Consider the following 481,997-nt stretch of genomic DNA (forward strand, 5'->3'; position numbering starts at 1 on the left):
TTGTTCAAAACATCTAGAGGACACCAGGTTGGGGAGGGCTGTACAAGAACTGTACTGGCCATTCACAGGTGAATTCCATAAGCCCGTTTGAAGAAGTACTTCCTTGTCTCACACATACACATGTAAATCTGCTTTCTGTTCATGGCATTACTCTGATGAACTTCCATCGTCCCCAGCCAGCCAGCATAGGGGAAGCCTGGCCACCTGATTGGATTTGGCTTTCAGCAGGCATCAGGAAGCACCATTATTCCAGCATTTCCCGACGCATCCTGAGCAGCCAATCCCAGGCATGTGGCAACAGAACCATGGCCACCACCATCGACCCAATAGCCATGTGAATCAACTCGTAGTTGTTCTGAAATTGAATCTCTTGACCCTACTCATTTCCCGCCATTTTGTCTCCTGCTGGCAGAGACAGGAGACCTAGAATGAAAGGCAGATACTTCTGTTTCTGCACACTTGAAATTTAAAGTCCGATCCCACAAAATAGGCCGTTTCGGAATATTAACCATAGAAGCAGACTTTGTTGGGCATTAGGCACTTTTGAATGGAAGACGAGGAAACAAGAGGAGAGGGCAAGAGAGTAGCTTCATTGTTCTCATTAAAAAAAAGAAAAGATGGGTAAGACTAATTACTATGCCAGGGCGGGGAGAGGATTTGGGGGTGCACAGTGCAAGGGGAGGGAAGGGTTAACTCTTCCTTGCTCAGCTACAACTACCCCCAAAAAACCTCTCCTCCCCCCAGGCACAGAGACTAGCTTTGGAAGGTGCAATCCTATGAATGTTTAGACAGAAAAACTGGGGCATGCTGAGAGTTATAACCATACGTACCATTTTAAACGGGGGACAGTACCATTTTTTTCATATTTCCCGACCATCCTGTCGTTTTAATATAAATATCAATTTTGTCCCGTTTTTAATTTTTTGTAAAAAAAACTGAACGCGTTTATCATAAGGCTCTATGCTAATCAAAGCATGCAGTAAAAGTACTAGTGTGACGCAAGAGGACATTCCATTTACGTTATCCAGTCAGGGCCAGGCTTCTTGAGCTTAGGGATGTCAGAGAATTCCGCCACGGATCTCAGTGAGGCCGAATGCCAGTGCATTCAGCCCCCCGAAATCTGTGGCGGAAAGAAGCCCCCCACCCCACAAAAGGCATGCGAAACGGAGCACTTACCTGCTGCCATTCGCGCTGCTTTGCGAATGGCGGCCGCGTCTGGCCGCGTTCCTTTTTTTTTTGCCGTTTTAGCCTACGTAAATATTTACATAGGCTAAAACAGAAAAAAAAAAAAGGAACGCAAATGGCCACCACCATAGCCGCTGCCATTTCCGTCCGCTGTTTTTTTCTCTTTTTTTGAGCCTATCACGGCAAAATACAGGGACGCAAATGGCGGCTATGGCAGTCGCCATTTGCGTCCCTGTGCAGCCCAGCGGCCGGATGTCCGGCTGCGGGCGGCCCCAGCCGGCGGCTCCGCAGAATTTCCGCGGAGTGGAGCCGGCCGGAGAATTTCAGGGGGAGGGACGGAGCGCCTCCCACCCACCGCGAATGTCACCCTTCGAAAAGGTAAATGACTTTCGTACATCCCTAGCGACGATCAGACGCTGCCCTCTTTTTTGTCTGCAGTGGCGGGGAATTCAAGAGGCGGTCGCTAAGCCCCATTCAGCGTGTGGGAGCCAGGAGGGTTGGTCTTACTGTTATTTCTACCATCATTCCACCCATACAGATTCTTTCTGCCCTACATTCAGTTTGATTCAGACTTTTTTAGACTCATATTTTGGTTCAACAGCGTGTTAGCTATTTTTTTGTTACAGCGGAACTCTCCGGTGGGACATTAGCATATACCAGCTTGTGATAGCAGTCAGGGTGTTCATTCCTTCTTCTTTTTTTCTTTTTGGTGTACGTTTATGATTTTTTGCAGTCTGGCCACTGCAGTCCTGCATTAGAGTGTTCAGTGTGGTATGCCATACAGATTTGTTTACTGCTCATGTGATATTTTATAAGTATTATATACGTGTATATTTATGAGGATTTTTTTGTGTATATGCAATAAATTAGTGTTATTCATTTGCGCCCCTTTCCATGTTCTTTTGCAGTGAATTTAGACTGTTTTTTAGGTCTCTCACAGCGTGAGAGACCACAAAAGGAGCTGCAGTTGTTTTGTTATATTGTGTAGTACACAATAGAAAGTACGGCACCTGTCGAGAGAATATTTTCTGTTACGAATGGTATGTGGTCAAAGGAGAAATCTAGATTAAGTGCTGAGACAATGAGGGCTATGTTAGTTGTAAAACAAAATTGTGTCATGGAGTGTGAGAAGTTTTATGATAAGGTGTTGAAAGACCAAAATTTGCTGCATAAGATTACTTCATCGGAGAAATATTCATGGTACGATCGTGGTGAAATAGAGTCCCCCTCTACGTCTACCTAAATTTTTGTATGAGCTCTGTCACTCAAGAATAATTGTTAGCTCAATATGTTCATGTAATAAAACTTTTGTTATCGTCTTACTTTTTCATGAATACGGAATATTACATAACCCCGTCCCGTTGTTGTCATCCCAATATCCTGTTTTTGTCTCAAAGAAATATGATCAGCCTAGTTATAAGCCTTCTCTCTCTAAATAGGCATAGGCTTGCACCTTTAAAGAAGTGTAACTGCTGTGGGGATGGAGAGGGTTTGAGGGCCATAGGCTGCTGGTTCCCTATCCAGGGGTGGGCAACTTGTGGCCTTCCAGATGTTTTGGCCTACAACTCCCATCTTCCCCCACTATTAGCTATGCTGGCTATGGCTGAAGGGAGTTGTAAGCCAAAACATCTGCAGGGCCATAAGTGAACAGGGGTTTGGCTATGGCCCCTGAATGTGGGAGGATACTACTCAGGAGGAAGGTTGAAGACAGGAATGAAAGAAGAGAGATTGATTTTGAAAATATGTAGGCTAATATATATTTACTTACATGTCATCTGCAGCAAATTGGATAAGGAGGGATTTACGTTTAAATATATCACATATACAAAGACTCAGTATTTACCTCCAATTGGGATTATTGAAGCATCTGCAATGGCACTGGCTGGAAAAGAGAACAGCAATACAGGACGCGTGCCTCAGTTAGTGGAAAGATAAATGCAGCAGAAAAACATGTGAAATCATGCATAGTGTCAGCATCGCCCACACAGCACAGTTAACTGCATTCAGTACAAGTCTATTTACTGTGAAAGATTTATGAATAGGAATCCATCTTGAGGGGAAAACTGTGACATTTTTGAAAATCAATAGCCAAACCAGTAAAGCCAGAACACTTGGACCCATTTTAGTCTATTACTATGTAAATAAATCAGCTCCAATCCAAAACAAAAACATACTTAATTAGGTTTTGGCCTGACCTCTGTTCCAGTTCAGTACCAACTGGGTGGCACATGAAGCTAAAATATTCCACTTTGCAGCCCAATCCTATGTGTATTTATTCATAGGTAAGTCCTACCAACTACGCTAAAGCCTTTGATTGTGTGGATCACAACAAACTCTGGCAAAAATTCTTAAAGTGATGGGAGTACCAGACCACCTTACCTGTCTCCTGAGAAACTTGTACGAGGGTCAAGAAGCAACAGTAAGAACCGGACATGGAACAACCGATTGGTTCAAAATTGGGAAAGGAGTACAACAAGGCTGCATATTGTCGCCCTGCTTATTTAACTTATATGCAGAGTACATCATGAGAAACGCCAGGTTGGATGAATCACAGGTCGGAATTAAGATTGCCGGGAGAATTATCAACAACCTCAGATACGCAGACGATACCACCCTAATGGCAGAAAGTGAAGAGGATCGAAAGAGGGCCTTTTCTGTGGTGGCCCCCACTCTGTGGAACTCCCTCCCTAGGGAACTCCGCCATGCCCCCTCTTTAATGAGCTTCCGTCGTGTATTAAAAACGTGATTGTTCAGGCAAGCATTTGGGGTGGGTTAGGGTATTTTAGAAGGCTGAGTGCCGAAGAATCGATGCGTTCGAACAGTGGTGCTGGAGAAGACTCTTACGAGGAGGTCAAATCAGTCCATCCTAAAGGAAATCAACCCTGAGTGCTCATTGGAAGGACAGATACTGAAGCTGAAGCTCAAATATTTTGGCCACCTAATGCAAAGAGAAAAGTCACTGGAAAAGACCCTGATGCTGGGAAAGATTGAAGGCAAAAGGAGAAGGGAACGGCAGAGGATGAGATGGCTAGATAGCATCACCGATGCAATGAATATGAACTTGAGCACACTCCGGGAGAGAGCGGAGGACAGGAAGGCCTGACGTGCTATGGTCCATGGGGTCACGAAGAGTCGGACACGACTTAACGACTGAACAACAACAAAGTCCTACCAGGTTTGATGGGACTTATTCCCAGGGAAGTGTGCCTGGGATAGCAGCCCTAACCATATTCACATCTGCCAAGCAATTTAGGATCAAGGCCTAATTTGTCTAGCAACATAGTAATTAGAACTGCACTACTTACGTTTATGTGTCATGAGCCAATGCAGAGCGACAAGAACCAAAACTGCAACATTGCACGGCATGGTTGTTATTGTACCTGCCCTTTTCAGATGCTGAGTCTATAGACTTTTCAGCATCAATGAAATATCGAAGAGGTTTTCTCTTCCTTATCCATCCAGAGAAACTCCTTGCTCCTTCTGCTCAGGCAGCTCTTCAAAACTTTGAAAACCAGCACACCCACACAAGCCCTGCTGTCTTATAGCCTCAAAGACTTCGAGCAGTGGGGCAGTTCTTGGGCTTTTTATCTGGCAAGATAAAGACCTAATGGGTCTGCAATGTAACTGACTTAACAAGATCAGCCAGAACATGGTAAAAGCAATAAAATTCCAAGAGAAAACATTACTCATTGTTTTAAATACAATAGATACCATTTTATACTTCCCAAATATGATAGGGGGACAGGATTCCCTTGTACACATAAAGCTGCAAACTGGATCACTTATTTCCTAGGATGTCGTGATACAATATAATTCTATCAAAGAAGGGAAAGCCAGAAAATATCAATCATAGTTAACTTTTTGATAACACTGTTCATCCCAAAGCATCTCAAAACAAGTGCAATTTTTATACAGACATCATTAAGTCTAAGGTCTGCAAAACTTGGCCTATCAGTCTGATCCATGTTAAGCTGAAATGCCAAGATTCGGGGCCAGCCAGAACAAACAGTCTAGGTAGTTGCCTGTTGTTGTTGTTGTCGTTCAGTCGTGTCCGACTCTTCGTGACCCCATGGGCCATAGCACGCCAGGCCTTCCTGTCCTGCGCTCTCTCCCGGAGTGTGCTCATTGTCATTGCTCAAGTCCATATTCATTGCATCGGTGATGCTATCTAGCCATCTCATCCTCCGCCGTCCCCTTCTCCTTTTGCCTTCAGTCTTTCCCAGCATCAGGGTCTTTTCCAGAGAGTTTTCTCTTCGCATTAAGTGGCCAAAATGCTTGCCTGTAATTCCAGGCGTCGTTTGACTACCCACCTTAGCATTCCAGTCTCCTGTAATGAAAATAACATCTTTGATCTAACATTCCAGGTTCCTAAACAATATTGTTCTTTACAGCATCGGACTTTCTTTTCACCACCAGACACATCCACAGCTGAGTGCCCTTTCGGCTTTGGCCCAGCCACTTCACTCTTTCTGGCGCTACTTGGAAATACCCTCTGCTCTTCCCCAGTAGTATATTGGACACCTTCCAACCTGAGGGGCTCATCTTCCGGCGTCATCTCTTTTAGCCTTGTGCTACGTTCCATGGGGTTTTCTTGGCAAGAATACTGGAGTGGGTTGCCATTTCCTTCTCCAGTGGACCACATTTTGTCAGAACTCTCTGCCATGATCTGTCTGTCTTGGGTGGCCCTGCATGGCATAGCTTATGGCTTCACTGAGTTACGCAAGCCCCTTCGCCACAACAAGACAGTGATCCATGAAGGGGAGGTAGTTGCCTAGGGCAGCGCAATTTGATGGGCGTCCATCATGCAAGCTCTCTGCATAAAATGAGTGCACTCCAGAAACCTCAGTGACATTGCAGGGGGTTCTAGAGTGCGTCATCAAGTTGCATGGGTACACTTCTTGTCCTACTCTGCCTAAGGTGACAAAGGCCCTGCTTAGATTAAAATCAATTTGCTTTCCATTTGTAGCCCAGTCCATAGAGCTAGCTGGCACAGGGTGAACGTCAAGTATCTGGAAGGCTTAATGTGTAACCACCAGGGATGAAAAGAGTAGAGGAGGGAGTTACTACAACACAGAGCTGTAGCAACTAACTACTACCCTCCAGCTCAGGAGTGTGTCTCTGGAAGCTTGTGATTCTCCCCACAGAAGGTCCTTCATTCATTATTTTATAAGGGTAATTAGAACTCTGAAAGATAATTGCATCAGAGAAAGGGGATGCATGGCAGGAAACAGGAATGGAAAAATGGTCTGGGCTACATTTTTCAGAAGTGTCCAGCCTTACACCAGATGAAAGAGGCTAGTAATCATTGCTGGTTCTATAGATTTAATTGTCCGGATGAAACTGCTACCGAAGCCCAGACATAGTTCAGCAGCGCGTGCACACGCACACCATCCCTGCACTGTACAGATGCCCAAGGGATTCTGGGATGTGCTGTCATTTTGCTTTGGGCCCAGCCAGCCTGGAAGTAGGAGCAGCTGCCCACTTCTACCTATTGTCCTGTGTGATGGTGCAGGAGACTGCGGGGTGCTTTCTCAGGCCAAGTTGGTCCCAGCCAGATCAGAAGCAGCTGTGCATCGCTTTTTACCTGACTTAGCCCCACACTACATGAGTGTGAAAGTCGCTGCAGATTTTCTCTTGGTTCCCCATCCATTCCCCCATGCCCTACACTTCACATACACACCCCCGAGACTCACTGGGGGGGACACCTTGCCGAAAGGCTCACAAAAACCTCCAGCCAGCCCTCCAGTGATGCAGGAAGAGCCAGGTGTCTTAGGGCGGAATTTCCTCATCTGGTGACTGAATGCCAGTGCTGAATTAGGACAAAGCCACCCACAGTCTTTTTCACACACTCACACTCTCTCTCTCTCTCTCTCTCTCTCACACACACACACACACACACACACACCCATTCACACTCCCCATCCCCCTATTCAGTTCTCCCCTCCCTCCTCTCTCAGTCTCTTTTCAGGATAGCCTGTGGCTTAGCTCATTGGCACAAGGCATTCTCTGAAAGTGAGCCCAGCAGGCATCTTTTGTAAAAGGACACCCTTCGCTGCTCCTGGCATGTGATGAGCATCAGGATTAAGAGTAAACCTTGCAGTCTGGGTGTGGCTTCAGAGAGGATATTTCATTAGAGAAATATGAAGGGAGTAGAGGGGCTTTTTCAACCCAGTTGGTCTTCAGGCATTTACACAGTGTTGATAGAAGCCTTCATTTCAGATTGCTGCCCAATTGCATTCTGAAGCTCCGATATGGAGCTCGGACGTTCCCTTTGTTCCATGATCAAAGGATGCAATGCCACATTTATTTAATTTATTGGGTACTAACTGTCTAAGGAGACTTGAGTTACATCATATGAGCACTACATGTAAGTCACAAACTCTTTACTTTTATGGATCATTACCAAAGGTTAACTGCTTGGGAAGCTGGAATAGAATTTCTCACAGCAGGAGGTGGCAGTTTTCCTATCCCCACACTTCTAAATCCAGGTGACTCCAGGCAATGTTTCTAGCATACAGTACCAGCTGCCCAATATTTCCCTGGGGCAACACATACCTGCTGTGGCTTGAGTGAAGTATGGTGCAGTAGTCAGTGCCTGACTGGAACCAGGGAGACCCAGGTTCAAATCCCCACTTAGCCATGAAGTTCACTGGGTGATCTTGGATGAGTCCCTCGCCCTCAGCCTAAACCTGCCCCACAGGGCTGTTGTGAGGATAAAAAGGGAGAACCCCCCATATACCACTTTGACTTTCTTGGAGAAAAAGTGGGATATAAATGGAAATAAAATAGGTATAGTATACAGAAGGCACTTCCAAAATGTTTTATAGCATAGGTTTTGTGCACCAATTTCCCTTTTAATACTACGTTTAGCAAGAAAGCTGAAGGTATGTGGAGGAACTGAGTACTTTAAATGTTTACAAACTTGTCAGCTTTGAAAACAGAATATAGTTGTCCAAATTATCCATTAAAAAGCAAGCATCCATCCTTTCTCTGTGTCATAGGCAGCCCACCCATGGTCTCTAGAGCACATGTATACAAACTTGGCTGTTGGATTACTCCTGGCAACTTCAGGCTAGCAAGCACGTGCTAACAGCTGGACAATGCAGGTGGATGGACACAAATAGCACCCCCAATTTTTCTGCAAGGCTACTTTGGGCTTCACACACACACACCTCTACATACATACACATACACACACACACACACACACACACACACACACACACCAAATAATATCCTCAGCTATTCATACAGGTTGTGAGTTTTCTAACAGGAGTGTGCTATTGGAGGGAGCTGGATGATCAAAAGTGTTGACAAGGGAAACACTGTTCACAAAAAAGAGATGCAAGGCACTGAAGTGATAGCGCAGCAAACCAACCATACTTTCTTCTACAGATCACAATTTCTTTTCCATGCCAGGCAGAGCCCTGGAACATAAAGTTAATGGACAATGAAGGTGTAGTGCAGCCAAGCCTGGGGACTTTCAGAAGGCCGGGGCATCCCGGGAGTTGTAATCCAACACAGCTGGCGGGCACCAGGTTGGGGAAGGCTGGTGTGGAGTGCAGTTTCCTTATCAGGGCTGGCTCCTGCCTTGGGAGGGGCGGCGCAATGGTAGGCTAACTCTCCTTTCATTGGTTCTCCCCACCTCACTTAGAGAGCATACCTGCTGGCAGCAACCAACAGCAACAGGGGTCACCACTGTAATTTCTCCACAGTGCTTAGGAGTAACACTACTTCAGTGGCATTGCAGTTGAATTCAAATGGTGAGAGGCCTGCAGACCCAGCTGTCTGCGAGGAGGTGGGTGGGCGCAAGGCAGCTTCAACACCGGCCCCATCACAGTGCTGGAGCCTTGGCAGGTGCCCACGGATGCCAGGTGCTGACACCTGACCTGTTCCTTATCACAGGAACATATCAGAACAGATTCCCATATTCACCTCAAACACCCCCCCACACACACAGACGCAGGTGCGAGAGGTTTGTGTCTCCCTAAAGCCCCCAGTGTCCTTTTCAAACAGAAAACACTGAGGGTGAAGGACTTTGGCTGCAAGGAGTCAACAGGGAGGGCTTCTACAGCAATCTGTCTTACGAAGCAGCACAACCACTTTCAGACTTTGGAGGCTGAGGTCTGGGTGAAACCCATGAGTGGGAGAATGAGCACAGACATTTTTAGAAGTGTGAGAGAACCAAGTCACTGCTGGGGGTGTTTCTTGCGGGAAGAACCCTAATAAAATGCTGACACTCCTGCTGGAACAGCTAGCTTTGACTTGTCTCTCCATCAAGTTTGATTCCAGGGATATATCACCACCTTTCTCTCATATCCCTCACACACACAAATAAGTTGTCAATTCTCCAAATATGGATCCTTACATAACCAAAAAACAGCACCACGCACACACAAGAGGGTGGTGTCAGCAAACTGGGGGGAAACTCCAGTTTTGCAGAAACACACACAGCCCTCCCAAATTGGGGGGGGGAATCCATAAGGGGACCCGAAAACAGCTCAAAGGGGATTGAACATGCTTAGAGGACACAGACTGCTGAGCGACTGCTGGAAGAAAAACAGAGAGAGAAAAAGATGGAAGAGAGAAATGGGAGTATCCTAGAAACAGCATGGCTGGCTGGCCAGAAGGAACAGGAACACTCCAAACTAATTAGTTGCAGATCCCACTTGCTGCAGTTGAACATGATCTCACCCCCATTGTTAGTAATAACCTGTGGTACCTTTGTTGTTGCAAAAGGGTTCTATTTGTCCACATATGGGGAAAGAAAGCATTTAGCTTTCTTTTGAGGGATCACTAAACACAGCAACTTTATGCGCATAACAAGCAGAGAGCGTAGTGGTATTTATTTCTGACAAGATTTGCCAAGTAGCACTGACTGAAATCAGCACAAAAGCTTCATTTGCAGAAACCGAAGAATCAAGTGAAAATGCCTACGAGCTCGTTCTACCGTCTAGCAGGAAAGAGACATCGGGGCCGGACTAAGAATACAAAGTCTCGGACAAAATTCAGCTAAGAAAGCGCGGTCTTTTTCCGTTTTAAACTTCCCAGCACCATAACTTCCCGCCAATCAGAACAGGCCAGCGAGAGGCGATCAAGGCTTCTACAATACTATGCATAGGTTAAAGCTCTCAACAAATCGTGAGGGTCCGTATGGCAAGATCTGGGGGAGAATTCTACTGAAACATTGATAAGATTCACAATCCACCCCTTATTTACTCATAAGCGCCACTGGGGCTTGCTCCCAGATACGTATGGGACTGTGGGGTTTCTTTTTCTGTGGAACTACCGGGAGAATGCTTTAGAACAAGAATTAGTAGCGCGGAGACACAATGCACTAGTTCACTCCAAGTACATGTTCAAGGGAGTAATCCTATGCATGTTAAGACGTAATCCTACTACAATTCCCAACATCCCTTCAGTCAGCAATATTGACTGGGGCACGCCGAGGATTGTAGGAATTTTTTTTGTTTAAACATATGTAAGATTGTATCCAAAGACTGAAAAATAAAAAGATGGAATCAGTACGTGCTTGAAAGCAAGCCCCAGTAGACATTTATTTTATTAAGTTTATTAATCGCCCATCTGGATGGTCACCCAGCCACTCTGGGCGATATACAATAAAAAGTTCAAAACAATAAAATTCTACATTAAAAACATCACATTTCTAAAATTATCCTAACCCACCCAAAATGCCCGGCTGAACAACCACGTTCTTAACACGTGGCAGAAACTCCTTTTTACGAATAAGCGTTTTAGGAACCCTCTAGACACAGACCAACTCCCAGCTCTTCCAAGTGATCGCGTAGTTGGCTCTGAAAAGAGCCTTTGGGTTTCGCGAATGGTTTCCGGGGCAGACGCAGGGGGCGGGCGGGCGCGCGTCCCTCAAGCCCGCTCCCCGCGGATCCGCCGGGCCAGCTGGATGTCCTTCGGCATGATGGTCACCCGCTTGGCGTGGATGGCGCACAGGTTGGTGTCCTCGAACAGCCCCACCAGGTACGCTTCGCTCGCCTCCTGCAGCGCCATCACGGCCGAGCTCTGGAAGCGCAAGTCCGTCTTGAAATCCTGGGCGATTTCGCGCACCAGGCGCTGGAAAGGCAGCTTGCGGATCAGCAGCTCCGTCGACTTCTGGTAGCGCCGGATCTCCCGCAGGGCGACGGTCCCCGGCCGGTAGCGATGGGGCTTCTTCACGCCGCCGGTGGCGGGCGCGCTCTTCCGAGCAGCTTTGGTGGCCAGCTGCTTGCGCGGCGCCTTGCCGCCGGTGGACTTGCGAGCCGTCTGCTTCGTCCGCGCCATCGCTTCGCCGAGACGAAATAGCTAAATCTTTAGTTCTGGCGGCAAAATTTATACACCACTTCTCGCCGTTGATTGGCTGCTGCGAGAAAAACTACGCTCCCCATTGGAGACATTCGCATATTTGATTGGCTGATAGTAGGAAACCAAAATCTTATTGGATAATTTGAAAATGCGCGCTTTGATTTTTTTTAAACCTCTTTTAAGCCTCTTCCTTGATTAGCCTTTCCCCTATTTTGTTTTACCTCGATGTCTTAAAATGTTAAACTATACGTGTTTCAAAGACATGTCAGACTCGCATCGATTTTCCTAAAGCTTCTCACAGGAATTCCACTATTTTAATTTTCTTAGACGTAGCAAAAACATTTCTGTGTTCTGAGTTTTCCCACACAACATACAGTATTTTTTAGAAAGTAGGGCGGATATCTGCCCCTGTTCTACTATTATATACATATATGTACCGATATCTATGTAATAAACCCAAGGAAATGGTTTCCCGTGAAATGGGAAGAAGCGGGCGGACGGAGAAAGGGAAGAGTCTCAGTTAAGCTGTTCTAAGAATAGGCATTCCACCCATTTCCCAGTGGGGTTGTTTTAAAAAAATGTTCACACTACAGGGGTACTAATAAATAATCTATAATCCTAATAAGTAATTTTGGTCTCTTCGGGGCTTCAGCCGCAGCTTTTGGGCGAAAAGCGATGAACCTCCCAGAACTGACCAATCCCTACAAAGCGCGGGTATTTCAAATTTTCTGCTGCTGCTAGGACACGGCTTGTTGTACCCAAACCGATTTTCCTCAAGCAGCTGTCACTCTGTCTCTGCCTGTAAATGTATTTGGAATATATCTGGTTTTATTCGGGCTATAAATAAACGGCGACCATCTAAAGTCAAAGTGTAAATCTCAAGAAGGGAGGATGCCAGTTGCTTACATTCTGTATTTCTGTAGCTCAACCACGACAAATCAACACCAGGACAGAAATATTACTGGAAGCTTTCGAATGTAGCAGAGAAGATAACTCATGTTTAAATATAGCATTAATGTTGAAGGGTGCATGCGAGTGAACGCAGAGCTCTTTCGCTGAAGAAATAGGTGGCTCTTAAAAGAGCCTTTGGGTCAAAATCCAAGGATGCAACATTCACTTGGAGCTGGTGTATTTGGTAACGGCCTTGGTGCCCTCGGACACAGCATGTTTAGCCAGCTCCCCCGGCAACAGGAGCCGTACAGCCGTTTGAATCTCCCGAGAGGTGATAGTGGAACGCTTGTTGTAATGCGCCAGCCGGGTGGCTTCGCCGGCGATGCGCTCGAAAACATCGTTCACGAACGAATTCATGATGCTCATGGCCTTCGATGAAATGCCAGTATCCGGATGAACTTGCTTCAGCACTTTGTACACGTAGATAGAGTAGCTCTCTTTTCTGACCTTCTTGCGTTTCTTATCGCCTTTTTTATGAGTCTTTGTCACAGCTTTCTTGGATCCTTTTTTAGAAACCGGTACCGACTTAGCTGGCTCCGGCATCTTTACGTTTCAACACGCTCTCCAACAACAGAGAACTATCAAACGCTGCTTCATTTTATATGGGCGTTATGCAAATGAGAGGATTGTACTCCGCATTTTCTATTGGGAGTAAAGTTGCAGTCGTTATGGCCGAGCGCTTATAGCCTTCGTGATTGGACAACTTGATACGTAGTGCCCATTGGCTGTTTCGCTAATGTCTCGATTTGAGCCAATCACAAGTCACACCGACTATAGGAAAGACCTGCAATTCCACCTGGCCGAAGCGTAATGTTCATTCACAAAAAAAAAAAACAACACACACATTTTGAAAGTTATTTTGAGATTTAGCCTCCCCACCGCCACCGAAAGAATATACACCTATTTTATTTTAAATAGAAATCCACGATTCACTTTTATTTGAAAGTAAGTCCATTAAACTCAATGGAACCTCAGAGAAAACATGAAAAACATCTGGCTTTTAGTGACCCAGAAAAGTTCATTTCCGTGAGACGTGCAGCCCTTTAAGAACTTGCTAGTAAAACAGAATCTAACGCTTTTTTTAGCTCCAATCTATGTAATTTACCTGACAGCGATTTTCCACAAACATTTGTTTTAATACTTTTTAAGACTGCTTACTTAGGTGTAAGCATTGAGTTCAATGGGACTCACTTCTGGGTATACAAATCACTGTAAATGGAACAAGATTGTTTCCTCATAAATAAATTAGAACCCGATCCTATACATGTTTACTCGTAAGGTCCACTGGGCTGAATGGGACATGGTCCCAAATATGCATAATATTGTAGCCTACATTTGTAAAAATCCTCAATACCGGAGATAGATGTGGGTCTTCTCCCCACCCCGGCCAGGCCCCTTGTGTAACCAGGTAGCAAAGGCTCTTCTACACATTTCCAGGACGCTTCCAACATGGTTTTATTCAAGGGGGTCAAAGCCCAATGAGAAGGCCCTTCGGGGTGAAGTTAAACCTCTTAGAAGCAGAAATAGATTGTGACACTGCAGCTAGGGAATAACCTATGCCTTAGGTTTTCTCTCGTCACCCCTTTACTTGGTCCCTGCCCGCCTAACCCAAATAAATCCTAATTATCACCATACCAGAAGCCACTTAATTTCATCGACTGAACTGCCAAGCTTTTAAGAACACTGCTACGCTGTAACTCTCCATGGTGGAAGCCCCACTAAACAGGGTTTACACCGGGGTAAACACGCGCAAGAATGTGTCTGTCTGTCTCAGTAAAGTGCAGAACAGCTCTTTTCTGATGGAGTGGGTGGCTCTTAAAAGAGCCTTTGGGTTTTTGAAAGAGCGGCAACGCGCGGGCCATGTTTACTTCTTCTTGGGCGCCGCCTTCTTCGCCTTGGCCGTCTTGGGCTTGGCCGTCTTGGGCTTGGCCGTCTTGGGCTTCACGGCTTTCGCTTTGGCCGGGCTCTTCGCTACTTTCTTGGGCTTGACCGGCTTCGTCTTCTTCGGGCTCTTGGCTGCTTTCTTGGCCGCTGCAGGCTTCTTCGGCTTCTTCGGGCTCTTTTTGGCAGCTGCGGCTTTCTTGGGCTTCTTGACGCCACCGGCAGGCTTCTTGGCAACGGGCTTCTTGGCTTTCGCGGTTGCCTTCTTCTTCGGCGCCTTCTCCTTTCCTTCGCCGGGCTTCTTGCCGATTTTGAAAGAGCCCGAGGCGCCGATGCCCTTGGTGTGAACCAAGGTCCCTTTGCTCACCAGGCTCTTCAGGCCGAGCTTGATGCGGCTGTTGTTCTTCTCCACATCGTAGCCTCCAGCTGCCAGCACTTTCTTCAGCGCCGCCAGAGACACCCCTTTGCGTTCCTTGGAGGCGGCCACCGCCTTCGTGAGCAGCTCGGTGACGCTGGGGCCCGACGCCTTGCGCCCTTTGGCGCCTCCCGCTTTCTTCGCCTTTTTAGCAGGAGCCTTCGAAGCTACAACGGGAGCCGCGGCACTGACGGCGACAGCGGGCGCCGTTTCAGACATGATTGCCGAGAGAGAACGCTCTGAAATAACCCCCAAAGAAGAAAAGTGAGCTCAAGTAGGTCAGCCGCTGTTTATTTATAGAGAAGAGCTGCCTTGTGATTGGTCCTCTGTAGGACCCGCCCTGCTGGATGGCAGAAGGGACTCTTCCGACCGCTCAGTTTGTGTTTCTTTTGAGTTAATAAATTGCAATTTTCGCACAATACTTGCTACCAAATAATCAAATCTTTTAACTGAGGAAAAGACCAAGGGCCGCTTTTCCTTCGTCTAATTTTTGAAAAAGGAAAATAAAAAATATTGTTTTTAAAAGGGCTCTAAATCCCCGAATGCAGGATCTGGGGAGACCTCGAAAGAGCGAAACTTTTGTTTTTCTCTGTAAATTAAAGCTATACAATTTCCAAAAAGAACTGGAAAACTCTGCAGATCACGTCTTCAGACACTCATCTCGGCAACAGGGCATAACTTGAGTGTTTTATGCTAATATCCTCACTGTAGAGAGATTCCAAGTAAATGGAGGTAACACAGACTTCCACAAAGTAGATTCACCATTGCTAATCAGCCAAGCCCTAACCAACGCGCCAGATCCAAAGAAAAGCTGTTGAATATCGAATTAAAATATTGTAAAGTTCGTATACACTAGACTGAAAGTTAATGTGATATATTTATAATGTAAACCCCACCCCGCAATTTAAGAGCTTAATCCTCAATTTAATTCTAAACTACAAAATAAAGAGATTAACTCGTCTATTAGGACTTCTTACCCCTCGATATTATTTTACGCAGACTTAGGATTTCATTCTAAGAAAATTGTGTACAATGTATCATTTTCAGAGCAAATCCTTTGAAAACAAAGGTTGGACTTGTGAGAGCGACTGGGTTGCGTTTCAGTCGCACAATACATTGTAACAGAAACAAGCCATCTTGCTCTTCAAGGAGTGTATTCCGAAGTCTGCTTGGCATCAAAGCCATATATGTGTCTGTGTATGTGTGTGTATATAATTCTAATTTCTCATGGCCACGTTACTGTAAACAGGAAGCCCCACGGGTGACCGAGTGAAAAAATACCCATTAAAGCTGCATCCCATGACATACTTCCTTGGAAGTAAGCCACATTCAATTCAATTTCTTAGTAAACATACACAGACCACGATCCAGCAAAGGTTACGCATATTTAAGTCCTACTAGAATGAATATATGCCCTGTCCCGAATGCTCTCCTAATAGACTAGTTGTATGCATGTCTACACAGAAGACCCACGCTGAATTCAAGGTAATTGAATTACCTGCACCCAGGTAAGCGTGCTTAGGACTCCAACCTTTACAGTGCAATCCTAGAGGTGTTAATTTAGAAGTCCCATTGATCCGGGACTTACTCCCAAGTAAGTGTGTATATAGGATTGCAGCCTAAAAATGTTTCACTTTGGCTGTGTCATAGCCATCCGTTCTCCTGAGGTACTGAAACGCTGGATGAACCTGAAACGGATGTGATGGAAAGCATTACGAGGAATCCGTGGTGGGTAAGGCTCCGAGAAATGGAAGCGGGAGTCTGAGTGCATTCAAAAACTGGGCTTTCAACGTTGACTTGTTATTATCATTTCTGAACACTGGAAAGTATGAAGGATTCAAAAGTACAGTGAACGCTCAAAAACAAGAAAAATTGGCGCGCGCCCACCCCAAAATGAACCTCCCACGGAAGATTTAAGGGACCTTAGGACGAAGCGCTCGCAACCACCGTGTTTATAAGCGGAAGAGAACCGCAGCCAATTATGTCACGTCCCATACAGCAGCGAGCACGAAACGCAGCCGGTTCTCCATTGGCGATTGTGCCGGGGAAACTTGTGATGCTCGTAGGCGGTCCATTCTCCGCACCAATCAACGCGCGAACGTTCAAATCTAGAAAGTCTCCAATGAGACAAAGTTTTCTAGTATCAGCCAATCGAGAGACAGGGAGGATTGGACTATAAATATGGCTGCAGGCGACGGAATCTTCCATTTGTAGACTTAGCTTTTTTCTGGTGTTGGGGTAGCGAACGTCGTGTGCACGTAAGTGAAGCGATGGCGCGGACGAAGCAGACGGCTCGCAAGTCCACCGGCGGCAAGGCGCCGCGCAAGCAGCTGGCCACCAAAGCTGCTCGGAAGAGCGCGCCCGCCACCGGCGGCGTGAAGAAGCCCCATCGCTACCGGCCGGGGACCGTCGCCCTGCGGGAGATCCGGCGCTACCAGAAGTCGACGGAGCTGCTGATCCGCAAGCTGCCTTTCCAGCGCCTGGTGCGCGAAATCGCCCAGGATTTCAAGACGGACTTGCGCTTCCAGAGCTCGGCCGTGATGGCGCTGCAGGAGGCGAGCGAAGCGTACCTGGTGGGGCTGTTCGAGGACACCAACCTGTGCGCCATCCACGCCAAGCGGGTGACCATCATGCCGAAGGACATCCAGCTGGCCCGGCGGATCCGCGGGGAGCGGGCTTGAGGGACGCGCGCCCGCCCGCCCCCTGCGTCTGCCCCGGAAACCATTCGCGAAACCCAAAGGCTCTTTTCAGAGCCAACTACGCGATCACTTGGAAGAGCTGGGATTTCTCATAGCTAGGTCACGAGACACTTATAAAGAAGTGAATTTATATTCCCAAGGAGTACCCTAGGTGTAAAGAAATACCTGCTAGCATCCTATTTGCCGCTTTTGTGGCAAGCGTTTAAAGCTCTGTGGTGTAACTAAACAGTTCCTGTCATATATGCGATATTGCCCTTGTTTCCGTTCTTTATGAACCGCCATTTTAGGGAGAGGGAAGCCCTATTTTTAGAGATCGTTCAAAACCGCGCAGCGGGGGAAGCTGTTTCTGGGCCGCGATGTTTCACGTTAAAGCGGGGTGGGAATTAGCGCGCTTGCTTGAACACCCTGCCCGGGTTTAATGCTAACTGCGTGTTGAGTTGAAAATGGAGGAGCCCAGGCTTCCTCTTAACTTTCCGCCAGCTAGTCTTGAGCACCTGCCCTGAGGATGAGGCAGGTTCAGCTCCTTTGAGGTGGTTGTCAAATTCTAGGGCCGCTTCACAGCCGCGTGCTTGTGACTTAATCCCTTTCCACGCTAAGAGTGCGCCATCACAGAGAAAGTGGTCGTATCACCTTGCATCTTAAAGGGGGCCGGCTTTCAGAGGAGCCTCGACGTTCTTTCATCAGCCTAAGAAGCTGATAGGACCAGCACAACGTGGTCATAGTATTAAAATCTAGATCTTAGCATCTAGGTGGATGAAACCCTGAGCTGTTTCACCTAACCAAATCAACAAATTGGCTAGAGGGCCCCTTCTGAGATAACTGCTTAGAGATACTTTAAAATATGGTCAGCAGTATATGCACCTATTAAAGAAAAATCCTTTCTAAAAACGGAGGTAAAAGGAGCAAGTACTGATACTCTTGGGTGGATTCCACCCCCTCCCCTCTAAATTGCCAGTTTTTATCACATCTTCTCCATTGATAAAGTCCTCTTTACAACTGAACCCATCAATCCTTGCCAGATATAGCTTGCCTCCAGGCAAGGAATATAATCCAAAGGGGCTAAAGGTAAGGGCACTACTTCTACAGTTTGTTTCCAACTAGTTAGGGGTGGTGTCCCAAAACTGCAGGACACAGCAGTTTCCCACTTCTCAAACCCAGGAAATATCAAGTAGGTCAGCCAGTGCATGTTACTTGACATCTGAAGACTGAAATGCTAGAACTTACTTTTTTGTTCCAGCTCTTTAAGTTACAGAAATATTCACTCATTAAAATATGGATCATCCATTTTGCAATACACTCATGCCCAAGCAAATGTATTGTCTTGCACATACCATGTACTCACTTCTGTCTTCTCTTCCCCCCACCCCTGGCAACAGATCTTGGGTATGATTTAGAACAGGTGGGCAACTTGTGGCTCTCCATGTTTTGGCTCGCAGGGAACCCAGTATCCCCTTCATGGATCACTGCCTTGTTGTGGCGAAGGGGCTTGCGTAACTCAGTGAAGCCATAAGCTATGCCGTGCAGGGCCACCCAAGACGGACAGGTCATGGCAGAGAGTTCTGACAAAATGTGATCCACTGGAGAAGGAAATGGCAACCCCCTCCAGTATTCTTGCCAAGAAAACCCCATGGAACGTAGCACAAGGCTAAAAGAGATGACGCTGGAAGATGAGCCCCTCAGGTTGGAAGGTGTCCAATATACTACTAGAGAAGAACAGAGGGAATTTCCAAGTAGCACCATAAAGAGTGAAGCGGTTGAGCCAAAGCTGAAAGGGCACTCAGCTGTGGATGTGTCTGGTGGTGAAAAGAAAGTCCGATGCTGTAAAGAACAATATTATTTAGGAACATGGAATGTAAGATCAATGAATCAAGGTAAGCTGGAGGTAGCCAAACATAAGATGGCAAGAACACCAAAGAAAAGATGTCCTCTTCATCACAGGGGATTGGAATGCTAAAGTAGGAAGTCAAGAAATCACCGGGAAAACAGGCAGGCATGGCCTTGATGTACAAAATGAAGCAGGACAAAGACTAATAGAGTTTTGCCAAGAGAACACGCTGATCATAGCAAACACTCTTTTCCAACAGCACAAGAGGCGACTCTACACATGGACTTCACCAGATGGTCAATATCGAAATCAGATTGATTATATACTTTGCAGCCAAAGATGGAGCTCTATACAGTCACTAAAAACAAGACCTGGAGCTGAATGTGGCTCAGATCATGAGCTGCTGCTTGCAAAATTTCAGCTGAAATTGAACATAGGTAAAACCACTAAACCATTCAGGTATGACCTAAATCATATCCCTGATGAATATACAGTGGAGGTGAGGAATAGATTTCAGGGATTAGACCTGATAGACAGAGTGCCTGAGCAACTATGGACAGAGGTCAGTAACATTGTTCAGGAGGCAGTAGCTCAATCCATCCCAGAGAAAAAGAAATGCAAGAAAGCAAAGTGGCTGTCTGATGAGGCTTTACAAGTAGCTGAGGAAAGAAGGGAAGTGAAAAGCAAGGGAGAAAGGGGAAGATAGATCCAACTGAATGCAGAGTTCCAGAGAATAGCAAGGAGAGACCAGAAGGCCTTCTTAAATGAACAATGCAAAGAAATTGAGGAAAACAATAGAATGGGAAAGAGTAGAGATCTCTTCAAGGAAATCGGAGATATCAAGGGAACGTTTTGTGCAAAGACGGGCATGATAAAGGACAAAGAAGGCAGGGACCTAACAGAAGCAGATAATATTAAGAGGTGGAAAGAATACACAGAAGAACTATACAGGAGAGATCTGAATGTCCCTGATAGCCATGATAGTGCGGTCACTGAACTTGAGCCGGACATCCTAGAGAGTGAAGTGAAGTGGGCCTTAGGAAGCATTAGTAACAACAAAGCTAGCGGAGATGAAATTATTCCAGCAGAGCTATTTAAGATCCTAAAAGATGATGCTGTTAAAGTGCTGCACTCAATATGCCAACACATTTGGAACAATCAACAATGGCCACAAGACTGGAAAAGGTCAGTTTACATTCCAATTCCAAAGAAGGGCAATGCCAAAGAGTGCTCAAACTACCGTACAGTTGCGCTCATTTCACATGCCAGCAAGGTGATGCTCAAAATCCTACAAGCTAGGCTTCAGCAGCATGTGAACCGAGAACTACCGGAAGTACAAGCTGGGTTTCGAAGAGGCAGAGGAACTAGAGATCAAATCACCAACATTTGCTGGATCATGGAGAAAGCAACAGAATTCCAGAAAAACGTCTATTTCTGCTTCATTGACTACGCTAAAGCCTTTGAGTGTCTGGATCACAACAAACTGTGGCAAATTCTTAAAGAGGTGGGAGTACCAGACCACCTTACCTGTCTCCTGAGAAACCTGTACGAGGGACAAGAAGCAACCGTAAGAACCGGACATGGAACAACCGATTGGTTCCAAATTGGGAAAGGAGTATGACAAGGCTGAATATTGTCGCCCTGCTTATTTAATTTATATGCAGAGTACATCATGAGAAACGCCGGGTTGGAGGAATCACAGGTCGGAATTAAGATTGCTGGGAGAAGTATCAACAACCTCCGATACGCAGACGATACCACCCTAATAGCAGAAAGCGAAGAGGATCTAAAGAGCCTCTTGTTGAGGGTGAAAGTGGAGAGTGCAAAAGCTGGTTTGAAACTCAACATTCAAAAAAACGAAGATCATGGCATCTGGCCCCATCACTTCCTGGCATATGGAAGGGGAAGAAATGGAAGCAGTGACAGATTTTACTTTCTTGGGCTCCAAGATCACCGCAGACGGTGACTGCAGCCATGAAATTCAAAGACGCTTGCTCCTTGGGAGGAAAGCTATGGCACACCTAGACAGCATAGTAAGAAGCAGAGACATCACCTTGCCGACAAAGGTCCGTCTAATCAAAGCTATGGTTTTCCCAGTAGTAATGTATGGCTGTGAGAGCTGGACTATAAGGAAGGCTGAGCGCTGAAGAATCAATGCTTTCAAACTGTGGTGCTGGAGAAGACTCTTACGAGTCCCCTGGACTGCAAGGAGGTCAAGTCAATCCTAAAGGAAATCAACCCTGAGTGCTCATTGGAAGGACAGATACTGAAGCTGAAGCTCAGATATTTTGGCCACCTAATGTGAAGAGAACTCCCTGGAAAAGACCCTGATGCTGGAAAAGCCTGAAGGCAAAAGGAGAAGGGGACGGCAGAGGAGGAGATGGCTAGATAGCATCATCGATGCAATGAATATGGACTTGAGCACACTCCGGGAGAGAACACAGGACAGGAAGGCCTGGCGTGCTATGGTCCATGGGGTCACGAAGAGTCGGACACAACTGAACGACTAAACAACAATCCCACAGCATTGGCTATGTCGACTAGGGCTGCTGGAATCTGTGGCCCTCCAAATGTTTCGGCCTACAAGTTGCCCACCCAAACTGATGAACTACTGAACTGTTTTTAGGCTTCATATGAATCTACCTTATAACAGTCCATCTAGCCAAACATTGACTTTGGCTGGAGCTCTTTCCCACTGCTGTGACCCTTTTAACTAGAGATGCCAGAGATCTTGTGTCTGAACCTCACTACACATAGTATTAAGAGGACATTTTGGATTTCAAATATTGTAGTAGGATGACAGGAGATGGGCTTAAGATATGTTGTCTGTAAACACTGCAGGGCAATAAAGTTTGTCATCCACATTTATACAACATATTTTGCCTGTAGAGTAGAACAAGCTGCTGTTCCTGCATCCATGCAAAACTACAGACAGATTGAAAAGTATAAGACACAAGATAACTAATTTCTATCCTATGGACGATACTTGCTACAGGCAACCCATCCTCCTCCTGTGACTATTACCTTCTTTTTCACATCTCTCACCCCCATCAAGCAAGGTGCTACTGTACCTCGTCACAGTTCTGTCAAAACAGGTAGATGGCAATTAACAAGACCTTCTGGCTGCTGTCCTTTAATGGTCAGTACATTTATTCCATCTGTTTGTGATTTTATGCACATGAACCGAGTTTAGATTCCTTGTAAACTCAAATTTTACCTTAAAGTGGAAGGAACCAAGTTTCTAATTCTCAGTGGTTGTGGACAAAAGCTTAGAAATTGTGTCTAATACAGAAAATACATTGTGTCTAATAAAGAAAGAGGGGTTGGAAACAACTTCCAAGCATGTTTGGGGATGGACATTTAGTGCCTCAATTTATGGCTGCTTCAAAATCTTAATTCCCTTTCATTTCCTGCTGTTCTCATCCTCCTTCCCTTGCAAATGCCAAGCTCGTTGAATACTTGCATGTAACATAATTTGCTTTACTTAGTGTACAGAATTTGAGTTTCCCTGCTGCAAATATCAAGGATGGGAAAAGGGGAGGCATGAGAAGTACAAGACTATTATGTCTCCCAACTGGAACCAACAGCAATTCTCCCTTTCATGGATGCTGCATAAATTAGGGACATTTACTAGAAATCTTTGCAACACTGGCTACCTTCCATATGGATCATTTCTCAGGGCCTCTGCATTACTTCTTTCCCTTCTTAAATCCAAGGTATTAACAGATATCCAATCAAGAAAGGGTAGTAATACATCAAATATTTATTCCCTTTCATGTGACAATGATATTCCTCCTGTCAGCAAGAAGCCACTGAAGTGATTGCAGGGCATACCAGGCGCAAAATGTTTGCATGCTGTATATGCAAACACTAGCCTGCCCACCTCTATGACTGTGTAAACCAGTTAATCACCCAACTCGAAACAGCATTACAAAATATTTATAGAAAGCCACCAAAACAGAACATAAAAACCTGATGATCAGGTATGTGTGTAGGAGATAGTTTACCAGTGCATTCTGGTTCCTCAAATTTATTCTTCCCCTTAACTAAAAAAAAAATTAAAAAGACAACAGATTTTCCATGGGAGCATGGACAACTGAACAGGGTGGGTAGGTGAGTGTGTCCCTCTTCCACTCCCTCAACTGGTCTCTCCAAGTCTGATCATACGTTAACTGGGATGGGGGACTATTCTTTGTCAGAAAAGGAGCTCTTCAACTGGATGCCACTATAACATGGAACCCCTAACGCAGTAGTCTGATCTCATCGCAGAGGACATAAAGGTTAACTGGGAACAGATTATCACAGGAGTCCCTCCATTTCCTTCATGAAAGCTTCATACACATCATCCTTGGTCTGCACAGAAATAGGGGCAGAAGAGCCAGCCTTCGGAGTTGCTTTGGTTATCTGAACAGAAGGTTCATCATCAGGTTTCCTCTGGGTGGAGGCAGTTGTCCCCTTGTTTTCTCGGCGGACCCGCAGGGCTGTGGGCACAAAGCGGGTGATCTCAGCCTTCGGGTTGGTAATCTGTGGCTTGGCACTGATCGTGGCCGTGGCTTTCTTCTCAATGGTGGCTGCACTGGTATCATCCGCCTTGGGGCGCTGGATCAAACTGGGAGGAGCACTGAGTACCCCAGGATTTGGAATCGGAGCTGGTGGGAATAACCCAGGTGGAGGCACCAAAGGAGGGCGCAGCATGCCTGGACGAGGAGGGGGGATACCTGCAAGAAAGAAAAAGTTATCCCACTGATCTTTGTTCAACAGCAAGTATGAGGCAAAGGATTATCAAGTTACAGCAATACTAGGGATACAATGGATTTCCCATAAAAACCTCCCCTTCGCATAAGCTCATGTTCTATGCTGACACACATTTTGAGTCTGTATGAAAATCCAGGAGGTGTTTTGATATGGCATAAAAGCCCCAGTCACGTGTCTGACTGACATTTATGCTTTGACTGGAGGCATTAGAGACAGTAATAATACCAGCTTATTTTTCATGTGAAAACATCAGCTATTAGACTACATCAACTATTAGACTAATTCAAGGCCTCTGTTCTTTAACTTAATCACTGGAGGCAAAATGGACATCCCACTGCTAAGTTAGAACATTACCTGGGGGGGCTGGAGGTGGTAGACGAGGTGGCGGCCCCCTTGGAGGAGGACCAGGTGGCAGACCGGGAGGAGGACCAGGTGGAGGACCAGGAGGGCGGCCAGGGGGCGGTCCAGGTGGCAAGAGTCGTGGTAAAGGCCCACGCAGTCCAGGCAATCCAGGTGGCCTGAGGAATGGAGGAGCCCCTGAAAGCATTCACACAAAAACATCTTCATTTACTTCAAAGCCCTCTGTCAGTTACTGTGCTTAGTTTCTCAGCACTCTGATTTAAATGTTTAAAAAAATGCCTTGCTTGAGGACACTGCAACTCAGCCTGTGAAAACAGTGACTAAGAGAGCAATTCCATGGCTGCTAGACAGCAGCTAGATGGCCATAGGATATCTGGTTTTCTGGGAACCAACCTCGGAGCCCACACTCCGAGGTCAGTTCCCAGAGAACTGACCTCCCTCGACTTCCACACTGCCTCGGGGGCAATGCGGAACAGCCCTATGCTCCACGCTCACAAGAGGAGAGCGGTGCAGCCGAAAAGGGGCGTTCCCGGAGGGCATTTCGGGGAGGATTGAAATGCCTGTAGGACACATTCAATGTGACACGCACCAGCTCCTCCCCAGCTCTGCCCTCCCGTGGCTAGACAGCCACAATTGGCTATCTCAACGCAAATGTAGGGCAGGAGAAGCAAGGAGGCAATGATCCCCTCCACGCTTCTCCTGCCCTGCACTGGATAGGCGGTCGCCTCCGACTTTGGGGGCGGCCACCTATCTGAATAGGATTGCGCCCTAAATTGTAATCAAAATACTTTGCTTTTCCTTCTGAATCAAGTTCTCTCACATTTAGAACTGCTGAAAATGTATGAAACAGCCAGCCAGGCAGCCAGCCCCCTACCATTTCCAATCCAGTTACGTGGCTTAACAACAAAAACTGGACTGCCGCCTCAGGCAAAGGACAGCAGAGCCCATGCAACGTTCACATGGTGTGGGAGGGAAGTCATCACTACTTGGCAAGTTTAAGACTGCCTACTATTGTGATTTCCAACCTGGAACCCCAAAGCAAGACAAAATTGGGATTGTGGACGCTTAAGTGTTCACCTGGAGGAGGACCAGGAGGAAGACCAGCAGGTGGCCCTGGAGGCCTTAAGGGGGGTGCAGGAGGTGGCCCGAGGGGGGGTGGCCCAGGCATGGGCGGTCCCTGCATCTGGGCTGGAGGAACAGGCTGAGGGGGCGGCTGCTGCTGCGGTGGCGGCGCCTGGGCTGGTTGAGAGGGTGTCGACGCTGCCGTCTCCGCGTGGGACTCCTCCGTGCTTTGCTGCTGTGGTGTATCCTCAGCATCTGAGTCATCGTCATCATCGTCATCTTCTTCTTCAGAATATTCTTCTATTTCTTTGCCTCCCTCAGGAATTTCCTGACCTGCAGCAAAGGAATGCAGGTCATGCCTTTATTAGTATTCTTGGGCTTAGAGGCATGTAGATTATAGGCTGCAGTCTAACAATACAACAGAACAAGATGAAGCTTCAGGAAAGAAAAGACGTTTCCCTGCAATTAAGTTATCTTGCAGGTTACAAAAATGATCTCCACACAACAGGACAGAATTAGATGCACAGTGAAAGAGTGGATTATTCAGAACATTTATGCTCAACCTCCTTTAGGCCTCTCCTCCACCTACTGGAAAGGCGATGCAAACAATTAGCATACTTTTTCGACATGTGGGTTAAAAAAAAATGGAGGAAGACCGCCATACTGCTCTCAGCGGTGCTAGACATGACATTCAAAGTTTTTGTTACGTAAATAGCAGCCACAGGAAAGCCTGAGCAAAGGGTTCATCGGGCAGGGCATGTAGGAAGGGGAAGTTTATATTTCTCTTCCTGTCACCATTGGGACAAATGTTCCCTCTCTCAAGCTGCTATTTGCATTTATTTGAAATGCAAGCAGGCTTCCCCACCCAATTGTTACGTAACAAAAATGTGTGCACATTTTCGGTGACTTCTGAGTTGGCCAAATAAAGGTATTGCTCTAATATGGATTTTGGTATGACAAAACCCAGGCACATCAATTGCATTATACACAATTAATGTCACATCTAGCTTGGCTCAACCTTGCATATTAGTGGAATCCCATGAAAATTAATGGGACTAAGAACTGGTCACACGAACGGAACACAAGTCACCATGCACCAAAATAAAACTCTTCAACCAAACACCTATGCAACACATCAAAAGCATATTTTACAAGCTATCCAACACTAAGAAATTAGATGCTCAAGAGGCTACTGCTAATATAGATGAACTAAAACTGTATTCATTGGCTCTGTAGATACTAGGCTTAAAAAGTTAAACAGCATAAAAAGATAACCCACCATGATCTGTGTCACTAACAAACATCAAAATATAGGGGGAAACTGTGCTGACCAAATACAGCATTCAGCATACTCTGATGTAGTACAGTAGTCATCCCCAACCTGAAGCCCTTCAGATGTGTTGGATCACAACTCCCATCATCCCAAGCCACCACACCCAATTACCAATTACCATGCTGCCTGGGGATTACAAGAGTTTTAGTCCAACACATCTGAAGGGCACCAAGTTGGGGAAGACAGGTCTTTCCCATACGACCCGATGGTACAATACTAAACAAAATAAAACAAACTTCTTTTTTATTATGAATTGTTACATTTATCCGCAGCCAATACTTTTTTTAAAGGGCCTTCATTTGGGAGGGATTGTTCGTAATAAAGAGAGAGTGTGTGTACATAAAAAAAACTGGGAGTAAAACCCACCCTGGCAATTTGTGAAAGGATAACATGTACTAAAAACCCCATCATGGACATGGGGTGAGAAACAGGGTGTGGTTGGTGGACATGTGTTGTTCTAGAAAACAGACCTAATATGTTCATGTTTAATTCCATAATGATAATGTACATGTTTCAACACTCAGATTTTCATTAATCTATCATATCTACTGTGCTAACACCCCTAAGATTAGAATCATGTGTATGTCTTATCTTTGAAAAACTGGTCACAGCTAGTTTGTGGATTCCACAAATGGTGTACCTCTAATGTTTGAAGTTCTCTCTACTCCAATGGTCCTCAACATTGCTATTTTATGGGAACGGCAGCAGCAGATTGTGGGATTCTGTCAACCCACATAGACTGTGGAAAACATCCACACAAGCCTTCCCATGACCAGGTTGACTAAAACATGGGAACATCTGGACTTCCTTTCCATCTTCATATTAATTTAGCCAAAGGGTTGTTTACCTCCTAAATTCCTTGGTTCATATCTATTGCATGCAGGTTACCAGTTGCATGCAGGTTATCACAGCAAATAGACCCATCATGCCAGTTTCTATTTATAAAGCACATACTAGTTCCTTAATGCAAATCCTTGCTTAAGAATATATTTGAGAGTTTGTTCCCTAAGCAAGCTGACTCCTGTAGCTTGCAACTAAAAATAAAAGGGAGGAGAGGGCAGGACAAGAAGAGCTGAGAAAAATCAAGGCTTCTTTACCAGCCATTCGCAACATCATGGCCTGAAGTGGAGTGAGCTCCTTCATGTTCTTTTTCTTCTTCCGCGATTTTCCAGGTATGTCAGCAAACCGCACACTATGACCTGAAGAAGTATGTGGCAAAGGGTTAGTGTTTTTATCAGCAATCACAACCTTTATCACTTTTAATGTCTGGAATGCTTTAACAGTATCTAATATCCCAAGAGTCAGGCAGATCAACTTTGCTATTCAAGGATGGAATAATTACCTACTTCCAAGGCTAAAAAGAGAGCTTTATACATGAGCCCAACATTTACTAGACCTTATTGCAGAAAGTCATTTCTGCTAAAACAGCAAGAGATGCCGATATCACAATTCTGCCAGCCTAACAACCCAACAATATTATTATTAGCAGCTATTATTTATTAGCATGCCCCTAATATCTTCTACGGATTGTATGAAGAGTTAACACAAACATAGGCTCTGACTCAGGCTTACAATCTTATGGGCATGATAACAAACAAAGGGATAGAGAGAGAAGATTCTGATATCAACTCTTACATAAAGTTACATAATTTTTATAATGACTAGGCAGGATGGCCACTAAGGGAAACAGTTCTGGGAAAGAAGGAGCCAAACTGCACTTGGTCCCAACCAAGCCGACAGAGCAGCTTATCCTTTGATGCAGCCAGGAGGAATACAGATTCAACTACTTGGCATCAAACTAGTCAAGGACAATTTTGCAAAATAAAATGCATAGGAAAAAGAGGGTTTGTACTATTCTACCAACACTACAGAAGGATGCTGAAAAGGAGCTTAAACAGTAATTCAAATGTGGACAAAGCAGATTTCTATCCATGCTTGTTCTACTGGCTCTGTTCAAATAACAGGGCATTTAGCTAGGAGTTCAGTTATGAAGGCAAAGTAGAGCTACTGTCCAATCCAAGTCCACTTTCCTAAGAGACTTACCCGATTTCTTGTCTTCACCACCCTCCCTCTCAGCATTCTCGTCATGATGCATGAACTCATCCCCTTCGCTGTCTGCATCGCTCCTGTCACTATCGCTGTCATCAGTAGTGTCGTCGTGCTTGTCCTGATCCATATCTTCAGGGTACCCCTCATCTTCACTGGTACTCGAAGCTTCTTCATCATGTCCTCGTGGACCTGAGAAATTCAGACATGGAGCCCCCACCCCCAAAAAATCAATGCAACATGTATCACGCTCAGCTTGTTTTGCCTGTAATATCAAGCCTATTCTGTTCCCAGGGAGCTAGAAACATTTTAAGCACATATACAACATTCCTTAGATAGCTCTCCTTGATGATGAATGTTTGTTTAAATTTGCTGGGAAAATCATATATTGGGCTCCCTTTACAATGTGCTTGACTTTTCCTCTCCTCGGACATTTTAGTCTTCAAAACTAAAACTATTTCTCTAGCTCCATCCCTTCAGCATATAGGAGAGGCAACATACAACAGGGTCAGAAAAATTCCTATTTCCCCAGGCAATGGTAACTGCTGGGGGAGAGGAAAGCCACTCACCTGCTTCTGGACTATAAGACACTTCCTCCTCTCTTCTCCGAGGGGCCATTTCTAGGGAGAATCCGACTTTCCGAGCAAACATCTGCAGTACCTGAGGTGGAGGTGGCCCTGGTGGAGGTCCAGGTGGCTTCCTTCCTGGAGGTAAGCGAGGAACGCCATGCCCAGGAGGAGGAAGTACAGAAACAGGCCGGACGGGAGGTCTAGAAATAAAGTTTGGAAAAGTACAGAGTTAAGGATTTTTAAAGTTTTGAGTCCAAACTTCTCCCTGCCTTCCACAAGTCATGCTACAATAAAGGCTTATGTTTGATGAAGGATTTACTAAATGGACCAGTTTGCCTTGGGATTGTGCACACACCCCTCCTCTGGCACAGCCATGAGATCAGAAGCATCTGCTTCCATTTTCAACTAACTACAGTTGGCTGTTTTCAAACCAGAAAATGTGGTTAGTATTAACTACAGTTTATTGAAGCAAGCCAGAATCAGGTTTATGAAAGCATGGATTCAAGATGACTTGGAACTAAAATCAGCAGTAGCCATAGTTTGTCTGTGTTCAGATATAACAACAAACTGTACTTAGTTGAAAACAGAACCACATGCTTCTGATCTCCTCGCAGCTACACAGAAGGAGGAGAGGAGGAGCACATGAGGCCAAGGCTCAGGCACATAATGCTAAACTATGGTTTAGCACTACATGCAAACCCAGCCGATTAGTTGTGATGGCTTCAGTAACTGACAGATTAAACCACTATGCTCCAGACCCTGCCCTTCAATTCTACCAAATCAAAGCTATTATACAGCCTGCCATATTTTTTATGTTCAAGAATCAAATGCTTTCGCAGAATAAGATGCAGATCATGTTCAAAACATTCACATCTGAATTGAAACAGAGTAATTAAAATAAAACAAAGCAGCAGCAACAATGGAAGTTACTTATAAACACCTCAGAGAAGAAAGGTTTTAAATAATGCTTAAAAGGGAAAGCAAAACCAAACCAAAAGGTATGCTGGGAACTAAACATCACAGAAAGAGGAAAAGATTATCAGAGAGCCATTTCATGTTTTACATCTTCCAGGAGATGGCAATAAAAAAATCCTTTGTGCATAGCAACACTTCACACAAGGGGCAATACGTTTGCAAGCCTCTTGCTATGTGTGCCAACAAAACACCATGGACAGTTTTCAGCAGCCCCTGGGTAGGAGCTGTAAAATTAGCACAGGCCGCAGAAAATACAAGACAACAGCACTGTTTACCAATTTATTTCCAACTCCTAGCCCTACAGTTTGGAGTAGCAAGGGATGTCGCAATATGGAAAAGGAGCTGCAGGTATTGTGCAGAAGGAAGCTCTCTGGGCTAGGATCATGCTTCACTGCTAGCCAGCTCCAGAGAGCTGGATGCTAATGCAGCACTGGCTGGCTACTGCTACTTCTGCTACAGTTCCTGGCTACTTATTTATGCCCAGGGAAGATTATTCTAACTGTCTCCTTTGGGGCTACAGTTAGCATTCCGCCACCCCCTCCCACTAGCAACAACACTGTATACATAAGAACACATTCAATTCAATTGATATGCCTCTAAAGTCGCTGCTTGTGACCCAGATTTCATCTGCAGCTAAATCAACACTTTCCTGCACAAACAAGCAGCCCAAAAGATATCACAGTCCATTTCTGATGTCTTAATCTACAATTCGAGCAGCACCGTTCCACTGAATGAACAAAAAATCAGCTAACAAGTCCACAAATGATAGGCTATGGTTAAAATACCTCTAAAAACACAAGTAAAATAGAAACAAGAGCCTACTTTTAAAAAACCACAATTGCAACATAGGATTCTAACCCACACACCCCAACCCTATTAAGAGCTTCTGACCTCTGCAATGTACTTCCTTCTTACCCATAGGCTGATGTCTTTTTGAGAATAGAAGGGGGCTGGGCTCCAGGGAGGGGGATGTCCTGAATGAGGATGTTCGAAGGAGCATGAGGCATATCTGGCAGGGGGATACTCTCCACTTCAACATGCTGAGCATTCTGCAAGAGATTAAAATGCTCCTTAGATTCATCTTCAAGAGGCTGCAGTATGTGCTCTTCTCACTTGCATAAGACACATTCAGGCATCTGTAAGTTGCTAAACTGCTTCAAATACCATATCCCTATTAATTTTAGGTAGGTTGGTCCAGAAAGTGATTCCAATAGCAACCAAAAGCGGTAACAGGATGAGTTTTTAAAAGCCTCCTTTTCCTACACCCAGTGGGGAAAGGAAGCATGCCCACCATAAGCTAAAACGGGGCTAGTGTGATTTTTCCACTGAAGACCTAACTTCTGCGGCAAAAGTGAATGAGAACAATGTCGTTATTTTTTTTTACATAGTGTTTAAGAAGCACTGAACAAGAATCAACAGATTAATGCAGTAGAGTTTAGGAACCTAGAAGAATAACAATAGACAAAGTGTCTATTATTAAGTGCTGAGAAGGAAAATTATTACAACAAGTATACAAGCGTAAAAGGAAGTATGGCAACCAAAGAGCTAAGATAACATGGCAGTTTAAGCCCAACCCTGCAAGGCTGCAATACAGAAACAACAATATTGGCAAATCTTAATTAAGATGTGAGGCACTTTGAACACTAGCACTGCTAAATAAATTCTACCTAGCAGCATCAGAAAGGCAAAACAGCAAGGCCACCTCCATCAGGTGGGACAAACTGCTGCCTGGGTTCCCTCTCCTTGCAGAACTGTCTCCTGCAGTGACCTGATTATATATCTTCACTGTGTAACAGTATGGAAGACTTAGGACCTGAATATGCTTTAACTTCCTCTTTCTTTTAAAAAAATATGTCATAGACTGAAAGTATTATAAAACACAAACCATCTTGAGTGCTTTGACAGAAAAGTGGCACAGGCCAAAAAGAAATACATGCTATTAATAATCAGCCTCAAGAACTTCCACAGCATGAGCTCCCACTTGTCTTTCAGAGGCTAATGTACAAACATCCTAACTGGCAACAGCAGAGGAACAGCGGGGTCCACCCTATCGGCTCCGCTGATATTACCATCCTCCCTGAACAGTCCCCATTCCAGCAGACCATGATAAAACAATTACATAATTTGAATTAGTGCCTAAGTTTGCTCATTTTGTCTTCCCTCCTGTGTTGCATCTGTTCAGTTGTAAGCTAGCGGCAAGGACTATCTGTTTTTTAAAAAAATCTCTATGCAACCCTTAGCAAATTTGAGGTGCTTTGTTAAGGAATAATAACAACAACCACCTACCAACTGCACAACATTTGGTTTCCCTGCTAAGGCTCAACTCAGACATGTAAACAGCATGGAGGTCGTCTGTAATACAACCATGCAGAAATAAATAACATAATACAGCAAGCTACAGGAATGAAGCCATCCCAGTCATTTCAACCATCCCAATGAAACTAGAAAAGGCAAAGGTTCTTTTGTGACTTAAATAGGGATGTACGAAACGACTTACCTGTTTCATTTCGTGACATCCGCGGTGGGGGGAGGCGCTCCGTCCCTCCCCCCGAAATCCTCGCCCACCGGCTCCGCTCCGCAGCAACTCTGCGGAGCTGCCAGCCAGGACCGCCCATAGCGACATCTGGCCGCTGCTGGGCTGCGCAGGGACGCAAATGGCAGCTGCGGCTACGGCAGCTATCTGCGTTCCCTTTTTTTCCCCCATGATAGGCTACGTAAATATTTACGTAGCCTATCACAGCGAAAAAAATGGAACACAAATGGCGGCGGCTACAAAAAAAATATTTACGTAGCCTATCATGGCCTCCATAGGGATGCAAATGGTGTCTCTGAGTTAGCCGTGATAGGCTACATAAGTAGTTACGTAGCCTATCACAGGGGGAAAAAGGGAACAAATGGCGGCCGCACATGCGGCCGCCATTCAAAAAGCAGAAAGAACGGGACCAGGTGGGTGCTCTGTTTCGCGTGCCTTTCGCGGGGTGGTAGGGCGGGGGGGCTTCGTTCCGCCACAGATTTCGGGGGGCCGAATGCACTGGCATTTGGCCTCACTGAGATTCGTGGTGGAATTCTCCGCCATCCCTAGATTTAAGTCGCCAAACCATACAGGAAGCTGCTTCAGAATAGCCTATTTGGATGGCTTTAAAAAGGGGTTGGACAAATTCCTGGAGGAAAAGGCTCTCAATGGCTATTAGTCCTGATGGCTATGTGCTACCTCCAGTACCAGAGGCAGTGAGCCTGTGTACACCAGTTGCTGGGGAACATGGGTGGGAGGATGCTGTTGCACTTATGCCCTGCTTGTGGGTTCCCAGTTGACAGCTGGTTGGCCACTATGTGAACAGAATGCTGGATTAGATGGACCCTTGGTCTGATCCAGCATAGCTCTTATATTCTTACTTGCCACATGGAGCTGGATTTATGGAGCATTTCAAATGATAACCATACCCCCTTTTGCATGCATGGTTACTAGGAAGGGTCATGCTGTGCACACAATAAGTAAACACGGTATGGCTGAGAAGCAACTAAGGAACTGGCCTCACACCATCCATGCATAATCAGAGAGAAGAAAGCAAAATTAAACCAACACTGTTCAAAAGTAACAAGGGCAGATACCTTTACAGCGTCAAAGTATTGACTGAGCTGAGATCTCTTCTGCTCATATTCCACTTCTAGCTTGCGCAACTCCTTGTAGATGTCTGGATTCTCCTTCTCATAGAGTCGCAGGATACGCTCAAAGGTCTCGCGCAATTTCTTACGCTTGTCCTTCAGCACCTTTTCATTGAGCTGTGGTTGCTGTACTGGGTTAAACTCTGATCCAGCATTAGCAGGATTGGGACAACCACATGAAAGAAGAGACATTTACAAGGAAAACCTGGGTCAGTCACTATTTTCCCCTTCCTTTCTTCCTGCTACCCCAAACTGATAACAAATGTGCACATGCATAAGGAGTTCAGAAACAGAACTGTGAATATCTGAAGCAGATTTCCTCCAGGGTGCCAATAAAAGAGAACAGAAGCCAGGACATGAGCACTAGGCTCCTTCCATTTCTTCCTTCCTACAAGAGCTTCCAAATAAACCACTCCATTTCTTAACACAGCTTTCTATCGTTGAAGACAGTCTGGAACCTAGAAATAATCCAAAATACAGCTGCAAGGCTACTAACTGGGATCAATCATTGGGAGTGCATCATGCCAGTGCTCAGATAACTTTATTGGTTTCCCATTAATTTCTGAACACAATTCAAAGTGCTGGTGCTTGTTTTTAAAGCCCTACATGGCCTGACACCCAGGAACTGGAAGGAACCCCACATCAATCTGCTCATGAGTTAAGATCACCCTTGGAGGTCTCCTTCAGGTACTCCTGTCATTGAAGGCCGTTAGCAATTGGGGAGAGGCAGACTTTTCTGTTGTGGCACCCCATTTGTGGAACTTTTGAGGCTCACCTGGTGGCACTCCAACAAGTTAAAACCTTTTTATTCTCCCAGGACTTTAAAAAATATTAAACAAGTTTAACTACTGTTCCAATTACTTTTTTATGAATTGTTCATGTATTTTACGATATTTATTTTCTCTCTCTCTTTTTTGGAAGCCACCCTAGAAACATTGCTCAAAGGGAGTATATGTCCTTAAAAACAAAACAGGCAAAAATAACTACCAGGTTTTAACAGTAACCTGTGACTTTACTGTATCCAAGGGAGGACAACCAGCAGACCCCAGGCCGCATGTAGCATTTGGTTTAACTTCACACAGCCCTTAACTTAATTTCAAAAGCCCTTTGCGTGCAATCAGTTCGTACCTCTGGAAAGAGAGATTTGTCCCTTCTCTGGCATCCTACTACATGGGAAAGAAGGGGAAAGAGAAAAGGGAGTGGCAAAAAAGGAGTTCCTCAAGAATATAGACCTATTTTTGTCCACTGAGGTTGCAAAGAGACATATATTCAAACCCACCCATTTCATCAAGTTTTTCCATGTCCCGAATTATTTGCTTGGGATCCTTCATCTTTAACACTGCAGCTCGCACCATCATGCGTTGCTTCTTGTTCTGAACTCCCCAGAAAATAAAAGCCAGAAAAAAACCTGTGTTAGGTGGGCGACATCTGTAAATAACCAACAAGCAGTGCCAGTTTTCTAACTTTGACTTCCGTAACTTCTAAAGCAACAACGCAAAAGGACTGTATATTCAGATTTTAAATGCAGTGTGAATCTCAGTGTGTGTGTGTTTGTGTGTGTATACTGACTATGCCCAGTCTCTGGTTTTGTAGAGTTTTACATCATTTGCTTCCTATTGTAAAATGTTTCTCTGTATCCTGTTTCTTTGGCCAAACAATGCATACATCAGGGGTGGGCAACTTGTGGCCCTCGAGATGTTTTGGCCTAAATCTCCCAACATCACCCACCATGGGCTATGCTAGCTAGGACTGATGGAAGCTGTAAGCCAAAACATCTGGAGGGCCATAAATTGCCTACCCCTGGCATAGATACTTGTACTGTCAGATGAGAACAAGACAGTTATCCACCAAAGCAAGCTGAATACATTTCATTACAAAACATTAATCACACCACAATGCACCACTTCTCAAACTTTATGAAATACTTAGACAAGAAAATTGTTTTAGGTAGGAAAAGATGCATCAGCTAACCAGACATGGAAGTACTATATGAACTCCACCCCATTTATGTGAGGAACATAACAAATAGGAGTACAAGGTTGCCAGCCTGTGTTTTTTTAATTAAGGCAATGATCTCTCACCTTCTTCAGCTCCCTCTTTCGGGCCTCCTTGCCTGCAAAGATACAAACAATCTGAAAAAGCCAATCAATTTCAGACCTAGTACTTGCAACCTTTGGGGCTGCAATCCTAATGGCACTTTCTAGGAAATACGTCTCATGGAACGCAGTGGAACTTACTTCAGAGTAAACTTAAAAGCCAGGATTTATACACCCTACTAGCTTTTAGAATCCATATAAAATATAACTAGTGAAATAAGGTCATTTTCATCCAGTGCAAAGTAAACCACTAATTTGTTTGCCCAAACAAAACAAGGCCAATACCTGCATTACATCCCCCACATTACATTCCCCTAACACAGAGATAACCACCATGCAGGAAAATGCACAGATACCAACATTATAACCAGCTTACACACTGGCAGTGGAAAACACTCAAGCACTACTTCAGATATTAGTATACGTGTATTTTCCTTCATGGCAATTATTTTTGTGCAGGAAAGTGTCAGAAGTGGACCTTAACCTTGTAAGGGCAAGGTGTGCCATTCACTACCCTTGAAGGACTCTTCCTGCAATATTAAATCACTGTCACAAGGTATTATAACTTTGCCCAATTTCTAGCCATTGTTTTTATGTCATCCTTTGTTAAAGAGCTCCCATCACCCTCTTGAAATGAAACATGAATGGATTTTTAGCATGGAATAACAAACGAAGTTGTAAAACTACCTTCCTTCTAACTTGACTTACACATCAGAATGCCACCAGACCCAGCTCAAGATCATCTTCAGGGGGTCCTTCTCCAAAGGAAGTGAAGCGGGTGGCTACCAGGAAGAGAGCCTTTTCTGCTGTGGCACCCTGGCTCTGGAATGAGCTCCATTGAGAGGTTCACCTGGCACCTATGTTGTACTCCTTTCAGCACTAGGTGAAGACCTTTTTATTTTCCCAGTATTTTAGCACTCTAGTCTTTTAGCTCTGCTGTTTTAAATCTGTAATTTAAATCTCTGTATTGCTGCTAGGTTTTATTCTGGTTGTACTTTTATACTGTAGCTTTAAACTCTCATATTTTATATTGTTTTATGTTTTACTTTGTGATTTTAATTTTTGTGAACCGCTCAGAGAGTTTCGGCTATTGGGTGGTATAGGAATGAATGAAACAGACATACAAAACGGAGCATCCCAGCATCTATCACAAAAGTTTCATTTACAGATTGAGAAACACGCAAAGTTTATATTTCTTGGAAATGTGGCATAGTGCAACAAATCTGGCTCATGTCTTCAGGAATTATATTGGATTAGACCATATAATCCAACAAGGTAATGTATTATAACATACTGGATTTTAATTTTGGATCATATTACAATTACATGACTGGTTATGAATTAGCATTGATCCAGTAATAATATTTTTTTGCTATTTGAAATCTATAGTCTTATAAGAAGATTTCAAAATGGTTATTTATTTCATTTCTATACCGCCCAATAGCTAAAGCTCTCTGGGCAGTTCACAAAAATTAAAACTACAAAGTACAATATACTTTGCTGTTAATAAATGTTACTCCTTAACAGCAGCAAGGTTGAGTGTAACTTAAAGAGGGAAAAACTTAAGTTCACTTTCTATATCTGAATGGCTATTAAGACTCTAGGACACAGCATATAGCAAAATTGACAAATATAGTTAAGGTTTGGGAGGATAAACAGGGAGATATGTTTGTTCAAAAATGTAGTTTTGTCTTGTATTGGAATGCTAAGGTTAAGAGCAAAGTGCTGCCTTACGCTTTATTAACAACTTAATGTTGATACAAAAGGTAACATTCATTATGGTATTAATTTTACTGAATGATGGATTTAAGTTTTATTATGTAGTTCATGTTTAATTTGCTGTGTAAAACTGATTTGCTTTAAATAAGATATTTTTTCAAGAAAACAAGGGTAAAAAAAGTTCTGTTCACAATCCAAAACACACATAATTCACTCTTTTTTGGTGTTATATTCAGTGCTATATTCAAAAGGTAAGTTATACCTGATATCTCCATCTAACAGTCACTTATCTACCTAATAACCACACTTATTTTTTGTTGTAGTTCTGTACAGAACATTATAGTCCACAGTGGACAAACAGGTCTGTTTTGAAATGGCTAATTTCTCTGTTACAGTCCACCATTATGTAAGGAAAGGAAAGGTTCCTCCTGTGCATGCACTGGCTCATTACTGACCCCTAGAGGGACGCCGCTTGCGCTGGCGTTTTCATGGCAGACTGTAGCGGGGTGGTTTGCCATTGCCTTCCCCAGTCGTGACTACCTTTCCCCCAGCAAGCTGGGTACTCATTTTACCGACCTTGGAAGGATGGAAGGCTGAGTCGACCTGAGCCGGCTATCCGAGACCCGGCTTCCGCTGGGATCGAACTCAGGTTGTGGGGAGAGTTTCGGTTGCAATACGGCCGCCTACCACTCTGCGCCACACTAATTATGATTAAAGCATCTACCCAGTTAGAAAAATTGAAGCCCCCGAAGCCTAGCTCTAAGCATTCTGAAAGCACACAAAGTGTTCCCTGACCAGCCCTTGACAGTCACTTTACTTTTTTCCAAAACTGTCTTGAAGGAAAATGGGTTACATGCTTCAGAGAGCTATCCTACAGTCCTCTGGGCAAGCATTCCAGGGAACAAAGGACAGCTCAGGAAACCCCTCTGCGGTCGGAGTCAGTGCTCCAACCTCAGAAGGGGGAATCAGAAATTCGAATTCCTCCCCCACCCCTTGCAGCCGGCATGGAAAGAACCACGCTGGCTGCTTCACTGAGGTCAGAAAAGCAACCTCAGAGGAGGAGGAAAAGGGGAGTTCCAGAAAGCCCAGGATACAAGTTATCCTGAGCCTCTGCCAGTCTTCTTCCCTCCCTCCCCCACCCCACCCCCCAAGCAACTTCACAAGGCTGAAAAGCCTATCTAGCAAAAATACAAGAGACTGGAGGACAAGAATGTGAAGACCACCTCCACTACTCCTCCTGCCCTGCCATTTTCAGCCCAGCAGGGCATAACAATCTCAGAAGCCCCCAAGTTTTCAAAGGGTCCATAGGATTGCAATCCTAACATCTGAAAGCACTTTGGATTTTTGCAGACACAGTCAACTGGATGCTGTATGAATATGCATTGGGATTTAACTATGAAGAAACCGTACATATAAATGATTCCAATGAAGCAAGTCATATAGTTTGCTCCATAAACAACTTGTTATCATACATTAAAACATTTTCAGGTATCCAAAGATATATATATATATATCAGCTATGTTATGCCTTTGTCTGACTAAAATTACCACAATTCGATTTAAACCAAAGTTATGCCCAACGTCCACTAGGAAAAAAAACCCTATTTGATACCACCATCACCCCACTAACTTGTATTTCTACAGAGCCTCAACTTCTTTTACTGGCACTGTTGAATGCTTAATTCATAGCATATTGCAGCACTTATAGCCTGAACATTATTAAAGTGTTAACACGCTACAAGCTTTCAATCATGTATCTCCCCTATACTCTTGCTTATACTTTAAAAACAACATTATCTGGACACTTACGAGCTTGATCTGTGGGGTTCATGAACTTCCCACTCTTAGTGGAAGACGTAGATCTCCGTCCCATTTTGACTGTTTATTTCTTTAATGTTCCACTGAATAAAACTAAACCAGGAAGAAAAAATAATTTCAGCATCTTGCCAGTATTAAACACAGAATAAGTAATTCTATTTCCTCCCACCCTCCACCCTCACCTCTACTCCTTCTTCACACCACTGTGGTAACAATTTCCTCTACAAAAGGGCCTCTCTAAAGTACATCTCATCATAATTTGATCACACCCATAAAGACAAGCTGTTATCACAAGACATGAAGATCACAAATAACTGATCTAGAGGAGTAGCTGTGTTAGTCTCTGTTAGTGTTCCCGCATTGGTTTCTGAGCACTACCATTCCTTATGTCAGATTTGTTTCCATTTGTTCTCTTGCACAGAGACTGGCCTGTTTGTCCTATATAAAATGCAAAGAGCATTGCTGAAAATGATGGCACACAGCACATTGCTGAAAATGATGGCACACAGCACATGGAAGATGAGCAGATGTATGAACTCCTGATGTTGTGGATGTCATTATTCGATCCTGTAATATTGTTGCTAGAGCAGATATCAGGAACATTTCAACTTTCCAAAATACTTTGTCAACGTCCTTAAGGTAGCAATTCTTGAACAAAGAAATTTCAAAGACAGAAAGCAACGCAAATTGCTGAAGTACAATTCATCAAGAGATGGAACTCTATTTCTTATGGTTTCGATAAGGACAAAGGTTGGTGTTTTTGTTTTATTGCACCACATATGTTAATCAGCTCACCACCACAATGAAGTCTGTGTTATCACCCAACAGGTTTTGTGAATAGCAGCTGTTAAGGTAATCATGTCTGTTCTTTTTGCATTTCAGTTCCCTCTGTCAACACAGTTTATATCTACACTCACTATGTGTCTATAAATCTGCCAATGTGAGGTTACCACTTCATGCATCTGATAATGCGGGCAGTGTCCATGAAAGCTTATGCCAGAATCAATTTGTTACTATAAAATGTGCCACAAGACTCCGAGTTGAAATAGACAAGAGTTGATGAATGTAAGTTTTATATTCTTTTCTGTTATGATGATAGTTAAGGTTCCTCGGCTTTGACAGTTAATAGGGTTTGATCTGCACAGGATTAAGGCACTGTGTCTTCAGGCCATAACACAGCACAGCTGTAGTCTCCAGCCTAGCAACAGTTGTTTGTACCCATCAAGATCCAATCCATGCCAACCTAGAATATTTTTAAGTCGAGAAAGGAAAACAGTGGGGGTGGGAGGTAAATGACAGTGAAAAAGAGAAGCAGTACAAAAGAAAGCTGCAGAGGGAAAAGGCAAGGCGCTAAATCCCGGGGATCGGGCCTGCAGCCTCCTCGTACCCTCGCTACTGCGAGCACCACAGAACGAGTCTCTCCCTACCTCACTCTTCGGTTGCCTGGGTCCAAGGCCGGGGGCTTTAAGCGGGGCAGCGACCAGGCAAAGTCACGTACTGAGATACTCGCTAGATCCCGCTCAGTCGGAGAGGCGTGAGGGGAACCGCCAGCGCCTCCACCCCGCCCGGCGCAGGCGCCCTTCTTCCCTCCGCCGCAAGAAAGGGGCCCGACGGAACCCGCTCCCCGGACAACTCTCGCCTTCGCCGCCGCTGTGAAAAGCCGCGCGATCTCGCGGGAACGACAATAGAGACGGCAAAAGGCTAGAGTGACACATAGCCCGCACTTCCGGTAAAATGAGAGGCCCTTGGTCACATAAACTTCCTATTGAAGACTCTTGTTCAGTTCCCGGGTTACTTTTGAGGGCTTCTCTCTTTTGGTTATATGGCAGAGACACCCATAGATAATTTAAAAAACTCAGGGTGTTTAGCCTACCGTACCCCCACATAAAAGGCAGCAGCAAAGACAGGAGCTCTTGCTATTTGTAAGAACTCATGGCGTGTAGTTTTTCTTTCGGTTAATTCAATCCTGAACGCGTGGAACGCACCGCGTCTGCAAGATAATGGAGCACAAGGGCTTCAGCGCTGCGTTTAGGCTACGATGGGGTCAGACTGGGTGGCAATTTAATGCAATTGGCATTTGCTGGGACCCGAGAGCGGGTTAATATGGGAACTGAGGGCTGGAAATCCAAACCAGCTTCAGCACCACCTCTCGAACCTGCCAGCACGGCCTTCCCGAACCAGGAACACTCTACTTTTTGGACCACAACTCCCAGCATCCCCCAGCCAACTACGATGGCTGAGGAATGCTGGGAGTTCTAGTCCAACACATCTGGAGGGCATCAGGTTGGGGATGTGATAGATTAACTGTGGGCTACGTTGCAGGCAGGGCTTTGGTAAGGTACTCTCGCTCGCTCTCACCCATCTAACGTAATAAATTGATTTTATTGTCATTCGCAGGGAATTTTTGTAACGTTTGAAAGCTCCCCCCAAAATTACAATTTTCATACTAAATAAGTCCTGAATTTCCTAAAACAAGATTCCTGAGCCTTTGCTGTTATCTTTTGTTTCTAGGTACACAGGCTGAGCCCTGCCCAGCAATCACAGGTATCCTAAATCCTGGATTTCTTCATTGTTTTCTATAGGCAGCTCTCTTCCGCACCGGAAAAACGCAAAAGCGGCCAGGAAGTTATTAGATTGTCGGTCTCAACTTAAACGATCGCTTGGCTTGATCATAATTCTCGATAGGCTCAGTTGTGACGTCGCTCCAGGCGGTGTCATCTCCTCAGTAATAACACTGTGTGAGAGTGGAAGCGGAAGGCAGATCAAAGCTAGATCGGAAGTGTGTACAAGGCCTGGGACCGTACTGTTTTCCTATCTCTTGGCAACGGTGCCGTCCGACCGCGCCCCAAGAGGTGACTAGCCGCTTTCTCCTTCCAATTCGCCTCAGCTCCGCGGGTTGTTTTGCCCTTCAGGCCTCCGGGAGTGGGATCTCTATGATATCAGGCGGAGGAGCGGCTACTGAGATCCGTTGAAGGAAGAGCCGGGAGAGGGACGCGCGCCATTTTAGGTCGAGAAAGCTGTTAGGCCGGGAGGGGTTGGGAGAGGGCGGTCGCCCGCCCGCCAGCCAGCCACTGCTGGTTTCCTGACTATAAAGTGCTTGCTATTCGCACAATCGCCTTGTCTTTCCTTTGAGTTCCGAAATAAGTTTTTTTTTCGCTGTAAAAACAGCAACGTGCGTCGCTTTCAGTCCTCAACGTATTTTCTAAAGCTGCGAAGATTGTGTGAGGTTTATTTGTTTGAGGAACATCGTTTCTTTGGCCTTCACAGCTGCTAGAAAAATTCATCAAGCGGGGGCTCTGCCTGCTTTCGTCTGCAAGGTTTAGGGCTCAATCGTATGCAGGTTTAGACAGAAAAAAGGTCCTACAGCTCCTGGCGTTCCCCAGGTAGCCATGCTGGCTGGGGAATGCCGGGAGTTGTAGGACCTTTTTTCTGTCTAAACCTGCTTAGGATTGCGCCCTTAATCATACAAATCTTTTCAGAGAACTAGATAAAATCATAGCTCAAGAGCAGCAGAATGATCCAAATATAACATTTGTTATTATTAAATGACAATTTAGATTATATGACAATCTTAAGCACATTTAGGGTGCAATCCTAAGCCTGTTTAAACAGAAAAAGTACATAGGATTGCCCCCTTCGTTGGAAGACCCATTGATTTTAATGGCAATTCTATGTAAATGTGGAATTACAGCCAAACATGTTTCATAGGAGACATATACCAATAGGTACACCATTATAGCAACAGATGCCTGCCTTCCCTAACCTGTCACCCTTCAGACATATTAGACTACAGTTCCCAGAACCCTCTAGCCAGCTAATAAAGTTAATATTTTAAAGGGAGATAAAATGGATGTAGGAATGAGGTACATGGGAAAAGCGTTATAGAGGCACAGGAAAGTGCAAGTGTTGGCAAAGGTGCTAGGAGGAAGGCAGAGAACATGTAAACCAAGGCAAACTTTTTGAGCTATGGACACATCTGGCAATTTGAGAAACTGTTGACACCAGCACAAAATGCCTGCCATGAGAGGCATGGCAAAAGATGGGGTGCAAAGCATAGGTGGGGTCTGAGCCCCAACATACTAAACAACTCCTTTGACCCCACAGTTTTCAGCACTGGCAGAAACGTATTTCCCAGCTGCTGGTAAGAAATGTGTTAACTTTTTTTATTATTAAATAAGGCACCTTGGTGGGCACCGATAAAGGTATCCAGGGATGCATTGGTGCCTGTGGGACCCATGTTACCTGCCCTGATGTAAACTGAGGAAATGTGGTCCGGAGAGCTAGGAGGCAGACTAATTTCACATAGTAGTTTGAAATAAGCAGCCAAACCTTGGGCTGCAGCTCTCTGTTCTTTCAAGAATTGTACCAAGTGATAAATGTGATACCAATCAGGTCAAAATCATTGACTTGAACTCTGTTAATACTTATACTGATGAATACTGATAGATGTGATGTGTCTCATCAGAATTGACTTCATGATGAATTGGCTCTCCCTTTAGAAGTTTCATCTGACAGAAATGAAAAAATAAACCTTAGAGAATAAAGGTTTTCATCTCCTTGAAAAATGGTCTTCCTATGTTTTGTGTTTAAAATATTGCATCCTGAGAGCAACAAGCAGAATAAAGGCAAAAGCTGTAAGAGCTGGGTATTTACAGTCCAGGAAACAGGACAAAGATGTTTTTTCTGCTTTATTTTAATAAAGGCCAATCTGCTTTATTTTAATTTAGGGCGCAATCCAATGTTTAGACAGAAAAAAGTCCTACAACTCCCAGTATTCCCCAGCCAGGATGTTGGAATTTTTTTGTCTAAAGACACATAGGATCACACCCTAAATCTGTCATCTTGTAGGGCTCCTCTGATTGTGCCTATGAGGTCATTGTCATGTTTATGGTATCATGCAGGATTACCCACCTCACAGGCTTCTGTGAGGTCACCATCTGTACAACTACTGATAGCGCTACACCGAGATGTGCACTTTACCAGTTCTTCTCCACTGGCCTTTTTCTTCCTCCTCATTTTCCCTTTTCAAGGAATCTTACTAAGCCGAATCACAGGTTTGGCTGGCATTTTGTTGTCTGTTCATTTTAGTTGTATTCTTGCTAGACAGCTTTGTCACTGTGGTTTAAGCCCATACAGAATTGTGATGAACTGATGTGCTTCTATGTGCTTTCCTCTTCTGAGGACATGTATTGTTAAGTCTCCTATTATATAATGTCCCTGACATAGCTCAGTTAATAATACACTTGTTGTCTATGGTTGTAACACGGAAAAGGATATTAAAAAAGAAAGGAGTACAGGGGAGGGAAATTAAAAACTTGGGAAAAGACTAAGAGAAGACAGAGGGAAAGGATCATAACAGGAAACAGAAGAGCTAATTCTAATATTACTATCACAATTTGAAGTTCTAAAGTACACATGGAACTCCCACATGATCAGAGGCATCTTCTGTCCATACAATGTCAGCCAAATGTGTGAAATATCTCTATGGATTATGATGCCCACATATGGTATCCCTCACATTTGCATGAGTGAGCTCCTGCTGATGTACGTAAGGATTGAGACTAACATTGACAAGTAATCGAACAGAATCAGAATACACTTTCAGTATCAAAGTAGGCTCTTGGTGTATGCATTTGTGCCTTATAATGTATATACCTAAAGTCTATTTATATTTTCTAAATACACCAACACCTTTCTGAAAATAAGTATGTTTTATTATTTGGTCCTAGACCGATTTGGGGTGGAAGATGCACAGATGGAATAAATAAGAGAACACAGGTAAGATCATTTAGTTCATTTTGTATCCTTAAATTATTTAACATTGAGTTTTTTCCTGAAATAAAGCTAAGAAGTAAATCACAACATATTAAGAGAAGCTTGCATTTAGTTTTATATAATTTATGTTTCAAAATCTTGCCATTTAAATAATTTTATTTCATGATGTAAAAACAACAAGGTATAAGCATTTGTTGACTATAGACCACTTCATCAGATGCGTGGAGAATTAGGGAAAATTTCAGGTTTTATGCAGTATGTACAATGGGGCAGGGGGAAAGAATTGTAAACAGTAAGGTCAGAAGGAAATTAAATGCAGGAAGTGACAATCTAGAATAAATTTGTTAGTCTTTAAGGTGCCATAAGATTCCTTGTTTTGCTGCAGCAGACTAACATGGCTACCCTCTGGAAATTGTTTCTTGATGTGTAAATCTTAAGGTTACTATGAATTAAGCTTTCAGTGTTTCCAAATTACCGCCCTCTAATTCACAGAGAGAGAACTTTGTGAAAATGAAAAGGAGAGATTTGTATCACCCATTTTGTGCACTGTTGTCTGCAAAGTCCACAGCAAGCAAAGTAAAGCAATTGTATTACTCTCTATAAAAATGAGTTATTAGAAATTGTGCTTTTGATAACTGCAGTCCCTTCTTTGTCCTTGAAACAATTATGACATAATATAGGACACAGGTATTAAATAGGTTTCTGTGTAACGTTAAATGGAGAGAAGGGAATTCAGACCATTTAAGGAAACAATCCTATACTCAGTTTCTTCTGGCTGAGGAGCTATAGGATTTGGTGAAAGCCCCGCTACACTGGCAGAACTTACAGCACCAATACGAAAGATATACTGGCACCACTGACCTGACACACCAGCACAGGAAACTGTTCCATCTGTGAAGATACACTAGTGGGACATCCAGAATTTATTCTGTTTGATGACTTGGTGCTGGAAATGTGGACAGCCCAGGGAAGGAGCACACTTACACCATATCCTACAGATCATGGCCATGCCTCTGTCAACAGTATAATATTACACCAGCCTGGGACTTGGTGCAAGAAATTTCCTTCCCATTGATTTCCTAGTGCGAGAATGCAGCAGGATTTGAACCCAGGATCTTCTGCATGTAAGATATGAGCTGCTCCATCCAGCTAGGGCTTCTCCAGCAGCCCCTGCAGGTGTCTATGACTGCGTTTTGTCACTGTTGCCCCATGACGTTTGTGTTTCTTGTTTGCTGCTGTGGCTGCCTGGTTAGGGAGCTGCTCTGTGGAGCTTGCAGTGTTCATTCAAAACCCATTTGCTCCTGACATGCAGAAGGTGAGTCGGAGCATTTCCTCCTTCTCCCTGGTGATGCTCAAGCTCCCATCACCTGCTTCCCAGCTCAATGTCTTGTGAAGTGAATCACTGGAGGCTGCTGCTGTCAGCGTGTGTCTATGGCTCCCCTTGTTGCCATCCCCTCTGGCTGCTTGTCAGAGGAGTCCCAGCATAATTGTTGTATAAGATTGCTCTGTCCGACACTTAAATTATTCTCGCTCTAATCATTCATGCAAGTTCAAAAATTTGTTTGATGTCACGGTCTTCCTTGTGCAGTAAACTGGACTAAGAACATTAGTTCATTTCACATACCTGCAGAAACCTAAAGCAGATGCTTCCGATTACTGTTTACTTACAGTGGTCCTTGTAAGCAGTACAAAGATTTGCCACCAGACTCTCTATATTTCTATATAGCAAATTACATAAATGAGCTAGCCATATTAAAAAGGAAAGAAAAGTTCTGTCAGTCATCTTAGAATGTGTTCGGTGTGGTCACTGATGGGTAGGAACATCTCCAGATACCATTACTTTGGTTTTGCCTTTCACCAATGCACTTACTTCAGTGATGGCACACCTATATGTCTCAGAGGCTTCCTTAAATTCAGCTAGATGCTGCTCATAGCTTTGAATTGATGCTAGAAGGTGATCCTTTTCAACTGCTCCCAGGACAGCCTGAAGAATTATATCAATACCCAATCCAAGTACACTAATGGCAACGCCTCCAAGAACAGATACTCCAATTTGAGCAAGCAGAGCAACTAGCTTGTTAACAGTAACTGTTACAATATTTGAACATATTAATTTTACAGCTACTGTACCTGCAGAAGCAGTAGCCTCTCCAAGTATAATGGAAACAATTCTGTGAGCTACTGCAATTTTCTCCAGCTCAGGTTGTTTGATGTCATAAAGCTTTTGGTACATTGCTGGCTCTAGCCTTTCCTTCATTTGTTGATCAAACTGCCATACTTCTTGTTGAATATCATTCATGGCTCGAATGATAATATCACAGTTCTCTCTGACAGTACCATGCTCCTTCATTTTAATGTATGTAATCTTGGCTCCCAGATGCTCATTCAATGTTCCAATCAGTTCATTAGTAGCCTTAAAATTTAGCTCCATGCAATTAAGCAGTTCCTGATGCAAATGGATCACATCCTGGCGTCTCTGTGGGTTACTTGGGTAGAGGAGATCACGTAGATTCATTCTGTGAAGCTGAGCTGATAATGAAAGAGGAAAGTAGATTTGCCCCATAAACATTAGCAATGATCATATGGAACAACTTATCTCTAAAGTCATATGGACTGCAACAAGTAAAATCAAGTCAAAAGACATAGCCACGCTAGAAATTTAAATTGGTTGAACAGTCAGTTCTTGTTTCCGAGGAACTGTAGTTCTATGATGGAGCCAGCAAACTAACAGAATTCTTAGTTCCTCACCACCACCAAGATTTTGAGAAGTCCTTGAAGCAAGCCATTATAGTTAAACTCATATAAAGCCTGTTTACATCTGTGGTATGCATAGGGTCAAAGTGTGTGCGCGCACGTACGCGTGTGTGTTTGATTCTTAGCCCAGCCTTCAACAGGTTCCCAGGGCAGCTTATATAAGAGAGCCTTCAGAGTTTGAGGTTTTGTTTTTAATAGTGAATGACTTCTTAGACTAGCATTTGCTTTCCTTTTAGCATTTCATTTGTTGACTGACTGATTAATTTGTACCTATATTCCACCACGTCCTCAAGGCTGAAGACATGTTAGGCAACTCTTCTAAGACTTACAATAAGGTCAGAGAAAAGCTGATATTTGTCTGAAGGATTCACAATCAGATCCAGGCCAGTCATAGAGACAAACAAGGCAATCAGATGGGGATACCAAAATTGTAGGAGCATTTGATTCTGCTGTATTGGTGTCTTGAAGTCAAAGCTGCCATTTACGTTTTGAGAGGAAGGTCAAAGCCAGACAGCTTAGGGCTAAACTACGCACATTACATACGTAGGGTGCAGCTGATCAGGTTTTCTTTAACCTCATTTTAAGCGTGTGGGGCTGCTATCCAGATTGGTACACCCATACATGGGTAAAGGAGGTTTAAACCTTCTCAGCCAGCCATTTGCAGCCACACACACACACACAGGCTTAAAAAGTGGGTGGAGGATTCCTCTATTGGTACCAGTGGCGTTTGGGAGGTTTTTAGTCCCCATAGGGAGTGGGGGATTCAGTGGGGAAAGTGGCTGGGTGGCAGGTTTAAACTGCCCCTACCTGTGCACAGTTGTCCTGATCTGGATTGGGGCTCCAAGTGCTTACACTGGGGGTTTTCATAAAGTGAGAATCAGCTGCATGCTACGTATTTAATGTAGCATATAGTTTAGCTCTTAGTTCATTGGCTGTGTGACATCCCCTGCATTCCAGGTGTCTCTGTATCTCTCCATCCCTGACTAATCAAAGAATCAAGCTGCTCAGCAGGTCTTTGTAAATTGTTGCGCTCACAACTAGGATTGTTAAAGGCATAGTTAAAGGGTGGGTGAATCCACTTTTTCAGTGCATTCCAGTGCACTCAGGAATCTGGATTAGTATTTAATCTGGATTAACTGAGATGTAATACGGTAATGTGATAGTTAAATTACAAACGTAAAAAAATAAAAAGAACATTATGTTTTGTTCAACTCTTGATCATGTTGGCCACAATCCAACACAGAATTAAGTGTGCTTAAGCCCGTTTAAAAATTATCTTAAACAAGTTTGTATTAATTATGATGCATACATGCAATTGTTGTTCAGCCAAGAATATTCTAAAACACAAACAAGGGAGAACAAATTAATCTGCCTAAGTCAGTTTAAAAAAACTTGGTCTAGCCCTGTTCACAATACATGTGATTAGCTATGTGACAGAAAAGAGAATTTAAAGGATAAAAATTAAGTATTAGCATGAAGTGCCTGTGAAAAGGCCTGATTCCTCTTACCTATCCTCAGACACTAAATTTACAATCAGCTTTAACAGTGGATTGCAAACATCATTATAATATTTTTAGTCATGATTAGTACAAAGGTAAACACACTGTCAAATATAAAAAAATAATAATTTAGCAGAATAAGCCAAGTGACGTAGTAATGGCATGCACATTAAGAACATTTTGATGCAAACAGTCATTCTAGAGCAAAAGTTGCTAATTTGTGTCATGTATATTATGATTTCCGGGTGTGGGGTGCCCTTGTTTTACCAGACCAATGATCACAACCCCCTTTAGCAGAAAAGATGGTAACTTCTCCTTACACTAACTGACATGGGTGTGGTAGCTTTCTTCCTTCTGGTTCTGTTAGACCCAGGAAGCTGGGCAGATTCCCCTCCAGGCAGAGGAGGAAGAAACAGACAAAGGTCCATGTTGGGAAAAAATGTAGAGGGAGGCAGGAGCCAAACCAAATATCTTCCTTTGTCCACAGCTTCCATGTAGCCTGTGAAATGACTCAGAGGCTGATGGGAAGAGGGGCAACAGGTGCAATGTAGCCATTGGGATAATTGTTACAGTGATCCAGAGCATCTGTGTTCTTCAGTAGAGGTATGGATTCCTATCACAACTTGAACAGACACAAACACATGCGTACCCAGGCAGATGTCACTTGACCTCAAAGATCTGTTGTGTAGTGGGGGACTACTGGTTTTCTCCTGAAAGATAAAGATAAGATTTATTGTTTGGCAGATTGAGTCAACAAGAATATCACTATGGAGACAGAGGCACTAATAGGCACTCCATCATTCTGTATGGTATGTTCTCTGCCTGCCTAGCACACACAGGGCTTTGACCGCTACCAGTGGGGGAATGCAGCCTGGACTGAAATGACTGGCAGGAGCAGAAGAGGCACAATCAGGATGATCATAGCAGCTGCCTCAAGTCTTGTCTCAGTCACGCTGGGCAACATCAGGTGTTGGCTGGCAGAGAGGGGCAAGGTGGGTTACCCCTTCACAACCATTTCCCAATGCACCAACAGGATTTAGAGTTCCAGGCAGCTTGCAGAGGTCCAAGAGTTTGTATACTTGTGCTTCCCAAGTGGAAATGAATCTGAGGCCCTTGCAGGGGGAATCAAACAGGAAAAGCAAATAGATACTCACCCCTTCCTGACAGCAGTGAGGATCATCAATTCAAGGCAGCCTGGCCTTCTTGGCTGTACGCATCCCTGTGGTCCATTCAATAATCCTCCCCCTCTGTTCGATAATATCCAAATCCTAATCCTCATTATCTCCATCCCCACCATCCTTTGCCTAACTGCACCGACATAATACAAATGATTAATAAAAGTGAACCCACATTTCAGTTTGGAACAGTTAGTTTGAAGGCTGGTGCAAACATCCTATTATGGCTCTTATCTTTTGACTGTAGATGTTACTGGCATGATGCTGATGCACATGCTGATGCAGCGTCCTGAACTCGCTTGCAAAGCTAGCTCAGCATTACAGGTCACAAAGCTGCAGTGGTTGTGCCCTGTAGTAAACTCTTATTTAATATATAGAAGCTCACAAATCATGCTGCAAGTCCATACAGCATTTTTTTTTCAAGTGTCCATGTTTGAATGTAAATGTTCCAGAAAAGAAATTGCGATAGGTAATGCTAGTGTTCATGGCCAATTGTAAGTCCATGGAAATCCTTATGGACATTGTTGTTTTATGCAACAAAGATGTGAATTAAGCATGGCCTAGTTAATTAAAGGCCAATTTCAGCTATCAAGCTGATTTAAGGACATTCTATGTCTGCTACTTCAAATGGCAAGTAAGCCTAATATGTAGAAAGCCTAGTGGGACTTAGTTGTTAAAACTAGGAAGGAATGCAGGCAATTGTAGAATGATGCAGTAGTTTGAGATTGCAAGTCTTTCATGAATAACCCTGGCTTCACTTGACCTGTGCCTTCATTGCCATTTGATCTCCACCACCACCACCCCATCTTCTTTACTCATTGTCAGGCCATGAAGTCTGTCCATCTAATGTAGAATTGGAGCCCTCCAGGCAGAATTATATCCATGTCCAGCACATTGTGGGCAGTTGGTACTAAACAAACATTTCACTGTGGTAGTACTAAGAGAAGCAGAGGTAAGAAAGGCAAGCAGGAGAAGAAGTTAAAGTGTATGCTATCAGGAAGAGGGCCTTTTCTGCTGTGGCACCCCAGCTGTGGAATGAGCTCCCTAGAGGGGTTTCCCTGGCACCTACATTGTGCTCTTTCCAGTGCCAGGTAAATACCTTTTTGTTTTTCCAGCATTTTAGCATCCTAGTCTTTTAGCTTTGCTTTTTAAAATCTGTTACTGTATTGTAAATCTCTGCATTGCTGCTAGGTTTTATACCGGTTGTATTTTTATACTGTAGTTTTAAGCTTTTATATTTTATATTGTTTTCACGTACTTTGTGTTTTAATTTTTGTGAACTGGCCAGAGAGCTTTGGCTATTGAACACTGTAGAAACATAATAAATAAATATGCAGAAGCAGCCAGCCAACATGTTCAGGACTGGAGTTTGATAGGAAGTTGATATGGGGATATTGGGCCACTAGAGGGCCTAGTATCATCAGTTTGATTGGCAAAGAATGTCTGGCTTCTTTGGTGATCCCTTGGAGAGTCTGTAATATAAAAAACATACGTTGCAAATCTAAGGGTGCTGAGTCTTCCTTCCATGATGACAAGACAACACTTACTAATTGAGAGAGAGCTTTATTTTTTCATAGAGGCATACAATAAATCATCAGTACAGAGCAATATAATTGCTTACATTCATAGTTATACTGATATCTAGAGAACTTGCTGTTTCTTATGCTAGATCTCAGTCACAGACTTAATTGCAGTTGTGTTATACAAACATGCTTTATTTTTATTATATTTCAATTTTCTGTGTATTTTTCACATGCTGCGTATTTTTTCTCAGAAGAGATGTGCATGGATCTCTTCTTTTAAGCTGGCAAAATGTCAAGCAACAAGCTATTCTATTAAAGTATATTTCATTAGCTCCATGTATAGAAAAGATTATATAAATATTTTATGTATATTTATCATAGAATAGGTTCTCCACACTCTGACTTTATAATCAGTGCAGCAAATGGGATTTCAGAAGATATATGGCTGAGACAACAGCTTCATTGATTTTCTTCCACTGAGCATTCTTTGGTTTCTATTTCAGTGTGACACATCCTTTTTTGGAAATGCTGTCCATCTTTGGTTCAGAGAAGGATAAGGAGAGGCTCCTTAATGCCAGCCGTCATCTGTATGACTGTGCCTACATGTTTGTCTCTTCTACCAACACCATATTCCGAATGCTCAACCAGTATATTGGAACTGAATTGGCCATCTTTACAGTGAGGGAAAACCTTAGCATCAAAGAGAATCTTCAGCTCCTGGGGAGCTCTCTGAAAGAGATGCAGGAGATAGTGCAGTTGAAGGATAAAGATGTCCAACAGAAAGTCAGCCTTCCATTGTATTCTAAGATTACCCTACCTACCCGCTCAGTGGATGAAAAAATTAAGCTTGTAAAGGACATTAATGGTCAGTATCAGGGAGTTTTAGGAAGTATCTGTGGTCCTATTTGTGCAGTCTTAATAAAACATGGTAATCTCCCTGAGAAACTAGAGAATGCCATTCGGGATTTAACGAACAGTCCTGTGCTTTCTCTTCGAGTGGGTGACCTTCTCATGACACATGAAGAAATTGCTAAAGCACTTCCAGATGCCTACCCCACTTCATCCCATTCAGTGACTCCAGTACAAGGGAGAATTCGTAGTCAGTCTGTAGTTACCACTACTTTCTCACTTACCAACTTCATGCGGGCAGTTCTTCGGACACAACCATGTAAGACCACCATTGAATTAGCTGCAGATTGCCTGGAAGACGCTGTTAAGATACTGAAGCCAGCTTGCGAAAGTTTTCAAAGCACTGTTAAGATGGCTGAAGAGTATGTCACATTGATCATTGATAAGATGCAGTGAGCTAGAAAGTAATTGCTCAGCTGTTAGAAATCCACTTCTGTTTATACAGCAGGGAAGCTGTGCAAATAAAAAAGAGAATGCTTCTGATTGCAGCTATTTTAATGTCAAGATTTGAACACTGCACTAAGAGCTCAAAACACTTGATTTTGTTAAGTAAAGATGCAGATCAATATCTAGAAAACTGCTGCCAAAAAAACACCTGTGCAAAAAGTTTTGATGAAGTATGTATTTTATATTTTTACATAGCCTTTTCAGGTAGCACCAATGGCAGCCAGAGAAAAATGTCAGGGTGTACACACAGGACACTGCCCTGTTTGGATCGGGCCCAAAATGGGTTCTGATCCAAACACAGATCAGGCGCCATCAAACAACTGCTTGAATGCCAAAATTATATCAGAGGCAGTATGCCTCTGTCTACAGATTGTGGGGGAACATTGACGGGATGGTGCTATTGCACTCATGTCCTACTGGTGGGATTCCCCCAGGCAACTGGTTAGCCGCTGTGTGAACAGAATTGCTGGATTACATGAACCTGTGGTCTGCTTCAACATGGCTGTTATGTTAATATGAAAGCTTGCAAGTAGCAGATGGATGTTCATTCAGGCTCCTTGTCAGGGCCTGATCCCCTCCCTACTAGTTCCTTTCTTCCCCTGTCATGCTAACCCTCCTCCTCTTCCTTGTCTTCATGCCCATCAACTTCATCCCCCTCCTCCTCTTCTATCACCCCCTCCCTCTTATCTTTGTTCTCCTCGTCATGTCTCCTCTAAAATGTACCAGGCAGGCAGTAGTTACTTGAAGGAAAGAGGCCTAGCAGGCCTGCCCCTCCTTCCTAACTTTGCACTTCCTTTTAAAAGCAAAAGTTGGTATAGTCAGCACCTTGATGTTGTGGCATCTACTTCCAACCTGGGAACTCCCATCATCCCCAGGCATTGGAATTATCTGCCAGGGCTGGTGGAAATTGTTAATCCTCTCCCCACAATCACAGGCAGAACAAGCCGCCACAGCATCAAGACTCTGTGACTGCACCTGCTTTTGCTTTTAAAAGCAAGCATGGGCAAAGGAGTGGGGATAGACAGGCCTTTTTCGGTCAAGTTGCTGCTGCTGCTTGTCTGCCTGGTAGTGTTAAGTTTTAGCCAGGGGGAGGCAGGGTGGGGTGTGAGCAGGATCAAGATGAGAAGCTTGCTCAAGATGGACAGGACTTCTCACCCCTATGTGACTCACAGAAATTGAACAGGGGTGCTCAACTTTCTAACCACCCTTACTTGATTTCTCATGACACCCATAGAAAAATTGCATGTTCGCCATAAGCTGACTCAAATGTTTGAGCATGGGATAGCGCCTCACCTCCAGGAAAGAACAAGAATGGACAAAATGGGACACTTTTCTCTCTTCCTTGCCTGCTCATCTCTCCCCCACCACTTCTCTTCACCTTCTGTCTCTCTCTCTCTCCCCCTCCCGGAGGAACATTGCTCCCACTCCATGCAATTAAGCGGGGGGGGGGGGGGAGATTTCCATTGGCATCACTGGAAGGGTCCTTTCTAAGCTTGATTGCCATTTGGAGCAGGGGTCACTGCACATAGGGAGGAGAAGATTATCTTCCCTCCCAAAATGCAATCCCCCTGGAAATTCCCCCTCCATTGCAACTAGGCTTTAAAAAAATCTTCCTTTGTACCAATAGAAAGATTTTTTAAAGGGAAAAGGCTGGAGGCTGGAATTGCATCCCTCTGCTAGTGCTCTGGAGTCAATAGGAATAGCTGCTGCTGCTGCTGCCTCCACTTTCCTGACTAGAACTAAGCCACCTCCTCCTCACAAACCTGCAGGAAAATCTCACACACAGAGGGGACTATTTTGAAGGGGAGACATGATTGAATCAGAGGCTGCTATTTGTGAATGGAAAAAACAAACTGCTGCATTACTCTGAAGGGGTGACCCAGTGCCATTCTGTGATTGGGGAGGCTTGTTCCCACCCCTCTTCATGCTCCCTTGCTGTACTGGCCACTCTTTCTCCTTCCAGTCTGTGTATTCCTTAGTTGTAGGTGTATCGCGCGACTGCGAAGTTGCAGGTGTCTCGCCACTGCGACATAGTGGCTGGCTGCCCTGTCTCCTGCTCTGTGTATTCTTTATTGTGCAGTACATATAAACTAGCTACTCCACTATTGTGAATGAAACAGGGCTACTGATACTATGAATGGGGAAAGGAAGCTACTTATTGTGAAAGCAGCCCTACTGCAAATAGTGGGAAAAGAGGGAATGGGAGGAAGTGGCCCCAGGGGAACTGCCTGGGAGCTGCTTTAAGTAAAACAATACAGAGTAAAAGGACTTTCAGAAAATGCGGCTTTTCAAGAGGGATGCAGCTGGCTGTGGATTAGCCACAACATCATGTGTCCCTAATGACTTTAAGCCACAGCAGCATTGGAGAAAACCTCTCATGTAGATGGGCCGCAAGACAGGTTAAAATCCTGTTCTTTGATCAGCCATTCTACTGACTAGGAGCACGTCTGTCTTGTCTAGATTAAGCTTCAGTTTGTTTGCAATCATCCAATCCATTACTGAATTCAAGAAATGATTCAAAACCTGAACAGCTTCCATGGGATCTGATGGAATGGAAAGATAGAGTTGGGTGCCATCTGCATATTGATGACACCTTACCCCAAATTCCCATGCAACCTTCCTCACTGGCTTCATGTAAATGTTAAATAGTATGGGAGTGCACAATGGAACTCTGTACAACACCATAGGCCAATCGTCAAGGCCCTGAAGGAGTTCCCCAACACCATCTTCTGGAAACAACCACTCACAAAGGACAAGAATCACCACAAAATGCTGTCTTTGAGTCCCATCCTGGCTAGGTAATCTAGAAAAAAATATGGCTGATGGTACTCAAAGACACTGAGAGATCTAGCAGAACCAGCAGTTCCTGGCATCAGTCATTCACCAAAATGACTACAGCTGTCTCTGTTCTATAACATCCTAACACCAAATGGAAATGGACCTAGACAATCCACACCATCTAGGAAAACCTGGAGCTGAGATACCACATGTGTTCAAGTAGCTTGTCAAAGAAAGGAATATTGGAGACTAGCTTACCACCACCTCCTTTAGGCTAGATGAACAACATCCTCCAGGGAATTGCCACCAGGGAGGCATTTACCACTCCTCTTTCCCACTCAATCAGTCTGCCTCAGCCAAGAAGGGCAAGTGTTAAGTATGCATGTGGTTGAACTCATCCCTCCAAAAATCCTGTGTATATCTTTTAGCTGCACAAATTGAAAAGTATCTGTAGTAACAAGACAAACAGATCCCGAAGGTACATTCAGTGGATCTGTACTCACTGGGGAATTGAAGTCGAAGTGGATACTAACAATTTTGTCTGTAAAGTCTTATAAACTAGTCACGATGGGCAATTGGATGGTTTTTCTCCATCTTGTGGACCAAGATGTAATAGTTTCTTGACCACCTGACATAGCTTTGCTGGATGACTGTGCAGTTGCAATCATAATGAAGAAGCACAGTTTCTTTGCTGCCATCCTAGCCATGGAATAGGCCCTAAAATGGGCCACCAAAAAATCATGGCAGAACCACCTAGGGCTTCCCTTGTAAGCATTAGCAAGGGAAGCCTTTCCTTATCTCTGGTCTCTGCTGAAAGATCAAAGATGAGGAAGGGGTTAACATGCTAGTGTTATCTTTAGCAAGATAAACCTTTTCCCTCCAGTCTCGCAGCAAAGATCCACAATAACAAAGAGGCTTCCCTGCTTGCACTAGCAAGAGAAACCCTTTATCTCTGATCTTGCAGCAGAGATTGGCAACAAGGAAGGAGTTAATTTTCTACCATTGGGCTGGCTAGCAAAATCCCTTATCTCTGATCTCTCAGTCAAGATAAAGGAAGAGTTTCTCTTGCACTTACTACCTTTGCACTTCTTTTAAAATGAAAAATGGTTAAACAGAAACACTGTGGCATTGGATGGTCCCATTCCATGTATCCATCTACCTTTGGCAGAATGATTACAACAGCCATGGTATGTCTTCTGAATCTTGTAGAACAGTAGCATGTTAATACAGAGTTAATGGTGTAGTGCAGGTTGCACACAGATTGATGCAATGGCACATAATCTATGCACTACTGCCCCAGGAATTATTCTAGTACGGATATAACCTTTCCAGCAACTAATCTATGCTAGCCGCATGCTTTCAAGTGATATTAAGAATGGATGGTTACTAGAACGCTGCAGTAGCATGCTTTATGATAGGTCCCTCCTACTTAGGGTGAAGCATGAGTTGAAATAGCCCAGCACTGAGTTATTTGGCAAAAAATACCCCAAACCTAGTCCTCTTACCAGCACACTCACATGTAGGCATGCTTGAGGAATTCAGTTTTTGCAAATTCTGATACAAACTGACCTGATCCACACCTCTCAGACTAATGTGATTATTGGAATCTTCCTATCCATTGGATTTCACACTTATATTTAGAAATATATTTGGACTTTTTTTTAGACACAGATTTATGTGGAAACAGGTCAAAACAGACTGATGAGTAAAGACATACAAAAATGATACAGCCCAGAAAGAAATGGATTTATCCATTACTACTCATGTATATTAATGGGAGAATCAACGCAGCTCCGTTTCATTCCCATTCCTGATTGCGATCTCCCCCACCTCCTGCCCCTGTTCAAATATGAAAAGTACGCATTTGGGTGTTCATTTTTTTAAAGTGCACGCACAAATGTATACTTTCCCCCATTGGCTAAAGTGTGAAAATGTGCATCTTTTCAAAATACGCATTTTTAAAGTGCACATTTTCTAAAGTACGAATTTTGCGAACAAGCACAGGCTTGGGGATATGTGAGATTTGCCCGGAAAATATGTTCACGTTCAGCGCTGCAAATGGGGAAAGTTCCGGTCTTAAATGAACAGAAACGCAATTCCTGTACATTCCTACTCAAGATCTTTCTATCACGAGATGATTTCTCTGGTGCCTTAGACAAATGACCCATGCACAAGGAATTTCCATGTGCAAGTAGCCATCTGCAAGTTTGAGACAGCATATATATACAGACAGTGCATGCCACTTTGGGATTTAAAGGACTTTGGAACAATTGTCCTGCTTGTTTCAGAAATGCTACATGGAACGCTGGCCAAGTGACAACCCTGTTGTGAAAAAAGGACTAAGATATCAACAGCTGGGAACGTGTGCTCCCAAAATCCCTTGCAAAGCTCCCCACAATGTATTTAATTAGGAATTATACAAAACTACTCTAAATCTAAAATTATATCCACGTTTTATGCTGCTACCTTATTCATTAAATGAAATCACCATATGATGGCAGCAGAACAGCAGTAACAAGTTAAGGAGCAAAAAGTCTGCTTAGCATTGGTTTTCTCAAGGATGAAAACCATCAGTGACACCCAACCAGAGGCTTCAATCCCTAGTCAAACACCTTTGATTGTAAGGTTTTATCCCTCCACCAGTAAGGACCATGCCCTCAGCATAGCTGAAGAGCATAACTTCCCTGAAATTATTGCAGCCACGCTGGGGAGCAAAATCTACAAGGTATCTCACCAGGACAAAAAAATTCAAAACATGACTATGTATTCACCTAATATAATTTTATATAGGCAAAGAGACAGGCATTGTCACCTGTGGAACAGGTCACTGATAATCTTATTGTTCACTGATCATCTTATTTGGAAGCTCAATAGCATATTTATCAAAATAATACAAGCAGTGTGATCAGGACTTGCACATTCTGTGTATGCATGTGCATCCCATGTCATGTATAATATAGGGTAGAATGCGATTTCCTCAATCACAACTTAATTTTACAAAAGGAAAATGATAGTTTCTAGTCCTTGTAGTTGACCATGTTCAAATATCTGCTGAAGATCCAGAAGAAGAAAAAAATGAAAGTTGAAAGTGAAACAGGGTTTTTTATGGGGGGGGGGCTCACTCCCATTTTTAGCCCTTAATGGGGGGCTACCACCCTTCTTGCCAAGCTCATCTAGATGCAACCTCCTTGCACCTAAGAGTGGAGACAGGACCAAAAGAGCCCGCAGTTCGGAGTATGGAAGTGGGGGGATGCCTGTAGCAGCACAGCTTCAAATAGTTCCCCCCACCCCCACCAAGGAACAGACTCTTTACTTTCTTCCTTTGATAATTATGCATTCTTCCCACCTATTCACCCTCTGAAGGTCCTCAGGCATCAAAGTGGGCAGAGGGAACCAGAGGATAAGGATGGGGAAAAAGTGTGTTCTGTTTGCATTTTAATGCGAACTTACATAATTTCACACTTTGAAACCAATATTTGAATTAAAATGCAATTTTCGTTCACAATTCACACTTCTATGACTTTTGTGATGCTATTCTCTGATGGAAAAATGTGTACAAGAATACTTATATTATGGGAGCAGGTGCACAAAAATGTGCATACTAGTGAAAATAATGTACCAAAAAGCATTATCTTAGGGGAAATTGCTTGCAAAAATTGTGTGTATTAGAAGAAAAGTTCACAAAATGTGTTTATTAGGACAAAAGCACATGAACATTTTCCAAACATTTTTTTAAAGGTGGAAATGAGACAAACCAAACTTAGGATTGGAAAAAATGAGGAGCCAAGCGGAACCGGAATTGGCAAATTTGTGCATCTCTACTTACAGCTGGGAATATGGAGCTGCCAGTAGCAGTGCCACTTAAAATAGCTTTTAGACACACACACACACACACACACACACAGAGAGAGAGAGAGAACCCCAGCAAAATTACTTGGGATTCTTTCTTCCCTTGGCAGTTGTGCACCTCTCTCTCACTCTCTCTCTCTCTCTCTCTCTCTCACACACACACACACACACATACACCCTTCAGGGGGAGATAGAACAAAAGCAGTTCCTTCAAGCTGGAATAAGGAAAGAGAGAGTGCTTTCCCTCCCAGCTATTTGGGACAGGGTCTGGACACTGTAACCCTCATCCTCTCTTCCTCCTTCACTTCTCCCCCTACATCTGGGTACTACTGTGTGCCTGATTTTTCCATTTGCAACTGATGGAAAGAACTTTGCAGAAAGATTCTGCAGAGTTTCTGCCTTGTGCTTTTGCAGGTGTGGAGGCAAAATACATCAATGTGTTTAGTGTGAATTTCTCCTTTTCCCCCTTGCTCTAAAGTTCTGTTGGCAGGAAAGAGGACTTTCTTCTTTTCAAAACTAGCAAAGAAGCATAAAGTTTCATCAAATATACTATCAGATTTTGAGTTCCTGTTACATTGTTACCTGTATTGGGCAACTCTGAACTGATACAACGGGTAGTTTTCATTATTTTTACACACACACACACACACACACAAAGTATGAAGCAGCAGCTGAGCAGGGACACAAAAGAGGTTGAAAGTATTGCCTCGTGCAACTACACCTCCCTTTTATTACTCCTGTCCACAGCAAAATACAACCAGTACATTTTTAGCTTAGTTGCAACCCACTTGGCTGGTACTTCAGTGCCATTTTGTTTAATCAACTTTCTTCCTGGAAACAGTGAGATTCTAATGTAGCTAAATAATTCAGCTGGGTGACAGCAACACTGAGGGCAAACAAAGCTTATGAGCAATGCCTTCCTTTAAATAACTTTGTTTGCCCTCAGTAACATCATCACCTAGCAAATCTCATTGGTTATGATGTGACAAACTCACTAGTTCTAGAAGGAAGAAGGCTTTTCTTTTTCTAATGGCAAAGAAGCAGCGCTCCAGTTGGGGCTGCGGGTAGCAGCAAACTAGCGCAAAAAGTTTGTGTTTGTAGTGCTGTCAAAAAATTCCCGTTCATGCCGAAATTTGAGCTGTGAGAAAATTTAGCATAGCACATCTACAGGGAATTGATTTTGTTCCAGGGTGCGTACCAGGAAACCCAGCCCCAGAAGTCATCATCAGCCTTGGTAAACCTTGGTAGACTCTTGCTCTATATCCCTGCCTGCCCCCCTTGCCACAGAATGCCAATTATCCTCCAACAAATGTTGGAAGTAATGGAACTGATTACTGGAAGAAATGCTCCTTGGAAACGGAGTGCATAAATGCTTCTTATTTCTTGTTTCAAAAGTAGACAGGTTGTGTAAATATTGCTGTTCAGCCTCTTGCTAGTGAAGTGGAAACTGCCTGTTGTCCTTTCTTTACCCCTCTGCTTCCCCTACCCCACCCCACCCAATTGCTTTTGCCTTCTGCCCGGTGAGAACAGGAAATGTCCACTTCAGACGTTTCCAAAGAATTGGCGATATGCTGCATGAAAGCCCACTAATTCAGAGTAGTAGTCACAGGGTGCGTAGTTTTCACACTGCTCTTGTTTCATCTCCAGTGGTGACTTGAACATTTCATAGTACCTGGAGAACAGAGAGAGGAAGAAGCAGTGGTGCTATTAGTTAATTCTAGACTCTGGACTTGATCGTCTTACAAGGGAGCCCTCTTTAGATGGTAATGTGTATAAGGTCACTTACTTCAAAATATAGTAAGCCAGACCTGCCGTGTTTGTGGGCCCTCCTGCTCATTCTGCTGGCTGGGGCCCTTGACCTCTGCCCAAAGCCTTGCCCTTACGATGCCACTGGAAAGAAGTCACACATGGGAGCCTGCCAGGCCCTTTAAGACATGTCCCATGCCAACCACTTGATTCAGTCAGCACAGCATTATGACCCCAGCTTCCTGAACTACCTAACAACCCTGTTCAGTACAGTGCACTCAACTTCCTTTAGCTGTGTCCAAAAGTGAATTAGTCCTCTACTTCCCCTGTTACTGGGTTGTATTATGAATGTAACACTGCCTTTGCTATTCCCAATCTGTCAGTGACTTCCACTGAGGGGGCTAATTACACATTACACACAAATACATGTATTGCCATCCCAACAGCTGTTTCTTTTAAAGAAGAGCTGTTTAGGTGGGTTTTGTTTTTGTTTTTTGCATGGAGAAATGGGGAAAAGGCTTACCTCTTTTCCTGCCTGCCATTTTTCTTTTGCTTTCTACCACACACAAGGTTCCAGTTGCATGTCTGCAAACATGTGACTAGAACCCAGTGAAGAGGGGTAAGCAATTTGGGAAAGACCCTCCATTCATAACTGCTGTTCCTTTTAAAAAGATAGCTGCTGGGGCTTCATCACACACATTTGCAGCTGTGGACAATAAAGAAGGGAGCCCAAGGGAACTAAGACAGAATGGGGATGAAGACAGATGAGGGAAGAACAGGGGCAGGAATCGATTATTGGTGGGGCCACGCCAAAGAGCATGGCCTTGGGGTATCAAAAGTAGCAGGGGCCTTAGTAGCCCAAGCCATAGAAGCAAAAGATTCCACAAAAGGGTTAACAGGGGAGTGGGCTAGAAAGGATGGCATGGCTGATGGCTTCAAGATTTAAGGAGGAAGGCATTAGAGGTTAGGGAGAAGTCAGAGAATGTATATGCCAAAAGGGCTAGAGAGGAAGCGGAGCTAGAGAGGCAGAGAAGGTCCTCATGCCACAGACTGAAATATTTGGAGGAGGAAGAGTGTGGGGGTTCCCAAAACTTGGGTGTAGGGCAAGAGCAGGAGGTGGGGAGAAAACTGGCAACAGAACAATGGAGGAAACCACATGCTGCAGAATTACAGGAAATATGGGCTTGTAGTGCTTAAGTATTGAGAGGCCAGCACACCTCTGAACCCTAAGGAGATCACACAAGACTGGCAAGAAGGATGTACGGAACCTCATGAATTGCTGAATGTGCTCAGCGAAATAAAAAAGTGTTAAGTGGCACCACTCTGTGGTCCTGGTCTGCTTGTGTGGTGGTGGAGCTCAGAATGGAACCCTGAGGGGTAGGCCCAGCCAGCCCAGAGGGAACAGCACTCCATATAGTAGCCATAGTTTAAAAAATATCCTTCCCACACATGTCAGCCCAAAGACGTACAGCACCTCCTTGCTATTGCAACAGATCCCCGCCATCTGCTGGCCCTTGTATGGAGGCACCATGTGCATTTGGGCTGGCACACACAGGATAATGGCTACTCAAATGTTACATCATCTGCATAGGATGTCACTGGAGATAAGCACTTCCTGGGAATGTCTGTATAAACATATGTTTAAATTGGCCCTCATCTGTGTGTTCTTGAAGGAAGGGAGGTCCACTTGTTTCCACTGAGAATCTCCTGCCATCTCTCTTTCTGTCAGTGAAGGTGTGGAGTTACACAGGCTGGCATCTCAATGTTTTTCAACAACCTGTGCATTCCTGTTTTCCAAAATAGTCATTATGCATATCACTATTAACACCAGGAGACTCTTACCTTTCATAATATGGATAAGACCTCTTCTGCCTTCTCACAAAGGCACTGGCTGTTTCCTGATCTATCTTAATCCCTATTGTGAACACAGAATATTACAATATGAGAATATAGAAACGCCTCTGCACCAAGTGCTAAACGATTTCTGAAGCTAAAATCTCCAGCATGCCCAAGATGTAGAGATTGGGTTGACAGGATGTTGATTAAGGATATACTTTGGATAACCCTGGAACCCTGTTTAAGGTATAGCCTTTCACTGCCAAATATCCATCCAGGCCACCATACCTTCCCTAGCACTCAGTTAGTGGTTTATGAATGGAAGAATCCTTGGTCACTTCTGGAAATGAAGCAGATTGTTGTCACCTATGAATGCTCATACCCCACAGCACCTCAACACTTTTTGTCACCTTGCTGCTGTAGGCTAGAAGGATAGCTAGTCTTAATAATTTGGAGCTTCACATAATTTCTCATGGCCATTGACAGAAATGTTCTTTTAGAGCCCACTGGTGATTTTCTAGTTCCTTTATTACTTACTGGACGAGGAATGATCCCCCGACAATTGTCACAGAGATGCCTCTAGCAAGTGCTAACATTACTGTGGCACCCTGCAAAGTGCTTTACAACATTTAACTTGTTTAGCTTGACAGAACTCCGACTAGTGAAACATAATTTTACAGATGATAAATGAAGGCATAATAACTTTCCCCCAGGCTATACTTGTGGCTACATACGGTGGAATCTGATGAAGTTCTTCCACTGATAAACTGTTTCCATCAGTGGAACCAGGAGGGAGCAATTTCCACTTCCTCCTGAAACCCCTGCACCCTCAAACTCTCCGGAAGATGGGGGGACCATCCAGAGCAGGATTTCACGGGAGCTGCAATGCGGAGAAGAAAGAAAGAATGTTCTGTTGTGTGAGTGGACTTCCACTCATGCAACACTGGATTCCACCCATCGAGATTTGCACTGGAGCACACTGTCTCTCCATACTCACTGCCACCCCCCAGTTCCAAACATCACCTGCACAATTGTATTACTGCACGAATCAAGTGTCCTTTTTATTTCAACTTGTTTGGCCACTAAGCTTTAATTTTCTGTCAGTGCCAGAGGCAGGATTTTGCTATCACATATCTCTGAGAGGACCCATGTAATACAGTAGAACTGGACTGGGGAGGCTTGCATGCAAAATCCCACCCAGTCATTGGCTTTTCAGCAGCTATCAGCCTAATCCAGCCTTCCCCAGCATGGTGCCCTCCAAATGTTTTGGACCAACTCCCATCAGTCCCAGCCACCATGGCCAATTATCAGGAAAACTGGGACTTGTAGACCAAAACATCTGGAGGGCACCAGGTTGGGAAAGGCTGGCCTAATCAGTCTCAGAAATTAACTCCACATACACCACCCTGAACCATTTGAGGAAGGGTGAGAGACAAAATGATAAATGCAAACATTGGGACAGGAGGAACTACTTTTCAATTTCTGTATAGGTGCAAGCCTCATGTTCATCGTATTGGTATGCCCTAAGCTCTGCACACATGTGGGGCAAGGCTTTCTTGTTAGAGGGTAGTGGAGCTTTCTTCCTTTACTTTTGTGTGTGGGGCACTGGATGCCAAGGAATCTGTTGTAGTGTAAGAGGTGCTGGGCCCAAAGCTTTGGAGAACCTGCTGTCTGGATACAATGGAAGGGCACTCTGCTCATGCTCAGGAACACTCTCTTCTCCAGGCAATTTTCAGAGAAAAGACCCAGCTGATGTGCATTAGAGAGAGAGAGAGAAAGAGAGATCACAATTTGAAGCATTGGACAGAAAAAGGAGGGAGGAAGAGTCTCCTGGATTTACCCAGGAGTGTGGAAGAGACAAGAACAGTGGGCACTCACTGGGGGGAGTGTGTGTGTGTGTGTGTGAGATGCATGACCTGGTGGAAATAGAGGAATTTGCTTCTGAGTATATACATTTCCTTCTCAGCCTTAGCCAGCCCAGCACTCAAACATGTGATATAAAAGTTCAGGACTATGAAGTCCAAGGACCATCTTTGGTTGGCATCGCCTTCAATTTTGTGTGCTCTGCTGCTTACCCTTAAAAAAAAGAAAAATATATTGTACTATCTAATGTTAAATGCTTTTGCATCCCAACTATCAGATACTGTCAAATATGATGCACCAGTGGTTTGCAAATTATCTGGGTTCTTTGAATGCTTATTGGGTTCTTCAATGAGAAGAATAGCTGAAAGACTGTTTGCTCGCCACTGCTGATCTTCCTCTACAATATGCAGACACAAGGGAATGATGGGTGGGTGGTGATGTGATGTGTGAACTGAGTATGCTTCCTAACATGGGCTCCCTCCCGCCCACTTCCTCTACAACAGACAGGAATTCTGTCTGTGGCAAACCCAGAGGTTTCAAGGAAGGTATCCGTGTGAAAGGTTTTTCCCTGAAGGCAAAGAGCTGGAAAACCCCTTTGATACACCACTGCATATCAGCTTTCAGTACTGTCAAATACTAAGTATCATTGCATGTCAGCTACTAAATACTGCAATGAGCAGTCAAAGCTGCTGGAGGATATTCAACATCAAAATATGCAAAGGAGAATTTGGGAGAGCAAATTCATTTCAGTTCTACTTGAGTGGCAGAAGTGATGCCTGTCATGTCCCCCTCCCCCCGCCCGCCACATTCCTTTTAAAGGCAGCGAATCTTGTGTTGAATCGGCTTAGCTTCATCAAATAGCTTCTGATGAAATGGGCTCTAATCCACAAAAGCATATGCCACAATAAATCTGTTTGCCTTTAAGGTGCCACAAGACTTAGTTTTGCAGCAACTGACTACCCGGGAGGTGGGGGGAGTTCTTAGTCTTTCACCAGACTAGTTGGCAAGGAAGCGCCCAGGTGTCTCGCTAACAGGGGGTTTATTCACTGCAGGACTAATTGGCAAATTGAGTTTGTGCCAGGTCTCTTATAACACCTAAATGTGTGTGTGTTTTAAATCGCTTCAAGCAGTGCCAAAAATCACAAGCGTCTTTCTACAGTTTCTCCATTTTATTTGACTCTGGGAAATTCCAAAAGGAGCCTAAATAGCAATAGTATTCATCATAATTGGCCTCCACGTGTGAGGCAAGTGAGACTCAAGAGAGCCAGAAGAGGGTCCCCCCACCCCATGGACATCTAAGCCTACAAGAATGGAAGGGGAAAGCCTAGATCCTAAGCTATGTTCCCCCCATATTCTGAAGAAATCCAAACATATACCACTTGTGATAATGTAGAAACTTGAATTGTCACCCTAAACCTAGCTAGAGTTGTCACCTTTTCCCCAACAAGGTAGCTGTCCTTCTAATAGGGATGTTTCCAGAAGAATAGATGGCAAACTGACAAAGGTGTCTAGCAGTTGTCAGAAATGGTGATGAGGAAACTGCAAACAGAGAGATGCAGCAAAAATCTAAATTTGTTTGTCAAAAGGATGGATGCCTTTCAAAAGCTGGTTGAAATGGGACATTCCTGACAAAAGAGGAACACATGGGGGAGTTTCTGGGCACCACTCTTGCCAGTCACTCACCTTTATCCAAGGCCCTGTTCATATCTGAAAAACAGACAAGCCAGTATGAGACACCTGATTTCCCACAAAGGAGTTTGTGTTCCCTTCCCACCCACCCCCCTCTTGTGTTTCCAGTATTATTTCATAGGTAAGTTTGAGCTCAGGGTTAACTTCCCCTCTTTAAACCAGCCCTAACCTGGTGCCCTCCAGATGTGTTGAACTACAACTCCTGTCACCCCAGCAGCATGGCCAAAGTCTAGGGTTAAGCCCACAAGCAGGGCATGAGCACAATAGCACCCCCCTGCATGTGTTCCCCAGCCATGCCAGCTGGAGGTGATGGAACTTGTAGGCCAAGACATCTACAGGACACTAGGTTGGGGAACACTACACTACTTTAAACAATCTCCTGAACATCCTCACCAAAATATTTGGTGGTGCAGTTGAACCAGTGGCACAATGCCAGTGATAATCATGTATTGCTGGCACTTTTTCTGGAGCTCTTTGGAAAACTGCTGATGTGTTTAAAATCATAACTATATCATATACTTGCTTCTGTCCCCTAAATGTTAAGGCTAGAGACAACTATTGAAAAAGAATAGGAAGCAGGAAAATATTTGTCTGCCCTGTGGTGTCCTGATATACAGCCTTCTCTGTGGATTTGATTCAATCCACCAAACCCTATTCAACATTCTCTCTATGAAAAAAAAAAAAAAAAAAACCCACCTGAAACACCTTAAGGCAGTGGTCCCCAACCTTTTGGGTGCCAGGGACCAGTCCAATTTTTCCACAGACCGGGGGGAGGGGGGTCCGCTGGCGAACTTCCGGCCACTGGGATGCAAATGGCATCCGCTACGTAGACACCATTTGCGTCCCTATTCTTTGCAGTAATCGGCTACATAAAGATTTACGTAGCCTATTACTTGTAGAACAGGGACACAAATGGCGTCTGCATAGCAGACGTCATTTGCATCCCAGCGGCCGGAAGTCCACCAGCGGCCGGAGCTGGCCAGCAGCTCTGCAGACACACCGTGGAGCGGAGCCAGCCAGAGCCAGCGAGGATTCTGGGGAGGCGGGGGAGGGACGGATCGCCTCCGACCCCCCACGGACCCAAGGTGAGGGGGTTTAGCACACCCCTGCGGCCCAGTTGCTGAAAGGCCATGGACCGGGACCGGTCCACGGCGCAGGGGTTGGGGACCCCTGCCTTAAGGGATATGGATGTAGACTCATAGTATATTTATGTTTTGAAAATAGGTCAATAACCTGTCACAGATATGTCAAATTTAATCTTTCCCATTTGTGAGGGAAAGTGGATTAACCAAACTTTGATGACACTATTCTGTTTACTCAATATTTTTATTTAGACAGGTTGTACAATTTAAAATGAGGAAATTAACTGGTAGCTCTGACTTGCTTCTGTATTATCCAGGGATTATTCAAAGGCAAGGACCTACCCCCTACCCACTTTGTCTTTGAGTAAGTGTATGCATCCCCATACATATTTAAACAGTTCATCACTTACATACACATCCTCAATTAAAGCATATATAAGCAGCTATTAACTACACTACCAGATTTCAACTGGTTTAATAGTCTTTCTCTCACCACAGGGAAACTTGGGAACAGTAGGTCCAGGGGAGGGGGTGCTACAGTTCTCAAACAGGCAATTCTCAGTACCCTCACCAAATTACAGTTCCCTTCATTCTTTGCGGGGAAGCCATAACAGTTAAACTGGTTTACAACCAATATAAGTGTGCAGCTTAGGTTGATTAATTGTCACTTGAAGTCCACTTCACATGTTATCCTAGCAGCATAACTGCCACCCAAACCCAACCCATGTTGCTTTCACTGCTGGGGTTAAAATGGGCCTCAACCACAGTTTTGTAACAGTGGGATGACATCCATGCAGTCAGGTTCCTGGTGGCAACCACACTACTAGGTTTGAAGTGGGTTTTAGGAAAGTGCTTCTGTGATTCTCTTCCTAAAACTAAAGACTTACCTATTTTGTCCATGGCCACCCAGCGGGTTTATGGGACCTGGGACAGATGAGATGTTGAGGGCCCTGCTGCCGCCCCCTATAGGGTCCCATATGTATGTGGAGCTGCTGCCATGGGCAATGTGGCCAGGCAGAGGCCTATCATGTGCACAGGAACTGAGGCAGGCTGCCACTAGCTTTCAGGGGGGCGGGAGGGGACCTGAGGCAAATTGCCACAGTTGCTGCTTCCCTTCAGCTCTGGTTTTGTCCTCCTCTCACCCTGGACTTCCAGCCCCACTCCCTGCTCTGTCATTTGTGAATGTTCATGAAAAATCATGGATAGGTTGCCTACACATCGCATTCCCTTACCTCCTTCACAACAGCACAGGGCTGTCAGGACCAAGGCAAACAACAGCAGTGTCAGAAGTTTCCCCATCTTCTCCTGTTGGTGTAGAAAATTCTTCCTATGTCTTCAGCTTCTCTGGAAGGATCCTGCAACTTTTCAGAAGCGTTTGCCTTTGAGCAACAGCTTATATTGTGTGACTAACTAGAGCAGGGCCCCTGGCCAGGGAGGGCCTGACACCGAGCCATTCATGTGTCCTGGTTCCAGTTCCAAATTTTCCATCTGGGTCAAACGACATCTGGTTCTGGCAGCCATTTGCACATCTGCCTTAGGCCAAAGGCCCATGGCATTTTAAGGCCTCTCACAAACGCCTTTCAAAGAAAAGCAAAGAAACTGAAACAGCAGAATGACAAACATCCTGCTGAGGAGCAAAAGCAATTCCAGCTGGGTCAAGAAAAGACGACAGACGCCCAAAGCATCTTGAAATTGGCAGGCTGTGAAAAGATCTATGATAACTCATTGTTTCAATCTTTTGTCGCTCCTGGGACCCATAATCTGGTTAGCTGCAGTGCTACAGATGCAGCAGCATGGATGACCATGGCTGCTGGAAGCACAGCTGCTCCATTGATCATCAAGCAGCTGTTTGTGTGAAACAACTTCCTGGATGGTTTCTTTCAACTACTTTCACCATGCCGGTGAAAACTATCATCATCACAGGGTTGCCAGCTATTGATTTGGAAAATTGCAGCAGCACAAAAATGGGTAAGGTCATATGAGAAAGAGAGTGTAGGAACAGCTTCCACAGTTGCACTGCCTCATCAGCATGTGCCTCTGCCACCATCAGCCCGTGCTTCCTTCAGCTCCACAGAGCCTGTGAGAAGCATAGAATCATAGAATAGTAGGGTTGGGCCTACAAGACCATCGAGTCCAACCCCCTGCTCAATGCAGGAATCCAAGTCAGAGCATCCCCGACAGGTGGCTGTCCAGCCTCATCTTGAATGCCTCCAGTGTGGGAGAGCCCACCACCTCCCGAGGTAATTGGTTCCATTGTCGTATTGCTCTAACAGTCAGGAAGTTTCTCCTGATGTTCAGCCGGAATCTGGCTTCCTGTAACTTGAGCCCATTATTCCGAGACACCTATGGAGGGACCACACACATGTAGGATGGCCATGGGTTGTATCCAATGCTAGTCTAACTTAAGTCCCATTCTTTTCATTGGATCTACCCTAAGTGGGACTAAGATTGGCTACAACCCCATGTGTCCTCCTCTACAGAGTACAGTCCTCTATTTGAAGCCATCTTTCAGGGATGCTTTGACTTGGATTCCCTCATTGAGCAGGGGATTGGACTCGATGGCCTTATAGGCCCCTTCCAACCCTACTATTCTATGATTCTATGAAGGCATCCTCTGTTTGAAGAACTGTCCAGTACAAGTCTGTTTAAATATTAAGATCCATAAGAAGAGGGAACAGGGGCCTTGAAGTTGCCCATCAGTAGTTGGCACCTGGGCAGCAGACTGAATAGGCACAGTCTTTGTCATTATAGTGAGATGTATTGGATTTCTATTTAAATTATAATAATTCTCTCTAGATTTGCATCTATACATATAAATTTGCATATCCACACCCTCTTTTATCCTCTTTTTTTGGTGATGTGTTTCCTCTTTTTTAGGGATGCATATGTGGCCACCCTACACACATGCCCCACACATTTAGTATGGGTGCTAAATTAAACTGACAAGGCTGATTTTTATCCCCGCACCTCCAAATCCAGTTTTACTCTGAAAAATTCAGTCAACTAGGCCAAAAGTTTGTCTTTTGTGTGCACACAATTCTGGCAACTGGCCCAGAGGGTTGTTTTTTTTAAATAGCCAGCCAGTTCCATCAGAGACTCTATGCTGGAATAGTGAAAGTTGCCAAAAATATATACTGAACTGCTTCACCTATGACTTATGCAAATCAGGCCTTGCTATCATCAGGTTGCCCACAGATGGCTTTATTGCTCAGAGGGAGCATGTCAGCAGCACAGGCCGGGGTTTGGAAGAAGAGTCGCTTTGGTACGGTTGGCAGCAGGGACTAGCTGCTGTCTGTTGCTATATTGCGTTTATTGTAACCATTTCATCAGACACAAAGAGAAAAAAATCCAAGCTGGGATTGGGGTTGAGATGGGTGATAATGGGCAATGGAAATGTGAGACACCCCTGAGATAGGTCGTTTAGAATGCAATGAGGACATATAAGCAAAAATCAGCATTTATACAGGACAGTTTTCAAACAAATAAACACAATTTAAAATGTAACTCCACTTCATTTTTCTTCTTTAGGGTTATGATTACCTCTTCCACTCTCTTAACTTTAAAATGTTACAGTTATCATAAAGCCTGGATTTAACACCATACACAGAGAGATTTATGATACATAATTAACTTCACAGATGATATCCATTTCCTGGGGAGGGGAGCACAGTGAACCCTCTGGAATATATCTGGCTTTGTGAAGACTGTAAGTCAAGGACAATCCAGTTCTCATAGTTAAGCGTTGCAACACCACCAAGACTGGATATCTTTCCCTATTGCAACAGAAGATTACACACCGCATCTGATGAAATGGGATATAATCCACGAAAATTTATGCCAGAATAAATGTCGGAGGCAGCGCAGACAAGCCCTGTCCTCCATGCTCGGAAGAGGAACGCGGAGCGACTGAAAAGGGGCGTTCCGGCGTGGGAGAGCGGAGCTGTGCGTACAACACATCCGATGTGTGTACAGCAGCCTCCTCTCCCAGTCACCCCTCCTGCCCCCGCAGCTAGACGGACGGAAAATAGCTGGGCAGGAAAGGCGCGGAGGGAACGATCCCCCCGCCCGTGCCTCTCCTGCCTTGCTTTGGATAGGCGGTTGCCTCCGAGTTCAGAGGCAGCCACCCATCTTGATAGGATTGCACCCTAAGCCACTGAAAAAGTGAACCTGTTTTTTTGTTTTTGTTTTTTAAAGGCCATGAAAACCTTTCCTTTAAAACATGGCTAAAAGAATCCCATCTTCATTGTGTTTTCACATTTTGTGACACCCCCCCTCCCCCATCCATTTCCTGATTTGTGAAGATTAGGAAAGTGCAGATAGAAATCCTTACGTAGTGGAAGGAATGATTACGGTATGGGAGATTCCTTGGTTAGGCAGGTTACAGGTTAATAGACCAGGATATACAAACAAACAAACAAAAAACATCAATTTTGGGCCATAAGGGAAAAAATCCAAAATCCACAGTTGGGCAATAGCTTTATTAGGAGCAGCCACAATTCCACAAAATGGTGCAAGCTTTTGAGTTCTCCAAAACACTTCATCAGGCTACATGGTAGAAAATGAATGGGGGGGGGGAATCAGGATGGTTTCTCAGAGGGTGAGGAAATGATCTCTTGATAGCTGGAGATCTCTAAAGAGATACTCAGCAGGGTTTAAAGAAGATGACAGCTTTCCAGTTCGGGGAAGAGGCAGGTCTTCTTGTGTGAAGAAAATGCAGTTTGCAGTTTGGAAGAGAGAGAGCAAGAGCTGTGAGTTGGCTGAAGGCTGAGAGCACTTTGGGCGGGCTTCTACCTGTTCATAAATGATCTGGAACCAGGAGTGAGCAGTGAAGTGGCCAAGTTTGCCAAAGACACCAAATTAGTTAGGGTGGTTAAAACAAAAAGGGATTGTGAAGAGCTCCAAAAGAATGTCTCCAAACTGGGAGAATGGGCATCTAAATGGTAAATGTGGTTCAATGTAAGCAAATGTAAAGTCATGCACATTGGGGCAAAAAATCCCAACTTCAAGTATAGCCTGATGGGATCTGAGCTAGCAGTGAGTGACCAAGAAAGAGATCTTGGGGCTGTGGTGGACAGCTCGATAAAAATGTCAACCCAGTGTGCGGCCGCTTTAAAAAAGGCTAATTCCATGTTAGGCAAAATTAGAAAAGGAATTGAGAATAAAACTGCCAATATCATACTGCCCTTATACAAATCTATGGCACGAGTGTACACACTTGGACTACTGTGTATGGCTCTGGTCACCACATCTAAAAAAAATAAATTGTAGAGTTGGAAAAAGGGCAACTAAAATGATCAAGGGGCTGGAGCATCTCCCCTATGAGGGAAGGTTACAACAGCTGGGATTGTTTAGCTTGGAAAAAAGGAGGGTAAGAGGATTCATGATACAGGTGTACAAAGTTATGCATGGTGTGGAGAATGTGGATAGGGAGACATTTTTCTCCCATTCTCAAGATACAAGAACCCAGGGTCATCCCATGAAGCTCATTGGTGGGAGATTCACACAGCGCATAATTAAACTATGGAATTCACTACCACAGGATGTAGTGATGGCCACCAATTCAGATGGCTTTAAAAGGGGATTGGACAAATTCCTGGAGAAAAAGGCTCTCAATGGCTACTAGTCCTGATGGCTATGTGCTACCTCCAGTACCAGAGATGGTGCACCTATGTACACCAGTTGCTGAGGAACATGGGCGGGAGGGTGCTATTGCGCTCATGTCCTGCTTGCAGGTTCCTGGTCAACAGCTGGCTGGCCACTGTGTGAACAGAATGCTGGACTAGATGGACCCTTGGTCTGATACAGCAGGGCTATTATGTTCTTCTGATGTGCGGTGGATGATCTGCTGCCTTGTATGAATGTCTGTTTTTTGTAGGGTGGCTCTTTTGGATCTCCCAAAAGAGAGGACAAAAGAAGGTTGCAATTTGCATACAATTTGCACATGTTAATTTATATGCATAGTTGCAAATTTAGAAATAATTATTATAATTTAAATAGAAATATAGCAAATCTCACCACAATGTGGCAGACTGTGACCAGGCTGACCTATGTGCCTGCCTGTTCAGCCTGCAGTCCAGATCCTCCTAACTGGTGATGGGCAGCAATTCTTAGGGTTCTTCATCTTTAAACCATAATTGAAAGACAGCCCCTCAAAAGAGGATGCCTTCAAATAGAGGTCAGTCCTCGGGCAACCCTTCAAATAGAGGACTGTTCTCTGTTGTTGTTGTTTAAACCAGGCCACCTTCCACCTGTCTGTTTGTAAATAAAATCAATATTACAAAATGGCATCTGTCTCTCTCCAGTGTTCTCTCATCTGAAGGAAACCAACCCCAAACCCTAGAAACCTCTTGCTACTCAGAGAATTGGGGAGCACTCAGCAGCATGCAGTGTCCCAGATCTACCTCATGTGCTCCGTAATTGCAATGTTCTTAGTGCTAGATAGGGGCCCGGGACCAGCTTTAATATGGCACCTGACCACTCATGAGGGAGTCCGTTTGTGTGGCAAAGTACGCTTTGGGGCCCCGAACTGGATCACCAACTGGAGGACAGAGTAGCTCCCAAGAATAAAGGGGTAGGCAACCTGGTGCCCTCCAGATGTTTTGGACTACTGCCCCATAAGCTCTGGTCATCCCCAGGGCTGGCCCAAGACCTCTTGCTGCCTCAGACAAAGGACAAAATGGCCCCTTTCCCCCATTCCAAGTACAAAAGCCAACCAGACCGGCAGCTGACTTCAACACTGGGAAGGGGCCCACATCCTCCACTACATCTTAGGGCAGGAGGCACACAGCTCCAGTATCACACCACTGCTCCCCCACCCCCAGCATCAGCTGTCTGAGGCAGCTGCCTCACTCTGCCAAATGGTAAGGCTAGTCCTGGCCCCCACTGTTCCATGGCAAGTTGATGATGGTTCCTCCTGTCTTTACTTTGGAATAGTTCTCATCTTCCCATCATTACATTTGCCCCCATTTTCCAGGATCCAAGTTTTGTTTTTCTGAAATAATTTGCATGTCATACAATGGGAAAGCATATTTATTCTTTTGTACTTGGATTGTAAGAAGCTTAGCCAAGGAGACATGAGCCTTTTAACAAAACTGATGTGTTTTTCACTTTCTGGGAAATGTTCTAATGTTAGCATTGGATCGCAATGCATTTGTTGGCCCCGGTAATCTTTGACTACTTGGGAGATGTTTGCTTAGTTAATTACTTAATGCTACCCAGTGATTGAACTGTACACATGGTCCCAAGTGAGGGTGGATGGATTGCTTGGAGCCCTCACTAGCAGAAAAGTCAACCCCCCACCCACACACGGAAAAGCTAGGTACTGGAGTCTTTAGTTCAGCCTTCCCCAAGCTGGTGCTCTCCAGATATATTCAGCTACAACCCCAGACATCCAGCCATGCTGGTTGGGGTTGATGGGAGTTGTAGTTGAACATATCTGGAAGGGAACAGCTTGGGGAAGGTTGCCTTAATTATTCCAAGTTAGAAAGGGACATACTCTCTCTAGTATGATGCATATATACCACAGACTTCCAAACTTGACTATCTGAGTGCTTCATGTTCCGCAATGGCTTTGATCCCCAAAGTGATCCCATCCCAGCAGAAAGGGAACTGAGTCATGAAGAGAGAAACAAATCCCACCCTCCTGCCCGCCCAAGTTATGAAAATTGATCAAAGAATGTCTTCCAAAATATACTAAGGATTTTTCTAAATAGGTTTTGAAAGGAATGTATATTTAAAAGGTGGGTTTTAAAAACAACTAAACCCTTCACTTCATAGTTTTGCAAAGCCCTGCACAGCTCTGACTCTTTAAGTTTTGCCCTCCAACTTCTGTGTAATTTTTCAGTGTGTTTTAGTCCTGATGTTTGAAGCTCTTCCATTCTCCTTGGTTGTATCGCCTCCCTCATCTCCCCTTACATTGTTTGTCTGTTCACCCTTCTATGAGCCTCACTCCCGCCACCCACCCCACCCCCACTTTCTTTCTTTTTTTTTTCCGGCTCTGTACCAGGGGCATCGTTAGAATAGAATCCACCTGGGCACAGGCCCCGGATCTTTTGAGCTGTCCTAACTGCCATTTTTTTTACATTTCCCCATTGATTTGCACTGGAAAACAGAAACAGCCATAACTCTTTTCTTTTACACGATAAATACTTGACATTTGGAGACCTGGTTGCCCCCATGGAGCTGATTGAACCTGCCCATTTTCAGGCATTTAGGTCCAGTGGCTTTTGTGCTAGTCACAGGTAAAATTTGTTATTTTCAAGAAAATCTGTCAAAGCAAAGAGCTATATTTTTGTGTGCTTCCACATAAGTGCATAGAGTTTGGGGACCTGGCAGCCCCTATATAGATGACTGAACCTGCCAAATTTCATGCAGTTAGGCCTGGTGTCTTTTGTTCTAGCCACAGGTAAAATTTGATTTTTTTTCTAGAAAATGTGTCAAAGCAAAGAGCTATAATTTTTTTGTTCTTCCACACAAGTGCATGGAATTTGGGGATTTGGCAGCTCTCATGTAGCTGATTGAACCTGCCCATTTTCAGGCAGTTAGGTGCAGCAATTTTTATGCTAGTCACAGATAAAATTTGCTATTTTCAAGAAAATCTGTCAAAGCAAAGAGTTGTAAATTTTTTGTGCTTCCACATATGTGCATGGAATTTGGAGACCTGGCAGCCCCTATGGAGCTGACTGAACCTGCCAAATTTCAGACAGTTAGGTCCAGTTGCTTTCTTCTAGCGATGCATAAAGTTTCCTTTTCTCAGTGACTAAAACAAAAAGTAAAAACTGCCAACCTACACAGGGATTAGAAATCCTAATCAGAAGGTATTTAAGGTGACCATTAGGAGGTCACTATCCCTAATCTCTTGTGTAGGTTTTTTTGAGGTGCAAAAAAACTCTCTCCCCCTACTTTTTTGCTCTTACATGCCCACTGTTGGGAGCTTGCTTGCAATGAAATTTTGAAGAGGGAGATGGAAGGGAAGAAAGAACTTCATGTGAAATTCTGGTATTTCACACAGCACCTGATTTTTCTGCCCCAAAGTAGAACCTTTGGCTTCTGCAGAAGTTTAGTAGCTTCAGTACAGCAAAGGATCCAATCAGCCTCCACAAACTTGTTTCTCCCCCTCCACTTTAATTTCTCCTAAATAGCTGTAGGACTTAAATTATTTCAAAAGGAGGTTAAGGACTATGTGGCATCATGATCGAGGAACTGCTAAGGCTTTTAAACAGGTTCTATAGTTTAAAAAAGGCTAGAAAAAGCCCTCAGCCACCTCACCTCATAAAGTTCATTTAAGTACGTGCAATCCTTACAAACCCACCACAGCCTCCTAAATTCCTCCGAAGTACCACATCTCTGAAAGGAGCCACTTGGCTTAGGGAATTCTCTCTAACCCCCCCCCCCCCGCATTTCCAGTCACCATTCTTCTTTTTGTCTTCCCTCCCCATCCTGTTCTTTCTTTCTCTTCTTTCTCTTTCTTTCTCTTCCCAGAGCATATCTTGAGGAATTCTTAAAGAGAATTCTCTTCGGTGGGCAAGAGAAGTTCTGAACTGTATTTGACTTAATACAAACAGACAAGAGGGTTGGTTTTTCTCCTTCTCCTCACTCAAGTCTTTGAGAAGTGTGGGTTCACATGGTCGCAGAGAAACAAATCTGGGGCTGTTTTGTTTGTCACTTGCCATTATCCAGCAATAGGAAGGGCTGTAGCTCAGTGGCAGAGCACATGCTTGGCATGCAGAAGGTCCCGGGTTCAATCCCCAGCATCTCCATGTAGGGCTAGGAAAGAATCCTGCCTAAAACCCTGGAGAGCCGCTGCTGCCAGTCAGTGTCAACAATACTATGCTAGGATCTGACTCAGTATAAGGCAGCTTCCTATGTTCCTATGAACAGAAAGCTTTAATAAAAATAGGAGTGTGTGGTTTGTTTTTTAAGGGGCGGGGAGATCAATACTGCTCATTTATACAATCTTACGTATGCCTACTCAGAAGCCCCATTATGTTTAATGAGGCTTACCTTCAGGAAAGTGTGCATAGGATTCCAGCACGAGTTCCTTTTGCAGGGACGTTTGTACCTTGATGTTCTGGATGTTTACTCAGAAATAAGTCTTGAGTTGTGAGCATGGTATTGTAGGCTTAATACAGTGCCTACCCAATTCCACCTAATTAATTGACTACCCTTTCAGCTCAGTCCTATGCATGTTTTGTCATTTGTGGCTTTGGGCGTTTTTTTGCATGAATTCTAGCTTCAGTGGTGATGGAAAGGTACTTAGTACATGCTCAGAGTTTCTCTATAACTTAGCCCTAGTTTTGAAAACAGACTCATTGGCTGAATCCTGGTGAAGTTTTGGCACAAATGAAGTTATGAGGAGGAAGATACAATGACAGCTTGTGCATAAGAAGGAGGAGATAGAGAGGAGTTGCACAAAACAAGGCATCTGTTTTATGAAGAGTTGCTGGAGGGTAGTAGGATGAGGAGGGATGGTTGCATGGAGGGGAATAGAATTGGGGGGGGGATCCAAGTGTCCAGTGGTGAAAGAAAAACATTCTGCATATGCTCAGAGGCACTCTATATTTAAGAACATAAGAAGAGCCATGTTGCATCAGACCAAGGTCCATCTAGTCCAGCATTCTGTTCACACAGTGGCCATCCAGATGCCCATAGGAAAACCCACAAGCAGCAGCACATGAGTGTAATAGAACCTTCCCACCCATGTTCCCCTGCTGCTGACATTGGTGAAATGTAAATAAATTCGTGTCATTCTAAATTTACATGTATGTATATCCTTCAGAAACTTTGCAGGTTTCTTGCCTGGGAGACACCTCTAATGACCTGTGCATTTTCATACAAATTTTACCCAAAAACTATTGGGGAAGGGGTGAATGGAAGGGAAAGCAAATCAATCCCTCCCCCAACTGGAGAACTCCCCTTCCACATGAACCGCTGCACACACCTATCCTTCTGAAACTTTGCTGGTTTCTTACTTGGGGACAACTCTAGGCTATCTGTAATTTTTAGAACAATGGTCCACAAGGAAAGTAAGGGGATTAGTATGTCCTCTTTTGGAGACCTCAAAATGTGAAGGCCACCCTTGCACAAAAATCCTTGTGGCTATCATTCTGAAATTTGGAGACATGTTCTCCTCTGATGGGGCAATGAATCCTGAAATGTGTATTCAATTCTTCCAAGTAATAAAAATTTTATTGGCAGTTCCCTTTAAGAGAAAATCAAAATATAAACCCTGCACCTACTTTTCTGACATTGGGCAGATGTAATCCCCTTCTAGGGGGGCTACTATGCCTGAAATTATCATCCAGTTCTGACCAAGAGAAAAATGTTACAGTTTCTTAAAAAAATTTCCAATGGTAGTCAACAGGAAGCATAAAGACTCATTTTACAAAACCTTACTCAGGTTTGGTGCTGAGCTGAAATGGTCCGACTACAGATTGGTCTGAACAGAAGCTTGAGCAGTTTGAGCAAAAGTCTGAGCAGACGTTTTCCAAAATGCTGAATCGGGGTCTGAGTTGATGTGGGGTGGGGGGTCAGTGCACACTTCTTATGTATGTATGTATGTAATCTATACACACATGCAAGCACACCACATGCACACACACCACACACACGCGCGCGCGTGCACGCACGCACACACACACACACACACACACATACATACATACATATATATATATATATTAGAGGTGTGCATAAACTTGGATATATTAGATAGATAGATTAGATAGATAGATAGATAGATAGATAGATAGATAGATAGATAGATAGATAGATAGATGATAGATAGTAGATGCAAATTTGTGTTGTGGGCCTGTGCCCCAGGTCTTTTAAAAACCTAGCAAAGCCCCTGCTCTGTACCATTTGTCACAATGCTCCATCAACTTCCCCTTTCTAATTATCAAGCCAAACACCCTGTTTCTCATCCACATCCTTTCTCCAGTCACACTTTTTGAAGCAAAACCTTAACTTTGCCTGAGATATCTACCTGCACCAATACTATTACCTGACCCTCCCCTCCTTAGGAATGTACAAAACCTGTTGGAGAAATTCTGAGGATCAGTCGTTTCCTTCCTTCAACCGCTCCTCCCTTGGGCAAATTTCTGAGATGGATTTCCACAGAATTTCCAGAACCTGAAACAGGGCGTATAGGGCTCGAGTATGCAACCTTTCATTGCAAGGCTTTTGCTACAGCTTCTAAGCACCAGTGGAGTCATTCTGAGGGTGGTGGAAGGATCTCACCACATAGACACAGCTTTTGCAAAGGTTCTGAATACCCCCGCACCCTCACAATGCATTCAGGGTCGTGTGGTGTCATTGAGACTGTAAATCCCATCCCCAGCATAGCTGTGAAGGCAACATGTGCACTAGAAATGAGGTGCTCCTTGCTGCCCCTTGCCTCCAGGAACAATCCATCGAGGCTGCTGGAAGGTATCAATGCATGCCATGTATACCACAGTCTTTTCAGAGACCACACCAATGGGCACCATCATCAGCACATGTCAGCACTTAGAGGTCTAGCGATGCCTCCAAGTGACAAGGGCATAGATATAAGGCAGCCTATATCTGCCAGCGCCCTCCAGATGTGTTGGACTACAACTCCACATTATCCCCAGCCAGCAGGCCTGCTTTTGTATTGGCTGGGGATGATGGGAGTTGTAGTCTGACACATCTGCAAGGTGCCAGATTGGGGAAGGCTGATATAGGGAATAACATACCACAGATTTGGGTATGTTCTGCTCCCAAATTCCACCCAAAGTCTGGTTTGCTGGAATTTGGCAGCAACGCTACCATAAAAACATAAGAAGAGCCATACTGGATCAGACCAAGGTCTATCTAATCCAGCATTCTATCCACACAGTGGCCAACTAGCTGCCCACAGGAAACCCAGAAACAGGACATGAGTGCAACAGCACCCCTACCACTCATATTCCCAGCAACTGGTGTACATAGGCATACTGCCTCTGATACTGGAGACACCATATAGCCATCAGGACTAGTAGCCATTAATAGCCTCATCCTCCATGTATTTGCCCAGTCCCCTTTTAATGCCATCCAAATTGGTGGCCATCACTACTTTTTGTGATAGTGAATTCCATAGTTTAACTATGCAAAGTATTTCCTTTTATCTACCCTGAGTCTCCCACCAGTGAGCTTCATGGGATGACCCCGGGTTCTAGTATTATGAGAGAGAGAGAAAAGTGTCTCCCTATCCACTTTCTCCACACCATGCATAACTTTGTACACCTCTATCATGTCTCCCCTGACTCGCCATACTCCCTTTGCAATATTCATGTAGTTTGTAAAGCCTCTAATCACTTAATACCCAGCATGCTATTGGTGCCAAATATATGATGTGTTGTAATAGCCGCAGCTGCAGTAGGAATAAGCTGCTTGCCCTGTACATCTTTCCTTTGGAGAGTTTGCTGCAATTTTTCATGCAAATGACTTGGCTAGAAATATCTGTGTTTTTGTTGAAGTTGTTTGGAAAGTTATGCTTACAAAAGGACTCAGCTTCTTCATCATATGTTTACTTAAAAGAGCACCAGTTAAAAAATTTGCATTGTTGGTATATTGGCCAAAATATATTCTAATTCAAGGGATATATGTTGGAAATGTGGCAAAGAAGGGGATGGTAATGTGGTGGACATGTGAGAACATTATTTAATATTACATTATTCTGACATATATATCCCACCTTCTTTCCTCTTGCAAGGATCCAAACCCAAGGCCGGCTTACATGGTCCTCCTCTTCCCTATTTTATCCTCATAACAACCCATGAGGTAAGTCAGGCTGAGAGTCAGTGACTGCCTCAAAGTCACCCAGTGAGTTTCACAGCCAAGTGGGGACTAGAACCTGGATCTCCCAAGTCCCAGTCCAACACTCTAACTACTACACCACACGGGCTCTATTTTTAGGTTTCTTCTAGAAAGGCATTGCATCACTCAATAGGTGAGATGACTGGATACCTTCTGCAGTGAAACCGCTTTTTGATATTATTGGGACGTTTACAGAACACAGTTCATGCTGAACACTTGGAATTAGTGTGGAGCTGATTAACTACTGCAAAAATTCCAGTTGCTTCCAAATGGCGTCTTCCAGTCGTACCGACTGTGAATAGGTGGTTTTATAAGACTTGGCACTTGACCCTGATGGCGAAACATACAGCTTTTGTGCACGTGCATGATGGGAAGCAACATCAAGAACCCATTCAGAAACATTGGCCCCCATTCATTTCCTACATGAGCTGATGTGGGTGCTATAGAGGGCAAGATGATGCCTATAATGCAGGACTTTCAAAAGTCTCTTGATACAATGCCAGCGTTTCCTTTCTATAAGGCCAATAGCTTTATGTGTTCCACAGCACATTAACAATTTAATAGCACCCAGCCCTGGGTGGTTTTTGCCTCTGTTCGTGTCACTGCTATATTCTCAGTTATTTGCAAAGGGATCTACTATAGGCCAAAGGCCTAAATAGTTGCCATTGCACATGTTTAACAAATGTAAAAGGCTGCTGTGTGTTTAGCATCGCCACGTTTAAAGGAAGGGATCCAAACTGCTGTGGTCAGTAGCGGGCTGGAAATATATTGACATAATCACTTAAGACTGGGCACCACCTTTGGTGCTGTGCCCATTTCTTTGGTGTTGATAAACATGCCACATGGGTGTGCTACGTTCATGCAAATGAATGAGTCCATGGGTGGCCTGGCATGGTTTGGGGGGCTAATGTTGTTGCTTGGTCTGGGATGAGATGGAAGCAAAGCTAAGCCTCTTAGAACTTGCTTATCTGGATATTTCCCAATATTTGTGGCTTTGGTTGCAGGGCCACAACTTTTCACAGTATAGCTCTATCTATTGACAGCCAAAGGCTTTTAGTCATTGGAACATCCTAGGTTGGGCTGGCAGCCTCAAAGGCTACAGAAGTGCCTTCACAGAATAGCACGTACAGGTACCTGCTAGTAGTACGAACTCAGAAAGTCCTTCTTAACCTAATATGTACTATTACTGGTAGATACTCATGGCAGTAGGTACTCCAGAACATTTAACACTATACACCTGCCATTTAATTCAGCCTTCCCCAACCTGATGCGCTCCAGATGTGTTGGACTGCAACTCCTATCAATCCCAGCCAGCATGGCCAATGCTGTAGTCCAACACATCCGGAGGGCACCAGGTTGGGGAAGGCTGACTTAATTCAGCATACTGATCCTTGGGCATGCAACCCTTCCTCTTTCTCGCTGTCTCACTGTGGCCACCTGCTTCTCTCGCACATGTGTGTTCTTTCCTCCCACACATATATCTGGCGCTCTCCTCCACAGGTGCATGCACTGTGTGCCCCAAGCACAAGGGAAGATTTCACTACTAACACTACAGTGTCAGTCTCTCAGGTCAGAGGTGGGTAGGGGGCACTTGAGAGTGGACCAGCCCAGGACAGTGACACTGGCCCTACCAGGGCTGGCAGGCAAATATTGGTCCTCCTGCCAGGTGAGGTGCCAAGGAGGGAAGTGTGGCCAAAAAACTACACAACATCCCTGGCCTATCATAATAATGGGACCTTTTAAGGTAATACAGTCTCGGCCGTGGCAGACTGGTTGGGAAATGTCCTGTTTTCCTCAAACTGTCTGTCCCTGCCTTCATTCACAGTAAAGAAAAGATGAGACAAAAACTATCTGGCTTTAAAGGCTTGAATCCTTGGAAAGAAAACCAGATAGCTTCACTGTCTAGATCGGGGGGGGGGGGATCTTCACAACAATGGGAGGAGAAGCTAATGGAGGATTACCCATATTTTTCAGGGAATCAGCTTTGGTCCATGAACTAGTGCACCGTACCATTCTAAGTCGCTTCACGGTCACATACTTCCAGGGTGGGGGGGTTGGAGTTTGGAGTGGACATGATCAGACTGGCAGCGGCTGATCAACCCCTGATCAGAGGCTTCACCTACCCTCCAATGCCAGAAGCTTCCCTCTGTCCTTCCTTACAGCTAAGCAAACATTAGAGAAACACAGCTGCAGCCTTCTCCCTCCCCTGAAGCTCCTGATGCTGCGAAGGAGCGAAGCTGCGAAGTAATTACTTCTGAGAAGCAAGGAAGCAGACATCAAAGACACACAGCTTCAACATAGCATTTCATAGCCTTTAGGAGAGTTAACCCTTTGAATACTTGAAGCATGCTGGCTCCAACCAGCCCCCTTTCTAATTACTTCCAAAAAGCAAGGAAGCAGACATCAAAGACACGCAGCTTTGACATAGCTTTAAGGCTCCTAAATGATTTTTTCAATTCATGGGCATTTCAGTAACTTCAGGAGTGCGCATTTCAGGAACAAGCCTCATTGACCACAATGGGAGTTACTTCTGAGTAGACACTAATTGGCTTGTGCTGGGAAAGACAGGGATGGGAAACACAGGGACAGGAAACACCCCTTGACTGGGACCACAGTGAAAGGCAGACCCCTGGGCAGGGCTAGCATACCCAAGGTAAATACAGGGATTGATTGGGGCACACAGCAACGATAGCGCTCAGCCGCTCAGAACCTGACTTAAGGAATCAGACTTTGAGCAATCTCAGGAAATCTAGTTTTTCCACAAAAAGCTCTGGGGTGGCTGCGGGATGGCAGCCCACATGTGCCCTGAATGTCCTTCAAACGCAGCGAGCTCACAGCAAATCACCCATGGTGACACCCCCCAGGAGTGCAGAACCTCATGACCAGGGGCCAAATCCAACTTGTCTGACATCCTAATCTGGCCTTCTGGGTTTCCCTAAATAACCACTCCCTTCCCCTGGCCCTACTCCCTTTCCCCTGACCAACAGTTGTTTGGTGGTTTCCCACCTTTTCTGCACTCCCACCCCCCTCTAAAAGGTTGAAATGTGTCTCCTAAGGCCTAGTTACTATTTGGGGGTGTTTTGGTCCTGGCCTTTTTGCCTTTGTTCCTGCCCACCACTGGAATGCAGCTCCTGAGCTCTTCTCTAAAATGGAATTTGACCCTTGGGCTAAAAGAGGTTCAACCCTCCCATGTCTAGATGAAGGAGCCATAGATTATACTACTCCATGTCAAGAGTAGAAGGGAGAAATGCTGTTACGCTCCCCCAAGCTACAGTCTGCAGCATCTTGAACTACTGATACCCCTTAACTCCACCTTTCCCAACCTGGTGCTTTTCAGATGTGGACTACTACTCCCACCATCCCCAGCCAGCATGGCCATAGGGAAGGCCACCCTAACTTATGTAAAATCAATAACTCCATAATGTTCCTTTCCCTTTACTTGCTGTTTCAGCTTATGAGAGCCCTTGGTAGACTGCCTTGGGATTCACTGCTTGACTGTCTGGCTCCCAAGACTCCTTACCAGCCTTCTTCTTGCCTATCTATTGGCCCTGCCATTGGATTTTCCAGCCCAGTTTCCTGGGCCCAGCCTCACACTTTTTCTGAATTCTTGATCATAACATCAGAAGTCAGCATGCAGTAGTAGTTGCAAGCCTATTGCCCAACACTGAAGCTCATGTTTATAATATAGTTTACTGTTTAGTGAAGTCCTGCATCACCATCAATGGACTGAGTCAGTCTGTGTGCCTGTTGTGGGGCAGTGGGGGTTTTCCATTTATGTTTGACTGGGATATCCATTTGAGACAAAACACAATGGTCACTTGAGGAAAGGCTGGACAATGAACATCACTCAGTCAGATTAGGAACCTTAAAGCATGAGTCCATTCAGAGCCCGTGTAGTAGTGTGGTGAAGAGTGTTGGACTAGGACTGGGAAGACATGAGTTCAAATCCCTGCTCAGCCACAAAGTTACTGGGTGACCTTGGTCTAGTCACTGCCTCTCAGCCTAGCCTACCTCACAGGGAGTTCACATACTTCACAAAATTAGCAGGAGATTTGACCTGAAATGGGAGACAAGCTTTAAAAGACTGATGAAAACCAGACACTTATGAGTAAGATTATAACTGGTCAGCATTGAGGTCTCAGGGGATCTTATGTTTTCCAAAGTACATGCAATGAATGTGCCATGTTGGGGCAGACAGTGAGATTCCATGTCCAGCCATCTAGCACCACACATACTTCTCCTTTTTCTGAGTGGAAGGGCTGTGTACTATGACATGCACATATACCCAATGTACTCTTTACAGCATACATACAGGGGTAAGTGTTGTATTTATGTGTGAACAGCATACATACAGGGGTAAGTTCACTAAACACACTGTGGTGAATGTGAAAATATGCCCAACATCTTTCGCACATTGCCAAATCAGCCCTAAGGATCAGGTTACTAATATGTGAAAGAACTCTGACTGAAGTCCCTAAAGTTCATAGGGTTGGATCCAGACTTAGCCAGGCTTATAGCAGACCCACTGAAATCAGTAGGATTTAAGTCAGCCATGCCTAACTTGCCCTATCGATGTCAGTGAGTCTGCCCAAAGCATGACTAAGTCTGGATCCAATCCAAAGTATTTTGTTAGATCTTTTCAATATCCTTGCACTCACTTGTTTCGTAGACATTAGTCCTCGGCATGGGAGTGACCCAAAGAACACTCTTGAGTTAAGAACAAACAGTATCAAACCAGCCGTTTATTTCATAATAAACACCCACATCCTTCTCCGCCCAGCCACCACTACATCAGCATTGTGTGAATTAACACAGAATCTAGGAATCGTTGGCTACAGAAGAACGAAGAAGCAGGTGGAATAACATACAGTTAACAAGCAAAAATACATTTCAGAGATGTCACTCTGTGTAGATACAGAACCCAGGCTCCAGGCACAGGGAATGGTGATCCTCGGCGTTTTTACTTGCCCCTTCTCAGCCCAAAGAAACGGTTGTAGGCAGCAGCATAGCCATGGCGCATAGCGTAACGCTCACAGTGGCTGTAATCTTCGCAGATCTCCCGCTGACGTTCCTGGGGGGTCTTGTTGCGCTCTCTGATCCTGCCCGCACAAGCAGGAGGAAAAGATGTGGGGAAGAGGGGTGGGGGTGGGGAAGAGACAGAATATTGTGACTTGTTTCTTACTCCACTTTTCTACCTATCTCTGTGAAGTGCTTTAAATGATGTCTAATTCTGGTCGTGCCATATGTACAGGAGGCCTCTGCAGAGTCTTTTCGGGATTTCTTTTTAATGGGGCAGCTGTTTCACATGAATGTCTCCTATAACAATAGGGTGATGACACCACTGTGTGCACAGTCTTCCCCTTCGAAGCGAACATGTGAACAGGCAGCCCTTAGAAGCAGTAGAAAGTGGAAAGAGGGTCGTATGCAGTGATGAGATATAAAAGGATTCTGGGGCAATTCTGCAGAGGATCTAACAGAGACCATTGATCCCACCATCGACTATGCTGATCTGCCGTGTAAAGTAGGTTCCCGGCATTGTACGTTGGCTCATAATGGCTGCTAAGCTTGTAGAAAGCACCAGCCCCTTGTGTATCAACACAAAGTCACAGCATGACCATCCATGACGCTTTTTCCAGTTTTCCCCAATATGGGTCCCTCCAGATATGCTGGACTACAACTCCCATCATACCTAACCAGCATGGCCATTGGCCACGACTGGGGATTGTCTAAAAGAGAAGCCATTGCCTTGAGCAGCCTTCCCCAAAGTGGTACCCTCTAGATGTCTTGGACTACAACTCTCACCGTTCCTAATCATTGAGACACCCCATCCTCCCCACTCATTGTATAAAACCCTGAATACTAAGGGGATATACCTTTCCTGCATATAGGGATTCCTCCTGTTCTCAGGTGGAGTTTTCATGAAGATGTTAGCATGCCTTCTGTTAATGAAAGGACCTGGTGAGGAATAATGTTTGTGGTTACTATGTGGTTGAATGAAGGCCAACAGCTTTATGCAAAAAACAAAAACAAAACATTGCCCCGTGGGCCTGAGGTTCAACACCCTGGATGTAGACAAGACAGAGCTAAGTGGACCTTGGTATAAGGCAACTCCCTACATTCCTATAATTTATTTTCCCCAAACAGGTAGAGGTGGGTGTGAACCCGACGGGGCTGCACAGCTGGATTTTAAAAAACCTTTTAGAAAAGAAACTTAATGGCTCCCCCCACCCTGCCCTGCCATCCACAAGGAGCCTGATGAAGCCTTTTCACTTGCCCCTTCAGACATTACTTGCACAAAGGGGATTCCACGCAATGACCACACTGCTAGCCTCACCTCCACCATCAGGCACACCACTGCACCTGCTCCCTGGACGCATGGGTCTATGCATGGGTGCAGACATCTGCAGGGAAGAAGCCTATGTGCGAGCGGCTGCTCACAGGTCGCCTCCCTCCCTGCAGACATCTGTGCCAATGTGCGGACTTCTAGGTGGCCGGTGTAGTGGTGGGCTCGATGCTTGGGGCAGGGCCAGCAGGATCATCCCACTCCCTGTTCATCATTGCATGAAGCTCCCTCTTCACGTGATTTCAAATGAAGTGAAATTGATGAAGGGTTTCTCCAAAAAGTCTACAGCATAGGGGAGAAGAGCACTGGTGAAGGTAGATGTCCAGCTAGCAAGTAATACCGAAAAGTGGGGTTACACACTGTCACCAGCCACCCCCTCCACACTGGGTGAGACAAATGCTCAAACAGAAAGCTTTGCACTGCTATTGTGATGGAAGCTTTGACCATTGCTACAACGAGCACCATAAGAAACGGGGATCACAGTGGGAAGAACACAGCAACACAACGGTTGGGGAAAACCTGATCTGGGTTCCCATGAACAGATGATATTGAAAGGGGGAAGCTCGTATGAAAATACCCCACATTCTTTTAATTCAGCCTTCCCCAACCTGGTGCTCTCCAGATGTGCTGGACTACAATGGGGAGGGGGAGTTGATAGGAGTTGTAGTCCAACACATTTGGACGGCACCAGATCAGGGAAGGCTCCTCTAATTCATATACTTGAGAATTTAAGAATGTCTACCAAGTCCCAGATCAGGTCCACGGGGTGCTTTCTTTACACTACATGATTGTGGCTCCATTATTTCTTTAGCGCCATCATCTCACACTCTCGCCATGCATAGAATTAAAAATAATTTTCTCTAATATTTTCCACAGTCTAGATTTTCTTCTTCTATTACACTTTTCCTTTCATGTCATATACACTTGCCAGCACTTGCATGTGGTTAATATACTCATATCAGTTCTCATCTGGCCAAGATAAACATAGGTTAGCCTGTTATGTTTTGCTTTTTCAGTAACTCAGTGCCTCCAGTATGTGAAATATTTTGTTCTTGTTTTTCTCTTTGGCTTTCCCAACTTTATTGAAATATTTCTGGTATTTAGGACACTTAAGAAATAAAATCCACCATCCAGAACTCCCTCTAATACCACAGCAAGAAAAACAATCACCCACTTGTCATCCTGAAATTCTTTGTACAAGCTCTAAAATCACTTTGGGAGTTAGGCTGTTTTTGTGACTATATCCTATCCTACTGGTCTTCAACTGATAGGCAAAGACCTACAAGTAGGTGGGTATACGGTGGCATTGCCACCATTTTGTTTGGTTTGATTTAGGACATCTTTGTTTAAAATGGGTGGGCCTCATACTGCCCCCCGGCCTCTAGTACAGCCACTGCTGTCGTACAGTCGAAATCCAGCAGCACAGCAGATTGACACTGAATTTCAGTAAGCAGCGAGGGCTTGAATGTTATCCCAAATTTGGCTTGGAACTCTGATGAATGGAGAATTTTATGCTCCTTATTTTACTTCTTACCACACTTTCTCTCTGACCATCGTCTTCACTTTTTCTATTCTTATCTCATTCTCTGACTGCAGTTTTTCCAAGCTGAAATACCAGCCCCCCATCCTAGTTTAGTGCATGAATGCCTGGCGATGGTACATGGCATATGTCTGGCTCCCAAACAGCATCACAAACCTGGATGATACAAGATACAGAAGGGACACACCATGCCAAAAGAGAGAAGAAAGGGCCAGGGGGCCATTGCAGAGCCCAACTGGACAGGCTGAAGAGAGGCAGGTCATGGAGAAGGTTTTCTTACTTTGTATTCCCTGGGTGGGTGGGTTGGTTGGCGATAAATGTTCAAAGGAAACTGGACTTTTTAAAGTGGCATAGCAAGGCAATTTGGAATCCCTGCAAAAGCCTAAAGGTGAGTCTTAAGCATCTCAATAAATCAGACAGCATATCATATTCGTTTCTTACTTGTAAATTCGTGTGATTCAATACTCTCGTGAGACTCTGAGGGGGAAAAGAAACAAAAATAGCTTGTAAGATCATCGTTAGCATAACAGAAAGGAATAAGAAACATAAGAATAGCCTGGATCAAGGCAAACATCTGTCTAGTGTAGAACTCTGCCTCCAGAGGTGGTTAATCAAATGCCCCTGGTCAATTGATACGCAAGGGCACCTCATGCATCAGTCAAATGGGGTAACAGAGAAAGAATGCTATGATCTTGTGATTATAACATTAAATTAGAGTCAGAAGAACCTTTGAATTTTGTCCATAATTATGACAGCATATTAGCATGAACCCAGTCAAAGATAAGGACTTTTCAAACCCCACTGATTTCAGTGGCAGAAATGTAAGCACATAATTTAATGTTCCTATTGAAGTCAGTGGGACCTTTAAAAGTGTATAACTTTGCCTGGCCCTTCTTTTGTGATCCCTGAATGTATGCACTTAAACTTAACGGCTCCTCTTGAATTTGTAAGAGTTACACTAACTGAGTTCAAATAGTTCAGAGTGGCAAAATGGTTTATATATTAAATCAGCCTTCCTCAACCTAGCGCCCTCCAGATGTGTTGGACTAAAAGTTTCATCAGCCCCAACAGGGTGATGGAAGTTGTAGTCCAACACATTTCTGGAGGTCTCCAGGCTAGAGAAAGCTTCATTAGATCAAGTTGATATTAAAAGGTATCACAGTTCTCAAATAACAATACTATGAAGGTACAAGGCAATAAACAATTAATATTTCCAGGTTAGGTAACATTTCTGCGAAGCCTACTAGTATGCAAGAGCATATGTGATAGAAGCCATCTATGGCAAGTCTCCAGCATTCAAAAAAGTAATCAAAGAACTGTAGATAGGAAAGGTGCTAACAAGGTAATTAAACTCACCTAGCAATTTGATAGAAACAACCACATCCAAATCATTATTCATAGCTTGCCCACATTACAGAATTTTATCTCAAATCAATCCAGATAATATCATTGTACTATAAGAAGAGGGGTTGGCGGGTGGGAGAGTGAAAAACCATGGTCATCTAGCATTAGAGAGGTCTCCAGAGCAAGAATACATTTAGGAAGATAAATCCAAACCATTTAAGGGAGCAAGTCTTGCCTCAGACATTGCAGGTAAAGGCAACCGATGGATACATTACCTAATTAGACATCAGAGAAATTGCTTCCCAACCTCAGGATAGTCACATTTCCCCATCACTCCAGTGAACTTCCATTTGGCCATCCCTGATGCTTCAACAACAAGCAGTTGGAATTTTGTGTTTTGTTTTGTTTTGTTTTTACCTCAGTGGGCTATTCATGGATCATCAGATTGCCATTCATCAGATAATACTTCTCATCTGTCTATACCACTGAGAATCTGGTAGTCTTTCATCACAATGAAAATCCAACGGACAAACCTCATCAAGAAAGTAGTACCTGCATTTAATACAGGTACTCGAAAATGTGCCCCTGAAATGTTCCAAGCCAACAGTTGTAAACTGTACTCTTCCCAGGTAAAACAATTGACCTATAGTCCTCCACCTCCTATGTTTTATTTAAGATAAACGGGGGTTGTGAACAAATAAGAACATAATGGTTTGTGTCAAGACATACAACATAAACAGCTCTGGCCAGAGAGCTTGAATCGAGCCCTGGACAGGAAGCAGATAGGACTGGAATATTGGCAGAAGGGTGCCAGGGACAGAGGACATGATAGAGAGATAAATGGCAAGAGAGAAGGTGAAAAATGTGTGGCCAGAACTTCAGCGTTAAGTGATAGATGATCATCTCCAAACTACGATCGCTAGAAGACATCACCTACCGTAGCAAAAGGCTGCCATCATCAGCACAGCCAGGAGCACAAGAACGATGAGGGTCCGCATCGTCTCTCACTTTCTCCCTCTTTCAGTCAGTCTTGTTCTCTGTTTCCACTGAGGCCAGCCAAAGTCTGTAGGCAAGCTGCAAAGTTTAGCAGTGGAGTGTTTATTAAGAAAGCAGCAGCTGGGAGGCGAAAGAGTGAGATGAAGGGGTAGGGACTGCCTAGCACTTGCCCTCCAGGAGACGGTTACAAAACACTGTCTATTTGTGGGTTTAACCAGCCCCTGGGGGGAGTGGGCATGCTTTTTTCCCTTCCCTTTCTGCAGAGGGAGGACCCCACAGTTCAAAAGGAGGTGAGCTGTTAACTCTACATGTTCAGAAATGTTGGACTGCAGGGGTGGAATTTCAGTTATTAGCCAAGGCCCACGGGCAGGAGAAGAAGCTTCTCCTAAACAGAAGTGCTTTATTTTTTCATTTATCCTCTGAGTTTCCTGCTCTTGCTACTCAGCTTACATCAGAGGTGGGTGACTTGGGGCCCTCTAGATGCTGTTGGGCTGCAACTCCCATAGCTGATGGTAAGGGATGATGGAAGTTGAAGTGCAACAGCTTGTGGAGGGCCACAAGTTGCCCACCCCTGGTCTACAGTCATATAGACAGCCAGCGTGGTGTAGCGGATAGAGAGCTGGACTGGGAGCCGGGGGATCTGGGTTCTAGTCCCCACTCAGCCATGGAAGCTCACTGGGTGACTTTGGGCCAGTCACACACTCTCAGCCCAACCTACCTCACAGGGTTGTTGTTGTGAGGATAAAATGGAAAGGAGGAGGAGGAGGAGGATAATGTAAGCCACCTTGGGTTCCTTGCAAGAGGAAAAAAGGCAGGATATAAATGCAATAAATAAATAAATATATAGATATGGTATGATGGTCCCTCATCACTCACTCCAGATCAATTCACTAGGCATACCCCTTACCCTGGGAAATTTGCATTTCAAAATTAACGTGAGCATTTGCTTCTCTTCATACTCTGGTAAACCTCAACCATCTGTCAAGCCAGTCCTACTCATTTGTATTCTGCTATAACCAACTGTTTGAATCCTACATTTCCTAGGTATCCCACGCCAAACTGCCATCTGCTCCAGTGGAGGCTCCAATGTCAGTGAAGCAGTGAATTGGCTCCAGGTTTCAATCAGAACTCTAAAGGAGCTACCCAAGGTGCACCGTGGCTAGCTCCTTTAGAGTTCTGACTGAAACCCGGAACCGATTCACTGCCCCACTGACATAGGAGCCACCAGCCTCCACTGATCTTCTCACAGAGGTGGTAAACCTGTGTCTGGCCTATATCGCTACAGACTGGGGTGGGTGGGTCACAGGATCGAATGCTCCTCCACAAAATCGCCACCCCTCCACTTAGAAAACTGGATGCCAGGGAGAAGGGTTCTAGCCTAGCCATCTCCTCAGCATGTGTGTTACCCATGTACAGGGATTCTTTTATAGAGAGGAATATTCAATAATGGAAGCCCCCACCTTCGGTCTGAACTTAAGTGGTACAGCCCAGACATGGGTTTACCACCTTAGAGAGGGCCAAACTAGATATGACAGGGTGGCCCCATTTGTTCTTCATATGACTCCCCCATTGCCGTTTAAAAGGGGGTGGGGTCTAATTTTTGTAACAAAAAGGTGTATGCAGGCAAGGAGAGCAGAACACTCCCCCATCTTTCCTCCACTGCTGTAGACATTTTTCTCCCAGTCTGGTTCCAATACTGGAAATGACGTGGATGGGGGCAGGAGAGCTTGAAATGACAGAGCACGGGTTGGTAAAGTGGGGTAGGGGGAGAGTTCAGTTTCCTCTACCGATGTGCACCTTTTCTCATAAAGAGGTAAAGCCCAAATCCAATTTTAAATATGAACAAGGCAAACTTGTCAACAAAGAAACTTGATTGCTAATGTCACATGTAGTTTGGCCCTAAGAATTAGACCTTGGACTCAGCAGGGATTGGGGTAGCTAGCTCACCACAGAGAGTAATTGTCCCACTTCAGGTGTTTACTCTGTCTTGCTATGTCAATTCATCACCACTGATACCCATACTAACTCTGACTGAATTTGATTATATCACATATTCACTTGTGGTCTACATAGTAAAGTGAGAAACCCAATTCTGTTGTTTGCACTCCTTGGCTTTTTGGCCTTACATTGTAAGACACATGCACACCCTCATGCACACATGGACAATACACACACACACTTTATTCTTCTTATGGTATAAATGTATACATCCCACAGATGACAATGCATCTGACAATGGGGCTCTGACCCATAAGAGCTTATGCCACAATAAATTTGTTAGCCTTCCAAGTGCCAGCAGATGATTTGTTGTTTTTGCAGCACCAGACTTAACACAGCTACTGGTCTGTAGCTCCAGGCTAAAAAGGATAAGCTTATATTGCTGATGCTAGCCACTCTGACTATACACAGTGGTTCTAGACCTCTGACCTAACAAAGGTCAAGTCTGCAAACTGAAAAGGCAAATGTTACATTCAGGATAAATTTTGCGAATTCAGTTCCACTTCCTTCAAATTTATTCCAAGAGCAAAATATGAGAGAATACAGCTTTTATTTATTTTGACAGCAACTTAAAGGAGATCATGAGACATTCAAGGTGCAATCCTATCCATGTTTAGATGGAAAATAAGTCCTACAACTTCCAGCACTGGCTGTTGGGAATAGTTCTACTTTTGGGAACTGTAGGACTTTTTTCCGTCCAAACATGCATAGGATTGTGCCGTAAGAGGCAATGTGTGTTAAGAGGAATGGCAAAAGGACAGGAAAGTTGAAGAAGAGTGGAAAGCTCCTGAATTCTGTGAGCCCTACACATGTTCATTTCAGGTTCTCAGCCTTTAGCAGACACTCACACTGCCCACATGTTTTCAGGACCTAGATCTGGGAGAATAAGAAATTAATTATTTTCAGATACTCAGGAGTTATGTTGTTGTTTTTCCTTCTGCTGCTAGATTTTAAGGTAAACAGCTAGATTCTATATTGTGCTATATAAGCCTTCCCTAATCTGATGCCTTCCAGATGTTTTGAATTACAACTCCCATAATCCCTGATCATTGGCCACACTGACTGGAGCTGTTGAGAGTTGTAGTCCAAAACATCTGGAGGGCACCAGCTTGGGAAAGACTATGCTAATGTGGACCAATCGAGTTTCTAGAGCACAGGAGATACACAGTCAGTTTCTTAAAACTTGCCTCTCGGCACCAGTTCGCACAACCATATGTCAAACCCATGGGTTCTCAAGTCACAAGAGCCACATCTCCCTCACGTCAATAATGGATTTGTAAATCCGTTATTAGTTGCTGTGTTACACTAACAGTGCAATCCAATTTGTGTCAACTCAGAAGTTCTACTGAGTTCAATGGGACTTATTCCCAAATCAGAGGACTAGATCCAGACTATGTTAGGCATGTTTTAGTCCCATTAGTTTCAATGGGCCTAAAGTGTGACTAAGTTTGTCTCGATCCAATCTTGTATGTACACGAATGAAGCTTAAATTTATTTGTCCAAGAGTCAAGAAGGAGCAGAAATGATGGGTATGAAAGACAATCACCATCCCTCTCTATAATCATCCCTGACCAGAGATGAACTGAGGGCTGGGGAGAGAAGTAGCATAAAAGGAAAAACTATCAGGGATGCTGAATAAGCTGCACTGGGATTAGGATCCCAAATTCCTAGAAGTTGGGAATGGAGGAGCATGTGCACATTCAACTATATTACCTAACAACCACCAAAATACTTTGAAGCAATGGAATCTGTGGTTTCCCTCAAACCACTTGTAAAGCCATATTCAGAATAAACTGACTGCCAACACAGAGCTATTGTGAGTGCCAAATCATTTGAAAACTGGGCCGTCTGAGAACTTTCACTAGCCCATAAGCCTCTGGTGTCACCCAGCCAAACAGTGCATGAATCACCTCGGTTCTTTCCAACTCAGGAGGCCAGGGGGGTTTTTTAGCTATCACTGCAGTTTTCTTAATTTTAATTTTTATATGCCCCTGATGCATAGGGCAGAAGTATAGCTCATGGAAGCAGCTGGCAACATCTACACTATTGGAATAAAAGGGAATGTGAAATGCACCAGAATTAAGCAGAGACTCACTATTCCCTTTGGCAAAATACTTTTCAAGAGGGAAATGTCCAAAACACGTTGGAATTTGCATGCCAGGAAATTGTTTACTCCAAACTCATAGCCCTCTTCCAAGTTCTGTGACCATGTGGAGAGAAACAGAGAAAGCAGAAAGGAAAAGGCTGTTTATAAGCAGTATCCTCAAATGAATAAAGGGTTTCTTTTTCTCAATATAGGACTTTTCCCTCTCAGTTATCAGCCTCACCAGGAGGTTGAGTCAGAAATGGTCCCTCAATGTGTAACCCTTCGCATGAATCCTTCCAGTCACTTGCACCAGCTTCCCTTCTACTCCTTGTTCCCCAGCTCCTCCTAGATTTTTTTAAAAATTGGTCTCATTTAGCAAATTTGGCTTTTATGGGCTTTCTGTATATCACAGTCACTCTGGCATCTGCAGGCCTCAGTACTGCCAAGAAAAGAAGACCAAGGCGAATGAGATGGAGAAAGAACGGAAGAAAACAGGAGGGAGAGCTAGCAGGCTGCAGAGACACAGCTATGATGCTTTGTCACAAAAGTTGAGCCCTATTCACTTCAAGATAACTGCTCTAATCTTCAGCTTCATCTTTTCTAACACAGCATTCTGGGAGACAGGCCAGTGGCCCAACCTTACCCCCACCCCTGCTCTGGCTAACTTTTTCCTTCTCAGTCTCTCTCTTGATTTGTTACCTCTGTCACCACGCTAATTGCCAAAATTACGGAAGTGTGGATGGGCCATGTTGTCATTCTAAACAACGTACCCACAGAGCGCCTAACATTTTCCAAGGGCAAATAAGTGAGAGGTTGGTCAAGATTTTGTTAACATAATAAAGTTTCAGCAAAAGGCCTGATTTTGACCCATCCAGGACCGCTTGCATCAGCATTTCAATCAACTGTCATAGGCAACTTGAAGAAATGCTGAAATGTCCAGATATCCTCAGAACAACATCTGGAAGAATTTTGTTACTTGTTTAGAATTTATATGTTTGCAAAATTATTTGCCAAAAATGCTGCTATATTCAAGTCTGACCCAGAATTAATGAAAATTAACACCAACCCTTTCTCACCAAAATTTCCTGACTGAGTACAAGCAGCTTGTTATGTTGTTGTTACTAGGGGGAACAGGGAGCTGGGAGCGGGGACCGGGGGGGCGGGGGGGGAGATATCATGCAAGGAAATGGAACATCCACCAATATTTTTTACACAGCCTGAGTAGCAGCCTCTTCCAAAGGGGAAAAGCCTATTGCGTATGTTCCAACATTAATTTGGTTTAATTATATGCAAATTGTAAATAGTTTATCATCTAATATTGAGGCTGAGCTTTTCAAGTGGCCAAAAATCACCAGGTCAGCTTATTTTAAAAACCGAGAACCCAGCACAGATCTCACATACACATATAATGTACTCAGATCCTTTCTTCATTCTCTGTCTTGACCATTTTGTATCATTTTCCCTTCCATTATACCCACAACCCAGAAGCTAGTATTGACTGCTTATATGCACTCAGTAAACGATTCTGCATTTCTCGGGCTGAAAAGGGCAGCCTTGTGCATCTTACCATGCTGAACTGTTTCATAACAACAGCATGTCAATGCATTTGTCTCTCTTCTTTTGCACCTGTAACACACCATTGCACAGTCATTAGCAAGGCCCCAGCATACTTACTGTAATGGGCTGGGTTTTCTTCTGTATACAGGACTTTTCTGATGTAGCAGGTTCTCTTCTCCCAGTGTCCCTGCAGTCTAAACTGGCAAAGAGAGGGCCTTTTTATTTATGATAAGTGACCCCTCCCTCTCATGCATCTTCCTCCTCCTCCAGTCTACCACCTCTTTTCTAAACATCTCCTTCCCTCACTCAGGAAATCAGAAACCTCAGGAAATTGAACCAGGAGAGAGAGGGGGAGTAAGAACAGACGCCAGTGGCTAATAGGGTCAAAGCCACATCTTGGGAGCAGTGCGTCTGTGCCTAAGCCATTAACCAATAAGGACCATGAATAGCGGCCTTGAAAGGCAGTAAGAGGTTTGAATGGAGGCTCTTTGATGGCTGGAGTTATCTCCTCCTCCATCCCCAATCCCTCCTCCAGAAATCATGCCCCTGCACCACAGACACTCTGAGACGAGGACATATATGCAAGGCCTTGTGGATAAATACAGAAGTCCTTTAAGCCCATACAATTTGCCTCGCATTCCTCAGTGGCGGAGCAAAGTAGGAGTGAGAGGTACTTGGACTTTGGCTTCCTCCTCCCCACCTCTCACCAAAAAGTAAAGATGTCGAGGATGGTTTCAGAGAATACAGAACAACATATTTGAACAGAGTGGGAGTTTGGCATCAAAGGGAACCGGCTTTTAAATTAGTTGCAGATGAATGAACATTTAAAGAAACCCATTACACATGCAGTGACTGTTTAAAGAAACCCATTATGCATGTAATGACAAAAGGAACAATCCCACTGCCTCTGGACAGGCATGAACAAATGCAACAGTTTTTGCTTCCCAGCAATAATTGTGCTTCCCGGCAAAATGTCATGTAAAAAAAATCTGCTGTCTCACTGCTGGAAGGAGTTAGATCTCTGTGCCTGAGGAAGGGAGCACCTGGCTCAGTCGGTTGTAAGTACAGCTGGGGATATTTTCCATCTAACAGAATTTATGTATTAAATCAACACTGCGTGACATCTGCCTCGCTCGGGTGTGTTGGTTCAATATAACAATGAATTGTTTGAACCACTCACAGATTTAGCTCTATCAAGTTTCCTTTCATATGAGGAAAAAAAATCCAGACAGCAGTTCCCTGCACTCCTTAGCAGGTACAACTGGGCACACACATTCAAAGTGTCGTGTTCAAAGACCAGCATCTGTTCTAATGGGATGATCAAAGTAATCACAGCTGGAAGCCAACTAAATGGACTGTACAGCCCAGTGCACTGCTTCCACACCAATTGACAACCATATGAACCAGTGCAAGATGAATGACTGATCAGCACTGTGTGAATCCGAGGTTCTCAGTCTCTGCAATTCACCTTCCCCAAGCCTCTCCTACAAGTGCCCCCAGCTTCTGCATTCCCATTATCTTGCCAAATGCTAAATTAGGACCACATGTTTGCCTAGACAACACTTGGTTCCATTCTGGGTATGGTCGTGTAGCGGTAAATTTTGAAGCATAGGCACTTATCGGGACAGCCCCTATAGCCACATCTGCAAGGACAGTCCAAAAATGCAGGTAGCTGTGTTGATCAATATCTGTATTTGTGTGTGTTTATTATATATTTCTGCTTGGGAAAGCTCACAACAATATATTGTTGCCGGGACAGTCCATTTCCCTCCAGCTACTGTAAGGATCGCAGCTAAACTCAGAGGGAACAGGAAAGTCTGAGCGGGGTGGCAGATGACGTCATCATCCCTACTAATGAAAAAGTCCCGGTGCTTCGACCCTGGGGGTGTCTTCATGAGCGATTTACTCCGAGCTGACTGCGTGTGGAGGTCGTTAGGCATACATGACATCATGGCCATCCAGCAGCCACCCCAGAGTTTATCAGGGAAAAAATGGATTTCCTGGGACTGCTTAAAGTCCAATTCTTTTCCTTAAGTCGGGTTCTCCCCAGTATAGTTGCTGTGTTCCCCAACCCCCACATTGACCTCGGGTATGCTAGCCCTGGCCAGGGGTGTGCCTTTCACCGTGACAAGTCAAAGGGTATTTCTTGTGTATTTCCCATCCCTGCACAAACCAATTAGTGTCTACTCAGAAGTAACTCCCATTGTGGTCAATGAGGCTTCTCCCCTGAATGCCCACATCAGAACTTACAGAGATCCCCCTTAATTGAAATGGCACAGTTTAAAGCCCAAATTCCTGAAGTGCTGTAAAGCATGATCTTGAGGCTCCAATTCACCGTTGTTTGGTTTATTGCCTCAGGAAGTAACTACTTCAACCCTTCATTATAGAGATCCTGCGCAGCATCGGGTTACAGTAGGGGCTGGTTTCACATCTTCGTGTTTACTGCTCTCTTTCCCACAACACACCCATTAGTGTCTCCTCAGAAGTAACTCCCATTGTGCTGAATGAGGCTTGCCCTCTGAATGCCCACATAAGAATTTACAGCGATCCCCCTGAATTGAATACAGAATTTAAAGCACTGATTCCCTGAAGCCTGTAAGGCGCTTTACCAAACCTGCGATTCTCCATGGGTTGGTTTATTGCCTTAGGAAGTTACTACTTCACACCTTCCATATAGAGATCCTGTGGTTAGAAAGGGGGCTGGTTTCCCATCCCTGTGTCCCCCCCACTTTCCCAGCACAAGCATATGTGTGTCTGCTCAGAAGTAGCTCCCATTGTGCTCAATGAGGCTCGTCCCCTGAAATGCAGGTGCATCTGGAGTCTCAGTTGAAAGGAGATAGGGGGGAGAAGGGGGGAAGCCTCTCTTATTGGTTGAGAAGCCCCTGCCAGTCAGATGACATTCACTCCAAGCCCCACCCCCACCAGGAAGTATGTTCTGCAAAGCGATTTTTACTGGTGCCGAGAACTGTCTCATGGAGCCCTGCATGGACCAAAGTACAGCAAAGCTGATTCCTTAAAAAAAAAGTCTGGTACTCCTCCATTCACTTCTCCTTCCGTTGTTGTCTTGGAGACACGGTCCCTGTGAGTGCTGGTACCACTACACCATTCAACATATATGATTAAAAGCCCCTGAAGCACTGTTTCTCCACTGGCACATCCACTTCTCCTGCCTATTGTTGGGCAAAACTAGAGTTCCACTTGCTATAGCAGAGAAGGGAGTAGAGTGGGCAATGGGACCAGTGGTGGAACAGAGCAGGAGGTGTCATGGCTGCATATAACTTTTTTCATTTAAAGGGGCGTGTGTGGATATAGATATAAACTTTCTCAGTTAGAACCTGGAAAACTAATTATACTCTACAGGGTGAGCTCAGGTAAGGAGCATCCTTGGCACACCCCTCCATTTGTTCAACTGTTGACTACCTCTTTGATAGCATTTGTAGTCCATTTCACAACTTTGACACACAATTTCCATGCAGGACTTATCTCTGTCATATGAGACAATATATTGCGCTCCAGGACCTGTAAATCTATATTTATTCATGCCATATGAACTGTTAATACTATTTGTTTCACCTGTTGGATGGGCAGTTGAGCAAATATCCCATGACAAGCACACAAACACACACATATACTAAGCCTGATGCCTATTGCCCCTGTCCCTTGGGTCCATTGCCCCCAAATCTGGGCCTGTTACTGTAGGCCAGTGTAGGTTTATTCATATTGTTAAGGGTTCCTCACTTCCCTGAATGAGAAGTCCCAAGTTTGGTTTCCTTTGGATGAGAAAACTCTAGAGACCTATGTCATCCTTATAATATCCGCTTATTTACAAACATACAAGCCAAACATATTGGGAGCAGTAGGGCCGGCCAAAGACATTTTGCTGCCTGAGGCGAAGTACAGGATGGTGCTCCCCTGATTCCATATACAGAAGCTGACCAGAGGGGCAGTTGAATCTTATTTCAACACTAGTATTAGGACAGCATCCTCTACCATACCTGAGGGCAGCAGGCTAGCTTAAGGGGTGCAGGGCAGGCTGTGTGGCATGCACAGTTCTGTCCCCCAACAGTGGTGAACAGCCAACTGTGCTTAAGAGGAATGGTCAAGGGAGCCATCACCACTGCTACCCCACCCCCTAGCTCATCCTTCCCCAACCTGTTGTCCTCCAGATCTGCTGTAAGGCAACTGCCATCACCCTGAAACTGTTCCTCACCCTTATCCTATAGGTAAATTATCCATTGAGTAAAACATCTCCAGTTGTTAGCTCCCATTGAGTGAACACTGATTATTCCTCACCACAATCAAGCAAAGCTTAGCAAAAGATGGTCACCCAGCAGCCACAGCAATATGTAGCCCGCATCTGTTGCACACCATTTCCACTGAGACTATCTGGGCATTCACTTAAGTATAATGTTACTGGGCTGAAAACTATATTGGATAGTTTCTTTGCTTCAGCTTAGCGTATTATAACAATGTGTGAGGCTATACATCCCATAGGAAACTGAGAATTATTTACAAATTGACACCATTGCAGCATGTGAATTTGTGATTGCCCAAATTCTTGCAAAAAAATTTTTTTTAATGGAGGGGGGCCCTAAGAAAATGACGAAGCCCCAGCTGTCTATGAATCTCAAGAGATGTCCCTGTTATCTTAAAATGGCTTAATGCAGCCTTCCCCAACTTGGTGCTGTCCAGATGTATTGACTACAAAATCCCATCTTCCCCAGCCAGCATGGCCAATGCAGACCGGGAATGATGTGAGTTGTAGTCCAGCACATCCGGAGGGCATGAGGTTGGGGAAAGCTGGCTTAATGCATGTGGGCACAGGGCCCTAGAACAAATAGGCCAGTGCAAATGTGCTGTATGCGATGGAAACCAAAATTACACACAACAGAAGCCAGGTAGCCGAACAGTAGAGCCGTAGAGCCATTACCTGTGATTTCCATATTCTGGGCAAATAGCGCAAGGCTGTCAGGAGGGCACACTGTAAAGAGACTTTTCACAAAAGATGGACTCGCCATCCAGAGGGAAATCGTGTAAATGGGCTCTCTTTACTTAGCTTCTACTCAATGACTCCTTCATCACACTCCTCCAGACTAATCAAGCTAATACTCCTACAGTCTGGGAAGGAAGGAAGGAAGGAAGGAAGGAAGGAAGGAAGGAAGGAAGGAAAATGGGAAGGAATCAAGTTCAAGAAAGGCTGTCAATGTTATTTTTATCTTTCTAACAGTTGGCGGGTGTGCTGATAACTAATCAGATCCTTGTAAGTACAAGAAAAACAAGGCAAAACATCAAAAATCACATTGGGACATGAATCAGAAGTCCGTCTTCCTCTGCCTTTCCCCTCCCATCTCGTTTCTCACCCTAATTTACATCCTGAGCTGAGCTGACTCATTCTCTGCAGCCAGATGTGATTTATTCAGCTGACTTTCCTGTCCAGATTTGAAGAGTGATAAGAAATAGTTTGGACACACTACCCTACGCCAGTAAGCAACTCTCTTTCATCTTTTGCGCAAAACGAGCCACACTGACTGCCTTAGGCCAAACCACTGTCTAAGATCCAAAGTTCTCATATGTTTCTTGTATGGAGTTGAACTCAGTCTATTGTTATAAAACAAATGCACAAACACACACGCACCACTCAGGTACCCAGTGTACCCTCCAGAAATTGTCCTACTGGACTTACTATTTTAACAGACAGAGACCTGGCTAGCACAATATGGCAGCCCACTGTGGTATGATTTACCTGCGGGGGCTGTTGTATTTTGTGGGGCACCCATGGGCGCCCAAGCTTGCCATGGCTTGTCATGCTGTACAGACTCAGGCAGCATGGTGTCTTTTAGGTGTATTTGATGGTTGTCTAACCCTCAAACAACCCCTGCTGCCTGGATTCCTGTGACACAACAAGGTATGGAAAGCTGGGCACCCATGGGCGCCATGCAAAAATGGCACCCGCAGGCTCTTGGCACAATGTGACAGCCCCCACAGGTGAATTAAGCCACAGTGGGCTGTCGTGACATGTGAACCAGGTCAGAGTATACGTAGTTTTTGATGGCATTGCTTTCAGATGGCATTGCTTTCAAATGCAGTCTTCTTTCTGTTCTGTACTTCAGAGCAGGTCAAGCGTGGCTGGCCACTTACGCATCACCAAAAAAGAGGGAATGCATCACCAAAAAAATAGGACAAAAGATGGCAGAGATTTGCATAAAATTTGCATATGCTGATGTATACGTGTAGATGCAAATTTAGAAGGGATTACTATAATTTAAGGAGAAATGCAATACCTCTCACTGTAGTCGGGAAGACTGTATCCAGGTGACCTGCTGTGCCTGCTTAGTCTGCCCTCCAGGTGCTGCAGATGGGCAGCTTCAAGGCCCAGCTCTTCCTTCTGATGGTTCTTTATCTTTAAAAAAAGACTTGGACTGGACAGATCTTCAAATAAAGGACACCTTCAAATGGAGGACTTTCCTCTGTAATGTAGGACACAAGGCGACCCTAGGTCAAACGTATATGCACAAAATGCATATGTTATCCCAGGATATTCTACCATTTCCCCTGAGGTAAAGAACCCATCACTGAATAGAATAAGAGCCAGTCCCACTACTTGAAATAATTCAGCTTAAATTATTTCAAATTGAAGTGCAAACCTGATACATACTTAAGCATGAAACCAAGTTTTATATCTGGAATGGATGATAATGATGGTGATGAATGTATACAGTATGGAAAGTGCTTTGAGATGCTTATATTCCCTCTCTCTATAGGTCAAAAACTTAGAAGAAAAGGTGGGGTATGCGACCTTTGGTTATTCCCTTGTCAAACAATTCCTAAAACTAGAGAGCCTAAAGTATGACTCTCTCTCTCTCTTCACACACATACACACGCGCATCCGCGTGTATATATATTGGCCGCCAAATGCGAAGAGAAAAGTCACCGATGCTGGGAAAGATTGAAGGCAAAAGGAGAAGGGGACGGCAGAGGATGAGATGGCTAGATAGCATCACCGATGCAATGAATATGGACTTGAGCACACTCCGGGAGAGAGCGGAGGACAGGAAGGCCTGGCGTGCTATGGTCCATGGGGTCACAAAGAGTCGGACACGACTTAACAACTGAACAACAACAAATCATACACACACACAAACTCACACTTCTCTCCCCTGTTCCTAATGCATCAGAGAAAACTGGGACAGGGTGAGCATAAAGTGCACTCAACCAATTCTGCAATTTATTTTTGTGCTGAGAAGAAATAAATTCCTAAGCACTGAAGTATGACATTCAGCTAATCTTATCTTCCTATGCTTAACCACAAATGATGAGAACTACAGTGATTCTACATTCTAGCTAAAGCATTTGACATGATGAATTCCTGCAGTAACCATTTCTATAGTCTAATTGCACACTCTTTGAAGATGTAGTTCTTCTTTTGCATTCCGTTCACTGGGAGTTAATTTTTAGAAAAATTGTTTCCATGACATGGAAAAGATACAAAAGAACGGATCAATTTCCAAAGGCACCCTTTGCCATTCTTACCCTCAATTGGAGTCACACAGGCCTATTTCTGATTAACTTGCTCTTTCATCCATGGCCATGATTTTGTTTAGTTGCAAAAATGCAAAGGCAGTTGGAGGAGCCTGCTACATTTGATTCCACATTGCTGGTCTGTAGCATTGGAGGCTATTTGGAAGATGAGCCAGGAGATATGGAAGGATAGTGAAGGTCCTCATATCCACATTTGGCATCTCATCTCATCTTTTAGCGCCAAATTATGTCCCACCAAGTCAAGTCATGACCCACTAGGCATTTGTGGCGAGCAACCCACCAAGAAGAGCTCCATACATCTTCCTGGTTTTGCTTCCTGCCTGAGTTCACAAAAGTAAGTGGGTTGTCAAGCACCTAAAAGGCCACAATATGTGGCTGGTGAGCTGCGTTCACCCTGATGGCTAAGATGTTGCCCAGACCTGAATTAGTGGAAAAGAAAAATATATGGACATCATGGAACAGCGCAGGGACAACGTTTGCAGAGCAGCCCCAGCTACGAGGCTGTGCAATGCAGTGTCAGATTTGGGGAAGCCATTAAAGGGCAGCAGATTGTTGCCGTGTAGCATTATTGCCCTGTGCAACAAAGGGTTTATATCCCACCTTGAGCACCATTTTTGGGCGGAAAGGTATGATATAAATTGAATTAACAAATAAATTTTGGGGTGGGGCCATTTTGAGGCAACGCTCCCTGGAGGCCCACACTGACCCTTTGGCTTGACAGTGCAGAGGTTGGTTGGGCTCAAGTACAGGGGAGCTGGTAGACAAAGCTGCTTGTTGTTCAGTTGTTCAGTCGTGTCCGACTCTTCGTGACCCCATGGACCATAGCACGCCAGGCCTTCCTGTCCTGCGCTCTCTCTCGAAGCGTGCTCAAGTCCATATTCATTGCATCGGTGATGCTATCCAGCCATCTCATCCTCTGCCGTCCCCTTCTCCTTTTGCCTTCAGTCTTTCCCAGCATCAGGGTCTTTTCCAGTGACTTTTCTCTTCGCATTAGGTGGCCAAAATATTTGAGCTTCAGCTTCAGGATCTGTCCTTCCAATGAGCATTCAGGGTTGATTTCCTTAAGGATGGACTGATTTGTCCTCCTTGCAGTCCAGGGGACTCGTAAGAGTCTTCTCCAGCACCACAGTTCGAAGGCATCGATTCTTTGGCGCTCAGCCTTCCATATAGTCCAGCTCTCACAGCCATACATTACTACTGGGAAAACCATAGCTTTGATTAGATGGACCTTTGTCGGCAAAGTGTTGTCTCTGCTTCTTACTATGCTGTCTAGGTTTGCCATAGCTTTCCTCCCAAGGAGCAAGCTTCTTTTAATTTCATGGCTACAGTCACAATCTGCGGTGATCTTGGAGCCCAAGAAAGTAAAATCTGTCACTGCTTCCATTTCTTCCCCTTCCATATGCCAGGAAGTGATGGGACCAGATGCCATGATCTTCATTTTTTTAATGTTGAGTTTCAAACCAGCTTTTGCACTCTCCTCTTTCACCCTCAACAAGAGGCTCTTTAGATCCTCTTCGCTTTCTGCCATTAGGGTGGTATCGTCTGCGTATCTGAGGTTGTTGATAATTCTCCCGGCAATCTTAATTCCGACCTGTGATTCATCCAACCCGGTGTTTCTCATGATGTACTCTGCATATAAGTTAAATAAGCAGGGCAACAATATGCAGCCTTGTCGTACTCCTTTCCCAATTTTGAACCAATCAGTTGTTCCATGTCTGGTTCTTACTGTTGCTTCTTGACCCTCGTACAGGTTTCTCAGGAGACAGGTAAGGTGGTCTGGTACCCCCATCTCTTTAAGAATTTGCCACAGTTTGTTGTGATCCACACAATCAAAGGCTTTAGTGTAGTCAATGAAGCAGAGATAGAGATTTTTCTGGAATTCTCTTGCTTTCTCCATGATCCGGCGAAAGTTGGCGATTTGATCTCTAGTTCCTCTGCCTCTTCGAAACCCAGCTTGTACTTCCGGTAGTTCTCGGTTCACATACTGCTGAAGCCTAGCTTGTAGGATTTTGAGCATCACCTTGCTGGCATGTGAAATGAGCGCAATTGTGCGGTAGTTTGAACACTCTTTGGTGTTGCCCTTCTTTGGAATTGGAATGTAAACTGACCTTTTCCAGTCTTGTGGCCACTGTTGAGTGTTCCAAATTTGTTGGCATATTGAGTGCAGCACTTTAACAGCATCATCTTTTAGGATTTTAAATAGCTCAGCTGGAATACTGTCATCTCTGCTAGCTTTGTTGTTACTAATGCTTCCTAAGGCCCGCTTGACTTCACTCTCGAGGATGTCCGGCTCAAGTTCAGTGACCGCACTATAATGGCTATCAGGGACATTCAGATCTTTCCTGTATAGTTCTTCTGTGTATTCTTTCCACCTCTTCTTAATCTCATCTGCTTCTGTTAGGTCCCTGCCTTCTTTGTCCTTTATCATGCCTGTCTTTGCACAAAACATTCCCTTGATATCTCCAATTTTCTTGAAGAGATCTCTAGTCTTTCCCATTCTGTTGTTTTCTTCGATTTCTTTGCATTGTTCATTTAAGAAGGCCTTCTTGTCTCTCCTTGCTATTGTCTGGAACTCTGCATTCAGTTGGATATATCTTCCCCTTTCTCCCTTGCTTTTCGCTTCCCTTCTTTCCTCAGCTACTTGTAATGCCTCATCAGACAGCCACTTGGCTTTCTTGCATTTATTTTTCTTTGGGATGGATTTCGTTGCTGCCTCCTGAACAATGTTACGGAACTCCGTCCATAGTTCCTCAGGCACTCTGTCTATCAGGTCTAATCCCTGAAATCTATTCCTCACCTCCACTGTATATTCATCAGGGATATGATTTAGGTAAATACCTGAATGGTTTAGTGGTTTTCCCTATATTCTTCAATTTAAGCTGAAATTTTGCAAGAAGCAGCTCATGATCTGAGCCACAGTCAGCTCCAGGTCTTGTTTTTACTGACTGTATAGAGCTTCTCCATCTTTGGCTGCAAAGGACATAATCAATCTGATTTCGATATTGACCATCTGGTGATGTCCATGTGTAGAGTCGCCTCTTGTGCTGTTGGAAAAGAGGGTTTGCTATGATCAGCGTGTTCTCTTGGCAAAACTCTATTAGCCTTTGTCCTGCTTCATTTTGTACACCCAGGCCATGCTTGCCTGTTATCCCGGTGATTTCTTGACTTCCTACTTTAGCATTCCAATCCCCTATGATGAAGAGGACATCTTTTTTTGGTGTTAGTTCTAGAAGGTGTTGTAGGTCTTCATAGAACCGATCAACCTCAGCTTCTTGGGCATCATTGGTTGGGGCATAGACTTGAATTACTGTGATGTTGAATGGTTTGCCTTGGATTCGTACTGAGATCATTCTATCATTTTTGAGATTGTACCCCAGTACTGCTTTTCTCACCCTTTTGTTGACTATGAGTGCTACTCCATTTCTTCTAAGGGATTCTTGCCCACAGTAGTAGATATGATGGTCACCTGAATTAAATTCGCCCATGCTTGTCCATTTTAGTTCGCTGATTCCCAAGATGTCCATGTTCAATCTTGCCATCTCCTGTTTGACCACCTCCAGTTTACCTTGATTCATTGATCTTACATTCCATGTTCCTAAACAATATTGTTCTTTACAGCATCGGATTTTCTTTTCACCACCAGACACATCCACAGCTGAGTGTCCTTTCGGCTTTGGCCCAGCCGCTTCACTCTTTCTGGCGGTACTTGGAAATACCCTCTGCTCTTCCCCAGTAGTATATTGGACACCTTCCAACCTGAGGGGCTCATCTTCCGGCATCATATCTTTTAGCCTTGTGATACGTTCCATGGGGTTTTCTTGGCAAGAATACTGAAGTGGGTTGCCATTTCCTTCTCCAGTGGACCACATTTTGTCAGAACTCTCTGCCATGACCTGTCCGTCTTGGGTGGCCCTGCACGGCATAGCTTATGGCTTCACTGAGTTACGCAAGCCCCTTCGCCCACAACAAGGCAGTGATCCATGAAGGGGAGACAAAGCTGCTAGGCCCCTGTGATTGGTGTGACCAAGAGTGACTTGAAGGCTGTGCTTGCAGGTGAACTGTAATGAAAAGAGAGAGATGCGGTACATCTAGTAGAATCAGGACAGTGTGTATGTGTCTTTTGATTACTGGCTATTCACTGTATTACTATTTATTTATTTATTGCATTTATATCTCGCCTTTTTCCCTCTTGCAAGGAACCCGAGCTGGCTTACATTCTCCTCCTCCTCCTCTTCATTTTATCCGCACGACAACAACCCTGTGAGGTAGGTTGGGCTGGGAGTCTGTGACTGGCCCAAAGTCACCCAGTGAGCTTCTGTGGCCGACTGGGGACTAGAACCCGGATCTCCCGGCTCCCAGTCCAGCACTCTCACCACTACACCACGCTAGCTCTTACTAAACAACAGATAAGAAGAGGAACTTGAGACTGGGGCAGGCAGGAGGCCCAGTGCACCTGAATCTACATATAATACTGACAATGAAAAGTATTATTTCAGTCAGCTCTGCCCAAATAATACTTCTCATTGTCTGTATTATATCACATATCTTCTGGTGCTGTCCAAATATTAAGAAATTTTGGGAAAGGATATTAGAAAACATCTATGAAATGACAGGAAATAATCTGATTTACAACCCACTCAGTGTTCTTTTTAGATATATGAAGAATGAGGTGCTTCAGGAAGATCAGGAAATGTTCATTAATTTACTAACAAATGCTAGAACAAACTGCAACCACTTATAAATGGAAGCAAAAAGATATCCCGTCAATAAGAGAATGGATGGCGAGGGTCTGGGAGCTGGTGTTTATACTGAAACTCCCAAATATTATTAGAATTAGAGAGGGTAGACAGGGAAACAATTTTTTATTGAAAAATGGTCTATTTGTTATGTTTTGAAATAATAATGTACAGGACAGGGTGCAAACTTATGACCTGTTAGGAACATTGTAAAGAGGAAATGGCTATGTAAAGTTATGATGCAATATAAGCAATTACTAACTGACTGGAATAATATTGTTAATGAGTGTGCAATGGAAATATGTATTAAAATGGTACAAGAAAGAAAGAAAGAAAGAAAGAAAGAAGAAAAGCATTACTTCAGGACAGGATTTAATGAGCTTTTCTACACAAAGCATTTATTGTGCACTCATGATTCCTTCCTCACGGTGGTTTACAGGTTCTTCAGATGATGGCGTGGTCCTCCAGTTTCCTTTCTCTTTTTTAAGAGCACTTCCCCAGTTTTTTTAGAACGGGGGAAATGGGGTATTATTTCTGAAAGTGCTTGTTTCTACTTGTGTATTTGCACTATTCTGCTATAGCACAGCTCCACCTAGAGGTTATGTAGCAGAAAAGCAGGAAAGGAAAAGCTCTTTGTGTAGAGTTTGAATCTCAATTCTGCTATGAAATTGAAAGTAGATATAGTGATTAACAGCCTTGTGTAGAAAAGCTCAACATCATTAAACAACATTCATGGATGCTATGGGTCATGTTGTTGCGTTATGCATAGTGCAGATGTGGCACAGAGGAGCCTCGTCATTGTGATAAGGGGCAACAGACAGGTGGCTGCTAAGTACATAGAATATGACACCTGTCAGGATGAGACCGAACCAGTTTGGCCTGTGCTGGCCCCATTTATTCTGCAAGAGCTGAGAAGCGGCTGTTCGGAGATATGGATGGATTGCTGGTGTTGGAGTTTGGGATGCTGAACTGATACAAATTTGGGAGAAATGCTGGCTGTGTCTATGTGCTTCTGCATTCCCCATAATAACCATTCAACCTGTGTATTTGTAAATAATATCCACCATGTTCAATGGGGATTCCTCCCTCCCTAGTAAGTGTGCTTCGGTCTGATGCTGCCTCTGCCTTGTTTCTCTCATTCTCCTGTCACCTCCTTAACACATTCAACAGTGCAGTAAGAAGCTGACAGTCAGCTGCTTCTGTCAAATACAGCCTGGGAACCAACGGGAATTGGCACTGTTTCCCCATTTTTAGTGGGCAGCGGATTACATACACTAATTATCTAGCTGGCTGTCATTGTTGGAACCTTGTGGGGATGGAGGGGGTGGGAACCCTATATCTGAGTGAACGTTCCTCCTGTGCTGCCTAACCTGGGCTTTATGCCTTTTGAAATATGAAGGAACTGCAGAAATGGGGCAGTTCTGAAATGACCTGCAAAGAGATCAGGGACCTATGGTAATGCATTAGAGGATGCAAGAGTCATTTAAGGGGCTGGTATTTTCAGGCAGTGAAGCCAGGAATGAGGACCTCCTGGCTTTTTTCTCCCTCTCTCACAGTACTAGAACCCAGGGTCATCCCATGAAGCTGATTGGTGGGAGATTCAGGACAGATAAAAGGAAGGACTTCTTCACACAGCACATAGTTAAACTGTGGAATTCGCTACCACAAGACGTAGTGATGGCCACCAATTCAGATGGCTTTAAAGGGGAGTTAGACGAATCCATGGAGGATGAGGCTAACAATGGCTACTAGTCCCGATGGCTATATGCTACCTCCAGTATCAGAGGCGGTATACCTAGGTACACCAGTTGCTGGAGAACACGTTGCACTCATGTCCTGCTTGTGGGTGTTCTTATGTTCTTATGGTGGCTCTGAACGGCCTAAAGGCATCTGTTCAGGCCAGTCCATTTGCTGTGCGGGTGAGAACTGCTTGGCATGATCCTTTTCAAATGTGGCAACCACTAGGTCCACCATGAGGTGAACATGTGAAATTTTTGCCCTGCACTCCAACGGTGGCTCACCTTGGACTATCACTCCCATTATCCCCAGACAGCATGACTAGGTCCCGCTGTCTGGGGGTGATAGGACTGGTAGTCCTACACATATGGAGGGCACCAGGCTAGGGAAGACTTCACTAGAAAAATATCTGAAGGTGGAACAAAATATGGCAATGAGTTGCGTCACATCATGAAGCCACCAGACCCAGCCCTAATGGACATCTCACCATTCTAAAAGCATTATGTGCATTGGCTCCAAGCCAGCAAAGGGACACAGTGGGTGTGGCGACTCTGGCCCAAATGCGTCCGATGCTCCACTGATGATGCTTTGGGCACCTATGAATATAGGGCGGTGGTGGTTTTTGTTGATAGGAGATCAGAATGAAACTGTGGGAGGTATGAGAAAATGCTCCTCGGGGGAACTTTCTCATCAAACACAGGGCAGGGTCCAACACTCCTGTGTAGGGAAGGGGGCTCACAGGTCATGGGGAAATACTTACCAACATTTTTAAAAACATCCTGTTTTTGCAAGGCAATGGTGAAAGATGTGTTTGGCTGTGTAGCACCAGTGCTGGCTGCGCATTGTGCAAAAGCTGGAGAGAAAGGAGCGGGAAATAACTCCTTTATTATATTTATTAGGCGGGAAGTGGCCCTTCTGGCCCTGCTGTTTGACAGCAAGCCAAAAAGACCGTGAGTCAAAATGTACACATGGAAATGAGGCAGGTTGGGTTTTGTGAGCCATTTCTCTCATGACTGGCATTGACATTCCATATCCTCTGCAGGGTGTAGCCAGGCAGAGCATACAGGCAGAGCATACAAGATGTGTGCTCTGCCTAGTTACGCCCTGCAGAGGATGGGTAAATTCCAGATAAATGCGAGCTCACTCAAAGAAGCATACAGCTGGATAGGCATGCAAATGGGATCCAGTTGTTTCTCAACCGACATCCTCCATGTTCATGCTCTCAAATGCTCAGGGAACGATAAGTCCTGCAAAATTTTCCATCTGTCATTTATTTAGATGGGGGAGCCATCTTGTTGTCATTTGTTTTAAAGGAAGTTCCTTTGAACTACTGGATAGAGCGGGGACATAAACCAAATTAATAAGATTTACTAGTTCAATCCAGTCCTATGGGAGCGTACAGCAGCGTAAGGCAGCAGCAGATGGAATCTGGAAGTTTGCATCAGGGTTTGCTTTGGCTGGGTCAGGCTCAGCCCTGGGGCAAATGAGAGGCAAATCTGTTTAGCAAAGTCAGTAGGGTCAAACTCATAGCATTGCCAGTCCAGAAAAAGGGTAGTCCAAAAGTAGGATATTATCAAGAGTCCAGGGATCAGCAGAACAGCAGATCAGTTCAAGAAGAAGCACAGTTTCCAGGTATTGGGAGATGAAATAAAGGTGTTGTTTCAGCAAACAGAAGGTCTCAACTGAGAGCTTCTAAGCTGGAGCTTCCAGGGGCCCACCAGAACTGCAGCACATCAGAAGCTTCTTGCAGAAGTCCTCCTTGTGAGGAGGGCACTACTCACAAGGAGTCCTTTACTCATGAGGAGTCTTCCTTTGTAAAAGGCCACTCCTCACGGGGGTTCTTCTGGCCTGCCTCTTGAGATGCCACCGCTGCTGGGGACTAGGGGCTCACTCTGTCTCAGAGGCAGAGTTCCCTTCCTCTTGTGGTGAAGGACCCACAGCCATCTCCCCTGAGGGCCCAGGATCGCCCTGGTCTTCTGGCATGGGCTCCTCCTTGATGTTGTTTGTAGTGGAGGCTGGTGGCTCCAATGTCAATGGGGTGGTGAATCTGCTCCAGGTTTCAGCCAGAACCAGTCAGAACTCTAAAGGAGCCATCCAAGGTGGGAGCTCTAGTTCCTCCTCTGAAGAGGGTTCCTCCAAAGACTGCATGACAGACTTAGCATTTTAGTCTGATTGCATTTTTTTGTGTACACAAAACATGTTTTACATATGTATGTGAAAACTGAACATATGAATGTGGCAAATGAGTGTATTTTGCCAAGGAGCCTACATTAGTCATTGTTTTCTGGTACTCATGTACACAGCGACAAGGATGTTAGCTGAGCGGTTCTTAAGGTTTGTTTATATGGTCAAAAGCCAGAGGCTACCATCTCAAGGAACCACAGATTTTTTTTAAAAAGAAAAAAAACCCCAAAGGTAGCCATGTTGGTCCATGAGGAAAAAAAATCCAAAATCCACAGTTGGGCAATGCCTGTATTAGGGCCAACCAAAATTTCACAAAATTGTGCAGGTTCTCTGGGGAATTCAAAAGCTCGCACAATTTTGTGGAATTTTGGTTGGCCCTAATAAAGCTTTTGTCCAACAGATGTTATAGGTACACACTCTTCCTAAATATATCTTGGATCATTTACAGTCACTGTTTTTCTCTGGGATGGTAATTTCCACCCATCAGCAATAACAACTCTCCTATGGGTTCCATGATCACTTCTCTAGGGGAAAGATATGCCAGTTAAGAGTCCCTGATCTTGTCAAGAGTTGTTGACTCATGCAGCACATCAACCTCTTATTCATCCATAGAATGTATAAACAAAGAGTTCAGTATCTGTTATCCTCAGATACCTGGCTGTGTAAACAGAGCCCTGAAACATATAGGTTTGTTTGTTTGTTTGTTTGTTTGTTTGTTTGTTTTAACCCTGTTTATATTCTGTTTCTCCAGTGCTGGAATTAGAGCAAACAAGGAAAAGGGGCCCTTAAGAAATCCTCACTGACTCCATCCCCACAACTTTAGCCAAACCATGCCCCCCAGGGCCTTCTAAGGGGGCAACACAAAAGGTGAGGAGGGCAGTGGCCCTCTACACTTTCAGCACTGGGCTTGTCTCAAGGCTTCTCACTTCAAAGAACCCGAAAATAGCAGTAAGCATATTCCATAAAATACGAGACTGAGGCTGCAATCCTGTACACACTTTGTTGTTGTTGTTCAGTCGTTAAGTCGTGTCCGACTCTTCGTGACCCCATGGACCATAGCACACCAGGCCTTCCTGTCCGCCAGTAAATCCCACCAAATGAAGGGAGACTTACTTCTGAGTAGACATACATAGAATTGCACTGTGAGTGGGCAACTAGATATGGTTTTGCAGCAGCATCCAAGGGCCATTTCTCACTTTGTGCAAAGGCAAAACCTGAGTATACGCTAAATGGTGTATGCACTAAATGGGGGCTTATGGTCCATCCTGCCTCCCTGATATGCACACTTTTCAGATACGCATGCTTGCAAAATGTTCACACTTTACACGTTTATGTGCATATTTGAAATATCTTAGGTGCAAACCCCAAAAATGTCATGTGCGAAGTAGCCCCCATTTAAGGGTCTCTTTGGCCAAGTTAGCAATGATTACGATAGCCCCTCTGCTGTGAGTGCAGCTAAACAATTTAATGGCTTCAAAACTTTTCAGCTATGAAGAAAATGCTTTGACTGTAACCCAGACATACAGATCATCACAATCACTGCGCCACAAGGTTTGAAACCCTGACATGTGGGTTGAAGACTGTCTGGAATGTTTGTCAATCCAGCTGCAACATGTGTTCAAGGGAGCCATGCTGCAACCTGTTCTCAAAGGGAGGCAAGGCAACGAATTTGCATGGCTGCTGTCCTGGGTATCATACCTCTCTCTACAGCTCAAGGGGCAGCAATCCAATGAGCAGCAATCCATCTTTCCATCCCAAGTCCCACTGAAATTAACTCCTGCAGGGCAGTGACTCTAGTTTAGTTCCCATTCATTGCAATGAGAACTGTAAAGAACAATATCCTGGTGGCTGGTGCCATTAATTCAGAGAAGAGCTCAACATATATGGCTACTATCGTTCTGTATTTTTAGTGGTTCAGACTACATGTCTCACAGAGGTAAAGCAGAGAGAGCAAAAGGGAGTTGAGGGAATGGCTGCTGCAGTATGGCAGAGTATCTTAATCAATTAGGGCACAGTCCTATGCATGTTTAGACAGAAAACATGGGGCTGGGGAATACCAGAAGTTGTAGAACTTTTTTCTTTCTAAACATGCATAGGATGGTACCATGAATGAATGAAAGAATGAAAGTATATACCTTGTGCTATCAAGTATTGCTTTTAGGGCAGCCAATAACAAACAATGAAATAGCACAAAATAAAAATCAGTAAAGATCAGCATTAAAGCAGCAAATTTAAAACAACAGGACATCAGAGAACCACAAAATAAAAACCAACCCGGCTGACATTTAAAGAGGCCTGGCAGAATAAAAAAGTCTTCACCTGATACTGAAAAGACAGAGTAAGCTTCAGGTGAGCTGCGCTGGGGAGATTATTCCAAAGACCGGGTGCCACATGCCCAAAGGCCCTCACCCTGATCACCACCCGCCTAACTTCAGAGTTAGGGACACCCAGAGAAGGACCTGTGATGACAAACATAGTGCATGGTGGATAGATATATGTGGAAGGCGGATACTCCTATTTTGGGGTGGGAGGGGTGAGGAAGAGAATACAATGAGAGAAAATGGAGCAATTGGACTGTAGGTGACAGCCTTAATTGAACTTGATTTTGTTAGGTTTTAATATCATATTTGAGATATTGTTATGTTGCCCAACCTGCTCAGAAATTATGCCCTTTCCCTGTGGCCATCTTTCTTTCCATCTGCCATAAAAGGTATGTTTGGTACCCGTGTGCCATCCTCATGGTAGTACATTGTGGTTTGTGTTGCTGTTGCTGTTGATTATGATGATGGTGGTGGTTTGCCCAGTTGTTTATTTCACAGGTGCTTTCTCTGTGAGTTTTGCAGATCCCTGCAATTCTACATGAGAATGTTTTTAGGGAAAAGGAAAGATTCGTGTAAAAAAAGAGGGGCAAACATTTCACTAAGTGTAGGGGAAGAAAACCCTGACACTAACTCACAAGAAGGGGGAGGGTTTGACGTGCTTGGGGTTGTGTTCCATCTAAACTTTAGAGTCAGAAGCAGGGTGGACAACATCAGAGGGTCCTGGGGCCAATTTCCCATCTCTGGAACCCACTGTGAGCTGTGTACACATAACCCGCTGCCAAATTGCCACCGGTGGTGGCAAAAAAGTTGCATTTTCACTTTAAAACAAGATGTGTGGGGAATGCATGCCTTAGTTTAATGCATAACGTGCTCCCAGAGGCCCCGGAAAGCATGAATTTGCATTAAAACAAGGCATGCACTCCCTGCACATCTTGTTTTAAAGTGAAAATGCAGCTTTTTTGCCACTGCCGCAAAGTTAAAACTCAGCTGCAATTTGATGGGGACTTGGAGGGGCAGTGGGGGCCACAAAAAAGATCAGCAGTCTAAAGGATCAAGTCCACCATTTAGGGCTATTAACAGATCCAGGTCTTTGCATGGATGCACAGGTGTCATCCAAGCACAAAGTAATTTTAACTAGCTTCAGCTGGTTTGCCAGCTGCAACCTCTTTTTGGAAGAGCAGATTAAGGGAAGAAATTATATCAGTCTTCAAATATCTGAAGACCTGTCATGCAGAAGATGGAGCAGCCTTGTTCACTGTTGCTCCTGAGGGTAGGGCTAGAACCAATGGGTGGAAACTGCTGTGAAGCTGATTTTGGCTAAAGGTTAGGAGAAACGTCCTAAAGGCAAAAGCTGTTTGGCAATGGAACAGACTAGGCTGCCTTGGAGGATGGTGGGCTCCCCTTTACTGCGGTAAACCAGAGGCTGGATGGCCGTCTGTCAGGGAGGCTGTCATTCCATTCTGCATTGCAGATCCTGCATTGAGCTGGGGGATGGACTAGATGACCTCTAGGACCCCTTCCAATTCTATGATTCAATGAAAACATGTGTTCTGACCACAGTTATCCATGCTCTGCTAATATGTTGGTTAAATAACTGTAATACACTGCACATGGGGCTGCCACTGAAGGTTTTTTGGAAGCTTCAGGTGGTTTAGAATGCAACTACTGGTTTCTTAAATGGAACATCTAGAATAGATCATATTCTGCCTAAGTACTAAATCATCTTCACTCACTATCAGTTTGCCTCTGGGCACAATTCAAAGTGCTGGTTTTAAGTTTTTAAAGGCACATTCCTATGCATGTTTAGACATAAAAAGCCCTACAACTTCCAGCATAGCTGGCTGGGGAATGCTGGGAGTTGTAGGACTTTTTTTCTGTCTAAACATGCATAGAATTGCACCCTAAGTGGTCTAGGACCTGGTTATCTGGAGTACTGCTTACTCTGCTACTACAAACCAGCCCATTTGTTGAGGTAATTGATGTAAGTACAATTGAAATAAGGTGGATAGCTACCAGAGATATGGCCTTCTTGGTAGTAGCACCTCAAATGTGGAACTCCCTTTTCCTTTCTGTTGTAATAACCTTTAGGCACCCAATAAAGACAGTTCAGTTAAAAACCATTAAATTCCCAGGAAAACAGATCTTAACACTGAAGATTTTAAATGCTGTTCACCTGTTGGCTGAAAAATTGTTGTTGCCTTGTCATGTTGTTGTTGTTGTTCTTTTTTAATGTTGTGAACCAGCTAGGGATTTTTTTTTAAATGAAAAGTGGACTAGAGATATGTTGAATTAAATAAATAATTGGGGGACAGCCTTTTTGTTACAGGATTGCCTGCTGCAGTGTAAACACATTTCAAAGTGCCAAAGCAGACATAACACACAGGAGATCTGTGATAAGAATTTTGATCAATGTTTGTGGTTTTTTTGTTTGTGGTTTACTTTAAAGTGACTCCAGGGGTGCAAGCTCCAGTTCTGATTAAACAGCCGTGCTGGGGGACAGAGTGCATAACTGCTTCCCCCTGCATCATTTCCTCAGTCTAACCCATCCTAAAAGCTGCTAGTCACCCTCCTGGGGTGGGGGTGGAGGTGCGGAACAGGCATGACACAGAGAAGGCATTTATTGTGCACTAGGCATTCCCTTGGCACGGTTGTTTACACATTCTTTAGATGACTTTGTGACCCTCCAGTTTTGCTTCTGTTTTTAAACAGCACGTTCAGTGAGGGGGATTTTAGAGCAGGGAAAATGCAGTATTATTTGTGAAAGTGAAAGAAACTGCCTTTTCCACTTGTGTAATTACATTATTCCGCTATAGCACAGCGCCACCTATAAGTTATGTTGCAGGAAAGGAAATCCTTAGTATAGCGCTTGGATCTCAATTCCATGCCAAAACCAAAAGTAGATACAGCAGATTAACAGCCTCATGTAGAAAAGCTCAGAGACAAGTATCTCTGTTTTTCCCCAGTGGGGCAAATATTAGCTTCCTAGGCGGAGGGGGTGGGGCAATTTAGATTGGGTAAAACAGTGCAGGGGAAAAGGGTTAAGCATCCTCTTCCAACATTGCTGCTCCAATCAAAACTAGAATACACTGCAGCTGCTTTACAATTAAAAAAAAAAAAGTTGGGATTCCAGTCATGGATCTCTTGTGTCAAGCCTTTTTTAGCCTGTGCCAAATCTGTTTGAATCAGCCCTCTTGAAAATACATGCAAAAAGTAATCCAAGCACTGCACTTGTTTTGCACAGCAGTAGATGACTCTACAGACAAGCCCTGTGAGTTTATGTTTGATGGATCAGGACCTATGTTAGAAATGTTTATGAAGCTCAGGCTGCTATGGGATTTGTTAAGAATGGATAGCAGGCTCAGAGTGTTTACCTTGAAATAAAGTTTAACTCCCCCCGCATATGCCTCTTCAGCCACAATAACATTAAATGGTCTGGACCCTGGACCTTGTTTTTCAGTTTCAGACAAATTATCTGAGACAGCGTTAATTTATTAAACAAAAATAAAACACGGGCTGAGACTTGGCTCATGTGCACCACTAGAAATAGAAGCTGTCTCTTTCTCAGTTTGGTGGTTTGGAAGTTCTGATTTGTTAAAGCAGGGGCGGAATGAGACTAAACATGGTTTATATGAAAGCACACACCACCCACATATTTCAGGGTAGCATAAGGTTTCAAAACATCAGGTCTCCAGGATATATGACTAAAATCAACTGACTCAATGTTCTGCACTAGAGGCTTGAGGGTGCTTTCCTCCCATGTTAGGCTCAGGAAACATCCTCAGGAAATTATTTTAATGGAATCTGTTGCAGTGTGTGCATTAAATGGAAGCACAGTATTAGTCGAGTATTGACATGCTATATGCACGCACCACCACCTCGCCCAATAAGAAATTATTGTTGGAAAAGAGAAGACCCCAAGTATTTTTCATAGCCTCCAAGTGCCTCCAAGAATTGCAGTTTTCCCAGTTGTAAAATGGGGACACTTTGCTATTACAAAAAGTGTCATAAATGATTCTGTTTAACAAGAAAAGCCATTTTAAAGGTTGCCTTCTAGATGCAAGACTGTTGCTGATAATCCTACCCAAGTAGTACATCAAAGTAGTGGATCCTCTTCAGTTATTTGAGTGAGGTGGAACCTCTAAAGTAGAGAAGATGGGAACTAATCTGAATGTTGATCAGATATTGCTCTTGTTAATAGAAGTAGTAAAACACTCTAAAATATCTTCTGGGATCTGTTCAAGCAGTGTATGCAGTAACAGAAGTACCTCTGTAGCTACTTCTAGGCACACATGAACTGCTTGTCGATATCCCTGAGTGCACTAGAGGTATTCTATGAAACCAGAGAAAAAGATTACAGGTGGCTACCTACTTTGAAAAGTCTATCTACTACTCTGTTGTTCTTCCTTACAGGTGAGACCAACTTGTAATCCACCAAACTAAGCACAACCCATCAGCCATGTATTCTGGACTGCCAGGTATCTGACATTCTCTTCCATCTTGTTTTTGTAGGGATGTTGGAGAAATTCAGTTGTGGGGTGGAGCTCGATGAATTTTCATCACCTTGGCCCCCTGGACTTCGTTCTGTCTTCTGTCAGCTGGCCCAACTTGGCGTGCAATGAGTGGAATTGCTGGGGAATTTCCATAAATAATTTGTGTGCGTGTGAAAAAATCTTTGCACAAATTATGGCTGTATTACAGCCAAAATTTGCGCAAATTACACAAGTTTGCAGAATTTGCAGCCATAATTTGTGCAAATCTCTATTTGTGCAAATTACAGCATAGACAAAAACATGTTAAAAGTTCCTGGAACTCAGGGAAACTGTGTGGTTTGGCTCATAAAAGCAACCCGAGTTGAGCGCAATGTGGAAGTCTGGCAAGCCCCCAAAGGGTCGGATTTCCCAGCAATGGACATCCCTATGTTTTTGCCATCCCAGGCTGGTGGCAAAAATCTGATTTATCAAGATCTGGCAGGGCAGCTTGCTGGGTCACAAGATGTGCTAGCATGGACTGATTTGATCAGGATCACATCCTTAAAAAGATAAAAGCACATGGCAAACTCTGTTTTTCTCAGATCTCTTTTGTCTACCTTCCAAGTCTCACAACATTAGGCATTTGAGTGGATGAGCAAAGGATTACTTGAGGGCACCATAACAATGTGGGCAGCAGATGTACAACCATTGACAAAAATCTGAGTGTGGCAAACATTATACATGGTGAAGCTGAAGACAGAGGGCAAATGGGAGGAAGAAGCAGGAGAAAGAAACCTGCCACTGAACCAAGGGCAGGCCAGTGAGTGACCAGAGCCAAGTGTGGAGGATACAGGAAACAGAGATCCCAGTCTGGTCACTTCCTACTTCAAGGTCAAAGCCAGATGAAATTTGACAGCAGGACACCCATTAGTTTAAACCTGTCTGCCTGGAGCACATACAATGTGGTGTGCGTGTGTGTGTGTGTGTGTGCAATTTTTACAACAAAGGGTCCCAATTCATGGCTCACCATTCCATAGTTCACCCTCCCCAAGTGATTTTCTCCTCAGCCAAGCTTTAATACTGGAAGTGAGCTCAGGTGGGAAGAAAGTGCTGGGAGGTGGAGAACATATGGAGAGGTAAACAACAGGTGTGTGGAAAGTTCAGCTCCCCTCCTTTATGTGCCCCTTAAAAATTAGACTCCAGCCCAGCTTTATATGTGATTGGTGCTGACCCAGGTTTAAATAAGGAGGCCTGCCACTCTCATGTCCAGCTTGGCCCTCAGACCCTGATGCCCAGGGGTAGGGAACCTCTTTCATTCCAAGGGCCAAATTCATTTTTGGAGATATTCTGAGGGGCCACATTCCAGTGGTGGGTGGAACCAAAGACAAAAGGGATGGAGCCAAAATATGTTTGTTTGTTTGTTTGTTTATTACATTTATATCCCACCTTTTTGCATCTTTAAGGAACCCTAGGCGGCGTACATAATCCTCATCTCCATTTTATCCTCACAACAACAACCCTGTGAGGTAGGTTGGGCTGAGAGTCTATGACTGGCCCAAAGTCACCCAGTGAGCTTCCTTGGCTGAGTGGGGACTAGAACCTGGATCTCCTGACTCCCAGTCCAATACTCTAGCCATTATAACACGCTGGCTCTCACAGAAAAATACCAGCATACTGCAGCTTAAATCCATCTGGGGAACTCCAGAGGGCCAGATTGGGAACCCTGGAGGGCTGGATTTGGCCTTAAGTTCCCCACCCCTGCTGCACGCCTTGTCAGACGTTCTGAGTGTGTGTAATGACTGTGCCCACGTGTGGAGGGGGCAGTGCAGCACTATGAGGGCAGGCTCTGCCTCTAACCTACACGTGTTCATTGTAACATCTGAAGAGATCCTTTTCCAGGGTTCCAGGTTATGCAGAGAGAGAACGTTGTACACTCAGACCTTACGATATATGTGCATAGGCTGAGGGTGGTTCCTGCCCCTAGGATGCCCCCCTCCTCTCCCCACATGTATTCATTATATATGCTTAGAATAACTGAAAAGGGCTCTCATGGAAGCCTTTCCTGTGTGTTGTGCTTAAGGGGTCACTGCACAGTTAATTGGCAGTGCCCAAACGTAACGTCTCTCTCTTCCACAAAGAGGGCACAAACAGTAAAAAGAAGAACCCTGACAAAACAGGGCGCGTTAAATCTTCTGAAAAAAACAGTAGGCTGTGCGGGGGGTGAATGTGGTAATTCACATTAGTCATGTAGGAAACAACAAGAAGATAGGCAAATTGCAGTAAACAGAACACAGGTGTTTCTCACTGGAGGGATCAAATGATGTGAATGTGTAGTTTATTCTCTTGCTTTTTAAAAAAAACAATTACAAAAGCAGCCACCCAGCCCATGGTCTCCAACAGAAGGCTGGTCTCAACCCATTCTCCGCTAATTTTTCATCTCCAAATCCCCTCTGCACAGTTGCTTTCAACACTATGGGTGAAAAGAAACATGTACTCATGTCTTCCCCACCTGCCCCACCCCCCGTACAGGGCCAAAACCAACTTGGGGGGCCATTTGAACAAAGGAAAGGGGGGCGTGGTGCTCATCCCCTCACAATGGACACCCTCCCATGGGGTGATTGCACCTTGAGTGCTTTAGGTAGAAAAAGAAAGGGTGGGGGAAGTCTACAAGTCATTAATGTCAAGTGTAGTTTGACTTGAGGATTCAGGTGAACCACAGAAGAATCAGCTGATAGACAGTTTGCCTTTTGCTGCTAATAGTCAGCTGAGATATCCTTTCTTTTGGCTTTGGTCTAAAGGCATTTGCAGCAGCAACCTTGCAGAAGCTCAGTAGGTCCGAGCCTGGATGGGGGACTGCCTGGGAACCAGGTGTATGCTGCCTCATTTTCCCTCATAGAAGAAAGGCGAGATAAGTAGATAGATGCAACAAATACTAATACTTTTCGGTGGCTTTTTAATCCCGTCATCAATGTGGAATATTTCCCCATTGATCAGAGGTGGGCTGAGATTCAAAGCCACAAGACATTCAGGTTTCCTAGAGCTCAAGAAAGGAGTTGAAATTGGGAAGACCTGATGATGAAGACCTATTATTGGAAACCTCTGAGTTCCAAGAAAACATCACAGCATCCCGAAGAGTATTCCCATTGGCATGACATGCAGTAAAAGAGGAGATGTGTGGGATGATGAGACTGTGGTATTTAACCAAAGATCCTCCATTTCTAAGCCAATACAGGAGGACTCCCTCTATCATCATTCCACCCACCCAACCCTAGAAATAATTGCTATGTGGATAAACTTTTTATTTTTACATGTTGGTGTCAAATGAGGTTCTGCTGATTGACAGTGCAGTGTCGCTAAGGAGAAGCTTCCTTTGGTCTCTGAGACTTTGATTAAGTCACTGAGGGCACAATCCTATGCATGTTTAGACAGAAAAAAGTCCTAGGACTCCCAGCATTCCCCAGCCAGCATGAGTTGGATCACCACATTTGATTTAATTTGACATGGTGTCTCTCTTGCATATGGTTCATCTGTGGCTAATAATCCCATGTCTGTACACCCTTGGGTCATTAGGGCAGCAGGGTTTCCCAACTACTGTATTACTGTGGTTTCTAAAATATATATCACAAACCACTCCTTTGAACCAGGAGAAATGGACAATGAACGATCATTCCACTGTCAAACTATTTCTGTGCTTTTTGCTCCCCATCACATGGTAATCAGCAGAACATGGAGTAGTTTAAGGCAACAGCCATAATGTAGAAAACCACCAGGCTGAAGGGTTTTCAAACACCCAGGACATGATCAGAGACATTTCACCTAAACATTATCTCTTTGTCCTTGTCATAGCTATGAAGCCTATTTCCATACGTCAGTGCATCTTTGGACCAGCATTTCTCTTGGCAAGACCTCTTGCCTCTTCCACTTTAATCCCTTGAGAGCTTATTAGTGGTATTGGAAGAAATGGTTATGGAGGAAAGTGACTCAACCCTGTGGTCTGTGGGGGCAGACTTGGAGGTTTGGTTCTAATTCCAAATCTTTGTCTTGACATATTAACTCTAGGCTATCATCAGATCATAGCAGAATGGCCTCAGTAACCATTAGGGTGGCCACCTATGAATCACCAAAAAAGAAGACAAAAGAGGACATCAATTTTCATAAAATCAGCCTATTCTAATGTATATGTATAGATGCACATTTAGAAATAATTACTACAATTTAAATAGAAATACAATACATCTCACCACAGTTGGAAAGGCGGAGACCAGGTGACTTGTGTGTCTGCTCACTCTTGCTCTCCAGGTGCTAACAGTCAATGGGCAATTTCAAGGCCATTGCCATGTTGGATTCACCAGAACAGACAGTTTTCTAGCATTTTCAGAGATGTTACAATAAAATAAGTGAGCTGAAGCAACAAGTAACAGGTTCTTCATCTAGTGCTTCAGAAAATGCAAAGCAAATCACATGCATTTTCTGAGTAATCCCTTCAACAACACTCTAAGGTAAGTCAATGTTATTAGAGGCATGCAAGATATTATTATTATTATTATTATTATTATTATTATTATTATTATTGATTCCATTCAGCTTCATTATTGAAAGTGTTGCTCATTTTGTGTTTCATTAGTTAAAATCTCTTTTGCTTCATGTTGGCTGCTAGTCAATGATGGCTACCTATTACCTCCAGTATCGGACTGCCTCTATGTAACTGTTGCTGGGGAACATGAGCAGGAGGGTGCTATTGCACTAATGTCCTGCTTGTGGGTTTCCCACAGGCAGCAGGGTGGCCACTGTGTGAAGATAATGCTGGACTAGAGGGACCCTTGGTCTGATTCAGCACGGGTCTTCTTATGTTTTTATGTTTCATTCACTGGCATTTCATTTGTCTCAGTACTCACATTTGTCTTTGGGTGTGTCTTTTCTAATTTTTTGCTATATCGTCATTGCTTGTGGTAACAACAGTACTGGAACACACGTCAGTGGCCCTTCCTGGTGGCCACCATTTTGTTTATTTCCAGAATGACCTGGACAGTACATCATTCTAAGTCATTCTGGGAAAAGCAAAATGGCAGAGTCAAGTGGTAGCTTCCATTCTTTTCCCAGTATGCTGTGGAATGTCATGGGAACATAGGAAGCTGCCTTATACTGAAGTCAGACACTAGCCGAGCCCAATATTGTTGACACTGACTAGCAGTGGCTCTCCAGGATTACAGGCAGGATTCTTTCCTAGCTCTGCTTGGAGTTACCTGGGATTGAACCTGAGACCTTCTGCATGCAAAGCGTGTGCTCTACGACCGAATGCCACATGTCAAAGGTATTCTGGGAAAAACAAAATGGCAGCTGCCGGAAGCAGCTGCCCAAGACAGTTCCTGCACCTGCCACCAGAGAAAGTAAGCCTTCCCTCCCACCCACCCCCCGCAACACAAATAGAATGAATGGGCACAAATCCGACTCCCATTCACACTCGTTCAGTCCCCTCTGCATTTGTTTCTGAATTAATGGAAACTGAACCAAATAGGACCCAACAAATACGCACTCCTAATTGCATCCCCTTATTATATAATGTGATATCCTTTAGACAGAAGCACTTCCTGGAAAGAAACAGCTGCACAGCTGCTGCACTATATTATACTGTCTTGCAACACTCCCAGTCTTTTTTTTTTCTTGCAGTCACGCCTGACAATGGCCTAGTTCACACTAGCCAGTGGTTCATATTGGTTCCTACCAGACAGCAACTTGAGGTAGGTGGAGTGCCCTGATGTGCTAGTTTGAACTGGCCTGATGCCTATGTCCTTTTCTCCATTTAATACCTGCAGTAAGACTATCAGAGTCTCTAGACGTGTTGATCCTGTATCTCAAACATGCTGTTTTGAACTTGCTGTTCAAAACAGCAAGTTCCCAACTACTCCAAGCCTTCCCAACTACTCCACCAACTGGAGGGTCTTTTGAGGACATCATACTGCAGCTTTCTATATTTTAGCATGATATGGCTAAGGCTGGCAGCTCTAGGAGGATCATGAAGGGCTTCTAAGCCACATGGTGGCTTGGTGTTTTGAATGTGGTTTTCTAGACAAGAAAGAATGGGAATTAAACTTACCAGTGTACATAACAAGCCTCTTTAAGAAGTTGTCTCTATAATTATCTATGTACACTACTGGGACGGTCGCTGGGGAGGCACCTTCTGCTCATGAGCACGTTAGCATAACCACAAGGTCCCCTTACATCCTGTTTTGTTTTTCCGCTGGCTTCTGTGACCGAAATTTGTTCACATTCTTACATGTCAAGAGGCCAACCAGTGCAGCTGTTCTACTCCTTCCTTTGTAGTGACCCAGCTCCTTCTATAGTACCCTTGATCAGGCCAGTTCCCCATGTACTGTTATTTGAGTAGAGGAACTGCAGGTGTGTGATGCTGAAGGCAGGGGTGGGCGACTTGTATGACCTCCTCCAGATGTTTTGGCCTACAACTCCCATTACCCTAGCCAATGACGACGGTTGATGGGTGTTGTAGGCCAAAACATCTGGAGGGCCAAAAGTTGTCTACTCCCTGGTGTAGGCAAGCCCCTCTCATGAAGCATATACTTTCTGAAATTTAATTTGCCTATTATCACATTTCACTCCATGCTAAGACTGGATGCCTTACCACCTTAGTGCCTGGAGACTTCGATCCAGTTTACATGTGATGGAAATTTCTATTACTCTACGCTGTACCTGCATTTCAAATGCAAGAACATTTGTGATTAAAACAATTTTACCTTTTCTTCACCAAAGAAGGGTGTGGTCTATTGTGCTAAGATAGCCTGTGTGCACGTGGGACTGGTAAACACTCATTCTGTTTTACCTTTTTTGTTTTTCTCTGCTAATTGCCTTTCTAACAGAAGGCATCATTAGTAAATAATCCCATCAAAGACCACTGTTGCACCTACACTAGCACAGCAAAAATTGATCTGCATTGTCTCTCTCATACTAGCAATATCCTGGCCCATTCCACAAGATTGTGTGAGGTGCAAGTTCCACAAGGATAGTTTCAAGTGGACTAGCAGCACTCAACACAGTTAGTGGCAAAAGTCCTGTATGGATTATGGGTGTCAGTGCTGACTCAGGTCTCTGACACTCTCAAAAGCCTCCATCTGGAAATGCTTTTAGACTCAGTTTACATGAGGGATGCTAATTGTTCTTGCACACAGTGATAATAGGCAAATTAAATAATAGGCAAATTAAATTTCAGAAACTATATGCTTCATGAGAGGGGCTTGCCTACAGTTTACATGAGGGATGCTAATTGTTCTTGCCCTTTCATGGATCACTGCCTTGTTGTGGCGAAGGGTCTTGCATAACTCAGTGAAGCCATAAGCTATGCCATGCAGGGCCACCCAAGATGGACAGGTCATGGCAGAGAGTTCTGACAAAATGTGGTCCACTGGAGAAGGAAATGGCAACCCACTCCAGTATTCTTGCCAAGAAAACCCCATGGAACGTAGCACAAGGCTAAAAGAGATGACGCCGGAAGATGAGCCCCTCAGGTCGGAAGGTGTCCAATATACTACTGGGGAAGAGCAGAGGGTATTTCCAAGTAGCCCCAGAAAGAGTGAAGCGGCTGGGCCAAAGCCGAAAGGACACTCAGCTGTGGATGTGTCTGGCGGTGAAAAGAAAATCCGATGCTGTAAAGAACAATATTGTTTAGGAACCTGGAATGTCAGATCAATGAATCTGGTAAGCTGGAGGTCGTCAAACATGAGATGGGAAGACTGAACATCGACATCTTGGGAATCAGCGAACTAAAATGGACAGGCATGGGCGAATTTAATTCAGGTGACCATCATATCTACTACTGTGGGCAAGAATCCCTTAGAAGAAATGGAGTAGCACTCATAGTCAACAAAAGGGTGGGAAAAGCAGTACTGGGGTACAATCTCAAAAACGATAGAATGATCTCAGTACGAATCCAAGGCAAACCATTCAACATCACAGGAATTCAAGTCTATGCCCCAACCACTGATGCCCTAGAAGCTGAGGTTGATCGGTTCTATGAAGACCTACAACACCTTCTAGAACTAACACCAAAAAAAGATGTCCTCTTCATCATAGGGGATTGGAATGCTAAAGTAGGAAGTCAAGAAATCACCGGGATAACAGGCAGGCATGGCCTTGGTGTACAAAATGAAGCAGGACAAAAGCTAATAGAGTTTTGCCAAGAGAACACGCTGATCATAGCAAACACTCTTTTCCAACAGCACAAGAGACGACTCTACACATGGACATCACCAGATGGTCAATATCGAAATCAGATTGATTATGTCCTTTGCAGCCAAAGATAGAGAAGCTCTGTACAGTCAGTAAAAACAAGACCTGGAGCTGACTGTGGCTCAGATCATGAGCTTCTTCTTGCAAAATTTCGGCTTAAATTGAAGAACGTAGGGAAAACCAATAAACCATTCAGGTATGACCCAAATCATATCCCTTATGAATATACAGTGGAGGTGAGGAATAGATTTAAGGGATTAGACCTGATAGACAGAGTGCCTGAGGAACTATGGATGGAGGTCCGTAACATTGTTCAGGAGGCAGCAACTCAATCCATCCCAAAGAAAAAGAAATGCAAGAAAGCCAAGTGGCTGTCTGATGATGAGGCTTTACAAGTAGCTGAGGAAAGAAGGGAAGTGAAAAGCAAGGGAGAAATATCCAACTGAATGCAGAGTTCCAGACAATAGCAAGGAGAGACCAGAAGGCCTTCTTAAATGAACAATGCAAAGAAATCAAGGAAAACAACAGAATGGGAAAGACTAGAGATCTCTTCAAGAAAATCGGAGATCTCAAGGGAACGTTTTGTGCAAAGACAGGCATGATAAAGGACAAAGAAGGCAGGGACCTAACAGAAGCAGATGAGATTAAGAAGAGGTGGAAAGAATACACAGAAGAACTATACAGGAAAGATCTGAATGCCCCTGATAGCCATGATAATGCGGTCACTGAACTTGAGCCGGACATCCTCGAGAGTGAAGTCAAGCGGGCCTTAGGAAGCATTAGTAACAACAAAGCTAGCGGAGATGACAGTATTCCAGCTGAGCTATTTAAAATCCTAAAAGATGATGCTGTTAAAGTGCTGCACTCAATATGCCAACAAATTTGGAACACTCAACAGTGGCCACAAGACTGGAAAAGGTCAGTTTACATTCCAATTCCAAAGAAGGGCAACGCCAAAGAGTGTTCAAACTACCGCACAATTGCTCTCATTTCACATGCCAGCAAGGTGATGCTCAAAATCCTACAAGCTAGGCTTCAGCAGTATGTGAACCGAGAACTACCGGAAGTACAAGCTGGGTTTCGAAGAGGCAGAGGAACTAGAGATCAAATCACCAATGTTCGCTGGATCATGGAGAAAGCAAGAGAATTCCAGAAAAACGTCTATTTCTGCTTCATTGACTATGCTAAAGCCTTTGATTGTGTGGATCACAACAAACTGTGGCAAATTCTTAAAGTGATGGGAGTACCAGACCACCTTACCTGTCTCCTGAGAAACCTGTACGAGGGTCAAGAAGCAACAGTAAGAACCAGACATGGAACAACTGATTGGTTCAAAATTGGGAAAGGAGTACGACAAGGCTGCATATTGTCACCCTGCTTATTTAACTTATATGCAGAGTACCTCATGAGAAACACCGGGTTGGATGAATCACAGGTCGGAATTAAGATTGCCGGGAGAATTATCAACAACCTCCGATATGCAGACGATACCACCCTAATGGCAGAAAGCGAAGAGGATCTAAAGAGCCTCTTGTTAAGGGTGAAAGAGGAGAGTGCAAAAGCTGGTTTGAAACTCAACATTAAAAAAACGAAGATCATGGCATCTCTGGCCCCATCACTTCCTGGCATATAGAAGGGGAAGAAATGGAAGCTGTGGCAGATTTTATTTTCTTGGGCTCCAAGATCACCGCAGACGGTGACTAGCCATGAAATTAAAAGACGCTTGCTCCTTGGGAGGAAAGCTATGGCAAACCTAGACAGCATAGTAAGAAGCAGAGACATCACCTTGCCGACAAAGGTCCGTCTAATCAAAGCTATGGTTTTCCCAGTAGTAATGTATGGCTGTGAGAGCTGGACTATAAGGAAGGCTGAGCACCGAAGAATCGATGCTTTCGAACTGTGGTGCTGGAGAAGACTCTTACGAGTCCCCTGGACTGCAAGGAGGTCAAATCAGTCCATCCTAAAGGAAATCAACCCTGAGTGCTCATTGGAAGGACAGATCCTGAAGCTGAAGCTCAAATATTTTGGCCACCTAATGCAAAGAGAAAACTCTCTGGAAAAGACCCTGATGCTGGGAAAGCCTGAAGGCAAAAGGAGAAGGGGACGGCAGAGGATGAGATGGCTAGATAGCATCACCGATGCAATGAATATGAACTTGAGCACGCTCTGGGAGAGAGCGGAGGACAGGAAGGCCTGGCGTGCTATGGTCCATGGGGTCACGAAGAGTCGGACATGACTGAACGACTGAACAACAAATTGTTCTTGAATTTGTGTATTGAAAATCAATTTCCTCATTTGCTTGTCCTTTGCAGATCATCACATTTTGTTATCTGGCAGTCACAATGTAGAGAGATGTTTTAGGAGCTTCTGAATTAAAATTCAACTGATTTATTTAGCTGTGATCCATCAAAACTATCTGCATGCAAGGGGGAAAATCTTACACATAACTTGGCATTTCTTTGACGTTTCCAGTACTGCTGCTTATATGGCTGAAGAAGCAGGCGCATTTTAATTTAAAATGTAAACTAAAAGGGTGGATTGCCTCTTCATCATGTGATGGAAATTTCAAAGAAACCTCTAGCTCTTTAGAATACTTATGTTATTTTTATTGTGGTCTTGCAGACCACCTGAAAAGTAACAAATGGCAGACAGTGTCTTGTGGTACTTGGCCATATGAAAATATATGGCTCGTGGGCTTAAGTTATTTAGGCATCCAGTGGAATAGACTGACAGAATATGACAGTACATGAAAAATACAGAATAAGCCAAGAGGACTGATTATTAACCAATGACAAGGAAGAAAACTTGTCTTGACAAATCAGCTCTTTTGTGGGATGATGAAAATTCTTCAGATCTTCCAACTTTGGGAAATATGCAAAATGTCTGAATCATCATAAGCAGGTTAACTGACATGCTGGTTAGTTAGAGTTCTATAGGTATGGAGGTCAGACTCAAATGATGGTTTCAGATAATTAAGATTTAATTAATAGAGAGGTTTTGTTTAGTATGGAGACAAACATCAGCAGAGAATTGCTGTGCAGTGATTATCTAGCCCTTCCAGACAACAGTAAAGAAGATGTGGGTAGCTGCCTTTTGTTTGTATGTGTGCCTGTGTATGTTGCTGGGTGTTTTTCAGGCTGGGGACTGGGGTGACTGTGTTTTGCTTTGCCGGTTCCAAGCACAATAGAACCTAGTCCTCAGCTGTGCCAAGATCCCATAGTAGGTTGTTCAGCTTTGCACCTCTGGTGTTGATTTAGTGCAATTAAGAGTGGGAAATGAAGTTCTAAGATGAAAAAAAGGAAATTAACAAGAGACAAAATGAAGCATCAAGAACCTTGCAAGAGGCCATTTTTAAGGACACAGATCCCTTTACTTTAGCGCCATTGGCAGCAGTGTCTATCTCATTCCCTTGGCTATCACGATGTTCCCCTGCCAGCAGACGTTGCTCTTGGTAACTGAACTTCAGAGATGGTGGCTGAACAGGACATGGAGAACAAGACTTGCCTTTCACCTTGGGCCAATCTCAGATGGGGGTGTTCTATGGTTTCTCCGCTCTGCAGCACTTAGCAATCGCCCTCAAAGTCAAATCCCTTCCTGTGACAATGCGGCAACTGTTTGATAGCAGTAACAATCTCGCAGGCTGGAAAGCGTGAGCCAAGAGTGAGGGAAGTTTCTTGGCACAACTTGGGGGAATGAATCAGTGAGGAGGATCATACGCTTCCACCATAGCTCCTTTCCTCTCCACTCTCCAGCATTCTGACACCAACAAGCACTTCAGTTAAAGCCACCTGCATATGTTGCTGGGTGCTTTTCAGGGCGGGGTGTGTGTGTGTGTTTGTTTTGCTTTGCTTTGCCAGTTCCAAACCACATACCACACGCTACGATTCTGTCATGCACAGGGAAGCCCCTTGCAGTCTGCCTTGCCACTGGAGTCCCTAACAGGTTCATGCACTCTGCTTTTAAAGAAACAAAAACAAAAAGCCTCAAGCCTTTCTACAGAAGAAGCTCTTCCTGCTGATTTCCACAATACGAATACGTTCAGGTGTAGACCTCAAAGGGCATAGACTGCCGTAACATTTTCCCCATGTGAATATTACAAGGCCTTTGAGCAGTTGTTGCCTAGCATCCTAATCACAGGTCTTCCTCTTGCGAATGGCTTTCCAACTTGGTCATAACTTTTTCCAAGTGTGTGCCTTCACGGGACTCAGATTTCCTTTGTTCTAAGAGCAACATACCAAAACAGACAGCCCCTGATACCATGATAAAGGACATGAGAGATTGGAAGCTTGCTACATATTCTCCTCCTTTTACTGCTAGTAAACAGTATCATTTTGCTGACGGATTCGGTGTCCTGTAAAGAAAATGTTATCACCTCATTGGCCTTGCCTATCTGATATTCTCCTTTTTTGCTTCTCTCTTTCACACCCTTGCTGCTCTTGTTCTTCTCCTTGGCATGTCATGTAAGCCTGAAGGCAAGATCTCATTTTGAATTCCTCTCTTTTGTACGATGACTAGCATCATAACAAATAATGAGGTTCAAGACACAGCTCATTGTTCAAAGCCACTCTCCACAGGCACTTCTGTGAAAACATTTCACTTCCCTAAAAAGATTATGTCTGAACCTGCACCCCTTGTTGCATATGCGTTCAAATTGGATTGTCTGTCATGGTCCCAAAACTAAACTTTGGTGAAGGCAGACCATTGCTTTTAAGAAAGTGGTCCGAGGTAGGCTCCGCTTCCCATAGTGTACAACATACATTTCTTTAGCCTGATTGTTGCCTCGGGTCACACAAGTTTATAACATGAAATGTAAGAACCTGAAAAATCTGTTGTTTACTGGAGGCAAAAGTGAGATAAATGTATACAATATGAGCAGAATTCCTTTTTCAAACTGCCTTTAAATCGGAAAAAGCTATCATCTGTCTCCAACATTTTCACTTAAACATCCATCCATCTATACTTCCTTCTCTTGTGATAGTGGGTTGTTCATTTTAAAACACAAACCCTGAATATATGTAGTTTCATCTACACAGCCATCAGTTTTGATGGGTTATTCGAAAAGGTTGAGGGGGGAGCAGGACCTTGAAAAATCTCTTATGTTGGGAAATACCTAAGGTTGGTCAAGGATAGAAAGAACTACTCCAGACACCACCTTCCAATTAAATTAATGAAGGAAATTGGCAAGGTAATATGCATAAAATCAACTTACTTGTATGTAAAGGAGAAAGCTCTGATATGAAAAGCAAGCATGGGACAATGTCATGACTCATTTCTCCAATCTAATTGTTGGAAAGAAGGCACTTAGTACCTCTTTAATGAGAGACATGTTAAATGTAACATTAATCTAGTCACCAGGTTACCCAGTATACTAAAGGCATGTGGCTTACACATGCCCAGTTGCATGACAGAGAATACTTTCAACTTCCAATTGCCTGGCAATCCATCTGATAAGGCCACCACTGTATCCCAGTAGCCACTGCCCCAACATTTGCAATAGAAGTACAGAGTCCTAATTACTGAACAATACTGAAAAGATGGAACTGGTAAAATGGGAAAGGCAGCATAAGTATTTATGGAAGGATTGAACTCAGTTGACATTGTCTGGCACATTTCTGTTGTGTCAGGGATCTCCAGACGATTGAGTTGCTGTTGATTATTTTTCCACAAAGAGCAAAGAGAATTACAGTGGACTTGTGTTGTTGTTATAGGCTTGGAATGGAGTCACAGTTCCTCTTTGAAGGCCTTATCCTCTGGCTTATGGTTTTCTTTCTGAAGCAGAACAGAACAAAGGGAACCACATCAACATCACAAGTTTTAGTGGAAAGATGAAGGGGTGGGGGAAGATGTGAGATCCAGATAGAGCAGCTGGTGGCAACTAATCTTTTCCTCCCAGCATCTCTTAACCCATTTTACTTATCCCAATATCACTCACACATGCCATCTAAAAGCAGGAAATCCTACTTTTCACAAACCACCTTTGTCATCGTGGACACACTGACCTAGTTCACACATGGTAACAATCAACAGATAACAAACTGCATTGGTGAGAAGATAAGTGGGAGTGACCATGCATGTTCCATCCCTGGGTTGTTTATCGTGACATCTGAGCCCAGAACTCTGAGTTGAACCCATGGGTTCAAACTCTATGTTGTTTGTCCCTCAGCCACCCAGGGTTCTGGGTTCAGATGTCATATTAAACAAAGGAGCATCCCTGGGTTGTTTAGCACAGCAGGAGCAGGTAGGCATACAAGAACCAACATCCATGCTCACTCCCACTCATCTTCTGAACTGCTGTTATGATGTGCAAACCAGGCCATTGAGATAGTCAGCTGAAAGGCAAGCCTATATGAACATCAAGACTGAATTCTCCTTCTCTTGCCAGGAAAGGCTGTGGATCAGTGGCAGAGTGTATCCTCTGCATGTAGGAAGTTTGAGATTCACTCCCTGGCATCTTTAAATCAGACTGGGAAGGACTCCTGTCTAAAACCATGGAGATCTGATACAATGTAGTGCAAACAATACTGAACTAGATGGACCAATTGTGTGACTCAGTATCAGGCAGCTTTCTATGATCCTATGAGATGGCAATTAATACATTTAATACATAACTGTGTGTCCTGAAGCTCAATTCTAATATTTAAAAAATCTGGATAATATTCATTTCAAGTTTAATTCTCCTCATAAGATGAGCTCATGAGATGTCCTTTATGCCCTCACATAACATGCCCCTTATGAGATCAATCCCCTCTTCAAGGCACAAATGCTTGCTGCTCACAATCCTGAAAACCAAGGTTAAGCTTTAATTATCCATTCCGATGAATGACTGCTGGCTGACAACTGGAAAGGACAGACCCTGAAATAAAACTACGGGGTTGTCGTTCTTTTTGGCCAACAAGTCTTATTGGGTGGCCTAAGAATGTGCATGTCGGCAGTCATACAGGATATACAACTTCTAATGTGCTGAAACACTAGCAGAGTTCACAGATGCTCAGGAATTAACTTACATAGTTACTAAGGAAAACTGAAAAATGGTTTGACAGTTTTTGCTAAAAGACTAAGCCAATCAGGGTTTGAGTCAGGCTTGGAGCATTGATGGGTGGCTCTAGGGTGGAGAATACAGAGCTTCACAACTGGCACTCTTGCAACAGATCTATGATGTGCCCTGCCTCCAGCAAAACTAGGAATGGGGGAGAAATTCATTGTTTGAATTTTAAATCACACTTTTGAACCAATAGGTGAACTGAAACTCAGTTAACCTTCAAAATTTGCACTTCTCCACATTTTGCAGTGGAGTTTTCCATTCAAAAAATGCTTATAAAAATGTGTGTGTTAGGGAAACATGCATTAAAAAATGCATCTATCTGTGAAAACAGCATTCAAAAATGCATTAGGAAAATTATTTGCAAAAAATGGACGATACCCAATGATGTCATTCCACTAACAAAAATTATGTTGCACTAGCATAAGGGATCTCTAGTGCAACACCAATAGCATTAGCTTGTGCAACAGGTTTTCCAGGGAATCCCATCATGCAAACTAAGACTATTGGTGTTGCACTAGAGACATCATTGGATACTGCCCAATGTGTATACTAGGCAAAACTGCTTACAAAAATGCATGTGCATAAAAAATGCATTCAAATTTCCATGTGAATTATTTATTTTTAAGTAAGAATTCTCAACATTTGGGATGAACTGAACCTAAGATTGGAAAAATGAGAAACGGAGAGAAACCAAACTTGACAGATTTGTCCTAAGCAAATCAGTAAGTGAATTCTTGCCTGACGAAGGGTGTAGGTCAGGCAGCCTGGGAACTTTGGGGATAGAGGGCACAGTGTCTATTTAAGTGACTTTAGATAGTTATATACTGCCCTTCATAATATAGTTTACAATGCAAAAGCAGATCTCCATCTTCTCCACAGCAGCAGCAGGCCCCATAATTTCTAAGGCTGCCTCTGTCAAGGAAATGAGCCAACTTTGCTTAGGCCAGGTGCAAATCATTACCCATGGTCTGGAGTCCCTGTGCCCCAACTCCTACACATATATTCCACCACAGCTCCCCAGTTTTCCATAAGTCTAAAACCTTCCCCATTCCCTGGAAAATTAAAGACAAAACAACGGAAGCAAAAATTTGCGAAGGTTCCAAAAATAAGCTGTGTAAGCCGAAGAGAAAACATACAAACTGAATATAATCATTCACATTTGTCCAATTTGCATAATGTATTCCAGTCCTACAATTTCAAGTTTGGGTGATTATTATTTTTTAGCACACATCTCTAAATCTTTGGAGATGGCAAAACTTTTCGGAAGATGAAGCGATTCCACTTTGATGTGGATATGTGGATTCCACTTTGATATAGGCTTCACAGGAGAGCATTTTCACATGGGTGTTTTCCCTAGGATGACTGTACATACAGATTTTGCTGCCGCCCCTGGAGGAGATGCATTGTGGTTATTAGTTGAAGCCAAGAGAAGATATAGATGGTAACACATGACAATTGGTGCAATTGCACTGCTACCATCTGCTAAGGAGGCAGAGCAGTGTTAACATGGAGATCCAGACAATTCCTGCCATATGAGAAATCGACTTCATTATCTTCGCGTTTAATGTGCATGTTTTTAAAAAATGCAAACAGAAGCTACTTGAGGGGGTGCTGATAATTATTGGGATCCCAGCAGGTGTTGTGAGGGGGAGTTTAACCCTTTCCCTGATGCAGCCCTGATGTTTCAGACTGTTGTTGTTCAGTCGTTAAGTCGTGTCCGACTCTTCGTGACCCCATGGACCATAGCACGCCAGGCCTTCCTGTCCTGCGCTCTCTCCCGAAGCGTGCTCAAGTCCATATTCATTGCATCGGTGATGCTATCCAGCCATCTCACCCTCTGCCGTCCCCTTCTCCTTTTGCCTTCAATCTTTCCCAGCATCAGGGTCTTTTCCAGTGACTTTTCTCTTTGCATTAGGTGGCCAAAATATTTGAGCTTCAGCTTCAGTATCTGTCCTTCCAATGAGCAGTCAGGGTTGATTTCCTTTAGGATTGACTGATTTGACCTCATTGCAGTCCAGGGGACGCGTAAGAGTCTTCTCCAGCACCACAGGATAAGGGAAATATGGGTTCAAATCCCCACTCAGCCATAAAGCTCACTAGGTGAGCCTGAGCCAGTCACCATCTCTCAGCTCAACATGCCTCATACAGTTCTCATGGGGATAAAATAGAGAAGGGCCGAGGACTGTGTATGGTGTCTTGAGCTCCTTGGAGGAAAAGGTGGAATATAAGTGCAGTGAATAAATAAATATCTGCATTGGAAGGAAATCCCCCATAGGCAGCAATGGGGAATTTCCTCCCAAAGGAAAAAGCAGCTTCAAGGGAGCAATTTTTATCAGAACCTCAGCAGGGGAGAAGAGGGTTACACACTCCCTCCTTACCTGCTGTGGTCCCACAGTGGTTGCTATTTGCATATTTTACAATGTGCAGGTTAAACATAAAGGTGCATTTAACCGAACATCTAGCTTGGCCCTTAATTTATTACTTAGGTGCTGAAAGGGATGCTCTGAACTCTACCAGGTTTGTCAGGTGTGAAGCCACACAGAGGTAAAAAAGTTGGCAAAACAGTTCCAGACTGTCGCTGGGGGTGATAATGTAGCAGAAAGCTGTGACTGGCCAGCCCAGGAGTAACTGAAGGAGTCACCCGGCCTGTACACTCACCTCTTGCTTCCTTTGTAAGAAGCCATTGCAGAACTCCTTTACCGCCTCCACAGAGATTTCATCCAGGGGCAGCACAGCCTGCTCCTCATCAGGAGTGTGGTATGCAGCTAGTGCAGGAAGTTGGGACTTCTTCAAATGAAAATAAGACATCACCCGTTCATTGCCCTTTACATGGATGTCCACCCAGATAAAAAGAATCTACAAGGAGAGAGTATCAAAGATGCTGAGATGTTTTACAATACTCACTCAGGCAAATCACATCATCACGCAGACCAGGGGCATTGTTATAGAAAGACCCACTTGGGCACGGGCCCCGGTGTTTTGTTGAGCTGTGCCACGGATCTTTTGAGTTGTCCTAATTGCCATTTTTTGTACATTTTCCCATAGACTTGCATTGGAAAACAAAAACAGCCATAACTGATTTAGTGTGTATGACACATGAAATATGTAGGCGTGGTAGACCCCATGGATATGATTGAATATGCCACATTTCAGAAAGTTAGGTCCCGTGGCTTTTGTGCTAGTCCCAGGTAAAATTTGCTAATTTCAAGAAAATCTGTCAAAGCAAAGAGCTGTAATTTTTTTGTGCTTCCACATATGTGCATGGAATTTGGAGACCTGTCAGCCCCCATAGAGCTGACTGAGCCTTCCAAATTTCAGGCAGTTAGGTCTGGGGGCTTTTGTGCTAGTCATGCATAAAGTTTCATTTTCTCAAAGTCTAAAACAAAAAGTAAAAACTGTCAAGCCACCCAGGGGATTAGGGATCCTAATCAGAAGGTGTTTAAGGTGACCATTAGGAGGTCACTATCCCTAATCTCTGGTGCAGGGTTTTTTTGAGGTGCAAAAAACCTCTCTCCCCCTACTTTTCTGCTCTTTCATGCCCACTGTTGGGAGCTTGCTTGCAATGAAATTTTGAAGAGGGAGAAGGAAGGGAAGAAAGAGCTCCATGTGAAATACTGGTATTTCAACAGCATCTGATTTTACTGCCCCAAAGTGGAACCTTTGGCTTCTGCAGAAATTTAGTAGCTTCAGTACAGCAAAGGATCCAATCAGCCTCCACAAACTTCTTTCTCCCCCTCCACTTTAATTTCTCCTAAATAGCTGTAGGACTCAAATAATCCCAAAGGGAGTGTTAGGACTATGTGGTGTCATGATCGAGAAACTGCTGGGGCTTTTAAATAGGTTCTACAGTTTTTTAAAAGCTAGGAAAAACCCTCAGCCACCTCACATCATAAAGTTAATTTAAGTATGTGCAATCCTTACAAACCCTCCACAGCCTCCTAAATTCCTCTTGAGTACCACCTCTCTGAAAGGAGCCACTTGGCTTAGGGAATTCTCTCTACCCCGCAACCCCATACACATTTCCAATCACCCTTCTTCTTCCCTTCCCTTCCCTTCCCTTCCCTTCCCTTCCCTTCCCTGGTCTGTCTGTCTGTCTGTCTGTCTGTCTGTCTGTCTGTCTTCCTTCCTTCCTTCCTTCCTTCCTTCCTTCTCTTCTTTATTCCACCCAGAGCATATCTTGGGAAATTATTTATTTATTTATTTATTTAAAACAACAACAACAACAACATAAACACACAATAGACATGCAGTAAAATATCTCTTACAATTATAAGATATCTACCTTTGGCTCCACCTACATAACAAATGCTCATTATTATTCTCTAATTCTTATCTTGGTTGTATATCATACATGGAGTTCACAGACATTATATTATTTCTCTCCTAATTTTAACAACAACAAAAGAGAGTTAACCATCTCAAAGCTTGAAATTCAGATACATAGATATCATTTTTCTCTATTTCTTGTACAAATTCTATAAAAGGTTTCCAGTCTAACATAAATTTAGTTGTTGATCCTTCTTTAATTATAGTAGTCAGTTTTGCCATCTCTGTCAGCTCCATCATTTTCATAATCCACTCATTCACAGTTGGTATTATTTCATTCTTCCACTTATCTTGGGGAATTCTTAAAGAAACTTCTCTTCGGTAGGCAAGAGAAGTTCTGAACTGTATTTGACTTAATACAAACAGACAAGAGGGTTGGTTTTTCTCCTTCTCCTCACTCAAGTCTTTGAGAAGAGTGGGTTCACATGGTCGCAGAGAAACAAATCTGGGGCTGTTTTGTTTGTCACTTGCCATCATCCAGCAATAGGAAGGGCTGCAGCTCAGTGGCAGAGCACATGGTTGGCATGCAGAAGGTCATGCAGGTTCAATCCCCAGCATCTCCAGGTAGGGCTAGGAAAGAATCCAGCCTGAAACTTTGGAGAGCTGCTGCTGCCAGTCAGTGTCAACAATTCTGGGCTAGACGGACCCAGGGTCTGACTCAGTATAAGGCAGCTTCCTATGTTCCTATGAACAGAAAGCTTTAATTAAAAAATAGGAGTTTGGGGTTTGTTTTTTAAGTGGCGGGGAGATAAATATTGCTAATTTATGCAATCCTATGTATGCCTACTGAGAAGTCCCATTATGTTTAATGAGGCTTACCCTCAGGAAAGTGTGCACAGGATTCCAGCACAGGTTACTTTTGCAGGGAGGTTTGCACCTTGATGTTCTGCATGTTTACTCAGAGATAAGTCCTGACTTGTGAGCATGATGCTGCAAGCTTAACACAGTACCTACCCAATTCCATCTAATGAATTGACTACCCTTTCAGCTCAGTCCTATGCGTGTTTTGTCATTTGTGGCTTTGGTTTTTTTTTTCATGAACTCCAGCTTCAGTGGTGAGGGAAAGGCACTTAGTACATGCTCAGAGTTTCTCCATAACTTAGCCCTAGTTTTGAAAACAGACTCATTGGCTGAATCCTGGTGAAGTCTTGGTAGGGATGTCAGAGAATTCTGCCACGGACTCCAGTGAGGAATGGCGGAACGGCCTGCCCCACCCTGCCACCCTGCGGAATCCCCCCGGTACGGAACGTACCTGGCGGCGGATCCTGCAGCGGCGGATGTGGCGGCAGATGCGGCGGCAGCTCCGGCTGGTCTCCCGGCCGCTGCCGGGCTGCTGCGGCCACAAATGGCAGCCGTCGTAGCGGCCGCCATTTGCATCCTTGCAGTAAGCTGTGATAGGCTACGTAAGTATTTACGTAGCCTATTACGGCAAAAGGCAGCCACGCAAATGGCATAGCTGCCTTTTCCGGCAGTGGCCAGAACTCTGGCTGCGGCCAGGGAGGATTCCAGGGGGGAGGGACAGAGCGCCTCCCCCCCACCGCGGATTGACCGGCACAGAGCCAGGTAGGGATTTCGTACATCCCTAAGTCTCGGCACAAATGAAGTTATGAGGAGGAAGATACAATGAGAGCTTGTGCAAAACAAGGAGGAGGTAGAGAGGAGTTGCACGAAACAAGACATCTGTTTTTATGAAGAGTTGCTGGAGGGTGGTAGGATGAGGAGGGATGGTTGCATGGAGGGGAATAGAATTGGTAGGGGGAGAATCTAAGTGCCCAGTGGTGAAAGAAAAACATTCTGCACATGCTCAGAGGCACTCTATATTTAAGAACATAAGAAAAGCCATGCTGCATCAGACCAAGGTCCATGTAGTCCAGCATTCTGTTCACACAGTGGCCAACCAGATGCCAACAGGAAAACCAACAAGCAGGACATGAGTGCTGTATCACCTTTCCACCCATGTTCCCCTGTTGCTAACTTTGGTGAAATGTATATAAATTCTAGTCATTCTACATTTGCATGCATGTACAATCAGGGCCAGAAATATTGGAACAAGGATAACTGTTTTGGCAGTTGGCCTCCGTACACCACCACATTGAAGTTGAAAGGAAACACACCCAGATGGGAGCAAAGTCAGGACTTTCAGCTGTAATTCAAGGGGTTTGACAAAAGTGGGGCACTAACCATTCAGGAAGGACAGCCAGTGGCATACACACACACCCATCGTTGGTGGCTCATAAGTAATGGAATGAATGGCTGACAAGCAGCTGCATGGCCAGGGGTGGCCTGTTTCCTGGGTACCCCATGGCCAATCAAGCAGATAAAAGGCTTGGAGGTGGTTCTGAGTGTTACATTTGCATTTGGTAGCTGTTCACTGGAACCCCCAACATGAGGTCCAAAGAGGTGTCCATGCAAGTGAAGGAGGCCATCATTAGGCTGAGGAAACAAAGTAAACCCATCAGAGAGATAGCAAAAACAGTGGGAGTGGCCAACACAACAGTTTGGAACATCCTGAAAAAGAAGGAATTAACTGGCAAGCTCAGCAACAGCAAAAGGCCTGGAAGACCACAGAAGACAACTGAAGTGGATGACCACAGAATTCTGCTCATGGTGAAGAGGAGCCCTTTCACAACATCTAGCCAGATCAAGAACACTCTTGAGGAGGTAGGCATGTCTTGTCAACATCTACAGTCAAGAGACAACTTTATGAATGTAAATATAGAGGCTTCACAACAAGGTGCAAACCACTGGTAACGCTCAAGAACCAAAAGGCCAGATTAGCAAACATCTTAAAAAGCCTGCCCAGTTCTGGAATAAGATTCTTTGGACTGATGAAACCAAGATTAACTTGTACCAGAATGATGGGAAGAGAAAAGTATGGAGAAGGAAAGGAACAGCTCATGATCCAAAGCATACCACATCATCTGTCAAACATGGTGGAGGCAGTGTTATGGCATGGGCATGTATGGCTGCCAATGAGCTGGGTCACTGGTGTTTATTGATGACCTGACTGCTGATAAAAGCAGCAGGATGAATTCTGAAGTGTATAGGGCTATACTTTCTGCTCAGATTCAGCCGAATGCTGCCAACCTGATAGGACACCGCTTCATATTGCAGATGGATAATGACCCAAAACATACAGCAAAAGCTACCCAAGGGTTTCTCAAGGCAAAGAAGTGGGATGTTCTTCAATGGCCAAGTTAGTCACCTGATCTCAACCCAATACAGCATGCTTTTCACTTACTGAAGACAAGACTGAAGGCAGAAAGACTTAGGGATGTTGGAGAATTCCGCCACGGATTCCAGCGAGGCCGAATTTCAGTGCATTCGGCCCCCCGGAATCCATGGCGGAACGAAGCAACCGCCCCTGCCACCCCCCAAAATGGGCCCAGAACGGAGCCTACCTGTTTGCGGCTGTCCAGTGCTCTGCGAATGACTGCCGTGTCTGCGGCCACCATTCGCCTTCCCACAAATGGCCGTGATAGGCTACGCAAGTATTTACGTAAATATATATGTAGCCTATCATGGCAAAAGACAGGGACGCAAATGGCAGCGGCCATGGCAGCCGCCATTTGCGTCCCTGCACAGCCCAGCAGCGGCTGGATGTCTGGCTGCGGGCGACCCTGGCCGGCAGCTCTGCGGAGTCACTGCTGAGCAGAGCCGGCCGGAGAGGATTTCAGGGGGAGGGACAGAGCGCCTCCCCCCACCGCGGATGTCCCTGGACAAAACCAGGTAAGTGTTTCGTACATCCCTAGAAAGACCCACAAACAAGCAGCAGCTGAAGGCAGCTGCAGTAAAGGCCTGGCAAAGCATCTTGAGGGAGGAAACTCAGCATTTGGTCATGTCCATGGGTTTCAGACTTCAGGCAGTCATTGACTGCAAAGGATTTTCATCCAGGTATTAAAGGCGATCCTTAAGTTTGAAATGATTTGTCAGGTTAAGTTTGTTCCATTACTTATGAGCCACCAACGACGGGTGTGTGTGTATGCCACTGGCTGTCCTTCCTGAAGGGTTAGTGCCCCACTTTTGTCAAACCCCTTGAATTACAGCTGAAAGTCCTGACTTTCCATCTGGAAAGTCAGCTCCCATCTGGGTGTGTTTCCTTTCAACTTCAATGTGGTGGTGTACAGAGGCCAACTGCCAAAACAGTTATCCTTGTTCTGATATTTCTGGCCCTGACTGTATATCCTTCAGAAACTTTGCAGATTTCTTGCTTGGGGGACACCTCTAATGACCTGTGCATTTTCATACAAATTTACCCAAAAACTATTGGGGAAGAGGTGAATGGAAGGGAAAGCAAATCACTCCCTCCCCCAAATTGGAGATCTCCCCTTCCACATGAACTGCTGCACCTATCCTTCTGAAACTTTGCTGGTTTCTTACTTAGGGACACTTCTAGGCTGTCTGTAATTTTCAGAACACTGGCCCACAAGGAACATAGGGAGATAAGTATGTCCTCTTTTGGAGGCCTCAAAATGTCAAGGCCACCCTTGCACAAAATCCCTTGTGGCTAGCATTCTGAAATTTGACAGACATGATCTTCTCTGATACAGCAATGAATCCTGAAATTTTTATCCAATTCTTCCAAGGAATTAAAATGTTATTGGCAGTTCCCTTTAAAAGAAAATCAAAATATAAACCCTACACCTATTTTTCTGACATGGGGCAAGTGTAATCCCCTTCTAGGGGGCTACTATGCCTGAAATTATCATCCAGTTCTGACCAAGAGAAAAAAGTTGCAGTTTTTTTCTAATTTCCCAGAGTAGTTAACAGGAAGCATAAAGATTCATTTTTCCAAACCTTGACCAAGGGTTGGTGTTGAGCTGAAGTGGTCCAACTACTGATTGGCCAGAGTAGAAGCGGGATGTTTTCCAAAATGCTGAATCAGGGTCTGAGTCGAAGTGAGGTGGGGGGTCAGTGGACACTTATGTATGTATGTATGTAATCTATACACACATGCAAGCACACCGCATGCACACACCACACACACACACACACATATTAGACATGCGCTTAGACTCGTGTGTGTATGTGTGTGTGTATATATATATATGTGTGTGTGTGTGTGTGTGTGTGTGTGTATATATATATGTGTGTGTGTGTGTGTGTGTGTGTGTGTTATGAGCCTGTGCCCCGGATCTTTTAAGAACCTAGCAGTTCCCCTGACACAGATATATAATGAGGAGAGATCAAAGGAGGTCCCAGTAGACAGAATGATGATTACCCTGAACTACAGTAGACACCTAGCCAAAGGCCCTAAGCACCTGAATCTTTACCCAGAAGCTTTAGCTCAGGGGTGGGGAGCCTCTGGCACAGGGGCCAAATCTGGCCCTCTGGGGTTTCCCCAGATAAGCATACCCCCTTCCCCTGGCCCTACCCCTTTCCCACAGCCACCAATTGTTTGGTGGTTTGCTGGGGGGGGGGGTGTCTCCACGAGAACGGAAGGAGAAGCCAGTGGCGGCTTACCCAGATTTTTCAAGAAGCCAGCTTTGTCTCCATGACCGAGTGCACTACACCATTCTAAGTCTCTCCACAGGAACATACTTCCGAATGGGGTGGGGCAATTGGAGTGAACGTCATCAGACTGGCAGGGGCTGATCAACCAGTGCAACAGGCTTCCCCCATCCTTCCTTACAGCTGACAAAACTGTGAATGAGCAAAACTTCAAATCTTCGCATTAATTACTCCATAGCAAACATTACAGAAACACATGTGCAGCCTTCTTTCTCCCCTGAAGTTCCCGATGCTGTGAACAATCAAAGCTTCACATTAATTATTCCCTTACAGCAGAGAAAGCAGTTTTAGGGGAGTTAACCCTCTGAATACTTAAAGCACCATGGCTCCAACCGTTCCCCTTTCTAATCCTTTTTCTCCTTTCCTCTGAAGCGCCTGATGCTGCAAAGGATCAAAGCTGCAAATTAATTACTTACAAAAAGCAAGGAAGCAAACATCAAAGACATGCAGCATTGTCATTCAGGCTCCTAAATGTGTTATTTCTATGCTTGGGAATCTCACTAACTTCTGGAGTGCTCATTTCGGGAACAAGCCTCATTGATCACAATGGGAGTTACTTCTGAGTAGACACACATATGTTTCTGCTGGGAAAGCCAAGGATGGGAAACACAGGGTTGGGAAACCAGCTCCCTTTCTAACCCGATGCAGCACAGGGTTGAAGTTGCGAATGAGTTACTTCTGAACAGCAATAATCCAAACAACGGAGAATTGCAGCTTTGAGACAGCACTTTACAGTCTTTAGGGAATTAGTGCTTTAAAATGTGCTGTTTTGATTGAGGGGGATCTCTGCATATTCTGAAGTGCGCTTTCAGGGGAGAAGCCTCACTGACCACAATGGGAGTTACTTCTGAGTAGACATTCATTGGTTTGTGCTGGGAAACACAGGGACAGGAAACACCCCTGGGTAGGGCTAGCATACCCAAGGTAAATGTGTGGGTTGGAGCACACAGCAACTATAACATGGAAAACCCGACTTACGGAAAAGAATCAGACTTAAAGTAGTCTTAGGAAATCCATTTTTTCTGCGAAAATCTCCAGGGTGGCTGCTGGATGGCCACGATGTCATGTGCCCTGAATGACCTCAAAACAGAGCGAGCTCGCAGAAAATCGACCATGGAACCCCCCCAGCTTTTGTGCAATTCCCTCCAGCTTTTGTGCAATACCCCCCCCCCTTCTAAAAAGATGAAATGTCTCTCCTAAGGCTTAGTTACTGACAGTAAGAGCTTTAAGCTACAATATGCTGGTCGCTTTTGAATTTTTGACTCCACACATTTTGCCTTTGCCTTAGTTCCCAGCCATCATCAGAATACCTCTCCCCCCCCCCCCCCGCCCACTGGCCACAGAGCCTCTCTGAAATTGAATTTAATCCTCAGGCTGAAAGAGGTTCCCCACCTGCCTTAGCTCATCACAAGTTGGGGACTGAATTCCACAACCCAATTTTGGTTGGAAAAACTAAAATTCACTATGGAAAACATATTCAGATTTGTCATAGTCTGCTGCCAACATTATCCTGTTGTAATATATTTAAATTTTCTTTTGTATAAAAACTGTATTGCTTTTTAAAATACTGGATGCAAACCATTCTAATATCACATATAAGGTTGCAGTTTAAAATGAAGCATTCTGTATTATTCAACAAAAAGTTTCCAAAATTCCTTAAATGATTTTTTAAAAAAAAATCCTTTCCCATAATTGACCAAACTAAACGGATTTATTCGAGGAAAATAGTATTTGATTATTTGCTCTAATCAGTGAAAATTATTAGCCGCACAGTTCATTTTAGCATGGTAGAAGTGATAAAGGCTTATTAATGCTTATTCATAATGTCATATATGTAAAGTTAGAAAGAACAGGAGGAGGATAAAAGAAACTCACCCTAATCACAAAATAGCAAACCTGAAAGAGCAGAGGGGAAGGAAGAATGGGACTCAAAGCCAATTGACAGGGTGGGTCTAGGAACAAAGAGAAATTGAAAATGGGGAATGCCCACCTCTAAGTCATTCCGTTTTCCACAGCCCCACAAAGCCAAGCCAAGCCATCTTTCCAATCTACCATCAATCACATACAATAGAAGAATATATTCAGATTTATGCAACTTGGTTTGCACAATTCCACCCTATCTCCTGTCCTCAATCTAAGATCTCCTGCCACGCAGGGAATATTCTGCTCTTGATCCTATGCAGGCCAATAACCTTGACCAATTATTTCCAGCTGGAAATTTGGGCACTTGCTCATCAGATTTGTGATGAAGAAACAGCACATGGTAAGCTAGAGGGGATCGTCTCACTGTACTGGACAAGCTTTCCAGCAACGAAACCCAAAGAGGGGAGAGATGATTTGGATGGGCACTTTAAGTAGAATTCAACTACTAATCCAATCCTGAGAGATTTTGGCCTTCTAGCTTTGGATCTTCTGGCCTCTTACTTGTCTTTTAGTTTCTTTGATTCACTGTGACTGTATGCAGCCCAAGGCTACATTGACCATGATGTGAAGTTATAGAACAAAAGTGCAATTCTCTGGTTTAGTGTCATTACAAGCAAGGCCATATCTTTGTGAAGAGTACACGTAGCCAGTATCTTCTATTAGTCTTGCTGCTTAAAAAATCCCCATAGCTCAGAACATGGATTTGCATGATCATGGCAGCTGAAACCATCCACTGTGTCTCGTTTCAGCTGCCACGATCTTGCAATCGAGGTCAGCAGCTGTTTCTACATTCCAAAAGAGTAGAGCAATAGACAAGATCCCATTTGTAGCAAATTGAAAATGCTGATAGATATTCCTGTACTTCATCAAGGTCCTACTATATCTGCTTGGCAGGAGAAATTCTTCAGGTGTAATTTCTCCATTTTTCTGTGCCATTGTGCATTCTGTGCCACACCTACAGAAGTCCCCCCAGCCACCAGCAGTTAAAGGAGACCATTTCAAATCAGGAGACAAGAGATTGCCTGTTTTTGTAATGGCAAAATTAGAAACATAGGAATCTGCCCTATATCAAGACATGTGCCATTGGCTCAGTATTATCCACACAAGAGGTAATAAACTTCTTTCAGCCCAAGGGTTGAATTCCATTGCGGAGAAGCTCTTGGAGACCACGTTCCAGTGGTGGGCAGGGCCAAAGGCGAAAGGGGTGGGGCCAAAATACAAAAATAGCAGCATATTTTAACTTAGAGCTCTTATGGCCCAGTAACTCAGCCTTAGGTGTGGCAGTTCTGATGGGAATTATTTGGCATTGCTACCTTCTGTTAAAAAGGCAGTTAGCAGAGAATGAGCATTTTCCAGTCCCACATGCACACAAGGCAAAAAACAAAAGTAGACCACACCCTTCTTTAGTGAAGAAAAAGTAAACTGGTTTACTCACAATATTCTTGCATAAAAATGCAGGTACAGCGTAGAGTTTCAAACAAAGTTTGTTCAGTCCATTTCTTTGTGTTCTATATAACACCAGAAGGAGCAATAGAGCAAACATAAGTGCTCCCAGCAATGGTGGAAGGGGGGGTGGCGGAGGGGGGGTAGGGAAGGAGCCAGAAACCACACTGTAGGCTAGCGAGATCCTAAAGCTAGCTGTGGTCTAAATTCCCGTGCATTAACTAGCTAACTGCAACACTGCCTCCTTCCTGTAACTTGCAGATGAGGCTGCAATATTCCCAACAATTTCAGCCTTTTAGAACAGGGAGAAAACCTCCACTGCATCCAGGAAGCTATCAAGCGATCAGTGGTCAGTGAAAATGGAGACCCTGGATCTGAGATTCTGCACCCCTGGTCTACATTGCCTGGCATTGGCTCTCCAGAATTTCAGGCCGGAATCTTGCCCAGCCCTACCTGGAGATGCCAGGGATTGAATCTGGGATCTTTTGCATGCAGAGTATGTGTTCTGCCCCTGAGCTTTGGCTCTTCCCCAATTAAGTATCTTGGACAAGTGTAGGCAAGGACAGAGTATGGCATGCAGACCAAACTGTTATGAGCCCCCTGTTCTTAGTAGGGTTCAGTATAATAGTCCCACAGAGTTGAGGAAGAGAAAGTTGGATCTGCTCCTGCCCAAACTCACAGCAGGCTTTGATCCTGCACATCTCGTAGTCTTTTCCCCTGTTAAGGTAACATTTGTGTAGAAGTGGTTTGGAACTAAAAAGATGGGGGAAAGAATCCACATGGGATCACCTGAAGCCCCGGTGTTTAGGGCAGTAACTGAAACAGAAACAACAACACTCTCCAGCAATATCAGTCCCGAAATTCTGACTCAGAGTCCTCATCACGGTTCATCTGGCAAGTTCAAGGGAGAGTTGCGCCGTCACTTGGAGAAAGTTTGTAAGGCATATGAAATGTCCACAAGGTCTCGGGAGGAGGCAAACGGAGCAGCAGCTGCTTTGGCCATTCCAAGGCCTTTTTCACAGCTGAATTGTGCCCCAGATATTATAATAGAAATGTAGACTGCCTGTCAGTGCTAAGAAGGACCCCACCACCACAAACACACACACTCACACACAATAGGTTGGATCCAGCCTTAGTTATAACTAACCTATGTCCCATTAATTCCAGTTGGTCTATTCTAGGTATGACTAAGTCTGGATCTATATCTATGCATACACAATTCTATAGTGTAATGCTTGGTTTTCCTTTTTTATTTTTTATTTTTGGAGAATTGTTGCTTAGACTATCACCTACCTGCCCCCGAATATTCTGCTAATCCTTCATACTCAACTTTGTTTCCCTGATACATAAAATGTGATATCCTTCCCACTTCTTCGGCAGAAATTGCTGCTTCTCTTCCTGGGAGGTTCCCCAAATCCCCTTACGACCCAGAACATTTCAGACTTACCTCCCCTTGAAAGAGAACTGCTGCTTCACGGTACTTGTCGATCCGCTCTGCGTGCTTCGGGGACAACTTGTCAGTGAACAAGAGAAGGTGGATCTGAACGGTACTATCGAAGAGGCCTACTGCAGTCTGCCAATATATCATCGGAAAAGAGATGATGAAATATGTTGATTAGGGAATGTGCAACCTGAGGCACTGTCAGAACACCGAGTCCGAGAACTTTAAATGTTCAAAATGTAGGGATGCACGAAAGTCACTTACCTGGTCTCGCAGCTTGCTTCACGGTGGGGGGGAGGCGCTTTGCTGCTCCCCCCGAAGTTCAGGCCGGGGGGGGAGGCTTCCCGCCTCGCCCGGCCGAAATTCAGGCCGGGGAGAAGCGCCCCGTCTCCCCGGCCGCGAACTTCAAAAGGAAAACAAAAACAAAAACGCCCCTGTGATAGGCTATGTTACGATTAACGAAGCTTATCACGGCTAGATCTGCAAAGTCAGCCGTGATAGGCTACGTTAATCATCACGTAGCCTATCACGGGTGACTTTGGGGGGAAAAAAAAAAAGCGCATACGCAAATGGCGGCCCCCATAGGGAGCCGCCATTCGCGTTCCTTATTTGGTCCCTGTAGTCTACGTAAAGATTTACGTAGACTACGGCAAAAATAAGGGCAACGCTATTTGCGTTCCCCTTATTTTCACCGTCTTAGTCTATGTAAATATTTACATAGATTAAGACGTCAAAAATAAGGAACGCAAATGGCGGTGGCCGTAGCTGCCGCCATTTGCATACGCGGTTTTTCGTTTTTGTTTTTCCCCAGAGCCCTCTGCGGCTGGAAATCCGGCTGCGGACGGCTCTGGGCTGGCTGGGCCTGGCCGGCTGCTCCGCGGAGCTGCCGCGGAGCACAGCCGGCCGTGGAGGATTCCGGGGGGGAGGAACGGAACGCCTCCCCCCCCACCATAAACATAATCCGCGCACAGGTAAGTGATTTTCGTACATCCCTAGCTATGCCTGAGCTTTGGCCTGTTTTGCTCTGCTTGATCTATCAATGTCAAATTACTTCCTTTTTATGTTACACATTATTTGTAGCGTTGACATAAAAGAAAACACCAATTTGAAACTTCACAAACATGATGTATTTAGAGCTGTTGAATTCAGATATGGGCCTGTTGGGCTAGATGTAAGAAAAAACAAGATTCATGAAGTGTCCCTCTCTTCACATCCTCTCAACGTATACAACAAACACTTGGAGAAAGGTAGAGTGAGACTGTGCGGTTGGCCCCTCCCCCACTGTGCAACCCACCAGGCCCAGCCACCCTTTGATCTGGCACATGGCGCATGAGTGACACTGGCAAAGGGAAAGTGTAGGCAAATGGTGGGCATTCATTGGAGATGTACAGAAGCTGTGAAAACTGCGGTCGGGATCTTGAAACCCATGGTTTCCTCAGAAGAACACAAATCGAGGACCCAAAATGATGGTGGAGTTCAACATTCAAAACCACAAAATGTTTGAAATGTATTTTCTTCGGCATTTTGCAAATTTTTACTTTCTACAGACCATATTTGAGACTGCAGACCCCAATTCTCCTTTAATGTGAATTTTATTCTTTGTGCTAGTCTTAAATTTTGGTGCTGCACTCTCAAGCACATATTTTAAGATTTGCAGCCCAACCCTTTGCATGTTTACTTGTGCTTACTCAATGGGACTTGCTCCCAAATCATTGTGCATAAGAATGAAGCCTTCATTGCCAGTGCCTCTTAATGATTTAAACATATTTTCTTTATCGCTGCATTTGCACATACTTTAATTATCATGACATTCTATATTTCAGTAATTTGTTTAATGATTTGGTTCTTTATTTTAATCATGAATTGAATAAAAGTTGCTATTTGGCATAAAGGGCTCTTTCTGAGTCAGATTGCAGGCCCTCGGAACTGAGTGAAGGAGAACTCTGTGGAAGTGTTGACATTAAAATGGTGTCACGAGAACTCCCTGACACTGCCATCACCATTTATTTTTTAAAAACATAGCAGAAGCCTGGAAAACATCTGAACATCATTTTGAACTGTGTTTGAAAGCCACAAGGCCAAGCAGACTGGCGGCTCACACAGAAAGAAGGCCTGGAGCATTCCCTCTATCACTGGGAGACAGGATAACTGAGCAGCACACACTGGGTCTCTGTGAACAGCCTCAAGTCATCGGCCCTGCCAATGGTCTCTTTGCATAGTCTCCAGTTGGGAGATAATTTCTCATCTGACTTTTCCTTCTCCCTTCCCATCCCCTGTCGCCTTCCCAAATTGAAGCAGCCGCTCCCACAAGCCAAACAGGGGTCTGGACAGGCTGCAGCTGACCTACTGCCTCCCCATATGCCACACATAACCAGAAAGAGAGAGAGAGAGAGAGAGATGGAGACTTTGCGTCAAACTCTGCCAGCTTTTCTATGAAAAAGAGGAAAGTGTGAGAGGCTTCCAAAATTAACAAGAAGAGGTCAGTGAGTGCATTTCTCGAAGCGCCTTCCAGCTTGAGAGCGTTGGGACTTTGGCATTGTGGGAGGTCCAATTACTCCAACCTTCAAGCTCCCAGCTCAGTTTCTAAGTCTATAGAAGATGGAAAGACCGAAGCAGCATGCAGGAAATGCAAGAAAGCCTATCAGGAGACTATCTAACCCAAAAAGAAGAATTCATGACAGTAGCACGTGGGTGGTTTACTGCTGGTTGACTCACAACGTGGGCAGAAATCTCAGCCAGAGGTGTCTTTCTCACATACAGAGCCAAGATGCAGTTATCTGCCTGGTAGCCTTACATGATGCACATCGAGCACATGTTATTGTGAGCCACTTTGGGCTTAGCACTGAAAGGCAGAAAATACATAAAGTCATGGTAAAGGCAAAGAAGTGTGGGTACCACATCAGGTTGTGCAGTAACAGGTATGGCAACCCTGGGCCTGCAGCAAGGACTGCCCACAGCCTCCAACTTGGTCCTTTGCCTAGTGGGGCAGAGTCAGGGGATGATCCCCACACAGTGCTTTACAGCTGCCAGTTATATGCATCTAGGACAGGCCTGTACAATTTGTGACCTAGCAAGCTGAGCTTGTTGTACTATGGTAGCCCACCATGGTAGCCCACCAGGGGATCAGCAAGCCACCTGTTTTTTCTGCCTGTTTGAAACTACAAAAAAAAGGGTGGGCAGGGTGGGTAGGAGAAGTTGTCAAGCTTCTGGCAGGCCACAGTACATGGGTGGTAGGATGCATTCCGCTCGGGTGGGGCCCAAAGATGATCTAAGACCTCTCTACCTTCCTCCAAAGGAACCAGCTCCCGTTGTTCTAGGATTAAGGCATGTATAAATAGGAGCTTTCAGCATTCCTCATTCACTGCTATAGCACAAAACTGGAAGCAAGGGAGACAGTCAGACGGAAAAGTTACCGTGCTGCATGGTATTTTATTTACCTCTCCTCCAACGGTGCCACTCAGGGTGATGCTGCAGTTATACCAGTGTGCCGTGCAGGACATGAAGAGACCAGGGCAAGCCGTGAAGGGTGTCACATGGCTGGCAGGGACCCAATGTACCCCATCAATATGTCATCACCATGAAAAATGACCTCTGTGATATCCATATGAGCATGCCTGCATTCTGTGTAACTGATCGCTTCATTTTTCCTGGCCAGTTTTGCGATAGCTTTAGTCCCAAGTGTGGACTTGGAGAATCACAAGCCTCTCTGCCTTGTCTTTGAAATGCATCTCGAGTTTCTTTTAAGAAGTATCTAGGTTAATCGTTATGATTCAGCTAACGCGTCTCTGACATGTCATTGCTCCTGGCCGGTAGGATGCAAGTACATTAGACATATGTAAAGAATGTATTGTTTGGAGCAGAAGTGGTGGTGTACTCCACATTCAGATAATTCATTGCCTTGTTAAGAAAAGAGACAGTGCTGCCTAACCAGAGGTATTCACACTAATACCTTTGCTCTCAAGACTGAAAGTGGGAACTCAGTAATCAAATGTATGAAGAACACTAGACAAGCATGCTTTAGAGAAATCCTCCATTACCATAGGGTTGTACTCGGTCACCCAACGGAGTGCATTGATCCAGACAAAGCGGCTCAGCTTGGCGGCATCAATTCCTTCGATGTCTTGGATTTCCAGATCTTGCCTTTTGTTATCCACCTGAAGCAAAGCAGATGGTGCTACTGTCATTGCTCTGTTCCAGTCATTCCCCCTGTCGTCACTCTCAAAAACAAAGGGTGTTTCCAAATGTGCCATTTATCCTGCAGTCACCCTGCCTCGTTCATGGGATTTTTACAGTGGGTCCAGATGACCTCGTCTTCCACTTGCAACCCTCCCATGTCTTCCCACCACTTATTCTGTCCTTTTTCTTACCAGAAAAGGAGGGAAACACAGAGAAGATGCACAAAAGACGCCTTTTGACCAGGGGCACTAGGAGCCCTCCATCTGGAAACACCCAAATTCACGTGTGCAGGCAGGAGAGCCAGCAGGACCTTCTGGTCCCAGTACGCTATTGGTATCTGCCTCCCCACTTTCTGGGAGGTATGATCCCGAACCACATGACAAGTGGCATAGCGGCACCAGGGCTCACAGGGATGCAGCACCAGCACTTTTTCATTAGCAGGGATGCCGGCATCCTCTGCCACCCCCCTCAGGATTCCCTGTTCCCTCTGAGCTTAGCTTCAATCCTCACAGTAACTGGGGGGAAATGAACTTTCCCAGCAACAATATGTCATGGCCTGTTACAATGCAAAGTATGGGGGGGGGGAGGGGTTGTAATTGAATGGGCAATTAAGATCCATTAGCTTTAAAAAGACCTGCTCCTGGTGGAAATGAAAATTGCTGGAACTTACTTGTTCATATGGATCAATACAGCTGCCTGAATGTTTTACTCTCCTTGGGGGCGTGGCTATGGGGAGTGTCATGATGAGTACCTGCACACTTCAGAATCTACCACTACATCGCAGCATGTGACAGATCTTTGGGGCTCTGCCCCCTGTCCCCACTCCACAAATAATAGGTTCATCTGTACCGCTATCACCATCCCCCACATAGGAATGCATAGTATGCATTCCTATGTACAATTAATTTTGCCTAAGGTTTTCATGGTGTTTATAGTACTGACCTATCCCCAAACCGTAAAGCAACCATTTCCTTTGTCCATTTGCATTAGCTAAAGGGCATAATAGAAATCAAGGAAGATTTCAGATATGGCTATTATCAGTTGCATTAAACTGCCCTGAACTCTAGAGACAAGAGGAATTCACTGATAACCATTTCTGGGACATCTGGAAAGAGGATCTTAAAGCAATCTAAATCTCTCCGTTTTTTGAAAAAGTTCGTCTGCTTATTTCATTACTTCTAAACCTAATAAACATTGGCACAAGCATGTCTGGATTTCCTGGAAACATTGTGCAAGCAAGAAGCCTCTCCAACAAACAGAGGAATTTTTCCAGCAGATCAAGGGAAAAAGTATTCAGGTTCCACAAACACAACTTTTGCGAAAAGATTTCCTCCTGACATCTTCCTGGATCTACCTTACTGACAGGCTTCAGGATAGGCAGGGAGGAAGGAAACAAAAACTCAACAAGAAATCCTAGTAGAACAATTAGAGGCTCTGTTAAACCATCTCATTGATGCCTGGCTCAACAGGGCATAACCCATAAAACATTGTGGATTTGATACAGGGAACTTAGGAAATGTGCACATATCTTTGTGGTATTTTCATATGGGTGTGTAACCTCTTCTAGAGATACTGTAGGTCTGTCTCTTCCCCCAGCACTCTTCTCCATACAGTAGTCCCTGCTGGCACTAGGGGCATCTCTACACCGGCCTAAAATCCTGCATTTAAAATGGGGCTTTCTGCTTCTGTTTTAAATGCAGGATCCCAATGACTCCCTCTTTCACCCGCTTCCTTTCCCCCCTCCCCTTTCCCCCTCCTTCTCCCCGTATCTGAGTCTTCCATTATCTTTCATTGATCTTGCTCCTCTTCTTGCCGCTTTTTCTCTTTTCTCGGAGGGAACTCAAGCTTCAAAAAGGGTAAAAAGGAGGAACCTGGGAACTACAGACCAGTCAGTATGACATCAATCCCTGGGAAAATTCTGGAGCAGATGATAAAGGAATCCATCTGGAAGCACCTTGATAACAATGCCGTGATTACTTGAAGCCAACATGGATTTGTCAAGAAAAAGTCCTGCCAGACAAATCTGATCTCATTTTTTGATCAAGTAACCTCCCTTGTAGACTGTGGGAATACTGTAGACACCATATACCTCGACTTCAGCAAAGCTTTCAACAAAGTGCCCCATGATATCCTGATGAGCAAACTAGCTCAAAGTGGGCTAGATGAAACAACGATCCGGTGGATCCACAGACAGTTGGCTACAGAATCCGACTCAAAGAGTGCTTATCAATGGGAACTTCTCAAACTGGGGAGAGGTAACGAGTGGGGTACCACAGGGCTCAGTCCTGGGCCCAGTGCTCTTCAACATTTTTATTAATGACTTGGAGGAGGAGGTGCAGGGAATGCTGATCAAATTTGCAGATGACACAAAATTGGCCGGGATAGCTAATACTTTGGAAGACAGAAACAAAATTCAAAGTGATCTGGATAGACTGGAGCGCTGGGCAGAAAACAATAGAATGACATTTAATAGGGATAAATGCCAAGTTCTGCACCTAGGAAAAAGAAACCAAATGCACAGTTACAAGGTGGGGGATACGTGGCTCAACAACACTACAAGCGAGGAAGATCTTGGAATTGTTGTCGATTACAAGCTGAATATGAGCCAACAATGTGATGTGGCTGCAAAAAAGGCAAATGCTATTTTGGGCTGCATTCATAGAAGCATAGCTTCCAAATCCCAGGAAGTACTAGTTCCCCTCTACTCTGCACTGGTTAGGCCTCATCTGGAGTACTGTGTCCAGTTCTGGGCACCACACTTTAAGAAGGATGCAGACAAACTGGAGAGGGTTCAGAGAAGGGCCACAAAGATGATCGGGGACTGGAAACAAAGCCCTATGAAGAGAGACTGAAAGAACTGGGCATGTTTAGCCTTGAGAAGAGAAGACTGAGGGGAGATATGATAGCACTCTTCAAGTACTTGAAAGGTTGTCACAGAGAAGAAGGCCAGGATCGATTCTTGATCATCCCAGAGTGCAGGACACGGAATAATCGGCTCAAGTTACAGGAAGCCAGATTCCGGCTGAACATCAGGAAAAACTTCCTGACTGTTAGAGCAATACGACAATGGCACCAATTCCCTAGGGAGGTGGTGGGCTCTCCCACACTGGAGGCATTCAAGACGAGGCTGGACAGTCATCTGTCAGAGATGCTCTGACTTGGATTCCTGCATTGAGCAGGGGGTTGGACTCGATGGCCTTGTAGGCCCCTTCCAACCCTACTATGCTATGATTCTATGCTGAACACAATGGGGTAATTTGTAGCTCATTCTCTGCGATCTATTTAAAAATGGAACTAAGGGCATTTAGTGCAGGAGACGCCCTGGAGGGTCAAAGTGTCGTGTAAAGAGCCCGCAAACTGCTGTGAAGGAGCAATCTCAATTGCAGGATAAAAGCTCTGTGTGAAGAAAGCCTAGTTCTTCACTCTAATGTGTTGCTATCTGGCTTCAGGCCATGGCAGGGAGGCTTGAGGGTCCTCAATTCTTCTCTCACTAGCTTGGGAGTAAAGAAAGAGTAGCTCCATTGAAAATAAGGAGTGTTAAACTGGTACTAAACTAGTGTGAGCCACAGCACATAATGCCCTTGGGACAGTTCCAGGGACCATCAAAGTCAATGGAAAGAGTCTTCACCAGGGGTTGGAACAGTCTGCAGATTTCTGCAGTAAAAACAAAACCCAAACCTGTTCTGACAATTTGCATATTTTGCAGTTTCATAAAGAATCTCCTGTATCAGAGTCAATATATGTTCAGAATCTAAGTATGAGAAAGACCTCTTCAAGGAAATTGCCCAGAGAGGGGTGGTAACCCATCCAATCCCACTGGAATGAGACAGGAGTAGTGCTGCTAATTTTGGATTGCAGAAATTATGGCATCTCAGGTTGAAGATCCCTACAGACATGCAGAATGCCACCCCTACCCCACCCCACCCTCCAAGGAACAAAAGTAGGGCATGATGAAAATGATTTTACAGGATGCGGGATTCTGTATATTGTATAGAGACTTTTCTTTGTACAGGGAATGAGGTGTGTGTGTGTGTGTGTGTGTGTGTGTGTGTGTATTGGGCGGGGGGAGTTAAAAACGAACCTAAAAACACAGCACTTCTGAATATCTGTGGAGTGCCTTTCCCATCAGAAACAGAAGTTGTTGGATTTTGTTTTTTTGTCTCAGCATTCATAGTACCACCACAAATTTAAAAATGGCACCAAGTGGAAATTTGCCCCATGGCAAAGAGAACCCTGGAAGAAACAGAGGATTAAAGGGAAATGGACCACAGGCAGGCAAAGTAAACCTAACGAGGGAACCTCTGTACAGACGAACCCTTAGTTACATGTACTCGAGATGGGAGTCTTTCCTTCCATTAATACAAGCAAATCTGGAAATCTCTGTTCTACTTCATCACCACACTTGAGGTTTGTCTCATTGAAAGCAAAAGGACTTTGAATCCGGGCTAGCACCATAAATTACTTTTGTACAATTTATGGGAGGTGAGCAATCACTGCAGTTAGTGCCATTCCTTTAACTTCTCCATTTAAGGCCATAATCCTATACATACTTTCCTGGAAGTAAGCACCACTGGACACAGTGGGAGTTACTTCTGAGTAAACATGCATAGGATTGCACTGTAAACCAGCTGAGAATCCTGTCCAGCCTTTCAGTCATTGATGCTCTAACAGTTCTTCTGACCTGACTATTCCTGGTCTGCAGTGCAAAGAATGTTGAAATAGTTGTTTATGCCTGATTTATTGCAGTCATTTTCATTTGCATGTGTCTTCATAATTCTACAGATTAGTATTCGTTCCAAGTTTCTGCCTCATTTCCCCTACCCCCTGCTCTTTCTTCCAAGTTTATTCAGGGGAAGAAGAAGGAGAAGAAAAACCTATATAAATTCTTGAACTTTTTGAGAGACAAGTGGCAAATCTGTATTTGTACACTGTCAACCCAGTTTAATTCTGGCTGCATCCATTTGTTTGTCACAGATGAATAACCATTTCAGGAGAAACAGAAATGAAGAAAAGGTATCTAGGGTGACAGCCTTCCACAATCAAATGATTATGCTTAATTCACTTCATACTGTAGTGCTTGGAAGTGTCTTTGGAAGAAAACAATTGTGACTAAGTGGAAATAATCCAGTTAAATCTGGTTTTCATTTGTAGCACCTGTTGAAATTACATATAATGTTAATGGATAAAGTGTGAGTCATCCTAATACACTTTCCAAATCTCATTATACTTCATAGATTTGCAGGGGGAGGTGAGGCTATCCCTTTCCAAACATCTTACCAGCTGCATCCAACTTTTAAATATGCATGACTCCATTTTAAAATCCCAGACCGAGGTATAACAAAGCTACCCTGTCCAACCATGAGGTATAATACCACCATTGGTGAGCCAAGTCCCTGAGAGGAAAAGAGGTTCTCCCAGAATTTTTAATACTTTATCTGAAGATGCAATGGTCAAATTCTGTGAGAAAACGTAGCGGGGTCTTTAATGAAACCCACAGCCCTACCACTTAATGCCTCCCAATTTTCGCCAGATCAAGACCCCTGTAGACTTCTTACAACAGCAGCTAAGAGGAGGAACACAAAATACAAGGTAGCCAAGAAGGCCAGGCCTGGTAGGCATGGTTGGGCAGCTGCCCAGGACCCACATCCCAGCAGGAGCCCACTGACAAGAGCCCCCTGGACTTGCTCCTCCTCTTCACCATTGCAAACTGCTTGTTCATCTGCCTCTCACTCTAGCCCAAACAATGGAGGTAGTGAAGAGGAGCAATAGATGCCACAGCCTACTTGCTCCCTGGCTGTCTCCCTGTCAAACAAGCAATGATGAGAAAGAAGATGAAGTGCAACGGCAGTGTGTGGCCATGGCAGTGAGAAGATAGACTCATTGAGGGAAGGGGCCCCTTGAGGGTGTCTTGCCCAAGGGCCCCACAAAAACATGGGGCTGGCACTGCTCTGGCCTCTTGTAATTCAAACCCTGGTGTGTTGGTGGTAATGGATGCAATTTAGGTGAGCCATCTCCCCCACCCCCACCCCCAAACCAAGCAGTGCTCATGTGCTTTTAACCACTATCTAACAGGCTAAAATTTAGCAGCTGAAACTTTTCTTTGCATGCAGCAGAAGTGATGGGAAATGCATCATCTATGTAATTTCTGGGTCAGATCAATGTGAACGCTACAGGAGCCCTGAAGGGGTAAAAGGGGGGGGGGGAACTCAACCGGAGATTCAATGGAGGGTGCTTCAACCTATTCCTCTCTTCCATGGACTACTATAATGCTTGCAGACAAAGAGGGTGCTGGGATTGTTATTTTTGGTTCTCCTCCTGATGGTATTTCTGTGTTCATTCTTTTGAACCAAGATAGCAGCAATGGGGGGGATTTTGTGGAGCAAATGCTTGGAAGCCCACAGACAGCCACCCTATGCTTCTATGGTGACATAACAGCAGGAAAAGTCTTACTTGAAAATACTTCCACATATACACCCTTGAGGAAGTGGCTTCAGGTTTTGCCCCACACACTGCTCATCAGCCTTGTAGACAAAAGTCTCCAAGCACACTGGTGGGTTTTGGCTGACCTGGGTGTGGGTCAACTGCAGCTATTAGCCCGGAGCTGCAACCGCCAGCTATGTCAGGAAGAGCTGTAAGGCATCTAGGGATGTGCAAAAGTCACTTACCTTTTCAAAGGGGGTAATTTGCGGTGGGGGGGAGGCGCTACGCACCTCCCCCCAAAATCCTAACTCGGCCGGCTCTGCTCCACGGCAACTCCGCGGAGCAGCCGGCCGGGTGCATTCACAGGCGTGCGGAGCCTGTGGACGCAAATGGCAGCAGCTAAGGTGGCTGTTTGTGTCCCTGTCTTTCGCCGTGATAGGCTACGTAAATATTTACGTAGCCTATCACAGCAAAAAAAAAGGGCACAAATGGCGGCGGCTACAGCGACCGCCATTTGCGTTCCCTTTTTTTGCCGTGATAGGCTACGTAAATATTTACGTAGCCTATCACAGCCTCCGCAGGGACGCAAATGGCGTCCCTGCATTAGCCATGATAGGCTACGTAACTATTTACGTAGCCTATCACAGCAAAAATGGGTAAGACGCGGCCGCCATTCGCAAAGCAGCGCGAATGGCACCAGGGAAGTGCTGTGTTTCACGTGCCTTTCGCGGGGTGGTGGGGCGGAGGGCTTCGTTCCACCATGGATTTCGGGGGGCCAAATGCACTGGCATTCGGGATCCGTGGCGGAATTCTCTGATATCCCTAAAGGCATCTTATTCAGCACCTTCCTCTTTCTCCAGTGCCTTCTTTGGAAGTGGGTGCACAACAACCCATCTCTTTGCAATGCCATCTCTTTGCAAAAATAATTGCAGTCAGCTTGGCGACTGTCCCTCCTGCATTTGGGTGCCCTTCTCTGTAACTCCCTCTCCAGAGACACTTGCCTACCTATAGTGCTAAGAAAAAGATCGGAGTGACTCAGGGTGCAATCTGACCATGATAGTTGGCCACCTCCAACCTCGGAGGTGGATGACTATCCAATTCAGGGTGGGCACAGCATGGAAGGGAGCTACTCCTCCACGCTCCAGCTGTCCTGCGTTTGCGGCTAGATGGCCATTTTTGGCTGTCTAGCTGGGGACATCAGAGCGGGAGGGGGAGGAGGCCAGATGGTGCATAGGAAGCGTCCTAATGATGCTTCCATAGTCTCCTTTCCTCCCCACCCCCGGGAGTCCCCTCTTTTCGCCCACTCCATGCTGCAGTTATGAGCTCAGAGACGGGAAGAACTGCACTGCCTACAAGGCTGGGAGGTGGAGGGGGTGCGGTTCCCAGAAACTGAAAAATTCTATGGCCATCTAGACACTGGCTAGCAGTCATAGGATTGCTGTCCCCAAGTGTTAACTTCCAGTACTAAATTGAAAGCCTAAAAGAAAAGCTGGTTGCCAAAAACCTAAGTACAAGGCAGAGATGGGTCTTGAGTTCTAAAACTATTCTTTTGAACCTAAATAAAGATGGCGCTGAAGGGTAGTACTTTGCTTTGCAGCATGTGAGCCTCCCAGTTTAACAAATTAATTTAAAAATACTTGAAAATAAAATTGAAATCAGGAGGGATAGAGAGCCTGGCAAGTCTGAAGAGAGGCTCGGTGAGCACATTGGTGCCAATAGCCACCACATTAGAGACCTCAGCTCTACCTAACACTTGGTCGTCCATCTCCTTGCTGTCCCAAGATTGTATTGCTAGCTACATGCATCCCACTTTCCTGAGCTGTGGATTGCTCCACCTGTTCTGAACCTCTGTTTCACTTGAACCTGCAGTATAACCAGGAGCACAGCATGAGCGGAGCATGAGCATGATGTGATCTATGGAATTTGGTTGGATTGGGCCAATTCAGATGTACAAAAATTCCATACAGTAAAGTCTTTTCTGGAGTGTACCACTTCAGATTGGGTGGTGGTGGTAGAAATGGCATGCTTGGTGTAAAAAAAACAACACCCTCCCTGCAAGTGGAAGTCTAGTATGTCTAGCTAAACTAGGCTACCTAGAATGCTACTTTCTGACATGCTAACGTCTGTGGATTGTGGTGTGTGCATGTGTTTAAACATGAGAGAGCATTCACAGGCATCCCCCTCTGCAGTCTGAAGAGGTATTTTCAACCACCTGGCACCATGTGCTGCTTCTCCATGTTTAGATTAGCCATTTGTGGTGAGTACATCTAATCCCTGAAAAATGCCCAACAGAGATTAGCAAATGTGGCCTTATATGTTGGATGTAACATATCAGGTCACATTCTGCACGTGTGTGTGTGTGTGTGTGTGTGTGTGTATGTGTGTCTATCTATCTATCTATCTATCTATCGAGAGAGCTTCTGGCTTTGCCCCATCTCTCTGCCCTTCCTGCTACCAGGCCAATCTGACTAAGTGTTTCTTACTGACTTCCAACTTTCCTGCCTTTAGCCTCCATATTCTATAGTGAGGCATTTTTAAAATGGCTAAAAAGTAAAATTAAATCATACCTGCAAATTAGCTATGGTCAGGAAGATATTTCCCCCTCTCTCTCAGAGGTGGCAAAGCTAACAATGATCTTATTTACTTCCTGGCTGTGGTGGGAGAAGGAATGGAGGAGGTGTGCAAACACAGCCTCCACTGGTTAACCTGATGTTGCAGGTCATGCACAGGAAATCCTTCGGGGTACTTTGTGTAGGTGTACTGGTAGCAACTTCCTTGGCTAGTTAGCATCCTGGACCTGGACCAGCTTTCTCATTATGCTCTTTGTCAGCTCAAATCATCATGGAAACTGGTAGCTTTCCCAAATGGGTCCAGTCCTAATGTAGATCTGATGGACGCTGAAGTAAACTTGATTGCCACAGGCATACATTGCTTGGGCTGTATAGAGATGCAGGTGTAGCATGATACCTCTACCTTAATCTATAGACAATTATGGAGAGTGGTGGCTTTAGGGTAGCCACTTACGAATTGCCAAAGAGGAGGAAATGCATCACCTAAACAGAGGACACTTAGGTTCTTTGGCAACTGACTTTCCTTTTAGTCTTACCAGTTGCCTTCTGGGAAATAAGTGTTTTGTGACCTGCCATGCCCACCATGGCAGCCATTTTGTGAATCAGCAAGCCCCACCACCACAGCAGCCATTTTGTGAATCAGCAACCCCCCCATAGCAGCCATTTTGTGAATGCACACGCACCACTCTCTCAAAATTCCAAATGTGCACAGTGACCCAAAGAAGTTGTGGACCTCTGATGTAGAGGCTCTAGCACTTGCCAAAGGGCCACTGCCACAATCAAACTTTTTTTTTAAAAAAGTTCTACATGACTTGCTAGGGTCTACAAAAATAGTTACTGGCCATGATCTTGGTTTTAGCAAAATGGGAGGGAGGGAGGACTTTTCTCTTTACTAACTTATCTCATTGGGCCTCTTTCCTTCCTAGAGTATTCCAAGCTTCTTCCTGTTCCTATCAGAAATATTCATATCATAGGGTATTATATTGCTTTTCACTATGATTAAGGCTGAAGAAGAGACCCCAATTTATATTGTTAACACCTGCAGCATTGGGGTATCGCTTCTGGAAGAAGAACCATGAGACAGAAAACCTACCATACGAAAGAGGGAGATAGTATTCGTAGTGACATTATAATGAGAAAGGACTTCAGAGCTGTTGCAGAACCCAAATGGTACATCTTGCATTTCTTGTACCATGGTAAGGAATTCTGAAACTTCTGGTTGCTTTGAATCCTGAAGGAATGGGGGGTGGGGAGTGGAGAGAGAATGAGAAAACATTTAGGGCATTATACAGTACTACCAACATGCATCAGCTGTAAACCAGTTTAACTCTCATGGCTTTTCCCAAAGAATTCTGGGACATGGTATAGGTGCCAAAAATGTAACAAAAGCAAAAAAAAATAAAAAAAAATACTGAGAATGTACGCAAGTGAAAGATTAGTGAGCCCCCAAGATGATAACAACAATTCTATTCCACACCTGAGACCTCCTCACGGAACTAAAGCCCCAGTGAACTTTGGGAAGAGGGAATGAATGTCAAACCAGTTTTAGTCTATAGTGTAGCTATGCTCTTAAAGAGGTACAGTGGGAGGTGTTCAGGTATTATTCCTCTATTTGTATAGAAGCAACTTGATAACAGGGACATGGCTGCACTTGTCAGCCTCACCCTCAACATCTTCACATACTCAGTTCATGGGGAGTTGAACAGGGAGGCCTGCAGCAATTGGGAACCCTGATAAACCCTGGTCCCATAGAGACACCTACTTATGTCCAAGCAAATGCAAGTAGAAGCCTCCTGCAGACTTCCCCAGTCAACACAAGGACTTCAGTAACTGAGGGCCAGGGCTGGCGTATGCACCTGTCTCGTACGTTGCTTGTACCCTACTCAGGCTAACGCACTGAATAGGGCTATACAGAAGTGGAAAATGCAAAAGATACGATGATAGAAAAAGAAGCAGTGTGGAGGAAAACAGTAAAAAAAAAGTTACAAAAAGTGAAAACAAGAAAACAATTTTTAAAATAAACGCTAAGAAAGTAATTCTATAGAAAGGAGAGAATCCTCAGATTTTCTTCAGCCCTTTGCTCTCAGCTGGAATTTAGGGGACGAATGCTGACATCTGGTGGCTACTTGTACTCGTGCAGATTTCTTCAGAGTCCCTATTCCAGATGAGTCCATGGGGAGGATCACTTGGTATTCCTTAAAATATATGCAGCCTCAGAAGTAGCTTTCAAACTGTTCACCCGTTGTGCTAGAAAGGCTGAGAAGGGCCTGCCCTACCATTAGACAGAGTGAGGTAGGCTGCCTTAAGCAACTAATTTTTGGTGTCATAAAAGATCAGCAACTTGTAAAGGTTAATTTTTTTATTGTATTTTTCTCCAAGGGGAGGCATTTGCAGAATGTTTTGCCTCAGGTGCCAAATAACTCGAGTAGCTTTGGATACGGTACACCTTGACTTGGGAATGGGGTGGAGGAGAGGAGGCCTATTGCCAGCTCCAGGTTTTTGAAGGCAAGGCACCCTCCACGGGCCCCCACCCCCAGTGAGCCTACCTCCTCGGCACCATTCTCACCAGCTGCTGCTGTTCTTCATTCTCTCTCACTGCTACCACTTGCTTGCTTGACAGGCAGAGGTGGCACCTGGGGGCAGTGGCATCTGCTGCTCCTCATCACCACCGCTGTCTGGGCCAGAGCGAGAGGCAGGTCAACAAGCAGGTAGCAGTGATGAAGATGAGGACTCCAGGGGCTCTTGTCAGTGGGCCTCTGCTGGGGTCTGGACCCTGGGCAGGTGCCCAACCATGCCTACCCTTGATGCCAGCCCTGGGAGGCACCATTTGCTGTTCTGACTTAGGCAGCAAAACACCTTGTGTTGGCCCCATTGAAAGGGATGAGTAGGACCTTTCTGCCACTGTAGCAGCATTTCTAAAGCAGATGCAACAAGTACATTAAATTCCTTAATGTGCTTTAGGACAGCATGCCTGGTTTTACTTTATCCTGTGTTCAGCTTTAGCCAATGCTAAAGTTCCCACTTCCTGACTGGGAGACACTACATATTTCCCTGTCCTTTGGGGACAACACAGCAGTCGTTCTCTACCGATTGAAACTCTAAGCCAGTTTCATGGGTGCTATAAAGGGCATATATATTTCTGGTGTGCAGAGCCACCAGAAGATGCGTCTGATCTCGTCTGGCCTCTTAAGCTAAGCAGGGTCAGCCCTGGTTAGTACTTGGATGGGAGACTTCCTGGGAATCAGGCTTCCTGCACTGAGCAGGGGTTGGACTCGATGGTCTTGTAGGCCCCTTCCAACCCTATGATTCTATTCTAGAAGACCTCCCATTGCTTGAGGCAGGAGGACACATCACTACTAGGAATTAGGGTGGGGAGTGTGAGCCCCTGCCAGGGAGGCAGGGAGTGTGAGCTTCCATCGCTGCCATTTTCCCCCTTCCCACCTGCCACCCCTAAACATTTTCCAATCTATACCTTGCTCTGTGGGGTCCTTCATCAGAGTGAGGCAGTTGGGCCAGGTGAGTTCTCTGGAGAACTTCACTGGCCACTTTTCTGCTGCAGCATTGTGGCAGCAGGGAAGCAGCCAGCGGGGCTCCCCGGAGCAACCAACCATCCTGTGCCTTGCTTTTTAGGGTGGTGGTGGTGGCATTGGGGCCCATAGCTCTCCTGGCAGCAGAGCGTGCAGGATCTGTCAGCTTTCCAAATCCACCACCTGAGGCAAGGGATTCATCCCGCCTCATGGGAGGGCCAGCCCTGCTGTTGTGTGAATCACTTAATAGGAGGGGGAGAGAGAGAGAGGCATGTGCAAGCATGCATACACATATGAAGTGAATTGCACAATGGAAACATTAATGTTTTAAAGCAAAACGTTTTGGCTCTTGCCTTGTTCAGCTGCTCTGATGTGAGTCAAAGGATGTTGTAGCTAATAGAACAGCGAGGCATTTGCTGTAGATGAATTATTTCAGCTGAGGCCATGTGGTGTTAAGGTGTCATGTCTATATATCCAGAAGAAACTCTCTTCTTTCCAGTGTTTTTGGATCAAATGGCATCTGCAATAGCTGACAAATGAAATTGGCTGCAGTCATCTCAACTGAAGTGCTTTGCAACTGGTTGTTCCAACTGTTTTCTATCAAGATTGGAGGTTAATAGTCCTTAAAACACGTGTGTAGGTCAGCTGTTATTTTACCTAGGTAAAACAGGTACTGAATAATATATTCAGGAGGTGGCTGTAGCTCAGTGGTACAGCACATGCGTAGTCTGCAAAAGGCCCCAAGTTCAATCCCTGGCATTCCAGTTAAGGCTAGGAATGAATCTGAAACCCGGAAAAGCTGCTGCGCATCAGCATCACCAATACTGGGCTAGATGTACCAGTGGTTGGACTCAGTATAAGGCAGCTTCCTATGCTCTTACATTGACTACAGTACCATTTTGATTCATATCAGAGCCACTGAAGAAGATGGAAGCTGAAAAGTTTGCTTCAAAACATTAATATTTCTGTTGTATTAGTTACTGTATTAAATATAAGGTTTAAGTACTGACTGCATCCTTCTGGGATCCAGAATAATCAATCATGAGCAAGTGCGCATGCGCGCGCGTATACACACACACATGCACGCACACACGCGCACACACACACACACACACACATAAAATATAGCCTACAACCTCCACCATCAAAAAAAGGATATCAATCTGTTAGTGAAGCATACATAGCTAGCTCTTTGCTTCCTAATCTATTCCTACCCATCACAGCACCTATAGACAGACTCTCAATATAAACTGATGATGTTTGTCATCTTTGGGGCCCCATCTACATGGGGCTTTTACTGTGGTTCTACTCCACTCCCAAATTGATCGTGTCAGATGACGCACACCGCTCTCCATAGCTAGCTGGGCATTTCTTGCCCTAAATCCGGGGTTTTTTTCCAAACTCGTTTTGTGTCGGATTTTCCTGTCACAGCAGCTTCAGTGCTTTTTGGGAGTCTGTGTGACCTCAGCTGGCTTCGGCGTGGGCTGGTGGAAGTGGCACTAACTGGCGGAAGGGAAAGTAGTATGGGGCAAGGGAGTAGGGAGAGCAGAGGGGTAAACCTGTCTAACTAGAAGTAACTTATTGCCTTCAGTTCCACTTTGCTGAGTACAGGAGCAGCCCTGCTGCTTTCAAACTGCACTGTTGTGAACATGGGCTCCATCACTGCCTCTGACTTTAAATAGTCATTGAGCTTGGGAGGGGGAGGAGCAGGGGAAGCCAGCCCTGCTGTTTTGAAACTGTGCAGCTATGACGGAGCACAGCTGAGCAATGGTGGACGCCTGTTGATCTGAAGCTGCGCAGCTAAGAAAGGGTGGGTGCCAGGGCAGATGAATTTCATGAACATGTACTCAGATACACTGCATTGAGCCCATGTTTGGGGGAGGCTGGGGGGAGCCTGTTGATTGGGCAATTAATATGCATCAGCTACAACGTGTTAGTTGCTCCCCCTTCTCACTGGCTGTGCTCTCTGCTCTTAGCACCTCTTGCACTCCCAGTATTTCTGCTCAGTCTCCAGGCGGCAGCACCTGCCTGCTTGTCTGCCTGCCTCATAAACGTGTGTGCGTATGTGGGGTTTGTCATGAACATCTACTCATAAGCAAGTCCTCCCCTGCACTTGGCTGAACACGCGAGGGAGGAGGAGCAAGCCTCTGCTCATTCGCTGCCTCGCACCTACGCCATTGCTGACTTGTGGCGGGACTCGCCCACCCCACCCCAGCTAATGCAGCTTCACTTCCTGTATTCACTGCAAAAGTGGAGGGATATAGGTCTGCGTGTACTGTGGAAAGTACTAATTTGATTCTGAAAATGCGGACTTTGCTCAAATCGCTTCACAAAGCGTTTCTGTTTAGATTGGCCCTGGGGGGGGAGATATGAAGAACTTCACACATTTCAAGTAAAAAATTAGCCAATATACACAAAAGTTCAAAAGGAATGTAACTCTGGAAGAAAACCAGAAACATGCAACTTCACAAATATTTTAGGATAATTTTGCTCTGGATCATGTTTATACTAAAATATTAATGACAGCTGGTCTTTTGAAAGTTATATACACATTTCATGAAATTGCCTCTAATTAAGCTAAAATTCTCAAACCTTAAATTTCTTCCAGAAGATGGATTTGGAAACAAAGTTCACAGCCAATTTGGTTTTGTTGAGGGAAAACGTGGGTTGAAAAGAACTACTGGGGTGAAGGGAGAGAATCCCATTTTTAACAAAATGTTGAACACCAGCTGCCGGTAGGGAAACATATGTGTGGAATGAAAATAAGCCAGTAAGTTCAACTGAGGAAGAAAATGCTTTTTAGTATTCCATGATTAATCCACTGGGCTTCATCTGGCTGAACCAAGTTCCAAGCCTTTAAAAACTTGGCTTCACATGTACACAGGATATTTACACAGGATATTTATAGAGACAGCGATGTTTTTCGCAAGCATAAAAGAAGTACAGCATGACCCTATATATGCTTGCTCAGATGTAAGGCCCATTGAGAAGAATAGGACATTCACGCAGGTCAGTGGGTATAAGACTGCAGCTGTAATTGTGTACTCTGCATAGGGTTGGTGTCAAGGGTAGGCATGGTTGGGCACCTGCCAAGGGCCCATACCCCAGCAGGGACCCACTGACAAGAGCCCCTGGAGTTGCTCCTCTTCTTCACCATTACAGTCTGCTTGCTGACCTGTCTCTTGCTCTGGCCCAGAGAACGGTGGTGGTGAGAAGGAGGAGCGGTAGATGCCACTGCCTACTGGCTCACTGGCTCCCTGCCTATCAAGCAAGCAAGTGGTGGCACTGGCCATGATGAGATAGAGGATGAGGAGCAATAGCAGCTGGTGACAATGGTGATGAGAAGGTAGACTCACTGAGGGAGGGGGCCCATTAAGGGGTCCTTGCCCAAGTGCCCTCCAAAACCTGGCGCAAGCATTGATTCTGCAGATGACTCACATAGTTTCGTGCTGTTTATAGTTTTCATGTTGCCTTTGAAAGAGAGGGAGATGAAATCCTGGGAGGCGGGATCCAGAAAACACATCTGAATTATAACTCAAACGTATATCCATTTCAATTATCTGAGTTCCAACTTGCCTTATTAACTGAGGCTCAGAGCAGGGAACAACCTTATTAAAATTAAATGCCAAATTAAAAATTAATAATTTTAAAATAATGGTAAAATCACCCTTGCCTATGCTTATTCATCATCATTAGAGATTTGCTGAAACAACAATCTTACAGTGTCCTCAAAAGACATTTGGGTTTCAGTAGGATGGAGAACATTCCATAGCTGGCAATCATTGCCAAGTATGCCTCTATGCATGCCTTTGTTGTCCTAACTTGTCTGTCAGAGGGCTGGTATAATTGAGGTCAAAGACTGTAGCGCAATATGTTATACATTAGTATGTTAGTATACTACAGGCAGAAGTTACATATTCCCCACAATGACTTCTAACATTTTGACCTATGCTCACCTCCTTTCCAAGGTAGGCTCATATTACTACAGCCTTACAAAGTGCAAGAAGCCCAAAACCATTTGCTGCCCCCAAAGGCAAGACCATTTGTCCACTACATCTGATTAGTTGGCACAACTCAAATCACAGTGTACCACATGCAAAGAGCAATGTAGGAAGATGCTTGCAGAGCAATAGTTCCAGCTGACTCAAGAAAGCCCACTAAATCCATGTACTTCAGAAAAAGGCAAGGGCATCCCACACTTTCAGGGTCCCAGGCCTTTTAGTCCTTCAGTGTTTTTATTCTGTTTTAAACTTGGACAGAGCAATCCTATGGTTCCTGGGAGAGTGTCTTGGGGACAATAGGATCTGGCAGATTCCCCCTTCCTGAGGCCATAGGCACTGCTACAGCCTCAGAAGGGGGAACCTAAGACCACATAGAATCATCGAATAGTAGGGTTGGAAGGGGTCTACAAGGCCATCGAGTCCAACCCCCTGCTCAATGCAGGAATCCAAGTCACAGCATACCTGACAGATGGCTGTCCAGCCTCATCTTCAATGCCTTCAGGGTGGGAGAGCACACCACCTCCTAAGGTAAATCATTGCCCCCTCCCTCTCCCAGCCACGGCAGAAAGCACTACAGTGGCTGCTCTTCTCAGGTTGCAACAGCAACCTTGGAAGAGCTCAGGGAAAGGGAAAGGGGAGCAGCACAGTGGGCAGGGAGGAGAGGCCAGGATCCGAGGGATATCCATGCTTCCTACAACAAGGTAGATCAGCTAGATGACTTGAGAGGGTAGTCTAGCTGTAAATGGAAAGAACAGGAGGGACAGTAGGCATTTCTGCCTTCGTTTTCCTCTCGCCCTTCCTGGCTCCTGCCAGCAGGACATAGGATAGAGGGTTCCAGTCTCAGAGCCCTCTGTCTATTGAGTAGCAATCCCTTCATTTTTTATATTACGATAAATTATATTGTTTTGTGTTATGGTTTTAAGCTTTGTGAACCATCCAAAGAGCTTTGGCTACTGAGTAGTTTAGAAATGTAATAAATAGATAAAAAATTTCATTTGAATTTTCCAAATGATAAAATCAGACCTTAAAGCCCATTCATTGCGTCTTCTGTTTGGCAAGTACCCAGCTCCCAAGAATGCCTCATATGGACTATGAACAGGGCTGGTTTAAGCTTTGGAAGACCCTGGGCCTAGTGCCCTCTGTGGACTCTTCCTCTGATGGGCTTACCAGGTGGTGGCACTCTTCTGCTCACCTCTGGGCAGCCACCATTTTAAATCTCCCACAATGCCCCAGTGCGACAATATGTCAAGGGCTCCAGAGCATTGGGAAAAATATTAAATGGTGGCTTGTAGCTATCTAGTAAGGAGGGCCCAAGGCAGGCATTAGGCCTTGCTGGGGTGCTGGCAACTGCCTCAGGATGTCATGTGCCTACGCTGGCTCTGAATGTGAGAAACAGCCTTCAGAAAACAGACTGAGACAAAAATAACGTTGTGTACTCAAGATTATTTTGAGGCGGATGCTGTAATGTTTTGGAGCTGGGAATTGTGCGGTGTGCACAAAAGTTATCCACCTTGGGTCAAGTAACATTAAGATGTTGCACTGCACTCTAATTATACCATTCATATTTACAAAAGTAAACTGCTTATACCAGACAAAATGTAGCAACTATTTGCTGTAGATGGAAATTAGTGTTGTTTATACTGTTCTTCAGATTAAACACAATTACAAAGAGGTTATGCCAGAGTGCTTGATGGAAGAGGGCTATCTAGTGTAACTTTGAGTATATTGCTGCAGCTGAGAAATCTCAACAGACCTGGAAGAATCCAATGACAACCACCTCAGCCGCACCGACGAATGCCACTGTGGCTGCGATGTCCTCCAAAAGCACTGGTTTCCTCCCATCATTGATGTTGCCTGGAGAAGAGGAAGGTATGGCCAGCATTCTTTCAGAGCCAAATTCTGCACACACCGCCACACACACCCTCTTTGAAAGATCGTATCAGCAAATCTTTCACTTGTTGGACAATTTGTCTTTGCATGTATTTGTCTTATTGCCTGAACCTAACATGCCCTGTAGGAAAATGTCCTTCTTTACTCACCCAGTCACCATCAACAGTTAAGATTTGCAGTAAAGGCCCTGCCCTGAAGCAAGACCTGCTGGGGCATGGAGCAGGGCCTCAGTTGAGGTAACCTCAGGTACAGAACTCACTTCCCAAGGGAGGCCTACATCAGCCTGCTTTTGCAGGCAGTTACGAAGACTTAAAGCTTCCTTATTGACCAGGCTTTTATGGGATAGATGGCGCTACAGGGCAGATTGGCTGGATTTAGGCTCCAAGCCTTAACCATGACTGATATATTTTCATGAAGGCTGCTCATTTTATCCAACTGCATTTTATCCTTTTTCAGAGTTTGCAAGCATCTTTGGTTCTTTCTGGATGGGAAGAGCAAAGCACAAACTACATTACTAAGATTTCTAGTGCTCTCTCTCATTATAAAAGAATCAGAAATGCTATTTTAGGGATTCCATAAGAGATAGTAATTTGGGTCGTGCTGGTCCCACCAGTCCACACAGCTAGAAGTGACCAGCCTGCATGGCTCTGTCCCTTTTTGAGTGCAGGATCATCTGGGGGGAAACATACCTCTGCCTTTCCCAGAGGATACTTCCCACAGTCCTAGTTCTTGAGACCTGCAGTGCCCCAGGTAGGAGCATGGTACACTAGCATCTAGATCAGCCTTCCCCAATGAGGTGACCTCCAGATAAAGTTGCCTACAACTCCCATCATCCCCAGCCAATGACCCTGCTGGATAGGGATAATGGGAGTTTTAATCCAACAAAACTGGAGGGCACCAGGTTGGGGAAGTTTGTCCTCCTGCTCTGTGTGTTGATCCATATGGTTTCCTGGACTATTCAGCACCTCTTTGTTAGAAAACTCAGGACATTGCTCTCTTACCTTCTGATATAGGCTTCTTCTCAGCATATCCTAACAGGAGCACCCAGCAGAGGAGAAATATAAGGAAACCCCGTGAGACCGTGATTTCCATTGCCTTGACTTCTTTTCTCCTTGCCATGCGTTCTGCTTTGAGCTTTGCACGGAAAGATGACTTCAACAACTATCGCTTAATCAGATGTGGCAACTCTTAAAGCTTGTGGGAGCAAAACACCTGGGAATGGTCAAATATTCCTTCTCCTTGAGATAAGAGACTAGTGGGGCCATAGGCTCTCAGAGTTTTCCTTTTGAGTGTAATGGATTCCATTTCTCATTTGGTTAGTAATAAGTGTTCCATTTTCACAGCATTGTAGATATGGCACAGAAAAAGCACAGTAAAGATAAGAAAGAGGGACCTCTACCATTTATTTATTTTGTTTTGCTGTGCCTCCCAGTTATGGTGCGGTCAGAGCACTCTATGCTGGTCAGTGCCTACACTAAAACCACTTTCCCTATCACTTTATTCAATTAAAGAAATCTCCATAGATTAACTGTATGAACCGTTTATATCTACATAAATAATGTATATGAATGAAAAATGTATTTGAAGAAAAAGGCATTGCGTTTGGGGGTTTTAATGGCCCCTGCTATGGGACATAACAGCCTCTGTCTCAGAAGAGGCATTCTTTCCTGTGCAAAGGAGACAGAAAGAAGGTGCATTCTCAGAAGAGGTGCATACATGAGGAATGCCTCTTCCAAAAGGATTTGTATATAATTACATTAAAATGGGGTAGGCAATGTAAGGGCTGCATGCAGCCCCCCCAGTGGGAGTTCTGTGGCCCCCACTGAGTCCCTTGCCACTGTGGTGTGACCCCTCACTGCTTCAGCACCACCAGATTCCCAGAAGAATGACACTCTTCCCTCCCCCCGCCGATCCTGCCAAACATTTGTTTGGTGGGCTGGTGGGAGTGCGTTTCTGCCTGCATTTGAATTCAAACCTGGAAGTGTAAAAATACCTCCCAGTATACAGAAGGTTCTCTTCTGTGGTTGCTTAATTTAGCCTCTCCCCTACCCTGCCATTCTTCTTGCCCCTCCCTTTCCTGTGATCTCAGGTTTACATAAAGTGAGTTGTGCCTGGTCCCACAGAACATGAGCAATTTCTGCCTACAAGAGAGATTAAAAGAAATAATGGCAATTTTCCATGGAAGGTTTGTTTCATGAATTCATTCTGTAGTTATACAAACAGCAATATATTGCCAACTAGTGATCATTTACAAATGTAACACATCATATTTTAAACAGTGAAATAACTAAGGTATGGCACCCGGATGCTTGAAACATGTAGTTGCCTTTCTACGGTTCGATCCATCGGTTAGGGAAGTCACCCTAACCAATGGAATGAACCATAGAAAGGCAACCACATGTACTGATGTGAACTTACCGTACCCTATATAGAATCTACTTCTCCCAGTACACTGGGGTCAGTGGCAATGCCTAATGCATTCCCAATTATGTGCTTGAGATAAGTATCAGGCTGAAATGAGGGAGAGAAGGGAAGCATGACCACACTTGGAATTCTGTGCACAGTTCTGGTCACCACATCTAAAAAAAGACATCGTAGAGCTGGGAAAAGTGCAGAAAAGAGCAAGTAAAATGATCAAGGGACTGGACCATCACCCCTATGAGGAAAGTTGTTTAGCTTGGAAAAAGGGGGGTAAGGGGAGATATGATAGAGGTGTACAAAATTATGCATGGTGTGGAGAAAGTGGATATGGAGACATTTTTCTCCCTCTCTCACAGTACTAGAACCCGGGGTCATCGCATGAAGCTGATTGGTGGGAGATTCGGGACTGATGAAAGGAAGTACTTCTTCACACAGCACATAGTTCAATTACGGAATCTGTTACTTCAAGATGTAGTGATGGCCACCAATTTGGATGGCTTTAAAGGGGGGTTAGATAAATACCTGGAGGAGACAGCTATCAGTGGCTACTAATCCTGATGGTGGCTACCCCCAGTACCAGAGGCAGTAAGCCTATGTACACCAGTTGCTGGGGAACATAGGCGGGAGGTTGCTGTTGCATTCTTGTCCTGTTCATGGGTTTCCCATGGGTAGCTGGTTGGCCACTGTGTGAACAGAATGCTGGACTAGATGGACCCTTGGTCGAATCCAGCATGACTCTTATGTTCTTATTAAACGAGGGAGAGAAGGGAAGCAGGGTCATCATCAGCTGTGCTGAGATGCTAGCTCCGTATTTCCTCCTGGCAGCAGCCATTCCATCAGGCTGCACAGAGAGAGGGAGGGAGGGAGGGAAAGCAGGACACTCCATCAGTTCTGCTGAGACATCAGCAATTTTGGCTCCTCCTCTCCTGAGTTCTTTCTATTCCAGCTGATCATTGTAAGAACTTTGTAATGAAGAACCAGCACCCAGGTTTGCTTTCTTCCCCCTCCTCCCTCTCAATCCCTTTTCCTTTTGTGTTGTATCCTTTATATTATAAGCCTAAAGGCAGGGACTTTTGTACTGATCTTTGTAGGCCACTAGGGGAGCTATTTTGGCTGAACAGCAGGGTAAAAATACCTCAAATAAAGAAATAAGTATCTACCTGTATATTAGGCACAGAGGCTTCATACGTGTGCTTGGAAGAGAACAAGCAAGTGCCTCGATATGTGCTTTGACCCACTCTCCAGTTTAAATGACACACATATAAGTTCAGCAAAAGAAACACACTGGAACAGAACACTGATCTCCACAGCCTGCTATCCTCAGTGGAGGCTGGTGGCTCTGAATTCTGAGCCCAGGAATCTGTTTTGAGTAGAACAAAACTGAACAGAACTCGGTCCTTCTGCACAAAAATCCACTTCTAGTTACCCCAAGCTTTCTTCATTTCAGTGCAGTGGAGGCTGGTGGCTCCAATGTCAGTGGGGTGTGAATCAACTCTGTGCTTCAGAACCAGTCCAAACTCTAAAGGAGCTATCTAAGGTGCAAAGCATCAGAGCCACCAGTCTGTATGCTTCAGTAGTATAATTTGTGTGGGCGGGCGGGGGGGTAATTTTGTTGTTGACATTGCTTTATAATTTGGTGTGAGAAATCCTTTCCAATCTACTTCACGCCACCCAAATCTCTACCAGTGGATCCAGATCTACCTTCTGCCCACCTTGCTATAAGCACCATGCAGAGTCTAAGCGCTCAGTAAATGTTATGCTATAGAGGAAGGCAGAAGAAACCCTGAAGCAGAAGCCTCAGTGGGGGCCACAATATTGATCAGAGGGAAGATGTCACCCTAAACCCAAGCGCTAGAGGTTGGCTTATGCCCCAAATGGTCAAAATTACGTATGTCAAATTATGTTTATCTGGATCCGTTTTTGCCTCCTATTGATGATCTGCATAGGCTTGATCCTCTGCATGTGCAAAGGACAGAACAAGTCACTGTACCGTAAGAAACACAAGAGGCTCACTCGAAAGGACAAGACTGGCTTTATTTTCAGAGACACCGAAATCTTTACAGGCCAGGGCAGGTACTGCATCTCCTGTTACTACTAAAGGCAAGATTTCCAAATGCAGCTTTGGGTTTTGGACCTGAACAAGCTTCAATGACACAGAATTCACTCATAGGCAAAGGTGTTTCCAGTGAATGCAGGCTGCAAGGGGAAAAAAGGATAATAGCCATATACCTTTAGATGGGGACAACCTATCTGCCCTGGTAATAACAGGGCTGGGTTAGCAACTGTGCATCTTCCTAGCAAAGGCACTTCAAGGACTGATCCTGTGCAAGCAAACAGATGGTTTGTCCCCATTTAATTCCTTGTGATTGTGTTTCAATGGAGCAGCAGGAGAGACAGAGTCTGTCCAAAGGCCTGTGTTAGTAGAATTTCTTGTGACCAATAAATGGGCCAGGTGGGTTGTGTGGAGGAAGCATGGCATGCAGGTGCCAGAGACTGGCACGCCTGGGATATAGCACAAGAGGCAGGAGGAAGCAAAGAGAAGGAAACGAGGTGGGGCTCAATCTGTCCACTCCTTCTTAATGGCCAAGTTCCACTCCCAGGTGAGATGGTCGTGCTTGTCATCATCAGTGAAGGAGGACTTGTTGCGGTAGTTTCCTCGAGCCATCATGCCCTTGGGTGCCTCCTCAAGAGGTGTCATGAATTCATATTCCTCTGGCCGCGGCCCATAGCTGCCCACCATGAATACAGCTTTGTCCACTAGGAGAGAGCAACCCACAAGAAAATAATGTGCCACGGGGAAGGTAATCGGAGATAGGACAAGACGGAACACAAACACAGACCACTGGAGACAGCCTCAGGGATGGGTAATTCTGTCACATCTGTCTCCAATCAAGTTGTCAGATTTCCACACCCAAATTTCTTCCATCCCATTTCTGTATCAATACATTTTGTTGTTGTTGAAAAAAATGTGTTTGCATATCATGGATAGTTGGTGCACATTTTTCCAGCTGTGTGCATTTCCTGTGCACATTTTTGGAACATGCATTTCCTTCCCACAGGATAAAGCGATGCTGTATGTATTTCCCCCTAATATGTGCATTTTTGTGCACCCTTTTTAAATGTGCCTTTTTTTAATGGTTTAAATTTGGGTGTGACATTTGGGGAAGTGCAAGTTTCAATTTGCGACTGTGCTGGTTTGTGATTTGGTTCTGGGAGTATGAACAATCAGTCTGTGGCAGCTGCAGTTTTGACCTCGAGGCATGTCAGCCTGTGGTGAGGTGGTCATGTAGAGACCGCTGCCAGCCACACGCAGGAGTCAGCCCAGATAGGCCTTCAGTACACTTTCACTAACCTTCGTTCAGTATTGCTAGCCAAGGCCCAGAGTAAAGCCCAGATTAGCTTGTGGCAGGGCACAACACAGCCTGGTGCTGCTGGAAATCACCACTGGCTGACCGAAAACTGCAGCAGCCACTGCAGCAGCAGCCATAGGCTGGAGGTCTTGTGTGAGCAGGACTACAGCAAACTAAAGAGCAAGAAATTGGTCCCCTCTGCAGAGCAGGACAGCACAGATCAGACTGCAGACTACCTGTATCTCAAACTAGCCCCTGGCCTGCATTAAAAGCCTAGTACAGATAAAACCTAGAAGCCACTAATGACTTGTGGGATCCATATGTGGGAAGAGACAACAGGTTCTGTAAAGACCTTTGTCACTTTCTTCGATTCTTCCAATTCTGTTAGGTGAGCAAGATTAAATTTGGGGGAGGCTAGGTAGGCTGGAGAGAGGATAATAGAGAAATGTAGTATTGTCATCTGCAGGGAGGGGGAGGGAAGAAGCTTGCTGAAGAACAGGGGAAATAGTTCACTTACTCACCTTTCATCCCTGTCCGATAAGTGTGCTGCACATATTTCAAGCCAGATACAATTTCCCTATTTACCTGCAAGAGAAAAGCATAGCCGGCTGAAGCAGTTCAATTCAAGTTCCTGCCGCCCTTTTTTCTTTGGCCAGAATACTGTCTTCTACGCCTTGTTTCCCTCCTCAGCTCCTCCCTTTTCATGCCATTTCTCTCACCCTCTCTTTTTGCCTGTTGGAGGTGCCATGGAGGCACCCTGACCCTTGAGCTGCTACACCCAAACAGGATGAAGGAGCTCTATTTAAGATACCCTCCCTGTGGCAGCTGTAACATGTACACCAGGGCATCAGCCAGGTTTTCCTAGCGCACTCTCACCAGAGAGTGAAACGTCCAACTTCCGTGTATTAGAAGTTTACCAAGGGCCAGTGCAGAGTTCAAGTAGATATCAACAGCAGCTGACCTTCAATGCCTACATCCAGCACAATTAGACACTGTCTTTGTCCAGGCCAGCTTGCTACTCTCTGAAGAAGCGCTAATTTCGAAGCAGGCTTAAAGGTACCAACTTTTGTGGAAGAACATTGAGTGCATCCTGGCTGTCCTGGCTGCCACTTTTCACCAAGCTGGGCTACCCTGTGATCACCTTTTGACTCTACCCAGGAGCACTGTTTTCAGGTACAAGGAGGAGAGATTCTAAACAAGGTTTTAAAGACCAACTGTTAGATACATTTAAAATTAAATAGTGGGGAGAAATGCATTTGAGCAGGTGTCTGTTGAGGGAGAAGTATTCCTTGTAATCCAGAGGAACACAGGAAGCTGCCTTATACTGAGTCAGACACTTGGTCCATCTAGCCCAGTATTGTCAACACTGACTGGCAGCAGCTCTCCAGGGTTTCAGGCAGATGTTTTTCCTGGAGATACCAGGGATCAAACCCGGGACCTTCTGCGTGCCAAGCAGGTGCTCCACCTCTGAGCTATGGCCCCTCCCAACAGCAATGTTATCCAGGATAGACACGTAAAGGAATTTATGCCTTTGGCATTTATATTTGAAAACTAGAGGCCTATTTAATTATATATAAACAAAGCCACTCAGTATGAAGAACTGGTGTACTGATCAGAAATATACATCTTCCCGAGGAAAAATCACATGGCCTGCCCCGCTAGCAGAAAAGCAACCACGTATTTTGAGGAGATGTGGGGTGGGGGAATTAAATTGGCACTCAGTTTTGTTTTATACCGAGCAAATTATAGGCTATCAGATTCCAGAAGACCCTGTGAGGGTTCTTCTGAGCCATTTAAAGGAATGTGTGGGAAAAGAACCTAGAAATATGAAAATTTCTATAGCCTCATATTGGAAAACATGCACACGCACACAAATAAATTGGTATTATAGAACCTGGGATGTGGCAGTAAAGATGAAACCTATTATATGTGTGCGCAGGATAAACAAATGATTGATAAACTCACTTTGTGAGAAATGGATGATTTCTTATATTTTGGAATGATAAACTTAGCAATGATATTTGTTCCACTACACTATTCTCAAATTTAGTAATGGATTTGCAATTGGAATTTAGTAATATATATTTATGTAATTTGCAGATAGTTTTGTTTCGAAAAGGCTGATCAGGTAACACAAACCCATTTTCCCCACTTGATTTACTGTTTCTGGGTGGGCTGTCTAGGGAGAAAATTATGTGTTTCTCCAAGTGATTCCTCTACCAGTTTTGCACAACTGTAAAATTCTCCATGTCGTATTACAAAAATCATGATAAAGTGTTTTTCAAATATTCCCCGTTAAAAAAAACACAAAGACATGTAAATCACCAACCCCACGAATGGGGTTTAAGAACACTAGAGTGTGTGAAAGACATTTCAAACTGGTGCAGCCAACTGCTGTGACGCACACTTTTAATTTGGCAGTAGCTTCACGAGTTAGACTGCAAGATACAAAACATGTGAAGATTTTCATTTGCATTCGATTTGCATTCGACCAGGCTTCATTAAAGACATTCAGCAGGGGACAGAGCCCAGCACTGGACAACCGTGGAAGATACCAATGGAAACGTAACTCACTTTGAAGTGGATCTTGACTCTGTATTCAGCTCCTTCCTTTAATAGAAAGGTCTCTTTCTTGAGAGCTTCAAGGTCCCCTGAAGTAGGGAAAAAATCTCAATTAACCTTGCTAAGACAGACAGAAAAGAACACGCACACACACACACCCCATAGTAGGATACTGGGGGACTGTGTATACACATGTACATGTAATCTTATATGCACTGCAAATATAGATCAGTTTTATACCAGTTTAACTGGAATCCATTCCCGTGAAGGGTGGCATATAAATGTTTTAAATAAATAAAAATTGTAATACTCCCAAAGAATGCCAGAAATGGTTTGAAGAGGTTCTGAGACTTCTCAGTTAGAAGATCCATAGCACTCTTCCCAACCCCCACCCCACCTCTTCACTGAACCACAGTGGGGTTTCTCTGGGGAAATAAAGCCACTATTAAACTATTCTAGTAAGTCTGTAGTGTGGATATGCTTCGCATGTCTATGTCACCAATACGGCATGAATTCAAATGAGTGTGTAGATCTGAAAAGGCATGCATTCCTGAACCATACATATTTGTGCACAGGGGCACATTTGTCTCATTCCAGTGAACACAGAAACAACAGGCACAACTCACTGGGAGGGTTCTCTTGCACAACCTCCACTGAAATTAGTGGGAGTTGTGTAAAAGCACACCTGTTCCTAGGTGGGGTGAAGAGGAATCTAGGTGCACCATGCATGTAAGTTACAGTAAAAAAAAAACAAACACGTTTGTGGTCTTGCCTCCTCCAGAGATTTCAGCTGAAGAGGAAGCATCTGAGCTCTGCTAAGCCCCAACTTCCTCTTTCATCAGATAAAAGCCCATATAAGGTGAAGCATGACTCACTTGCTGGTCGCTGAACTCACAGGAACACAGAACAGTGCTTGAGTCTGTAGAAGGGACTGTTGCTTCAGTGCTGTGCCAAAATGGAAGAACCGAGAGCAGCCTTCCCCAGCCTGGTGCCCTCCAGATGTGTTACCCTACAACTTCCGCCATCCCCTCCAACACATCTGGGGGGTACCAGTTTGGGAAAGGCTGGACTAGAGCAAGCACTACTCTGTATACACTTCAACATTCTAAGTCATGGGGCTTTGGAAAAAGCAACTACAACCTCCTTCCGACATACATCATAGAATTTTAGAGCTGGAAGGACCTAGTCCAATCCCCCCCCCCCCCCGATCTTCCATGCAGGATGCAGCTACACCATCCCTGACAGATGACCACTTAGCCTCTGCTTACATAGCTCCAGCATTTTGTTGACACTGGTATAGAAAAGGACAAGCAAAATGATCAGAGGATCAGAGCACTTTCCCTAAAAGGAAAGGCTAAAAGATTTAAAGCTTTTTTTAATTTGGGGGCGTGGGAGACAGTTAAGGAAGGACATCATAGATGTTTATAAAGTTATGCATGCTGAAAAGTGGATAGAGAAAACGTTTTCTCCTTCTCCCATGGTCACTAGAACTTGGGGGCCACCTAATGAAATTGATTAGCAGTAGATTCAAGACAGACAGAATAAAGAATTCTTCATACGGTGGGGCTGTTCACACAACATGCTAACGCACACTCAGTGGTTGAGTGTGGATTGTGATTGAACCATGGGTCATTTCTTGAACCATGGGTTAGTGTGTTATCTGAACCTAGGACATTTTCCATAGGGTGGCGTGTTAACCATACAGTGTGGCTTGTTAACCACCCTGAACAACCCAATGGCAAACCATGGCTTTTCAAGGTGGCTTTTTCAAGAAAAATAAGCCACACTGCATGGTTAACACATCACCATGCAGAAAATGTCCTGGGTTCAGACAACATGCTAACCCACAGTTCAACAGCAACCCACACTCAACCACTGAGTGTGGGTTAGCGTGTTGTGCAAACCTAGTCAATACATAATTAACAGATTTGTTGCCACAAAATGTAGCGATGGCCACTGGCTTAAATGACTGGACAAATTCAGAGAGGAGAAGTCTATCAATGTCAATTAACCATGTCAATTTACATGTAACCTCCATGTTCAGAAGCAGTAGGCTAACTGCATACCAGTTACTGGGGATGGAACAACAGCTGGGAAGGATTATTGCACCCATATTTGCCTGTGGGTTTCTGGGAGGTGTCTGATTGGCCACTCCAGAAAACAGGATGGGTAGAAGACCTTCCAGACTTCTGACCTTATCCAGCACAGCCAGTTTTATACACTTAGGATAATAAGTCCGGCCTATCTTGCAGGGCTCTTGTATACATAATGTATATGAACAGCCCTGAACACTTGAATGTATATACGGAAGTTTAGCATCGTTATTATTATTCTCTCAGGGCAACCTTCCCCAACCTGGCACCATCCAGCCATGCTGGCTGGGAAAGATGGGAGTTGCAGTCCAACACATCTGGACGGCACCAGGTTGGGGAAGGTTGCCCAAGGGATTTGTCTCAGCATTCACAGGACCAATTTTCAAACAGGAAATCAGGTCAAGGTATTCCTTTTGGAGCTGAAATCTTGCCATCGCCTTAGGGAGTGAAAGGAAGAGAATGTCACCTACCACTGAGGTCCATGGTGATTGGTCCTGGAGCAGTGTCGCACACCAGGGTGAGCCGCGTGACAGTCACATTGGGAATTGTTGGGTCTGTGAGGTCAGAAAGGGGAGGCATTCAGTTTGTTAACCAAACCAGGGGCGGGGGGGAAATCTGGGACAGCTCCCCTGCTTTCATTCCTCAAAGACTCCTTTAGCATCAACCACTCTGGAGGGAAGCACTTCCTTGCCAGTGCCTTGCCTTCCAAGGCTCCCAGCTGATAAGAATCAACACCCTACCCCCAAAATACAGAACCTCAAATAATACCCATCAGCAACAAGATGCTTCTCCAGCAAAAAGCAAAGACAGCACAAACCTAAGCATGTTTGCTCAGAAATAAGTCCCCCGAAATTCAACAGAACTTTGGGCCAGTTTCTAGAATCAAGTGAGGAAGTTACACCTGGACTGCTTCCCTTCAGGCTGCAAAGGAAGAGCCACATGCTTAAATGCTCTTATTAAAGCCTCACTGCACACAGGACACTAGCAGGTCACGAGAAAGCTAGGCTGACCTCATCTTCCTGACATGCTAGTTTTCTACATGCAGGAATAACATTTTTGTGGGGAAGACCTCAATCTTGCAATCTCACCACCATCAACTCCTCCTGCCACTGCCGTTTAAAATGCTACAGTAAAGGTTAAGCATTACCACTTGACTGTGCCAATTGCGTGAACTGTACCTCCCCAAAGCTAATAGATACACTTGGGACTGAACCCTAGAGATCCTTCTGAGCACATGCCTCCCCATCTCTTCCCATAAAGAACAATTCAGCGTTTGCACTTAGAAGACAACTCTTAAGAGTCATCACAAATACTTCCAACCACATCCTGAAAGCCCTAAGAGCCATCAGTGTTGCAACCTGTGCACCTACGTGCTACTTAACGTTCTTTGGTTTTAATGCTGCAGACCACTGTGTAGCTCAGCTTCCCCCAAGCTGGTGCCCTGCAGATGTGTTGGACTACAACTCTCAGCATCCCCCAGCCAGTGAAGCTGGTGAGGCTCTATAATTGTAGCACTGGAAACACACATATGCCTTAATTTAACCTCCCACACACCATGAAACAGGTGCTGCCTAGTGCTGGCGACACGACTGGCAGCTTCTCCCAGCACAGCTTGGTAGGATCCTTTCAGCTGCAGGCCCCAGGTCCTTCCACATGCTAGGCATGTGCTCCGATGCTGAGCAACACAAAGGTCACTAGTCAAAGAGAAATGAGAGGCGGGGGAGATGTGGACACTGAAAACAGAATCCAGGTCTTCTTGAAAGCCACCCAGGCAGAAGCTGTCCTTTCGTCATGCCAAGCTTACCCAGACCTGCCAACACGATTCCACACCCCGCGTTTAGGATGGGACTTCTGGATAGTCGCCAACTGAAACAATGCCAGTCCCCCTACATCAGCCTCCCCCAAAGGGGTGCTCTCCAGATGTTTTGGATCACAACTCCCATGATCCCAGACCATTGTCCCTGCTGGCTGGGGCTGATCGGAGTTGCAGTCCAAAACATCGGGAGGGCGCCACATAACGCACGCCAATATCGGCTCCTTCCGTGCTCTTCAAAGCTCTTCTACTTTGAAAGCTCTTCTGCCTTGAGCCATACCTGCCACCACAGGCCCGTCCCCCAGCAGGGACTTCTTGTACTTCGCAAGACTCTCGTCATCCTTGTCCAGCTCCTGCAGTTCCTGCAGCGTCTTCTGAGGTGGGGGCTTATAGTTCAGTTTGCTATCTAGCTCATCCTCATCCTCTTCCACATGCACCTCTGGGTCTTTCTCAGTCATGGCTGCCCGCTGGCCTCAGAAGAGGAAGTTGCCGACTGGTGTAAAAGCTGGACGCTGGTGGGGCTCGTAAGTCCTTAGCCGAGCTTCTGCTGTAAGTAGAACGTTTGTCTGGTCACATGTACAGCCATCTAAATACTTCCACAAGCACAAGTAATGACGTTTATCTGGAAGGTTCTATTGATGTGCAATGGTTGGTTTGTAGTCATTTTGCTATGAAGAGATATCACAGCAGCCTGACTGCTGGTGCCTGACCGCGGCTGGTGCTGTCAAACCAAAAAGGGCCCATCGAGCTCAGTATCTGCGTGTCCAGCATTTGCCAGTCCCAGATATGCTACAGAAGCAGTATAAAATAGGGCATTATGTCACCCCAGTCCCTGCCCATCACTTCCAACTATAAGGCAATGGAAGGCACCTGCTCTACCTACCTTCATAGCCACTGATATACCTCCCTCCTGTGAATGTATCTCATGTTTTTTTTTAATTGTATTTCACCAGACCTACCCCAGGGATGTACAGATTGAGTAAAATCCATTCTGTCTGTGTTTTGTGGATTGTCATGCTCCTTTCATTCTGTCGTCTGCCCATGGCCAGAATTGGATTTTTTTTTGTTTCCAAATTTGCACAAATGTGCATTTGCGAAAATGCACAAATTCCCCCCAAATGCACATTTCACGCTTTAGCCTATGGGGGAAATGCACATTTTTGGCCGGGTTTTTTTACTTTGCATATTTTTCTATGATGAAATTTGCACAAAATTTGGGAAAGTTAGAAAATCAGCCCACAAGTCTGCAGAATCCATCCCACAGGGGGAAAACCACTCCACTGCAGAATCTGCAGGTTAGATTCATGAAAATCCAAACTGATTTGGTTCCATTGAGGATTTCTTCGATATCCCTAACCTACCCACATTGGGTGCTCTTGGCAGCAAACAATAAAAGCCATAAAATACAATCATATGCCAGTGGTATGCAACTAGGCCAACACCCTGAAACAGTGAGCCAAGATTTTATGTGCCTTCAGAGAGGTCCATAACCTTCTAGGTTATCTGATTTAGGGCGCAGTCCTATGGGATGCATCCTTGTGAGACACAAGTCTCCGAACTCGGAGGCTTCTGTGCATCCAATGCCCTGCTGTATGCCCTGATTTTTGCCTCTCTGTCCTCTGTGGGCAGGAGAGGCCATAGGGTTCCTCGTAACCTGCAACCTCGGGAAGCAGCCGATGTGGTTCTTTCCATGGCAGCTGCATGGGGGCAGGGGAGTGAATGGATTCCGGAGTCCCCCCTCCAAGGTCAAAACAGTGTCTACCGCTTGGGGGGGAGGAGGGGGCCGAAGAATCCTATGGTCCCTGGGATGCTCTCCCTGGACCATAGGATTGCTCTTTTATACCCCACCTTTCCACCAAGGAAATGACGCTCAAGATGGCTAACAATAATAGGAAACAACATTTAAAATAAAGTCTTAATCAAAACAAATACATTAAAAACACAATTAAAAACATAATAAGAGAATAAAAACACCACCCTACCCAACAGACCAGCTTACATGCCAAAGGCCTTCTTGAATGGGTATGTCTTTGCCTGCTGATGGAAGGACGGCAGAAAGTGAGCCAACCCAGCCTCCCTGGGCAAGGAATTTAAATGCCTGGGAGCAGCCACCAAGAAGGCCCTCTCTCGCATCCCTGCCAAATGCTTCTCTGGCAGTGGCTGTAGGGAGACAAGGGCCGCGCCCATAGATCTTAAAACCCGGGCAGACTCAAATTGGAGGAGGCGGTCTTTCAGGTAGCTTGGTCCCAAGCCATGTAGAGTTTTATAGATCATAACCAGCCCTTTGAATTGTGCCTGGAAACACACCGGTAGCCAGTGAAGCTGTTGTAACAAGGCAGTCATTTGCTCCCTGTAACCATATCAAGGGGCTCCCCCCCCCCAGCAATCTCTCCCATCACCAACCCGTTCTCTTCACCAGATTAAGCCCTGTGCATCAGCAACAGCAGAGACAGAATCCAGCGTCCTATGTCTTGGTTTTTTATCTGTATACAGTTCTGCTAGTGGAACCCAGAAATACCCCTTGCTACTTGTGAAGCTGAAGAACGCTTCAAAGCATTCTGAATCCAGGGATTTTCTTACTTGAAGCAACAACGTGCTAGTGCACGGCAGCGGCCACGCCCGCATTGCACTACAAAGCAAGCACATCTGCCCTCTATCAGATGCACCTGGTTGGTGGACATGACGACAACCGTTTGTGGGGATTCAGTCAGCAACTGACCGTTCTAGGATCTTTGTTTGGAACTGGGGTCTAGGGCTAATAACTGCAACTGGATCCAAAATTGTTTTATTTTAAGCGTATACCACTATACAAGGCTGGAACCATTTCAGCAGAAAAATCTCTGCTCTGCACACATAGCCCCACCATCATTTCAGTAAGAAAATGCTTCACACAGCTCCAGCACTGACCAGTAAATCCCACTGGCAGCCACCTTTGGGCAAGAAGCCTCTTCGAGCCATACTAACACAGACAAGCTCCCCTTCGGGAACCACCCATCGCATGCAGCCCCATTACTGAACGACATGTATTACAGTCCACTCCTGCCTTGATCAATACCACCACTACAATCAAAATCAATCAAAGATTCCATGCAGCAACTTGTAGGGATTTATACCAGTTAAGGACAGGCTAGAGAAGACATTTAGAAAGAAAGGCAATGAAGGAAAATACCTGAATGGAGCTTACAACATAATATTAAAAAGATAAAATAATGCCGATGAATCCAGCTGCAAGTACCATGTAATTTCTCGACTGCAAAACACTTAAAATAGCTGTTGTCTGTGCTATGACCAGGTCCCCTTCCTGTGCAGGAGGAAGGAAGCATGTGGCTTGTTCCTATGACAACACATGCCCTGGCTGCAGACTCCTATGAGCAGCAGCCGTTAAGCACTGAAACTTCTCCAAAAGGGGAGGAAGTAAGAAAGACTGAATGCAACACACAGCATTCTCTGCAGAGGCTTAAATGGGAGCTCCCTTTGTGACGCAAGGAGAAAAAGCCTGCTCCAGTGGTTTCATGTCAGGAAGCAAAGAAAGAGGAAGGAAAGACAAAGAGTTCACAAGTAGGTAAAGTGGGCGATGGAACACCTCCGTGATGGACGGGGCAGGAGGAAGGAACAAGAAGGGTGAGAGCATAGATTAACATACGAGCACACTGGAGTGGAAGATCTTCAGCAGTCCAGACCATAAGATCTCACAGTGTTCAGGTGCTCCAGAGAGAAGCAAGAGGGACAATGAAGAATTGTCACGCTCTGTAATGCAAGACCTTTATGGCTATAAATGTGACAACAGTGCAACAACCAGATTAGCAGCCTATCTCCACAGGTCATTTTGAGGGGGATTAGATGCACTATCCCCCTAATTCTCTCACCTCTAGACAGTGGAGGGAGAACAAAAGCAGCAGTCCTCATGAATGGAAGTTTTAGTGTTCTCACAGAATTCTCTCAGATCACATGATACTTTGGGGACGGCGGGGGGCAGGGGGAGAAATTCCTGTGCAGGTGATATCCCAGCCTTCTTTCAAAGACCCCAGGTTTCACATGCACGCACGCACGCACACACACATGCACTATCATCTCAACAAGCCTGTAAAATAGGTTAGGCTGAAAGATAGTGACTGGGCCCAAGCCACCTAGTGAGCTGCACGGCTATGTGGGGATTTGAACCTGGGCCTCCTTGGCCCTGGTCTAATAACTACAACACACTGTCTATGCCTTCTAAACCCCTATTAAACCCATATTAGTGAGTGGAATGGGATTTGATGTTGAAGCAGACACAACTGCACACAATAATTTGGTTGTACAATAAATGCATATAGTCATTTGTAGTTCAAACTCCATACATCTTCCCAGGTTGCATAATAATTCTAGAGAGGTCGTACTTTCCAAGCACTAATATTTTGTCACAGGAAGAATTAGATTCTCACCATCACCACCAAGTTGGTGCTTCCATTGCTGTTCCGAATACAGCATCTAAGATGGCCGGGTGAGTGTCACAGGCTTCTACTAAATATTGACTATGGAATATCATTAATGATAAGCACCACAACTTCTCCCCAGTTTCAATCCTTTTAAATTATTATGTTTATTCTCTGAAAGCTCTGTGCCGGTCTGTTGTATAACACCACACACAAAAAGTGGGAAACAACAGTAACAGGCCTCCAGTGTCGGTGGCATTCCAGGTAATGGCTAGTGCTGGGGTGGAACACCGCCGCATAATGCGCAAGTCCAACACAGTGACCACCACAGCATATGCACAATGTCACAGCAATGCTGCTTTCCATGCAACTGCATTTTTCTTTATGTAGTTATGCTAATGCAACCTTTAAATATTTTTTACTACTCTCAGATGGCTAATAGAAATTGGAACATGGTATAAATTTATTCCCTATCCTCTTTTGTTCCCTGTTCTAAAGAAGCAGGTGGCTAGTTCCTTTCATGAAGTTGCGTCATGCCAGCCTAGTGGTAGCCACATCAGTACCATTAGGCAATACTTGCTACTGAAAGCTGGCAAGTTTTAGGACAAAGATATGATTTTTACATAGCCCTTTCCACTCAAGTCTTGCCTTGGAAGTACAGATTGTCACTGATAGTATGAAATACAGAACACTTACAACCATACATTATTTGAGCAGCCAAGGCATTGTGGAAACACACTCAAGGCACCGTGAAGAGACAAGCAATTGCCTATCTAGGATCAAGCTCAGGAAATCAGTTTTGCTAGTTCGCAGAAACCAGCTAGTTGTCTGGCACCTGCTTCTCAAACCCACCTCCAAAAAGAGTTGCAGGTCTGCAATTCTTTTAACATTGTTTTGGCATTGTGAAGGCAGGGGGAAACCATGTTCACTCCATGGGAGAGAAAAAAATGAAGAGTCCATGTATACACACATTCAGGAAAACCCCATATCTGTTCTTCTCCAAAGACATCTGGGACGGAGTTATATTCATGCTAGACCCACAGAATGAAAAAAATGGAATACATGAAATGTTATATTCATAGCACCTGCTCTCCCTTTAGATGTTTAGGCTTTAAAAACTACAGAGGTTCTTCTTCTGGCTTTTAAAAAATCTTGTTATATATTCAGTCTGATGACTGGTTGCCTGAGCAATTTGCTCAGAGAACAAAGGAAGACTAAATTAAACTCAACATGTTTCCTTAAGTTCTACAGCAGTAATACAGCCAGTAAAAATACAAAACAAATGAAAATAATAACTTTCAAATTATCATCTTGAATTTGACTCAGTCTTTATATGATCCACTGTACAATTATGGGGTGCTTCCAGACAGAGGGCTCCTAGAGCTAGCAATCAAAAGGTATCGTGCAGCTGTTCTATCTTGTCTTCCTTAACAGATTGTCCATGTTCAGAACATGGAAGAAGCAGTAAAAAAAAAAAACACAGGAGAGTCACGAGGAAAAGGCAACATCGTCTGAACTCCACACAGACTTCTATGACTGAAGTGGGGAAAAGGCACCATACAATCCTCATCTGGAAGCACCTACTCTATGAATCGAGCTGTAAATTAACATGAAAAAACACACAAGGTAGCAAGTGGACCAGTGAGCTTGCAAAATGTATTAACTGGTGAGTCTTCTACAAACACACACTGCACTGATGCTCTAGCTGTGGTGTAGTGGCAAGAGTGTTGGACTAGGAGCTGGGAGATCCGGGTTCTAGTCCCCACTCAGCCATGGAAGCTCACTGGGTGACTTTGGGCCAGTCACAGACTCTCAGCCCAACCCACCTCACAGGGTTGTTGTTGTGAGGATAAAATGGAGAGGAGGAGGATAATGTAAGCCGCCTTGGGTTCCTTGCAAGAGGAAAAAAGGCGGGGTATAAATGCAATAAATAAATAGTGCCACAAACAGACAGCAAAATGAAGCTAATTCCCCTGTTTGTCAACATACAGAAAAGGCCACTGGATTCCAGATGGTGACAGGATTCCAAAGAGTTCCTTGCTGAAGGCACTACAAAGACATATATCCAAAGTAGAGAACTGATGAGCTCACAACCATGTGCAAATCTCAGACACGCCGTCCATGCAGCCTATCTGGAGGGAAGAGGAGAGGCATTCATTCCATTTCCTCCAAGTCTCCACCAGCTATGATGTTGTTGCTACAGTGGAATGGATCTGGGTCTTGACCTCGCCCAGTGGGCAACATTGGCCTAGGTCACTAGGAAGGACCTGCTCCGCTCCTTCCTTTTCACCAAATGAGGAAAGGAGAAAAGGCTTAGCTCCCATCCCATGCTGTGTCCGACAAGATAGGAACTTGTTGCAAAGAGGGGAGACGGCTAGAACGCAGGTGGAGGAAAACTTGTGCTGAGTCTTACTGAACACAGGTAAGAGCTCACTATCGAGCCTACTCTGTGGCGGTGAGGGTGGCAAAGAGACAGTTCTTTTCCACCAGCACTGCATCTTCTCAGTGTCGTCCAGCAGAGATTTTCCGAGTGGTTCGCGGCCTGTTACATTCTGGGCCAGGGAGAGAGACGGTGGAACCCTCAGTGGCATGCTGTGATGAGTTTGCAAGGCACTTTGAAGATAAAGTCGCTCAGATTCGTCATGAATTGGACACCATGATTAACGCAGTTCCATTGGTAGAGGTGTTCAGAGCACTGTCTGGTCCAGTTTTATTGGATGAGTTTCAGTTACCGAGGCCTGAGGATGCAGACAAGGTGCTTGGCCGAGTCCGATCAACCACTTGTGTGCTTGACCCTTGCCCTTCATGGCTTATTGCATCAAACAAGGAGGAGATGTCTGGCTGGGTCCAGGAGGTTATACATTCTTCCTTGAGAGAGGGAGTGGTGCCAGCCTCTTTAAAAGACCACTCCTGAAAAAGCCTAAACTGGACCGGAGGATGTTAACAGTTATAGGCCAGTGGCCAACATCCCCTTCCTGGGCAAGGTGCTTGAGCGGGAGGTTGCAGAACAGCCCCAGGCACTGTTGAATGAAAAGGATTATCTAGATCCATTTCAATCGGGCTTCAGGCCTGGTTTTGGAATGGAAACTGCCTTAGTCGCCCTGTGGAATGACCTCTGCCGGGAGAGGGACAGGGGGAGTGCGACCTGTTGATTCTTCTGGACCTCTCAGCAGCTTTCGATACTATCGACCATGGTATCCTTCTGGGTAGGTTGTCTGGGTTGGGAGTTGGAGGCACTGCACTGCAGTGGTTCCGCCCCTACTTGGATGGCTGATTCCAGAAGGTGGTGCTGGGGGATTATTGCTCTGTGCCATGGCAATTGTGCCATGGGGTTCCACAGGGCTCTATTTTATCCCCTATGCTATTTACCATCTACATGAAACTGCTGGGGGAGGTTATCTGGAGGTGTGGGCTGAGGTGCCATCAATATGTGGATGACACCCAGCTCTACCTCTCTTTCTCATCAAACCCAGGTGAGGCAGTGGCTGTTCTGAATCAGTGCCTGGGCACAGTAATGGACTGGATGAGGGCTAATAAACTGAAACTCAGTCCAGACAAGACAGAGGTACTGTTAGTGGGTGGTTCATCTGCCCGGCTAGGTGATATTCAACCTGTTCAGGAGGGGGTTGCACTCCCCCTAAAGGATCAGGTTCGTTGTTTGGGGGTGCTCTTGGATCCAGAACTGTCACTTGAGGCACAGGTGAACTCAGTGGCACTGAGCACTTTTTATCAGCTTCGGCTGGTATACCAACTATGCCCTTATCTGGACAGAGATAGCCTAGCTACAGTTATCCATGCTCTGATAACTTCTCATCTGGATTACTGCAATGCGTTATACATGGGACTGCCTTTGAAAACGGTCCGGAAACTTCAGCTGGTCCAAAATAGGGCAGCAAGATTGTTAACAGGGACTGGCCTGCGAGCTCATATTACGCCAGTACTTTTCCAGCTGCACTGGCTGCCAGTCCATTTCCAGGCCCGATTCAAAGTGCTGGTGTTAATATTCAAAGCCCTTAACAGCTTGGGGCCAGGTTATCTGAAGCATCGCCTCCTCCCATATGTGCCTGCCCGGACCTTAAGATCATCCTCAGCAGCCCTTGTACATGAGCCCTTGCCAAAGGAAGTGAGGCGGGTGGTTACTAGGAGGAGAGCTTTTTCTGCTGTGGCACCCCGGCTGTGGAATGAGCTCCCTAGTGAGGTTCACCTGGCACCTACATTGTATTCCTTTTGGCGCCAGGTGAAGACCTTTTTATTTTCCCAGGCATTTTAGCATTTTAGCTTTCTAGACTTTTAGCTTTGCTGTTTTAAATCTGTATTTTAAATTCCTGCACTGCTGCTAGGTTTTACTGTGGTTGTATTGTTATATTGTGGTTTTAATGTTCTATATATTTTAAATTGTTCTATTGTGTGCTGTTTGGTTTTAATTTTTGTGAACTGCCCAGAGAGCTTCGGCTACTGGGCGTTATAGAAATGAAACAAACAAACAAACAAACTCAGTATCCACTCCCTTTCATCCTTCCCCACAAAAAGGGTGGGAAGTCTACATTAACCCTACCCAACCTGGTACCCTCCAGATGTGTTCAACTGCAACATTGGTCATGCCAGCTGGGAATGATGGGAACTGCAGTCCAACACATCCGGAGGGAACCAAGCTGGGAAGGGCTGGTACAGACAATGGCTTTTAAATCTCTAACATGGGACAAAAGTATCACTCCTAAAACCAGACATTATAATCAGAGGAAAACGAAGGTGCCTTAAATACTTAGCTACCAGCTAACACAAGATGTACAACCAGGAAGGTGAGAGAGAAAAGGAAGCAGTAAGAGGAGTTCAGAAGCCTCACTCACACAAATGAGCTGCCATGTGGTGGACAACCGAAATCCAAACCAGGAAAAGGCTGCTCCAAGCAGACAAGCCGTGCATGCAGAGCTGCTCCCCTCTCAGATCCACACATTCCAACACAGCATCACAAGACTCCAAAGAAAGTTGTACTTCAGAGGAGATGGCAGATGCATGAGGTGAGTGGCCACACATGAATAACTTGCCATGTGGAGCAGACATCAAGAGGTTTGGCTGTCAAGAGGCTGCTGCTTTATGCAAACCTTAGATGGAAGTATTTGCACAGAACTACAAAAATGCATCAGCTATAGTGAAATGCCCAAAGCTAAAAAGAGCTATCAAAAACAGAACCAGAATCCACATAAAGAAGAGGCATGCAAAGTCCAAAGTAAGGGAAAATTCCTGTGTAGGGAATACAACTACTGCCAGCCTCAATGTGATCTACTGCCCAGTCTCAGAAGTCTATTGAACAGCCCGCATTTAAATGATATGTCATTGTATATTATGCTACCACATGTCCCAGTAAATATTATCTCTCCCCAGTTTAGAAAAAGCACACATCCAACAGCATAGAAAGGGGGGGGGGGCAGAGACACAAAGAATGCATAAGAGAAACATCGATCTGCATGAGCTAGAGAGGAAGAAAGAGTTAAATGCAGAGGCATGGACAGATTCAAACAGAGGGGTGCAGAGGGAGTGAGAAGCGAGAATGAGGTACAAAGGGAGAGCAAGAACACAAAGAACACATACAGGCACTCACTTCATAAGCGACTGCCCGTCTGCTTTTAGGAGACAGATTGCTCCACTGTGCCTACCCACTAAAGCAATTGATCACAGTCCTGCCTGACTCATGGAGGCTGACAACTGCGGTGCCTCTTGCTCGTTCCCTCCATCCCCAGTCCCATTTTTTAAGAAATGCAAATACAGGGTTATAAGAAGGGAGATGAGGACCACAACCACGTATAAAAATGGAGAGGGATTAGGTCCACTCTCCCCAGAGCTATTATTGCAATCTGTTATCACCACTCCCAGGGAAAGGCATCTATATTTTCTATGCCCAAAGACCATTTAAAAGTCCCCGGTTGGGACATGAGGAAAGTGCATCTGATGAAGTGGGCTATAGTCCACCAAAGCTTATGCCAGAATAAATTTGTTAACAATCTGTCCATTGACCCTCACCCATATTCCTATACTTCCCCCTCTTCATTAACTCCAGAATTTGGTCCCAGAGACAGCATATCCAACTACTGACCCAAGGCCACCCACAGGTTCCTTCAAAAATGTTTTAACTGGTCCTGTGTTTAATTGAGACAGGGAGAACGGGGTTCAAGCACCAAAAAGAAACTAGTTCTATTAGACAGCCCTTCCAAGAGGTTACTCTGCCTAAACTATCTCCAGTTAATGCACATATATTTTTGACATGGTGAAATCACCAGGAAGATACCTGTCCCTGCAGTTTCTGTAGGGTGAGGTTGAGGCCCTTTAAGACCACTTAAATTAAAGTGCTGTATCCTAGAAAGCACTAATCTACCAGCTATCTGCTATTTCTAATAATAAATAGATTCCTTATTTAATTATTAGCTCCTTCAAGGGTTTATGGAGTTAGACGCTGTCTTTTCCAGATTCCCATATGCACTGGTTTGGTTGTTGGCATGGGGGGATGGTAGGAAGTTGAACATGTGCAACTCTATTGTAAACTAATCATGGCGATCATGGCTCGAATCCCTACTCAATCATGAGCTTGGTCCTAATAAAGGTATTGCATAACCGTCGATTTTGAATGTTTTACACTTTTACTGTTTCAGTTCCCTATCTGCATAGCTGCCAACTGTACCCCTTTCCCAAGAAGCCACAGGGCTGACTTAGGGAAAAACAGATGACATGATCAGAACAATCACATTTACCAATCTCAGTTCTTCGTCAAGTTCACCAGGAACCAATACCAAATTCAAATTGATCACATTTCCCGACTGCATCTTCTGCTTTCTGTATGTTCACCCAACAGCTTACCGGGCAATCAGTACAAATGGCAAACATGCTCATGTGAAAAAAAAAAAAATTATATTGAACTCTTTCAGAAGCTTGAGGTACAAAAAAAAATGTAAATATTGGAAAGCACTCTTAAAAGTGCTACATACAAGAATATTAATAGCATGCAACTGAAAGACACAGTCTCTATGAATCAGGTTCCTCACAGACTAGGGGTCAGAGGGGAGACACCTATACCTGAACACAGCACAAGTCATCCCTCGGCCCCTATACAAGGTCAACATCAGCCAGGGTGGGGAATGATGAAACAACAGGAAAAGACAGGAAAAAACGGGGGCATATATCCATTACAAATGTATTATCACCTTTAAAAGGGGTCTCAGGGTTCCATGGTGAGAGACCACACCATGCTAGCTGGCCATACCGCCACCCTCTCTTGTCATACCCATACACAGCATCCATCTATCACATTCAGTTAGCAGATCTGGGGCCCAACCTAGGAGTGAAGTCAATGTTTAGAAGACTCCACCTACAAAGTGTGACACGGTCATCACATTAACACGTGGAAGGAAAGGGGTGAGAATATGGAGCAGGGGATAGGATGTTGGACTTGACCACACAGGAAACTCATGTTTAAATTCCTGCTCCGCTTTGAAGATCAGTGGGTGGCCTTGGACAAGTAAATGTCTCAACAGCCTAACCTACTTTACCAGGTTGTTATGCATTGAGCAGGGGGTTGGACTCGATGGTCTTGTAGGCCCCTTCCAACCCTACTATTCTATGATTCTATGTTAGGTCAAAACACTGCTCTGAACTAATTGTGGGAGAACTAGGATACAAATGTAGTAAATAAAAACGAAAGGCAAACACCAAGTAACATGGCCAGTTCAAAGGACACATTGGCTGTGTTCAATAAATCATCGTTTATTGTAATAGGAATGAGCCTAGCCTCTCCCCAGATTTGCATGCTCCCCCTTGCATGCTCCCACGACCACCCTCTTCTCCTCTGGCCCACCCACAAACATTTGCCTTGGTTTTTGATTAATTATAATTTAATGTATTGTCCGAACCTTGGCTAATCTTAAATACGGTTTATTGAAATAAGCCACTTCCATAAACTACAGTGTGACGTTGGCTTGTTTCAAACAAACCATCATTAAGATTACCACAGCTTGCCAGGTTCAGACAACCCAACAAGCTGCAATTAATCTAAAAGAGAAGTAAAAGTTTCCAAACTCCTCCTTGTGACTGCACCAGGGAGAAGAGGGGAGGAGGGAGCATGCAGGTCTGTGTGGGGAAGGGGGAGCTGGGCTTGCTCCCATCACAATAAACCACAATTTATTGCAAAGGATGTCCAAACACAGCCAGTGAGGCAGACTGCATTCTCTCCACTGCAATGACATCGGGCTCAAAACTTACTCTTTTTTAAAGCTCCTCTCTAAACAAAGGCTTCATTTACTGTGCTGCGCCAGATTTGCCTCAACCAGAAATTATGGTAATAAGACAAATTGTTCCTTTCCAGAAAGGATTGGCACGGCATATGGCAACCCTCTGCAAACATCCGTTTGCACTAATCCAATGGCTAACCAGGATCTGAAGAGCCTTTCTTGTGGGAAGAGGGAAAGAGGTTGGCCAGCATAGTGCAGATTCCCAGGTCAGTTGCATTATCAGGGCAAATTCAATACACTAACAACCTGATGAAAACAAGTAGCTCCGACATGCCCTAAATGTCTTTAGAGATTAACAGGAGCATTTGGGCTGCAAAACAGTGTTTTAAAGTTAGAACATCACAGGAATCTGAAATGTCAATACAGGATGCATATGCGCTTGCAAACCATGAAGCGTAGAAAGGCTGTGAAAATGTGATCCACAAGGTACATAGTCTGCCTATTAATATTGTAACCAAAAATGTTTTCTTTCTAAAAAGCAAAAAAGATCTCTCTCCCCCCACCCCATCCCACCCTCACCCATCCTTTCACTCTTCGTATCTGCTACCCATGTCCTGTAGCTCTTTGTTCACACCCTGGTTTTAAAATGGTTTCCATAGTAGCATAGTGCTTCAGTGTTCCCAAAGAAGGAACAAAGCATTAGAATTCCTGACCCATTGCTACAAAGAAAGCACCAATTTTAGGAAGAAAAGGCTTAAGCTATCACAACTGGTGGCAAATTCCCAGGGCAGAGAAGGAAGAAATTATCCTCTCCCTTAAGTCAGATCTCCACAGATTAAAAGAGAAGCACTGTGATGGCACAACAAAATGTGTGTAGGAAATTCTCATTTTTCTTTTTGCTGTATAATTAGTTATTCTCTGAACAAAGAAGTAGGTCCCAGCTGTGCACTTTTACCCTCTGCTATTTCATTTGTCTGTTTTAAGAATTCATAAGACAGTTATTGTACTTATCCTCAAAGCATGCCAACTGAAGGAAGTACCATTTCCCCTATTTAACAGGTGGAGCGGAGCATCAAAAAGAGTAGGCATAAACGCTACACACAGAGTTGCTTCACCCTGTAATAACTTTGATCCACTTCTATACTTACAGTTGCTAACACAGAGATTGCAATTCTCCCGTTTACGCAGAAACATATGGTAAGCAGGATTGCCAAGTAGTGCGTTTAAATGCTGCATAAAAAGCTATCATACAGGAGGTAAAGCCTTTGCTTGCCTGCAGATGCAGTGATGGTGAAGCTTCACCTGCTGGACTTCTGATTGTTGTTAAAGGCTCAGCAGACCTACCAAGAAAAAGGCTGCACCGAAAAGGCCTTTCAATTGTCCCAGGCTCATAAAAATAGCAGGGGAGGAGAAGGGTTGTGAGTTTCTGATTAGGAGCAGCTTTCCCAATTTAAAATTTGAGGTGTGATGTCACCATCCTGCAAGCAAATGAAGCTCCTTTCCAGTTCAGGGGTGTGGGGTTTCTGTGGCTCAAGAGGTGGTGTTTCCACGGTGAGGGTGGAGCTTCTGTGAGCCAAGAAGAATTATAGCTAACTATAGGAAATTAGCATTGCAGTGGGGACAGGGTGAGCCAAATTAAATGTTTGAGACAGGCTAAGAGAGGGCTTTTGAATCTCAGGCCCTGCCTGGGTCCCAATCCAGCCCTCCAGAATTCTCCACATGGCCACACCTCCTTCTGCACATCACCAGGTGGTTCCTGCTTTTCCCCCCAAGTGCCACTTGTTGGAGGCTTTTGCGCTGTCTTTCCCCCATTGTAAAAGGCTGAAATGCCTCTAAGGCTTAGTTAATAGAAATAAGAAATATGCTGGCATTTTTTGGCTACCCCCTTTTTCCTTCACCCCCACCCACCAAATGGAATACGGCCTCTGGGAGCTTCTCCAAAACTGAATTCAGCCCTTGGTTGAAAGAGGTTCAACACCCTGGGCTAAGGGTTTTGTGGCTGGGGCAATTCAGCCCTAGCCAGGCTACTGGGAATGGAAATTTGCAGCTGAGTCTGTGGTGGGTGGAATGCACATGCTTCCTACTGGGAACATGAGAAGCTGCCTTATACCAAGTCAGACTATGGGTCCATCTAGCCTAGTATTGTCAACACTGACTGGAAGCCACCCTCCAGGGTTTCAGGCAGTTTTTCCAGCCCTACCTGGGGATCAAACCTGGAACCTTCTACATGTAAAGCAGGTGCTCTACCACTGAGCTATGGCCCCTCCCAGGTGTGGAGTACACCCTTGATTTGATCATTTGCTAAGGGTTGCACAGCCTTTGAAAGTATGAGAAATTACTCAAGGTGATCTGACACAAGAGCATATTACTTGTTCAATCTGCACTGGTTTCCAATTCATTTCTGGGCCCAAATCAAAGTGCTGGTTACCTATAAAGCCAGAAACAAGCTTTGGGACCAGTTATTTGAAGGAAAGCCTTCCACAGCCATCCCAAGCCATCTTGTTACCTAAGGTGAAGGACAAGATGGCACCCCCCTGCCCTCAGTTCTATGTGAAGTTGACTGGACAGCTGTTGAATCTTATTTCAACTCTGGCAATAGGACAACATCCTCTACTGCACCAGAGGGCAGCACACAGTTTGGGGGTGCAAACCAAGTTGTGTGGCACACATACATCTATCTCCAATTCCTTGCCACTTCTCCCTTTCCCCCAGCATCTGCTGCCTCAGGCAGCCACCTCCCTCTACCTAATGGTAGGGCCAGCCCTGAAACCTCCCCCCCCCCAACAAACCTGCCCACACATTGCATTCATCATCAGAGGCCTTACTCTACAGAGCCTTCTCAGTTGTGGCACCCACATGAAGGAATGCCCTTCCCTGGGAGGTCTGATTGGACATTTCCTTAACGGCCTTTTGGCAAGCTGTAATAACGTTTTTCTTTAGCCTTTAACCTGCAGTGCATTTCAAATTCCTAGCTGTGAAGTCTGTTAATGGCTCTACATTTAGCTTTCTATTTCTAAGTTTTTTAATTGGTTACTGTATTTTGGATTTTATTGGACCAAAGGGAGGGGTAAAAATAATTAAATAAGACAGAGCTTTTCTTGCAATCTCTCTCTTCGGGTGGCGGCTTTCTAAACTCCTCATTCAGTGTTGTATAGCATGTAGCAACCCTTCCCAACCTGGCCTACTCCACATGTACTGAGCTACAACTCCCATACTCCCCAGCCAGCTAGCTGGGGGGTATGGGAGTTGTAGTCTATCACATCTGGAGGGCACCAGATTGGGGAAGGTTGGCATGTAGCAAGGAATATGGAAGAACTCCCGGGAAAGGATATCTCAGGAGAGGCCCACAGTTAAGCTCAGAACCAGCACCACTTCCTTCCTTGCACTGGCACGGGTCAGCAACTCCTTGACTACAGGGGTCGAGATCCGCACACCCGCTCGGGAGAGAGAAGTTTATTCCCTGCAGCCAGCACCAAGCAAGTGGCACAGGGGAAGAAGAAGCCCCTGGCGGAAGAGGGAAGTCAGCCGCTATCTCTTAGCCACTTGGACTCGGACGCCTTTAAATAAGCGGCAGTCCCTACCTAGAAATACAGAAATGCAGCCAGAGCGGCCTCTCGAGTTGATGGGAATGACGGACAAGCTTTGGCACAGGACGCGGGGTGGAGTTTTCCACCGAGAAAGGCCAAGCGCGCGCCCTCGGGGCAGCGTGTACAGCGGGGCCCTCCTCCGACCCGCTGCGCGGCGGCCTACACGCGGAGGAGCCACACGCCTCCCCGCGCCGCCTTGCCTCGCTCTCCACGAGGTGACCCGCCCTGCCTGCATTGCAGCGCCGCCGCCCCCTCCCAGCAGCCAGCCAGCACGACTTCGCCTCCTGCCGTCTGGCCGCGCTGCTCGTTGTCTCCGCAGCAGCCGCTGGGCACTTTCCTTTTGTCATCTTCCCGGGTGGGTGGATGGATGCATTCGCCCTTGCCCGGCCAGGAGCAGATGGGCAGCTCGGCGGAGCGGCTGGCAAGCGGGGCGGCGGCGGCGGCGGCCCCTCCCCTCCTCCGTTCCACTTCCCCGCCGCTGCCGCCCCCTCGCCCACCCGCGCGGCGGAAGGTGCACTTACTCGCTCCCTCCCTGGCTGGCTGGCGTCTGTGTCCGGGGTCCCTCTCGCCTCTCAGCTTTGAGCTTTGGCAGTTAAAAGCAGGAAGGAAGTTGGTGAAAAAATAATTATATATAAAAAAAAATCCGACTTGAAGAGGAAGCCTCCTCGGGCTGCGGTGTTGCCGCTTTTCCTGCCCTGCGCACTTTATCTGGAGCCTCTCCCCTCTGGATTGCACACACACAAAAGCATCCTTGCGCACAAACGAGAGAGATGTGCGAATTCCTTAAGTGTCCTCCTTGCTTATGGACATCACTGATTGATGTATTATTTCCCCACCTGCCTATGATGCCTTGGGCATACCTATGGGTCTTCTTCTGTTTTCTCTGTAGACATTATTTGTAAGTGTGTTACAGTGATAAACTGATCTTTTAGCTTTTAAACTGCTATTCTTGGCTATGATGTTCCTGAGTTCAGCAGAGTGCTCCTGAAGTATGCTATTTCTAGGGGGAGGGTGATCTCAAACCGCAAAAGACAGATTCCTCCTTTTCCACTCTCTCCTTGAAAGAGTGCTAAAGTTTCATTGTCTAAATTCCTGTACTACCTACTGTAACACACCTAAATCAGGAGTATTAATTACATGGTGAGGGAGGAGAGAAATAAGCTATATAGTTTTTTACTTGATCTTCACACTCTAGAGACTTCTTTTGCAAATTCTAGACAATTTTACTACTTCCTGTTTTGCATTTCAAAGAGTTTTGTCTTCTGCTTCCTGCCCAGAAGCACTGACAATGGAAATAGATGTATTTTTTTCATTATGAAGAAAGGTTGACTTTGGTGTCACAGGAGAAGAGGAACATAATTATTGGAAGGGACCCAGAGAAATGCATCCTAACTATAGAGGTTGGATAATAGAAGTGCTATTAATTTCCAGAGGAGCGATACATGGTTCCAGGGCATAGTCTGAAGGCACATGAGGCAGCCACCTTGCAGAAGCTAAGCAGGTCTGCATCTGTTCAGTGCTTGGAAGGGAGACCACCTAGGAACCACATGTAGCCACCTTGAGTTCCACAATGGAAGAAAGGTGGGATATAAATTAAATAAATAAATAATACACACCCAATGCTTAATGCTGCCAGTGGGACTTGATTAGCTGGTATACCAACTATGCCCTTATCTGGACAGAGACAGCCTAGCTACAGTTATCCATGCCCTGATAACCTCTTGTCTGGATAACTGCAATGCATTATACATCCGGAAACGTCAGCTATTCTAAAATAGGGCAGCAAGATTGTTAATAGAGACTGGCCAATGAGATCACATTACACCAGTACTTTTCCAGCTGCACTGGCTGCCAGTCCATTTCTGGGCCTGATTCAAAGTATTAATATTCAAAGCCCTTAATGGCTTGGGGCCAGGTTATCTGAAGGATCACCTCCTCCCATATGTGCCTGCCCAGACCCTAAGATCATCCTCAGCAGCCCTTCTCCATGAGTAGGGATGTCAGAGAATTCCACCACGGACCCCCGGAATCCGTGGCGGAATGGCCTGTCCCCCCGCCGCCCCGCAGAATCCCCCTGGGACGGAGCTTACTTGGCAGCGGCTCTGGCAGCAGTGGCTCCGGCAGCAGATGCAGTGGCGGCGGCGGCTCTGGCTGGTCTCCCGGCTGGCCACTGCCAGGCTGCTGCGGCCGCCATTTGCGTCCTTGCAGTCAGCTGGGATAGGCTACATAAGTATTTATGTAGCCTATCATGGCAAAGAGCAGGGATGCAAATGGCGGCCACTACGCCATTTGCGTGGCTGCCTTTACCATGATAGGCTTCGTAAATACTTACGTAGCCTATCACGGCTGACTGCAAGGACGCAAATGGGGGCCACAGCAGCCCAGCTGCATCCGGAACCACTGCGGAGCTGAGCCGGCCGGAGTGGATTCCAGAGGGAGGGATGGAGTGCCGTGGATTGCCCGGCGCGGAGCCAGGTAAGACTTTCGTATATCCCTATCCGTGAGCCCCTGCGAAAGGAAGTGAGGCGGGTGGCTACCAGGAGGACGGTCTTTTCTGCTAGGGCACCCCAGCTCTGGAATGAGCTCCCTAGAGAGGTTCGCCTGGCACCTACGTTGTACTCCTTCCAGCGCCAGGTGAATACCTTTTTATTCTCCTAGTTTTTGAGCATTTTAGCTTCCTAGTCTTTTAACTCTGGCGTTTTAAAACTGTATTTTAAATCTCTGCATTGCTGCTAGGTTTTATTTTGGTTGTGGTTTTAAGCTTTCATGTTGTTTTATGCTGCACTTTGTGGTTTTAATTTTTGTGAACTGCCCAGAGAGCTTTGGCTATTGGGCGGTATAGAAATGAAATAAATAAATTGGATTTTTAAAAAGCAGTGGAAGAAGCTGCCTGGGGAGATGATGGACCCTTCTCCCTTGGAAAAGGATCAGCAATCTGTGAGGGTTGTTGTGCCGCCTGATCCTATGCATGCTGACTCACAAGTAAATCCCATTCATTTCTGGGGTTTTCACTTACATGTAAAGATACAGGGATTATAGCCATAGTGGAATAGCCACTTCAGCTAGAGAGAGTTTATTTTGTCTCTATTTTCTTTCTCAGTCACCACTACAATGCCCATTCACCAGTCAGGAAGGCAGACATTCATCCAAGCTGTTAATACCTCCTTTAAACAATCCGTGAGGACAGCCTTTCCCAAACTGGCACCATGCCCTCCAGATGTGTTAGACTATAACTTGATGATGGGAGTTTTAGCCTAACACATCTACAGGGATGGGTACCTGGTTGGGGTGTCCTGAGGCAAAAGAGGCCAGGGCTCCTGTACCTGTAATGGTGGTGAAGCGGAGGGCCATTTCAGCAGGTGTTTGCCATGCAAGTGACACCTGCTGAAATTCCCTCTTCTATACAACTATTAAAGGTGCAGGACCTCTGCCTTCATTTGCATCTGGCTACCCAATAATCCTGAGAAGCTTTATGGCTTAGTCTGAAGCACATTATAGATAACTGAACAGATCCAAAGTGCATTGTGAATTCATTTCTGTAGCCCATTCCTTGCTTTAAGCCGTATTGCACTCTACCATAAGGACTACCCTGGGTAAAGGGACAGAAAATGACATGAAAATCTATTGCCCCTCTTCCTAAAATAGCGGAAAGGGGTTGAATAGTTGCCAAATATGTTATATGATTAACTTTTTCATCAGGGCCAGCATCAATGGTAGGCATGGTTGGGCACCTCCCAAGGGCCCATGCCCCAAGAGGGGTCCACTGGCCAGAGTCCCCTGTACATGCTCTTCTTCTTCACCATTGCAATCCGCTTGTTCACTTGCCTCAAACTAGTGGTGGTAAGAAGGAGCAGGAGATGCCACTGCCTGCTTCAGGGATGGGCAACCTTCTTGGGCTGTGGACACATTTCAAAATTTGAGAATCTGACCTGGGCACCACCACAAGAGGGCTGCCATGGGATGCATGGCAAAGGACAAGTCACCTGCCCAAAAGACTGACTACAAGGCAGAGGTGGGGTGTGAACCATAATACACCAAACACCTCCTTTGAACCCACAATTTTCAGTGCTGACAGAAACCTATTTCACAGCATTCCCAGCTTCCAGTAAGGAAATGTGTGGTTGTTGTTGTCAAAGTGGGAGGGGAAGGGCATCTTGGCAGGTGCCACGTTGCCTACCCATGGCCCACTTGCTCACTGCTGTCTGCCGATCAGAAAGGAGATGAGGAACAATACCAGTTGGTGACAATGACAGTGAGAAGGTAGACCCACCCAGGGAGGGGGACCACTAAGGGTGTCTTGCCCAAGGGTTGTCAAAAAACTGGAGCTGGCACAGCTTTTAAGGGCATACAGCATTTAAGAGTGTTTAGATGTTGCACGTGTGTTTCCTCCCATACCAACAGAATAAGATGATTTAAACCAAGGCCTTACATGCCCACACACAGAGCCCATTCTCTGAGCCCAGGCTAAAGCATGCCACTTTCATAGTTCTGCAGCATTTCACAACTAATTCTTGCTTCCCCACTATGAAAACAGTCATTTAGAATCATTTTTAAAAGACAATGGCTGAGACCCAAACAGCTGCTTAGGCTGTAGTCCTGTACACATCTGCCTGGAAGTGAGTCCCACTGAACTCAACAGGACTTACTTCTGAGGAGACATGTATAGGATTCCATTGACAGTCATGCACAAGAGTCCAGTGCCCATGGAACTGACGTTATTCAAGGGGGGGGGGGCTGCTATTAATGAAAAACATGTCTAAAATTTATTTGGGCTTACAAAACTAGTTGCACAGTTGTTTGGGATACTGGCTATTATCTCTAAAACCACAACATCAGTCTCAAGATATTCTGAGTTTCCTAAGGTTTGGAATATCACAGGGTGCTTCCAGACAAGGCTTTTATTGCACCATCGCCTTGCTTAATTCCTGGAATTTTATGTCAGGGATGCAGTTGTCTTCCACTCGTAACCCTCCCATTTTTGCCACCACTTCTTCAGTCTTTTTTCTTACCACGGAAAATCCATTAAGGAAGAAAGGACAAAACAGCTGCACAATGCCTTCTGATTATTAGCAGTAGGAGCCGTCCATCTGCAATCATCCACAGTCATTTCTGGTTCCATTTAAAAACAAAGATGTAATTTGTGCTTTATTTCATAACACTTCCCCTAATTTTAACATGCCCATGCTACTGGAGCTGTACAATAAATAGGCTTCTCTTGGTTCTTCAAAGCTCAAACTGTTTTCAGGAAGAGGAACTTGTTGATAATGCAGTGACTGGACTTTCCCCACAACTTGCTTCCTCTTTGCCAAGGGTAAAAGTAGGAATGATTAGCAATGCAGAAATCAGTTACACTTGGATGGCCAATTCCAGAAGGTGGTGCTGGGGGAGTATTGCTCTGTGCCATGGCAATTGTGCCATGGGGTTCCACAGGGCTCTATTTTATCCCCCATGCTGTTTAACATCTACATGAAACCGCTGGGGGAGGTTATCCGGAGGTGTGGGCTGAGGTGCCATCAATATGCGGACGACACCCAGCTCTACCTCTCTTTCTCATCAAAACCAGGTGAGGCAGTGGCTGTTCTGAACCAGTGCCTGGGCACGGTAATGGACTGGATGAGGGCTAATAAACTGAAACTCAATCCAGACAAGACGGAGGTACTGTTAGTGGGTGGTTCGTCTGCCCGGCTAGGTGATATTCAACCTGTTCTGGAGGGGGTTGCACTCCCCCTAAAGGATCAGGTTCGTAGTTTGGGGGTGCTCTTGGATCCAGAACTGTCACTTGAGGCACAGGTGAACTCAGTGGCACTGAGCACTTTTTATCAGCTTAGGCTGGTATACCAACTACGCCCTTATCTGGACAGAGATAGCCTAGCTACAGTTATCCATGCTCTGATAACTTCTCATCTGGATTACTGCAATGCGTTATATGTGGGGCTGCCTTTGAAAACGGTCCGGAAACTTCAGCTGGTCCAAAATAGGGCAGCAAGATTGTTAACAGGGACTGGCCTGCGAGCTCATATTACGCCAGTACATTTCCAGCTGCACTGGCTGCCAGTCCATTTCCGGGCCCGATTCAAAGTGCTGGTGTTAACATTTAAAGCCCTTAACGGCTTGGGGCCAGGCTACCTGAAGGATCGCCTCCTCCCATATGTGCCTGCCCGGACCTTAAGATCATCATCAGCGGCTCTTCTCCGTGAGCCCCTGCCAAAGGAAGTGAGGTAGGTGGCTACTAGGAGGAGGGCTTTTTCTGTTGTGGCACCCCGGCTGTGGAATGAGCTCCCTAGTGAGGTTTGCCTGGCGCCTACATTGTACTCCTTTCGGCGCCAGGTGAAGACCTTTTTATTTTCCCAGGCATTTTAGCATTTTAGCTTTCTAAATTTTTATCTTTGCTGTTTTAAATCTGTATTTTAAACTCCTGTACTGCTGCTAGGTTTTATTGTGGTTGTATTGTTATATTGTGGTTTTAATGTTCTATATATTTTAAATTGTTTTATTGTGTGTTGTTTGGTTTTAATTTTTGTGAACCGCCCAGAGAGCTTCGGCTATTGGGCGGTATAGAAATGAAATAAATAAAAATAAAATAATAGGAATAAGTCCATTGAACTCAATGGGACTTACTTTTGAGTAGATTTGGGTGGAGTTGTGCTGTGTGGAGCGTTTCTCCCACACTGAAAGCTGAAAAAGCCGATCTCCTATCTATATGTTTCAGAACCTGTGTTTTATACTGTAGGTTTTAGCAAATATGGTTATACTCCTGTTGTGAAAATGAAAGGGTTTTTAAACAGCCAGGCTGTTGACAGTGAACAGTACATCTTGCTTAATTGGTCATTTAGCTGTTATTGTATGAAAATCCTTGGGATGTAATTTGAACTATGGCCAGCCGTAGGTTGGTACAGCACTAAAACTAGTGTTAAAGTATGAATGACAGGCACATCTTTAAATAATTCTGTAAACATGTTAGGGAGCGGATATTGAATCAAGGCTCTCAGGCATGTATACACAGGTGTTTGAAGAATCCACACCTGTCATTCACACTTTACATGTTTGCTATTCGGAAACCATGATTGCTGTGTAAAATGTGGAGCTACTCCTTACTCCTTTTAAATCACCAACAGCCCAAAAATATAGTGGTGATTAAATTATCACATGATAGGAGAGTTGAGAACATATTCCAAATGTGGGGGACATTAACAAAACAAAACACTGCAACTTGCCCATCCTAAGCAGAAGGCCTGCATTCCCCATAGCGTGGCAGATTACAGGTATGTGATTATTTACTGGACAGGGTATATGCTTGGGTGAAGGTGTGATTTATAATAGGACAGAAAGCCAGTGTGGTGTAGCAAATACTGTGTTTGATTTGGACCAGGGAATCCTGGGTTCAAATTCCCTCTCAGCCAGGAAGCTCATTGGGTGACCTTGGGCCAATCATAGGAATATAGGAAGCTGCCCTGTACAAGGCCATTGATCTATCTACCTCAGTACTGTCTGCTCTACACACTGACTAGTAGTCGCTCCCCAGAGTTTTAGATAGGAATCTTCCCCCTTTCCCAACCCTATTCTTTAATCCTGCTGATCAAATCCGAGACCTTTTGCAGGCAAAGTAAGTGTTCTAACCTCTGAGCTATGGCCCTTCATCCTAAACGCAAAGCAGTACAGTGGGACTGTTTTGTCTGTTTTGAAAACGTATACCCTGCTTTATCTTGTTAAGCGATAACCCAAGCTAGCTAACAATATACTTATACGATGGTCCAAGCTTTTTGGAGGAATGGTGGGGAGGAAAAATGAAACAAGAATATGTTGCAATATAGGACCTACGCAGCACATGTCTGGCAAAGAGGAGAGCGTCGTCTACGCCACACGGAGCGCAAAGTATGTATTATATGACTATCCTGACACATCCTCAACTTGACTGTTGCCGGTGACTGCAAAGTGTGCTGCTGTTGGTGGGCTTTTCACAGATCTTGTCTGGTGACAATCACTCTTTCACCATTTAGAAGATAGGGAGGTTTAAAGCCTGATTAATCCGCTTACAGGACAGCTAATCGCCTAACTCCTGTCCCTAGCTTAAAGGTAAGGAAAATAAGACACGTGAGCAAAGGCTGCTGCTTGCTGACTGAATGCTGAGCCAAGAGGCTGAGGCAGCAATATTTTAAGGGTGCAGTCCTGGCTGGAGACTACTGGGAGTTGTAGGACTTTTTTTCTGTCTAAACATGCACAGGATTGCACCCTAAGGAAAGGAAAGGTGCTGGGGTCATGGAATGGGAAAGACTGCAGTGGTGAGAGAAAGGAGAATCACAGTGCGATAATATACATTGGGGTAGGCAACGTGGTGCCCGCAGGCACTAACGTGTCCCCAGACACCTTGCTTGGTGCTCACTGAGACACCCTACTCCTTCCAATTTGTATTTAAAAAATATGTATATACTTTCTTACTGGCATCTGAGATTGCTTCAAAGCAAAGTGGAAGCCTTTTGCTGCTCCCTTTACAACATCTCATGCACACCTCTAGGCAAGTTACTTGGCCTTTGTGACTAGCCATGGCCACCCATGGCAGCCATTTTATAATGTACCCAGGACAGTTTCTCAAATTTCTAAATGTGCCCACTGACCCCAAGATGTTGCCTACCCCTGCTCGACATGGATACTCAGAAGCAAGCCCCATTGAGTTTAATGATACTCACACCTAGGGCCCAATCTACATGGCTGATTTAGCGTGGAGCGAGAGCATATCAGGGTCGTTCACAACAGATGACGTTGTCACCAATCCGCAGCAACCTCACAGCTTCCCTCTGGAAAAGGCGCGTTTTCGGAAAGTCCTTTTAGCGCATCTCTTTTCCTTAAGCCCAGCTCCTGTGCAGTTCCACTGCAGTGTGCCCCATCCCCCCATATTACATCCTGGTTGTGCCTCTGTGACCTGGCAGTGACGTGACCAAGGGGCGGGGCTGCCCCTTTTTTCCGCCACATTCCCTCTTTTTCTCCATTCGCAGTAGGGTACTTTTGGACACAGGCTTTCTTTCCCACTTAGCACTACTTCACACTGTTTCATCCTTTCGCTATATCGCAGTAGTGCTGTTTTCCCATTCACAATAGTGCAGTAGCTGCTTTACCCATTCACAGTATGCAACCTGTTTTCCCCATTCACAATAGTGCAGTTTCAAGCATTCACAATGGCACAGTAGCTGCTTTACCCATTCAGATTATGTAGCCTGTTTTTTCCCATTCACAATAGTGCAGTATCATTTAATCTTTCACAATATCCCAAAGGTGGATGAGAGGGAAGAGGCCTGGGGCTTCTTCTACAGGACTTAATTCAGCATTTCCAGTAAACTTCTCTGAGCAGGAGAGCTTGGCCAGGGGTGGGAAACAAGCCTGTCTCATTCACTGAGCAGCACCTACCAGGTTGATGACGTTCAGTTCTACTCCACCTATCCAACCCTGAAGTATGGGGGTTTCAAGTGCTGTGTGACCCGTGAAAGTGGGTTTTTAGGTAGTATATACACCGCTTTTCTTGCTTCATGTACCCCTGATGGACCAAAGCAATTTCATGAAAATCCTGATATAACCAGAAAGCACTTCTCATTCCGTTTTCATGTAGATGGAGCCCTAGGTAAGTATGTGTAGGATTGCAGCCTCATTCTCTTTCTCCTCTCCTTTAGCCTTGCCATGTACAGTGTTCCTCTTTATTACATTGCCACATCAAAATATTTTTTTTAATCCTGTCAGTTCTCCATATTATACCAAAAATTCTGAAAAGAAGTGTCTAGGAATGTATTCTTGCTTTGGATATTTGGGAATTATAGTTCCAATAAGGAATGCACATTTTCTTCTATTTTTGTCCAAAAGAGTACAACATTCTTTTTAAAAGAACTGAGAGATTCCTGGCGAGTTAAAGGCAGCGATCTGGGATATATGGCATTTTAAACTGCTGTGCGGTTTGGTTATTTACTTTAATTTTATGAACAAACATTTCACACTTTACTGTGTAAACAAATCAGAAAAAAAGGGAAAGAGAAACGTTGTTGTTCAGTCGTTAAGTCACGTCCGACTCTTCGTGACCCCATGGACCATAGCACGCCAGGCCTTCCTGTCCTTCGCTCTCTCCCAGAGCGTGCTCAAGTCCATATTCATTGCATCAGTGATGCTATCTAGCCATCTCATCCTCTGCCGTCCCCTTCTCCTTTTGCCTTCAATCTTTCCCAGCATCATCAGGGGTCTTTTCCAGTGAGTTTTGTCTTTGCATTAGGTGGCCAAAATAAATAGAAACATTACCACTCACAAAAAGACCAGTGTAATACATAACTAAAACTTATCCCAAATTGCATACCTGCTGTCATCTCACTATCACTACACTTCAATGACTAGCTGTTATTAAATTATCGAATTCATTCAATAAAATGCAGAACAGCATTTGCTACTCTTCCCCAGTAAACATGCACCAGTGTAAAACAAATGTTGATATTCTCAAGATCTCTCATTAGTCATTGCTTTCTCTACAAAGGTTTGTTTAAAATTCCTTTTGTTTTGATTTAAAAAAAACAACATCTGTCCTGCTAGGGTATTCTGAAAATCCCTCACCCTTCAGTGCTTTTCCATCTTCTTATACATTCTTTCCTCTTTTGTCGTCGCTCCTTTTAGAGTAACCACCTTCACCCTGACGTCTTTATCAAGAGCTGATGAGAGAGGGAAATTCCATCTTATGATCACCACCAAATGTTCAGTGCTCCCTGTCAATTTCTGTGTAAGATTTTGTAATAGGCTACCATGCTCCAAACAACTATCTTTTGTATAGGGGATCAAGGACAGAGCAAAATAAAAGCCAGTGATATAACATGAGGTTTCATAAGATTAGCTAAAGGGCAAGAGGCAGAGTTATAAACGCATTTGGCCCTTCCCTCTTCCTCCTCCATGATTTCTGAAACATCTACTACAGTGAGAAGGATGTTTAAATTGGAAGACACTGGTATACATTGGGTAATCCTCTTGGCATCTCCACGAAATTGTTCTGAAAGAAATTTAAAATTTAGAAATGCGCACGCTGAAGAAAAAAAGGGGGGGTTCCCCTATGGTGCATCAATAAAATCCAGGTCAATATATACTTGACAGGATGGGAGAAAAAGCAAAACCTAGGCTGGATCTACACTTACCGCCTTTTTTTTGCTTCCAATGAGGTTTCACCGCCCACCCTTCACACTACGCAGTTATCGCCTCGAATTGGAACTGGAATTTCCCACTTCCGTGCTCCCGCTTTCAATACCCCAATATCCCGGTATTTCCCCTTAATGTGCTCTGATTTTCCACCTTCACTACCGTATCCGGTCGTAGTCCCCTCCCCCGCCTGTCCATATGTGGGGGTGTTTGTATTGCCCTCCTGTCCAATCACAGCTCTTGACGGCCCCATGTCTTCTTCCGGCTATCGATTGCATAGCTTCCTCAGCAGCCCCCATTTCCTCAGCAACAAGCAAAGGGCTGGATGTGTGCGCACTTGTCTGATCTCGGAAGCTATGCGGGGTCGGTCCCGGTCAGTGCTTGGATGGGAGACCGCCTGGGAATCAGGCTTCCTGCACTGAGCAGGGGGTTGTTGTATCCCTTCAAATGAGATTAAGTTTTACCCCCTCCTATCCCCTGCTCTGGATGTGTGTGTTTTTTAATTAAGGCGTTATCCTCGCAGAATCGGGGCTTCTCCGCGATTTTTTTTTTCTAATTCAGGCATGATCTTCCAGGCTTCGAAGTTGTGAAACTTCGAAGATCATGCCGCAATTAGAAAAAAAAAATCGCAGAGAAGCCCCGATTCTGCAAGGATAACGCCTTAATTAAAAAACACACACATCCAGAGCAGGGGATAGGAGGGGGTAAAACTTAATCTCATTTGAAGGGATACAACAACCCCCTGCTCAGTGCAGGAAGCCTGATTCCCAGGCGGTCGCCCATCCAACTACTGACCGGGGCCAACCCCGCTTAGCATCTGAGATCAGACAAACGTGTGCAGGAAAACAGCAGGAAAACAGCACAGTGCTCAAGTGTGAACCAACCAAGCTTGCGCATTCGATTAAAATCACGTTTTAATGCGAGAGCGTTTAACCCAACGGGACACCTAATTCATTGCGATGGCGGGCGCAATGTAGATCGGCCCCTAGTTGTGTAACAGGAGTTGCCTCATATTATGCAGAACTTTAATGTTTGGGAAAACTTCAACATTCAGTTCAGCTTCTTGAACTTCATTTTCAGATTTCAAATTTCTAAGCATGCAGTTCAGCTTCTTGAACTTCATTTTCAGATTTCAAATTTCTAAGCATGGTGAGGATCCAGCCACAATGCTAATCATATGTACCTGGAACTAAATCCCCATGAAATCAATAGGGCTTACTTGTGAGTAAACTTGGTTAGGTTCAAGCTTCAACAATAAAAGCCTCATTCCTTGTATAAAAATAAAAGTATTAAAACATATTGTGCATGTTTCTCTGAGAAATTTGCCTCTAGAGGCAATGGACTCAAATGCATTGCAAATGTTTTTGAGAAACAGTCCCTCACCAGTCAAAATCAGCCAGCCGAATCATTTGGATGAAAAACTATCTGAAAAAAACTCTCCAACAACACCAAAATGGATAGGGTTACCAACTGGGCTGCTCTACTTAAGCTGCAGTCCTATGCATTCTTACCTGGGAATAAGCTGCACTGAGCACAGTAGTAGTTACTTCTGAGTAAACACATATACAATTGTGCTGTGTGGGCATAAAAGCAGGCAAAAATTAGGGAGTAGGAAGTCTGTGCTGTGGGAAGTCTGTCTGAATATCTCCCCTGCCCCCCAACCCAGAACGGATGGTGCTACAATGCCAAGATGCCACACAACGGGAAAGTTTCCCTACTTGTCTCTGGCAATTCCAGACATTGGAAGATTTTTCTTTGTTTACAGCAAAGTAAAGAGCAAAGGGACATTTTGAAACTGAACATGAAGCTTGGGTCCCAGCCCTCCGCAAAACACTTGCACTTTACAGTCTCATTGACAGTGATAAAACAATAAACATGCACATCTCTTTGTACACTGTGTATAATTGTTCACCTGACTAGGGCCTTATCAGTTTCCAACACCTTTGATTAGGTTGTGTACCTGTGGGCAGGAGCCTGCTATTATTTTAATCTTGGATCGGGGGGGGGGGGGGCTCTACTCTGCAGGGCTGCCCAAGATATTTTACTGCCTGAGCTGAAGAACAAGATAGAGCTCCCTTCTATTTCATGTACCAAAGCCAGCTGGATTGGCAGTTGAAGCTTTCTTCAACACTGGCGATGGGACAGCATCCTCCACCATATCGGAAGGCAGCAGACTAGGTTAGGGGACACAGGGCAGGCTGTGTGACACACAGCTCTCTCCTTCAGCTCTTTCCTGTCACCTTCCAGCATCTGCTGCCTGAGGCAACTGCCTCGCTCTGTCTAATAGGAGGGCCGGCTCTGCTACTCTGCATCTTTTCCTTTGCAGCAGTGACGACAGGAGGGGTATGGAGCAGAGCCAGCCTCTCTCCAATATGGCATCTACATTACTGAATGCCCTCTCTGCCAGGGCTCACCTAGCGTCCTTGATGGTGGTTTCTCCCTACATAGTAAAAACGTATTCAGAAGGCATTTCCTGCTAGCTGCCTTGATATATTTTAAACCATCATGTTGGCTTTAGTTTGTTATTGAGGGGATTTTAAAGGCTGCTGCTGTTGTTGTGCTGTTGTTATAGGTTTATTAAGGTCTTATTGGTGTTTTATGTATCATGGCTTGTGTTAGATTGTTTTTTTTTAATTTCAACACTGCTTTGGGTACTATTTGATAGCAAAGAATGTGTCTTATAAATACCTACTTTATTGATTTATTGCACTTATATCCTTCCATCATGAAATTCAAAGTGGCATCTGTAGGGCTCCCAGAGTCGCCCATCCAGGTGCTGACTAGACCCAAACCTGCTTCTCTTCCCCAGGTGTCTGCATCATGTGGCCTCAGACCTGCCTTCCCCTCCAGATGTGTTCTGCTCTTTAAATAGCCCCCAAGGCCCTTTTTATATGAATTTGGCACAATACAAATTGGGCTGTGTCTCTGTAACATCTAGTTTGCCCCCTGACACAACAAAAATCAGACATTCAGATGAACCCGCTTTCCAGGGTGAGTTTTGTCTTGTGTGTATTCAATAATCATGAAACAATGTGATCATCAGTTGGTGGGCAGAAATGGAAGATTCCCTGAAGCTGACATCTTTTTTAAAAAATTGCTCCTGGATGTTTTAAGAGCAGCCTGACACTCAGGATTATGTGCAGTAGGTTCAGGACAGAAAAAGGAAACATTTCTCCCACATAATACAAAACATATAGAATTCAATACCTCAAGATGTAGCAATGGCCCAGGCTTAGATGGATTTTAAAACTGATTAGGCAAATGGATGGAGGATCAGTGCCTCAAGTTCTACGATAACTAAGTGGAGCCTCCCATGTAAACAGGGAGTTATCAGATGCTGTCAGTAAATAACAGGAAGCATCCATCATCATCTTCATATCCTGCTTGTGAACTTTCAGAGTCATCTGGCTAACTTAAGGCTGCTGATGGAACAGAATGCTGAACTCTAGTGGGACTTCAATCTCATCCTACACATCAGTTCTTGTGTTCTAACTGAGCTTCAGAAGGCTTATCCTACAGTGAAGGGTATACTAATGACTTAGCAGCCTTCCCCAACCAGGTACCCTCCATATGTATTGGACTGCTGCTCTCCATACTGTCTGGGGATGATGAAAGTTGTAGTCAACATATCTGGAGAGTACTAGGCTGGGAAAGGCTGAATATGGACATGCTTCTCCAGACATGAGATTGCTGTTACTGTTTATATCTTCATCATTTTAGAGGAACTAAAAAAAAAATCCCACGGAAAAGAATGCAGTATTAGGGCCAAGTTAAATGTTACACTAATTCTAGTTATATTTCTTCTTCTCATTCCTGATATTATTCATTATTATGTAAAATAGGTAATGCATTTAAAAATAAATAAATTACTAAAAAATAATAAATTAAAACTAAAAGTCTGGCTACTGCCCAAACCAGCTGGTAGCAAAGAGAGGGCATCTAGCTCAGTGGTGGTCAAACATTTTGGTCACAAGGGCCGCATGCAATACTGGGTGGTGAACCAAGGATCGTACACACACACTCTCTCTCTCTCGTCCCCCACCCACATCTCAGCATGCAGGAATGGAGAGAATTACCCCCCCCTTTCTACCTGCTGAAGTGGGTTTTTTTAAAGCCTGTTCCCCACCCCCCAGTGATCCTGAGCCAGATTATTGTTTCACTGCTGGCATTGGTGATCTCTGCATCAGGATTGCTGGGAACTGAGGCAAGATTAAAGTATCTTCTCCCCTCCCCTCCCCACCCCAGCAAACCCAAGCCAGATCTCTTTTTCCCACCCCTCAGTTGATGGTTGATCAGCTGGGCAGTGGGTCAAGTGGGTGGAACATCCTGTGGCTATCAGCAGTGGAGAAACAGCAGTCTGTTCCCCAGCCTTCTGTTGATGGCTGATCAGCTGGGCAATGGGCCAAGTGGGTGGAACACCCTAGGGCTTCGGTGGGGTGGGTCGCACAGAGAGTGAACAAAGGCCACATGCAGCCTGCCCATAAGTGATCTAGTTTCTCCTGCCTGTCCATAACATAGTACAGCTTACCTCATATTGTGGTGATGCCATAATATACCAGGTTTGTCCCTCCCCAGCCAGTAGTAGCTAATGATGTGGAGCAGGAACAGGAAATGTGGTATGTTGTCATACCTGGGGGCTGTTTTCAGTGGCAGCCCATTGTAGCATCTAGTTTAGACCTTGGCTGCATAGAAGAATAAGAGTAAGGAGAGAGCATGGATAGAAGACAAAGGTTGCTTCCAGACAGATGGCTCCTAGTGCTACTAGTCAAAAGACACAGAGCAGCTCATGAACCTTTCTCTCCTTAATGGATTTTCTGCTATAAGAAAGACAGAAGAAGAAGCAGGGAAACACAGGAGGGTTACATGTGGAAGATGACATTGTCTGGACACGCGCGCACACACACACACACACACACACTAACATTCCATGTTTGAAGCAGGGCGAGAAACAAATGGTAAAAGGTGCAGGAAACTCAGAAGCATGTTGAAAAGAGAGGAAAGCAGGAATACCATGTCAGAAAGAACAGTGCAGGACAAGGAGGAAATCTCAGTGTGGCCGAGGCAGATGGACAGCTGGAGGAGAGCAGGAGTGTGGGAGGAATGGCCGCCGCCGCCTCTGTATATAGTTTCTCAAGCTGACTGAATCCGACATTAATCGCTTGTACTATCCACCAACGTAAATAATGTCACGGTCTTAATCTGCTGGTCCCAAGCGCTGCTAGATGCACATGCACACACTAAATGCATATGCGCACATGCTAGATGCGCACATGCTAGATGCACATGCTAGATGCACATGCGCACATGCTAGATGCGCACATGCTAGATGCGCACATGCTAGATGCACATGCACACATGCTAGATGCACACATGCTAGATGCACACATGCTAGATGCACATGCACACATCCTAGATGCACACATGCTAGATGCACACATGCTAGATGCACATGCACACATCCTAGATGCACACATGCTAGATGCACATGCACACACATACAAGAAAGGCAGGTGGCTTAACGAGCGACAGTCTCTCTTCCGACAAGCATTGCCAGGGTGTCTTCCTGGTCTTGCTCATGTGCTTTTGAATAGTATCTTGACATGTAGAAATGGGGCTGGCGAAGAGCAGTGGGCAGTGGCAAATGCTGAAGGGCAGGCGCTCCTCCTGACAGTCCCCAGAGCAGAGGCCCCTCCAGAGAGTCCAAAATTCCAGGCAGCTGTGTGGAGCTATACGGTGGAGGCTGGTGGCTCCAATCTCAGTGGGGCAGCAAATCTACTCCGGGTTTCAATCAGAACCAATCAACACTCTAAAGGAGCTACGCAAGGTGCGGAAGCCTTCAGTTCTTGTGGACTGCTGAAGCATGTGATGGCTGTGGAAGACACTTTCTGAGGTTACTCATGTAACCTCAGTGTAAACTCATATAATGCAGTTCTTCACCACCACAAATCCAAAATCATCTTAGATCCAGGGCCAGGCAAAACGTCTTCTTTTTTTAGCTGTTCTAGGTGAATCAAAAAGTATCCTACTTTGTGTCTCTTTTTATTCTGATCAGCTTAACAATAGCGTTTTAAATGATACTAGCTCCTCCTTTTCATTTTTATTGCCTATCAATGATTGATACCCTCCCTTTTGTGACTGTGTTTGTGCCTCCAGACAGCTAGTGCAGATCGAAACACTCCCAGTCATCATGTCCCCTGAATGTACAGGATTTCAGTCCTGTCAATTAGCTGCTAGACTGCCTTTGGACCCTAAAATAAACTATTCTAAACCATGGCTACTTCAAACAAGCCAGGATCAAATCTTCATTTATGATCCTCACTTGCTCACTAACTGTAGTTTAAACTAAGCAATGTTGCCCAGGTTCAGACATAAACAAGGAACTCTGGTTAATTTAAAACCAAAAGCATTTGTTTCTGATCTCCTCCTTCACTGCACATGGGGGGGGGGGCACATGAGCCCAAAACACAACTCATACACATAACACTAAATCATAGTTTACCATCACATCCAGACAAGCCCAATGAGTACACTTCTTCAGCAGACCCACCCCCTCAAAGTGTGTGTGTGTGTGTGTGTGTGTACACCCCCCCCCAAAAAGCATCTACTTTTCCGTCAACTGTAGCCCTATTCAGATGTTATTAGAAGTGGTAATCTCAACACATGAGTGGGGACATGGATGAACCAAGTAGCCACACACCCAGACATCATGTGCACCATTTAGCTCCACCCCCAGGTGTCCATGTGTACAGTGCAAACATCTGCACAGGGAGAACTTCACATATACAGCTGTAAGGCAGAGGCTTCTATGTAACTCGGAACCCTGAATCTAAACCAGGGACTCCAAACCAGGGCTGGGGACCTGTGTCCCTCCAGATGTTGGACTCCAACTTCCATCTTCCCTAGCCATTGGCCATGCTGGCTGAGGCTGATGGGAGCTGGAGTCCAGGGACATCTGGAGAGCCACAGGTTGTCCACCCCAATATAAGCTTTTTGAAGTCACCGCTGCCAAGTATTATACAGAGGCGTGCACTGAATTTAAGATAAGTGCATCCTTCAGACTTGATCAGAGCCACACACACACAGACATCTGGAAGATATTTGCACAAAACATACATTGAGTATCATCCAGCATGAGAATAATAAACCTCTCTAAAGGAGTTTAACACTGATAATGTGTGGGTTCCAGATTTAGTCATGACCTACTAAGTCCCACTGATTTCAGTGGGTTTACTTGAAGTGCAACCAGTAGAGACTGGAGGCTCTGATTTCAGTGGGACTGTGATTCCATTTGGGGTTTCAGTCAGAACCAGCCACAACTCTAAAGGAGCTATCCAAGGTGCTGAACCCGTTTGGGGGATATGGTTCACTACCTTGGATAGCTTAGAGTTCTGGCTGGTTCTGGCTAAAACCCAGGATAGAACTATAGCCCCACCAAAATCAGAGCCACCAGCCTCCACTGGGTGTGAATAAACCTGGAACCAACCCATTGCATTTAAAGGGTCCTCTTTGTTGTTTCATTCCCAGTCATTTGGGGTAGGGACAGATTCCAGCTGTTCTGGCATTGTTGGAAGCACTTTAATCACAGGCAGCAGCTTTCACACATATGCATCTGCTGACTCTAGGTTTTTGACCACTTCGGGGCAAGATGTCTTCAATGGACCCCCTCCCTGAAAAAGTTTACCTTCTCACCACCATTGTCACCAGCTGCTATTGCTCCTCATCTTCTTTGTCATCATTGCTCCCACTTTTTTGATTGATAGGAAAAGAGCCAGTGAGCAAGCAGGCATTGGCATCTGTTGTTCCTCCTTCTCACTGCCACCATTGTCTGGGCCAGAGCGAGAGGAGGGGGAACAAGCACGTTGCAGTGGTAAAGAGGGAGAGCAACTTCAGTGCGGTCTTGTTAGTGAGCCCCTGCTGGGGTGTGGACCCCTGGCAGGTGCCCAGCCATGCCTTACCCTTGACGCTGGCCCTGCATCTATCATGTATGTGTGTGAGAAAGAGTCACCTCTTTCACTCACAGGTGAGCTGAGAATTTCAGAGCAGGATCACCAAAAAGTCTAGTTAGTAGCAGAAACCAAAACACACTCTAAAGCAAAGCTGGGATCAGCACTCTCAGAAACATGTTTGCTCCTCCTCTGAGACATGACACGTTGTCATTGGTGCCATTAAACAGTGATGTCACCTAATGGATTAGGACACCTTGGAGTATTTCTGGAGGAAGAGTTGTCTTTCGGAGAGATTTTTCTAATCAAGCAGGTGGAAAATAACTTCATGGTTTCCAAGGAGAGCTCCCAACACTGTAAGTTTGGTGGGTTTTGTTATTTTTAAAAATCTCTGTATCTCGCAGTCAGTGAAGCAGGGAGGGAAAATGGAAAAGACGAGATCTGCTGGTTTGTGCTTTGAGATTAGCCAGCTCAAATCATCTAGTGAAACTCAAGAGGACTTATTTAAATTTTCTTTTTATTTGATCTCTTTAGTTAGAAGAATCCAGAGGGCCCTAACACAAGCAGTAAAAATGACATAATTTGTGTCGTGTTCATGGTGTTCTTATGTTTTTTGGCCGTAATACCTATTCATTGTATTAAATGTAGTCTGGCCATTCAGTCAAATTCTGTTCATTTTGCTCTACCAATCACTTCTTGACTGAAATACTTTTCTGAGTAGCATTTTGGCCTACCAGTTGGCAGTTGCAAAGTTCATATGGCTGGAGTTGCTGGGAAATATTGCTTATGGGATTCTCTGAAGTGGCTGGAACATTGTTGAAGAGCTGATTTATTAACAGTGCACAGAAGCCCTGTGGGTCCTTGAAAGGAAGTACCAAAGGACAATTTAAGGAGCTCCTGCCTTGGGCTTATATCGGGAAGAAGCAGGGACAGGGTAACCAAGACTTCAGTACTGCTCCATTAAAACCAATGGGACTTTTGCCACTGACATCAATTGAAGCAGGATTTCCCTTTTTCACCGACTACCTCACAAACTGTAGGGAGTCTTGACCTCTGGGTGTTCAAACATTTCTTACCTGGCAGCCTGTTTTTTACTGCCTGTACATTCTCATTTTTGGAATACTGATTGCCAGGAAGGTATGTTGAGCAGTTCCCATGATGGAAGTATATGGGGATCACTTTTATCTTTGTTTAGATGTACTTCATACATTCTGAAGGAGGGGGGATTTCCCCCTTTAAAGCATGAGAAACCTTTGACATGAGTAAGAGAAGGAGAAGCAATGAGGCTGGTCATCATCAAATGTTGATGCTGGAAATATTTGTTGTGAGCTATCGATACAAGCCCCACAAACTGGAATGGCGGGGCTTCTCCATGTATCTGGAATTACATCTGAATCTGGATTAAGAAAGTTCTAGGAAGGAAACTGATAGAGAGAAATCACTGAAGTGCAATATTTTGAGGCTGTGCGACATCACACTGGGACATTGAGAAGAATCTTAATTGCTTCTTCTGAAGACTGGATTTCCATTGTGAAAAAAGACGAGAGCACACCTGATGGGTCCAGTCTCTGGTGATTTTTGGAGCACTGTTGATGTCGCATCAGCCTTGAGTAGTTCGTGGTCTTTCCATGGCCTAGCAACTTGATCCTTCCAAACATGAAGTCCGGATGTGAGATATCTCCAAGGCAATTAATCAAAAACTATCGGTGCTGCCCAAGAGGAATTCTGTGTCTGGCCCTGCTGTCACGAATATGAGCTTGAGCATCTATTTTATCTTTCTGGAAGGATCAGAGATTAGAGCTGTGAAAGGAATGGATTAGGAAGAAGCTATTTGCCATTAGTACACATGCCTCCTTGGTTGCAAGACAAATACAAGGGAGGGAGGAAGGGGAAGATTAACCTGGAAGCCAACCTGGAGGTGGGTTGCCATCTGACAGCAACATGCTAAGGACATTATCGTGGACAGATTATATTAGGTAAAATTAACCATTGACGTAAGCAAGGTCATTACACAGTGGATCAACTCCTACCTTAAATAGAGATCTGTCAGAGCCAATTAGAAAACACGGAATTTGAGGTTGGGGGAGAGGGTGAACACTCAGTTGCACAGCAGTTTTTAAGATCTGTTTCTATGCTAATGCTCGCATTGTTTCACTCATCCCAAGACTGATTTTCTCCCCAATAACTACGGGCAATTTTAGTAATGTAATTAATTGCTGTCGTACATTCCCTGAGAGAGGTAAGTTCCCAAAGGATTCAAATAAGAGTTTGGAGGTAGTAAGAAAAAAATTTTCAAAACTGAACTAGGGGTTACATTTAGGAGCTCGATACAGTACAGTGATGGTCAAAATCTGAACAGATGGATTGGTGGATGGGGAGAAATCAGCTATAACATTGTCGACTCCTATTTGAGGAATTCTACTTTGAAACTCACTCGGTGGCTTGGAATAGTTAGCAAAGGGCTTTGCTGGAGAATCGATTGGTGCATCTCTGGCTTTGGTGGGAAAGGATCACTACTATACTGAAAATAGTTTATATAAGACTTTTTATGTAGTAAAGGCAACCCCTTCCTCATTTGTTTGCTAGTGGGAGCACGTAGAAGTAGCGGACCTTGTGTGTGTTCTGTCTAGACCAGAAGGATGTGTTGACAGGATGGTGGTGAAGCAATAAGAACGATAATTCCTGACCTCTGCTAGATCCCATTTCTCTCCTTTTCTTTTCTTTTCTTTTCTTTTCCTTTCTATTTCTCCCTGTCTTTTAACACTGTCAAGTGAGCAGCCATTTAGGACAGCGTTCTTGGATGCATGAACGCGTCGTGGCTGCAGTACGTCTCTCTGTCAGCCACGTAGCCTTGCTCTGATGTGGGAGCAATGTGTTGTGAACCCCAGGAATGGTGCTCTCCTGCCCTTCCTGCTTGTTTTCTTGACTGCAGCCAAAAAATACATGAGGACCAAAGTCAGTGCAGAGAAATCAGGGACAAAAACCGCTTGCAAGCAGTATTGCATCTCCGTCTGTACAGTGCTTAGTAGCTTTGTGATGAATGTACCTTATATTATAAGGTAAGCTATGGTCTTCCTGCATGTCTTGCTGCCTTTCCAGATGTGTGGGTTCAAGTCCCTGTCACTGAAAAAATCCTGCTGTTTCATTCACTCAGGGGTATGTTGCCATTTCCAATGAAACCCCACTCCCAAGGAAACCCAGTCAAAGCTACTTAGGAGTATAGTGTGGCTGTTAATTAACTATGTATATTGGTTCAGGGACTCTAGTATTCCACCCAGATGTTCCTCTCGGTGGAATAGCTCCTCCCGCTGACTGTTAGAATATGTGATTTTTTTTACACCGTGGGTGTATTTGGGCATGTGCCCTCTGTGCATATACATATACAATCACTAATGAAAATCCTTAGAATAAAATTGAACAGGGTCTCTCTCCCCTCGCCCCATTCTTTGTCACTACTTTAAATAACACGCCTACACACAGAGAGCAAATTGTGTTCTTAGGAGGTCCGCTGGTGCTAATGCAAACTGGCACAGCTCCATTGGCTCCAGCAAAGAATCTGACCCCAGAATGGGATTCAGGAAATCAAGGGTTAGATTTAATTCTCGGCTCTGCCACAAATTTCCGTGATCAAATTGTTTAGTCTTTCCTCCTCAACTTCCTATCTGCAAAATGGAAATAATGCATCTTCCCTACCCCAACAGTGGGTGTTGAAAGCATATGGAATGCCTAAGAGGTTACTGGCAAAGGCAGGGATTGGTTTCATTTCCTAACTAAGCAAGCCTATGCATCTTTACTTGGATGGAAGGCCCACTGAGTTCAAAAGGGCTTCCAACATGATAAGCGTGCATAAGTTTGCAGCCTAAAACAGCAAGCCTATGCACACGTACTTGCAAGCAAACTATAACTGCAAATATGGCATAGGGCGCTTTATACTTGTAGAAGACATGAACCCAAATTGTTTTCATTTTATTGCATTGGTCTCGAGTCATGACCTTTGGTATAACCGCGAACAACCCCAAGTCTTCCAATGTTAAATGTTTCTTTACCATTATGACATACACTAAATGGTCATGGAGAGAAACGGATTGTGTGTTATTAAATTGTTGCAAATCACTCCTCTTGAACAATGTGTGACCGCTGAATTATTTTTGTCATCTCGTAAACAAGTTGTGTAATTATTAAACAATGACAAAGTATAATTTCATTGTCGAGATGTTCTGTTAGATTCTTCATTTCAAGAGCTTTCCTCTTGCTTTTCCAAGTGTTATTTGAAGAAAAGAGTTAGTCACCATTTCAGAGACATTTTAGAGGACAAGTATTCCCCTTTGTGTTGTCTCATAGTTATTTCCTTCTGTCAGAATTATCACCGTGCCCTGATAGAGACAAAAGGGCGGGGAGGGGGGGCAACAAGGAGATATTATGAGATTTTACCAAGGATACAGTGTGATGCTCTTACATAAAGAGATTAAGCATCAATTCTGAGAAGTTGGGCCTAATTTTGGCCTTTCTCAGCAGGAGTGAAAGGTCTAGAATGAGAGTTACATAACGCCTATAAGAAGCAGAAATGAGAAGCATATAACTTCACATGTATGGGAGGGACAAAGAGGAAAGGGCAAATGCCTCTTCTTGTGGCACTTGGGCGTAAAGGCCATTTAGTACAGGAAGATAGCTTTGCCCAAACCAACATTAGTCAAGAGAATGACTGGATTCTGTTGAGATAAAAGCATCGAAGATAGTTTCTTTTTTATTTTTTTGCATTGTGTGGGCACAAACCCGACAGATGACAAAGCAGCAGATCATTACTCAAGCTAAACGAAAGCCTTTTTAGTCTAAATAAATTAGTGCATTGGTCCGCAGCTGGTAGGTAGGGACCCATAAGTGGGTGACAACTTAACTGACAGTGGGTCAAAGCTGTGGTACCACCAGTTTGTTTTGTTGTTTAGGATTGTAAAAGAAAATTAGAAAGATTGGGGTGGGGGGTGACCAGATGTAAAGGACAACAGAGCTCTTCCTCCTTTAGTCGATGTGTAGAAGAAGGAATTTTAGGAGGTGCAACCCTGCATGACAAGTTATCCCTGCCAAAATACCCTCTTCTCTCTGGCTCTTAAGGTACAGAAGCCCTCTCTTTTTTGACATCTGGTCATGATAGCTCTCAAATAAGTAATGTACTGGGGTTTGGTTTTGTTTTTTTAAAGGGAAACTGAGTTGTGATAGGTTACAACTTGAAAAGGTTGAAGACTATGACCCAGTTCACATGATAACCGCAGTTCACCCTGGCTTATTTAAGCCACGGGGGGCTGTGGTGCATGTGAGTGGCCATTTTGAATATTCAAGCCGTGGTGGATGGGCACTGTGGCTTATTGTGTTGTCCGAAACCCATGAGAGTGGGTTGTTGGGGCGGTTAACAAAAAAACTCACAACCCTAGAACAGGCCATGGGTTGTGAGTGGTCATGGTCACCGGCATGCATCGCAACACACCGTAGCTTAAATAAGCCACGGTGAGCTGCAGCCCTATAACTTAACCCTAGTGTATGAAGGTCCAAATCCCTCTTCAGCAGTAGGCCTACTGGGTTGTCTTGGGTCAGCTTCCACTCCGGTCTTTATCATACAAAATAATGTCATGAACTGCCCCCGAGAACTGTTCTGGAAATCAATTTTGTGAAGAGCTATCAAGCATTTTGTCTATTGCAAGCAGAAGTAAAATAATAATCTTAATGTAGGAAGTTGTCTTATATTGTCAGACTATTTGTCCACCTAGCTCCATATTGTTTACTCTGATTGCCATATTGTTTACTTCCCAGGATCTCAGGAAGGGGGGTCTTTCCCATCACTTGCTACCTACCTGGTCCCTTTTTACCTGGAGATGCAAGGGACTGAACCTGGGACTTCCTGCATACAAACCATGTATTCTACCTTTGAGCTATGTTCCTTTTGCTGATAATGGTCCCTTAGGGTTGCCAACCTTTCAACTGGCTACTGTGCCTATGTTTTTAATAGAGCTGGATGTGCAGACGTTAGCAGTTGATAAGGTTTCTTTTTCTCCGTACTGTAAACAGCTCCAGCTGCAAAAGAGCAGGCAAGGGCATTTTTTTCAGATCAGTTGGCAATACTGTCCCTAATGTCAAACTCCAGTTTTAGTCTCCACAAAATTAGCTCAAATCCCCCAACAACCCTTCACTAAACATAGAGTCATTGGGACGGAGGATGAATTGTGTGATATGCAAAAACATGTATTTTGTTATATATTCACAGTAGTTCCCAGATAAGAACCAGTAGAAGTAGAAACAGAGAAAGACCAGAAAGAACCGTACACTTACTCCATTATTTTGAAGTAGCAGCTTGTACTTATTAGGTAGCATCTGTTGTGATTTCAGACCAGTTAGCAAACGGGCAGCTGAGCCCAGCCAGACTGCTGCATTCATTTTTCTTGTTCAGATCAGTGAGGGTAGAAAAGAGCACTGAAAAGTGAAGAATGTCTCCTACACAAAGAGAATTGCACCCCTTGATTTCTGGCAGGGCTAATTTGAGCTTTTCGAAGTGCATGATGCACAGAAATCTAGCTTTTGAAACTTCCCCCGTGGCTCCATCTTTGCAACAAGGTACACCTGTTGAATTTCCTCTGCTCATGCAACCATCCTTACCCACACCTGCACAAAAAAGCCAGCCACTGCTGTTCTACTAGCTTAAATCCCGGCCACTAAAGGTGAGCACAGATAAATACACCTTGCTATAATTATGAAACATACTGAAGCCCTTGCGAGTTTCCTGGGAGACAGAATTATATAGCTGTGGACAGGGTGACCAGATTCATTTGACGGCAGGGCTCCTATCACTTTATCACATATAGATGTATGGAAGATGGAAGTTGTCATGTCCTAGTTCTGCAAAAGAGAAACGTTGCATGAACCTTCCAGAATTCCCTACTTTACATAAAGTTATGGAAACCCTGCCCCCAACTGTATCTAGTCACCTTATCCATATCTTCTGAACTAGCCTGTAGTTGCGACAAAGAATGCATTTTTGCTATCCAGACTATCCAATGATCGTACCATCAAACATTGTACGTTATAAAGTATCGCCACCACCCGCCCCAACTTCATTAACTGCATTTATTTGTCTTCTAGAGAGAACGATCTAAAAAAGCCAAGCGCCAGGCTCAGAGTAGCTGAAGAATGACTGATAACAGCGCCCCTGCTGTTAACCTCAGCACAACAGACGCAGCAGCAGGTATAAGTGGGCCTACCACACCGCGCAGGGGGCCACCCAAGTTCAAGCAAAGGCAAATGAGACAGTTCAAGAGCAAGCCCCCTAAGAAAGGAGTAAAAGGGTAAGAGCAGTGACTCAGAAATCAAATGATGGGTTACCTTGAGAATGTATTTTAAGACACTACAGTACCAAAACCCTTAGGGCTTCTCCACATGGGGCTTTTGTCCTGAGATCAAGATATGTTAGTCATGGAAGTTTGCTGGTCCTTTACAAGACGTTGTCAAGCTCCAGGACTTCTCCCGTGCTTTCTGACCTTTTCCCTAGTTTTTTAAAGGTTGCGGATAATGTGCTATTTAAATATTCATTTTCTCCATGAAAAGAGGAAGTCATGCTATAACACAGCACCATCTACTGGCTGTATAATGAAACATATAGAGGTTGCAGATAAAGGAACTCCCTATGAAAAAAGGCTGAAGTGCGTGAAAATGGGCCATATTAATCCCACAAAGTATATGGAAGCAGAAACCCCGGTAAAGTTGCGGGATAAAAAGGCTGGTGTGGAAAATCCCTTAGTCTCCATACCCACTGCAGCCTTCCTTAACCTGGTACCCTCCAGCTGTTTTGGACTGCAACTCCCAGGATTCCTGACCATTGGCCATGCTAGCTGGGGCTGATGGGAGGTGAAGTCTAAAGCATCCCAAGGGTATCAGGCTGGGGAAGGTTGCCCCATTGTAACCAATGACAGTGCAATCCCATATGTATCTACTTAGGAGTAAGCCCCATTGAGTTCAATGGGACTTCTTTCCAGATACATACATGTGTATAGGATTGTAGCCTAAGTTTATGTAATTGGGGGGGGGAAACCCATTCTTTCTCCTTGTACCACTGCCTCCCTTTCTCTCTCCCTTCCTGTTCTGTCAATATCTAGACCAGGTGTGGGCAACTTGTGGCCCTCCAGATGTTTTGGTCCACAACTCCCATGATTCCTCACCATGGGCTATGTTTGCTAGGGTTATAGAAGATGTAGGCCAAAACATCTGGAGGGCCACAGGTTGCCCACCGCTGATCTAGTCTAGCCTTTTCCAACCTGATGCCCTCCAGATATGTTTGACTGCAACCTCAATCATTCCCAGCTAGCATGGATTCATGCTGGTTGAGAATGATGGGAATCGCAATCCAACACATCTGGAGGGCACCAGGTTGGGGAAGACTGATCTAGACTGTAAGTGTCTTGAGGCAAGGGTCTGTGCCCTCATTCTTTGTTAAGCCCCATGTACAGGGACGATGCTGCCGAAATAATTTTGTGCTTAAATCATAGATGCTGTATAGAAGTTGAGGGTGTGGTAGATATCTTTATGCAGCTGGCATAATAATGTATTAATGCTGCAATCCTAAACACACTTACTAGGGAGTAAGCCCTATGAAACCCAGTGGGACTTACTTCTGAACAAACAGTTATAGGATTGCACTGTAAATGGAGCTGGTGCCCTGTAGTTGTCCCTAAGAATTCATTGCACAGGAGAACACAGGGAACTACAGGAAAGAGGAGAGGCCTTGTTGGGAGATCTTGGGTTTCTCTAGACCAGCTTTTATTCCGCACCTTTACTCGAGCTTCTGCTTCCGGATTCTTTGTGGGATTAAGGTTGGTTCCTTTACATGTGCTTACGTGTGCTTTTTTCAGGGACTTCCTTTGTCTGCAAGTTCCATATGTTTCATTATACAGCCACTAGATGGCACTGTGGTATAGCAGAATTGCGCAATTACATACAGCTGTTGAAGTGGATTAAAATGTATTGCCGCATTATCCCCGTTCTTTAAAAAAAAAAAAAAACTGATCTAAAGGTCAGAAAGCATGGGAAAGGCCCTGGAGGTTAATGACATCATGTAAAGGACCCACAAATATCTGTGAGTGACCAATCACGAGTGCAGGATAAAAACCTCATGTAGAGGTGCCCCTTGTCTATGGTTTATAGCAGCATTATTAATGGGTTCCCAGGAGGCATTTTACAATGAAAAATAATGAACAATGGGGCAAGATGATAGGGATGTTAGGCCAGCAGTGTGGAGTCCTGAACAAATGGCAACTTTCCAGTAGATCCCATTATTATGCAGCCTTAGATGACCCTTGGATATCCCTTTGACTTTCTATGGCCATCTGGAAAGGTTTCGAATCCATCATCTTGATAGTTAAACTCTAATCCATTTTAAGAAACTTTACCCAGGGTCCCTTTTTCACAGCTAATGCTATAAAAATCATTTCCTGTTCTTGGGTTTCTCATGAGATGGAATGATGAGATTGTGTAAGTAAGTTATCAGATTTGACAACCGTCTGATGACCAGAAGCTCTCTGGGTTGTTCTTCTCACGGAAGATGCCTCCATCCAATTTTTAGGAATTCCTCCCTCCACGCACCACAGCTCAACCCATTCATAGCAGAGCCCCCTGATCCTCTGTGTGGCCTTATCAGGGGATTGCCATGGGGAGGAGGGGCAAGGAAGTCCACTTCCACCAACCCAGTTGCACTCTCCTAAATCTGGGTCCAATCCTATATGCTGTATATAAACATACCTTCCCTTTTCTTAGGACATATTTGTATGTTTTTGTTGTGTTTATTTTCAGGGCTCAGGTAAGACACCCATGCTGACCTGTATGGATGGTCCTATGTGTCAGACTAAGATGAAGTCAGCATGGGTGGTGTAATAACAGAAATACACACAAAACACACACACACAAAAAGCACTTTGGGGGAACTAACACCACTGACTGCTGCTCTTACGTGGGTGGGTCCTTCTTCTCTGACCCAGACTGCTCATGTGTACTTGATAGCAAGGAAAAGGTTACATCTTATTTAAATCTGCCTTCCATTTGTCTTTGAATTTGCAAAGTCTCAACTGCTTATAGAGCACAAGGAAAAAGAAAATCAAGGCAAATGCAGGGATGTGCTAATAGTGCTAATAATACTCTCAAGCAGTATAGCTAATCCTGCAATTAGGAAAGGTCTTGCACAAACTGTTCCCTTTCATGTTTTCATGCTGCTCTTGGGTTACAAAAATATATTGATGCATAAGCAGTTCTCTCTCTCCTGGTTGTACCTCATCTTACCTCTGTTGCTTTTTCCATAGTTTTGGAGATGATATCCCAGGAATGGAAGGTCTTGGAACAGGTAAATTATGTATAATTCTTCTTTTTTGTAGTATTCTCTTGATTAAAACAGTGCAGAAAATAGTGTTGCTGCTTGGCTTAATCTGGGTGATAAATGAATACAGCCGGGGGGGGGGGGGGGCAAATCGTTTTCTTGCACTATACTTCTTTTAGGAACAAAAGAAGGGCCTTGCTAGATCAGAGTAATCTAGCTCAGATCAGATCATTTAGCCCAGCATTCTGTTTCCAACAATGGCAAGCCAGATGCTTCCGAAAAGTCTACACGCTTGGTAAAATGGAAACAGCTTTTCCCTGTTGTTTTCTCCCAGTTTCTGGTAATCAAAAGCAATGTCCTCTGAAAAATGAAGCTTAATTCCTAGACTTGGAGAATAGATCTATTAATCATTAACAATCCATCCTTAAAGCCATCTGTTGCATCTTGCCATTGCAACAACCTGTGGCAAAAATTCCATAAGTTCAAATGTGTTACATGATTCCCTGTATCTTAGGGTAGGTTCACACACACACTTTACATATGTACTGCTAGTTTACCCAGTGTAATTAAGGTTGCTGTGAAGTGAACTTGAGGTTGGTAATTAACTCATATAAAAAAACATAGTTATGTGAAGAAGATTGTGAGCAAATCTAGTGGGGACAAAATTTCAGCTCAAAGCCCAATTTATAAAAAAAGAAAAAGACCAAGAATTACAGTATGTGCCAAGATTATACATCATAGCCTTTGAAATGAGACACAGAACTGTGAAAGATACGAGATAAAACAGCTATTCTGAATGCCATGTGTAAGTAAGTTTCACTGTGGCAGGAAGCATTAAAGTCTGGTCTAATCTGCTGAAGTGTCCCTGATGGAATATTTGCACAAAGATAATGAAAGAGTTTAAAAGTACTTTCAGTGCATTTCTAAATCCTGCTGTCTGCCTTCTATTCCAATAGCCCACACTGAGAATGAGATACCCAGGTGACAGCAACAGATGAGCCTGAGGAAATACATAATTTGACGCTGTGGTGCTCAAGGATTTCATTCTGTCAGAATTTCAAAGTGAATCAGCCTAATTCACACCTAATGTGCAGATCAGACCATGATTATCTTTAGGATTTTATGCTTCTCTGAATTTTACAATGTAATTCGCACCTCAAAAACTGTACCGAAATTCATATAAAGATGCGTATTTTAGGATAACAACTAAGTTTATCAATGTATACTGAGGGAAATAATTTATTAATGCTTATTTTGTGAGAAATTAAATTCCAAAATATGTATTTAAATATATATTTAAATACAAATTTGTGCGGATTATTTTAAAAAATCGCAGATTAACGCAGAAACAGGATGGAAAGGATTCATAAATTAATTCTTGTGAAATTGACATGGACCAGAAATAGAATCATCCATCCATCCCAAATTTGTAGGGGAGAAAGTACATTCTATGTTGAGGGATTCCTCCTGAGCACTTTACATGCTTCCTCTTTTATATGGGAAGCCACCACTTTGGTGTACACTTTAAAGTCCAAGAAAACTGAATAGATTAGGAGTTATTGCTCCAGTCCCTTTTTGCATGGGGGTCCCTACAAATAAAATTCCTTCTTAAATGAGCTTGTCCAGCTTGATATATGTGGGTGTAATAAGTCCTCTCTCTCTCTCTCTCTCTCTCTCTCTCTCACTCACTCTCTCACAGATATCACAGTGATCTGCCCCTGGGAAGCTTTCAGCCATCTGGAGCTTCATGAGTTGGCACAGTTTGGAATCATCTAAACCACCAAGATCCCTGAGTGTGTGTCTGGTGATATCTGGCGCTCCAGAACAGTCTTCATCACCTGTAACACTTATTTCCACCCCTCCATCCAAAGTTTTGGCATTTTACAGAACAGGTGGCTTTGTGGGTATGGTCAGTTCTGAGTAACTTTGTTTTCAGGTTAACTTTGCAAGGCATTAGGAAAGTCTACTAAAAATATCCAATTGGCTCATTAGCTATGAACTAGAATAGCTTCTAAATGTTTTCCTATAAAATAGCTTGTGCTCTTTTTCTCCCTAAAACTATCCACGTGTGCAGTCTCCTCCTGTGAACCAGGATTCCTATGTATATATTAAAACAAAACAAAAAACACCCTTGCCTATACTTTTCATCTTCGATACTTTGTGAGTACGTCTGCATATATAGGCAATCCTGGATTTCTCCAGAGTTTAACCCTGTGTTAAACTCTGATAATTCTCCCATGCATACATGCAAATGGCCACAATATTGAGATGACAATCCCACATAATGAATAGCCCATGCCTAGGTAGGAATGTCCCAAGAATGGCAAAACTAACTGCACTTTGTGCCAGGAAAATACTTTGGAGCCTGCTAAGTTCCATGGGCAGTAACACCACATCAGACATAAAAAGCAAGGACTTGATACTCTTATTACTCTTATATGATATTTCTTATCATAACTTTCCTTCCTCCTGAGTAAAAATTTAATGAAAACAGTTGCAGCAGCAGCAGGGAGAACATGCTCTGTACAAGCATAAAGGCACTCTCACTTATTATTGTTTCACTGACATCAGACATTGCAACATCTCCCAAGAGAAGCTCCCATTTATAATGAAGTTCTACCTAGCTCCAAGTGTCTTATTGTTTACCTTGGTGGAGGATTTAATTGGCAGATTTTAGTTAAGAAAATGTGAAAGCTCTTGGGTGAATCAGGCAGCAATCCTCAATGGGGACTTACTTCTGAGTAGACATGTATAGGATTGCACCTACTTTGAAATATCTAGAGTTGCTTTCTGTTCCCTTTGACTGAGGGATAGGATGGATTTTCATTTGAATCCAACTTCTTAGCAAGTTCTCTGTATCATTTTTGCAACAAATCATATAGCTAACCTCTGAAAACTGCCTCACAAATGACAGATTCTCTGCACAACTATACGTGGTTTTAGAGGAAAACCCCAAATAAACCTCAGATGTGAGGATCACCCAAGTATCTATTTTACCACATGTATATGGCATAAAATAGAAATTTGCATGGTTCTCAGAATGTACATAGATGTATATGATGTGCCTCCCTGCCCCCATGCTTATGCATACCCAGTTTAGAAAAACATCCTGTGTGAAGCTGCTATGCTGTCACGGCACATGGGAGATCCCAATAGACTCATGTGACTGAAAAAACATATCTTTATAGGAAGCTAGGGATGTCGGAGAAATCTGCGGGGGAACCAAATGAGTTCAGATTTTCATGAATCCGACCCGCAGATTCTGCAGTGGACTGGGTTCTCCCCTCGGGCAAATTCTCTGGGCTTGCAGACCGGTTTTCTAACTTTCCTGAAGTTTGTGCAGAAACAAATGCAAAATAAAAAAAACCTGGCCAAAAACGTGCATTTCCTCCATAGACTAAAGTGTGAAAACGTGCATTTGGGGGGGATTTGCATATTTTTGCATGTGTGAATTTGCGCAAATTTGGAAACAAATCTGATTCCATTGATCGGCAGATGATGGAACGAAAGGTGCCTGACAATCCACGAAACACAGTCAGAATGGATTTTGCATAATCCTTACACCCCTATAGGAAGCAGATTTATACCTTGTTGTTGCTCCCCAACTATTTCACCCTTGCCTTGGTATCTCACAGCCCCAGGTATTATTAATGTTGTTGTTGTTGTTGTTGTTGTTGTTGCTGCTGTTGTTGCTGTTGTTGTTGGTCTTTTAATTCATTCTGCCCACTTGGAGTGGTCCTGGAAACCTCTAGGATAAATCCTTACCTCTTTTAATCCAAGAAATGTTTCTTGTCAGGAGAAGCTCAGCAATCCTATACTTTGCTTAGGCTGGGTGCAGAGATACGCTGCAACTATGCTGACAGAAAAGCCGTTCAATCGTATAGCCACTCAGCTGGTGGGTCTTGGGAATGAGCCCTAAGTGACTTTTACTATTTCATATTCAGAATGGAGGATGTTATTTTATAAACATTATTCCTCTGAGTTCCACCCACCATATCCTACTACTGGGAAACTTATATTTCCCCTTTATGCTGCTGTTTTCTGACTTACATCTCTCTTAGAGAAGTGTAGTGATTTATATGAAGCTGCATTTTTGCTTGAAACCATTGTTTCAATGCACATTATACACATTGAGAGCCAGTGTGGTGTAGTGGCAAGAGTGTTGGACTGGGAGCTGGGAGATCCGGGTTCTAGTCCCCACTCGGCCATGGAAGCTCACTGGGTGACTTTGGGCCAGTCACACACTCTCAGCCCAACCTACCTCACAGGGTTGTTGTTGTGAGGATAAAATGGAGAGGAGGAGGATAATGTAAGCCACCTTGGGTGCCTTGCAAGAGGAAAAAAGGTGGGATATAAATGCAATAATAAATAAAATAAAATAAAATAAAATAAACCATCAGCTTATATACAGTATGATTGCCTCAGACAGCACGCTCATCCGCTAAAATAGCATGATGATATCAACGCTGGGATCTTTTCAAGCTAAAATGTAAGCCTCGTCTCTTCAGTCTAAAGGGAAAATCCTCAGCAAGTTAGCAGCAGTCCTGCTTCTAGATCTTCTAAACCGGCTACTAACTATATACACAGGAAAGATCTTGCATAGCACTTCAGTATTATGAAAGAATAGTAATTATCCCATCAACATTAATACTAATAAACAATGCAGCAACATTTTTCATGCAGTGTTGCTCTTCTTTTACTTCAATTTCTTTTTGCATCTCTGATTCTGCATCTTCATGAGATCTTGACTGTAATATTATTTAGTTTTGAAAAGTGAGTTTTATTTCATTGTCTTCAATTGTATATATCTTGTTTTATTGTTTCCCCTTTTTGATTCTTTGATTCTTTCTCTGAAATTCCTGGTTTTATATGCCATCTTTCTCTGCTTTTTGAATTCTAATTTCCACACTGTATTTTTATACACCAATCCAAAGTACAATTCATGGAAGAAAGATCCATTTACAGAATGGCACTTCCTCCCACATAAATGTGCTTTGAATCATGGCCAAGATAATATTTCTCTACAAAAAGGTCTAGTGATCACATAAGGAGCAGCCTTTGCCTCAGTCATGGCTTCACCCTTTCTGTACACAGTATTTAACAACAACAGTACGCCCAAACTGCGAGACTGAGGCTGTTTCCACGACAACGGAAAGAGAAGCAAATGGAGGAGTACCGGATTTTTTTAAAAGGAATCAGCTTTGCTGTGATGTGGTCTGTGCAGGGCTCCACAAGCAGGTTCTCCAGCGCAGTAAAAATCGCTTCATAGACCATACTTCCTGGTGGGGGTGGGGATTGGAGTGAACATCATCTGACTGGCAGGGGCTGCTCCACCAATAAGAGAGGCTTCTCCCCCTCTTTCTCCCCCCCCCCACTTTCTCCTTTCCCCTGAAGGTCCAGATGCACCTGCATTTCAGGAGTAAGCCTCATTGACCACAATGGGAGTTTCTTCTGAGTAGACACACATATGCTTGTGCTGGGAAAGAGAGCAGTAAACACAAACTGAAACCAGCCCCCATTTTATTCTGCAGGATCTCTATAATGAAGGGTCGAAGTTTCTTCCCAAGGCAAACCAAACAAAGGAGAATCAAGACTCGAGATCATGTTGCGCCTTGTCAATTGAGGGGGTTCTCTGTAAGTTCTGTGGGCATTCAGAGGACAAGCCTCACTCAGCACAATGGGAGGAAACACTCCTTGACCGGGGTCACAGTGAAAGGCACACCCCTGGGCAGGGCTGGCATACCCAAGCTAAATGCGGGGGTTGGGGTATACAACAACTATACTGGGGAGAACCTGACTTAAGGAAAAGAATTGAACTTTAAGTAGTTTCAGGAAATCCGTTTTTTCCCCTGATAAGCTTCGGGGTGGCTGCTGGATGGCCACAATGTCATGTATCCCTAACAACCTCCACACGCAGCCGGCTAGGAGTAAGTCACTGGTGGAAACACCCCCTGAGTCTTTGGGGGGAGTGTAACCCCATCCAGCACAGGTTGAATCCCTGTTCCCTGATCTGCCTTTTGACTAGCCAGGATGGTGGGAAACCTTGCTGTGAGGGAATAGCTGTTGGCTGCTCTTAAATAATCAGATCAAACTACTACAGTCATTAAAGGGAAAACTTCAGGGCCTTGAATAACTCAATAAGATAAAGTGAGCAGTTCTCTGCTAAAGCCATACAGGGGGGGAGAATCAAACTGTGTAGTACTAAAATATAATACAAATAAATGTTACAGGCACTGTCCAATAGGGGCCCTTATGCAACTGTATGGCACTCTGCAGTTTCTGTTTCAGTTGACAAGATATCTGGGAAGGGTGGGGAGAGGCACATTTTCCTGATAACAAGATACTGTGGTTTGAGTGCTGGGAAAATACACTATCCTCACAACAAAGCATTTTCTTGAGAGATGTTTGCATCTTGTAAATATCAATTATAAATGTATTTCCCAAAAGAAAACAATATTTTAGGAAGACGCTTGGGGCAGAACTGCATGTTCCCAAACTGTTTTTCAAGGAACTCCTATGAGAGAATTTGTGAGCCCCCCCTGTCAGGTTTATTTCTGATTTTGGAGGCCAGACAGAAAAAAAATGATTATGAACACATGCGTGTGGGGTGCGGGGGGCAGGATTTGCAAGGGAGAACTGGCCAGCAGAAGTTAAGCACAACCCTCCCCACTTGCCCACTATTCTCCCCTACAAATGTCCCCTCCCTTCTCTATATTATCATTACCAGGGAATCATAGGGTTCGGGATACTGCGTTTGCCTTGTAACCAATACTGCCACCCTTAGTTTTCTGGATGAGATAGTGCCTGATAGTGTCTCTCTGAAATGTGTTATATTTGCAGGTTTGGAAATATTGATAAAAATTCCTCTTCCCAATTCACCTCCATCGCTGGAGGTATTCAAATAATAACTGGACAGCGATTTATCAGAGTGGGATGCTTTAAACTGGATTCCTGCAATGAGCAGGGGGGCTTGGACTCCATGACCTAAATGGCTACATCCCAACTCTGTGATTCTAGTACACACAATAAGCTGATTCAAACTCACAGCAAAAGCACATGGTACATTCTTCCCAGGACCATACTACTTCCCATTCCAGGTAGGTGGTGACATTATCCAGTGTTTAAAAATAGTTGCACTTGTAGTTCATGTGCATGGAAAGCTAGTATGTTTGGGTGAAGGATTTGAGCCTCCTTTTCTCCCTGATGTGCAGATTTCCACAAACTGTGTTGTTGAATTTTTATATGAGGGAGAAGTCAAACTCGCAATTCCTCCCCATTGGCAATCTGAAATAGTATAGTCCCCAGGGGAATATACCATGTACTTTTTCTGCGCATTGGAATTAGCTTTAGAGCTAATAAGTGGGACCTGCAGCAAAATGTTGCAGTGTGAAGTGCTCCTGTTCAGGTTTCCAGCCACTCCATTCCATTCTCCACCTCCCTGGTTTCCCATTTGTATTTAACCCCTTCCAACAATCAGCCAGCAATTTGTCGCCACTGAGCATGTTCAGTCCTTATTGGGCTGGTTGTGGGGGTGTTTCCACCAGCAATTTACTCCGAGCCAGCTGCGTTAGGAATACATGACATCATGGACATCCAGCAGCCACCCTGGAGCTCGTCAGGGAACTAGGGATGGACAAAAGGGACTTACCTTGTCCCGCAGCTTGCTTCGCGGTGGGGGGGAGGCGCTTCGCTTCTCCCCCCGAAGTTCAGGCCGGGGGGGGAGGCGCCCCGCCTTGCCCGGCCGAAATTCAGGTCGGGGGGGGAGGCGCCCCGCCTCGCCCGGCCGAAATTCAGGCCAGGGAGAAGCACCCCGTCTCCCCAGCCGTGAAAGAAAAAGTGAAGGGAAAAAAAAAACGTGATAGGCTACGGAACGATTTACGTAGCCTATCATGGCTAGATTTCCAAAGTCAGCCATGATAGGCTATGTAAATCGTCACGTAGCCTATCACGGGTGACTTTGGGGGAAAAAAAAAAGTGCATACGCAAATGGCGGCACCCATGGGGCGCCGCCATTTGCGTTCCTTAGTTTGGCACGTCTAGTCTACGTAAATCTTTACACAGACTACAGCGAAAATATGGGAACGCTATTTGCGTTGCCCTTATTTTCGCCGTAGTCTATGTAAATCTTTACGTAGACTAGACGTGCTAAAATAAGGAACGCAAATGGCGGTGCCCATGGGGCGCCGCCATTTGCGTATGCGCTTTTTTCCCCCCAAAGTCAGCCGTGATAGGCTACGTGACGATTTACGTATCCTATCACAGCTGACTTTGGAAATCTAGCCGTGATAGGCTACGTAAATTGTCGCGTAGCCTATCACGGGTGTGTTTTGTTTTGTTTTGTTTTACTTTTGTATTTTATAATGGCGGCGGTGGCAACCGGTCGGGAAACCAGCCACCGCCCCCGCCAAAACGCCGCCGGGACTTGCCGCCGGGAGGGACATTCGCTGAAGGTAAGTCCCATCCCGGGGGGGGGGGCCAGCGGAGAATTTCCCCAACACTTTCAGGGGGCCGAATGCGTCGGCACTCGGCCTCCCGAAGATTCGGGGAGAAATTCTCTGCCATCCCTAGGAAAAACTGGATTTCCTCAGACTGCTTACAGTCCGATTCTTTTCCTTAAGTCAGGTTCTCCCCAGTATAGTTGTATGCCCCAACCCCTGCATTTAGCTCAGGTATACTAGCCCTGGCCAGGGGTGTGCCTTTCACCATGACCCCTGTGCTGAATGAGGCTTGCCCTCTGAATGCCCACAGAAATAACAGAAGCCCCTCAACTGACACGGCACATTTTAAAGCCCAATTCCTTACGTGCGATTAAGCGTGATCTCAAGGGTCCAATTCATTGCCTTAGGAAGTAACTACTTCACAGCTTCGTTATAGATATCCTGCAGGTTACAATGGGGGCTGGTTTCTGTCTTTGTGTTTACTGCTCCCTTTCCCACAACAAACCCATTACTATCTCCTCAGAAGTAATTCCCATTGTGGTCAATGAGGTCCTGCGAGTTAAAATGGGGGCTGGTTTCCATCTTTGTGTTCTCCCCCGCACCTTTCCCAGCACAAGCATATGTCTGCCTACTCAGAAGTAACTTCAATTGTGTTCAGTGGGGCTTGCTCCTGAAATGCAGGTGCATCTGGGCTTTCAAGGGAAAGGACAAAGGGGGTGGGGAGAGAGGGAAGCCTCTCTTATTGGCTGAGCAGCCCCTGACAGTCAGATGATATTCACTCCAAACCCCATCCCCACCAGGAAGTATGTTCTGTGAAGCGATTTTTACTGGTCCAGAGAATCTACTTGTGGAACCCTGCTCATAACAAAGCCGTTTCCTTTTTAAAAAATCCAGTACTCCATTAGTTTCTCCTTCCATTGTCATGAAAACGCAGCCTGGGTTTCCCTGCCCCCCCCCCTTTAGGGTTTATTTCCCTAAAGATCTTCTGAGGGTTTGCTCCTGCAAATATTGTGGTTCCCCCAAGCCTGCTGAAACCTCCCTCTTATGTATGGATGGTACCTTTTGGCTACATGATTCACTATGACTATATGACTAATGGTTAATGAATATCAGTGCGGTGCAAATTAAAACCTTTTTCACAATCCCAGATGAGCACATCTCCTTGCACATAATTGCTGTTTTCCCATAAATTGGAGCACTCTGCAGGCTAATCCTTCCTGATTTAAACATTACTTCAAGTGTTACTGGAGATTGTTAGAATTATATCTTCATCAATTGCTTAGTTCTACCATTACAGAAAAAATATATTTTTAAAAAAATTGTAACTATGTGATTTATCATATACTACAGTGAAAGCATGTGTGTGTGTGTGTATGTGTGTGTGTGTTGGTACACACGTACACACTGTTCCTTGATTATTATTCTTGAGATCCATGCCCTCTGCAATATTAATAATTAGAAGTAAAATGTAATTTTAAAAATGTTATGGTGCATATTCTCCACTATGTACGTCTTCATTCTTTTACTATAAAATATGACAACAAAATATTTTGTTTTTTAAAAGCTGAGTATTGCTTGGATCCGATTCCTTTTCTTAAAGTCAGTATTGCTTCACAGAGGGAACAATCCTATGGCCGCTAGACAGCGGCTCTGAGGTCGGTTCCCGGAGAACTGACCTCCCCCCACTTCCGTGCTGCCTCGGAAGCAGCATGGATCAGCCCCATCCTCCATGCTCGCAAGAGGAGCGTGGAGCAGCCAAAAAGAGGCGTGTCTGGGGGCGTTCTGGGCAGGGAGGGTGGAAATGCCTGTATGACACATCCAGTGTGTCGTACAGCAACCTCCTCCCCTGTTCCATCCTCCCGCAGCTAGACAGCTGCAATCAGCTGTCTAGCCAAAAATGCAGGGCAGGAGAAGTGCGGAGGGAACGATCCCCTCTGTGCTTCTCCTGCCCTACTTTGGAGGCAGCCGCCTAAGGATTGTGCCCTAAGGCTGCAGTCCTATACACATTTTCCTGGGAATAAGTCCCTCTGAAGGAAATGGGACTTACGTCTGAGTAGATATGCATAGGATGACACTATAAGTGCATGCATTATACCTAGTGTTATCCTTCTCCGTTGGTCAGGGGGATGATAAGCATAGGCTTATTGGGGATTGTAGTTTCAGTGTTTTTCCCCAGCCCTGTCATCTTCCCCTTCCCCATAGATATGAGGGAAAACTGAGGAGAAATCTGGCTGCCTCACCTTCTGATTCAGCAGTGGTTTTAATGGTATAGAAGAAATTGCCTAGTTTCAACATGGCAAACAATACATGCTACATCTGGCCTCAGTGCTGACATGTTTGAGGCATTTATTTAAATCATATCTGTTTATTTTGGCTTTCCTCCAGCCATGAGCTATCTTTCAACCAAACTCATGATACTATTGTTGTGTGTGATGTTGTTGGTTTTGTTGGTTTTTTAAATTCTTTTGTAAACTGCTTCGGGATATGTTCAAATGAGAAGTGGTATATAAATAATGCTAATAAATAAACATATGTATGCTGCTTTGTTTTCTAACAAGGCTAAAAAAAAGGGGGGGGGGTTTAAGAGCTGGACACCTTGGCTACCCTAGGCTTACAAATTAGGTAAATTCCCAGTACACCAATATGAAAACTGGTGTCACAAATGTTGTTAACTTGGATCCTCTGCAGACACTTATTCATCAGGTTAAGGGAATCTTTAAACTTGAGGTGTGGTGCATCACAATGAATTTTAACCTAGTCAGCGCACATGAACACGTGCACTCACACACTCAGTTAAAAACAGTAATTTTTATTTAAATAGGTGAAAAATTTACATAGACCAAAATCAAAGGAAAAATAGCACCACAAACAGACAGCTGTGAAAGAACTGAATTTAAATGGGAAGGCTTCTGTGTGACTGCAGAAGGAAGCCTTATGAAATAAGGATAGCTGTGGGAAGGAGACTGGGGTTGAGCCAGGCAGAGGCTTAGAAATGGAGAGCTGAGGGCTAATGGGAGTGAGGGAGAGAAACTGGCAGCAGAAGATACTGAGGGAGAGAGTGCCCTAATTTGCATGATGGTTTATCGTGATGTCCAAACCCAGGGAGGGTGGGTTGTTACCATGGTTAACAAACTACCCACGGCCCATGGGCTGTTCTTAGGTTTGGGGTGGTTTGCTAACCATGGCAACAACCCACCCTGTGCTGGATTCGCATGACACGATAAGTTGAGTCGACCACCCACCATGGCTTGAATATTCAAAATGGCAGCTGGCATGTGCAGCAACGCACTATAACTTAATTTAAGCCACGGTGGGTGCCAGCATTCAAGTGAACCGGCCCAGTGTGTGTGGCATGCTCTTAGTGAGAATTGTTATTCAGCCTATGTCCACCAGCTGGCACTGGACCTCTAGGGGTCTGATGCTGTTGGAAAGAGGGTGTCCAAATAACAAAATACACTCTTCGGAACCCACAGTGTTCTGCTCCAGAATGCATTTCATAGAAGACAGATTCATAAGGTTTAAAGACAAGTAACTTGGCAAAAAAACAGAGTAGAAGGCAGAGACAGGGTCTGAGACCCAAATGCCAAATCACATATTTGCCTCCACAAAGCACAACAAAATGCCCATTTCACAAAAGGCAAACTAGGGGTGTTCAGAGAAACACAAACACACACCACCCACAAACCAGGCAAAACACACACCAGATACACACAAAAACCAGGCAACGCACACACACAGCACAGGCAAAACACCCCTTTGTTCCCTTCTCTACCTGTGATGCACCGTACTACACCTCCCACACACCCAACTTACCGTTTTCTTTTTTCCAGGTGGCTGGGCATGCTTCAAAGAAAAGTGCTTGGCTGCAGCCACCCACCAATTTTATTTTCCAAGAATGCCTATGGGGCCCAGAAGTATTCTTGGAAATAAAAATGGCACTGGAGGGCAGCACTTCACTGCCCTCCAGTGTTAAAATATATAGGAATTAAAATATATAGGAATGTCTCCTCAGTAAGTTTTATACAATCTTCATTAAATAGTAAGACAAAAAATACACAATCCTTTAAAGCAGCCTTCTTCCACCTGGTGCCCTCGAAATGTTTTGGATGTCAACTTCCATCATCCCAGCCACCATGGCCAATGGTCAGGAATGCTAGGGATGGGCCATGGCTCAGTGGGAGGCCACCTGCTTTGCATGTAGAAGGTCCCAAGTTCAATCCCTGGCATCTCCAGGTAAGGCAGGAAAAACTCCTGCCTGAAACTCTGGAGAACCCCTGCCAGAAACCCTGGAGAACCCCTGCCAGCGTTGGCTAGTATAAGGCAGTTTCCAAATTCCAATATAGTCCAAAATATCTGGAGGACACCAGGCTGGGGAAGGCTGCTCCATAGGCTTGTTTATAGGCACAGCTTGATTAACCTTTCCAGAATAGTTCTCATGTCAACACATGTTCAGGCTAAGTTCACACTTTAGGTAATGTCAACTAATATGTATGTTGTTCAGTCGTTAAGTTGTGTCCAACTCTTCGTGAACCCATGGACCATAGCACACCAGGCCTTCCTGTCCTCCGCTCTCTCCCGGAGTGTGCTCAAGTTCATATTCATTGCATCAGTGATGCTATCCAGCCATCTCATCCTCTGCCGTCCCCTTCTCCATTTGCCTTCGATCTCTCCCAGCATCAGGGTCTTTTCCAGTGAGTTTTCTCTTCGCATTAGGTGGCCAAAATATTTGAGCTTCAGCTTCAGTACCTGTCCTTCCAATGAGCAGTCAGGGTTGATTTCCTTTAGGACTGACTGATTGACTCCTTGCAGTCCAGAGGACTCGTAAGAGTCTTCTCCAGCACCACAGTTCGAAAGCATCAATTCTTCGGCGCTCACCGCTCAGCCTTCCTTATAGTCCAGCTCTCACAGCCATATGTTACTGGGAAAACCATAGCTTTGATTAGACGGACCTTTGTCAGCAAGGTTATGTCTCTGCTTCTTACTATGCTGTCTAGGTTTGCCATAGCTTTCCTCCCAAGGAGCAAGCGTCTTTTAATTTCATGGCTACAGTCACAGTCTGCAGTGATCTTGGAGCCCAAGAAAATAAAATCTGTCACTGCTTCCATTTCTTCCCCTTCTATATGCCAAGAAGTGATGGGGCCAGATGCCATGATCTTAGTTTGTTTAATGTTGAGTTTCAAACCAGCTTTTGCACTCTCCACTTTCACCCTCAACAAAAGGCTCTTTAGATCCTCTTCGCTTTCTGCCATTAGGGTGGTATTGTCTGCGTATCTGAGGTTGTTGATAATTCTCCCGGCAATCTTAATTCCAACCTGTGATTCATCCAACCCGGCATTTCTCATGATATACTCTGCATATGAGTGAAATAAGCAGGGCGACAATATATAGCCTGGTCATACTCGTTTCCCAATTTTGAACCAATCGGTTGTTCCATGTCCCGTTCTGACTGTTGCTTCTTGACCCTCGTACAAGTTTCTCAGGAGACAGATAAGGTGGTCTGGTACTCCCATCTCTTTAAGAATTTGCCAGAGTTTGTTGTGATCCACACAATCAAAGGCTTTAGCGTAGTCAATGAAGCAGAATATAAGCTTACAAATAAACACCAAAATAGCTATAACATATAGATGTTAAATATGGCTTACTGCCAGTATCTACTGCACTAACAGCCTCATCCCATGAATGCGGTGGAGGCTGGTGGCTCTGATGTCAGTGGGGCAGTAAATCCGCTCCGGGTTTCAGTCAGAACTATGTGGATAGCTCCTTTAGAGTTGTGACTGAAACCCGGAGCAGATTCACCACCCAGTCTCCACTGCATGAATGTTTACTCAATTCTTGTAAAGTAAAGACTTAATTCTGAATTTGGTGATTTCAGTGGGGCTTACTCTCCAATGAATGGGTTTAGGATTGCAGCTCTTGATTCCCAGGTAATGAGTGGCCATGCTGCTTATCCACCAGCTGACATACCTATTTTCTTTTGTTAGCAGATAGCAAACTGCAAGTTCAGTAAGAGCAATGTACAAGTGTTATAGGCAGGGGAGAGATAATACTACAATGCCAGCTTCCCTGGGGTATATGATGTCATTACCATAACTGTATCACTATGGGCACCACAAGCACTAAGATAAATAATGTATGAGACCCTCTCCCATGATTGTCCTCTGTACAACACTATCCATCACTGGACACATGGGTGAGCTACTGAAAATGTGTTCTGTTGAAATGGTGCACGTTAAAAGTAATTGCACATGTTGACCTTCTTGGAGGCATCTGTGGTAAAACAGCAATATCTGACACGATGTCTAAAACTCAGCCAAATCTCAAATTACATAAAACCCCAAGAGAAAGAATGACTCAGAATCTCCTGGTAGTCAGAGGACAAACCATTAAGCTTATACAAAGAACCAAACTGAGGCTCAACATGTTATTGTTTGTATGCTATATGATCTGTGCTGATCTAAATGCTGTATGGTGAATGAATGCATTTGAACAGCCCAGGATAAACTGAACGCTAAACAACATTCCCACGCTCACAAAAACATCCATCAATGCTTCAAGTCAGCTCCATCTCATTAATGGTAACAATGACTGTTGCACATTACTGTTTCACATTTCCCATATGTCACAATGTTCTATCCATGGGAAGGATGCTAGGTGGACTTCTTTCCTTCTAATTTTCCTAACCTCGTTCATTCCGTGCTTGTTGCTGGCTGTGCACAAGAACAGATTGGAAGACTATCCCTGAGATGAAGCCTTTGAAAACAAGAGTATCTAAGGGGGTATTCACTATTTCTCCTTCTCCTCCTCCTCCTCCTCTCATACATTTATACAGCAGACAGCCAAGGTAAGTTATTCAGTGGAGAAATGTATTTCTCTCATCCATGATTCACACACACACAACCTCATTTACATTTTTGAACACTAGACACTAAATCTTTGTTGCTCTTTTCAGTAATGCATTTTCCCTGAGGTCAGCTTTTTAACAACATAATCCCCAAGGGCAAGCAGCGGGTGTCAACAAATCATGACAACTTAAAAACTTACTTTAAATGTTCTTGCTGGGGAGAGATATTTATTATATTTCAGGAATTAGAAGAAAGGGCTGCTTCTGTACAGTTCTATTTTTATTCTTATTCAAGCGTTAATTTTAACAGATGTGAACAAAGGTGAATCTGAAAAAGTTATAGATATAAAAAGGTACATCCAAGACATCAGCAAAACAACAAACATCCTAAACATCTCTATGCTTATGCTGCAATACAATACACACTCACCTGGGAGTAATTCCCATTGAATTCAGTGAGCCTTACATTTGAATAGCATAGGATAACAGTGTTAAGGATGTTTCATACGATCAGTCAAAATGCCATTTATTCTTTGTATGATATTCTCTAAAATCCCTTTTCAATGCTAATATCCTGTCTGCTCAAAAAAGATGGGGGGGGGGGGAGAGAATAGCTCAATTCCTCAGCAAATACGCCTGTTCATATATCTTCCCTCTCTTCTCTTAAAAAAAAAAAAAAACCTGTCTAAATATTTGCTTCAGCATAAGGGAAGTGAGGGTTATAACTTCCAAAACAAACAAACGTAAAGCATTGTGTTCCTTTTGTTTCCTTTTCTCTTCTATTCTTGACTCTCTTAATTTGCCTGGGGACTGTCAGATGTCCCATTTTATTAATATTAATAGTTAAATGTTTGATCTGTACCTGCTGTTCACAAGCCCTATGCAAAAGACTATACTTCCTAGAAGAAATGTCCGTCAAAGTATGCAGGGTGTTCACCTTGTTTTCTGACAAGGCCCTTAGCATCTCAACAACTACATGTACATTTCCCACCCACCTTGCCTGGCGGCAGCGGTGGAAAGTACTCATCTGTTGAACTTCTGCCTAGTTGAATTTATTCTATTTGTTTATTTATCGTATGGCACGCATCACATTGCAATAAAAACATAGAGCATAATAAATATGAAATGTAAAATATAAAATATAAAATATAGATAGGATAATTACAAACGTATTCTAGGTTACAGATATAGTTTTTTACTTCTGTTGTCACAGCCAGGAAATCAGCAAAGTCTCCATTGTAGGCTCAGTTTTGACACTCTGTGTCAAATGTCATATGTTGGATAGTTTGTTTTTCAGCCCCACAATCACAATTTGATGTTGTTGTTTTCCCCATTTATAAAGGGCATCTGCACATCTACCATGACCCATGCGAATTCAGTTCAAGGTTGTCCATATCGCACGGGGCTGGTCAAATCCAGGTGGTTTTTCCAAGATGCAGGGCAAGCTTCAGCATTGTGGAGGGCAATTTCCTAGCCAATGTTGTTTCCACATGTTGTGGATACTGAAATCATCTTCTAGAAGAGCTTTAGCAGTAGAAATGGCTTGATGTCTCGATCTTAACCTGTTTCGCTCCCAATTATTCAAATGCTCCGAGTATAATTCTATAGACCATTATTAGCCCAAGGAAACTTTTGTAACATTTATTTAAACCCAAAGCACCGCACCACAAATTGTTAGTGACTTCAAAGAAAATAGCAGGGGAAACAGCTCTATAGTTTGTGTGCTGGTAAACATTATTTGCACATGTTAAAAATATCACATGGGGTAATAATTAGCAGACCTAATGCTGTCAAGCATGTTTAGAACCGGAAAAACTTTTTTTCACACCTTCAGTTGTGGTGAGGTCAAGGTACCTTTTTATCTCAAAAGCAAGAACATGATAAGAGATGTACTGGCAGTCAGCAGATTACCTCACACAATGTTTTCAGGGACTTGGAAGTAACCTCTTGCATCCGATTGTCACCTTTTTTCTGCCAGGCTCTTGTAATTTTAGAGCTACAGCATTCTGAGAAGTTGCGGATGTGCTGCCTTTCCCTACATGGGAATACAGAGTTGGGGAGAGTGCCACCCATTGAATTTCTGCCTGGCAAGGGCGGCTGGTGGCTCCAATTTTGTGGGGCTGAGATTCCATTCTGGTTTTAGTTACAACCAGCCAGAAGCCTAAAGGAGCTATTCAAGGTGCTGAACCCTATCCCCAAAATGGGTCCAACACCTTATATAGCTCCTTTAGACTTCTGGCTGGTTGTAAGTAAAATCCAGAAAGGAATCTCTGCCCCACCGAAATTGGAGCCACCAGCCTCCCCTGCTGCCTGGTTCATTCTGTGCTGGATCATAAAGGCATGGGGGGGGGGGGGTGCGTGTGGACCAAACAAACCTGACAATGCTACCGGGTCGTATAAGTGCTATCACTTCTCTGTAACTTCCTCCACTTTCAGCAGCTGTGCAGGGATGATGTCTTCGGTCTCAATGTGCAGAGCTATCAAGGGTGGAGAGATGAAGGTGGAGCCAGGCAGCACAATGCAACAGGGCTTGCCATTTCCCCCTCCTTACTTAGATTTGTGTGCCTTGAACAACTGCATAAAAGGGGGGAAATGTTGCCATGTAAGCTGAATTTTTGTGAAAAATTTTCAGGGCTGTGTCTCCTTGTGTTTTGACCCAGTCTGTTGTACTCTTTAAGAAAGCCAGTGTGGTGTAGGAAAGGTAGTGTGTTGCCGCAGTTAGCATGTCAGATAAGGACTGAGGAGGCTCAGGTTTGAATCCCCACTTAGCTATGAAGCTCACTGGGTAACCTTGGGCTAGTCATTCCCTTTCACCCTAGCCTACCTCACAGGCTTGTTGTGAAGATAAAATTGGAGGACGAACCATGTATGTTGCCGTGACCTTCCTTGGAGGAAAGCAGGGCTATACACATAATAAATAAATATCAAGAAGTGAGGCTTTTCTGAGCGTGGCCATGCAGTGACATGGAACCCCTCACCTGCTACATTTCTTCCACTCACACAGCTGTTGCTAGAAGGAAAAGCCTGACAGAAATTATATAGACGGGGACAGGAACCCTTTCATTGCCTCAGGAACCTTATTTTAAATGCCTCAAGACACTCCCATTTCTTAGGCAAGGGAAGGGAAAGGGCAACAATAAAGGTGTAATAGAGCAACCTTCCCCCAGCATCTGGTGCCCTCCAGATGTTCTGGACCACAACTCCCAGCACGCCTGGCCATTGGCCCTAACTGGGGCTGATGGGAGTTGACGTACAAAACATCTGGAGGGCACCAGGTTGGGGAAGGCGCTAAACAGAGGATAACTGGGCCGGGAGGTGTCACTTCCTTGGGCCCGCCCCTCTGCGACAGCGAGGCTCGTTCTCTAACGCGGAAGCACCGCTGCTGGGCCTGGGAGCGAGGGAAGCGGCCGCGATTCCATGGAAGACCCGGCTGGCTCGCGGTTGCTGAGGCAACGGCCCTTTCTCGGCCTTCCCCGCTGGAATGTCTTGCCGCCGCCACAGCCGCCATCACTGGGCAGAAGAGGCTGCCGAGGCCACGCCCTGCTGGCCGCGCGGCCGTTTGACTTCGCTGCTGGGCTTTACGCCGAGAGCGGGGCCGAGGCGTAGCCATGCGGGGTTAGGGACTCCCCCCCCACCCCACCCGCGTACCTGGGAATCAGCATTCACACATTAATACAAAGGTGAGGGAGGGCCGAGTGCGTAAGGACGCCAAGCGAGCGCTGCAACAATGGAGGCAATGGAACAGCGCCTGTGGCCGTGGAATGCCAGCATCCCTGTTAGGGCAATACCTCTGTGAAGCTTACCAAAATGACACAAAATAGCGTGCAAGCTTTCGAGTTGTCCAGAACTCTTAATCAGGCTAGATGTTGAACGGGAGCAGGGAGCGCGGAATCTGGTGTTGAAGTCGTGGGTAGTATCCAGTCTTAGGCCTACTTAGAGGAGACCCATTGAAATGAATTGGACTTAAATAAGGCTTACATTAGATATAACCCATGGAGTCTACGTTTAGTTGCAGTCTTAAGCTGAAATGTGGGAGGAGATAGCAGACATTCAAATAAGGCTCTATTCGGTGTGGTGTGCAGTTTGGACTGTCCCTAAGATGCTTTGACTTAGATTCCTGCATTGAGCAGGGGGTTGGACTCAGTGGTCTTATAGGCCCCTTCCAACCCTACTATTCTATGATTCTATGACTCTTGGGACGAAGAAACAAAGAAATAATGGTTGATTGATCCTCTGTTTTTGAGAGTATAAAATCCAGCTGTTACCTTGATCTGGCTCCATCTAGCAGAGGGTGCCCAGAAATGCATAGAGATCAAATTGGGTTTAATGTCAAAGTGATAGTCCTACAAGTAATATGGGAGCAGATAGCACTTCATTACTGACACACATCAGAAATGAGACAGTGTGACATTTACTTAGGTGTGTAGCTTTGGCAGGGATGATATTTTAAAGGGCAAACTTTAAGATACGTATCTGTACATTGCTCCTTACAGGCACTAGAGCATGACGCCAACTTAGGCAGTTGGCGTGCGCTGTGCCTGTATTTAAGATATACCTTGCATTCCAGAATACTAATTCTTTATAGTACTCTGAAATCAATGCCCAGACTCTAAACCATATGCATCCAAAATGTCCCAGAGTGTAAACTATAAATCTTAAATCTCCATCCTTAGCTTTTACATCCATTATGCTTACTTCAGGAGTCCTCTGAATAGTTTGCATTTCTTGGTCTCCCACCTTTTGAATTGTTATGATGTGAAAATCAGGTTATTGTAGTAAAAGCATGAAACTTGGTCAATTGCATGCTTTTTTTCAAGGATATAGTGTGAAATTTAGTTTAATTGGGCAGCCGTTTTGAATAATTTGTTATGGAAGTGAGAAATAAAATGAAGAATCCTAATGTTACTGCTGTTATGGCATTTACAAGATGTAGAACAGCACGTGTTTTTAGGTTTGTTTTTGCATGAGTGCATACCATAATGTAATCAGCAACGCTGACATGTACATGAACACAGGGAATTGCAAGAGCAATTGCCAGAACTGGCTGTTTTACATCTATGTGATGTGGTTAGAGTATTGGACTGGGATTCAGGAGAGCCATGTTCCAGTCCCCACTCAGCCATTAACCCCACTGGATTACTTTGGGCCAGTCAACCTACCTCACAGGGCTGTTGTGAAGATAAAATGGAGAGGTGGAGGTTTATGTATGCCACCTTGACCTCTTTGGAGGAAAGATGTGGTATAAATGCAACAAACAAATAGAATCCCTAATGAATCACCAGTGATTGTCCTCACACATGACCTGCCTGGCAGAGGGCATGAATGATATGTTGTCACATGGTTTCTGCCTTTGTTGGAATGTGTGCGGTTGATCTACCCTGTGAAAACAACACTTCCCGTTTCACTGGTGCACATTCACTATTGTGGTTGTACAATAGCACAGTGTATTGTTGCTTAAGCACCACTCAAGGCCCCTGCCTGCCTACAACACTGAAAATGAGTTGAGTATGTCTGTGAGCAATGAGAAGGCTGGCCATGTGCCCTATGCTGTGATTTTCTCTTTTATGACAAATAATGATGCAGGGTCACAACATGAAAGAGCAGGAATGCCTTGGCTTTTTCCTTACCACTTTTCATGGCAATGAAGTGGACTCTAGTACAAAAAAAAGTTTATAATAAATGTGTTCATCTTTAAGATATCTGGTTTTGCTGCAACAGCCTAATACAGCTACCCCTCTAAACAACCATGTATTCCTTTTATTTATAAAACTATTTATGAGTGGCCTTTTGGCTCCCAGGGCAACATGTATCAGTATCAAAGCCTAGCCACTGTTCTTTAGTTGGAATCTGCAGAAAAAGATGAAATGGAGAGATGATATAGACAGAATCAATGATCCTGATCATAATTCTCAAGCAACCATCAACTACAGCAGCATCGTCTGTGTGGATTGATTCTTGAGTCTTCTGCTTGGTTGTGTGGAACAACATTACTTGTGTCAAGTGACTGACAATGGAAATGAGTAGTTGTCTTTATGTGTTGATCAAGACCTTGTCACAGCTATGTTTCAAGATTATCCTTGCAAGAAAATTGTATAGTACAGTCATGTTTTAATCAGCTTCTAAGTTGTGCTGGGCAGCCGTGCTGACAGGAGTCACTCTGTCTCACACCTCTGTCTTGCTCTCACACAGATTTCTCTTGAGGCTGTCTGTGATGCACATCCCACATGGCATCAAAAAGCACAGTGGGAAATTATAATTGAAGAATTTGTAGTCAAATGGTTTCTGAAGAATATAATAAAATGAAAATGTGGCACAAGATTTATAGCTTGCTCAATTATAAACTTATTGGGCAATAGAATAATAATAGAATCAATTCACACTTAAATAAAATGGAAAAATTGCACTGAGTTAGAAAGAAGTTATACTGTGCCTTTGAGGGTAATACTGGGACAATATACTAAATACTAGTCTAAATCTGCCTAAATGTTAATTATTGTTAAACGCTGTAAAAGCATCGGTGACTGAATATCATTAATTTTTTGGTTTGAAAAAAGTTGTAGGTTGAGGTTTCATATAGTGTTCAAATGAATTATTTTTATGTGTTTGACAGTCTGTGGAAGAAAAATAAAGGCCCTGGTTTCAGGAGATTATGTCCGAAGATTCAGATAAGGACAAGCAGCACATAGAACAATTAACCAGTGATGATTACAATTCGGTATGCTTATTCAGGTTTATACATTCTTCTAACATATATAATCTATTTCTATATCATTGTTTATTTGTTTAGGATAATTTAGATTTCCACCCCTGCACTCCTCATATATAATTGTCATACATTTAAAATGTATTTGCGTAGGCAGTGCCTACCATTAGAGTAATTGTTTCAGTTATACAGTATATACTTTTTCTCTGCTGTATTCCCCATGTGTTCCCACTGCCACATTATATTTCCTTTGTCCCAGGCAATTTAAAAATATATAGTCTGTGGTGATCTGATATTGAAACTAAACCTGGTTAAGCGCCCCTAGAATTTACCACTGCTTGCAAAAGTGGGGTGAGTGTAAATTTTGCCACTGACTATTAAGGAACATTTGTAGTCATTCTGGCCCGTTCCCCTCTCCTATCCAAACCACCCAACTGACAACAAAGCATATTCTGCCATGGATAATTAGCATATTTCCTTGTGCTCAGTCAGTAGACATTTAAAAATCTATGCAGACTTTGGGGTGGGGTGGGGGAATTAATTATATTATAGCACATTTTTCAGACTTACAAGTTAAGCATTATTCTGTGCTTTGATCGCAGTCTATCAACACTTGCTGTACTCTTTGTTCAAAGTACCTTGGGACTTACCTAACTTACCTATAATGCCATTTAGCCATTTTGATAACATAAGACCTCTAAAAATGAGTCTGTTGTTCATATTTAAAAAATCTGTTATCTGTCCTTCCCTTTAATTATATAGCCTCTCTTTTTTTTTTGTTGTTTCATTTGCATTGTAGTGAAGCAGGGGTGCAGAACCTCAGGCCCAGAGGCCAAATCCGGCCCATCTGGGGTCCCAGTCCAGCCCTCTGGAGTTCCCTAGATTTCTATGCCCCCGTCCCCTGACCCCATGTATTCTTGGGTGATTTCCTGGCTTTTGTGCAGATTTTTCCCATGGTAAAAAGTTGAAATTCCTTTCCTAAAACTTAGTTACTGGCAGTAAGAGCTTGAAGCTAAAATATGCTGATATTTTGGGAAGTCTGGCCCCACCCCTTTTACCTTTGGCCACACCTCTTTTGCCTTCTGCCCCATCCACTGGAATGTGGCCCCCAAAAGCTGCTCTGAAATGGAATTTGGCCCTTGGGCTGAAAGAGGTTCTGCACCCCTGTAGTAAAGGGTTATCAAAAAATTAAGAATTCCGTTATCTATTTAGAATCCTAATAGTCATGGTTACTGAAAGCATAATGCCCCATGTTAGATAGTATCGTCTGTCTGCCGTTTGTAAGAAACAAGAGTGCCCTTACTTTCTGTTTTCTTTTTATGTATTTTAGGATGACGATCCCTTTAACCCATTTTTAACTGAAGATTTTGAGCAGTGTGCATTTATCACAGGTCTGATATTTCTGTTCCTTAACACACATTTGCAGCTAGCTTCTGGCATGCCTAGTGCCTCCTACTACACATACTGGTACACATCTGAAGAAATCGTGTTCACTATCATACATGAGGATATCATGTCATCAAAAACCAACAGTGGGACTCCTTTTCTGAGACATTATATTAATATATATATATTATTGGAAATAAAGCTTTCACTCATTCATCTGTATGGTGATGGTGGTTTCAGGAGAGTTAACTTGAAGAGGAAAATCTATAGCTGGGGGCATAAGTACTTGTCTAAAACCACCACAAAAGGACCATAAATGTTAATAGAAATGAAGAAATAATAACTCTAACTAAAAAGAAATATCAAGCTTTTCTACAGCTAATTCTGCATTTCCTTCCTTACACAACTTTGTTAATGGCAGCCCAGGCCAATTTATAAATTAATATACAAGATAGATAGATAGATTACATGGTTCTTTTCAGTTGTATCTGACAAGCTGGCTGTTTAATTTGAGTTATATAACTCCAGGACAAAAGCAACAAATGTCTTATTTCCCCCTTTATCTCATAGATTCTTTTTGTGATCAGCTTTTGCCACGGACCACACAGATTTTATTGGAATATAACTCAGGGAAATGGGTGCCAAGGCTTCGTGAACCACGAGATTTATATGGCCTGTCTCCTGCAGGACACCTGCACTTAGTTCGCTGGCCCCATCAGTATGAAGTTATCAGAGAGAGAATTGAGCATATTGGTAAATAATATCAAATGTTTGTTCTGATGTGGCATTTTTTTATTGCTATGCCTCAAGGCAATATTTTACAAATAATTCCTAAAGTCATGCACTTCGTAATCTTTGCTGCAGCAAGTTAAAGAATTCAAGGTTAGTTGATTGGCTTGCTTTGAATCAATTCATTGATTAAATGTAAACAAATTTGAAAAACTTCAACATAGCTGCTTTTGAAATATTGAAAGAAGTGTGCAATGGTGTCTTTGTAACCAGGGAAGGGCCCATAACACCTGCTTTGCATGCAGAAGGTTTCTGTTTCTCCCTGGCATCTCCAGGTAAGGCAAGGAAAGAATCCTGCCTGAAACCTTGGACAGCCGCTGCCAGTCAGTGTTGACAAGACCGGGCTAGATCGTCTGATCCAGTTCAACTCAGATTCCTATGTACCTATGTTGTTAAAAGGAAAGGGTGTCTCTAATATTGCAGTAATACACCAAAACCTAAATAGCCTCAAAAATAAGTGTGCCCTTTCAGCACTACTGATTAAAGTTGCTCCCCCGCCTCATTTAATGAATTAACATTATAATCCCATCCTACTTGAGGGTAGGATTCTTGCTATGCTCACTTGCATCAAGAGATCCCGAAGATACATTCACGTCATGGATCTACACAGGCTAAAGATTATAACATGGTTGCACCAGCCTAACATTGGAAATCTGATGCCAGCACAACACCATAAGCACAACAGCCAAAACCAGTTGGGAGTTGGGGGTGAGGCAGGGGAGGAGTGGCACTTAGTTGGGATCCCATGCTTGCTCACAAGTCAGATACATCCCAACTGTGGTGTAACTGTTACATGGAAACAGCAGTCTTGATCAGGATCACTGGACTGGGGGACGTTAAAACCTCTTAACCTCCTCTCCCATGGCGATCCAGATCAGGATTGCTGGAGGGTGGGAAGGCTTTAGCCTCACCTTCCCCACCAATGTCAATGCAGGGAAGATTGCTGTTTCCTTACGCTATTAGCAGCAGGGAAAAAGAGATCTCATTCAAGATCGCTGGGGGGAAACAGGGCACACTTGGAGAGCTGTCCTGTGCATCCTGTTTTCAAGCAGAGTTGGGATCCCACTGTCTCACCAAACAAGTGTTTGGTGGGCAGTCGGGAGCCTGATTTTGCTGGGAAACAGGGCATGTAGGAATGACTTGCCTCACGCAACCTGTTTGGCAGCAGTAACAGCAGCATGGAGGGAGGGGAGGAATGGGGGAGGGCAGGGCACCTGCGGCAGGCCACACAGGTAGTCTCAGAGGGCCAAGTGCAGGCCGCAGTTGGCCACGGGTTGTAGCGTTACACCAGCAAAAGAGGTGGCATGTGAAAACATTCCCATTCAAGCCAATAGAGAGCCCCAAACAGCTGCTCTTTACCTCCTTCCTTTCTGCTCACAGAGTTAGAGTAGAGAGTAGGCTTCCAACTAACTTTGCCACCATTCCACTAGTGGCACATAAGCCCCTGCCAAGGAATGCACGTGTTCTAACTGTAGAATATAAATACAAATATAAGTTTCAAAACAACCAAGAAGCAGTCTGACTGCACAGCTGAAATTTTGTTAACTGTTAGGAACAGCTGGCAACCAGATTGCTGCTCATCTATAGTCAACTTGTGAAGATAATTAAGAATGCCTGCTACAAATTAAACTAGAGTGTTATCAGAAAGATGATAACCCTCTCACATGAAAAGATCATGGGTTATATCCAATGTTAGTCTAACTTAAGTCCCATTCATTTCAGTAGGTCGACTCCACGTAGGACTAACATTGGAGAAAACCTCATTTGTGCAATCCATCAGACCCTACATGCTGTCGTGAAGCTCCATTCATTTTAAGGGGGATTTCAAATTGAATCCTATAATTTCGTAAAAATTATTGGCCTGGTTCTTTCTTGTTCCTCAGTCTGTGATCCCACGCTGACACCTTCTGGCAAAAGCATTCTTCTGCTACTTTAAAATTATTTCTGAGGGAAATGCTTGAAAACACTGGAGGTAGTCATAGAACCTTTGAACCCATCCTAATCTTTTACACAGGAATAATAGTTCTGACTTGAAATAATTTCTCCTTTACTATAAAGAGGCCCCTTTCTTAAATCAGTGCCTCATGCCATATTCTTTCTAGCATATTCTACTAAAGCAGTGAGAGCAGATAGATGTATAACAATATAAGTTCATGTACAACAATGTTAGCTGGGATTTGAAGAGATACCCTTGGTGTCCCAATTGGTCACACACATAGCAATAGATCTTTTTATAAGGGCATTTGTCCTGTCATTCTTTGTAAAGCACCATAAACATGGATGGTGCTAAATAAATATGAGCACATAGGGGAGAATCACATATAGCAAGAACTTTGTTTGACATTTTTACCACAACAGTGCCCATTCCCAGAGAGAGGTGTTGCTGTTCAGTTTATTTTTCTTAACTTCTGGGGGGACGTCCCTCTATTGTGTCTCGTTAGGACAATGTCTGTGGCACTTCCTCAAATCTCATGATCATGAAAAATTGCATGAGAGATTATCAGAATTTCACTTTTCATTTGAAAAATTAACTGCTGGTTGCAAGCACAAAAATAAAATAACGTTTGAACCTTTAATGGGATTTTTAAGGCAACATGTCTTACTGTTTTTCAGGTCATAATTTTAAAGCTAATTTCATGATCGTTGGAGACATGACATATATGGATATTTAAAAATAACAGCTCTAGTTAAAGATTAATTTCTGCTCTCTCTTTTCCCTCCCAGTGTGGATTCCTCCTACACCAGAGCCACTGTACAATCCAACAGGTCTGGAGATTGAGCCGCTCTGCCCAGACCCTGGAGAGGGCGCTGTGGTATATCTAGCAGATGGAGGTCTGAGGCTCTGAGCATATTTTATTATAAAGTGCATACAACTTAAAAAGAATTGTGGTATTCCTTTATTCACATTTTTTATTATACAAAATTGTTTAAAATGCTACCTTAAAAGAGATCAAAACAAGAAAAAATAGTTACTGGAAAGGCTGTCCACTTTAACAAAGACTAAGACCTACGATTTTAACATGATCTGTACAACATTAAACGCGTATTTCCTAACATTTTCAAAAGGCTTTGCTCTATTCCAGTATCTAAGAAATGCGAACCAATTCTCCAAGAAATCTTTCCCTGTTTTTAATCCATCCCATATTCTTTTGTAAATGTGTTATTTTATACGTTAATGCTCTCTGCCACAATTTTCTTTGCAATTCTTGTATGAGCTTGTTTAATGAATATCCTTGATGTAAGCAGCATATTGCCAATTTTTTAAAAAACAAAACCTTTGCGATTACAGTTTTTATTTTGCCAAGCAGCAAATAATTCATAGGTAATTTGCACCCTGTTGTCACATTAATAATGGTTCAGTCTTTTTGCATGACTGTCAGATATGTTTAAAATCTGCTCCAGCAGCTTGCCTTCATAGTTTCACACATCCTATGGATTTTGACTGGTGTTTAATGGCAATGAAGTAACAACATATGGAGTTTTTCTTTAGCATCTATATCTAAAGAGTAAACAGAATAATTTTCAAAAGATTCTATATGGACCAGATTCAAATGTTCTGAAGAATCACTGACTTTGTTGGGCGTTGAATCAGGTCTTTAATAAAGGATTTTAGTTAAGAGGGTGTCTCTAATTGTGCTGCTTTACATTGGCTTGACTAATAACCCACTCTGTAGTGTATCTTTACGGTTAGAAATGCAAATCTAATAATAGTACTAAGTGTAATTATGTTGTTTCAGAGATAGTGGCAAGTAGTAGCTACCATGTAAGATTTCTAAGCAGATGTAATACAGAACTAGAGCTTATAGTAAATTCTTCAGCTGCTCCGCAAGCCCAGCTTCCTCCTGGTTTGCACTGGAAATAAAAGATGTGCATATCAGTGAGCTGACTGCTGGCTCAGTTCTCCATCTCACCCTTCTTTCCTCATGCTTCATTTGTCATTGAATCCATTAATGTTTTATATGTATATTCTTGTATTGAAAGAGTTCTATAATATATAAGGTTCTTTACATTTTTGTAGAAATGTAATGCTGCTGTTTGTCCATTGTCTTTTTGGTATCAATACTTTTATTTCTGGTTTTAATCTGGTTGTGTATTGTTGAGAGTCTCATTCTGTAATGTAGTAGTTTAGATTTATAAAATGTCTCAGATTTTATTGCATACACTACCATGAGCACCTTCTGGCAGACAGGTACTAAAGAAATAGCAGAAATATTTAAATCACAGAAAAATAATATAAAATCTTACAGTGTTGTACTGGAACTTCTTATCATGTTATATTGAAGTTAAAAGAAAGATAAGTGTTGGAGCCAGCATGGGTCATCAAAAGTGTCCTCCAAACTACAATTCTACAGTTCATAACACTGTTAAAGTAGCTTCAGATCTTGCACATGTCATCCATGTACAAGACCACAGTAATGATAACAGATAGATTCGCTTCTCACCCCCTGCTCTCAAGAGTTATATCGAACTCATGGAAATCAATAGGGCTCACTGTTATTCTGATCATACTGATATACTGATCATAAACACACAGGCCAGTATCTCATGGGAATGCTGTTCTCCTGCTCATTCCACTGCACCAGTAGGACCCAACGCTAGCCCAACAAGGAGCTAGCAGTTCTAAAAACAACCCCAGGAACATCCTCATTTCTGGAGCAGGAGAGGTCAGCGGAGCTCCCTTCTGTGAACTCCACTGACCTGTCTCGTTTTGGAAATGAGAGAATTTTTGCTTGTTTTGGGTTGCTTTTAGAATGTTAGCTCCCCATTGCACTAGCAGTGGGTCCTGCTGGTGAGCAACATAGGATACTGCCCATAACATGGACATTTGTTTTCAGTGTAGCTGTTGAGATTTTAACCATGTGCATGAGGATTGGGGAACTGAGAAAACATAATTTAGCACAATTTCTTGCAGTATTAACTTACCCATGCACCATGATCATCATCTGAGGTCCTCCACCAAGGGAGGTTTGGAGGATGGCAATAAGGGAGAAGGCCATCTTGGTGGTGCTCTTCCCAATGAGGTCGGCCTGGCACCAACATTGTCATCTTTTCTGTGCCAGGTCAAGACTTTCCTAGAGCCCATCTACACTGGGCTTTTACTACGGGGCGGGTGCAAGTCAAGGTCCCTCGTGATAGACGCAGTCGTGACTTTGCAGCCATCCGTGGTTTTCACCTGGAAAATGCAGAGTTCCAAGGAATCGTTTTGCAGTGATGTTTTTCATTTGCCACAGGTTTCCCCGTGCTTGTGAGCCATCTGTCCCTTCCCCAAACTGACTTTCATTTTGCAGTGTGTGTGTTGTAGGCCCACTCTGTGATGCCCCTTTACTCCCCCCATCCCTTCACAGCTGCACAGTTACAGAGGCACAGAGGGGCGTTTTCATATTTAATCACACGTTTGCACATATTTGCAGCTTTGCATCTTCACAACGGTTGCTTTTGGACTCAGTACTCAAGGGCTGGGGGGGGGGTCTTGGGGGAGGACCAACATCGCTCCAGACACCGTTTCAGAGCGATGGCCAGGCATGTGGGGCTCACGCTTGTGAGTGTGAATCATTGTGAGAGTCTCAGGCTGGGGAACTGACAAACTGATGGTGTGGAAATGAAGGAGCACAAAACACCCAATTTTTACCTAAAAGGGGTCAGAAACACACAGCAGAGCCCCTCAAATACAAAACAGCCACTGAAGTGTTGCACCCCCACACTCATGGGACTGTACAGCTGCACATTTCAGTATAATGGCAAAAAAAGGCACTGCGAGTCAGCTAGGGAAGCACGCAGTACATCGCGAGTGTATCGCAGGGCATGGTGATTCAAAGCCACATTGCTGCGCAATTGCGACAGGGTGGTCAGAGCAGTGCCATATAGATGGGGACCTGTACTCCCAGGCATGTGATAGCATATGATAAGGCTTTTTAATCCCAAGACCGTTTTAAGGCCTTGGGATTTTAATTGTTGATTGTTTAAAATTGTATATTACATGGTAATTGTTCTATATTTTGTTATTATATTGTATTTTTGTATTTTTAATCTTTGCGAGCCAGAGAGCCTTGGCTATTGGGCAGTATAGAAATGTAATAAATGATGAAAAGAAATGAGATGAAAATATGTCTGTTGCTTCAGAATGAAATATATGTAACAACTGTATATGGTCTTGCACATAACGTTTTTCTAACAAACAAACTGAATTTGTAAACAGACAAATTTCTAAACTTAGTTTCTAAACAAACGGAGTAATATTTGTATATTTTGCTCCTCCCACTAGCTGATAAGGATTCCAGATTCATGTATTCCCGAATAGGGGGGAGCTTCCCTACAAAGCAGGTGCTTCCTCAATCCTGGGATGACTGGGACAATACTTTGATCTTTGAAGCACGATTTGAAAGTGGGAATCTGCAAAAGGCAGTAAAGATGTAGGTTGCTCACCATTTTCTTTCTGATTTGCAAAAGTGGTTACTAGTTTCTGTCCGTGTTCTCTCTGGCATTAAAATCGAACTTGGTAGGCCTTGAATAATGGTTTAGTGAACATGAAATGAGATGCAAGTACTTATACTTGCAGGAAAGCTTATATTGCTTGTTTATTTCTATCCTACCCTTTCTACAAGAACTCATGGAGTTTCCAGACTGTCTCCCATCCAAATTCTGCCCAGATGCAGAACTTCTTTTCCAAGGTGGAACCTTGGAAGCACCTTCCAAGTTATTAAGCACCTTTAAGTTATTCATTTTGACAGGGTACAAATATTTATTACATTTGCTTCCTCAGGTTCCTGCACACAGGTCATTTCTTTTTCTTTCAGACAAGACCCCAGTTTGCAAGTAAACAAATGAGCCACTGCTTTTATAATTTTACAAAGTCGATGGGAGGAGATAAATGGTTGAGAAGAGTTATGGGTTCTGGCAGAGAAGACCAGAGGCCATTTTACAGTTGGGATTATAAATTCTTCTGCAGCAAGCTAGCAGTTGAGTGAGGGGGTCAGTTCCTTTGATAGTGGCTAGCAGTCAGCCCAGTTATATGCTTAGTATGCCAGGCAGAGACAAATAGCTTGGTCCACTTGTCAGAAAAACTCCCTGCGATCTTTTCACTTACTATTAACTGTGGTTGGCATAAATGCTGCTCCTGTGTACTAAAAGGTCAAAGGAGATGGATGTGTGGCTTTCCCCCATGCTTTCTCCAAGAGATTCCCTTAACTGCTGTTGCACTGCAGAGCAATGCTGCAGCAAGGGCAGGTGCTGGTGTGTATACCTACCATACTTAGCACCTTGGAAGTAGGCTGAGCTATCAGTTGAAGAATTAAATATACTCTGACTCTGAACTGGTAATGGAGATATGGGTTGGGTTCACAGCAATAGTTCAAAGGTACTCCTTGTGTACTCTGTGCCACTACTGGTATCTTAGTGTTCAGTCTGAACTCACAAGACTTGCACAGTTGATGATAAGACTGGGCAAAACATTTTTTTAAATATGCCAACTGCTGCTCCTGTAGGCCAAGTGACTGAGTTTCAGGAGAAGACTAGCTCAAATCAATAGATTACTTAAGGCAGGGGTAGGCAACCTGGTGCACACCAGATGTTTTAGACTAGAACTCCCATAATCCATGCCCATTGGCTAGGCTGGCTGGGGTGGTGGGAGTTGTAGACCAAAACATCTGGAGGACACCAGGTTGCCTGCCCTTGACTTAAGGTGTATGTATGTGTGTGTGTATATACATATACATACATACATACATGGATTTCAGTAATTCCTGTTTCTGTTTTAAATTAATGTGGGTTTTATTTCTTTGTTCCAAGCACAGCATCAGTGTTAGGTATGGTCTGTTTGGGATTGGCACAAATGTCCAAGTATTATCCTAAAATAATTTTGGAAACAGTTTCTCGGACTTCAGTATTCATTGTAGATAGAAATTCACTCCTGTGATGAAGGCATATTCTAGTATATTTGTTTACTCATTTATTTTATTACATTTATATCCTGCCTTTCCTCCACTGAGCTCAAGGCAGTGTACATGGTTCTCCCGCTCCCCATTTTATCCTCACAATGACCCTGTGAAGTGTAAATTAGTCTGAGAAATAGTGACTGCCTGAAGATCACACAGCGAGCATCATGGCAGACTGGGCCTCTGAACCTGGGCCTCTCCAGTCCCAGACAAATTAGAATATGGTCTAAGCTCACAATAAAGATTCTGTGGTCTGCTTTTAAAATGCAAGTATGTCAAGTTCCACAAAAGTTGGTACAGATGAGAAATTAGCAACAGAGTCTACAGACAAAAATCTCCAAAAGAAGCTTGACCTTGACATGATTTGAAATGGGGGCATAAAAGAAAATTTGAAAAAGTCAAACATGTATGATGTTATATGCATATATCTGAATGTCCCATTGTAAAATTTATTTTTTTATCTCCTTTTCTCATGCCAGTAGTGATTTTGAATACCAGCTGACACTACGCACTGATCTCTACACAAATAAGCACACCCAGTGGTACTATTTTCAGGTCACCAACACCCAAGCCGGAATTCCCTACCGTTTCACCATTGTCAACTTCACCAAGCCAACAAGCTTGTACAATCGTGGTATGCGTCCATTGCTGTATTCGGAAGCAGAAGCAAAAATCCACAAAGTGGGATGGCAAAGGACAGGAGATGAAATCAAGTATTACAAAAACAATCTCAGCCAAGATGGACGCCAGTATTTTTCCCTGACATGGACATTCCAGTTCCCGCATGACAGGGACACCTGCTATTTTGCCCACTGCTATCCTTACACTTACAGCAACCTGCAAGACTACCTGTCAGCCATTGCCAGAGACCCAAGGCGGTCCAAGTTCTGCAAGATCCGGATCTTGTGCCATTCTCTGGCTAGGAACATAGTCTATGTTTTAACCATTACCAACCCCTTGCAAGATTTAAAAGAGGAAAAACGCAAAGCAGCAGTAATTTTGACTGCCAGGGTGCACCCAGGTGAAACAAATAGTTCCTGGATGATGAAGGGTTTTCTGGATTACATTCTGGGGGATTCTAATAATGCCCAGTTGCTACGAGACACTTTTGTTTTTAAGGTGGTGCCAATGTTGAATCCAGATGGTGTGATTGTGGGCAATTATCGCTGCTCTTTAGCAGGGAGGGATTTGAATCGAAATTATAAATCTGATCTCAAGGAATCCTTCCCTTCTGTCTGGTACACCCGCACCATGATCAAAAGGTAAAAAGGTAACACCATCACTCTTCTTTGTTTAGTATAGCCACTCTTTGTTCCTTATTAGGCTGTTATTAATTAACATATGACACGTTATTCAGCCTGTTCTATCGCATTTATGTTTAGTTTGGAGTTTATTGAATTTTCGGTACATCTAACAAGAAAAGCTCCTGTTCACATGAATGAAGCTGACTGATAACCTGCTGAATGTTATCCTCTTGGTAAACATGCCACTAAGTAATGGGTCTCTGAAAATCTAGAATACCTTGGAAGAGATTTCCTACGGTTACTGTCGTAGCCCAAAAATCCTGATTGAGTGCTCTGCATTGCAGTAACCAAAGCTGCTCATATTTAATTTTCTCCCTTGTTACAGAATGATGGAAGAGCGCAATGTTCTCTTGTATTGTGACCTTCATGGACATAGCAGGAAAGAGAATGTCTTCATGTATGGCTGTGAAAAAAGGGAGCAGCATGAAGAAGGGGCATGTTTACACCAGCGCATTTTTCCTTTCATTATGAGCAGAAATTGTCCAGATAAAGTAAGCCAACATTTAACTTTATTATATTAGAAAATTTGCTAGATCAATTCCTCAGGTGTTATAATGACCTAAAAGTCATAATGAGTCCTTCAAGTTAGTAAATATTTTAAAATATACATTAGCTACAGGTGATAACTGTTAAACATAGTAGGAGCTCCTTCAGAGAGCTCGTGTAGCAGCATGCATAGATTTTTGCATATGCAATACAGTTTTTAGCTCATTTAAAGCAGCAACTTTGCGTCACTCTCAAGTTTCAAAAGTAGTTTATTGTGAGAGGATAAAAGTTAATTGTTCCCATGGCATATGCTAAATTAGCTATTCTCTGGATCTGGGCTAAATATATTTCCGTGGTGCTAGAGGTGAATTCTGTGACCTCTATAATTTGTTTACTACAGTGCCCCAAGTATCATAGTAACTTAATGTGTGATTGATGTCTTCATTTAAATATGTAAATTGCAACATCTTACTTTTAAAAGAGTTATACCTCCTGGTGTTCTGCTATTCCAGTCTATGATTATAACTACTATTCACATTATTGTTTATGCATTACAATCAACTGCTTCTTTCCACATTCAATAGAGCGAGCAGCGCAGCGTAACTTGGGAAGAATTACCTCTCATGATACTGCAACAGCAACTTCCATGAACAGCTTAGCTTGAAAATGTACATCCTTAGTCACAAATAGTTGCTGCTACAGTATTGCTTGAGTTTCCCCCTCCCATGTTACACTGCTCAAACAAGTAACATGAGTGTTCCAGTGATAACACTGATAATCTGATAGTAACGTATGGGTTGTTATTGTTCTTTAGTACCATGAATATACATGGCTCTCTGCAGAAGACTTAATTTCTGCTCCAAAGAGTTTACAATCCAGATTTTGACAGAAGGGGAGACAGTGGGAGAAGTAAGGAAGGGGAGAGGCATGGTAAAAGGATTAATATGAGCAAGGGCAGTTACATGTATTTGGGTTTAAATTAAGTTATGTAATTGTTAGATAATACCATGCGTGACTTGTGTAAAGCACATGAGACTGTAGTAATAAGCTTTTGACTTTATAGAATACAATCTTCCCATGCCAGGTACAGTTCTGTGAATTTGGTTTGTCTGCTATAAGGAATAGGCAGCATAAATAGAAGCCATGATTTTTACTGTTAATTGCAAATATTTACATCTTAAATATGAAAATACATCCTGAAGTTAGAATGGGTATATTTTATTTATATCTGGGCATAACAAGGTGATTTTAGCTTTTACCATCTTAAAAGCTTGTAAAAAGAAACAACACTTTAATTCTCCTCCCTGCCTCAGGGCTGGCAGACAAAGCCTCCCCATGATCCTCCCCATGACACGAAGTTGTCATACCATGCATTTCCTCCCCCTGCCACACACACATACACACACACACACACACACATCACTGACAGCCAGTGATGTGGACTGGGCAAGAGAAAATGCATGGCATGGTATGACAACATCACATCATAGATAAGTGAAACTATATGTTGAGGGGGGAATGTGACATTGGGAGGCCATTTTAGGCTGCATCCATATGTCTCCTGTAAAGAGTGCTCCTCATTGCCAAAGGACATAACTGATTCCACCTCTCTTGCTCTCTCTTAAGTTCTCATTCCCCGACTGCAGTTTCAAGATACAGAAAGGCAAAGAAGGAACGGGACGAGTAGTGATGTGGAAGATGGGCATCAACAATAGCTATACTTTGGAAGTTACTTTCTGTGGGTCTAGATTGGGTAAGGCAGATACAGTTTTACCAGAATTGATATTCAAGTATCCAGCAAAGCCCCCTGTTTTGTAGTTGCAGATTCCATAGAATGCGATACAAGCTCATGATGTTTAACAGAGATAAGTACTAAACAGCTAGGGATGTTACAGATGCATATTAGAATTGCATTTAGCCGAAGAAATAATAGCTTTAGTTACCAAATGTAACCGTTACAGGGAGCAGATCACTACAGATGGATGGAATGTTTGCTAATATCCTTAAGCTCAGTGTGTTTTATTTAGTACTCAAGAGCCAGACAAGCAAGGGTGTTTACACTGGGCTTATCGACACTACAAACTGGTTTAGTAATCCTTCCCTCTGCCTTAGGAATTGTAATTATGCAAGGGGGGAGCAATCACAAACAGAGAATTTCCAGCACCACCCAGAAAGCTCTGAGAGGAACTATGATGGTTAAACTGATATAAAACTGTTATCTATAGCGTATCCAAGCCCTTAATCTGAAATGAGGGCAGTCTCTCCAATCAGTGCAATTTGGAAATATGGAGTGAAAATGCCTCTTGCTGACATCTTTTGTGAAAGCAAGTTCAAGATGTCTGAGAGAAGCCAGAACGAGGATTTAGAAGACATATTTAATATTTAGCTAGGAAAAAATGTTTTATATTATACATTTGTGAAACAGCAGTTACAATTCATTCCTAGCCCCATCATAGTAGATAAAATTATTGCAGGTGCTGAGTAGGATAGTTATTTCTTAACCAGTGAGGTTTCTCCTTCATGTTCCAGGCAATAAACATGGTACCCACTTCAGTACTAAGGATTTGGAGTCCATAGGATACCATTTATGTGATTCGCTGTTGGACTTCTGTAATGAAAAGAAGAGTAAGGTAATACAAAGAAACACTGCTTTCATATAGAACTCTGTGGCAATAATGCCAAAGGGTTTATTACCACCTAGAATTAGTGGGGCTTTAAAATTCATTGTTAACTAAGTGTGTAATCTCCCCTAGTATAATGAATGCCTGAAGGAACTGGAAGAAATGGTGAAACAAGATGATCTAAGTGTCTCTGTCAATGACACAATAGACAGAGATTCCAGGTAAATGGAATCGTTCTTATATGCTTATACTTCTAGCTGGAAACTAAGTGGGAAAATCAGTAGAACTGTCATATTATCAAGATGAGTTTCCTGGACAGATAATTGATTTATTGTGCAGATGAATTTTAGTTAACATTTTGTAATCCACAACATTGTAAATGAAAGCAGACAAAATTATTTTCTTTTGCAGTTCTGATAGCTCAGATGCCAATGAGCTTGCAGTTAAACTAGAAATCCAGGTATGGTATAAACTCCCATCAGGGGATTTAACTTCTTAGTCATTCTTTTACTTGCAGTTCATTTCTTCAGCATGTAATATAGGGATATACAAAACAGTGTATTGACAGAGAGCAATACAGCAAAATAATATGCAGCCAAAATATGCAGCCGTATTGCAGCCAAATTATTTTGGCTGCAGTACGGCAAAATAACATGGTCTCCCCGCAATCTGTATCTTTATAGTTAAATGTCAGGCTCTTTAGTGCAGAATTATGGAGATCTAGGGAGGCTACAGAACTTGAAACAGCTCAGAGTAAAGTTTAAGAGCTGTTTGAACCCTCCCACCATGTACACCTACTGCATTGCTTAGGATAAAATTTAGAGGATAATCAGTGACTTCAGAGACTCACAGTTCAGTTATTAGCTACTGGTTTAAGATCTGAAAAAACTCTGCTATGCTTTATAGAACAATATGAGGAACCTAATACTTAAAAAAAAAGATTATTGGTTAACATCAATTAAATAAATTGACACTGATGGGTAGTTTTTGATCTGGTAGAATTGACACTGTGGTTGCATGAGTCAAGAACACACAAAGGCTGTCTTCACACCTGGCATTTTATCCCACTACAAACCAGTTCTTTTGTTTCCTGATCCTTTCCGGGATATAGACTGGTCTTGTATACAGGCATCTCTCATAGCATGTCCTTCCACATTATATCTTTTCACAGCTGGGCCAAGCTACACGGAACAATCAGGACAGAAGGGGGCTCTGGCTCCATACCCCCTCCCCTCCCCTGATCATTGGTTCCTGCAACATGATTGATAGCTCCGCCCATCCCTCCACTCCTCCACAGCAGGAGGGGAGTCAGAAGTGATCTGGATAGCAGGCCATGGGAGCTCATGCCCTCCTTCCTCTGAGGGAGAGAGATCGGTGGCTTACCCTGAGGTTGCTGGTGCTGCTAGTCCTTCTCTGCAAAATATGTTGGTGTGTGATGGAATTAAATGCAGAATATTGCTTGCACTACTGAGTTTGAAGGGTATACCGATTTCTGGGTTCCCAACTACAGAAGTAAGAAATCCACAAATGGACTTGTATACAGTCAGTGCACCAACCCATCCCTAGCAGCCCACCCCCCCAGACGACCGCTTCACAGGGGACCCCTTCTTCATTAGACCTGGCTTGCTCCCCCCCCCCCCGTTCTGTTGTTGCTCTTCCCCCTTATTCTGGCTTCCCAACCACCCTGTGAGGTGAGCTAGGAGAAGAGATAGTGTCTGGCTAGGTGGGAGGGAGTACTATGGAAAACCACTTCAGCATTACTGCCTTATCTAAAACAACTCCACACCCAAAAAGGAAACTAGTAAAAATGACCATTCCAAGCTCTGCATGATGAAATTATTCAGGCGAGGAGAAAAGGCACTTTTAATACCCATTGAAATCCTAACTGTGAAGCCTTTCTCCCGCGTGGCTGAGAAGGAAGACTCCCCCATCCACCCTGGCAGGAAAAAAGCCCATCAATCTGGTGAGCAAAAGGGAGAAGAAGCAGTGAAGTCAATGGGACGGGGAGGTTCAAAATAAATGCATTGAAGGGGATGGGAGACTTTAAGACTGCTACTCTAAGTAGACTTACAATGCACGCCTATGCATGCCTACTCAGAAGCAAGCCACACCAATTTCAATGGCACTTACTCCCAGGAAAGGAAAGCCTTACAGCCAATGAGTTTACTCAGAAGTAAGCATTGCTGTGTTCAAGGGGATCTCGGAACCCGCAATGGAATGGGAGAGAGGCAGAAACGGTCACTGGAAGCACGGTCAGTGACCTGCCCCCACCTTCCCACCGATTTGTTGTCATGACAATATTATTCAACACAACCCAGCAACACCCCCTAGCACACGCCCACACAAAGTGGGACAAAGCGCTACAGGGGAAATACACAGGGGGGAAATGGTGATTTCAGTCGCAAGCACAGAAAATGCTGGGTTTTCCCCATTCTCAGATAACGTGGGAAGAGGGAAACAAAGCTGTGAGATAGCAGCAGGAGAGCAGCAGTGTCATTTAAAGCTCCCATGAAAACCAGTGATTAAAGAAGAAGGATCCTGCTAAAAAAACTCAGGTGTGAAGAGAGCCAAGGTTGCCACGTCCAGACGATGAGAAGTCTTCTGTATTTCAGAATTGCACACAAAGGACAATTCTCATTCCTCTACTATGGGAGTAGCCACACACACCTGATTACATTCTTCCTTTTGTAAAATTCTTAAAGGGAAAGGGTTTTCCAGGTCCAAGTCTTGAGAAAGCAGTGAGGCCTAAGAAGGCCTATTGGAATGCAGCCCTCCACACAGCCTCTTGGGCCTCATGTTACAGAGGAGAGAAAGTGAATCAAAGCCTGGGCCAGATTACTTCAGGCTGGCTGTTTCAACAGATTACAACAGGCCAACATGCTGAGCAGCAAATGGTGGCACCAGGCACTGTTATCCCTCCCTCTACTCAGTAACAACTGTTCTCTCTTCTGAGAGGCCCAGCTGTCACTGCTAGTGAGGGAGGAGGGGTGAGGCAAGAAATGACCCTGAGTGGACACAGGCCTGTCAGGGTTGTATCTGAGCCCATAGAGTCCCAATGCAGCTCTGATTCTGAGGAGTAGATACAATTCGTGGGGGAGTGTCAGGAGCGCCCTGGCGGCCTCTTTCAGTAGACTCCAATAGCCAACTCAAGACACAGACGAAAGGATTCTTTTCAAAGCTTTAATCCTTTTATAACTTAATGATGCTTTCAGATGCTAATCACTAGCGACTAAAGCAAGGAACAGCAGAGTGGCCTAAGCTTCGAAATAGGCAGTTGATCCCTGTTTGAAAGAGAGTCACTTGAAGACCCAGAACTTATGGGCTAGGGAGAGATCCTCCCTCTCTCCCTTGAGTCCATGGGAGGCGGCCATTGCTTGCGCGCCAAACGGGCGCTATGCCTCCTTTCTGCGCCCTCCGTTGCTCGTCGCTGTCTGCGTCGAGCCCCGCACTTTCTCACTGCTAGGATCACTATCTCAGGAATGCCGGCAGGAGGAATCTGCCAGCTGCTGTGCCTGTGAGGGATGAGCTGCCTCCTCTCCCATGGATTGCTGTTCCTCCTCAGAATCAGAACTGCTCTGGGGCTCTATGGGCTCGGTTTCTACCCTGACAGGTAAAAACTCTCTCAGACTTCAGAGGCGCAGCTGGAGGGGGAGCTCCCCCACTGCTCACATCCCTGGGAGCAACAGTGACCCAGGCATGGAAAGAGAGGGACAACTTGAGCTTTTAGACGCGAGGCGCAGGCACAAGTGAGAGATTGCAGGAGCCGAGCTTAGGCGCTTAGCCCACTTGGCTCGACGTCAACAGCTGTGCCCCGAAGCAAAATGGGAGAGGGGGAGATCTTCCCCTCCCACCCCTTAAGTTCAGAGAGTTGCCGCATTTTTCCCAAATGGAGATCAACTGATGTCCTAACCCTTAGAAACCCCTAGATGGCTGTTCCTTTGTAATTCCTCTGAGTCTCAGGCAATTAGCATCTGTATGCTTCATTAGGAGGAATGGAATTAAAGCCTTGGAAAGCAGCCCTTTTGTCTGAGTGTTGATTCTGGCTATTGGAGGATTCAGTAGGCAACAGGGGCATCTTGACAGCGCCTTGCCTCTCTCTCCCAGAGCTTCTAACATCCACTTCTCGTTGTTTGCTGACAAACCAAAAGAACAAAGTTGGTAGGGCTGGACTCTGCATACCCACAAATCAAACACTGAGAAAATTCACTAGATTTTCAAAGAGGGAAATGTTCTACAAGCCCCTGCCCCCTTCCCATCCATAATGTGTAGTACAACTTACACCATGCCCTGACATCGTTACCCTGTGTATTTCCAGCCACAGCAGCAGCCAATGATGTGGATGAGAATGGAGAAATGGCGCACTGTCAGGAACCGGGATAAGTTGAATTAGATGCTCTCAACGGACATGGGGAACTTGACACAGGACTGTCATTTTTGGCAGCAGCCCTGTGTTTCTTGTGTTTCTTCTTCATTTAGTTTTGCTCTTGAATCCTTTTGCATTGCTGAGATCTAGTCTAGATTAGTAAAATGCTTTAAGTAAAAATTAAAGTGTGAATAACTTTAATTCTATTAAATCCAGCTATATATTTTTTATTTGTTTGGGGTTTTCCTTGCTAGGCAAAACCAAGAAAGAAGTATCTGAAAACAAAGAAGGAAAGGAGTTTCTTTCTGGAATCATCAGGAAGAAGATTTTCTAAACATCCACATGAACCAATGGTAAATTATATTTTTTCTGCATTATACGTTTGCTATGTTGATTAGTATTTCTACATTATATATGATACTGGCAGGAAATCGGAAGGATAAACAATACATAGTTTGCTTCAGAAAGGGTTTATAACATTGTTTCAGGATACATTTTTAGTCTGGTAAATGTACCATTGCCACGTATCAGCATTTCGTCACTTTTAGCATCTGTTTCTTCATTACTTTGCCTCTGGCATTCTATCCACCATAAGACAAAGTGTGGGCCTCAGTCTCAGGCATCCCCACTCTTTCTCCTATTCTGCTCTTCACAAATGAAGTTACAGAGTGAAGCAGGGAGAGCCTGTTTTTATTTGAATAGGGTGTTTCCCTGACATTATGGAAACTTAAAAGGCTGTATGTACTGTATAACTGCAGTAATCCCTTCCTTTCTGTTTAGAGTGAAGCCAAAAAAATAGAAGACTCTTCTCCCAGGATTTCCAAGAGCCAAGAACAAATAATTAAAAATGTGAGAATTTTTAATGTATTCTTGCTTGTAGAAATCTTTAATCTCTGACATGATCAGAATTGGATTTCACAGAAAAATAGCACTATAGTTCCTTTACAGCAAACATCGTTTAGCCAAATCTAGTCATGCAAATTCACTGTGTGTCCCTACCCATGTATGCCATATGAATGTACTCCAAACTTATTTTCTTTAAAGATTTCTTTAAATGTTTTTAATTGCTTCACCCCACCCCAGAACTCAGACCAGTGAGAGTGCTAACTGTATGTTGGACAACTTAATTAACAAGGGAGGAAATGGTATTTGCAACACTGCTACTTCTGCTGCTTCCTAGTTATAACTAGGGATGTACGAAAGTCACTTACCTTCTCACGAAATTGATTCGCGGTGGGGGGGAGGCGCTCCGTCCCTCCCCCCGAAATTCTGGCCGTTGGGGGAGGTGCTCCATCCCTCCCCCCCAAATCCTGGCTGGCCTGGTGTGCAAATGGTGGCGGCCATAGCCGCCGCCGTTTGCGTCCCTGCATTCAGCCCTGATAGGCTACGTAAATGTTTACGTAGCCTATCACGGCTGAGTAAAAACAAAAAACCACGCATACGCAAATGGCGGCACCCATGGCGCCGCCATTTGCGTTCCTTATTTTGGCACGTGTAGTCTACATAAACATTTACGTAGACTACGGCGAAAATAAGGGGAACACAAATAGTGTAGATGCTACGCTATTTGCGTTCCCCTTATTTTCGCTGTAGTCTACGTAAATGTTTACGTAGACTACATGTGCCAAAATAAGGAATGCAAATGGCAGCACCTATGGGCGCCGCCATTTGCGTACGCGCGGTTTTTTTTTTTACTCAGCCGTGATAGGCTACGTAAACATTTACGTAGCCTTTCACAGTATTTTTTAAAAATCTAGCCGTGATAGGCTATGTAAATCTTTACGTAGCCTATCACGTTTTTTTGTTTTTTTTACTGGAAATGGTGGTGGTGGCAGCCGGTCGGAAGACCGGCCGCTGGAGCTGCCGCCGCCGCCGCCAGGAGGATTCGCCCAAGGTAAGTCCCGTCCCGGGGGGGGCGGGGGGGGCAGACCGTTTCGCCACCAATTTCGGGGGGCCGAATGCGCTGGCATTCGGCCTCCCCGAGATTTGTGGCGAAATTCTCTGACATCCCTAGTTATAACTGTAAAAGAGAGTCACTCCAATCCAGCAAGGGAGATCTATGTGGGTACCCAGCCACTGAGGATGTAGATACACTTCTGACTCCACAACTGCATCATAGTTCTCATTCAGCCCCACTGAACTGACTTGATGCATCTCATACTGCAGTGGAGATGCACTGCCCCCTGCCAGGTCTGGGGCTACCAGTTGTTCATACCTGGAGCTGAATAAGGACCAGTTTCTCTGAACATCTAGAATCAACCTTTGTATGTCATACATACCGTATTATTTTACCTCCTGCTTCCTCCTGCTATCAAGGTACAGTTTTAGTTCTGCCTATGAATAAATGTCACACAGTTCTTTTTTTCCACAGACCCAGGTTTTTCAGAAATTAAAACTGATGGAGCTGCAAAACATGCAAAAAGAAAAGTTTGAAGTAACCAAGCAGAATACAGAGCCTTTCCCCAGAACCCCCAATGCTAAAAAGGTTTGGATGTCTCATTAATAGAATAAATTTTGTAACATAAATCTGAGAACGCTGTCAGTGTCATCTTCTTTTTTAATTTATTGATGTATGGTAGTGGCAACCATGAGCAGAGTTTGACTTTGACATTTGGAACAACTAAATTGATGCAGTGCACTGTTGTTAAAGGAATATCTGGTTTTGAGCAGCAAGATACATAATCAATCAGTGCTTTGCATTTTTTTAATTACTGTAATAGAACAGCATTTGTGGACCTCATTCTAGTTAAAAGAATTGTATTTTAGCTCCTTTTTCCTTTCTTTACTATAGTGCCTGGACAGCAATCATTTAAGGTCTCTTAGAGTACAATCCTGTGCATGTTTAGACAGAAAAAAAATCCTACAACTCCCAACATTCCACAGCCAGCATGGCTGGCTGGACCATGCTGGCTGGTGTAGGACTTTTTTCTGTCTAACCATGCATAAGATTGCACCTGTAGCGTTCCTTTAATATCTCCTGTTATTAGGTTCTATCCAGTACTAATCTAAGTCTCATTCATTTCAATGAGTCTATTCTAAATAGGACTAACATTGGATACAATCTGTTAAAACCTTTTTTTGTGGGGGGGTCTACTCTTTTAGTAGGCATGATAGAAATGGGGAGAGATAGCATTGTGTAGCTCCATTCAGTGTGATCATATAGGTGCGCAGTGTGATTATTTCTTTGGCTTCTTGAATTTCTTTAAGTTTCAATAGACAGAGATTTGGGTTTACTTAACTATATTTTAAGGAACAGTCTGGTTAAAATAAAGTTGATGGAATGATATTCCTGTTATACAAAGGGGATTCCTTTAGCTACAGTGCAGTAATTTTCTGTGATAGGCAGAAAGAAGGCCCTTCTCCCATAGCGCTAGCTTAGGGTCAAAGTACACCTCGTAATAAATATGCTTTAAGAAACGTGTGGTGAAACTGGCCACTTTTTTTTTTTTCCTGGAAAAACAGCTGTGTACTCCTGATCTGGGATTTGTGCCCCATGCAAGCTTCCTGAAGAAAATCCCACTCCCCAGGTGCTATTTGCCCCTGAAGGTACTGTTTGCAGTGAACAGCACTGCTGGGAACAACCAGCAGTCAGAGGGGCAATTTTGGTAGGAAACAAGTGTGTGGGAACCTGATCCAGACTGGGAGCATGCTCCTGATAGCTGCTTTATTTTCAGAATAAAAGTGGCTAGTTTAAGCATGCTATTCTTAAAGTGTGTTTATTGTAACATGTAGTTTAGCTCTTAGCTTCTTTTATGCAGGGGTAAAGAGAGGATGCTGCACTTTTAAACAAGCAATTCTCATGAGATTTCTGAAGTGATACTGACCCATCACAACTCTGTACACTGTGCATTCCTACATATTTAGGTCAGTTCCAGATTATGCCCACCAATTCAGAAGAATTCAGATTCAGAAGTATCTGTTCAAGCTAGGCTTAAGTGATGGCCCAAACCTAAGAGACAAACTAGATGTTGCATGCAGTTTCATGTAATAATCTCCCCCTCCGCTCTTTTCTTTAAAATTAAAAGTAGCCTGAGGAGCCTGCCATCAGGAGCAAAACAGCAGCAGAATGGAGAGGGGATACTTAACTTTTTCCCTTCCATCTGTTTTTCGCTCAAAATCACCCCCCCCCCTCCAAGCTGCTTCCCCACTTCTTTGGTGAGGAGGAAAAGATATGGGTAATACTTAGAAATCACGGAAGAGGGATAAAAAAGAATTCATTTCACTTCAAAGTAGTTATTGAGCCTATCTGGAAGAAACCAAATAGAAAAGTAGTGAGTGATTCAGCTCAGACCAGAGAATTCCAGGAATTGTAAAATAAAACAAAGAAAACCTTCTCAGGTTGTTATTCTGATAACCATTACACATACCAAAGCATATGGTCTGAATACATTTAGTTTGTACAAATATATTCTACAACATCCAAATCTAGAAATTGCTGTACCACCAAATAAGCACCAGTGCAGGACCAAAACCTCTATAAGAATCACATGTTTAAGAATAGCGTACAAAGTTGTTCGTTTATTGCTGGGAGATTCTGAGGGTCCTTTCCCATGGCACCTATGTCTGGGTTTGGAAGTGCGTATGCAGAGTACCTGATCCCTGCTGTCTGTGGCTTCAACCCACACTGACCCCTCACCCATCCAGATGGGTGTTGGGACAATTATGGGGCTAGCACAGACAGTATTGATTGTATTATTAGCTTTCCTGCAATCCTGCAGGAGTGTCCCCAGACAAAGGTGTCTGCCTTTTCTAGGGATGCTCTGCGCACTTCTGGGAGTGTGCTAAAGAGGAACACCAAGAGCTTGGGAAGCTGCCACTCACAGGCTGTGTCTGTATCAACTCCTTCCACTCCAGTCTGAAAGGAAGCAGAAGGAGGTGTTATGAGGTAAGCAGAAATGTGGTTGCAAGGGAAGACCCAATAATGGAGCTTCGGCTATTGGGCGGTATAGAAATGAAATGAAATGAAATGAATCAATCAATAATGCTTCTGCTCCTGCAGTTCGAGACGGCAGCCAGCAAGTCATCATACAAAGGCCTGCTTATAGTGTTAGTTCTCTCAACCTTAATTCCATCTCTGAATTATAATAATGTTTGTTGTGCTCAATGAATATTCTGCAGACCAATTCCTTGTCAGGTTTGACCGTACTAGCCTTGATGGTTCATTGGTCTGATGGTACAAGGCAACTCCTTATATGTATAGAACAACCATAGCTGTTACAACTGGAAAGCACTAATGCCATTTTATTAGTAAAATTTTAATTAAGGCAAACATCTATATTAAGTAAGTGTTCTCAATCTATGATATTATTTAGCGTGATTGTATTTTATAATGTTTATCATTTTGACTTGGGAACTATGGCTGGTTAAAAATCAGAACTGATAAATGCAACAGGACTATCACAGCTGTACCACACTTATTGTGTAGTTATTGCTTCAAAATATTGGCTCTGTTTGGGGAGTTGTATCTGTAAGCTCCAGCCATGGTGTAAGCCAGCCTTCCCCAACCTGCTGACCAGATGTTTGGACTACAACTCCCATCATCTGTGATGATTGGCCATGCTGGCTGTGGCTGATGTGAGTTGTAGTACAAAACATCTGGGGGGCACCAGGTTGGGGAAGGCTGCTGTTGACCACAGTCCTGCCAGCTTCACAGTGTATATGTCTAAATGTGGGCTTTCTGGGAGTATACAAAAACTGTACATTTTCCTGCGCTTTTGGACATCAGAGTTACAATACCACATGGGTAGTCAACATGTCACAAATAGGACAGCTAGCAGGGTTTTGTGACATTTCTGGGCAGGAGAAGGAAGGCACACATGCCAGGTTAGGACAGAGACTCAGGTCTGCCCCCTTGCCAGCCTTTCCCATGTTGTTCTGTGGCTTGCTCCCTAGACCAGAGCCAGACCATACCAGAGGCACTGGACAGAAGAGAGCTAGAATGGCACTGTCCCACATATACTTCATTAAATTGTCAGAAAAGCAAGATCTATGTGAGTCACATTAAATCCTTCAAGGATGCTCTTGTCAAATGCTCCTTTCTGAACATTTCGTACAATGCTTCAACGTTCCAGTTTTGTAGTTCTATAGCTAACACAGCTAATCAATAAAATGGATTAGAATCAAGTTGGCAACAGTTTTTCAGCTGCATTCATACTCTAAAGAACCTAAAAAGCTGCCTTGAAGACTTTTTAAGCAGAAAGGCGGTTTTAAAACTAGATAGATAGAATAAACCATAAAACTGTACATATAAATGTACCAAATCCCACAAACACAGAGATCCTAAATTTGGGCTATATGTTTTAGTGATTCCTTCTGACAAAGAAATGTCAGACTTGGGAGGAAAAAGATTAATAACAATGTATTTGTCTCTGTTTTCTCTTATAGTCAAAAACCTTAGCAGGATTCCACGAACTTTTTAAGGAAACTAGCTCCATTGTAAAGGATAAACCACACCAAATGTCTTTCACCTCACGAACAAGTAAGAAATAATATGGTCAAAACACTTATCAGAATGTGAATTCTAGCTTTTTGGGGTGGGGGGAAATCACATAGTTATTCTATGGCCTAGTGCAGATGTAACATTCCCAAACTCCTATCCATGGTTAGGAGATAAGGAGTGTGACAGTCTCAAGGACTTCCTTCCCCTTCCTTCTCCCCTCTCCTCTGTGAATTTCCTCCTGCTTTTAGACTTGGAGTAATGTTAGGACTGCATTTGTGCTAACCATGGATAGGGCTAACCAGGATTGCCTACCCTAATGGCAGAAAGCAAAGAGGATCTTAAGAGCCTCTTGTTGAGGGTGAAAGTGGAGAGTGCAAATGCTGGTTTGAAACTCAACATTAAAAAAACTAAGATCATGGCATTAGGCCCCGTCACTTCCTGGTATATAGAAGGGGAAGAAATGGAAGCAGTGACAGATTTTATTTTCTTGGGCTCCAAGATCACTGCAGATGGTGACTGTAGCCATGAAATTAAAAGACGCTTGCTCCTTGGGAGGAAAGCTATGGCAAACCTAGACAGCATAGTAAGAAGCAGAGACATCACCTTGCCGTCAAAGGTCCGTCTAATCAAAGCTATGGTTTTCCCAGTAGTAATGTATGGCTGTGAGAGCTGGACTATAAGGAAGGCTGAGCGCCGAAGAATTGATGTTTTTGAACTGTGGTGCTGGAGAAGACTCTTACGAGTCCCCTGGACTGCAAGGAGGTCAAATCAGTCCATCCTAAAGGAAATCAACCCTGAGTGCTCATTGGAAGGACAGATACTGAAGCTGAAGCTCAGATATTTTGGCCACCTAATGTGAAGAGAAAACTCCCTGGAAAAGACCCTGATGCTGGGAAAGATTGAAGGCAAAAGGAGAAGGGGATGGCAGAGGATGAGATGGCTATATAGCATCACCGATGCAATGAATATGAACTTGAGCACACTCCAGGAGGGAGAGAGCGGAGGACAGGAAGGCCTGGTGTGCTATGGTCCATGGGGTCACGAAGAGTCGGACACAACGACTGAACAACAACAACGACAAATGTTAGGACTGCATTGGTGCTAACCATGGATAAGGCTAACCAGGATTGCCTTCATAACCAGGGTTTGATGTGGATTTGCAAACACTGGTTACTGGAGCATCTGATTTGTGTTAACCATGGCTATTGTCAATGCAGACATAATGCCATGTGTTTAAAGCAAAGTATGAAAGGAGGAATTCATGTATAGGGTGGGGGTCAGGGATTCTGTGAGCCCATGGCATGGTATAACAATGCACCTGCGTTGGGCCATTAAAAATGGGAACATACAGATATTTCATTCACCCTGGATGTTAAATCTCTCACTTTATGTTCACAGTACAGTACAATATACAGAACTGTTGCAAAGAACAATTACAGCAGAAGCAAGAAGAACTGAAATGCATTAACAAATTAGATTGTGTTTTTCAGAGTTTGAACAAAGATTATGGGACGCTGTTCTTAATATATATATATATATATATATATATATATATATATATATATATATATATGTCCCTTTTGATTTAAAATTGCATTCATGTTATCTTCAGTTTTCCATTCCCCATATCTTTAGGGCGTACCCAACAGGACACTTTCTATACTTACAGTTCCGTATTTTAGTATGAAATTGAAAACATGAAAAGCAGTATGTGAAGAAAAAGAACATACCATGTTACACAGGGCTTACACATCCTTTCTCTGTGTGTACTGTACTACCTCTGCTGCTCCCCCACAAATTCCGTTTCATCCCTTCAGCCTTCCATATCATCTGCTGGGAGGTCAGCACATGCTGCACACAGGTATATTGGAGATTCTGGATGCTGTGGATTTGGATGTCAGAGGAGTCCTCAGAAACTCTAGGAAGGCATGCCAGAGGTTTATAATTTGGTTTGTTTTCTTGTGAACCTCAATGGCCCACTTTGGACATTCATATCTTAGCTTAAGAAACTAAGATATGAACAAGCTGTGAGCTCCCACATTCCGCCCTTCCCTCCCCCTGGTTGGTGCACTGTGATTAACCCTAGAAGTCTTAAATTAACCGTAGTTTCCAAATGTGTCTGAACTGGGAACCTAGATTAGCAGGTTCAGAGCAAGCCAAGATCTTAAACCACCTTCAAACTGTGGTTTAAGATCCTGGCTTGTTCCAAACCTGATAGCCTTAGTTTCCTGATTCAGATGTTACAGTAAACTGTGGTTAATTGATGACTACCTCACTTATTGTGGCACATCCAGAAGGGAAGAGTAAAAGGGCAGTGCAAGGATGGAGCATGTGGGCACAAGGCTTGTGCATATCTCTGCTTATAAGCCAACATATGTACCTCCAAACCAGGCCACTCTCCACTGAAACAGTTTTACATTGTTATGAGAATACGTTGGGATAATCCTATTGTGCTGTCTTTAATTTTGGGGGAACAGGCAGGATACACATCTTGTAAATATATATAACAAAGAGTGGCCATGTTATGTCTGTTGCAGCAAAACCATGGAGTCTTGTGGCACCTTAAAGACTAACCAATTTATTATGGCATAAGCTTTCATGGGCTACAAGTACATGAAATGTTATCCACAGTTGGATAACATAGATAGAAAGAACAAATATATACCATGAGGTCATATGGTAATGCAATTAAAAAATACAGTCTGAGACAGTTACAATAAGTCATAAATATATACAAAATAAGTTCAATGACTATTCACAACAGCAGTAATAGCACAACATCTTAACATTGCCAAGTTAACTAACACCTGTAGTGGGATGGAAAACTATTTTCTCTATTCAACCTAGAGGTGATAGAACTGAATTTCTTGGTAAGTTGTAATTCAGCAGTTTTACACTGAGTCTCCCTTTGAAATTCCTTTGTTAAAGACTGGCCAGAAATACTAACACAGTGATGGGAGCCTGAAGCAAACTCAGATGCCAGCTATGGACAGTACCCTATGCTGCCTGCACACTAACGGAACAGACCGCTAACACAACAGGAACTAGTGGTTCTTGAAACAACTGGAAACGAGCGACAACACTCGTTTCCGGAATGGGACAGGCCAGCAGAACTTGTAGCTTCTCTGACCTGCCTTGTTCTGGAAATCAGTGTTGATGCTAATTTCCAGGATTATTTCAGGAACTGGTAGTTTTTGTTGCGCTAGTGGTGTGTTCTGCTGGTGCTACAGAACTAGCGGAGGTGCAGGGGAAGTATAAGATACCGCCCCCTGTCTCCATATCTACTCGGGAAACATTGTTACAGGACCTAATAATGTCAACCAGAACATCAAGCATTCATTCACATCCTCATCTTCCACTGTGATATATTGACAGCAGTTCCCTTCTGCGTTCTGCATAGGATGTACAGGTCAGTCTGTATGCAGAAGAATAAATGGACAGAAATGTGACATCAGAAAGGGCAATATGCAGAAACCAATAAGAAAACATCAGTCTTCCAAGATACTGGAAGCTGACCTGAAAGTGGCCATTATTGAACAAAGGAACTTTAAAGGAGACTCCAGTGTGAAAGTGCTGAGCTACAACATATCAAGAAGTTCAGTTCTATCACTTCTTGAATAGACATAATGGTTAGGAAGTCTGCTTTGCTCCTCCCTTGGCTTCTCCATTCAGGGCAGGTACGGGGGACTCCTCAAGATACTGGCTCTGTCCACTTCACCTGCCTTTTGCTGCCCGAGTCAGGATAGTGAGCACTGGGCAAAGCCAACCCACAAATCATCCAGTGCCTCAATGAGTGGCTCCTTGAGGCGCTGACTGAATCCCACATGCACGTATCTGTGTTTGCATGTGTCTGTGAGTAAGTGTGTGTGTGGGGACAAGCGCATCAGGGGCACATGCCAGCAGTGGGGTGGCCCTGCCCACTGCTGGCATGCAGTCCTGGTACTCTTGTCTGGAGCCAATTCAGCCCTTGTACCAGAATAGGTTCCCCACCTCTGTTCTATAGAAAACCTGCTTTTTATTCTTGGCCTGTAACATACTTGTATGTGTATATTTTATACATATAGATGATACACACACACATACACACTGCCGTCTGAGGACATGCATCTGATGAAGTGGACTCTAGTCCACAAAAGCTTATGCCATCATAAATGTGTTAGTCTCTAAGGTGCCACAAGACTCTATCATTTTTCTGTTACAGTTAATATGCATTTTTGTTTTTATTATCTATTCATGACATAATTAACAGCAACAGTGAGTCAGTCGTGGTCTCTTGTATAAATATTCCAATTTTACTTTTGCCCCCTCAGATTCTGTGCCAGACGAACAAACTAAATATTCAGTCCAATATCTCAGTCATTATTTTCCTGAACAAGGATTAAGTAAGTAACTCATACCTATAATTCATATAATCATGCATATATAAACAATTATAGGCAGTACAGTTAAAACTGAGTTGTATAAAATATAGATTTGCAGCTAGATCTCATGTAAGAGTAAACTTATGAATTGTATTTTGTCCAGTCCTTTATCATAGCAAGATGAAAGATTATAGTATTCTGTGTCTGGTTCCGGTCTTTGTTGCCTACAGATATTGGGTGGGACCTAGCGCAACCTTTGAAGCACATCATCTCCCAGAGACTTTTCTTGCCCCCTACCATCCTTAACAAAATGTGCCATGCACCAAGAAGAAATGGTGCACTTTCTGGTTGTCGACTTCCTAGGGTGGAAAATATGGGGAAAGAAGCAAAGATCCAGCGAAGAAGTAAGTAGCTAATTAGTAAATAAATAGTTAATGTCTGTGAACTGCCTAGAGACTTTGGCTATTGGGGGGTATAGAAATGTAATAAATAGATAGATAGCTGGATATTGGCAGGAGGAAGGGGGGGTGGACGCATATGTGTGCATAGCAAGGTGGGATTAACAGTCCATGTACATATGCATGCACTACACATAGTAGATCAGAAGATTTTCCTATGCAGGATACCTCTCCTTGCATATACAGGTGCACTTGCAATTCAACCATTTATAGCAACACAGCTAAGGGTTTCATACCACCAAATGTCAGTGTCCCAAAGAGATGCATTTATTCAGAAAATGTCATGTTTCTGAGGGAGACTGTATTTGTTCAGATATCACATTTGTAATTGAGAGGAATGCATGAGGGTTATCATATTTTATCCTTGCAATAATCCTGCAAACTAGGTTAGGCTAAGACTTGCCCAAGGCCCCTAGACAGTTTAATAGCTAAGAAGGGATTTGAATACACATCTCTCTTGTCCAAATACAAGACACACTCTAATCCCTTAAACTACTATGACTGTCAGTTTCTAATATCCATTATACAGATGTGGATATGCACGAAGCATGTTCTTAAAGTTCTGACTATACTGTATAATGATGGAGTTGAAAGTGGCCCAAGGAATTAGATAATCTGGACTTAAAATAGGATGCTGTACAGTGTACACTGTGAAGTCGGTTGTGTACACTTAAAAAAAAAATCAAAATTCTGCAGTCTTCTGACATCTGTAGTAGCTTTATGTAGTACACATGCAGTAGGTAGGCCTTTTTCCAGTACACTGAATAGATAGATAATGTTAAAGTGCTTAGTAACTTCTGTTTGTCTATTTCAGAAGAGTCAAAACCATGAAAAATGCAGGCAGGTTGTTTAAAGAGTGGGGAGGAAAGAAGAAATCAAAAGGGGAGTGTTCTGGGAACTCTGCAGTGCAAGGCAGCCTAGAAACATAAAGCCAGAGGAGTCAAAATAGCATTCTCTGATTACTCTATTTCAGGACTGAGAGTCAAAAAATTTCAAAACTGAATTTGTGCTCTGGCTTACCAGGACCTAACACAATAACCTGCTTTAAGTGAACACGCTCAGCTCTACAACACATTTTATATATTTTTTAATTTAAAACTATGCTTACCCACTTTGTAAAAAATATAAAATTGTAGGCTGCTTTCAAAGTAGTAAAACATACAGTCACAACAGTAAAATATTAAACAGTAAAAGCCAAAACAAACAAAACTCCCTAAAATACACATTTAAAATAACAATACATACTTCAATGCCCCACCTGAACAGAAATAAATAAATATGTACAGCACAAGAGTCAGGCAGGCTTCTTTGGGGGTGGAATTCAAAGACAAAGATGCCTCTTCTCATGTGCAGAGTACTTTCCCTTACCACTGAGTCATCACAGGCAGCCCAAATTCAACTGGGATTAATGACAAGGGTTTTCCGTGTCAGGTAATGTGGTTTACTGCCAGAGCTGAGTTCAGTAGCTTTGTTAAGCAAGAGAAGAGTTGCACCCTGATTCTGTTCAGAATTCACTAGGTGGTACAACTATCTCTGCGTATTATTGTAGCCCTACTCTATTATCCAGGAGTAAAACTGGGAGATTTTACACCACACAGCATCCTCTAAAGTACATGGATAATCCTTTCTAGATTGTGGATCACCCACTCCACCATTGCCCCATACTTTCATGGACTTTTTGCTTTTTATTTCTTTATCTTTTAAAAAGAAAAAGTGGTGAACAGAAGTAGGGTTATTCCCCTCCCCCACAGAAAACCACATATCTGCCTAATATATGTGACTGGGGGGATGGTGGTGCAGTTAGGCTTTTTTATCAGCTAAAACACCACAGATTATTATGATAAGACTTTGCATCAGAATAGAGGGTATATAACTGGAAGCTCTAATATGAAAGCTCTAATTTCTAGCAGTGCCCTAAATTCCAGTGATTAAATAGTCATTTAAGCTCAAAGAAAACTTTCCAGAGAAATTAAAACAGAGCTATATAAGCTTTATGTGTGTGTGTGTGTGTGTGTGTGTGTGTGTGTGTGAACTATTTCCTGCAACTCTTACAATATTTTAATAGTATATTATGTTGTTTCTCTTCTGCTTACAGCCTCTCTCATACATGTGGAGAGACACCCTAGGTAGGAAAACTTTATATTTGTTATCAAGAATTTTCCATGTATACCATTATCTCAGGCTACAGTCTTACACTTACCTGGGAGTAAGTCCCGCTGAACTCTGTGGGGCTTACTTCTGAGTTAACATGTGTATTTACTGTCAGTCTTTTTGACTTTGTGCTATGGAAATAAATGCAGTTTAAGTAAAATTAGTGTTATATTATTCTCTGTTTCCAGAAGTAGGAAATCTGCCTTTGGGAAGAGAGGAATAATATGGAATAGTGCCCTAATTCTTCCTCCAAATTTTATCTTCTCATTTATCTCAAGCAACAAACTTTAGATTGTACGTTTAAGAGCAGGAACTGTCTTATTACTGATTTTCTAAACTGCTCTGGGAGCCTTTTTTCCTTCTGCAGAGGAACAGGAAGAAAAATCCTTCAAATACATAAATAATTGTATTTTAATTACAGCTGCAATGTTTAATCAAGTAATTAGATTCATCAATTAACAGTGCAATCCTATGCATGTCTATTCAGAAGTAAGCCCCATTGCGTTCAAGGAGGCTTACGTCCAGGGCAGTAAATAAATGATTACAGCCGTAGTAACTTTAAGGGCACAACCCTATGCATGTTTAGACAGGAAAAAGTCCTACAGTTCCTAGCATGCTGGGAGTTGTGGGACTTTTTCCTGTCTAAACATGTATAGGATTGCACCCTTGCAACTAAAAAGGTGGCTGGGGAGGCTGGCTTATACAAAATGCAGCAAGCACCATCTTAAAAAAGACATTTCCCCTTCTCTTGCATTCACAGGAAGGAATGCCTCTTCTAAGATGATGAGTGCTATGACACATATATGCATCACCTACCAAAGTATGTTTCTTGTTTCAGAACTGTTGTTTCACTCATGTGAAATTTTAATGGATAGATTAATTAAAACCTATGATTAATTGAGTTAACACTTTTAACTGGGTGGCAGACTTAATTTTAATCTAATCCAGCTATTAATATGGTAAGCCTCTGTGTAAGCATTTTCAGAATCTAGATACAGTTTTCAGGGTTATGCCTGCAAAATGTTGAATGCTTTAGGTCATGTTAGGTTTTTTGCCCTTCGGCACACCACTTAAATAATCATTCCGTTGTCTAAAACGGTAATATAGAGAATGTGTGTATAGAGCTGCTTACATAAATGTGTCAGATATTCCTCGATGCTCAGAACAGTCGCATTTTGTGTTTATTTGAAAGCAGACACATAATCAAATGTATCAAAACTTTCAAAACTACAACATAAATGGGCCTTTATTCTCTTATATATATACATGAACATTTGTTTCCCTAAAAATTAATGATGCCAAATATTTAATATTTCTAAGACTGTGAGAGTGTTTCCAACCTCTGATATTGCAACTTGGGTTGACATTGGACACAATGCAGCTAAACAATCACATCCAAGTCCCATTGATTTCAATGGGAAAGTGTTAGGAGAATACTTATCTCTTCCATTATCAGTGGAATTTAGAAGTGCTTAACTTGGGGTGAATTGTACCCTTTTTTTACCAGTGTGCTATTTCTCAGAATGACTGAGCTGAAATTTATTTCTTAAGACACCGTTTTTCATGTGAAGATTATGCAGAATAGAAACTCTTAATTCAACAGGCATTTATGTATAATCTTGGACTCTTTCTCTTGCAACAGTTGCTTCATTTTATGTGTTAGCTTTATTTTTTCTATATCTTGATATGTTTTCACCTGCCAGTAAATAGCAAGGGACGTTAATCTGTTTCAGCTCTGTGACTCTGGACTCAACTGGAGAAAATCACCCTGGAAGGGGGTATGTCACACTGGAGTTAGGAGAAAAAGAATGTCAAAATATAGCTTTGGCTCAAGGAACAAGTTTTAATTCTCCACACAACAAACCTACAAACTGGCGACTGGAGAAGTGTCAAGTTGGAAGGGTCACTAGTTGCAGAGAGAAGACATCTTCACAGATCAAAGGTGTTTTCCTCATATTTGAATTTATTAGCAAAAGCCTCATCAGAAACAATAGGCCAATTTGCATGACATGACAGGCCACCGTGAGTTAATTTACCTGTGAGGAGCTGCGGCATGTGCCAGCCTCCATTATGAATACGCAAGCTCTGACCAGGGGTTCCTGTGGCTCATTGTGTCCTCAGGACCTGGGTGGTGGGAGTTATTTGAGGGTTAAACAACACCCTAAAACAGACTATGGGTTATGCGAGGGTTGCTTAACCCTCAAATAACCCCTTCAGCCTGGGTTTGGACAACACGACAAGCCCTGGCAATCCCCCAGCCAGGGCCTGCATATTCTTAATGGTGGATGGCACATGCTGCGGCGCCCCAAGGATTAATTAACCCACAGTAGGTGGTCATGTCATCCGAACCAGGTCAGTGAGTTGTCAAAATGTCGATCATGGTCCTCTGCTGTGTTCGTTCTTATAATCTCCTCTGGCCTTCACCTGTCCCAGCTGCTTCTCTTCATGGCATTAGCTAGTCTTCTCTGGTATCACAAGGGGCTGGACTGTATGGGCAGCTATGTGTCTGTAAGTGATCTTTGCTAAATTAAACTGCATAAGTATTGCCTGAACACTGGGCTTTCAAATAACAGCTTGTTGGGTAAACTGGATGAGCAGTTTCAATGTTTGTATTAGGAAAATGAACACCAGCTTTACACTCAAGGTTTCTTCTCTTTATTCGAGGGACGGTAGGGTGATGGGTTACTCTTCCCATTTGCTCAACAAATAGAGGTATGTCAGTAATTGCAGGGTTTAAACTTGATGTGGAAAGTGTTACAGCACAGCAATCACAGAACTTGCCTTTTAAAAACATAGTATTTGAAATATAGCTGTATATATTTCTTCTTCTATTGAAATATAGAAGAAGAATATATGACAGAAGTTCATCACTAGGATTTGAATTATTCTGAGCTGTACAGCCAGGGAGCTCATAATCAGGCATCCTTAGCCTGTCCCTCAAGCAGCAAAATCACAGAGATAGAACAAGTTCAGGGTGGGACAAGATGCCCTCCATCTATTGAGGAGAGGAAACACTTCACAGTCAAATGGTTGTTTATTTTTTCCTCTGGGTCTCTTGGTCACAGTGAATTCCTAAAGCTTCCCCCCACCCAACCTCTGGGCCTATTGAGTCACATCTGTTCCTGAGGTGTGGGCTTGCACATGTCCTTTTTTGGCATGACCATCTTCTTGCCCTTCATCTCAGTCAGGATGTCCCACTAGGCTGCACCCTCCAAAAGTGCGCCCCCCTTGAATGCAACAGTAGAGACATTTTATTTGGAAGCAATGTCTACAATGTCAGATGTTATGTCTTATATTTATTTCCACAAGCAGCAAATTGAAGAACTTACAGGCTAGCATCAGCTATCAAAGCCACTGCTTTTGACAGTTTTATGAGACCTTTATACCACGGTGTTTGGCCCAAATACTACTCTTCTAATAAATCATTGATCCAGAGAATGGATGTCTGGGGTGCCAAAAGCTGCTTTGATAGCTAGGCTGAGGCCTTGTGTGCCTTTCATAAAGCCAGATTGTCTTCATGGTCAGGAAATTATCTCCATCTTTTGGAACTAAAGCCCCGGAGACAAGGGCAGCAATAGAGTAATCTGCTAACAGGACTTTTAGCGCCTCCATGGTTGAATTAGGTAGTGAATAATACCTCTTTGCTATTGAGCAGACTTTTTGCCATCAATAGCTTCGCCCACTTGGCGTTCATGGCCTTATCAAATGCCTCAGGAAAAGAAAATATTTACTAGAGCACAGACCTTAAGAAATAATTCCTTGACTACAGTTAAGAAGGATATCAGTAAACTGGAATGTGGCCAGAGGAGGGCAACAAAGATGGTGAGGGGCCTGGAGACCAAATCCTATAAGGAAAATTTAATAAGCTGGGTATGTTTAGCCTTGTCATGTCCGCTCTGGAGGAATCTTCTTCAGAGGTTGATCTAGACTTCCTGAGCTGGATGTCCCCATGGAACAAGTCACTTCAGGGGATCCTGGGGCTGACCAAGATATTCCTGGGCCCTCAGGAAAGAGGTCTCAGATATTTCATCTCAAAAGTAGAAAGAACTGCTTCTGAGTCAACGGGGGTTGCTGAGCCACCACCCAACCACTGAGAACGCCAGCATCTGAACATACAGGCTAAGACTGCAGCCAGGCAAAGGAGTGCTCACTTGCAGAAAAGGTCTGCTCAGGAGTAAAGGCCCCCTTGTGAGCAAAGCCCTCCTCACAACCCCCCCCCCCTTTTGCCAGAGGGCCTATGATGAACTGCAGCTGAGCCTTGGATGGGGCTTTGCGAGCTCAGGCTACATAAGCCTTCAATTCCAGTCTACCTGCTGCTGGAGCAACATTGTTTTCCAGCTCCAGTGCCTTGTATCCTTGTCCTTGCTTCTGAGACTGAACATTTGTGCCGCTGACCTCTGGACCCCTGCTTGACTCTGCTCTTGGGACTGCATTTGCATTGGATTGCTTACCTGTGCTTTGCCTTTGGCCCTGCCTCTGGCCGTTCACTTGGAGCTCTCTTTCTTGACTGGTAACACTGTGCTCTTGATCCTTGCCTGTTTGCCGACTACTCCTGCTATAGTGGATTGGTTGGTGAGCAGAAAATTTGGACTTCCCAGGGTCCCTAAATGCATAGAGACCTGTGTAATTTAACACAGTTTGCAGATTTTAGCAGACTTTAGCCAACAAAAGTAGGCCGCTTGATTGTGGGGGAGCGTTTAGAGTGAGCCTCTCACATACTTTTAATTGGTATCAAGTAAGTGTAGTTTTGGGCAACTGTGCATATCTCTGGTTCCCTCACCCTTTTCTAAGAAAGGGACAGCTTATCCATTTCAATTGGACTTCAGGCCTGGTTTTGGAACAGAAACTGCCTTGTTTGCCCTCTGGGATGACCACTGCAGGGAGAGCGGCCCTGTGGGATGACCACTGCAGGGAGAGCGACCCTGTTAATTCTCCTGGACCTCTCAGCAGCTTTTGATACCATCAACCTGGTATCCTTCTGGGTAGGTTGTCTGGGTTGGGAGTTGGAGGCACTGCACTGCAGTGGTTCCGCTCCTACTTGGATGGCCGATTCCAGAAGGTGGTGCTGGGGGATTATTGCTCCGTGCCATGGCAATTATGCCATGGGGCTCCACAGGGTTCTGTTTTATTCCCTGTGCTATTCAACATCTACATGAAACCACCAGGGGAGGTTATCCGGAGGTGTGGGCTGAGGTGCCATCAATATGCGGATGACACCCAGCTCTGTCTCTCTTTTTCATCAAACCCAGGTGAGGTAGTGGCTGTTCTGAATCAGTACCTGGGCAAAATAATGGACTGGATGTAGGCCAGTAAACTGAAATGCAATCCAGACAACACAGAGGTACAGCTAGTCGGTGGTTTGTCTGTCTGACTAGGTGATGTTCAACCTGTTCTGGAAGGGGTTGCACTCCCCTGAAGGATCAGGTTCATAGTTTGGAGGTGCTCTTGGATCCAGAACTGTCACTTGAGGCACAGGTGAACTCAGTGGCACAGAGCACCTTTTATCAGCTTAAGCTGATATACCAACTATGCCCTTATCTGGACAGAGCTAGCCTAGCTACAGTTATCCATGCACTGATAACCGCTCGTCTGAATTACTTGTTGTTGTTCAGTCGTTCAGTCGTGTCCGACTCTTCATGACCCCATGGACCATAGCACGCCAGGCCTTCCTGTCCTGCGCTCTCTCCCGGAGTGTGCTCAAGTTCATATTCATTGCATCCGTGATGCTATCTAGCCATCTCATCCTCTGCCGTCCCCTTCTCCTTTTGCCTTCAGTCTTTCCCAGCATCAGGGTCTTTTCCAGGGAGTTTTCTCTTCACATTAGGTGGCCAAAATATTGGAGCTTCAGCTTCATTATCTGTCCTTCCAATGAGCACTCAGGGTTGATTTCCTTTAGGATGGACTGATTTGACCTCCTTGCAGTCCAGGGGACTCGTAAGAGTCTTCTCCAGCACCACAGTTCGAAAGCATCAATTCTTCGGCGCTCAGCCTTCCTTATAGTCCAGCTCTCACAGCCATACATTACTACTGGGAAAACCATAGCTTTGATTAGACGGACCTTTGTCGGCAAGGTGATGTCTCTGCTTCTTACTATGCTGTCTAGGTTGGCCATAGCTTTCCTCCCAAGGAGCAAGCGTCTTTTAATTTCATGGCTACAGTCATCGTCTGCGGTGATCTTGGAGCCCAAGAAAGTAAAATCTGTCACTGCTTCCATTTCTTCCCCTTCTATATGCCAGGAAGTGATGGGGCCAGATGCCATGATCTTAGTTTTTTTAATGTTGAGTTTCAAACCAGCTTTTGCACTCTCCTCTTTCACCCTCAACAAGAGGCTCTTGAGATCCTCTTCGCTTTCTGCCATTAGGGTGGTATCGTCTGCATATCGGAGGTTGTTGATAATTCTCCCAGCAATCTTAATTCCGACCTCTGATTCATCCAACCCGGCATTTCTCATGATGTACTCTGCATATAAGTTAAATAAGCAGGGTGACAATATGCAGCCTTGTCGTACTCCTTTCCCAATTTTGAACCAATCGGTTGTTCCATGTCTGGTTCTTACTGTTGCTTCTTGACCCTCGTACAGGTTTCTCAGGAGACAGGTAAGGTGGTCTGGTACTCCCATCACTTTAAGAATTTGCCACAGTTTGTTGTGATCCACACAATCAAAGGCTTTAGTATAGTCAATGAAGCAGAAATAGACGTTTTTCTGGAATTCTCTTGCTTTCTCCATGATGCAGCGAATGTTGGCGATTTGATCTCTAGTTCCTCTGCCTCTTCTAAACCCAGCTTGTACTTCCGGTAGTTCTCGGTTCACATACTGCTGAAGCCTAGCTTGTAGGATTTTGAGCATAACCTTGCTGGCATGTGAAATGAGCGCAATGGTGCGGTAGTTTGAACACTCTTTGGCGTTGCCCTTCTTTGGAATTGGAATGTAAACGGACCTTTTCCAGTCTTGTGGCCACTGTTGAGTGTTCCAGATTTGTTGGCATATTGAATGCAGCACTTTAACAGCATCATCTTTTAGGATTTTAAATAGCTCGGCTGGAAGACTGTCATCTCCGCTAGCTTTATTGTTACTAATACTTCCTAAGGCCCACTTGACTTCACTCTCTAGGATGTCCGGCTCAAGTTCAGTGACCGCACTGTCATGGCTATCAGGGACATTCAGATCTTTCCTGTATAGTTCTTCTGTGTATTCTTGCCACCTCTTCTTAATCTCATCTGCTTCTGTCAGGTCCCTGCCTTCTTTGTCCTTTATCATGCCCATCTTTGCACAAAACGTTCCCTTGAGATCTCCAATTTTCTTGAAGAGATCTCTAGTCTTTCCCATTCTGTTGTTTTCCTCGATTTCTTTGCATTGTTCACTTAAGAAGGCCTTCTTGTCTCTTCTTGCTATTCTCTGGAACTCTGCATTCAGTTGGGTATATCTTCCCCTTTCTCCCTTGCTTTTCGCTTCCCTTCTTTCCTCAGCTACTTGTAAAGCCTCATCAGACAGCCACTTTGCTTTCTTGCATTTCTTTTTCTTTGGGATGGATTTCATTGCTGCCTCCTGAACAATGTTAAGGACCTCCGTCCATAGTTCCTCAGGCACTCTGTCTATCAGGTCTAAGCCCTGAAATCTATTTCTCACCTCCACTGTATATTCATCAGGGATATGATTTAGGTCATACCTGAACAGTTTAGTGGTTTTCCCGACGTTCTTCAATTTAAGCCGAAATTTTGCAAGAAGCAGCTCATGATCTGAGCCACAGTCAGCACCAGGTCTTGTTTTTACTGACTGTATGGAGCTTCTCCATCTTTGGCTGCAAAGGACATAATCAATCTGATTTCGATATTGACCATCTGGTGACGTCCATGTGTAGAGTCGCCTCTTGTGCTGTTGGAAAAGAGTGTTTCCTATGATCAGCATGTTCTCTTGGCAAAACTCTATTAGCTTTTGTCCTGCTTCATTTTGTACACCAAGGCCATGCCTGCTGTTATCCTGGTGATTTCTTGACTTCCTACTTTAGCATTCCAATCCCCTATGATGAAGAGGACGTCTTTTTTTGGTGTTAGTTCTAGAAGGTGTTGTAGGTCTTCATAGAACCGATCAACCTCAGCTTCTTCGGCCTCAGTGGTTGGGGCATAGACTTGAATTACTGTGATGTTGAATGGTTTGCCTTGGATTCGTACTGAGATCATTCTATCATTTTTAAGATTGTACCCCAGTACTGCTTTTCCCACCCTTTTGTTGACTATGAGTGCTACTCCATTTCTTCTAAGGGATTCTTGCCCACAATAGTAGATATGATGGTCACCTGAATTAAATTCGCCCATGCCTGTCCATTTTAGTTCGCTGATTCCCAAGATGTCGATGTTCAATCTTGCCATCTCATGTTTGACCACCTCCAGCTTACCTTGATTCATTGATCTGACATTCCAGGTTCTGCAATGCGTTATATGCGGGGCTGCCTTTGAAAACGGTCCAGAAACTTCAGCTGGTCCAAAATAGGGCAGCAAGATTGTTAACAGGGACTGGCCAATGAGATCACATTATGCCAGTACTTTTCCAGCTGCACTGGCTGCCAGTCCATTTCCGGGCCCGATTCAAAGTGCTGGTATTAACATTCAGAGCCCTAATTGGCTTGGGGCCAGGTTATCTGAAGCATCGCCTCCTCCCATATGTGCCTGCCTGGACCCTAAGATCATCCTCAGGAGTCCTTCTCTGGGAGCCCGCACCAAAGGAAGTGAGGCTGGTGGCTACCAGGAGGAGAGCCATTTCTGCTGTAGCCCCCTGGCTGTGGAATGAGCTCCCTAGAGAGGTTTGCCTGGCATCTACATTGTTCTTCTTCCAGTGCCAGGTGAAAACCTTTTTATTCTCCCAGCATTTTAGCTTCTTAATCTTTTAGCTCTGGTATTTTAAATCTGTATTTTAAATCTCTGCATTGCTGCTAATTTTTATTCTGGTTGTACTGTTATATTGTGGTTTTAAGCTTTTATATTTTATATTGTTTTATTGCTGCAGTTTGTGGTTTTAATTTTTGTGAACTGCCCAGAGAGCTTTGGCTATTGGGCAGTATAGAAATGAAATAAAATAAAATCTCACCCATGACCTGGGAGGCTTCCACTCCCCCACTCTCTCTCTGGAATGCTAGAGGACTTTCTTTGCAATTAGTTTCCCAAGCTCGATGCTTCGAGCGGGGGAGGTCCTCCTTCTCCTAAGTGTGTGTAACCTGTCAGCTATTGAACTTAGAGAGAGAAAAACCTATATAAGTTTGTGCTAAGAGTGGACCAGTTTGGTCTCACTTCAAGAGGAAATATACGTTACCAGCTTGGAGAAGTTTTGGCCCAGGAACAGCTTCCCTCTCTGTCTTGGGGACTCAGATAGACATAATAGTTTGTGGCAAGGGTGCCTCCTTTGTCAACTGAGGGGAAGCGTGAACTCTCTTTGTATATATATTCTGCATCCATCTTCTATCAATAAATTGTCATCTTTTTGCACAAGTGACTTCGTTTCATCTTGGTAATCTAAAAGAAACTATTGTTGACTGGGCCCTGACAGAATCAGGACACCAAATCAACCCACCTACCTTGAACTGCTCTCTTGGTGGACTGGTACCTCTGTGCTTGACTGTTTTGTCTGTTTATTGACTTACCACTGGATTTGGAGATATGATAGCCATCTTGAAATATTTGAATGGCTGCCATAGAATCATAGAATCATAGAATAGTAGGGTTGGAAGGGGCCTACAAGGCCATCGAGTCCAACCCCCTGCTCAATGCAGGAATCCAAGTCAGAGCATCCCTGACAAATGGCTGTCCAGCCTCGTCTTGAAGGCCTCCAGTGTGGGAGAGCCCACCACCTCCCCAGGTAATTGGTTCCATTGCCGTATTGCTCTGACACTCAGGAAGTTTTTCCTGATGTTCAGTCGGAATCTGGCTTCCTGTAACTTGAGCCCATTATTCCGTGTCCTGCACTCTGGGATGATCAAGAAGAGATCCTGGCCTTCTTCTCTGTGACAACCTTTCAAGTACTTGAAGAGCGCTATCATATCTCCCCTCAGTCTTCTCTTCTCAAGGCTAAACATGCCCAGTTCTTTCAGTCTCTCTTCATAGGGCTTTGTTTCCAGTCCCCTGATCATCTTTGTTGCCCTCCTTTGAACCCTCTCCAGCTTGTCTGCATCCTTCTTAAAGTGTGGTGCCCAGAACTGGACACAGTACTCCAGATGAGGCCTAACCAGTGCTGAGTAGAGGGGAACTAGTACTTCCCGGGATTTGGAAGCGATGCTTCTATGAATGCAGCCCAAAATAGCATTTGCCTTTTTTGCAGCCACATCACATTGTTGGCTCATATTCAGCTTGTGATCGACGACAATTCCAAGATCCTTCTCGCTCGTAGTGTGGTTGAGCCACGTATCCCCCATCTTGTAACTGTGCATTTGGTTTCTTTTTCCTAGGTGCAGAACTTGGCATTTGTCCCTATTAAATGCCATTCTGTTGTTTTCTGCCCAGCACTCCAGTCTATCCAGATCACTTTGAATTTTGTTTCTGTCTTCCAAAGTATTAGCTATCCCTCCCAATTTTGTGTCATCTGCAAATTTGATCAGCATTCCCTGCACCTCCTCCTCCAAGTCATTAATAAAAATATTGAAGAGCACTGGGCCCAGGACTGAGCCCTGCGGTACCCCACTCGTTACCTCTCCCCAGCTTGAGAAGGTCCCATTGATAAGCACTCTTTGAGTCCGATTCTGTAGCCAACTGTGGGTCTACCTGATCGTTGTTTCATCTAGCCCACTTCGAGCTAGTTTGCTCATCAGGATATCATGGGGCACTTTGTCGAAAGCTTTGCTGAAGTCGAGGTATATGATGTCTACAGCATTCCCACGGTCTACAAGGGAGGTGACTTGATCAAAAAATGAGATCAGATTTGTCTGGCAGGACTTGTTTTTGACAAATCCATGTTGGCTTCGAGTAATCACTGCATTGTTGTCAAGGTGCTTCCAGATGGATTGCTTTATGATCTGCTCCAGAATTTTCCCAGGGATTGATGTCAGACTGACTGGTCTGTAGTTCCCAGGTTCCTCCTTTTTACCCTTTTTGAAGATAGGGACAATGTTAGCCCTCCTCCAGTCATCTGGCACTTCCCCGGTCCTCCATGATTTCTCAAAGAGAATAGACAGCGGTTCTGAGAGCTCTTCTGCCAGTTCCTTTATGACTCTAGGATGCAGTTCATCTGGCCCTGGAGATTTGAACTCATTCAAAGTAATGAGGTGTTCCTTGACCATATGCCTGTCGATCTCAAGCTGCAATCCTGCCCCTTCAGCCTGTACTTCGCCTTTGCCAGGGGGGTCATAGACCCTCTTTTGGGAGAAGACTGAGCCAAAGTAGGAATTGAGCACCTCTGCCTTTTCTTTGTCCTCTGTTATCATTTTGCCATCCTTATTTAATAGCTGAACAACCATTTCTTTCCTCTGCCTTTTACTATGCACGTAGCTGAAGAAAGCCTTTTTGTTGTTTTTAGCATCCCTCGCTAACCTCACCTCGTTCTCCGCTTTAGCCTTCCTGACGCCATCCCTGCAATTCTGTGCTACCTGCCTGTACTCTTCCTTTGTTACTTGGCCTTCTTTCCACTTCCTATATGTGTCCTTTTTTGTTTTCAGGTCATCCCTAAGCTTTTTGTGAAGCCACATTGGCTTCTTCTGTTGTCTTCCACCTTTTCTTCTTGTTGGAATTGTTTGTGATTGTGCCTTGAGAATTTCCTTTTTTAAAAGTTCCCACCCATCTTGGACTCCTTTTCTCGCTAGCATTGCTTGCCATGGGACCTTACTGATCATTGTTCTGAGTTTATTAAAATCAGCTTTCCTAAAATCCAGGGTACGCGTTTGAGTACACTCGGCTTTTGCTTCCCTTAGAACCAAGAACTCAAGTACAACATGGTCGCTTTCCCCCAGAGTTCCTGTAACTGCTACTTTATCCACTAAGTCATCTCTGTTGGTTAGGATCAAGTCAAGGATAGCCGATCCTCTAGTTCCTTCCTCTACTTTCTGTAGGAGGAAGTTATCCGCCACACAAGTCAGGAATTTCCTGGAGGGGCCATGTCATGTAGATGATTCCCTTCATGGATCACTGCCTTGTTGTGGTGAAGGGGCTTGCGTAACTCAGTGAAGCCATAAGCTATGCCGTGCAGGGCCAGCCAAGACGGACAGGTCATGGCGGAGAGTTCTGACAAAATGTGGTCCACTGGAGAAGGAAATGGCAACCCACTCCAGTATTCCTGCCAAGAAAACCCCATGGAACGTATCACAAGGCTAAAAGATATGACGCCGGAAGATGAGCCCCTCAGGTCGGAAGATGTCCAATATACTACTGGGGAAGAGCAGAGGGAATTTCCAAGTAGCGCCAGAAAGAGTGAAGCGGCTGGGCCAAAGCCGAAAGGACACTCAGCTGTGGATGTGTTTGGTGGTGAAAAGGAAGTCCGATGCTGTAAAGAACAATATCGTTTAGAAACTTGGAATGTAAGATCAATGAATCAAGGTAAGCTGGAGGTGGTCAAACATGAGATGGCAAGATTGAACATTGACTTCTTGGGAATCAGCGAACTAAAATGGACAAGCATGGGTGAATTTAATTCAGGTGACCATTATATCTACGACTGTGGGCAAGAATCCCTCAGAAGAAATGGAGTAGCACTCATAGTCAACAAAAGGGTGGGAAAAGCAGTACTGGGGTACAATCTCAAAAACGATAGAATGATCTCAGTACGAATCCAAGGCAAACTATTCAACATCACAGTAATTCAAGTCTATGCCCCAACCACTGAGGCTGAAGAAGCTGAGGTTGATGGGTTCTATGAAGACTTACAACACCTTCTAGAACTAACCCCCCCAAAAGATGTCCTCTTCATCATAGGGGATTGGAATGCTAAAGTAGGAAGTCAAGAAATCACCAGGATAACAGGCAAGCATGGCCTTGGTGTACAAAATGAAGCAAGACAAAGGCTAATAGAGTTTTGCCAAGAGAACACGCTGATCATAGCAAACACTCTTTTCCAACAGCACAAGAGGCGACTCTACACATGGACATCACCAGATGGTCAATATCGAAATCAGATTGCAGCCAAAGATGGAGAAGCTCTATACAGTCAGTAAAAACAAGACCTGGAGCTGACTGTGGCTCAGATCATGAGCTGCTTCTTGCAAAATTTCGGCTTAAATTGAAGAACATAGGGAAAACCACTAAACCATTCAGGTATGACCTCAATCGTATCCCTTATGAATATACAGTGGAGGTGAGGAATAGGTTTAAGGGATTAGACCTGACAGACAGAGTGCCTGAGGAACTATGGACAGAGGTCCGTAACATTGTTCAGGAGGCAGCAACGAAATCCATCCCAAAGAAAAAGAAATGCAAGAAAGCAAAGTGGCTGTCTGATGAGGCTTTACAAGTAGCTGAGGAAAGAAGGGAAGCGAAAAGCAAAGGAGAAAGGGGAAGATATATCCAACTGAATGCAGAGTTCCAGACCATAGCAAGGAGAGACATGAAGGCCTTCTTAAATGAACAATGCAAAGAAATCGAAGAAAACAATAGAATGGGAAAGACTAGAGATCTCTTCAAGAAAATTGGAGATCTCAAGGGAAAGTTTTGTGCAAAGACGGGCATGATAAAGGACAAAGAAGGCAGGGACCTAACAGAAGCAGATGAGATTAAGAAGAGGTGGCAAGAATACACAGAAGAACTATACAGGAAAGATCTGAATGTCCCTGATAGCCATGATAGTGCAGTCACTGAACTTGAGCCAGACATCCTCGAGAGTGAAGTCAAGTGGGCCTTAGGAAGCATTACTAACAACAAAGCTAGCGGAGATGACAGTCTTCCAGCTGAGCTATTTAAAATCCTAAAAGATGATGCTGTTAAAGTGCTGCACTCAATATGCCAACAAATTTGGAACACTCAACAGTGACCACAGGACTGGAAAAGATCAGTTTACATTCCAATTCCAAAGAAGGGCAATGCCAAAGAGTGCTCAAACTACCGTACAATTGCGCTCATTTCACATGCCAGCAAGGTTATGCTCAAAATCCTATAAGCTAGGCTTCAGCAGCATGTGAACTGAGAACTACCAGAAGTACAAGCTGGGTTTCGAAGAGGCAGAGGAACTAGAGATCAAATTGCCAACATTCGCTGGATCATGGAGAAAGCAAGAGAATTCCAGAAAAGCGTCTATTTCTGCTTCATTGACTATGCTAAAGTCTTTGATTGTGTGGACAAACTATGGCAAATTCTGAAAGAGATGGGAGTACCAGACCACCTTACCTGTCTCCTGAGAAACCTGTATGAGGGTCAAGAAGCAACAGTAAGAACCGGACATGGAACAACCAATTGGTTCAAAATTGGGAAAGGAGTACGACAAGGCTGTCGGAATTAAGATTGCTGGGAGAATTATCAACAACCTCAGATACGCAGACAATACCATCCTAATGGCAGAAAGCGAAGAGGATCGAAAGAGCCTCTTGTTCAGGGTGAAAGTGGAGAGTGCAAAAGCTGGTTTGAAGCTCAACATTAAAAAAAACTAAGATCATGGCATCTGGCCCCATCACTTCCTGGCATATAGAAGGGGAAGAAATGGAAGCAGTGACAGATTTTATTTTCTTGGGCTCCAAGATCACCACAAACAGTGACTGTAGCCATGAAATTAAAAGACGCTTGCTCCTTGGGAGGAAAGCTATGGCCAACCTAGACAGCATAGTAAGAAGCAGGGACATCACCTTGCCGACAAAGGTTCGTATAATCAAAGCTATGGTTTTCCCAGTAGCAACATATGGTTTTCCCACGTAGCAACCAGCAACGTGAGAGCTGGACTATAAGGAAGGCTGAGCGCCGAAGAATTGATGCTTTCGAACTGTGGTGCTGGAGAAGACCCTTACGAGTCCCCTGGACTACAAGGAGGTCAAATCAGTCAATCCTAAAGGAAATCATCCCTGAGTGCTCATTGGAAGGACAGATACTGAAGCTGAAGCTCCAATATTTTGGCCACTTAATGCAAAGAGAAAACTCCCTGGAAAAGACCCTGATGCTGGGAAAGATTGAAGGCAAAGGAGAAGGGGACGGCAGAGGATGAGATGGCTAGTTAGCATCACCGATGCAATGAATATGAACTTGAGCACGCTCCGGGAGAGAGCGGAGGACAGGAAGGCCTGGTGTGCTATGGTCCATGGGGTCACGAAGAGTCGGACACGACTGAACAACAACAACATGTAGATGATGCAGCAGATTTGTTTTCTGCTGCTCCAGAGAGTAGGACCCAAAACACAGGTTTAAATTACAAGGAAAAGGACTTAGGATAAACATTGGGAAGACTTTCCTGATGATATGAGCTATTTAACAGTGGAACAGATAGCATCAGAAGGTGGTGGACGCTCTCCTTTGTTAGGTGGCCATCCAGCCCCTGCTTAAATACTCTATTAGGAGTTCTGTAGTAGCGGATTTCTTGCATTAGCAGTGGGTTCGACTAGATGACCTTTAGGGCACCTTTCAACTCTATGATTCCCATTGGATTGTTCCTCAGCCAGCTGAAGCCTGAGCAGCCTTTGCCAGGAGGGGAAGCAAATCACCAGAGTGAAATGTGAAAATATGGGCTCACTCAGAAATAATTCTTCTCCTGCCCACTCTCCTTCCTCTTTATTTGAAGATATGGGGGCTATATCCTGATCTTCTGAATCCCCCAGTAGGAGCTCTACTCCTGAATCTCCAGTCAGAATGAGGGGATTTTCTGTGAGGTCTTTTGGGTGGGGATAAAGGCTCTTCCCCTGTTGGTGTCATAAGGATCAAGTCTCAATCCCTGTCCTACTGATTGTACTGTGGTTCTGTAGCATGCTGAGCTGGTTCCCCGAATTGTGGCTACCAAGAACATTGCCCACCTCTTGTGCTTTTCATGCTTTCTTGCTTACAGTGGTCAACTTTGATGCCATCTTCCTTCTTCACTCCAGAGCTGGAGTGAGGCCATTTGTTTGCCATGGTACAACCCCTTTGCTAACATAGCAGTCCTAGGGCATCTCTATACCATCCTAAAATCCTGCATGTAAAACGGGCTTTCTGCTTCCATTTTAAATGCAAGATCACCACTGACTCCCTTTACACGTGCTTCCTTTCCCCCCTCCTCTTCCCCTTCCTTCTCCCCATATCTGAGTCTTCCATTATCTTTCATTGATCTTGCTCCTCTTCTTGCTGCTTTAACTGTAATTTGATAGCTAATTATCTGCAATCTATTTAAAAATGGAGCAAAGGGCATTTAGTGCAGGAGACTCCTGGAGGGTCACAGCGTCATATAAAGAGCCCACAAACGTCCATGATGGAGCAATCTCAATAGCCGGATAAAAGCTCCATGTGAAAGAGTCACAGGCATTTTTTGTGAAGACAGAAATAGATGCCAGACAAAAACAGGGCAAGGACAGAGAAGAATATGGCTAACTGCAGTTAATGGCTGTTGCCCATAGCTCTTGAGGGGCAGCTAAAACAGAGGTAACCAATTAATAAAGGCCACTTAATGAAGACAACAGTGGCCAATCAAATTTAGGACCAATTAATAAGTTGCAGTAGATGTGGCAAATCAACTCTGGGGCCAGTGAATTAAATCAGAAGCAGAAAATGAATTCATTAAGACAGAATCAGGAAATCAGTCCCAATCAATTCATTAAGGAAAATTAACTGAGAAATTTGTAATCAAATTTTGTTATCAAATAGACTGAATTAATTGCAAAGAACAGTTATGAGAAGAAAGTTAAGAGGCAACCGAGCCCCCCTCTTACCTTGAATACCTAATTAAGGGAAAGAATATCCTGTCTTTGCACACAGGTAGCAGGAGCTCCAGAAGAACCTTGCTGCTGTGGAGGAGGCAGGACCAGAACTGGGTGGGGCATTCTCTCATGGAAGGTTAAAAGTCTGCAATGAGTGGCATGGTCCTGCTGTGGAGCAAGTAGGAGTAACCAGACTCAGGACACCCTCCTTCACTGATGAAGAAGCCATTGGCTACAGCCAGATGCACTGCTGAGTCTGACACAGTATGACTGTGCAGTCATAGGAGAGTTGAGGGGATGGTGAATCTGCATAGGGATCCATAGTTCACAAAGAGCTGAACAAAGCAATGGAATGAATAGACAGATACTGAAGCTGAAGCTCAAATATTTTGGCCACCTAATGCGAAGAGAAAACTCTCTGGAAAAGACCCTGATGCTGGGAAAGACTGAAGGCAAAAGGAGAAGGGGACGACAGAGGATGAGATGGCTAGATAGCATCACCGATGCAATGAATATGAACTTGAGCACACTCCGGGAGAGAGCGCAGGACAGGAAGGCCTGGCGTGCTATGGTCCATGGGGTCACGAAGAGTCAGACACGACTGAACAACAACAATGGAACTTAAAATGCCGCACTCATTTGGTTTCAGCAGCACACAGAGGTTGATATCTCAAAATGGTCTAATTATGAATATTAGAACTTTTTTTGCCTTGGATATCTAGTAGATGAGCATAAAGAGCCACAGCTTTATGACTTAAGGAAGGCAAGGGGAGAAATCTTTATACGTTTTCTTAATTCTGATGTGAGTAGATAAGGAGTAGCAAGGTCCAGAAGAGGGGTTAATGGGGACTGGGAGATGGTTCTTCTTCTGTAGAATATATTAATACAAAGTCATTAGTATCTCACAGCTGAGCTTGAGCATTAAACTGGGTATTGGGGCTAAGCCCTAATGAGTTGTAGCTCAAATTGATCTCTGGAATCAGTGCAAGTTTGTTTGTTTTTGATCCTAGGTCTGCTTGACAACCCAAAAAGTAATTTAGATGAAAGGGAAAGGAAGGGAAAGGAATGGTCACCACCAAGAAATGCTAAACCTGACAGAAATAGTGGAGGAAGCCGTGAAGGAGGTCTTAGATTGAGCGGGTGCTCTCATACAGAAGATTTTTTACAGCTCTCCTTGCCTTTAGTGTCAGAGGGAAAATATGGACAATTCACTGAAAAATATCAGAGGAGTGAACGACATCCCAAATTCTTAGGTCGACACCGGTAAGTGAAGAGGACTGCCTATTCAATGCGACTTTGGGTGTTTCTGTCCAGAGTCTTCCCGTGGTTCCTCTTTAAGTCTGAACTGAAATGCAGGTTAAAGTCCCTGAAGATAGCATAATCTGGGCTGGCCTCCATCACAAATATCTCTTGTGAAGGATAACTTGGATTATCAAGAAGTTATTTGTAAACAATAACTGGATTAGCACACACATAGAGGCTGTATGGTTGAGATAGTAATGTTGTGGCTTTGTCTCCTGAGAGACCAAGATTAATTTACTTTGTTTATCTGTGCAGACCACATCTGGCTACGCTATCGACTACAAAAGGGACCAACAAAGCAATTCTGCTGAAACACTGTGAAGATGCTGAAGCATCAAGTTCTACATCTCTACTACATACCAGGCCAAAACTGCCAATGCAAAGTTTACTGTGCCAAAGTGAAAGCAGGGTTTTCTCGAGGAGACATAAAAGCGAGTGCATGAATCACAGACCTTCAGTGCAAGACCTTTCAGCTACAACTGAGAGGATTTCCTTTCATGCTTAAAAACCGATGCAATTGCTTTTGAGGCACCTGATGATAAGTCAGCACATACCACTGCAAAGGCACTTTCTGGTTCCTGTGATGGTATCTTCAGAGTTTATGGCCTCCTCTGTATGGATATGGTGCTGGGAAAATGCAGAAAAGTATTTCAGTGCATAATGGTTGTACCTTGCACAGGCTTGGAACATGGGATACAAATATACTGGAACATCGTGGGGCCGGTGTGACAGATAAAAACAAAACTCAAAATCAATGGATTTATTTATTTTTATTGTTGGGCAATTTCACAGGGAAGCAATCATTTCACCTCTGAAATTCATCTCGCTTCTAAGGTGATGTTGTTTTAACAAAATGATTATCTGAAAAAGGGGGATTGGGATTATGTTTCTCAGCACTGAAACCTACTAGTCAAACTAATGAAATCTGTTTAGGATTCTCGTCCAATTGGGTGATGAATCTAAAAGGAGAAGCTTTACGAACCCTGGGGCTGGTTTCTTGTAAGGGAGTCTCTTAAAGAATGTTATTTGCTCCACATTATGAAAAGAAATCATAATGAAAACCTAATACTGAATTCCCTATCCCCATCCCACTCGAGTTGCTATTTGCTCCACAGGAACAGAAGTCGTGGTTTGGATTGGAGCAATGACACAGAGGGAAAGGGTATAAGCCTCCTTTGCCCACAGCCATGGCCCTAGTCAGAGAGTCTAGTGACTGAATTCAATCTTTACCAAATTGAAGGAAGATCCATATCTCCCACCATTATGTCTGCTTTGATGCTAAGTTACATTAATTCCTAAAGAAGTGTAATTTTCACCCTTAAATTAATATGTAATGTTCCCCAGAAAATACAGGTTTCATCTCAGTGGAACCTCCTGAGGTTGAGGTGTTTTTTTTTAATAGAAATACCTAGTTGCCTCAGTTATTGATAGGAATATTAAACCATTGATCAGTTAAAGGGGCTCAGAATGTGTCACCAAGGTGTGCCTGCTACAACTGATGTAACAGCCAGGTTTAGGCGCAGTCTGTATTTTAAGGCCTAAACAAATTTACAAAGAAAATGAACCAATGACATTTTACTTTTGTTTGGCACTTAAAGTTCACTCCCAGTTCCTTAGCTGAATATCATCCCATGTTATACCTTTGTACATCATTGTTGCAAATATTCTCAGCCAGTCATCTGTTAACCCCATAACAAAAACATGGCTGGAAGTGATCTGCAATGTACTGATACAATTTGTGGGAACATCATGGAAAAGATGCAGAAAAGCTGGTGTAAAATGTGTATAGCATGCATGGAATAAATCTTATTTCTCAGATTTCATGTAAGGAAAAAATAGCTTCCAGAGCCCTGATGCCTGGCCTTTCAACTACATATTATACACTTTTTTTTTTCTCCATTCCGCTTGCTATCAGAAACAATGCAAGAATCAGACAGTGTATTATTGGGTTATGATTGCTAGGACAAAATATCAGCCACCCCGCCTTTTCTACCAGTAGTAACATTTTCTCACTGATATACGTGTCAGGATTGTAAGAACAATCAGAGCAAGGTAATATCTTTCTCCTTGAGATTCCTCCTTGAGTACCTTCCTCCTTAAGAGTCCTCCTTGCCTTGGGTATATTATCTGGAAGGGCTGTCCAAAAATACAAAAAAACAAACAACCCACAAATCATCACAGAGTTTGCCTCTGGTTGTAAAGATAAGTCTTGGTTTGTTGAGATAAACTTGAGAGAGGTAGCTGTGTTTGTCTGTTGCAGGAAAAATAGAGTGACAAATGTATTGTGACATAAGTTTTCTTGGGCTAATGCCTGCTTCATCAGATACACAAAGCATTATCCTCAGTGGACATATATTATTACAAAGTGAGGTCAGAAAGCCCAGCAATGCAAGAGACAAGCATGTGTCATACTAACGTGCAGAACACAAACGAAAGCAAAATCTAGTCAGAAGAATAAAAGATCCATTGTGGATGTCATCCACTCCCTGTTGGGAATGAATTAGCAAAGCAAGATGTACATAAATGTCTAAAGAAGGGCAAATACTTTCCACAATGAGCTAGCCACTCTCAGTCTATTATAAGCCCAAGTATAATTATGCAAAATTTGCAAATGACTGCTAATTTGCCAAATTCATATTGGAGTCCTCCTTTGAAACCTTTTTGTTGAAGCATAGCAACTTTCAAGTGTGCTACGGTATGATGTATATCTGTCAGCTGAGGATAACAATTCATGCCTCTGATGGTGAATTTTTGCCCAAAAAAGCCTATGCCACACTAGCCTCCTGGCTGCTGAGACATTGCTACTCTGCAATCAGTTGGAAGCAGAACAGTGCTTTAGTTAATAAGACAGCAATCCTATAGTCCCTGGGAGAGCGTCTCAGGGACCATAGGATTGTTCAAAGTCCTGCTATAACCTCAGGAAGGGGACTCTGTTCTGATCCCTTGCCCCCACCCCCTTGCAGCTGCCAAGCAAAGAATCATGCTGGCTGCTTCCCGAGGTCCCAAATGTAGCCTTGGAGGGAAAGAAAAGGGGACGTTCGGTGGGCAAGGAGGAGAGAGGCCAGGACACGAGAAATCCTATGGCTTCTCTAGCCCCTGCCAGTGCACCTTCTCTAGATGGGCTCAGTGGCCAGGCTAGAGGAAAAACATTTAAAAGGAGCATGGAGAGGCAAAAATTGTCTACGTGTGCGGGTTTAATGACTGATTTCCTCTCATTGTTTTTGTTAGAGTTTTTTGTTGTTTTGTCTAGCAAAATAGTGCTGTTTTGATAAGTGAGGTCAGTTAAGCCTTTTATTACTGATTACAATAAGGCTACACTTCTATACCAGGTTACCTGGGAGTAAGCTCCATTGAACTTAGTGGGATTTACTTTTGAGTAGACATGTATAGGATTGTACTATAAGGGTCAATTAAGAGAGGCTATTTAAGGAGTACTTATCACTAATTCCCCAGGCTCTATCAAGAGAAAGCAACAAAATAGAGTAAACCCACAAAGCTGGAGCACTTTAATTTTCTGCACGGTAGCATTAAAAAAGCTTAATAGTATTTGATCTGTTCACATGGTGCTGCAGTTGCATTTTATTTCTAAAACATTTCCTCAAATCAGAACTGAAAAAATCAGGAGGACAGTTACAGAAAACACTGGAATGTAGCAGGCTGACAATGGCATGTAAATGTTTCATAAAATGTGACCGAACAAAGGATAGAATTTCAGAGGGCTAGTGGGGAAAGCACTTGCCATTGACTTTAAGGTACCATAAAACTCCTCATGTTCTCTGCTTTCAAACTTGGAACTTTTCCAAAATGGGCTGAGGGAAATTTGAACATTTTGTAAAATTGCTAGTGGTATGAAGAAAGTGAATAGGGGGAAAATCAGTTTTATCTGTGCAAATATATTAGTAAATGTTTGTTTTAAGATATTTATAAACTGTTTTTCTTAAAGTTTCAAAGTGGGTGACCAGTAAATTGCAAGAGATCAAGAAGAACAAGTACTAGCACTCCCAAACAAAACACTAGATGCTTATGGAATTCATTGCCACAGGTTCTTGCAGTTGCAACTTTAAATTTTAGATGAATATGAAGATGTATTGTGGCACCTACTGGTCATGGTCACAAGAAGCACAATGTCAGCCTTATGAGACAATATACTTCTGTCTACCAGATGGTGAAGACAAAGGCAATTTTTGGTGTTTTCTATTTTGGCTCCAACAGGATGGCAGAAAGAAGGAAGTATTGATTTCAGGATCTGAAATGTCAGCTGGGTCCCGGGCTTGTTATTCCTCAACATTTTAATCAATGACTTAGATGGAGGGAATCATCGCATTTGTAGATGACACAAAACTGGGAGTGATAGTTAACTACTCAGAAATAAAATTCAAATTGAGCTTGATAGAATGGAAACACTGGTTAAAAATGACATTAAAACAATGTGAAGTTCTGAATTCAGGCAAAATAACAGATGTACAGTATACAGGGCCAGCCCTCCCATGAAGCAGGATGTGCCGGCCTCAGACAGCAGAGCAGGAGTGGTGAATTGCGCTCCCACACCAGGAGGACCTGTTGCCGCCCTCTCGTCATTGCCTCTACACCTCCCACCACCCTCCCTGCCCCATTGCTCCCTCTGCCGCCGTTGCCACCTCTTGCTTGGCAGATCCTTTCAGAGAGCAGCTGGCAGACAGTTCTCTGAAGAGCCGTATCGGCTGGAAAAGCAGACAGTGCAGCTCTTCAGAAACCTATACTACAGGCGATCTCCAGGGACACTCCCTCGATGCCTGGCTTTGAGGAAGGACCCCTTGAGCCAGCTGTTTGGCCCTGGCCAGGTCTCTGAAGATCTGTGCTGGCTGCTTTTTTGGCTGACATGGATCTTCAGAAACTGGCAACAGGGTGGGAGACATGCATGCATGCATGCATGCATGCATACATACATACATAAAAGGGCCAAGTGGGCTGGGCTGCTGTGGGAGGGGAGACAGATGCAGTGAGCACATGGATGGGGAGAGGGGAGACAGATGCAGGGGGCGGGGGGAGGGAAGCAGATACAGTGGCTACAATGGCGGGCGGCGTCATCGCTTGTGTTCTCCTGTCTCAGGCAGCAGGAGAGCTTGTGCCAGTGCTGACAGTATAGGTATAGGATGGGGGATACCTGGTTTAAAGTAGTAAGGATTTTAGGAGTGTAGTCGATCATTGATAAGCTGAAAATGAGTCGGCTATGTAATGCAACTACAACAAGGGCTAGTGCTATTTTGCTGCATTAATAGAACTATTGTTTCTGAGTCACAAGAAGTAATAATTCCACTACTCAGACCTCATCTGGAGTACTATGTCCAGTTCTAGGTGCCACACTAAGAAGAATGTAGGCAAATAGGAATGGGTTCAGAGGAGAGCAACAAAGCTGGTCATAGATATGGAAAACAAGTCTGACAAGGAAAATTGGAAAGAACTGGGTATGTTTAGCCCAGAGAAGGGAAGACTGTGTGGGAATATGATAACATTTTTCAAATACCTGAAGGGTTGTCACATAGAAGAGGGTAAAGATTCAACCCTATACATGTCTAGTTAGAAATAAGCCCCACTGGGTTCAATGAAACTTACTCCCAGGTAAACGTGTATAGGATTGCAGCCTTAGTAATTCAAAGATCAGAGATGATATGGCATTTGAAGAAGCACTGGCACAGCATTTCCCTAGATTTAAGATTAGCTTGAAATCTATGGGGTTAGGTGGTTGCGGCAGAGAAACAGACTGCATGCCCCCTTTCTGCTGCACCCCTATATAACAGTTGAATAGCACTGTAAGGTACTTCATATTCAGATGCTTCTCATCACACTGCTGTAGTGGGCATCAGGACTGCAACCTTGCAGGAAGCAGCTGTACTGGTTCACAATTTGCACCAGATAAACCCTTTCCTATGTGCATCTCTTGCAGCTTGTTGCAACAGATACACATAGAAAACTGGGTCCACAGGTTCCACTCTTTTGGAACTGGGCTATTATTTTTGGAAACTTGTCCTCACTGATAGTAATAATTGTGTAAATGAAACTAATTCATTAAAACGAGCCAGCTCTAATACAATTGTGAGGAATTACACAAGGATGTCACAGCAATGAGTGGGCAATGAAACCATAAACAGCTGCCGCTTGATGTACTTTTGAGACAGAGGGGGCGGGGGAGAGACCTTTATATGAAATGCTGATTCTAAATTACCAACTGATCAAAGAAAGATCTTGGCATTATTCCGTCTTAGCATACGTATACGAATGCACAAGCATACTCCCTTAACAAGGTTTTCATTTCCATGCTGTTTGTATATTTCTGTTGCTGGGTTTCCGTTTTGTTTTCTGGCAGAGCTATTTGCGGTTAAGAAGTGTGTGATAAGCACTGATTCATCAAGCGAGACATCCCGACCATTGCCATCTCTGCGCTGGGGAAAAGAGCCACCTATTGAATAGCTGCCTGTAATATAGCTGGGCTTTTTTTTCTTTAGTCCAAGAATCCTGTCTAGGGGAAGAGGAAGTATTTTCTTTCAGTCCCGTTTACCTTAAACACTCCTTAGTCATCCCCGATTAGAATCTTTGGGCATTGGTAAACAGCGAGAGTCGGTACAGAAAAGCAGACCTAGATAAACGGTTAGCCCGCAGGGAGGAAAGGGGAACAAAACATGTTTGAGTGCGCGGCTTTTATGCCGATTTTGTATTTTGAAAGGATATGTTTAGATGCTTTTATTATAATTATGTTGTTGTGTGAACACTTTGGCCCTTAAAGGCGGTATTTAAGAAAATTAAATACATAAATAAAAGAGGTAAGAGGGCAGGATCCATCAAATTCCTTAAGGGGGCGGGGGCGATCAACGCTAGAGGCCGCGATTGCAGCTGTCGGCACGTAAGCGCTTCTTGTAGATGAGCAGGCAAATCCGAAAACGAAATCGAAATCTGCTGAGAGTGCTGCACGTGACTCGGGAACAGCTTCCCAAAGAAGTAAACACGAATCTGAAGAACTTTTCCACTGCAGAGGATCAGGGCTTGTGGTGGGATCCTACGCCATCGTCGAGATTAGCGACCAAGTAAATATTTTCCTTGTTTGTTCCCCCGTCTTAAAGCGTCCTCGCGGCTCCATTTATATGAAAAGTTTTGGGGACTTAAAAAACAAAACAGGGTTGGGGAGGCGCAGAATCCTTGTTTCATTACAGCCTAATTTTGCTTGTCGTTTTGAGTTCGGGCAACTCGACAGGGTTTTCTCTGCGATTTGCGTTAATGATGCCTCTGCAGTCCCCCCCCCCCGGTCCCCCCCGGTCTTCGTAGACCTTCTCCACAACTTTGGGAAAAGAATAGGGGGGTTGTTCGTTAATTCGCTCCGTCAGTTTGTGCACTATGAAGGCAGGCTTCATAAAAGGATAACAGCATCGATGTAAATCAATAACACCCCCCCCTCCGCCCATCAGATTATTTCCTCACAATGCGTAAGCCTTCGGAAAGAGGCTTTGCCAGTAAGTCTCTTGAGAAACTGAAGACGGAGAGACACGGGTCCCAAAGTGTGTTTGGAAGCGGTCTGAACACGTTTTCGCGGCGCTGCGAGGCATTTGCTCCAGCACAGCCCCAAATTAAGTACCGTGTAAGTGTGCACATAGCTTTGAAACCTGAGTTCGGGAGATGCCGTGGATATGGCTACCGTTCAGACGTGACTGGCTTCTCTTGCGGGGTGGGCGCGGAGCTAACACGGAGCGGCGGCTACTCAAAAAAGTTCCAAGGAGGCAGTTCTGAAACCTTGCGCGAGTCCCCAGCCGCCTTGCTAGGTCTCTCCGCTTTCCCCCAAGACTGTGTGTTTCATTTCTTTCTTCTCTTTGTGCATTCTGCTAAACTCCTCACTTGCCCTTTAGGCAAAACCTGGTCGTTATAGAAAGAAAGAAAGAAAGAAAACAGAACTGGGGCTGGGGTGTGTGCATGTCTTTCTCTTTGGCCCTCTCAAGCACCTCTTCACATTACCTTATTCTGCTTCTCCTCACCCCATTCCCCCCTGGTTTTCCCCCTTGCCTTGGCTCTTCCTCTGTCTCTTTAGCCCCCTGCTAAACCTGCTTCGTATTTTCTTGTATGCTTCCATTTATCCCCAAACATTGCCTGTGGTTCCCCTCTAGCTCTCCCAACCCCCTTCCCTCAGCCGCTGCTATCTTCTTTCCCACCCCCTCTGGCAGCATGCTATTGTTCTCCTTCCTGTTTGTTTTAGTATGTGTTTTCTCTCTGCTTGTCCTAATGCCAGTCTCCTCTTACTTAACTCCTTCTTTACCAACGTGGGGACAATCACGTTTCTCTTGACTTCAGCACTGTGCCTTACAAAGGGCCCTGTTCTGTGTGTTCTGATTATTTCTACAGACAGATAAGAATAGTTGCTGGCATTTACACTTTCAGAGGGAGTGCAACCTTGTTCCTGTGTCACTCAGAATCGTTTTGCACCAAGTAGGGCCTGACATGTATTGCACTCACGCTTTTCTTCTACCCGGTAAGGTGGCGAGCTAAATCTTGGGAATGGAGTTGAAAATGAAAAGTGCACTGTTGCTAAGTGGTACTACACAATTTCTGAAAGTGTGGCTGTCAGCATAGCACGTACACTAGAGATATGACAAAGAATTCATTCACTACTTCCTGTATGTGAGATGGTGGTATCAAACGGTGGAAACCGAGCATCAAACAATATGTTGGTGGAAATCCTATATAAATCTAAAAAGTCACCAATATCAGACTACTAATTAGTAGAAACTTTTATTTTCTTGGGTTGACTCAAGGTTAGAGTCTCCAACATCTTGGCACCCATCAGGCTCTCTGTCCCTCCTGATTGTTATTTTATTACTTAGGGCGCAATCCTATGTCTGTTTAGACAGAAAAAAGTCCTACAACTCCCAGCGTGCCCCAGCCAGCCATGCTGGGAATTGTAGGACTTTTTTTTCTGTCTAAACAGACATAGAATTGTGCCCTTAAAGTATTTTTTTTAATAAGAAAAAACCTAACTGATTGGCTGGTGTACTGCAAAATAGAGTGCTGCTTTTCTGAACCATTTTTATTTGGGTTGAAGAGTGGGTCTGTGTTTTAGAGCTCAGACTCCACTTCTGCCTTGCACTTAGGTTCTTAGGCAAGTTACTTTTCTTTTAGTCTCACCAGTTTGCCTTCTGGGAAATGACTGTTTTGTGACTAACCATGCCCACTATGGCAGCCATTTTATGACTGGGTAAGCCCCTCCCTAATAGTCATTTTGAGGACACTCCCTCAAAATTCCAAATGTGCCCACTGGCCCAAAAAGTGTGGGGATCCCTGGCTGAGGGTGATGGGCTTGTGTGTTTTTCAAAAATGTACACTTACACATGGGAAGCCTTGCTGGATCAGATCAAGGATTCATTTAGTCCAATATTCTAATTCCAGCAATGGCCAGCTCACAAGCTGGGCATGAAAGCAATAATTCCCCCCTGTTGTTAGTCCCCAAAATCTGGAATTGAGAGATCTACTGCCTCTGAACATGGAGGCTTCATTTAGCTGTGATGGATTATAGCAATTGATAGGCCTGGCCTCCAAGAACTTGGAGGATACATTCTTTTAGACCAGTTCCAAGGATGTAGTTGTCCAGCCAAAAATTAAGTGCTTTGAAGGTCATTTATTTCAATGGGAGACCTAAACACAATCTTAAATCTCTCATGAAAACCAGTGAAACCTCAAATTGCTTTACTTTGGCTGGGTTGTGTCTCAAGTTTATCATCAACAATCCTACCAGTGGGCATGGTGATCTGAAGGTGCGTTATCCAAAGCCCTCCTAAGCTCACATTGGCATAGTGAAAGGGATGGGGTGTTTTCCTTCCTTTTTCAGGATTTTCTTTCCTTGCTTAAACTGTTTACCTCCCAGGGATGTCAGTGGGAGGGAAATGAATTGTGCCAGCTCCAGGGTTAGTGTAGTCTCCCCCCCCCCCGCCCCGTTTTGGGGTCACCTCTTTTCTTGCTCTCCATTGCAATTCCAATGTTGGGGAAGTACTGCTGCAAACCTTTCTGCATCCTCCTGGAAGAGGCTTGAGAGGTCGGATCTTCCCCTCTGAGAGGGCGGTTCTCTCTTTTGGTCCTCAGAGTAGGCGATCCAAGCAACCTCTTGACCCCAAGGGGATGCCCTCACAGTGACTATAGGCTTGCAGCCTCTGTGAAGAGAAGTCTGCTATGTCAGTAAAATACATGACTGTGGGGCAGGTGATGTTTGGAATGCTCCAAAATGCATTATTCTAGCTGCTGTTGTAGTAAGAGTGGCATTACCAAATGCGATGATCAACCTATCCTTTGCCCCGATTGTGACATGGTGAAATCTGCTTTTGATAGGTGCCAGAACTGTCTTATAATCATCTGGATGTGCTGAATGATGCTCACCATACACTAAAGTGGTTATGTGAATAGAGGCCCTGACACACTCTTTCATGATCTGCTGGTTATGTGAATAGAGGCCCTGACACACTCTTTCATGATCTGCTGGTTATGTGAATAGAGGCCCTGACACACTCTTTCATGATCTGCTGGTTATGTGAATAGAGGCCCTGACACACTCTTTCATGATCTGCTGGTTATGTGAATAGAGGCCCTGACACACTCTTTCATGATCTGCTGGTTATGTGAATAGAGGCCCTGACACACTCTTTCATGATCTGCTGGTTGCTGCGTGCTGTGTAGAGCAAGTTTCTTCCCTTTAGTGCTGAGTACTGGTCATCCTGCTCTTTTCTTTCCCCCATCCACGCCTAGCATTTCAACCCTCCTTGGATGCTCTTGCACAGCTTGATGTTGCAATTTATTTAAGCTGGCTGGGTAAAGTCCTTTCATTCAGGGAGGGGTGGGAAAGGAAAGAGTTGGGTAAGAGCACAGTGGCAGCTGATGGAGTATCAATCATTAAATCTTTATTTACTTCAAATCAAAGGTCATCGCACATCAGGAAAGAAGGTAAAAAGAAACAAAAACAAAATCCACAGTAAAGGATCAAATCAGGTAATCTCTGCCAGTTATACATAATTCCATTTTATTTTAAAAGCAGCCGTTGCAAATAACGAAACTTGGTACATAATATATGTGCTGATCAGTCAAAAGCATACGCATTTTGACATCTCAGGACAAGAAAAGAAACTGGATAAAAATCTCTCTAGGTGCCCTGTACAATGGGGAGCTAATGGAGTAGCGTTTGCTAGAATGCACGATCCTAATATCATGTTGCTTGTGTAGTAATTGCAACAGGTGCTGTCCCTATCGATAGGCAGAATAAGAGCCAGCTGAAGCAGCACATCTTGGGTTGTGTTCAAGGTCATCAAATTGCGAGATACTAGTTATTGTATTTTACCACCGAATAGGGCACCATTTGGATTTTGTGCCTCTGCTGTGCAGCAGTCAGACAAAAGTTTTCTTACTATGTAAATGCAGTAGACATCTCAATGCTGGAAGAAACTTACTCCCAGGTAAATGTATATAGGATTGCAGTCCTATACAGAGTTGGAGCTGTCACTAGAAAAATGGAGTCAGCGGTGAAGTGGCTAAGTTCGCAGATGACACCAAATTATTTAGGGTGGTTAAAACAAAAAGGGATTGTGAAGAGCTCCGAAAGGATCTCTCCAAACTGCGAGAATGGCCATCCAAATGGCAAATGCAGTTCAGTGTAAGCAAGTGTAAAGTGATGCACATTGAGGCAAAAAATCCCACCTTCAAGTATAGCCTGATGGGATCTGAGCTAGCAGTGACCAACCAGGAAAGAGATCTTGGGGTTGTGGTGGACAGCTCAATGAAGACATCAGCCCAGTGTGTGGCCACTGTCAAAAAGGCAAACTCCATGTTAGGCATAATTAGAAAAGGAACTGCGAATATCATACTGCCCCTATACAAATCTATGGTGCAGCCACACTTGGAATGCTGTGTACAGTTCTGGTCACCACACCTAAAAAAAGATACTGTAGAGCTGGGAAATATGCCACCTCCAGTACCAGAGGCAGCGAGATTATGTACATCAGTGGCTGGGGAACATGGGGTGGGGGGGGTGTTGTTGCGCTCATGCTCTGCTATGGGTTCCCAGTCGACAGCTGGTTGGCCACTGTGTGAACAGAATACTGGACTGGATGGACCCTTGGTCTGATCTAGCATGGCTCTTCTTATGTTCTTATCTAGGCCAAGCAAGAAGTATGTGCTGTACTAATCGGTTTTTCTGGAATTGTGATTTTAATTTGTTGTCCTTCAGTGTCCAGAGAACCTTTGTTATTGGGTATCTGATAAATATAATAAAGGAATAAATTGCAATTCTGTAAAGGAGTACCCGAGGAGAAAAATCTATAGAAATAATTTATAAAAAAAAGTCCTACAACTCTCAGCATTCCCCAGCCAGCCATGCATGCTGTAAGTTGTGGGACTCTTTTCTCTCTAAAGATGTGTAGGATTGCACCCTAAAACCCAGATATTAGCTAGACCCAGCATACTTTTTCCCAGGTTGCTGGTAATCTGTCAGTCCAAGTAGCTACAGCACAACAGTTACTTTTGCTTTTCCTCCCCAGTGGAACCTGATTTGGCTTTTAAAAACGCAGTCAGATACTGTTAGCCTGAAGTCAAACCTAAGGGAGGGTGGTGGTGGTTGTTTTCAAGGAAAAGAACAGCAGAGGTGCTAAGAGACAAGTAGGCAGTCCACTCTTAAACCAATCAGTCGTAGAAGCCTATCACTTTGGGATCTTACGTGCCAACAAGTCACTCATATGTGGTATAACTCAGCTTTCCCCAGCTAGTTGGAAGTGTAATAAGAACTATTTTCAAACACATCACACAGCCCTACCCTGGTTGGGGCAAGTTGTTGTAAATGAAAGTGAAAGTATTCTTCTCGAATCTTTTGCAGCACATTGCATGATGTATATGAAACAACTTCCGGGAAGTAACTTGGCAATTAACAGCATAATCCAGTGTATCTCTTCTTGGAAGTAGCCTTACGGAGTTCAGTGGGGCTTTGTCCCCAGTAAGCATGCATAGGATTGTCTTCCAAGAGCCCTTCCCATGTTCTTTACTCTCTTTTTGCCTAGGATCTACAATTCTGCCCTCAAGGTAGTGTTTGTGTTTGTAGGGCACCGCTTCTCAGCGCTCTGGTGCTGCTGTTGCTATCTGTACAGAACCTGCAACAAGCTCAGGGGAAATAGCCACTCCCAGGTCAGGCAGCACTGAATGACACTGTTGATCTAGACTCTGATAGATTCCTATCACTAGGCAAGCACATTATTATATCACTGTATGGTCCCTTCCCACCCATCCCTATTTATTCTTGCAACAATAGGTTAGGCCGTGAGAGTGGCTGTCCCAAAGCCACCCAGGAGGTTTGTGGCTAAGTGGGGACTTGACGCCTCGAAACTGACACTGTCTGTTGTCTTCCCCTACCAGGTATTCAGGAGGAAAATGCAGCTGAAGTTCCAAAGAGCCATTGCTAAGCCCAGCATAGGGCTGTCGTGGCAGAGTTACAGCCGATGCCTATGGTACCTGAGTAACCTCTCCCTGGCGACTGGTTACATCACTTTGCTGTTCTATGCCCTTGTCTACGAAGCCGGGAATATTGTCAACCTTCCCTCCAAAAGGATTGGCTTCTACAACTTCTGCCTGTGGGACCAGGAAGCAGAAAAACTGAATTGTCTCATGCGCAAGGAGTTGGAGAAGATAGGTGTCAATATGAATGCACTGGTGTTGTCAAGGGTCTGTGTATATATCACGCCAGTGTTGTGTCTCTTTGCTGCCACTACGACCTTGCAGGCTTTGTGTTTTAAAGACAGAAGTGGGTGGAAACTGGCCTGTGTTCTTTTGGCTATTTGCAGTTTGAGTTTGCCTGTTGGTCTGGTTTTGTTTATATTCCATGTTCAGAGGTGGGTTCAGGTCTCTGAATTTGGTGAGGTTTTTGCACAGCTAGTTGGGGCTGATGTTTTGGTCTTGCTCCACGTGATCGTCATTGTCTGGTACCTTGCACAGTTCGAAGACACTCGTCGCAGAGAATTCCTGCAAGGAGCCTCCCATAAGAATGTGAAGTGTCTGCTTGGACTACCAAATGCTGGGGTGGGATGGAAGGATAAGTGGGTGGAGCAATCACACTCCTGTTCCAAGCCCTGAATAAGCTGAATTCAGGGATTGTTATCCTATAAATGAGGGCACTGGGAAAAGGTATTCCTAGCACATATATGCATTTCTGTCTCGTGTTTCAAGGATTGCTTACTTGATGCCTTCAGAAAGGAAACACCCTTTTAGCTATGAACAGTAGATAAGTTCTTTAAAAGTCAACAGCAGTTGACTTCGCTGCTTGACAGTATTGAGACTTTTGGGGCGGGTGTTTAACCTGGCAATTCCTGCACTGGTTCAGAACAAGTTATTAATGGAAGATAACCTATTGCTCCAGGTGTCCACAAATCTTGGCTTGTCTAACAAGCTAGCCACTTCTGGGGTAACCAGCAATCCCAGTCCCCTGCCTCATGGAAGCAGGGACTTCTTATTTATGCTGAGGAACAGAGAAAGTAAGAAGCATCAGGCGCCTCTCTCACTGGCTCCAAAGAAACTTGGGGTGTTAATTCTCTTCCGGGGAGGTGTGTGCTGTTTGGTAGAGGAATGGGCCCACATCCCTGCTGAGACTGTTTGCAGCCTCCTGTTCTACTGCCACTGTGCTAATGTTCCACAACGTTTATTTTTTTATTTTTAAAAAGCAGCAGTAGGTTAGGTACCAGTGTTCTTTTACATCTTTCATGTTAAACAAGACATTGAAATAATACGTACTTTCCAGCGTGACATGATGGTGGGATTTTGTTACTCTCTGGCTCCCCCCCCCAGACAAATTGAAGGAACCAATGCCAGATCCACTGGAATTTCTGTAGTTTCTCTCTGTTCGGGAACTGGTGCTGATAACTTATCTAGTCACACCATAAACCAGAGGATTTTGGGATGACAAGAAGTAATCCCATCCCAGGCCCAAAGAGAGAAAAAAAGAGGTTGCAGTAGTAGCATAAGCAGATGGAAAGGTGGAGTGGGCTGTTCCTTCTTGCACAACAGCCTTCCTCAACCTGGTGTCCTCCAACTGTGTTGGACTACACCACCCATAATTCCTGGCCACCATGGCCACTTGCACATAATTATTATGAATACAGGATTCCTGTCTTCCTTTGCATTCGGTATTTATACTGTAAATCTTTGCCAAAGGTCTTTTGCAGACATCTAGCTGTTATGACTGCTGCAGCGATGGTGCTTTGGTGTCTGATAGCAGTGGTAGCGTTATCTACATGCTGATTTTTAGCCATTACCACGTAAGCCGGAGGAGGTTTTTCTTTGCCGATGGCCTTTATTAAGTGTGACCAAAGCTTATCAGCATTTTTGGAAAGCTCAAGATTTTATGCAAATGTGGGCTGGATCATACTTTTTCAACGGTCTTTGTGCTGGAGGCCAAAACTTTGTTATTCATGGAAGAGACCTTCAAATTAAAGTCTTGTTAATCATTATCAGATGTGTCAGATGTGGCTTACCTAAGACTGCACCGTGCAGCCTTCCCCAACCTGGCACCATCTAGATGTGTTGGACTACAATTCTCATAAGCCTCAGACAGCATGACCAATGATGAGTTGTAGTCCCCACACACATGGAGGGCACCAGATGTGGTGCCCTTCAAGTTGAGGAAGGCTGACCTAGTGAATACACGACTGTGGTGAGATTAACTTCCCAGCTCTTGTCCCTAACCCAGATGGGTACTACTTAGAGAAATGCTGAACACTGGGTTTCTACATGGAAATCAGCCCTAAAGGAGGAGCACCCGTCTGATGGACGAGCAACAGAGCAAGGCCCCAAAATACTAGCTTTCCAGGCTTCTGGACACTTTTGGCAGGTGCAGCTTTGCCCACCCTTGAATCACATCCCTGCCATGTGGGAGTTTAGCCATATAGCAACTAACCCACCATATGACTTCAAGAGGTACAGGTAGGTGAGTCTGGAGCCAGGCTTCTTTAAGATCTATGGCTCCGGGACCAAAAAGCTGGAGAAACCACTTTCTGTGCCAATGGCTCATGATCAGGCTCTAGCTTGATCAGGTATTTATAGGAATTCCACCTGAGGCCATCCTTAAGCAGACACCCACACACCACTATTCCTCTGAGTGTGAAGAGAAGCAGGACTGCTGGGGAGGAAGCATGAGCACTCATGACACTTTAATAACACAGTTCAGTTCTTACAAATCCTGTGAAAAACAAATATTCATGCTCAAGGAAACAGAGAGCAGGATCCTTACAAATACATGCACACTTTTCCTCCTTGGGTCAGTTGTTCTGGAAGCCATGGGATTGTGGCGTATCAGTCCATGTTGTATACTCATCCTTGGAAGCTGCCCCAGAGTTGCCTTTGTATCTGAATGTCCTATTTGCCACAGTCTCCAGAAATGGCTTCCTCTGTTTATGATTTGAAGTTAAGAAAAGAAAATCTCCCTGACATATTTTAAGGCGTCATCATCACCACCTTCCTGTGATCTGGTCTTCTCACTGCAGCTTACAGCATCCAGTTCACTGGGAGGCTTGGATCCTATAGTGGGGACGCTGCTTCGGTTGCTGTCACTCACTGAACTTGAGTGATGAGTGGCGAGGACTGGCTGAGGCTCCTGGACCTCGTCTTCTGACGACGTCAGCTCCGCTTCCTTGCCCTTGCAGTTCTAGCAAACAAAACAAGCATATATAAGGACATGTTCCTGCATGTTGGGAGCAACGTCTTAAGAGTAGGGGTGAGAAACCTCTTTCAGCCAGAGAGCCGAATTCTCTTTTGCAGAAGCTCTTGGGGGCTGCATTCCAGGGGTGGCCAAGGGCCATCCCATGAAGCTGATTGGTGGGAGATTCAGGACAGATAAAAAGAAGTCCTTCTTCACACAGCGCATAGTTAAACTATGGAATTTGGTACAACAGGATGTAGTGACGGCCACCAATTTGGATGGCTTTAAAAGGGGGTTGGGCAGATTCCTGGAGGGAAAGGCTCTCAGTGGCTACTAGTCTTGATGGCTGTATGCTACTACCTCCAGTACACCTATGTACACCAGTTGCTGGGGAGCATGGGTGGGAGGGTGCTGTTGCGCGCATGCCCTGCTTGTGGGTTCCCAGTTGACAGCTGGTTGGCCACTGTGAACAGAATGCTGGACTAGATGGACCCCTGGCCTGATCCTGCATGGCTCTTACGTTCTTATGGCAGGCCAAAAATACCAGTATATTTTAGCTTAAAGCTCTTATCGCCAGTAACTAACCTTCTGAAGAAGGCTTTCACCCTTGTAGAATGGGGGGAAATGCACAAAAGCTGGGGGAAAGGGGCGGGGCCATCTGGGGGATTCCAGAGAGCCAAACATAGTTCTGCTTGCCCACAGCTGCTTTCTCGCTCCTCAGAGGGGCAGATGTGGTGTGACAAGGTTCAACACAATAGCCACAGCCACCCCTGTTAAGATGGGGTGAAGAAGCAAGAAGCCTCTACTGAGGGCAGCATTCCTGTCGGTGCTCACCTCAGCCAAAATGCAAAGAGCCACGTCTACCAGCTCTGCTTCATTCATACAATAGACAGTCTCAGTCCTGAAAAGAAATATCGGGAAGTCTACAGTAAGCAAGGGGCGGGGGAAGAAACATGATATAACACAGAAAAGTAGGAGGTCAGAAAGTGTACGTTGAACTTCCCAAATTCACTTAGAATCCCTTGTCCATTTGCCTTGATTACATCCATTTTAGTTGGTCCTGGGGTAGGGGTGGGCACAAGGACCATCTAAGATTTCAAGAACCTCTGCCCCAGCTAGATCTCTACTCTTAACTACTTTTATTTTTGCATTCTGTGCTTCCACAACCCCATTGCATAAGAACAACATCTACTTTTATTTTAAAACAAACATCATGTTAAGTTTCCTGGTCTTACAATAGCAGGGGAAAAGCCTTTTGATACTTAATCCTGATTTCATCTGGATTTCATTTTTTTCACACCAACGTTCAAGGTCAAGTTTTCACCACTTAGGATGACCCATCTTGTATTTGAAAGGGTGATGATACAGAAAATAAAATCTGAAATCAGCCAGAGATAGAAAAAAAAATATATAGTAGCACTGGCTATCAGGGATTTTTCGAAAGGATGTGTGTATGGGTTTAATAATTTAGGCTGCAATCCTATGTACATTTACCTGGGATTAAGCACCTCTGAATTTAGTGGGAATTCTGAATAAATATGCATAGCATGGGGCTGTTAGGGCAAAGTCCTATGCATGTTTAGACAGAAAAAAGTCCTACAACTCTGAGCTTTCTCCAGCCAGCTGTGCTGCCTGGAAAATGCTCAGAGTCGTAGGACTTTTTTTTGTCTAAACATGCATAGGATTGTGCCCTAAGTGAATGAAAACAGAAGAAGGAGCAGCTGAGATGGGATTAGACCACAGTTCTAAAAGTGCTTCTGGACAGAAACTTTTATGGCTGGTACACGGATTCAGCAGACCTACTGCGCACAATCCATATGGGTTGTGCCAATAACTGCTAGTCCAAATGAAACAGTATGATCAGAGCTGCTGACACTGCAACAGTAGCATCAAATCCCTACGCTAAACTGACGCCTATTCCACGTACCACTGCTCTCCCCCAACCTCTGCTTAACATGGGGTAGGCAGCTTGAAAGCCAAAACATCTGGCGGGCCACCACAACTATCGTCTTTTGCCATTGGCTATGCTGACCAAGGCTGAAGGGAGCTGTAGCCTTCCAGATGATTTGGCCTACACGTCCACCCCTACAAGTTGTCCTACCATCGCTGGAGGACACAGCAACCTGGATGTTTATTTATTTAATTAATTTCTTAATCGCCCATCTGGCCAGTCACCCAGCCACTCTGGGCGATGTACAATAATACAACAGTTAAAAACAATAAAATTCCACATTAAAACAACGTATTTCTAAAAAATACCCTAACCTACCCCAAATGCCTGCCTGAACAACCACATTTTTAATGTGTGGCAGAAGCTCATTAAACGGGGCATGGCGGAGTTCCCTAGGGAGGGAGTTCCACAGAGTGGGGGTCTGTAAAGACACTTTTGACCAAAGTGCTTAAGGTAGCCTTCTCCAACTACAACCCCCATCCTGCATGGGTAATGATGGTGCTAGCTGGAGGTGATGGGAGTTGTAGTCTTACGCATCTGGAGGGCACCAGGCTGGGGCATGGTGCCTTAAAAGGCAACGTTTTCGAGGTCTATTAATGACGGAGGTAAGAAGTGGAAGGCTGGCTTTGTTCACCGACCTGTTGTCCTGCCTGGATCTGAAATTTGCCTTCCGTTTAGAAACCAGGAACATAAAACCAGCAGCCCTTGTTTTATATGCAGAAGTCAGACCTGGCTCCTTCAGCAGTCAAAGTTAACTTCTACCTCAGTCCAGGAAAATCACCACCACCATCACACAAACACTCAGAAAATCCCTGCTCTTTGCTACGAACCAGCTTTTTCTTGGAGGTTTAGGGCCAAAGTGCAACTCAACTTGCCTTAAGTTGAAAGAACCAGCATGAGCAACTTACCTTGCCAAAGCTGCCTTTTTCCTTCTCTTTGGCTTTGTTTCTGCCCATTGTAGTGACCGTGTCATCCAAACTGGGAGGATTCTCTTCTTTGCTGCCTCCGGAGATCCCATTTCCTTCTATTCAAGAACGGAAATGGCTTTAACAATAGGGAAACTTGGGAATTACATTTTTGTTGATAAGTTTGATTATTCTGTTGATATATGCATGTCATGGCAGTCTGATGGTCCTCAAGTACACATATTCAACGTCATGTAAAATGGGATCAGTTACATCTTTATACATTTTAACTCCCTTTTATACTCGCAACGGCTACAAAAGGATAACCTCTTGGTCACATCCTGGTGTAATTACCGACACATTTTTTATGTGAGATTCCCTAGGAAAAGCATTCAGCAACTTCAACTGATCCAGAATATGGTAGCTAAGGGTACAATCCTATGCATGTTTAGACAGAAAAAAGGCCTACAACTCCCAGCATTCCCTAGTAAGCATGGACTTTTTTTCTCTCTAAACATGCATAGGATTGCACCCTAAGTTGCTAATTTACTGGGACTTTTAGGGCCTCCAAAGTGACTTACAATTAAAACCTGCAACAATTTAAAAACTTTATAAACAATTCAACTATTAAAACAATCTCAGCCAACAGCAACAGCCTAGATATTCCTAAACTGAAAGTTCACCGCCAGGGTGAACTTGGCTGTGAAGTACGACAGTGCAATCCCATATGTAGCTACATAGAAGTAAACCCCTTGAGTCCAGTGTAGCTTACTCCCGAGAAACTGGGTATAGGACTGCAGCCTGCGAAAGGATAAAACGGAAGCAAAACCCTGAGCATGCTCATAGGTATTAGATTAATCTGTGTGACCCTCAAGTGCACAGGGCCTGTAGCAATTCCTGTGTTGGGTGACGAGTCCATTTGGACTAGCAAGAGTGGGAGAGAGGCTCAAAAGTGCTTAAGTGGCACATATGAGGGCTGCCTGAAGCTGCATGATATCTTCTGCAAATTCTCTGGGGGAGGAGGAGGGAACAGTTGATCTCCCATGAGCTTCACAGAGGGCACCTCCTCTGAATTTGCTGCATAGAGAATGCAGGGAAAGGGCAAGTTATCTCTAACAGCTAAGCAAAGGGGGTTTGTGGACTCTTGTGTGAGACCCAATTCCCATTAAAGGCCAAATAGATTCAGCTGGCAGGGAAGTTCCAGCATTAGGTCCAAGCTCTGTATATGCCATTTCTTCTTTGTGGCTTATGGGCATCACACATCTGGGTTCTAGAGTTGAGAAGTGGAGGCAGGAAGCCCACCGATTCTACCCTGCCATGCATGCCTAAGGGGCAAAGCTCTTCCTACTTTGCCCCTCAGTTTCTGCAGGCCTGCGGGGAGAGAGAGAGAGAAATTGATAGTGGCCGATCGGGGTATAAAGACCAACACTGACACTTCGGGGATACAGTCCCCAGCAGTGTGACCATACCACTAATCATACCAGTCTGCTGTCTACATTGTGCAGCTCTGGGCCTTGGCATGGATCCCACAAAGAAGGAGGCACATGAAGCACACACCATAAGAGAGAGCTTCCGCTATTGGGTGGTATAGAAATGAAATAAATAAATAAATAAATAAATAAATATGGAAAACACTCATTACTGACATGACTTTACGATGTCGTTTCTACGTCCTTTTTCGTTTATGATTTCTGTTTCCTTAATTTTAGTAAACCGCCTTGGTGGGTCCAAAAAGGCAGCATGATGATGATTTCAGAGTGAATGAGGTGGAATTAATTGCCTTTTCATTCACCACTAACCAGTGTGGTTTCCAAATACTCAGTTACAACCGCTGCCTTAACACGGAGGACATGAATCTGCATTTAAGGGCAGTACACTCAGTTCTCAGTATCTAAGCTAGCAGCGGCAGGAGAGGGGGATCCATTCCCTGATGCGGAGGACAGACAACAACAGACGGCGATTACCATCCAGCTCTACTTGCGGACTTTCCTAGAGGAGTTTGGCTGGGCCAGGTGCTCTTTTACAGAGCAGCCCTGCGCATGTTTACTCAAGTCCCACCGCGTTCAAGGTAGCTTACTCCTAAGTATGCGTGCAATGCACAGGACCGTGGCCTTAGTCTGATCCACCCCACTTCTTACGCTCAAGGGGAGTGAACTACTCTTTAAACATCGCAAGTAAGAAACCTAGGAACCACTAAGCCACATGATTTTACAAACCCGGGAACCACTAAGCCACATGATTTTACAAACCCGGGAACCACTAAGCCACATGATTTTACAAACCAAACCGAAGTCGCGCTTACCTGCGCTGTAAGTCAGGACTCTTTGTCCAGCTCGCTCATTCCCGTCCACCAGGCCAAAGGCGTTAGGAAGGGACACTCGCCTTGAAGATCATCCCTTTTGGAGCAGCAACTCCACCCACTAGGCATGAAAACCTCCGGGTCACCACCTGGAACTGCAACCCCGCGTTACTGGAGGCCGGGGCAGAAAGCGCCGCCCAGCCAGAGGCTCGGCTTCTTCCGCCGTTGCGCGAGCAGCCGGCCCCGCCTCGCCTTCTTCTCCGTTGGTCGGCGGCTCGCACGCGTGCACAAGGGGTCGTCGGAACAGCCGTCGACGCTCCACCCAGCCCCAAGCGAAGCCTCTCCGTAGCTACGAGCAGGAGGGGAGGGCTTCAACCGATCCCGCGCTCTGCGTGGGGAATTCTTGGACTGTACCCAACTCGAGTCCAATTTAAGCCTTTCGTTGGGTCTGCTCTAAGCAGGACTAACATTGGGCACATCTCAAGATGGCCTAGTCTGCGTTAACTTCACGAGTAGTGAAGCGTAGAAATAGGCACGAATGGGACTAGCAACTAAAGGCACAGTCCTGTGCCTGTTTGGGCGGGGGGGGGGGGAATCCTGTAATTCCCAGCATTCCCCAGCCAGCAATGCTGGCTGGGGAATGCTGGGAATTACAGGATTTCCCCCCCCCCCCGCCCAAACAGGCACAGGACTGTGCCCTAAATGTTGCAGTGTGGCGTGCTGATGCCCAGGCTCTCAGCCACTTCATTTCCTCCACCCCACCTCCCACAACAGTCAGCATTTTGTGACCAGCGAACGAGCTCAGTCCTCATAGCCGTTTGTGTCTGTCTGAAGTTTTTGTGCTTCTGTAAACCTTGAGGTTCCCACAAGCCTATAAATACCTTCTTTTGTGGGGGTGGTGTCATTTTGGCCACACAAAGCTCACCACTCACGCCCGGGGCTGGTGTCAAGGGTAGGCATGATGGGGCACCTGCTGAGGACCAACACTGCAGCAGCAGACCGCTGGCAAGAGCCCCCCCCCCCCCCCCGGAGATGCTCCTCCTCGTCGCCTTTGCGACCTGCTTGTTCACCTGCCTCTCACTCTGGTCCAGGCAATGGTGATGAGAAGGAGCAGTAGATGCCGCTGTCTTCTTGCTCCATGGCTCTCTGCCTATCAAGGAGCAAGAGCAGCGGGCGACAATGGCGGTGAGAGGGTCGACTCGCTGAGGAAGGAGGCCCATTCATGGTGTCTTGCCAAGGGCCCTCAAAAACGTGGAGCCAGCACTGCTCACGCCTGAGCACCAGAAAGGGAGGGAATGATTCTGGGTTAGTGTGGCATGATGGGTGCGATCTGGCAGAAACAGCCCTTCTGTAGTTCTATAAATCATGCCTTCTCATCAAGCCATGCAACTGGGGGGTTGACTTCATGAGCGATTGAGCATTTGAGTTCCTTCGCGACAAATGCCGTCACCAATCTGCTGCCAACCAGCCACTTCCCTCTTGAAAAGCTGCATTTTCTGAAACTCCTTTTCTGACTTTTCCCCTGAAAGTGGCTCCCTGGTGGTTTTACCACAATGTGCCATTCCTGCCCCCCCCCCCGCATTAAATCCTGGGTGTGTCTCTGACCTGGCACTGATGTGGTCAAGGCAGTGGGATGCCCCATTCCCATGTTTCCCCAAGGCAAGTAGTTTTTCCCATTCCCATTGAGAAAATCCCCAGGAGTGCAGCAGCGCCCCCTCACATTACCGCAGTAGTGGGGACAATCACCTTAGGTAGCCTATTCTAATCTTTAACATATCCCCCCCCCCTTTTCTGTGCATGTTTTTTCAGAAGTAAGAAATAAATCTCGCTCCCCTGCAGTGAAAGGGTTAAAGGCTAACTTTAGTAAGTTGCCCTAAAGGACTTCTCCAATGCTCTTCTAAATCACTATTTCGATGTTGCTCTTCTTTGATGTTGTGTAGTTTCTCTGTTGTTATGTAAAGGCCTTTCTCATAGGCAAAAGTGCATACATGGGGGAAAATGGGGTGGGAGCAATAACTCTGCAGCAGATTGCTGGGATGCTGCAAAATTGGGATGGGGGGGAGCTCTCAGGAGCCTTCAGATGCTGCACTGGAGAACTGGGGATTTGGGTTTGTTCAGGGAAATCTGCACACATAGGGAAAATTAGTTGCTCTACATTCATAATGTAGTAGCAGTGGGGAGCCTGGACAGGGGCAGGAAACAAGCCTCTCTCATTGGTTGAGCAGCCCCTGCCAGTTTGATGAGGTTCAGTTCTACTTCCCCCTGCCCGGAAATATGTTCAAGTGCTGAAAAACTAATTTTAAAGGTACGCTACAATCAGCCTATCTTGCTTTGTGTGTTCCTGATGGACCAAAGCCGATTCCATGAAAATCCGGGTAATATTCCAACACGCTTCTCATTCCACTGTCATGAAGATCCCTCAGAGTTTCCTTTACTAATGCACATTGCTGTTCACCATCTGCTGGCAATTTTACTATATTGCAGCTCACTAAATACAGATGAAGACCTGGCCCCACCAATGCAAATACCTATGAAGTTCTTAACAAAAAAAGAGTACTAAATTGGGACAAGCTAAGAAGTCGTTAGAATGACAGCCAACTTACAATTATCCATTTTAACAAATTCCAATTATTGCCTAGCACTATGCAACAAGCCTTTCCCCCACTTGGCATCACCCAGATATGTTGGCTGGGAATGATGGGAGTTGTAGTCACATCTGGAGGGCGCCTGGTTGGGGAAAGGCTGCTATAGAACTTCAGTCGTACAAAAGAAGAAGATCTGATCACTGGAAGCTGGAATTGGACAACTTTTTTAATATAAAAAACCCCTAAACTCTTGTAGGACTACTCAGTAATGTAGTGTTTTCACTGCCGCTTGCAGGGGATGCCCATATCAAGAACCCAATAAGACATGGTACATCCCAAATGGCTACAAGTCCAAGTCGCCACAAGTCCTCAGATGTTCTCCAGTAACAGAAAATGAAATGTGCCTTGTACTACAATGCACAGAAGTTTCTTCAAGCTACAGAAACAACACGCACACAGCCAAAGCAGTCAGACGTTTTCTTTTAATAAGAAATGCAGGAGCAGACATAGAATACTGTTAGGTTTTGCACAGGCTTTTTTTTTATGCTGGAACCATTGCAAATCTACCTCCCACCTTGGCACAAATCCTGGAAGTTTACAGCCATGTGCTATTGGGGCACCAGGAAAAACAAACAAACCCAGGGCTGGTCCTCATTGGAAGGAGCTTGGTGATCAGTGCATGCCTGCTAGGAGCGTAATTTAGAGGAACAGCTGTAGCTGAAACTCCTGGCAGTGGTTTGGCATCAGCGTCAAAAAGTTTCGAACCTAGGAGGAGAAGGCAAGATTAAGACAAGTGGTTGAGACACTCTCTCCTCCCCACCGTAGCTTGGATCTGAATAGTTAATACTGATTTTCACCCTGCCCCCCCCAATAGTCCACATCTTGTGCTTCATTAGCAGCACAGGTCCATTTAAGGCTTCTGTGCAAGTAAAGTGGTTAGTTTGATCTTCCCGTCCATAGAGGCCGTCAGGCAGGTCCCACAGTCCATAGCTGTGCACCAGTCCACTGTGACCACAGGGGCCCTGTGTCCTCCCAGGGAGAGGCAGCTTTCCAGCACCTTGTCGTGGCTACTCAGCTGAAAGAGAAAGAAAAGTAGACAAAGGTAGAACCTGCAGCAGAAATTGCTGGGCCAATCTGAACTCTAAGAAGTCTAGCACAATCTAGCCTTGTTTTTAACCAGGATAACTGTACTTGCCTTTCAACCTGGGAGGTGGCGAGATTTTGCCTAGCAAAACATCCTGCAGTTGAAGACTGTGATGATGAATACCTGTGTCGGCATTTTTCGTTGCTTTTTTTTAAAAGTGCTTTTACACCTAGCTCAATATTTTAGCAGCTTATGATGCAGGCCATTGCTATTTATATTATATATACCCAGGGATCTGGACCCCTAAGAAAGGACTTTGCCTAGGCCACCCAGGAAGTCTGTGGCATAGCTGGAATTTGAACCCATAACTAATTATTAAGTAATATATCACAGCTAGCTTGCAGGGAACATACAGTAGATAAAAGAGGAAAGCCCAGAGCAATGCAGCTATGTTTAAAGATGACAACCTAGAGGTTTGAATACTGCAGTGCTACACAGGCTTACTTGGGAGTAAGCTCCATTAAACACGGTGGGATTTACTACTGCATAAACAGGTATAGAATTGTAAGTCTGACAGAAGCCCATTGAGAAGCTGGCCAATAAGTGCAAGACAGAGCCACTTTTATTTCAATCTAGGCTACCTTGTGCCAATGCAAGATTGGTCTGATATTTCCGCCGGCACTATAAGCTCCCTGAATCTAAGATAAGAAGAGTGACTACACACAGTTCTTTCACAGTGAAACTTTGTTCCCCTCCTGTAACCATGCCAGAGATACTCCACCCAGAAATTTGCTCCTCACTGTGAGATAAATGCACATTAAAATGTTACCACTAGGGGATGTATAAGCATATTTCAAATAGCAGCAGCCAGCCATGGATTACGGGGCATGTGGCGAGATCCCACATGTTTTAACTCACAAGAAAATCACACTGAATTAAGTGCATTTATGACTGCAACCTTAGGCTTGTTTCCCTGCCTCTAAAAAATAAAGATGATGTGGATCTTGGCCGGATGGTCTAGGGTAGCCTCCCCCAACCTGGTGCCTTCCAGATGTGTAGCGCTGCAACTCCCATCATTCCCAGCCAGCATGGTCATTTAGCCTCTGATCCTGGTGGTAGCACAGAGTCAGCATGACTAGTAGCCAATACCTTGTAAATTACACCCCCAGTGGAAGAACAGGTCAGCATGTAGTTCCCTTCCGAGTCAAACGCAAAGAGCCTTCCACGCGGGAACTGGACTTGCTTGTATCCGCTGTAGCCAGACAGCACAAAGGGACCCGTGGCATCTCTGGGGAGGGCGTATTCAGAGACTTTGGAGCCGCTTTTGTGAATATTCCATTGAATAAACTAGGATGGCACAAGAGATGCTAGTTAGATGCACCAAGGGATACACCTGCCCGTTATTCCACTCTGCGAGGTCACCGACAGCTACAGAGACAAGAGGAGCGGCTGACAAAATCAGAAGAAACACAGCCAGTGAAGCAACCTCCTTCGAAACATCAGCCACTTTCCAAAAGGATTTGCAGCCTCACTGGACCACCACCTTGAGACTGGGACTTGAGAAGATGCAGCATGCCGCCAGCTCCTTTCTGGATGGCATCACGTTTCAGTAATTACATGTGTTATAACTGATGTTTTGTCATTTTAATGTTGTTGAGCTGAATATGTTATTACCAATATGATTACGGTTATTAGCAGTTGCAATTTCTTCGAGGGCTGCTTGTGCCCCCCCAAACTGTACATAAAGGCCAATATAAATGAATGAAAATAATGCTATATCATCCCAGGATCTGGCCATTGTCTTCCTCTCCAGCAGGGGTGGGGAACATGCGGCTCCCAAGGTGTTGCTGGACTTCAACTCCCATCAGCCCTGGCCAGCATCGCCAATGGTTAGGGATGATGGAAACTGCAGTCCAAGAACAACTCAAGAACGACGCATTCCCCATCCTTGCTCTACAGCCTACCTTCCCATCTTCTCCAATACTGTAAACAGCATTCTCGTCGTAGCTGAATTCAACAGAATAGACCTCCCCATCATGGGCCTTCCAACTCATAGCACATTCATGCTGCTGCATATCTGAAAGAGAAAGTTGTGTGTTTTTGTCTTTTAAAAAACTCCCCACAGTGCCCTAGGGCAGCCTTCCCCAGCCTGGTGCCCTCCAGATGTGTTGGACTACAACTCCCATCATCCCCAGCCCAACACATATGGAGGGCAACAAACCGGGGAAGGCTGCCCTGGGGAAAAGCACAGAAAAGGCTCCAAGGGTCGCAAGTCTTCCCTACAACTGCATAAGAGGAACGGTGGCTGTTGCCTTCTGGATGGTGCAATTCCACCAACTCAGTCTCTACCTTACCAAAGCCTGCAAATGCTCTGAAGCCACAGCCGAGAAATACAATAAAAATTCAACACCGCTACAATGGTTCCATAGGAATGAAAGCTGTAGTCGAGACTGGCAATTTACCAAAGAGACGGATTATGCCATCCGCTGCTCCCGTGACCAGTAGATTCCCGTTGTGGTTGAAGGCCGTGCAGTTTGTAGCGATGGGCTCAGGTTCAAGGGAAAAATGGAGCTGAAATGGCAAACAAAACAGAACGTTAGAAGAGAACATAATGATGCGTCCTTCCCCCTAGGAACTTTGTATGGCAAACACACAGGGGACCATTACTCGGAGGTGCCAGATTGCTCATCACGGTGATCCCTCCCATATGGGTTTCTCCTCTCCCACTCAGTCCTGCCCCAGAGGGAATCCAGGACATTTGGACCCAACCAGCCCATCGTTCCCCTCAGAGGTTTCTCAGTACTTCTGCTTCCCACCACTGAATGCTGAGAACTGTTTTCCCACCAGACAGATTAAATATAACTCCTGGTTAGAGGGGGAAGAATATCCTCTCTCAAGTTCATGGGAGAGAGACATAATTTTGTTCAGGTATGTTTCCAAAAGACGACCCATAATTTGTTCCCAAATCCTGTGTGGGCACTGACTCCCGCTACATGCCAGTGGCTGCCTTTAGCCAACGCAGCCGCTACTCTGGAACGCAAATAGAAGGAAAACAGAATTAGGGGCAAATAGAATGGATTCCACCACCATCACAACATAAGAGCAAGAGAAATGGGAGGAGGGACTAGGGTCAAACCCAGTAAAGGAAAATAAATCAAGCTGATGGTATGGTAAGAGAGGCCAGGCCTTGAACTGGGAAAATGAACACAAATATGAAAATGTTTTCTGAATGCTCCTGACAATATTTCAGATAAATGCCAAACATTTCAGCCTGAGATTTAAGCCATTTATTTTTAAGAGCACCTTTCAGCCCTAACAAGGACCCCCAGAGTGGTTTATAATAAAACCAATAAAAATAACTAAAAATACTTTTAAATATTTCTACAAAATTAGACAAGTGCAATATCATAATTAAACTACTGAAAGCCAAGCAGAATAAAAATGTTTTTAACTGGTCGCATTCCCGTCTCGCATTCCCATCAACTGTCTTGATGGAAAGACATAAAGCAAGATCTCAAGAGTGTACTGTAATCTACGGACAGGTTCAAATGGGAGGAAGCAGTCTTGCAGATATCCTAGTCCCAAGATGTTAGGGCATCATCATCAATCTTGCCTTTTCCCAATACTGGGACTCAAGGCGACTTTACAACATTAAAACTTATACAATTAAAACCTATAAATAGAAATATAAATATAAGTGTACAAAAGTTAAAATACAATTAAATCATCAGTATTAAAATTGTAAAAATATCAAAACATTAAAAGACAACCACAACAACAAAAATAGTGTCCGTACGTCATATTTTCACAGGTCCAGACTAGTTACCCCTTGCAAAGGCCTGCTGGAACAAAGAAGTTTTTACATGCCTACGAAAGCATATCAAGGAGGGTGCCACTCTCGCCTCTCTGGGAAGGGAGTTCCAGAGCCTTGGGGCAGCCACCGAGAAGGCCCTCTCCCACGTTCCCACCAGGCGTGCCTGTGATGATGGCAGGACGGCGAGAAAGGCTTCCCCTGAAGGTCTCAGGGCATGAGTAGGCTCATAGGGGAGAATACGGTCTTTCAGATAACCTGGACCCGAGCCATATAGGGCTTTATAAGACATGACCAGCACTTTGAATTGTTCCCGGAAACAGACCGGGAGCCAGTGAAGCTGTTTTAATAGGAGAGTTGTATGCTCCCTGTAACCAGCCCCAGTCAGCAGTCTGGCCACAGCTCTTTGAACCAGCTGAAGTTTCCGAACACTCTTCTGAGGCAGCCCCACGTAGAGCGCGTTACAGTAATCCAAACGGGATGTAACTAAGGCGAGTGTCCCTGTGGCCAAGTCAGACATCTCAAGGAACGGGCGCAGCTGGCGTACTCACTTTAACTGTGCAAATGTACTCCTGGCCACTGCTGAAACCTGGGCATCCAGGCTCAGGGCTGAATCCAGAAGTACACTCAAGCTGCAAACCTGTGTCTGAAGGGAGAGTGTAACCCCATCTAGCACAAGCTATATCCCTATTCCCTGATCTACCTTTCGACTGACCAGGAGCACCTCTGTCTTGTCTGGATTAAACTTCAATTTGTTTGCCCTCATCCAGTCCATTACTGCCAACAGACACCGGTTCAGCACCCCAACAGCTTCCTTGGAATTAGATGGAAAGGAGAAGTAGAGTTGGGTGTCATCAGCGTACTGGTGACACCAAACCCCAAAACTCTGGACAACCCCTCCCAGTGGTTTCATGTATATGTTAAATAGCATGGGGGACAAAACAGAACCCTGAGGGACTCCACAAGCCAATGGCCAGGGAGTCGAACGGGAGTCCCCCAGCACCACCTTCTGGGTCCACCCCTCCAAGAAGGAATGGAGCCACTGTAAAACAGTGCCTCCAAGTCCCATCCCAGTGAGGTGGCCCAGAAGGATGTCATGGTCAATGGTATCAAAAGCCACTGAGAGGTTCAGCACAACCAACAGGGGACACACTCCCCCTGTCTATTGGTAAGAACCACTACCTTAAATTGGGCCTGGAAATTAAGTGGCAGCCAGTGCAACTGATGTAAGATCAGTGTGTTATGATCTGAAGAGTGCATGCCAGAAAGTCTCCTGGCTGCTACATTTGGCACCAGCTGCAGTTCTCGAACAATCTTCAAGGGCAGACAACGTAGAGCATATTGCAATTATCTAATCTGGAAGTGGCCAAGGAATATGTCACTATGGTCACAGATCTGTCTTGTCTGGGAAGGGTAGCAACTGCTGTACCAGCAGAAGCTGAATAAAAGACACTCCTGGCCACAGCAGCCACCTGACCCTCCGAGGAGCAATGCAGGATCCGGGCTTACCCCCTGCCCCCTATTAAGGTGGCAACAGTAAACATTAATTTATCTGCTCATCATTGGCACAGATCGGTATTAAAGCACCTGGGATGCAACATTCAACTATTTAAAAAATACTAATTTATATCAATACCATAGAAATGAGAAGGAGAAATATCAAACCGAGTATTTGAAGGAATCCTTCAAGAAAATAAATAAACTGGATACACAGACTGACTAAATGTGAAGTTTTATGTGTACTAGTGTCAACGGCTGGGTTCAAACAACACGAAAACCCACATTCAACCCATACCCAAGGCTGAGTATGGGTCGAGTGTGGATTGTTGTTGAAGCATGGGTTGTTGTGTTGTGTGAACCCAGCTGTGCTAACAAACCATGATTTGTTAACCACAAACAACTCACGGTTCACAACCCAACAACAAACTATAGGTTCTCTTCATGCATTGTTTGTGGTTAATAAAGCATGGTTTGTTAGCGTGGCTGGGTTCACACAACACAACAACCCATGCTTCCACAACAACCCACACTCGACCCATCTCAGCCTTGAGTATAGGTTGACTGTGGGTTGTCATGTTGTGTGAACCCAGCTGTTGACACATAAAACTTCACATTTAGTCAGTCTGTGTATGGGTTGTCTTGTGTGAACCCAATCACTGTCTTTCTGCACGAGAACTGGTGAGAACACGACATCAGCTAGTAGCTTCTTATGGAGCTACAAATTAAGGGAAGAACACTCTGCTTTGTTCTTAGAAATTGGGCTCTGGAAAAATGAACACAAGACCCTACCTGCTGCTTCATGGTTTTCGTGTCCCACAAAAGAAGTTTCCCAGGCACTTGATTCAAGCCTTTCCCTCCAGAATCCAGAACTGCATAATCTGGCTGGTTGACAAGGCCAGATGCTGCAGCAGAACAGACGAAGGAAGCACCGCTTGGACTGCAGGCAAGCGAGAGGATCCTGAAACATACAGGCACACCGTTTGGCTCCAGCTCTCTGCACAAGGCCATGAGGGAAAACAGCCATTTCCGGCTTTGATCAGAGTTCTGTTAAACCCTGCCACCCCACGTGCACACACATCTAAGCTTTGTATCCTAACAGGCCTCTCGCACTGCCAGAAGGTGTGAGCCACTACCCTCTCTCGTTCTCTTTTCCTCCAGCCTCAGGACCAGGAGGCATCTCTCCCACTCTTTTAAGTAAGGAGCACAAGTGAGCATCATCAGCTACTGAAAGCCATGGCCAAATAAGACAGAATAAGGCCAATGATTAGTCAAGAATTATGGGTTGTATCTAAAGTTAGTCCTACTTAGAGTAGACCCCCTGAAATGAATGGGACTTATGTTAGATTAACACTGGATACTATCCTATCAGCCCCTGAAATCAAGAATACTGATGATCAAAGCTTCCGGTAACTTTCACATTGTCCCAAGCCTTGAGAAAAAGGAACTTTGGGGACACAGATGCCAAAGCTCCCAGCTCCCTCACTCCCCAGTTACTACTAGAAGGGAAGGTGCAACTGTACAATATTGCATAATACTCTACTTCTTATTGTCACCTCTTGCTTGGAAGAAGCAGGAGATAAAAGGCCTAGGCCAGAATCACTGCTTGTTCCAAGGAGAAGGTAGAGAAGAAATCACTCTGGATCAACACCAACCAACTACCCTGATTGGTTACAGTAGCATCTGAAAACTAGCGCAGATATAACCCCACAACTGTGGCCAATGAGCTAGGAAAGATCATCTACCCACTTTGTGCCTACAATCTGATGATTTTCAAGAGATATGGGATAGCTTTCTAAGATTCAGTGCTGCTTGAAAGAAATCTAGAACAAGATCGATCCCAAAGGTGCTTTGCAGGGCTACAATTCACAGCTGACATTTTTACCACACAGCCTGGTTTGCACATAACAACAACCTAGAGTATGGCCTGTTGTTGAATTGTGGGTTGTCATTACATGCCAACCCCACAGTATGGTTTAATTATGGGTGGTTACCCATGAACAACCCAGGAAGAGAACCCATGGTTTGTTGATTGGTTGTGAACTCTGGGTTGTTTGTGGTTAACAACCCATGATTAAACCACAGTACAGGGTTTGCACTTAAGGACAACCCACGATTCAACAACAACCATACTCAACCCATACTCTGGGTTGTCGTTACATGCAAACCAGGTCAGTGAATCTATGTAAGAGGCAGTATATAAAAAAGAAAATCTGTTCTGCCAGCAAGGTAAATTTTAGCACAGACTATTCCATACATGATGGTGTACATGCAGCCAAGCCAAAAACTGTGGTGGCTGGAACCCTGTCGTTCCCCTTGTCCCTGACCTCATGCTGCACCTCTTCAAGGGCTAAGGCAGAGGTCGACAGCAGAAAGTAGATCTCCAGATATTTTGGACTCCCAGCATTCCTGACTTTCTGCCATGCTGGCAGGGGGTTCTGGGAACTGAAATCAAAAACATCTGGAGTTTTACCGTTTGCTCACCCCTGAACTAAGGAACGATCCTCTGCTTCGCTCTCCAGCTCACAGTTTGAACCAGAAAGGATAGCAGGGCCTTGTTGACTTGGTCCTGCAACACTGAGGTGCTCTAGGAGCCCTGGGAATGCAGCAGCCAACCACCCCAGCCTTCCTCCCAGCTTGGGAAATCGCCATGCAATTTCTGCTGCTCCAAGGCTGGGAGGAAAGCTGGGGCTTGTCACACTTGCCAATGGTTGTGAGTGAAATTATGGAGCTCGGTGTATACACTTCTCCCATCACGGAAATTTTCCCTGTGAAGGGAAATCACAGCATAACATAGCCCTCAGTCCAGCATGAACAAGGGTAATGTGTACCTGAGACTGTCCTGCAATGGTGTGCAACTCACACAAGCAAAGATGAAAATGTGTTCATGAGGAGCTGTTGCAAATCACACGTGTGTAATTGCCTTACATTAAGTGAGCCTTGGACAAGTCAAGGCAGCCTCTGAAGCAGAAGCCAGGGGCAATCATAGCAACCTATAATGCAAGTGATATTAGGGCACCAAATGACTCTTTTTACAATCATCTCAGGTGAAGCGAAGGAGCCCAAGCTCAGGAGGATTACCTGGGCATATCTTCATCAATGCTGATTTCACAGAGATTCTTCTTGGCTTCAGTGTCATAGAGACGAACAGTCCCAACTCCACTACCCAGCAACAACTGCAAACCAGCACCAAGGAGGAAAAAGAGAGAGAGAGAGAAACTATGAAAGCCTGGCATAGCCCTGGAAATTAACAGGGGAAAAGAAAAGAGACAGGCTTTCGTAGTTCAGTTCTGGCCATGTATTAGTTTACTGGGTATGACTCAGCCTGCTTCACGGTGGCAACCTTTTGGGGCCTGTAGTCACATTTCACAATATGAGAAACTGTCCTGGGCACCACCACAAAATGGGCACGCTGCAGATGAACGCATCGGCCTGCTCACGATTTCTTATTTATTTATTTATTTATTTATTATTTAATTTATTAATCGCCCATCTGGCTGGTCACCCAGCCACTCTGGGCGATGTACAACATACAATAAAACAATAAAATTCTACAATAAAAACATTTTCTAAAATACCCTAACCCACCCCAAATGCCTGCCTGAACAGCCACGTTTTTAATGCACGACGGAAGCTCATCAAAGAGGGGGCATGATGGAGTTCCCTAGGGAGGGAGTTCCACAGAGTGGGGGCCACTACAGAAAAGGCCCTCTCCCTCGTCCCCACCAGTCTAGCTGTCCTGGCTGATAGGACAGAGAGAAGGCCATCCGAGGCTGATCTTGTTAAGCGGCCTGTCTGGTGCTGCTGGAGGCTCTCCTTAAGATAGGCTGGGCTGGAACCATATAGGGTTTTAAAGGTCAAAACCAACACCTTGAATTTGGCCCGGAAAACAGCTGGTAACCAGTGCAACTCCTTCAGCACTGGAGTGATGTGATCGCGCCGGCGGCTGCCTGTAATCAGGCGAGCCGCCGCATTCTGTACCAGCTGCAGCTTCCGAACCGTCTTCAAGGGTAACCCCACGTAGAGCGCATTACAGTAGTCTAAACGAGAGGAGACCAGGGCATGTACTACCGATGGGAGCACATGGTCGGGAAGGAAGGGGCGCAGCCGCCGTATCAGATGGAGTTGATACAGTGCTGTCCGGCTCACAGCTGACACCTGAGCCTCCATGGACAACTGGGAGTCCAAAATGACCCCCAGGCTGCGGACCTGGTCTTTCAAGGGTAGCCATACCCCATTCAACACCAGGTCAACATCCTCTAGCCTCCTCTTGTCTCCCACCAAAAGTACCTCGGTCTTGTCAGGGTTCAGCTTTAGCCTATTCCTCCCCATCCAGCCACTCACCGTCTCCAGACATTTGGACAGGGATTCTACGGCCAACCTTGGTGAAGATTTGAATGAGAGGTAGAGCTGCGTGTCATCCACATATTGATGACACTGCACCCCAAACCTCCTGATGATAGCCCCCAGCGGCTTCACATAGATGTTAAATAGCATCGGGGAGAGGATGGAACCCTGTGGCACCCCACAAGTGAGTGGCCACGGGTCCAAAACCTCCTCTCCCAGTGCTACCCTCTGGTACCTGCCGGAGAGGAAGGACCGGAACCACCGCAATATGGTGTCTCCAATGCCCAACCCCTCCAGGCGGTCCAGGAGGATACTGTGGTCAACGGTATCAAAAGCCGCTGAGAGGTCGAGGACAACAAGGAAGGAGCATTCACCCCTATCCAGAGCCCTATTCAAGATGAAGGTAAGAGGTGTTGCATGAAGGGCAGAGATCTAAAACCAAGTTTGTACTCACAGTTCCCCATTGTGACCACAAGGGAAATGTGGAGGTTTCTAGGTCAAGGAAAGAAGAGATCTGCATGGTTTGGCACTCTCAATGTATTACTGCAGCCTCTCTGTTTTCAGGCATGATTGTTTTTGCGTAATGACTTCCATAAGAGCAATTATTATTTTCTGAGTGCTGAAGACAATAAGGCATTGTACAATCGAATGATCAGTTCAGTCATGTGGGATGGTATCCTAGTACTTATATATCTTACAGCATCAACTGAGGAATACAAATGAGCAATGGGAAGAGAGCAACTGGCTAAGCAAAACATGGGGGGGGGGGGTTTCCAGCCAAGAAATATCCCCAGAACAGACAGCTATATTTAGAAGGCACCCAGAATGGCTCAGTGGACAGTATGTGCCAGCGACTGCTCAAAATACAACGAAGCAAGCCCATCTGCCATGGGTATTGTCGGAACAAAGTTGGGGTAATGCGTAACACATCATGCCCAAGCTTTGCCCAGCTAGTTGTGCTTCCTGTGTTTGCCATTGTTCTCATGACACGAGGGCTCCTGAAGCACGCTCTCCCCACACCAGTAACTTATGTTGTTCTAGAAGCATCCCCAACACAGAGTGGATTTGGAAGAACACTTGCTATCCAAGCTGTAGGGAGAAGCAGGAGTGGATAGAAAGGGGGGGGTATGGGGGGGAAGAGCACACTGACAGAATCAAACCAAAGCACCTTTCCTTATTTTTGCAACCGTGTTAGTTTTCCCCCTTACCAACCTCATCAGGGGAAGTGAGGAAGATGCTCCAACAAGGGAAACTGCAATGCTTAGACATGACCCAGGACTATAGCTCCCACCGGAGCCAGGGGCAGTCCTATCATGAGTCAAAAGGAGTCAAACTGCCCAAACAGCAGGTGTGGGCTCCTTTTTCACATGTGGTGCCCAGCCATGGCCACTAAAATATTTCTTACACGTCCGAATTGGCAAAGGCATGAAAAGCTGCTTCATTTAAGGCATTGGCCACCGTGGCAGATACTTTCTGCTCAGTGGGTTGGTGCTTTCTATGGAGACCTTGCCATGGCATGTGCTGTCCTGAATGGAGGCCGGCGTCCAGTAAGAGTTCGTCCACCAGGCCCATTGAGCCCACTAGTCAGATGAAGCGGCCTGTCCACTCACCCTCGCTGCAGGAAGGCGGGAGCGCCCCTCAGAGACCATGGGCATTTCTACATGAGGCTTTTATCCCCAACCTTTACTGGGGCTTCTGCTTCCAGGATTAAGATTGGCTCCTTTACACATGCTTTTTCCAGGGGTTTTCTTTCATTGTAAGAATGATATATGTTTCATTATGCAACCACCAGATGGCCCTGTGGTATAGCAGAATTGTGCAATTACATGGCACTTTATAACACACTTTGTAAATAATAGTAGACTTTCCTCATTGGGGAAAAAAATTGCAATGGTTGCAAAGCACAGGAGAGGCCCTGGAGGATGATGGTCATGTAAAGGACCTGCAAGCTACCGTGAGTGAGGAATTGTGAGTGCACAATAAAAGCCTCATGCAAAACGACTCGATCAGCTCCAATGCCCTCCCGAAGATGGTGGTTGCGAGTGCCAGGCAGGTCCATCTCAAGCTCAGCCTGCGAGTTTACCTCCCCCTTGCTTTTGCTTTTATCTGGATGACCCTCTGTCTGTCTCCTGCCAGAGGTGCCTTTGAACTCATTCCTTCTTCTGTGACCAAAAGAAGTACTTTAAGGGTGATTCCAGATGGTGCATCCTGGCACTAGCCATCAAGAGGCACTGAGCGTGCAGCTATTCTGTCCTTTTTTACTTAAGGGATTTCCCATGGTGAGAAGAAAAAAGCCAGGAGATGCCATGGAAAAACGTGGGAAGGCTACAAGAGGAACATGCTGCTGTGTGGAGCCCCCCAAAATTCTGTGAATAAGGCAGGGTTGATGGCATCGTAAACGTCTTGTCTGGAAGCACCTGAAGAAGTGAGCCTTAGGCAAAATGTGCTAGGCATAGCCCGTGACTTTCCCCCATCTCCTCCCTCCCTCTCTCCACATCCCCACTTCCTGGTTTATTCCTTTGCCTCTTTATCTCTACCCCTCTCCATTTTCTCTCTGACCTCCCCTTTGGCCCCTGTCTTCCCCTCTCTATTCCATGCTTTCATTATCTGCCCCCACCCCTTATCATCCAGTCAACTGCTCTGTCACAGAAGCAAAAGGTTGGAATTGGCCTTCTGCAAGGCATCGCTACTAGTGAAGCGGAGAGAAAAACAGAGTTTTGGAGTGGGGGTGGAAGAAAGCGTGTGACGTTGGGAATGTACAAAAGAAAGAAGGGAGACTGCTGGGGTAGTGGGAAAGAGGAGGGAGAGGAGGAAGAAAAGGGGGTTCTGGTCCTTTTGGTCAAGCAGTAACAAATGGATTTGGGAAGTGACTCACAAAATGGCGAATGCACAAGAATGAATCACTAGGTAGAATTCACAGTGCTGTTAAAAAACAACAATTAAATCTCCGCAGCGCTTGCTTTCAGAATATATATATTTTTGCAATGGCTGTAAGGTAGGGCTTTTAAGTCTCTGAGTTTAAGTCATAGTGAACATGTCACAGCAGTTTCTGATTTTTAAGGAGACACCAATAGTGTAGAACATGAATTCATGAGTAGAACTAGAACTGGATTCTGAAAAGTGCAACACTGAACTGGTTCACACGTAATGACAAACCATGGTTTAATTAACCACGAACCCACAAAGAGAACCCATGGGTTGTTCTTGGGTTGTGAATTGTAGGTTGTTTAAACCATGGGTCGTTATGTGCGAACCCAGAATCATGGGTTGTTCATGGGCTCTTTCATTAGGCTAGAGAGGCAGTGGTAAGAGTGGTAAAAAAAACCCAGCCTCTTTACATGCCAGTACTGCTGTGCCACAAAGCCATTTGGGATACAGGTAGGGATGGCGGAGAATTTCTCCCCAAAACTTCGGGGGGCCGAGCACCAACGCATTCGGCCCCCCGAAATCGGCGGTGAAATTCTCCCCCCCCCCCCCGGGATGGGACTTACCTTTGGTGAATGTCCCTCCTGGCGGTGGGTCCCGGCGGCGGTTCGTCAGCCTTTCGTCAGGGGCGGGGGCGGCAGCCGGTCTTCTGACCAGCTGCCGCCGCCACCATTACAAAGTGTAAAAAAACCCCCAAACCCCGTGATAGGCTTCGTAACGATTAACGTAGCCTATCACAGCTAGATTTCCAAAGTCAGCCATGATAGGCTACGTAAATCGTTACGTAGCCTATCACGGGTGACTTTGGGAAAAAAAAAACAAAAATGCGTACGCAAATGGTGGCGCCCTATGGGCACCGCCATTTGCGTTCCTTATTTGGTCCCGGTAGTCTACGTAAAGATTTACGTGAACTACCGGGACCAAATAAGGAACGCAAATGGCGGCGCCCATAGGGCGCCGCCATTTGCATACGCATTTTTGTTTTTGTTTTTTCAAAGTCACCTGTGATAGGCTACGTAACGATTTACGTAGCCTATCACGGCTGACTTTGGAAATCTAGCCGTGATAGGCTACGTTAATCGTTACGTAGCCTATCACGGGGTTTTAGGGGGTTTTTTTACACTTTGTTTCGCGGCCGGGGAGACGGGCCGCTTCTCCCCGGCCTGAATTTCGGCCGGGCGAGGCGGGACGCCTCCCCCCCTCGCCTGAACTTTGGGGGGAGAAGCGAAGCGCCTCCCCCCCACCGCGAAGCACCCCTGCGAAAAGGTAAGTGACTTTCGTACATCCCTAGATACAGGGAGGGAGTAGGTGAAGGAGAAGGGAAACAAAACATAGTTAGTCCAATCGTCTGCCAGACAAACCCTGGCTAGGACAACAAACCATGGTTTAAATAAAACATGGGTTAGCATTATATGTGAACCAGCCCAGTATGTATCATTTTTGTGAACAGCCCAGAGAGTTGTGGCTATTGGGTAGTATAGAAATGAAATGAAATGGATGAATGAATGAATGAATGAATGAATAAATTAATAAATATCCTTTTTAATGTACTTAAAATAAGTGGGTGGATCTATTACAAGCTTTTGAGTAAAACCTTTATCTGGAGGTATCAGGGTAGGAGCCAGTAAGAACTCTTGTATGGGAGCTCCAATAGTTTACCAGTTCCCTTTCATACAAAAGTTGTTGTAGCCTGCTGTGATACAGATACTACATGAAAATAGGTATAGAAACAGTTTGAATAAAAGTAAACATTTAATTAAAATAAAATAAATAAAAAATAGAATGTGTGAATGGGGTGTGTGTCTTTCTACAGTTCTCTGTCTCTCATTCCCATGGTCAATCATGCTACGAAGTTTTTGCATCCACCAGAATCTGGGAAGAGCCATGGGAAAGCTCCTAGATTCACAGAAGTAGGACCTGTTCGCTTGTAAGGATGACAAATCATGGGTTAATTAACACTACAATTCGCTGGGTCATGTGCTGCATGTGTGCTGTTGCTGTTTTGAATATGCAGCCTCTGATTGGCCTGATCATACGTTGCTCCATGACATGCGAACTGGGATGCTATGACCTGGTTCAAACTTAGTAACAACCCATCAGTTTATGAACCAATGGTCTGTTGAGCAGAACTGGGGACAAGTGGACCCACTTGTGGATGACAACCCAGCGGTTTTTAAACCGTTGGGTTGTCCTTATGTGCAAACAGGCCCTATAGGTTATTTGTGGGTTAAACAACCCAAAATTAACCTAAGAACTAATCCCACAAATAATATCCAGCTATCTACATCACAGAACAACCTATGATCGGGACGACTGGAGGTTGCATATTCAAAACTGCAACACGTGGCATGTGACCTGGCAAATCTTGGGTTAATTAATTAACCCACAATTTGCCCCCATTACATGAGAACTGGGTCACAGTCTCAACTGCACTGAGCAGTCACGGAAAGGAAAATGGTGCTCACTGAAGCCCCCAAGGAATACCATATGGTACAGTTTAGTGCCATGGGACATCCAAGACAAAAAGGGAATAGAAGGCTCAAATTCAGCATGGCAAATGGGCGTGCTGGCTGGGGATGATGGGAGCTGTAGTCCAACACATCTGGCAGGGGGCACCAGCTTGTGGGAAGGCTTAGCTAGTTAGTAAAAAGCAGTTCTGGCTGCTCCAGCATCAGTTCCAGATTTTCACCATCACAACAAGCCCAGCTACTCACCAGCCTGTCCCGCTTGGTTGCCCATTCCAGGGAGAGCAAGGGAGACTTGGAAATGGAAGAAGCTTTTGTCTGCATGATGGGATTGAAAGACCACACCTTGATGACTCCATCCACATCCAAACTGGCCACCCTTCGACCAGAACAGTCAACCCTAAACACAGAAGGAAGTTATGCAATTGTCCTTCCAACACTCCTAGTTATAGCTGCCTCTTTCTAACTATGGGCTGGTGTTTCTTCTGCTACTTGATCATATTACACATAGTACAGCCCATCTAGATAAGATCTTAGCATTGTTTAAATGGTACCTTTAATATGCAGAACCCTTTGCAATCCTTATAACAATCTGCAGTCGTAATTTCCAGAGGGGTACCCATGTTAATCTGTTGCAGCATAAACAACGAGGAGTCTTGTGGCATCTTAAAGACTAACACATCTATTCTGGCATAAGCTTTTGTGGACTTCAGCCCACTTCACGTAAGTTGATACCAATCTTCCCCAACCTGGTGCCCACCAGATGTTTTGGACTCCAACTCCCAGCATTCCTGACCACTGGCCATGCTAGCTGGAGCTGATGGGAGCTGAAGTCCATAATATCTGGAGGGCACCAGGTTGGGGAACGTTGTCTGATGCAGTAATAAACGTGTTAGTCTTTAAGGTGTCACAGGTCTCTTTGTTGTTTTTCCCGAGAGGTCAGTCATAGTTTGCACTTCACAGGTGAGGAGAGACTGGGACTTCCCAAGTCTGTAGAGCTGAGCTCAGATTCCATAAATTCAAGTCCAGTACTCGATCCACAGAACCACAATGGCTCTCCAGTCACCATCCATACCTTCCCCAAGGGGAAGTAGCCCTTACCGGCAATGCATGATGGACGAGTGGTGCTCTCCATATTCTTCCTGGCTCAGGACAATGAACGGCTGCTCCTGCCTGATACCCCCAGGGTCTGTGCTAGACCCAAAAGCTTTGGTCAAGGTTTCTGCTTCCTCAGCACGAAGCTCAGGGGATGGCTCTGTTTCTGTGGTACTAGTCTCCATCTTCCTCTCAACAGGCAGCCCCTAAACCAAGAGAAGGACCCTGCATATAGTACAGCAAGCCAGGAGAATCAGTCAAGCTATTTGTGTCCATCTCAGTGCGCTAAATGAGTAAAGAGTTTTAGGTAACCAAGGCCCAGGTGTCGCTTCATACCAGCAGCTGAAGTGCTACAAGGCAAGTTGCAAGAAGCAGAAATTATTTATTTATTTAAAGTATTTTTATCCTGCACTTCAGCTAAAAAGGCTCCCAGAGCAGTGTACATACAATCAATAAAATAAGACAGTCCCTGCCCATGACTGCTTACCATCTAAAAAGACACGGCACACAAGGAAAAAGGGATGGGGAGGGAAGAGGAAAAAATGAAGTCGTCTTTCCGCAGGGCTGGTGGAATGGCCCTGCTTCCCCCTCTCAACTCCCTCTATACCGCCTGCTGGAGTGGCTGCCGGTGGGGAGAGCTGAGGGAGGAGGCTTCGTTATCTACTGTAGACAGAGCATGGTTGCTCACATACTGCATATTCCACCCACTCACAGAAGAATCGTCCTTGAAGAAGGGCCCCTTTACATGAAAAGCAAGGAAGGGCAGCACCCAGCTCCCAGAAGCAAAAGAATCCCAATCCAACAACCCACATTCCAATCCAGAACCTTAGCTACAAGCACCCATCCTTCCCCACACAAGCCAGGGGCAGCAGAAGTGCCAGACCAGACCATCAACAATAAAGTATCTGGATAACTCAACCATATCTGAAAAACAAGCTCCTGCCATTAAATGGGGGTGTTACGAGGGGCAGAAGAACACTACGTGGGACAAAGGCTAAATCTTTATACGTGGCTACTGCCAAAAGCCTCTCCTGCATGGTGGAACTCCGTGCCCCAGCTGCAATGTTCGTAAGCAGAAGCAACACGGAGTGCGCAGATCCCACAGCAAATCCCAGGCCTCTCTGGGGGCCACTAGCACTGACAGGAGGGGGGGGACGCTTTCTCCTTCCTGGGGTGATAGCAAAACTGTGAGAGTCTGACACATTTTAAATAATATTCTTCACCCTAATTCTTCCTTGCCCTGCTGAGAACGGGGGGGAAACCTTGGGTGTTCAGGTGGGACGGGGCGGGGGCGGGGTAAGGCAGCCATAGTGCTCTTAAGGCAGATGTAAGTGCCAAGCAGAAGAGCATCTGTCACAGCTGGAAATAACTGTGGTCACCAGATGTGGGATTCAGTGACAATTCCTTCAGTCAGCGGTATCAACCGGAAGGGCTAGAAAGATTCAGTAACTGTCACTTCCTCATAAGGCCTTGAAAACCAGAAGCTCCACAGCAATATTGACACACACAGACAGGCAACCCAGAGAAAGAGGAAAATACCGAGTAGAGTCCGACACGTCTGTTTTTCAGCAAGCTGAACAATGAGCAAACGAACAGACTGGAAGAGTCACTGCCTAAGAGGCAGGAAACAAAGGGCAGGATTAATGAGACCGTTTTCAATATGGAAGGAAGCATACAATGGTTCCCATAAAGACTGTACTGGGACCAGTGCTACCTAACTTACTCAAATAATTCAGAGCACGGATCAATAGTGAGGTAGCCAAACTTGTTCGTGAAACCACAGTATTCAGGATTGTAAGGGCAGACTGAAGAGGGCCAAAAGGGTCTCTCCAAACTTGGTGTCTTTGTAACAAAATGGCTGATGAGATTCAGTTATTCATGTCCACTGGCATACACACACAAATTACCTGTGATCATATTTACAGAGAATGAGGTCTGAATTGGCTCTTAGCCTTCGAAGAAAGAGAATTTGTGGTCCCAGTGGAAAGCTCACCAAAAGTGTCAGCTCAGTGTGGAGTACAGCAGTGAAAAGGGGCAAATTCAATGTTAGGAATGACTAGGAAAGGAACTGAGTATAAGAACAGCAGGTATCATCATACTGTTATGTAATTTATGATGCACCCAGTGGAGGCTGGTGGCTCAGATGTCAATGGGATGATGAATCCACACCAGGTTTCAATCAGAACTCTAAAGGAGCTATCCAAGGTGCACCTTGGATAGCTCCTTTAGAGTTCTGACTGGTTCTGATTGCAACCCGGAGCGGATTCACGGCCCCACTGACACCAGAGCCACCAGCCTCCACTGGATGCATCTCCATTTAGGGTACTGTGAGCAGTTATGGTTCCCCAACCTTAAAAATATTGAAGACCCAGAGAAAAGGAAAAAGCAATTAAGTAATTCTCCAGGCTCTAAGGTTTCATAAAGATAGTCAGTTTGAAGAAGTTTTGTTTCTAGAGGTTGTACTGCTTCAGCAGAGGTTGTGCTGCTTTCTAGAGCTTATGCTGCTTAAGGTATTTACACGGAGCAAGATCAGTTTGTCACCTGCTTATGCACAGCCAATGCCATTAGCGGAACAGCTGTAAGTGGAGGTAACTTAGAATAGTGGCCCATCCCATTCAAAGAGGAAAGAGGTTTACAGACAGATGCAGCAATTAACAACATCTCTTCCAGTGGAGGATGGTGCCTTCAATGTCAGTGGGGTGGTGGACTCGCTCCGGGTTTCAGTCAGAACCAGTCAGAACTCTAAAGGAGCTATCCAAGGTGCAGAAGCTCACTGTTCACCCCTTGCTCAATTCAAAGGTGGGACTCATTAAAAATCAACAGAGCAAACAACAGACTGCTCAGACATACATGAGTCAGCAGAACAAGGGTGCAGAACCTCTTTCAGCCCAAGGGCCGAATTCCACTTTGGAGAAACTCTTGGGGGCCGCATTCCAGTGGTGGGCGGGGCCGGAGGCAAAAGTGGTGGAGCCGAAATACAAAAACATTACAAAACATACCAGCACATTTTAGCTTAAAGCTTTCACTGCCAGCAACTAAGCCTTAGGAGAGGCATTGCAACCTTTTCGAATGGGGAAAAAAACTGCGCAAAAGCGGGAAACCACCAACCAATCGGTGGTTGGGGGAAAGGAGGTTGGGCCAGGGGAGGGGACGTGGCCATCTGGGGAACCACAGAGGGCTAGATTTGGCCCCTGAGTCTGAGGTTCTGCACACCTGCCTTAGAACAATCTGCCTGGGTACTACTAGAAAGTCAGCATATGTTTGACTTTCCCCATATATGCACAGAAATATGGGGAAAAAACATAGTCTAATCTATCCAAGTCTCCAGATACATACTTGGGAAACTGTTTTAGATAAAAGTTCCTTCCTTTCCTTCCCATGATCCTGCAGGCGCCTCTGACGCTGCTGTACCGAGTTGGGCTCTGTTGCCACCAAGCCACTGAAATAACATTTTGATTCCTTGCAGCCAGTCACCACCTCCTTCACTTTGGTACTCTAGAAGACAAGGGGAAGATTTGTCAAGTTTGGGCTCTCCAAGGCCCCATACCTAAATTAGTACTTCTGGTCCATAGCAGATCTAGGAGCACCATTTGGAGGTGGGGAAAGACTTGCACATTACTGTGTCTCTCTTCCATATACCCTCAACGCGCCTCTACCATTACCATCTTGGAAACAGCACAAAATCCAGGGAAAGGAACCCTATATACATACGCTGCCATTTGTATGAATTGATCTAAGGGCCTGTGAACCTCATAGGTGTTTCCCTGGGCTGCTGTACCAAAATGCTATCAATAACTGGATGTTATGCCTAAGTTATCATTCTACTACGTAGCAGCCGAGGTGGTGGTGTGCAAGAAACTACCAGGAGTTAATTGCAACCTGTCTGTGGCTCAAAAGGAGGACAGATGGCAAATATACCAGATAATAAAATTACTCCACAGGCAGCCTGTACATTAGGCCTCAGGACAATACAGCAGATATTCATCCTAGTTCTAAATACTAAAGTTGAAAGATCGCAGAGGAACAGAAGTGTTTCCCTATCATTAGAACAACTGTGACATACATGCACTCTTCTTCTCACCTGGTGATTTGACTGCTCTTTCTTGCCCAGCAGTGCCACGCCAGTCTGCACAGAGGTGGTTCCTGGTGCCTGTGTCCCTCGAGAGGGGACCTTTTTACCCTGAGACAGCAAGGAAGACAGGAATCCCCCTCGGGTCTGGAGAGAGTGAGTGGTGTTTCTTTGGCTGCATGTCATGTCACTGAGGGCGAGAGAGGGGCGAAAAATTAAGGGCAGTCAACCCAAAAGCTCTACGCCAGACATGGACCCCAAACTAGAAGAGTCAATTTCTAAGAGATTACCACAGTGATTGGTTAACAAGTTTCTCAAAAGCTGTTTTTTTTTTACTTGTGCTAGATTGCCATTAGTCTGTGTCCCACATAAGGCTTGTCTTTTCTTTTCTGTTCCCCTACCCACCCCCAGGAGGACTTCCCTTTTTTCCCAACAGAAAAATTGGAAATTTTAGGGAACACCGGTTCTTTTTTCCCAGAGCAGTAGCCATGTTAGTCTGCTGCAGCAAAAACAACAATGAGTCTTGTAGCACCTTAAAGACCAGCACAATGCATAGTTAAACTATGGAACTGACTACCACAAGATGTAGTGATGGCCACCAATTTGGATGGCTTTAAAAGGGAGCTCTGTCAAATTCCTGGAGGAGAAGGCTATCCATGGCTACTAGTCCTGATGGCTATACGCTACCTCCAGTGTCAGAGGCAGTGTGCCTATGTGCACCAGTTGCTGGGTGGGAGGGTGCTGTTGCACTCATGTCCTGCTTGTGGATTTCCTGTGGGCAGCTGGTTGGCCACTGTGTGAGCAGAATGCTGGAGTAGATGGACCCCTGGTTTGATCCAGCAGGGCAATTCTTATGTTCCTTTATTATGGCATAAGCTTTTGTGGACTATAGTCTACGTCATCAGATGCATGAAGTCTTATTAAGAATTTCAGGATGGGAGTGCACATGGTTGGGAAGGGGGGAATTGTAAATACTGAGGTCAGAAGCAAATTAAATGCAGAAAGTACCGACAGTGACAATCACATTATTAACAGTGGCCATTCATAAAACACTTGTTGCTGATAACACAAACATCTTGCCACTAGGTAAGCCAATTAATGCATGTAGCATGATGGGAAAAAAACCCTTTGTCCTGATGCAACCCTCTGGAGATTGAACCTCTTGATGAATTGTAGCTCAGCAGTCTGAGACTGCTCATATTGAGACTATAAGATGCTACAAGACGGGGGTGGGGGGTAGGGAAACACCTCCTATGAAATATTATCTCTTTTGGAGTGAGCAAAATCCTTTTTAGGACAAGATTTAACTCATCCAAAATGTGTAGTATGAAGATTTGTATGTAAGACAATCTACAGCATTAGGGAATGACAATTCCTGTATACACTGTAGACATGCACAATACTCAAACCCAAAATGCATTTCTGCTCCTAAAGGCAGCTGCCATCTTCATGAGAGGAGCATACAGGGCCTAAGTTGCTTGTGATTTGCTGCTTGCATTTTTCTGGGGACCTCTGATCTAGTTTGGAGATGCTAGAAGCAAGTATACCACATCTGCCATCCTTTTGACCTGGCCTCTCCCTTGTGTTCGACCTTTTCACCTTTCCCCTCAAAGGACTGTTTATACACTATTTAAGAGTTCAGTGATTTCATTGTTATAAAAATTAACTCAATATCCAAATATGCTGCTAGTCCTTAATACTGTGATTACATAAGGCTATTTCTGTCCAAATAATCCACTTACTTTTGTTTACTGCAAAATGTGGGGGGGTTATTTTCAACTTTATTTTTTCAAATTGTTCATGTGGCAAGTGTATATGTATATGCATGTGCGCTTAGGTAGCATAGAGTGCAGCACTTGGCAGTTCCCCCTCTCTAACATTGGGTATATTTTCAATTTTGTACAAAACTAAGGCATTTGTACCTTTGAGGATGCTATCCTGTCCTCCAAGACCCAGTATGACAACAAGCATAACCTTCCCCTAACAACAACACCAGCAGCAGACACACAAGAAGCTATGGCCCAGAAAGCCCCGCTGTCATTATCATGCCCTGCAGAACTGTGGTAATAGTCAGGATATTTGGGCTCCTTCTTACCCAGTTCAAGACCAGAGCACCTGACGATAACTGGGCCATAACAAAATGGACTTCCATGTATGTAGAATTTGCTAGTAGTAAGCAAGAAGCTGCGACATGGTAACTGCTGCCCTGGCATGAACAGCCATATCAAGATAGTCACAAGGGGACAGAGCCTATACCAAATCTCAGTGTACAGCCACAAATCCAGGTGGCGGGTCCTACCAGGTCAAAAAAGTCACTATCAAAGCTCCGTGATTTCAATGAGTTGCCTGATCCTCACCAGCAGTAAAATTGGCATGGATGAGATTTCCCACTTTTAATCAAAGGGCCCTTAAACCCAATCAGCATTTATTTACAAGCCATGAAGCACAGAGAGAAAGTTTCTATACAGAGGCTGTTCCATAAGTGAATTTTTAAAAGAGACCAATCAATTCTGCAAGAACCTGGAAGGGTGGGGGGAAGGAAGACAAAGACACCCAGTAGTTCTCACATTTTTGTTGATCTTTCTGAATATACACTTCTCCAAAGTTGCCTCTCCAAGTTTAGCAGCAAACAACTGCAAAAGGGCCAAGATCCTCATGCAGCCGCTTGACCCGCCCTCTCACATACAGACTCACAGCTCTGAGTCCCCGAGATGGTCCATGTTAGCCACATAGGAAGGAAGCTTGTGATGAAGTATCAGCTGTTCCTCCTCCTCCTGTTCCTGCTGCTCCTCTTTCTTCATTCGGAAGTGCTCCGCCTGCAAGGCAAAGAGCTAAAAGAAAGAAAGCAGGGGAGAGGAGAACGGAAAGGGATGAATTGCAGCTTCCCTCCATGTATCCCTGTGCCAGCCATATTTATACCATGTAGTATTTATTAACCCCAAGTTGGTGTCTGTGTTCACATGTCCCTTTAAGACAGGAATTCTGGCTTAATAAACCATGATGTGAACAAACAGCATGCTGAGGCACACAGGTCATTTGCAGCCGCTTTGCACAAGAGAATAAAAAGGCTATGAAGGGATAGCTTTGTGCAATGTATGAACCCAGGATTATGATTAAGTGCACCTATACAAGTCAGGATTTGTAAACCAACAACAAACCCTGATTTAAAGCTGGTTTATAATCCTGTTTAGACACACTTCATGATAATCCTGACTTTGGATATCACGTGAAGTTATGGCTGGCATGTTTACTTTGTTTACTTGCTCGCACAAAGGGAGAAGTGAACATCCTGCATGCACCAGCACACTGCTCATTCACACTGATCTGGTTCGCATGTCATGGCAGCAATTCCTGGGTGGTTTAATCAGGAGTTGTGGGGACAAATGGAGCTCACGAGACTCACACTCATCATTTCTGCTTTCAATCAACAATCCAGGAATGCTCCATTACTGACTGGTTTCATGAAATGCAAACCCAGAAACTACTGGTTAAACAACCCCAAATTAACCCAACAATTACCCATGGGTTGTTTAACCTATAAACAACCCAGAGTTGTGTTTCACAAAACAATCCAGGACAAGGGTGTTAATTAAAAACAGAAACAATGAGCATGCAGCTCATGCACTCCACTGATCCCCACAATTCCTGCCGTGACATATGAACTGGGTCATTGTGGTGTATTAAGCCAGGATTCCCAAGTGATAGTGATATGTGAACATGCTAATAGCTCAGGTTATGTACTGAAACTGAAAAAATAATATTTTTACATGGAGACTCCAGAAACTGCCACACTCACTTTTTGACGCAGAATTTCATTTTCTTCTTGTAGGAAACTACTTCTCTGACATTCTGCCTCAAAGTTCAAGATTACCGGTACAGGTAAGAAAGGTTAAGGATGAAAAACCTAAGACACCTATAGAACTCCTTCCTCTGGTTCACCAAAGCCTAAGCATTTTCCTGAGGCACCCTAAGACCTATGTGGATTGAAACTTGGTGGTTGAGAGTTAATAAGTATTTTAAATTGCCTGTTCTATTCCCAAAATTAAAACAGCCCCCACCCCCCCGAGAGTCAGAGAGTTACATGACCCTATTCCATCTATGGTATCTCAAATACTCTGTTTTATTTATAAAACCATTTCTGTGTTTCTGTTCCATACAGTACCCTCACTGCTCAAGTTTTTCTTTGGGGGAGGGAGGAAAGCAGAAGGGGGTTATATACTATATAAGACTAAAAACTGGGTGTCACCTATCTGCCTGTTGCTTCCAAGGCTATCCAGTGGTTGGCTGAGCAGCTGTGAAGTCATGGAATGTTATAACGATCATGGAGTAATGAAATACAGCGCAGTTTGTGTGAGAAAAGTGAAAGATATGGCGACTGGCAGGGAAAAAATCACACAGGGCCAAGTGACTAGAATAACTGTGTGCTGGTGGGAGGAAGCAAACAGACAAAAAAAGGAAACTCTGGAGGCAGGGAAACTGTGAGCCCTGAAGACAAAGGGCCTGAGGTGAAGATTGGGCTGAATGTCACATGTCAATTTATATTAACATCAGCCAAGCTTTTGGCTACAAGTGTCTCACCCGGCTGATTTGGTTACGGTACATCTGTTTCTGAGAGCTATATTCTAGAGAAGTACAAATAGACCAGGTCACGGGCTCCTTAACATATAGTTCTAGCAAGGTGGAGTGGAGGATCATCAGCTGCTGAAAGACCAGAAGACATGAATCTGTAACTTGCAGAAAGCATAGCTAAACCAGAAGAGCAAGCTACACAATTACTCCCTACCGAACTATCTAGCAAAAAGCCAATTATGGCTCTCTAGCAAGAAAGAGAGAGCACGCACATAGGATACAGCTGCTACAGTCTTGGCATAATTCTTCTGCACCTACAAAGGATATGCATGCACTGAAATAAGACGCTGAGGAAGTTGTGCAGAGAAACGATGAACGTGTCTGCCCACTGGCGGGAAAAATACGTGGCAAAGGCTGGGTTTGCATCTGGGTTTGGGATGAAAGGCAGAACAAACCAGTCCTTCCACTCAGCCTGGTTCTGAAGTTCGGAGGCTTGCTTGAGAAAGAATTCCTGTGTCTTATCATTCCGGCTTGTCTAAAATATAGAAAACAGAAAGAGGCTCAGATTTCCGTTCTTTCTCCTGCAGAAGCAGCTCCAAATATAGACAGATTTTCCTTGCTCAGTGTGTTCTGAGCCCAGTCGTGTCATAGGGGTCCCTTCACCAACAAACAGCACGACTGCCGGAAAAGAAAGATGCGAACAGCATTTTAGTAGGCAAGATATTTGTTCTTTTTAACAAAGCCACAGTGTTTTTAAGCAAGGCTACCAGCTTGACACAGACCTGCACACTGTGAACGAGGTAGTAGCGGTATAAACTGATTTTCAGCTTGTTCACCGTAGGCCGGTACACATCCTCCAATCGACTGAAAAGGCGCCTGTCAAGGTAATTCCAGTAATCCCGAAGGGCTGCCAGATCATAGCTCTGAATAAACTGCAGAAGTTGGTCCACTATCTTATCCACCTGAAGATAGAGAAAGAAACCCAAAAGAAGCAGTGAGTTAAGTCTTGCACACTAGACCAAGATTTTCCAGGCAGTCAATCATTTCTGTTACAGAAGTAAGGCTTGGAAAAGGTGCTATAAATGTAGATTTGACTGATACTTCCCATTTGTCACACCCAGACCCATTTTTTTTAATCACCGACTGTTTGGGGGACTCGCTGAAAACAAGAAGACTGGTTTCAACAGAGTATTTCTATCCTCGTTCAAAACAAGGCTAAAGCCATCCTTGACAATCTAATTTCTCTGAAGGCACTGCAAGAATTGTTGTGCTGGCTCAGATTTCCACAGTCCATCCAGCTCAGCAGTGTTGAGCCTCTTTCAACCCATGGGCCAAATTCAGTTTTGTAGAAGCTCTTGAGGGCCACAATCCAATGATGGGCAGGGCCAAAGGGGTGGAGACAAAAATATAAGCATGTTTCAGTTTAAAACTCTCACTGCCAGTAACTAAGACTTAGGAGAGGCATTTCAACCTTTTAGAATGGGGAAAAAACTCTGCAAAAGTCAGGGAACATCAAACAATTGGTGGTTGGAAGAAAGGAGGTAGAAAAAGGGAAAGGGGGTCATTTGTGGAACCCTGGGAGGGGGAACCAGGCCCCTAGGATAGCTGGATTTGACCTGCAGACCTGACGTTCCCCACTCCTGACCTAGCTCAGCACTCTGTCTTTCCAGTTCCCAATTTATTGCCTCTACAATTCAAAGCTCTTAATCCTGAAATATGAGCTTGACTTTCTACACTGGGTTGCTTCAATCAGGGGAGAATGGAGGGAAGAAGAAGAAGAAGAGAAGCACGGTGAAGAAAACCATAAAAAACTCAATGAGCATGGACTTGGGATGACACCATACCACCAAGCTAACTGGAAGTATATTTGTGTGGTAGTCAATTTTAGTAATAGAATGAAAGCAAAGGACTTGGATATATGGACCAGTGGGATGATGGGATTTCATGTCCTGGAGAAACTGAAAAAATGGAGGAAGAGGGCATCCACAAATGAGGTGGGACATGGCAATAAAATTTGGCCACTCCTTCTACAGCCCTGCAGACGGGTCATGATCTAGTAATAAAAGCAAATATATTAATGTAAAGTTTTAGTCACACATGAAATCGTGATTTCATGGACAGTATAGGAACGGAAAATTAAAGCATTTAAACATAGCATTCAGATCCAGTCCTTTGTATTATTTAGGGAACAATCTTATGCATGTTTAGACAGAAAGAAAGTCCTACAATTCCCAGCATGCCCCAGCAACCAAATCTGGTGTCCTCGAGACATATTTGCCATGCTGGCTAGGGATAATGGGAGCTGTAGTTCAACACATCTGGAGGGCACTGTGTTGGGACAAGCTGCTTTAGAAGATGTTGGAATGGAGAAGGGCAATTATTCACCCACTAGGATTTGGTCATGAAATATGTTTAACAGGGAGGAAGATTTAGATTAGGCATTTACCAAGAGAAATGTTAAGTATTTAAACCACAGACAGGGAACCCATGGCCTTCCAGATGGTGTTGGGCCCCAACTCCTATCTGCCCCAGCCAGCATGGCTAATGGTCAGAGACTAATTTACAAGTTGTAGGGATGGTCGCCAACCGGGATGGGCTTAAAAGATTAGACAGATTTATGGAGGATAAGGCTAACTATACCTACTAGTATGCCTCTCAATACCAGTTGCTGGGGAACATGAGCGAGAAGATGCTATTGCACTGATGTTCTCCTTGTGGGCTTCCCATAAGCATCTACTTGGCCACTGTGGGAACAGAATGCTAGACTAGATGGGCCTTTGGCCAGATCCAGCATGGCTCTTATGTTCTTATGATATAGGGAGCTATAATTCAACAACATCTAGAAGGCCATAGGTACCTCACCCCTGATTTCAGCAATACATTAAGGGAGTAATCGTATGCCTGTTTGGCTGGGGAATGCTAGAAGTTGTAGGACTTTTGTCTGTCTAAACATGCATAGGATTGCACCCTAAGGCAGGCAGTAGAAGAATCAAGATAAGGAGATATTAAAGAAAGTTTGGACAATTATCTGTCCAGGAAGCTTTAGGAACAGGACATCCCGCTGTATAGCTAATGGTTGGAGTGGACTATATTATTCATTCCATTCTTCCCATGACTTTTATGGTAACCAATGTGTTGTACAACGTGATTCATTTTTGTTGATCAGATCTACATAGACAGACAGACTGATATGAAGTAAGTATGCCAAAGCAGTACTTTTGTACAACCAGAGAGTAAACACAATGAAATCAGACCCAAGGTGGGAGTATAAAATATCCAGCTGAGGAAGGGCCATGGTTCAACTCTTCTGTCAAACTATAATTAATAAGTCCATGATACAAGAAATGACACACCACATATTTTCAACAGGCTTGTTATTATCCATCTAATCCACTATGTACCTCCTGAATATTCAAAGCCCAGCATGTGGATAACACCAGAAGAATAATCCAAATTCCCCCAATTGTTGTCCACCGCTGATGAGCAGCACCACAATTCCACCTAAAAAAAATGCCCTACTTTTCAAAAATTTTATCAGCCTCAGATATTTTCCTGAACTTGCTACCTAAAGTACATCCTAGACATATTTACTCAGTAGTAAGTCCCACTCTATTCAGTGGAGCCTACTCTCGGTTAGGTGTGCATAGGATTTATTTATTTGGATTGCAACTTAATTTATGGAGATGGCCACAGCTTCCTTAGATGGCTCTGAAAGGGGATTAGATAAACTCCTGAAGAAGGCTATCAATGGTGACTGGTCATGATAGCTATATATTACCTCCAGGATCAGAGGTAGCAAGAACAGCAGTTGCTAGGGAATAACAGCTGTTGCCCCCATGTCCTGCTTGCAGGCTTCCCAGAGGCATCTGGATGACCACAGTGGGAAACAGGATGCTGCAGTAGATAAGCCTTTGGTCTGATCCAGCCAGGTTCTTATGTTATTTTCCCACCAAACATACCGTATTATCGAGGACCGTTATTGCACAGCATCAATGGTTTCAGATTATTACGCTGAGCAGACACCTCAGTGCAAGAGATATTTGTGTTTCTGAAAGATGCATCTGCTAGTGGAAACTTAGCATAAACCAAGAACCTAATGCTGGTCCACTCAGAAATTGTTAAGTCTCCACCAGTGCAGCTTTGGGCAATTTCAATCAAACTGGAAAGGCATCTCATAAAGGTAATCTTAAGAAAAGATTTAGGGTGCAATCCTATGCATGTTTAGACAAGGAGTTTTTTCAGTCTGAACTTGTATAGGATTGCACCCTTAGATTATCATAGAATCATAGAATAGTAGGGTTGGAAGGGGTCTACAAGGCCATCGAGTCCAACCCCCTGCTCAATGCAGGAATCCAGGTCAGAGCATCACATGCAAAGAAAATCAGGAGTACCTATAATTGCTGGAAAATGGCTTAAATTAGTAGTTTAACTGGATTAGTTGTCTGAGCTGATATTTCAGATTGTTTTATTTGGATTTTATTGTTAATAGCTCCAGTTTTTTAAGGCTCCTTGAAAGCATATTACACATAAACAGAGACAGTGCCACGATTCAAACCTAACTGGTCACCCTATCAGGAGCCCCAGATGCATCAGGACTAGTGCAATTATTCAGCTGGGGAAAGGGAAAAAATCGGTCCAGGCTCACACGCTCTCCTCGTCATTCCTCGTCCAATTGCTCCGGAGCTATTGAGCCCCGGCACTGCGGGGCGAGGTCTGGCTCCAAAGAAGGGCCCTGCTTAAATCGAGGTACTCGTGCGCCTGCAAGGGGCTCCGTGAGATCAGTTGCTTTTGGACTAGCTGGAATTGAGTCCAAAAGGCATCGCAACCAAAAGGCAGGCCTATCTAGCCAGCAGCCCTTGTCCTGTCAACGCAGCACTGGCCTGCGCACTCGGAATCCCAGGCGCAACCCCCCTTTGCACAAGCCGCACTGTTTGTTACAGGTGCGTGCAGGGCTGGGCTGAGAGTGCAAAAGAAAGGCGGGCCGCGGGAGCTGCTAATCTCGATTCCGCATTCCGAGCATCTCTGCCTCCGCCCGCCACCCCGCTCCTGCTGGCAGGGCTCCCCGCAACCCTCACCCGGAAGCCCTTCTCCTTGTCCGCCTTGATCTCCGCATCCAGCTGCTTCAAGGTGCCGGTGAAGCCGCGGAAGAGCAGATACTCCCGCACCAGCTCATCCGTGCGCTCCGCCGCAGCCGCCATCGCGCCGCCGGGTCACGGGGAATTGGGAGGAGGGGCGCTCCCAGCTCCGTGCACCGCCCCACGCGCTGCCCGCCCCAATCCCTCCCTGGCTCCGCCCTTCCCTGCTTCGGCTCTTCCTCCCCTCCGCCACGCTCCGGCCTCCCCCGCTTGTTACTAGAACCGGGGTTTCGTGACAACAGTCGTCACATTTGCTTTTATTTTTTCCTTTAAAAGGGAGAGGGCTGTGGTTTCCCGTTGGTGTTTTGCACGGCTGGATATGCGCGTTAAGGCAGATCGCACGGCCCCGATGTGTGTCCACGAGCGGTGGGGGCTGGCCCCAAAATAGGTCCAGCACTTTGGATAGCTCCGTCAGAGTTCGGGCTGGTTCTGACTGAAACCCAAAATGGATTAAAAGCCCCACCGGCATCGGAGCCACCAGGTTCCACTGGCCAAGAGTGGAAGGGCGAGTGGGAAGATTCGATGTTTTAACGGGAACTCACGATCTTAGCACGCATCTCGAGATTTCAGGTTTTATGAAGCCCAGATGTCCCAATTAACTTGGTAATTTAGCCAAGTGTTTGCCATTAGCACACACTGTCCGTGTAAAATCTGAGTACGTCCAACCCTGTCGTCGATAGTGCCCTACTAAGGACTAATCCTTCTCTTTCATTAGAATGTTCTTTTTTCATCCCACTTTCCTGTCTATCACGCTACCATATTTTACTTTCCCACACTCTCCGTATGGTGTTACCCATAGCAGTACATCTTCCAACATCTAAGTCAAGTTTCCTATAGACCACGTCCTCATCCACCTCAAAGAAACGTAGGACGCATGTTTAGACTGAAAAAGTCCTACAATTCCCAACATTCCCCAGCCAGCATAGGATCACAGTTTAGGCTGCAATCCTATGCTCATTTACCTGAGAGTAGGCACCACTGAATTCAATGGGACTTGATTCTGAGTAGAAATAGGATTGTACTGCTAGGATGGTGGAAGCGGAAAATAACGCCACCAATACGATTTCCAGAATGGTAGCCGACGACTCTGTATATATGATAGCATCATCTGATGAATTGACTCTAGTCCACTAAAGCTTATGCCACAAATAATAAACGTGTTAGTATTTAAGGTGCCACGAGACTCTTCCTTGTGTTTCCACCAGTACAGGAGTTGCTGAGGTCAGCCTCGATGTGTTTCTAGAAACGAAGTGTACCCCAGAATTTGACGCTGAAATGACAGCAAAGCTAAGGGCTCCATGAAATAACATGACAGTGAACGTCATTGCCTTCTGTGCCAAGTTGCTACGCGTTTTTGTATTCATTCATCCTATTCAACGTAATTGGAGCAAACCTCATAAGTCACCAATAAATCATATTCATTATGTCTACATTTAAAATTCTGTTGACTTTCTAGAATAAAACAGCAATGAATAGTTAATACTTCGTCGATGTTTATCTGGTGTTAACTATTTGCTAGGCTCTGTACAGATCACAACCACTTCTTTTTGAGACAAAGCATTAGCCTACATATCTCAAAATTCTTCAAGAATTGGTCAGAACAGGTTGCCCCACTGCATGCTGGTATTTGTAGTCTCCATGGATTGCATCTTTATTATCCAAAGGCAAAACTGAAGTATTTTGGCCACATAATGAGAAGATGCTGATGCTAGGGAAAGTCGAAGGCAAAAGGAAGATGGGCCGACCAAGGGCAAGATGGATGGATGATATTCTGTAGGTGACTGACTCAACCTTGGGGGAGCTGGGGATGGCGATGGCCGACAGGAAGCTCTGGCGTGGGCTGGTCCATGAAGTCACAAAGAGTCGGAAGCAACTGAATGAATAAACAACAAAACTGTAGTTATTCGAGTTACTTCATTGAGTGTAAGCTTGGGTACTAGTCTTCTAGTATTTCCCTGACAAATGGGCTATCATCACTTGGTGGGGGTAATTTTTGTTTAAACTGCGTCCTGCTAAATTGCCTATATGTGGACAAGGAAAGGTTCCTCCTGTGCAAGCACCAAGTCATTACTGACCCCTAGAGGGACGCCGCTTCCGCTGGCGTTTTCATGGCAGACTATAGCGGGGTGGTTTGCCATTGCCTTCCCCAGTCGTGACTACCTTTCCCCCCAGCAAGCTGGGTACTCATTTTACCGACCTCGGAAGGATGGAAGGCTGAGTCGACCTGAGCCGGCTACCCGGGACCCAGCTTCCGCTGGGATCGAACTCAGGTCGTGGGGAGAGTTTCGGTTGCAATACTGCCGCCTACCACTCTGCACCACACGAGGCTCTTTATATGTGGACAAACGTTCGTCTTTTTATTCCTTCCAGTCCAACTGAAACATGCCCCTTGGCGACCAAGAAGTGGGCGAGTTTACATATGCCCGATGTCTAACTCGGACTGGACCCTCAGCCGCTATACACATGCAGGTGAAGTGATTAATAAACAAGCCACCAAGTGCGTGCGTGCAACACTGTGCATGTAGGTTCTGATTGCTCACTCAACACATTTATATCGGGTCCCAATTTCAGGTCAATAACCAAGGCACAGCCATCAGCCTCATGTCCGTGTGAACACAATTCTCCTTGCGCCCAGTTGCTCCAACCTGTTGCCTTCCAGGGGATGCTGGGAGTTGTAGGCCAACCCACCAGGAAGGCTGGCTTACTACAATAACAATCCCATGTATTAATATTTGCCTGTGCTAAGTGGCATGCAAGTAAACGCTGGTTCCTCCCCAGAACTTTAAAAACTCCTCGCGCAGCCTGCTCCTCCGTGCCGTCCCCCTCTTCATCGCTGCCCGCACTCCCCACCCTTTGCCTTCCTACTTTCCTGCCGCCCTCCGCTTCTGCTTTTTCTTTCCCGCGTTTTTGTTGCCATTTCCGGCAGCCGCTCCTTCAGAATCTTGCTTAACGCCAGAGCTTTCCTATTGGCTGCTGGCGACGCCTCCTGCCTTCCGATTGGTGCTCTCTGCCCTGCGCCGCTAGGGTAGTGCTGTGGCGAGAGCGCGTGGAGAGGTAGACGCGGGTGGGTGGGAGTTGCGTGGCTGGCTGTTTTGTGCAAGGTGAGACGGAGGAATAGGCGGGAGTGCTGGGAAGCACCGTCTGTATGAGGCGTACTCCGCAGAGAAGCGTGCAGCCTCTTGCTCTTGTGTCCTAGGGACGAGCCTGTAAAGGGGGAGAAGAGCTGGGAGCAAGAACTGGGGGCATAAAGTGGGGAAGGTGTTGGCGCCCCTAAGGAAGCTCGGGCAGGCAGACTGAAGCCTAGAAAAAGGCGGTGAAATTCAGCTAAAGGGGGGAAAGTCTCTGGCCGGAGACTCCGGTGAATGGCTGCGTAGATACTGTGGTAGGTATTTGCAGAACAGTGCAGTGGGTGGGTGGGTGGGAATATTGATATCTTCAGAAACAGCAGGCTTCAACTTGTTTTTATCTTGAAGTCAGGAGGGAAATAGGCTTAAAAAAATAGAGGCAAAGCAGGCTTGAGAAAATGACAAACGTTCTGTAATTTGCTTTCAGTACACCAGTGGTTCTCCTGGAGGAGAAGGCTATCAATGGCTACTAGTCCTGATGGCTATGTGCTACCTCCAGTACTGGAGGCAGTGAGCCCATGTACACCAGTTGCTGGGGAACGTGGGCGGGAGGGTGCTGTTGTGCCTCTGTCCTGCTTGTGGGTTCCTGGTCGACAGCTGATTGCCCACTGTGTGAACAGATTGCTGGACTAGATAGACCCTTGGTTTGATCTTGTATGGCTCTTATGAAGCACCATATCAGACCATTGGTCCATCTAGCTCACTACTGTATGCACCAGCCTTCCCCAATCTGGTGCTCTCCAGGACTACAATTCCCAGCATCACCCAGGTTGGCTGAGGAATTGTGGGAGTTGAAGTCCAACACATCTGGAAGTTCAAGGTTTGTGTACTGCAGCTGGCAGTGGCTCTAGCATTTTGGACAGGCATTTCCACCCCAACCCTACCTGGAAATAGCAAGGAATGAACCTTGGACCTTTTGCATGCAAAGCATGTGCTCCACCACTGAGCTATGGTCCTCCCCCAAACTTTAAAAAAATCCCCATTCTTATGCACCTGCTTACTCAGAAGTAAGTCCTATTGATATCAATTTCAGTAGGACCGTCTCCATTTGAAGAAATGTTATGTTCAACTATATACATGGAGGGGCTGAGCCTCATAGCCTTCCCCATCAATAAGTTGTCAATGATATGTCACTGAGAAGGGGAATAAGAAGCCAGAGGGCTATACAGGGAAGCTTTAAGTTATAAAGGGGCACTTGTATTCTTTTCCTGACATGCCACCTTGGCACTTGAGACCCATACCTCTCTTTTCACAAATTAATAAGTCTATTGCATTAATTTCAGCAGGCTTTACACACAGATTTGCAGAACTGGGAGGAGTCTGTGGTCTTTCCCACACAGTTGAATTAAAACTCATAATCATTTGCACTTTTTGCATATAATAGGCCACCTCGATTTCCAAGTGTTTCATCAGGACATCCCTATTCACAGTAGTTGGGCAACTGTGGGAAAAATATGGGGTGGGGTGGGGCCTTTAAACAGTTTGCCCTGAAAGAGGAATAATTCTGAGCCTGTGAATAGCTTCCAAGGTCAGCCAGTCACTCACATATAAACAAATTTCAAGATTTAAGTGTTATGACAGTGAAAGAAGGTAAGGAGGAGAAGTAAGTAATGAACCAGGCCTAAGTTCTGGGTAGTTTTGTCCTAGGATGGGAGGAACTTACTATAGCTCTGTATTGCAATGAGGCATGAACTCCCTCCACCCAAGCTCCTTGTACTGTTCTTAGGATACGAAATAGATTCATGCTCCTGTCCTAAGCATGTGTACTTGGAACTAATTCAAGCCAAGCCAAAATGACATCCTGTATTTGCGCAGTCAACAGAATGGGAGTCCCAGTTTATTTCCCAGCTTACCTTGACCCTGCTCTGTTCTTCAGACTGTTGTCTCTGGTATCTCCCATTGGGTTGCCAACTTTTTAAACAGCTGTTATAGCTTTGCCTTTAACAGCAGCTTAATATGCAGACTTTGGATTAGATCCAGGCTATGTTAGTTGCACACACGTCCCACTGAAACAAATGTGGAAAGTTAGTTATTACTTAAATCATTAAGTAATGATTTAATCATTAATTTAGTTTCAGTGGGTGCTATGTGCAACCAACTTAGCCTGGATCCACCCCATTATAGGGATGTTGGATAATTCCGCCACGGACTCCAGTAAGGCCGGATTCTTTAGAATCCGCCCCCCCCCCCGGAGTCCGTGGTGGAATGGGGCAATCCCCCCCGCCACCCCATGGAATTCCCCCGGGACGGAGCCTATCTGGCAACAGCAGCTCCAGGTGGTCTTCCAGCCGCTGCTGGGCTGCGGCTGCAAATCGCAGCCGCTACACCAGCCGCCATTTGCATCCCTGCCAAGCCATGATAGGCTACGTAAGTATCTACGTAGCCTATCATAGCTAACGCAGGGGCACCACTTATGTCCCTGTCTTTTGCCATGATAGGCTATGTATATATTTATGTAGCCTATCACGGCTAACACAGTGACGCAAATGGCGTAGTGGGCGCCATTTGCATCCCTGAAGTAGCCATGATAGGCTATGTATATATTTATGTAGCCTATCACGGCAAAAGGCAGGGACGCAAATGGTGTAGCGGCCGCCATTTACGTTCCTGCCTTTTTCCGTGATAGGCTACATAAATATATACGTAGCCTATCACGGCTATGGCAGCGATGCAAATGGCGGCCGCAGCCCAGCAGCGGATGAAGGTCCAGTTGCGGCTGGCCGCAGCCAGCGGCTCTGCAGAGTCACCATGGAGCAGAACCAGCCAGGGAGGATTCCGGGGGGGGGGGGATGGAGTGCCTCCCCGCCACCGCGGATGGCCCCGGCGGAACCAGTTAAGTGTTTCGTACACCCCTACCCCATTATGATTTGCTCACCTCCAAGTTGGTTTGTGCACATCAGGAGGCTGTTAATGCTTAAGAGTAGGCTGGCCATGTTTTTTTTTTTTTCCTGGGCATTTGGTAGCCCTAGGATCCTACATGGTCCTTACCTTCCAGCAGCCCCAATTCAGTGAATGTTGCCAGGACTCTTACAAGAAGCTGACCATGGCCACAGCCTGTCTTTTGGACACCCAAATGGAGAATCACCTTTCTCATAAACAAAGCTTGCGCAGAGAGATTTATGCCAAGTAGCCCAGAACTCTAAGCTATTTGTGCCTTTAAATCTTATTATATTTTTAATAATGCGTCAAGGTTCACAAAACTAAAATGCATATATTTGCTCCTGAATGTTCCACCTAGAGTTATAATTTATTATAGTTGACTTCAAATTGTTGTTGTTACTAATGACATCTTTGGCCGTGCCATGTTGCACTGACAGATCTACCCATAGATGTGGGGAGAGGGACATCAGGGACAATCTTCTCTAAGCTTCCCATAGCAACGGTTCTTGTGTACATAACACATCTCACATGTACATGGTGAAGTTCAGTTTGGGATACAAGGTACATGCCTTGAAACATTGGTCATCCCTCAGTATAGACCAGGGATGGGGAATGTATGGCCCTCCAGATGTGTTGGACTGCAACTCTCAGCATCCCTCACCTTTGGCTATGCTGGCTAGAGCTGATGAGAGTTGAAGTCCAACATTAGTCACACGTTCCTCAGCCCTGATACAGACCATGAGTGGCAACAGACTCACTGAGCTGCTTTCTCCCCGCTATTGGCACTACACTCCTCCCTGCTGCGTCTGATGGCTTTGAGCATACGTGTGTTCATGCTATTTATTTATATTTATTTGTTACATTTATATCCCACCTTTTCATCCAAGGAGCCCAAGGCATATTACATGATCCTCCTCCGATTTATCCTCACAAACAACCCTGGGAGGTAGGTTGAGAATCAGTAACTGGTCCAGTCACCCAGTGAGCTTCACAGCTGAGTGGGGACTAGAACCCAGATCTCCTGAGTCCCAGTCCAGTACCTTAACCGTTGCACCATCCTTGCTTTCACTACATCACTATGGCTGGAACAATCTACAGGAGCAGCATATTTATAGAATGCAATTATGTTACAAGGATAACAGATCAGAAATATGCTAGTACACCATCAGTATGAGTAATTGTGCTTTAACACCGCAGTAGGCATTCCAGCACTGAGGAACAAGTAGTAGGAACAAAACAAAACATTGGACATACACAATCCAGCAGAGTTGAGTACTTTCTCTTTTATTTCAGTTGGAGAGCTGAGCTTATATCTCACCCACTGCAATGAATTAAAAGTGCTTGGATTATTTCCATTATTGTACAGCTGTATTTTCCTTGGGGGGTGGGGACAGCTCGTGTGTTTTGTATCACCTGAATACAAATAACATAAAAAGTTTCTGATTGCTTAGTGATAGTAAACATGAGTAAAGTCAGGAGTGGTGAGTTTCAAGTGTTAGGAACTATCTAATTAAAATATGTTTACTTTGTTGCACTCATCGCTGGTAATGCAGAGTTACTTTTTTAAGTAGTGGAATGGTATTGTCTTACAGCTTTTGATGGAGACATCTGGAGACTGCAGCATCCCATATGTCAGAGTGACCCCTAAGTACCAAACACACCTGCAGAATTCAGAGCCACAAGTAGGCAAAAGGCGCTTGTCTCAGGCACGCCACAGAGCTACCCTGGCAGGACTCTTCAACAACCTACAAGAAACTGTATATTCGCAGCAAGAAAATTCTGCATCAAAGGTATAGAAATAACACTGGATTTGTACATATGAACAATGAATACAAAGCGTTGTTATTATTACTATAACATTCACAAGTTCCATTTATAGTAGTTTACAGGCAATTAGTTTCACCATATGAAACTTTCCTGAGCTGTTTCTATTAGTACAAATGTTTCTTTCAGGACAAGCCAGCAGGGAACTTTGCATATCAGAGTTATGGGTATCTGGCTTATAGCTTGCACCAGTTTTGCCTGGGAGGGAGCAATCCTGTGGCCCCTAGACAGAGTTTGGGGGGGGCCACAGGAAAATTTGGATTCTTGGATCCGAGGTTGGAGACAGTGCTATGACTGTGTACCCAGGAATCTACGCTACCCGCTCCCTCCCCCTTGCAGCTGGGGTACAGCCGGGTCATCTCACTGCAGTCTCACCTGTATGTGTTAGGGCATAGTATCTACATTGCAAGCCTACAGCAGTTTTACATTCAGTTTAATTGAAATGGCTTTCCCCAACAATCTCGGGGATTATGATTTGGTGAGGATGCTGAGACTTTTTTGGTAGAGATCCCTAGCCCTTCTCACAGAACTGTGAATTTCTTCCTGTGGACAAGAAATAAATATTAGAACAGTTTCAATCTCTGTTGTAGATTTTTGCCATCTGTAGTCTCCTCCCCACACCGTTCTCACACTGCCCTCTATACAGAACAGCAGGTAAGCCCCAGCTTCTCAAGTGATGCTTTTGGATATTAGTATATACGAAGGTAAATTCGTGAAAGCACTTCATTTTATGATTACCATGCAAGAAACTAAATTTATCTCCTTCTGTATGGATGCTACTTGCATGTGATGAGAAAGCTGTGTTCATAATGGTTGTCACATGATAGGATTTGTAGGCCACTGAACTATCAGATGCTAGTTGCAAACAGCACGAATCCGTCTTTGTTGTTGTTTAAATGATCTAAGCAACACAATGAAGGGTCAAAGTAATCTGTATGAATGCATGAAAAACAATCCTTTTTCTGACTACAAAAAACTGCTTGATTTACCTTGGCTCCTTCCCTTGACTCCTTCCTTTTCTTTTTATATTCTGATACATTTAAAATCTCTAGGTCAGGGGTAGGCAACCTGGGCCCCTCCAGATATTTTGGGCTGCATCTCCCATAATCCCTGACCATTGGCCATGGTGGGGCTGATGGGAGTTGTAGTCCAAAACATCTGGAGGGGCCCAGGTTGCCTACCCTTTCTCTAAATAAATATTTAGCCAGGAACAAGAAATTGATCAGGAAACCTAAGTCTTATTAAAATGTTAGTCTGCTCAGAACATAGACTGGCTCTGTTTTGTTTTGTTTTTTGTTTAGTGTCAGGTTTTATGTAAGGCTAAGAATTATATCCAAGAACTGGAGCAAACCTTGGAAAACTTGCTGAAGATGAAAGGTACTGTATGCAAGTGCTTGCCCAAATTCTTTCCCCCAGTTCTCCCCTTGTCTCTTTGATCAAAATTAGGCAGATGGTCAAGTTATTATGGAATCAGCTGCTACCTGGTCTTTTTAACTGGAAATGCAAGGGACTGAACTCTCTGTGTGCAAATCATGTGCTCCATCACTGAGCTATCGTACCTCTCAAATTAGAGTTGGGCGATTTTTCTGTGATCCCTATGTGACAAACTAGTATGTCTGAATCTCCAACCCTGCAAGGTAGGGCAGGCTGCAAGACACCTTTTGTCTATATTTGTTACATTTATATCCTGCCTAGTCCTCCAAAGAACCCAAGGCAGTGTACATGATCCTCCTCTCCATTTTATCTTCACAACAACCCTGTGAGGTAGGTTAGGCTGAAAGTCAGTGACTACTCCAAAGTCACCCAGTGAGTTTCATGGTTGAGTGGGGACCTGAACCCAGGCCTTCCCAGCCCAACACTCTTAACCACTGCACCACACTGACTCTCCTCTATATTCTTCTGAGGTAGTCCCACCACAGCTCACGTGTATTTTTAATATCCCTTAGTCTGTCTACATGAGAAGACAGGCTCATGGCCTTTATATGTGGAGAAGGGTAGCCCCCTGTTTCAGACCCTTTTTTAAACTCCTTAACAAGCAGGTTAGTGTGTGTTCTACTAAGCAGTCCAGTGCATGGGTAAAGCCAACCCTCAGACTAGGCAAGAGAATCAAATCAACTCCAGTTTCCAGTTCAACATATTTATTTAAGAACCAAGCAGAGCAAAGTTGAGAAATACTTGCTTTTAAAATAAAATGAACCATCAAACTAACTCACCAAACCTTACTTATCAGGATCCTTGAAGTCCTCAAAGAACCTTTCAGGTGAGGGGAGGGATGAGGCCCACTTGTGCTCTGAAACTGGCTTGGTCTTGTCTTCACCCTTTGCTAGCCAGTCAAACGTAAAGGAAAATCTCAAAGACCAAATGTATTTATAGGGGATTGGCAACTTCCAGGGAGGGAAATCCAACTGACCAATCAGTATCCTGGGAGGACCTGGTCACACATCCTCCAGGTGATGTCTACAATGTCACTGTAATCTAAGTGGAGTCATGGGGGAGGGGGAGCTAAAGCAGTAGAGTCAGCCTGGAATGTGTAGAGATGCACATTTTAGTCCCTGTGCTGGCTATGTTGTTTTTTTTCCTCAAGAGGCCTTTCCAGAAAAGGGGATGGGGGCAGGTTGGTTTGTCACACATTCATAGGCCACCAGTCTCTCTGACTTGCTACCTACATAGTATTTCCTCTGGAATTTGAAGCTATATTGCCTATTCAATTTTGCTATATTTTATTTCATTGCTTTTATATTGTAATATGTATTGTGATTATTTTACTGCAAGCTGCCTTTACCATATTGTTTGGTAAAGCAGGAGGATGAGGATAAAGCAAATACCTCTTGTCTGTAACCTTTGAAACAATTTACCCACATCACTTTCTTGAGATGGGTCTGATGATGAGCAAGCCTCGCAATAAGCCAGTTTGTGATGGCTGTTCTTTCTGCTGGCAACAGAGGTTTTAAATTTGGAGGATGGCAGTCCCTCAAGCTTGGAGGAAGTGAAGGAGGAATATGTCAAGATGTACTTCAATAATCACAGGTAAGGCACTGAAAAATCTTCCCATACTGAGATCGTGCCCTTTAAGCATCTCAAACCACCTTTCAAGCTTCAATAGGATAACTTATCCTGCTCTCGGGGGTGTTAGTTTGTTTTTACATTTATATCCTGCCGTTTTTCCTCTTGCAAGGAGTTCCAGGTGGCTTACATGGCCCTCCTCCATTTTATCCCCACAACAACCCTGTGCTGAGAGTCGGTGACTGGCCCAAGATCACCAAGTGAGCTACATGGCCCAATGGGGACTAGAACCCAGATCTCCCAGGTCCCAGTCCAACACTCTGACCACTACATCACACTGGCTTTCTGTATATTCAGTCTCTACCAGGCTGTAGAACATACAGCAAGAAGGTAAATGAACGTAGAGTAGGTTATTTAATATATCCATAATATGGATCCCAATCCCAAATGCCTCCTGTGTTTGTGCCTCTCTGCCAACATTATCCTCCTCTGGTAAATTATAGGAGGATAACTGCTCGGAATAAAGTCAGTTGACTTCCCAACCCATCCATTCCTGGCAAGGAAGCTATGCACTCAGATAGTTCCTCCTTTTGCTTTCTAGTGCGGTACCCATTTCAGATGCCATGAGTCAGAGTGGCACCACAGTGTGGTATGTGATTCAAGAACAGGAGAAGAACCCAGTAGAGGACAATGTAAATTTAAGGCTTACACAGTCACCAGGAACCTCTTCTCCTGATCTCATGGAGTTTGAACGGTATGTGAAGCAGTATGTTATTGCTCCCTTATGGAATGACCCCATCGAGTAAGGCTATGTAGGATAAAATGGTTTCAGTGAGTCTGTACCTGATCAAAGAAACACTCCTATGCTGCTAATAGCTGCAGTATGGGAGAGGTTCGGTGGGTGTGACTTCTTTCTTTTTTATTTATTTATTAGCTGCCCATCTGGCCGGCTACCTGGCCACTCTAGACAGCGTACAATACAAATAATGATGCAAAATACAACAAATTTACATAATCAACTGAACAAAACAACATTACTCTGAAAAAAACCTAACCCACCCCAAATGCCCACCTGAACAGCCAGGTTTTCAAAGCCTGGCAGAAGCTCATCAAAGAGGGGGCATGGCGGAGGTCACTAGGGAGGGAATTCCACAGAGTGGGGGCCACCACAGAAAAGGCCCTCTCCCTAGTCCTTACCAGCCTAGCTGTCCTGACTGATAGGACAGTCAGAAGGCCTTCCAAGGCCGATCTTGTTGAGCGGCATCCCTGGTGTTGCTGGAGGCACTCCTAAAGATAGACTAGGCCAGAACTATATACGGTTTTAAAGGTCAATACCAGCACCTTGAATTGGGCCCAGAAAACAACTGGCACCAGTGCAGCTCCTTTCTTTCTTTACATTGCTCCAACAATGGGAGAAACAGTACCCTGTGGAAGTTCCTTGTGCCATGATGCTACTGCAAGCGCAAAATCACATCTCACGATCAAACAGTGGAACCCTACGGGTGGCTTTGGGTTCCAAAATCCCAGGCCTGAGTGTTGGGGTGGTTGGTTGCTTTCACCTGACTCCCTGACATCAGAGGGTTTTGTGTTGGCTTGTCTAATATTGAAAGGCCACAGGAAAGCACCTCTGTTCATCATAAAGCTTTGCAACTTTTAGAGAATTCCTATCCCAAAGGAATAGAAAAAAGATTTGTTCATATGTATGTCAACAGCACTCAAGTGTTCTTGTTAATAGAGCTTGTATGGCTTGAGCACAGTTGAATGTGCATATATCTTTTGAGTTAAAGCAAGCCCCATACAAGCTGGAGATGAGTGCTTGGTACAAATGATGAGCTAATACCTAGCTTGAGACATGTTTCTGAACAACCCGTCTTCCTGTGTTGCTGCTGCTGCTCGTAAATATTATGTCTGTCATATAGCATAATGTATTCTTACTCTTCTGTAGTATGCTATATGGTGGGGGTTGGGGGGGGGAGGATATTGAAAGTTACCAAGTAACAATCTAGGTTGGCCAGCAGGTGGCGCAAACCCACTTCCTTCATATAGTTTCTTGTGGCATTTCCTATTTAACATGTATGGTTTCTTAAGAGCTGGAAAAAGCTACTACTCTACACAAAACCTATATAGTTTTTTGTGGTTTCTGCTCCCTCCCTTCCTGCCTTCAATGATTTTCCTAGAACACGTCTGACAAGGCATTTTGTGGCAATGCAGATTATCTGTGGGTTTCTGCTCGGCAAGTTCATAACCTGTGCGTGCTGTTTATGTTGCTTCTTTCCTTCTGTAGTTAGTTCCATTATCAAACTTGACACATTTGTGACCAGGGCCAGCCCTATCATGAACAGTGTGAGGCACCCGCATCAGGCAGCGGAGAAGGAGGACTGGCGAATCGCACCACTCCCCGCCCTCCCTCCAGGAGGGCCTGCCACCAATGCCTCCAGCAGGTGGTCTGGAGAGCCCTGCCTGCCGCTCTCCCCCTGTGGCGTTTGCTTTTGTTTCCCTTGTCACATGCCTTCATCTTTGCTGCCACGCTGCCTCTTGGGAGAGCAGCACGGCCAGAAGAAGCAGCCACAGCATTTTCATCAGAGCTTGCCCAGGGCTTGCAAGTTCCGGCCGAGCTGTCATGAAAGTCCCATAGCCAGAAGAGCTGGCACAGTGGTGGCGGAGGGGAGGGGAGCGGGGGGAGGGGAGGGCACAAAGTGTGATGTGGCGGCAGCAGGTGTTCTCTTCCACCTCGGGCAGTGAGAGACCTTGGGCTGAGGCTGTTTGTGATATTCCTCTTCAGTACTGTTATCATGTACCACTGTGGCTCGGAGCGCCATTTACCAGCTTTGAATGGTTCGCCAGCTACAGCCTCTCCTGGACAGGGATAGCTTGGCCACAGTGGTACCAGCACTAGTAAACTCAAGACTGGATTACTGCAATGCACTCAGTGTGGGGCTGCCCTTAAGGCTGCTCCGGAAGCTGGAGCTAGTGCAGAACGCAGCAGCTCGGCTGTTGTCAGGAGCTGCCCCTTTTCAGCATGCAACTTCTTTGCTGAGGGAACTGCACTGGCTGCCTGTACACTACCGGGCCAGGTTTAAGGTATTAGTCCTAGTGTACAAAGCCCTAAACAACTTGGGACCAGGGACCTGAGAGAGCTCCTCCATCTTTACCAACCTGCCTGGTCACTAAGGTCATCGGAAGGCATGTCCTGGTGGTTCCACACAGACCTATGGCCCAGTTAGAGTCCACCAGGAAAAGAGCCTTTAGCATCGTGGCCCCCTCCCTGTGGAATTCCCTGCCTTTGGAGGTCAGGCAGATGCCAACGTTGTGGTGTTTTCAGCGCCTTCTGAAGACATTGCTATTTCGAAAGGCCTTCCTTGCATGACCGGCCGTGGTTTATTACGTTCAGAATCTGTTCTTTTAAAATGTTTTAATTATGGGGTTTTATTCTTCTATCTTGTTCACCGCTCCAAAATCGTTGGTGTGGAGTGGTATATAAATATTGTAAAAAAAAATAAATACTGTGGCTATGTGGTTGGACAACACAAGAAATCAGTTCCTTTTTATCCCCAAGTCAGGACTTAAGGCAGGGGTGCAGAACCTCTTTCAGCCCGAGGGCTGAATTCCATTTCAGAGAAGCATTTGGGGGCCACATTCCAGTGATGGGTGAGGCTGAAGGCAAAACCACTACCACCCCAAAACACCAGCATCTTTTAGCTTAAAGCTCTTATTGCCAGCAGTTAAGCATTAGGAGAGGCATTTCAGTCTTTTAAAATGGGGAAAACTGCACACAAGCTGGGAAACCAGCAAACCATCGGTGGTATGGGGAAAGGGGGTGGGACCAGGAAAAGAAGTGTGGCCGTCTGGGGAACCCTGGAGGGCAAGTTTTAGCCCCTGAGTCTGAGGTTCTGCACCCCTGATTTAAAGAAACCTGCTCCAGGCAGGTGACAGCAGGTGTAGTGGACCACAGAACAAGGTAACACTTTTACTCAGCTGAAAACTGAGCCACTGTGAACCCAAATACCGTACCATATAATGCGTTAAATAACATCATGAGAAACAGGGAAGGGTGGAGACTGAACAGTGCACATAAAAGGACTAATTCCCTAGCTTGGTTTGTTGCACCATGGATAGGGCCCATAGCTCAGTGGAGGAGCACCCGCTTTACATGTAGAAGGTCCCATGCTCGATCCCTGGCATCTCTAGTTATACATGGAGTATGTTTAGAAGGTGATGTGAAAGCTTCTGCCTGACATCCTGGAAAGCCACTACCAGTCAAAGTAGACAATACTGGGCTAGATGGACAAATAGCTGACCAGAGGTCTATTTATTCATTTATTTACCACATTTATATACTGCTCCTCATCTAAACAGATTTCGGAACTGTGATCAATAAAAGATAAAAAGAATAAAACACCATATTAAAAATTGTTTTTAAAAACAGAATACCAATTAAAAATGTGGCTGGTCAATCAAGGAAAGCTGCTTGAAATAAATATGTTTTCAGGAGGCACTGAAAACAACACAGTGTTAGTGCCTACCTGACCTCCAGATGCAGGGAGTTCCATAGAAAGGGGGCCACCACACTGAAGGCTCTTCTCCAGGTGGACTCCAATCGGGCTATAGATCCATGTGGAACCACCCAGAGCATGCCCTCTGATGACATCAGTGGATCCAGATTTAAGTGTGAGCAACTGGGCTAGTGGTAGTAGACTTTCCCGCCCCTCCAGCCGCATGAAAATGCTACACAGAGAGTCAAGAGACCCTGCAGAAAGGGGTGAACTGTGGTGTGGAGGGAACGGTTTGAATCCCCAAAAATTGGGCACAGGGACCTTCCGTGAGCAGAGCACTTGCTCTTGCAGAGGGCACAATCTGGATCCAGCGCCTGGTATAAGGCGGCTTCCTATCTTGTATATTCTCTGCATAGTTACTGCTATGCAGGCCGTACATGAGAGGTTCACCAGATTGTTCTGTTAACCATTGGATGCCACCCAAACGTCATTCTGAGAGCTGTCTCCTTTCCTGTCTCATTCTAGATACTTGTATTTTTACAAACAGACAGTAGACCTCTTGGTAGATAATGGGGTTGTGAGCCCTGAAGAGGTTACGCTCCCTGTGGTCTCCACAGCTGTTTCCCACCTGTGGCAGGGCCTACCTGAAGAAAGGAGAGACAGTGTCCTGGAGTATTGTAGTCAGAGACAGAACTTCATCTCTGGGGTCAAGACAGCTTCCCAAGAACCTGCCTGTACTGATGGCAGTGTGAGGGACAGCGGAACTAATAGTCAGGAAGCCAGCAGTTCGATAGTATCCACACCAGAGGAGGTGAGAACTAATCTCTTTTAGGGTTCCTGCACCACAGTTCTAACATTCAAGAATGCTGAATTCCCCCTCGGGGGGGGGGGGGGGGCGGGATATAGAGTCTTTCTACATGAGGCTTTTATTGTGCGCTCATGGTGGCTTGCTCATGGTAGTTTGCGAGTCCTTTACACAACGTCATCTTCCAGGACCTCTCCTGTACTTTGCAACCATTATCATGGCTTTTTTCCTAATGAGGAAAGTCTGATATTATTTAGAAATGGCGAAATGAGAGTCTCATGTAATTGTGCAATTTTGCTAAACCCCAGTGCCATCTAGTGGTTGTATAATGAAACATATAGAAAGGCAGAGAAAGAAAACCTCCAGAAAAAAGCATGTGTAAAAAAGCCAATCTTAATTCTGCAAAGAATCCAGAAGCCTCTGTAAAGGTGTGGGATAAAAGCCTCATGTAGAAATGCCCATAATGACCTCTTCTAAAATCAGTGGGAAGAATTATAATTAGCTCAGAAGTAAGGGCAGGTCCTGAGAATAAATGACAAGACTCCTTAGAAAACGTCAAGGAAATTTTACAGGTAAGATAGCATCTGTTCCCAAGAAAAGCTATAACCCAGAGTCTCTCTGCTGTTGCCAAAGCAAGTATCCTCCTGATCAAGAAACAAAAGATTTGAGCCTCTCCAAAGGTAGGTAACACAGTGACCAAAACAAAAAGCAGAATTTGGCAGGCAAAACCTGCTCATGTTACAGGGCCAGGCAGATGAACGGAAAGGGAAGAAAGCATCAAGTGTGTTACTAGGAAGATCCCACCAAGTGATGAGTATCTGTACAAAAATATGGCCTTAAATTTGCATACTTTAAGCGAGTAGGCGAGTGGCAGCCCCAACTTCATTCCCTGTTCCAATCTGGCTTTACTCCACCGCCCTTTTCCCTGTGGCCCATATTGCTCTAGTCCTCTGTTAGGGCTGCTTCAGGTATGACGACAGCAGCACAGATTGGTGCTTTTGCTTGGAACGTCTCTGCAGCAGTGACATCTTCCCCAGTCCAGGAGAGAGCAGCAGTGGCATGGAGCCATTGCCTAAGAGAGCACTGATCTACATAACGCAGTGTTTATACATGCAAGGGCAGCCGCATGGAGTCTTTCCTACATAAAAGCCATTTTCAGCAGCATTCACGCCCCCAACATTGTGTATGAATCAGCGCTGAGGCTGTTTGCTTTCTCCATCCATTTCTCTTGACTTTCTTGTTTCCGTCTGTGGCCTCGTTTTGCCCCCCTTTCTTCGGGTCGCTGCTGCCTCCGCATCTCTGTTGCCCTTGGATTCTCCTTCATCCCTAGGTCCCTCCAGGTTCCCCCTCCTCTACCCCCTGTTTGATCCGCATGTTTTCTAGGCCATCTGTTTTGTCTAATAAATACCCTCTTTGCTTTTTGGACTGTCTAAGTTTCTATTCCAAGAAGTTTTTAAATCCCCTACTTACTGTGAATGTTGTTGGGTATGTGGTTCCCTTACTGTTGCAGAACTAGTATTAAGCCTCAATGGAATTAAGTGGAGGGTGGTGCTGTTTTGTGGCTTGATTCGACTGACTCAGTTAGTGATAACTAACTGATTGATTCACTTAGTGATAACTGAAATCATGCCAGTAGATACAAGGTGAGGGATATGATTGGTGAATTGGCTGTTGATGTCACAAAGCCTCACTTACCAGCTAGTCTTTCTGTGAGTTTCTCCACCAGAATTCCTAGGAGATACAGGCACTGGGGCGGAGGATAATTGTCTGTAACCTCGTAGGTCACAGAGGAACCAAATCCAACCTAATGCCTTCCTACCCTACGAGCTTTCTGACAGTACCACTCCCTGCTAGGCTAGCAAAACAAACACTTGTGGAATATTATTACAGGCAGATGATCCCCAAGGAAGCATTTCCAGGGAAAGAAAAGCACCTTGTAAAACAACAACAACCCACAGTTTCGCTGCTGATCGTTCTTGCCAATCAGTGCAGTAAGCAAGGAGGTAGAGAGTAATTCTGTTCTCCCCTCGCACTACTTGGCCTTCCGTAGAAAGGCTTGCTTCATGTTTGAGGAATCTTGGTTGTAGCTAAGTGAAACAAGAGAAGACGCACTTGCACATGCTGCAGACATATTCAGTATGTTATAGAAAGTATAAAGTATAAGTGTGTATTCAGTATGCACACAGCTGAATTGGACTTGGGGCCCAGGGGGTGCAGTCGACATGTCATTAGAAAATGCTGGAGCCTCTGGTGCGATTGCTGTCTCTCACTGAGACTGTTGTGAATAACTGACCCAGATTCAAGGCTTACAGGGAATTCAAAGCAGAAGCTCCCAGTGAAATTGGCTTCTGTCCCACCCACCCCTTAAAAAAAATAATTATGGCAGCCTCTTATAAAACCAGTTAATAATACGATCACATGATCTGGGCTAATAATAAGCTACCTTACCTCAAAGAGATAAAAACCTAAATTTTTAAAGAGATGGGTGCCACTAAAAGCTTTAGTGTATAATCATTACCCATGCTGACCAGTTTCATCTTAGTATATTTAAGTGCTGTCCCTCCCTATTTGGGAATCTGCGTAAGCAATGCAAATGGATAGAAGGACTCTCCTTTAAAAAAGTAGTTGTATAGTACTTCACATAAGAGCATCCTGAGTTGTGAGTAGCATAGTATTCAAGTGAAACACTATTATCAAAACCCAGTTGATAGCCACTGTCCAAAATGCCTTCTCTTTTAGATCCTCTTTGAAGATGCGTTTGATGTGGCGACTAGCTTCCTTGATAGAAACGAAACTCAAGAAACGTCCAGTCAAAGGTAATGGCCTCAATCACATGAATTGCCACATTATCATCTAAGGGCAGTGCGCAGATCAGGAGGGAAAGAACCAAATTATGTTAGTGCCTGAAGTTTTAGTTGCTGTGACTGACCAATGTATTAATTAGTTGGAAACTGAAACACTCACTAACCAGCTGAAGAGAACTAAGAGAGCATAATGGAAGACTCAGTTTATTCTTTCAACAGGGCCGATAGTATGATAATTGGGGGGGGGGGCTTCCAGACAAGGCTTGTATGGTGCCATTGCTCTGCCTCATTCATGGAATTTTAATGGGGGTCCAGACATCGTCGTCTTCCACTCATAACCCTCCCACCATTTCTTTCATCTTTTTTCTTATCCTGGAAAATCTGTTAAGGAAGAAAAGATACAATAGCTGCATAATGCCTTCTGATTGTTAGCACTAGGAATCCTCTACATGGGAGCACCCCTGATTTCTTCATATAGGGGTAGGTTGGGAGGGATGGCCCTTGAGATCCTGCTTGAGAAATGTCCCCAGCCTGCCTACACTCAGTGCCTTTGCATCGCAGAACAGAAGCTGCAGTGGCTGCCTTTCTTAACCAGACAGCTCTGGTAATGCCTAGGAGAGGGCACAAGGTCTTAATCCTTGCAGCTGGGCCCTCCCTCACTTACTGAACAGTATTGCTCCTGCACAGCTCCCATTCATTTCAGTGTGGCTGCACAGGAGAACTTCACTACAGATTGTGCTCCATATTTGCTTAAAATGGGGCTAAATGTATGTACTGGCTGAACAGTCTGAGGACATTAAAAATGGTCTTTGAAAAAAAACAAAAGGTTCATTAAATTGCAGGGAGTATGGGGAAAGTGGGGCAGCCTTGCTGCAAAAGAAAAGCTCATAATATGGCAGGCACAAGAGGGAATACTGTTGTACCTTTTAGAGATAATCTCAAATAAATGGCTGGGAGGAGGGTTGTCAGCAGAGGGTGGTGTGAATGGGCATTTGCTTGGGCCCCCAAACTGCTGGAAAGCCCATAACCCCAACAGCAGCACCGTTTTCATTTTGGATGAAGCACTCAAGAAGGTTAGAAATAAGTTAACATGAGAGAGGTTTGGTTTTCATGTCCTGGTTCTTCCCAGTTAAGGGGGCCCACATAGAGTGCTTTACTTGAGGTCCCTCCAAATCCTGCCACAGTCTGTGAAGCTTGCACAGGGCAGTCAAAATGAAGGCGGAATATAGCATTTTCCCAGGTACAAAATGTAGCACATCTAGCCATGGAAAGACATGATTGCTTTGCAACAGACACACAATCACAATAGATGGCATTTAACTGTTTGTAGCTTTATTGTGCTAAAAGCCGATTATGTAGAGAGGCACTAGCTGGTTTACTGCCACATATGAGTTTCCAAAGGCAGCAGCCTAACTACATTTGATACACCAAGTTTTAATATTTGGCAGTAATAGCCTGCTTTTACTTTGCACACTTCACTGTTGTCAAGTAGGCTGTACTTTTCTGCTGGATTCTTGGTGAATTGCATATTGTTAGTGTAGTAGTTACCTGATCTAGCTGTTTGAGCTTTTTTTAAATGAATGTGTGTATGCGTATGCATATACTCCATTTCACTGGTAATGATTATATATGGGCATGGCTTGTGTTAGTACTTGGAAGTACGTGGATTCCTTTGACTGGCATGACATTAGAAATTGAAGGTTCTTTTCTGTTGGCTCTCCTAGACATCTTGATCACACTAAGGCGAGGAGGGAGATTTAGGCTTTCTTCACACGGAGCTTTCATCCTGCGATTGAGATTGCTCTTTCATGGACGTTTGCGGGCTGTTTACATGACGCCGTTAACCTCCAACGTGTCACCTGCACTAAATCCCATTTGTTCCATTTTTAAATAGATCGCAGATAATGAGCTATCAGATTACTCCATTGTGTTCCACTTCAGTTTCCGCTGTGAAAAGAATAAAAGCAGCAAGAAGAGGAGTGAGATCAATGAAAGATAATGGAAGACTCAGATATAGGGATAAGGAGGGGGAAGGGGGGGGGGAAAGGAAGCATGTGAAAAAGGGAGTCGCTGTGATCCTGCATTTAAAATGGAAGCAGAAAGCCCCGTTTTAAATGCAGGATTTTAGGCTGGTGTAGAGATGCCCTTAGAAACTTGATCCAAGCTAAAACGCCTATCCAGTTCTATTGCACCTGGCAGTCTGTTGCCTAGGCCAGCCCCAATCCAGTGTGGGACCACCAAATTTGTTGTACACACTGCACATCAAAAGAAACAACCTGTTTTCTTAAAATAGGCGAATTGCTTCCCCAAAGTTGATGGGGAGCTCATTATATTGTATCTTCTTCTGTTTGTAGCTCAGCATTCACAAGCCAAGAGGATAACCATCACCTCTATCTGCAGATCATCAGTTTCTTGAAAAGTCAATTTTTTGCTAGCACACAACCGCCACAGGTAGGACTTTACAATGTGCTTCTTATAAGGTAGTCTGTCATCCACATACACAGTTTCTAGTCTACTTAGGACCATTTCTCGTGTTGTTGAACGTACGGAACTTCTATCATAAGTCACTCCTGCATCTGAAAATATATGCAAATATAACCCGAGAGTGGTTAATGCACACAACTAGAGATACACCATTTCAAAGCTGCTTTCAGAGTCTCTCAGATATATGTTTCAGAGCTAGTTGTGCGCTGTAATAGTAACATGAGGACATTCCTAAATCCTCTGGGGCACGAAGGGCATGGCTGAACTGGGCTTTTCTCAGCGGTAGGATGCCTTCATAGAAAACCTCTTTTCCCACAAGGTGCATCATTGGCCTGAAATTTTCTTGCAGTTGTGGTTGAGGTGCAAGCCATCTATATCCTGAATTAATAGCAAACTCATTCTCCAAGTCTGGATCTTTAAGTTGCCAAAACAGTACCATCCAAGCACAAGAGGGAGATACCAGCAGGCTTGGGGGAACTGAAAGTTCTGCAGAAGTTCAAAAACTATGTAGGAAAAAATTAAGGAGAGCTCTCCCCCACACATACACACAAAAAGAGCACAATGACAACTCAGTGTGCTCAGTTGGCATTAAATGCTCACTGACTCGAAGGCAGGGGGTGGAACAGAAAACTGGGAGCGGGGAGCATCCTAAAAAAGGACTGGTTGGAATCCTGAACACCACACGGCAACATTTTGTTGCAGGTCCCACTTATGAACCCTTATTTTCTACCTGGCTAATGCAGTAGTGTCAGATACAAGGGAAGGAGCTGAAGGCAGGGGGAAGATGCTGGCGCCCGCTTTGTGGGAATTCTGAGTGCCTCGGGGGAGAAGCAGTGCCTGGGGGCAGAGGAAGGAGAAGTGCAGGCAAGAGGTTCACAAGCTGCTCACCCCTCCTCTAGTAAGCATGCCTAGGATTGCAGCCAGAGTTCTGTATGTTTTAACTACAGTTCTGTGAGCACAACAAGTACCTCTATGTTGCATGGTGCTTGCCCATTTATGAAAGCGTGGTTAACCTGAGCTGACAGCTGTTAAGTCTTCTTCCATCATAGTTCACAATTATCATGTACAAATGCATTGTTATTCATCTAGATACTTCTGATTGCTATCATACACTCCCTGCCTTCTACCGTCCCGCGGGGATTGTGTAGGTAGATTTCAAAGTAGGGCAGAACAGAATATAACAGGTGCATCTCCCTCTGGTGGGTGAAAGGCCATTTTGATGGTAGATATTTTTTCCTGTGCCCTCTAGTCTGACTAGGACTGGGCGAATCTGTCAAGCTCAACTTTGCTCAGGTTCTCATTTTTTCCAGTGCTAAGTTTGTTCCATCCTGAGTCCTAGCAAACATTGGATTGTGTTGTTTTTAAGCCAGCACAAACATTTGTGCACACTTTTGGAATGTATTGTGAACTGCATTGCCAACTTTGGAAATGTATAAGTTTTGGCTGCAAACTGCGTTCTGGTTCATGCTTAGGGATGGGATATGCGAATTTGAAATGCAAACCAAATTTCTCACCAATCCCTATTCAAGACCAAGCAAACTCTTCTCCCATGGATTGGTAGAAGTGTGATCGCACCAAACAGGGAAAGGCTAACAGCCAGAACCACCTCTGTGATTGTTGCTGCTTCTCTAAGTTCTTGAAGCAAAATAGTTTAAACGAGTACCAGTAAAATTCCTTAACCAGGAATAAAAACAGCCCAAATCACTTGCATTTAGCCATGGACCTATGCTTTTAGAGGAAGAAATAATCCCCATCTGTCAACTTGCCATTCGTAGCCAGATATTGTCCATTGAAATAACTTCCTTACTGTGTTCCCATGATATTTCAGACCACAGAATGATCGTAATACACACAAAACAATAGTCAGAAAAATGAGAAGTAAAACCGTTGTTGGTGTTCCAAAACAATGCCCACTAACAGCTTGTGCTGGCTACCTTGTAGACATGGTGCTTGCCCATTGGCTTCAGTGGAGAGGACTTGTGTAGGCACAAAGAGCTGTGCTTGCTGGGCCAACAGGGGAAGTGGCAAGAGGCAGACTGGCATGTTGAGATGTCAGGGGAGAGGGAACACAGGGCACTGCCCGTGTCTGCATGGATTTGAGATGTGTGCGCAGCACAGCCTTCCTCCAACCTGGGCCCTCAAGATGTGCCAGACGACAACTCCCGGCATCCCCAGTGAGCATGGCTGATTGGAGGATGCTAGGAGTTTTAGTCCACGACATCTGGAGGGCACCAGGTCAGGGAAGGCAACCTGTGTCTGGCCAAGCAGCCCACACATCCTTCCACTCTTCCTATAACACAAATAGGGAAACCTGCTTACGCTGATGGTTCCTGTGAACATCGAAATGGAACTCTGTGTGAGGGCTAAAGGCTAAAACCACAAAAGGAGACAATGATACAAGAAAGGGCTGGATGCGCCCGATCTCATCTGATCTCGAAAGCTAAGCAGGGCTAGCCCTGGTTAGTACTTGGATGGGAGACTGCCTGGGAATCAGGCTTCCTGCATTGAGCAGGGGGTTGGACTCGATGGTCTTGTAGGCCCCTTCCACCCCTACGATTCTAAGCAAACCTGTCAGCTTCTCTTGTACTGCTCAAGAAATGGCAAGTAGCACAGCGTGCTGTGTTCTCCTTGGAAGCGTTATTTAACAGCATCTTCTCAGCAACTTTTCTTCAATGCAAGGGTGCTCTCCTGCTGCGCTGGTGCTGATTTTTCTTACAGCCATCATTTCTCAACCCATTGGATGGGTTTAAATAACACCAACTAAAAGATGCACTTGATAAATGGATATTATGTGACCAACCTGCAGGCTGCTGACTAAGACTACCTATCCCAGTCCGACTCACCCATAATAGTAAAACAGATTCTGCAGATTTTAATTGGGCAGGAATAGCAGGTTACCATTTAAGCCGAGAGATAATGGGGTGGACCACAAGGAAGCAGCTGGACTTGTTTACAGAATGTTTTAAAGCTACAAGTGGCACCCAGTTTCTTTTCGGATAACTGCCGCAGAAGATGCCCCAATAAAGGTAAATATATAGCCTAGGACAGTTTTGGTTTCAGCCGCAGCTTTGCCCTTACCTAATGCAGTGCCCATTAAATACCTCACATTGTCTCTAGAAACCAGGCTGAAGCACACATGCCTAGCCTCACCAAAGATAGGTATGCACATGAAAATCTGTGACACTGTTTGTGAGCAATATAATAAAGGAACGGCGCTTCTTGGATCCTGCACCGAAAGCTGCAATAAACTCAAGCAAGGAATCCGGTTTTTCATAGAACTGGAGAAGGTACAAAAGGGGCAACTACAACAAGGGAAATGAATTTCCCCTCCCCCTGCAGCCCCTGCACATACCCCAGATCTGCTCCAGGGGGTTGAGAGGCCCTCTGGAGCAAATCGGGGCGGGGATGCAGGGGAGAGGAGAGGATGGAGAAGTCCCATTGTGCAAGCGGAAGCTCCCTTGCACAAGCAGCCATCCACTCATAACTCAGAGATTCTGCATTCACAGGATTTTAGACCTTTCAGCACCACTCTAAACAAAGTCACAGAATTACAGCACACCAGGCCAGGAACCATAGGGAAGCATGGAAGGCAACCGCTCACAGAGCCAAATCTCTGCCACCCGCTGTTTGTTTTTTGCCACAACGCTTCCTGCTTCCGAAGAGAGAAGCTGCTTCTTTAATTGAAGAACAGCTTGTCCCTCCAGCAGTGGGGAGTTTTGCAGCAAAAAGAAAAGAAAGCGCATACCGTGCTGTCCCATGCGCGGATGCCCCTCCTTTGAATTTCCTCCATAGATAAAGTCAGGTGCACAACTTCGTGCTAAAAAAAAAGAGCAGCTGCTGAGGAAAGCAAAAGGCCTGCAAAAAAAGAGAGAGGCCAATGTAGACTTAAATGTGTTTAAGTCCATAAGCCTAATGGCTTTATGCATGCTCAACTCTACACTGGACTGTGGCCAAAGCCTGAGGAGATAGGCAACATTAAAGTGTGGCATCTGTCCCTACAAAACAATTTTTGAAAACTATTTTCTTTGCCTTAACATGACACTGGGCAACGCTTTTACCGTTCCTTGATTTCAGTTTGGTGGGGCTGTTGGGGTGGGGGCGGATAACGCTGCTTGTCCAGCCTATGAGTCCCCAGCTGGCCATCCCTCCTGGAAGGGAAATAACCTGAAGGGAAGCATTCACATGCAGCTACCAGCAGGCCATGTTTAGCATCTGCCAGGATACCCTCTTGCATTTATGTAGAACAGTAGCAGCCAGTTGAGGACACTGAGCCTCCAGCCTTCAGACAGTGTGTGAAAGAGGGACAAGTCTTTCAGCAGGCAATAGAAACACTGTATAGGTATATTCATTAGCCTGTTTTGTCATGACAATCCAGGCCCTAACAGAAGTTTTATCACTCTCCCACCCTACCCCACCTTCTGTTTGGCAGGAAGAGGTTCTTCAGCTAGATTACGAGACTGTGATGCTGAGATGCACAGAGACTTTTGATGATGATGATCTGTAAATTAACATGTTTCTATTAAGTGAAAAAAATCTAATTGCTGTTTTACAACCCCTTCCCTCCCCCGCACCCAAAACTCGGCACCATCTTGGGAGAAGATGCTGCACCCATTTCTAAGGGTGCATCATGTTCGAAACAGTTTTGTTTATGTTGACTTCGTAGTTCTTCATCAGTTACATTATTTGTACTTTTTACATTATTCCAGTTTGATATTTATAAAGTTTTTTTTAAAGAAAAATATGTCTGAAATGTAGTGATTACAAATGCAAAGCAACACACATTAGGAAGAAATAACCACAGTTCTTCCCGTACCCTGTTGTGTTTCGTAACTGCTGTTACCACCAAGGGCCAAACTAGATATGTGTGCTCCAATCCCATATACTAGTGTTGGGGCCCAATTTTTAGAGCAAAGGAGATTTTTTAGAGCTAAATCCTTCTTCCCCCACCACCCTGGGGTTTACCTCTCCCCCCGCCCAAATCTGTCCCTCCAGGGTGCTTCTCTCCTTAACTGAGAGGATGAAGTAGGTTCTAGATCACAAAAGCTATTGATAAAATAGTTTTTAGGGTGCTGAAAGACTATTTTCAGCTGGTATGTGCTAGCTCGCCTTCAGAATAGGGCAGTGTACTGGTCTACAATCAGAAAAATTGTGGTGAGGGGGACCTAAGGAGTGGGAGATCACTGCAGAACAACCTGAACAAAAATACAGGTAGCCCAATATGCTTAAAGTTATTTAATTGTTTCATTTCCTTTTAGTGAGCGATTGGGTAGAATACCACCTGCATCCTTGTCCTGATACCTCCACAACCACCGTAGCTGGTTGCTGTTGTTTTTAATTAATGAAAGCCAAACATTTAGAGAAGGGGCCTGGATTGACTACATCACCATGGCTTTAGCCCTGGCAAAAAAAAGAATCAAGTAATGGCTAGGAAGGGGAACTCCTTCCGGCGCCAGGCAAAGACATTTCTATTCTCACAATATTTTTAGCTTCCTAATCTTTCAGCTCTGGTGTTTTAAATCTGTATTTTAAATCTCTGCATTGCTGCTAGATTTTATTCTGGTTGTACTGTTATATTGTCTTATGCTGCACTCTGGTTTTAATTTTTGTGAACTGCCCAGAGAGCTTTGGCTATTGGGCAATATAGAAATGAATTATATTGGGCAATATAGAAAATGATAATTCTGGAGCAGATGATAAAGCAATCCATCTGGAAGCACCTTGAAAACAATGCCGTGATTATGCGAAGCCAACATGGATTTGTCAAAAACAAGTCCTGCCAGACAAATCTGATCTCATTTTTTGATCAAGTCACCTCCCTTGTGGACCATGGGAATGCTGTAGACATCATATACCTCGACTTCAGCAAAGCTTTTGACAAAGTGCCCCATGATATCCTGATGAGCAAACTAGCTCAAAGTGGGCTAGATGAAACAACGATCCGGTGGATCCACAGTTGGCTACAGAATTGCACTCAAAGAGTGCTTATCAATGGGTCCTTCTCAAACTGGGGAGAGGTAACGAGTGGGGTACCGCAGGGCTCAGTCCTGGGCCCAGTGCTCTTCAACATTTTTATTAATGACTTGGAGGAGGAGGTGCAGGGAATGCTGATAAAATTTGCAAATGACACAACATTGGGCAGGATAGCCAATACTTTGGAAGACAGAAACAAAATTCAAAGTGATCTGGATAGACTGGAGCGCTGGGCAGAAAACAACAGAATGACATTTAATAGGGATAAATGCCAAGTTCTGCACCTAGGAAAAAGAAACCAAATGCACAGTTACAAGATGGGGGATACGTGGCTCAATAACACTACAAGCGAGAAGGATCCTGGAATTGTTGTTGATCCCAAGCCGAATATGAGCCAACAATGTGATGTGGCTGCAAAAAAGGCAAATGCTCTTTTGGGCTGCATTCATAGAAGCATAGCTTCCAAATCCCGGGAAGTACTATTTCCCCTCTACTCAGCACTGGTTAGGCCTCATCTGGAGTACTGTGTCCAGTTCTGGGCACCACACTTTAAGAAGGATGCAGACAAACTGGAGAGGGTTCAGAGGAGGGCAACAAAGATGATCAGGGGACTGGAAACAAAGCCCTATGAAGAGAGACTGAAAGAACTCGGCATGTTTAGCCTTGAGAAGAGAAGACTGAGGGGAGATATGATAGCGCTCTTCAAGTACTTGAAAGGCTGTCACAGAGAGGAAGGCCAGGATCTCTTCTCGATCATCCCAGAGTGCAGGACACGGAATCATGGGCTCAAGTGACAGGAAGCCAGATTCTGGCTGAACATCAGGAAAAACGTCCTGTCTGTTAGAGCAATACGACAATGGAACCAATTACCTGGGGAGGTGGTGGGCTCTCCCACACTGAAGATGTTCAAGATGAGGCTGGACAGCCATCTGTCAGGGATGCTCTGACTTGGATTCCTGCATTGAGGAGGGGGTTGGACTCAATGGCCTTGTAGGCCCCTTCCAACCCTACTATTCTATGATTCTGTGATTCTGTTCTATGAATGAATGAATGAATGAATGGAAAGCGAAGGAGGAATACGTGCTTCCTGTGAAGCATATAATTCCTGTAAACACAAAAATCTTTGTGTTTGTATTGGAATTTATTTTGTGGATGCGAGTAACTCAGTTCCAGTTTAGAAATAATCTTGTTCTGACTAGATTATTTTCCCAAAATTCCTGAAATAATTCAGAACCTGTATGGATATTTTCAAGATTGGGTCTCCCTAGGTAGCCTGAGGCTGGTTGCAAATTCTGTACTCGGCTCCAGTCCATTGTACTCCATTCAATTCAGCTCTCAATGACTTGCTAATTAGTTAATGTATGAATTTAGAAGGAAGTGGGGTAGCAACTAGCAAGAGTCTGATGCTGTCGCACATACCAACAGCCAGTAGTGAATCAGCTCCCACTAAGACTTACAGATTTCCAAGCCTTGAAGATGGTTCACTAACAGTGCAATCCTATACTCAGAAATAAATCCCATTGAGTTCAGTGGGTCTTACTCCCTCAGAAGTGGGTATAGGATTGCAGCCTAATTCATGTGCATGTGGTACAGGTGTCACAGGCCACATTGGTGTCATGAATACACCCCCAGGCCTTATGTTTGACAGCCCTCTTTTTCATGAGTTAGTTACCTTTCAATATATCTTTTTTTTAAATCTAGTGAGTTAAATCTGATGTTGGAGTTGAATTGTGTTTAGAAAAGAACTGTACTATATGATAATCAGGAGCTCTTTCCATACCTCTGGAGTTACCTCAGGCTCAGGGGAAAAATAGGAATGTCACCAGATTTCAGAATTATCCGAATTAAGACAGTGGCTGCTTTAGTCAAATGGGTTTGTTCCAGACACCAAGGGGGGAAATATATGGAAACAGTCCAAAGTAGGTCAAGCAAGCCCCCAATCCATCATTGCCCTAGACTTAGTGAGTGAAAGTCGGAGGAAGGGAGCATTCCTCAAATGTATTGCCTGCTTTACAAAATGATGCAAATTGCACTATGCCATCATCTACACCATTTATAAACCCCTGCTAATTGTATCATGCTAAGGTCAACATAGTATCGTACACCTACAGTCACTTGCTCTGTGCCTGAGAGGGAAAGAATGGAAGAGGCAGTTCTCATGTTCTTGCCCTTAATCAGCAAGGTAGTTATTAAATGAAGGTTTTCAGAATATTATTGGCAGCAAGGCAACAACAGTTTACATTGTTTCAGCTTGTTGTATCCCATTTCAAAGCTTCATGGAAAACACATAACATATGTAGAGGCTCGTCTGTAACTTATTCAGCGTTATTAATGATATTCAAGCTTAGCAAGCAAGGTAATGTGTGTGTTTATTTCTATAATTTATATCCCACCCTTCTGTAATCAAGATATACCTAGGGCGGCTCACAAGTTTGTTAAAACACAAAACAGTGAAATAACAAAACAGCATAGCAGTAAAACTGGAATGATTTAGAAGGAGGAGTCAAATTGAGAATGCATGAAGAGCAGAACTAAAAAAATACTGAAATAAAATTGTTTCCCAAGTTCACCAAAGAATGAACAGTGACAAAACCAAGCCCACCTCTCTCGGGAGGCCATTCCCCATAATGGACATTACCAACAAAAAGGCCTTCTTCGTCATATCTAGCTGCCACATATCTGTCACTGGGGAGTTGGGGACAGAGGGCTTCACAACAGGCTTTCTATCCTGCACTTTACTGGGGCTTCTGCTTCCAGTTTTTTTGCAAGATTTAAATCGATTCTTTACACAGGTGGTTTTTCTTTGACGGCATAACGCTACCTGCCATTTATGCTGGTGGGTGGAGCCTGGCGGGATGTTATCGGATGTCAGCAGCATTCTATCCCCTCTGGCATAGCCCCCCCCCCCCCCCCCCCCCGGTATGAAATGGAACTTTTCCATTTCAACTTCCTTGTCTTCCCTTTTCACTTCTGCTCTGATCTCTACCTTGCTTCCTTCCGAATAAAGGCGGCCACTGTGGATGAGACAATAGGACTTCCTCAGGAGTAAGCTCCTTGAACTCAGTGAGACTTCCAAGTGAAGGCTAAGGCTGCCCGGCAGTGTCCCAGCTATCTGGACGGAAAGCCCATTGAATTCAATGGCACATCGTTTTCTGTTGCTGCCTGTTCACCCAGAAACCAGCCTCCATCGGCTCAGCAAGGGCTGCAGCCAAAGGGCTCCCCCCACCACCCACTTACGTACACAAGTCAGTATTGCCCTTGTAAAAGCAAGCAGTAAGTCATTTCCTGTTTGAGTATACACTGGGAGAGGGGATTGAGTGGAAAGGGGTTGCATGTGCTCATGTTCACCTGTCTCATATAGAGGCCACTGCAACCACCCCCCTTCCCTGCTGCTTAGGCATTCCTGGGATGGGGTGCTGAGCACAGCTTGGCTGCATTTCGCTCTTGTCGCTTACCCACTGCCAGTTTGCTCAGTTGCTCCAACCTGCCTTCTACCTCCACAGCGGATTCGCCTGGAAACAGCAACTGCAGAGTGGAGCAGATCAAAGCACTAGCTCCGATCCCCTTGTAAAGCACTTCTGGGCCCCCTAGGAAAATCGGTGGTGGAGGTGGGAGCAGGCAAGAAGGGGATATGGAGGCGGACGAGGTGTCAGCGGCAGCCAACGTGCCAGATGGGGGGGGGGAGGCCATGCCATTCTACTGCGCTTGCAGGCTCCCACCGTGTTGTGCTCTGCAGGCAACCAGTAGTGGAATGGTAAAGAAGCAGGGTGACACTCCCACCCCATCATTGTCACTGGCGGCACCCCCAGCAACTGCCCAAAGCAGTTCGTTGCACCACGGCAGAAATACATGGGCAGGCAGTAGCAGTTTGATGGCATGACCTGAAGAAAAAAAAAAGCATTTTCCCCATACATAAATATCATGGAATTTCACGGGGAAAATGAGGAAGGTGCAGGACAGCTGCTGAAGGACAATGGTGTCGTGTATTGCACATGGGAAATACCATGAATAGAGGATGACAATCACACACAAAAACACCCATGTGGAGAAGCCCAGAGAGACAGGACTTTGATATAGAGTGAACATCCCAGGGGCCCTTCTACTGCGAAAAGGGAAACAGACAATTTGTTCATTGAGATTCCAGGCAGTGAAGGTTTTTCATTTGCTTTACGATGCAGGAAATGTAAAAATTTCACAAGAAAATAATACTCACTTTTTTCCACTATAGGGTTTTTTTAATGGAACATTTTTCATAGAAAGTATCAAATCCACATTATAAGATGATCAATTTTAATGACATACTGAGGGTAAAATTAAAGGCACTTTGGGGGGGGCGGGGAACAGAGATACCTAACACAGATTAACTTTTTAGGACTTGTCTGCCATTGTACTGTATACACAGCGAGGCTGGTTTGAGGTGGTAAAAGGTGACAACCAATTAAAGAAATATTTGTGTATTCATTGCATGATTAAATCTGCATACATTTGCATAAGGATAAAACAGTCATTCTGATGAAAAATGCATTCTCCTTTTAGACGATGCACACATGATGCAGCAGATACCATTTTATAACAGAGAATAGCTTAGTTCCTAGCTTCCTTTCTGTGAACAGAACAGGGCTATCCCCTCTCCCTTCCCATAGCAGCCCCACATGCCCTCCCCCCAAATCTGTTCCAGGGGATTGGGGGACCCTTGGGAATGGCCTGGAATATGGTGCAGAGGGATGTAGATGTATTGGGGAGCTGGTGGAAATCGCCTCTCCCCCCACACGCACACTTTTACAAATGGAGGAGCAACTTAGGATCCAAGCCATTATCTTCTGTGAGAGAACAGGAGGAATGTCTCTCCGAGATCATGGTAGCCACCTAAGGTTTTTGTAAACACTTTTATTAAAGCATTAATAGCAGCTGTTTCTGCATGGTTAATAGGGGACACCTTTTAAAACGGATCAAAATATTGATCAATTTATCTAACTTTGCATCCTTGTTTCTTTCATCCTTGATTACTACATACAAGTATGTGCAGAATGGAGTTTCTAATCCACATGTGACCGGCCCTGATCCAAAAGTGTGAGCGTGTAGCAGACAATCTTTTTAAAAAGTTGGAAATGCACTGATTCCCCCCACCTCCATCACCCTAGTGAACAGCTGATGGGTGCAATTCCAGCTTCTTTTACATGTGTGCACAGCCCAGCTGCTGGATCAGACTGGGTTATCACACATACAGTTCCCCATCAGGTAGGGATATGTGAGCGAAATCCTGACTCAGGAAGATGGTGCCTATGGAGCAAGTGTATGTAGCGTTATCCCAAGTATGCTGAAATGCAAGAACATGGTCTTGTGTAGGCATCTTAAGGGCCAAAACAGACATTACTTTAAATCTGTGTCTAGCACCTATGTCTTTTGTTCATGTTTACTTTAAAGTAGGTACAGTAGGTACTGATCCAGATCTTAAAAGCCCACCATGCTTGGGTCCCAGCCAAAATTGGGGACCCTGCACCTACTCTAGAAGTTAAAAGGGAAATTATGAACGCCCCAGTCTTAGCCTACCAAGGATAAAACTTAATGGTCGCGTTCACACAAAACACTGTGCCAGAATTCTTCAGAATCCTATGATCTGGCTTCAAACCCTGGCTTGTTAGAGGAGTGAAAAGCCAGGAACCCCAGTTCATATGTAACGATAAGCTTTTCCACACCGGTAAGTGGCTGATTAGCGTAGCCGCTCCCACTTGCAGACGGAGTTAAGCAGGAGCAATTGGGCAGTGTGCGCTGGCATTCTTGCTTGTGAAAAAATATACACACACATATATGTATTAAAATCAATATATGTGATGGTGGGGGGGGGTCACAGTTTTTTTAATTCAAAAACCAACAAACCAAGGTTCTGAAGAATTCTGATGTAGCATTTTGTGCAAACACAGCCAATGTATTTTTATTTTATTTTTTAAGCACTTCTGGATAACGCCAGCAGTAAACCCAAACGGTCTCCTGTTATATCTACACACAGGAAGCTTATCAAAAGCCCTTCCCTGTGCAAAACCTGATGTTTTGTACTAAAATTTCCACCATTCCTGGCCATTGGCCATTCTGGTTGGGGCTGTTGGGAGTGGAAGTCCAAAACAGCTGGAGGGCACCAGGTTGGGGAGGGCTGACCTAGATAAAGTATATGTATAACACATGTTCTGTGTTGGCTGCTCACATATACTGACTTTCATGAAAGTCTGAAAGCAGCTTAGAACCAACAATTTTATATTAAAGATGTACTTGGAAGCCCAGATTAATTCAGAAGTAATTAACAGCAGATGATTTATGTTATTTAAGAGGCTGTTATGTCCTCCAGAGACTTTATAGACTCAACAAACCAGAAGACTAAAAGGTAGGGGAGCGACAAAGTATTGAGACAACTGCGTAGGGTTAGTCTGGTTGAGGCTGACTTTAGGGAGACCTGGGCCAGTAGCCTTGTTCCTTGGGACTAGCTTGTCCAGTTACTCAGGAACACAAGAACTACACCCAAGCTTTTTTTTGGCAAGAGTTTTCCACGGTGGAATGGAAAACAAATTATCCTCCATGAGCACTGCTGAGCTCCCCACTCCCTTGCCATGCTATTCCTCAACCCCGGTACTGTACTCTTGCTGCAAAGAAATTGACATCCAAATTCATACTGAGCTAGTGGCAAATCATGGAATAGCTTGCCAGACTAGTCTCTTGCATCAGCCACAGTATCAGTGTCATGAAACAAGCAAAAAAGGAAGATGCTCCTTCAATGGCTTAGCAAAATAGGTTTGTCTACTGGTGTGGTCTTATATCTTTGTGTCAACATTAATTTCTGTGTCCCTTGAGGAATTAATGTTGCTGCTGTTCTCCTGTTCATCACTGTTGCATTCTTTTGCAGCGGGGCTAGCTGGCTGCTTGGGGCACGTTGGGAGGTACTGAAGCCAGTTAGCAGCACAGAACCTGGAACCTATTCCAAAGGGTAAATCATAGATGTCCAAGGTATTCACAGTATCGTCAGATTCCTCATTATGACCCTCTTTCCATGCCAAGAGTCCCCGTTCTTCCTTACTTCCTACCAAAGGAAAACGACAAAGTGATTGGCAGGGGCTCATCAAGAAAGCCATACAATATAGTATACAAAGACATTTTAGGAAGTACCATCCACTCTAGTGACACAAAAGGCATGCTCTTTATGCGTGCGCGCGCGCGCACACACACACACACCATTTTAGACAGAATGTCATTCACAATAAACATTCACTCCCACAAGGCGCTTTTCCAGTGATAACAAGATCACAAAAAATAACAGAAACATTACATTCATTCTTTTTGAGCTGTGTAATCAAGTGATTTTGACTGTGTCTTTCTGCCGCAAGAAAACCGAACATGAGTGCAGTTTTACCCAAAGCATCCACAAAGGCTTGTTCTAAACAGAAACTTCCCCATTCCCACTCAGTGGTGGCCACACCCTCTCTTTGCTCAGCTCAAAACCCTGAGATTTCTTGTTATGTTACATCACTGGGACCCTTTAAATGTTACCCTAGCTGTGTGAACCACTTTTCTGCAAGTGGCTGCTGTACAATGGCTAATTTAAAAACAGGTCTTTACCTTTGTACATTATTTTGATTGTTGTTTTGATGAGTTTTGTGCACCACTCTGAGGTCAGATAATGAAGGGCGGTATATAAATATTTTAAATAAATAATAAATGACCCAGCCAAGTGGGCAGAGCCCAAATGTACGAGTGTTTCCCATATAAACAGCAACACCCTCCCAGTGGGTTATGACAACGAGGTCAAGAGCTCTTCATGCATGTGGTTGGGTCACTTAAACATTGCTCTAGCCACACAGCAGCCATTCATGGAAGAGCAGGTCCAAAAGCAGGATAATTTCCCACCATTAACTGCTTCAATGACTAAAAAGTTTACAAAGATTTCATTATTTAAGGGTGCAATCCTATGCATGTTTAGACAGAGACAAGGCCTACAACTCTCAGCATTCCCCAGCCAGGCTGGGGAATGCTGGGAGTTTTAGGCCTTCTCTCTGTCTAACCATGCATAGGGTTGCACCCTAAGTCACCCTATCAGGACTGTGATCTGAAGACCTATTTTAAAGATGCTCCATGGAACTGCCTCCCAAGGGAGGTGAGACAGGTCCCTTCCTTATGTTCTTTTAGACAGGCAGTAAAGACTGTTCTGTTCCATCGGCCTTTTAATTCTGTAAAAAGGTTTTTCCTCACTCTAAGTTTAATGCCGCTCTAAAATGTTATTGCATGGGTTTGTTTTGTTTTTTACTGCTCCTGTGTTCCTTGGTTTTTATGAGAACCTTTAATTAAACTTTTATTGTACATTGCCCCAGGTGCCTGGTAGGTGAAGGGTGTGATTTAGAAAATAAATAAAATCAACATTAGAATTAAAATACTGGCAGCCAAGTACAACCTGTGCTACTTCAGTTTAGCAACGAATGCTAGCATATAGCCAAGAAACCTGAATAATTATTGTAACCCTTACCTGGAATAGTATTATCAAGAAGAAAGCCTAGGAATCCCCCAACAAACATGCCGGTAGTTAGCAGCACCTGGATCACTTGGTCCAATTGTATAATGCCTAGAAAGAGAATCCACTTGTCAAGCAAACATCAGAACAAATGAGAACCTCTAACAAGTCCCTAAAACCAAGATGGGAAGCCATTTAAAAACAGTACTGTTTTGTTTTTTAAGTCAGCACATGACCGTTTATTCGTTCAGTCGCTTCCGACTCTTCGTGACTTCATGGACCAGCCCACGCCATAGCTTCCTGTCAGCCGTCGCCACCCCCAGCTCCCCCAAGGCCGAGTCCGTCACCTCCAGAATATCATCCATCCACCTTGCCCTTGGTCAGCCCCTCTTCCTTTTGCCTTCCACTTTCCCTAGCATCAGCATCTTCTCCAGGGTATCCTGTCTTCTCATGATGTGGCCAAAGTACTTCAGTTTTGCCTTTAATATCCTTCCCTCAAGTGAGCAGTCTGGCTTTATTTCCTGGAGGATGGACTGGTTTGATCTTCTTGCAGCCCAAGGCACTCTCAGAATTTTCCTCCAGCACCACAGTTCAAAAGTGTCTATCTTCCTTCGCTCAGCCTTCCTTATGGTCCAGCTCTCGCAGCCATAGGTTACTATGGGGAATATTATTACTTGAACTATGCGGACCTTTGTTGTCAGTGTGATGTCTCTGCCGTTACCTTGCACTAAAAACAGTTTCAGCGTGATTCAGGGCCGGCACCAGCCTCCCGTGGGCCCTTGGCATAGTGCTGCCAATGGCCCCAATTACATACTACCCAGGGCCTCCACCCCTGGTCTTTATGCCACTCCTGTGACCTCACTGGCCATCCCCCCCAAAAGCAGTGTCTGATAGGTTCAGATTGCTGCTACTCAAGATGTAATGGGGGAGGAGGCTTGCTCTCAAAAGGAGCAGTGTAAGGCCTGCAGGCTTGCTTCCTTTTGCCAGAGGGGGCCAACCAGAGTAGAAGAGGAGGACCTGCAGCCGCGTGGCCCTGACAGCAGCTGCACCAGGCTCAGGGCTGGGCCGGGCCCTTTGGATCCCCTGGGTCCTAGGCAGCTGTCAACCGTGCCAACACCTGGCACCAAGCCTGGTACGATTCTCATGAAACGTATTGCACCGCAACCATATAAATGGATACTGCGGCATAACCGTTGCCTAGATTATTCTATAAATTCTCCATACACTATGTTTTAATAAACACCAACGGAACGTAAGACTGTAAGAATTGCCTGCTGACTCAGACCAATTGTGCATCGAGCTCAACATTCTGTCAAATCAATGAATCAGGATTATGAATTGGGCACATAGTGAACTAATCACATACTCGCAAATTTCTCCCTGAATGCACCCAGTCCATATTCTCTGTACTCCAGCTCAGTCAATTAGCATTCACAATGGAGATATCCACCTCAAAAAGATGGTCTTTGTGTGGTCTGCTATGTTATTCCTGTTCATTGGACCAAGAAGGTGAGAGCTTAAATATAAATATAGCAGGCATCTCAACACAGAAACCATGCAGCACACCCTAGCACATATCTGGTTTTAAATGTGCTGATTCAACTATATGGCATGTAACTGAAGCCACAACATAACTAGAAACTAACTGATGGGAGCTGTGCTCTTTAGAGCATCGTCAGAGCTTTTGAAGAGGAAGCTGGGCAGCTATCCTCTAGAGGTGGTTTGATAGTGATTCTAAAGCAATGCATGGATGAATTATTGCTCTTTCGATGAAGTAAATAATGAGTGCAATGAAAGGATGATATATCTGTTGGTAGCACCAGATGTTGGAGATTTAACGACATGAAGTAGATATTTCTATTATGAATGCTAATTGACTGAGTTGATGGAATTTACCGTGCCCCTGAGAAGGTCACACAGTCCGTCTTTTTGGCAGATGCGTGGACAGGAACATAGGAAGCTGCCTTATACCGAGGCAGACCGCCGGTCCATCTAACCCAGTCTTGTCGACACTGGCAGTGGCTCTCTGGGGTTTTAGGCAGGAGTCTTTCCAGCCCTACCTGGAGATGCCGGGGATCGAAACTGGGACCTTCTGAGTTACATTTCTAGTTACTTCTCCAGCCCAAACTTTATTTCAGATGAAACATGACACATTATAAAAGCCGTGGTCTCCCCGTGTACCTGTCTCCAGTAATTCTGTATGATGCTGTACCCAGTAAGGAACTGTTAGACCCGCAAATATAGAAAATCCAAAGATGAACAAATTTCTTGAAGAGTTCATATCTGTATACTGAATAAAGACAGGGCGTTATTTATAGGTCAAAATGATAGATACTACGAAACTGATTAATTTCACAAATGTTTTTTGAATGCACAACAGTATTATTTATTTATCACTTATATAGTGCCACGAGTATGCACAGTGTTCTACAGAGTATAAGAGAACAGGCCCCTGCCCCCAGGAACTAACAGTCTAAAACTTGACATGGGAAACAGAGGAAGAGGAGGGAGGCTGAGGTCAACAGGGAGCAATATGTGGTAATTTCAATTGCATGTGCTTAGGCTGAGTAACGGGCACCATTACAGTAAATCAGGACATGGGAACTAGGGAGTTCTGCCAGAAAATATAGGTTTTGACGGAGGATTTGAAGGAAGTAAGAGAGGGGGCGGCCTGACGCAGGTGATCTAGGGGGCAGTTCCAAGCTTCAAGGACAGCAAGGAAGAAAGGTGAAAGTCTTCTGAGGAAGCAGGAGGCCTTCACACAGTGGAGGGTAGAATATCAGCTGTGGGCAGGAGCTCATTCTCATGACCATCTCACTCAATGACAGTTGGGGGGAGCGGGAGGGGGCAGGAATGGCAGGACAAAGTGGTAGCAGGCATCCACAAGATTCATATTAGATTTGGCTTCTGACACATCACAGCCAAGGTGGCTTTTTGATATTTGCAGTGGTGTGCCAAAAGCCACATTTGGGCTAAATTCTCTGCATTCTCAAGACAACCTTGCTATGGGTCGATGTGGTTAGAAGTCACCATGGACTGAAAGGGTCCTGTGGAAGGGCTTGAGGACAGCCAGATGAGCCTGCTGAGAGGATCTGTGCAATGTGCGGCACACAAGGTGTTATGTGACTCAATTTGAAACTCAGCCTACTATGCTTATGGCCCCACTGCCTTGCAAGTACTTGCAAGCTGGGCTGAAGCATCACACAAGAGGTACCAGATTCTGCACAGGCCTATTCACCTCTCTCCCTGGGCAGTTGCTTCTAGTCCACCCAGCTGAGAATATGCACCTAACCCATTGGATTAAAAGACGTTTGGGGATGATTCACATCTCGTGTACATTAGCTGATGTGCCAGCACCGCTCAGTGACTCTTGACATTCTCTGTCCTTTGTCTTCTTTCCTTTCCATTTCAATTAATTTTGACAGTCTTTGTGATTAGTTTTTTGACAACACTTCTTTGGGGTTTTTTTGCATACATGCCACAGTTTTATCATTTCTTTGAGCAACGTACCACAGTTTTGTAATTTATGTCTTAACTGTTGGGACATTGTGCTTGCAAAGAACTGGCATAAAAAGAATTTTGGCTGCTGCTCGGCTAAGATTTGAGAAATTTTGTTGTTCAGTCGTTAAGTCGTGTCTGACTCTTCATGACCCCATGGACCATAGCACGCCAGGCCTTCCTGTCCTCCGCTCTCTCCCAGAGTGTTTGAGAAATTAATTATATATAAAAACACTGATTTCTCAGCTCTTACTGGCAGCCAAAATTGGACACTTTAAACATTTCTTCTAAAAGAACCCAACACTATTGTCAATGGCACCAGTGATACGTCATCTGTGGCCATTCTTTTTTTCTTTTCTTGGTATCTTTATCCAATAGGGCTTTAATTTTGGACAATGAAAATTGTGTGTAACACCACATGTGTATAACATTTGTAAACGCATGGTTATGTGTCTAAAACTTATGTATTGTATCCAGGGCATGGTTTGATAAGGACAAGCATGGTTGGCTGGGCATCTGCTGAGGGCTCACACCCCAGCAGGGGTCCACTAACAAAAGCCCCCTGGATGTGCTCCTCCTCTTCACTATCGAAACCTGCTTCTTCACCTGCCTCTCGCTGTGGCCCAGACCACGGTGGTGGTGAGAGGGAGCAGTAGATGCCACTATCTACTTGCTCACTAGTTCTCTGCCTATCAAGCAAGCAAGTGGTAGCAATGATAAAGAGAATAAGAGGTAACAGCAGCTGATGACAATGGTGGTGAGAAGGTAGACTCACCGAGGGAGAGGGCCCATTGAGGGTGTCTTGCCGAAGGACCCTCAAAAACCTGCAGCTGGCACAGAGTGTATCCTGTCTTTTATCTAATTTATACTGGCTCAATACCAATTATAGAGAATTTTGAAATGCGTCTCTCTTATGTTAATGCAAGTTGAGTTGAAACAGATTTGGATCCAAAAGGCAGTTCTGCTCATGTAAGGCGCAGGCCCCCAACTTCCACCAACGCTCCCTTCTCAGTTGCAGCCCTCACACTGCATCAAACACCATTCCAGAGGGTTCTCAAAACCTTAGGAACAGGTGTGGGGATGCAAAGTCCTGCAGAGGGAGGCAGGAAAGCATTGTTCCACAAGGGGAAGTCTGCTTGTGATTTCTAGGATCCAACCAGAGCCTTTAGTAAAGATTTTCTTCCATCAAAATTATACAATTTGTTTTTCACATTTGTTTAAAGTGGTTTGTCATTTTTGTTTAAGATTATTATGACATACATGGTGAACAGACAGTCTTTGCAATTAGTTTTTTGCATAGAAATTCTTTTTCAAATTCAGTCATAGTGGAACACAAGAATATTTCTTAATCCATTTTAAGATAGTCCCTCAAGCTGGAAGTGCCGAAATACTTCAGGGTTTCCCCCTTTCATTAACTGCTTCAATTTACTAGAAATTTGTGCAATGACCTTCCTGCAATACCTACCTAAGCCTAACTATTTCCTGTTTGATCCAAAGACAGACTTTACTAGTTTTAAATTGTTGGCTAAAAACAAAGATAATAAAGGTACTTCAGGACTTAATATTTTCTTGAATTTATCCCGCACCTTGGAAGCTGATAGCATGAAAGGACTGAAATATGGTACATCTATACTTTAATAATTAGCAGCATAAGACAATGGTAAATGAGGTAGCATAATATTCCTACACTCCTGTTCTAAGGAAAATCCTTAGCAGCATTACTTAATTTTTAAAATCAATGTTAATTTCATAATAAAAAAGACAAATTTGGACAAGCAATCATACCATTCTCCTTGGTTTTCTGTAGAGTGATTCATGCTACACTAAGACCTTCACCTTACCATATAAGATCTGTAAATAACCTTTGCTATATTTTAAAATCTGTGTTGCAATAGAAAAGAACTTTATTCAACTTATGGTGATTCATCGAATTTTTATAGCAATGTTGATGTTTAAGCCTAATAGTTTTGTTTTGCTTTTTTTGCTAACCTTGTAGCCTGAAACTCATCTATACTTGTCAATACAGCTTAATCATAAAAGAGTTCATTGACTCTTTTGCATTTGTTAAAGATTACACATCATCAGGTTTATTTTAAGATGACATTGACCTATCTGTATTCCTTCAATATTCTGCATTTCCTTTTTCTCATTATTGGAAGTGGTTCTCTACTTAAAGTCATAACAGCACTGACAAAGATTATCCTTGACATACATAAGAGCAATCCTGGGGTTGCCCCAGCTAGGGCAGAACAGGTGGGGGGGCAGTTTTCCTCTGGTGAGTTCACCAGTGGTTCTTTCTTTTTACTCCCAGTCCCCTAACATTGGTTGCAATGGGAGGAAAAATTATCTATGCCAGCTCCAGGCTGGTGCAGTTGAGGGACCCAATCCTGGTGCCTCATGCAAACCAAGGGTCTTTGAAACAAATAATCCAAGGATGCCTCTGCCCTTCCCTCACAACACCCAGTTTTAGGGTCTACTGCCAGAGGAAACACCACTGGTGGTAGAGCTTTCCCCTCAGACGTTTCATGGGCAGACGGGGGGGGGGGGTTGCAGCAGGTGTGACCCCCAGTCGAGCTCCTCTCTACTGGCAGAGGGGCACTTCTACCCATCCAACCCCCCACCCTGTCCAGCAGATCTACAAGTTTGCATTTTTCTGCCCCTTATTGCGAACTGAAAATTATGAACTCCCATCCACTACTTAATAACGCAGCTTGTGGTGTTTTATAAATTGCTTGAATACAAATCCCTGAAGTGCCTATCTATGTTAAAACATTTGTGTGCGTGGAAAATAAACTTCCATCCTACCCTGTCGAACATCTGCTTCGCATGAACATTATTTCTACTTTTGCAGTATTACATTTATTTGTTATGAACAATGTTTTTCTTCTGTTATCAGATAATAGTCTTCCTGAGTTAACAGACCAATCCAGCTATATGGCCACATTCACGTCATGCACAGAGAACTTTGGAAGCTTCTGCTTCTGGTTTTTATTACCTGAACTGACAAACTGTTGTTAACTACCTGTAGCTTTAAAAAACTGGTTGCAGGAGAGGAAGACAATGGAAGGAGGTTATAAAATGTTCACATATCACATGGCTGGAAAGATCCTAAACCAGGCTTAAATGGGCATTGTGTTTTTGGTAAATAATCAAAGTGTATTTACACAGTCTATGCTTTTTTGAATTCATCACACCATTAAAATCACCTCCTATAATAATTGCCCTTTTGGCAAAATCCATCAGAGTCTTTAAAAAGGAGGCAGAAAACTGACTTGAAGTGAAACGTGATTGTTTCAGCACATGTTGTTGTTGTTCAGTCGTTCAGTCGTGTCCGACTCTTCGTGACCCCATGGACCATAGCACGCCAGGCCTTCCTGTCCTGCGCTCTCTCCCGGAGCGTGCTCAAGTTCATATTCATTGCATCCGTGATGCTATCTAGCCATCTCATCCTCTGCCGTCCCCTTCTCCTTTTGCCTTCAGTCTTTCCCAGCATCAGGGTCTTTTCCAGGGAGTTTTCTCTTCGCATTAGGTGGCCAAAATATTGGAGCTTCAGCTTCAGTATCTGTCCTTCCAATGAGCACTCAGGGTTGATTTCCTTTAGGATGGACTGATTTGACCTCCTTGCAGTCCAGGGCACTCGTAAGAGTCTTCTCCAGCACCACAGTTCGAAAGCATCAATTCTTCGGCGCTCAGCCTTCCTTATAGTCCAGCTCTCACAGCCATACATTACTACTGGGAAAACCATAGCTTTGATTAGACGGACCTTTGTCGGCAAGGTGATGTCTCTGCTTCTTACTATGCTGTCTAGGTTGGCCATAGCTTTCCTCCCAAGGAGCAAGCGTCTTTTAATTTCATGGCTACAGTCACCGTCTGCGGTGATCTTGGAGCCCAAGAAAGTAAAATCTGTCACTGCTTCCATTTCTTCCCCTTCTATATGCCAGGAAGTGATGGGGCCAGATGCCATGATCTTAGTTTTTTTAATGTTGAGTTTCAAACCAGCTTTTGCACTCTCCTCTTTCACCCTCAACAAGAGGCTCTTGCGATCCTCTTCGCTTTCTGCCATTAGGGTGGTATCGTCTGCATATCGGAGGTTGTTGATAATTCTCCCAGCAATCTTAATTCCGACCTCTGATTCATCCAACCCGGCATTTCTCATGATGTACCCCTTCATGGATCACTGCCTTGTTGTGGCGAAGGGGCTTGCATAACTCAGTGAAGCCATAAGCTATGCCGTGCAGGGCCACCCAAGACGGACAGGTCATGGCAGAGAGTTCTGACAAAATGTGGTCCACTGGAGAAGGAAATGGCAACCCACTCCAGTATTCTTGCCAAGAAAACCCCATGGAACGTATCACAAGGTTTCAGCACATACCCATGCCCAACTTGCAACAGCCTATATTTACTGCCCCACTGACTTCAGAAGACCACTTCCAGCCACTTTATAGTGACACAAGATGAGCACATGCTGAAACATTCACACAGGAGTACCAAATTTTGCAGAGGTCAGCCCAACTCTCTTTCACTGGCAAATGATCCCAGTCCACCCAGTTGTAAATAGGTACCTAACCCAAGGATGCAATAAATGCTTATCACAGTCTTGGGAGGGCATTTCAGAAAATATCGTACGATTGATGATTCTAGACTCTGCCCTTGTGGCAGTGGTTCTGTGGAGAATGTGCCAAGTTGTTTGTTTTATTGCTGTGTTTCTTATTACAAATTGCAATCCGTACTAAATGTTTAGATTAAGCTAATTGCTCTGAATTGTATTCTTGCCAAGAAAACCCCATGGAACGTAACACAAGGCTAAAAGATACGATGCTGGAAGATGAGCCCCTCAGGTTGGAAGGTGTCCAATATACTACTGGGGAAGAGCAGAGCGAATTTCCAAGTAGCGCCAGAAAGAGTGAAGCGGCTGGGCCAAAGCCGAAAGGACGCTCAGCTGTGGATGTGTCTGGTGGTGAAAAGAAAGTCCGATGCTGTAAAGAACAATATTATTTAGGAACATGGAATGTAAGATCAATGAATCAAGGTAAGCTGGAGGTGGTCAAACATGAGATGGCAAGATTGAACATCGACATCTTGGGAATCAGCGAACTAAAATGGACAAGCATGGGCGAATTTAATTCAGGTGACCATCATATCTACGACTGTGGGCAAGAATCCCTTAGAAGCAATGGAGTAGCACTCATAGTCAATAAAAGGGTGGGAAAAGCAGTACTGGGGTACAATCTCAAAAATGATAGAATGATCTCAGTACAAATCCAAGGCAAACCATTCAACATCACAGTAATTCAAGTCTATGCCCCAACCACTGAGGCTGAAGAAGCTGAGGTTGATCGGTTCTATGAAGACCTACAACACCTTCTAGAACTAACACCAAAAAAAGATGTCCTTTTCATCATAGGGGATTGGAATGCCAAAGTAGGAAGTCAAGAAATCACCGGGATAACAGGCAAGCATGGCCTTGGTGTACAAAATGAAGCAGGACAAAGGCTAATAAAGTTTTGCCAAGAGAACACGCTGATCATAGCAAACACTCTTTTCCAACAGCACAAGAGGCGATGTCCCTGATAGCCATGATAGCCATGATAGTGCGGTCACTGAACTTGAGCCGGACATCCTAGAGAGTGAAGTCAAGTGGGCCTTAGGAAGCATTAGTAACAACAAAGCTAGCGGAGATGACAGTCTTCCAGCTGAGCTATTTAAAATCCTCAAAGATGATGCTGTTAAAGTGCTGCACTCAATATGCCAACGAATTTGGAACACTCAACAGTGGCCACAAGACTGGAAAAGGTCAGTTTACATTCCAATTCCAAAGAAGGGCAATGCCAAAGAGTGTTCAGACTACCGTACAATTGTGCTCATTTCACATGCCAGCAAGGTGATGCTCAAAATCCTACAAGCTAGGCTTCAGCAGCATGTGAACCAAGAACTACCGGAAGTACAAGCTGGATTTCGAAGAGGCAGAGGAACTAGAGATCAAATTGCCAACATTCGCTGGATCAAGGAGAAATTAAGAGAATTCCAGAAAAACGTCTATTTCTGCTTCATTGACTACGCTAAAGCCTTTGATTGTGTGGATCACAACAAACTGTGGCAAATTCTGAAAGAGATGGGAGTACCAGACCACCTTACCTGTCTCCTGAGAAACCTGTACGAGGGTCAAGAAGCAACAGTAAGAACCAGACATGGAACAACCGAGTGGTTCAAAATTGGGAAAGGAGTACGACAAGGCTGCATATTGTCACCCTGCTTATTTAACTTATATGCAGAGTACATCAAGAGAAACGCCGGGTTGGATGAATCACAGGTCGGAATTAAGATTGCTGGGAGAAGTATCAACAACCTCAGATATGCAGGCGATACCACCCTAATGGCAGAAAGTGAAGAGGATCTAAAGAGCCTCTTGTTGAGGGTGAAAGATGAGACTGCAAAAGCTGGTTTGAAACTCAACATTAAAAAAACTAAGATCATGGCATCTGGCCCCATCACTTCCTGGCATATAGAAGGGGAAGAAATGGAAGCAGTGACAGATTTTATTTTCTTGGGCTCCAAGATCACCGCAGACGGTGACTGTAGCCATGAAATTAAAAGCTCCTTGGGAGGAAAGCTATGGCAAACCTAGACAGCACAGTAAGAAGCAGAGACATCACCTTGCTGACAGAGGTCCATATAATCAAAGCTATGGTTTTCGCGTTTTCCCAGTAGTAATGTATGGCTGTGAGAGCTGGACTATAAGGAAGGCTGAGCGCTGAAGAATTGATGCTTTCGAACTGTGGTGCTGGAGAAGACTCTAACGAGTCCGCTAGACTGCAAGGAGGTCAAATCAGTCAATCCTAAAGGAAATCAACCCTGAGTGCTCATTGGAAGGACAGATACTGAAGCTGAAGCTCAAATATTTTGGCCACCTAATGCGAAGAGAAAAGTAACTGGAAAAGACCCTGATGCTGGGAAAGACTGAAGGCAAAAGGAGAAGGGGACGGCAGAGGATGAGATGGCTAGATAGCATCACCGATACAATGAATATGAACTTGAGCACTCTCCGGAAGAGAGCAGAGGACAGGAAGGCCTGGCGTGCTATGGTCCATGGGGTCACGAAGAGTCGGACACGACTTAACGACTGAACAACAACAACAAACTTTTTGCTGACTTCTCATAATAGGGTAACCCTATTAATCGTGGCAGGTTTCACTTTGTCAGTTTCCAAAGTTTGAGCCAATTATTTATTTTTTTCAGAAGTATTTTTTTTACTGTAGAATTTTATTGTTTTAAACTGTTTTATTATATACTTTGTACATCGCCCAGAGTGGCTGGGTGACCAGCCAGATGAGCGATTAATAAATAAATAAATATTTAAATAAATGTATTTAATTTATTATTACATTTATAACCTGCCTTTTTTCCTCTTGCAAGGAACCCAAAGCAACTTACATGGTCCTCCTCCAATCCATTTTATCCTCACAACAACCCTGTGTGGTAGGTTAGGCTGAGAGTCAGTGACTGGCTCAAAGTCACCCAGTGAGCTTCATGGCTGAGTGGGGACTAGAACTCGGATCTCCTGAGTCCCAGTGCAACACTCTAATCACTGCATCACACTGACTCTCAGTGTGACAACTATGTTAGATCTTTTATTGTTACTGTGAATATTTTGTTTTGTATGTTTGCTCTGTGACTCATGGGTGTAACAATAAAGACTGACTGACGTACTAACCCATTGGTTTAAGGAAGTCAAGGGCTGATTGATACATGCATGTACATCAGCTGAAGTGTCATCATCAGTCACTCATCACTCTCAACTGAACATGTGAACTTCCTTGTCTTCGTTGAAATATATTATGTTTAAAATGATGCAAGATGGGATGAAAGCTTCATCTGTGTGGTGTCTGACCTGTGATGGCTAATTCACACATGCAAGTCATCACTTGATGCTGCAGTCATTGATCAGCAAATATCATACTTAATGTAGATACAAAAGGCAACCACGTGTATGGCAACAAGCCATTTCTTTCCTCCTGCACTACAGAATATAGAAGACTGTATCGCTGAGTTACACCAGCCTGATGGGATCAAAACTGATGTCTGAGTCCAAATGTAATTCATTACAGCATCAGGAGCACAACCTTTTCTCCTGCCTTCATCAGCTTTCAAGCACTACTTGACAGATCCACCATAACAAGAAATGACTACTAAATGTAACCATCCCATCGGTGGAATTGACAGTTGTCTGCTTCGCCCATAACGCTAACCCATTGTTTATTTAAATTATGGTTTGCTGCCCTACCCAGGGTTTGTCTGGCAGACAATTGAACAAACCATAGTTTGTTTTCCCAGTCCCTAGATTGTTTTTCCCCTCCTCCTTTGCCCGCTCTCTCCCTGTATTCCAACTGCCTTTCCGCACTGCAATACTGGCATGTAAAGAGGCTGGATTTTTTGACTGCTTTTGCTCACCACCTCTGTAGCCTGGCAAAACAACCCACAAACAACCCACAGTTCCAAGTTTGCATGTAACAACTTGCATGTAACCATTGTTAATTAATTCATGGTTTTTGGTTACATGTGAACCAGGTCAGTGTTAACAGAAAATTATAAGCTATCATCACTGTTGCAGACACATCAGCCATGCACACAATAGGAGGAACTATTTATTACACTTTGTTATCTATAATGGCCCTTGATGACCTCCTCAGCTGAAACCCAGTGATTATTTAGTTTGTGCTACTCAGGTACTTCTTAGCTGTCATGGATCACGTAAATGTGATTTTTTTTGTAAACCACCCTGAAGAACTACATATGTTTAGGCTGAAAGGCAGGAGAGAGTAGTAGCAGTAGTAACAACAACAATAATGAAAGTAATACTCAAGGCTAGCATTTCAGTGGAGTGGGTTGACGGGCTAAACAACTGTACACAAGCCAAATGGTTCTTCCTCATCCATGCAAAATAAACATGTTCTTTTTTAAAGCAAAGCTCTTACCTGTAAGTTGGAAACCCCCACAGCAGTAATGATGCCAAACATCACAAGGAACATTCCTCCAATGATGGGAGTTGGGATGCTGGCAAACATGGCCCCAACCTTGCCAAACATGCCCGTCAAAAGCATAACACAGCCACCAGCCACAATGACCATTCTGCTCCCTACCTGTGTTGAGAGGAATGGAAGAGGATTACAAGCCATAAAAAGGGAACAATAGGATTCAGATCTCTATCAACTCTGGCAGTGGTCAGGTTTAGAAATAGGATTACAATAAGATTTATTAGCCTGGCCAGGTGTCTTTTAATTGGCAGATTATGCTATAGGATTTCCTCATGATCAGTATCAAAGCAGACAAGCAGGTTGTTCCATGGATTTCCTTGTTAAAATGACTGTTTTTAGCTCTCAGTGTTATGCTAATGAATACTCATTCAATAAAGAGTGTCACCTTAATCATTCTGATTCCTCTAAATTACAATAGCAGATACTGAACATCCCTCTTATATAAGAGAGAGCACTAATCAACATTCAGATTCTAATCTGGTCATATAACTGCACAATTATTCTTGATTTTTGCAGATATATCACTAGATGTGGACTAGAAGGTTATTGTGGTTTATAATAGACAGAAGCTAAAATCCTCTGAAATCTGATAAGCATACAAGGAACACTAAGGGCACAATCCTACGCATGTTTAGTCAGAGAAAAGGCCTAGAACTCCCTGCATGTCCCAGGCATGCGGGGAGTTGTAGGCCTTCTCTCTGTCTAAAAATGCATAGGATTGTGCCCTAAGCTGTTTAGAGCAGGGGTGGGCAGAAAGTAGATCTCAGATGTTTTGGACTTCAACTCTCAGCATTCCTAACCACTGGCCGTGCTGGCAGGGGCTTCTAGGAGTTCCAAGTGCAAAACTTCTGAAGATCTATCTTTTGCCCACCCCTGGTTTAAAGGACACTCAATTCCACTAATTCGGTGATTCTTAAACTTGGAAGCTTGGAAGCAGTAGTAGCAGTAGTAGTAGTAACAACAACAATAATGATAATGATACCCAAGGCTAGCATTTCAGTGGAGTGGGTTGACTGGCTAAACAAACTGTACACAAGCCGAATGGTTCTTCCTCATCCATGCAAAATAGATGTGTGTTTTTTTAAAGCAAAGCTCTTACCTGTAAGTTGGAAACCCCCACAGCAGTAATGACGCCAAACATCACAAGGAACATTCCTCCAATGATGGGAGTTGGGATGCTGGCAAACATAGTCCCAACCTTGCTAAACATGCCCGTCAAAAGGGATTCCTAATTCAGTGATTCTTAAACTTGGAAGCTTATCAGAGCTTGCAGTAGTGGTTGAAGTATGGGGGTAGGTAAAGGGGGCTGGACCTAGCCCCCTTTCCTTATGTGTCATCTACCTTAGCTGTTGTTTTTAGAAGGCTACAGAGGAGACGCTATTAGGACAAAATTGGGAGGAGGAGAGTGGTGGGGCTTGTGGATTTCATCAAGGGCCCCTCTAACTTTTCCCCCATAAGTTGAGCACTGAGCTTACCCACCACTTCTGATTTTCCCCTGCAATGTGCAGATGCAGGGGGGGTATTGGGGCATTCTGAAGCCATACTCTCAGTTCACAAACTAAATATCCACACTAGAGAATGCCCCAGAATCCTCCGCAAAACATAGGGTTTTCTTCAGGAGACAAGTTGATGTGAAAGATGAGGAATGTGAGGGATACTGCTCTCATCCACACATGGCCCACTTCTGCGTTAAGTAGACATGTTTGTCTCCATCAGAATTCTATAGCAGAATTCAATTTCTCCTACCGAGATTAGACTTACCCGAGTGATCCCCAAAGCACCAACATTTTCACTGTAAGAAGTGGTGCCATTCCCTGTTCCCCAAGCCCCAGCCAGAAGGCAGCCAATCCCTTCCACTCCAATTCCACGGTTGATTGCATGTTTGGGAGGGGGCGGAGCACCAGATAGACGAGCACAGGCGTAGTAATCTCCAACCGACTCCACCATGGAGGAGATCACTCCAGCTATGATGCCAAATACCCCAGCCACACTGATAGTGGGAACTCCCCATTGACCTATATATTGCAAACAGAAAAACAAAGTGTCCCGTTTGAGACCATGGATCTGAAACTGGTAAAGTTCACCAGCATAAATCACTAAATCCTTCTCAAAATATTGCCAAATAGAATTTTTGTTTTGCCTACTATGTACTCTAACAAGAAAGGGCACACGATGCAAGGTTGGAGACTAATTTAGAGTACTTAGGGCCACTTTGAAGATTACAGCCACCATCTGGAGGCCACTTTAATTGCTCCCCATATCAACTGTCAGCATACGGTGAACCATCCGATTGCACCTGGAGGAACTTGTGATTCTTCTCCACTTTTAAACTTGCTGCAGGTGGAAGCAGCCACCAAGTGATGAGCCCTGTGTGTCAGCTGCTGATGACATGGATCACATGATGAGCCCCTACATACAAATAGTGCATCACGAGGGGACAATCATCATCACCATGTGAAGTGAAGTTTATTCTGTACTTTCTCCTCAGCCCCCCCCCCCCCCGCCGATTGCTCAGTGGCAGAGTACATGCTCTAGAAGGTCTCGGGTTTAATTCCTGGCATCCCCAGTTTAAAAAAGGATCATGGTGATGTGAAAAACGTCTGCCTGAGACCATGCAGAGCCAATGCCAGTTGGAGTAGAAAATACTGGTCCAGACAAATAGTCCAACCTGTTATGAGACAGCTTCCTATGTTCCTATACCTTTCTTAGACCCACAGAGCCCTCTTTCCCTCGCTGCTCTCTTTTCTGTTCAATAATTTTCTCCACCCCCATTTTCAGGCTTCTCCACTACCATTCTGTTTTCTTCCCCCTCCTACACAGAATTGCAGAGCTTAGTTTGAGCCAGGGCACTGCAGAGCACAGCTTTAGAACTCTTTCTGTGCTAGGGCTTATCTTTGGAAGACACGGAATAGTAGTAACAAGTGGGACAGTAGTAACTAACGTTGCAGCGTGGAGTGCTCCTGTTCAGAATCCCAGCCAGCTGCTTATGCCCTTTCGCAGGATACTCCTTTCCTCCTCTTTTCCCCAACTCAGTTTTCTGGTCCAGTCCCTCATTTGGTCAGCATTCTGTAGCCACTGAGCGTCCTCAACTCTCATTGGGCTGTTTTTTCCTCACCTTTGGGCAGTGGAGGCTGGTGGCGCTGATGTCAGTGGGGCGGTGAATCTGCTATGGGTTTCAGTCAGAACTCTAAAAGAGCTATCCAAGGCGCAACTTCTGACCGAAAACCCAGAGTGGATTAACATCGGAGCCACCAGCCTCCAGGTTTTATTCCTAAGGGAATTGGGAGGTACTTCTGCACACTTTGGGATTTCCTCTGAGCCTACTGATGCCTCTCTTTTGTGCCTGGATGGTGCCGTTTTGGCTATATAAGGATCCATACTCAGAGAATGAGTTTGCTATTAGTGTATAGGATAAGAAGAGAGGCTGGGAGCTATGACTGAGGTGCTGGTTTCCATGCACTTCCAAATTAAGTACTGCCTGGAAGGAAAACACCAGGATGGGGGAAGAGACCAGAATTCACAAAGAAGAGAATCCCTGCCTGTCACCGGTGTGCTCAGATCTCCATGTCTGCCAGCTTCCAACCCAGCTCCTAGAAAATCTTAACTGCTTCTAAGTTTGACAAACGTGTATTTTTACCCCGCTGTGGAATGGACTACTAATTCATTTAAAGAAAGAGCAAAATGCTGCTTGAAAAATAATCTTAAACACCTTGCCTGAATCAGCAAAATGTACATAGATGAATATCAGTACCATTAACACAGAAGCCTGTTCATCAGAAGGACAACTTATTAGACTTCAGTTAAGATCTACATTCTAATCTGACATTAACTGATTACTAAGGGTACCAAGCAAATGATCAATATTTACACCATCAGGGCAAAACTTGACAACATTATAGCATGACAATACCTGGGTAAGGAAACCGAAACCAGGGTGCCTTGGACATAACATCACCTTTGCTGTCAGTCCGAGCTAAATAGCCATAGCCTTTTGGGTCCGGAGGGAAGACATTGGTGACGGTAAGTGCAAAACATAAAAGCCAGGTAATTGTAAGGGCAAACAGCACCTAGCCAGTTACAGAAGACAAGGAATCTTTGTTAGTGGCTAGACTCAATCCTCTAGCCAGATGTTCTATTCTATAGTTCAACTTTCCCCAATATGGTGCTCTCCAGATGTGTTGGACTACAAGTCCCATGATAGGAGTTGCAATTTCTTGCAGTTATGCTGCATTTCAGTGTCATGAGAAGTATTACTTGATAATGACATCTTGCCTGTTATCTGGGCATTTCTGTGGATGGTAATTTTGTGCTACCCTTTACAATACACTCACAAAACCTTTTCTGGATCATTTTTGCCACTTTAATTAAGCCCCAGGAAGCTTAACTATATTGTTGTACATCGCATCATTATACAGGCTTGGTAAGATCAGCATAACTGTAACAAGAAACTGATCCCAACTGCTGCTTTAACACCAAGGCAGAACTAAACGTTACAAAAATGCACAGAGCTGCTACTGAAAATGGCAGCCTCATGTTAAGCCCCTCCCCTTGCTCACCTGACTTTGTAATGTGCAGCTCAACTTAGCTTAAGCCCTATGGTCATAATGCTGATGTGGAGCAAAGTCAAGGGGCTCCTTCACGCAAAGCTTTTATCCTGCTATTGAGATGGCTCAGGCACAGAAGTTTGCGGGCTCTTTAGATGACACCGTGAACCTCCAAGGCCTCTCCTGCACTAAATGCCCTTTGTTCCGTTTTTAAATAGATCGCAGTTAATGAGGGTATCTCTACACCAGCCTATAATCCTCTATTTAAAATGGGGCTTTCTGCTTCCGTTTTAAATGCAGGATCACAAAAACTCCCTTTTTCACGCACTTCCTTTCTCCCCTCCCCTTTCCCCCTCCTTCTCCCAGTATCTTGAGTCTTCCATATCTTTCATTGACCTCGATCCTCTTCTTCTCACTTTTCCTCTTTTCACAGAGGGAACTCAAGTGGAACACAGTGGGGTAATTTGATAGCTCATTATCTGTGATCTATTTAAAAATGGAACAAAGGGCATTTAATGCAGGAGATGCCCTGGAGGTTCACAGCATCATGTAAAGAGCCCACAAACTTCCATGAGAGAGCCATCTCAATAGCAGGATAAAAGCTCTGTGCGAAGAAGCCAAGGAAACATTTAGTGTCCTGAAGTCAGAAAGGGACACTGATAACACATCATTCCATCCCGAGGTCATGTCTGCCACTGCAGAAATCTGCAGGTTGGTTAAATATTGTCTGCATACTCTTGGCTCAACAGGCCCATATAATGTGTCAGTCAATTGTGTCTTGGCTATCCACTGATGTGTGGCTTTCTCAGGGCATCCAGATGGCAGAGAGGCATGGCCATTAGTGAGATGTGTTTCTTTTGTCTGACCAAATTAGTGAGATGCCACTTGGCTCATGCCACACAGAATCAAATCCTCCCACTCTATCCTTTTCCTTGTAATGTAGCTAGAAGATCTTATTTCCTCCATGGTGCGTTTCAAAGACCAATATGTCGAGCTAAATAACGCAGAGTGAAAAAAGCTCCTTCTCTAAGGAGATTTTGTTCTGTAATAAATAAGGGGCATAGAGAGGAGAAATCCGCCCCTAAAACTGAGATGGAGGAAGTTGTCTCCTCCCAAATTGCCTGCCCTCTTCCCCCTAAAATGTGCAAGTAATTTAGGCTCCAGCTAACTGAAAAGTTATTTCAGTTACTAAGCCCAGTTGCTAAGACTAATAACAAGGAATGGAACAAACTCTGGTATTGCCATGATCCTCAACCTAACTGGGATCCCTCAGTATTAATTAATAAATAAATCTGAAGTGGAGCTGTATTGGGACAAAGGGGTGAGACTTGACACGTACAGTTCCTATACTTTTGTTTTCAGGACACACACTAAGTTTAACACAAACAAAACAAAAAACACCATATTGCTCAAGAAGAGGCAGGTTACCACAACGCAGCATGAACCAATTTGTGAATTTCCTACTTACCTAGCTCATCTCATTGCCTCCAGTGGAAGCCAATGGGATTTGTTGGATGATTGATTAAAAGAAAGCATGATTTAGTTTTATGTTAGTCTAGTTGGCATGTTCTATCTGGTTACCCAAAGTCCAAAGGAGGTAACTCACTGGGAAGATCTGGAAGAGGTAGATCTTGGAGAAATGGCTTTTCTTGCTTTTATTGTAAGATGGCAATGGTACCGGCACATTTTTCAGGTACTGAGAGAACAGAACTATGAAGAAAATAGTTCTAAGGTGGCAAAGAAAGAAAAAATATATTATGTTATTCTGATTCAGAAGTTATGGTAATATTTACACAAGGATTAATGCAAATATTGGTGCCTAACTCATAACTAACTTAATTCCCATTAATTTCCATAGGTCTACTCTAAATATAAGTGGATCTAACCAATTTTTGTTTGTTTTGATTCTGGCCTATGGGCTCTCTTGAAAAAATGTATACATATTTATATGTGTTGAGGTTAATGTATGGAGACTACAAAAATCACTGATTATGAACATTCAAATGGAGGCATGGAGAATGTACAGAAAACTGACAACAGAAATAGGGAATTTCATATTTTGCCCAGTTTTATGCATAGTTTCCAAGTAATGTTGGAAGGAAGGAACTATTTTATATTTGCTGGTTGATATATGTAGTCTCTGCTTTGCATATTGACTGGGTAATTTACAAAATAAGCTATTTCCACTGGGAATTTGTGTACATTTCCCAACATTACTTAGAAATTCTGCACATTGACCTGGTAACTATGAGCATAGGCTATGATGATTTCATATACACGGGTGTTTATGCACATTTACATTCACTACAATACATGTATTTACTTTTTTATTATGCATCAATATATAATAAATAAATACTTATAGAGAAAAAATATGTATTTATGTAATTTGTTACCACTTGTATCACTAATAAAAAGCAAATACAGCATCCCATATTTTATAACATTCCTAATAAGACAAATGGTTGTGTTGTGTCATGTACTTTGTTGTTCCAAAACATAATAAACTTCATCTTTCAATAAAATGGTTGTTCTGTGATCTATCCTCTTTCTCTCTAATAATGCTAGTTTGAACATATACACTATATCCCAAATGGTCAAATACCATTCCATCCAAGAAGGAGGATTAATATTTTCCATTTAATACTAATGGCTAATCAAGTTAATAAATGTATCATCATTTCAATGCCTTCAGATAACACTACATTTTTGACATAACAGAATAGCATTACCCCAGGTAATATATAACCAGTTATATTTTCTATTTCCTGTATAATGATGGCCCAATACACTCTTATTTTAGGGCAACCCCCCAATATATAAAAAATATCAGCTCTAGGAGAATTACATCTCCAGCATTTCTCACTAGCACCTGGGTACATTTTGTTAAACCTGACTGGGGTTAGATATCAGAAAAACAGAACTTTATTAAAGCTCTCCGTAAGACTCACAGAAAAGATTTACTGTGGCACCTTTGTCCAGATCCAGCTACAAACATTTAATGGAAACAGAATATGCTGGCTGGAGAATGCTGGGAGCTGGAGGACTGTTTTCTGTCTAAACATGCATAGGATTGCACCCTAAATCATGTTTCCAGGGTTTTTTTTGATAGGTATTTATAAATATTTCCAAATCTCCAATTAAATTATACAGTTTACTTATTTTTTTTACATATTCATTAGATATTACAACTTCAAATCTTGTGCAGCTTCTACATGATCCATTTTTCCTTAGTAATTTATTAAGCATATGCTTAATCTGCAGATACTAAAACTAGATTGAAATTGTCTCATATCTTGTAATATCTCTGCACACGTTTTTGTCCTTCCATCCTTTAAAATGACTTAACACACTACACATGCAAATACAACACAACCAAATAGGTATTTTCTCATAATCGGGATGCCTAATAAAATGGATTCAAGGAAAAATGGGGAATGATATATTCTTTGTTTGCATCACATTAATTTTATAAATAAAGGGAGGCAAAACTTACATGGCTGATATGCCCCAGTGTTGTCCTGCCTCTTCCCCTGCTGATTCAAAGAGAGGCAATGCTACCAAGGATATCGTTGGGGCAATAGTCAAAGGGCCAATGAACCGCATCAGAAATCCAATGAGTCCAGAAAAGCCGACAAAAATTTGGAAGCAGGAAGCTACCATGATTGCTCCTTGCAACTGAAATAACAGTGGGAGAAAAAGCAATGCTATAAATGGGTTTTGAAATTTTTAATATGAATCTTCCCCTTTGTTCCAAGTAGTGTTGTAATGTTGCAGAACTCAGAGTCAGAGAGACCACAGAGTGAAGGAAAAAGAGTTCTTTATTTAGCGCGCGGGCTTAAGGCTGGAATCACTTCCAAAGAGCCAAAAGCCCCGAGGCACATTAACACATTGCTTTTATAGACATTATGACACATATGAAACGGCTCCTCCTCTCCCTCCCATGTGGGGTTGCAGTCCTCAACATTTCTTCTCCTAGCACCATTGTTTATAATACAAGAAATGGGTTATAGGGTAGCCATGATAAGCAGAGAACAGCAGAGAACATGATATACATATCACTATGACCTTAGCCTTTGTTGACATGATAAGAGACTCCTGTGTCTCGTCAGCTTACAAACATATATTTCAGAGAGCAGGAGCTCAGCAAGAACATGAAGCATGAGACTGCATGAGGCTACTTAGTCTGACCCCCAATATGGCTGCTACAGTAAGACTGAGAAGTGGAGGATTGGATTAATGGAAGTGGGGACTGCCTTAATAGTCCTAGCAAAGTTGCCAAGTACCTTCCTTCGTCTAGGAAGGTAAGCTGACTGCTATCAATACCTGGCCCTTTGGCCAGGAAATATCTGAAAGGGAGATATCACCCTTTTTTCTTGTAAGCCTCAAATTCTGAAAGAGAAGTGATGAAATACAGAAAGAGGCACAGTGCAAGATTTCTGTCCAGAGCTAAGGAGATGTGATGGAAGTCGATAATGGTGGGAAATAATCAGCACCTCCCATATGACTGTGGACTTGGAAGTGTTGGAGTATCATGAAAAGGAAGCATAAGAGAGCAGTAACCATGCCAGCCCTAGCTAATATATGAACTCAGCCTGAGAGTAGGTAACATCTAACCCCCCTATGGCTGAAAAAGAGAAGATCTGGAAGCCAAAGTGAAATCACCCAGCATATATTTTGGAGAAGTGGAAGCTGTACGTAACTTGCAGGATATTCCACCATTTAAAGCCAAAAATCAAAATTTCTCTGCCCCCGTACACAGGCACATGCACACGCAGTCCCCTGTGGAGTACCTCTCGCATTCGTGTCTGCCAGACCTCAGTGAACTCTGGAGAAGCAGCTTCCACCAAGCTGGCATTTTTGGTCCATGCAGGGCACTTCTGGTTGGGTAGACTGAGCATGGCCAGCGAAGGAGTTAAGAAGGCAAATGTCCCTCCTTGTAGGATAGGTAGCCTGCGTTGGGGGGAAAGAAATCACACAGCTCAGCTGACTGAACCTTGTGGGGTTTTCCTGGATAGGGCAGACTACACATGAATGCAAATACGGCAACCACAGAAAAGATCACCTTTGAAACTATCACTATCTCTCCATTGATCTAAGTCTGCCGTCCAAGGCATGGAATCATTCCGCAGCCTTCCCAAGCCTGATGCCCTCCAGATGTGTTGGACTACAACTTCCACCATTGGGCTCCAGCCAGTGTGTTATGACCTTATCTCAGGTGGATCACACTTGTGATACTGCAGTGGCCCACTGGAGAGAGAATGAGAAAGGGAAAGGGACAGGCAGAGAAGAAAATATGGGTAAGGGGAGGAGAAAGAGGCAGATAGGTTTCCATAGCAGCAAAAACAGAAAGGCACTAACTATTTCTTAAAAACAACAACAACAACAACAACAAATCTATGCAATCAGAACCTGAGCTAAGGAGGAAAAGAAGAATGTAGACACTATATACAATCTTTTATTACAAAATCTGACATACCGTAACTCACTCATAATAAAAAGCCAAAGAGGCCTAGTTCTCTAAACTCTATGATAATGTAAGCCAAACATGTTTCTTCTACAGTAGCCTTACAATATCAAAACAAATCTGTATTAAAAATAACAAACCAATTTTAAGTCAGCCCTTCACTGACAATGGTCTTCTATTTGTCTATAAAAGGCATCCCAGAGAGAATTGTTTAGTCTTCCTGCATTTAAAGTTTTATACACAAAAGCCAAAGACTACTGGTGAGTATCTGGTTTGTTTGTTTTTTAATATATTCTTGTTTTTTTATTTTATATTGACAGTGCTGACTTTACATTGTTTTTTTTTTTACATATTTGTTTTGATGTTCTTAGGCTACTGCCAAAGACATTCATGTCCAAACACATTTGGCTTATTTTTTCATCAGTTTTACAGAACCAGGCCTATTGGGGTTTTTATTATATGTTATTATAAGATTTTGTAATAAAAGTTCTTGCTCCTGGACTCAATTTTTGATCGTATAGATTTTCATAGTAGGACTATAGTCAATAGAGAGATAGTAACAATAAAGTAAAGCAAACTATTATACAAAATGTTAAAATTAAAAATGGGTTCCATAAGGCTGGAGAACTCCAGCCCTGTTGTTGTTGTTCAGTCATTAAGTCGTGTCCGACTCTTCGTGACCCCATGGACCATAGCATGCCAGGCCTTCCTGTCCTCCGCTCTCTCCCGGAGTGTTCTCTAATTCATATTCATTGCATCGGTGATGCTATCTAGCCAGATGATGTCAAATAGAAATATACTGTCCAGTAGGCTTTTCAGAAGATCATGTTATTCCCTGCTTCTGCCTGTAATACATTCTGCAATACAGTCCTTCATCTTTCATTTCCTGCTTCTGCAAAATATTGGTATTAATTCAGATATTATTAATGTCCTAACACAACACACACTTATAAGGTGTTACATACTTTTATACCTGCAGATCATCACATGCAGCAATCACACACATGTTCATTTTATTGCCTCACATAAAGATGCTGTGGAGTACATCTGCATTAGAACTAACACCAAAAAAAGATGTCCTCTTCATCATAGGGGATTGGAATGCTAAAGTAGGAAGTCAAGAAATCACCGGGATAACAGGCAGGCATGGCCTTGGTGTACAAAATGAAGCAGGACAAAAGCTAATAGAGTTTTGCCAAGAGAACACGCTGATCATAGCAAACACTCTTTTCCAACAGCACAAGAGGCGACTCTACACATGGACGTCACCAGATGGTCAATATCGAAATCAGATTGATTATGTCCTTTGCAGCCAAAGATGGAGAACCTCCATACAGTCAGTAAAAACAAGACCTGGAGCTGACTGTGGCTCAGATCATGAGCTGCTTCTTGCAAAATTTCGGCTTAAATTGAAGAACGTCGGGAAAACCACTAAACCGTTCAGGTATGACCTAAATCATATCCCTGATGAATATACAGTGGAGGTGAGAAATAGATTTCAGGGATTAGACCTGATAGACAGAGTGCCTGAGGAACTATGGACGGAGGTCCGTAACATTGTTCAGGAGGCAGCAACGAAATCCATCCCAAAGAAAAAGAAATGCAAGAAAGCAAAGTGGCTGTCTGATGAGGCTTTACAAGTAGCTCACGAAAGAAGGGAAGCGAAAAGCAAGGGAGAAAGGGGAAGATATACCCAACTGAATGCAGAGTTCCAGAGAATAGCAAGGAGAGACAAGAAGGCCTTCTTAAATGAACAATGCAAAGAAATCGAGGAAAACAACAGAATGGGAAAGACTAGAGATCTCTTCAAGAAAATCGGAGATCTCAAGGGAACGTTTTGTGCAAAGACGGGCATGATAAAGGACAAAGAAGGCAGGGACCTAACAGAAGCAGATGAGATTAAGAAGAGGTGGCAAGAATACACAGAAGAACTATACAGGAAAGATCTGAATGTCCCTGATAGCCATGATAGTGCGGTCACTGAACTTGAGCCGGACATCCTCGAGAGTGAAGTCAAGTGGGCCTTAGGAAGCATTAGTAACAACAAAGCTAGCGGAGATGACAATATTCCAGCCGAGCTATTTAAAATCCTAAAAGATGATGCTGTTAAAGTGCTGCATTCAATATGCCAACAAATCTGGAACACTCAACAGTGGCCACAAGACTGGAAAAGGTCAGTTTACATTCCAATTCCAAAGAAGGGCAACAACAAAGAGTGTTCAAACTACCGCACAATTGCGCTCATTTCACATGCCAGCAAGGTGATGCTCAAAATCCTACAAGCTAGGCTTCAGCAGCATGTGAACCGAGAACTACCGGAAGTACAAGCTGGGTTTAGAAGAGGCAGAGGAACTAGAGATCAAATCGCCAACATTCGCTGCATCATGGAGAAAGCAAGAGAATTCCAGAAAAACATCTATTTCTGCTTCATTGACTATGCTAAAGCCTTTGATTGTGTGGATCACAACAAACTGTGGCAAATTCTGAAAGTGATGGGAGTACCAGACCACCTTACCTGTCTCCTGAGAAACCTGTACGAGGGTCAAGAAGCAACAGTAAGAACCAGACATGGAACAACCGAGTGGTTCAAAATTGGGAAAGGAGTACGACAAGGCTGCATATTGTCACCCTGCTTATTTAACTTATATGCAGAGTACATCATGAGAAATGCCGGGTTGGATGAATCAGAGGTCGGAATTAAGATTGCTGGGAGAATTATCAACAACCTCCGATATGCAGACGATACCACCCTAATGGCAGAAAGCGAAGAGGATCTAAAGAGCCTCTTGTTGAGGGTGAAAGAGGAGAGTGCAAAAGCTGGTTTGAAACTCAACATTAAAAAAACTAAGATCATGGCATCTCTGGCCCCATCACCTCCTGGCATATAGAAGGGGAAGAAATGGAAGCAGTGACAGATTTTACTTTCTTGGGCTCCAAGATCACCGCAGACGGTGACTGTAGCCATGAAATTAAAAGACGCTTGCTCCTTGGGAGGAAAGCTATGGCCAACCTAGACAGCATAGTAAGAAGCAGAGACATCACCTTGCCGACAAAGGTCCGTCTAATCAAAGCTATGGTTTTCCCAGTAGCAATGTATGGCTGTGAGAGCTGGACTATAAGGAAGGCTGAGCGCCGAAGAATTGATGCTTTCGAACTGTGGTGCTGGAGAAGACTCTTACGAGTCCCCTGGACTGCAAGGAGGTCAAATCAGTCCATCCTAAAGGAAATCAACCCTGAGTGCTCATTGGAAGGACAGATACTGAAGCTGAAGCTCCAATATTTTGGCCACCTAATGCGAAGAGAAAACTCCCTGGAAAAGACCCTGATGCTGGGAAAGACTGAAGGCAAAAGGAGAAGGGGACGGCGGAGGATGAGATGGCTAGATAGCATCACCGATGCAATGAATATGGACTTGAGCACGCTCCGGGAGAGAGCGCAGGACAGGAAGGCCTGGCGTGCTATGGTCCATGGGGTCACGAAGAGTCGGACACGACTGAATGACTGAACAACAACAACAACCTCTGCAGGTGGCAATGGCTGGAATGATGCCCGCAGGCTCCCCACACACCCTGCTCTGTAGGTGGCACATCGCCTTAGAGATTGCAGACTGGCAGCAATTGCTCGCAGCTGCTCCTCTCAGGGGAAAATGACTCTTCACATCATGAGGGGCAGATGACCTGTTAGCTGGCAGCCATGCCTAAGGAGGCCTTGATTTTCCCTTCTCCCTTGCAAACCACCCCAGGGAGGGGGAAATCTATTCTGGAGAATAAAGACACTGCTTCATGCCAATTGCTTTTCCCCTGAAATGTCCCCAACCGCTTTTACCCTTACTGGTTTTCACCTCAAGAACACATGTATGAGAACCCAAGAGGGGAGAAAGCAGCTGGGGAAGAAAGAAGAAAAAGTGGCTGGTAGATAAAGGGTTGAGTACTGCCTTCCTTCCAGGGCCTGCAAGCCTTCATTACATGAAGCAGCTAAAGGGGACTACGGGGTTTGACCCCAAATCTACCTGAAACCAAGGTAGCAAACTGGCTACACAGCCTAAGGCTTTCTTCACACCTGAGTTTTTTAGCAGGATCGTTCTTCTTTAATCACTGGTTTTCACGGGAGCTTTAAACAACACCGCTGCTCATCTGCTGCTATCTCACAACTTTACTTCCCTCTTCCCATGGTATCGGAGAACATTTTCTGTGCTTGCGATTGAAATCGTCATTTTCCCCCTGTGTATTTCCCCTTTAGCACTTTGTCCCGCTTTGTGTGGGCGTGTGCTAGGACATGTTGAATAACATTGTCATGACAACAGATCGTGGGGGGGGGAGTCACTGAACGCGCTTCCAGTGACTGTTTCTGCCTCTCTCCTATTCTACTATGGGCTCCAAGATCCCCTTGAACACAGCAATGCTTACTTCCGAGTAAACTCATTGGCTGTATGGCTTTCCTCTCCTGGAAGTAAGTGCCACTGAAATCTGTGTGGCTTGCTTCTGAGTAGGCATGCATAGGAGTACATTGTAAGTCTACTTAGAGTAGCAGTCTTATCCCCTTCAATGCATTTACTTGGAACCTCCCCCTCCCATTGGCTTCACTGATGACTTCTTCTCCCTTTTGCTCACCAGTTTGACGGGCTTTTTTCCTCCCAGGTGATGAGGAAGTCGCCCTTCTCAGCCACGCAGAACAAAGGCTTCACAGTCAGGATTTCAATGGGTATTAAAAGTGCCTTTTCTCCTCCGCTGAAAAAATTCATCATGCAGAGCTTGGAATTGTCATTTTTAATAGTTTCCTTTTTGGGTGTGGAGTTGTTTTAGGTAAGGCAGTAATGCTGAGGTGGTTTTCCATAGCACTCCCTCCCACCTAGCCAGACACTATCTCTTCTCCCAGCCCACCTTGCAAGGTTGTTCAGAAGCCAGAATAAGGGGGGAAAGCAACAACAGCGTGGGGGGGGGGAGCAAGCCGGGTCTAATGAAGAAGGTGTCCCCCGTGAAACTGTCACCTGGGGGGGGAGTGGCTGCTTGGGATGGCTTGGTGCATTGATTGTATACAAATCCATTTGTGGATTTCTTACTTCTGTAGTTAGGAACCCAGAAATCGGTATACCCTTCAAACTCAGTAATGCAAGCAATATACTGCATTTAATTCCAACACACATGGACATATTTAGCAGAGAGGAACTAGCAGCACCAGCAACCTCAGGGTAAGCCACCAAGAAGAGTCTCTCCCTCAGAGGAAGGAGGGGATCAGCTCCCATAGCCTGCTATCCAGATCACTTCCGACTCCCCTCTGCTGTGTTTTATCCTGGTTGGTTGACAATCCTGTCTCCAATTCTGAAATCTAATCCTCCAGCACTGCTTGTCTTCTGATCATTATCAGCTACATTTCCTGAAGAATCCAGGCAATTAAACAGTCCAAGAGTACTCAAGATAGCAAGACAGGCAATTAAACTGTCCAAGTGTGCTCAGATCTAAGGTCATGCAACCAGTCTCTGCAAGAGATGTCTAGTTCAAAGTATATAGACACAGTAGAATAATGAAGACTTAAACACAGCCTTAAGGCGCAGGTGTATGGGTCATACAACTATTTTGCCTGTTGAATGCATTTAAGGATGTGATCTGCTAACATTAAGATACCGCTTATAAGCAACCACTGCTGCTTAAATTGGGGTGAATATCCCAGGACAAACTTAGCTTCTGAATTAAATTGCATAAAATGGATATTGTTTTCACTGTGTCAAATATTCCATTCATATCTATACCCAGATTATCTTGATTTTACTTTCTTCCTCATCCCTACCGTGTTGGGAGGTGCATTCCTGCATGCACGACCACCATCCTTTAGCAGCATAGTCCAAGAAAGGTTTTACTGTTTGATTTATCACTTGGAGCCATAGTGTTTTGCATGCAGAAGGCCCCATGATCAGCACTTGGCTCCCCAGTCAAAAGGATCTTCAGGAGCAGGGATTAGAAAGGCCTCTGCCTGATAGCCCAGAGAGCCAGCTGGAGTAGGAAATACTAAGCCGGGTGATCTGACTTGGTGAAAAGCCGTTTTGTAGGCTTCTGCTGCTGACTATATAAACTGGACTTACAGCACTCTCTATTTTGGATTTTCAAAACTTGCAACCGTTTGTTGGCTGTTTTTGTCCTAAGAATAGTTAAAGAGCTTGAGTAGGGAAGAGAATGAAAGAATAGAGGCAAGGAGCTGTGACAACTAAAGGCCTGCTTACCTCCCCTTGAATCTAGCTCAGTTCTGGCAGTTTTCCAATGTACTAACTTCACCAGCCAGCTTGGACTATTAGACTTTTCACCACCATGTCATGAAACATTGCTTTGAACAGGTTTGCACGCACAGTGATCTAAAGTCCGTGACTCATCTCCACTGGCATTTGTACTGTAGCCAGTACTTGGGATATTGTATAGAAACGACAGCAAATAAATACCACCACCCCGCCCTCCCATACACACATAGACCTCCCAGGAAATGCTTCATATGCAAATAAAGTAAAGTATAGTAAATAAATGTATCAGGCCCATGTGTCAAGGATGAATGCATGCATGGCCAGAATTTTCAAGGCACTCCTTTATCCTGACTTCCTATTCTAATGGTGTTATTTTTTGCACATCCAGAAATGTGCAAGCACATTAGCTCAATAAACATCCTTGCTTCCCCCTCATCTTAATGATTAGTTACTGTTATTTCACAGTAACTTACCACTCTAATGGGCTAGTTAATATTTGCCTTGATGGAAGTACCCATATAAGACTTTCCATAACAAGATAAAAATAAGCCTTGGCAAAGGAGATAAAAGAATGTTACTGCACTGAATGTACCTGTGACTTCAAAGAAGGAGTCCCAATGTTTTATTTTGTAAACTGGGGCTCAGTAGTTCGAACTGTGGTGCTGGAGAAGACTCTTATGAGTCCCCTGGACTGCAAGGAGGTCAAATCAGTCCATCCTAAAGGAAATCAGCCCTGAGTGCTCATTGGAAGGACAGATAATGAAGCTGAAGCTCCAATATTTTGGCCACCTAATGCGAAGAGAAAACTCCCTGGAAAAGACCCTGATGCTGGGAAAGACTGAAGGCAAAAGGAGAAGGGGACGGCAGAGGATGAGATGGCTAGATAGCATCACGGATGCAATGAATATGAACTTGAGCACGCTCCGGGAGAGAGCGCAGGACAGGAAGGCCTGGCGTGCTATGGTCCATGGGGTCACGAAGAGTCGGACACGACTGAACGACTGAACAACAACAACAAGTTCTTCTGGAAACAGTAAGAGATATATCACTGCCTGAGGCATTCCTTCCAGCTCATTGAATACCAGGGAGTAACACACACACAAATCAAAGGTTACATCTCAGGCATTCACAGAGATGCTTTGGATGTGGAGGAAAATGGGATTCCTGAAAAGTTATCTTTTTCATCTGTAACCTAAACTGAGGGACACTGCTATTTTGTTCAGCGGACACTGAACTCAGTGGAGTACAAAGACATTAGCAAACAAGAAAGTTCCCCCCTGCCCTGTGAGTTTTAGGGCCCTATGTCATGACTTCAGAATCTGCTGGAACCAAAGATATGCTGAGAGCTACCCTAGCTTGGCCATCAAAGTTCATTGGCTGACCATGGGCCAATCACTGCCTCCCAACCTAACCTACAACATAAGGGTGGTTCATAAGGATAAAACAGGTAGCCACTGAGTGGAACCAACAGTGTGGAGGAAGTGCAGCATATCAATATAAGAGGGGAAAGGCAATAGCTGGGTGGCCAGCCAGATGGGCGATTAATAAATTTAATAAATAAATAAATAAATAAAAAACTATTGAAAGGAATGGCTTTCGACTAGGTTAACGTGACTTGTATTTTTTCAGCTAATCTTGCCTGGAAAATATTAAATCATTCCAAGCAGGAGGTGTTATTTAGTATGCCTAAATCCTGACTCCAAGGTTTCCACGTGGTTGGCATTTTACTGGCCTGCCTGGTTTTCCAAGGCCTGGGCCGCTTACTACACCAGCCAGTGAAAAAGCTCCTAAACTTGAGAGCACAAGCATCACCTTCCAGCTCTGCCAAACAGATCAGTCTTGACAGCAGCCTCTGCTAGAGAGTGGGAGGCACCACCTGGCTGAGTCCTCATATATCTGGCATAGCCATTGGGGGAACCCCAGAGGGCTAGATTGGGACCTTAAGCAGGCTGGTCATGACTTGAGCCTGAGTTCAACACCACTGATCAACACTGAGTGCCAGCAGCTCTCCAGGGTGTTAGACAGGAGTCTCCCAGACCTACCTGGAAATGCCAGGGATTGAACCTGGGACCTTTTGTATGCAGCAGATGAACTATGGCCCTGCATCTGGGTGCTCCTTTCCTCTCCCCAAAAGATCATCAGTCGTGCGACAGCACACCTGCAGCACTGATCTGTCAGGGCAGTGCGCTTCTCCAAAATTTTGAAGTGGGACCCACCTGCAAACCTACTCAACCTTTCAGAATTCACTGGTAAACTACCTCCACCTTTCGAGCCCCACTTTCCCTTCCTAACATAAGCATAACACAACTATAGTCAACACTGAACAAGTTTATATTTTATGTTTTAACATTAACTTAGGTACATATAAGTAGTATGTATTTGAAAAGAACTTAAGCATGACATAGAGGGAAGGAGGGAGCCTGTCTCTTAAAGAGGCCGCACAAAAGTAACAGCATGCTGTCTGCCCAGTGGAAAAAGAAAAGCCACTGGAAATGCGAAACACATTGGGACCCGCAATTTGAGAAGCGCTGTGGTCTGGGGCAGAATCAGCCTCCTGCACGGTGTCTGCAGGATACCTCCACATCCCAATCCCCCAAACACTAATTAAACGCTTTGGCATAAACAGCTGAATATCACAAGTCATAGCTGTAGCAAAGGGCCCTTGAGAGCTGTTACTTGCGGCCTTTAAATGACTCCTTGCACCCTTGCACTGTTATTACTAAAATGCAGCTTTATTCCACATAACTTATCCACGTGCTTCTCTGAGGAGATTTAACTGAGCAGTTCTGGACAGTGCTCACCAGCCCACAGCAGAATCAAAAGCGTCATTGTGAAGTCGAAAAGCTGCCGGGAGGGGTCAGGGGATGAACTCTTAAATAAATTAGGATCTTGCTTTATTCTGAACAAAGTAGAATCCCTGCCTTGTTCAGAGAGAGTTTCACTGTTCAGAAAACAAACACCGCGTTTTTTGAGAAATGGTTTGTTTTGCTTCCTCTCCTGCAGCCCGTCCTTCAAGAGAGAGCCAAGAACAAAGATGCATACAAAACTGCACATGGCCCATCCTTCCAGAGAGTCTCATGATAAGAACCTTCACCAAAACTGGACCCTGAAGCTGGTGAAGCAGCTTTTGCACTAGCTCCAGCACTCCATGTTAAATTTATTTCATTTCATTTAAGCTTGCCTCTCCTTGAGTCGGCACTAATCTGTGCACATGCATGCTTTCTTCTCACAAGATCATAGGCTTGGGATTATTATTTTTTCTATAATAATGCAGAAATTGTACTTTACAAGCAAGAACACTCAAGGCCCCTTTGCTATAACTGGTTACCCGCTTTCCACACCAACCATGTTCGCCACAGGTGCACTGGTGTTACATTAATGGTTCCTGCAGCAAACACATCCCATGAGAAAGACAGGTATGCACCCTTCAAATGCCAGGCACACCTTTCAGGGAGCCACAGCCCAATGAAGGCTTCGCTGTGGTCAAGCACAGGAGTTTAGAGGCCTAGGCATATTGGTATTTGTTGCAGGAAAGAACAGCGCATCTGCAGCAAACATGAGTGTTACGTGTGTGTGAAGCAGCCCTCAGTTGAATGTGTTTCCTCACAAAATTGGCATGAAAAGAAACAAAGAAAAGGGCTCTATAATAATGAGGGGAAAGGGACAGGGCAATAACCTGGAAAAGGGACTAAGGACGCAATCCTAGGCATGTTTAGACAGAAAGAAGTCGTCCAACTCCCAGCATGCCCCAGCTATGGCTGGCTGGGGCATCCTGGGAATTTTAGGACTTTTTTCTGTCTAAACATGCATAGGATTGCACCCTAATTAGAGGAAAGTTTGTGCCAATGAGGTACTAATGTTTGTGCCAAAAGGAGTAAAATGAAACTGTTACTGGAGACAGTAAATATATTTGTGTATTTTTAAAAAGTCAATTTGAGAGCTTTTGTTTTTTTAAATAAGGAAAAGCCGCTCAGAGGCAGAAAGTTGTTGTTGTTGTTGTTGTTTTTAATATCAAACTACATATATTACTTCAAACTTTCACCAAATGGATAGAGAGAAAATGCTTCCTCTGGAAATTCTAACTGCCACATCTCACTGGCTTTTGCCGTGGCACATTAGGCAATCCTTCGTGAGATCATCAATCTAATTACACCCCAGCTATGCAGGGGCTATGGGTGGTAGAAAAGGACCAAGGGGTCAAGGATTAGTGCTTTCACCCCAATCAAGCCAACATATAACCCATCCAGCAAGGTCAAAGTCCACAGAAGTACAACGACAAGGTGAACCACAACACAGTATGCTCCCTGCAAAAAGCTAATGATCCAGAATATTAAGAGTTGATACTGTTCTTTTTCTATTATGTAGCACAGGGAATGTTAATCACTGGATTATTCCTACATCAGCCAGGATTAAGCTAGATAGTCCTTGGCATTGTTTTCATGTCTGTCTAAGGACCAAACTGGATGAGATTTTGGAAATCAATGACTGGCATTCCTGTCTCTTTACATTTCTTTCTAAAAAGCTGCATGGGGAGGGGAGGATATTGGCCCAGAACCAAGGAACAAAGAGATTTAAGTTTAACTATTCCCTCCCTCCCTCCCGCCCCACCCACACACTCACAATTGGGGAATATACTTGGGAATATACTTGGTAAGACTAAAACTTCTGGATGCTAACATTTAGCAAGCCTCAAGTGACTGTAATCAGTCATGTATTGTAAATGTTTGCCTTGTTATTTTGTTATCTTAGGACAATAGAAATATTTCTTTCTTTGGAGTTTACACAGCTTCTGACAAATGGTAATTGAAGCATTCCAATCAATTGTCTCAAAAATTCCTCTCCAATTTCTCACGTAACAATCTAAGGTATAAGTAAATTTATTAGTAGTAGTATTAATATCTGCTTTAGGCTCTTGTGAGAGTTATCTTTGCCTCTCTATCTTCTTTCTTCAAAACTGGGCATGGTGTTTGAAGGGAATACAATCTGGCTACATATTGATTACATATAAGCAATAGTTTCATTCTTCTGATGAAGCACAGAAATGGCATTAAATTCCAGAGTTGTCATCAGATATCTTACTATTGCTTACTGTTATTATCATTTGTTTAAAAGTTGTATTTATTAACTGAATCCATTCTTGTATGAGCATATTTACTATTGTTAACCATTATCATCAAGAGACATTTTTAATTGTAATTATACTTGCAGGGTAGACATAAATTACTTATGTTTACTATTATTATTATTATTATTATTTGTTAAAATGACACATTTTTTAACTATACCCATTTCTGTATAGTAGATGTTACATCATTTTGCATTCCTGAAGACAGCTAATTGCATATTATCACTTGACTCTGTGTTCACAGCAGTGCTATGTCTATGTTCTATTTATCCTTGTTACATAAGAATTTCTTGCATTTAATTGTATTGGATGTTAACACAGCTGGTTGCACTTTCAAGACATAAATGGTCCTATATCAACTCGAGACTTTGTGCTTTCACTTGCCACAGCAAGTTTAGTTTGGTGTAAATGTACCTACATTTTTAGCATATAAAACATATTCTTATCCTAAGTTTTATCTGCTTTTTGCTACAATTGTGGGTCCATTGATTCATCTGGTGGATATAAGCTGTGTGACAGAGGAGTGACACAACTCTTAATGGTCAAGTTTGCATGACACAACACCCCACCCTGTTAAATAAGCCACACAGTGTAGGTTGTCACCCGAACAACCCATGGTGAGCCCGACAGACAAACGGGCTCACCATGGGTTGTTCTCCCCCTCCTTCCCCCTCAGTCCTCCTGCTGTTCCTGGCACATAGCCCAGGGACTTAGCATCAGAACCTGTCTCGTCTGCCACCAAGTCCCATTCACTGCAGGAACCGTGATCCCAAGCACAGTTCCCATTTTTTGGTATTTTGTTTTGTGTTGTGCATTTGTGCAAAAACTGGGCCGAAATATATATTTTGTATTATTTTTTTAGCTCCGGCAATGTGTGCAGATGTCCTGCTTATTTATTTATTTTGTTGCATTTTGGGAGTTGCTTAAGCATGCAACTCCGACTGTCCAAAATATATAGACTCGCCTTGTCTGATACCTGGTATGTTTCAGCTGTCAAATATACAAGGTAACTGACAAGAGGAGACCATATACAGGCTGATTTTACAGTCTTTGACAATTGACAGGTGGGGAAAAGGGGTGCAGATCACCCCCTTAGCAGGGTGATCCCCAGGGTTTAAAGTATTCCTCTAACTCTTGGGGGTGTCCTGCTTCAAATTCCCACTTTCCTGAGTCCCTAGCATGTCTTTTTCACAGAGACTCTTTTTCACAGATATCTACATGCCACCCTCTTTTTGGTCCCCTTCACACTAACTTGTGGCAACATCTGACAGCTCCTTTGACAGCTGCCACATATAGCCACGGTTACTGAGAAAGGGAGCAAAAAAGGGGGTCATTTGTAAGTGGGGATTTATATATAATTTCAGCCCTGTTTTTGAGCAAATGCCTGAATGCAAAAATAAAACTAAAAAGCCAGGAACCACGACCGGCAGAGAAGATGGGTTCCGCCACCAAGTCCCCTCAAATGAGTGCTTGGCCAGTGTTGGAGGGGCTGTTGCTTGTTCACGGCCAAGACTGCTCAGCAAGAGCGGCAGGGGTTTCCGCCACTCTTGCCCAGTGGCTCGCTCACCAATGCCCACAGCCCACAAGGGGTTGGCAGTGCCAGGTTTGGACGACACTCCAACCCATCATGGGTCCAACCCTAAGAACAAGCCATGCATTGTTAGAGTGACTTGCTGCCCATGCACAAGCTACCCTGCGGGAATTGGTCCGGGTTCACACAACACCACAACCCACTATGGCTTGTCACTGACAATGGGTTGGCGTGTCATGCAAACGCTGTCAATGACTGCCAGAAGGAGGGTGGCATCCTGCCTCCACTTTGCAACATCCACCAAAGGCTTAGCATGAATTAAGAACACCAGATAAGATTTCCTGTGTTTCCTGAAGCTGTCAGCGGATTAACTATTTCACTGTTTCTTTAGCCAATCTGACCTGTTTCTTCTCCCTTGCTTCAAGAAGGCTTTGCAGTGAGGACAAGCCTCAATGAAGTGCCCTTCACCAAAGCACAACAGGCAGAGGGAGTGCCCATCTGAGGGCGGCAGCTTTGCCCTGCAGCGGGTGCACTGTCGAAAGGGGGCGTTGAGGGCCATACACCTGTGAGGGCGATCGCAAGAGTCACAAAAAAATAAAAGGAACTAAAATATAAGGAGACGGAGAGAAATACTTTGAAGTAAAAAAGGAGAAAGAAAGAAGAAAACCTTAGCTTTTTGTTAAAAAAATCTGCTTAACAGCAAAAACGATGAGCATGCAAGGGCGGTCAAAAGAGAAATGAGGGAATAAGCAGGAACCCACTAGGGACATGCATACTGGGATGGTGGGGGAAGGGTTCCCACCAAAACTTCCTCAGCTATAGAAGCTTCCCAAACTGAGGCTCTGAACAGGTGCAGAGCCTGTATGTGTGATGCATAGAGATGATGAAGAAGAATAGGAAAAATACCCCAAACATCTACATATTCCTTTTTGTATTAATCAACTTACACTTCATGACTAGCATTTAAAAGAAAATAATTCAGTATTCATACCCCTTTATTTATATCCCAAGGAACACAATACAACTACGGTAACTTTGAGTATCAGCTGGTGAGATTGTAATGCTCTGCTGGGTAGTCCATATCTACATATATGCATACACACACACATACACACACGAGAATTTCCATTATCATTTCATTCTGCTTTCTAAGACCCTGATCCAATTATGAAATCAGCAGATACTGTTTCTGTTGATTTTATTACTAACAGTGATGCTACACCACATCCATCTCAATCCCTTGTGAATGGTGTCTCTTGCAAACGTAGTGTTATGTTCCCAGAGGTACATCTCTACCTGACTCCAAAGAAGACCTGAAGGAGGGTGCAGATCCCCGAGACGAAAAAGATGGTGCTGATGAGGTGACTCTGCGACAGGGTATCGTGCTCCAGGCAAAGCGATTTGGAGAGGATGAGAGGAATGGCAACGAGACCTCCAAGCGCAGTCAGGTAGTGCTATGAACCCGAGAGAAAAATGAAAGTCAGAGGAAAGTAAAATAGTGGACAAGACAGGCCATGACCTAATGCATGACCCTAATGAGGGAAACTTAAGAGAGCTGCCTACTAGGGGTTTCTAGCCTTATTGAATCAATTGATCTCTGTTTGGAGGGTAAAGGCAGGAAGCCTCTGAACTTAAGGGCTGGGAGGTGAAAGTCCACCCCTTTCCCGTGGGGCATCGGGGCGCAGCTGTTGACGTCATGCCGAGCGGGTTGAGCGCCTCCTCTCAGGGCCCTCCACCTCCCACTTGTCCCTACGCCGGCGCCTAGCGTCTCGAAGCTCCAGTTGTCCCTCCCCCTGCCTGCCAGGGTCACTACCACTCTCAGGAATGTGAGCAGGGAGGGGGTCTCCCTCTGGCGGTGCCTCTGAACAGCGCGCGGGTTCCTCTCCCATGGTTTCTATCTCTTCCTCAGAATCAGAACTGCTTTGGGGCTCTATGGGCTCCGATCCAACCCTGACACTAGCCATTACACCACACTGGCTCTCACAATATAGTGCAATATTGTTGTTGTTCAGTCGTTAAGTCGTGTCCGACTCTTCGTGACCCCATGGACCATAGCACGCCAGGCCTTCCTGTCCTCCGCTCTTTCCCAGAGCGTGCTCAAGTTCATATTCATTGCATTGGTGATGCTATCTAGCCATCTCATCCTCTGCCATCCCCTTCTCCTTTTGCCTTCAATCTTTCCCAGCATCAGGGTCTTTTCCAGTGAGTTTTCTCTTCGCATTAGGTGGCCAAAATATTTGAGCTTCAGTTTCAGTATCTGTTCTTCCAATGAGCAGTCAGGGTTGATTTCCTTTAGGACTGAATAGTGCAATATTACAGTGCTAGAAACTGTACTGAGATGAACAAGTGTGAATCCCCCTCTCTACTACTCCAAAGGTTGGCATACTGCAAAAAGTGCAGAGTGGAACCCTCAGGTGGAAGGGATGTCGCACAGACAATGGAACATATTTTTTGTCTGTTGCTTTAGAGCAGGGGTCCCCAGACTGTTTGGACCCATGGGCATATTTGGGAATTTGAGAAACTGCTGTGGTCACCACCACAAAATGCCTAATCAGTGGATTGCTGCTTTGGCATCTACCTGTCGCACCCATGGATCTTAGGCTGCATCCTGTTCAACAAAAACTTCTGCTTTGTGTCTATTGGACACTGCTACATCTCTTTAATAAGCGATTGTCTAATTGAGCTAATTGCTGGTGGTGAAATACAGCTAATGCTCCTTTTAAACATATGTTTTGGCAGTGTACAGTCGTTGCTTCTTTTTCAGAGAGGTTATTACACAGATACATTTTGTACTGGAACATTCACTGATGTACACATGCTTTTAAATTATTTACGTGCTTCATGGAAATTAACAAACAGCTTAAATGGATTATCTGCACCATTTTGACAGCTAAAAGACTGATACTACAACACTAGAAGGATAAACACTCACCTCCTGTAATGCAGTGGACTGGAGACGTTACAATGCTTTCAATATTTGAACAGGTGGCATATAGATACCACCTTCAAATGGAAACTTAATGGGATATTTGGTCCACTTTTGTTCAAGCCCATGTATAATTGCTAGAAAGTTGTATGCATTTTATGCCAATCCATGTACATATATTAAAAAAATAAAAATAAATAAATAATATTTTTTTAAACATTGGGCACCCACAGGCACCGCTGCCCACATGCACCTCATTGAGGTCCCCTGCTTTAAAGTGCAGAACCCAAAGAAATGGGTTCAAATTACAAAAAGGAGATTTTGACTGTGAGCTGCTTGACAGTGGAACAGACCACCTTGGAAGATGGTGGACTCTCCTTGGTTAGAGGTTTTTAAACAGAGGCTAGATGACCACCTGTTAGGGATGCTGTAAGGATGGGTTTTCTACATTGGCAGGAGGGTTGGACTAGATTACCTTTGAGGCAGCTTCCAATTCTGATTCTAATTTAGCACTAACAGTGGTCCTCTTTCCTATCATCTTAAACTTGGCCAGTGCATGTTTCCTGATCTCTGCAACCCCTATATGGGGGTGGGAGGATCCTTATACAAATGCATAACAAGGCAATATGTGTTGCCTGTCAGACCTTGCCTATGGAATTCCATTTCACATGGATGTTGACAACTGAACTGGCTTACTGCCAGGGCTGATGTCAGGGTTGGATCAGAGCCCACAGAGCCCCAAAGCAGTTCTGATTCTGAGGAAGACATAGAAACCGTGGGAGAGGAACTTGCGCGCTGTTCAGAGGTGTCGCCAGAGGGAGAGCCCCTCCCTGCTCACTTTCCTGAGAGTGGTAGCGACCCTGGCAGGCAGGGGAGGGACAACTGGAGCTTCGGGGTGCTAGGCGCAGGGACAAACAGGAGATGGAGGGCGCCGAGAGGAGGCGCTCAGCCCGCTTGGCACGACGTCAACAGATGCGCCCCGATGCCCCATGGGAAAGGGGTGGACTTTCGCCTCCTACCCTTAAGTTCAGAGGCTTCCCACCTTTTCCCTCCAAACAGAGACCAACGGATTCACTAAGGCTAGAAACCCCTGGTAGGCAGCTCTCTTAAGTTTCCCTCATTAGGCTCACGCAATTAGCATCTATAAGCGTCATTAGGTTGAATGGAAATAAAGCCTTGGAAAAGAGCCCTATCGTCTGCGTGTTGATTCTGGCTATTTGAGGATTTCAGAAGGCAGCAAGGGTGCTCCTGACAGTTATATGGTTTCTCCTAGACTGCGAGAAGAGTGCAGGGGATGGGAAGAGGGAGCCCATCTAGAGGCTGGGATGGGCTTCAATAGAGGGTGGTAAGTTCACTATGCCTAAACATACCAGAACTGGACCCTGCCTCAGCCTCCTCACCTCCCTAGCTGGAGGGCTCAACATTTTTGTCAAGCACAGAAGCCAGTGAAGAAGGTGGAAAACACTTCCACTGAGGGCAGAGCCTGGGCACCATGGCTTGCAGGATCCATTGATAATAAACCCTCCAAGGAGGGCAGGGAAAACCCCAGAGAGCCACTGCCAATCCGCATAGACAGTACTGGGCTAGATGGACCAGTGGTCTGGCTCGATAAAAGACAGCTTCCTACGTTCCTCATTCTTGGGTGAGGTGGTAAGCTTGTTTCTGGGTTTCCACACACAAACAATCCCTCCACAAAGAAAGCTAAAACATTTCAGAAAGCAGTTAGGCCAGAGCCCCATCCCAGATAAGTCAGTTTTCTATGTGCAGGGATTTTGACTGTTTGTGAGAACTTGGCCTCAGTGCTAAATGAGATGCGACATGGGAGATCCATGATGGGATCTCCCAACCGATTCTTCTTTCCCTATAAGCAGCTGTGAGGGAGCAGTGGGGGAAGGTTTTATAAACCCATATGCTATGCTACAGTTAAAAAAAAAAAAGAGACACACCTCAGTGACATGCTATGCAATTAGCATAACGAATATTTGGCTGTGAGAGAAGGCTCGGAAGACATGGGTTCAAACTCCTACTCTGTTATAAAGCCAGTTACTTTACCTCACAGCCCCACCTATCTAACAGGGTTCTTGTGAGGATAAATGGGATCACCTCCATATGCCACCCTGGACAGTGGGTAGGATACTATCAGTACAGGGCATGGTGCTTGTGCCTTTCCTATATGTGAGAAGGAAGAATTTCAGCAAGTGCAGCCTTTTCTGTAATATTTCTGCAGCAATGGAACTGAAATTCTCCCTTCTGTGCAGTTATTAAAAGCATGGAAGCCCTGTCACATAGTCAGCCTAGACAGACCTGACAAAGTTTTCTAAAAGCAAAGTTCGCCAGCTGCTGAAGATGTGCTGTCAAATAAAATGGGCAGCAATCACGTCAGAGATCCAAACCATCATTGACAGCAGAGCCTCGGCTTCTGTCAATCTGGCATTTAATGAAAAAGAAGACTCTCTGGGACGCCTTAGTTTTACAATATATATCTGACTCACATATTGGCTGGTTTTAAGTCTGTGAGAATTTAATTCTCTCAGCTGTGTTTTTGTTCACCTAGTCATACAACACACTCCTGCCAAGAACACCCAACTGACGTGTTCTTTCAAGCCTCACCTGAATTCCCAAGAAGATGCAGAGATACCACGGAGGGATATCTGTGACAGTGTAAGCAAGTCTGCTACAGTCTTTGCTGCGGCCTTTCGGCTTTTCTTCACAGTCTGGAACTGTGACAACAACTTCAGTGAAGTTACAGTAATTCCCTCCATCATCGGTCTGTGGAAACCAAGAGATAATGTTCCAGGTAGTGTTTGAACTGGAAGATGGCAACAACAGGGTACCACCATTTGCTTCTCTGGGAGGAATATATAAATTATTGTACCTTTTTGTACTGACCGGTCTTTATGTCACTATCTAGCTCAAGATTGTTGGGTGGGGGGAATCAAAGCAAGTTATCTGTGGATCAGTTTTGGTGGTAAATCTGCACAACTGGCCCTTGTAAGTTTTAATTCCTTAAGTAAGGTCACTTCAGAACAATTTAATTCATTTTCATCCAAAAGCATAGAAAAATTGCAGACAACCAACTCTGCCACCACAGGTTTACATACACACACATGCACGCGCACACACATACACAATAATATACTGAGAATATTTCATATACCCTTTATTTTCTTCTCAGCATGATGTGCGTCATGCATAACGCATCTACTAAATGTCTGTTCTAAATATGAAGGTGGTAATGAGCTTGAGCTGAATGCTCTGCTGCTAAAGAGGTCAGTTTTTATTTCTCACATAATAAGGGCAGTTATGAGGGAGGAGGAAGAAAGCTGAAAGTGGCACTCTAAGATCCACAACCGTGAGAAACAGAGATGGGTTCTTAAATATGCAGTAGGTTTGAGAGGCAACATGGACTTGGGTGTTGGCCTTTTGTTCCCTCCCAGCTCTGATTATTGTTCTCAGACAGTTTCCCTTGTGTAAATAGGGAAGCCAAAGATCTACCTCACACCGTTGCTATAAGGGACAAAAGAGAAAGACAGTCAAGCATTGTATTTGTTGAATGCGCTTTAATATGACTCCCTCTAATAATGAACTCAGGTGCTATGTAGTAAAAAGGGGGGGGCACTGAGGGGGGATGGCCCAGTGGTAGAGCACCTGCTTTGCATGCAGAAGGTCCCAGCTTCAATCCCCAGCATCTCCAGGTAGGAAAAACTCCTGCCTGAAACCCTGGAGAGCTGCTGCCAGTCAGTGCTGACAATACTGGGTTAAATGGAGGAATGGTCTGAGTCAGTGACCAGGCTCGCATAACACACCAGTCTCGTCATGGGTTATTTAACCCACAATGAGCCACAGCACGTGCCAGACACCATTCTGAATATGAAACTCCCGATAGGAGTTGCATATTCAAAATGGCACCTGGCACATGCTGAGGCTCATCATGAGTTAAATAACCCACAGTGAGCCCAGTGCGTCACTTCATCTTGTGGTAGTGAATTCCATAGCTTGAAAATAGCTTGAAAATGTGCTGTGTGAGGAAGTATTTCCTTTTGTCTGTCCTGAATCTCCCATTATTCAGCTTCATTAATTTATTTTACTGAAGTATTTCTAAACTGCCCATCATCCTTACCAATATACCAGGGCAGTGTACAAAGGCACAGCCAATTAAACAACATACAAAATTTTAAAAAAGCCAATAATGACAATAATACGGTAGTAAACATCACCATCTTAATAACTACTGAAGCGCAGCAGAACTAGAACAGGCTAACAAGCATACCTAAATTAAAAGGCCTGGGCAAATAAAAGAGTCTTGACTTGCCACCAAAAAGATTGACGCGTCATACCTCTGTGGTGGGAACTGAAATTGGGTAGGGGGGCAAATTATCTCCCACCCAGCACTCTGCTAGCTGGATGATGTTGTGGGTGGGGCTACACCCCCTGAGGTCATCCAGCCCCTGGTTAAAGTGCCGTCTGGAGCTTCTCCAAGCGGTGCTTCAGATGGGGCCTGGCTACACCTGCCCCAAACCTTCTGGCCCTGGGGAGGATGCAGGGTGGGTAAAGCTGCCCTGACCAAGGTACCAGGTGGAGGAGTGGTCCTCCATGCTGCACCTCAGTGGGGGACCTGGATTCACCACACACAAGCTTTCTGCAGCCAGGGAAAGTCCATGTGCAGTGAAGCCATCCCGGCCGAGGTGCCAGGTGAAGGACCACTCCTTCAGCCCAGCATCTTGGCCAGGACTACTTTGCCTGTCCCCACCGGGGAGGATGCCGGGCAGGCAAAGCACTTAGCATGGTTCTCACCTTCCCAATTTGCATGCAGCACACTAAGGGAATCTCTGCTGTTATATCCGACCAGTGATTGGAGATAACAATGGGGATCAGAGATCATAGCAAGGCTTCCTCTCTCCCCACCAGCCCTGAAGGGGTGTGGCCTCAGCCGAGGCCCTGCATTCTGGCCCGGTGAGGCAAATTGCCCCATGGCCAGAGGCTCCCCATCCCTGTTCTACAGGGAGGGTATTCCACCACAAAATGTAGCCTCCCTTGTGATCACAGGATACACCTCCCATAATGGGGGTACATGGAGAAGAGCCAGTAATATTATTGCTACCACTGCAGCTACTGTTTATACAGCACACTTAAAACACAAGCTGTGCATTTTCAGCAATCCTTTTGGTAACTGGTTATTTGCTTGGACTCTTTCCAAACAGCAGGAGGCCTTGATGTACAGGACTTGCTGGTAGCAAAGTGTTTTCGTTTTGGAAGCCTAAACAGAAAAATCTCATAAAATAGCCAATTTGAGATCCCATAAAATTTTGCAGTAGAACAAATGTGTAGGCTTTAAGATGGCAGAAAGTTGAACATGCGGACATGTGAATCTCACCATTCTGAGTTAGACTGTTGGTCCATTTAGCCCAGTGTCGGACTAGTAGTGGCTCTCTAGGGCAGAGGTGGGCAACCTTTTTGGGCTGTGAGCACATTTGGCAATTTGACAAACTTCCTGGGCACCACCACAAAACTGGCTGCCATGGGAGGCGTGACAAAGAACAAGTAACCTGCCTGAAAGACGCAGTACAAGACAGAGGTGGGGTCTGAGCCCACCTAAACAACTCCTTTGAATCCACAGTTTTCAGCACCAGCAGAAACCTATTTCACAGCAGTCTCACCTGCTGGTAAGAAAATTTGTTAAAAATGCTTGTGGGAGGAGTAGGGCATCTTGGCAGGTGCTGTCCAATGGGCTGCCTTCCCCTGCTCTAGGGTCTCTGGCAAAGCACATTCTATCTGAGAAGGTTCCCCAGCACCTTCTGAGACCTTTAACTTGAGATTGTCAGTGCATTGTCCCAAGATCACATAACAAGCTCTACCTTTGAGCTATGATCCGTTCTTTGAAGTTGTATGAAAGCATTTAACACGTTTTCTTGAACTGCCATGCCACTAGACAATCTCTGTGTCTTACACAACCAGGCAGGCAGGCATGCACACATGCATTCTTTCCCCCCTATATATGTAGCTCAGTAGTATGCAACTTTATTCAGAAACAGATTAAGACCCACAGAGTCCAGCGGGACTTACTCCCAAGTAAGCGTGCCAAGGATTGCAGCCTTAGAACCTGTTGAAGGCATGTAATGAGTGCAGGGCAGGGAAAAGAAAGAGGAGTGCTCACAACACACCAGGCTTTCCAAAAGCCTTAAAATGCTAATAGTGTATTTTAAAAAGTTCCCATAACAGGAAAATAATAATTTTACAATAAATCCAAGTTCTGCCTACTGCATGCATAGCCTAACGTTGCTTGGTCTGTCTACTTCTCTCTTCCACATTACCTATTTTTGTTTAATTAAAGCTTATTATGCAGGCATTTGATTTAAAATGAAAACACAGACTTACTATGAAAATGGGATTGTCTACTCCGTTTCGATCTTTGTCTGAGGCAGTCATCATCACTGTTTCTTCAGCAACTTCCTTGAAAAAGCAGAGAAAAAGGAGAGAAGAGAAGTCCGCTAAAAGTCTCATGCTTCAAATCCTGAACAAGCAGCAATGAGAGAAGCCAAGTCAGCCTTGCAGGAATCCACATTTGTTTTCAAGTGTTCATGTGAGAATGACTGCAAAGGACTGACCCTCTTCACTGGCTCACTGAAATCATTTTCCCTCTTATTATTCCCTCCAATTATTCAGGAACATGTTTTGAAACATCTTTGCCTTGCCTGAGACAGAGAAGTGAATCAGTCACTGAAAGTGTGCATTTTTAATGGATTTCCATACAAATCTGCTGAACCCTCCCTTCCTACACTGATAACTATGTCATGTTGAATGACTGAGAGTCATCTTTTTTCAGTGTTAGTGCACCATTGGAAAAAACAACAACATGCAATTGCTTACTGTGAGAAAGGGGAAGGAAACTCCAAAGCGTTGCAGCTGTACTTGAATCCTGTCCATACACTAGGAATAATGTTGCATTGTATTTTATTTTCATTGCCTCCTTTTATTATCTTGGCACATGCTTACTTGGTACAAGTCACTCCCTCCACCTCCAACCTATGTGAATTCAACAGCACCAAATATTAGTAACATTGGGTGTGGAGGAAATTAGCTGAATAAAAAAATGCATTTTGTAGTGTAAATTTGAGTCAGAACACTTTGCTTGAAAACTTTGCCATCAACACTATTCACCTTACGGCTATCCCCTCTTCTGGTTCTTCCTCCAACCTGGTGGTTCCTGGCAGCCTTACCAGCTTGCCCTCGGGTCTGGTGGTGCTGCTTCTGGATGCCAGGTCAGTCCAAAATAAAATCTCCCTCATCCATGATTTGATTGTGGATGAGGGGGATGACCTGGTGAGGTCATTACTGAGATCTGGGTGGGAGGGGTTACTCTCTCCCAACTGTGCCCTCCTTGGTGCCCAGTGCGGCATCAACACTGACTCGAAGGTCAGGGAGGGGGGCGTTGCTGTGGTCTATAGGAATTCTATCCCTCTCTCTAGGCTTCCTGCTCATTCGAGTGCCAATCTTGAGTGCTTGTACCTTGTGTTAGGTACCCAGGACAGATTAGGGATTCTGCTGGTGTACCACCCACCCTGCTGCCCATCAGACTCCCTGCCTGAGCTGATGGAGGTGGTCTTGGACTTGGTGTTGAGGACCCCTAGGATGATAGTCCTGGGGGATCTCAACTTCCATGCCGAAGCCGCTGTATCCAGGGCGGCTCAGGACTTCATGGCCACCATGCCAACCATGGGGCTGTCTCAACATGTCATTGGCCCAACACATATAAAAGGACACACGTTTGATCTGGTTTTCTCGACTGGGAAGGAGGATGGTGATCTGAAAGTGGAGGAATTAACATCTGTCCCTTTGTCATGGTCAGATCACTTCTTGCTGACGTTTAGACTTTTGGCAGCCTTTCCCCTCTTCAAGGGTGGGGGACCTATTAAAATGGTCCGCCCCCAGAGGCCAATGGATTCTGATGGATCCCAGAGGGCTCTGGGGATTTTCCTGCTGGTTTGGCTGGTGCTCCTGTCGAAGCCCAGGTCACTCTGTGGAATGCAGAGATGACTCGGGCAGTTGACATGATCACGCCCAAGCGCCCTCTCCCTCTGAGCAGAGCTCAGCCAGCTTCTTGGTATACACCTGAGCTGAGGGCAATGAAGGGAAGGAAGGGAAATGGCTAGAACGCAGGTGGAGGAAAACTCGTGCTGAGTCTGACCGAACACAGGTAAGAGCCCACTATCGAGCCTACTCTGTGGCGGTGAGGGTGGCAAAGAGACAGTTCTTTTCCACCAGCATTGCATCTTCTCAGTGTTGTCCAGTGGAGCTTTTCCGAGTGGTTCACAGCCTGTTACATTCTGGGCCAGGGAGAGAGACTGTGGAACCCTCAGTTGCATGCTGTGACAAGTTTGCACAGCATTTTGAAGATAAAGTCGCTCAGATTCGTCATGAATTGGACACCATGATTAACGCAGTTCCATTGGTAGAGGCGTTCAGAGCACCGTCTGGTCCAGTTTTATTGGATGAGTTTCAGTTATTGAGGCCTGAGGATGTGGACAAAGTGTTTGGCTGAGTCCGATTGACCACTTGTGTGCTTGACCCTTGCCCTTCATGGCTTATTGCATCAAACAAGGAGGGGATGTCTGGCTGGGTCCAGGAGGTTGTACATTCCTCCTTGAGAGAGGGAGTGGTGCCAGCCTCCTTAAAAGAGGCGGGAATCAGACCACTCCTGAAAAAGCCTAACCTGGACTAGGAAGATATTAACAATTATAGACCAGTGGCCAACATACCCTTCCTGGGCAAGGTGCTTGAGCGGGTGGTTGCAGGACAGCTTCAGGCACTCTTGAATGAAACAGATTATCTAGATCCATTTCAATCGGGCTTCAGGCCTGGTTTTGGAGCAGAAACTGCCTTGGTCGCCCTGTGGGGTGACCTCTGCTGGGAGAGGGACAGGGGGAGTGCGACCCTGTTGATTCTTCTGGACCTCTCAGCCGCTTTCGATACCATTGACCATAGTATCCTTCTGGATAGGTTGTCTGGGTTGGGAGTTGGAGGCACTGCGCTGCAGTGGTTCCGCTCCTACTTGGATGGCTGATCCCAGAAGGTGGTGCTGGGGGATTATTGCTCTGTGCCATGGCAATTATGCCACAGGGCTCCACAGGGCTCTATTTTATCCCCCATGCTGCTTAACATCTACATGAAACTGCTGGGGGAGGTTATCCGGAGGTGTGGGCTGAGGTGACATCAATATGCGGATGACACCCAGCTCTACCTCTCTTTCTCATCAAACTCAGGTGAGGCCGTGGCTGTTCTGAATCAGTGTCTGGGCATAGTAATGGACTTGTTATTCCGCACCCCACGACTATCAGGCCCCAAAACCTCTTCAAAACCATGGTTTGATTCAGACTGTAAGCTACAAAAGAAAAAAACTAAACAAAGCTCATAATATGCTTAAATGAAGGGCAACTACCCCCCTCCAAATTTGGTATTATGAGCAACAGCGATTGTTTAAAAGTCTAATTAAAAAGAAAAAAGGGGAGTACTTCCTCTCCCAGTGGGTAGAGATAGGATCAGCCCTAAAGTCTAAGGATAGAACAACATTCTGGAGGTTGATAAATCAACATCACAAGTCAAGTCCTCTGCAAAGTTTATCCCCCATCAGTGCATCTAGATGGGATGATCACTTTCGAAAGCTGTTTTATGTAGTAGGGACAGAGATAGATGTGGGGCCAGGGGAGCTGGTAAAGCAGCAAGCAAGGCCCCCCATAACCCCAGAAACAGTTATTAACTAAATTACAGGCTTAAAGAAAAGCAAAGCCCCAGGCTTAAATGGTATAACTGCTGACTTTTTGAAAGATCGAATTAATTGGTGGGCCCCATTGCTTGCATCATTGTTTACAACTATTGATGTCTCAGGAGTATTCCCAAAGGAGTGGGCTATGGCAGTTGTCATTCCAATTCATAAGGGTGGTTCTAGATCTGACCCGAGAAATTATAGACCAGTTAGTCTCCTGGACGTGATTGGCAAGCTCTATAGTAAATACCTTTTACAGAAATTAGAGTCCTGGCTAGAAGAGTCTGGAATCCTGACTGAGGAACAAGCGGGCTTTCGGAGGGAACGCTCTACTATAGATCATTGTTTGCTCCTACACCATCTGATTGGGAAATATTCTTCTCCACCATACAACGTGCTATTTGCAACATTTGTGGATCTGAAAGCTGCATTTGATTCAATCTCAGGAGTGTGACTATGGCAGAAACTTAGAGATTTTCAGATTGACCCCCTGTTGGGATTGACAATCCAGGGACTATATATAAATTCCATCATGTGAGTTAGACTGGATACCAGCGGAACATTATCCAAAGTTATCCCTGTCAACAGGGGGGTGAGACAGGGATGCCTGCTGGCCCCAACATTATTTAATATATATTTGAATGACATGGTAAATGCCCTGTCTGGTCCACAGTTCTTTCCACCTTCTCTGGGGCACCATCCGGTTTCTGTATTATTATATGTGAATGATGCTGTCATCCTGTCTTATACCTCGATAGGGATGAGACGGTTGCTGGTGGCTCTTTCCAAGTTTTGCCAGCAAGGAAGGTTGACTGTGAAATATAAGAAAACAAAGGTTATGGAATTTGGTAGATCTAGAAAGATCCATCGCTGGTCACTGGATGGCCATAACCTAGAGTCAGTAACTAAATATAAATATCTGGGAATTGTTTTTTTCAAAAGCTGGCAAATGGGATAAACATATAAAAGGGACAGCAGAGAAAGCTAAGATTACAACTGGGGCAATCCTGAGGTTTTCAGCTGGGAGGGGAGGGCACTTAATTTCCCCACTTTTGGAACTTTATCGTTGTAAACTATTGCCACAAATGCTTTATGGGGCAGCGCTATGGGCAAATTCAAACCTGGCTGAGCTGGAATCAGTTCAACATGGGTTTTTAGCAAGAGATGGGTTTGTAGCAAGAAGCACCCCAGGGGCCATAATAAGAACTGAAATGGGGGTCTTACCCACCTTGGGCCTGGTAATGAATGCAGCGGCGTCTCTGGCTCAGGTTGATTTTTCAGCTAACTTCACCATTGTTTCGGGCCACTTTTGATGAGATGAACTATGCGGCTGGGTCTTGGTCAGGTAAAATGAGAGAGTATGTGACCCAGATTGGTTTCACATACAAATTCCTTTTATCAGAGGGTTATGATGTGGCCAAATTGCTCATAAAGCAGAGGACAGCAGATACATCATGGCAAATGGACACAGCCAAAGTGGCTAATTGCAGGTCAAATGAATTATATGCTGGGTTGCCAGCTACATTCAACCAGGCGGCACAATATCTGGCACACCCATGTCCCTATTCATTCCGGGTTCTTCTTAAAAAATGCCGACTGAATAGTATTTCCTTGAAGGAAGTAGAGGGAAGATTTCATAATGTACCCAGGCCAAGTTGCCTATGTCTGTTCGGTTGCTAGACAATAGAGGATCGAATTCACTTTCTGCTGGAGTGTGCTAAATATGATAACTTGAGAGTCAAATATATTTGTCCACTCCTAAAGAAAAAGAGGTTGGAAACATCAAAGGATAAGGTGCTTATGTTATTAAATGGATCGGACTATTATGTTGCATTTAGAATGGCAAAATATATTAATTCTGCTTTGAAAGTGAGACAAGGGGCTTTGAATTCAAACCCCCAAATTGTGCTTAGTTCAAGGTAAGATAAGACGAAATGGTTTGGTCTTAGGTTTTAAATATTAAATTTTAAGGGTTGTTGAATTTCTGGAGGTAACCAGTGGTTGTTGTTTTGTTGTTGTTGTTGTTGTTGAATTTAATTATGTTTTAGCTGTTCATTGTTTTGCAAATGACTGGTTGTCAATGCAATAAAATTGAATTGAAAAAGTAATGGACTGGATGAGGGCCAGTAAACTGAAAGTCAATCCAGACAAGATGGAGGTACAGTTAGTGGGTGGTTCATCTGCCCAGCTAGGTGATATTCAACCTATTCTGGAGGGGGTTGCACTCACCCTAAAGGATCACGTTTGTAGTTTGGGGGTGGTCTTGGACCCAGAACTGTCACTTGAAGCACAGCTGAATTCAGTGGCATGGAGTGTGTTTTATCAGCTTAGACTGGTATACCAACTATGCCCTTATCTGGACAGAGATAGCCTAGCTATAGTTTTCCATGCTCTGATAACTTCTTGTCTGGATTACTGCAATGCGTTATATGTGGGGCTGCCTTTGAAAATGGTCCGGAAACTTCAGCTGGTCCAAAATAGGGCAGCAAGATTGTTAACAGGGACTGGCCAATGAGCTCATATTATGCCCGTACTTTTCCAGCTGCACTGGCTGCCAGTCCATTTCCAGGCCCGATTCAAAGTGCTGGTATTAACATTCAAAGCCCTTAACAGCTTGGGGCCAGGTTATCTGAAGGATCGCCTCCTCCCATATGTGCCTGCCCGGACCTTAAGATCATCCTCAGTGGCCCTTCTCTGTGAGCCCCTGCCAAAGGAAGTGAGGCGGGTGGCTACTAGGAGGAGGGCCTTTTCTGCTGTGGCACCCAGGCTGTGGAATAAGCTCCCTAGTGAGGGTCACCTGGCACCTACATTGTATTCCTTCTGGCACCGGGTGAAGACCTTTTTATTTTCCCAGGCATTTTAGCATTTTCGCTTTCTAGACTTTTAGCTTTGGTGTTTTAAATCTGTATTTTAAATCTCTGCATTGCTGCTAGGTTTTATTCTGGTTGCACTGTTATATTGTGGTTTTAAGCTTTTATATTTTATATTGTTTTATTGCTGCAGTTTGTGGTTTTAATTTTTGTGAACCGCCCAGAGAGCGTTGGCTATTGGGTGGTATAGAAATGAAATAAATAAATAAATAAATAAATAAATAAATAATCTTCCAGTAATGTAAATAGGGAAAGAAAGGATTGTTTGGTTTGTAGTTGAGTAAATTAGTTCCTTAGAACCCTAGAGTGCCAGTGATGCACACGCAGCTTCAGTGAGAGGCGTACCCACATTTACCTACTCAGACCTTAAGAGCATCCAGGTGCCCCAGCCAAATGAGGTGAGGTGGGTGGCAGCAAGCAAGAGGGCCTTTTCAACTGTGGCACTCTGTTTGTGGAATGCTCTCCCCAGAGAGGTGCTCCTGGAGCCTATTTTATGGTGTTTTCGATGCCAGGTGAAGAGCTTCTTATTCTCCCAGGCATTTTAAGAACTGAGAGGTAGAGGATGGGGTTTCCAGTGCTTTCAGTACTTTATTCTGCTGCTAGTTTTAATTGGGGTTTTTCCCCCTGCACTGATTTTTCCCCTTGTTTTAATGTTTGTATTTATGTATTTAATGTATTCTACACTGCCCAGAGAACTTTGGTTATTGGGCAATTTAAAAATACAGAAATAAATAAATGCCTGGTGCATGTCATGCTCCAGGTTTAAAATTAGCTGTCAGTTACACACTTGAGTGGTAACCATTCTTGCTGCATCAAAATGACAACAAAGCAGTGACTCTGTTTGCATGTAATGCTAAACCAGCCTTCCCCAACCTGGTACACTCCAGACGTCTTGCAGTTCAGCTCCCATCAGCCCAGCGGAAGCTCGTGGCTCCAGTGTCCGTGGGCCGGTGAATCTGTTCCAGGTTTCAGATGGAACTAGTCAAAACTCTAATGGAACTATCCAAGGTGATAGCTCCTTTAGAGTTCTGACTGGTACTCACTGAAACCCGGAGCGCATTCATCACCCCACTGACATCAGAGCCATCAGCCTCCACTGCATCAGCCCCTGGGCAGCATGGCCAGTGGTCAGGAAGGCTGGGAGTTGTAGTCCAAAACATTTGGAAGGCACCAGGCCGGGGAAGGCTGCATTAAATCATAGTTCAGTACTATGTGCATGAGCAGAAAGGAGCCTGCCCAAGATGCTGGACTTAAGCACTTCCCCTTCTTCTCTCCTCCTCCTCCTCCATGGCTGGGAGGAAGAATAAACTAGGATTCTGTTTCGCTTGAGCTGATTTTTGGCTTCCTATTACGTGCAAACTAGGTACTGTGGTTTAAAATATATTCTAGTTGGTTAAACAAGCTAGCTAAACAATTCAGGGTTTGGAATTGGTTTGTTGAGCAACTGACTAGTTTTTATGTTAAACCACAATTCATGGGTCACATGCAATAACAAGCCAGAAATTCCGCCTCCCAGCTGCTCAGGAGAAGGAGAAGGGAGAGTGCGTGCCTGAGGCTTTCCTTGGGCTCCTTTCTGCTTGCTCCCATAGTAGGGCTGAACCATACTTCAGCATTGCACATGAACCCTCCCTTTGAAACAATGTGTCCCAGAACTTAAACTGTGTGTTGAAATGCATCTTACCTGTAGTTCATGCTTGTTCTAGCCCTCCCCCCGCCCCCGCGCACACATACACACTTTTTTTCTGCTGTAATTTGAAACAGAAGACTGGTGTGGAAAGAGAAAGGCTTCTTAACTCTTACCTCTCACACCATTTGTCCACTGAAAAGCAACCATGTCCCCATTTGCTTTTACCCTCACATGGGAAAATACATGGTTATCAGTATCTTTCCCTGCAATAGGGGTAAAAGCAACTGGGGAGGGAAGAGGTTTTCAGTGTAAAATTAGAGAGGAATGGGGCTTAAGAAACCCCTCTCTCCCCACCCCAGTCTTCTGCTTCAAATTGCAGCCCCCCTCCCCAAAAAAGAAGGCAGGAAAAAGAATCACAAAACTGAGCCATGTAGTGGGTTGCACTGTACACATTCCAGAAGGTAACATCCTATATTCTAATTCTAATTCAATTTTCTGAGTGCTGTTGCCTATGTAGCCAAAATGATACACAAGAGGGAGGTGTCAACAGATTTGGAAGAACCCTGAGGTTTGCAGAAATACAAAAGGCTTTATAAAAATCCTAATGGTGTCCGGGGGAACCCCAAAACAACTGAATGACGGCTGAGTGCGCTCAGTGTCCACAGAATGCTGATTGACTGTTGAGTAGGGATGTGCAAATCAGGAAAACCCAAGCTCACCAAAATACTCCAAATCCCATCCTGAAGTTCATTCTGACTCAAGTCTGTATCAGATTGCGAGCTGTGTTTTTTCTTTTCGCATGAAAATCTGTACATATTTTCATGCATATTTTTACAAATGCATGCATCAATTGTGTGCATCTTTGAAATGTACACGTTCTTCTCCCATTGATTAAACTGTATTTGTGTGCATTTTTCAAAAGTATTCATTTTTTCATGCACATTTTGCAAATGTACGCATGCTGTTGAATGCATTTTTGGGGGTCCACGAACCACATTTCAAACTCAGAAGCATACCCTGGCTTGTATCCAAATCTGTGTCCAGTCCAGAAATATGAACTGGGTAAGTCCTGATAAAACACCAACTGAAACAAATTTCTCATACATTCCTGCTGTTGAGAGGGGGGGAAATGAAAACCAGACAGGAAAGGGAATGGAATGGAATGCCTGGGGCCCCATCTATATGGCACCGCTTTGACCCCCCACCCCATCGCAACTGCGCAGCAGTGTGGCTTCGAGTCAGCATGCCCTGCTATACACTCACGGCGTACTGCATGCTTCCCTTACAGACTCGCTGTGCCCTCTTTTTTTGCCATTTTACTGAAATGTGCAGCTGTGCAGTCCTGTGAGTGTGGGGGTGCAACACTTCAGTGGCTGTTTTGTATCTGAGGGGCTCTGCTGTGTCTTTCCATCCTTTTTTAGGTAAAAAGTGGCTGTTTTGTGCTCCTTCATTTCTGCACCATCAGTTTATCAGTTCCCCAGCCCGAGACTCTCGCGATGGTTCACACTCACAAGTGAGAGCGCTACGTGCCTAGCCATCGCTCCGAAATGGTGGCCGGAGCGATGTCGGTCCTTCCCCAAGAAACCCCCCTGCAACCCTTGGGTACTGAGTCCACAACCGTTGCGAAGATACAAAGCTGCAAAACTGTGCCAAAGTGTGATTAAATAGATGAAAATGACCCTCTGTGCCTCTGTAACTGCACAGCTGCGAAGTGATGGGGGAGTAAAGGGGCGTCACAGAGTGACACAGGCACTACACACGCCTACAACACACTCACTGCAAAATGCGAAGTCGGTTCGGGTAAGGAACAGATGGCCCGCAACCATGGGGAAACCCACAGCAACCCCCCAAAATCACAGTGAAACGACTCCTTGGAACTCCGCATTTTCCAGGCAAAAACGTGCTCACTTGTTCTCTCCCTCTGGGCAGCCTCTGGCTTGAGAAGGGGGAGCTTTGAAGTGTTCCCCCAGACATACACGCAACATTTTGTTATGTGGCTCCACTTGTTCATTATATTACAGATAAGATACACAACACTCTGTTAAACCAAAAAAACCCAACAACACCTATAGCCCACACTTACCATACGTCATTCTATATGCTGAGAGGGCTCTCACTCAAGAACCTGGTGGATTTGGATTCTAATAAGCCCTTTGGCCAATCTAGAACAACCTTCCCAAACTTGGTGCCTCCTAGATGTGTTGGACTACAATTCTAGTCATCCCTTGCCAGGCTAGCTGGGGATGATGGGATTTATAGACCATACACCTGGAGCACACCAGGTTGGGGAAGGCCAGAGATTTTCCCCTGGGAAACAGGGGACCCTTGTTTCACAATATAATTTAGCACACACTTCACTAGTGGGATAGTTTCCTACAAAGGATTTTTTAAAATGCAAATCATTAAATCAAACTGCAGTACTTGACTACAAACCACCAAAGGCCAAGACCCTACAGGACCCTGTTGTTGTGGCGGTGGTTTTTTTGCACTAAAAAGAGTAAAATTCTGTGGCTGGGTAATCCAAATTATATGCCAAGAAAAATTGAAACTGATTTGATTTTTAATTATTTAGTGTAATTTATTCTGATTTTTTTGCTATGTTGTATACTTTATTCTGGTTTTGATAGTCATGAAAGAGCCAAGGACACTAAAACCCCATACCCAAATACTGTCTTATTCAGCCAACTCTGAATTCTGAGGTATCAGCAGGAATTATGCAAACTCTTCCACACATCTCTCAAGAGGAGCACTCTTTCAAGCACCACTCAAAAGGACTTACTCTTCCCCCACCTCAATGAAAGTTGTTCTGAGTTGTTCTGACTCAGTGGTACTCAGTAATACTACTTACTTTGCCTTTCTGTGCTCTTGAAGAATCATACACTCAGTACTCCACATTCCCCGAGCCTTATTGTCAAACTATTAGGTCTGAATAAATAAAGCTTCGTTATGTAACTAACAATCCAGTCATCCAAGATTGCTAAATAAGATCATGTATCTGTGATATACCTGGACAGCTATGCCAACACAAGACAGAATAGGAATATTCTTTCCTGCTTCCTAACACTATGATATCATGCGTAGCATAATATATGGTTTCTGATTCTACAGTTCTTCACTGGTGCACACACACAAGCCCAGCCAGTTCTTTTGCCATTCTGCTCCTATACTGAACTCAAGGAGTTCACCTACTGCATTACGAAGTCACAATAAGCCATGATTTATTGTGATAGGAACAAGCTTAGCTTCCCTGCTTACTCTAGCGTTGCTGCAAGGAGGATGTTGGAAGCTTTTCCTTTTGTTTTTGATAATCTACAGATTGTCACACTGTTCAGACCCAACAAATTGTGGTTTTTCTTAACTATGGTTTATTTAATACAAGCCAACTTCAAATTGGTTTATAAAGTTGGCTTGCTTCAAACAAACAGTAGTCAAGATTAACCACAGTTCAGAGTTGGGAGGTAATGGTAAACTGTGGCTAAGTGAAATCAGAAGCAAAAGCTTTGAACTCCTCACAGTTGTGCCAGAGAAAGGGAGGGGAAGGGAGGGGAAGCATCTGAGCTTTCAGGAAAACTAGGCTCATTCTCATCCATGATGAGAAGTCCAAATGTAGCATGAAAGCTAAAGATGATGAGAACGGAATGGAGCAATGAGGGCTGCCTAGGGGCAAAAACTCAGCAACAAATGGAATGACTTTGCATCAGCAGTTTTAACTAAGTAATCAATAGGAGAACCAGCCAGACAGGTTGCAAATCCCACCCCGGCAACCCCAGCAAAAACGCTCCACCCAGATATTGATATTATTTTCCTGATAATTAACTTGCTTGCTTAGAAGAATCAGGACCAGAAAACCAGTGGGGGGGGAGAGAAGGGGACAGAGAAAGAAAGAGAATGGGGAAAATAGAATGAGGAAGGTGAAGAGAATTGAATGGATGGAAGGGGAATGTGTGTGTGTTTCAGAAAGAGCGTGAGGTGGTTCCGGCTCCACTCACTTTGAGTACTGGCCCTGCCCAATTTTGGCTCTGGCCCCACCCACCATGGGCATGCAGTCCCAGAAGGTTTCACATGAGGAATACAGCCCTCAAGCCCCCAAAAGTTCCTCACCTCTGGTCTATGGGCTTTAAGAAAAATATAGGACAATTTGGGGTGTTTAGATGTTTCTAGGCCATTTTAGGACTGCTGAACAGCTGTAGCTCCAATCAGTTCCATTCACAGGGCAGCTTCTGAAAACCAAGCAGTTCACCACTCAGTCTAGGTATTTACTGACATCTCTAGACATACATGAAACTATTGGTTCTAACCTTTCCAGTTTTATTATCCCATGAGAATAGTTTTATATCCCTTACAATCCATACTGCTGTAGGAAGTGTTAAAGTTTGCCCTTGAAAGATACTTTAAAATGTGTGACAAGGTCACTGGGATGTCCACCCATAACCTTGGAAAGACAGGGGAGTAACATGATTCAGGAGTAAAAGGGGGGAAATCAGTCACCTGCTGATAAGAATCTTGAATAAGTTGTTCTGCTCTGCCCAGGCCCCTGAAGAATAGCATTTAGATCAGGACAGACTGTCAAGTATGTGTTAGGAAACTGAGAAGCAAGGGAAGATATATAACTAACTAGGAAGACCACAACACTTTGGAATACAACTCCCCCAAAAATATACTAGCTGAGACATCTTCCTGTTGCAGAGCAGGGGAACATGGGAGCCCATGGATGTCTGTTCTCCAGGTGGGGCCAGCTTGGACAACACCTGTGCTAAAGGAACTGGGAAAGCATAATGATAATGGGCACGCAGTGGGACTTTATCACTTTCTCTGTCCCCCTATAGCCCCCGATGCCCACTGAAAATCTGCTCCAGAGGGTTCCCCAACCTTCTGTAGCAGATTTTGAGGGTGCACATTTGAGCGGGAATCGTTCCTCTCTTCATTCCACTGACAGAAGCTGTTCCGTCAGCGGAGAAACTAAACAGGATTTCATCCAATGCTTTTTCTCTGTAACCTGCTGCTGATGTACCTTTCTTTGCACTGCGATCTTAATAGAGCAGCTTGATTTTATTGTAAAAAGCAACTCTGCTCAGCATCTGTTACTTTTATCTTGGTGGGAGCATAAGATATTAGTGATCAAACTACTCAAATTAGGGAACAATCCTATGCATGTTCAGACAGAAAAAGGTCTCACACCTCCCAACATTCCCCACCCAGCCAAGTTGGCTGGGGAATGCTGGAGTTGTAGGACTTTTTTCCTGTCTAAACATGCATAGGATTGTGCCTTTAATCAATTTTATATTAAAGTAACAAGGGTTCCTTGGCCAAGGAGAGGTCCAGTTTGAATGTGTGCTGACTAGGTACTTGCTAGAGGAGACTTACCCAACTGGAAGCCCTACAAATGTCTTGGACTACACGGCCAGTGATGCTGTATACAAGAAAAAGCCAATGGCCATGTTGGCTAAGGAAGATAGGAGTCATCCAGCACAAATAGAGGGGTACCTGGTTGGGGAAGGCTGAGGCAGAGATTTGAAAGGGACCTTCCCATTAGATACGCTGCTAAATGTTGTTTGTTCCACATTTTTAAGTGAGCCAACCTAATTCGCAGTTCCCAGACTACTACATGGATCAGAACACAGTTATCCTTTAGACTCTGCACTTCTCTGAATTTTGCTATATTGTTCTTGGCTCAAATATGTGTACAAAAATTGCAAATTTCAGGGGGAAATGAGAGAAGTTAAATGCACATTTTGGGGGAAATGTGGGAAGTTAAATGCAAGTTCCGGGGGAAACGCGGGAAGTTAAATGCAAATTCCAGGGGAAACGCGGGAAGTGAAATGCAGATTTGGGGGGAAACACGGGAAGTGAAATGCAGATTTGGGGGGAAACGCGGGAAGTGAAATGCAGATTTGGGGGGAAACGCGGGAAGTGAAATGCAGATTTGGGGGGAAACGCGGGAAGTGAAATGCAGATTTGGGGGGAAACGCGAGAAGTGAAATGCAGATTTGGGGGGAAACGCAGGATGTTAAATGCAGATTTAGGGGGAAATGCAGATTTGGGGGGAAATGCGGGAAGTGAAATGCAGATTTGGGGGGAAATGCGGGAAGTGAAATGCAGATTTAGGGGAAACGCAGGACGTTAAATGCAGATTTGGGGGGAAACACGGGAAGTGAAATGCAGACTTGGGGGGAACGCGGGAAGTGAAATGCAGATTTAGGGGGAAACGCAGGATGTTAAATGCAAATTTTGGGGGAACGCGGGACGTTAAATGCAGATTTGGGGGGAAATGCGGGAAGTGAAATGCAGATTTGGGGGGAAACGTGAGAAGTGAAATGCAGATTTGGGGGGAAACGCAGGAAGTGAAATGCAGATTTAGGGGGAAACGCAGGATGTTAAATGCAAATTTTGGGGGAACGCGGGACGTTAAATGCAAATTTGGGGGGAAACGCGGGAAGTTAAATGCAACTTTAAGGGAAACGCGGGAAGTTGAATGAAAATTGTGCGGGAAATCAGTGGGAAATGAAATGCACATTTCTGTGTTTTGTTGTTTGAACGGTAGAAAATGGGATGGAGCAGTCTTATGACTGCGCACACATGAAACTGACACAGAACACAACTAGAGTGACCTGAGTCCCCTCTTTGCCTGTTGCAAATTGGCATATAATATGGCTGTGCAAGATGTGCCTTCCCTGATAAACAGTGGACTTTGAGCATTCATTTCAATGGTTGCTGGAGCAGCAGAAACAGTACACAAAAGAACCACTAATTGCAATATCCCTGATTCAAGCCTGAAGAAGCCACAGGGACACAGATGGCAGAAATTATTGTGGCATAAGTTCTCTCATGCTTAGCACTGAAAGAATCAGCCTGGGTGACACATCATAAGCCTAAAATGGTTGTAGGAGTGTGGTGTCATTAGCTGATAATTAGGGGCCACAGCTGCAGGTCCACCTCAGCCAAAGTATATGGCAGGCCCACCCTCCCCAGTAACTGAGGCAAAGGAGAAGGAAAACAAAGTTCAGACATGAGACCTTGAAGTTACAGAGGTCACAATCCTGACCTGAGTGGCAAAATGCGACTTATCACGGCTTCTAGAGAAGCCCAGAAAAGGGAACTTTGAAACAACCTAGAGAGCACAGCAGAAAAGACTCTACCCTGCATAACATGTTTCAGATTAGTAGACAGCCCTGTAAAGGACTGGCCATTAATGGAAGGTGATGACTTAGCTGAGGTGACATTGCACAGTGCTAGGTTCCAGGCCAAATTGCTCACCTTCAATACTACGCACTTCTAGATTCAGGGAATTTCCTTACACTGATCAGACGAGAGTTGGGGCCCTTGCAGATGAAGACTGAATCACCTGTGAAAATGAGGTATATAATGGAGATCCCCACATGTGGTTCTACTGGTCACTTGGAGAAACTACTGTCAAGATTGGCATAATAAGCACTTCAGGGTGTCCAGTTTTACTTGGCCTAACATGAACTGGTTCCAGAACAGGCCTCATTATGACAAAATTTCACCAAGTTCATGAGGAGGATCATAATTTATCCCAGGTAAGAGGTAGTAGTGGATGAAGAAATAGTGAGGGATTTGAGAGACAGCATAGTAAGTTAGAATAGTATGGAACAAAGAGATAAGGCTGAAAGAGTGCAGATAGTTCTCCAAGAATGCTGAAGATTGGTCTTGTCCATGGCCCATGACAACCCTTGGATTAGCCACTTAGAGGAAAAAACTTTTGCCCATTATTCTTTTAGCCCCAGGTTCACACAGGTTGGCCCAGTATGGTCAATTCACATGTCCAAATGGCTCCTACAAGGTCCTCTAGTGCCTCTCTGCCCATTATAAAAACTCAATTCCACAAACTAGAATTCTTCACAGTGGAAAAGAGCATGAGAAGACACCACTGTATCCTCACAGGTGAACTACACTCACATATTTCCTAGAGGCTATAGCACTACGTAACATCAGAGCTAATGCTACAGAGAACTACTGAAACTACTTGGGTTGGGGAAGGGAGGAGGGGAAAATTAACCTAGTAAGTACGAATAGATGAAAGCCCCATATTTATGCCATAGCTGATAGAAGAGTTCCTGAAAAGTTTTGGAATCAGAGCCTCAAGACCCCCTCCATATAATCCCTAGACATATGGAGTAGTTTAATAAAAAGTTAAGAGGGGTGCACCACAAATTCACTAGAGACAATTCAAAATGCTGGTTATAACCCCGCCCCCCCAACACACACACACACACGCACACACACACACTTGCAACTGGGGAAGTCATGCAAGTATCAACAGGGTATACTCCGTTTGAGTGGTTATTAGAATGACTACCCATGCAAACCTTGGACACTGGCCTGGTTGACACATAATGCTAAACTGTGGTTCAGCATTACATCTGAAAGCAGCCACTGTGGGAACATGGGGGATGTTAACTGGAAGAACAATGCTACTGAACTCCCTGACCTACACACTCACTTTGCTAAATCTGACAGTGGGTCAGGACCCATTGAGGAGAAATGAAAAATACAGGCAGTGTGGCATGACAGAAATACAAGGACTCACCAATACGTCAAAGGATACCTGGCTGTGGTATTATTGCCTAAAAGTCTAAGAGACTGGAGAATAGTTGGTGCCTTTATGAGGTATTAGATCAATAAGGCCTTCTAACCTAAAACACATCCAGACCAAGTGCAATAATTTAATTATTGTTCATGTGAATTTAGTGAAACCCTCATTCACCAGAGAGAGTCAGTTACTATACCCTGATGTCAATGAAATAAGAACTGGGCCTGGACTGGGAACTTCCATTTTGCTCAGTCTGGACCCAGATATGATAGCAGATCTACAAGGGCCTAAGACAATCGATAAAAGACTGTAAGTAGGTGTTCTCATACTTTTCTGGCCAGACATGTGGATAACTCACCATATACAAATGTCAGAGAAATGTGAGGTCTAGAAGTCACTGGAATGTTCCACAGTAACTGGTAGAGGTCAACAGTAGTTGTTGCCAGGGGCCATTAGGCTATGTATTAACTACTAACAGATCAATGTCATATCAGATGTTTGTGACACCCTTCCACCTATTTCAGTTCAAACAGAAGCCCTTTTGTTTCTATGGAGCAACTACATTCCAACAGTTGTAATATTGAATCCTGGCACTATAAAGAGAGAATGCTGCTATACATGTGGGTGATATCATATCCAGTTGGAAGATGACCTGAAGCATTACAAGGCAAATACACTGGTCCTTACATGAGGAAAAGCTAATAGCCAAAAACCCTCCTGCATCCCCAAAGTTATATATTTTATTTATTTATTTATTTAAAACATTTCTATCCTGCCCTATATCATTAAGATCTCAGGGCGGCATACAGATCAAATCAATTTCAACAGCATAAAACAATAAATAATTCAAATACCTAAAACATATTGAACTATTAAACAAGTTAAAACCAGTTAAAACCTAAAACAATAAAACAGTTAAAACAATGTGCTAGGGATTGCATTTAGCCCTCAAAGGCTCTGGTAAGAAGCCATGTTTTTACTTGGCGCTGAAACGAGACCAATGTCTGAACCAATCGGGCCTCCAAGGGGAGGGCATTCCACAACCAGGGTGCCACAGCAGAGAAGGCCCTCTCTCATGTCCCACCATAGTGTATGTCTCATAGTGGCAGAGGAGAGCCCCTCCAGAAGATCTCAGTTCTCGGGCAGGCATATGTAGGGAGAGGTGTTCCCTCAAATATCAAGGCCCCAAGCCGCTTAGGGCTTTAAATATCATCACCAAAACCTTGAATTCCGATTGGAAGCATATTGGCAGGCAGTGCCTTTAAAACTGGTGTTACATGGTTTTTATGAGGTGTTCCAGTCAGCAGTCTAGCTGCTACATTTTGCACTAGCTGCAACTTCCAAGTCGTCTTCAAGGGCAGCCCCATGTAAAGTGCATTGCCATAGTCTAATCGGGAAGTTACCAGCACGTGTACTACTGTGGCTAGGTTATCCCTGTCCAGGAAAGGCTGTAGCTGGCAGATCAGCCGAAGCTGGCTCCAAGTACTCTGGGCTATGGACTCCACCTGGGGCTCCAGTGACAGGGATGGATCTAGGAGTACTCCCACGCTACGCACCTGCTCCTTCAGGGGGAGTGCAACCCCATCCAGGACAGGTCGCTTACCCAATTCCCGGACTTGGGAAAGAATTCCTACCAAGCCACAGAGCTTCTGTCTTGTCAGGATTCAGCTTCAGTTTATTGGCCCTCATCCAGCCCATTATAGCCTCCAGGCACTGGTCCGGCGCCTTCACTGCCTCAGCCGACTCCGACAAGGAGAAACAGAGCTGAGTATCATCAGCATGCTGGTGACACACCACCCCAAAACTCCTAATGACCTCTCCCAACAGCTTCATATAGATGTTGAACAGCATGGGGGATAGAATAGAACCCCGTGGCACCCCACAGCTTAATAGCCATGGGGTATATCAGGAATTGTCAGGAGTGCCTTGGCAGCCTCTCTCAGTAGATTCCAATAGCCAACTCAAGACACAGGTGAAAGGAATTCTTTTCAAAGCTTTAATCCTTTTACAACTTAATGACTCTTTCAGATGCTAATCACCAGCGACTAAAGCAAGGAACAGCAGAGTGGCCTAAGCTTCAAGTAAGCAGTTGATCCCCGTTTAAAAGAGAGTCACTTGAAGACCCAGAACTTATGGGCTAGGGAGAGATCCTCTCTCTTACCCTTGGGTCCATGGGCGGCGGCTGTTGCTTGTGCGCCAAACGGGCGCTACGCCTCCTTTCCGCGCCCTCCATCGCTCGTCGCTCTTTGCGTCTGCGTCGAGCGTCTAGCAAGCCCCCCCACACACACACTTTATCACTGCCAGGGTCACTATCTATCTCTGGAATGCCGGCAGGAGGAATATCTGCCAGGTGCTGAGCCTGTGAGGGATGAGCTGGCTCCTCTCCCACGGATTGCTGTTCCTCCTCAGAATCAGAACTGCTCTGGGGCTCTCTGGGCTCAGTTTCCACCCTGACATCATCCCCGGTCCCATGAGGCCCCCCCTCATGCTCCTCCCCTGGGGCCCCAGGTTTGTGGGGGTACAGCTGGTGGAAGTGCCTCAGCAGCAACGGAGCATGCACATTTTCCGTGGGTTCCCAGGATCGCTCATCTGGCCCGTACCCCTTCCAGTCCACTAGATATTGCAGGCAGTCCACTGCGAGAAAGGCGGGAATCCAGAATCTCCGCGACCTCAAACTCCTCCTCCCCCTCTACTTGCACTGGCGGCGGGGGGGAGCCAACTGAGCGATGAGGGTCACCAGAAACCAGGGGGGACAGCAAGGACCAATGAAAAACAGGATGGATCTTCATGGACGGGGGGAGAGCCAGGCAAAAAGCAACACGGTTAATTTGGGCTGTAATCTGGAAAGGCCCCATGCGGCAAGGCACAAGCTTCCTTACGGGTGAGTGAGAGGGGAGGTACTGGGTGGACAGCCAAACCCAGTCCCCCAGTTGCAGAGACGGACCCAGCTGGTGCCGCCGGTCTGCAGAGGCCTTGTAGGCTGTCTTGGCTTGCTCGAGGGAGTCCCGTAAGAGGTGGTGTACCACTCGCAACTCCTCTAAGGAGTCATGGGCCACTGGCACCGAAGAGGGAGCTAAGGTGGACGGGAAAGCCTTGGGGTGGTAACCAAAATTGGCAAAAAATGGAGTTTGGCGGGTAGAAGCATGGCAGGCATTGTTATAAGCAAATTCTGCAAGAGGCAGCAAGGAAAACCAGTCATCTTGCTGGTAATTGACATAACAGCGCAAATATTGCTCCAGAGTCGCATTGGTGCGCTTGGTCTGACCGTCCGTCTGTGGATGGTGGGCGGAGGAAAGACAGAGCGTCACATGGAGAAGCCCAAGTAACTCCCTCCAGAAATGGGCAGTGAATTGGGGCCCCCTATCTGAAATGAGACCCTCGGGCCATCCGTGGAGCCGGAAAACATGCGTCAAAAAACGCTCCGCCGTCTCCCTGGTTGTGAGTAACCCAGAGCAGGGGAGGAAATGGGCCATCTTAGAAAACAAATCCACCACCACCAGAATGGTGGTCTTACCGTGTGAGGGAGGCAAGTCAGTGATGAAGTCAAGGGAGAGCAGTTTCCAAGGTCCTGAGGGGGTAGGCAGGGGGTGAAGCAAGCCTGTGAGCTTGCCTGAGGGGGCCTTCGCCCGCTGGCAGGTTGAGCAGGAGGCGACATAGGTCTTTATGTCCCGACACACACGAGGCCACCAAAAATCCTGCGTCACTCCGTGCAGGGTCTTGGCGATGCCAAAATGCCCAGGAGTGGGGGAGTCGTGGCACTGATGGAGGACCTTCTCGTGGAGGGGTCTAGAAGGCACATAGACCTGACCGGAATGGTAAAGCAGGCCACCTCGCAAAGAGAAGGGGTAGAGTGGGGGGGCAGAGGTTAGCCCCAATTCCTCCACTTTTGTGCGAACAAAATCATCCTGAGCCTGTGCAGAGTGAAGGAGCTCCTCCCAAGATTGAGGCACCGCAGCTGCCGCCAAGCTCTGGGGGGGAAGAATTAGAGGGGGGGATTCCCCTCACCCCCTGGCTGGAGGTCCGGCTTACAAGAAAGAGCATCTGCTTGTAGGTTGTCGGAGGTCTTCACATGGCAAATCTTATGGTGGAAACGGGGGAAAAAAAGCGACCATCTAATCTGCCTCTGGTTTAAGGCATGGGCTGTCTGAAGATGTTCCAGGTTGCGGTGGTCGGTTCTAACTTCAACTGGGTGCTGTGCCCCCTCCAGCAGATGATGCCAGGTCTCCAAAGTGGACTTGATGGCCAACAGTTCCTTCTCCCAGATGGTATAATTCCTCTCAGACATGTTCAGCTTTCTGGAGTGGTAGGTGCAGGGTTGCAAACCGCCGCCCGCCTGATCTGGCTGAAAAAGCACCACCCCCACCGCAAAGTCAGAGGCATCAGTTTGCACTACAAAAGGCTTCCTCGGGTCGGGATGCGACAGGATCGGCTCAGAACTAAAAAGCTTCTTAAGTTCCTCGAAAGCCGGTTGGGCAGATGCCATCCAATGAAAAGGAGATTTCCTGCCCTTAAGAAGGTCTGTGAGAGGAGATGTCAGCCGAGCAAAGCTGGGCAGGAACTTTCTGTAGAAATTAGCACACCCCAGAAAACATTGCAAGTCCTTCTTGGTGGATGGAGCCTGCCAGGAGAGGACAGCCTGGACCTTTGTAGGATCCATCCTGATACCGTCAGCTGAGATAATGTAGCCAAGATAGTCCAAAGAGGTTAGGTCAAACGCACATTTCTCCAGCTTGGCATAAAGTTGGTTCTCACGGAGGTGCTGGAGGACGGTGGAGACATGGTGCTGATGGGCGTGGGGGTCCTCAGAAAATATAAGTAAATCATCGAGATACACAATGAGGAAAGTGTCCAAATAGTCTCGGAAGATGGCATTCATAAAACGTGAAAACGGGGGGGGGGGGGTGCAGGCGAGCCCAAACAGCATCACTAGGTATTCATACGCAATGTACCGGGTGCCAAAACAGGTGTTCCACTCATCCGCCTCCCAGATGCAAATCAGATTGTAGGCGCCACGCAGGTCCAACTTCATGAAAATCTTGGCTCGCCCCAGGTGCTCCATCATCTCTGGTATGAGGGGGAGGGGATACTTGTTGGCGACGGAGACCGAATTCAAAGATCTGTAATTGTGCACCGGGCTTAGTTCTCCAGATTTCTTGGCCACAAAGATGGTAGGGGCGCAGGCGGGGGAGGAGGGAGGGCGAATGAAGCCACATTTGAGGTTTTTGTCCAAAAACTCTCGCAGAGCTCGAAGTTTCGGCTCCGACATCGAATACAGTTGTCCAGCGGGTATGGTCACCCCCGGAATGAGGTTAATGGCACAGTCAAATGGGCGGTGGGGGGGGGGAGCTGGTCGGCCTCCTTCTTGTCGAAAACATCCCGAAAAGCCGCATATTTCTCTGGGAGGATCACGGTAGCTGAAGAACTGCCAGAAGCAGATGAGGAGGGGGAGGAAAGGGTTAAGGCCTGGGCTGGGACTGGCGCCTCAGTCAGGAGGCAATGCTACCGGCAGTAGGGAGATGCAAACTCCACTTGCTGAAGCTCCCAAGAAATCTGAGGATTATGCTTAGAGTAGGGGTGCACGAAAGCCACTTACCTGGTCTTGCAGCTTGCTTTGCAGTGGGGGGGAGGCGCTTCGCTGCTCCCCCCGAAGTTCAGGCCAGGGGGGGAGGCTTCCCACCTCGCCCGGCCGAAATTCAGGCCGGGGAGGAGGCGCCTCGCCTCGCCCGGCCGCGAAATAAAAAGTTTTTTTAAAAAAACGCCCCCGTGATAGGATACGTGACGATTAACGTAGCCTATCACGGCTAGATCTGCAAAGTCAGCCGTGATAGGCTACATTAATCGTCACGTAGCCTATCACGGGTGACTTAAAAAAAAAAAAAAGCGCATACGCAAATGGCGGCCCCCATAGGGAGCCGCCATTCGCGTTCCTTATTTGGTCGCTGTAGCCTACGTAAATCTTTACGTAGACTACGGCGAAAATAAGGGCAACACAAATAGCGTTGCCCTTATTTTCGCCGTAGTCTACGTAATCTACGTAAAGATTAGTCTACGTAATCTACATAATGCCGGGAGGGACATTCGGGAAAGGTAAGTCCCATCCCGGGTGGGGGGGCGGGGGGGCGGAGAATTTCTCCCCGAAACTACTTCGGGGGGCCGAATACGTTGGCACTCAGCCCCCCGAAGTTTCGGGCAGAAATTCTCCCCCATCCCTAGCTTAGAGAGCCAGGAAACACCCAGCACAATTGGGGAACCTTGGCCAAGTGAAACTGAATCTGCTCAACGTGGGACTGGGTGCGCAGAGTGAGTGGAGCTGTAATCCAGGTCACTGCGCCTGAAGAAAGAGGACGCCCATCTATGGTCTCCACTGCCAAGGGGGCAGGAAGAGGCAGGGTAGGAATCTTGTGGAAGAGGGAGAAGGTTTCATCCATGAAGCTGGTCGTAGCCCCCGAGTCCACTAAAGCCAGGATCACCCCACCCCAGTGGAAGGAGCGGAGGTGAACATGCACTAGGAGATGGGAGGGTGGGGGGGGTTGGGGAAGGCACCCACCGGGTGTGGAACCGACCCCCACACTGGAGACCCCCACCAGGCTTGGGGTGCAGCCTAGTCAGGCCTGGGGGCGAGGAGGAGGAGGGGGAGGAAGGAGAGGAGGGGGAGGCAGAGGAGCTGCGGGTCTAGCGTGGCAGGTTTTGGCGAAATATCCCAGTTTTCCACACCGAAAGCATCAGTGCTCAGCGCGCCGCCGCTCTAGTTCTTCTGGCGGCAGTGGGGCTCGGGTAGCTCCCAGCTGCATTGGGGTCTCCTCTGCCCCCACCGCAGCGGCGGGGGGTGGGGGAGGGGGCAGGAAACGGGGAGGAATGGGAGGAGGGAAATCTCGGCCCCTGGCACCCCGCCGGGTCTGCCAGGGCCCTCCAGCCAACTATCTATCTGGAGGCAGGTCTGGATGAGGTCCTCCAAAGTAAGTGGGCTAGGCGTGCGCACCAACTCGTCCAAGATCTCATCGTTTAAACCATCCAAAAACTGAGCCACCAGCGCGGCATCATTTCACTGTAAATCCTGCATCAGCAAGAAAAAAGTTGTCGCATAACTGGAAACTGAGTCCTTGCCCTGCCTGAGGAGGCAAATCTCCCAAGAAGCCGTCTGCGTGCGCAGGGGGACACCAAAAAATCTGGCCATCACTGTCATGAAACCTTGATAGTCCCCGAGCAGGGGGTCATTAGCAAGAAGAAGTCCCGAAACCCATTTAGCTGCCACGCCTGAAAGTAGGTTAATGATGAAGCCCACAAGAACCTGTTCTGTCAGGAAATCCTCAGGTCGAAGGTGCATGTACAGCTCCGATTGGGCCCAGAAAATCTGAAAAAGTCCTTTCTCCCCAGAAAACTTCTCTGGCAAAGCCACTGGGCACTTGTGGTGGGGGGGAATCGGAGATGGTAGGGGTTGAACCACAGCTTGCAGATTCTGTACAGCAGTCATCAGTTGAGCCACTTGATGATGGAGGATCTGGTTCTTTTGCGCCAGAGCTTGCACTGCCAGGTCCCTGGCACCCTCCATTCAGCAGGAGGAGAAAAAAAAAGAGAGAGGGAGAGAGAGAAAAAAAAGAGAAACGGAGATCAAGCTGTCAGGAGCGCCTTGGTGGTCTCTCTCAGTAGATTCCAATAGCCAACTCAAGACACAGGTGAAAGGAATTCTTTTCAAAGCTTTAATCCTTTTACAACTTAATGACTCTTTCAGATGCTAATCACCAGCGACTAAAGGAAGGAACAGCAGAGTGGCCTAAGCTTCAAGTAGGTAGTTGATCCCCGTTTAAAAGAGTCACTTGAAGACCCAGAACTTATGGGCTAGGGAGAGATCCTCCCTCTTACCCTTGGGTCCATGGGAGGCAGCCGTTGCTTGCGTGCCAAACGGGCGCTACGCCTCCTTTCCGCACCCTCCATTGCTCATTGCTCTTTGCGTCTGCGTCGAGCTTCTAGCAAGCCCCCCTCCTGCACTTTATCACTGCCAGGGTCACTATCTATCTCTGGAATGCCGGCAGGAGGAATCTCTGCCAGGTGCTGAGCCTGTGAGGGATGAGCTGGCTCCTCTCCCACGGATTGCTGTTCCTCCTCAGAATCAGAACTGCTCTGGGGCTCTCTGGGCTCAGTTTCCACCCTGACAGGAATCCCCCAATACCACTCTCTGGAATCGGCCCTGCAGCTGGAGCAGAACCACTGTAGCACAGTTCCCCCAACTCCCATCCTGCAGAGCTGATCCAGTAAGCCATCATGATCAATGGTGTCAAAAGCCACTGAGAGATCCAGGAAGATCAACAGGGTAGCACTCACCCTGTCTTTCACCCGGAGTAGGTCATCAGTCAGAGCAACCAGGACCGTTTCAGTGCCGTATCCTGCCCTGAAACCAGACTGAAATGGGTCCAGATAATCAGTTTCCTCCAAGAACTTCAGAAGCTGCCCAGCTACCACATGCTCAAGCATCTTGGCCAAAAGGGGATATTGGCAATGGGGTAATAGTTCTCACACACCTCTGGGTCCGGGGAGGGCCTCTTCAGGAAAGGGTGCACTATAGCCTCTTTCAAGGCAGCAGGCAGCACCCCCTGACAGAGCAAAGCATTTACCACTCCCTGGACCCACCCAGCCAATCCACCCCTGCTAGATCGTATAAGCCAAGATGGGCAAGGGTCAAGCTTACATGTGGTGGGCCAGACTGATTCAAGCATCTTGTCCACATCATCAGGCTGCAACAAGTGAAACTGATCCCAGGAAACACAATCAGACAGAACACTGGACAACTCCCCAGACTCTGCAATAACCATGGCGTCAAGTACTGAGCAAATATGAGCGACTTTCTCTTCGAAGTGCCTAGCAAATTTATCACAGCAGATGACCGAGAGTTCCAATCCCAGTTTCTCTGAGCCTGATCAAGATCCTAACAGGCCCTTCACCACTTGGAACAATTCTGCTGGGTGACATTTCGAGGATGAAATAATAGATATATAGTAAGATTTTTTTGCCATATAGAAACCCAGCAAGACAAACCCAGCAACTCATGGTTACATCCTTCACCTACAAAGCAACTCCAGCAGTCTCTAGGTCTCAAATCATACTACAAGAAGTTTATCCCAAGCTTAAACATAAAGCCACACCGGTTACTGAAGAAAGGAGAATAAAACTAGACAGTACAGGCTGGTGGCTCCAATGTCAGTGGGGCAGTGCATTCGCTCTGGATTTCAGTCCAAACCAGTCAGAACTCTAAAGGACCTATTCAAGGTGCTTCAGCCTTCACTGAAACTAGATCATCTGGACACAAGCTTGGAAAAACACATACCAAGAATCAAGGAAGGCCTTGGTAGAGCAACCTAAATGGCAAACACCATGATATGACTTACCAGTGATGAGATCTCAGGCTTCTGACAGCCTCCCAGCTTTCTGGGTTCAAATATGTGTCTCTAAATGCCCAGTCAATCCAGTTTTGGATGGGAGAGGAGAAATAACTACAGGTAAGTTAAAGTTTAACAAAATGTGCTGACCATTTTCTAGCACATTGATCAAAGATGATGATTAGAGGCAGGGTATTTCTTACAATAAAAAGATTATACAAGTATTTAGCAATGAATAGCACCTTTACAGTGAAGGGAATAAACTTAATGACCCAGACAAAAAAGTGATCTAAGCATAATGACAAAATGAATAATAATTAGATAAGAATGTGAAGGTTGCATCTAAAGTACAAGAAGTACATTTTAGTATTGATAAGACAAGATTTTGTCATCAGCTTGCCAGACTAAAACGGGCATTACTTATATCTTTCATTACAGACAGAAAACCCAAGGAGAGTCACTCCAAAGAGTGGCTAACCAGTATTTTCACCCTAATATTTATTGGCTAAAACCACATATTTCCTTGGAAAGTATCTGGTCAAGACGTAGAAGATAATTCCTTTTATAATACCCAAACGGTCTTAACTTGGTGACATCACCGCATGTGGGTATTATTTGGATCAGCCCAAGACAACTAAATACTACTGTCACCCTCCTTTAGATTATTGCATCATCCCAGCCACAGGTGTGAGCTTTGGCTGACTTGATAATGTGGTTTGTTTTTTGCAATGATGAATTTTCTCACCACCTAAGAATCACATTGCGGTGTTGCTCACCCAATAAACTCTACCGGATTTTCACTTGGCTTGCCTCGCTCAGTTTAAATATGTGCTGGCTAACTACTAGGTAGAGATTTAACTGGACTTCCCACCCTCCCCGCTACAAGCTGATTCCAGAACATATGAAAATACATTAATGTTGCTCTGTGAGATGAGATCACCAAAGACTGACAATTGACACCAGACTAGTGGTGCTCAACTGTGGCTTTGAAGACACACGTGGCCCACAAAGAGTTCTAGGGGGCTGCCAAGGATTGTGGGACAAACTGGAGGATGAGGAAAGCACATGAAGTAGGGAATCTGGAGGTGAGTGGGAGAAGCAGAAAAAGGCCTGGGGCATTAACTATTCCTTGTTAAGTATATATTCTGTCGTTCCTCCAGCAAGCTCAAGGCAGCATGTGTTACATTTCTAGGCATTTTTCCATCTAGGTGCTGAGCAGACCAAGTTGCTGCATCATATGCTTTCAAGACCACTATTTGAATTCCCTGGACTAGTGGGAGGTAGTGGTTATATTCAATGTGTATTGTGTCCCTTGGTCTTTTGAAGATTCAGGTATGCCGCTCTTAGGCCCTGTGTAGTATGCTGTGGGGTGTTTGAATGGGGTCTCCAGCAGCCAGTCTTCAGTGTCTTAGCTTCAACCAGCCAATCTATAGGGCAGGGGTTCCAATCTGGTCCTCTGGGCTTCTCCAGATGGCCACACCCCCTTCCCCTTCTTCTGACCCCACCCCCTTTCCCCCAGCCACTGATAGTTGAAAGTCCTGGCTTTTGTGCAGTTTTTCCCCCATTCTAAAATGTTGAAATGCCTCTCCTAAGGTTCCCACTGGCAGTAAGAGCTTTGAGTTAAAATACACTGGTATTTTGGTCCCGCCCATTTTGGTTTTGGCCCTACTCCCATTACCTTTAACCCCACCCACTACTGGAATGCAGCCCCTGAAAGCTTCTTTGAAATGGACCATAATACCTGATGAAGCCCCTCTCCCAGCATGAATGTACCCGTACACTACGTTCATCATCTAAGGCTGTCCTCCAGGTGCCTGCTCCAAGGGAGGCTCATAAAGTGGCAACAAGGGAGAGGGCCTCTTTGGTGGAAGCCCCCCAATTTTGGAACGATCTCCCCAACGAGGCCCACCTGGCACCAAAATTGTTATCTTTTTGGTACCAGGTTAAGACTGTCTCTTAGGCATTTGGCAGCATATGATGAGGTTCTTAACCCAGTCTTGGATTTTTTTTGTATTGTTGATCGTTTAAAATTGTTTAAATATATGTGTGTCTCTGTGTGTTGTTTGTATGTAAATGGTTTTTACGCTATGTATACTGTATTTTTAATGGTTTCTAATCTTTGTAAACCACCCAGAGAGCTTCAGTTACTGGTTGGTATAGAAATGTAATGAATGAATAAAAATGAATTCAGACTGAGTTTCTGCACCCCTGCTAGAGGGCAAGGGCACCCTCTAGGTTGGAATGCTGGCCTGTCAACCCCACAGCCTGGAGGTAGGCAGCTGAATTTCTAAGCCAGTGGAGAGACATCAGGCCATACAAAGCCCTTCCTTCTAAGCTAGTCTGGCAGTTTGAGCAACTCATAACATTGACTAACAATATAGACTGTCTTTTGTAGCAGGTTCCACTTGAACTTCACCTGTGCATGGCTACATCTCCTGCCTCCGGTCCTTTGCTGTTCCTGTTTGCCTGATCCAGTCCCTGGCCTTTTCCTGACCAAGCATCCTGCTTCTGGCACATGTGTCTATCACTTCACTCGTGTCAGACCCAGACTCCAAGGCAGCCTATTGCAAGCTAGGCCCCAGGCCTGACACCATGAGACCCCTCTAGATCCATTCCCTTTGCAGAAGGAATAAAGGCTCATTCACTTGCTAAATCGCTTTTCTCATCCAGCTCAAAATATACGTTGGGAAAATATTATTTATTTTTTGACATATATATATGTGTGTGTATATATATATATATATATATATATATATATACACATACATACATACACACACACACACACACACACACACACCCCACTGGACTCAAAATCAGGTGCTACCTATTATGAAAGGTTTCGTAAGTCACTCTAGATTGTTCATAAAAAGTTAGTCTGGTGCACTGCAAATATAAAAAGAAAAGAGGAGCGTACGCACTAGGGCAGGAGCAGGCAACCAAGAATGACCAGTGTCATCCTGCACTCTGCAGGCAGAATTATGACAAAAGGAGAGGGGCCATGCACCCAACGTCAGGGGTGGGGCCACACAGCCTGATGGCAGAGGAGGTACCCCCACCCGGCATGACTTGATTCCCAGCAGGCGCACCAGTAGTTACACCAGCTTTGCTGCGCGCGGGGCTTCTCCCGTTGAGAAGAGTACGTGGGGCAGGCAAAGCTGCTCAGCCCGGCGGTGCTCATCCTTTGCCTTCCTCACGTGGGGAAGGTGAAGAACGAGCAAAGCCCACCTGTCTGGCACTTGCAGCAGCTACTGCAACCCCCAGATGCCTGGCTTTGCTCTCAAGAGGTGGACGAGTGCACAGCTGTTGCTCCCAAAGTCCTCTTGCTATCTATGATCGGTGATTGGAGATGACAAGGGGATTCCACTGCATGCAGCTTGCCCCCCCCCCATCGGGATCAGAGAGAATGAGGGGATTCCTCTCCTCTGCCTCCTCCCAAAGCCTCCAGGCCAGGGGGAATAGCTGGGGGAAGGGGAGGAGCTGGGGGGAAGGGGGGAGGCCCCACTGAGCTTCTGCAGGCTGGTTGGGCAGTCTCCGTGGGCCAGAGGATGCCCTTTCTTGAACTAAGAAGAACAAAAAGACACAAATCCAAAAGTGTTAGTTTCATTTTTATCCCACCCTTCCTTCATACGCTATCCCCACAACAATCTTCTGTGGTTGGGTTCACGAGTGTGTGGCTGGCCCAGTACAATATAACTGCATGACTCCATGATGCCCTCATACCTTGACATTTCTGTGAAGCTGTAGTTCTCCCATCTCAAAAAGATGTAGCAGAATAGTGTCTATTTACTACTTCCAGCTATTTTTCAGAGAACTCACCTGTTTCTGAAATCCCTTATTGATGCTGTTATGGGTTTTGGCTGTCTCTCGTTAACATGAAGGGGCCAACTGCTATGGTTTTACCTGACAAGCTGGATAGGTGATCAGGAAGGTAACAAAAGGGCTTTAACCATCCTTAATGGCCCAGAAATGTTTCTCCCTTGCCTTCATAATGTCATAGAATGTGCGGGTGGGGACAGGAACACAGAAAAAGCTAGAAGTAGCAGCCATTTTGAACTGGGTGCAGGAAGACAGATGCAAGCATTTTTAGCAAAGCAATGTGAATAAAAGCAGCTCAGGGAGTTGGAGGGGCCCACATTGTAACTTCGGGGGATCTGATACAGGAGCAGCAGTTTAGCTGCCCTTCTTGTATGTGTCTGCCTGCTTCCAATAAGTGCTGCTTGTATATTTGAAGACAGATAAATATTACAAAGCTATCATGAGTCCCCTGTACTCTCTCATCCAAAAGAAATTGAATCCTGTAGGGCTATCCCTGTTTTTCCTGCTATTCTAAGACATGGGAAGCACTTAATACTTCAAAGCATTTTTACATCTGAAATTCCAAAAGAAGAACACATGCTTTTCAAAGGAATTATTCTAGTCTTAAGAACACTGTATAAAAAGCACAACGTGTAGCACTACTTGGTTTTGCCCTATGACTGAGCTATCAAAGCACAGTCCTGTCAGCATATGCATGTCAAGTGAGCTTAATTAGCTGGAGTTCCTTTTTTGCTTTGGTATTATATTTGATCACATATAATGTACGATACTTGGGCAGAACATCAGCAGATCATCTCATGTGGCTATTGCATGTAATTCAGCATACTACACCATTAAGCAAATGAAGAAAGGATGAAGGTCTATTTTTTAAAAAAAACACACACAACAGCATCTTGTTATTTTTAATGCTTTCCCAAGAATATACATATCATTGGATCAACTGTTCCTAGTTGTTGTTCCTCTGTTCTTCCAACGGAGGTGCAGACTTTTGAGTAATGTTGTACACTTTATCAGCCACCATAGACAAATTTGAAATCTTGCTCATGTTAATACAATTTGGCCTATTAGAAGATGTCATATTGCTGATTACAACCTTCTTGAGTTTAGCAACCTGCATTGTGATGGCGACAATGTGCTTTCAAAGATATCAACAGCATAGTGATGGGGACTGGAATATAAATAGTACTTTATCGGTAGGGTTGGCCATCAAACACTACACATGAAATTTTGTGAATGGGAGTTTGTTTTCTTATAATGTACCTTCTAAGATATTCTGTATAAGGAAGTTCATTTCACAAAGGCTGAAAAGCTTGATATTGTACTGCTTTTGATCTCACTCAAATAAAATTAAAATAATTTTAATTAAATCTGCATTAACCTGCCATTTCATAATCTCCCATACCTAGCATTATGTCCAGTGCAGGCTGGTGGCTCCGATATTGGTGAGGTTGTAAATTCATATTGGGTTTTATGAATTTGGTCAGAACCAGCCAGAACTCTAAAGGAGCTATCCAAGGTGTGGAACCTGCTTTTTTGTGCTAGGGTTCAGCACCTTGGATAGTTCATTTGGAGCTGTGTGATTTTATGAGCCTCTTTGGAGCCCCACACACTGTATAATTTTACGAGCCTCTTAGGAATCAATCCTATGCATAGGATTGTGTCCTTAGTCATTCCTTTTCTCAGCTAGAGAATCCTAATTATTTGATATTTTCCGCATATGGATGGTGTTTCATTGTCCCAATATTGCTCTGTTCTTCTTGATACCTTTTCTTGTTCTCTAAAAACATAACATATGCAACACAGAAAGGGTGTACAAAACACAGACAAAGCGGAGTCTGTGAAATAGCACCTTTTAAAACTGAGATTAATGTGTATTCAAAATGCACTGTGAAAGCCTTCAAGTTAAGCAGATCTCTTCCATAAACTGGATGTTTAAGTGAGGGGAAATAATCAAGAGAAAAATATGTTTCTTAGGATGGGGATGATGTTCAGCTCAGCATTTCCTTGTCTGCAGATTATTTAGAAATGTTTGCAGACTTACTTAGGTGAGGCAGAGGCCAGGTGCTATGGTACTAAGGTTCCTTTGATTCCAGTCTAGCACTTTAAAAATCTTTCTTCTCAAATTACAATCAATTTATCTGAGAACCAACTATTAAACACTGTCCATACACACACACACACACACACACACACAGAGAGAGAGAGAGAGAGAGAGAGAGAATATTGAACATGGTAACAGCTGACACAAGCTCACCCTTTTACTTTCACAGCAGAGGACATGTTTGAATGTGTGTCTCCTCAGATCAGAGTCCAACAGTATCAACTATACCAATCTGACTTTAAAAATGTCTACCATTAGATAATCATACACCAAAGCACAATAATTCAAGACACCTCCATCCCTAGCCATATGGATCATGAAGGGCCATTGTGGTGTATGCTGCTGCTGTAATGGTATGAGAAAATATATGGCCTTGACATTTGGCTGCAACACTGCTACAATCCATTCCGTGTTGTTTAGCATTCCACAGTATAATGCTGGTTTGGTGCCTTGAGTTTATTATCAACAGTTCTAATCCTTTAATTCTGCTAATGGGTTTTGTTGCTAACTTGTATCATCGCCGGCTAGGCCAGCCCCCCAAACACTGATCACCTGTTCTGTCCCCATGATCACCCGACCTGCACCTGTATAGCAATGGGAGCCTGGTTTTACAAAGTGCACTTTCTTCCTGTCCAGTGCTACCTCTTCCATTCATTACCTGCCCATGCACAGGTAATTCACCCAGACAACACTCAAAGAAAGCAAGGTCTGAACAGAGGCTGGGGTGTTGTTTGTTTTAATTTTTAGGGCATAGTCCTATTTATGTTTAGACAGAAAAAAAGTCCTGAAACTCCCAGCATTCCCCAGCCAGCATAGCTGGCTGGGGAATGCTGGGAATGGTAAGACTTTTTTCTGTCTAAACATGCATAGGATTGTGCCCTTAGTAGTTAAAAAAAAAGTTAAGGAGTACCTGAGCGTTTGTCAGTTCTTTGTCCAGTTGTTCTTGGTCTTCCAAGATGCAAGTCACTGAGGTAGTTGCTTTCCTCCAGGGCTTAGACTTTTGGCATCACTTAAACTGTTCTGGGCTGGAGCACAAGAATAAATTGAAGTGCTGCCAGGATGCTAAAACCCAGCGTTTTGTACATGGATGTAGGTGGCACTGACACAATAAAGGAGGAGACCGAAAAGAAAACTATGGAAGATTAAAGCAGGTTCTGGCATGTTTACATTTGGGCTGGGCTGGTGTAGATATATCTGTACTACTTATCCCATCCTGGAATAAGAGGGAAGCAGCTTGCTCCACTTTGCTGTGGCTTTCTCTAGTCATACGTAATATGCAAGCTAGAGGAAGGAATCAAGTTAAAGCAGGGCTGCCACCAAAGTAGAATGGTAAAATGGGAGCAATGATCATAAAGATGAAGCTGATTTACACAGATGCAAAGAACTGTACACATACATTTTCCCTAATAAAACAAATAGCTTGTGGGAGAGGTGACTTTCATTGAAAACATAGCATGAGCAGGAAAGGATTAAAGAAACCCTCCCCGGCACCATGACCCCGCATGGTTAGTCCCCCCCCCCGCACAATTTAACAAGATGAGTGGTCTTATCACAGATCTGCATCTCCTCATCTAGTTGGCCTCAGCTTATACGGTCCGGAACCATCTGATCTATCAAAAGAGCATAAAGGGAGACATGATAGAGGTGTACCACATTAAGCATGGTGTGGAGAATGTGTATAGGGAGAATTTTTTCTCCCTCTCTCATAATACTAGAGCCCGGGGTCATCCCATGAAGCTTTGGTGGGAGATTCAGGACAGATAAAGGAAAATACTTCTTCACACAGCGCATAGTTAAACTATGGAATTCGGTACCACAAGATGTAGTGACGGCTGCCAATTTGGATGGCTTTAAAAGGGGGTTAAAAGGGGGTTAGATAAATACCTGGAGGAAAAGGCTATCCATGGCTACTTGTCCTGATGGCTACATGCTACCTCCAGTACCAGAGGCAGTAAGCTTATGTACACCAGTTGCTGGACAACATGGGCAGGAGGGTGCCATTTCACTTGTGTTCTGCTTGTGAGTTCCTGGTCGACAGCTGGTTGGCCCCTGTATGAACAGAATGCTGGACTAGATGGACCCTTGGTCTGATCCAGCAGGCCCTTGTGCTAAAGGCTCTGTGCAGGCTTAAGCAGGGCTATTTCACAGCCCTGCTGCTCAAGGTCTTCCAGGGAGTGTGAACCTCCATGATAAGTATGTGCTCTAGCACAGAGCTATGACCCCCTCTCCACAGTAAGTACCATTACATAGGAAGGAACAGCTGCTACAGCTGCATGTGCGACATACACAGTAATCAGTGAACAGCAAAACTTGCAGAAAGTGTTGCAGAGCAATGGGCATGGCTCTCACAAAGGGAGAAGAACTGCGGGAAAATGCTTGGATCAGAAAGTCTCTTCCCTGAGTGACATTAAGCAGAGAGAAGGGCAGCCACTTATGAATCCCCAAAACGGAGGACAAAAGAGGACAGTGATTTGTATATGCGCATTTATCTGTATAGATGCAAATTTAGAAATAATTGTTATCTTTTAAATACTAAAGATCAGTATCTGACATTCAGTCCTGGCAGGGAAACCTGCCTCTTAGGCAAATGCTGTGTCTCATAGGACACCTCTGCTCCGCCTTCTTTAACTGAGACCACCGTAAAAGAGACACCCCTGAACCACCCTCTCGTGGAGAGACCCCTTCCTGTTGCCCTATTCCCATGGAAGGCTCCCCTGGTCAAGAAGCACAGGTTGCTCAGCTGTGGAGATAGACAGGCCATCTCAGCGATCTGCGTCTCTCCCCCTCCCAGCTGGCAAGCCAGTGGGAGGCCTGGTAGCACTGAGTTCTCAGGCTCCTGGGCCTGGCTTCGGCTGGGCCTGATTCTGCAGCGCCACCTTCTGACTCAGAGTCAGAGCCAGAGCCTACAGTTCCCCCCACCCCCCCCCGAACTGAGACAAAGCCTCATGGAACGAAGGAGGGTGGCTAAATAAGCTTTCAAGAAAGGACAAATGAAGCTCTTGCCACAAAATGTTGTGGTGTAGAGTGCTCCTGTTCAGTGTTTCCGCCAGTCAATCGGCTGTGCTGTCTTCCATGATACTCCATTAGATTCTTCCTTCCACCCAGTTTTACATGCACGTACACACCAAATCAATCAGCACCTAGTCCTCGTTGAGTTGTTTTTGGGATTGCCCCCCCTTTAGGATTTTTCCCCTAAAGATTTTTGAACTTTTGCAAAGTACAAACTCCTCCTTGAGAGAGGGAGTGGTTCCAGCCTCTTTAAATGAGGCAATAATTAGGCCACTCCTGAAAAAGCCTAACCTGGACCCAGATGACGTTAACAACTATAGGCCAGTAACTAACACCCCCCTCCTTTGCAAGGTGCTTGAGCAGTTGGTTGCAGGACAACTCCAGGAACTCTTGAATGAAATGAATTATCTAGATCCATTCAATAGGGCTTCAGCCCTGGTTTTGGAATGGAAACTGCCTTGGTCACCCTGTGGGATGACCTTTGCCAAGACAGGGACCGGGGAATGTGACCCTGTTTATTCTCTTGCACCTTTCAGCAGTTTTCAATACTATCGTGGTATCCTTCTGGATAGATTGTCTAGGCTGGGAGTTGGAGGCACTGTGCTGAAGTGGTTCCGCTCCTACTTGGATGGCCGATTCCAGAAGGTGGTGCTGTGGGATTATTGCTCTGTGCCTTGGCAGTTATGCCATGGGGTTCCACAGGGCTCTATTCTATCCCCCATGCTCTTCAATATCTACGTAAAACCACTGGGAGAGGTTATCCGGAGGTGTAGGCTGAGGTGCCATCAATATGCAGATAACACCCAGCTCTACCTCTCCTTTTCATCAAATCCACGTGAGGCAGTGGCTGTTCTGAATCAGTTCCTGGGCACGGTAATGGCCTGGATGTGGGCCAATAAACTGAGACTCAGTCCAAACAAGACGGAGGTACTGTTAGTGGGTGGTTTGTCTACCTGGCTACGTGACATTCAACCTGTTCTGGAGGGGGTTGCACTCTCCCTAAAGGAGCAAGTTCATAGTTTTGGGGTGCTCTTGGACCCAGAACCATCACTTGAGGTACAGGTGGACTTGGTGGCACAGAGAACCTTTTATCAGCTTAGGCTGATATACCAACTATGTCCTTATCTGGACAAAGCTAGCCTAGCTACAGTTATCCATGCTCTGATAACCTCCCATTTGGATTTCAGCAATGTGTTATAAGTGGGTCTGCCTTCAAAAATGGTTCAGAAACTCCAGCTGGTCCAAAACAGGGCCACAGGACTGTTAACCGGGGCTGGCCAATGTGATCATATTATGCCAATGCTTTTCCATCTTCACTGGCTGCCAGTTCATGTCTGGGCCCAGTTCAGAGTGCTGGTATTAACATTCAAAGCCCTAAACGGCTTGGGGTCAGGTTATCTGAAGGACTGTCTCCTCCTATATGTACCTGCCCAGACCCTAAGATCAGCTTCACCTTTTCCGTGAGCCCCTGCCAAATGAAGTGAGGTGAGTGACTACCAGTAAGGCCTTTTCTGCTGTGGCACCCTGGTAGCGGAATGAACTCCCAGAGAGGCTTGCCTGGTGCCTGCATTGTGCTCTTTCCAGCATCAGGTGAAGACCTTTTTATTCTCCCAGGCATTTTAGTCTTTTAGCTCCGTTGTTTAAAATCTGTTATTGTATTTACATCTCTGTATTGCTGCTAGGTTTTATTGTGGTTTGTACTTTATATTATAGTTTTAAGCTTTTACATTTTATATTGCATTTTATGATGCATTTTGTGGTTTTAGTTGCTGTGAACTGCCCAGAGAGGGTCGGCTTTTGGGCAGCAGAAGAAATGAAATAAATAAATAACCTTGCAGTTTCCCCAAGCCTATTGTTACCTTCCTCTTGTGCATGAATGCTGCCATTTTGACTAGATAAGTTATGGCACTCATGCCTGAACATTGGAAATACAAGCTTTCAAGGAAGGGTATTTATTCTTATTTTATTTGCTTTATATCCCACTCTTCCTCACAAAGGGCTCAGGGCAGCTGTGATGTGATGCCTTATAAAGGGAGGAGAAGCCATTTTGGAGAAGATCCTTTATATCAGCACTTGCTTAGTTGATCCTGTCCTGGGGCAATAACCTGGGCTACACTGAAGGTAGTTTTGGTTGATTAGGTAAGACCTTTTTTGTTTTCTTCTTACATGTGAACATGCCATCTAACAAACAGATAATATGTTCCAAATGCCTAATGCGAATGCTCAACCAGCTATTCCACTTTCCTGACCAAATCATATCTTTCCATTTTCCATCATTCAGTTACATGAAGTCTCTTGTCTTCATGGATGACTCTGGGTTGTGTCCAATGTTAGTCTCATTTAAGTTCCATTCATTTCAATAGGCCTACTCTAGGTAGAATGAACACTGGATACATTATTCAAGCTCTTCCAAACCCCCACTTCCACTGTATTTGAAAGTTTTGTATATGTGACCAGGCCTCTCTCTCTCCCCCTGCCCGCCCCCCCCCCACTTTCCACTGAACCAAATCCAGAGCCACTCATTTCACAAGGCTCGGAGCAACTAAAAGAGCAATCTTCAAATAGCTTGGAAGGCACAAACCTTTTGGGGATTAATTCTAGAATAACAAGCCTTTGTATTCTCTTGGTTGCACTTGAAGATTTTATTAAGAAAAAAAAAAGTATGGCATTATCCAATCAGCATTTTCAGCCAAAAATAAATAGCAACTTGTTTCACCCACTGTTAGCTGGGCTGGTGCCCTCTGAACATGTGATGGGAAGTAGCCCTGACTATGCACAGCAGACCATAATTGAAACATGTGCTCTACTTTCCAGCAACGTAATCCCAGAAGATATTTTTAAAAAGGAGAAAAGTGATTTTGAAAGATGGGAACAGACACTCATTTTGTGTCACCTATAAAAGGTGTTGCTCTTTATGAAGGTTTCCCACTACCAGTTATATTCGCCTAAGCAGAGCAGTCCCCTTCTTTACTAAATGATTTGGTGGCATTTCATTAGCAGCAATAGTTTCATCTAGGTCAGCCTTTCAGAACCTGGTGCCCTCCAGATGGGTTGGACTGCAACTCCTATCATTCAGAGTGCAGTGTGTGCTGAAAAGCAGGTCCCTCTTCTGCCATTGCTATGCCTCCCTGACCTCTTCTTTTGTTCTTCTTATAAAACAGTCTTTACATCTAACTAATGCAGTAATATATCCAACAAGGACACACTGTGGGTGGGTTGACATGGCAGCTTCTGTAAAGATTAAGCAACAGAAAGGTGGGAAACTCCTGAGGTCTAATTACAGCCAGGGGCATCATTTGCTGGCGAGAAACACCCGGCAGATACTAAACTGGTAGACAGGGGGGGAGTAATTTACACCACGTTTCTTAAGGGGTCACAAGTTCTGATTTGCCTCTCACATATCCTGTGTGTGTCTGGCTCTGTAAATTATTAGTAAATAAGTGGGTTTTTGATAGGGTTGATTGGGGTACAAAATAGATTCACTCTATGGCTCAATTCAGACATAAAACAGCCAACGGTGGTTTGAAGCACCCTCTGCACTCCTCGTTCTTCCCCAGGCTTTTGCTAACACTGTGTGCTATCATATAAGGATCAACAAACTATAAAGAGTCCCTTGCCTCCAAGCCACAGTTTTGAAGAAGGTTGCATACCGTGCTTTGGAAGCAACGCTCTAACTACAGTTTACCAATTTGAATGTTACCGCAAAACTCTGTGTAGCAAAAATAAAGGGAGGGAAAAAGGGACCCATGCATGAGAAGGGAGGAGGGAGTGTGAAACGGGCACTCCTCAACAGCCAATAGGTTTGTATTCCATGTGAATTGAACCTGTGTTGTCAGATAACAGAAAGCCAGGCATGCTACCCATCTCTCTGCTAGGTAGAGGATAAAAAGTGTTTGCTCACTGATACATACACACAACAAAACAGATCACCTGCTGTACTATGTTCACTGCAGTGCAGAATCCTCATAACCAAGTACCCCCACCAACTTTAGCAGAACACTTGCATATTGTACTTGGGGTATTTGCACTGAGATAGAGGATGCCCCATCCCTGCAACTGAAGACTGGGAACTCCTACAGTGATGATCCAGGTAGGACTTGTTGACTAAGGTCCATACTGTCTATCAGCCAACATCTATTCAGTGGAAGCCTTTAGCAGGATCTGGTATTAGGAGCTTTTCCCCTCAGGCCCATGGCAAAAAACAACCCAATGGGAGCACAACAGCAGGGCTTTATAAAGAATCAAACACACACGCATGGCTTTGAAAAGCAGTGCTTAATCTAAAAAATTAGAAGTTCTGGGGCTCAGTCCTGCCTTGAAGTCATGCTCTCTAACCAGGAAGATGTCAGGACTGGGCCCAAGACTCTTTGCAGAAGCCATGGGAGAGGACTCTGAGTCAGATTTATTTATTTATTACATTTTGATACTGCCCAATAGCTGAAGATCTCTGGTCGATTAAAAAAATGGAGATGAAGAACAGTGCGAAGGGGTGGGGGAGGAACCCGAGCCTCAAGGAAACAGGGATAGGGAAGAGTCTTCCCAGATGCAGACTAATCAGTCAGATCAAAGCCCAACAATAACCTCTCCTTCTGTGTTGTTGTTGTTCAGTCGTTCAGTCGTGTCCGACTCTTCGTGACCCCATGGACCATAGCACGCCAGGCCTTCCTGTCCTGCGCTCTCTCCCGGAGCGTGCTCAAGTTCATATTCATTGCATCCGTGATGCTATCTAGCCATCTCATCCTCTGCCGTCCCCTTCTCCTTCTGTGGGAACACAGCAACTCACGGGGGAGGGGAGGTGTAACAGAAGCAAGGATCAAACGTAGGGTCAAGAGTGTGGAACAGTAAGGTGTTCTACAAGGTTGGCCCATCACAAGAGGTCTCTAGGGGAAGATCCTCCCTGAGGGCAAGACTGAGAAAGCCTTTCAGATTCTATGCTGGAGACCTGTCCTAGATTTGCAACAACTTTGTCCTCTACTGTTGTGCATCCTCAAAGGGATCTTTAGGTAAGCTGGTTAGTATTGTGCCAGCTTAATCAGGGATCGTAGCATTAAGTTGCCACAAAATGATCAAGTCTGTAACATGAATCCCTGTTAGATTGTCTAATTCGCATAATAAAGTGTATTTACTTGATTGGCTTGTTTGTTTGACTACAAATACACCAGGAGGGCTCGAGACCTGACAGGAGGCCCCCTCCCCAAACCCTGATAGGAGAATTCTGGGATGTGATTACATAATAGCACACGCACACACCCAGCCCCAACACACTTACTTTACTTCAATGTTATGGTTCAAACACAGAATATGTGAAAGAAGTGTTTCCAATAGTAATTTCCTTGGTTCAATTTAAGCAATCTCAAAAAATTCCTGGAATGACTGCTGTCTGCCTCTGGTCCTCCCCTGTAGCTGAAGGGCAGAACAAACCCAACATTAGTGTTCACCCTGCTATATGGAAGAAAGGGCTGTCCTTCCTCCCCATACTCTTTGCTGCCCACATCTATGCATCATCATGGGGAATGGTACAACAGAGCAGACATTTGCTTGCATATTGTAACAGGAGGTGCAAGCGGTAATAATTCAGACTTATAACAATCCAGTAACTATCCAGACTTAATGATTTGCTCTTTCTTCTCTTGCTATTACCTGGAGCAATATACACATATTTAACTGCCCAATGCACTTGTTTATCCTTATTTGCCACCCCTTTCCATCTCTCAGCAATATACAGCTTCTGCTGTTTCCATTCCAGTATTCGTCTTCACCCACCTTATTGGCCCCTCCTTTCCTCAATTCCTCTGCCAGTCTTTCACTTGGGCCTCCAATTCCTCTACCTATTCTTCCCACTACTTTCTGCCAACTGGTCTACTCATGAATACGCCTCCACCAACTTGCATAAGAAGCGGCATGCTGAGGTGTCTATTCGAGAGCAGATCCATTACTAGGCTAGAGCCACTAACAGATCTATTCTAAGAGCCAGCATCCCAGTTGGAAGCCTCATACAGCAGTTTGTTTACTTACAAATAAATTCCACTTTTCTCATTTCTGATACGAACTGCGCAAGCATGGACATGAAGAGCACCAAAATATTAATTGTTGCCTGAAAACGCTATTACACACATGCGTACATACACACACACAGTCAATCAACTTATCCAGACATATTAAAATGTAGGTACAAGACCTTCTGTGTGAATGCAAATATACTTCGAAAAACAGCAATAAAAAGTGGTTGCTTTTGTCCCTCGCTGCCACAGTATTTTGTCTGGCCTCCAACAAAATACTGCTGTAGGTATCATAGAATCATAGGGTTGGAAGGGGCCTACAAAACCATCAAGTCCAACCCCCTGCTCAATGCAGGAAGCCTGATTCCCAGGCAGTCTCCCATCCAAGTACTAACCAGGGCTGGCCCTGCTTAGCTTCAAGCACATCCAGCCCTTTCATCTCTAGTTTTCTAAACACCCTGGGTCTAAAGAACTGTTCTGGCAATAGCAACCTCTTTCTCTCTCACTTAACTGGCCTCCAGTCACCTCTTATGCTTTGTGACAAGTCTGCCCATCACTGTGTAGAGCTATAAAAAGCAGCAAACATATTTAGGATAGCAACCTGGCCATTTGCCAGAAGAACATCTCTGAGCATTGGCTTCCTTGTGAGACTAGAGAGAAGCTATAAATCTGCTGCTCTGCAACCCAGAGAGAGTTAATTGCATTTACGGCATCAACACTCCTTATCCGCAGAGAAGTTATTAGCGATGACTTATCTTTAATAAGAGCATCAGCACTGTTTAGCATGTATAATTGTCTGAGAGGCCTCCAAAAGGCTATGCATTCACACCATGCTCATCTTGGTTTTATAAGCTCTACTGTGGAGCCAAATAACAGAGCCTGAAATAGTTAAAAAGGTAAAAAGATCAAGGGGCTGGAGCAACTCCCCTCTGAGGAAAGGTCACAATGTCTGGGATGGTTTAGCTTAGAGAAAAGGCAAGTAAGGGGAGACATGACAGATATGTACAAAATTATGCATGGTGTGGAGAAAGTGGATAGGGAGACATTTTTCTCCCTCTTTCATAATACTAGAATCCAGGGTCATCCCATGAAAATGATTGGTGGGAGATTCAGGACAGATAAACCTCACAGATGCTAAGCTCCCCCTGAGTAATGAGGCAGCAGAGACTGGATGTGCAATCCACAAACTCTTTATTCAGCTAATAGCAGTTCTTCACCTCTCAAGCCACTACAAAAGCTTAGAGCTGTCCTCTAGGCCTAATTTGC

At 44.6% G+C, this 481,997-nt stretch overlaps 19 protein-coding genes across 58 annotated transcripts in view; 6 read left to right on the top strand and 13 right to left on the bottom strand.

Annotated features, from left to right (window-relative positions):
• Positions 1–4,551, bottom strand: part of LOC146339735 (pentraxin fusion protein-like) — a 17,328-nt gene extending 12,777 nt beyond the window's left edge. The window contains 2 exon segments of the mRNA XM_084811892.1: positions 3,029–3,067; positions 4,479–4,551. Of these exon segments, the coding sequence (XP_084668018.1) occupies positions 3,029–3,067; positions 4,479–4,551 (112 nt within the window).
• A 6,163-nt stretch (positions 4,552–10,714) lies between these two features.
• Positions 10,715–11,484, bottom strand: LOC146339736 (histone H3). The gene has a single exon (XM_084810077.1). It carries the CDS (start codon positions 11,479–11,481, stop codon positions 11,071–11,073), a length of 411 nt encoding a protein of 136 aa, XP_084666203.1. The 5' UTR covers positions 11,482–11,484; the 3' UTR covers positions 10,715–11,070.
• Positions 11,485–12,606: 1,122 nt separating this feature from the next.
• LOC146339737 (histone H2B 7-like) lies at positions 12,607–13,284 on the bottom strand. Its single transcript, XM_084810078.1, has one exon. The coding sequence runs from the start codon at positions 12,994–12,996 to the stop codon at positions 12,616–12,618; it is 381 nt and encodes a 126-aa protein (XP_084666204.1). The 5' UTR covers positions 12,997–13,284; the 3' UTR covers positions 12,607–12,615.
• Positions 13,285–13,356: 72 nt separating this feature from the next.
• Positions 13,357–15,018, bottom strand: LOC146339738 (histone H1-like). Its single transcript, XM_084810076.1, has one exon. The coding sequence runs from the start codon at positions 14,966–14,968 to the stop codon at positions 14,318–14,320; it is 651 nt and encodes a 216-aa protein (XP_084666202.1). The 5' UTR covers positions 14,969–15,018; the 3' UTR covers positions 13,357–14,317.
• A 1,897-nt stretch (positions 15,019–16,915) lies between these two features.
• Positions 16,916–17,688, top strand: LOC146339739 (histone H3). Its single transcript, XM_084810105.1, has one exon. It carries the CDS (start codon positions 17,020–17,022, stop codon positions 17,428–17,430), a length of 411 nt encoding a protein of 136 aa, XP_084666231.1. The 5' UTR covers positions 16,916–17,019; the 3' UTR covers positions 17,431–17,688.
• A 4,694-nt stretch (positions 17,689–22,382) lies between these two features.
• WBP11 (WW domain binding protein 11) lies at positions 22,383–41,331 on the bottom strand. Of its 2 annotated transcripts, XM_084810079.1 has the most exons (12): positions 41,097–41,331; positions 39,661–39,762; positions 36,118–36,149; positions 35,316–35,409; positions 33,983–34,179; positions 31,289–31,422; positions 29,399–29,598; positions 28,827–29,021; positions 27,881–27,982; positions 25,466–25,783; positions 24,383–24,565; positions 22,383–23,991 (listed from the first exon to the last, which is right to left on the bottom strand). In XM_084810079.1, the coding sequence occupies exons 2-12, from the start codon at positions 39,722–39,724 to the stop codon at positions 23,573–23,575; spliced, it is 1,938 nt and encodes a 645-aa protein (XP_084666205.1). In that variant the 5' UTR covers positions 39,725–39,762; positions 41,097–41,331; the 3' UTR covers positions 22,383–23,572. The 2 variants fall into 2 exon arrangements, with proteins under 2 accessions (XP_084666205.1, XP_084666206.1); XM_084810080.1 differs by lacking the exon at positions 36,118–36,149 and having other exon boundaries at positions 22,387–23,991.
• On the top strand, positions 40,663–176,013 carry C7H12orf60 (chromosome 7 C12orf60 homolog). Of its 20 annotated transcripts, XR_014784337.1 has the most exons (7): positions 42,429–42,521; positions 45,399–45,447; positions 82,306–82,373; positions 121,201–121,265; positions 126,927–126,997; positions 173,612–173,746; positions 174,781–176,013. XR_014784337.1 is itself a non-coding variant. In XM_084810094.1 (4 exons), exon 4 carries the CDS (start codon positions 52,921–52,923, stop codon positions 53,698–53,700), a length of 780 nt encoding a protein of 259 aa, XP_084666220.1. In that variant the 5' UTR covers positions 40,663–40,734; positions 42,181–42,213; positions 45,399–45,447; positions 52,899–52,920; the 3' UTR covers positions 53,701–59,584. The 20 variants fall into 20 exon arrangements, 11 of the variants coding, with proteins under 11 accessions (XP_084666220.1, XP_084666221.1, XP_084666215.1 ...); XR_014784332.1 differs by lacking the exon at positions 82,306–82,373; XR_014784339.1 differs by lacking the exons at positions 82,306–82,373; positions 126,927–126,997.
• On the top strand, positions 42,429–235,027 carry PDE6H (phosphodiesterase 6H). Of its 3 annotated transcripts, XM_084810108.1 has the most exons (6): positions 42,429–42,521; positions 45,399–45,447; positions 126,927–126,997; positions 228,438–228,640; positions 231,641–231,681; positions 233,354–233,764. In XM_084810108.1, the coding sequence occupies exons 4-6, from the start codon at positions 228,486–228,488 to the stop codon at positions 233,428–233,430; spliced, it is 273 nt and encodes a 90-aa protein (XP_084666234.1). In that variant the 5' UTR covers positions 42,429–42,521; positions 45,399–45,447; positions 126,927–126,997; positions 228,438–228,485; the 3' UTR covers positions 233,431–233,764. The 3 variants fall into 3 exon arrangements, with proteins under 3 accessions (XP_084666234.1, XP_084666235.1, XP_084666236.1); XM_084810109.1 differs by lacking the exons at positions 42,429–42,521; positions 45,399–45,447; positions 126,927–126,997 and adding an exon at positions 207,566–207,784 and having other exon boundaries at positions 233,354–235,027; XM_084810110.1 differs by lacking the exons at positions 42,429–42,521; positions 45,399–45,447; positions 126,927–126,997 and adding an exon at positions 221,592–221,668.
• Positions 47,249–47,965, bottom strand: SMCO3 (single-pass membrane protein with coiled-coil domains 3). The gene has a single exon (XM_084810111.1). It carries the CDS (start codon positions 47,957–47,959, stop codon positions 47,249–47,251), a length of 711 nt encoding a protein of 236 aa, XP_084666237.1. The 5' UTR covers positions 47,960–47,965.
• LOC146339744 (osteocalcin-like) lies at positions 59,647–69,964 on the bottom strand. Its single transcript, XM_084810107.1, has 4 exons — positions 69,827–69,964; positions 67,507–67,530; positions 63,967–64,039; positions 59,647–62,050 (listed from the first exon to the last, which is right to left on the bottom strand). The coding sequence occupies exons 1-4, from the start codon at positions 69,891–69,893 to the stop codon at positions 61,921–61,923; spliced, it is 294 nt and encodes a 97-aa protein (XP_084666233.1). The 5' UTR covers positions 69,894–69,964; the 3' UTR covers positions 59,647–61,920.
• Positions 87,010–98,464, bottom strand: MGP (matrix Gla protein). Its single transcript, XM_084810106.1, has 5 exons — positions 98,391–98,464; positions 92,574–92,710; positions 90,734–90,769; positions 88,283–88,364; positions 87,010–87,508 (listed from the first exon to the last, which is right to left on the bottom strand). Exons 2-5 carry the CDS (start codon positions 92,632–92,634, stop codon positions 87,370–87,372), a joined length of 318 nt encoding a protein of 105 aa, XP_084666232.1. The 5' UTR covers positions 92,635–92,710; positions 98,391–98,464; the 3' UTR covers positions 87,010–87,369.
• On the bottom strand, positions 134,387–174,957 carry ERP27 (endoplasmic reticulum protein 27). Of its 2 annotated transcripts, XM_084810081.1 has the most exons (7): positions 174,769–174,957; positions 173,631–173,731; positions 165,443–165,580; positions 155,221–155,337; positions 151,190–151,315; positions 139,198–139,395; positions 134,387–135,266 (listed from the first exon to the last, which is right to left on the bottom strand). In XM_084810081.1, the coding sequence occupies exons 1-7, from the start codon at positions 174,884–174,886 to the stop codon at positions 135,219–135,221; spliced, it is 846 nt and encodes a 281-aa protein (XP_084666207.1). In that variant the 5' UTR covers positions 174,887–174,957; the 3' UTR covers positions 134,387–135,218. The 2 variants fall into 2 exon arrangements, with proteins under 2 accessions (XP_084666207.1, XP_084666209.1); XM_084810083.1 differs by lacking the exons at positions 173,631–173,731; positions 174,769–174,957 and adding an exon at positions 172,901–173,103 and having other exon boundaries at positions 134,758–135,266.
• Positions 178,205–202,824, bottom strand: ARHGDIB (Rho GDP dissociation inhibitor beta). Of its 8 annotated transcripts, none has more exons than XM_084810101.1 (6): positions 202,743–202,824; positions 186,287–186,550; positions 184,664–184,747; positions 182,113–182,189; positions 180,060–180,123; positions 178,205–178,945 (listed from the first exon to the last, which is right to left on the bottom strand). In XM_084810101.1, exons 2-6 carry the CDS (start codon positions 186,462–186,464, stop codon positions 178,746–178,748), a joined length of 603 nt encoding a protein of 200 aa, XP_084666227.1. In that variant the 5' UTR covers positions 186,465–186,550; positions 202,743–202,824; the 3' UTR covers positions 178,205–178,745. The 8 variants fall into 8 exon arrangements, with proteins under 8 accessions (XP_084666227.1, XP_084666222.1, XP_084666230.1 ...); XM_084810096.1 differs by having other exon boundaries at positions 186,287–186,553; XM_084810104.1 differs by having other exon boundaries at positions 202,555–202,824.
• Positions 235,028–250,275: 15,248 nt separating the features above from the next.
• On the top strand, positions 250,276–307,914 carry AGBL3 (AGBL carboxypeptidase 3). Of its 3 annotated transcripts, XM_084810112.1 has the most exons (23): positions 250,276–250,613; positions 253,544–253,648; positions 254,967–255,027; positions 255,593–255,775; positions 258,536–258,643; positions 262,074–262,221; positions 264,222–265,004; positions 265,372–265,537; positions 267,159–267,285; positions 268,062–268,162; positions 268,286–268,374; positions 268,565–268,613; positions 272,771–272,869; positions 273,297–273,365; positions 274,888–275,001; positions 277,270–277,401; positions 278,901–278,994; positions 283,266–283,337; positions 283,547–283,720; positions 285,870–285,900; positions 287,659–287,867; positions 303,705–303,957; positions 304,252–305,813. In XM_084810112.1, the coding sequence occupies exons 2-23, from the start codon at positions 253,583–253,585 to the stop codon at positions 304,499–304,501; spliced, it is 3,378 nt and encodes a 1,125-aa protein (XP_084666238.1). In that variant the 5' UTR covers positions 250,276–250,613; positions 253,544–253,582; the 3' UTR covers positions 304,502–305,813. The 3 variants fall into 3 exon arrangements, with proteins under 3 accessions (XP_084666238.1, XP_084666239.1, XP_084666240.1); XM_084810113.1 differs by lacking the exon at positions 277,270–277,401; XM_084810114.1 differs by lacking the exons at positions 277,270–277,401; positions 303,705–303,957 and having other exon boundaries at positions 304,252–307,914.
• Positions 307,915–310,943: 3,029 nt separating this feature from the next.
• On the top strand, positions 310,944–319,475 carry TMEM140 (transmembrane protein 140). 2 transcript variants are annotated; one of them, XM_084810116.1, is made up of 3 exons: positions 310,944–311,054; positions 314,918–314,985; positions 317,392–319,475. In XM_084810116.1, exon 3 carries the CDS (start codon positions 317,407–317,409, stop codon positions 318,103–318,105), a length of 699 nt encoding a protein of 232 aa, XP_084666242.1. In that variant the 5' UTR covers positions 310,944–311,054; positions 314,918–314,985; positions 317,392–317,406; the 3' UTR covers positions 318,106–319,475. The 2 variants fall into 2 exon arrangements, with proteins under 2 accessions (XP_084666242.1, XP_084666241.1); XM_084810115.1 differs by lacking the exon at positions 314,918–314,985.
• On the bottom strand, positions 318,888–325,946 carry CYREN (cell cycle regulator of NHEJ). 2 transcript variants are annotated; one of them, XM_084810117.1, is made up of 4 exons: positions 325,821–325,946; positions 323,522–323,637; positions 321,497–321,563; positions 318,888–320,668 (listed from the first exon to the last, which is right to left on the bottom strand). In XM_084810117.1, the coding sequence occupies exons 2-4, from the start codon at positions 323,629–323,631 to the stop codon at positions 320,429–320,431; spliced, it is 417 nt and encodes a 138-aa protein (XP_084666243.1). In that variant the 5' UTR covers positions 323,632–323,637; positions 325,821–325,946; the 3' UTR covers positions 318,888–320,428. The 2 variants fall into 2 exon arrangements, with proteins under 2 accessions (XP_084666243.1, XP_084666244.1); XM_084810118.1 differs by having other exon boundaries at positions 323,522–323,657.
• Positions 325,947–328,866: 2,920 nt separating this feature from the next.
• On the bottom strand, positions 328,867–359,476 carry WDR91 (WD repeat domain 91). Its single transcript, XM_084810119.1, has 15 exons — positions 359,340–359,476; positions 355,047–355,226; positions 354,592–354,799; positions 353,492–353,574; positions 352,390–352,526; positions 349,708–349,885; positions 348,963–349,121; positions 345,633–345,832; positions 344,781–344,931; positions 337,876–337,970; positions 335,587–335,755; positions 331,949–332,057; positions 331,451–331,563; positions 330,636–330,833; positions 328,867–329,477 (listed from the first exon to the last, which is right to left on the bottom strand). The coding sequence occupies exons 1-15, from the start codon at positions 359,460–359,462 to the stop codon at positions 329,313–329,315; spliced, it is 2,268 nt and encodes a 755-aa protein (XP_084666245.1). The 5' UTR covers positions 359,463–359,476; the 3' UTR covers positions 328,867–329,312.
• A 2,979-nt stretch (positions 359,477–362,455) lies between these two features.
• STRA8 (stimulated by retinoic acid 8) lies at positions 362,456–401,770 on the top strand. 6 transcript variants are annotated; one of them, XM_084810123.1, is made up of 9 exons: positions 362,456–362,781; positions 366,997–367,194; positions 368,530–368,605; positions 370,171–370,255; positions 370,833–370,985; positions 375,250–375,535; positions 378,269–378,345; positions 380,688–380,784; positions 401,670–401,770. In XM_084810123.1, the coding sequence occupies exons 2-9, from the start codon at positions 367,003–367,005 to the stop codon at positions 401,688–401,690; spliced, it is 987 nt and encodes a 328-aa protein (XP_084666249.1). In that variant the 5' UTR covers positions 362,456–362,781; positions 366,997–367,002; the 3' UTR covers positions 401,691–401,770. The 6 variants fall into 6 exon arrangements, with proteins under 6 accessions (XP_084666249.1, XP_084666250.1, XP_084666247.1 ...); XM_084810124.1 differs by lacking the exon at positions 401,670–401,770 and adding an exon at positions 386,073–386,153; XM_084810121.1 differs by lacking the exon at positions 401,670–401,770 and adding an exon at positions 385,247–385,547.
• Positions 392,734–440,050, bottom strand: LOC146339753 (solute carrier family 23 member 1-like). Its single transcript, XM_084810127.1, has 12 exons — positions 440,000–440,050; positions 436,235–436,393; positions 431,995–432,152; positions 417,143–417,302; positions 415,846–416,027; positions 413,956–414,076; positions 411,716–411,872; positions 409,567–409,820; positions 407,746–407,910; positions 397,457–397,565; positions 395,291–395,386; positions 392,734–393,853 (listed from the first exon to the last, which is right to left on the bottom strand). Exons 1-12 carry the CDS (start codon positions 440,048–440,050, stop codon positions 393,588–393,590), a joined length of 1,878 nt encoding a protein of 625 aa, XP_084666253.1. The 3' UTR covers positions 392,734–393,587.
• Between the last annotated feature and the right edge of the window lie 41,947 nt (positions 440,051–481,997).

Source organism: Heloderma suspectum, chromosome 7 (genome assembly GCF_057233095.1).
Source record: "Heloderma suspectum isolate Gila_16-S chromosome 7, 16-S_ref, whole genome shotgun sequence".
NCBI lineage: Eukaryota > Metazoa > Chordata > Lepidosauria > Squamata > Helodermatidae > Heloderma > Heloderma suspectum.

Bases quoted from the DNA above. Each gene is read 5' to 3' on its own strand.
- LOC146339736 (XM_084810077.1), bottom strand. From the start codon at position 11,481: ATGGCGCGGACGAAGCAGACGGCTCGCAAGTCCACCGGCGGCAAGGCG.
- LOC146339737 (XM_084810078.1), bottom strand. From the start codon at position 12,996: ATGCCGGAGCCAGCTAAGTCGGTACCGGTTTCTAAAAAAGGATCCAAG.
- LOC146339738 (XM_084810076.1), bottom strand. From the start codon at position 14,968: ATGTCTGAAACGGCGCCCGCTGTCGCCGTCAGTGCCGCGGCTCCCGTT.
- LOC146339739 (XM_084810105.1), top strand. From the start codon at position 17,020: ATGGCGCGGACGAAGCAGACGGCTCGCAAGTCCACCGGCGGCAAGGCG.
- WBP11 (XM_084810079.1), bottom strand. From the start codon at position 39,724: ATGGGACGGAGATCTACGTCTTCCACTAAGAGTGGGAAGTTCATGAAC. The intron at 36,150-39,660 runs GTAAGTGTCCAG...GTATCTTTGCAG, and splicing joins GAACCCCACAGATCAAGCTC to GCAAGGAGGCCCGAAAGAGG. The intron at 35,410-36,117 runs GTGAGAGATCAT...TGGGGAGTTCAG, and splicing joins GAAAGAGGGAGCTGAAGAAG to AACAAGAAGCAACGCATGAT.
- SMCO3 (XM_084810111.1), bottom strand. From the start codon at position 47,959: ATGAATCTACGTGATCTCCTCTACCCAAGTAACCCACAGAGACGCCAG.
- C7H12orf60 (XM_084810094.1), top strand. From the start codon at position 52,921: ATGCTGTCCATCTTTGGTTCAGAGAAGGATAAGGAGAGGCTCCTTAAT.
- LOC146339744 (XM_084810107.1), bottom strand. From the start codon at position 69,893: ATGGGGAAACTTCTGACACTGCTGTTGTTTGCCTTGGTCCTGACAGCC. The intron at 64,040-67,506 runs GTGAGTGACTGG...TGTTCACAATAG, and splicing joins GAACAGGGCCTTGGATAAAG to GGATTAAGATAGATCAGGAA. The intron at 62,051-63,966 runs GTAAGAGTCTCC...TCTGTTCTCCAG, and splicing joins TCTTATCCATATTATGAAAG to GTACTATGAAATGTTCAAGT.
- MGP (XM_084810106.1), bottom strand. From the start codon at position 92,634: ATGCGGACCCTCATCGTTCTTGTGCTCCTGGCTGTGCTGATGATGGCA. The intron at 88,365-90,733 runs GTAAGAAACGAA...ATTCCTCACCAG, and splicing joins TGAATCACACGAATTTACAA to GTCCTTTCATTAACAGAAGG. The intron at 87,509-88,282 runs GTATATCCCCTT...TTGTGCGGGCAG, and splicing joins AATCCCTATATGCAGGAAAG to GATCAGAGAGCGCAACAAGA.
- ERP27 (XM_084810081.1), bottom strand. From the start codon at position 174,886: ATGGCAAGGAGAAAAGAAGTCAAGGCAATGGAAATCACGGTCTCACGG. The intron at 173,732-174,768 runs GTAAGAGAGCAA...CCTCTTCTCCAG, and splicing joins GAAGAAGCCTATATCAGAAG to GCAACATCAATGATGGGAGG. The intron at 139,396-151,189 runs GTAAGTCTGAAA...CTCTCCTTGTAG, and splicing joins CAGTTCTCTTTCAAGGGGAG to ATTCTTTTTATCTGGGTGGA.
- ARHGDIB (XM_084810101.1), bottom strand. From the start codon at position 186,464: ATGACTGAGAAAGACCCAGAGGTGCATGTGGAAGAGGATGAGGATGAG. The intron at 182,190-184,663 runs GTAGGTGACATT...TCCCTACTTCAG, and splicing joins AATCACCATGGACCTCAGTG to GGGACCTTGAAGCTCTCAAG. The intron at 180,124-182,112 runs GTGAGTTACGTT...TTTCTCTTGCAG, and splicing joins GAGTCAAGATCCACTTCAAA to GTAAATAGGGAAATTGTATC.
- PDE6H (XM_084810108.1), top strand. From the start codon at position 228,486: ATGACTGATAACAGCGCCCCTGCTGTTAACCTCAGCACAACAGACGCA. The intron at 228,641-231,640 runs GTAAGAGCAGTG...CTTTTTCCATAG, and splicing joins CCTAAGAAAGGAGTAAAAGG to TTTTGGAGATGATATCCCAG. The intron at 231,682-233,353 runs GTAAATTATGTA...ACTCTCTCACAG, and splicing joins AATGGAAGGTCTTGGAACAG to ATATCACAGTGATCTGCCCC.
- AGBL3 (XM_084810112.1), top strand. From the start codon at position 253,583: ATGTCCGAAGATTCAGATAAGGACAAGCAGCACATAGAACAATTAACC. The intron at 262,222-264,221 runs GTAGGTTGCTCA...TTCTCATGCCAG, and splicing joins CTGCAAAAGGCAGTAAAGAT to TAGTGATTTTGAATACCAGC. The intron at 287,868-303,704 runs GTGTTTTCCTCA...TTTTGATCCTAG, and splicing joins GACATCTTCACAGATCAAAG to GTCTGCTTGACAACCCAAAA.
- TMEM140 (XM_084810116.1), top strand. From the start codon at position 317,407: ATGCAGCTGAAGTTCCAAAGAGCCATTGCTAAGCCCAGCATAGGGCTG.
- CYREN (XM_084810117.1), bottom strand. From the start codon at position 323,631: ATGGGATCTCCGGAGGCAGCAAAGAAGAGAATCCTCCCAGTTTGGATG. The intron at 321,564-323,521 runs GTAAGTTGCTCA...ATTTCTTTTCAG, and splicing joins AAAAAGGCAGCTTTGGCAAG to GACTGAGACTGTCTATTGTA. The intron at 320,669-321,496 runs GTGAGCACCGAC...TTTGTTTGCTAG, and splicing joins CTCTTTGCATTTTGGCTGAG to AACTGCAAGGGCAAGGAAGC.
- WDR91 (XM_084810119.1), bottom strand. From the start codon at position 359,462: ATGGCGGCTGCGGCGGAGCGCACGGATGAGCTGGTGCGGGAGTATCTG. The intron at 344,932-345,632 runs GTAAGGGCTACT...TTCTGTGTTTAG, and splicing joins TCGTCCATCATGCATTGCCG to GGTTGACTGTTCTGGTCGAA. The intron at 330,834-331,450 runs GTAGGCTGTAGA...GTGCCATCCTAG, and splicing joins GTATTGGAGAAGATGGGAAG to TTTATTCAATGGAATATTCA.
- STRA8 (XM_084810121.1), top strand. From the start codon at position 367,003: ATGGAGACATCTGGAGACTGCAGCATCCCATATGTCAGAGTGACCCCT. The intron at 370,986-375,249 runs GTATGTGAAGCA...GTCTCATTCTAG, and splicing joins GATCTCATGGAGTTTGAACG to ATACTTGTATTTTTACAAAC. The intron at 378,346-380,687 runs GTAATGGCCTCA...TTCTGTTTGTAG, and splicing joins CAAGAAACGTCCAGTCAAAG to CTCAGCATTCACAAGCCAAG.
- LOC146339753 (XM_084810127.1), bottom strand. From the start codon at position 440,050: ATGACTGCCTCAGACAAAGATCGAAACGGAGTAGACAATCCCATTTTC. The intron at 414,077-415,845 runs GTAAGTTTTGCC...TTGCCACCTTAG, and splicing joins CACTGGGGCATATCAGCCAT to AACTATTTTCTTCATAGTTC. The intron at 397,566-407,745 runs GTAAGAGCTTTG...GTCTTTATTCAG, and splicing joins TGGGGGTTTCCAACTTACAG to TATACAGATATGAACTCTTC.